The sequence below is a fragment of the Ovis aries genome, chromosome 3, assembly GCF_016772045.2.
Source record: "Ovis aries strain OAR_USU_Benz2616 breed Rambouillet chromosome 3, ARS-UI_Ramb_v3.0, whole genome shotgun sequence".
In the NCBI taxonomy this organism is placed as follows: Eukaryota; Metazoa; Chordata; class Mammalia; order Artiodactyla; family Bovidae; genus Ovis; species Ovis aries.
The window spans coordinates 46445055-47021770 of NC_056056.1; the positions used below are offsets into that span (position 1 = coordinate 46445055).

General features: G+C 38.0%; 4 protein-coding genes, 2 long non-coding RNA genes, 3 other non-coding genes and 2 pseudogenes across 20 annotated transcripts; 5 read left to right on the top strand and 6 right to left on the bottom strand.

Annotated features, from left to right (window-relative positions):
• The first annotated feature begins 28030 nt into the window (after positions 1–28030).
• Positions 28031–28137, top strand: LOC114114156 (U6 spliceosomal RNA). Its single transcript, XR_003588995.1, has one exon. It is a non-coding gene; the product is annotated as a U6 spliceosomal RNA (small nuclear RNA).
• Positions 28138–110928: 82791 nt separating this feature from the next.
• On the bottom strand, positions 110929–111001 carry TRNAG-CCC (transfer RNA glycine (anticodon CCC)). Its single transcript has one exon. It is a non-coding gene; the product is annotated as a tRNA-Gly (tRNA).
• A 19382-nt stretch (positions 111002–130383) lies between these two features.
• Positions 130384–172882, top strand: XPO1 (exportin 1). Of its 4 annotated transcripts, XM_042246014.1 has the most exons (26): positions 131592–131649; positions 132447–132563; positions 134369–134500; positions 139236–139337; positions 142870–142942; positions 158075–158136; positions 158364–158408; positions 159093–159274; positions 160582–160630; positions 160710–160829; positions 161844–161972; positions 162615–162773; positions 163704–163901; positions 164236–164374; positions 164571–164752; positions 164832–164988; positions 165074–165237; positions 165505–165639; positions 165968–166151; positions 166903–167009; positions 169003–169197; positions 169891–170059; positions 170456–170590; positions 170676–170835; positions 170919–171015; positions 171824–172882. In XM_042246014.1, exons 3-26 carry the CDS (start codon positions 134375–134377, stop codon positions 171968–171970), a joined length of 3216 nt encoding a protein of 1071 aa, XP_042101948.1. In that variant the 5' UTR covers positions 131592–131649; positions 132447–132563; positions 134369–134374; the 3' UTR covers positions 171971–172882. The 4 variants fall into 4 exon arrangements, with proteins under 4 accessions (XP_027822516.1, XP_042101948.1, XP_027822517.1 ...); XM_027966715.2 differs by lacking the exons at positions 131592–131649; positions 132447–132563 and adding an exon at positions 130384–131164; XM_027966716.3 differs by lacking the exon at positions 131592–131649 and having other exon boundaries at positions 132044–132563.
• On the bottom strand, positions 171962–208114 carry LOC132659393 (uncharacterized). Its single transcript, XR_009599817.1, has 2 exons — positions 207749–208114; positions 171962–193201 (listed from the first exon to the last, which is right to left on the bottom strand). It is a non-coding gene; the product is annotated as an uncharacterized LOC132659393 (long non-coding RNA).
• LOC114113915 (uncharacterized) lies at positions 200260–203798 on the top strand. Its single transcript, XR_006059164.2, has 2 exons — positions 200260–200607; positions 203466–203798. It is a non-coding gene; the product is annotated as an uncharacterized LOC114113915 (long non-coding RNA).
• A 252-nt stretch (positions 208115–208366) lies between the features above and the next one.
• On the top strand, positions 208367–438721 carry USP34 (ubiquitin specific peptidase 34). 6 transcript variants are annotated; one of them, XM_015094329.4, is made up of 80 exons: positions 208367–208469; positions 246408–246495; positions 257939–258359; positions 270217–270267; positions 270424–270573; positions 282243–282310; positions 285815–286007; positions 287468–287529; positions 297685–297766; positions 297850–297942; positions 307317–307442; positions 307605–307734; positions 308371–308406; positions 308770–308900; positions 309178–309788; positions 312193–312407; positions 316324–316439; positions 316534–316661; positions 323388–323477; positions 325691–325786; positions 329652–329734; positions 333645–333799; positions 335151–335264; positions 336977–337076; positions 337211–337370; positions 340181–340307; positions 340404–340551; positions 348225–348325; positions 348536–348745; positions 353952–354077; positions 355536–355658; positions 355779–355862; positions 356375–356461; positions 361955–362155; positions 365349–365431; positions 368147–368187; positions 368346–368470; positions 369470–369622; positions 370567–370671; positions 372503–372558; positions 372650–372770; positions 378369–378552; positions 379072–379232; positions 381383–381448; positions 383444–383590; positions 383681–383737; positions 383833–383910; positions 384327–384421; positions 387818–387990; positions 389969–390122; positions 392201–392279; positions 393463–393516; positions 393625–393720; positions 399620–399684; positions 399780–399855; positions 399945–399992; positions 400083–400148; positions 401886–401966; positions 403847–403932; positions 404305–404473; positions 404573–404647; positions 406037–406188; positions 409738–409786; positions 409872–409976; positions 410059–410103; positions 410832–410936; positions 412394–412541; positions 416735–417369; positions 419084–419241; positions 420482–420560; positions 422374–422500; positions 423192–423299; positions 424331–424435; positions 424552–424676; positions 425689–425812; positions 433341–433420; positions 435853–435993; positions 436101–436244; positions 437150–437309; positions 437477–438721. In XM_015094329.4, the coding sequence occupies exons 1-80, from the start codon at positions 208427–208429 to the stop codon at positions 438082–438084; spliced, it is 10641 nt and encodes a 3546-aa protein (XP_014949815.2). In that variant the 5' UTR covers positions 208367–208426; the 3' UTR covers positions 438085–438721. The 6 variants fall into 6 exon arrangements, with proteins under 6 accessions (XP_014949815.2, XP_042101951.1, XP_042101950.1 ...); XM_042246017.2 differs by having other exon boundaries at positions 340482–340551; XM_042246016.2 differs by lacking the exon at positions 308371–308406.
• TRNAG-CCC (transfer RNA glycine (anticodon CCC)) lies at positions 301752–301824 on the bottom strand. The gene has a single exon. It is a non-coding gene; the product is annotated as a tRNA-Gly (tRNA).
• On the bottom strand, positions 332080–332906 carry LOC105612745 (sentrin-specific protease 8-like; annotated as a pseudogene).
• Positions 434464–458739, bottom strand: AHSA2P (activator of HSP90 ATPase homolog 2). 4 transcript variants are annotated; one of them, XM_015094331.4, is made up of 9 exons: positions 458578–458739; positions 457116–457306; positions 444620–444705; positions 442783–442897; positions 441632–441720; positions 440775–440885; positions 440305–440406; positions 439694–439745; positions 434464–439541 (listed from the first exon to the last, which is right to left on the bottom strand). In XM_015094331.4, exons 1-9 carry the CDS (start codon positions 458655–458657, stop codon positions 439369–439371), a joined length of 999 nt encoding a protein of 332 aa, XP_014949817.2. In that variant the 5' UTR covers positions 458658–458739; the 3' UTR covers positions 434464–439368. The 4 variants fall into 4 exon arrangements, with proteins under 4 accessions (XP_014949817.2, XP_014949816.2, XP_042101954.1 ...); XM_015094330.4 differs by having other exon boundaries at positions 440775–440891; XM_042246020.2 differs by lacking the exon at positions 440305–440406 and having other exon boundaries at positions 440775–440891.
• Positions 458740–476133: 17394 nt separating this feature from the next.
• C3H2orf74 (chromosome 3 C2orf74 homolog) lies at positions 476134–478165 on the bottom strand. Its single transcript, XM_042245252.1, has 4 exons — positions 478071–478165; positions 477728–477838; positions 477471–477627; positions 476134–476307 (listed from the first exon to the last, which is right to left on the bottom strand). The coding sequence occupies exons 1-4, from the start codon at positions 478163–478165 to the stop codon at positions 476134–476136; spliced, it is 537 nt and encodes a 178-aa protein (XP_042101186.1).
• A 33999-nt stretch (positions 478166–512164) lies between these two features.
• LOC106990489 (large ribosomal subunit protein eL21-like) lies at positions 512165–512786 on the top strand (annotated as a pseudogene).
• Positions 512787–576716: the final 63930 nt, after the last annotated feature.

The following is a 576716-nucleotide window of genomic DNA, read 5'->3' on the forward strand; positions in this document are numbered from 1 at the left end:
ACCTCTACCAAGGAGGCAACTGAATCAAGGAGGTATGCTGAATCAAGAAGTATTAATGGGAACTACAAAGAAGAGAAGCAGGTAAGAGGGGTGATCTCAGGCAGAGGGAGCAGTGGCTGCAAATGCCTGAAAACAGGAGAAAGAGTTGGGAGGCTGCAAGCTGTTCAGTGTGGCAGGAGCCAGAGGAAAATAGCCTGAGACAGAGGTGAACAGCCAGCAAGAATCCAGGTTGAGGGTGCACTGAACATTTTTAGCAGAGAAGAGGCTGGTTCAGATTTGCATACGAAAAAGAATCCCTCTGGTTGCAAAATCAAGAATGCACTCAGGAAGGGCCCAAAGCAGGAGGACAGAGAGACCAGTTAGCAGGCCATTGCCATAGTCCAAATAAAAGATGTCATGGAGCAAATTAAGGTAGTGGCCCCCAGATGAGGATAAATAGAAATCCAAATGGAGACTGCATAGAACTTAACGGATGCTTAGATGTTGTTAGATGTGGAGGGCAGCTAAGGAATCAAGGATGATGTTCACATTTGGAAGTGGGCAACTGTGTGGATAGTGGTAGAGTCATTGAGAAATAGAATAAGATGGGAGAATGTTGATGTATTTCACCTAGGACATGTTGAGTTGAGATCCTAGTGGGACACACAAAACAGGATGTCAGGTAGACAGTGGTTGTAGTTCAGGAGAAAGAACTGTTGGGATGGAAATGGAGGTTTGAGTGTCATCAGTGGTATCTTAAGCAATATGAGCCTATGAATTCTCCAAAGGAATATAAAGTGAGAGGAAAAGCAGACTGAAGAAAGAACGCTGAGGCATAGCCAACATTTAGGAGCTAAGTAGAAGAAAGTACCTTAAAGGAGGCTGACAATAAACCAGAGAAGCAGGAAGAAAACCAGAACAGGGTGATCTTGTGGAAGCAAAGGAGGAAAGAAGTGGCATTTAAGACACTGAAAGCGTAACTGGTTTCAGCAATAGGGAGATCATGGGTGTCCTTACTGAGAGCCTTTGACTGTGGATCACAACAAACTGTGGAGAATTCTCAAAGAGGTGGGAATATCAGACCACCTTAAACTACCTCCTGAGAAATCTGTATGTAGATCAAGAAGCAACAGTTAGAACTGGACATGGAACAACGGACTGTTTCCAAATTGGGAAAGGAGTACATCAGGCTGTATATTGTCACCTTGCTTATTTATCTTATATGCAGAGTACATCATGCGAAATGCTGGGCTGGATGAAGCCCAAGCTGGAATCAAGACTGCTGGGAGAAATATCAATAATCTCAGATATGCAGATAATACTACCCTTATGGCAGAAAGTGAAGAGGAACTTAAGAGCTTCCTGATGAGGGTGAAAGAAGAGAGTGAAAAAGCTGGCTGAATATTCAACATTCAAAAAACTAAGATCATGGCATCCAGTCCCATCACTTCATGGCAAATAGATGGGGAAACAGTGGAAACAGTGACAGACTTTATTTTCTTGGACTCCAAAACTGCTGCACATGGTGACTGCAGCCATAAAATTAAATGACACTTGCTCCTTGGAAGAAAAGCTATCACCAACCTGGACAGCATATTAAAAAAGCAGAGACATTACTTTACCGACAAAGGTCCATCTAGTCAAAGCTATGGTTTTTCCAGTAGTCATGTATGTATGTAAGAGCTGGACTATAAAGAAAGCTGAGAGTCGAAGAGTTGATGCTTTTGAAGTGTGGTGTTGGAGAAGACTCTTGAGATTCCCTTGGACTGCAAAAAGATCAAACCAGTCAATTCTAAAGGAAATCAGTCCTGAATATTCATTGGAAGGACTGATGCTGAAGCTGAAACTCCAATACTTTGGCTACCTGATGTGAAGAACTGACTCACTGGAAAAGACCTTGAAGCTGGGAAGGACTGAAGGCAGGAGAAGAAGGACGACAGAGGATGAGATGGTTGGATGGCATCACCGACTCGATGGGCATGAGTTTGAGCAAGCTCTGGGAGTTGGTGATGGACAGGGAAGCCTGGTGTGCTGCAGTTCATGGGGTCACAAAGAGTCGGACATGACTGATCAACTGAACTGAACTTACTGAGAGTTTGGATGGCAAAAATCAGTCTGGAGTAGGTTGAAGAGAGATTGGATGGTAAACAAATGTGGATAGTGAACACAGCTTTTTCAAGATGTCTAGTTACAATAAGTTGCCTGTGAAGATTAAATGAGATGATGAAAATAAAGCAGTGCTAAGAATGATGGCACATAACAATGATTCAATAAATGTTGTCTTTTATTACTACATATTAAGGAATATATTTTAAGGATGAAAAGAGCTAATGGTAACTATAACAAAATATGAATTTATGGAGGATTTTTAAAAGACCTCTATCTTTGTCATATTGAAGAAAAAAAGGAAAAAAACTTCAAAAACCATATCAAGGACATCCCCACCAGTCCAGTGGTTAAGACTTCTCTCTCCAGTACAGGGGGTGCAGGTTCAATCCCTGGTCAGGGACCTAAGATCCCACATGCCCTATGGTGTGGTCAAAAAATTTTAAGAAAAGAAAGAAAACCGCATCAAAGAATTACATGCAGTTGGTTCAAAAAAGCAACAATCCTCTGAGTTACCCTCCCCAGCCCAGAGGCAACTACTTTGAACTGCTTCTGTGTTGTGGTAACCTTCATATTGCTAACTAACCTCATAATATGACTATTTCTTGATTTACCTTGAAGTGAAGTGTCATGTCCGACTCTTTGCAACCCTATGGACTGTAGCCTACCAGGTTCCTCCCTCCATGGGATTTTCCAGGCAAGAATGCTGGAGTGGGGTGCCATTTCCTTCTCCAGGAGACCTTCCTGACCCAGGGATTGAACCCAGGTCTCCCGCATTGTAGGCAGACACTTCACTGTCTGAGCCACCAAGGAAGTAGACATTATCTATTAATTTCCTTATATGCTAAATAAAAATTTATTTCTCTTATACCTCTCCCATCCAAAGTGGTTGTATCACCATTCTGTTTCTCTGCTGGCCACCTTCACAACATACTTATGCTCTATTTTCCATTCCTTTAATCACAGATAGCTTGTCTTGGCCCCTTACATTTAAGGTGAGGATGTCAATAGCCTACTTTTCCCCTCTGCCTCTCAAGGGGAAAGGTCTGTTTCTGTTTTCTTTATTTTGTTTTTAAAGTATGGGAGACTCTTGAGTAGAAAGTGAACGACTGAAGATAGATGACAAAACAGTTGTTGGTGTGAGAAGATGAGTTCAGAGCTCTGTGTGGGACATCTCCGTAATGGCACCACCAGTTTCCTAACAGAAGCCTTGGAGTCTTCTAGAACATGTGGAATTCCTTTGCACCCCAGATCCAATCAGCCATAAAATTCCATAGATTCTGCTTCTTCAGTTACCATCTTTTTACCCTTTTCTCTCCTGCACATGACTTTAGTTCAGACTTTCATTATTTCTGACTTAAACAATAGACCTCTAACCGATCTCTCTTTCTTCTCACTTTTCTCTTGCAAGTCTGTTTTATACTAGTGCTGATTAATCTTAAAGCAGAGCTCTAGTCATCTTGCTCCCTTCTTCAGAATGCATAGTCTGGCTTTCAAAGTCTTCTACAAGGTGATCTCTGCCTAACACGAGTTAAGGGAATATTCAATCAGTTAGGAGTGAAGTGGAGGTCGGAGGCAAATGGAACATATTCCCAAGTAAGGCATAGTTTCTCAGGCCCACCAATTTAACATGAGCTTCAGAGCCCTTCTGGAAGAGGTTGTTGTTGTTCAGTGGCTAAGTCGTGTCCAAGTCTTTGCAACCCTGGAAGAAGTAAAGGCTGGTTAACCATCTTAGATGTGTCTATTGCAAAGCCCTGGAACCAGAATCATGTGCTGTGGTTCAGAAATTCTCTTAATATTTCCTTTGGAAGTTCACAAGAGAATAAATGCAAACAGCCAATAAACATTTAAAAGTTCAATGTCATTAGTTAGAATGTCAGCCATGAGAATAAGTATGGGCCATTTTTTTTAAAGAGCTTATCCATTATTAGCTGGACAGTTTAGCTGGCATCTGCTTTCCCCTCCTCTCTGGTCTGAGTCCTTTGGGGAACTGGATAGGTCTGGCATGGGGTACTAACTGCAGAGAGCATGTGAGGCATGTACCTCTGTGTCACGGAAGCTCTGACACTGAGCGAGATTATTTTTAGAGGTGACCTTCTAGGTTCCAAGGAAAAGTAAACAGACATGCACATGATTTCCTCTGAGAGACTCACCGTAAACAAATTCGCATGCACAGGCTTACTATTCTCCCCTGTTCTGAATCCAGGGCTCTTAAAGAGCAAGTTCAGGTGAAAAGCTTTACTTAAAGCTGGAACCAACCAGGATGAAGAAAGGGGTAAACTGAGTCAAAGTTCACAGCTTCTAGCTACTGGGTTAGAGAACTTCAGGTGAAACAGCTTACCTATTTCAAATTCTTGGAAAACATGTTGTTTTAAATAATGAAGTTTCAATAATTCCTCATGAAAATATTTCTAAAACATTTTATTTTTTGTCTCACCTCTTATTTTGTATTATTACATCTGTTTTATCTGTAGTTTTTCCTATGTAATGTGTTTATTATTTTTAAATGAATATTATAAAAAATGTAGAAAGAAAAAAACCTCCATAATCCTGTCCCTTGTTTGTTGTGTATCCTCCAGGTATTTTTATGCATATTCTTTTTTAATGCATATTCTTATATCCATATATCAACAACAGAAAAACATACTGTCATAAATTTATTTGTCATTTCATATCGTGTCTGTGGCATGTTTTCATGTTGGTATATATAGGTCTGTCTCATTCTATTAATGGACATTTAGGTCATTTCCTTTGTTTTACTATTACAAACAATGCGTAAGTAAGCATCTTTTAACAGATATGCTGAGCACTTGCATGAAAGTTTCTGTTGAACAGTATCTGGGAAGAATTTCTGGATCAAAACATTTACATATTTTTGAAGATTTTTGTTTTGTTTTGTTTTGCTTTGTGTTTTGGCTGCACCGTGTGAGTTTGGCAGTAAACGTCCTAACCACTGGACTGCCAGGAAATTCCCTAAAGTTTTAATTTGGTTACTACCAAATTGCTCTCCACCTGTTTTGAGGAAACATGAAAATAAATTAATTTCTCATGAAGACTTAGCAGCAAGTACAATGCCTGGCACATAGTAACTGTTAATTGCTAGTTAGATTAAAGCATCATAAATATTACTTATTGTTCTGGTTGTGACACTACTGAAGTTCATTGTCCTGCCTGCCTCACTCTTTATCATCCCAGACAACTGAGGTATTTAAGTGTGGTAACATATTAGGTTCATATTGTAAATATACTAAAAAAAATAATATATACCATAATACATAGCACTTCTGATTTTCTCCTCTGTGACAAGATATTATTGTCATTTGAAATCATAGAATTCTAGAGTAGACAGGAACCGAGACATCAAATAGTCTGCATTTTTTTTATATGAAGAAGTGAAAGCCCAGAAAGTTAGTGATTATCCAAAGGTTTGAGAATTAATAGATTCTCCTGAAAACACCTCATATTTCTCACTTTCCTTTCTTGAATGCACAGATTTATTAATATTTTCTTTCATTTGACTATATAATATAAGCAAGGCACATTGTTGACCGAGATATTGGTCTTCAGGTCTCCTTATCTGTCAATTTATCTGCCTAGAGCTTTCCTTCTTGCTCTTCTAATTTTCTACTTGAAGTTGGCCAAGGTTTGAAAACAAGATAGCCAAGTTTATTAGAACTATACATCAAGTGATAGGATCTGAGAATGAGTCTAAGATTTTCTTACTAGTGAAACACAATAGTCTTAATAATTTTTTGTCAGCTATTTTGGCTACTCAGGACAGCTTGTGTGTGACTATGTGTATGTGCATGTGTGTGTACATATGCATTTCCTAAGCTTTAGCTTAGGAACATGTTGCCATGTTGTGGATAGATGAGATGGTCCTATATATTTAAATATACAGATATGTATGTGTGTATATGTATATATATATACACACACACACACACATATACAGTTGATCTTTGAACAATGCAGAAGTTAGGGGCATTGATCGACTCTCCTCACAGTCGAAAATCTGAGTATAACTTTACAGTCTGCCCTTGGAATCTCTAGTTCTGCATCTTCAGATGCTACCAACCTCAGACTGTGTAGTATTGTAGTAGTATTTATTGAAAATAAATAGGTGGACCTGCACAATTCAATTCCTATTGTTCAAAGGTCAACTGTATATAAAATATTGCTAAGACTGAAATCCTGGAAGGAATTCAGAATCTATTAGATTGAAAAATTTGCCCAATTCTAAGGAAACAAATAGTCAAAGGGTTTGTCTTTGATATGCCAATCAACATTTGGCCAAGGTCCATTTAAAGGACAATGAAATAAGAATCCTTTCTTCCTCCCTTTGCTGATACATAATGCCAACTTTGGTCTTATCATTAGTAATTTCAGGAAGTTTCTGGGGCAGGCAGAGTAACCGCTGCCCAAAGATGTCCACATCATAATTCCTGAAACCTGTGAGTATGTTACCTTACATGGCAAAAGGGACTTTGCAGATATGATTAAATTAATGATCCTGAGATGGTGAGATTAGCCTGGCTCATCCAGGGGGACCCAACGTAATTACAAAGCTCCTTAAAAGTAAAAGAGGAATCTCCACACTGTTCTCTTAAAAAATTGCAAACAGAACTGCCATATGACCCAGCAATCCCACTGCTGGGCATACACACCGAGGAAACCAGAATAGAAAGAGACACATGTACCCCAATGTTCATCGCAGCACTGTTTATAATCGCCAGGACATGGAAACAACCTAGATGTCCATCAGCAGATGAATGGATAAGAAAGCTGTGGTACATATACACAATGGAGTATTACTCAGCCATTAAAAAGAATACATTTGAATCAATTCTAATGAGATGGATGAAACGGAAGCCGATTATACAGAGTGAAGTAAGCCAGAAAGAAAAACACCAATACAGTATACTAACACATATATATGGTATTTAGAAAGATGATGCGAGACAGCAAAAGAGACACAGATGTGTAGAGCGGACTTTTAGACTCTGAGGGAGCGGGAGAGTGTGGGATGATTTGGGAGAATGGCACTGAAACATGTATACTATCATGTAAGAAACGAATCGCTAGTCTATGTTCGATGCAGGATACAGGATGTTTGGGGCTGGTGCACGGGGATGATCCAAAGAGATGATATAGGGTGGGAGGTGGGAGGGGGGTTCATGTTTGGGAACGCATGTACACCCGTGGTGGATTCATGTCAATGTATGGCAAAACCAATACAGTAGTGTAAAGTAAAATAAAGTAAAAATTAAAGTTAACAAAAAAAAAAAAGTAAAAGAAGGAGGCAGGAGAGTCAGAGAAGGAGATATGACAACAAGAGCAGAGGTCAGAGTGATTCAATTGTTTGAGGAACAAGCATGAGCCAAGGAACACATGCAGCCTATAGAGGCTGGAAAAGGCCAGGAAACAGATTCTGCCTTAGAGTCTTCAGAACGGAAAGCAGCCCACTGCTGACACTTTGATCCTAGTCCAGAGAGACCATTTTAGATTTCTCTCCAGAACTGTAAGAAAACAAATTTGTGTTAAGTCACTAAATGTATGGTAATTTGTTATAACAGCAATAGGAAGCTAACAGTGTCTTACCAGAAGGCAGTGTAAGTTTGAGTTTCGTTTGAAGGACAATCGTTTTTTTGCATTTTAATCAAGTATTTAAAAAATGTGAAAGATTTAAAAGAAAAAAAATCTGAAAAAGTAACCACATAATAATAGTAATAGTTAACATCAGTTGAGCGCTAACTATATACCAGATTTTGTGATTTACATAATTTCATTTAAAGCTATGATGTAGAACTATAATCTGTTTATTAGCTAACAAAGCAAATATATAAAACAGAAGAATTTAACTTTAATAAGCAAAGAAATTAGCTGAATTCTCCTGTGGTGAGGTGCAGAATACCATCCTCTCAAATCAAGCAGGGAAAACTTGAAGGTAGTTACTGTAAAAACTGATTCCCCATTGGCTCAGCGGTAAAGAATCCACTTGCAAAAAAAAAAAAAAGAATCCACTTGCAATGCAGGAGCTGCGAGTTGAACCCCTGGTCAGAAAGATCCCCTGGAGGAGGGCATGGCAACCCACCCCGGTATTCTTTCCTGGAGAATCCCATGGACAGAGGAGCCTGGTGGGCTGCAATCCATAGGGTCTCAAAGAGTCAAACACCAAAGCACACGCAGGTACTATAAAAATTAGGCAAAAGTGAATTTTGAATTCATAACCCCAATCTTGTCTTTGACTGAATACCTGACATCATATTACCAGTCCCAAACTACATCTGTTCCCTTCCATAAAAATGTCATTGGATAATAACTGCAGTCCCACATAATATACACATGATGAAGCTAAAGGCAAAGAAGAAAAGGAAAGATATTTGAATTCAGAGTTCCAAAGAATAGCAAGGAGAGATAAGAAAGCCTTCCTCAATGATCAATGCAAAGAAATAGAGGTAAACAATAGAATGGGAAAGACTAGAGATCTTTTCAAGAAAATTAGAGATACCAAGGGAATATTTCATGCAAAGATGGGCACAGTAAAGGACAGAAATGGTATGGACCCAACAGAAGCAGGAGATATTAAGAAGAAGTGGCAAGAATACACAGAAGAACTGTACAAAAAAGATCTTCATGACCCAGATAATCATGTTGGTGTGATCACTCAGCTAGAGCCAGACATCTTGGAATGTGAAGTCAAGTGGGCCTTAGGAAGTATCACTACGAACAAAGCTAGTGGAGGTGATGGAATTCCAGTTGAGCTATTTCAAGTCCTAAAAGATGATGCTGTGAAAGTGCTGCACTCAATATGCCAGCAAATTTGGAAAATTCAGCAATGGCCACAGGACTGGAAAAGGTCAGTTTTCATTCCAATCCCAAAGAAAGGCAATGCCAAACTACGGCACAATTGTACTCGTCTCAGTTCAGTTCAGTTCAGTCACTCAGTCGTGTCCAACTCTTTGTGACTCCATGAATCGCAGCACGCCAGGCCTCCCTCTCCATCACCAACTCCCGGAGTTCACTCAGATTCAGATCCATCGAGTCAGTGATGCTATCCAGCCATCTCATCCTGGGTCGTCCCCTTCTCCTCCTGCCCCCAATCCCTCCCAGCATCAGTCTTTTCCAATGAGTCAACTCTTCGCATGAGGTGGCCAAAGTACTGGAGTTTCAGCTTCAGCATCATTCCTTCCAAAGAAATCCCAGGGCTGATCTTCAGAATGGACTGGTTGGATCTCCTTGCAGTCCAAGGGACTCTCAAGGGTCTTCTCCAACACCACAGCTCAAAAGCATCAATTCTTCAGTGCTCAACCTTCTTCACAGTCCAACTCTCACATCCATACATGACCACTGGAAAAACCATAGCCTTGACTAGACGGACCTTAGTCAGCAAAGTAACTAGTAAAGTAATGCTCAAAATTCTCCAAGCCAGGCTTCAACAGTATGTGAACCATGAACTTCCAGATGTTCAAGCTGGATTTAGAAAAGGCAGAGGAACCAGAGATCAAATTGCCAACATCCGCTGGATCATCGAAAAAGCAAAAGAGTTCCAGAAAAACATCTGCTTTATTGACTATGCCAAAGCCTTTGACTGTGTGGATCACAACAAACTGGAAAATTCTGAAAGAGATGGGAATATCAGGCCACCTGACCTGCCTCCTGAGAAATCTGTATGCAGGTCAAGAAGCAATAGTTAGAACTGAACATGGAACAACAGACTGGTTCCAAATCGGGAAAGGAGTTCATCAAGGCTGTATATTGTCATCCTGCTTATTTAACTTTTATGCAGAGTATATCATGCAAAATGCCAGGCTGGATGAAGCACAAGCTGGAATCAAGATTGCTGGGAGAAATATCAATAACCTCATATATGCAGATGACACCACCTTTATGGCAGAAAACAAAGAACTAAAGAGCTTCTTGATGAAAGGGAAGAGTGAAAAAGCTGGCTTACAACTCAACATTCATAAAACTAAGATCATGGCATCAGGTCCCATCACTTCATGGCAAATAAATGGGGAAACAGTGACAGACTTATCTTTTTGGGCTCCAAAATCACTGCAGATGGTGAAATTAAAGCCATGAAATTCCAGCCATGAAATTAAAAGATGCTTGCTCCTTGGAAGAAAAGCTATGACCTATATAGCCAGCATATTAAAAAGCAGAGACTTTACTCTGTCTAGTCAAAGCTATGGTTTTTCCAGTAGTTGTGTATGGATGTGAGAGCTCACTATAAAGAAAGCTGAGCACCAAAGAACTGATGCTTTTGAACTGTGGTGTTGGAGAAGACTCTTGAGAGTCCCTTGGACAGCAAGGAGATCCAACCAGTCCATCCTAAAGGAAATCAGTCTAAGATTTGAATATTCACTGGAAGGACTGATGTTGAAGCTAAAACTCCTATACTTTGGCTACCTGATGTGAAGAACTGACTCATTGGAAAAGACCATGATGCTGGGAAAGATTGAAGGCAGGAGGAGAAGGGGACAACAGAGAATGAGATGGTTGGATGGCATCATTGACTCAATGGAGATGAGTTTGAGCAAGCTCCGGGAGTTGGTGGTAGACAGGGAAGCTTAGCGTGCTGCAGTCCGTGGGGTCCAAGACAGTCGGACACAACTGAGGGACTGAACTGAACTGAGCTGAACTGATAATATACTTCAAATGATATATTTACAAGGTATGTTAACAGATTTTTAAACTCATTGTGCTGTTTGTCTATGTGTTCTGTGTTTTTAAAATAGAGATGTTTTAAAGAATCTTGCAAGTTGTATTAAAAATTGACATTTTAAAGTGATTTTTCATTGAAATACGTAGGATTTGACCAACTAAGGATACAGTGAATATTTTTACTCTTGTGAATTTGATTTAATATATCAGTTTGATTTTTATGTTGCCTAGATGCCTGAGAGAATATGACTTACTAGATTTACAATAACACATTTGTTGAGTGCTTATTACTTAGCAGGACTGTATTAAGTGCTTTGCATGCACTAACTCAGGTAAAGCTCATAACAACCCTATGAGTTTGGTATTATTGCTACTCCCCTTTCAGATGATAAAACAGAGGCACAAAGAATTATGTGGCTTAACCAAGATCACACAGCCAGTTATTAGCACAGCAACCTAACCATTGCCCACCTCAGTGCTCAGGAAGACTCACAGAGATACTCTGTAAGTGCTCAGGACTGGGCTGAGAATGGGTTGAGACAATTTACAAAGTGTAAATCTGCCTTGTTAGGAGTGTGAAGTACCTGAGGCAATAAGGTACAGCAATATGTGAATTTGACATATTTAAGGGAACTTATAAACTGTGTAAATGTGTAAGAGAATTTGGTTTGTTAGATTTGCATGCTTTTGTGATGTTAATATGTAATGCCTAAGAAAATTCTATCCCATTAATAAATGCATTTAAATGGGAAGTTTAATACATCAAATTAATATGCTCACTGGGCGTTAATCAAAGAACAGTGAAAGTGTTTTAACATGAAATTGACAGATTTGTAAATGAATTTGAAATTTGTGTTTAAATACTTAATAATGACTAGATTTAAATTTTACAACTCAAGTAAATATCATTTAAAACACAAGAAATTTGTAGAGAACAAACATATGAATACCAAGGGGGAAAGGGATGAGGTGGGATGAATTGGGAGATTGGGATTGACATGTATCCATTGCTGACACTAGGCACAAAATAGATAACTAATGAGAACCTGCTGTATAGCACAGGGGGCTGTGCTCAGTGCTTTGTGTTGACCTAAATGGGAAGGAAATCCAAAAAAGAGGGGATATATGTAAATATATAGCTAATTCACTGTGCTGTACAGAAGAAACTAACACAACATTGTAAAGTAGCTATACTCCAATAAAAATAAATTAATTTGAAAAAAATAAAACAAGCAACTTTATCGGTTGCATGCACAAAGAATCCCCTCTGACATTTAAAATCTCAACTGATAATTGATATAATTGTAGTCCTGTTTTGCAAAAGGGGAAACTAGGGGGAAAAGAAATAACTTCCCAAGGTGACAGAACTGGGAACTGATAGATGCTGCATTCCAGCCCAGGTGACACCAGCCTGCCGAAAGCCAGCATACTAACCACTTTCCTATACCACCTCCAGGTTCTGGAGATTCCATTTCTGTAGAATACAGTGTCGGTTGTTAGTATACAACCTGGAGGAGTATACAACGTACAACAACACTGATTTTTGGGGGGGAATTATGGAGGGCTGTTATTTCTGTAACATTTAAGATTTGAGTAAAAGGAGTTTTCCCCCTTCACCCCATTTTCCAGCCAATTTCTTTGCCGACATTTTAAAATTAAGAGAATTCTGCACCACTCAATCAGCGTTTTGTAGTAATTTATTAATATCTATCTCATAAGCTTTTTTGTTTGTTTGTTTTAAACATTCCTACTTATGCTCAGATGGTTATAATTCCTGGGTGAAACCTTTTATGCCCTCATCCCCATGTGTCCCATAGAATCACTTCTTCAATGATGCTACTTTTGGATCTAGTATATGGTTTTATTAATTGTATGACACTGAATTATAGTTGTTTTTCTATTCAGTTATCTTCCCTATTAGAGTATCTGTGTTATATATGACTTTCCCCAGAGTCCAGCACAGAATTTGGTTGGTTAAACCAAACATATTTTGCAGCTATGGAAGCTTAAGTATGTTTGGAGCAGGCAAGTATTACAGCTTTTCCTTTCTGTAAGAAGCTTACTTTCTTTTTGTCTTTCAACTCTTTGGTCTAGCGCTGGAGTAGATGACACAATCAGAGTCAAGTAGAACCCAAAGTGATGGAATTCAGTTAAGTTATTGCAAAACTAGGAAAACTGAGTTTTCCGAAAACCCGAATCGTTTGCAAGGAGGAGTTGAGAGTGGAGCTATGTCACATATTAACAACTGGGAAGAAGAGAGACTCTTCTTTTGTTTCCCCTGAGATGCTCTGTGTTTAGTTGCTCGTAGAGTAGCTAGGGCGCCACATCTGGTGTTTTTAAGGGTCCGGTTTTCTACTTTAAAAATAGAAGAAAAAGCAGTTAATCCCGTAATCAATAGAATAGTTTCAGATAGTTGTGGGCCAGAAATACGTGAGTGACCCCAGTACATCAGGATTTTATCCTAGGTTACGTCTACGGTGGGAATCTCGGGGCATCATAATGTTCTGAATAGTGTAGCCCTGCAGACCACCTAACTCCCTGCCAGGCGTGGGGGGCGGTGACGGAGGAGCTGCCCTCCTTCCCCGCCCCCCAGCCGCCCCCGCCTCCCCGCCACTTCCTCCCCTCCAAGACTGCGACCAGAGCGGGAAACGGAAAATGAAAACAGAAACTGCTCGGATTGCCTGCTCTCGGGCTGACGACCTGCGCTGGTCACGTAGGCTGTAAGAGAGGATGGGACTAGGCGCGAGATCGCGGCTGGCGACCTTGTGGGGAAGGGTGCGGGGACAGAGGGTGTGCCCTCCTTTCCTTCTGCAGACGGACCGGTGCAGCCCGATGGCCCACTTGGAGTCTCTGCTGCCCCGCCCCTCCTCTCTCTCTCGCTTCCATGAGTCTCCGCCCCATGAAGCCTCGTCCTCCTTCCGTCCCTAAGGCCACGCCTCCTGGGACCCCAAGCCGCTGAGGTTCCACTAGGCTGGGTCAGCCTCGAAGAAGGAGTTTCGTTTTCCTCTCCTGCTCTCCCTCCTCTTTCTAGTCCCTCCTCCTCCGCGCTGCCTTGGGTCTTAGCATCCAGGAGTCCTGGCAGAGACTGGGCCGCGGCGAGGCCAGGGTGCTTTCCCCTCAGGGCTCTGGCCAGGCCCGGGGATCCCGCCGTGGCGGAAGGCCTTGAGGCTGAGTCTTCTTTCAGGAGCTCCTCTGCAGTGAGACCCTGTTGGGGAGGGTGTATCCTGAAGATGTACTTGTGCTTTTCTTCCTCCTGCCTCACCAGTCCCAAGCCCCGCAAGTGAAAGTGATAGGAAGGGGAGTAGGTGGATTGTTGAAAGGTGAAGAATGCAACCGAGTTATCAAGTGACTGGCCAAAGAAAAATCGCGGGCAAGGACACGAGAGTACTAAAATTCGGGGCGTCGAATTTATTGTTAAAGAAAATACCAATGGCTAGAATCACCATCAAAGTATCACTAATTTCAAACTACCTTCTAATTAATTACAGTTCACAGGATGCCTGTTAACTACAGGAGATGCCTGACCTAATGTTTGCAAATGAAGTGCAGATGACAATATTTAGAGAAATGAAGGCACGAAAATGGGGTCTTGGTGCTTCCAGAGTTCCCACCAGCTATCTGAAAAATAGTAGAGTATCTATCAGGAGTCTCTCAATTGTGTCCGACTCTTTGTGATCCCATGGACTGTAGCTCACCAGGCTTCTCTGTCCATGGAATTTTCCAGGCAGGGATACTGGAGTGGGTTGCCACTTCCTCTTCCAGGGGATATTCCTGACCCAGGGATCGAACCCAAGTCTCCTGCATTGCAGGCAGACGCTTTGCCCTCTGAGCCACTAGGGAAGCCTGAAAGATCTATCCAATGAATATATATCAACAACATTATCAAGAATGATTTAAAGTCTGCCTTCTGGATTTCGTTGTGTCTGACAGCAGATGGAGTCAGGGAAAGTTACTCACTGGCTGGTGTAAACCCTTGTGATTCAAATAAAGTCAGATGACTTAGCACATATAGTTGTTTGCCTGTGTTCTCAGACACTGAAGAACTTTGCTTTCACACTTGTAAGGAGTTTAAAGGGGGGTCGGGAAGGCTTCAAGTGCTTAGCATTTTACTTGAACAATTATAGAAGCCACCACTTGACTTCTGTGAATTTTTGCCTAAGGGAATATGTAATTGTGAGACATAACTTTGTCACTATGTAGTCCCAGTGAAACTTTGTCCTTTAGAAATTATTTAGCAGTGGTTGGTAGTAGAGTGAAAGGTACACACAATTATATATGTCTGTCATTGCTGACAAGGACATACTGAAAATTCTGAGTTGTCACACGAGATGTAAGTTCAAGGTGTTTCTCCAGTGTTTCTTCTGCCTCTGACAAAGAATAAGTGAATATGGTTAACAGTCAGAAGTGAGGAAGAAATGAATTCATAAATGTCTATTTTGAAGACCCCAGATAGAAATTTATAAATATGAAGTTTTTTTTTAATCCTACCTAAAAACAAGAAAAGAAGATTTTAAAAAATTAAAGGAAGAAGAAAAAAACAAATAAAAATCCTACCAGTAGTAAAAGGTGAATTAAGAATAGGCTGTATGCTGGACACTTGCTCAATATTTCAGAGAACCTTCACAACTCTGAAATTACCACTATCCTCATTTCACAGAGAGAAGAATCTAGGCTTTGAGAAGTTAAGGTGACCTACCCATGGTCACATGGCTAGTAAGTAACCAGTTGAAGATTGAACTCAGGTTTAATTTGTCTCCACATTAAAAAATCATGCAGAATGCATCAATAACCTCAGATACACAGATGATACCACCCTTATGGCAGAAAGCAAAGAAGAACTAAAGAGCCTCTTGATGAAAGTGAAAGAGGAGAGTGAAAAAGGTGGCTTAAAACTCAACATTCAGAAAATTAAGATCATGGCATCTGGCCCCATCACTTCATGGCAAATACATGGGGAAACAGTGGAAACAATAGCAGACTTTATTTTGGGGGGCTCCAAAATCACTGCAGATGGTGACTGCAGCCATGAAATTAAAAGACACTTGCTCCTTGGAAGGAAAGCTATGATCAATCTAGCCAGCATATTCAAAAGCAGAGACATTACTTTGCCAACAAAGATCCATCTAGTCAAAGCTATGGTTTTTTCAGTAGTCATGTATGGATGTGAGAGTTGGACTATAAAGAAAGCTGAGCGCCGAAGAATTGATGCTTTTGAAGTGTGGTGTTGGAGAAGACTCTTGAGAGTCCCTTGGACTAAAGAAGATCAAACCAGTCTATCCCTAAAGGAAATCAGTCCTGAATATTCATTGGAAGGACTGATGCTAAAATTGAAATTCCAATACTTTGGCCACCTGATGCAAAGAACTGACTCACTAGAAAAGACCCTGATGCTTGGAAAGACTGAAGGCAGGAGGAGAAGGGGACAACAGAGGATGAGATGGTTGGATGGCATCACCAACTTGATGGACATGAGTTTGAATAAGCTCTGAGAGTTGGTGATGGACAGGGAAGCCTGGAGTACTGCAGTCCATGGGTTCTCAAAGAGTCGGACATGACAGGGTGATTGAACTGAACTAGAACATAAGCTCCATGAGGGCAGGAACTCTGTTCATTGCTTAATCCCCAAAGTCTAAGTCAGCATTTGGGACATTTTGTTGTTGTTCAGTTGCTAAGTCATGTCCAATTCCTTGCGACCCCATTGACTGCAGCATACCAGGCTCCTCTGTCCTTTAGTATCTTTTGGAATTTGCTCAAATCCATGTCCATTGCATCAGTAATGCTATCTAACCAACTCAACCTTTGCCGCCCCCTTCTCCTTTTGTCTTCAATCTTTCCCAGCATTAGCGTCTTTTCCAACAAATTGGCTATTCACATCAGGTAGCCAAAGTATTAGAGCTTCAGCTTCAGCATCAGTCCTTCCAAAGAAGATTCAGGGTTGATTTCCTTTAGGATTGACTGGTTTGATCTCCTTGCAGTCTCAAGAGTCTTCTCAAGTAGATGCTCAATAAATATTTGGCAAGTGAATGAATTAAGAAAATAGGGGAAATTGGACACTAGATTTTCCTTAGTGATTGCCAAGCAGAAAAATATAAGTAAGAATAATATGAAGGAAAAATCATACTGACAGGCACTGAATGTGCTCCAAGGGAGTCTACTGCTGGCTGTGTATCAGAGGCTTGTTCCTGCTCTGCTGAAGATCTGGAATCACAGCCTGATAATATCTTTAAAAGAAGTAAGACAATATACAGAAGTAAGATAATTTTGTGAGAAAAGTATCTGTATTCATGTTTTTAGTAAGTATTTATATGGAATTAAAAATAGAAAGGGATGGAGAGGAAGTTCATTTTGGGATCTTATATAAGACAGTTTGGGGTGATGGTTATGGCCATGATGTGACATGAATTTTGGTCATTTTTCCCTGAATAGCTTTGATTCCTTACTAAAGATTGTAAAAGCAAGTTTGGCCCGGTTTAGCCAAATTTTCTGAGGCTATAGTAAGCTGCCCACTTCATAACCTACTTTCACTGATTTCTAGACAGGTAGACGTCTATTGCTGGTGATTCTTGGATTTAGGATATTTATTCCAGCTCAGAACTATTGGATTACCCCACAGCCTTAATATTCGTATTCAACCAGATAGTAAATGTCGTAGAACCTGTGCAGAGTAGATTCAGAGCCAACCTGGTTCTATCTCAGCTTAGGAGTGTGGATGACACAGGTGGTTCAGCAGTACCTCTGGAAAGAGGAATTTAATCCTGTGCATTAGATTACGCAACTGTCCTCAACCTCCAATCGTCCATTACTGATCAGGTAAAGTCTGAACTCCTCCAACATCAGGCTTGGTTGTACCCATCGTACCTGTGCTTGGTAGAATTCAGTGCGTGTGTGCGTGCTCAGTCTCTTCAGTTGTGTTTGGCTCTTTGCGACCCTATGGACTGTAGGCTCCTCTATCCATAGGATTCTCCAGGCAAGGATACTGGAGTGAGTTGCCATTTCCTTCTCCCCAGGATCTTCCCAACACAGGGATAGAACCTGCATCTCCTGTGTCTTCTGCATTGCAGGTGGGTTCTTTACCCACAGAGCCTTTGGGGGAATCCCCTCTGGGGAGTGCATGAACAAATATATATGATAAGGTTTGGCATTCAAACAGCTTATTGTCTAATATAATATTTCCTAAAGTGTGTTCTTCAGAAGTCCTACAAGATGCAACTCAAAAATAATGTTCTATGCTCCAAGACATGAGGGAGACACATTCATTCTGTAGGTGATTCATATTTCTCATTGGCATATTAATTACTCCAAGAAGTACCACTATGGAGAAGCCCAGTGTTTACCCCAATGTTCTCCCAAAAGTATTTTACCACAGGACTCTTTTAACATCTATTAACAACCCAAAGAACTTCTGTTCCACGGAACACATTTTAGGAAACAGTGGTCTAGATAAGACGTATACCCGGGCTTCCCTGGTGGCTCATTGGTAAAGAATCTGCCAGCCAAGCAGGAGACAGGGTTTGATCCCTGGGCCTGGAAGATCCTGCATGCCACTGAGCAACTGAGCTCAGGCCCCACAACTACTGAGCCTATGCTCTAGGGCCCATGAACCACAACCACTGAGCCCATGAGCTATAACTGCCGAAGCCAGTGCACCCTAGAGCCCATGCTCCAGAACAAGAAAAACTACTGCAATGAGAAGCCTGCACGCTGTAACTTGAGAATAGCCCCGCTTGCTGCAACTAGAGAAAAGCCTGCGTAGCAACAAAGACCCGACACATTCAAAAACAAATAAATTTATTTTTTTTAGAAAAACACAAACTTGGTTATATATTATAGTACAAGTTAGAATGTCATATTTGAGAGCAAGTCCTTAAAACATGAGTAGGAAGGGGTGGAGGAAAGAATGGAAGAAAGGCAGAGAAGGAAACATAAATGAAGCATTTCAAGAAATAGAAAAGCAGAAGAGGTGAAGATAACAAGAGTTAAACTAAATAGAGAGATGCCAACAATGTCAAGTGCTGCAGAGAGATCAAAGAAACCAAGAAATGGCACTTGGGTTTCACAGCATTGAAATCGGTGTCAACTTTCAGAACAATTCCAGGACAATGATGGAAGCAGATAAGAAGGAAATAATGAGTAAGTAGAATAAGTATGTGACCTCCAAGGAAGCAGGGATTTTTGTCTCTTTTATTTACTGATGTTTCCCATCATGTAGAACCATGCCTGGTGTATGAAAGCTCTCCATAAATATTAATTAAATAAGTGAATAAATTAATGCATGCATAAGGGTGGTTACAAAAGAAAGGTCAGGTCAGTGGGGGTAATAAAGGAGAGACTATAATAATGGTATAGTTGAGGAAAGGGGCAACTTAACATGCTTTTAGATATAGAACTCCAGTGGAAATCAAAAGTGCAAAAATCGGGGAAACTGATGGAACACTTACATAACTGGCAATTATGAGGATGAGAATAGAGTCATAGATAAAATAGAAGGAAGCAGGTCCCACTTAGCATATAAAATGAACTCGTTCACAACTCTCTTCAAAAAAGTTACTCCTCATTATTGGATCCATATTCCCATTGAGTGAGTGAAGTCACTCAGTTGTGTCCATCTCTGCGACCCCATGGACTGTAGCCTACCAGGCTCCTCCATCCATGGGATTTTCCAGGCAAGAATACTGGAATGGGTTGCCATTGCCTTCTCCAGGAGATCTTCCCGACCCAGGGATTGAACCCAGGTCTCCCACATTGTAGGCAGACACTTTACCATCTGAGCCACCAGGGAAGTCCAATTAACTGTATGTAAATCCACTCAAGCACCCAAGCTAGAAATTCCAGTCTTCTTTATTACATCCTTGTCTTCCACCTCCTTTCCTGCTTGTGTGTATGCTCATTCACTCAGTCATGTTCAACTCTTTGTGGCCCCATGGACCATAGCCCGCCAGGCTCTTCTGTCCATGGGATTTCCTGGGCAAGAATACTGGAGTGGGTATTTTCCCCACCCAGGGATCAAACCTTCATCTCTTGTGTCACCTGCATTGGCAGACAGATTCCTTACTACTAGTGACACCTGGGAAGTCCTAAATGGATACAAAGTCCTCAGTTCCACTCTTGTAATACTCCATAGATCTATTTCCATTTTTCATCCCCATTGGCACTACCCTAGGTAAGGTGTTCATCATTTTCTTACCTGGAATGTTTTAATGACTTTCTAACTATACTCTGAATTTATTAGCTTTTTGCTCTCAGTCCTTTCTCCATAATCCCACCAGAACTGTGGTCTTAAAGCCTAGGTATGATCATACCATTTTTCTCTTCAAAAGAGCAGAAATGCATCATTCCTACCTATTACATGTCTTCATTTATTCAGTGCTTCATATGGCTAGGTACAGGAGATGCACTGGTGAGTTACGATAAAGGAAGCATTTCAAATTAAGGGGGAAAAAAGTCAAATGCCCAAAACAAAACAATGCTCAGGAATGAAATTTTTTTTTTCCCTACGAGATTGGCAATAACCAATGTTGGCAAATATGTGAGAAAACAAGCGACTGCATCCATTATTGGTACAAGTATTCATAGATACAGACTTTTCAGAGGGCAACTTAGCAATACTTGTCAAGACTTTAAAAATACCCATTTGCCCTAACCATCGTTCTCTCTGGGGCTGTGGAATTAGGAAAGGCTGATTTTCTATTTTCCACAGTGTTGTTCACTACTTTTCACAGATTTAATATTTATAATTATTTATTTTTATTTTTCAATTTGAAAAAGTGAAGACACCAAACTGGGGGAAAAAAAATTATCTTTCTCTGAGAGATTCACACTTTTAGGTTAACATTCAAGACTGCTCAAAATGAGTCCCTAGCCCAGTTTCAGCCCCACCTTATACCATTCCCATTCACCCAGGTAGTGCTTTTCACTCCCCTCTGCCTCTGATGTTCCTCTAACTGTAATGCTTCCTCTGCCTCCCACCTCTTCTATTAATCAGAACAGTACTCGTCTTCCTAGAAGAACTCAGGATCATCTCCCCGTCTCTGTGAAGCTTGTCCTCCCATCTGGTTTATATTGGCCCTCCCTGATGCTAAGAGGGGAGTTTATACCTCTAGCAGGGCACAGTTGCCGTGAGTTGTTGTCACTTGTTTCTGGTGTCTGCCTTGCCGTCATTTATTCTCAACTTCATCTGCTTTTTCTGTGAAGTAAATGTTCATTTCAAAATATTTATTAAGAGTCTGTATGTTCCATACCTAAATCCACACTTATATTATACATTTCTTGAAGATACACAGCTCAGCCATGTGAACAATTACCTCCAAGTCACAAAATGTTATTTTGTATTAATATGTATTTGAGGAGAGTGCAAGAATTAATTAAACATGTCTATGGATGCCTGGTGTTTATTCATTGACAATGAGCCGGACTTATTACCTCACTTTAAGCCTTTCTCTGGTGATTTGTTTACAGAGTTGTGCTAAATAGCTGAATTGTTGTCATGACCCTTTGCCTAGTTCTTTTCAAAACAGTCATTAGACGAGTTTTACATAACAAAAACATGCACATAAAATCTCAAAACTGAGAGATACTGAAAACAATTCTTAGAATTTTAAGCTTGTACATGCTTTAAGATTGGGCTTACAGTGATGGGCATAGCCCATGATTTCATAACTCAACAATAATTAAATCTGACCACTTGTAAGTGCTGAAGTGTGTATGGCTGCCAAACTATGATTATGTGTAAAATAAACTGATTACCTTAAATGAACTTGATCTATAGGGCTCCTTGCAGTAAATCAAAGAATTTACCACTTTTTGCTGTTTTGGTAATTACATAGTTTCAGGTCCCCAAGGGGGAGTAGCTCTTAAAGCTAAAGTGGCAGCCCCATTATCATTTGTAAATTTCCACTAACAAGCCAGCCTGGCAGTGGCTGCTGGCTGCAAGGGCTGTGACCTTTCTAACAGCATAGTATTCGTCATTGTTTTGTTTATAAGCATCTATATATGCCATGGAAGTTCTGGGGAGAGAGTTTCAGAAAAAGAAAACTGAAACTAAAAAGGAAATCGAAAGCTAAAAGCCAGAAACTATTTCTTCAGCCCTTTCTTTGTGATCTCAGGACTTCAGGGACCTTGAAAGATTGATTTCATCTCACTCAAGTTTCTTATAAAATTAGCTTTGGCTCATGCATCTGTAACACAGTAGTTAATTTTACAAGATAAGCAGTACAGGGGAAATGTATCTGAGGGGAAAATCCAGTGCTGGAAGCTCAAGAGACACTTCTAAGGTCACAGAACAAAGCTGCTAAGTGAAGTGGTCCTGCTAGAGACCTGCAAATAGCAACACTGCTTCAGGTTAATTTCAGTGTGTCTTTCATCACATTCCACTTTTCTTCTCAGCCAGCATTAACCACAGGTGGGCCTTACTCAAATCTATTCTGCGAGAGCCATTGGGATCCCTCAGCTGAAGAGCAACTGGGATTTAAGTCGTGAAATTTGAACATTGTATGTTAGCATCTACTTCTCTGTAATGGCTCTGGAGGCTGTAGTTGCCACAGCAATGCCTTTATTAACCAGTTCTTCCTGTTCACAGCTACTTACGCCATTCCTAGAGACCGAATGTGCTTTCAGATAAGCACCATGGGCTATCTGAGCAGGAAGGCAAATTACAGTCTTTTAAATTCAATCTATCGCTTTATAGGAGGGTTCCCTGAGGCTCAGAAAGATCAAGCAGGTTCTTTAGGAGCAGAGCTGATATTAGAACCAGGTGTCTCAACTAATCTAGACTCCTAATCTAGAGCTCTTTATACTCACAGTGACTCAACGCCAGAATAATTTCTCACTTTTATAGTCAGAGAAAGTTTCTATGAATTAATTAATCTTTTTATTTGGATATGTTAATCTTTTTAAATATGCAGAAGACTCATTTAACTTCTGTATACATCAGTACTGGGAAAATGCTTACAAAGAAACTTCCCTACGAAGCATCTTGGAGATGTCTTCTAAAACAGTTTAATGGACTGGCTTGTAAAACTACTCAATGATCCACAAGCTACGAATTTTCAAGAGAACACTAACCAGGACTATTAAACTTCCACCTGATTATCAAAGTGCTGTGATGATCAACTTACTTCAACAAAATTCCCTTCAAGTCAGTCAAATCATTAGGGTTCGTCTCTGTTGTGCCCCTAGTGCTTGCAGCAGCTCAATGGGAGAGTTCAGAGGGGCATGAAATCCCTGTGGAATACACGGGGCTGCTTCTCGCCTCCTCTTGATACTTTTCTCGAATACGTGGACCTGGCATTTCCCAAGTGTGTACCTTAGAATGTTACCTTGGATTTGAAAAAAATGGTTCCATGGTCAATTAAATTTAAGGAACATAGTTCACCTGGTTTCTTTTATTATGCTAATTTGATTATTATTCATTAAAAAAAATTTTTTTCAGTACCTATGTGTCAGGCACCATTTTGGCGGCTTAGGATACGTGGGTGAACAATGTCACGTATCTGTGCTCTCGTGGAACTTATAGACAATACAATGAATGTAACTTTCTCCTGTTGAATTAATTCTTAAGTTTGCTGTTGTTGTTTTCCAGTCGCTAAAGTCGTGTCTGACTCTTTGCAACCCCATGGACTATAGACCACCAGTCTCCTCTCTCCATGGTATTTCCCAGGCAAGAATACTGGAGTGGTTGCCATTTCCTTCTCCAGTGGATCTTCCAACAACCCGCACCTCTTGCATCATAGGCAGCTTCTTTACCACTGAGCCACCAGGGAAGCCTAATTCTTAGGTGAATCCCCTCTTAAGAATTAATTCTTAAGTTAAATTACCAGGAATGGGACAATGAATTGCATAATTAATAATTTGCAATAATAATAAGCACTATGAAGAAAAAATCCAAAGTGCTATAGAAGGGTAAAAATAAGAGGATTTATCAGGAACTTGGTACCAGAATCTCTTGTGGAGGGTTGCTCACCTTGATGAGATTCTGAATCTGGCTTTGGGTAGGGAAAACTTGGTATATTCAAATCCCCTCCTGATGCTTCCAGTCCCTTCCATTACCCTCTCTTTCTTTCATGAGAACCCTATACCATACCTCAGAGCTCCATTCCTGGGCAGAGAAAAACCCCACACAGCCAGGTACTGTGGCCTCAGGCTCTTCCTCCCTCCCTAGGAGTCCTAGATGAGCAACAAGCCCCGTTTGCCCTGAAAACAGAGCCAAGAGATAGAAATTTAGTCAGGAGGAAGTGACTCAAGCCTCTTGCCATTTAAGACACTGACATTTCCTTTAAACTTGACAACTAAGTAAACTTTTTCTGAAATGTAAAAAATACATATTTTTGTACCAAAAACCATGAAAGTATTCATGATCTTTGATTCAACAATCCCCTTCCCAGGAATTCAACTTGAGAATTAATTCGACAGAAGAATAAGACTACATACACCCATTTGGTCACTGTAATGTTAAATACAGTAAAAAGGGGAGGGGAAGCAAATAACCTAAATATTCTACAGTTGGTAAGCTGTGGAGCTGTGGTATATTAACTTAGAATTATTAACTTGCGGCCATTTTGTCAGCTGTGGAGAAATATGAAGTACTGACAACAAGTGAAAAGGCAGAAAACAAAGTTGTTCACAGAAGAATACAATCTATATAAAAATGGGTATGCAAAACACAGATGACAAGATTAAATGGAAAAGTGGAATCAATTTGCTAGGATGGTAAGAAAGTAGAATAGAAATCCATCATAAACTGGATTAATCAAAAAGGGAAAAATTCATTGGCTCCAATAACCACGCCTTGGGTAGTACAGAGATGGCAAGGGATATCTTGAAAGAAAGACACAAATTGCAGTCCGGACTTTGTCTGCTTCTGTCCTCATTTCTGTCTGCAGGGAGGTCTCTTTTCTCTCAAATTCGTTCCAAAATAAAATCATCATCTCCCTAAAGAGGAGTTTAGGACTTCCCTGATGATACAGTGGATGAGAATCTGCCTGCCAGTGCAGGGGACATAGGTTTGATCCCTGATCTGGGAAGATCCCACATGTCACAGAGCAAATAAGCCCATGTGCCACAACTACTGAACCCGTGTCGGGCAACTGCTGAAGCCTGTGCACCTAGAGCCTGGGCTCCACAAGAGAAGCTACCACAATGAGAAACCTGCACACCCCAAGTAGAGAGTAGCCCCCACTCACTGCAACTAGCCTGAGGGCAACAACGAAGACCCAGCACAGTCAAAAATATAAGTAAATAAATAATTTTAAAGTAAAGATGAGTTTAGATCCCTCTATGTACAGATATAACGTAGAGTCAAGTTGTGCCCTCTAATACAGTAGCTGCTAGTCACAGGAAATTTAAAATTTGTTTCCTGGGACTTCTCTGGTGGTCCAGAGAAGACTTCATGCTCCCAATTCAGAGGGCTTGGGTTCAATTCCTGGTCAGGGAACTAGATTCCACATGCTGCAACTGGAAAAAAAAAAAAAAAAAGATCCCACATGTTGCAACAAAGATAGAACACCCCACGAGCCACAACTAAGATCCAGTACAGCCAAATAAAGAAAAATAAATAAATATTAGAAAAATTAATAAAAGAAAATTTAAAAAAATAAAATTTGTTTCTTCAGTCACACTAGTTACATTTCAAGTGCTCTGTAGCCATATGTGACTATTGGCCACCACATTAAACTGTGGCGATACAAAACTTTCATCATAGCAGAAAGTTCTATTGAACATCACTGGTCTACACTGAAGAGTTGTTTTCTTTTCCTCCATTCAATAAAAATCTATTTTACTCTCATGAATTTTGCTGCTCATTATTGTGACAGTGCTGGAAAGGGAGCCAAAAGTTTTAAAGGCTTGGGTGAAGGGGATTGCCCCGTATCCAAGTCTCTTCTTGGAAATCCAAGTAGTACAGGACAATCCTAAAATGGAATATTTGTTGTCATTTCATACTGTTCCTGCCAGCTGGATCATCTGGTTTTAAGCAGGACGGAAGGCTCTGGGCTTCTGAAGTGAACTCTGCCCCTAGTTTCCCACAGCCAGTGAGGCACAACTGCTCTTTTAAGCCTCAAACTGTCAAGATTTAGACATTCAATAACCAGACTTGTGTTCTTTTTAAAATACCTCTGGGACTCCCTTGGTGGTCCAGTGGTTAAAACTCGGCACTCTATGCAGAGGGCCTGGGTTCGATTCTGATCTGGGAACTAGATCCCACATGCTGCAGCTAAAGACCCCACATGCCACAACAAAGAACAAAGATCACGTGTGCTGCAAATAAGGCCTGGTGCAGCCAAATTAATTACTTTATTCATTCATTCATTCAAATGCCTCCTACAATCTAGGCATTAACCCAGATGTAATATCCCTTTCTTTATCATTTTTTTTTACCTGTTATTGTTATTGAAGTTTTTGAACATATACAAAAGCAGCAGATTCATATAATGAATTCCCAAGTACTCACCAAGCAGTCTTAATGATCAAATCGGAGCCTGTCTTATTTCATTTATTTTACTACTCACTCTGTCCATCAGGATTAATTTGAAACAAACTCCAGACACCATATCATCTGTAAATATTTTCCTACGTATCTCTAAAAGATGATGTTTTTAAAAACTAATATTAACCACAATATCATTACAGTGCCTAAAAAAATCCCCAACAATTCCTTAATATCTTCAAATACACAGTCATTCAAACAAGGTCCATACAATGCATTGCTTGATGTATCCTTGAAGTCTTTAAATCTGTAAGTGCTCTTCCATCTCCCTTTTTATACCTCACAACTTTTTGTAGAGGAAATCAGGTCTTCTGTTCTGAAAAGTCTTCCAGAGCCTGGACTTTGTTCATTGCATACCCATAGTAAATTTAACATGTTACTCTGTCCCCTTTACTTCCTGTAGTTGGGTAGTTGGACCTAGAGGCTTGTGGGACATTTAAAAAAAATAATTTTATTCATTTATTTATGGCTGTTCTTGGTCTTCATGGCTGTGAGGGCTTTTCTCTGGTTGTGGTACAAGGGCTTCTCACTGTGGTGGCTTCTCTCGTTGTGGAGCACAGGAGCTAGGCATGTGGGTTTCAGAAGTTGCGGCTCCCCAGCTCTAGAGCGCAGGCTCAATAGTTGTGGTGCATGGGATTAGTTGTCCCGTGGCATATGGATCTTCCTGGATCAGGGACTGAATCGGTCTCCTCCTTTAGTAGAGAGATTCTTTACCACTGAGGCACCAGGGAAGCCCCAAAGATATTTTTAGATGTTGTATTGTATCCTTCTATTTAGTTGAAGCATCAGAGAATGATGCTAATAATTGCCTAGAACCATTAATTCATTTTAGGCTATGAAATTGTGATATTCTAATTCTATCATTTTCTTCTTACTAGTTGGAATATATGCATTAAAAAATGATACTACCTCTCATTAACTATTCAGTTATCCATAGGTAACGGAAAGGCAGAATAAATGCTTAACTTGTTTTCTCTCTTTATTACCAGTTTTCAAAAGAGTGAACTGATTCCTTTTCAGCGTCCAGGAAACTAACTGTGAGTTTTAATTTTTATTTTCTTAGTATCAGAAGAGGTAAACATATCTGATGTGTCTTAATCTATTGTAGTTATTTTTCTTAAACAAGTTATCTCATCTTTAGCCATTGGGAAAATCTTCAAAGTTGGTTCTGGAGCCCTTTAGTCATGATCTCAGTGGTCTTTGATAATTTCTTTACTCTCTAGTATAACAATATGTACTATGTACTCACTTTCTAATCTGTTTCCTTTGATATTATCCCATATTCTCCTGCAAATACACCAGTCTCAGAACCTGAGATATTTCTTATATAAGAGCAGAGAGAGGCAATCCTTATATCTTTAACACATTTTGAATAATTTATATTCATTTATTTACCTAACAAATAATTGTTGAGAAGTGGCAGTGCATTAGGCACTAACATAATTCTCAATCAAGCAGGAAAGACTGACAATAAAGGTTCTATGAATAGTTATATGTACATATGCTACAGTGAAAAGGATAGTGGAAGAAAAGGAGCGGGGGCGGTGACAGTATGTTAGGTCTAACATGTTAGGGAAGGCTTTCCTGAGCAAGTCAGTGAGAAGTGCAAATTCAAAGAGGAAGCAGGATGATGGGAGCAAAGGAGTGGAGACAGAGCAGGATATGCAAAGTCTGCAGGTGGAAAATACTTATCACATTCAAGGAACTGAAAGGTCTGCATGAGCAGGACGGTGGTCAGGAAGAGAAGGTACACAGTGAAGATGGAAATGCATGACTGGAGGTCAAATCACACAGAGCCTTGTGCTCGCTGCGGCAGCACATATACTAAAATTGGAACGATACAGAAAAGATTAGCATGGCCCCTGCGCAAGGATGACACGCAAATTCGTGAAGCGTTCCATATTAAAAAAAAAAAAAGAAAAAAGAAAAAAAAAATCACACAGAGCCTTATGGGGCTCATTCAGGACTTACAGGCTTTCTCCTAAAAGTGATAGGAAGCCACTGGAGTGTTTTAAGAGAGAAACAACACAATCAGATTTTTATATTTCAACTCTAGGTGTTGTGTGGAGAGTGAACTGGTCAAAGCAAGAATTAGAATGATTAAAATGGAAATTGGGGGTTATTACAGGTGAAAAATGACAGTGTCTTGGACAAAGATAGACAGTAGAAATAGAGGGAAGTAGACAGATTCCAGAAATTTATGGACAACCAAAAAGCCAGCTCCCCCCTCAGTGGGGAAACAATGGAAGCATTCTTACTAGATGCAAGAGCAGGACAACATGTCCACTGTCAACACACCTAACATTGTTCTAGATGTGTTAGTCAATGCACTGGAAGGAGGGAGTTAGTGACGTCAAAACTGGAAAGGAGGAATTATAAAGTATCACTATTGATAAATAAGATCATGTATCTGGAAACCCCAAGAGCATCAGATGGCAAATCCATGATAAATTAAATAAGAATGCAATTAATGTATGCAAATTAATAGCTTTTTTGTACACAAATAGCAATCAATTAGGTATAGTGGGAAAAACACTATTTATAGGGGCAACGAAAACAGATAAATTCCCAAGAACAAACTTACCAAGAAATACCCAAGACCTATGTGATGAAAAGTTTAAAATGTTCCTCAAGGACACAAAAGAAGACTTAAGAAATGGAAAGGACAATGGTGTTCTTAGACAGGAAGTCAGAAGACTCAGTCACAAGATATCAATTCTCTCTACATTAATCTCTGAATTTAGAAACAGGTACATCTTTGATCACATTGGCAAACATAGTTTGGGTCAACTCAATATGTGAAAACAGAAGCCAGAAGGTAGTGAGAGGCTGAAATGCAAAAGAGAAGTAGATAACATTAACTGAGTGTCTTTTTTATGGGAGTACAGATGGCACATCACGTGCAAAGGTCTGGGGCTCCAAATACTTGTAACATTCAAGAACAGAAAGACCTTCACAAGGTGGACTGAGGGAGAATGAGAGAGCATGGGAAGAAGCTGGGAAGACAGTGAGTCCAGAAGGGTGACTAGAGAGTGAGGCAGTGGAGACCAGGGATGCAAGCAACTCTGTCAGGAAGACTGGCTGCTCAAGAGGGCTGGTGCTGTTTCCTTTTCCAAGGAAGTATTCAGCCCCAACCTGGTTCTCTCTAAGTCAGAGCGCGGTACAGGGATTCTCCACTGTTACCTTCAGAGTAGTGCTGTATGCAAACCAGACCTCTGCAAATGCCTCTTGAGATCACTGGGCTGGGAAACCTGCTCCCCTTTCGCTCCCAGGCTCTTACTGGAAGTTGGTGACTTTGCAGTGCATTTTTCAGTCCTTCACTACATATGCTCTTCTTTTCTCAAGACATCCCTGGACTTGACGTAATACCAGCAAGGGATGAACCTGGCAATCCAGGAATGGAACAGGGTTAAAACCTCTACTCTCTCTGGGCCTGTCCTCCCATGGTGAGATCTGCGGCACATTGGCCTGAAAGCCAGTTTATCCCGGGGGTGTGGCTTATGGTGAGGAGTGGGGGAAAGCCAACCTGATAGTTGAATAAGACCCTGACCCCATTGCCCCTGTGTCCTGGCCAAGAGGGTTAACAAACAAACCATTAGGAAATGCTATTTAACATATCTGACTGATGCCTGATTTCCCAGAAAATAAGTGTCCCAGAGAAGCTTGGGCTCTGGGAAGGTAACTTGAAGTCCATTTGCTGAACAAAGCCCCACAGCAGTCCTGCTTCATGAGCTGCCAAGTAAAACTGTCAGAATCTATTTAAGAAAACCAGGCCAGTCTAGCTGTGTTTATTGAGAATAGCTACATAAGACAAAGAGGAAAAGAGTTTTCATTCCATTCATTCGCAGATATTTATTGAGCGCCTACCATCAGCCAAGTCTTGCTCTAGATAGTGGGTATACAGAAAAGAGCCAACTAGATGAAAAACTCATCCATGAAAAGCTTACATTCTAGTGGCAGGAGATAGACAATAAAGATAAGAGACAAAATATGTATATACTAGAGGGTGGTAAGTGCCACAGCTTCAGTTAGTGTAGAAAAATGTCTAGGACATTTTTAGGACACAAATGGGTGTTGGTAGAGGGCATAGGTAAGGTGGATATTAGTAATTATATTAGGTATTATGTAGAGTGATTATGGAAGAGCTTTCTGAGAAGGTGACATTTGAGCTGAATCATGAAAGATGAGGAGCCAGCCTTGTGAAGAGTGAGGGAGAGAAACAGAGGAAAAGAGGCCTGAGTTAGGCGAGAACTTGGAATGTTCAAAAAGAAGAAAGAAGGTCCATTTCTGCAGTACGCTAAGCTAGGGGAGAGATCCTAAACACAAAGCTGGGGAGGCAGGCATGCCTTGATAAAGGATGTGGCTTTTTCCTAACTCACTGTGCTCATTACGGCACAATTATCTATTCTACTGTAACGCAGCCCACTCAGAACTCACTGAGTAACTCAGCTGCCTGGCTTTGATTCAGAGAGAGGACATCTTAAGAAACTCCCAAGAGTGGCCAGAACAGATGTAATAAAGTCTGTACTCTAAAGCTCACACAATACCCTTCAGGGAACTTCTGGGATTTTCTCTCAGGTCCTTTGCTTTCATGTTAAATACCCTGTAAATAAGTTTCCTTAACTGGTTTTCAAGACCATAACAGATTACAAGCAGCAGACTAGAAGGGAAAGGAAGGGCAGGCAGTCTGTTCAGCTGACATTTTAATTCAGTGAGTCATTTTGCTTGGAAATCACCTTTCCTTGTGACTGTTTTCATCCTGTACTGTAAGGACTCCAGGATTCCTCAAACACCCTTACAACTCATTTACCATGTACCATGATGTAGTGGCAAGAATACTGATACACAACAGTCCTGGGTGCAAATCCTGACTCCAGCATTCGCATTTCCATGTTTCCACTAGAATGACTATAAGGACATTGTGTCTTAGTCATCTCTGAATTCACTCACCATCTATGCCCCTGCTCCAAGCCAGGAATAATGTTAATCATGTAATCATGCTTGATAAATGGATCTTAAATGAATAAATGAAAGCATGATCTTGGATAAATTACTCTCTGATTCTCATTGGCCTCATCTGCAAAAGAAAATAGCATCACCACCTTAAGGGCTTGTTTGAAATGTTCAATAACACAATGAATGATACATCGCAATATATATTCAAGGTATTTTGCAACATGGGGCTGAATCAGAGGTGTCCTTCAAAGGGTCAAGGGAACCTTTAGGTCCTTGTGTCTATGACTAGAAATAGTTGCCACTAGATGGCAATGTTTTCTTAAGGCACATTGAACGATTTTTCAGTTTACCCTAATGGGCCTTCAAACTGAGGATTCTCATACCACTGGGAGTTCAAAACGCTTTCCAAGACATGCTTAATTATGGATAGCCTTGAGGAAATCAATTTTCCCATCCTCAACTTGCATGTGACCTCTTTCCTAAAACTAACCTGCTTAGGAAAGTATCTGTGTTTACAATAGTCTTTCTCTAACTTTTCAAAAAGTAAGGTATACTCATTATTCCTCCTAAATCTGATTTTATGGCACCACCAGGTGAATAATATCCTCTAGAGCATCAAAGAGGAAGTCTCTGTCAATGATTAACAAGGAACCAATCTTTCTCTATCTTTTACATACCTCTGTGAAGAATGAAACGGCTTTAGAAATAGGGTATTTTGGCTCATGCTGTTACAGTCTGAATGTAATATGTGGTACAGTGGGGTGGTGGGATTAAGCCTTCTTCTGTCTTCTAAGAATTATCAAAGAAAGCATTTATTTTAAGCGAAGAAAGCACAGAATGCATCTTTTTTAAAATGTTAAACAGCAGTTTTTCAAGTACTTTAATTATTTTGACCTATTTTCAATCCCAAAGTCATGTCATTAGCAGGAAAGACATATGTTGAAATGAAAAAAAAAAGAAATATGTTGAAATGGCCAAAGTAGTTGATCATTTTAGATCAATTATAGTATTTTCTAGGATCACCAAATTTTTCATGACACACTAGCCAAATAAATCAAGTTTTTATATGATCAAATTTCAGATTTGATATGTTATTCAATAAGATAGTTTAAAACTTTTTTATAAAATTATATAATAAAATATTTATTCCAGTTTTAATCAATTCTCATCTTTATTTCATCTCATTTCATTTAATATTGCCTATTTCTCATTAACAAAAATGCAATTATATGTTACTTGCCAGATTAAATAACTTTTACAGCCTATATCTTTCCATTTCATTAAATCATGGGAAAAAATTTGTCATAATGTCTAATGAAATAATGACACTACTTTTTTATATTTGAGACTTATTTATTGTCAAAAGCCAAACCTCAGAATTTGAAACAGGCATCAAAACACACATCTTATAAATAGCTTATAATTTGGCTATTCATGACATTGCGTTATTACACATTAGGTAATAAAGAATAGCATATTAATTTATTACTTTGATTTCCTAACTTTAAAATTGATTAATTTAAAAAAAGAGAATTATATTAAATCTACCTTAAATTAATCTTGACCAATGTTATTATTTATTTACTTATTTTTGGCTGCAGCAAGTCTTCATTGAGGCATGTGGGATCTTCAGCTGCAGCATGTGGGATCTAGTTTCCCAACCAGAGATCAAATCCTGATGCCCTGCACTGGGAGCACAAAATCCTAGCCACCAGACCACTAGGGAAGTCCCAGTCCTGACCACTTTTAATCTTTACAGCAACCCTTGAAATAGGTCCTATTATTTCCCTCACAGAGAGGTTAGGTAATTTATTCACAGTCACAAAGGCCGAAAAAGGCTCCAAGTAAGCCAATATGAATGTCACCATGACCACGCAGTATAACTCGGGCAAGTTAAACTTTATATGTCCAGCTTTACACGGTAAAATAAGCTTGATTAGCTGATTTCCAAGTTCACAGCAGAAAAGAAGGAAACTAGAATGGAGAGCAGAATCTTGGAGGGACAAACATTTTGACACTAGTGAGAAATGATAGTCAGCGATAGCTTAGAAAGCAATCCTCAAGATGAAAACTGGAGCAGTTTTAGTAAAGGTGCCAAAAATCCTACCTTATATTGCTGTTTCTAATTAAATTAATATTTAATGTCGACATTATCACTGTAAATATTTTTGCTGAGTCACTCAATATACAGTTATTTACCTTGGGCAACTTAACATTTTCCCTGGAAGTAATAATTGCCTCGTTTTCTCTATTATTAGTTTTCCAGATACCTATTACTGGTTAATTCTCCAGCTCTGACATTACAGAAAAATGACTTCTCATGTAGTCATATATTGATACTTCAGGTACATTTTTTTCTTGGAGTCATCCTTCTGGAGCCTTTCATTCTCCTGCTTCAGTCTGGACAGTTCCCTTGTATGCCTGAGACTCATCTGTCTTCCTAGTACTTTTCTTCACTGCTTTCCTACACATTACTTTCTCTTCTGTGTTTAGCTTCTTGCTTCTTGGATTCCTTCCCGTTCTTGGTTTAATCCCTCAGTTTGGTGGGACACATTCTCTAATAACTTCCTGAGAAATGATAAGTGGGAGGTAACTTATTTGTAGCCATCTATGTGTGAAAACAGCTGTATTTTACCCTCAAACTTAGTTAATAGTTTAGCTGACTATAAAATTCTTCATAATTTTGATTGCCTTTCTCAATTGCCTTCTAGATTCCAGTATGACTCTTAAAAAGTCAGATGCTGTCCTGATTCTCAAGCCTTTAGATATTACCTGTTTTCTCTATGGAAGCCCCAGAGTTCTAAAGTTTCAGAATGATGGGTCTTATTTTATTGAGATATAATTTACATATTATAAAATATACCCAATTTTAAGTATATAGTTAGATGAGTTTTAATACATGTATATGTTGCTGTAACCTCAGCTTCTCTCTATAGTGAAGTTGCTCAGTTGTGTCCAACTCTTTGCGACACCATGAATTGCAGCACACCAGGCCTCCCTGTCCATCACCAACTCCCGGAGCTCACCCAGACTCATGTCCATCGAGTCGGCGATGCCATCCAGCCATCTCATCCTCTGTTGTCCCCTTCTCCTCCTGCCCCCAATCCCTCCCAGCATCAGAGTCTTTTCCAATGAGTCAACTCTTTGCATGAGATGGCCAAAGTACTGGAGTTTCAGCTTCAGCATCATTCCTTCCAAAAAACACCCAGGACCCATCTCCTTTAGAATGGACTGGTTGGACCTCCTTGCAGTCCAAGGGACTCTCAAGAGTCTTCTCCAACACCACAGTTCAAAAGCATCAATTCTTTGACGCTCAGCTTTCTTCACAGTCCAACTCTCACATCCATACATGACCACTGGAAAACCATAGCCTTGACTAGACGGACCTTTGTTGGCAAAGTAATGTCTCTGCTTTTGAATATGCTATCTAGGTTGGTCATCACTTTCCTTCCAAGGAGTAAGTGTCTTTTAATTTCATGGCTGCAATCACCATCTGCAGTGATTTTGGAGCCCCCAAAAATAGTCTAACACTGTTTCCACTGTTTCTCCATCTATTTCCCATGAAGTGATGGGACCAGATGCCATGATCTTCATTTTCTGAATGTCAAGGTTTAAGCCAACTTTTTCAGTCTCTTTCACTTTCATCAAGAGGCTTTTTAGTTCCTCTTCACTTTCTGCCATAAGGATAGCTTATCACACTCCTCCATCCATGGGATTTTCCAGGCAAGAGTACTGGAGTGGGTTGCCATTTCCTTCTCCAGAGGATCTTCCCAACCCAGGGATCGAAACTTGGTCTCCTGCATTGTAGGCAGATGCTTTACCATCTGAGCCACCATACCAGTGCCAAAATTGAATCTCAGAGACAGAATTTTGGGTGAAGTAGAAAAAGATAGATTTATCGCTTTGCCAGGCAAAGGAGGACACAAAGGGCTCATGCCCTCAAAACCATGTGTCCCAACTTGGGGAATATATAGAGACAAGTTTTATATTAATTGTCTAAAGAGGCTGTGATCAGCTGGTAGACATTGTTCTGATAGGCTGGTGGTGAGGTAAGTAGAAGTCAGCATCATCAACCTTCAGGTCCAACTAGTCTGGGATCTACATGCTTTTGGGCAGCATAACCATTGTTAATTGTTAACTTCTCCCACCTGGAGGGGGTTTCAGTATCTGCAAAATAGCTTAAAGATATTGTGCGTATCCTTTGATGGGGAAACAGGACCTTGTCCTTGTTCTCCTATCCCCTCCTTTCCCTAATTAACAACTGCTTAAATCTGCCCATTGGAACTCAGGGAAGGTCATGGGGACTGAATGAAGGCTGTTTCCTATAATCAAAGAAATGGGGGACACAAGGCCTTGTGCTGAGGAGCCCCACAGTGCCCTGCACAGTATCATATATAGTCATATAATCTCTACCACATCATGATATAAAATATTTCCAGCATTCCAAAAAGGTGCACCTTTGCAGTTAACCTACTGCTCCCAACTCCTGGTGCCTGGAAACCACTGATTAGCTTTCCATCACTGTAGTTTTGCCTTTGCTAGAATTCCATATAAATAGAATCATACTGCATGTAGTCTCTGGTGTCTGGCTTCTTTCCCTTGGCATTAATTCTCTTGGGACTCATCCATTTGGTTGTGTATATCAGTAGTTTCTTTTGTTGTTGAGCAGTATTTCATTATATCAAATACTACAAATTTTTATCCCTTCACCAAAAGATGGACACTTGGGGTATTTCCAACTATTGGCTATTATCAATAAAACTGCCATTAACATTCATGTACAAATCTTTGTGTGAATCTGTTTTCATTTCTCTTGGATAAATACTTACTAGTGGAGTTTCTAGGTCTCTGATAAGTGTGTGTTTAACTTTATAAGAAACTGACAAACTGTTTTCCAAAGTAGTTATACTGTTTTGCATCCTCAGCAGTATTATTTGAAGGCTCCAGATGCTGCACATCCTCACCAATACATGATGTTTCAATCTTTTAAGTTTTAGCCATTTTAGTTGGTGTGTAGTGGTATCTCACTGCAGTTTTAATTTGCATTTCCCTATTGACTAACACTGAGTAGCTTTTCATGAGCTTTACATGTCATCTGTATATCTTCTTTGGTAAAGCATTCAAATCTTTTACCCCCAGTTTTTATTGTTTTTTTTGTCTTGTTATTATAGGATTGTAAGAGTTCTTTATATATTTTGGATTCAAGTCCTTTGCTTCATAAATATTTTCTCCCAGTCTCTGGATTGCTATTTTTCTTAAAAGTGTCTTTTGAAGAGCAAAAGTTTCAATTTTGTTGAGTTCCATGTAGGGGATTGAATACTGTTTCCCCAAAATTTATGTCCACCCAGAATTTGAGAAAATGATCGTATTTGGAAATAGGATCATTGCAAATTTAATCAAGGTGAGGATTGAGATGAGATCCTATTGGATTGGGATAGGCCCTAAGTCCATTGATACCTGTCTTTGTAAAAGACAGAAGAGCACCAAAGACACAGAGAAGAAGCCATGTGTAGACGGAGATAGAGATTGTGATTATGCTGTAAATAGTTTCTGGTGCCAATCCATTGAGGGAGGGGTCCCACACCACCAGTTCTCCCACGCCTGCTGGGTGTCCTACAATAACTCCATTCTGACACTGTCTACCCAGAGATAACATCAGATTCCACCAGTTAAGGGCTCAGTACCCCAAGACTGCCCTCCACCTCAGATGCTAATTACACGCCCAGCTTATAACCTGCATTTCTATGACTGGCTATAAATCTGAGGTCCCCAGAACCCTCTTCTTGGGTTTGATTAATTTGCTAGAACAGCTCATAGAACTCAGAAAACCCATTTTTTCACTAAATGACCGGTGTATCGCAAAGGATATTAAAGGATAAGGATCAACAGCCAGATGAAGAGATACATAGGATGAGGTCCCAAACAAAGGACTTTGCAGCCCAGCATGGTGGCCTGTGGAGGCATTCTGGTTCTCCTACCTAGAAGATCTCTTTCTGGTTTTTTTGTGGAAGTTTCATTACACAGACATGATTGATTAACTCATTGGCCATTGGCAATTGATTTAACTTCAAGCTGCTCTTCTCTCCTTGGAGGTCAGGCAAGTGGGAATGAGAGATCCAACCCTCAAATTGTTGGTTCTCCTGGCAACCAGCCCTGTTGAGGGGGAGGCGGCATTCAGAAGCTACTTTATTAACATAACAAAAGATACCTTTGTCACTCTCTTTTCAGGAACGAAATTCCAACGGCATTAGGAGCTTCGTGCCAAAAATGGCAGAGTGACCAAATATATATTTCTTATTATAAATCACGATATCATATGCTGCCACAAGCTGGGTGCCACCAGAAGCTAGATGAACCAAGGAAAAAGTGTTCTTTGGAGACTTCAAAGACTATGTGTGACCCTGCCACACATTTATTTTGGACTTCTGGCCACCAGAAGTGTGAGAAAACATACTCCTATTGTTGTGAGCCATCCTGTTTGGCAGCCTTAGAAATCTAATATAGCCTAATTTATCATTCTTTTCTTTTATAGTTCTGCCTTTTTGTATTCTATTTAAGAAATGTTTGCCTTATACAAGGTCACTAAGATTCTCTTTTTTTCTCTAAATTTTTATAGTTTTAATCCTTATATTATGATGAATTTCACATTGATACTTTTTATGCTATGAAGGAAGACTTGGGGTTAATTTTTTTTTCATGTACATATCCAATTATTCTAGCACCATTTGTTTAAAAAATTTATCCATTTGCCATTGAATTATCTGGGAATCTTGGTCAAAAATCAATTAGCCATATTTCTGCAGGCCTGTGTCTGGACTCTTGACTCTATTCCATTAATCCTCATTTTTAATCCAATCGTCTGCTGATGGGTGGGACTCTGCTCCTCCCTGTTAGTTGTTTGTCCTGAGGTGGCCCAGTCCTGGAGTCTACAGGCTCAATGGTAGGCGACTTCCAGGAAGTCTGATGGCAACATGTGCCTTCCAGGACTGTTGCTGCCTGTGCCCCCATCTCTGAGGCAGACCACTGTCAGCCCATGCTTCCACAGGAAACCCTCCAACATTCAGAGGCAGGGCTGGCTCAGTCTCCTGTGGACTCTCTGCTTCTTTCTCCTGAATTCTGGTGCACACAGGGTTTTATTTGTGCCCTCTAAGAGTCTCTGTTTCCCCTAGTTCTATGGAAATTCTGTAGTCAAATCCCACTGGCCTGCAAGGTCAGATTCCCTGGGGATTCCCAGTCCCTTTGCTGGATCCCTGGAAAGTCCAATACCAGGCCTAGAACCTTTGCAACACTGCAAGATACTTTGGCCACTTGATGTGAAAAGCCAGCTCATTGGAAAAGACTCTGATGCTGGGAAGGATTGAGAACAAGAGGAGAAGGGAGTGACAGAGGATGATTGGATGGCATCATTGACACAATGGACATGAGTTTGAGTAAACCCCAGGAGATAGTGAAGGACGGGGAAGTGTGGCATGCTGCAATCCACAGGGTTGCAAAGAGCTGGACATGAATTAGCGACTGAACAAATCATCATTCTACTGATATCACAATGTCCTGACTATCACAACTTTATGATAAGTCTTGAAAATAGATACTGTAAAAAAAAAAAAAAAAAAGAAAGAAAATAGATACTGTAAGTCCTTCAACTATTCAACTAACACAAAAATTGTTTTGGGTTTTCTAGGTCTTTTGCATTTTCATAAAAACTTTGGAATCACCTTGCCAACTTCCACAATTGGGATTTTGATTGGAATTGCATTGAATCATTGGATCTTAACTGAATATCTGGAGACATTTTTGGTTGTCTCATCTAGGAGGTGCTATTGGAATCCAGTAGGCAGAGGCCAGAGGAGCTATTAAATATCTTACAGTGCACAGAACAGCCTCTTACAACAAATGTCAATTGTTCTGGAGCTAAGAAAACTTACAGTGAATATATAGGTCATTTTAGGAGAAATGATATCTTAAATGGAATCTTTTGACCCATAAGACAGTATTTCTCTCTACTTCCTTAAGTCTTTAATTTCTCTTAGCAATATTTTGTAGTTTTTGGTGTACAAGTCATGAACATTTTATGTTAGATTTATCACCCTCAACCATTACCACTCTCTAATTACAGAATGTTTACCCCCAAAGCTATACCTATTAGGCACTCCCCATCTCCCTTCCTCCTGCCTCTAACAACCACTAATCTGCTTTCTGTTTCTATGGATTTGCCTCTTCTGGATATTTTATATAATGGAATCATATAATATATGACCTTTTGAGTCTGGCCTCTTTCACTTAGCATAACTTTTTAAAGGTTCATCCATGTTGTAGCATGTACCAGTACTACTTTATTCTTCTTTACTCTTTTAAGGGTGAGTTTTTCATCAGATAATGGACATTTGGGTCATTTACACCTTTTGGTTATTTTGAATAGGGTTACTATTAACATTTATATGTAAGTTTTTGTTTAAACAAAAACAAAACAGTTTTGCTTTTCAAGATTGTTTTGTCGTTTCAGGGTTTCTTGCGATTATATACAAATTTAAGAATTAACTTTTCTATTTCTGCCATTGGGATTTTTATAGGAATTGCATTGAATCTGTAGAGTTCTTTGGGTAATATTGCCATCTTAATAATATTAAGTCTTCTAAAGGGCATTCCTGATAGCTCAGTTGGTAAAGAATCTGCCTGCATTGCAGGAGACCCCGATTCGATTCCTGGGTTGGGAAGATCTTCTGGAGAAGGGATAGGCTACCCAACTCCAGTATTCTTGGGCTTTCCTTATCGCTCAGCTGGTAAAGAATCCACCTGCAGTGCAGAAGACCTGGGTTCAATCCCTGGGTTGGGAAGATCCCCTGGAGAAGGGAAAGGCTACTCACTCCAGTATCCTGCCCTGGGTCACTGTATAGTCCATGGGGTGGCAAAGAGTCAGACATGACTGAGCAACTTTCAATTCAACTAATTCAGCTAATTAAAATCTGGGAACACAGGAAGTCTTTCTAATAATATGTCTTCTTAAATTTCTCTCAGCAAAATTTTATACTTTTCAGTCTTGAAAGTCTTGAACATTTTATATTAAATTTATCACCAAACAGTTCATTTTTTGATGTTATTTTGAATTTTTTTTAGTTTAATTCTTTGATTGTTGCTAGAAACAGATAGCTTTTTATACATTGACTTGTATCTTGTGAACTTGCTAAATGCATTTAGCCTTTGGATTACTTTAAGATTTTACATAGATAATAATGTCATATGTGAATAAAATGAGTTTTACTTAGTGGAAGAGAACTTTTTTTAATTTGTCTAATTAAAAAATTTTAAATTATTTTTATTTTTTCATTTTATATTTTTACCTTACCTCACTATGTAAGACCTCTAGCACAACGTTCAATAGAATTGGCTACAGTGGGCATCCTTGCCTTGTTCTTTATTTAAATTTTTTTTTACATAATTTTATTTATTTATTTATTTGGCTGTTCTGGGTCTCCATTGCTGTGCAGACTCTCTCTCTAGGAGCAGGGGCTACTCTCCGTTGCAGTGGGTGAGCTTCTCATTGTGGTGGCTTCTGTTGTTGCAGAGCACAGGCTTTAGGGCACGCATGCTTTAGTAGTTGAGGCATATGGGCTCAGTAGTTGCATTGCCTGGGTTCTAGAGCACAGTTTTAATAGTTGTGATGCAATGGTTTAATTGCTTCATGGCATGTGGGATCCTTCCAGACCAGGGATCAAACGCATGTGTCCTGCAGGCAGGCAGATTCTTTATCTCTGAGCCACCAGCTAAGCCCCCTTGCCTTGTTCTTAATCTTAGGAGGAAAGCATATTTTCTACACACAATGTCAAAGATCTTAACTGAAAGCTGAACATTTCAGTCTTCCAGGTATTTTCAAGTATCTATATTTTGTATACAGATATATGTTTTCGTTTTAGAACATGAATGAAGATCTTGAGTCTCTGAATAAAATGACTTTTTTTTTGGATTTGTTTCTCATCTGAGAATTAAAAATTAGCTCAAATAAATTTAACTTACTATATTGATATACAAATGTATTCTGAGAGGAAATGTGGCCCATGTTGCTCAATATCACTGAATACAGTAAGCTTAAGTGGTTAGTAGGTGTGTAGAATTTGAGCCTCCTTAGAATCAGTCCCAAAGTTCTGTTCAAGAATATATTGAAATTAAATATTTTTAGAGCTGTTAGATGGGATACATACACTGTCAACTTGGAATATTTTTAATATACTATTAGGAGAAGGCAGTGGCACCCCACTCCAGTACTCTTGCCTGGGGAATCCCATGGACGGAGGAGCCTGGTAGGCTTCAGTTCATGGGGTCATAAGAGTTGGACACGACTGAGGGACTTCACTTTTGCTTTTCACTTTCATGCATTGGAGAAAGAAATGGCAACCCACTCCAGTGTTCTTGCTTGGAGAATCCCAGGGACTGGGGAGCCTGGTGGGCTGCCGTCTATGGGGTCGCACAGAGTCAGACACGATTGAAGTGACTTAGCAGCAGCAGCAGCAGCAGCAGAGATCATTACTGAACATCTGAATAAAATTATTGGCCTATTAAAAGTTGTCAACAATATCAAAAAGCAAAGCACAATAAAACAAGACAAATGAGAAAAGTAACCTGCTCCTCTGACAAAGCAGAGGGGAGTAGCTGGAGGGAGCAGAGTTCTATCCTCCCTTTCTATCCCCACAGCCAATATTTAATCTCTAATTTAGTTTGCCTTCTGTCCTTCAATGACTGGACACATTATGTGGTAAACAGGGTACAGTGACAATAGAATTTGCTTATGTCATCAGGTCCCTGTGAAAACTGTTTCCTCCCACTGGGCTACCTTGGAATTTCAAGCCCTAGTTTTCAATATCTTCTCAATGTATGCTTGTAGGGCCCACATGCCTCATTCAGGCACAAGGCCTTTCCCTTGCAAACTATAAATTTATATAGAAAACTAAGGGTTATAGCACCAGATTTCAGGAACCAATCATCAAGTTTTGTTTCCCTCACCTCCCCAGGGAACTTTTGTTCTAAAATAACCACAGTTCTGGGTGCACAAGACTAAATAAACTTCTAATTTATAATATCTCGATGATAATTCAACCCCTTGCATCTGGTGTTTTTTTAATTAAATATTCTTGGCACATCATGATAAGCTTTATAAAAAAGAGACAAAGAAAGTATTAGCAACTTCAGTCTTATATTTAAGGCAAAGAAATGAAAGAAACATCCTTCATTTCTGTCACAAACTTATGACAACGTAGGCAGCGCTCTACAGAAGAATTTTTCCTGAAGTTCCTTCCTAATAACATATAGACTTGTTAGTGACTCCCTTCACAATCAATAATGTCATTTTGTGGACATGATTCAATGTGAAAAGAACTCTCTATATAATTCAAGAAGAATCATATATACATAATTCAAGAAACTTTTCTGTGAAAGGTAACGAAGTTAGGAACCAAGCCCCCACAAACGGACCACTCCAGAGTGTCACTAAATTTTCCCACCCTCACCAAGGCTAAGTAAGAAAGATCAAAAAAAAAAAAAAAAAAAAGAGAGAAAGAAAGAAAGATCACTGACACAGGCTAAAAGGAGGAAACAGAGATAAGAACATTGGAGAGGGAATCAGAAAGTCTGAATGCTGGTTCAGGCTTTGACACAAATTTGTTGATTGAGCAGGAATTAAACTCCTTGTTCTTTTCAGTCTAGAGCTGGTCAGCTTTAAAGTTGGGAGATCGGATTGATGAACCCCAGCTTCCTGTGGCCTCCTCCCATCTGCTTGCATATTTTCCATGGCTTTCCCCTCTCCATGTTCTCGCAAATCTCTGGTATCTCAGTTCTTAATCCTGTTGTCACATAAATGTAAGAGTCTCTTCAGTGAAGTGTCCTTGACTCTCTTTTTTATCTAATTCTCTCTTGAAATTTTAGTTATAATTCCCTGCAGTGTCTACTGGTATATCACCCCAATTCCCCCTACTGTACTGAAGCTTTATTTTCCCCAGCTGCTGGGAAGTTTGGAAGATAACAGCTCTCAGCTGAGTTCTTCTCTAGGCCTTGCCTTCATGCAAAGAAATCGACCTCACCCAAGTTTACATCCCCTCCCTGGAGAAAGCCCTCATCCAATGTTTGTTCCATGTGGGAAAGAGAAGGGCCCGCCCTCTTGCCTCAAGGTGGGATATCTTTGAAGCACCAGTCATACCTGTTCTAGAATTCCCCTGGGTTAAGGGACTGGTTCACCCAGACCACAAAGGTAGCTGCTTAGACCAGCAGTGGTGCTGCCTGAGGGTAAGGGGACTCTGGGACATGCAGTAGAAGAGCACAGCTGTGAATTTTATTTGCACCTGGAGACCACCTGCCATAGTGAGGGCTGAGTTCTTCCTCTTATAAGTTTTCCCCAGGAAAAGAGAGCAACCCAAATTCTGGGGAAACTGGATTTATCATATGAAGCAAGTGGCTCTGAGTGGATAAGGGGCAGAGTGTCATGGATGCTGTGGTGTGTTGCCCTATCCTCTGGTCTGGACCCAGGCACTCATTGCCCCAGAGGCTGAGCATGTTGGTTACCAAAAACTCTTAGCTGAATCCTTCTCTAGGAATTGCCCTCAGCTGATAAGTGCTGGGTGTGTGTGTTTAGTCGCTTACTCATGTCCGATTCTCTGTGACTCCATGGACTATAGCCTGCCAGGCTCCACTGTCCATGGAATTTTCCAGGCGAGAGTACTGGAGTGGGTTGCCATTTGCTCCTCCAGAGGATCTTCCTGAACCAGGAACGGAACCTGCATCTCTTATGTCTCCTGCATTGGCAGGCAGATTCTTTACCACTGTGCCTCCTGGGAAGCCTGCCCCAAATCCTTTTCCCTGCCTGGGTATAGAGTCCAGACCCCTTGCTCAAGATGGGACATCTCCAGGGGCCCATCCTGCTCCAGACCTCCCACTGGGTCAGCTGAGGCTCACCTGAGGCTCACTCAGTTCAGCTTCCTGGCTGTCCTCTCCCTCTGCATTCACTCCCACACAGGTGTTGATTCCCAAGGGTATTCCCCAATAAAATTCTGGGCACAGCAAAAATGGGATGTTCATGTTTAATGGGTACAGAGTTTCAGTTCAAGAAGATGAAACAGTTCGGAAGTAGTGGAGATGGTCTCACAATAATGTGAATACATTTAATTACATTGAACTAAATATACAATTAAAAGTAGTTAAAATGGTAACATTTATATCATTTTACCACAATAGGAAAAATAACTCTGCAAGTGCATCTCCCAGTCTTTTTTTCCTAGGGAATTTAACCTAACAGCATCTGTGAGTATGGCAAAGATTGCTAGCTTCTACCAATATTCATTCTTTTTCTCCTTTATTATTGGAACTCAGCCTGAGACAGCCAGCAGTCTTGCAGCTGGCCATGGAATGCAAGACATGTGACCAAATTTGGCCAGCCGAATGTGAGAATTTATATGCCTCACTTCCCGGTCATTCTCTTAAGGTAGTAGGCATGCCCTTCACTCCTCTTTGATTCCTTTCTCCTATCTGGGATGCAGATGTGATGGCAGGAGCTGGAGCCAGAAGTAGAGGATGACAGAATCACCTTACCAACCCTTGACTAATTATCTCTGGCTGGTATGTGAGATAGAAATAAATTCCTATATTATTTAAGCCACTAAACTTATGGTATCTTTGTCATAGCAGTTCAGCCTGTACTCTCAAACATCAAATGACTCCAGGATCCATTTCTAATCCTAACAACTTTCACAAACAATTCATGTTTCACATTACCAGTTTTGAGATTTGGCATGTCCACAACACAATATATTAACATCCTAATGCTTTCCAGTTAGTTGCATCTGAGCCAGTGAAGAATCCACCTGCAATGCAGGAGACCTCAGTTTGCCTCTTGGATCAGGAAGATTTCCTTGAAAAGGAAATGGGAACCCACTGCAGTATTCTTGCCTGGAGAATTCCACGGACAAAGGAGCCCAGCAAGCTACAGTCCATGGGATCGCAAAGAGTCGGAAACTGAGCGACTAACACTTAATGCTTTCTAAAGCTTAAGCGTTTTATTTCCAATAATGCCACAATTCTCCTACCTATGAAAAATGAGCCTTAAACATTCACACAGTGAGGTATCATTCAGCCGTTAAAAGGAAAGAGGAAGAAACTCAAGATATACTGATATGGAACAATTAGCAAGATCTGTTGTTAAGTGAATAAAGCAAGGAGCAGTACAGTGTCTGTAATGTAATGCTGTAGGTATGTAAGTTTTTGTATGTGCATAGAATATCTTGAAAAGGATAGTCAAAGACAGCTGCTGCCCTCAGATAAGACAGCCAGGGGGTAGGTGCCACCAGGGTATAGGCAGCAGAGAAACGAATTCTTACCATATACCTGTTTGAACCTTTGTGTACTGTGTGCAGAGGGCCAACAGTTCACTTAGTCAGTTCAGTTCAGTTCAGTCACTCAGTCGTGTCCGGCTCTTGGTGACCCCATGAATTAAGCACGCCAGGCTTCCCTATCCATCACCAACTTCTGGAGTTCACTCAAACTCACGTCCATTGAGTCGGTGATGCCATCCAGCCATCTCATCCTCTGTCGTCTCCATCTCCTCCTGCCCCCAATCCCTCCCAGCATCAGAGTCTTTTCCAATGAGTCAACTCTTCAAATGAGGTGGCCAAAGTACTGGAGTTTCAGCTTTAGCATCATTCTTTCCAAAGAACACCCAGGACTAATCTCCTTTAGAATGGACTGGTTGGATCTCCTTGCAGTCCAAGGGACTCTCAAGAGTCTTCTCCAACACCACAGCTCAAAAGCATCAATTCTTTGACACTCAGCTTTCTTCACAGTCCAACTCTCACATCCATACATGACCACTGGAAAAACCATAGCCTTGACTAGACGGACCTTTGTTGGCAAAGTAATGTCTCTGCTTTTGAATATGCTCTCTAGGTTGCTCATAACTTTCCTTCCAAGGAGTAAGCGTCTTTTAATTTCATGGCTGCAATCACCATCTGCAGTGATTTTGGAGCTCCCCAAAATAAAGTCTGACACTGTTTCCACTGTTTCCCCATCCATTTCCCATGAAGTGATGGGACCGGATGCCATGATCTTCGTTTTCTGAATGATGAGCTTTAAGCCAATTTTTTCACTCTCCTCTTTCACGCTCATCAAGAGGCTTTTTAGTTCCTCTTCACTTTCTGCCATAAGGGTGGTGTCATCTGCATATCTGAGGTTATTGATATTTCTCCCGGCAATCTTGATTCCAGCTTGTGCTTCTTCCAGCCCAGCGTTTCTCATGATGTACTTTGCATAGAAGTTAAATAAGCAGGGTGACAAGATACAGCCTTGACGTACTCCTTTCCTGACTTGGAACCAGTCTGTTGTTCCATGTTCAGTTCTAACTGCTGCTTCCTGACCTATATATAGGTTTCTCAAGAGGCAGGTCAGGTGGTCTGGTATTCCCATCTCTCTCAGAATTTTCCACAGTTTATTGTGATCCACACAGTCAAAGGCTTTGTCATAGTCAATAAAGCAGAAGTAGATGTTTTTCTGGAACTCTTTTGCTTTTTCCATGATCCAGTGGATGTTGGCAATTTGATCTCTGGTTCCTCTGCCTTTTCTAAAACCAGCTTGAACATCAGGAAGTTCATGGTTCACATATTGCTGAAGCCTGGCTTGGAGAATTTTGAGCATTCCTTTACTAGCATGTGAGATGAGTGCAATTGTGCAGTAGTTTGAACATTCTTTGGCATTACCTTTCTTTGGGATTGGAATGAAAACTGACCTTTTCCAGTCCTGTGGCCACTGCTGAGTTTTCCAAACTTGCTGGCATATTGAGTGCAGCACTTTCACAGCATCATCTTTCAGGATTTGAAATAGTTCAAATGGAATTCCATCACCTCCACTAGCTTTGTTCGTAGTGATGCTTTCTAAGGCCCACTTGACTTCACATTCAAAGATGTCTGGCTCTAGATGAGTGATCACACCATCGTGATTATCTGGGTCATGAAGATCTTTTTTGTACAGTTCTTCCGTGTATTCTTGCCACCTCTTCTTAATATCTTCTGCTTCTGTTAGGTCCAGACCATTTCTGTCCTTTATTGAGCCCATCTTTGCATGAAATGTTCCCTTGGTATCTCTAATTTTCTTGAAGAGATCTCTAGTTTTTCCCATTGTGTTGTTTTCCTCTATTTCTTTGCATTGATCATTGAGGAAGGCTTTCTTATCTCTTCTTGCTATTCTTTGGAACTCTGCATTCAGATGCTTATATCTTTCCTTTTCTCCTTTGCTTTTTGTCTCTCTCCTTTTCACAGCTATTTGTAAGGCCTCCCCAGACAGCCATTTTGCTTTTTTGCCTTTCTTTTCCATGGGGATGGTCTTGATCCCTGTCTCCTGTACAATGTCACGAACCTCCATCCATAGTTCATCAGGCACTCTATCTATCAGATCTAGGCCCTTAAATCTATTTCTCACTTCCACTGTATAATCATAAGGGACTTGATTTAGGTCATACCTGAATGGTCTAGTGCTTTTCCCTACTTTCTTCAATTTAAGTCTGAATTTGGCAATAAGGAGTTCATGATCTGAGCCACAGTCAGCTCCTTGTCTTGTTTTTGCTGACTGTATAGAGCTTCTCCTTCTTTGGCTGCAAAGAATATAATCAATCTGATTTTGGTGTTGACCATCTGGTGATGTCCATGTGTAGAGTCTTATGTTGTTGGAAAAGGGTGTTTGCTATGACCAGTACGTTATCTTGCCAAAACTCTATTAGCCTTTGCCCTGCTTCATTCTGTACTCCAAGGCCAAATTTGCCTGTTATGCCAGGTGTTTCTTGACTTCCTACATTTGCATTCCAGTCCCCTATAATGAAAAGGACATCTTTTTTGGGTGTTAGATCTAAAAGGTCTTGTAGGTCTTCATGGAACTGTTTAACTTCAGCTTCTTCAGCGTTACTGGTTGGGGCATAGACTTGGATTACTGTGATACTGAATGGTTTGCCTTGGAAACCAACAGAGATCATTCTGTCGTTTATGAGATTGCATCCAAGTACTGCACTTTGGACTCTTGTTGACCATGATGGCTACTCCATTTCTTCTAAGGGATTCCTGCCTGCGGTAATAGATATAATGGTCATCTGAATTAAATTGACCCATTCCAGTTCATTTTATTCGCTGATTCCTAGAATATCGACATTCACTCTTGCCATCTCCTGTTTGACCACTTCCAATTTCCCTTGATTCATGGACCTGACATTCCAGGTTCCTATGCAATATTGCTCTTTACAGCATTGGACCTTGCTTCTGTCACCAGTCACATCCACAACTAGGTGTTGTTTTTGCTTTGGCTCCATCCCTTCATTCTTTCTGGAGTTATTTCTCCACTGATCTCCCGTAGCTTATTGGGCACCTACCAACCTGGGGAGTTCCTCTTTCAGTATCCTATCATCTTGCCTTTTCATACTGTTCATGGGTTCTCAAGGCAAGAATACTGAAGTGGTTTGCCATTCCCTTCTCCAGGAGATCTTGCCGACCCAGGGATTGAACCCAGGTCTCCTGCATTGTAGGCAGCTGCTTTACCGGCTGAGCCACCAGTGAAGTTAATGGTTGACTATTCATATTCTAATCTGGATAAATTGCACCCTTGGAGCTGTGCTGTGTGTGGCCTGGGCAGCTATACATATCCATCCTGCTGTACATGTTTTATGTACTGAAAAAAAAAAAAAGTTTAAGAAAATATATTTATTTCTGTAGCTCGGACAGAACAGTTATTTTAAGATTTCATAGATATCTATGTAGTCTGTTATTTGCATCTGTTACCAGCAATCAGAACTTCTCTTGTCATTTAAAAAGATTATTCACTCTTCAAACCCTTCAGTGCTGAAATGACCAGTCAGCTTTGTCCTCCTAAGAATTCCACAGTGAGATTGAGGGAGTCTCAACAGTGAAACATGCCCTCTCCTGGGGTCTGTCAATTATCATTTAATATGGACTGAGAACCTGAAAAAGGTCCTTAACATTTGATCCTGCAAATTCTGCTGCTTGAATTTCCCACATTATCCTAAGGAAAGCATCGTAGCTACACAACAAGGCATATATATCAGAACACTCACTGCAACTTATTTCTCTTGCCCAAAAATATGGTCACAAACTAAAGAGTCATAAATATGGAACTAGTCCAACCTAGTACAGTTCATCTAGGTGATGGAATTCCACATGTTGGCAGAATTTTAAAAAATGGAGAAGTGACATCATGTTGATAAATGAAAAAAGCAAGTTACAAAACAGTAGGTAAGGCATTATCCTTAGGCTTTCCCAGTTTGGTTTTTGAAGAAGATTGTATAACTGTATCTGGAAAAGAGAGTACTGTAATGTTAATACTGCTTTTCTTTGAGAGTTGGGCTTATTATACATTATTTTTATTTCCTTTTTTGTGGTTGCCTGTATTTTCCAAAGTTACTACAATTAACATGCTTTCTCTTAAGATGAAAAAAATCACAACCCCAGCCAGAGTCAATCTGAGAAGTTCTATGAGCACTTCAATTTGCTCCTCATCAGTCTCTGGTAGAACTCTGAGGCATGCATGTGAATTTTAAATGAGAAACATCAGTCCTGTGTTATGTAGAGAATTCCTCCAATTTCTACAAGAGGAGGTAAGAGTAGAAGGGTGGCAGATTGTCAGGGGAGAGTATGACAACTTAAATAGCTTTGTTACCTTTGTTACAACTTTTCCTTCCAAAAAGAGTCATTTAAAAGTTTTCTAGCTAAATGAGCTATTTTACATTTGTAGAGATGACAAACTTACTATTCACCAGGACCATATGCTTTTTGATGTTCATAAAGGCTTTGAAGTGTAAAATATATGCTGTTTAGGAATGTTAGTCTAGACTAGAGAATAATAGCTCTCCCCTTAATAATACATAAGTACCTTTTAAAATTGGCCTTGGTAAGGGGAAATTTTAAAAATAGAAGATGTGGGTCAACACCAGTATAGTCCTTGTAAAATGTTTATGGGTTTGCTTGAAGGGTTATTTTAGACACATTTGTGCACAGCACAAACACAAATTAATTATACAAAATTTAATAATGAAAAAGTCCTAAAAAGACCAGGTGGTGGCATAAACTATTTGTTTAATCAAAACTGGCAAATATGTATTGTAAAATACCTTTGCCCATGAAAAAAAATTCTTGAATATTTAGACCAAAACTCCCAATGAAAGCATCACTGAAGAAGACAACTTAGTTATAAATAAATAAAAAACTTCAAACTGCAGGAAAGATGCCTCTTAACCTGAAGTAAGATTATGAGCTGTATGCCCAGGGCTATCATTAAACTGAAACACAAAGGACAACTTGTAATGAGAGCATCTAATCTCGATGTTCCACCCAGCATCTTCAGCATCTCTGAGGTGGGAGGAGTGTGCTGACATCAGAGACTTAGGAGAATCATGTTTTCAAAAGTGATGTGAGTGTACACCTGTCCTATTAAACTCTACAAGAGCAACAGGAAGCCTCTTCTTCCTTCAAATGCAACTGGAAGATTGGTCTCAACATTCAGTCTTTTACTGGGCCCTAGTAAGGCTCTAAGTAAGACACTAACCTATCAGATACCTGGTAGTTGCCTTAGATCTGAAATAAGATAGTTTCGCTGTTTACCAACATCCAATGAAATGGCCAACAGGAAATGTGTGTTTTCACTTGCTTTTGTACCTGTTCTCATGGAAATAGCTCCCATCAAGAGATGTAGTTCTGCAGGTCTTGACTCTCAGTAAGGTATGGTGTAGAGATAGACGTCTGTGAGGCCAAACGTGTCACCTAAGATGTCTAGAGCAGCGTCCTGACCTGCACGCCTTAGCAGGAGAGCCAGAGACCATAGACTTCTCACCATGTGTTAGAATCTGGATATGTGTACCAACTAGAACAAAGTGCACCAAGCTGTTTGTAATGCTTTCTCTGGATGGTGTGTTTATAGGAGACTGTCTACTTTATGCTCACTGTTGTATCTTCAGTGACTAGTCTAGGGTGTTATTGATGCTTTTGAATTGTGGTGCTGGAGAAGACTCTTGAAAGTCCCTTAGACTGCAAGGAAATCAAACCAGTCAATTCTAAAGGAAATCAACTCTGAATATTCATTCAAGGAGTGATGCTGAAGCTAAAGCTACAAAACTTTGGCCACGTGATGCAAAGAGCAGATTCATTGGAAAATACTCTGATTCTGGGAAAGACTGAAGATAAAAGGAGAAGAGGGTGGCAGAGGATGAGATGGTTAAATAGTATCATCAGCTCAATGGACATGAATTTGAGCAAACGCCGAGAGATGGTGGAGGTCAGGGAAGCCTGGCATGCTGCAGTTCATGGGGTTGCAAAGAGTCAGATAGGACTTAGTGACTGAACAACAACAACAAGGGTCTTATACATAGTAGGTGGTAAATAAATACTTTGTAGTGTTCAAAATTTTTGAAATTAGCCTGTTACTTTTTCAGTCATAAAGAAAATAAAAGTTGTGTTTTTTTTTTTCTGGCATTCTCATACTCAAAGGAGAATCATTCTTCTAGAGGATTTTCTCCTAGATGAAAGCCTAATTGTTTTTTCTTCCAGTCTTAATCTGAATGAATTTAATTCTTGAATGCAAATACATACAAGCTTGACAAAGCCCACCAAACTTAGAGTATCTGAAGTGAAGTTGCTCAGTTGTGTCCAACTCTTTGCGACCCCAGCCTACCAGGCTCCTCCGTCCATGGAATTTTCCAGGCAAGAGTACTGGAGTGGGCTGCCATTTCCTTCTCCAGAGGATCTTCCCAACCCAGGGATTGAACCCGGGTCTCCCGCATTGCAGGCAGACGCTTTACTGTCTGAGCCACCAGGGAAGCCTTTAAAGTATCTAAAACAGCTAACAATTATATAGATCACCAATGACTCATTTCAGAGACTTTCCAGGCATTCCACTATGTCTTTCAATAAACACACATTCCACTATCACTGCACTGTTTGCTTTCCTGCAAATGCCTTAAACACAGCTGCCTTTTGAAGCATAACCTGTCATAGTCCTGGTCGCTTCCCCAAGAAACAATACAGAAAGTCAGCAGCTTTTTCTTAAGTGAGACAACCACTGTGCTGCTCTGTGCCTTGCAGACAATCCTCAGCTTGCATCCTAGGCCAGACAGTAATTGGAAGGCAATTGGGGTGGAGGGATATAGAACAAAGCTTGCTTTAAAACCATGTGACAAATAATGGTTGGAGTCGAAGTCTACCCCACAAATTTGGATTCACACATAAGATAATTGAAACCATTCATATTTTTGGTGTATAGATATAGTAGACACTTAATATGTACTTGTAGAATGAATGAATATTAATAGTGTTTCTTAGCAAGAGGAATTTATAGACTGAGACTCAATCTTACTCTACATTGCCGAGGGAGGTACCTTCTTTGCTTCAGTCACCTGGCAGCTTACAAGTTGGGTGTTGGTAACTTGGGAGATGCTGTACAGGTGTCTTAGGCAAAGATCTTCTAGTTGAAAGTCATTTGAGTGGCCTTACTTATTATAAGGATACCAGCCTGTTGGGCTCACACCTTCTGGTGGGGCAGTTCTCAGACAAGGAAAGCTGTCGGCTGAAAGCAAAAGAGGTATCTACTGTATTTGGTGTTTTAGCTTAGATTCATTTGGTCACAGAGAATTGAGATTTACTACTTCATGGGAAATAGATGGGGAAACAGTGGAAACAGTGTCAGATTTTTTTTTGGGGGGGGGTCCAAAACCACTGCAGATGGTGACTGCAGCCATGAAATTAAAAGACGCTTACTCCTTGGAAGAAAAGTTATGACCAACCTAGATAGTATATTCAAAAGCAGAGACATTACTTTGCCGACTAAGGTCCGGCTAGTCAAGGCTATGGTTTTTCCTGTGGTCATGTATGGGTGTGAGAGTTGGACTGTGAAGAAGGCTGAGCGTCGAAGAATTGATGCTTTTGAACTGTGGTGTTAGAGAAGACTCTTGAGAGTCCCTTGGACTGCAAGGAGATCCAACCAGTCCATTCTGAAGGAGATCAGCCCTGGGATTTCTTTGGAAGGAATGATGCTAAAGCTGAAACTCCAGTTCTTTGGCCACCTCATTTGAAGAGTTGACTCATTGGAAAAGACCCTGATGCTGGGAGGGATTGGGGCAGGAGAAGAAGGGGATGACAGAGGATGAGATGGCTGAATGACATCGCCGACTCGATGGACATGAGTTTGAGTAAACTCTGGGAGTTGGAGATGGACAAGGAGGCCCGGCGTGCTGCGATTCATGGGGTTGCAAGGAGTCGGACACGACTGAGCGACTGAACTGAACTGAACTGAAATGAAAAGTTAAAATAAAGGAGATTTATTATATAAGGCATGGTAAAGGGTCTCTAGCATTAGTTCCAGAGAAGGCAATGGCACCCCACACCAGTACTCTTGCCTGGAAAATCTCACGGACAGGGGAGCCTGGTTGGCTGCAGTCCATGGGGTCGCAAAGAGTCAGACACGACTGAGCGACTTCACTTTCACTTTTCACTTTCATGCATTGGAGAAGGCAGTGGCAACCCACTCCAGTGTTCTTGCCTGGAGAATCCCAGGGACAGGGGAGCCTCATAGGCTGCCCTCTATGGGGTCGCATAGAGTCAAACACGACTAAAGCAACTTAGCAGCAGCAGCAGCATTAGTTCCAGAGGAGTCATCACCAGGCTTCCTATGGTTGGAATAGAGGCTGGTTCTAGCTCAAAGCTGATCAGGGGCCCTCAGCTGCAGAGCTTATTCATGTGCTGTGATACATCCACACTGTTCTAGCTGCCTCCCCACAAACTGGCAGACTTACCGCGTTGGGCAATAGGAGAAAGGTCATTGGTTAGCTTGAAGACTGACCAACAGAACTGTCCAACAGAAATGTAATGCAAGCCACATGTAATTTTAAACTTTCTAGTGGCCATATTAAAAAGTGAAATATTTAACTCTATATCAAAAATACCGTTTCAATATGTTATCAATATGAAAATTATTGACAGCAAGTCTTTGAAGTCTGATTCACCCTGGTGAATCAGCTGTGGCCCAGAAAGACAAGATACAGGATCAATGGGAACAGATCATAACTGTCTAGCAACAGGGACTAGATTTAGTAGATTTGGGTATCCAGTTTAAGAAACCTGGGTTCATTTCAAGCTACTATCGACTCAGGATTTCCCCTGAATAATATCTAAATGAGAAGAAACTTCTTAGGTGAAATACATACTGTAGTGGGCAAAAGGGCTTCCCAGGGCTAGTGGTAAAGAACCCGCCTGCCAATGCAGGAGAGGTAAGAGACTCGGGTTCAATCCCTGGGGTTGGGAAGATTTCCTGAAGAAGGGCATGGCAATCCACTCCTGTGTTCCTGCCTGGAGAATCCCATGGACCGAGGAGACTGGTGGGCTACAGTCCATAGTGTCAAAAAGAGTCAGGCATGACTGAAGTGACCTAGGATGAATGCATGCAGTGGGCAAAAATTATGGAAGAAAAAAATTCATATGGGGAGGGGACTGTGGGCAGGAAGGGCTCTGAGAAGCAATTTCTCAGCTGAAACTGAAGAAGCTGGAGTTAGCTAGAGGAGAACAAGGTGGGTAGAGGGGGATAGCAGGTACCAAAGCCCAGGGACAGCAAAGGGTTGGACGTAGTTAGGGAATTGAATGAAAACTGCGTGCTGAGCGACAGCACACGGCTCGGGATTCAGGGTGAGGCAGTTACTAATTCTTGTCTTTTTCCTGAAAGTATATTGGAAGGAATCCAGTCTGTTGCTCTCCATGGGGAAAAAGTAGAAGTGTATCAAATAGTTTAACACTATACTATCCACATAGGCAGCTACTCATTGCTGTAGAATATCTGGCTGATCCAAATTGAGATGAGCTATATATTGTATATTGTCACCCTGCTTATTTAACTTATATGCAGAGTACATCATGTACTGTATATAATGATATATATTTTCACCCTGTACATCATGAGTACATCATGAGAAATGCTGGACTGGAAGAAACAAGCTGGAATCAAGATTGCCGGGAGAAATATCAATAACCTCACATATGCAGATGACACCACCCTTATGGCAGAAAGTGAAGAGGAGCTAAAAAGCCTCTTGATGAAAGTGAAAGAGGAGAGCGAAAAAGTTGGCTTAAAGCTCAACATTCAGAAAATGAAGATCATGGCATCCGCTCCCATCACTTCATGGGAAATAGATGGGCAAACAGTGGAAACAGTGTCAGATTTTATTTTTGGGGGGCTCCAAAATCACTGCAGATGGTGACTGCAGCCATGAAATTAAAAGACACTTACTCCTTGGAAGAAAAGTTATGACCAACCTAGATAGTATATTCAAAAGCAGAGACATTACTTTGCCGACTAAGGTCCGGCTAGTCAAGGCTCTGGTTTTTCCTGTGGTCATGTATGGATGTGAGAGTTGGACTGTGAAGAAGGCTGAGCGCCGAAGAATTGATGCTTTTGAACTGTGGTGTTGGAGAAGACTCTTGAGAGTCCCTTGGACTGCAAGGAGATCCAACCAGTCCATTCTGAAGGAGATCAGCCCTGGGATTTCTTTGGAAGGAATGATGCTAAAGCTGAAACTCCAGTACTTTGGCCACCTCATTTGAAGAGTTGACTCATTGGAAAAGACCCTGATGCTGGGAGGGATTGGGGCAGGAGAAGAAGGGGATGACAGAGGATGAGATGGCTGGATGGCATCAATGACTCAATGGACGCGAGTCTGAGTGAACTCCGGGAATTGGTGATGGACAAGGAGGCCTGGTGTGCTGCGATTCATGGGGTCGTAAAGAGTCGGACACGACTGAGCGACTGAACTGAACTGACCTGATACATATAACATTGAGCACAGAAGAATTAATGCTTTCAAACTGTGGTGTTGGAGAAGACTCTTGAGAGTCCCTAGGACTGCAAGGAGATCAAACCAATCAATCCTAAAAGATATCAACCCTGAATATTCGTTAGAAGGACTGTTGCTGAAGCTGAAGCCCCAGTTCTTTGATCATCAAATGCGAAGAGCTGACTCATTGGAAAAGACCCTGATGCTGGGAAAGATTGAAGACAAAAGAAGAAGGGGGTGGCAGAGGACAAAATGCTTAGGTTGCATCACTGACTTAACAGACATGAATTTGAGCAAACTCCAGGAGAATGGAGGACAGAGGAGCCTAGCCTGCTGCAGTCCATGGAGTACAAAAAGTCGGACACAACTTAGCAACTGAACAACAACAACATAAGTATAAAATACACACTGGATTTCAAAGACTTGCTTTCAATAATTTTCATATTGATAACATTGAAATGGTATTTTTGATATAGAGTTAAATATTTCACTTTTTAATATGGCCACTAGAAAGTTTAAAATTACATGTGGCTTGCATTACATTTCTGTTGGACAGCAGTGGTCTAAAATGTTTACTTAGATATGAAGAAACACTACTTGAGTATGATGGTGATTGGGTAATTTAGGAAGTGAGATTAAAGATTTCAATCCTAGGCTATGTTCAAAACAGGGCAGCTAGCCAATTGCCTATGTTGAATGACTTAGGACTTTTGTTTTTATTGGAGGCAGGGAAGAGAAGAAATCATAGAGACTCTTTAGGTGCCTTCCAAGGACAACAGAATCCACTTATTATCAGGTGTTAGTAGGCATACAAAATCATTGAAAGGGCTGGAGGAGCAGGTTCTAGGTGGAGCTTCTAGGAACAACCCTCAACCCCCAGAATCACACTGCTTCTTCTGTAGGGGGAAAAGCGCTGCTGCCATCACAGGAAGCTGAGGACCATTGAGCACACGTCTCCTTGGCTACATCCCTGCCAGAAATACCCATGACTCTCTCCTGATTTTACTGAATTTGAATTCAAAGTCTCACATTCATGAAGCTGATTGGCAGAACATAAATTGGCGTCTAGCTGAAAGGAACTCTGGGAAGTGCAGTTCATCATATTCCAACTTTTGCAATAGATGGTGACGCACTAGGAGGAAGTTTCAGTGGATACTGACTGAGCCAATCCATAGCAACTACCATAACGATATGGTGATGAGAGACAGAGAGCCTGGCACTTCCTGCCAAGGGGGAGCATGCTGAGTTAGTGAGAGAAACGGAGGTAAGAGGAATGGCCATGAACACAGTGAACCTTGGAAACATCATGCTAAGTGAAGGAAGCCACTCTAAAAGGACTCAATATTGTAGGATTCCATTCATATTAGACGTCCTGAGTGGACAAATATATGGACACAGAAAGTAGATTAATGGTTGTCTAGGGCTGGGAAATGAACCTTTCATAGAGCCTTTCAGCTGGACAAAGGACGTGTAAAGATCTCAAAGGTGTGCCTTGATTATTCAAGTCACACCCGCCCTGCCCCCCAGCATGGCAGTCTTCCCAGCTGAGGGCCCAGTTGCCATGGAGCAGAGACAAGACATCTCTACTAGGCTCTGCCCACACTTAACCCACAGAGTTTGAGAGCATAATAAATAATGGCTATGGTTTTAGAGCACTAAATTTGGGGGTGTTTGATATATAGCAATAGAAACCAGGATAGGAAGCATGACACATTCAAAGAACCAAAGGAAGGTGTTTCGGCAGATAAATGTGGGCTACTCCTAAGCACTTGAAGTAGCAATCATCTCTGTTGTCCGTACCATAAGAAATTGAAGGTCAGAAAAGAAGAAAAGGGGAGATTATCTGAGATAAATGTGGTTGGGAAGATTATGGTGATGTGGCTTATACCTCTGTATAACCCCTAAACCAAGCAGAGCATATTACTCATTTTCAGTTTTTTCTGTTAATTACAGAGATAAACACAGAGGCCTCTAGCCTTACCCAGGTTTGCTTTACATCAGGCTTCCTTGCAGAGCAGGGCCAAACCAGAGTGGCTCTCACCTCACCCCAGCAACAACTCTATAGACGTCTAAGCTGGCCCTCCATGTGTCCCTGCTTGGCTCCTTGCTGAAGCCAGGTAACTGCTGCAAAACCTTGAAGCCATCCCACCTCCAGCAAAATCATCTTTCTGTTCATGGCCCTAGTTGTTTGATCACTAGGTGGGAAAAAAAGCAAGAAATTCTATATAGTTTCTTTTGGCTCAGATATGATTCCCCTGTCCCCTGGACTATCTCCTACAATGGGTATCAGTTTCAAGGACACTGCCATGGCTCATAGGCTACAGTCCATAGGGTCGCAAAGAGTCGGACATGACTGAGCGACTTCACTCCCTCTGCCAGGGCTTGCTTCATCCTATAGGATCGCGTAGCTTTACATGAATTCTAAACAGAAAGCATTTGATCTTTAGGTCGTTTGTGCATGGTTTTGCTTTGGAATGCACTCAGGGTACAGGGCAAATGCCTGCTGACCCCATGTTTATTTTTTCAGCTGGTGATTGAAGTTCTGGTCCAGTTATAATAGATGGGAATGCTAATATCATTTGTGCATTTTCAGCTTTATTGCAAATCTTGCATTGCATAAGGGTCATATTTCTACTCTCAGCATGTAAAGTAAAAGTAATTTTCATGTCTGTGTTTCCAAAGTAAATATCGCTGTTTGCCACCCACCTCCACCCCACAGAACTATTTTAAAAGGAAAAGACATGAGTATAGAAGAATAATAGTCTAAGATTCTGGGGAAATATTATTAATATATGAGTTTTTTTTTTTTTACATAGCAAAGACTTAAAAATATTTATAATCTGTGACCACTATTCTGTATGTAATAACTTACACCTCCTTAATGAATAACAGTACTCCTTTTCCTATGTGTTTATTTAATCATTTAATAAATACTGACTGAATGCCCACTGTGAGCCAGATATTGGGGATACAAGAGCAATCAAGATAGATAAAATGAGGTTCTCACCTTCATGGCACGTATATTCAGGCTCAGAGAAACAGTAAACAGCTAAACAAATAAGTAAGGTAATTTCACATTGAGAAAAATGATTTGGAGAAAACAAGCAGGGGTAAGGAATAACTTAAGAGAAGTCATTCTAGGTAGAATGGTCAGGAAAGGCTTCTCTCAGTAGAACGTATAAAGGAGCTAGCCATGTCGAGGGCCTGGGAAAAGAGCTGTGGGCAGAGGGAACAGCAATGCAGAAGTCCATGGGTGGAAAGAGTTTGGAGGAAGTCGGAATGGAGCTGGAGAGGGAGGCAAAGGCCAGATGGTACAGGACCCTATGGGTCTCCCCACTGAGGTTATTTTTACCAAGGGAGTCACACGATCACATTTATATTCTCTAAGTATCACAGCTTACTTTGGGTGATGTGAGGATTGGATGGGAGAAGGGTCAGGGGTCAAGACAGGAAGCCAGAATTAATTGCAGTTAAAAAATTGCAACAAGGCTGCTGCTCTTGCACCATCAGCAAGATGTATGTTTTAAATGTAGTTTTTGGAAATGTTCATAGATTTGCACTGGTTTATACACATGCATTGTGATACAGTCGGTTAGTAGGTACTGAGAAGGTGTTACATCCCTTCTCTTGACATCTTTGGTTCTGTGTCTCACTAGCTGAATTAATCACCATCTTCAATCTCTGAAAATGCAATAACATATTAGTTCAATGATACAAATGTTTTGAGCACCTGATGTGTGTAAAGCACTGTATTAAGATCTGAATATTCAAAAATAAATGACACTTGGTCTCAACTCTCTAGGAAACTACAGTCTGAGAACAAGCAGGAAGCCTACCAGAGACAAGATAGTGCTGGGCTTATCTTGTACGAGTAGAATAAACCTCTCAGAGCCTTGGGAGCAGACTGATTCTATAGTCCTCTGGATAGGATTGGGAGAGAAGATCAGAAAGACTTAGCCTACGTCAGAAATAAAAAGAGAATTTGTATCCTCAACTTCATTTCATCTATGCAACCCTCCCTGGAGTGGAGCTTCTGCAACTGATTTGCTGGTATGATTTTCTTTTTACATCCTGATATTTGGAATAATGGAGGCCCATGAGAAAAAATGGCCCTCTGGCTTCAAGGAAGGTTAGAATTATCTCATTCATAATAAGTGATTTCTCAATCAAACAAAAATATTTACCACAATATGTGTCCTTTCCTTGCCAAAAGACAACCGACAAGGATCTACCATATAGCACAGAGAACTCTGTTCAATATTATGCGGCAGTCTGGGTGGTGGGGGAGTTTAGAGGAGAGTGGCTACATGTATATGTGTGGCTCAGTCCCTTTGCTGTCCACCTTCCACCTGAAACTATCACAACATTGTTAATCAGCTATACTCCAATATAAAAGAAAAAGTTTTTTTAAAAATGAAAACTTCCACAAATCATGACATTTAAAAATTACTTTCAATTTTAGGGAACTCCTGAACTAAAAAGCCTCTTGATGAAAGTGAAAGAGGAGAGTGAAAAAGGTGGCCTAAGCTCAGCATTCAGAAAACAAAGTTCATCGCATCTGATCCCATCACTTCATGAGAAATAGATCGGGAAACAGTGGAAATAGTGTCAGACTTTATTTTGGGGGGCTCCAAAATCACTGCAGATGGTGATTGCAGCCATGAAATTAAAAGACACTTACTCCTTGGAAGAAAAGTTATGACCAACCTAGATAGTATATTCAAAAGCAGAGACATTACTTTGCCAACAAAGGTCCATCTAGTCAAAGCTATGGTTTTTCCAGTAGTCATGTATGGATGTGAGAGTTGGACTATAAAGAAAGATGAGCACCAAAGAATTGATGCCTTTGAACTGTGGTGTTGGAGAAGACTATTGAGAGTTCTTTGGACTGCAAGGAGGTCCAACCAGTCCATCCTAAAGGAGATCAGTCCTGGGTGTTCTTTGGAAGGACTGATGCTGAAGCTGAAACTCCAATACTTTGACCACCTCATGTGAAGAGTTGACTCATTGGAAAAGACTCTGATGCTGGGAGGGATTGGGGGCAGGAGGAGAAGGGGAGGACAGAGGATGAGATGGCTGGATGGCATCACCAACTCGATGGACATGGGTTTGGGTGGACTCCGGGAGTTGGTGATGGACAGGGAGGCCTGGTATGCTGCAATTCATGGGGTTGCAAAGAGTCGGACACGACTGAGCGACTGAACTGAACTGAGCTGAACCTGGTGGTCCAGTGGTTAGGACTTGGCGCTTTTGCTGCCTGTGGCCCAGATTCAATCCCTCACTGGGGAACTGACATCTCAGAAGCTGCACAGTGCAGCCAAATTAAAAAAAAAATTACTTAAAATTTTAAAATGTGTGAAAAAGTTCCTTTAGAAGACAGCCCCCCCCCCCGCCTCACCCCGCCTCCCCAGTCACAGCAGCAAGGTAGAAGCTGAGCTCTGCCATCCAATTTTGATTAAAGCACTTCCATGTCCAAGTTTGTATGGAGAAATTGAACCCTGCAACACTTCTCAGCCCCAACCACACACTGGATTCACCCAAGGAGCTTTGAAATCTGTCGATGTCTGGACCCAGTTGCAGAGATTCTTGTTTAATTGGCCTGTGCTATGTCCTGGGCATCAGTATTTTTTTAAACTGCCTTCTAGTTGATTCTAATGTGTAGCCAGGCTTGGGAACTACTCGTTTGCTAGCCCATTAAAGAGTTGCACTTGGGGTCAGGGACTTTATAGACTCAAAATATGACAACTTGTTACCGCAGACTAGATCTAGTTCCACAACCATGCACTCCTATAGTTCCCTGTGTTTTTCCTTCATGGGATTTAAATAGCTTGTAATTGTGTATGTGTATGTGTATTAGCAAGGGAGAGAGAGAAATTGCTTAACTAATGTCAGTCATTTTGTTGAAATATAAGCTTCATGAGTGCAAGGCATCTTTGTATCAAGGTAATATAGCACTGCGGTTAAAAACACAAATTCTAGAGTCAATCTGCATTGGAATCCCAGTTCTATCACTTGCCAGCTATGGGACCTTGGGTAAATTCCTTGACCATCTGCAGTTTCAGTTTCCTCAGCTACAAAGTGGGACTGTTGCAAAATTAGGGTTCTTAGATTATATGAGATGTGTGGTGGTTTTATAATATGTCTGCAAATTCTTCAACACTTTTCCCTCCAAGATATGCAGCTGAAGTTCTCTTCCCTTGAGTATGAACAATTTAATGACTGTCAAATAGAATATAACAGAAGTGGAAGTGCCTTGGCGATTAGCACAGAAAAGGCATTGTGGCTTTGGATCGTTCGTCCGGGGAAGTCAGCTACCTTACTGTGAAAGCAATCAGCTGATGGAGGCACCCATGTGGTGAGGAGCGGAGGCTTCCTACCCACAGCCCTGAGAGGGAGCCATCCTGGAAGTGGACCCTCTAAGCCCCACTCAAGCTTTCAGATGATGGCAGTCCCTACCAATATCCTAACAGAAATCTCCCGAGAGACCCTGAGCAAGAACCAACCTCCTAAACCGCTCTGTAATTCCTTACCTGTAGGAACTGAGGTAATAGAGTCTTGCTGTTTAAGCCATTACTTTTTAGGGCAGTTTGTTACCCAGCAATGGAGAATTAAGACAAGAGAATGATGTTAAAGCACTTAAAAGACACATAGTAAATCTCAGTAAATGTTAGTCACTGTTGTAACTGTTTTGTTCTCCTTTATGTCCTTAGCACCTAAAGCTTGCTACCTATTAAGGGCCCAATGGGAAAAGGAGTACGTCAAGGCTGTAAATTGTCACCCTGCTTATTTAATGTATAAACAGAGTACATCATGAGAAATGCTGGGCTGGAGGAAGCACAAGCTGGAATCAAGATTGCTGGGAGAAGTATCAATAACCTCAGATATGCAGATGACACCACCCTTCCAGAAAGTGAAAAGTGAAAGTGAAGTCGCCCAGTCATGTCTGACTCTTTGCGACCCCATGGACTAGCAGCCTACCAGGCTCCTCCCTCCATGGGATTCTCCAGGCAAGAGTACTGGAGTGGGTTGCCATTTCCTTCTCCAGGGGATCTTCCCAACCCAGGTATCGAACCCAGGTCTCTCATTCCAGGCAGACGCTTTAACCTCTGAGCCACCCCGAGGAACTAAAAAGCCTCTTGATGAAAATGAAAGAGGAGAGTGAAAAAGTTGGCCTAAGCTCAACACTCAGAAAACGAAGATCATGGCATCTGGTCCCATCACTTCATGGGAAATAGTTGGGGAAATAGTGGAAACAGTGGCAGACTTTATTTTGGGGGGCTTTAAAATCACTGCAGATGGTGATTTCAGCCATGAAATTAAAAGACACTTACTCCTTGGAAGGAAAGTTATGACCAATCTAGATAGCATATTCAAAAGCAGAGACATTACTTTGCCAGCAAACGTCCGTCTAGTCAAGGCTATGGTTTTTCCAATGGTCATGTATGGATGTGAGAGTTGGACAATAAAGAAAGCTGAGCACAGAAGAATTGATGCTTTTGAAGTGTGGTGTTGGAGAAGACTCTTGAGAGTCCCTTGGACTGCAAAGAGGTCCAAGCAGTCCATCATAAAGGAGATCAGTCCTGGGTGTTCATTGGAAGGACTGATGCTGAAGCTGAAACTCCAATACTTTGGCCACCTCATGTGAAGAGTTGACTCATTGGAAAAGACCCTGATGCTGGGAGGGATTGGGGGCAGGAGGAGAAGGGACGACAGAGAATGAGATGGCTGGATGGCATCACCGACTCAATGGACATGAGTTTGAGTGAACTCCAGGAGTTGGTGATGGACAGGGAGGCCTGGCGTGCTGCGATTCATGGGGTCGCAAAGAGTCGGACACAACTGAGCGACTGAACTGAACTGAACTGAACTGAACTGATATAGCATGTGAGTGAATGAATAAATAAGCAGGCACAAAGTAAAATAAAGGATTGTGGCCATCAGCCATGGCAGTGGTTTCTGATGTTATTTGAGCAAGAACACTTTCAAACAAAATCTTACCCGTATTTTCAGTAAGGATTGAGCCCCCCCCCCCAAAAAAAATTCCCCAAAATGACCTTAGGTATTTCAAAGAGAGGGAATCTAATACTGGTAATTGGTTACATAGGCAGTGGAAGAGCTTAGAAGCCAAACAGGAAAGAGTGAGGGAAAATGATAAAGCAAATGTAGTAAATATTAACATATAGGAAATCTGGGAAAAGGGAATTATTTGTACTATTCTTGCAGTGATTATGAAAGTCTAGAACTATTTCAAAATAAAAAGTTAAAAATAAATGAAAATATCTTTGCTTTAAATTACATGTGATGGAGTTGGGAATGGTTTGGGAGGGAATGATTGATAAGCTAAGAAAGTAAAAGAAAGACAAATTTCTGGTCAAATCTGAAAGCAGGCCTCATGGTTTCTTTCGAGCTCTGACAAGTCACGTACTGTCTGTAACTTGCAGCTGATGACCAGGAACCTTCCTGCAGGTGCTGACTTCTTCAGTTTTCCACCCAGAAACCTCTGGAAGGTGAAGGCAGAAATCAACATTGCAGGATTTACAGAACATTCCAACACTCTTAGCTCCCCTCCCTAATGGCAAGTTTCAAAATGAAAGATTCCAGACCAGGAGAAGAATTTTGAGAAATAAAGAATATTTGTAAATGTAAGAAGGTGAAGGAAATATGATTCACTTGGTAAGTGGGGCGGGGGGTAAATATAAACTTTAAAAGGCTTAGTAAATGTGTAAAAAGTGTGGAATGATGCTCAAAACTTCAGCACTAGTCTTCAATGAATTTCAAAGAGAACATCAGCATATTATAAATTAAATTTCCTAAGAGATCATCTGGGTTTAAATGAGTACCCTATATGTGAACTTAACATCGAGGCAAACAGTTGTAGATTTATGAGAACAGTAATCCAGAAATATTTCTCTAAAAATCAAGATTTAGTATTCGAGAGCAAGGCTCAAAAATTGTATCAAACACAATTTATCAGAAAATGACTGGCACCCAGGGGAAGATGTAAAAAGAAAATGAATGGCAATTTACTAAGAATAAATGCAAAATGCCAGAAAGATCTATATTTGTAAAACCTGCCTAATAAAAATAAATACAAATTTATGCAGCAATGAAATATTATCTTTATCTATCAAACTGACAATTTTTTTTAAATTTTAATACCGGTGTTGGTAAAGGTAGGACAAAGGAATGTATATTTTTCTTACACGTATCACGGAGGATCATAAATGGTGCTTTCTAGAGTATAATTTAGCAACCCATTTAAACAGACTTAAAAATACACATACTATCTGACACAGAAATTCTACTTCTAGGAGTTTACCTTATGGTGATAACCATAGGTATCCCAAAAGATTTTGCCACAGGAATATTTATAAAATGGGAAAATTAGGAACAACCATATTTCTACAATTGGCTAAACTGAGGTGAATGTATAACACATAGAATTATGCAGCCATGAGAAATGACAAAAACGAAGACTAGGTTTAAAAAAAGGAAAAATATTCTCATTATATTAAGTAGGAAAAAGTGGGTTATAAAACAGTAATGTCACATTTAAAAAAAAAGCTTACTTGTGCCCAGTTGTAAGACAAAATGAATTGACACCAAAATATTACTTTTTGTGATCAACAGGTGGTAAGATTATGGGCAATTTTAATTTTCTTCCTCTTGATTATCTATATCTTATAAATTTTCATCAATAAAAAATATTTCTTAATGTAGTTGGAGTATTTGTTTTTAGTTAGTCACACATGAAGCTTACACAAAAAGTCTTTGGATGCTGTCAGAACTGTTAAGTGTCTATTCACTCTCATCCCTATTCCCAAAGAGAAAGAGCTAGGATGCTCCTAGGTAGGTTTAGGAAGCACAGGAGGGGGCCACTTGGGAAGCTCAGGTTCCAAATGAATAAAAGGATGTAGGGGATTCAGTGTTCGGACAACTGGGGAAATTCTGAGTACTTAGTGATTGGTAGAAGCAGGAAATGCAGTGATCATAGAAATCCTGGGATGCTCCATGGTTTAAGAGAAGGAAATTCAGGGCATGGCTTTTAAAATTGAAATCAGAGAAGAAAGTGCTCTTGAGTAATCTGAGTTCAGATCTTTTCTTCTAAAATTTAGTTTTAAATGTATTTTCCAGAAATTATGTTGATAAAATCTGAAAATGAAGTACTCTCAACCTAGGAGACTATTCATATGTTTAATCAAGAGATCATACATAAGAAAATATAGTTGTTTTTTTTAAAGATTCATTTGAGTAAAATCAGATTTCAGGTAGTGCCTGATTATGGGGGGGCTTCTATAGGGCAGAGAGAAACAACATAATTCATCTTTCAGAACAGTTCTGTTGATCATTCATTCTCTGTCTGGGCCTTTGAGAGACCCTAATTCCTCAAATTTCAGACTCTCTAGAAGCCATCCTTTCCCTGAATACTCAAAGGCAGGATGCTGAAGACAGTGCCTGACTTACCCTCAGAACTTAGCCCCAGCACAAACCTCTGCTCAGAGTGAGAAATTCCAATTTTGATAGAAAGATCTCCATTCATACTGAACTGTAATCAGAAACTTAAGTTATTTCTACATCCTGGAAGAGATATTTTGAATTTCCCAAAGAAATGCTTAAAGAAATCAATTTCTCAAAACTGAAATTGTTAACCCTCAACCTGGAAAATTTAATTTCATGCTTGCAATTGGAGATTATGGGCATTGCTTTGTTTTTCAGGATGTACATAGCTCTAATTATATGGAAACTGTGCGCCGAGAAACCACATGGCAACCATCGTACAACTGGAGAGTAATTATCAGTTCCTTTCTGTTGTCTAAGCCACAGCCACACAATAAAATATTAAAATGGTAAATAATATAGTAATGAGTCTGTTAACTCTTTGGGCAGCATAGTACTAGGTGTATATGCCTTGGGAGAGGGAAATGTTTAGTCATAAAAATGTCAAGCTTCAGTTTTCCCAAACAAAAGAACTTCAAAACAAAAAGAAAGAAAGAAAAAAAACAAAAAACACTAAGACCCTACATAAGAATAAATAATAAAGGTTAATTTTTTTTAAAGGCTGAACGGCCTGTTTTTGCCTTAAGGAAACTGTAAAGTATTAGATATCCAGCTTTAGGAGCAGTGGAGCCAGAGTGTTAGTCAACCCCATTAATTTCACTAATTCATTCAAAATACAAAGGATCCCAACCTGTGAAATAGGATCAGTCAAAACTGATTTGACCATTGATGTGATTACCGTTTAAGCCTGCCTCAGGAGGTTTTTCCTTAAATTACTTTCACAAGCCTCCAGCTTTCTAGATCTTTGTTATTCAACAAACATTTGTATTAAGATCTTACTAAAATGTCACGAAAGGAGACAAGAAGGGAGATTCTTTGATCCCTTCAATTGCCTGGTGCAGCATGAAGCACAGAATCAAGAGTCCAAGGATGGGTCATGACGGGAAATTCTAAGATAACTAAGATAGTTCTAAGTTTCATGCCAGCTGTCCCAGGCTGATTGTATTAAGCAATCAGATTCCTACTCTGAGTGTCTCCCTGACCAAGCACTGTGGATGACTGAGCTGAGTTGGCATTAAGCTACTTGGGATGTGGAGCTAAGAGAGCTCTGATTTTGTGTTCCAAGGAGATAGCCTACATTTACAGGGCACCAAACTTTGCAGAAAGACCTGTACCACACACATTCAGGAGACTCAAGGGACTGAAATCTGTAATTCCAATGTTGTAAGAGATTATAGTGAACTAGGGATTAAGAGTTTGGCTGTTGCTGTCAATTACATCTCAATAGGAATTTTACAATTTTGTTCCTTTATTTCCTTACTTATTAATTTGGAGAAAATAATCTTGGAGATTCCATATTAGTATTTATTGGCCTTCCTCATTTTTAAAATTTAATTTTGTGATAAGAAATTAGTCACATATTTGAAAATTAATTTAAAAACAAATTAAGTTTCTCTCTTACCCATGTCTACAATCACCAGTTCCTCACCTATTCCTAAGAACTAACCTTTATTATTTGTTCTTATATAACTTTCCCGAATTTCTTATAAGCCAATGTATATTCTTTTATTTTCCTTATTTTTACACAAAGGCGAGTACTCTTCTAAACTTTCCTCTTTTTTTACATTCAACAGTATGCCTTTGTAGAACTTTACGTTTCCAGTTGTGGACAGTTTCTTTTCCAATAGTTCACTAAAATTTGATGGCATACTGAATCACGATTTACTTGCTCTTACGAGTTGTAAGTAAGTAACCTTGTACTTGAGCAGTTCTCTACATGTGCTAATTATTTGTAGGTTAAATTCTCACAAGAGAAAGTGATGGATCAATAATCAATGGACAATAATGGATAATAATGGATAATGATCAGTATGTGCTTGTGATTCTCACTGACATTGTCAGATTATCCTCTATATGGACTATACCAATTCAAGCTCCTACCAGTAATGTATGAGACCCTGTCTCCTCATTCTCTGATTAATACAGGTTTTTTAAACCAAATTTTTGATCCTTACCTATCTTGTAAATCGAATATGGTGATTTATTGAAGTTCTAGTTTCCATTTCTCTTAAGAGTGAGGATGAGCATCTTTTCATTTCTGCAGACATGATTTGTGTTTCTTTTCTGGGGGCTGTGTTTTTATATTTTTGCTCATTTTCATACTATACTGTTGGTCTTTTGATGATGATTTTGTGAGAGTTTTTACATATTAGAGAAATGAGCCTTCATGCCATGCATTGCACACCTTTTATTCTTGGTTGTTGGTCATTGACTGTATTCATGATTTTTTCATGCATCATATTTTTATTTTCACATCATCAAATGTATTAAATTTTTTAGATTCTGGGTTTTATGCTTTCATTAGAAAGAGCTTCTCCCCAGGAGCATATAACAGAATATCTCATATGCTTTCCTCTGGTACATTCATGGTTTTCTTATTTTTATTTAAATCTTTGATCCAATTGGAACTTATTCTGTTATAAAAAAAGTTAAATTGAGATTAAACTTTTTCTTGAGATAGCCATCCCACTGGTCATAAAAATCCATTTTTTTCTCCCAGTTACTTTATCATATACTAAATTTCTGTGTGTATTTGAACCCATTTCTGTACTTTCTATGTTTACCCATTTATCTGTAGGTCTGCATGGGCATTGTGCTATAGTGTTGATTATTGAAGTCTTAGAATATGGTTCAACATCTAGTAAGACCAGTCTCCCCTCAATATTCTCCCTGTTCAGAATTTTCCTGTCTATTCTTGCTTGTTTATTTTCCCACACGAACTTTAGAATCAGCTTGTCAAGTTCCCAGGGAAATAATTCTCTTGGTATTTTTATTGGGATTGTGGTAAATGTTTTTAGATTAATTTAGTGAGAACTGATATCTTTATGATGCTGAGCCCTTTGTTCCAAGAACATGGCAGAACTTTATGATTATCTGTTTGTAAAGTCTTGATTCTCTCAGGAGTGTTTTAAAGTTTTATTCAAATAAGTCTTGTACATTTATTGTTCAATTTTATTTTATTTTATTTTTGCTTGGGGGAATTATAAAATAATGACTTTTCTCCATAAGTACTAAATATTTAGGACATGTGCACATCTGGGTCAATATTCTCTAATATCAAATATCATATATTTCTGAGATAATGGGACATCAATGCCAAAGCACTGCAAGAATAAGCTGTAATTGAGTTAAACTTTTTTAAATCCCCACACAAGGACCTGTTGAGGATCTGGCTTTAAAACCTAGGTTGAAAAACAGCAACAAAACCCACTGTAGCTTTAAAAAATTAGTAAACTCAATGAAAACTTTCTTTTTTCAAATATGATTTCACAACCATCCCTCTAGGCATTCCTGGAAGCAGGGATCTTTTTAAAATGTAAGCTGGATCATCTGACTCCCATGCTTAAAACCGTCAGTGGCTTCTGATTGCTGTAAATAAAATCAACACCTAAATAGACAATCTGGGCCAAAATCAGCAAGGAGGATCATTTCTGCTCCAGTTAGGCTGACTCCACTGAGGGGACTGGAAGGTACCCTTCAAGTCAGCAAGTTAATTCTGGCTGTCAGCTGGGGCTGTGGACAGGCTCAGTTCTGCTCCACATGGACCATGGACCAGTCCACAGGCTGCTTGGACTTCTTCAAGAATGAATGTCTGAGACAGAAAGTAAAAGGTACCAGCTTTGTAAGGTCTGGGTCAAAAAACTAGTATTGCATCACTTCTGCTGCTGCTGCTAAGTCGCTTCAGTCGTATCCGACTCTGTGCGACCCCACAGACGGCAGCCCACCAGGTTCCCCCATCCTTGGAATTCTCTAGGCAAGAACACTGGAGTGGGTTGCCATTTCCTTCTCCAATGCATGAAAGTGAAAAGTGAAAGTAAAGTCACTCAGTCATGTCTGACTCTTAGCAACCCCATGGACTGCAGCCTACCAGGCTCCTCTGTCCATGGGATTTTCCAGGCAAGAGTACTGGAGTGGGCTGCCATTGCCTTCTCCATGCGTCACTTCCACCGTGTTCTTAATGGTTAAGAGTCAGGGAAGGGGATATGATCCTACTACTTGACAGAGAATTGCCAAAGAATTTATCATTAACACATGTTTTAAAAGCATGGCATCCATCTAGTAGATTCTCTCTCTTTGCAGCCAATCTACCTGAAAGAGTGATCTCCATCCACTATCTCTTCTTCCTCTCCAGCTAATCTCTTCTCCACCAAAAACAATCCAACTTCAGCCTCCACAATTGAATTTGCTCTCACCTAAGTCATCATGTTCATCCAAAGACCCTTCTAGTTCATGGACTGAACAATTTAAACCAGACTGGGAATTCTTAGCCTGGGGTCCAAGAACCTCTGAAATTGTATGTCTAATCAGGCACACCACTGCATTTTTTTCCCCTGGTAGTTGCCCTTAAAAATTAGGATCGTTGGGATTCCCTAGCAGTCCAGTGGTTGCTGTTGTTTAGTCACTAAGTCGTGTTTGACTCTTTGTGACCCCATGAACTGTAGCACACCAGGCTTTCCTGTCCCTCATTATTTCCCAGAGTTTGCCCAAGTTCATGTCCTTTGAATCAGTGATACCAGTGGTTAGGACTAGGCATTTTCACTGCCATGGCCCAGGTTCAATCTCTGGTAGGGGAACTAAGATTTCGCAAGTTGTGCAGCAGAGTGAAAAAAAAAAATGTAGGATCATCTCAGCTTTTCAACAAGATCTGTGTTTCAGAAAAGATTAATAGCCAGTCTGGGTTCTGCAGGACCTCCGAACACCTTAGCTTAGGCTTCTTTGTATACAACAATAGAACCCAGCATTTCTTTGGGAGCTTTCTAAGTGTCAGGTATTATTCTAGAAGATTTATGTTCATGATGCCATTTCATTCTCACAGTTACTGTCTGAAATAGGTATTATTATTATCCCGATTTTACAGATGATTAAACTGAAACACAACTAGGGCTTCCCAGATGGCTCATCCACCTGCCAATGTAGGAGACACAAGAGACATGGGTTTGATCCCTGGGGTCAGTAAGCTCCTCTGGAGCAGGAAATGGCAACCCACTCCGGTATTCTTGCCTGAAGAATCTCATGGACAGAGGAGCCTGGAGGGTTACAGTCTATAAAGTTGCAGAGTTGGACACGACTGAGAGACTGAACACACACACACACACACACACACACACAAACTGGAGCACAGAGATGTTGCTATGGGTTAACTGTGTCTTCCCCAAAACTTAAAATGTTGAAACCCTAATCTGAGTGTGATAGTATTTGGAGGTAGGGCCTTTGGGCAGTAATTAGGGCATAAGGATGGAGCTTTCAATAATAGAATTAGTGCCTTTTAAGAAGAAGCCAGAGAGCTAATTAGGTTTCTTTCCACCATGTGAGGATTTAGGTCAGCAGTCTGCAATTTAGAAGTGGGCTTTCACAGGAACTGGAGCCTGTTGGTACCCTGATCTCAACTTCCAGCCTCCAGAACTGTGAGAAATAAATTTCTGTTGTTTATAAGCCATCCAGTCCCTAGTATTTTGTTACAGCAGCCCAAACTGACTAAGGGTCAGTTCAGGGTTACACATGCTGGTAAGGAGTAATACCAGGAATCAACCCAGGCAACCTGGCTTTGCAATCTATATGCTTAACCCTACTCTGCACTACCTCTCAATATATCTTGATTATGTTTTAATAGCTAAGTAGTATTCCAGTGAGTTAATAGGCTATAATTTGGGTAACCAGCTCTCCATTATTTAAATCCCTTCATTTTACACATGAGAAAATTAGCTCTCATAGATGTTAACTAGCTTGAACCTGTAGACTGATTGGGGAAGGACTCAACTCACAATAATAGCTAATGGCTGTAATTTATTAAGTGCTTTCTATATATGCCTGGCCTTTATTCTAGGCCCTTTGGATCCTTGCCCCTCTACGAGGTTCAGTATTAGATATGAGGAAACAACCCAAAGGAATTAAGTAATGCCTAAGAGCATTCAGCTGGCAAGCATCAGATCAAGGATTAAATTTCAGAACCGGTGCCCTTTCTCCTCTGCCACACCATCTCCAGTTAATCACAGGCACTTACTTGCTTTTCAGTACTGTGTGAAGGGCCCTCTCTCACACGTGCTGGTGAAATGTAAATAGGTGCAATCGCCATGGAGGGCAATTTGACAATATTTGTCAAACTGGCATATACAGTCACGACAATGTAAATATACGAAATGCTACTGAAGTGTACACTTGAAGATAATCGAAATGGTAAATTTTATATGTTTTTTTAAACTACAGTTAAAAAAACCTTTAATCCAACAATATAATTAGAAATATGCATATTTGTGGGAAATGAGGTGTCCTGAAGAATATTTATTACAACATTGTTTGTATTAACAAAAGATTAGATGCAAGTGACCATCAGAGGGAGACTAGTAAAATAAATTATGGTCCACTATACAATAGAGTACCATGCCACCTTTAGAAAGGAATAGGGAGATATTTATTCTGATGAGGAAAGATTGCCATGATGTATTGTAAAGTGGAAAAGGTGAGCAATTGTGTAAAAAAAAAAAACAAAAAAACAGGTGGTGGGAGGTTAGGGGATAGAAGGGAGGGGGAAGATAACTTGTACCTATTTGCTTATATACTGAGAGACCATCTCTGAAAAGGAACACAAGAAACTTCCAACACTAGTTGCTTCTGAGATGGAGAACTGGTGGCTAGGGACAAAGGATGGATACTTTTATACTTTTCGAATTTTGAAGTTTTGTGACCTCAAGAAATTAAATAAGGGAGTTCCCTGGTGGCTAGGATTTGGCACTTTCACTACCGTGGCCCTGGGTTCAGTCCCTGGTCTGGGAACTGAGATCCATTAAGCTGCACAGCACAGTAAAAATAAATAAATAAATAAAAAATTAAATTTAAAATTCCATTGTTTAAGTATATGTGCTGCTAAAGTGAGCCCTAAAATTCTGCTTTTATAAATATATTCAGAGAATTGAGAACTGGTAGAGATCTCAAGAAATCTAGCACTAGATATGTCCAAGACAGCATCTGAAGCATTTTGCTAGGCTCATGATGAGACTCTGAAGACAGCAGTTCTGGAGCCTTAGTGGTAAACAGAAAAGCACTCTAAGAATGCTTATTAGGTGACTGAATGAGTGAGTGAACAGATAGCTGGTGTTTACTTATTCTTTTACTTCTCTGTGGTATAAGCTTTACACTCAGAAGTTCAAACATTTTTAGAGTCAATAACATTTTTCCTAGGCTTAACAAAGACCTATTTCATCTTGTTGCATCCTTTTAGAAATGACTAACTATTGATTAGGGATTTCATTTTAACCTTGTAAATGCTTGAGGTCCTGTCCTTTTGGACTTCCCTTTTACCAATTCAATGGCTCCAATTTTTCTGCTGCTGCTAAGTCACGTCAGTCGTATCTGACTCTGTGTGACCCCATAGACGGCAGCCCACCAGGCTCCTCTGTTCCTGGGATTTTCCAGGGAAGAGTACTGGAGTGGGTTGCCATTTCCTTCTCCAATGCATGAAAGTGAAAAGAGAAAGTGAAGTCCCTCAGTCATGTCTAACTCTTTGTGACCCCCATGGACTGCAGCCTACCAGGCTCCTCCATCCATGCGATTTTCTAGGCAAGAGTACTGGAGTGGGGTGCCATTGCCTTTTCCTCCAATTCTTCTAGCAAACACCAATTTGGCACCTGTTCAGTCATTCTATCTTCTCTGAGCTCTCCAAATCTTTCTTTAAATACAGTTTTTCAGTTGGTTCAGGATACTCTAGTAAGGATCAGACCTATCAAATATTGTGGATGGACTATTGACCAGGTTTTGCTATTTATTTTGTTCAGTTACTAAGTCATGTCCCAACTCTTTGTGACCTCATGGACTGTAGCCTGCCAGGCTCTTCTGTCCATGGGATTCTCTAGGCAAGGATACTGCGGTGGGTTACCATTTCCTTCTCTAGGTTTTGCCATTACCTTCCATTAACATTTGCCTGTGTTAGCTTTTGAAAGAAAAATCTTTTTTCTCTCCAGAAGCAGCATGGAGTTGAGAAAAGAGAACCAGGTTTCAAGCTAGGAGACCCAAATTTTGAATCTCTACCTCCACCATATACAGGCTGAGTGGCCTTTCATTCATTCATTTAACAAATATTTATTGAGCCTGCTCATTGCAGGACACGGTTCTGGGCACTGGGGACCAAGTAATGAGCAAAACAAACAAAAACATTCCTACTCTTATGGACTTTACATTCCAGTGGGAAAAGACCACCAACAAACAAAATGAACAAGGAAAATGTATGTTATTTTATATGGTAATAAGTGCTACAGAAAAAAATAAAAAAGGAAAAGAGGATAGAGAGCATGAGGGCCAGGGGGTACAATTTTAAATAGAGTCAGTAACATCTTTCTTGGCAAGGCCACACTGAGAAGGTGAGAATTGAGTCAAGACCCTAGGATTGTGAGGGTATGAGTAGTGTGGGTTTCTGGAGGCAAATGAGAAGCAAATTTCATGGGGTCTTAGGTAGTAAGTGGGCTTGGTGAGGAACAGCCAGGAAGGGAAGTGAATAGAGAGCAGAGCGGCGGTGGGGTTCACCAGAGAGGGGCTGAAGAAGTTCACCTGTGACTGAAGAATTAATTTATGACAATTATAACAATACCTATTCTCTGAGCTTTATCTTTTGTACTATTTTTATATTTTTTGGCAGAGTCATGTGGCATGTGGGATCTTAGTTCCCCAACCAAGGATCAAATCCACGCTCCCAGCAGTTGAAACATGGAGTCTTAACCACTGAAGCACTAGGGCAGTTCCTTTCTGAGCTTTAAATAAAATAATATACACGAAAAGTGCCTGCCAAAATATGACATGAGTAGATGGAAGTAAGGTTAATTGCAAGTCTGTGGATGTTTCTCAGGTTGAGGAATTGTTTTCTCTAATTCTTATGTAGTTAGAATAGGAAAAAGGAGTCCAGAGTAGCGGTGGCTAAAAGACAAGGAAGGGAAAAGCCTGTGAAAATAGAACAAAAGAAGTTCCGAGGATCAGAGTGAGGACTTCAGGTAAAACAAACTGCACTCCTGGCTAGCCCTATTTACATAGGGCAGGCTCGGGGGAGGAGGAAAAAACATGTAAAAAGAGGAGCCAAAACTGGGCCAGGGGGCCTCTTTTCGTGTCTTTTGGGTCAGCATGCCTTCACACCTCAAGGATGTATTTTCCTTTACTTTCTAAATAAAACTGAGCTGTAACATGGAGCTGTAACACTGATCCGACTGAGGGCTGTAACGCGGGTCCGTCCATCACTTCAAATTTTTGTTGCAATGAGACAGAACTGAGGAAATTACACACTCCCCTGACATAATGATCTATACTCCCTGTGATTAGATATATGTCTATATTATTCTGAAACATCTCAAAAACAAAAAACCATGTGGTTAATGTCAAGTAAGGTGTTGGCTCACATCCCAGAGTTGATGATTTTTGTATCTAAAACATATCAGCAGATTACAAACCCACCCATTTGTGGCAGAGAAAAGGCTGCCAGGATACCTTCCTTTAACAGAAGCCAAAGGTGAGAGGCATCACTGAAGAATACAAACCAATTTAATTGATTCAGCAGAACATTTATTCAATGCATGTATATGATGGATTAATTCTCTCTGCAATGAGGCTGAACACCTCACCTGAGACTGGACTTTTCAGACAACATTATAGACTAACCAAAATGGGCTTTTCTCTGTGGGCCTTTCTGTTTCTTTACTGAGATACCAAGATTTTAAAGAAGGGGAATAGAGACAATATACCCTTCAGCAGCCAATCTAGAGACATTTGTCTGAGAACAAAGGTGAAAGAAAACCAGGGGAGCTGCCTGTCCACGTTTCCAGATTCTAGAGGCCACAGTTCAGTTCAGTTCAGTCGCTCAGTTGTGTTCGACTCTTTGCGACCCCATGAACTGCAGGACGCCAAGCCTCCCTGTCCATCACCAACTCCCAGGGTTTACCCATACTCATGTCCATTGAGTCAGTGATGCCATCTAACCATCTCATCCCCCATCATCCCCTTGTCCTCCTGCCTTCAATCTTTCCCAACATCAGTGTTTTTTCAGCTCTTCACATCAGGTGGCCAAACTTTTGGAGTTTCAGCTTCAGCATCAGTGCTTCCAATGAACACCTAGGACTAATTTCCTTTAGGATGGACTGGTTGGATCTCTTTGCAGTCCAAGGGACTCTATAGAGTCTTCTACACCACAGTTCAAAAGCATCAATTGCTATTGATTGCTTCTTGCAGAGGTGCTTGCTTTCTGGTCAGTAGAACAGCATTGCTAATTCTGTTGACAGGATGAAACCTAGGTGGATTGAGTTAATTTTGCTATCATCAATCCATATCATTCTCAGGGTTGTTAAATATTAATACCTCAGGCCAAGGTGACCTCATGTTTCCAAGAGGTATCCAGGTTAACACAGTTCAACTACATTAGCAACTAGAACTAACATAAACACACAGACACACAGAACTGTACTGACAGAGGATGAACTAAACTTAGTTGTATTAGGGAAACAAAATTATTTTATCCTATTTTTCAGTATAATACTTTTGAAATTAAAGAAATTACATATTGGGTTTTTGTAAATGTAGATCACCAAGAAGTATTATTTGATTAATCTGTGTCATAAAACTCCAAACAATATATCCTATAGAGGAGATTGCTTTTTTTAATTCAGTTCATCAATATATTATATAGCCATTAAGATATGTTGTAGAGGACCAATGAGTGACTGAGAGAATGTACAGGACACATTGTGAAGTGAAAAAACAAAAGTACTATACAGCAACATTAAATATTTTAATATATAAGGACAGAATGAATATGAAAATGGCTAACATATTATTTACTCTCAGAAGATAAGGTTACAGATGGTTTTAATTTTCTTTGTGCTGATCTTTATTTTCAAAAACTTCTACAATGAGTGTATATTATTTTTGTAATAAAAAATTATTTTAGTTTTGTGTTCATTAAAATTCAGCTGCCTAACAGTTCTAAAAGTCAAATTAAATTTTTTAATTAGGCACACAGATGAAGCAATTGAGAAATCTACTTTCTCGCCTGGAGAAAATGGCTTTAAAAAGGCACACAGTCATGAAGATTTGTGCCACTGCCGTTTGACAATGACAAGCACTGATTCTGTGACAGGTACAGTTGTGAGTGCATTGCTTGCATTGCCTCACTTAATCTGCACAACAACCCCATGAAGAAGGTCCCATTAGGGAGCCCATTTTAGAGATGAGGAAACAAGAGCAGAGAGGATAGGTAAATTGCTCAAAACCAAAGTTAGGAAGAGGTACAGCCCCTGGCAGTGTGGTTCCAAACCTGAGTCCTCACCATTGTTAGCTGCTCACTACCCATCTCTGCATCCAGGCGGCCCTCGTCACCTGTTTATCTAGTGGCCTCAACAGTTGCAGCAAGTCTAGCTCTCTCCTCAAAACCCCTGCTTCCCGCCTTCCTTCTCCCTTTCAGCAGCTGCCCTCATTTTAGAGAAGAGGAACTTCCTGGACCTCCCTGATAGTGCACTGGATAAAAATCCAGTGCAGGGGACTCGGGTTCAATCCCTGGTCTGGGGAAGATTCCAATGCCACAGAGCAACTAAGCCTGTACGCCACAGCTACTAAGCCCGTGTGCTGCAACAAGCGAAGCCCGCTTGCCTAGAGCCTATGCTCCGCAACAAGAGAAGCCATCGTGAGAAACCTGAGCACTGCAACAGGGTAGCCCCCGTTTGTCGCAACTAGAGAAAAGCCCACACAAAGCAATGAAGACCTGGTGCAGTCAAAAATAAAAATAAATAAATAAGGAGCTTCCTTATCTATTCTCTTTAAAGAGGAGCAACTATATGATTGCAATATTTGGAACATACTAAAAAAATAGCATTCATTATTTATCTGAAATTCAAATGTAACTGAGTGGCCTGTGTTTTGGGCAACCCTACTTAGAGAAGATTCTCAACTATCTTTCGTCCAAAGAAAACATTAACAAATCTTAATTCTTCATCCCTCTCCAACAACCAATCACCAAGCCAGGAGATGCCTATCACATGTACCACACCCACGTCTCCTCCCAAGGTAAGCTGTGTGACGGCAAACCACATCTGTCCTTGACCTCTGTGTTCGAAGCTGTCAGGACCTGGCCTTGTAGCTGATGGAGGCTGGCCCAGGGGATTATTTCAACCTCCACTTCTGAACTTACAGCTTGTCCACTGTTCTAACCAAGTTGCAGCTGCCTTCCACTTGTGGCAGTGTAAATATCTTAGGAGACGTCTGGTCATAGATTGCCCTTGGTTACCCTCTGGATATTTCAAACAAGGGCTCTACCTGACTCAGCACTTCTCCACCATAAACCTGGCATTCCTTGTTGTTCAATCGCTCAGTCTATCCAACTCTTTGCGACCCAGTAGACTGCAGCACACCAGGCTTCCCTGTCCTTCACCATCTCCCTGAGCTGGCTCAAACTCATGTCCATTGAGTCGGTGATGCCATCCAACCATCTCATCCTCTGTCGTCCCCTTCTCCTCCAGCCTGCAATCTTTCCCAGCATCAGGGTCTTTTCTGATGAGGCAGTTCAGACTGCCCTCCACCCAGCCCCACCTCCTTCCCAGGAGATCACCTCTGCTGGCAATTTATTTGTATCCTTCTTTTATGATTTTTGAAAATATATGTAAATCCTTTTGAGTTACTTGAATTTCTGTGTCTATTGTTAGTTGTAAAAGTCCCCACTGATCACATAAATACTCATTATGGGGAAAGGGAAGTTTTAAAATAGGGGAGCAATGGTATTTGTCATAAACTAGTCCAGCAGCAGGGAAAACCCCAGGCCATTTTTAGATCTCTGAGAGCAGGACAGGGATGACTTAAGGTGACTGGCCAGAGGCTGGGAGTGGACAAAGAAAGGAAGTCCAGAACAATAGGGTCACTCCACCTCTGCCCTTCTGGAGGTGGGGCCACTATAGTCAGTCACTAGAGTCAGCCTAATTAATATAATTTTGGGATTAGAAAGTCACCAGGGTTAAAATATTAAGTCATTACTTTGAATTCTAAGAGAATATGGTGAGAAGAGTGGAAAAGTCTCTGTGTTAGATGCTTCTTTAAATCCAAACACTGCACTGGAGTTAGAAAAGGACACAGAAGATGGTGCCACTTAAGTTGTTTTGCTGCTTATAATTATAATAGGGATTAAAAACAGATGGGCATCATAGAACCCTTTCATTAAGAAAGTTGCTTTCTGCATCATTTTGTATTATCAGGCTATTTTTCCAAAATATTAATTTATTCTCCTGATAGAAAAAAAAAAGACTGAATTTTACCCTGTTCAGGCTAGGAGATGTATCTAGAGAGTTGAGAAATTCCTAATGTGGACCTCTGATTTAATAGGGAAAGCCTGATACTGGGACTCAAGTCTTTACCAGCTGCTACATAATCTCTCACCTAATTGCTCAGTGCTTCATTTGTCTCACCTGTAAAATGAGTCTGTAGGTACAAGGGGTTTGTATCATCCTATGGCTTGAAAATCTATTAGCTGAACCCATCTAGTTAATGTTAAGACTGTCAGCCTGAATCATATACTCAAGATGACGTGGAGAGTTGGATCAATTGTATGGATCATTCTGGAAAGATATCAAAAGTAAATTGGACCTCAATTAGATATATTTCAGGCCAAATTGTTTATTCTGTTTTACTTTTCTGGACCTATAAGACAGAATCCTACCAGATAGATAGAGGCAACTGGCTTCTTCTCAGCTTCATTCTCAGCTCATCTAGGTGGGCCCCTCAGAGATTCAAACACTCATACCTAAAAACGCCAGGCATAGTTTTGCTCTCTAGGTGCTGGAAAAACAAAGATGTTCTTAAGATATCACACATACTGTCTACCACCATTTAGCTAACCAGCCCTTCTCTTACTTTATAAAGTGCGTAAAGAGTCACGTGGAGACCTCTTAAGATGCAGCTTTTTATTAAGTCTGGGCTGAGGCTAATGTATTTCTAACAAGCTCCAAGGTGATGCTGATGCTGCTGGTCTGTGTTCCAGACTTGAAGAAGCAAGGGGCTAAACCACTAGTCTCTTGCTGTCTTTCATGATCCTCTGCTTCAAATGCAAGCTATTTTTGATGAACAATAACAAAAGCTTTAACTGACAAAACTAATGCTACTTTCAGATAGTATTTGTGAAATAAAGCCAGAATTAAAGTCGTTCCTAAAATAAATGTGCTGGGTCTGGATGCCTAACACTTTCCTAATGGGTTAGGAAACTTGCAACTGTGTTCCTTTTTCTTTCAATCTGTAGACAGATACTTTGTACAAAGGCAAAGATTTATTAACATATATAAATCCCTTGACCCCAAAATCCTTTGACTTTCCTGGTGGCTCAGCTGATAAAGAATCTGCCTGCAGTTTGGGAGACGTGGGTTTGATCTCTGGGTTTGGAAGGTCCCCCAGAGAACGCAAACTAGTACAGCCACTATGGAGAACAGTGTGGAGACTCCTTAAAAAATTGCAAATAGAACTATCTTATGACCCAGCAATCCCACTGCTGGGCATACACACCGAGGAAACCAGAATTGAAAGAGACACATGTACCCCAATGTTCATCGCAGCACTGTTTGTAATAGCCAGGACATGGAAACAACCTAGATGTCCATCAGCAGATGAATGGATAAGAAAGCTGTGGTACATATACACAATGGAGTATTACTCAGCCGTAAAAAAGAATTCATTTGAATCAGTTCTGATGAGATGGATGAAACTGGAGCCGATTATACAGAGTGAAGTAAGCCAGAAAGAAAAACACCGTATACTAACACATATATATGGAATTTAGGAAGATGGCAATGACGACCCTGTATGCAAGACAGGGAGAGACACAGATGTGAATAACGGACTTTTGGACTCAGAGGGAGAGGGAGAGGGTGGGATGATTTGGGAGAATGACATTCGAACATGTATACTATCATGTAAGAATTGAATCGCCAGTCTATGTCTGACGCAGGATGCAGCATGCTTGGGGCTGGTGCATGGGGATGACCCAGAGAGATGTTATGGGGAGGGAGGTGGGAGGGGGTTCATGTTTGGGAATGCATGTAAGAATTAAAGATATTAAAATTTAAAAAGAAAAAAAATTAAAAAAAAAAAAAAAGGAAGGTCCCCCAGAGAAGGGATCAGCTACCCATTCCAATATTCCGGCCTGGAGAATTCCATGGACTGGAGTCCATGGGGTCTCATAGGGTCAGACATGACTGAGCAACTTTCAATTTTACTTTCTGACCCCAAAAAAGATTTAAGGAAGTAAGTTGTGCAATAACCTGCATTAAAGCCCTTAGCCTCATGTCTAGGACTTACAAGATACCTAACCAAAAGACACATAACCAAACAAGGTAAAAGATACAAAGGTGCATTTCATGGATGGGAAATACCGAAAGATAATAAATATTAGAAAAGATACACAACTTCATTGGTAATCAGAGAACTGAAAATTCAAACCACAATGAAACACTATAAATTTCAGGTTGGTAAAAAGAAAAAATTATATAATAGCACATGCTGGTGAGGATACAATTGTTATACACTGCTTATAGAATTTAACCCCTTCATGGATCACAGCCTTGTTGTGGCAAAAGGGCTTGGGTAACTCAATGAAGATATGAGCCATGCCATGCAGGGCCACCCAAGATGGACAGGTCATAGTGAAGAGTTCTGACAAAATGTGGTCCGCTGGAGGGGGAAATGGGAACCCATTCCAATATTCCTACTTGGAGAACCCCATGAACAGTATGAAAAGGCAAACAGATATGACACTGGAAGATGAACCCCCCCAGGTCAGAAGAGGTCCTATATGCTTCTGGAGAAGAGTGGATGGTGATTACTAAGAGCTCCAGAAAGAATCAAGGCACTGGGCCAAAACAGAAATGATGCTGTTATGGATGTGCCTGGTGGTGAAAGTAAAGTCTGATGCTATAAAGAACAATAATGCATAGGAACTAGGAGTGTTAGGTCCATAAGTCAAGGTAAATTGGACGTGGTCAAGCAGGAGATAGCAAGATTGAATATCAACATCTTAGGAATCAGTGAACTAAAATGGACAAGAATTGGCAAATTTAATTCAGATGACCATTACATCTACTACTGTGGGTAAAAATCCATCAGAAGAAATGGAGCAGCCCTGATGGTCAAAAAAAAGAGTTTGAAATGCAGTGCATGCTAAGTCGCTTCAGTCGTCTCTGACTCTTTGCAACCCTATGGACCATAGACCACCAGGCTCCTGTGTCCATGGGATTCTCCAGGCAAGAATACTGGAGTGGGTTGCCATGCCCTCCTCCAGGGGATCTTCCCGGCCCAGGGATCAGTTGGAGTCTCTTATGTTTCCTGCATTGGCAGGAGGGGTTCTTTACCACTAGTGCCACCTGGGAAGCTCCAGAAATGCAGTATTTGGGTACAATCTCAAAAATAACAGAATGATCTCCATTCATTTCCAAGTCAAAACATTCAACATCATGGTAATCCAAGTCTATGGCCCAATCACTGACGCTGAAGAAGCTGAAGTTGACAGGTCCTATGAAGACCTACAAGACCTTCTAGAACTAACACCAAAAAAATATATCCTTTTCATCATAGGGGAATGGAATGCAAAAGTAGGAAGTCAAGAGATAGCCAAAATAACAGTTTGGCCTTGGAGTACAAAAAGGAAGCAGGGCAAAGGCTAACAGAGTCTTGTCAAGAGAACAGGTTCTTCATAGCAAACACCATTTTGCAACAACACAAGAGACAGCTCTACACGTGGACATCACCAGATGGTCAATACTGAAATCGGATTGATTATGTTCTTTGCAGCTGAAGATGGAGAAGCTGAAGACAGTCAGCAAAAACAAGACCTGGAGTTGACTGTAGATCAAATCATGACGTCCTTATTGCAAAATTCAGGCTTAAATTGAAGAAAGTAGGGAAAACCACTAGGTCATTCAGGTATGACCTAAATCAAATCCCTTATGATACATAAATACAGTGGAGGTGACAAATAGATTCAAGGGATTAGATCTGTTAGACAGAGTCCCTAAAGAACTATGGATGGAGGTTCGTAACATTGCACAGGAGACAGTGACCAAAATCTTCCCAAAGAAAAAGAAATGCAAAAAGGCAAAGTGGTTGTCTGAGGAGGCTTTACAAATAGCTGAGGAAAGAAGAGAAGAGAAAGGCAAGGGAGAAAGGGAAAGATACACTCGAATGTAGAGTTCCAGACAATAATGAGGAGAAATAAGAAGGCCTTCTTAAGTGAACAATGTAAAGAATTAGAGGAAAACAGTAGAATGAGAAAGACTAGATCTCCTCAAGAAAGCTGGAGATATCAAGGGAACATTTCATGCAAGGGCAGGCATGACAAAGGACAGAAACAGCAAGGACTTAACAGAAACAGAAGAGGTTAAGAAGAGGTGGCAAGAATTCACAGAAGAATTATACCAAAAAAAATTTTCTTAATGACCCTGATAACCTGATGGTGTGGTCACTCACCTAGAGCCAGACACTCTGGAGTGTGAACTCAAGTGGGCCTTAGGAAGTATTACTACAAACAGAGCTGGTGGAAGTGATGGAATTCCAGCTCAGTTACTTCAAGTCATAAAGATGATGCTGTTAAAGTGCTATACTCAATATGGTAGCAAATTTGGAAAACTCAGCAGTGGCCACAGGACTGGAAAAGGCCAGTTTTCACTCCAATCCCAAACAAAGGTTATGCCAAAGAATTTTCAAACTAACATACAATTGTGCTTATTTCACATGCAAGGAAGATTATGCTCAAAATTCTCCAAGTTAGGCTTCAGTTCAACTCATAACAATCACTCAGTCACGTCTGACTCTTTGTGTGACCTCATGGACTGCAGCACACCAGACTTCCCTGTCCATCATCAACTCCCAGAGCTTGCTCAAACTGGTGTCCATTGAGATGGTGATGCCATCTAACCATCTCATCCTCTGTCATTCCCTTTTCCTCCTGCCTTCAATTTTTCCCAGCATCAAGGTCTTTCCAATGAGTCAGTTCTTCGCATCAGGTGGCCAAAATATTGGAGTTTCAGCTTCAAAATCAGTCCTTGCAATGAATATTCAGGACTGATCTCCTTCAGGATGGACTGGTTGGATCTCCTTGCAGTCCAAGGGACTCTCAAGAGTCTTCACCAACACCACAGTTCAAAAGCATCAATTCTTCAGTGCTCAGCTTTCTTTATAGTCCAACTCGCACATCCATACATGACTACTGGAAAAACTATAGGTTTGACTAGATGAAACTTTGTCGCAAAGTAACATCTCTGCTTTTTAATATGCTGTCTAGATTGGTCATAGCTTTTCTTCCAAGGAGCAAGCATAATTTAATTTTGTGGCTACAGTCACCATCTGCAGTGATTTTGGAACCCAAGAAAATAAAGTCTGTCACTGTTTCCATTGTTTCCCCATTCATTTGCCATGAAGTGATGGGACCAGATGCCATGATCTTAATTTTTGAATGCTGAGTTTTAAGCTGGCTTTTTCACTCTCCTCTTTCACTTTCATCAAGAGGCTCTTTAGTTCTTCACTTTCTGCCATAAGGGTGGTGTCATCTGCATATCTGAGGTTATTGATATTTCTCCTGTCAATCTTGATTCCAGCTTATGCTTCATCCAGCCCAGTATTTCTCATTACATACTCCACAAGTTAAATAAGCAGGGTGACAATATACAGCCTTGATGAACTCCTCTCCCGATTTGGAATCAGTCTTTTGTTCCATGTTCAGTTCTAGGTGTTGCTTCTTGACCTGCGTACAGATTTCTCAGGAGGCAGGTTAGGTGGTCTAGTATTCCTCTCTTGAAAATTTTCCACAGTTTGTTGTGATCCACACAAAGCCTTTGGCGTAGTCAATAAAGCAGAAGTAGATGTTTTTCCGGAATTCTCTTGCTTTTTTAATGATCCAACGGATGCTGGCAATTTGATCTTTGGTTCCTATGACTTTTCTAAATCTGTGAACATCTGGAAGTTCATGGTTCATGTATTGCTGAAGCCTGACTTGGAGAATTTTGAGCATTACTCTGCTAGCGTATGAGATGAGTGCAATTGTGTAGTAGTTTGAACATTCTTTGGCATTGCCTTTCTTTGGGATTAGAATGCAAACTACCTTTTCCAGTCCTGTGGCCACTGCTGAGTTTTCCAAATTTGCTGGCATATTGAGTGCAGCGCTTTCACAGCATCATCGTTCAGGATTTGAAATACCTCAACTGGAATTCCATCACCTCCACTTGCTTTGTTTGTTGTCACTCTTCCTAAGAACCACTTGACTACACATTCCAGGATATCTGGCTCTAGGTGAGTGATCACACCATCATGATTATCTGGGTAATGAAGATCTTTTTTTGTATAGATATGTGTATTCTTGTCACCTCTTCTTAATATCTTCTGCTTCTGTTAGGTCCATACCATTTCTGTCCTTTTTGTGCCCATGTTTGCTTGAAATATTCCCTTGATATCTCTAATTTCTTGAAGAGATGTCTAGTCTTTCCTATTCTATTGTTTTCCTCTATCTCTTTGCATTGATCACTGAAGAAGGCTTTCTTATCTCTCCTTGCTATTCTTTAGAACTCCTCATTCAGATGGGTATATCTTCCCTTTTCTCCTTTGCCTTTCGCTTCTCTCTCTCTCTTTTTTTTTTTTTCCTGCTTCTCTTCTTTTCTCAGCTATTTGTAAGGCCTCTTCAGACAACCATTTTGCCTTTTTGCATTTCTTTTCCTTTGGGATGGTCTTGATCTCTGTCTCCTGTACAATATCACAAGCCTCCACCCATAGTTCTTTATGCACTCTATCAGGTCTAATCTCTTGAATCTATTTGTCATTTCCACTGTATAACCATAAGGGATTTGATTTAGGTCATACCTGAATGGTCTAGCGGTTTTCCCTACTTTCTTCAATTTAAGTCTGAATTTGGCAATAAGGAGTTCATGATCTGAGCCACAGTCAGCTCCTGGTCTTGTTTTTGTTGACTGTATAGAGCTTCTCCATCTTTGGCTGCAGAGAATATAATCAATCTGATTTCGGTGTTGACCATCTGGTGATGTCCATGTGTAGAGTCTTCTCTTGTGTTGTTGGAAGAGGGTGTTTGCTATGACCAGTGCATTTTCTTGGCAAAACTCTATTAGTCTTTGCCCTGCTTCATTCCACATTCCAAGGCCAAATTTGGCTGTTCCTCCTGGTGTTTCTTGACTTCCTACTTTTGCATTCCAGTCCCCTATAATGAAAAAGACATCTTTTTTTGGGTGTTAGTTCTAGAAGGTCTTGTAGGTCTTCATAGAACCGTTCAATTTCAGCTTCTTCAGCATTAGTGGTTGGGGCATAGACTTAGATTACTGTAATATTTAATGGTTTGCCTTGGAAATGAATAGAGATCATTCTGTCATTTTTGAGATTGCACCCAAGTACTGCATTTCAGCCTCTTTTGTTGACTATGACGGCTACTCCATGTCTTTAAGGGATTCCTCCCCACAGTAGTAGATACAATGGTCATCTGAGTTACATTTGCCCATTCTAGTCCATTTCAGTTCCTAAATGTTGCTGTTCACTTGCCATCTCCTGTTTGACCACTTCCAATTTACCTTGATTCATGGATCTAACATTCCAGGTTCCTATGCATTACTTTTCTTTACAGCATCAGACTTTACTTCCATCACCAGTCACATCCACAGCTGGGCACTATTTTTGCTTTGGCTCTGTCTCTTCATTCTTTCTGGAGTTATTTCTCCACTCTTCTCCAGTAGCGTATTGGGCACCTACTGACTGGGGAAGTTCATCTTTCAGTGTCATATCTTTTTGCCTTTTCATACTGTTCATGAGGTTCTCATGGCAAGAATACTGAAATGGTTTGCCATTCCTCCTCCAGCGGACCACATTCTGTCAGAACTCTTCACCGTGATCTGTCTGTCTTGGGTGGCCCTACATGGCATGGCTCATAGTTTCATTGAGTTAGACAAGGCTGTGGTCCATTAGAGTGATATCACATGCATATCTGAGGTAGCTGATACCTGCGATCAGACTGGTTAGTTTTCTGTGACTGTGGTTTTCATTCTGTCTGCTTTCTGATAAATAAGCTCTCTGGGTCTTGGATTTGTTTGAACCATCCGAGCATCTCTGGGAGGCATGGGGTTTGATTGCAAACTTGATTTCACCCCTCATATCATCTTGCTGGGGCTTCTTTGCCTTTGGACATGGGGTATCTTTTTTTGGTGGGATTCAATATTCTCCTGTTGATGGTTGTTCAGCAGCAAGGTGCAATTTTGGAGATCTCGCAGGAGAAGATGAGGGCACATCCTTCTACTCTGCAGTCTAGGGCCCATTCTTCGATAGCATGTAAACTGAGAACTTCCAGATGCACAAGCTGGATTTAGAAAAGGCAGAGGAACCAGAGATCAAATTGCCAACATTCGCTGGATCATAGATAAAGATTGCCAGGAGAAATATCAACTACCTCAGATATGCATGTGATAACACTCTAATGGCAGCAAGTGAAGAGGAAATAGTGAACCTCCTGATGAGAGCAAAAGAGGAGAGTGAAAAAGCTGATTTGAAATCAACATTCAGAAAACCAATATCATGGCAACTTGTCCCATCATTTCATGGCAAATAGATGGGGAAAAAGTGAAAGCAGTGACAAATTTTATTTTCTTGGGCTCCAGAATCACTGTGGACGGTGACAGCAGCCATGAAATTAAAAGACACTTGCTCCTTGGAAGGAAAGCTATTACAAACCTAGAGAACATGTTAAAAAGCAGAGTCATAACTTTGCTGACAAAGATCCGTATAATCAAAGCTATAGTTTTTCCAGTTGTCATGTACAGATGTGAGAGTTGGACCATTACAAAGGCTGAGTACAGAAGAATTGATGCTTTTGAATTGTCATGCTGCAGAAGATTCTTGAAGAATTCCTTGGACTACAAGGAGATCAAACCAGTCAATCCTAAAAGAAATCAACACTATATATCCATTGGAAGGATTGATACTGAAGCTCCAATACTTTGGCCACCTGATTCAAAGAGCCAACTAATTGGAAAAGACCCTGATGCTGGGAAAGATTGAAGGCAAAAGCAGGTGGTGACAGAGGACAAGATGGTTAGATAACATCATTGACGCAATGGACGTGAATTTGAGTAAACTCTGGAAGATAGTGGAGGACAGAGAAGTCTGGCATGCTGCAGTCCACAGGGTTGCAATGAGGTGGACACGACTTAGTGACTGAACAACAACAGCAAATAGAATTTAAGTTGGTATAATTACTTTGAAAACAATTAGGTATTATTTGAGGAAGTTGACAAATAATATCCAACCACCTAGTGATTCAAATCATAACTGGAAATCCGAGAAAAACTCTTGCACTGTATACCAGTAGATATGCACTAAGTTCATGGTATCAGTGCTCTTAAGAACAGAAAATGGAAACAACCCAAATGCTCTTTCATAGTAGAATGAACAGGTAGTTTTATCCTGATGTGATGGAATAGTATATAACAGTGAAAATTAAGTACTATAGTTTCATGTGTTATCATGGATGAATCTCACAAACAATGTTGGGGTACATGAAATGTGAAAAATACAATGAAAGCATGAGATATTCAATAACATATATATGTGTGTCATAAAACTGAAGGAAAATGAGAGTGATGACTACAAAAGTCAGGGTGATGCTTATATCGAAATGAAGAGAGGAACAAAACAGGTTGGGCACTATGAGAGCTTCAGATATTGAGAAGGATTGATTTCTGTTTCTCAGCTCACTGATGAAATGTCAGTGATCGTTAAGGCTATCTTGGCAAGGTCTCTTTCCACGATCAGCTCCTAGCTACAGCACAATGACTCTCAAATCTCACTCTATAGCACCTCTCTGTTGAAATCTAGATTTGTTTGTTTGGTTTTTCTTTGTTTTTTGCTTCTTCCCATCTTCACTATCAAAGGCAAACTGTACAATATTAAAGTTACTAAGGGATTTCACTGGTGGTCCAGTGGTTAAGACTCTGCACTCCCAATGGAGGGATCACAGATTTGATTCCTGTTTCGGGAAGAAGATCCTGTATGCTGTATGTCATGGCCAAAAAATTTTTAAATAAAGTTATTATCCTCGCTTACCAGTCTATGTTCCTTTCCTGTTGTCTGAGGCTGGACACTTAGTCATCCAACCTCTGCCTCAGTTTAGTTCAGTCACTCAGTCGTGTCTGACTCTTTGCGACCCCATGAATCGCAGCACGCCAGGCCTCCCTGTTCATCACCAACTTGCGGAGTTCACTCAGACTCGCGTCCATCGAGTCCGTGATGCCATCCAGCCATCTCATCCTCTGTCGTCCCCTTCTTCTCCTGCCCCCAATCCTTCCCAGCATCAGAGTCTTTTCTAATGAGTCAGCTCTTTGCATGAGGTGGCCAAAGTACTGGAGTTTCAGCTTTAGCATCATTCCTTCCAAAGAAATCCCAGGGTTGATCTCCTTCAGAATGGACTGTTTAGATCTCCTTGCAGTCCAAGGGACTCTCAAGAGTCTTCTCCAACACCACAGTTCAAAAGCTTCAATTCTTCGGCGCTCAGCCTTCTTCACAGTCCAACTTTCACATCCATACATGACTACTGGAAAAACCATAGCCTTGACTAGACGGACCTTAGTCGGCAAAGTGGTATCTCTGCTTTTGAATATACAATCTGGGTTGCTCATACCTTTTCTTCCAAGGAGTAAGCGTCTTTTAGCTTCATGGCTGTAATCACCATCTACAGTGATTTTGGAGCCCCAAAATAAAATCTGACACTGTTACCACTGTTTCCCCATCTATTTCCCATGAAGGGATGGGACCGGATGCCATGATCTTCGTTTTCTGAATGTTGAGCTTTAAGCCAACTTTTTCAGTCTCTTCTTTCACTTTCATCAAGAGGCTTTTTAGTTCCTCTTCACTCTCTGCCATAATGGTGGTATCATCTGCATATCTGAGGTTATTGATATTTCTCCTGGCTATCTTGATTCCAGCTTATGTTTCTTCCAGTCCAGCGTTTCTCATGATGTATTCTGCATATAAGTTAAATAAGCAGGGTGACAATATACAGCCTTGACGTACTCCTTTTCCTGTTTGGAACCAGTCTGTTGTTCCATGTCCAGTTCTAACTGTTGGTATCATAACAATTTCTTGTGTTATCTGTCTCAGTTAAGGATGCCATTAATCCTATCACCCACACCAGAATTGTGAAGGTCATCTTTAATTCCTCAACCCTACCTTGACTCAAGTTCTCTCATCTAGACATCTCTCAGATCTCTGCCTTCATTTCCAACCTTATTACCACTAATACGTGTTATGTGCTCAATCTCAGATTACCGGCATCACTTCCTACTTTTTCTTCCCATCTCTAATCTCTCTCTCCCAATTTTCCCCTATATCCTCTTTAGCCAATAATTTTTTAAAAATGAAATCCAGTCTTGTTTCTTGCCTAGAAATCTTAAACAGCTCCTCATTTTTAGGATCAAAAGCATTCTTTGTCATTAAAGAAGACATTTTAACCTTACAATCATTAATGCTAGTAACTAACATTTAGTCTGGACTTACTATGGGTCAAGCACCAATCAAAATGCTTTACATTTATTAACTTGTCCTCCCAACAACCCTATTAGACAGGTATTATTATTAAGTTCTTGGCCCATAGTGGCTGATCAATAAATACTGTTGGATGAATGCATTCTTCTTTTACATATGGGGAGACAAAGCTGAGGTTTAGTATGTTGAGTCGTCCGAGATTTTATACTGCTGCTGCTGCTAAGTCACTTCAGTTGTGTCCGACTCTGTGTGACCCCACAGATGGCAGCCCACCAGGCTCCTCCATACTTGGGATTCTCCAGGCAAGAACACTGAAGTGGGTTGCTATTTCCTTCTCCAATGCATGCATGCGTGCTAAGTCACTCCAGTCATATCCAACTCTGTGTGACCCTATGGACAGCAGCCCACCAGGCTCCTCTGTCCATGGGATTCTCTAGGCAAGAATACTGGACTGGATTGCCATTTCCTTCTCCAGATTTTATAGCTAGAAAATAGTAAATTAGTTACACAGGGCAGTCTGACTCCAGGGCCTAAATGTCATCCATTATGCCACAAGTATCTTTGAAATCGGGCTCTTTGGGTGCAGACAGAGTGAGGGGAGGTGACAGGCAAGCACACAGCCCCAGCAGAGGCCCCACTGTCTGTCTCTGGATTCCTTCTCTGGGAAGATGGGAGCTCTGCTTCACCAGGAAAGGGTAAGTGAGAACTCCAGGAAAATACATACACATGAATTTCGTTGCAACATTCATGTCTGTTTAGGCATTTGGTAAAGATCACCTGTAAGTATTACAGTTCCTATATAGAGTCTTGCCTGTCAAAATCATAACAAGCAATACACAACCTTCACTTTGCAAAGAAAAAAAATCAATAATAAATAAATAAATAAAGTTGAGCCCTAACCTACTTTTCTGGCCTCATCTCAGGATACTTCCTAGTGTCCTTTTTCTATCCTAATGACTGTTCTCTGAATTTATGAATCCATGCTTGTCCAGCTTTATTCATTCAGCTCTTGGCTCTGGAAAACCTTTCTCTTCTCCCCTCTTAGTCAGGGTAGCCCTTCTCAACCTTCAATATCCAACTTTCTTCTGCTGTCCTATGAGAAGCCCTCCTTTACCTGGAGGCTGAATTACTCCCTCTCTTTCTGCTCCCATAGCACTTTATTTGTGCTTTTAATTACAGACACTCTAACACTGTATTATGATTTATTTATGTGTCTGTACCTTGCCAGGTTGCGTTCTCCTTCAGGGCTCACACTGGGTTTCATTCATGTTTGTATCACCAGCCTACCACGTAATTAGGATTCAGTAAGTATTTGTTAATGAATTAATTGATGTCTTTGATTTGACTACAAAAGATACAGGAAATATTTCTTTGAAAAGACATTTCTTATAGTCACCTTTTTATAAAAGCTAAGAGTATAAGATTAAATCTTAATTTATCAAGGGCCCTTGGCGGGAAACTATTTCAATATCAACAATGTATCTTGCTTTTTGACATTACTTAATACAAGGGTGCCAAGGAACAGTTACAAAGACAAATCATAAATGTACTGTAATGAAGGGGGCTAAACAAATAAATAGGAATGATTTGCTGATCCTTACAATCCAGGGAATGAAGCCTAGGGAACTTAAAACCAAAAGAGCCTCAAATATTTTCACTTTTTTTTTTTTAAACTTTAAAGGATTTGGGAATAAAGAAACCATATTACTGGGCACCCCATGCTAAGTTTATTTTTATGATTTCCAGTTCAAATGCCTTCTCAAAAACATTAAGGACTTCTAGTCCTTTATTGTGGATTATGTGTCATCTCTTCTTTGTCTATGAGATGTAGATAACAACGAGTTCAGTTTCTGAGACCAGTCATTTAGTAGGTTATTTGGATCCCTGGGTCTCTGAAAATTGTTAATTTCTGCTAACCTGTCTTACTAACTACTATCTTCAAGAGAGATGCATCTGACTCATCAGCAGATCCAGAAGTTGGGCCATCCTTTTCATTGTTGTCCTCATATAATACTTGACAATTATTCCAAAATTATTTTCAGTAACTACGTTAAGTCTTTTCACCTTCTCCCTCCCCACCTTTCTCTGTGTAACTAAAAGCATCAGTTGAAAAAACTCTGAAAGGAACCTTTTCACCATTCTATTTCACAAATGTGACCCAAAGCATAGTGATTTTAAAGTTTTTTTTTAAAAGCTCCAAAAGAACTACATGCATAGAGATTTCTTCTAGCTTTTCGTCCCTGCTTCTTTGGTAAATTTAAGTTGCTTGACAAAGGAGCCAGCATAAAGAAAAGAACGTTTGGGTCCATGGGCCCAGGAGCGTCACAGAAGTGCCCACAAACAGACAGGAGCCTTCATGGTAACTCAATCAAACTGTTGAGTTATAACTGACTGAGTGAAAGACTAGTAAGTCAGAGCGATTCAAGATTCAGAGAGAGGATGATTAATAGTGAGTACAAAGCCCAAGACAGCAGGAGTGGGGTGTGTCTTCCAAAGCATAGGTGGAAAAAATAGCCTTAATAGGTGGAAAGGAGGGGTGTTATTTTGGAGGCAGGAAGTTGGGGGAGTTCCTTTTAAAGCTTTCTGTTTTCACTAAAGTAGGAGGTGAGGTCATTCTTTAAGGGTGAGGCAGGAGGGTCAGAGATTTGTGAAGGTTTGAAAAGGCAGTTGTAGATAATGGGAAACACTGCTTAGCCTGGCTGCCCAGAGGGCCCCTTTGCAGGTGGAACCACAAGAAGGCAAGGGAACTAAGAGCTCCAGGCTGAAATAGGGAGGAATGAAGGCAGAAAGAACTTGGCCCAAAGGGAGGGAAAGAGAGAAGAGGAGGTCAAAGGACCCATGTCTGAGGAGCAACTGAGGAAAGGGAAGGGTGGAGGAAAGGCTTTGGCCCGAAAGTGGGATCCAAATCATCATCATTTTAAGTGTAAGAAACACTATTGGATTGAAACAAAATTAAATATACTGTAATTTTACAATCCTGCATTTGAGCATTTATTTGTAGATTGTGGCTTTCAAACATTTTTTTAAATGAAATTTTATATAGACCCACTTGGTTGGATACAGAGTGGATGATCTAGAGCCTACCTACCCTCCGCCAGCCTTACGCCCCCACACAGCAGTCCCTGGGATGCTTTCACTGTCTCCCTGGACTCCTGAGACCATGGTTTAAATATCATTGTTATTCAAGTTTTAAGGCTGAAAAAATGTTTACATAGAATGAACACAATTCTGACCTTGTTCTGATAAGATGCTGGGTCACATATTTACTATCAAAGTCATGATATCTTCTCAAGAGCACATTTCTATATTTTCCACAGTGGACATATGTTATACTTAGAGTTCATGTTAACTGGCCTCAAATGGATTCTGAGACTTCCCTGGCAGTTCGGTGGTTAGGACTCCAAGCTTCTACTGCAGGGGGTGTGGGTTCAATCCCTGGGCAGGAAACTAAGATCCTGCATGTGGCACTGATTGGCCAAAAAAAAAAAAAGAATTCTGAATTCAATAAGGCATCAAAACCCACAAAAAGAATTAGTATTTGGGAAATCCTCCCCAGGTATGGAAAAATTCCTCCCCAGCTATGGGAAAGAAACGGATAACTTCTATACTATTAGTACTATCAGACAGAAAGTAAGTTTTCTGTCTGAACTGTCTCCTTCTTTTTTAAAATATTAGAAAATAAGACTAGTCCTTTACTTCCTATGTTCTAAATGTAAAATATTTTGCACACAGGTTGAAGAATTAAACAAAGAAAGTTGTAATATATAATTAGAAAAAAATGTGAGAAAAAATTTATATAAACTTGAAAGGTTTATATAACTTGGAAAGACCTAAAAACTTGGGAAAGTCAGAAGCCCCCAAAAGAAAAGAACAGACATATATGGCTACAGAAAAGGATGTATAATAGCAATAATGAACAAGGCCCCAAAGCCATAATCAAAATCCTGCTAAAAATATTTGCAACACATATGGCAGCATTTTTGAACAATATTCTATAATATCTATAAACATTCTTAAATAATATTAAATGCAAAAATATATTCTTTATCTTTTAATTTTTTATTTAAAAGTGATCAAATCTATAGAAAGCTTTCACAATTTCATTCCCAGCAAGATGTTTTGCCCTTGAATTAGAACAACAAGAAACACAGCAGTAAGGTGGGGGAACAGACAAGTAAACAAAAAAACAAGATGCTCTAATGGATTTAACCTAAGTAGGAAGTTATTATGAATGCACAGAGGTGGAGAAGGCAAACCAGTTTGATCAGTCAGGAAAGGCTACTCAAAGGAGGTAATATTTAGAGTGCTCCTTACAGATGAGTAAAAGTTAGGTAGATGGATAGTATTCTAATCAGAGGAAGCAACATTCACTCATCTATTCATTCACTCCAAGTTACAGGGCTTACTATGTGCTGGTCAGTGGGCTCTGGAAATAGCAGTAAACAGAGAGTCAAGTCTGTGCCCTCCTGGGGGGAAAGATAATTGACAAGTAGACACATAAATGTATAAACGACAAACAGGATAAAGGATGAGAGAGAGTCTAGGGTGGTGTGTGCAATTTTAGATAAGATGGTGAAGAGAAACACTCTCTAAGGAGATAACATTTGAGCAGAGACTTGAGTGAAGTAAGGGAGAAAGTGTGGAAGGAGGACAACAGCTAGTGCAAAGGCCCTGTGGTGGGCAGTGGGGACAGAACTGTGTGAGTGAGAGAGAAACACAGCAAAGGATTAAATTAGAGAAATATGCAAGGGGAGATCACGTAGAGCCTAGCATTCATCAGCATGGGACTTTGATGGGATCACCAAGGAAATGAATAGAGTTAGCTCAGAAGTGAGCTGGGAAATCCTAATATTTAGGGGTCTGGAAAAAGAGAAAGACCCAGAAAAGGAAACTATAATAAGAGGAAAACCAGAAATGAATGATGTTCCAGAAGTTTAGTGGGTGTTTTAAGATAAAGTTATTTACTGTACCAAAATGTAAGGAGTGAGAAAGACTAGAAAGTTCAAGGAACAGCGAGCAGCTCAGGATAGAGGGACAAAACCTGGGCAGGGCAATGGCATGAGAGGATGGTCACAAAGCAACTTCCTCAGTCACTACTTTGACAATAATATTAACAAGAAGGCCTTAAACATAATCCAAAACAAACGTAGAGTAATCTTAAAAACGTACTTTTACATACATACGCTGAGTTGGCTCTCTAAGTGACACTATGCAGGAAAATCTAAATTAATAGATGAGGAATTTGGGGCTCAAAGTCAGGGGGAACATGACCATTTAAAAGATACAATGACCAATGACACAGTTAGGTCACCCCTTCTCTGATTCCACCTCCAGTGCCCTTTCTACTACCTCTGCCTACCTCCTCTTAATGGTACAACATTCAAAGTAGGCATAAATCTGATAACTTATTTTTCTAGATTTATTTTTCTCATAAAAATTTCCTTTAAAAATTCTATCTATTTTTAAATCTATTAACAAACCAAGAATGAAATCAACCCATAAGATTTCTGATACAGGTAACACTGAAAGAGATGAATCTGTCACGATGAGGCTTTATTCATAGAGGCTAGCTGGGATCAGAATCTAATAGATTCAGCAGATGGAGCTTTCTCTCTCTCAGATGTAATGGAAGTCAAAACACTCTACTTTTTCAGCGGGTTTTTATCATATATTTTACTGAGTTATTGAATGTTTTAGCAATCAGAGACAGTACTTAGAGACTTGGAAAAAAAGTAAATTTGGGAATTCCCTGGAGGTCCAGTGGGTAGGACTCCATGTTTTCACTGCCAAAGGTAAGGGTTCAATCCTTGGTCAGGAAACAAAGATCCCATAGGCCACCTGGTGAGGCCAAAACAAATAAAGAAAGAAAAATTTAAAAAATTAGAAAGCATGAATTTGATGTTCCTAAATATTTCCTCATTTATTGAAAATTGGATGAAGCATAAGCTGGAATCAAGATTGCTGGGAGAAATATCAATAACCTCAGCTACGCAGATGACACCCCCCTTATGGCAGAAAGTGAAGAGGAACTAAACAGCCTCTTGATGAAGGTTAAAGAGGAGAGTTAAAAAACTGGCTTAAAACTCAACAGTCAAAAAATGGAGATCATGGCATCCGGTCCCATCACTTCATGGCAAATAGATGGGGAAACAATGGAAACAGTGACAGACTTTATTTTCTTGGGCTCCAAAATCACTGCAGATGGCGACTGCAGCAGTGAAATTAAAAACACGCTTGCTCCTTGGAAGTAAAGCTATGACCAACCTGCTAAGTTGCTTCAGTCATGTCTGACTCTGTACGACCCCATAGATGGCAGCCCACCAGGCTCCCCCTTCCCTGGGATTCTCCAGGCAAGAACACTGGAGAGGGTTGCCATTGCCTTCTCCAATGCATGAAAGTGAAAAGTGAAAGTGAAGTCACTCAAGTCGTGTCCGACCCTCAGCGACAGCATGGACTGCAGCCTTCCAGGCTCCTCCATCCATGGGATTTTCCAGGCAAGAGTACTGGAGTGGGATGCCATTGCCTTCTCCTAGACAGCATTATTAAAAAGCAGAGGCATTACTTTGCCAACAAAGGTCTGTCTAGTCAAAGCTGTGGTTTTTCCAGTAGTCATATATGGATGTGAGAGCTGGAAAATTAGAAAGGCTGAGCGCCAAAGAATTGATGCCTTCAAACTGTGATCCTGGAGAAGACTCTTGAGACTCCATTGGACAGCAAGGAGATCAAACCAGTCAATCCTAAAGGAAATCAACCTGAATATTCATTGGAAGGATTGATGCTGAGGTTGAAGTTACAATACTCTGACCACCTGATGGAAAGAGCCGACTCATTGGAGAAGAACCGAATGCTGAGAAAGATTGAAAGCTGGAGGAGAAGGGGAGGACAGAGGATGAGATGGTTGGATGGCACTATCGACTCAATGCATATGAGTTTGAGCAAACTCCAGGAGATGGTGAAGGACAGGGAGGTCTGGAGTGTTGCAGTCTATGGGGCTGCAAAGAGTCACACACGACTGAGCAACTGAACAACCACTATCTCATACCAGAATAAAAGTTGCTTCAGCCATGTCCCCAACTCTGTGCGACCCCATAGACGGCAGCCCACCAGGCTCCCCCGTCCCTGGGATTCTCCAGGCAAGAACACTGGAGTGGGTTACCATTTTCTTCTCCAATGCATGAAAGTGAAAAGTGAAAGTGAAGTCGCTCAGTCGTGTCTGACTCATAGTGACCCCATGGACTGCAGCCTACCAGGCTCCTCTGCCCATGGGATTTTCCAGGCAAGAGTACTGGAGTGGGTTGCCACCGCCTTCTCTGATAAAAGTCCTGAGAATCATTTTTTTTCAGGCTATGCTGAGTCTTTGTTGTGCTGCAGGGGCTCAGTAGTTGCAACACGCAGGGTTCTCTAGTTTTGGCTTAGTTGCTCTGGGGCATGTGGGATCTTAGCTCCCCGACAAAGGATCTAACACAGATTTTCCCTGCATTGGAAGGCGGATTCTTTACCACTGGACCATCAGAGAAGTCCCACTGATTATCTTTTTTTCCTTCTGATTTTAACTAATGTACAAAGCCACACCTAAGATCCTCAACAAAACTTTGAGTATGTTAGTGATGGGTTGGAGTTACTTTTTCAGCTTCGTAAATGCCTGGCTGTATATACTTGTGGGAAAGGTGTTGTGGTAGGGATGTATGAGGAATACCCGTAGAAATTAAAAATAGATGAATATTGCTGATATATAGATGTTAAGTTTACTAAAATAGTTCATATATATATATAGTTTACAAAACAATGTTTACGGCTCATTCCACTTTTCCTTTGGACAACCTTTATTTAATGCTATTGACCAAACAGCCTGCTATTTTTAATAACTTCCACATGCCTGAGAATCTATATCCACATTGTCTCTAATTTACAGCACTTATCTTGTCCATTTCCACTCAGGGCAAACAGTAGGAGCTTAATAAATATGTTTTTAAGAAAGATAGATCAATGGCTGATAGAGGAAAGAATAGATAATATATTATTTCAACTGGATAAACAGGTGGGAAATAATTCATGCATAGTCAAAGATTTTTTTAAATTCAAAATATCCCATTTATTTTGTTCTTTTAATTATGAAAGTCTTATGCAGTTATAGTTGCAAAAGATCTCAAACAAAACAGAAATGTAAAAGGAAAGCAAAGGAATTACTTGAGATAAGCTGTATGATATTCTATAGCAGATTTTCAAATATGGGTTATTAAAGTATTTTTGCTTATATTCTTATCTTTTTACTTTTAATAAATTGGTAGTTATCCTAATTACAAATGGTTAGGCCCACAGACTCTGAAGGCAAATTGTCTGAATTTAAGCCCTGCCCTGCCACTCTTTAGCTGTATGTATGTCCTTGAAAAAGTGACTGACCCTCCTGGTGTCTCAGTTTCCTCATCGGTTAAGTAGCATGGATCTAATAGGATTTAAAAAATAATTAACTGAATTGATATAATGAGGAATTTAGAAAATGCCAAGCAGAGAGTAATACTACCTAAGCATTAATTCTTATTAAAAATATAACTTTCCTTCCCCAGTTATGTTGCGTGCCTCTTGCTATTGCACAGTCAGCCCTCTGTAGCCATGCACTCTGCATCTGTGGATGTGTCATTTTGTGTAAGAGACTTAAGCATATGTAGATTTTGGTACGGGTCCTGAAACCATTAATCTCCCTGAAGATACTGAAGGACCACTGTGTATCATCTACCTATTTCCAGCTGGATACGTTTCTGGATGACTGACTCATCTGTTTAATCTTGTCCTTATACCACACTGCTTTAATTAATATTGTTGTGTAATATATGTTAACATCTGTTATAATGTATGTTAACACAATGACTCCTCTTCTTAGAATTAAAGCATATGTATATGTATATATTTATGATTTTTCATTTTTATATATGAAAACACTGTCTCAAATTTAACATTATTTAGTTTTGTTTTCCCGAGAAGGCAATGGCAACCCACTCCAGTACTCTTGCCTGGAAACTCCCATGGACGGAGGAGCCTGGTAGGCGGCAGTCCATGGGGTCGTGAAGAGTCAGACACGACTGAGTGACTTCACTTTCACTTTTCGCTTTCATGCATTGGAGAAGGCAATGGCAACCCACTCCAGCGTTCTTGCCTGGAGAATCCCAGGGACGGGGGAGCCTGGTGGGCTGCCGCCTATGGGGTCGCACAGAGTCGGGGACACGGCTGAAGCGACTTAGCAGCAGTTTTGTTTTAATGGTATTAAACCTATAAAATAATTCAGGTGACCTCTTTCAAATATGTAAGCTGCTCATTCAATACATTAATCTGTGTTTTCATTTACTCCAGTCTTCTTTTTATAAAGAAAACAAATTAAATTTTATATTTTATTTTTATTCATATAGGTCATACTCTTTGCCAAAATTAATTCTAGGTACTTTCTATTTCTTATAGTTATTGTGAATTAATTCTCTTTTTCATCGTATTTTTATTATTCTTACCATGTAGAAATGGCGTTAAAGTGTGTATATTCTCTTATATCTTCTTTTTAGATCCTCCAGCATTTTTAGCTTCCTATCAAGAGATATTCAATTAATTTTATTAATTTTTAAAGTTATCTAGCTATATAATCATGTTCAAATAATGGCATATTGCCTTCTCCTTTTGCATATTTTTACATCACATCTAATACATGTTTTTTTGCGTTGGTCAGAACTTCTAACACATTCTTATAGGAAAGTGGCTAAAACTTATACCACAGATAAAAACAAATCTCCCTTATACAGAAAATCCTTCTGCCAAACCCAGAGAAAAAGACCCACAAAAGAAAAACAGATAAAGGATGTAAATAGTTCAGAAACAAGAAAACATAAACTCATAAATGTTAAAAAAAAACATTCAACTTCACTTATAATGCAAAAAATGCTGTAGTGCCATTTTTTACCCATTAGCCTGGCAAATAATCAGAACTTTGCTAACACTGTTGAGAGACCATGGGAAAACAGGTGCTCTCATTCACGGCTGGTGGGAATTTAAACTGATTTAATCCCTACAGAGGGCAATTTGGCAATATCTATCAAAATTACACATGTATATGCCCTTTGACCCAGCAGTACCACTCCCAGGAATTTATCCTGCAGATGTAGTTGCACACGCGCTGATGAGCTATGTGCAAGGTTATTCATTGCAGCATTGTTTGTAATAGCAAAATATTGGAAACAATCCAAATATCTATCAATAAGGAATCATTCAGATAAATAGTAGTATATACATGAAATGGAATACTATGATGCCAAGAAAGAATGGTGTACTGACAATGCAGAAGGATCTCCAAAATATAAATTACTGAGAAAATCAAAGTGTGCAACAGCAAGTATGTATGCTACCTTTTGTGACAGAAAAAGGGGGCAAATATTTTATAATAACTATGAACAGAGTATAACCTTTAAAAATTGTGAGACGCTATATATATAGTACACCTATAACTTATATTATACATCAACTATACTTCAATTTTTTAAAATTGAAAATAAAATTTAGGGAATTCTGTGGCAGTCCAATGGTTAAGACGTCACACTTCCTCTGCAGAGGGCATAAGTTCAATCCCTAGTCCAGGAACTAAGATCCCACATGCTTTGTGGCAAGGCCAAAACAAATAAATTTAAAAAAAATTTTTTTTAATGTAAAGGCGAAATAAGAATATGTATTTGTATCTGTATACTTATAAAGAGATTCTGGAATAATGCATAAAGTATAATAGGGATTATTTTTGGTAATCTAGGTTTGAGCTAATGGGAGATAGGATGGGCAATCCTATACTTTTTATTTGAGTATAATTTATTTTATTTGAGTATAATTGATTTACAATGTTATTTTAATTTCTGCTGTACAGCAAAGTGATACAGTTATACATATATAACAAAGTGATACAGTTATACATATATATGCATTCTTTTTTATATTTTTTTCCATTATAGTTTATCACAGGATATTAAATATAGTTCCTTGTGCTATACGGTAGGATCTTATTGTTTATTCATTCTATATATAATAATTTGCATCTGCTAATCCCAAATTCCCAATCCATCCCTCCCAACCTCCCAATCCATCCCTCCGAACCTCCCGATCCATTCCTCCCAACCCTCCTCCCCCTTGGTAACCACAACATTGTTCTCTATGTCTGTACTCTGTGTCTGTTCCATAGATAGGTTTGTTTGTGTTACATTTTAGATTAAGCATGTAAGTGATACCATACGGTATTCGTCTTTCTCTCTCAGACTTCACTTAGTATGATATTCTCTAGGTCCATCTATGTTGCTGCAAATGGTGTTATTTCATTTTTATGGCTGAGTAATATTCCACTGTATATATATGCACCACATATTTATCCATTCATCTGCCAGTGGACGTTTAGGTTGTTTCCATGTCTTGGCTATTGTGAATAGTGCTGCTATGAACATAGGGGTGCATGGATCTTTTTGAATTATAGTATTGTCTGGATATATGCCCAGGAGTGGGATTGCTGGATCATATGGCAACTCATTTTAGTTTTTTGAGTAACCTCCATACTGTTTCCTTAGCAGCTGCACCAACTTACGTGGAGTGGGAAACTTAACTAAACCTGCTTATTTTTTGATATGTTTGAATTATAAGAATTGACTGTCTATTTAGAAAAACGTGGGGAAAACATGTGAATGTATTGTACAGTCAACATTTTAAAAATTTAAATCAATATTTAAATTGGCTATTATGGCCCCCTTTTAAATTGTTAACAGAGCATGGTGAAGTGGCTGGACATACTCCCAGGGACTTATTGTGTCAGCTGTTGTGTTTCTATGTGTAGCTTTCTGCTTTGAAATTAGAAGACCTGGATAAGCTGGATTCAAATACTGGCTGTAGCCTTAGGCAAGCTATTTAACCACCACATGGGGTTGTCATTAGAAACTGAATGAGGAATGTAACATTGTACAGGTTTTAGTTCAGAGCCCAGCATGTACTAAGTGGAAATGTTTGTTTTCATTTTTCTGAGAGTTGGTGCTTGTTCCTCCCTCCACCCAAGGCACCCAGTACTCACTTCCCTTCAAAGCTCTTGTTCTCTGTGGTTACAGTTGTTTGCAAGTCTGATCCCTTGAAGACAAACACCCTATTTTACTCAGCTCTGTCCCTGCAGTGTCCAACATACAGCCTGCCAGGTAGTAGGCTGTAAGTGAGCCCGTGTTCCCTCTTTCAACAAATATCTGTTGACCACCTACTATTTGGCCAGGTACTCTGCTTGCTGTTGAGCGCTGAAGAGACCTGTGGTCCTGCTGACAGTCTAGCAGAGGAGACAGACATGAAATAGATACTGGATTGAAGTGGAGTGAGGATGAAGAAGAAATTGTCCCTAAAGTACAAGGAGACCCTCCACGGAGGGGTTGATCAGGGAGTGTCTTCCTTAGAAACTGGCTTTTAAAGTGAGAATTGAAGATAAATGGTATTACTTTAGCCAAGATTATAAAGAATGTTGCAGGGGAGGGAACTGCCTCCTCCAAGAAGCGTTTCATGCCAGTGGGGAGCCAAAAGATCAGGTGACCCCTAGGAGGGAGGAAGAGAGAAACTTCTGCAGCAACCTTGGAAGACTTGATAAGACTTGTTAACACTGGTGTGCTTCATACTGAGAACAATGGGCTTCCAAAGAGGGTTTTAAGGAGGAGAAAGAATTGATTAGATTTGCATTTCTTCAAATCGTTCTGATTGCTCTAGAAAAGTCAGGCAGAAGTGTGTGAATGAATGAGTGAAAAAGCTGGCTTAAAACTAAACAATCAAAAAACCAAGATTATGGCATTTGGTTCCAACACTTCATTGCAAATAGATGGAGAAACAATGGAAACAGTGACAGCCTTTATTTTCTTGGGTTCCAAAATCACTGTAGATGGTAACTGCAGCCATGAAATTAAAAGACACTTGCTCCTTGGAAGAAAAGTTATGACCAACCTAGATAGCATATTAAAAAGCAGAGACATTACTTTGCCTACAAAGGTCCATCTAGTCAAAGCTATGGTTTTTCCAGTAGTCATGTATGGATGTGAGAGTTGGACCATAAAGAAAGCTGAGCACCAAAAAATTGATACTTTTGAACTGTGGTGTCGGAGAAGACTCTTGAGAATTCTTGGACTGCAAGGAGATCCAACCTGTCAATCCTGATCGAAATCAGTCCTAAATATTCATTGAAAGGACTGATGCTGAAGCTGAAGCTCCAATACTTTGGCCACCTGATGTGAAGAACTGACTCATCTGTTCTTCACTCAACAGGAAAAGACCTTGATGGAAATATTGAAGGAGGGGGGAAAAGGTGATGACAGAGGATGAGATGGCTGGATGGCATCACCAACTCGGTAGACATGAGTTTGAGCAAGCTCCAGGAGTTGGTGATGGACAAGGAAGCCTGGTGTGCTGCAATCCATGGGGTCGCAAAGAGTCAGACATGACTGAGCGACTGCACTGAACTGAAACAGTAATTCTTTGCTAATTATATTTAATAGACCATAATACAGATTTATTTGGTTTGCACATTCTTTTATATTTCACTGAGACCATATCCTCTTTAGATCTAGGAATTCACATATCTCTTTGAGCTATAGATTATTAACCATTTCTAGAGTGGTTTCCCAGGTGGTCCTAGTGGTAAAGAACTTGCCTGCCAGTGCAAGAGACATAAGAGATACAGGTTGGATCTGCCATGCCCTGGAGGAGGGCATGGCAACCTACTCCAGTATTCATGCCTCAACATAGACTGAGGAGCCTGGCCAGCTATGGTCCGTAGGGTAGCAAAGAGTCCAACACAAATGAAGTGACTTGGCATGCACACGAGTGGTTACCGCTATAGATAGCTTCTGCTACCTGTTTATGTAAGTTTACTGTAGAGGATAATTCAACCTTGAAACTCTGAGGCGATCTCTTCTACCCTCGTGTAGGCAGGCCAACCCTTCCCCTTGCTCTGCTTCAGGAGAAACCTCAAAGAACTTGACAAGAGAAATATTTCTAGCAAAGAAGCAAAAGCAAATATGGAAATTAAGGAATACCAGGGTAAAGCCAGTTTGCCTCTTAATTAGTGTGATTTTTACAGTAACTCTTTGATTGCCTTAAGCATCTAGAAATGAATTTGGGTAACAGTTCAGGAAGTGGTACTTGGAACTGTAGTATAATTAGGGAGCTTCTGGTCTAACAATAGCTAGCTAATATACTTGGCTAAAGTTAATAGATTAAAATGATGTAACAGAATACTTATTGTCTTTTCAAAATAATAATAATACATATAAATTGCATTATTGTATTACAGTTGTAATAATTATAATACAATTTTAAAGTCTGAAATTACTTTTATTCTGTTCTTCATCTTGTAAAGAATTTGACATTATTGCTTATATAGGTGCTAAGTAATAAAGTTCTGAATGTCTGTTTAGAAGGTTATGACCTTAGGGGAAATATATTTTCTTTTCCTCCTTTGATTTTTTTTTAAAAAGGGGAAAAAGCCATTGTTTTGTAATATAATTAATGATGTAGATATAAATTGTGGTGCTTTAAGCTTTTTAAATCTGAATGAATGAAAAGTCCAAGGACAACAAGCAAGATTTTAAATGTCTTGTAACACATTTCTTCACCATAGGGAGAGAATATAAACACCATGTGAAAATGCATCTCAAACACTGGACTCTTTTCAGACAGGCTTGATGAGGTTGATAAGCACTCTCTGTGAGAAAATTATTCTTTGACTCCGAGGGGGTAGTTACTTGGTAATTATATAGAACTTGATTTTTTGTTTGTTTTAAACCAAGGGAAACACTGTATTTTGAAGAAGTGACAGTTCTGTGTCTCACTGATATCAATTTGTCATGGTTACAATTTATCAATCAAATAAAAGATGAGTCATGAGAGCAGTGTATCTTTGGAATACTTGAGAATGCCTGGTACCATAGATTATACATAGACATCAAGAAAACAACTGGTGACGAAAAACTAATAATAATAATGGGGTATAACAGAATGCTTACCAAGTGGTAGGCACTTTTATTCACTCTTACAAGTACCATGGATAATAAAAACCAATTCTCACAATGATGTAGATCCTGTTCTTATCCTGATTTTACTGGTGGAGAGGCTGGGTCAATAGAGGACGGGAAACTTACACAAAATCCCAGAAGTAGAAGGCAGTGGAGCTGCCCCTAGAGTCTTTAATTAACCATTATGGTTCCAAATAGGAAAAGGAGTACGTCAAGGCTGTATATTGTCACCCTGTTTATTTAACTTGTATGCAGAGTACATCACGAGAAACTCTGGGCTAGAGGAAGCACAAGCTGGAATCAAGATTGCCGGGAGAAATATCAATAACCTCAGAAATATGCAGATGACACCATCCTTATGGAAGAAAGTGAAGAAGAACTAAAAAGCCTCATGATGAAAGTGAAAGAGGAGAGTGAAAAAGTTGGCTTAAAGCTCAACATTCAGAAAACTAAGATCATGGCATCCAGTCCCATCACTTCATGGCAAATAGATGGGGAAACAGCAGAAACAGTGGCTGACTTTATTTTTGGGGGCTCCAAAATCACTGCAGATGGTGATTGCTGCCATGAAATTAAAAGATGCTTACTCTTTGGAAGGAAAGTTATGACCAACATAGACAGCATATTAAAAAGAAGAGATGTTACTTTGTTAACAAAGGTCCGTCTAGTCAAGGCTATGGTTTTTCCAGTAGTCATGTATGGATGTGAGAGTTGGACTATAAAGAAAGCTGAGCACCAAAGAGTTGATGCCTTTGAACTGTGGTGCTGGAGAAGACTCTTGAGAGTCCCTTGGGCTACAAGGAGATCCAACCAGTCCATCCTAAAGGAGATCAGTCCTGAATATTCATTGGAAGGACTGATGCTAAAGCTGAAACTCCAATACTTTGGCCACCTGATGCGAAGAACTGACTCACTGGAAAAGACTCTGATGCTGGGAAAGATTGAAGGCAGGAGGAGAAGGGGACGACAGAGGATGAGATGGTTAGATGGCATCACTGACTAAATGATCATGTGTTTGAGTGAACTCCGGGAGTTGGTGATGGACAGGGAGGCCTGGTGTTCGGCGGTTCATGGGGTCGCAAAGAGTCAGACACAACTGAGCAACAACTGAATTGAATGCTCTTTATAAAATGTGGGGTGACTAAAGCTGAGGTTTTCAAACAGCAGGTCATAGCCTGCTGTTTTAGCAAGCCTTAAAAACATAATTAGAATAGAACAGAAAATACCAGAGTGCATCGCAGTAATGTTTGGCAGAACTGTCTTGTTTCAGCCCTTTATGTATAGGCTTGTGGATTAGGTCATAACGTACAATGTATTTCTTACTGTGGGTTGAGATTAAAAAAATTTTTTTGTAAGCCCACTAACCTGAAATATTAGGTGTTGACGGTGTTTTGCTTTTTAATTATCAAATCAAAAGCATTGAATAACTAGTCTTTTAAGTTCTCTTTACTAATTAAATTGTAAAAAAATTGGAGAACGATCATTTAAATTTTATCTATAATTTAAAAACTTGACCAACTAAAAGTTTTTAAAAACCTAGAAGTAAATGAAAATTTAAGGCAATAAAATTAATAGTTTGAAATCTTATGTGGTAAAACATCTATCTTTCAATTACAATTAAAATATGAACATCATAGTTCAAACTAGCCTCATCTTTGGTCCTTTTTATACTTTTCAGTATTTTCAAATGGAGCTTCCCTGGAAGTCTCAGTTCAGTTCAGTTCAGTTCAGTTGCTCAGTCATGTGTGACTCTTTGCAAGCCCACGGACTGCAGCAAGCCAGGCTTCCCTGTCCATCACCAACTCCTGGAGTTTGCTCAAACTTTTGTCCATCGAGTCGGTGATGCCATTCAACCATCTCATTCTCTGCCATCCCCTTCTCCTCCCAATTTCAATTTTTCCCAGCATCAGGGTCTTTTTCAGTGAGTCAGTTCTTCACATTAGGTGACCAAAGCATTGGAGCTTCAGCTTCAGCATCAGTCCTTCCAATGAATATTCAGGACTGATCTCCTTTAGGATGGACTGGTTGGATCTCCTTGCAGTCCAAGGGACTCTCAAGAGTCTTCTCCAACACCACAGTTGAAAAGCATCAGTTCTTCGGCGCTCAGCCTTCTTTATAGTCCAACTCTCACATCCATACATGACTACTGGAAAAACCAAAGCATTGACTAGATGTACCTTTGTTGGCAAAGTAATGTCTCTGCTTTTTAATATGCTGCCTATGTTGGTCATAGCTTTTCTTCCAAGGAGCAAGAGTCTTTTAATTTCATGGCTGCACATTGCTTGAATCTTTCCACTTCTTGTATCCTCAGTGCTGCTAAATTAGTTCAGGCCATTACCAGCTCCCCTTGGTTTTCTGCAATAGTCACTCTAACACATCTTCTCATCCCCTGTCTTGCTTCCTTCAAATCTATTCTTTACAAGGTTCTTTCTAAAGCCCTAATCTAATTACTCCTTTTCCTAAGACCCCTTAATGACTCAGTATTGTCAAATTATCAAACTGGCTGCATCTGTCCTTGCTTCTCTCTTTTGTCCTATCTCTAGCCATTCATCTTCTACAATGTTTTCCATATATTCTGAATTCTTTCCAGAGTCCCTAATGCACCATGCTCATCTTTTGTCATGTTGTTCTCTCTGCTAGGAATGTCATCTGTAAATGTGTGCTCGTTAATTCATCACTCAAAACTTTAATTAAGGGTATCTACGTGTCCAGCCCTGTACATTGTCCTGAAATTTCCCTTTATGGTCAGGAACTAGAAGCATCAGTGGGCCATTGTACTGTACTAGGTGAGTCCCAGGATGGGATGTAGACACAGGAATTGTGGGGGTTATGGATGAAACCAAGTCCAGGGATAAGTGAAGGCACTGGAAGGAGGAAGAGGGTGAAGAGTAATCTTCATTGAAGGAGCAGCATGGATGTAGGCCTAGAGCTGAGAGACTGAGAAATGACAATCAGTATGGCCAGAGGGGACATTGTGCAAGCCTCAGAACATGAACGGGACTGGGCGAGGCAAGGTCCAGTCACAAAGGGGATGTGCTAGAGTGCTGGGGTTTCTTTTCTTGTGAAGTAAAGGGTAGACACTGAAGGTTTTTTGTTTTAAGTGGAAGAAATGTATGGGAAGCTAGAGAAAAACAAGAGTTAAATGGTCACATTTATTTTAAAAAATCAACTCGCTGGCAGCATTGCTAGAAAAAGTGACAGTTTGTCACAAATTGTCTAAAGAAGAAAACACAGTCCTGAGTTGAAAAAAGAAAATCACCTGAAAAAATTTCAGGGGTATCTTATGCAGCTGGGGCAATTGACTACTGTGATGAGAAAGTTTAAACTGGATGAGTGCAAACTAGTTTTAAGTTTTCATGCTTTCGTAGACCCAAGATTATGAGTCTTTGAGGGCAATGCCTCTGCCTGTCTTGTTTTTACTATATTCTCACCACTTACAGCAAATCCAGCATGCACTAGATTATCGACAAATATTTTTGACTAAGTGATTCTGAAGTGTCTTTTTCTAAGGTCATTCAGTGAAAATAGCTCCCTGGTATTAAAAGAAAGGCAACAGTGTTCCCCCAGTTGTTAAGGATAACATGTTCAAATTTATGAAGCAATGTGTGATTACCTAGAATCTATTGTAGGCCCAATTATAGGAAAAAATCATATCTGAAGAAAACATTTTTATCATTAGGTCTTTTTCTGTCCAGGGAAGTGAACAGTTTTTCTCATCATTGTATCCCCAGCCCCAGTACAGTACCTGTTTCATGATGGGGACTCAGAATATTAGCTAAATGAATGAATGTCTGAGCAGGTATAGGGAATGTGTCTTTAAGGCACTTGTATTCACAAAATTGCTAGTAAAGATTTTTTTCTGCACTTTTCTTTATCAGCTTTAATCTTCCAGAAGAAAGGAATGTACAGAAGTTAGAGATTGTCTTTAGGCCAGAAAGGACTTCAGGAACCTTTTAGCAGTAAGAATACTTCATGGATGGTGAAGAGCTCTGCCTAAGAACAGGGAGAATTCAGCTCTCCTGATCCAAGACATTTTTCACTGTCTCATTTTGTAATTTCAATTTTAAAAGATGTGACAACATTTATTAAAATACTGATTGATCTTGTGAAACTCACTTTTTTGGTACAGCTCTGACCTATTTCATTGGAGCTACTAGAAAGCCATGTATTTCCTGCAGGAGCAAAATTTTAAATACAGATGTGGAATTAAAAAATGAAGGTGTCTTTGTCCTTCAAGTAAACCTCGTGTGTTTTTCTCTATGCCAGTTATTTCCACAGTAAAATTTGTTGGCTTCAGTCTTCAACAACCAAGAAGGTTTATGTTGTACACAAGACCTCAGGGATTTCATGTTTGCTGAAGCCAGTAAAAGCAAATTCTCTCATGCCCTCCTACCAAGAGTTCCTGATCACATTCTGCCAGTTGCCTTCTCAGATTTGGTAGTGATTCTGGTTCTCTCTCTAGATCCCAGGATGAAGTCCCATTTACTCTATCCTTTCTCACTGGGTCCCCTTTTTATTCCATTAGGTTCCCTTGGTGGTCTTCCTTTCTTCCCTTAGCCACCCTGATCACACAAGAAATATGTTTTCAGATTTCTCACTCCCACTAAAGCTTTTTTTTTAAAAAAAATGTATTTTTATTTATTTTTTGACTGTGCCAACTCTCTCCTTTTTTTTAAAAAAATCATTGGTTTTTTAAATCGGGATTGTGAATATGCCTACAGGGTGGATTTTTTTTAAAGAAAAACTAATATTATGTAAATGAGGATATAATATGGCTTGGGATAATGGCAGCATGTGGGATCTAGTTCCCTAACTAGGGATCGAACCTGGGCCCTCTGCATTGGGAGCACAGAGTCCTAGTCACTGGACCACCAGGGAAGTCCCAGCTCCCACTAAAGCTTAAATGTCTGAAACCATTCTCCTACTCTCTCCACCCTATGCCATTCGTTTGTGAGAAAAAACTAGAAGGGAGAAATAACACCTGCCAGTTCTATGTCCCTAAAGGCAGGGACAAGAAGACAATTCTTTTAGGAGCTCCCCTGATGGCCTTAGGGCTGCCCACAGTCTTTCAGGTCCTCTCTGGAGAGGCCTGGTTGGAAAGGGAAGAAAAGCCCTGTTGGCCTATCTTCTTATCTTAGTTCCTGTCTGTGGAAGGGCATTCACATCTCCTGCCTTGAGGGTTCAGCCAGAGGGCCCAGAGGATCCTGCTCCCTAACAAGAATAAAAGGAAGCTGGGAGCTAAACAAGCTACAGTCCCCATTGTTGATAAGGTGTGGGTGATAGGTAAGCTCCTGTTGAAAAGATGATCTAGAGCTGTGTGAACTTTGCAACAGCCCCTTGTTTATCAGATGCTTACTTCAAGGACTAGGTTTTGTGTTTTTGTATTTTCTTCTAGCGTCAGGGGTGACACTACCATAAGACAAGACTGGACAAAATCTCCTGACACAATGAGTGACAAGCTCTACTGACCTGCCTCCAGTTTACTCTAGATGTAACAGTGGACGCAAGGATTCCTCAGAAAAGTGAGGCCCTTTTGGGCCACCCTGGACTTTGAAAATGCTATAGTAGGTACACCCTGGAGGAGGGCATGGCAACCCACTCCAGTATTCTTGCCTGGAGAATCCCACAGATAGAGGAGCCTGGTGGGCTACAGTCCATGGGTCCCAGAGTTGAACACAACTGAAGTGGCTTAGAATACACAGTTAAGTATAGGGCCTTGGGGGCTCTCCAAAACCCTGACTAATCTGGGTATAGCATGAATTTCTTGGTCTCCTGACCCACTCTCTTTCTGACCGGAAAACTGAAACCTTTGCATAAAATAGGAAGATTTGTATTCTAGTGATAAAAGATGAAGCTGTGGGACTTCCCTGGTGATCCAGTGGTTAAGATTCTGGACTTCCACTGCAGGGGGCATGAGTTCGATCTCTGGTTGGGGAACTAAGATCCCATATAATACACAGAACGGCCAAAAAAAAAAAAAAAAAAAGATATTCTTGCCTGAAGAACCCCATGGACAGAGGAGCCTGGCGGGCTACAGTCCGTGGAGTCTCTAAGAGTCCAGCACTAGTGAAGTGACTTACCACGCACGCACACACTCGTCAGGAAACTAGATCCCGCAAGCTGTGTGGTGCAGGCCCCCACAAAATGCAGCTGAAACTGTTAATACCCATGTCCTTCATATGTCCCCCTCTTCCTTCTCCATACTTTCTTGTGTTGTGTCTGTTGGTATATTATTAAGATGATGCTTCTGCCACCTGGGTAATTAAGTCTGTGATCTTCACTGTCTCCCACCTTATTATCTCAGAAGGCCAACTCGGCACTGATTTGTTATTTCCTCAATCTGGTGAGGTTGTAGGCTTGTTTTGACTCAGCCTCCTGGATAGCATATGGTTCCTGCTAAGCCTGTACCTCCCAGCCTGTGACTGAATACCCCCAACCACCCTGCAACCGCTGCAGTGGTCCCCTTGTTCCAGTTCCACTACCCTGCTTCAGCCTCAGCTTCATGCACTTTTGTTCATTTTACTTGCTTACCCTGTGCTCACCTTGTCTTTCTAAACTCATGCAAAATCCTCGTTGGGGAATGCTATTGTTACCCAGTAAAGAAAGGAGTGCTGCTGAGAAAAGGCTGTGTAGTACATTAGTGATGAGTTCAGAAATTATACCTAGTTTCTACACAAAACCTATAGATGAATCATTAGGAAAACTACTTTCATTGTGTCCTTTGGTATAATTTGACTTATGTAGGAAAGACAAATATTTTCAAATACTTCAGTTTTCATAAATCTTAGAATAGGTTCAAAACTTTTAAATATTAAAAAACATTAAAATACTTTTCACAAAGTGTGTTCAATAGGCTATAGGCAAAAGATGTGTGAAATAATTATCTAGATAAATCAGGGAAAAATAGTTTTACTTTGAATTTATAGTCACATTTCCTGTGTTTATGGTGTTATAACCCAAATTTCACTGTATATAAAGATTTTTAAATTTTGCTTTTTATTTTATTAAACATTCAAATATTTAGAAATTTGAATTTACTTAGACCTTATTTCTCAGAGAAGGTAATGGCACCCCACTCCACTTGCCTGGAAAATCCCATGGATGAAAAAAAAAAAAAAAAAAATCCCATGGATGGAGGAGCCTGGTCGGCCGCAGTCCATGGGTCGCGAAGAGTTGGACACAACTGAGTGACTTCACTTTCACTTTTCACTTTCATGCACTGGAGAAGGAAATGGCAACCCACTCCAGTGTTCTTGCCTGAAGAATCCCAGGGACGGCGGAGACTGGTGGGCTGCCATCTATGGGGTCGCACAGAGTCGGACACGACTGAAGTGACTTAGCAGCAGCAGCAGGCCTTATTTCTAATTTATTTGTGACTTTCTACATGTACAAATCATCTGGCAAATAGCAGATACTGACAAATGATCAAATTACCAAGGAATTTCCTTTCTCTCTTTTTTTCTAAACTATATTAATAGTTGATTTAAAATGTTGTGTTAGTTATATATATAACTGCTGCTTCTGCTGCTAAGTTGTTTCAGTAGTGTCCGACTCTGTGCGACCCCATAGACGGCAGCCCACCAGGCTCCTGTGCCCATGGGATTTTCCAGGCAAGACTATTGGAGTAGGTTGCCATTGCCTTCTCCGATATATATAACTAGTTATATATATATATATGAAACTGAATATATATAGTTTATTACCATATATTGCATATAGTTCCCTGTGCTATACAATAAATTGTTTTATTTTATATATAGTAGTTTGTATCTTCTACTCCGAAACTCTTAATTTATCCCTCCCCATCCCCTTTTGTAACTGTAAGTTTGTTTTCTATGTCTGTGTGGGTGTGCATGCCAAGTCGCTTTGGTTGTGTCCAACTCTTTGTGACCCCGTGGACTGAGCCTGCCAGGCTACTCTGTCCATGAAATTCTCCAGGCAAGAATACTAGAGTGGGTTGCCATCCCCTCCTTCAGGGGATCTTCCTGACCCAGGGATTAAACCAGTGTCTCCTGTGGCTCCTGCATTGCAAGTGGATTCTTTACCACTGAGCCACTAGGGAAGCCCTCTATGTCTGTAAGTCTGTTTCTATTTTGTAAATAAGTTTCTTTATATTATTTTTGTAGATTCCACATATAAGAGATATCATGTGATATTTGTCTTTCTCTCTCTGACTTACTTCACTCAGTACGATGATCTCTACATTCAACCATGTTGCTACAAAGTGTTATTTCATTCTTCTTTATGACAGAATATTATTTCATTATATATATCACATTTTCTATATCCATTCATCTGTTGATGGACATTTGGTTTGCTTCAAGTCTTGGTTATTGTAAATAGTGCTGCTATCAATATTGAGGTATCTTTTCAAATTAGAGTTTTCTCCAGATATATGCCCAGGTGTTGGGATTGCTGGATCACACGGTAACTCTATTTTTAGCTTTTTAAGGAAACTCCATACTGTTATCTATAGTGGCTGCACCCATTTACCTTCCTACAACAGTGTAGGAGGGTACTACCAGGGAATTTTCTTATAAACAACTACTACTATTTAATTTCTAGTAAATTACTTTATCCAACTAGAAAAAACAGTTCAGTTCAGTTCAGTTCACTCAGTCGTGTCCGACTCTTTGAGACCCCATGAACTGCAGCATGCCAGGCCTCCCTGTCCATCACTAACTCTCAGAGTCACCCAAACCCACGTCCATTGAGTCGATGATGCCATCTAACCATCTCATCCCCTGTTGTCCCCTTCTCCTGCCCTCAACCTTTCCCAGCATCAGGGTCTTTTCAGATGAGTCAGCTTTTCACATCAGGTGGCCAAAGTATTGGAGTTTCAGCTTCAACATCAGTCCTACCAATGAACACCCAGGACTAATCTCCTTTAGGATGGACTGGTTGGATCTCCTTGCAGTTTAAGGGACTCTCAAGAGTCCTCCAACACCACAGTTCAAAAGCATCAATTTTTTGGTGCTCAGCTTTCTTTATAGTCCAACTCTCACATCCATGCACGACCACTGGAAAAACCATAACCTTGACTAAATGGACCTTTGTTGACAAAGCAATGTCTCTGCTTTTGAATATGCTATCTAGGTTGGTTATAACTTTCCTTCCAAGGAGTAAGCATCTTTTAATTTCATGGCTGCACTCACCATGCAGTGATTTTGGAGCCCAGAAAAATAAAGTCTGACACTGTTTCCCCATCTATTTGCCATGAAGTGATGAGACCAGATGCCATGATTTTAGTTTTCTGAATGTTGAGCTTTAAGCCAACTTTTTCACTCTCCTCTTTCACTCTCATCAAGAGGCTCTTTAGTTCTTCTTCACCTTCTGCCATAAAGGTGGTGTCATCTGCATATCTGAGGTTATTGATATTTCTCCTGGCAATCTTGATTCCAGCTTGTGTTTCTTCCAGCCCAGCGTTTCTCATGATGTACTCTGCATAGAAGTTAAATAAGCAGGGTGACAATATACAGCCTTGATGTACTCCTTTCCTGATTTGGAACCAGTCTGTTGTTCCATTTCCAGTTCTAACTGTTGCTTCCTGACCTGCATACAGGTTTCTCAAGAGGCAGGTCAGGTGGTCTGGTATTCCCATCTCTTTCAGAATTTTCCACAGTTTATTGTGATCCACACAGTCAAAGACTTTGGCATAGTCAACAAAGCAGAAATAGATGTTTTTCTGGAACTCTCTTGCTTTTTCAATGATCCACTGGACATTGGCAATTTGATCTCTGGTTCCTCTGCCTTTTCTAAAACCAGCTTGAACATCTGGAAGTTCACCGTTCATGTATTGCTGAAACCTGGCTTGGAGAAGCCAGTAAAGACTTACTTCACTAGCATGTGAGATGAGTGCAGTTGTGTGGTAGTTTGAGCATTCTTTGGCATTGCCTTTTTTGGGATTGGAATGCAAACTGATCTTTTCCAGTCCTGTGGCCACTGCTGAGTTTTCCAAATTTGCTGAGATATTGAGTGCAGCACTTTCCCAGCTTCATCTTTCAGGATTTGAAATAGCTCAAGTGGAATTCCATCACCTCCACTAGCTTTGTTCATAGTGATGCTTTCCAAGGCCCACTTCACTTTACATTCCAGGATAAACAAGTTTGCCTTGTATATAGTAAGTTTGCTTAATATATAGTAGACTCTTAATAAACAGACTGATGATAAAGAAAAGGAAAAAGAAAAAACACCAAGTGTCATTAATTATAATTATATATATAGTTTTTTACATTTCTTAGATAAATGGCATAAGCTTCATCTTCAGAAGATTAGATACTGAAATTATATCTATAATGGTCTATATAGTTCTGTAATATTTTTTACTCACCTTCCATGTGAAAAGTGGTTCAAATGTTCTTATTCATTCGAAAATCTTCAGATTCTAGCGATGTTACAAATAAAGAGTTGTACTGGCAAATCATGTTAGATTGTACTTAAGAAAAGATTCCATGAGTTGTGGCAATTTTCAAAATGCTTCAGCAAATGTACTTGCTATTGAAATAAATTTAGAAAGGTTAAATAAGTAAATAAATAACTTACAAGATTTTTAAAAGTTTTATTGAAATAGAGTTGATTTACAATGTTGTATGGGAGGGATTGGGGGCAGGAGGAGAAGGGGACGACAGAGGATGAGATGGCTGGATGGCATCATGGACTCGATGGACGTGAGTCTGAGTGAACTCTGGGAGTTGGTGATGGACAGAGAGGCCTGGTGTGCTGCGATTCATGGAGAGTCGGACACGACTGAGCGACTGAGCTGAACTGAACTACAGTGTTGTATAGGATTTATACTAAGTTTTTTCTATGAGAATTTGGTCATAATTCTAAAATATATTGTAAGAGCAATTGAAGGTTTTTAATTTGGTCAAATTAGAATCAAGCTTTTTCTTTCTTTTCCTTTTAAAGCTCTCATTATGTGCACATGTTCCAGTCCTTCTAGAAAATAGTATTTCTCTTTCTTTTCTGTCTTACAGGGTTTTGAAACATACATCCAAATGGAAAGGAATAAGAACCAAAGAATTTATTCTTTCTAGGAAAGTTTATATTTCATTCACTCACTTTTAAAAATCAGGGTATCCATGTATACTTTTCACTTTATTTTTGGATAACTTAACTTTCTCTGTTCTCCCATCTTAAAATGGCAATAATAATAATTCCTACCTCACTGGGTTATTGTGAAAATTAAATGAATAAAATCATGAAATGCTTCGTAAGCTTCCTGGCACATATTAAGTGCTCAGTAGATGTTAGCCATTATTATACTTGTTTTTTTTTTTTTAATGTATAACTGACTTATAGGTTTTTTTGGCTGCATAATGTGGCATGCAGCATCTTAGTTCCCCAACCAGGAATCAAGGCCCTGATTTATAATAATTGTGTTAGTTTCAGGTGTATAGAAAGGTATTCAGACTCTTTTCCATCATAGGTTATTACAAGATATTGAATATAGTTCCTAGTGCTATACAATAAATCCTTGTTCTTTATCTATTTTATATGTAATAGTATGTGTCTATTAATCCCAGACTCCTGATTTCTCTCTTTTCACCCCTTTTCCCTTTTGGTAACCTAGAGTTTGTTTTCTATGTCTGTGAGTCTATTTCTGTTTTGTAAAGTTCATTTGTACTTTTTAAAGATTCTACATATAAGTTATATCATATAATATTTACTTTCTCTGTCTGACATTCACTCAGTATGATAATCTCTAGATCTATCCATATTGCTGCAAATGGCAATATCTCATTATTTTTTATGGTTGAGTAATATTCCCCTCTTCTGATCTATCTAGTTTTATACTCTATGGCTGTTTAATTCTGACACTCTCAAGTATATAGAAGTCATCTTGAAATGATTTAAAACTAGTACCCCTTGAAGGCAGGATAAGGTATTGAGATGTGTTTTTACTAACATTTATGATGCTAATTTGATCTACTCAGAGATTTTCTTCTGCTCTAGAAATGCACTTTAAATCTTTCCCCAGGAGGAAAGAATTGCAAAATACAGAGTACCCCAAAATAACATACTTTTATGAACTAAGTAAAAACTTTCCAATACGATGTCCCAAGCATTATTTTGGGAGGATTTCTCAGCACAAATTCTTGAGGAAACTCTGTACCTATCCCACTCCAAAAGATACTACAGTGGCATAATCTAGTGCCTTGTTACTCAAACCATGGATTTTCAGCATCAGCATCTACAGGACGTTTGTTAGAAAAGGAATTTCAGGCCCTGCTCCAGATCTACTGAATCATAATCTATATTTCAAAAGACTTCCCAGAGGATTTATATATACAGTAAAGTTTAAGAAAGACTGGTCTAGCTGAGGTTCAGCTTTCTTTTTTTTTTCCTGTGAGGGCAGTTCAGTTCAGTTCAGTCGCTCAGTTGTGTCTGACTCTGCGACCCCATGGAATGCAGCACTCCAGGCTTCTCTGTCCATCACCAACTCCTGGAGCTTACTCAAACATACCCATTGAGTCAGTGATGCCATCCAATCATCTCATCCTCTGTCATCCCCTTCTCCTCCTACCTTCAATCTTTCCCAGCATCAGAGTCTTTTCCATTGAGTCAGTTCTTCACATCAGGTGGCCAAAGTATTGGAGTTTCAGCTTCAGCATCAGTCCTTGGAGAAGGGAAGGGCAAACCACTTCAGTATTCTTGCTTTGAGAACCCCATGAACAGTATGAGAAGGCTATGAGGCCAGGATAACTTCAAAGTGAAAGAAAGTGAAAGTGAAGTCACCCAGTCATGTCCGACTCTTTGCGACCCCATGGACTACTAGCCTACCAGGCTCCTCCCTCCATGGGATTCTCCAGGCAAGAGTACTGGAGTGGGTTGCCATTTCCTTCTCCAGGGGAATCTTCCCAATCCAGGGATCGAACCCGGGTCTCCTGCATTCCAGCCAGACGCTTTAACCTCTGAGCCACTGGGGAAGCCCTAACTTCAAAAAATAAATAAATAAATAAATAAACTTCAAATAACTTATAATTAAATTACAGTTTCTCAACCTCCGGACTATTGATATTTGGGACTGAATAATTCTTTGTTGTGAGGACCTGTCCTGTGCATTGCAGAATGTTTAGCAGCATCCTTGGCTGTCACCTCCTAGATATTAGTAGCACCCCCACAACGTCTTTGCGTTGTTAGGTTGGTGCAAAAGTAATTGTGATTTTGTAATGTTGAACTCTGCCATTTGATATTGGAATACATTCTTAAATAAATGTGTTATGTTATACATCATTTTAATGCACATTTCTCACTTTATATTTTTTTGTTAATGACATTACTTGCTGGGCTTCCCTTGCGGCTCAGCTGGTAAAGAATCTTCCCGCAATGCGGGAGACCTGAGTTCAATCCCTGGCTTGGGAAGAACGCCAGGAGAAGGGAAAGGCTACCCACTCCAGTATTCTGGGCTGGAGAATTCCATGGATTGTATAGTCCATGGGGTCACAAAGAGTCAGACATGACTGAGTGACTTTCACTTTCACTATATTACTTGCTATTTATTTTATATTTACATTAGATTATAGAAATGGGTAAAAAAAGGCAAATTTAAGCATTTTTAAAATTTGAGTTAAAAATGGGTTGTACAGCAGTGGAGACAACTCAGAACATCAATGCATTTGGCCCAGGAATTGCTAATGAACATACAGTGCAGTGGTGGTCCAAGTTCAGTTCAGTTCAGTCGCTCAGTGGTGTCCGATTCTTTGTGACCCCATAAATCACAGCACACCAGGCCTCCCTGTCCATCACCAACTCCCGGAGTTCACTCAGACTCATGTCCATCGAGTCAGTGATGCCATCCAGCCATCTCATCCTTGGTTGTTCCCTTCTCCTCCTGGCCCCAATCCCTCACCGCATCAAAGTCTTTTCCAATGAGTCAACCCTTCGCATGAAGTGGCCAAAGTACTGGAGCTTCAGCTTCAGCATCATTCCTTCCAAAGAAATCCCAGGGTTGATCTCCTTCAGAATGGACTGGTTGGACCTCCTTGCAGTCCAAGGGACTCTCAAGAGTCTTCTCCAACACCACAGTTCAAAAGCATCAATTCTTCAGCGCTCAGCCTTCTTCACAGTCCAACTCTCACATCCATACACGACCACAGGAAAAACCATAGCCTTGACTAGACGGACCTTAGTCGGCAAAGTAATGTCTCTGCTTTTGAATATGCTATCTAGGTTGGTCATAACCTTTCTTCCAAGGAGTGTCTTTTAATTTCATGGCTGCATTACTATCTGCAATGATTTTGGAGCCCCCAAAAATAAAGTCTGCCACTGTTTCCACTGTTTCCCATCTATTTCCCATGAAGTGATGGGACCGGATGCCAATATTTTAGTTTTCTGAATGTTGAGCTTTAAGCCAACTTTTTTCACTCTCCTTTTTTACTTTCATCAAGAGGCTTTTGAGTTCCTCTTCACTCTCTGCCATAAGGGTGGTGTCATCTGCATATCTGAGGTTATTGATATTTCTCCTGGCAATCTTGATTCCAGCTTGTGTTTCTTCCAGTCCAGCGTTTCTCATGATGTACTCTGCATAGAAGTTAGATAAGCAGGGTGACAATATACAGCCTTGATGTACTCCTTTTCCTATTTGGAACCAGTCTGTTGTTCCATGTCCAGTTCTAACTGTTGCTTCCTGACCTGCATACAGATTGCTCAAGAGGCAGGTCAGGTGGTCTGGTATTCCCATCTCTGTCAGAATTTTCCACAGTTTATTGTGATCCACACAGTCAAAGGCTTTGGCATAGTCAATAAAGCAGAAATAGATGTTTTTCTGGAACTTTCTTGCTTTTTCCATGATCCAGCGGATATTGGCAATTTGATCTCTGGTTCCTCTGCCTTTTCTAAAACCAGCTTGAACATCTGGAAGTTCACAGTTCACATATTGCTGAAGCCTGGCTTGGAGAATTTTAAGCATTACTTTACTAGCATGTGAGATGAGTGCAATTGTGCAGTAGTTTGAGCATTTTTTGGCATTGCCTTTCTTTGGGATTGGAATGAAAACTGACCTTTTCCAGGCCTGTGGCCACTGCTGAGTTTTCCAAACTTGCTGGCATATTGAGTGGAGCACTTTCACAGCATCATCTTTCAGGATATGAAACAGCTCTACTGGAATTCCATCACTTCCACTAGCTTTGTTTGTAGTGATGCTTTCTAAGGCCCACTTGACTTCACATTTCAGGATGTCTGGCTCTAGATGAGTGATCACACCATCGTGATTATCTGGGTTGTGAAGATCCTTTTTGTACAGTTCTTCTGTGTATTCTTGCCACCTCTTCTTAATATCTTCTGCTTCTGTTAGGTCCATACCATTCCTGTCCTTTATGGAGCCCATCTTTGCATGAAATGTTCCCTTGTATCTCGAATTTTCTTGAAGAGGTCTCTAGTCTTTCCCATTCTGTTGTTTTCCTCTATATCTTTGCATTGATCGCTGAAGAAGGCTTTCTTATCTCTTCTTGCTACTCTTTGGAACTCTGCATTCAGATGCTTATATCTTTCCTTGTCTCCTTTGCTTTTCGTCTCTCTTCTTTTCACAGCTATTTGTAAGCCCTCCCCAGACAGCCATTTTGCTTTTTTGCATTTCTTTTCCATGGAGATGGTCTTGATCCTTGTCTCCTGTACAATGTCACGAACCTCATTCCATAGTTCATCAGGTACTCTATCAATCAGATCTAGACCCTTAAATCTATTTCTCACTTCCACTGTATAATCATAAGGGATTTGATTTAGGTCATACCTGAATGGTCTAGCAGTTTTTCCTGCTTTGTTCAATTTCAGTCTGAATTTGGCAATAAGGAGTTCATGATCTGAGCCACAGTCAGCTCCTGGTCTTGTTTTTGTTGACTGTATAGAGCTTCTCCATCTTTGGCTGCAGAGAATATAATCAATCTGATTTTGGTGTTGACCATCTGGTGATGTCCATGTATAGAGTCTTCTCTTGTGTTGTTGGAAGAGGGTGTTTGCTATGACCAGTGCATTTTCTTGCCAAAACTCTATTAGCCTTTGCCCTGCTTCATTCCATATTCCAAGGCCAAATTTGGCTGTTCCTCCAGGTGTTTCTTGACTTCCTACTTTTGCATTCCAGTCCCCTATAATGAAAAGGACATCTTTTTTGGGTGTTAGTTCTAAAAGATCTTGTAGGTCTTCATAGAACCATTCAACTTCAGCTTCTTCAGCGTTACTGGTTGGGACATAGACTTGGATTACTGTGATATTGAATGGTTTGCCTTGGAAACGAACAGAGATCATTCTGTCGTTTTTGAGATGGCATCCAAGTACTGCATTTCAGAGTCTTCTATTGACCATGATGGCTATTCCATTTCTCTGAGGGATTCCTGCCTGCAGTAGTGGATATAATGCTCATCTGAGTTAAATTCACCCTTTCCAGTCCATTTTAGTTCACTGATTCCTAGAATGTGGACGTTCACTCTTGCCATCTCCTGTTTGACCACTTCCAAAATCCCTTGATTCTCGGACCTGACATTCCAGATTTCTATGCAATATTGCTCTTTATAGCATCGGACCTTGCTTCTGTCACCAGTCACATCTACAGCTGGGTATTGTTTTTGCTTTGGCTCCATCCTTTCATTCTTTCTGGAGTTATTTCTCCATTGACCTTTGCAAAGGAGAGGACAGCTGTGAAGATGATGCGTGCGGCAGCCGGCCATTAGAAGTTGACAATGACCGACTGAAACGAATCGCCAAAGCCAATCTTACAACCACACGAGAAGTTACCAAAGGAATCAACGTCAGCCATTCTATGGTTGTTTGGCATTTGAAGCAAATTGGAAAGGTGAAAAAGCTCGATAAGCTGGTGTGTCATGAGCTGACTGAAAATCAAAAAATTGTCATTTGAAGTGTTGTCTTCTCTTAGTCTATGCAGCAACAACAAACCATTTCTCAATCGGACTGTGACAGGCAGTGAAAAGTGAATTTTATACGACAACCAGTGACAACCACTCAGTGGTTAGACCTCAAAGAAGCTCCAAAACGCTTTTTAGGGCCAAACTTGCACCAAAAAAAAGATCATGGTCACTGCTTGGTGGCCTGCTGCCCATCTGACCCACTACAATTTTCTGAATCCTGGCAAAACCATTACATCTGAGAATATGTTCAGCAAATTGATAAGAGGCACTGAAAACTGCTTTTGGTCAACAGAAAGGGCCCAATTCTTCTCCAGGACAATACCTGACTGCACGTTGCACAACCAACACTTTGAAAGTTAAAGGAATTAAACTAGGAAGTTTTGCCTCATTTGCCAAGCTCACTTGAACTCTAGCCAGCCGACCACCACTTCTTTTAGCATCTCGACAACTTTTTGCAGGAAAAATGGTGGAAAAATGTTTCCACAACCAGCAAGATGCAGGAAATGCTTTCCAAAACTTCACTGAATCCAAAGCACAGATTTTTATGCTACAGGAATAAACAAACTTATTTCTCATTGACAAAAATATGTGTTGATTGTAATGGTTCCTATTCTGATTAATAAAGATATTTTGAGCCTAGTTATAATGATTTAAAATTCACAGTCCAAAACCACAATTGCTTTTTCATCAATCTAATATTATTACTTACACTTTCTGATCTACCTGGGCGTGTAATGTCCTCTGTTTGGTTCTGGCATTGGCCAATAATGTGTTTTTTTGCTAAATATCTCCTCGGGGATTAAATTGCCCCCATTGAGAACCACTGAAATGGGCCCTCTAACTTTGTTATGTTCTTTTCTTCCAAAGTCAGAGTGTGTGACAGATCATTTTTTACTCTTATTAGAACCTATTTTCAGTTTATTATAAGAGAGTAAGGTTTTGAAACATAATTTTGATTAAATGTCATCAAAATTTGGTAATATATTACTATTCTTTTCTTCTTTTTAAGTTTTCTGCTTCTGATCAGACAACTAGAAACAGACAACCAGAAAGCTGCTGAGCAGTGTCACTACTAAGTGATGAGAACTAAAGGAAAGAAAGCGGACCTAGTTTGGAGTGACCTCTAGGAGCTTTTCTCCTTTTATGACTCTCCAGAGTCATAGAGTCACAGAACTTCACATCTGGTAACATCTTCTCATCAACATTAATTTCCAGGACTTTGTTCTATTACAAAAGCCAAAAAAGATTAATTCGTGAAATCAAAAAATAATTCTCAAGCTCAACTAAGAAGTTGGCACAAAGCCCCTGCCTTTAAGGACTGATGGTGAGAAATTGAGATCCTAATTTGGCCCCATTCACTTTAACTTGTGTCTCCAGAAGCCCATCTCAGAAAATGGAAACTACACCTTTCCAGTCACTGAAGCCAAAAATCCATTGAGTCATCCACAAATCCTCTCCTTCACATATCCCAATTCAATACAGTTCTTTTGACTCTCCTTTCAAAATATGAATACATTCAGACTTTGAATACTTCTAAGACTACCACTTCTATCCTTGGAATAATGTAGAGTCTCCTAATACATGTCTCCTTTTCTAATCATGCTTCCTAGTCTAGTCTCTTCATAACATCTAGAGTGATCCTGTTATAATTTGAAGTCAGGTCAAGTCATCTTATCTGATTTCAAACACTTGGTTCCCAATCTCACTAAGAAAACAAGTCAAAGCATTTTCAACAGCCTAGAGTAAGGCCCTATATATCCAGCCCCTTTGTTGCTATAACTGACTTCCACGGTATAAGTGTTCCCATTATGGTCAATTTCAAGCTACCAGTGATTGTCACAGGTTATGAAGTTGTGAAGATTTGCCATAGCACATCATTATTTTCATTATGCAAATACCATTGATGTAAATAATGTCAAGAGCATGAAAGCGAAAGCTGAAAGTTTAGTCACTTAGTCGTGTCTGACTTTTTGTGAGCCCATGGACTGTAGCCTACCAGGCTCCTCTGTCCATGGGACTTTCCAGGCAAGAATTCTGGAGTGGGTTGCCATTTCCTTCTTCAGAGGATCTTCCTGACCCAGGGATCCAACCTAGGTCTCCCACATTGTAGGCAGACGCTTTACCGTCTGAGCCACCAAGAGCATAGATAATACTAAAATGAAGTAATTAAGAAGTGATACATTTTGAGTATTTATTACCTTTGTTTTTAATATAACTTATTTACTTAATAGTGGCTATCTGAGGAGGCCTTACAAATAGCTGTGAAAAGAAGAGAAGCAAAAAGCAAAGGAGACAAGGAAAGATATAAGCATCTGAATGCAGAGTTCCAAAGAATAGCAAGGAGAGATAAGAAGCCTTCCTCAGCGATCAATGCAAAGAAATAGAAGAAAACAACACAATGGGAAAGACAAGAGACCTCTTCAAGAAAATTAGAGCTACCAAGGGAACATTTCATGCAAAGATGGGCTCCATAAAGGACAGGAATGGTATGGACCTAACAGAAGCAGAAGATATTAAGAAGAGGTAGCAAGAATACACGGAAGAACTGTACAAAAAAGATCTTCACGACCCAGATAATCATAGTTGAGTGATTATCAACTAGAGCCAGACATCCTGGAATATGAAGTCAAGTGGGCCTTAGAAAGCATCACTACGAACAAAGCTAGTGGAGGGGATGGAATTCCAGTAGAGCTATTTCAAACCCTGAAAGATGATGCTGTGAAGGTGCTCCACTCAATATGCCAGCAAATTTGGAAAGCTCAGCAGTGGCCACAGGCCTGGAAAAGTCAGTTTGCATTCCAATTCCAAAGAAAGGCAATGCCAAAGAATGCTCAAACTACTGCACAATTGCACTCATCTCACATGCTAGTAAAGTAATGCTTAAAATTCTCCAAGCCAGGCTTCAGTGATACGTGAACCGTGAACTTCCAGATGTTCAAGCTGGTTTTAGAAAGGTAGAGGAACCAGCAATCAAATTGCCAACATCCACTGGATCATGGAGAAAGCAAGAGAGTTCCAGAAAACATCTATTTCTGCTTTATTGACTATGCCAAAGCCTTTGACTGTGTGGATCACAATAAACTGTGGAAAATTCTGAAAGAGATGGGAATACCAGACCACCTGACCTGCCTCTTGAGCAATCTGTATGCAGGTCAGGAAGCAACAGTTAGAACTGGACATGGAACAACAGACTGGTTCCAAATAGGAAAAGGAGTACGTCAAGGCTGTATATTGTCACCCTGCTTATCTAACTTCTATGCAGAGTACATCATGAGAAACGCTGGGCTGGAAGAAGCACACGCTGGAATCAAGATTGCCAGGAGAAATATCAATAACCTCAGATATGCAGATGACACCACCCTTATGGCAGAGAGTGAAGAGGAACTCAAAAGCCTCTTGATAAAAGTGAAAGAGGAGAGTGAAAATGTTGGCTTAAAGCTCAACATTCAGAAAACGAAGATCATGGCATCTGGTCCCATCACTTCATGGGAAATAGATGGGAAACAGTGGAAACAGTGGCAGACTTCATTTTTGGGGGCTCCAAAATCACTGCAGATGGTGACTGCAGCCATGACATTAAAAGACGCTTACTCCTTGGAAGAAAAGTTATGACCAACCTAGATAGCATATTCAAAAGCAGAGACATTACTTTGCTGACTAAGGTCTGTCTAGTCAAGGCTATGGTTTTTCCTGTGGTCATGTATGGATGTGAGAGTTGGACTGTGAAGAAGGCTGAGTGCCGAAGAATTGATGCTTTTGAACTATCGTATTGGGGAAGACTTTTGAGAGTCCCTTGGACTGCAAGGAGATCCAACCAATCCATTCTAAAGGAGCTCAGTCCTGGGTGTTCATTGGAAGGACGGATGCTATGGCCACGTCATGCGAAGAGTTGACTCATTGGAAAAGACTCTGATGCTTGGAGGGATTGTTGGCAGGAGGAGAAGAGGACGACAGAGGATGAGATGGCTGGATGGCATCACCGACTCACTGGACATGAGTTTGAGTGAACTCCGGGAGTTGGTGATGGACAGGGAGGCCTGGCATGCTGTGATTCATAGGGTTGCAAAGAGTCAGAAACAACTGAGCGACTGAACTGGTTTACATAACTTAATTTTTTAATAATGACTGTGTTTGACAACCAGCTTGCAAAATTCTTGAAAAGTTAACAATTGGCTACCAGGAATCAGTTGAACTGGCTCTAACTCAGTGTAAATACTGCACCAAACCTGCACTTGCCTACAGCTCTTTATTTTTCCTATAAAGGTCATCTCGCAAAGACTTACAGGTACTTCCTCCTCCATTTCCTTCAGGTTTTTTATTGAATGTTACATTCTAGGTATGTAACATTCTTCAATCACTCTATCTAAAATGTACCATCCCTTGATTCCCTTCTCCAATATCCAGATTCATTTATTTTTATTTATTTGTCTGTGCCAGGTCTTAGTTGTGGCATATGGGACCATTTAGTTGCAGCTGGTGAACTCTTAGCTGAAGCAGGTAGGATCTAGTTCCCTGACCAGGGATCAAACCCTGGCCCCCTGCATTTGGAGCATGGAGTCTTAGCCACTGGACCACCTGGAAAGTACCTAGATTCATTTTTAACCTTAGCACTTATCACTGTACAATATATCATTTTTTGACTTGTTATTTACTCCCAGTGTTCTGCATTAAACTCAAAGTTCAATAAAAATGGAGATTTTGGTAGAATTTGCTCCCTCTCAAATCATTAGCACTTAGGTCTGTGACAAGCAATTACTGGGACCTCAATATAATATTGTTGAATGAATGGATCAGTATCAACTTTTTCTTTATTTTACTTCCTTTTCTGATTCTAATTGCTTAATAGTTAATGGTATGCTTTTATGTGAAAGAAATCGCATCTTTCCAACCCACAGGTACCAACGTTACCTTCCCCTTCACTGTTTGAGTTGTTAACCACAATTGTGTGTTACTTTTTAAATTAAAAAAAATTTTAATGGAAATAAGTGACAAGTCGTGAAAAGGAATTTATGGGTTTCTGTTCCTCTTATTTTTGTATTACTGTTTTGTGAGACAATGTGAACTAGCAAAAAGAACACAAACATAGGTTCTAAATTGTCTCAAGTACTGTGGGGTTGTATGTATCTGTGTATAAGTGTGCTTGATAGAGGGTGGTAGGGAGCAAGAGTGGGATCTGAAAAAGACTACTTCCCAGGGTTGCTGTAAGAATTAAGTGAAATATTGTACGGAAAAGTCTCTAACAGCCTGCTAGACAGCAGGCAGACACTCAATACTAATTTACTTACACTTCCTTATTCCTATCCCACTCCAAGGCTTGAAACCTGTCTGATTCCAACAAATGAACACAATGAAAAAAGTATTAGAAATATGTCAAACCTTTGTTCTAAATTTGATTCTTAAAATACAGTGATCAAACATAATCGTCTGCTCCTGTCATTCCTCTCATTTTTTGGCTAACTTTAGGCAAAAATAATTGGCTAAATATTTACATCTGATTCACTACGGTCAGACAAATATGACTTAAGGACTATGATTTAAACATGGGATGAAAACAGCCAAAGAAGGGGTCAGCAAGCTGGGCTAATTCGACCTTTACAATCCACTAAGTGCTTTATGGGTCTCACTGCTCCTTCACATCTGTTTGATTCTTACATGGATGAGAGGCATGAATGGGTGAGAAAGAAACTGAGGGCCAAAGAGGTGAAGTGACTTCCCTAAGATCACATTCTGAGCAAAGCCAGGTCTTAGGACCAGTCAGTTTTTATTCCTATTATTCTGTCATCTAAGGAAAAAAAAAAAAAAAAGAGTGACCTGTTTGTTCTAAGAGCTGAAAATGTGGAGGGAAAAACTTTTTAAAAGTTTTTATGGTAATAGAATGTAAGTATTCCAAGTGATACCTGGAGAAGGAAATGGCAACCCACTCGTCTTCTTGCCTGGAGAATCCCAGGGACGGGGGAGCCTGATGGGCTGCCGTCTTTGGGGTCGCACAGAGTCGGACACGACTGAAGCGACTTAGCAGCAGCAGCAGCAGCAGTGTGTATATCATGTATATTATACAACTTGGTTTGCTATAATTCAGTTAGGCAATGAATAAAAATTTTAGGTCTGAAAGGAATCCAGTATCATTTTGGTACATCTAGTGGAAGGCGAGGGAATTGTTTCAGTCCACTGTGAGAATTTGGTGAAGAAAATTGTGATTTAATAAACCATTTATCAACCTCTTGGTGGCACAATGGGCCTACTAAAATTTGGTGGGCTGCTTGCTATTTCTTCAGCAAAGAACAATCAGTAAAGCACTTGATGGGCACTTGGGGACAAGAGAGGCAACGATGTGAAGGGCCACGTGCATGTGACATTCATAGAAAATACTATTTGGTGATGATGAAGTACGCAAAGGACAGTTATGCTGAAAGAAAAAACCTAGGGTAGGGGAAGATCAAGGGTGGTTGGCATGGAAGCTTACCCAGCAAAAACACGCGATGTTAAGCCAATTACAGGGATTATATAGTGTCTTAATTTTTAGGAAGGATTCCTTGTTGAAGAGGCCACATTCAACCTGGGGAGACACCGAGGTAAATTTGAAAAAGACTTGACCACGAACTATTTAGGTACCTTTTCTACATCTGAGAAAATTACGAGCCGCACCTTCTCAACATTCTGGTCCCCAAACCAGGCATTTAAAATGGATTAGAGAGGTCTGGGGCCTACAGTTGGCCTCCACTGAGGTCTTTTCGCTCTCTTTTTCCACCCCACCCTTTCCCGAAGAAAAACACAGCTGGGTGTGCCCTCTCTTTTAGGAGCGCAGCCCCCATCTGAGGGGGCGGGTCCGGATCCCGGCGGGCTCAGGCCCCGCAGGTTGGCGGGACCCGGCGGGGGCGGGCCAGCGTGGGTCTGAAAGAAGCGGAGAGAATGTTGGCCGGCGCGCGCCGCGCTCAAACTCGCGCCACCACTAGCTCACGAGCTGCGCCCCACTCCCTCCGTCACCAAAGGCGCCCAGCCAATGAGCGGGCCGGAAAGGCCGGGCCTGCGGGCTAAGCAATGGGAGGGGGAGCGACGGGAGGGGGCGGGAAGTCGAGGGCGGGCCACACTTGATTGACAGCTCTCTGGAACCAATCCTCTGCACGGCTTCTCTTCGCTCTCCTCTCTGCTCGGCTCAACTCTTCGTCCCACCTCTTTCTCCTCCACCCCGCTCCTCGTTCCTTTGCGACCCGCCCCACTTCCCCTCCCCCACTCTGCGGGCAAATCGCTGCTGGAAAGAGGCGGGGGCCTAAGCAGCGGGCTTGTGTGGCGCCTTGAAGTGGGATTGACAGGCGGCCTGACCAATAGAAGGTACGCTGATGGCGCGGCTGTGGCTGGAACCGGCCAATGGGCGAGCGGGCTGGGGGCGGAGGCCCAGGTTCCAAACGCTCCGCGGCGCCATGGGCTGAAAACTCAACCGAGATGGAATCTCCCAGTCTGAACCGGTTTCAACCGGTTCCGAGTTTGAGGCACTAGGAGGAGGGGGAGAAGCGGCTGCAGCGGCCGCGGCAGGAGCAGCGGGAGCTACAGCATCAGCAAGAGCAACAGTAGCTACAGCCCGGGCGGCGGTGCCTGTTCCAGTCTTTGCTGCTGCAGTCCGTGCAACCACCCAGAGGGGGAGGGGGGAACCACCAGTCGCTGAGGAGCAGGAGAAGGGGGGAAAGTTTAGGCGAGCCTGGGTGGGGGGGGCCAGCGCCGGAGCCGCGTGAGAGAGGGAGCCGTATTTTGGTAGGGGGAAATCGGACTGCAACTGGCAGCAGAGCGTCCCCCGGCCGTGTGGACTCTACAGCCCCTACTCCTGCCGCTCCTGCTGCCGCCTGTGGCTGGAGGGTCCCCCTGGGGCTGAATCTTTGGGACTTGACCCCGTTCCCCTCCCCCTTCTCTCACTCCCCAGCCAGGCGGGAGCATTTATCCACAGATTAATTCCCTTTTTTAGGGGGGGGGCGGGTGAGTGTGCGTGTCGGCGGGAGGTGTCCCCGAAATAGTAAATATTGTTGAGCTTTTTTTTTTTTTTTTGCCCTTATCCTCTTCGTTTGTAAATTTCTTTTTTAAGGTGGGAAAACTGTGAAACCCACCTTGATTTTCCTCCCCTCTCCCCCCTCCCCGTCCTCCCTTGCCCTAATACCCCAACAAGGAAGGAAGAAGCAGTTGGTTCAATCTCTGGGTAAGTCGACTGTGTCTTCGGGGCCGAGGGTCGGGCGGCGGCGCGGCTGGGCGGGAGGAGGCTGGCGTGGGGCGCGGCGGCGGCGGCCGCGGGAGGCGAACCGGGGAGGCGGCGGGGGGCCCACAGCAGAGCTTGCGATTGAATGGAGCCGCTTCTGCTGCTGCTGGGGGATGGAGGCGGGGAGGCGGCCGCGGAAGGGGAGCGCTGGCTGGGTCACTCGTGTGTACGGGGAACGGTGGCGGAAGGCAAGGAGCGAAATAGTGAAGTCGGGCCCTGCGCGGGGGTGGAAGGGCCTCTCTCAGCCCGGTGGGCTGGGGAGAACTTGGGGAGATTTTAGGAACATTTCTGTAAATTATTAGGAGTGGAAGTTTCCAGAAATATTTAGTGCAGCAGCATTGAAACGTCCGCCTGCATCACGTGGCCCTTCGGTGGAGAGCTTGGGATCGCGGGAGGGAGGGGCTGTGGAGTCCTTGCTCCTCCTGCAGGTAAACTCAGAATCTCTTGATTTTTTAAGAGTAGAAATAGAAGCAGGAAAGGTTAGTTGCTTTTTCAGGGATCTGCAGATGAGGTTCCGTGCTATAGTTTGTTTCGGGGGACTTGGGTGAGTTAAAAGTGATCAACTCATTTACTGCTGGCATTGTACAGTAGGTGATACCCTGATTCTCCTTTATTCCGATGCCTGAGTTTGGGGTGGGCGGGAGGAAATGGTGTGCTGGAGGAAGTATTAAAAGATTTGCCCGACGCGGACCTCCTCTGATCACGCAGAGGCCATGCTGCATAGAGAATGGGGCGGTGAACTTCAGGCGCCTGGTCTAAATGCCTCCTCCCGAGTATGGGCGGGGTGAGAGCGTGCTCCAGTCTGCTATAGTTAGAAGTGCTGCACTTCGCTTCGGGTGGGAAGAGAGGGGGAGGGCGGGCCTTAGTGAGGTGTGTTTCTACTGAATGAAGCAGGCAGTTGCTCACACACCTAAAGTAGCAGTTTCTCCTTGCAGAGACTTGCTTTTTTGGCCTACTATGTAGTTATCATAAAGCAGCGGTTATGATTTTCTGGTTTTGGGATGGGAACCCGCAGTGTGTAGCTGCCTGCCTCTTCAGTTTGAAGTGGCAGTGGAGGTATTTTGGTCGTCACTTGTGGAGTCACCACATGGGTGGTTAATACTTTATATTTACTATACTGTGAGTGGAATTTAGGATTGGATGTCTCAAGAAGAAAAGGCTTTTGTGGTCTCTCTTGCCTCTCCCTCTATGGTTTTTTGCTATCTGCCTGATTGTACATCTTAAGCGTGTGGGACACTGCTGTTAGTGGAAAGAATGTTTTGGAAGCTATTTGATTTGGGAGACTAAATGTGCTTGGCATTGACCAGAAAGCCGCCATTTCTGTACTACAGTTAAAGAATAGGTAGGTCATTTCGAAGATAGTAGCTAGTTTTAAGGGTGGCATGCCCTGCTGTATTTAACACAAGCTTCTATTCTGAACCTGATCTTTTCACAGGAATTTGTTTCGAAGGAATTTGTAAGGACAGTGTACTTGAAAACTGTTTGAGTCACTTTTTTTTTTGGTTTTGGCTATTAATTTTTAAGATCTTATTTTTAAAATTGTATGGCACTCGAATGGGGGGAATTTACATTTGACATTTGTGCAGTATATATATTTTTATTAGTATTTAGATCAAATATTGTGTGTTCAATATTTTGTATTTGAAATACATTTAATAACTACTGTAGAAAATTTTGAAATCTCACCACTGTCAATAGTGGATGGAAAGACAAGTCTTAAATTCATAATTCCTCAACTTTTACATTATATCTAACCTAACTGATCCTTCAGACTTTGTTGTAGTTGATATCATTAAAACATGAGTTAAAAATTGAAATTGCTGCCGTTAAGAACGTTTTTAAACTGTTGTAAAATACCTAAGAAATAAGCCTTTTTCCTAACAAGCTAGTTTGTTCAGATCCAGTGTAATCCGGTTAGCCACCCTATTTCCTGGTCTTGGAAGGTTAAAAAGAGGGGGAGAAGTAGAGACGACCATATGACCTTGTTGGGTCTAAGTATTGTAAACCAGGAGTGCTTAACCCAAGGTTTCATGTGTGGCTTTCGGAATATCCTGAATAGTCTGTCTGTAATTGTATATGAAGTTGTGAATTTTTTTTAAATTGGCAAGAGCCATCCTGTTCGTTTGATGTGAGGCATCTTGACCCAAAAAAGGTTGAGTACTGATTTAGCCAGACTTAAGCATCACTTGACTTTGAAGAAAAGTAAAGGGAAAGATTTTTTATAATGTTGGACAATAAAAATGTGTACATGTGCCAGCCCCTTGGAGTAGAATCCTCTTAAAAGGATACCACTGCATGTGAACCAGTAGATTTCAGCCAGTACATTATTTGATGTGAAGAAGCTCCTTTTTCTGTTATGGTAGAATTTGATTTTTTTTTGCAGGGTGTGTTGTCGGAATAGTTAGCAAGCTTTTTGCTTTGCTAACGAATACCTGGAAATTTTTCTAAAAAAATCTTTAGATATTACTATGAAGTTTTTTTTTTTCTAGACCATATATGTTCAAGGAGCTTGTACACTTGTAATTTAAACTCCCGCATTTATTCAAAGAAGAAACAATATAGATGGTTTCATTGTATGTAGAAGTAAATTCTATATAAGTTAAGAGTATGAGATTGGTTAGACTTGTAGTTCCTGCAAATCATTGCTATATATAGGAAAACTTTGATACCACATTTAGTTTTTAGTGTCTTAGATATGTTTTTAAAATTAAAGTAGCATGAAATAAGGGAAAGTGAACTTTTACTGAGCTGAAAGAACCTGCTTAGGAAGAGGGGGACATCCATATGAACTTTATCTCCATTTGAAAAGTTGAGATCAGGACTTTGAACTGTATCATGTTTTAGGGCCGTAAATCCTTTAATAATTTTTTAAAACGGGTTAAGATAACTTTATATGCATGTTAGTAGAAAGAACAGTAAGATTTTTCTCAGGTCTAAAAATAAAGTAGATCCTAATAATCAGTGTAGTTATGGAGTACCTAAGTAGCTTCAGGATTTGCTTTTACTATCTCAGTTGTTTAGGTAAAAATCTCCAAAATACAAAAGTAAAGTATTTGTAAGAACATGGTGAAAGGGAAATAACTAGAGTAAAAACTTTCTGACTGATAATGTCATAGGCGCCTTAAAATTTTTTTTCTTTATTTTCAGTAATCTATGCCAGCAATTATGACAATGTTAGCAGACCATGCAGCTCGTCAGCTGCTCGATTTCAGCCAAAAACTGGATATCAACCTTTTAGACAATGTGGTGAATTGCTTATACCATGGAGAAGGAGCCCAGGTAAAGTAGCTGACCAAAATATTATTGCAGCGTAATAGTTGCCGGGTTTAGAATAAAACTTGAAATTACCACCATTTAAAGGAGTGTTCCATAGTTTGTATTAAGTTGGAATTAATATATATTAACTCTGAGAGGTGGTCTGTAAAAATAAATCACATTATATTTTCAAACGGTTTAGAGTGAAACGTTTTGGAATATTCTTGTTCTGTCCTTCAGCAACCTTTATCCCATTTACTGAAAGATCCTAATGTATTAAATATTTTGTAGATATTAAAAGTTGTATGTCCCCTATATATTGGAATTAATAGAGTCTTCTATTTTGAAACATTTAAATTGTAGAAGTACTTCACAGATAAAACTTATTTTAGAAATCCAACAATACCAAGTGTCTGAATTTTAGCACATGTAAAAGTGCTACTGTTAAAGTAGGAGATTGTCTTAACATACAATGTTTTGATAAGTTTAAGGCATTGAGGTTTTTTTTTCCTAAACAGAAGTGTTTGTAAATTTCAACTTTTATATGTTACAAGAAACAACAATCTTGAGTCTTCACCTTGTGGACTTAATAATGTAAAGTTCTAAATGAGTAAAAGTTTTTGCTTTGGGCTTAAAAAGATCTTTTAAAGTGATGTCACAGATATCTTACTAGTACAATTTTGTTGCCAGAAAGTACATTTCTGGGAGATAGTGTATCTTTAAGATACTGAGTTATATTGAATATTTGCCTAATTAAACCCTGGCTACTTTCATAATTTTTAGAAACCTCTAAAAGGTGGACATAGAAGATAGTCTAAAAAACATGGTACATAAATATTAGCAAGTATATAAGTATTTCTGTTCCCTTCTGAAATCTAACATTGAGGACCATGTAAGTTGTATGAGTGCAAAAAATAACTCTTCAGTGATTTTGTAAGCTTGTTAGTGCAGTTTTACACTCCTAGGGACTTTTGATCAAAAGCATTCTGAAAAGTATCTGTATTTACTACACTTACCATGTAGTAGTTGTTTCCTGATGATTATATGTTCAACATGAAGTTTTAAGCTCCATTTCATCCCAACATGATGTATGCAAAACAGCTGCTTTGGGAAGAAAGTATGAAAGTAAGATTGAAATGCATGAAGTGAGGGGTATGTGGCTCAGTGGTAGAGAATCTGCCTGCCAATGCAGGAAACAGGTTCCATCCCAGGGTCAGAAAGATCCCCTGGAGAAGGAAATGGCAACCCACTCCAGTATTCTTGCTCTTGAAATCCCATGGACATGGGAGCCTGGCAGGGCTACAGTCTATGGGGTCACATGTTTAGTGACTGAACAACAACAACAAGGTTGGGTTCAACTTTGTATTAGAAGCACAAGTCTGTAAGCCACTAGGAAGATTGATGTTCAATTTTATCACATTATTAAGCTACCACTGCTGTCTAGTCTTTGTTCTTTTTTAACCTGGTTCACAGTGTCTAAAAGTATGATGACTAAAAAGACCAGGGCTCTACGCTTATAATTGGAATAGTGGTTATGAAGAGTAGGGTGTAATACTACTATTAGTAATGTTTCATAGTGTTGAGATATAGTGATTTTGTTTTAAATTTGATTTCTGAATAGAGAGTAGATTTAGAAAAGTTTTTACAAATATTTTCACATTTATAAAAGCAAAATTAACTTTCTCAAAAGTAAAAATTTTATGTTTAGTTAGATCTCTCATAGGACAAATCAGTTGTATAAAGATAATCAGTAAGTTGATACTTGTTATAGATTAGGAAACAGGCTTAGAGCCTAAAGGCGGCTAAGAACCCCTTTTCTGTTGGGGTATCTTTAAACTTCCTTGTTCAGTCGGTTTTTTATATACCGCCTCTTTGAGGGTTTTTATTTTGGATAAAAAGTTTGGAAAGCATTGTTTTAATGTTAGATGTCTTAATTTTATTCCAGTAAGGTTTCTGGTCATTCCTCTGGAGTCTCATCCACAAAGTGTTCCCTACCTTGGAGGAGACTGGAGGGTTAGTGATGAGGTTTTGTAAAGCACTTGTTACCAGTGACTGCTACTTTAAGGGTACTTTTGAAAGTATAGTAAAGAAGACATGTGATGTAAATGCACATGTATGTGATGTAAACTCATTGTTTTAATATATGGTTTGGTGGGGAGTGTTTGGTTTTGGTTTGTCATAAAATATGTACTTAAAATAGCAACTAGAAATTATGCTAATTAAGCTTTCAAACTCAACTTTATGTAGCCTAACTTTTTAGAAATGATAACATAACTTTGGAGAGAAATTATTAGAAGAATGTAGGTAGAACTTTTGCTTAGATGGGTAGTATAGTAAAATTTTAGCACTGTAATATTAGGACTACCTTCTGTTATAAACATTTTTAGCCAAGTAGGCCGCCAGGAGAAAAAAACATGATAGAGTTCGGTGTTTTCTTCAATACTGTGTTAAGTGTCTTGAACTCTTTTATCTATTGCTTAGCAACTAAAATACTTTGACCATTCAGTTAGTAGCACAGGGAGATGCCAGATTTTCCCTTTGGTTTCCTTTTGTGTCTTTTAACCCCTCCTGGGCTTTTAAGTTAAGAAAAGAATATGTTATATAAGGGGATACTGGGATTAGGACAGTTTTTTAAAAGGATGCAAATACTAGAAGTAACTTTTGAGAGTAAAAGTATGACAGAATGAATGATATAAAAGGAAGGAACATGATTTATGCAGAGTTTGAAATGAAAGTAATACTGTGGAAAGTATTCATTTATAATATGTAGAATACTCATCACTTCAAAACTAATGAAGTTGTATCATGACCAAATAACTTTCTAGGCATGGATGTTTAATACACCTTATCCTCTTAATATGGGTTACTATACTGCATTCAAGTCTTTATCTAGTTGGATATTGTCTCCAGTTAGATATTCTCAGGGGAAGAATCAAAACACTGCTAAAATGGGCTTTGACCCTAAATAATTCACATGACTATTTTTTCTACTTTTGTTGGTTGGTTATTATCTAATACAGTTAGAACCCTCTAAAGCCATCAGTGCTTTAGTGAAATCAAATTAAAAAATGCATAGTTGTATTTCAAGACTACACTCTGGCTCTAATCCTGGACCCTTAGAGTGAAACCCAGGCACCTGATTTTTCTTTCAAGTTCCACAGTGTTTCTCGTGTTATTGTTAGAGTACAGAACCATTACCTAATTTAGTGAGTATTTGTCAAAGTTTTCTTTTAAACAATAAGCAGTGTGTATTGCTCGTTGATACATGAGAAAAAAGTCATGAATGTGATATCTGTTCCCTGAGGAAAAGACTTCTTTCTTAACATCAAAGCTACAAGAGAAGAATGATTTTTTTGTAAATTGGAATAAAAGCCAACTTAATATTATGAGATGTCTCTGTCAGAGATGATTTAAATAAGAATGCTTTTCTCCTAACTTTTTGATGATTTCTTATTAATTACCCATAGAATCAAACCCTTGATCAACTAAACGATCTAACCAGAAGGATAACTACTTTTTTTTTTTTTTTTGTTTTGGTTACGACATGTGGTAGAAACAGGCAAAAGATAATTAGGATCCAGTTGAGCTACAGATCAGCCTTAAAGGTGAAACGCATTAACCTGTTGGCTTCCTGGCGGGTGAGGGGGGGGGTGCGGGCGGGAATCAGTAGACTTTTTAGCCTTTGGTAAAACATAGTGTTCGTATCATACGAAAAACCAGCAGTTAAAATGAAGAAACTAGATAATGTCAACACGGCCACATCTTTAAAACTGTCAGGTGTCAATCATAGCTCAGTAAAGCGGAGGGGAAAAGACTGTCAAATGGAAACAGCAAGGTGCAGAAGGATTTCCATAGTATACTATTAATATAAAATACAGTAACTACACAGCTATATTTATGAAATTCATACACATGCTGTGAAAATCAAGGAAAAGACATCAGATGATGAAAGTGATTGTCTAGAAAGAAGGAACAAAGGAAATAGCATTTAAGAAAGGTACAAAGTTCCATACGTTTTAGATCTGATATTTAAAAGAACAAGTGTACAACAGCATCTAGAATTGACAGATTTTAAGAACACTTACTTTATTAATGTTCTAGATGATGTTTTTGTAGGTTAAATTATTTCTGGGTTTGCATTTTAGAAATACAAAAGCAAAAAAGAAATCTCAAGCTAGGAGTTAATATATAAAATTAGAAGATTTTTCAGATAAAGTTCTGTTTACCATAAACCGGAGAGACTGTCTTAATGTTTTGTATGTATCAACAGGTATTTGAGATTTGTAGACTGACTTAGACTTAGCTTTTGTCTGTCTCCCGTGAAATATAATTTTACAGATATTATTAAAGATACCTTGGTGACCCTTACAAACCGGAGTATAGCATTACACAGTTTATCTAGTAGATGTGAATTTTTCTGTGTTGCCTTTTTTTTTTGGTTGATTGTGTGCTGAGAACCCCTTTATGTCAGAGTAGCTCTTTGTTAGAATTGATAGAATTTAAGTTCAGTTTTGAGAATACCAAATAAGGGAGATTAAGGGGAAAAAACACTTCTGTGTTTCAGAGGTATATTTCCATTCTTAACTGAAGTTTTAAGACTGATAATGGACACATTTTTATTTCTGTAAGGAGTTTTTTTTTTTCCCCAGTATTTCCAAAAGTTGATAAAATCATTCTTATATTTGGACTTTTGTCTTGCTTGATTGATACCTTTGAAAAGAACAAGTTAGCTTAAAATTGTTTTTGTGTACTATTTTAGCAAAGAATGGCTCAAGAAGTACTGACACATTTAAAGGAGCATCCTGATGCGTGGACAAGAGTCGACACAATTTTGGAGTTTTCACAGAATATGAACACAAAAGTAAGCAAGCGGTGGTTTTAAAATCCATTGTTTCTTCTTTTCTTCCAGTCATAAACTTTGAGGAAGGTATCTCATTTTTAGTATTAGCCTTTGTTATCTCAAATCATTTAATAATGTTGACTTATTTCAAAATTTAGTCTTAAACATAGAATTAATTCTTGCAAATAGTCCTAAGAATTATGAATGAAGTTTTGTAATTGGGACTAGTATGCAAGGTGGCTTTTTCTTTTTGTTGTTTTGGGGGTGTTTTTGTTTTTTGTTTTTTGTTTTTTTCCTTTTTAGAATATGTGTACAGATCTCAGCATAAATTCTGAATGTTATTCTGAATGTTATTCAGAGATGAAACATCAGAAGTGTTATTTTGGGCAAGTGATCAATATAACACAGGCTAGGCACCTCCAAAACCAAGTTTTGTGGGCAGCGTAAAACCCGACTCCGTGGTACCGATGCTTTTAATGGGACAGCACTCAGTTTTTATTTGCAGTTGAAAATGTTATCATTTGGGTCCTTTCTTAAGTTTGAACAGAAAGGTTGATCAAAATGTGTTTTGACTGTTTAGGCTTGATGATTCACGCTTCTCTTTAAACTGCCTTAAAGTAATAAAATAACATGCATGGCATTCTGTTTAAATACACACAAGGTTTCCACTTGGTATACATTGTGTTAAAACAGAAATTAGCCATGTTCACCTCTGTTTCTGAAATCAGACTGTGTTAATTAACAGTTTTAAAATATTAACTAGTTTTGACATCTTATAAATTTTAGGGCAAAAATACAGTCCAGAACTTCCTCAAAGTGCTAACCTTAAGTAACATAACAGTGTTTGCCTGTTTGCTTGCCTGGTAAATTTTGCTTTTTATACTGACAGACATTACTAATGTTTAAGTTGATTTATCAACAGTATTTTTAAAAACTCAAATTTGTCTTGTGAAAAATGAGATGATTAGAGGAACAGAAAGAAAGCAACAGGTAAAGAATTCTTCAATTTACATAAATTACAAATGATTTGGTGCTAAATTTATGCACTATGACATTTGGCTTTTATGCAATCATTTTTTTTTCTTTAAAGATGTTAACACTACCTGATATTAATCATAATGTTCCATTATGTTGATTGCTTGTAATAGGAAGAAAAGGGGTGTCTTCCTGTGCAACTGACACAGCTAGGCTTTGACGGCAGGCCTCCACAAGGTCTACCCTTTTGATTCCCTTTAACTGAATTCTGTTCATCAATTGTTTTTGTTTCATGGGTGGTGGGAGGGGAAAGGGGAATTCAATGCGTAAAATAAGTATTTCTAAGGGCTCAGTAGAAATTTCTACCATAGGGATCATTTCATGCATTTATTTTTTTTTTTCATGTAGTCTTTGCTGTTATCTGTCCCTCATCTTCATAACTCAGCAGTGGCTTTCTCAAGTCCTGAGATGTAAAGCAGAAATGTAATACTTCAAAATGATATTTGGATTATTTATGTATATTTCCAAAGTAGTTGTTTACCATTGGCCCTCAGATTTGGCTGTCACTTCCAGATTTTTTCATTAAAATACTCCCTTTTCAAATAACTGAATTCTTATCATTTGTAAAGTCTCAATGTCTAGGAAAGATTGGGTTTTAGGGTATTCTGAAAGTGATCTGTGTCTTCCTTTGAACTAACTTGTAAACAGCTTTTATTGGGCTTCCTACTTCAGCCCTCCTAGCAGAAAGATGAAAATATGAATTGTATCTTCAACAAACTTGTGCTACTTTTTTACAGTTGAAGAAAGGACTAGAGGTCAGTAAATTGGTAATTTAGGTAACAAAGTATCAGATACAAAGGCAGAAGTAAATAAATGAATGCAGCAAAATAAAGGGGGGATATCCTTAGATTAAAAAAGGGGTAAGCTAAAAATATATCAGCTGAATATGGTGAAGTTATCGTTAAGATTATTGCTTCTTAACTGGTGTATTTATGGTGGGTTTTGTTTCTTAGTTTCTTAAAGATCTTTGTATTTGGTTGAAAATTAGCAAGAGGATGTATATTCATTCCATGTAGTAGGAAGTGCATTTGTTTTGACTTGGTAAAACTTCAGCCCCTCTTGACTTCATGACTATAAAATTAATTTAAAGCAAGTTTAGAGTAGTATGTTTTTAAAGTTAATTTAGAATTTTAGTCAGTGAGAAATTTACCTTTATTTATTTTCATGTGTCTGAGAGTTAGACCTTTAAAGAGAATAGAAAGCTTCACCATTTGCTGCTGATTATGAAACTTTTGATAGCGTCAAATTTATAATTTCAGAATTTTGCTTTGGCCTTGTTTTTATTTATGAAGTATTTTTAAGGAATGTTCTGCAAATGTAGGATTTGGGTTTAAATGGCAAAATTTCCCTTAAAAAGTACAAAATGTTAAAAATGAAAGAAAACAGCAAAAACATTGTTTGAGCACAATGTAGTTTGGGACAGTCTATATTGTGCTTTGCATAAAGTGTGCATTCACATGATCCCTTTGGTTGAAATACTAATGCTCCTATTTTATTGTGTGGTGACTAACCATTTTAAAGATGAACTCTTATTCTCAGCCAAAACTTGCAATCTGAGGTTATATGTCTATATATGAATGAGTTTGCCTTTCAGGTATTCTAGCTGGTTCTTCCCTAGTTCAACCAGTTGAAACATACCACAACGATTTTGACCCTTTTCTTCCTCCTGTCTATCCACACTAATTGGTCATGGTAATAATTTTGGGTAGTAACTCCTGTAGCCTTATAAATTGTTATAAATATTGTTGACTATTTAGAGTGAGTAATCAACAGGGGGGACAAAATGGCTTCAAAGTGGTATGTATTTGTATTTATTAATTTACACTTTTAGTTATTTATATACTTGGAAGAAATACCTGAAAGGTAGATACAGATTGCAACATGCATTTGTGTATTATTTTGACTGTGCACAAAAGTTTATCTTTAAATTAGTAGAAATAGCAACTATAAGGGTGGGGTTAAATTTTAAAATTAAACCCGTGGGCTGTCTTGCTGCTCCTTAAGTAACACACCAGTGATGTTTGTAAACACTTTCTATAGAAAGTATCTGTGACAATACTTTAATACTTGGCCAAGAGCTTACAACTCCTAGAAGATGGTAGGAAGCTTGAGAACATCCAAGCTGCTAAATTGTTAGGAGCCTGGTTTTGTTAAAGTACGTGAGCCTGTAAGCAGTCATTTATGCTGTGAATTCATATCTGGCTGCTACATTTTCCTTCTGCAGACCTAGCCCATTTGGCTGCTAAGGGCTTTTTATTTGGTTTTTCCTCCTGGTGTGAGCATGTATAAACAGCAGGACGTTAAATAGAGTAGTAAACAATAAAATGAGGAAAATGCATGAAAATTCAGTATATGGGCGAATGAATAGATCCTTGTTTAATATATGTAATTAAAACTTGGTAGCATACTGTTTTTGAAACTTTAGATGTAAATGTGTGAATGTCTGTCCATTTGTGAATCCTGGAAATTGCCAGTCTTATAGCAACATATTCACATACTTTTATTCTCCAATTTTCAGTATTATGGACTACAGATTTTGGAAAATGTGATAAAAACAAGGTGGAAGATTCTTCCAAGGAACCAATGTGAAGGTAGGAAAGTGTTTTAAAGAATTGTAAATTCAGAATTTATTATCCCTGGCATTTTTGTTAGTTGACTATTAGGAGGAATGTGTCAAATCTTTAATAGTTTATTATGCACTAATGGTTTGTTTACTGCTTTCATCATGTTGCAAGGCAGATGCTGGGGGCAGGGGAAGAATAAGGTTTTATTTGGGAGAAAGCAGAAACCAGACTAGTCCAACTTTCTCCAGTAAATATTGTGAAAAATTTTTATCAACTCATAGTTAATCTGGACCTGTTTGAAGTGAATGAAATTTGAATATGTGCTCTTATGCATTGTTTTAAATTCATCACATGGTAACAAGTAATGAGTATTAAAATAGAAGGAATAACACATAAACATAACAGCACAGGAAAAACCAAGTTTTAAAAATCATAGGACTTTACCTTTTGAAATTCTAAGCATACCTTATAAAAGATTTGCTTCTAAAACAGGAAAGATTTTTTAAAAATGAAGATTTGATGATGCCTGGTATTAATATTTTAACTTTTTCCTTTGTACTACCATGATAAAAGTAGTCATGGTTTAAGAAACAAGGGGCAAAGTTAGTCTTGAAATTCTTTAATGTGGTTTTCACATACTGCCTTATTAACTACTTTGTTGCTTCTTTGTCTGGACTTTATAATGGGGTTACTCTACTTTCGATGGCGTTCTATTAAATCATGTTCCCTTTCTTGGACTATCGCTTTTTAAGATGTCGTCTTTGACCTCCTTTTTCATATCATCTTTATAATGGGATAGTGACCTGGATTTATGAAATCCTGACTTAAATCTTGACATCTTTATAGCACATTTCGAGGTGAATGGGACAGTTTTTTTTAACAGCAATATCCCTAAAACATCATAAACTGTGAATTAAGAATGATAGTATGGAAGTATTTGAATACTGCCACCCAAAGAGGGTCTTTACTGTTTTATTTTGGTTTGAAACCATTTTAGATCATGTTCTGTGACTTCAGAAATTAATAAGTATGGTTTGACTCCTGTCCCAAATAGATCCTTTGTACTTCATCACTGCTTGCTTTTAGGGACTTCAGTGAAGTCCTGGTTCCTTTACTATTTTTGTTTTATACTTGTGGCTTGAGCCGTGGCTTACCATACCAACAGAAAGTGTTTATTTTTTATTTCATTGCCATTGTACTGTGGTAAGTCCCTCTTCAATTTCTAAACACATAAACCTTTGCTTCTTATTAGATAAGGATTATGCTCGATGATCCTCCCAAGTTATTTTCCAGCTGTAAAATTAAATGATTTGAAGTAATATATGCTTATAATATCAGAGGTTACAGTTGAGAACTTGACATTTTTTGCTTTCCACATGAATAATGGGAGTGGCATGTTTTGGCTTTTATCACAGTCAAAAACTTCCATACATTTCTGTGCATATTCCAGGACATAAGATTTTTCAGGTTTGAAAGTCTTGTTTGGAAAAAAACTGGTGGAGGATTCTTCATGTGTTCCTATTCTGTATTAATGAGACACTTCACATTTCTCTGAAAGTTATACTTACAAGAAAACATCTTATCAGAATTCACCTTTCTCTTTACGTTTCCCCTTAACACTAGTGGTAAGATTGAGAGGAATGTAAACCTTTTCTAAAAATACCTGAAGTTACTATCACTACATACGTGGTCGTCGCTGTCAGTGAAGTCATTACATGGAGGGGAAAGTGTAGTGTAATTTCTAGGGTGTTGCAGAGGTTCAGTATCAGAAGAGGGTGTAAAACGGCTCCTAGAGAATGTTAGTGGACTTTAGATCTGCAGCAACAACTTTGCATGATGAATTCAGTTTGTGTTTTTAAAGTAATTGATCTCGTTTACAAAACATTGAGACATAAATTTATTCACTGCTATATTTATGATTCTTTCCAACTTTGTCATTCCTAAGAGGCTTGTACCATCCTAAGATTTTATATCTCACAAAGTATACTAATATTTCTGAATGTTAATTTTTGTTCATCTTTAACTTTGATGTTTGAAATAAATCAGGATAACCCCTGAAATACTATACATTCCTTTTGTTTATACTTGTCAATCTTTTAAGCTGTTACCTTCCATTTGTTAGCCAGTCTTAGTATATATGAGTGCTAGCATGTGGTGAAAGAAAAGGAAAATCTGGTTGGCCCCTTTAGACAAGCTTATTCACAAAAGTGGCAGTGCTTGATGTATTTTCAGAGAAGGATAGGTTTGGCTGTACAGCCAGCCAAAAGAATTTTTGTAATCACTTATTTCAGTCTAGTACATATTTTATGACCTTTCAGTTTCTTATCCATCCATAAGCGGATGTTAATTTCACATGTTTTTAGGGGAATGGCGTTTTCAATTTAGGGCATTTTCTGAAGCACTTTGCCAGAAATATACTTGACAATTCTAGACTGAGTTAGACATCTCTTGCCTTGGTTTCCCTTAGTGTGTCCTTCAGTTCAGTTCAGTTGCTCAGTTGTGTCTTGACTCTTTGTGACCCCATGAATTGCAGCACGCCAGGCCTCCCTGTCCATCACCAACTCCTGGAGTTCACCCAAACTCATGTCCATCGAGTCAGTGATGCCATCTAGCCATCTCATCCTCTGTTGTCCCCTTCTCCTCCTGCCCCCAATCCCTCCCAGCATCAGAGTCTTTTCCAATGAGTCAGCTCTTCACATGAGGTGGCCAAAGTACCGGAGTTTCAGCTTTAGCATCATTCCTTCCAAAGAACACCCAGAACTGATCTCCATTCGGATGGACTGTTTGGACCTCCTTGCAGTCCAAGGGGCTCTCAAGAGTCTTCTCCAACACCACAGTTCAAAAGCATCAATTCTTTGACATACACCTTTCTTCACAGTCCAACTCTCACATTCATACATGACTACTGGAAAAACCATAGCCTTGACTAGATGGACCTTTGTTGGCAAAGTAATGTCCCAGCCTGTAGGTTGGTCATAACTTTTCTTCCAAGGAGTAAGCATCTTTTAATTTCATGGCTGCATCACTATCTGCAGTGATTTTGGAGCCCCCAAAAATAAAGTCTGACACTGTTTCCACATCTATCTGCCATGAAGTGATGAGACCGGATGCCATGATCTTAGTTTTCTGAATGTTGAGCTTTAGGCCAACTTTTTCACTCTCTCACTTTCATCAAGAGGCTTTGTAGTTCCTCTTCGCTCTGCTCTCTGCCATACGGGTGGTGTCATCTGCATATCTGAGGTTATTGGTATTTCTCCTGGCAATCTTGATTCCAGCTTGTGCTTCTTCCAGCCCAGCGTTTCTCATGATGTACTCTGCATAGAAGTTAGATAAGCAGGGTGACAATATACAGCCTTGACGTACTCCTTTTCCTATTTGGAACCAGTCTGTTGTTCCATGTCCAGTCCTAACTGTGGCTTCCTGACCTGCATACAGGTTTCTCAAGAGGCAGGTCAGGTGGTCTGGTATTCCCATCTCTTTCAGAATTTTCCACAGTTTATTGTGATCCACACAGTCAAAGGCTTTGGGATAGTCAGTAAAGCAGAAATAGATGTATTTCTGAAACTCCTGCTTTTTCGAGGATCCAGCGGTTGTTGGCAATTTGATCTCTGGTTCCTCTGGCTTGGAGAATTTTGAGCATTAATTACTTCACTAGCGCGTGAGATGAGTGCAATTGTGCGGTAGTTTGAGCGTTCTTTGGCATTGCCTTTTTTAGGATTGGAATGCAAACTGACCTTTTGGGCACTGCTGAGTTTTCCAAATTTGCTGGCATATTGAGTGCAGCACTTCACAGCATCATCTTTCAGGATTTAACATAGCTCAACTGATACTCCATCACCTCCACTAGCTGGTATATAATTATTCAATTACTTGCTTAGTATTGAATTAGTTTAGTGACTAACACCACTCCTTATTTGGAATTCAGTCCTTTATTTAAGAGCCTAATGACTTTCCCAATATTTTTGCTTTTACATTTTTAAATAATACGTGTGTATGTATTATGTATAGTTGATTTTTTGGAGGTTAAGTTTTAACCTCAAAGTGAATAGCATAAATCAGGTACTATAAGTCAAGACATTTTTTAAAGCTATGGAGTATAGTTCCTTGTGCTGTACAATAGGTCTTAGTTATCTATTTTATATATAGTATGTATATTTTAATCCCAAATTCCTAATTTATCCCTTCCATCACCCTCCTTTTCTTTTGGTAGCGGTAAGTTTGTGAGTCTGTATCGATTGTATAAATTTCATTTGTATCATTTAAAAGATTCCAGATATAAGAGACATCATTCGATACTTTCTCTGGTTTGCTTTACTTGGTATGATAATCTCTCTCGGTCTATCCATGTTGCTGCAAATGGCATTATTGTTTTCTTTTTTCTGGCTGCCATTGTGTTTCACATCTTTATCCATTCATCTGTCATGGGCATTTAGACTGCTTCCATAGTTTTGTTTCATTTATTTATTTTGGGGTGCACTGGGTCTTTGTCACTGCGCATGGGCTTTTTCTGGTTGTGGCAAGTGGATGCTGCTCTAGTTGTGTTGGCTTCTTTTGTTGAAGAGCATGGGCTGATTCCCCCACCCCACTGCATGGGGAATCTTCCTGCACCAGGGATCAAACCCCTGACACCTGTATTGGTAGGCGAATTCTTAACTACTGCACCACCGGAGAAGTTCCCTTCCATAGTTTCTTAAGGAACCTTCACAACTGGTCTCCATGCTGGCTGTACCAGTTTATATTCCCACTAACAGTATAGGAGGTTCCTTTTTCTCCACAGCCTCTCTAGCACTTATTATTTGTAGACTTTTTGATGACTGGCCATTCTGGTCAGTGTGAGGCAATACCTGATGGTAATTTTGGTTTTCATTTCTGTTTGGCTGTCTGTGTGTCTTTGGACAAAATAACTTTAGATCTTTTGCCCATGGTTTGATTTTTTTTTTTTTTTTTTTTTTGTCTTTTGAGAAGCGTTTTTATATTAAGCTGTGTGAACTGTTTGTATATTATGGAGATGAATCTCTTGTCATTTGTGTTATTTGCAAATGTTTTCTCCCATTTTATAGAGTGTCTTTGTTTGGTTTATGGTTTCCTTTGCTGTGCAAAAACTGAAGTTTTAAGTCTCAGTTGGTTGTTTTTATTTAAGGTAATGGTTTCACCTAAAGAAAAAGATTGAATTTTAATATATGAAGGGAAATAATTTCCAAATAGGGAGTGGTTCATTTAAACCAAAGGATTATATTTTAATCTGTTAAGACATGTAGTTTACAGATCGTTACATTTTTATGAAATATATACAGACTTGCTGACATTGAAAAGAGCAATGGTGAAGGAAAGAGTTCATAGTGATAAAGCCATACTATTTTGATTGTCTTGCATGGTTATTGGAACAGGATATAATAAGTAATGTGTGTAAAATGCTCTGCATATCTGGGTGCTGAATGTGGATAAACACGTGTATTGTCAGCCCCTTTCCATAAAAAATACTCCCACTTCTCTCCATTTCACCAAACACTCAATATACTACTCTCAATTGGCTTGACATTTCTGCAGTAACATCCTAACTGGGCTCTTTAACACCCACTTCTGTTTGTCCCTTGTGATATATTTTCAGCAAAGGGTTTAGTGTATTTTAGAAACAGAACTAATCAGGTCATTCCTATGCGTAAAATCGCCCATTGTACTGAATATCACATTTAACTTGTTGCCTTTAAGCAGTAGTGACTTTTTAAAAATTGTTTGCTTTTTTTTAATGGTTTTATTAAGGTATATTTAACATTTACAATAAACTATACAAGTTCAGGCATACAATTTGATAGATTTTGACTCATGCGTGAAACCACCACTATAATCATGACCTTTTTTTTGTGAATGCCTTTTCCTTTACCTCCCCAGACCCCAGTCTGCTTTCTGTCACTCAATTGATTAAGCTAGGAGTAGAATGGCTAGATCATATGGTAGGTGTATGTTTTTAACTGCCCAACTGTTCTCCAAAATGATTGTATCACTTTACATTTTCAGTAGCAGTATGCTTCCCATCCTCACCAAAGCTTGGTATGGTCAGTTTTTTAAAATACTAGCCAGTGTAGCACATATATAATGGCTTCTCACTGTGACTTAGGCTGTTGAGCATCCTACACATCATCTCTGTATGTATATTTAAGTTAATATTGTTAGGCCTATTGAACAGAGATAGTTGTTTCCTTTGTTGGTCATTTTGAAAAGAACTTTTAAGTGTTTGGACTCTTAAGGCCATGGCTTTTAAGCAAGTCCATGAGAAATTCTCCCCCCATTCTGGAATGTAATGTGTGAAGTACCAGTCTGATCTCAGATTTAACAAGCACTCTTACTGGTGTATTTTTGCCAGTTTTATAACACGATGGGATAATAAAGCAAACTATTGATTACATTTTATCTGATAACACGATATTTTTTATAGTATTTGTATGTCAGCATCATATGTAATTGACAAAAACTGTTTTCCTACCATTGCTATTTAAGGTATGATAACAATGTGGTCCCCACCCCAATATTTCCTAGTTATGTGGAACTTCGTAAGCGGTCTTTATTTAAGACCTCACAATGCCTAATCCTTACATCATATCAACACAGGAGATGTGAACCTCTGTAGATTTTATTAAAGAGGTTTGGAGGAACTGGTGGTCCAGTGGTTTGACTCCACACTTTCAATACAGGGGGCGTGGGCTTGATCTCTGGTTGGGAAACTAAGATCCCTTAGGCTGACAGGCATGGCCAAAAAATTATTTAAATCCAAAAATTTTTTTTAAAGAGTTGTGGATTTTCTTATGATTATTCTTTTGTTATAGAAAAAAATGTTGAATTTTTAGTAAAATAACTCTTCTGTGATTAAATATACATATTTACCATTTTAAGTGTATGTATGGTTCATTGTCAGTAAGTAAATTCATAGTATTGTGCAACCATCCTTACTATTCATCTCTGGAATTTTTTTGTCATTCCATTTGAAACTATCCATTAAACATTAACTATTATACTCTTCCCAGTCACTGTTAACCATTATTATACTTGTCTTTATGAATTTGCCTATTTGGTAACTCATATGTACAATCATACAATATTTTGTGTCTGCTTTATTTCAATAGCATATGTTGCCAAGGTTAGTCCGTGTTGGAGCATGTATCAATTTCATTCCTTTTTTTAAACACGGAATATTTTATTTTACTTTATCTACCTGTGGGTTGTTTGCAAATATTGTATATTATGAATTTAATAGAATTTTAATTGCTCTATCTCATTAGGAGTTCTTGTTCAGTACTATTTGCAGTTATAAACCCTTTTAAGAAAAATAATAAAGATCCATTCTTAAAACTACTGAACATATCAGCAATAAATTACAGTCTTAATTCCAATTTATAATCTCTAGGGACTCTAGGTTAAGAACCCCTGCTTTTGAATTATTTTTTTCTATTTTTCATTTTGTGGTTTGTTCCCATGAGTATTTCAGTGAATGAGGAATAGGAACATTGTTCTGGATTCCTTTGGATGATAAGGTAAATAGGACATTCCTTTGGATGATAAGGTAAATATTTTAGCGACTCTGTGATTATTGGTGGTGGTTTAAGTGGACAGGTTTGTAATAACAGTATGATATGGGAAAAGCACCTTCCATTCTGGCCAACAGGCACATATAAAGATGCTCAGTATCACTAATTGTTAGAGAAATGAAAATCGAAACTACAGTAAGATATCCCACCACACGCCATCATCAGAAAAGCCTACAAATAATAAATACAGAAGAGGATGTTGAGAAAAAGGAACTATCCTATACTGTTAGAAGGAATGTAAATTGGTTCAGTCACTATGGAGAACAGTATGGAGGGTCCTTAAAAAACTAAAAATAGAGTTACCATATGAGCCAATAATCCAACTCCTGGTCATATATGCAGAAAAGATGAAAACTTATTCAAAAAAATACATGAAACCCAGTGTCCATAGTAGTACTGTTTACAATAGCCAAGACGTTTTTTTGTTCAGTCACTAGGTCGTGTCTGACTCTTTGTGACCCCATGGACTACAGCACACCAGGCTTCCCTCTCCTTCGCCATTTCTGGGACCTTGCTCAAACTCCTGTCCATTGAGTTGGTGATGCCATCCAACCATCTCATCCTCTGTTGTCCCCTTTCCTGCCTTTAATCTTTCCCAGCTTCATAATCTTTTAAATGAGTTGGCTCTTTGCATCAGGTGGCTGAAGTATTAGAGCTTCTGCTTCAGTATCAGTCCTTCCGATGAATGTTTGGGGTTGATTTCCTTGGTATCTCAAGGGACTCTCAGAGTCTTCTCTAGCACTACAATTCGAAAGCATCAAATCTTTTTCAGAGCCAAAGAAAATAAAGTCTGTCATTGTTTCCCTGTTTATTTGCCATGAAATGATGGAACTGGGTGCCATGACTTAGTTTTTTGAATGTCAGTTTTAAGCCAGCTTTTTCATCCTCTTTCACCTTCGTCAAGAGATCAAGAGCCAAAACATGGAAGCAGCCTAAATACCCATGGACAGATGAGTGGGAAAAGAAGTGGGTTGTGTGCATACTCGGTGGAATATTGCCCAGACATAAAAAAGAATGAAATAATGTCATTTGCAGGCACTTGGATAGACCTGGAGATTATCATACTAAGTGAAATAAGTCAGAGGACAGATGTATGTGGAATCTTTAAAAGCAATACAAATGAGCTCATTTAAACAAAGACATAAGAAACAAATTTATGGTTACCTAAGGGTTTGAAAGGGGAGGAGGGATTAATTAGGGATATGTGATCAATAGAAGTAATATTATATATAAAATAACAGACCTACTATGTAGCGCATGTCTTGTGGTATATTGAGTATCAATAATCTTGTAATAAACTATAATGGAAGAGAATCTGAAAACGTGTATGTTCTTGCTATTTAGTCACTAAGTCACGTCCAACTCTTTTACAACCCCAGGGACGGTGTAACCCACCAGGCACCTCTATCCGTGGGATTTTCCAGGCAAGAATACAGTATTGGGTTGCTATTTTCTTTACCAGGGGATAGTCCCAATCCAGGAATTGAACCCGTGTCTCTTGCACTGGCAGGCGAGTTCTTTTAGCACTGAGCCACCAGGGAAGCCAAAAGTGTATACATGCATGTATGTTATATATAACTGAGTCACTTTGCTATGCATCTGAAAGTAACATTTCTTTTTTTTTTTTTTTTTTGGAAAAAGTTTCAGTTACACATGGCTTTGATGAAGGGATGTGATTATAGAGTACACATTTAAAGTGAGTTTAGGTATTGCTCAATGGTTTGGACTGGACTGAACTCAATTTTGCCTGGTTGTAGCTTTACTTTTGTGATACTGTGTCAAGGCTCTCCATTTTCTGTGGTGTATGAAAATTAGCCACTATGAAAGCAAGGGATAAGATTCTGCAACTTTTTCACTCCTGTTTTTCTCTCAATGGGTAGAATTCTATACTTGGTTGAAAATATAATGATGTTAATGATATAATGATAGTCTGTATCACTGACTAGCTAAGATGCTCATGAACAAACTTACAATTTAAATTTAGAAAGGGCATTTTCCCTCTACGGGAATATGGCACCATTAGTACGTTGTAGTCAGTAAGTTCTCATTTTAAAGGGTTTTAGTGAATCACATTCTGTTAATGCATTTCTTTTACCTTGTCATTAAGTGTCTAATATTTACAAGATATTCCTAGGGGGTATGACTGTTAATATTGCTGTGTAAATAACTTTCAAGATGATGTATATAACTATTAAGTCTGATGGGAGTTCAGTTGCTCAGTTGTGTCCAGCCCTTTGTGACCCCATGGACTGCAGCACCCCAGGCCTCCCTGTCCATTGCCAACTCCCGGAGTTGACTCAAACTCATGTCCATTGAGTTGGTGATGCCATCCAACCATCTCATCTTCTTGTCCCCTTCTGCGTTCAATCTTTCCCAGCATCAGGATCTTTTCCAATGAGTCAGTTCTTGTGTCTGGTGGCCAAAGTATTGGAGTTCCAGCTTTAGCATCAGTCCTTTCAAAGAATATTCAGGACTGATTTCCTTTCGGATGGACTGAGTTGGATCTCCTTGCAGTCCAAGGGACTCCCAAAAGTCTTCTCCAACACCACAGCTCAAAAGCACTAATTCTTCAGTGCTCAGCTTTCAGTATTGTCCAACTCTCACATCCATACATGACTACTGGGAAAACTATAGCCTTGACTAGACAGACCTTTGTAGACAAAGTGATGTCTCTGCTTTTTAATATGCTGTCTAGGTTGGTGATAACTTTTTTCCCAAGGAGCATGTGTCTTCTAATTTCATGGCTACAGTCACCATCTGCAGTGATCTTGGAGCCCAAGAAAAGAAAGTCTGTCACAGTTTACGTTGCTTCCCCATGTGTTTGCCATGAAGTGATGGGACCAGATGCAATGACCTTAGTTTGCTGAATGTTGAGCTTTAAGCCAGCTTTTTCACTTTCCTCTTTCACGTTCATCAAGAGGGATTTTGGTTCCTCTTCACTTTCTGCCGTAAGAGTGGTGTCATCTGCATGTCGGAGGTTATTGATATTTCTCCTGGCAATCTTGATTCCAGCTTGTGTTTCTTCCAGCCCAGCGTTTCTCATGATGTACTCTGCATAGAAGTTAAATAAGCAGGGTGACAATATACAGCCTTGATGTACTCCTTTCCTGACTTGGAACCAGTCTGTTGGTCCATGTCCAGTTCTAACTATTTGCTTCCTGATTTGCATACAGATTTCTCAAGAGGCAGGTCAGGTGGTCTGGTGTGCCCATCTCTTTAAGAATTTTCCAGAGTTTGTTGTGGTCCACACAAAGGCTTTGGCATAGTCAATAAAGCAGAAGTAGATCTTTTTCTGGAACTCTCGCTTTTTCGATGATCTAGTAGATGTTGCCTGGAGAAGGTGATGGCACCCCACTCCAGTACTCTTCCTGGAAAATCCCATGGACAGAGGAGCCTGGTGGGCTGCACTCCATGGAGTTGCGACGAGTCGGACACCACTGAACGACTTCACTTTCCACTTTCATGCATTGGAGAAGGAAATGGCAACCCACTCCGGTGTTCTTGCCTGGAGAATCCCAGGGGTGGCAGAGCCTGTTGAGCTGCCGTCTGGGGTCGCACAGAATCGGACATGACTGAAGCGACTTAGCAGCAGCAGTAGCAGCGGATGTTGGCAATTTGATCTCTGGTTCCTGTGCCTTTTCTAAAACCAGCTTGAATGTCTGCAAGTTCAGGGTTCACACTGTTGAAGCTTGGCTTGGAGAATTTTGAGCATACTTTACTAGCGTGTGAGATGAGTGCAATGGTGTGGTCGTTTGAGCATTTTTGGAAATTATGTGTACTTAAATCTCACCTTTTTAGCTAGCTAATATTGTTATCAATGTATGAGATAATGTGGATTATTTGGTGTTGCTTTGTTTCTATTTGAAATGATACTGTCAAAGACATTTTTCTTGATATTGAGGAAAATAAAGTTATAAAAGATTAATACCTAAACCCTTGGATAAGGAGCATAAGCTACCCTCATATGCCAAAAGCCACCTTCCAGTGAGTATTTGGGCATTTTTATACTCGTGTACCATATTTTGAAGAAACTGCATGGATGGTCCTTTTTTTTAAAAAAAGTAGTACTTTTCAATAAATGATTTGAAGGTTTATTTTAAAAACTTTGGAGATGAATTTTTTTGTTCCTACTTAGAAGAATGGGATGTAGGGGCTATTGATAGAAGTGTGCTGGATCATTGTAGGAGCCCTTTGAAAGCGTTGGCATAGTAAGCAGTAAGAGCATAATTGTGTTTGTCAGAGGCATACAACGTACATATGAGAACTCTTCAGTGAAGTGTTCTTTGATCTGTTTAATACATATATTTTACAAGTTTTCCTGATTCCCAGGAAAGAGCTTAGAAGACTGCTAGAAGGAGTAGCCTAGTCTCTCCACATTGGCTTTCTGAATAATTGGAGAGAGATAATTTCTGATTAGTATGGTTTTTATTGGATATGAAGTCTTGTAAAGATAGTTCTTGTTGTAAGAAATTTGTTTTATTTATAAAACAATTGAAGAAACTGAAAAAAAAAAAACCTTTTTCCTTCCAACTGGCAGACGAGTTAACTCATTTGGCACAAAGACATGCTGCGAATAAAGGGGTTTTGTTTTTGTCAAGTCTAGGATCGTTTTATGTTAAATCTGAGAAGCTGAGCTTTCTCTGCTCAGCTGTAAACATCTGACTTTTCTACCTTGATATGTGTGACACCATTTATTTATTTATTTATTCTTTTGGCCAAGCCACATGGCTTGCAGAATCTTGGCTCTCAAAAAGGGCCTGAACTGAAGCCATGGCAGTGAAAGCCCAAAATCCTAACCACTAGGCAACCAGGGGATTTCCACCATTTTTTTTTTTAAAGGTGTAATTCACAATTTTAGAACTAGTCTTAACTGACTCCTTTTACTTTTTTCATTTTGGTAAATAATGGGAAGAAATTTGGGGAGGGCATTATGGTACTTAATCATATAAGCTACATAGCAGGAGATTCTAAACACACTGTGCAGCAGTACTTGATGGAAAAGGTTTTTACATGTAGTTTTTAAGTGCCTTGAACGGACACTGATCATTTTAGAGTGATAATTAGTGGTACTAAGTTGACACTTAGTTTGTCTCTGAGATCCTTACAGGTTGAGTGTGTGTGTTTACTACGTATTTCACATTTTTCCGGTTTCATCTTTTACTCTTTGCTCCATCTTATAGATGAATTTCAGAAGTTTCTGAAAAGAAGTTATTTAGTCGTTAATAGAGTTGTAGGGTCAATCTGATTCTGTTTTCTTCTGAGGCTGAGAGAAGCCTCTAAACCCATATGGAAGTAGAAATTGTACTACTGTTTCTACTACTGTTTGTACTACTGACCACTACTGTTCCATGTTTTTGCCTGTATTTAGAGGTTTTAGAGTGATGTTTTCTGTTTATTCAGAATGGTTCTTTTTCTTAAATTTTTTTTAGGGGCCTTAATGACAACAATTTATCTAAAGAGCAGAAAGGTCAACAATACAAGAATTGTTTTGATAATGATCTAATGGATATTAAGGACATGAGATTATTGTGTGGGTTATCCTAACTAAGTGACTTCCCTGGTGGCTCAGATGGTAAAGCATCTGCCTACAGTGCAGGAGACCTAAGTTCGATCCCTAGGGTTGGGAAGATCCTCTGGGGAAGGAAATGGCAACCCACTCCAGTACTCTTGCCTGGAAAATCCCATGGACAGAGAAGTGTGGTAGGCTAAGTCCATGGGGTCTCAAAGAGTCGGACATGACTGAGTGACTTCACTTTTTTTTTAATCCTAACTAAGTGGTATGATTTAGCACTCATTTTAAAATAAAACTAGTTCCCCTAGTTCTGGGTGTTTCTTTCTTTCTTCCTTTTTTAAAATCACTTTATTGAATCTAAATCTGATTTTCTTTTGGGTGTCCACAAAGCCTCTTTTTTTTTTTTTCCTTGAAAAAATAATTTTAGACAATAGAAACATTGTCTAAAATGTTGCCCCCATAAGTACAGAATGTACTTACACCTTTTAGTTTTTCCTGCTAACAACTTAGAGACAATTTGTCCTGGAAGTTTTGCCCATTTCTTTCATTTCATTCATTGGGGCTTCCCTGGTGGCTCAGATGGTAAAGAATCCGCCTGCAATGTGGGAGACCTGGGTTCGATCCCTGGGTTGGGAACATCCTCTGGAGTAGGGCATGGCAACCCACTCCAATATTCTTGCCTGGAGAAATCTCCATGAACAGAGGAGCCTGGTGGGCCACAGTCCATGGGGTCACAAAGAGTCAGACCTGACTGAGTGACAAAGCACAACACAGCATGTTCATTGGTAGATCCTGTCTACAACAGTTATTACTGGGGCCTTTGCCTAGTGTAGAAGTTTTTTAAATGTCAGTAACATAATTTTCACTGGATTTTATGTGTTTGTGTATATATAGTTAAATCTTTGGTAACTGGCAGGCAGTTTTTCAAATGATTCTTATATTGTGAATATTGATAATAAATATTACATTTTCAGTTGATTAATAACCCTTATTATGTGTCTTTATTTTACTTGTGATATTTTTCATCAATTAGGAAAACATTTTTGTAATTCATGCTTTTAAAAGTTTTGCCTTTATTTGGAATGTTGAAATGTCCAGTTCCACCATAACTAATAAAAATTATTTGTTACCAATGAAGGAACCTGTGGGTCAAAGAGTGAATTTAACACTTAACTCATGAAAATTGCTCTATTTGGGTAGTTTTACAATCAAATAGGCATTTTGTTGCCTAGGGTTGGTTATATTTCTGGGTAGCTGTTTCTTATAAATTATCCAATGGATAATTGGTCAATGGATATTGAGTCCAATGTAGATTTGCTAGATGAGAGTTGGGACACAGTTCTACAAACTTTCATCTGTATTTCTGAAGTTCAGATAGCTTTGAAAATTTGAAAATCTTCATAAAGCATTTGGTGGCAAAAGCTAAATTATTAAGCAGGTGTGAGATTAGTCTTTGTTTTTCATAGGGAGAGATAATTTGTTGGATTAGGAAATCCTGTTTCAGGTCCTTTGGCTATATTAATTTAAGGTGAACATTACTTTAAAATTTTGAGGGGATGTATAGTAGATGCCCAGTAAATTCTGAATGGTGCAAATTAAAATGAAAGACGTGAAATGTTAACTGTTGAAAGAATAGGTAATGCTATAAAGGTATCCTTAATCATATAAATAAAAACTTTCTTTTTAACTTTTTTTCTACATTGTAGAACAAACAAGGTAAAATTACATACAGGATTAGCTTAGTGCTGTAAATAAATCTGACAGGGACTAATATCTGACCTTGTGTTTCTTTAAAGGAATCATAGGTTTCCCCCTTTTTTTTTCCTCTTAATTTAAAAATCACAGCTGGGTATAGTTGGCTATCTAGTATTAAAGAATATCTTAGAAGATAATAATTCATAGTTGTCAAACCAATATTTTGTCATTCTTCACGAAACTGAAAAATTAAAGTAGTAGTATTCATTTTCCCCCATAATGTCATAACTGGTGATGGGATTCAGGTGTATGATCTGATCTTTACTCTTCCCTTTATAGCACGCTATAAAGTTGAATAATTTTTTTTAATAGGAATTAAAAAATACGTTGTGGGCCTCATTATCAAGACATCATCTGACCCAACTTGTGTAGAGGTAAGAGCTTTATTGGAAGCTACTGTGAGAGTGTAAATCATTTAAATATTGGATCTTGATCTTAAACCCACTTCTGTCACAGACATATAGACACATATGCAAATCATTTATGATTGATCTGTAATCACTTTGTTCTTTCTGTGGGGCATGGGTGGGGGGCTGCCTGCAGTTCTTATTGATTATATCAATTTTTTAAAGTCCTTGTTTGAACTTTTTTCTTTTCTTAGAAAGAAAAGGTATATATCGGGAAATTAAATATGATTCTTGTTCAGGTAAGTTTTTACTTGATACATTGTTTTCCCTGAGAATTAGGTGCTTCCCTGAGAATTAGGCTAAGTTGAACAAAGTATTCTTTTCTACTTTTATTGATTAACTAAACGTCTTGCAGAGTGGTGATAGTAGTCCTCACAGTGTTTACAATAGTTAGCCCATTGTCTAACATTTAAAGTTATTAATATGCTGTGGTAGTGTTTACAAAGAGTACTACAGTATTTACAAATACTATAAAAACTTCACTTCTTTGGCTCCAATATGGATTGGACTCATTAACAAAATTTTGCCTCATATTGTATGTTTCTTTTCCATGTCAGCTATCTCAGTCTTACTGATTCGTTAAAAAATTGCTTTGAATTCAAGCATCCGTTTAATTGATCTTTATACTTTACCTGTTTTTTAAACTTTCTATATATCTAACTAGAAAATTGTAACTTACCTAACTTCTACAAATATGTACAAAAATCTTCCTGAGAATGGTACATTTAAGACATAGGACTTTGAAGTTTCTAACTCAGTATATTCTGTGTAGAGACTGGCCCATTTCCTGTCTTGATAAAGGGGAACAAAATGAAGGCTGGTTGATGATTTTCTTCTGCTTTTGGTATCACACAATTTCTGTGAAGTTTGTTTATTTGCAGTTGACAAGTGAAATGAAATTAACACTTTCTGTTTTATTTTAGATACTTAAACAGGAGTGGCCAAAACACTGGCCAACTTTTATCAGTGACATTGTTGGAGCAAGTCGGACCAGTGAAAGTCTCTGTCAGAATAATATGGTGATTCTGAAACTCTTGAGTGAAGAAGTATTTGATTTTTCTAGTGGACAGATAACCCAAGTGAAAGCTAAGCATTTAAAAGACAGGCAAGTAATTGTTTTAGAATTTTTAAGCAATTTTTCAAACAATTTCAAGGAATTGGAGGTAGATTATAAATATTTAAGGAACAAGTTAATACATTTTTAATTCTTTTTGACTCCAAGTTTAAATAATGCTCAAATGGCCTAATACTCTAAATTGGGGAGGCTTGAAAAATATGTATGGTATTAAAACAAAGTAACTTCATACATGTTGTGTGGAAAGAATATAGATTAAGAATTCCCAGAATGCTCTTGGGAGTCCGTTTTATATGGTGTCTAGTTAATTATGGATCCAAGGATATGACTTGTGTCCAAATGTCTACAGAATTCTACTATTCCTACATTTTATCCATTTTCCTATAGTTAACACCAGAAACATGGCAGATTTTATTTTCTTCAACATAGTAATAAAAATGTGTTTAGTCATTATGGAACAAATATTTTACCTTTATGTGTTTAAACTAGCTTCAGAATTTAGAATTTTTTTCTCTGGTTCCGTGTGTAAGCACAGTGGATTAGGGATATCTAACACTGCCTCTCTTCATTTGGAGAGTTTTATTTTAACTGTCTGGATTTAAAAGACTAGATTGAGGGGCATGCCTGGTGGTCCAGTGGTTAAGACTAAGAATTTCCACTTCAGGGAGCACTGGCTTGATCCCTGGTTGGGTAATTAAGATCCTGCATGCCATGCTGCATGACCAAACTAAAAAATTAGTAAAAGACTATGTTAATTGAAATTTTTCAAATAGAGTTTACATAACAACCAAACCTTTAAAGGAAATTAACGTGCTCTTTATAGGTGAGTTTTAAAAGAATGATATTTACCCATAGTTTTAATAACTCATTTATTTATTTACCTGGTGGCTCAGATGGTAAAGAATCCGCCTGCAATGTTGGACACCTGGGTTTGATCCCTGGGCTGGGAAGATCCTTGGAAGAGGACGCAGCAACCCATTCCAATATTCTTGCCTAGAGAATCCCTATGGACAGAGGATCCTGGCGGGCTACAGTTCATAGGGTTGCAAAGAGTCGGACACAAGTGACTAAGCATGGCACATTTATTTATTTGGCTGTGGCATGTGTGTTCTAGTTCGCTGACCAGGGATCAAAGCCAGGCCCCTTGCATTGGGAAAACAGTGTCTTAGCCACTGGACCACCAGGGAAGTCCCAACTTAATAACTTTTCGATGAAATTATTGATACCTGTGTTTATAAATGGAAGTAACTAGGCTTTTAATGGCTGCTGAAATGTTGTTACTCTGTAAATAGTTACAGCATTTCTTCTAAACTGATCACTTTTTTGTTTTTCTTTAGCATGTGCAACGAATTCTCACAAATTTTTCAGCTTTGTCAGTTTGTGATGGTAAGTGTTTGTAATTTGACTTAAAAAAAAATAACTTACTATAGGAAGATGTTAATTGAAAAACATGTTTTTGTTGTAGGAAAATTCCCAAAATGCTCCACTTGTACATGCAACTTTAGAAACGTTGCTCAGATTTCTTAACTGGATTCCGCTTGGGTATATTTTTGAGACCAAGTTAATCAGCACATTAATTTATAAGGTACGTGAACGTGTTTCAGTTATTTTCTTATAAATAAAGTTTGCACAACTATGCTCTTTTGAATAGAAAAACCAATCTGCATTCATAACCATAATCAGTCTTATTTTTCAGAATCTTTTAATACTGTCACTTTACTAGGCAGTCTCTCATATTCTATGTGAACAACTAATAATTTGTTTGAAAGAGCATGTAATGCTTATATAAAGTCTTGTAATTGTTTATCCAGAGATAATCAATTACCACCTGGTTGTATTTTCAGATGTTTTCTAATCAAATGTAATGAATAAATTATGTATTTAATCAAGACCCTCTAAAAGCAGACTGTTACATTTAGGGCTTTGTAGATCAGGACTTGATAGGGTCATATTCTAATGTGAATTTACTATGTTGGAGCCACCATTTTATTGACAGAAAGTTTATTTTAAATTGCTTGCTGCTGTCAACAATACCACAGGAAATGTTGGGTATTTATGTACTTGTCCAGATACTTTGTGCAAATTTTAATACATGTTAAGCATTGGTATGTCCATTTTTAAGGTTTTTGATGCTCATCAGTTGCCACCCACAAACAGGAGGCTACATTTATTCCTTCTCAACAATAAAATAAGAGCCAGTTTCCCTATACCTTTGTTAATCTTAGGTATATTAAGATCTCTTAGGATCTTAAACAGTTACAATATTTTCAGATTATACAGAAAACATATCTTTAAAAGTCATGTAGTAGTTCATGGGGAAAGTTTCTAAGCAACTTCGTGTTTTTCAGATGTCTAAAGACACATCAAAGAAAGCATGGTTTGCTTTTAAAGCATTTACTAGCTGTTGGGTGGATAATGAAATTTCCTTAAAATATAGATACCAAAAACCTGTATCACCATCTATTTGCCTGTTTTCTTTTCCCCCAGTGTTCCTGATTTCTAAATCCTTCATTATTTTTTTAATTGTTAATTTTAAGTGAAGTGTTTCAGGCTATTTAATTTTATGCTCCCTCTCTCCCCTTTCTTTTAATTAAAATAGTTCCTGAATGTTCCAATGTTTCGAAATGTCTCTCTGAAGTGCCTCACTGAGATTGCTGGTGTGAGTGTAAGCCAGTATGAGGAGCAATTTGTAACGCTGTTTACGCTGACAATGATGCAGCTAAAACAGGTAATGTAACCCTCTTATTAAACTGACTAAACAATTTTAGTGCCTTAGAAAAAGTTGGATTTCAGTTGAACCATTTCACCACAGCTTAGCATAAATAGATCAGTGCAATTCTGTGTTTATTATATAAAATGAAGGGTAAGCTAGAAATTTTGAGAATCCTTGAAATGTTCTGGGAATGTTTTGATATGTAATTTCTGCAGAATTTAAAGTTTTGGTTACCTGGGGTTTAATATTCTGCCTTTGACCTTTCCATCTTTTAAATTAAAGGAATTGGCTAAGTCCTAGGTTGACTAAGTATATATGAAATTATCTAGAAGGTTAATCATAAAACTACATTGCTACGTAATATATTTGTAATCTGAATCAACTATATATTTGAACATTTTTAATAACACCAAGGTGGGAAAACTGATTTAGGAAAAATTTCAAAGGATTGTCTTTGAGGAAATCTTACTATGCTTTTGATTTTAAAAAAAAAGCTAGGACTGAAAGGTACAAAAATGGATATAATAGACCAAGGCATTTTATTGAAAGATAACTATTTATTATGTTTTAAAATTCATAAAATGTGATGGAAATTTAGAACTTAAATGTAGTAACTTTGTTGTTATTTTGAAGGCTTATCCATATTTAAATTTGCAGATGCTTCCTCTAAATACCAATATTCGACTTGCATACTCAAATGGAAAGGATGATGAACAGAACTTTATTCAAAATCTCAGTTTGTTTCTCTGCACCTTTCTTAAAGAACATGGTCAACTTATAGAAAAAAGATTAAATCTCAGGGAAACACTCATGGAGGTAGGCTTTGTGGAGCTTTTGGCTTCTGAAATTAATAATAATTGAAACTGCTTTTGTTCTAAAATTCTTTTGACATACTCTTTGACATATCTTATTGTTTGTCTGCACAATACAATACATGCTCTCAATTCTGGATTCTAGTCAGAAGCCAAGTGTCCTGATTTCTGTGTTCTATTCAATGTCAGATCAGTAATTTATAATGAAAATTAAATTCCAATAAGTGTGCATATGTGTCATTTCTGAGAGGCAAAGTCTAAAAACCTTATTGTAAAATAGAGGTGTAATAACATACAACTTTCAGGTCGCATGAGTGGCATTTAGTGCATTCACAGTGCTTTCAACCATCTCTCTAGTCTGAAACATTTTGTCATTACCCACAAAGGATAAGGTACCCATTGAAACAAGTCATTCCGTTCTGCTCTTCCCTCCAGTCCCTAGCAACAAGTAATTTGCTTTACAACTCAATGGATTTACCTATTCTAAACCTTTCATATAATTGGAATTATAATGTGTGGACTTCTGTTACTGCTTTCTTTCACTTAACATGTTACCATGTTATATAGCATACGTCAGTACTTCATCCCTTTCATGCCGAATAATATCCCTTTATATGGATATACCTCATTTTTTGTGTCCGTTCATCTGTTGAACATTTGAGTTATTTCTCCCTTTTTGCTATTACCAAATATCGTTTGATGTCCATACTTTTTAACAATCATGTAAGTTTCTTAGCATGTTCTAGGACATGTCAGAAGAAAGTGCACTTTGCTCCTATACAATTTCTATTGTATATTTGATAAATGGTGAAACTTCAGAGTGTACAAAAAGCAATATGAATTTTTATTTCCCATTAACATAGCAAATGGAAAACAGTTTGAGGTTGTTAGTAATGTCTAAGGATTGTTTTAATAGTTTTGGTATTCTGTGTAGGCCCTTCATTATATGTTGTTGGTATCCGAAGTAGAGGAAACTGAAATCTTTAAGATTTGTCTTGAGTACTGGAATCACCTGGCAGCTGAACTCTATAGAGAAAGCCCGTTCTCAACATCTGCCTCTCCGTTGCTATCTGGAAGTCAGCATTTTGATGTTCCTCCTAGGAGACAGCTCTATTTGCCTGTATTGTCCAAGGTAACAACAGTGTGTGGTTGAGTGTGCTTTCTCTGATTTTGGAGGACCAGATGAAAATGCTGGCTTTTATTTTTTGGCTGATTCTATCCAAGCACAATCTGTGAGTTTGTTAGAAATGCAAATGAGATGAAGGAAAGTTAACAGTTGTTTTTGTCCATGTTTAGATTGAAATTTATTGTAGAATTACATTTTAAGTATGTTTATTGTTTTATATTGTGGGCATGATTGTGTTTGGTATGTTGGTGTTAAGTGCCATTTTTTGAGAGTGGGAGTTATATTTGATGTAACTAATTTCAGAGATCTAACAGATTTTTTTTTTTTAATTGCTGAATAGGTCCGTTTATTAATGGTTAGTAGAATGGCTAAACCAGAGGAAGTATTAGTTGTAGAAAATGATCAGGGAGAAGTTGTAAGAGAATTCATGAAGGATACAGATTCCATAAATTTGTATAAGAATATGAGAGAAACATTAGGTAAGTTAATAAATACTATTAATTTAATCCTTATTTTTAAAATTGTATTCTTTTGTGGAAATACTGTTTAGGAAACATGCTTAGTTTCTGAGTCTGTCAATAGCCATCCTTATTAGAGTGCTGTTGGTCTTAGTAAAAATCTTTTTGCTCATTAAGTTTTGGATTTTAAAACGTGGAATTTTTTTCTTTCCTGTAGTTTATCTTACTCATCTGGATTATGTAGATACAGAAAGAATAATGACTGAGAAGCTTCACAATCAAGTGAATGGTACGGAGTGGTCATGGAAGAATTTGAATACATTGTGTTGGGCAATAGGCTCCATTAGTGGAGCAATGCATGAAGAGGATGAAAAGCGATTTCTTGTTACTGTTATAAAGGTATGTAAGAGATAGGTGTGAACTAGAACCTTGTTAGTGTATTTTACTATAAATGACTGAAATTTTTCTTACTTTACAGGACCTATTAGGATTATGTGAACAGAAAAGAGGCAAAGATAATAAAGCTATTATTGCATCAAATATCATGTACATAGTAGGTCAATATCCACGATTTTTAAGAGCTCACTGGAAATTTTTGAAGACAGTAGTTAACAAGCTCTTCGAATTCATGCATGGTAAATCCTGTTTGCTTAATATATTTTATTTTTGCTTAATGGAAAAGGCAAAAATTTTATTGATATTTGTTTTTGTTTTGTTAAGAGACCCACGATGGAGTCCAGGACATGGCTTGTGATACTTTCATTAAAATAGCTCAAAAGTGCCGCAGGCATTTCGTTCAGGTTCAGGTTGGAGAAGTAATGCCATTTATTGATGAGATTTTGAACAATATTAACACTATAATTTGTGATCTTCAACCTCAACAGGTATGTGGATCAGTAAGCATATTTTTCTTAGAAAATAACTAATGAGAATTCATTAATGGGGGTAGAATGCCACTAATGGATTCAATTCAAGTGTTTCTGTGTTTAAATTTTTCTAGTGAGGCATAAATTTAATTAGAAGTGTGTTAAACTGAATTGCTACTTATTACTGATATGTTAACAAAATTAGCTTGTTATGTAAATGAATTATTTGTATGTGATTTTCCTTATTATAATGCATACAAGTAACATGTCTACCTTTTAATATAGGTCCATACATTTTATGAAGCTGTGGGGTACATGATCGGTGCACAAACAGACCAAACAGTACAGGAACATTTGATAGAAAAATATATGCTACTTCCTAATCAGGTTTGGGATAGCATAATCCAGCAAGCAACCAAAGTAAGTTTTAGTTACTTTCTGTAAAAGTTCTAATGGAATCTTAAGAAAGTTACATTTACAGAAGTAGTAAATTTTATACCTTGACATGTATATCTGATCCATAGTGCTTTTTGTGCTTTTGCACATTGAAAGAATGGTAGCATTTTTATTCTGTTCGGATCATATTTTGGGAAATACTTTGCTCTATTCTTCAGTAATAAAGACTTTTGCAGTACTTTTACACTTCAAGATTATATATGTAATGGTGGTTTTTAGTGATGTGGGTAATTTTTTTTGCTTTGAAAAAGAATTCTATTATGATAAGTGGAGTTGTGTTTTGTTCTTACAGAATGTGGATATACTTAAAGATCCTGAAACAGTCAAGCAACTTGGTAGCATACTGAAAACAAATGTGAGAGCTTGCAAAGCAGTTGGACACCCATTTGTGATTCAGCTTGGGAGAATTTATTTAGATATGCTTAATGTATACAAGTGCCTCAGTGAAAATATTTCTGCAGCTATTCAAGCTAATGGTAAGCAATTCTGAATTCTTATGGAATAATATATTAAGTTAGTTCTACATTCACTGCCTTCAGTTCAGTGATCATCAGTTCAGTTCAGTCGCTCAGTCGTGTCCGACTCTGCGACCCTATGAATCGCAGCACGCCAGGCCTCCCTGTCCATCACTATCTCCCAGAGTTTACTCAGACTCACGTCCATCGAGTCTGTGATGCTATCCAGCCATCTCATCCTCGGTCGTCCCCTTCTCCTGCCCCCAATCCCTCCCAGTATCAGAGTCTTTTCCAGTGAGTCAACTCTTCGCATGAGGTGGCCAAAGTCATAAGCATTTAGCACTTTTGACAAAATACCTCCTGTGTTTTAGGCAGTCCTCAACAATTTTTAATGAGTTGCACATGCCCCTTTCCCTTATAAAATTATTCTATTTCCCAGGAAATTCATCTGTGTCCTCTTGTTTTTTGTGGCGTTCTGGGTAGCTCAGTGGTAAAGAATCTGCCTCCCAATGATCTGTGGGTCGGGAAGATCCCCTGAAGGAGGAAATGGCAGCCCACTCTAGTACTCTTGCCTGGAAAAATCCCGGGAACAAAAAGATGCTAGCAGGCTATAGTTCATAGGCTTGCAAAGAGTTGGACATGAATGAGCAGGAGCACTCTTTGTCTTCAGGTTTTCTAATGGAGAATGGAAACAAATAGTATCTGAAGTACATGTAACTGCCAATATAGAATTTTAGTTGTCAAATTGGAGTCCACCTGATTTGTTTTTTAGGTGAGATGGTTACAAAGCAACCATTGATTAGAAGTATGCGAACAGTAAAAAGAGAAACTTTAAAGTTAATATCTGGTTGGGTGAGCCGGTCTAATGATCCACAGATGGTAAGTGAAGTGTCATTTTTGTTTTTTAAAGTTGATACTGCATTCTATAGAACGTGTATATATTCTGTATGCATTTAGCTACTTAAAAGGTAATTTAGATGTTTACATTTGGTGTTACTTTATAGCATTCTATTTATTGGAGTTTTGGGGGTCCATTAAAATAGTAAGATCCCATCTCCAGGGGATCTTCCCAACCCAGGAATCGAATACAGGTCTCCTGCATTGCAGGCAGATTTTGTACCAGTTGAGCCACCAGGGAAGCCCAAGATACATACCTTCCTCCAAATAAATTGCTGTTGGTAGGGGGAGGGTGGTGATATAATAAGGTAGTTGAGATGATTGGGTCATTTTTATTTTCCATGGATAGAGTTCAAATGAAATTTTTTTTCCTGATGGTTTTGGGAGCAATTTGTAAAGCTGTCATAAGAGCTGTTTGCCTCCTTAGTGGGAATAAGCAGTTTTATAGTTGAAGGTTTGAAAGTCTTCCTGTCAGTCTTAAATGGTTTTCAAAAAGTAATTGGCTCCATATGCGTGAACTTGGGGGAGCTATTTATGTTTAGTTATTGTTAAACCTTTTGTTCTTTGGATCTTTGGAACATTCCGATAAATCCTTTTCTGTTCATCGCTGTTGGATGGAAGTAGCATTGAGCACTGTGCTACTTACTTTCATAAATTTGATATTTCAATATTGTTCCTATTAATACTGGAAAGTTTCTTCATGAAATTACCAAGGTATCAAACTAGTTTACAGCTAAGATTTATGTTGAACTTTGGGGCTGTGAATTCAGAGATAGTCAAATAATTCAGATTTAGGGTGTAGGAAAATAAATTCAATGTTAAGAGTGGAAATATGAGAGTGGTCAAGGAAAGGATAAATGAGGCATGGGTATGAAGTATACAGTATGGGAAATAGTGTATAATAGTCAAGAACTAATATTTTTAAGGTAACAGACTATAAATTTAATGTGATCATTTTAGAATATATAAAAATATTAAATCACTTGACTGTGTTAATAGGAACTAATGTCATGTTGTAGGTCAAAAAAAGGATGTAGTGTACAAACATGGTATATAAAATTTACACTGCTGTATGTTTTCTAAGAAAGTTGAGTAAATCTTAAGCATTTTTATCACAACTTTTTGCCTGTTTATATGAGGTGTTATATATGAAATATCTATGATCACTAAACTTACTTTTCTATAATCATTTTATAATGTATGTAAGTAAACTTGTAGAACTTAATCACGTCTGAGTAGAACTTGAAGAAAAAGAAGGGAGAATCGGTTCTAGTTAAGAGAAAACCTAGTAATTAAACAAAAATAATTTTGTGCTTATCCTTCAAATCTTGCTAGGCCTGTTTTGTATATTGGGACACTACTACTGTTTAGTTAAATGAAACATGATCATATTTATTGAGCACATCTTAATGGAGGATGCATTATAAAGCATAGAGTTTACACCTTAGACTGTTTATTGGGAATCTCGGAAAGCCTACCACAGTCTTTCTGGCATAGTTTAGTTCCTTTTTTGAGAGTAAGTAATGGTTATTATTTCTGATTATTAAACTATCGGTTAGCATTCATTAAATTTAAAAAAGCATTGATGGTGGATGTCTGATTCTGCTTCGATACGAATACTTCGGTGTACAGTTAGGCTTTACCCTCCCTGTTCCTCACGCACACACAGTATCCCTAGAATCCTGGTCCTGCCAGAATACTTAGAGCTAGTCACTTGATTTCAGGCCCCAGTTTTCTTTAATGAGTATAGATTTAAGCTGTACAATGTCCGTGGCCCTTTTCTGCCTATTTTAATTTCTTGATTTTTCTTTGTAAAGTTCTAATACACCAGAATTAAAGCCATAAGAGTTTCCGTTTTTCAGTAGATGATCAACCTAAATTAAGTCTTACAAGGTGACATTGACCTAGCTGCTTAGTAAGAGTTAGCAAGTGCCTGAATTAAAATTAAAAGTTTTTTTTTTTTTTTTTTAAACAGGTAGCTGAAAATTTTGTTCCTCCTCTGTTGGATGCAGTTCTCATTGATTACCAGAGAAATGTCCCAGCTGCTAGAGAGCCAGAAGTGCTTAGTACTATGGCTATTATTGTCAACAAGTTAGGAGGACATATAACAGCTGAAATACCTCAAATATTTGATGCTGTTTTTGAGTGCACATTGAATATGATAAATAAGGTATGCAATTTGCATTTCAGTTACATAATGGCAAGTTCTACAGTTAATCCATATTACTTTTAAAAGCGTAAATGATGGCTGTCTATAAGCATAGCATAAATTTTAGGCTCTGATGTTAAAACATTTGCACTTCTAGATAAGAAAAGTACTTGTTTTTAAAATTTGCCAAAGATTTTTATTCAAATAGCAGCTAGCGTTTATTTAAAACTTGAAACATTTTAGTCACTGGGTTTTTAGTTAAAGTTCAGTAAAGTGTAGTATATGTTTATAAAGAATGGGAAAATGTATTAACCAAAAAAAAACATGTAGATACACGTGTACACATTTACACAGTAGACTTCTCTAATCTGTGTTACTGATCTCAAAGTCACTTTAAAGTGGTAGCAAATCTCTGGCAAGTTTCAATGCTAATAGAAAATGTGATGGTCTTCGTGGGTTTTGTTGAATTCTCTTTATAATAAGATGACCTTGTATTCCTTCATATTGACAATTCATTTGTGTAATAGTATTTTTGTTCTCCCTTACCAGGTGAATTGTATTATCTGTGAGTTTGACTTCCAGTAGGCCATATATCTTATGGGATCCACTAACAACTCCAAATATCTATAATGAATTAGAGCTTGCTTTCCCTCTTCCATTAAATACAATTTAAGGCATTGAAACTTCTATTTTGTTCCCACCATTTATTTTTAGGACTTTGAAGAATATCCTGAACACAGAACGAACTTTTTCTTACTACTTCAGGCTGTCAATTCTCATTGTTTCCCAGCGTTCCTGGCTATTCCACCTGCACAGTTTAAACTTGTTTTGGATTCTATTATTTGGGCTTTTAAACATACCATGAGGAATGTAGCAGATACAGGTAAATACATAAAAATGATGATCTTTATTTGCCTGCCAACCCACAATCCACATACAGGCACTTACAAATAGACACCCATCTATCTGTGTATTTATAGTTGCAGACAAGAGGTATCACTTCACTTGTCATGGGGTTTTTTTGAGTGCATCAGTAATGGATGTGGGAGAGAATCAACTAAACCTTAAGAAATAATGGAAAGGTGGTAATGGTTAATTAGTCTGTAAGTAAGCAATCATTGATTCTAATTTAACTTCATTACTGAGTCAAGATAATTTAGGCAAATAATTGTCTTTAGCGTAAAAAAAAAAAAAGAGAGGGACTTTGAATTAATAGCTGAAGTACTATTGTGAATGTTGTCAGTATGGAATAAGTTGGTTGGCTTTATATGTCTTTTAGGCTTACAGATACTTTTTACACTCTTACAAAATGTTGCACAAGAAGAAGCTGCAGCTCAGAGTTTTTATCAGACTTATTTTTGTGATATTCTTCAGCATATCTTTTCTGTTGTGACAGACACTTCACATACTGCGGGTAAGAATTTAAAGCTATAAAAATTCTATGTTCCTTCTGATTGTTAGTACATCTGAGAGTTTAATGATGTCCTTCTTACCAACAGGTTTAACAATGCATGCATCCATCCTTGCATATATGTTTAATTTGGTTGAAGAAGGAAAAATAAGTACACCATTAAATCCTGGAAATCCAGTTAACAACCAAATGTTTATTCAGGAATATGTGGCTAATCTTCTTAAGTCTGCATTCCCTCATCTACAAGAGTAAATATCCCTTTTTATAAACTCAAATTTTTTAAGGTTTTTTTTTTTTTTTAGGTGATTAATCATTGTGTTTTAACTTGCAGCGCTCAAGTAAAGCTCTTTGTGACAGGACTTTTCAGCTTAAATCAGGATATTCCAGCATTCAAGGAACATCTTCGGGATTTCCTGGTACAGATAAAGGTACGTATTTTATTTGCAGTTGCAGAAATGTTGAGAGTAAATACTGATTGCATTCTTGCATCCAGAATTGACCACTTTTTGTAATGAGCAAAATGAGTGTGCTTTTAAAATATGTACAGTCTTACTCTTTTGAGATAGATTACAGAAGGAAAAACTTTAAATCAAGGCCAGAAGAGGAGATTGGTTTAAAATGTTTGGGGTAACATGTCTATTGCAACATTGTGATTGAAGCCCATAGATACTTTTAAAGGAGTGGGGGGAATGAAATACGTTGATAGTTCCTTTTGAGATTTTCCCCATTGTTAGTAAAGAATTCATTTTAGGGGGAACCATGGTGATTAGCAGATACCGGCCTGTTATTTACTGCTGTTATGGTGCTTCATTGACTTAGGGGAAAAGGAATTTTTGTTGTATCGTTGTGTTTTAAAGAAATCAAAAAGAGCTGATGAATTCTTGTCCATATCTATTAAATAAGAATTGATAACATAACATGCAGGTTTTTTTCCCCCTCCAAAATACAAAGTTTTATTTTTTTTTATTAAGTGTAAAGAAAAGCTAATTCATACAGAGTTATAAAGGATGAAAATTGATAACATAGCTATGAGAACGATGATAATATACTTAAACTTGATCATTAGTCTTTCTTATTATTACTCCTGAAGTATGTTTTATATGTGGCATTATACTATCCCTCTTTTGTAATCTTTGCCTCCAACCAACACATTTAGTCTTATTATATATATAAGCCCAACGATTGATGGATAATCTACATTGCTAAGTATGTTGACAGTTAACTATCTTTTCACAGGAGTTTGCAGGTGAAGATACATCGGATCTCTTTTTGGAAGAACGAGAAACAGCCCTTCGACAGGCTCAGGAAGAAAAACACAAACTTCAGATGTCTGTCCCAGGCATCCTTAATCCACATGAAATTCCAGAAGAAATGTGTGATTAAAATCAGAAGTCATGCTGGGTTTTTTTTTTTTTCTTTTTTTTCTTTTCCTCTGCAACTCTTGTTAGCAGATGAAAACAGCATCTGGATATTTGTCGACCAAAATGATGCCAATTTGTAAATTAAAATGTCACCTAGTGGCCCTTTTTCTTATGTGTTTTTTGTATAAGAAATTTTCTGTGAAATATCCTTCCATTGTTTAAGCTTTTGTTTTGGTCATCTTTAGTTTGCATGAAGTTGAAAATTACGGCATTTTTAAAAATTTTAACTTCATCCCCATTTTGTGGCTGGGATGGGGGGAGGAGGCAAATCCAATTTGAACATATACTTGTAAATTCTGATGCAAAAGTATACAATTTTTCCTGTAAAGAATACCAATTTTTAATTAGGGAGCATTTTCTTTCTAGCCTGTATTTCAGTCTAGAAGAAAAGATAATGAGTAAAACAGATTGCGTTGTTAAAAGGATTATAGTGCTGCATTGTCTGAAGTTAGCACCTCTTGGACTGAATTGTTTGTCTAGACTACATGTATTACAAGTCTGTATGGCAAGTTTGCAGCAAGATCATGTGCATATCATCCCATTGTAAACGACTTCAAAAAATATGGGAACACAGTTAGTTATTTTTACACAGTTCTTTTTGTTTTTGTGTGTGTGTGCTGTCGCTTGTCGACAACAGCTTTTTGTTTTCCTCAATGAGGAGTGTTGCTCATTTGTGAGCCTTCATTAACTCAAAGTGAAATGGTTAAAAATATTTATCCTGTTAGAATAGGCTGCATCTTTTTAACAACTCATTAAAAACAAACAAAACAAAACTCTGGCTTTTGAGATGACTTATACTAATTTACATTGTTTACCAAGCTGTAGTGCTTTAAGAACACTACTTAAAAAGCAAAATAAACTTGGTTTACATTTATTTTCCCTTTATTGGCTCAAACTTATTCCTGTATTAATGAAAGTGGTTATTTATGTTTAGGTATTAGGTAACATTTTTAAATGAATTTTGATAACTGTTGACTTCCAAGTATTATTTCTAAGGTTATTGAGTAAAGGCAGCATTTGTATAAAACGAATATGTTCCTGAGATATTTTCTGTTCCCAAGAAACCAATCCCTTCTGTGACAGCTTGGCACACATTTTACCTTTACTTGCAGTTAAAAAGCATCTTTCCTCTGGTTAGGAGCTGGGGGTAACAAAGCTGTAGATTCCCTACAAAATATGAAAAGGGAATAGAAAAAGGAAACCAGCTTGAGTGAGCCTGTTTCTAGATGATTCTATATACTTAAACCTAAGCATTTGAAGTGCCTCATGTTTGTGGAGAATCAGCAATTTCATATAATTGCTATTCTCCTAACTTTTTATATAGGTCTTTGGCAAAGATTGGCATTATTTCAGTAGAATGTAATCATGCTTTAAAGTCTTTTTAAAACAAAAAATAGTAAGATGTTTTAAATATACAGAGAGGAATATTGAAGTACTTTGTTTAATACTTTAGCTCTGTTAAAGCTTTGATTTTCTTACTGGTGTTTGCATATAAATAAGTTTTCTTAGAACAGTAAAAAGAGTTCAGTTTCAAATCATATGCTGTATTTGAAATCAGCTTTCCATCAGTGGTAATGTATACTTTTCTTACCCTACAGCCCCATTGCCTACCTTGATATGTTTTGAATGTTAAAGAAACCAAGCTTTGGCCAAAATGAGAACATGCTAATAGAAAATTAAACTTATTGTGGGCATTTCTTGCTTGAATAAAAGTTAATCATATCAGGCCAGCCTCAACGTGTTTTACAAGAAAGCATACTGATAAACTGGCCATTTGAAATGTTTGGCTCAGTGTTGTTTAACTCTTGCAAAAAGGCAGCGTCTCAGTTATAAATTGTGAGAGAGAACTGGAATTGTTTTATAAGTATGTCTGAATCTTGGTTTAGACACCCATTAAAATCATAGACAAGTCATTTGAACTGAAAATGGTCTTACAAAAGCTAATTCCTGAGTCAAGAGGATATCAACAGTAGGATGCTGTTCTAACATTTTAGCATCTCTGAAGATCTGTGGCACCTTAAAAACTGGTGGCTAGGCAGTACTGTTGATAAATTTCCCTGCTTGTCCATGTGCGAACTCAATAATTGTATGCATTTATTGCTATTTAAAGTTGTCTTACAAAAAAGTATTAAAGTGTCTTAGATTGGTCAGCAACAAAATACTACTTCTATGCAAAAAGGCATACGAAGGCAGCAGGATATAAACTTGATAAGGGGGGGTAAATAATCATTGGAAGAATAATCACACTTCCATATTTACTGACATCAGTGGCAACCAAGTTGTTTTTGGGACCTAAGCAGGGAAGCTGTCAATAAGCTATAATGCAAAGAATTGTTCATCAAATGCCTAGCAGTGCAGTTTTATTTATAAGAAGTTGATACTGAAGTTTCAAAAAGGCTTCTGTAACCAACTTTTATTTTTAGTAAAGACTGTTGTCATAGTTGAAAGTGTTTTCTTGTTCTTGATGGTGCATAAGAATACATATTGCAATTAATACCTTAGAGTTGGGAAAAAAGCAGAAAGTAATGAAAGTGAATTCAAACTTATAGTGGCTATCAACCCGCCATTGAGTCAGGTCTATGATAGGATCTAGGATGCAGATTTGATGCCAACAGACATGCAAGGATAGACTTGGTAAAAATGCAGTATTAGAATACTGTGAGATTAATGGTTCTGATGTGCTGGTGTATGTATTGGATGTTCCTTCCGGAAGGTTTCCAACAATTCCATTCTGTAATGTGTGAAGACTCAAGCCTATAGAAAAGTTAAGAAGTTTTTGATGTTCTGATTAGAAGAAACTCAAGGACAAAATGTCTGGATTATAAACAGTCACATAAAAATATAAATAGTACTTTCAGTATTTAAAGTACTGTGGTAAAATGAACAGTAATTGAGTAGAGTTGTAAAGTTTCTTACCACTTTTTGTGCTTTTCATCCTTGACACTCTTGGTAAAGTTAACCATAATTCCATAATATATCTAGTCCATGTTTAGGTTTCCCCAGCAGTTCCTAAGAATGCTTTTCATAGTTTGTGTTTTTCCCAAATGAGTACCCAATTTTAGGTTCATGCCTTTTGCATTTGTAGTTTTTAATTTCAGTGGTAATTGTTTTCTTGAAAAATATTTGGTTACTAATGCAGATCTGTATTTTAAAGTATCTTCTCTTTTTTCCTGTTTAAGCATAGTTTATATTCTGTATTGTCTGCTCTCCCAACTAACAAATCCCTCCTGCGCACCTCTATCCAATAACTTTGCTCTCAGAGTACACTTACTTTTATTTACTGTTTTATTCTAGAGTCCACAGGGAATAAGCCCCTATTAGCTTGCGAAAGTTACATATTTAATAATATCTTTATAAATCAGCATTTTAAGGTGTTTTTGCTCATGTTACAAGAAATACAATAGTTGCTTGTAGTTTATTTTGCAGTGCTCATGTCAGTGGTGTCTAGAGAACCAGTACAGATCTTTGGGAAGTGCAGCTTTATGATAGAAGATTTAGGCAATTTAGAAATTTTTTTCTGTCCCCAAGCACCTGGGTTATACCCCAAGGTCAAATATGGTTGTGGAAATTTCAGGTTTTATACTTGGATCCTGGGCAGCATGGAAAATAAACTTCCCCTTTTAAGACCCAGAAAAAGTTGCAGAACACTTTGGAATATTCTGATTTCCATAACCCTGCCTAATAAGAAGCTGAGAAATACCATGCTAAAGCTGTATGCATTGCTGCTCTGAATAAAACTGGTGTTCTATTAATGAGAAAGGGGGAGAGTGAATTAAGTCTTACTATAAAAGTTGAGCGAAAAGGACAAAAGGCAGTTGACTCCATGAGAAAATAAGTCTAAGCTTTGAGGTATTGAAAATACCAAAGAAATTGCTCCTCTTACAGTGGCAGTTGTTTTTGTCATTCACTGTACACAATTGAAGAAAAAAATCTGTACAAGGTGGCAAACAAAACCATTCACTCCTTGTCTTTGTTACTAATGGCCCTGTGTTGATTTTCAAGGTAACTGCTGAAGCTAGTATCCTGACGTACCAAGATGAAGACTTGAAAACCTGAAGGAATGGAGGCATTACAGAAGTTGAGGGAGTTAGGCCATGCCTAGGAGTTGGGAAAGTTTATATGGGAAACCTATTATTTACTTGGTGAAAAAGGGTTAAAGCCATAGTTCTTGCAAGCTGGGATACACTTTTTTTTTTTTGTAGTCCAGCAGGATTATCCATAAGAGATCCATTATGGGTGGACGGAACGTTAATTTTCTGTACTTGCTACCCTAAACTGAAGTTCCTGACCCAGAACATCTTTTTTCTACAACTGTGACAGGAAAGTAGGCCTTCTCCCTTTGTCTCAAAAGTTCTGAGATCAGATATTACCAGACTTACTCTGCATGTCTGCATCAGGTAAGAACCAACCATTCCTAAAGTATTTCTGGCCTTTTTGTGATTCATCTAGCTCTTAGACACAGAAAGTAGTGGTGTGTTTTCCATTTTGTTCTTCAAACTATTGGCCCACAAGAAATCGTATTCTTGAGTCCACCTCAAGTCTGAATCTTAATCAGACATTTGAAAAGATGGGACCAAGGCCTGAGCTTTGGTGTTGACAAGCCTGCCTGCCCTTTAGGTTACATTAAGCATTACAACTGGTGTGTTTGCTTGCTTATTTTAAAGACTAAGCAGAAATGATTAATCTGTCTATAGAAAAAAAATTTCTGCTTCAGAAGGTGTTTACAACTAGATCACAAGTGAGCTGTTAAGAGGCTACAACGTTAAAAATAGACCATGTAACAACTACTTAGACTATCTGTGCCTAGCCACATAGAAAAATCATCCTGATTTTAGTAAACTAGATTGCTCCCCCAGGATGTTCCTCTTTATTCTGTGAGGTGATGTGCAATAAGTTCCACTTGTGTAAGTATTTACACATACAGAGCCTTAGCTGACTACGCATTGCTTTCACTGGGCTGGGTAGGCTCTGCTTGTCTCTTAATTTAAAATCTCTTGTGCTTTCTGACCATCAAGATAAAGAAAGGACTCCCTTAGAAACAATTCTTTTAAAAAAACATAGTTAATTTTTCACCTTTTATTAATTCAAACTCTCCAAAATGTATTAATTTAAAACAAATCTTGTTTATACAACTACATGTAGTTATATAGCTAAGGTAGGAAATGGTGTTGGTTCATAAATTGTACCTGTTAATACTCTGCTAAGTTATCAAGTTGTCAATCTCCTTAGTTCTTCAGGGTGACCTGAAGCCATGTTTTGTCATTTTGTCTCCATGAAGCAGCTGTGTGAATCTTGTATCATTTAAAAGAACTTCCAGAGTTTTTCAGAGTTCAGTCATCACATGAGAAAATTAAATAGATGATTAATATTAATGAGTTTCCTAGATTGAAAGAAACCGTAATCATTGAGTAGCTATAGCGTTCCTTAGTAGATACAAAGTCACAACCTCAGGAAAGATTCACAGTTTTTGGCAAATCTGAACTATAAGTTTCTCAGGCTGCCTTTGCAAATAAATTTTAGAATGTGCCTGCATTGTTGGTCATCTACTCCATCAAGATGATTCATTTCAGAATATCCATTATTCTAAAACTTGGGATAAATCTTGGAAAAATATGCATTCAAACACTGCATAGTCCAGCTGAGGTTCTGTGAAAGCGTATTGTCTTTCATGAAACTTCTAAAATAGAAGCTGAAAGCTTTTAAGTTTGGAAAATACTGTTTCTCACTGATTCTTAGAAAGAGGCTTTCTAAGAAAAATTCCAGTAACTATGCATTCAAATGTCAAGAAACCATGTATTCACAACTTTTCTTCTGAGTTTTGAATTCGAAGAAGGGGAAGAAAGAGAGGTGACAGTGTGAAACACCTTACCAGTTTTACCAGCATGATAAAGTTATAGTCCCCCCTCTTCCAAAACCTTTACTTTGCTTACAAGGAACTTACGAGCTATGCCTTCTGGAATTGTCCCTTGGAAATTTTCACACTGTGAGCCAACAAAATGAATAAGAGCTATGACTTTTGTAAAGTGGGAGGTTGAATATTTCAAAGAATTGAGGTAAACTAGCAAATGGCTGAAACCTTTTGGGGCAGATCACTTCATAAAGTTCATATTGAGGAACATGCTGCTGCTGCTAAGTTGCTTCAGTCATGTCCAACTCTGTGCAACCCCATAGATGGCATCCCACCAGGCTCCCCCGTCCCTGGGATTCTCCAGGCAAGAACACGAGTGGGTTGCCATTTCCTTCTCCAATGCATGAAAGTGAAAATTGAAAGTGAAGTCGCTCAGTTGCGTCTGACTCTTAGCGACCCCATGGACTACAGCCTACCAGGCTCCTCTGTCCGTGGGGTTTTCCAGGCAAAAGTACTGGAGTGGAGTGCCATTGCCTTCTCCGCATATTGAAGTTGATTCCCCTTAAAAGCACTTAAAGAGTACCCATTGAGAAGCATTTGTGCACCTAAAAGAAGTAAGCAAGCCACTGTGAAGATCTCTGATCTTCAATATGCAGTATGGGTCAGGTTATACCTGTTACCTTATCAAGTTTTGCACTTAGAGAATAATTAAACATGAGGTTCATGAAGTTTAGACTTCAGAGCCCCTGTCTCACAGGAGTCCTTTCCAAAGACCTTTGGGGATCTTAGCTGTTTATCAATAACTTCAGTAGTTAAGCCATAGCAGCCCCAAAATATAATAATACATTAGAGGTAAATTTAGAGAACAAAAAGCTTAATTAACTGATTTTTTCTTAAGATTTGGAGATTATTTATTTTGACTGTAATTGGTCTTTGTTGCTTTGTGAGGGCTTTCTCTTCTAGGTCCTCCTGTACCAGCGCAGCGACCACTCCTTGGACATGGGGTAGCTCCTCCCGGCTGCCGCCCCTGACCTCAGACGGTGGAGGAGGGGAGCTACTCTTGGTTGCTCCAAATTCAGAGTTAAATTGAAGAAAGTAGGGAAAACCACTAGACCATTCAGGTATGACCTAAATCAAATCCCTTATGATTATACAATGGAAGTGAGAAACAGATTTAAGGGACTAGATCTGATAGAGTGCCTGATGAACTATGGACGGAGGTTCGTGACATTGTACAGGAGACAAGGATCAAGACCATCCCCATGGAAAAGAAATGCAAAAAGCAAAATGGCTCTCTGGGGAGGCCTTACAAATAGCTGTGAAAAGAAGAGAGGCAAAAAGCAAAGGAGAAAAGGAAAGATATAAACATCTGAATGTAGATTTCCAAAGAATAGCAAGAAGAGATAAAGCCTTCCTCAGCGATCAATGCAAAGAAATAGAGGAAAAGAACAGAATGGGAAAAACTAGAGATCTCTTCAAGAAAATTAAGATACCAAGGGGAACATTTCATGCAAAGATGGGTACAATTAAGGACAGAAACAGTATGGACCTAACAGAGCAGAAAATATTAAGAAGAGGTGGCAAGAATACACAGAAAAACTGTACAAAAAATCTTAATGACCAAGATAATCACGATGGTATGATCACTCATCTAGAGCCAGACATCCTGGAATGTGAAGTCAAGTGGGCCTTCGAGTTAATAAGTTACTACAGTATTATTGACCATATTCCTTATGCTGTATATTACATCCTTGTGGCTTATTTATTTTGTAACTGGAGGATTGTACCTCGAATCCCTTCACCTGTTTCACTCCAAGTCTGTTCCTGTTTTATGTTTATCTTGCTTTCATTTTTCTTTTATCTTTTTATTCTTTGTGCTGAGTCTTCATGGCTGCTTGTGAGCTTTCTCTAGTTGCAGTGCGTGAGGGTTGCTTTTCACTGCAGCACACAGGTTTCTTTTTGTGGTGGCTTCACTTGTTCCAGAGCATGGGCTCTAGAGTTGTGGTATACGGGCTCAGTTGCCCCACAGCATGTAGAATCTTCTGGACCCGGGATTGAACAAATGTCCTTTGCATTGCTGGGTGGATTCTTAGTGACTACATGACCAGGGAAGTCCCTGTTTTGATTTTTAGATTCCACCTTTGTAATCATTTTAATAATTGGCCCATCTGGAGTTTTAGTGTAAGATGCTATTATTCCACTGCATATATTTCATATTTTCCTATTCATATTTTTATAGATAGATGTAATCCTAGTATATATACAATTTATATGTATTCCTCAGCCTGGAGAATCGTAATCAGTTTGGAGGAAAATGTAATGAAAGTTAGTAACTCTCCTTCTAGGCAAATGCATATGTCCCCTAAGTTTTGTATATAATTTCAGGTCTCTAATTTGATGCAGTTTTTACACAGATAATACCTGACATACACGGGGCTTTTTCACCTAGTGAGGTGGCATATCTGGCCTATTGCCCCATATCAGTATTAGAGAGCTTCCTCTTCACTTTTTAGGGCTGTGTTATATTCCATTAGAAGAATATACTGTCAATAACTTTACCGTATAGTCTATAGAATGGGAATAACATCCACCCATAAAGTACCTGCACGTAATACTTAACCCATAACGTTATACCTACCCATCTGTAAGATGGGAATAATACCTACCTCATAAGGTTATGAGGATTAACTGAGTTTATACATATAAAGAATTGAGAACAGTGTTCAGTCCAGAAATAAGTGCTAATTTCTTGCTACTAAAGAAGCTTATACATGTGTGAGTATATACAAATGATAAATTTCCAGAAGTGAAATAGTTGTATCAATGGGTTTGTGTGTTTGTAACTTTAATGGATATAGATATAGGCTGAAGTATGGCTTTACTTGGTGTAATGTGAAAAATTACATAAATTCTATAAGTGCATTAGTTCAAGCTAATTATTCTAAGATACCATGATGATCACTGATAAATGGGTCTCCTGTGATAGTGACATCTGAGAAACATTTGCAGCATTTCTGGCAGTTCAGTTCATTTCAACAGGAAGCCTGCCCTTTAGAAGGATCTATTTATCCTTATCATTTATTATGTATAATAGTTGCTGCTACTCCTAAATAAAGTTTTTACTCTGGTTTTATTTTTCTTGTAATTTTTCATATGTATACACTGGATACCTTACAACATAATATTAAAAACAAACACCCAGGATATTAAGACAGCAAAGTTGGAAAAGTTTCATAACTGTCTTTTAAAATATAAACTTGAATCTGCTGGAGGAGAAAAGGGAGAGAGTACTAATGATGAACTGAAGCCTGATTTTGGGACACCATACGAAATAGGAACAGTCCAGAGTGTCTTTTGATACTGTGGAACAATTGGTACAATAATAAAGCAATTAGCTGTATTTCTGGAATGAAAAATGACTATTGTTTTAACAATCTACATTGTTACTATATATTGCTTATTGCGGTTTACCTAAATGTAGATACAATTCAAAATAGTTTAAAAGTGCTGCTGATGCTGCTGCTGCTGCGTCACTTCAGTCGTGTCTGACTCTGTGACCCCATGGACGGCAGCCCACCAGGCTCCTCCATCCTTGGAATTCTCCGGGCAAGAACACGAGTGGGTAACCACATATTCCATCTAAATGGCAATTGTTAACAGCTTATGAGTTTTAAAACTTGCAGTTATCAGTAGGGTACTTCTTTAAAATAAAAACAATATCATGTTATTATTCAGCAATAACAGAAAAAAATACTAGTTATGTATGCAACAAAAGGGTACATCTCAAAAGCATTATGTAGATGAAGCCAGACACAAAGGAGTAAATACCTCCAACTGCATTTTTGTAAAATTAATGTAATAGTGACTACATGGGTACTAATACAACTTAACTCATCAAAATGAAGATTTAATATGTACATTTTTATATTAATTAAACAATTGAAAATACAATAACAGTTAAGATATAGCATGTTTCTGTACATGCATTCTGTATGTACAATAAACGATTAGAAACCATAACTTTCAAGAGTTAAAAATCAAGAAAAATTGCGTGTATTTACGTTAATATGTAAAATATATTTAGACATTTACAACCATCAACTTATTTTAATTCTATAATTAAAAACTTGTAACATTTTCAGGTATAAAATATTTTTAAAGACTTGGAAAAAGCAGAACATATACATATTATGTATGATCTAGATAATGGTTCTGCTTTTTGCCAAACATCTACTGAAATGTGAAAACTTAGGAAAATATATATCAAAGTGGTAAAATTTTGTCATTGATGACATTTCAGATGTTTTATAAGTGAATTGTAATAATTAGAAAAAATCACTAATATTTATTAAATTTTAAAGCTGCTAGTGGTTTTTAATGATCTTATGGACATGATAGAAACATCTGAAATAACAGATCAAACTTATTGGTAGTATATTAAAAATAAGTTCAATAGGAAATGTTACATAAAATTCAAATTGGATATAGTACAGACTTGTGAGAAAGTCTGGACTTGTAACCAAAAGCTTAGAAAATTTTCTGGATATTTTGTTCTATTTTTTTTTCTCCCATTCTCTATTTTATTAAGTATTTTAAAATAATTTTTTTCATGACAACAGCATTTCATCAAACAAAACTGCCTAATTTTAAACTAACACTAATTTACTGTATGCAACTATCTCTGGATGATGTGATTTAAAAATGTAAATCACTATAGATAGATTTTTCTATATCAAATCAAAAGATCAATCAAAGAAATTATATGGCTGAAAGGTAGGGAATTGAAATAATAAATAATAACTGAATAATCAAAATAATTTAAAAATTGGAAGAATATTTGGACTTCCACGGGTAACCTGTAGTACAAGAGCTGAAAAAGCAGTTTAGAAATTGAATCAAGCCTCATATATTTAGTTTAGAAATTTAGAAAATTTAGAAATTGTGGGGAATTCCCTGGTTGTCCAGTGGTTAGGACTCTCTGCTTTCAATCCCTGGTAGGGGAACTGAAATCCCACAAACTGCACAGTGCCACCAAGAAAGAAAGAAATGAAATTATGCAATTGGAGACTTTGGGAAATAAAATTTAAAAGATTCAACTTTAATAAATAACATATTCTAACATGTCAGTTTTTTTTTGGCTTTATAAGCCAGTTTGAGTTATTAAAGCTGATAGATTAATTCAATAATTGATTTAAATGATTATATACAAATACAGAAAATAAGGAAACAAAGACATTGAAAGATTATATAGATGAAATATGAAATATAAAACATTATCAAAATTACATATATATAAACATGTTTGATCATTAAAGTGAACTGAAAAATACAATGAGCATTTCTTTCAACAGTGGGTCCAAAATCTTGGCCAGATTATAATTAGCATGTTCTGTGGATTGAAGCTTAGTGAAAAATAATATTACTAAGCTAAGTAATTATGGAATTCCAATAAATAAATTTATGACTTACCTGATAGAGAAATTAAACATACAAAACCTCAGTATTAGAAAATTTTCAAAGTAATTTATAGGGTAGTTCAGCAAAACAGAGATAAATTCTCAAACTTTTTAATACAGCTACTGACTCAGTTTAATAGGGAAGACATTGGAACAGTCTCTTAAATCTCTGTAGGTCTACATTTACTTAGCTAAGTGACAGTTGTATCAAATAAAAACTAACACCAAAAATTTCTTAAAATCAATCAAAGACTTGGTAATTATAAGGACAATTTCATGATTGTATCCTAACTTGGTACTATATAATTATGTATTTTTAGTTTAGGCAATAAAAAGGGATATATTTTAATTCATTAATTTTTGGATATCATTCCTGGCTTGGCAGAAATACTGTATTTTTTATTTTCCTTCACAAGCATTTATGAGAATTACTGTTTCTTTTTTTTTTGAAAAGGTGTTTTGTTGCCTGGAATGTTTTGAGAATTTTCAAGGACAGAAGGTAAGTGCAGATTACCTTCCTTTCATTTAGCGTTTTTCCATCTGACTCAGCTACAAAGATAAAAAATTTTTTTAAATAGTGCAATTTCACCTTTCATAAGATTCTTTGCTATTATTTCAGTCTGATAGGGATCTTTCAGACTGATCTTTGGCCTGCTAGGGCTACCCTAGTGGCTCAGAGGGTAAAAGAGTCTGCCTGCAATGCGGTTTGATCCCTGGGTCAGGAAGATCCCCTGGAGAAGGAAATGGCAACCCACTCCAGTATTCTTGCATTGAGAATCCCCATGGACAGAGGAGCCCAGTGGGCTACAGTCCATGGGGTTGTAAAGAGTCGGACATGACTGAGCGACTTCACTCAAGGATCTTTCTAATCTGTTGATTAATAGTGGGCACACATTAGAAAGCAATTTCACAGTGTCCCATTATCTTCTAAACTTGTCGAACAGAATGCAAGTTGCTGTCATTCTCTATAACCCAAAAGTGGGTTGGTGGTCTTATGGCTGTAGCCAGGCCACCATGGCGGCATTGTGAGCCCCTGGTACTTCTGAGGAGGTGAAGTTCAGGAAAATGTTTAGTGAGTAAATGTTTTTAAATTCTACAAATTCTGAGTCTGATTTTTGTGTACTGGGTCCTGTTAGTTGCTAGAGTTGCAATGATGAGTAAAATACCTAGGGCCCTCAGTTCAGTTCAGTCGCTCAGTCGTGTCTGACTCTTGGCGACCCCATGAATTGCAGCACACCAGGCCTCCCTGCCATCAAAGATACAAAAAAAATAAAGTGCTCAGTGTTATGAAAGGAGTGTGTACAAGTTGTGATAAGGTATGAAAGCGGGGATCTAATCCAGAATTGACTGGGGGTGATGGGGAAGGCAAGGGACACTTTAGCCTTCGAGAACCAAGGAGTCAGCTTTGTGGAGAAGGCAGAAAGGGCAAAGAGACAGAGGTAACAGCAAGAGTGAATGCCCCAAAGCACGGAGTGGTGTGATGTGTCTACAGTACACAGAAGGGAATACATGGAGGCAGAGAGTGGCTCTTCTCTCCCTCATTGGCTATCCTCATTGGCTATATATCCTATATAGCAAGGGTGGGAGTTGTTGGGGATCTGATGATCACTAATTATAAGCTGCTATAACATTTAATCCTGTCCAAGAACCTTGTGAGATGCCCTCATCCCTGTTTTACAGATGAAGGGAATCTAAGCAGGTCAGGTTTTCACTTGCCCATGGTGACAGAATGAAGGAATGATAGAGCAGTTAGGAGGCAAATCCTGGCCTGGCTCTATGTGTTCTTCCCACCACTGTTAGGAATGCAGTGGAGTCCAGCGGAGGAAGACCGATGTGTAAGCATCAAAGAGGATTACAAATAAGGTGTGAAAATGATGCTTTGATGTTAGAGAATTCTGTCTGAAAGTAATAGCATTAAGTCTTTTAAGAATGCTCTGTTGCTCAATCTCAGTAGTAATCTTGAAAGTACAATTTAAAACAATGAGACAGCATTTCACACAAAGATTAAAGGTCTTAAAAGACCAAGTTTGGTGAGGATGTGAAAAAAACAGGAAATCTCATGCTTGTTGCTGTGAGTATAATTAGCACATTCGCAGTGGAGAGCAATTTGGCAATATGTAGAAAAGTTGAAGAGGGTATATATTTCTGAGATTCTTTTGCACACATATCCAAGGAGTTGTATGAGAATGTTTATTGTACTATTATTTCTAACACCAAAAATGAAATAAACTAGGTGTCCAATAGGAGAATGGACAAATTGTAATATAGTCATATACTGGGATACCATGCATAGTTAACAATGAATGGACTAAGATGAATTTGAAAAAAACTTGAGTGAAAATTCTCAATTTGCAAAATAGTGTGCAATCTATGTGGGCTTCCTAGGTGGCACTTGTGGTAAGAACCCACCTGCCAAAGCAGAAGAAATAAAAGATCTCCGGGTCAGGAAGATCCGCTGGAGGAGGGCATGGCAACCCACTCCAGTGTTCTTGCGTGGAAAATCCCATGGACAGAGGAGCCCGGCGGGCTACAGTCCATAGGGGCACACAGAGTCAAACATGACTGAAGTGACTTAGCACGCACGCATACCATCTACTTGAAGTTTGAAAAATATGCCAAGTTGTTGTATTATATTTTTTAATTCGTATAATGCTATGTATTAGTAATATAAAGACGTGTAGTTCTGGGAAAATACCAAATTTAGATAAGAGATTATGATTACTTGGGAGAATAAAGGTGTAAAAAAGTTGTTCAGTATAGGGGGTTTGATGTTTTGTTTCATCAAGAAAAATAAATATGGATAAAGGATTAAAAAGAGCAGAATAGTTGATAAATGGGTATTGTGTTAATTATTGCAATATTTTACAGAAATTTTTTAAAAACAAGGAAACTGACAGTTTAATTATCTGCAAAAATTAGAGTTTTTTTTTTTTTTTTAACAAACTGACTTTTAAAACTTTTATTTATTTATTTATGTTCTTTTACTTGGCTATGCCAGGTCTTAGTTGCAGCATGCAGGATCTTGGCTGTGGCATTCCAGACCTTTACTTGTGGCATACAGGTCCTAGTTCCCTGACCAGGGATCAAACCTGAGCCCGCTGCATTGGGAGTGCAGACTCACTGGACTGCCAGGGAAGTCCCAAGAGTGTTGCTTTGTTGGTGTTTTCAAAATTAGTTTGTAGAAGGTTGATAAATCAATTTAGTATTTTTTAAATGACTGATTTTTTAATAACTTTAATACGTGTGTGTACATGTATATGAATAAGGCTTTGAAAACATGACAGTGCTTTTATCTCCTTGACATCCTATTTTCGTTTCGTTTGGGTTTATACCCAAAAGTGGAATTGCTGGATCATAGGTAGATCTATTTTTAATTCTTTAAGGAAGTCCATACTGTTTTCCATAATGGCTGAACCCATTTACATTCCCACCAGCAGTATACAAAGTTTCCCTTTTCTCTACATCCTCACCAACACTTGTTGCCTCTTCTCTCTCTCTCTTTTTTAAACACCCCATTCATTTCTGGGAGCTTACTTTTTAATAAATACTTTCATTTATTTATGGCTGTGCTGGTTCTTCCTTGCTACATGGGCTTTTTTTTCTATCTATTTGTGGAGACCAGGAACTACTGTCTGTGTTCTAATGTGCAGTGCGGGGGTTTCTCACTTCAGTGGCTTCTCTTGCTGCCGACCACGTGCTCTAGAGCACAGGCTCAGTAGTTGTGGCAAATGGGCTTAGTTGCTCTATTACAGCATGTGGGATCTGAGGACCAGGGATTGCACCCAAGTCTTCTATATTGGTGGGCCGGTTCTTTACCAGTAAGCCAGCGGGGAAGCCCTCTTGTCTTCTTGACAATAGCCATTCTAAGAAATCTGAAATGTTATCTCATTGCAGTTTTGATTTGCATTTCCCTGGTGATTTGGGATGTTGAGCATCTCTTCATTTATCTGTTGACTGTTTGGGTGCCTTCTTTGGAAAAAAATATGTTTAGTTCTTCTTCCCATTTTTTAATCAAATGTTTAGTTTTTGTTATCTAGTTGATGAGTTCTTTATATGTTTTGGGTACTAATCCTTATCCAATATAGGGTTTGTAAATATTTTCTCCCATTATGTAGGTTGCCTTTTCGTTTTGTTGATTGTTTCTCTTGCAGTGCAAAAGTTTTAAATTTGAAGAAGCCAGCCTCACTTGCTGATTTGTTGTTCTCGTACTTTTGATGTCATTTAAATGACTAATTTTTAAAATAAAATAGAAATATAGGCTACATTGTATATAGTAAGGGTAAATATTTTCTCATGAAACTTGTTGCAGTTATATATAGATTATACATATAGATGGTCCCCAACTTACAATGGCTACATTTATGATTTTTCAAATTTATGATGGTGCAAAAATGATATGCATTCAGTAGCAACCAGACTTTGAATTTTTAATCTTCATCTTTTCTTGGGCTAGTGATTTATGCTACAGTTTTCCTTCATGGTTCCGGGTGGTAGCAGGCGGCCGCAGCTTCCAGTAAGCCACATGACCATGAGGTAAACAATCAATTGACAATCATCCTGTACCCACACAATCATTCTGTTTTACACATTGAGCACAGCATTCAGTAAACTACATGAGCTATTCAACATTTTATTATGAAATAGACTTGTGTTAGATGATTTTGCCCAGTTCAGTTTAGTCACTCAGTTGTATCCGACTCTTTGCGATCCCATGAATCACAGCACGCCAGGCCTCCCTGTACGTCACCAACTCCTGGAGTTCACTCAGACTCATGTCCATCGAGTTGGTGATGCCATCCAGCCATCTCATCCTCTGTCGTCCCCTTCTCCTCTGCCCCCAATCCCTCCCAGCATCAGAGTCTTTTCCAATGAGTCAACTCTTTGCATGAGGTGGCCAAAGTATTGGAGTTTCAGCTTCAGCATCAGTCCTCCCAATGAACACCCAGGACTGATCTCCTTTAGGATGGACTGGTTGGATCTCCTTGCAGTCCAAGGGACTCTCAAGAGTCTTCTCCAACACCACAGTTCAAAAGCATCAGTTCTTCAGCGCTCGTCTTTCTTCACAGTCCAACTCTCACATCCATACATGACCACTGGAAAACCATAGCCTTCACTAGATGGACCTTTGTTGGCAAAGTAATGTCTCTGCTTTTGAATATGCTCTCTAGGTTGGTCATAACTTTCCTTCCAAGGAATAAGCGTCTTAATTTCATGACTGCAGTCGCCATCTGCAGTGATGATAGGTGTGTGGAGCCCCCCAAAATAAAGTCTGACACTGTTTCCACTGTTTCCCCATCTATTTCCCATGAAGTGATGGGACCAGATGCCATCATCTTAATTTTCTGAATGTTGAGCTTTAAGCCAACTTTTTAACTCTCCTCTTTCACTTCCATCAAGAGGCTTTTTAGTTCCTCTTTGCTATAGGCTAATGTTAGTATTCTGAGCACATGTAAGGTAGACTGGGCTTTGATGTTCACTAGATTAGGTACAATAAATGCCTATTTGACTTATGATATTTTTGACTTACTGTGGGTTTACTGGGATTTAACCCCATCATACATAAGAGAAAAGTCTGTACGTATGTTTGTGTGTGTGTTGTGTATGTGTGTAAGATGTGTGGGAGGTTAACCACATTTCCTAGTTTCTCTGGGAAATTCCTAGTTTATGCCTGTTAACCCAGGGTAATTTTCAACTGTACCCCTTTAAATCTAAAAACATCCTCATTTAGGAATATAAATTATATGATCATCCTGGTTCTAGGTCTTGTTATAAATTTACTATGACTTGCAATTCTTTAAAAACTATGAAAAATCCTGGCCTACATGATATCTGAAGCACCAGTCTTTCCACACACCTATGGGATCATATCAGTATCCCACTGACCAAAATCAGAGGAAGTCCACATATCGAAATGCTACCCAGAAGGTGAAAAAAAATGCTATCCAGTGAAATCGTCTATATAATCATGATGTATATTTATATACATTCATTATATATATGTTTTCTAAGATAACATGTGCCATTTATTGAGCACTTGTATATGCTAATTATCATGCTAAGTTTTTTACATGTACTATCTCATTTAATTTCTAACAACTCTTGTAGAAGATAGATTCTATTTCCATTTTACGATGAAACTGGCACAAATTAAAAAAATTTTTATTGGAATATAATTGCTTTACAATGTTGTGTTCATTTCTGCTGTACGACATCATGAATTGGCCATTTGTGTACATATATCCCCTCCCTCCTGACACAAATTAAATAACTTGCCTCAAATCATACAGATGGTAATATGGTAGAGTTGTATGGAATTCCTACAGTTTTCACCTGATTTTCATAATATTAACACAGAGAAGCTTAATAAAATATATTTGTTGTAAGCTATTGTGTTGGAATATAGTAGAGGGGAATTCCTAATAAATACTTAGAAATGATCTTCCTTTGACATATTACAAGCACAAGACTGTAAAAATTTACCCCCAAAGTGCCCATTACCCTTGCATGTTTGTTTATTGATTGGCATTGTTGAAAAAAGATCTGGTAAGATTTGGGTAGTGGAAGTGAGGCAGTAGGTAATGATATCTGAAGGCCATATTGATTAGAGGTGATGAGAAACAAGGATTCCAGCTTGACCATCAATAAAGCTATGTTCTTTATTAGTGTACTTTATGATTAATAAGAACTTCTATTATTTAAAAACTGTAATGATATCTTCATTGTAGAAAATGTGCCACATACAGATAAGCAAAATGTTATCTGTAATCCCATCAATAAAAGGTAACTGTTCACCCATTTTTCCCCTAGTCTTTTCAAATAAAAAGGCTTTACCAGGCTTCCCTGGTAGCTCATCTGGTAAAGAATCTGCCTGCAATGCAGGAGACCCCAGTTCTATGCCTGGGTCGGCAAGTTCCCCTGGAGAAGGGATAGGCTACCCACTCCAGTATTCTTGGGCTTTCCTGGTGGCTCAGCTTGTAAAGAATCCATCTGCAGTGCGGGAGACCTGGATTTGATCCCTGGGTTGGGAAGATCCCTTGGAGAAGGAAATGGCTACCCACTCCAGTATTCTATCCTGGAGAATTCCACAGACTATACAGTCCATAAGGTCGCAAAGAGTTGGACACAACTGAGCAACTGTCACTTCTTTTTAAATAAAGTAGAACAATATAGTTCATACTGTTTGATAACTTTAAAAGAACTTATATGCCCATTTAAAAACTATTTTTTATTTTATTTTTGGCTGTGCACATGGCTTGCGGGAACTTAATTCCCTGACGAGAGATCAAACCCACGTCCCCTGCAGTGTAAGTGCGGAGATCTAACTATGGGACTACCAGGGAATTCCCTAAAACTATTTTAGTGACTACATCATATTTCCCTGCATGGACACAGTATAATTTCCCCGTTACTACTGGACTTTTAGATGGTTGCTGGTTTTTTTCACTTAAACAAAACTTTGATGAGCATTCTTGTAGCCAAGTCTTAGCTTGCTAATTGTCCTTAGATAAATTATTAGATATGATTTTCTTAGGTCAAACTATATATAAACATTAAATATTTTAGTATAGCTTCTCTCCAGAAAAGCTGACCAATTTTGTGTTTCAACCAATAATAGTTTGTGATTTCTCTATACCTAGGCACAAGCTAGAAATTATTAAAATTTTTCCTTTCATAATGAATGAGGTTGAATTTAACTTTTAAAAATATGCTTCCATCTTATGCCAACCTGTTTTTGTTCCACTTTGTTTTTTATGTTTGTCATTTTCTTTCTATTTTTTTTTATGATAGTTATATAAAAATTTTAAGATGTAGTCAAATCAGATTATAGATTATACTTTTCATGTCATGCCTAGAGTAAAAGGCCTCTAACAACCTATGATAATATAATATTCCCCTAAATTTTCTTTTAGTGCCTTTATATTAGTAGTCTAACTCTGCATTTTTGATAAATGAGGTGAGGTAGGGAATATTTTTCCCTCCAAATGACTACACATTTGTCCAAATATCACTTCTGCCATCTCATAATAAAATCTTAGATATACGTTCTGTTTTTGGATTTTCCACTTTACAACTTTGTTTCACTATTCCTGTGTAAATACTGCTGTTTTATGCTTTATTTCTTATCTTGCTATCTATTATGCCCTGGTCAATACAGGCACATCTGTAGTGGGAAAATTTGCTTTTGACAGTTTTGGAAATTATTTGCTGCATCTGGTCGTAGTTGCAACATGAAGTATCTTTAGTTGCGGCATATGAATTCTTAGTCACGGCATGTGGGATCTAGTTCCCTGACCAGGGATTGAACCTGAATCTCCTGCATTGGGAGTGTGGAGTCTTAGCCACTGGATCACCAGGGAAGTCCCTGCTTGTGATAATTTAAATATCAGATGACTCAGTAAGTACCCTTGACAGAAACTCTGCCTTTATGTGGATCCTTACATGAATATTTTGTTATAACTTTCCTGGTGTTCTGCTTCCCATTTAACTTGCCTTGACTTCTTATACTAAAGAAAAATAAATCTCCAAAAGTATGGTCTTGCTGAGTTCATTGAAAGTGCCTGCCTCCTTTACTTCTATTCATCCCCCCAGTCCCACACAAGTACAGACAAGTGACAGCATTTGAGAAACATTTTTTGATAATGGTTTTTTTTAAAAGCTGTAGCTTAAAGGAATTTAAATTAAGCTTCCAATAAAATCAAAGGAAGAAAAAAAAAGAGAGTTTCATATCTGTGGAAGCTCAAGAAAACTTTGGTTATGTTCATATGAAGAGAATATTTAAGGCTTCAGTCAAGGAAAATAATATACTGGAAAATGTGTACGTGGGGGGAAGGCATAGAGTGAGAGCATGAAAGCTAAAAGAATAATTAAGACAAAAGGTGCAGGAATGAGGAGAGAGATGAAAGGAGAGGGAACCATGTGGCAAATTCTAGGGCGAATGTTGGTTTGGTAAAGTTCAATTCATGGAACATGCTCTGCTGTTAACTTGGGTCGTGGTATATATGTTAATACCTGTCATAAATGGTCCTCAAAATGTTGTTCAGAAGTGAGATATACTTATTAAACTTTCAGTTGTTTCATAGTCAAATTGAAAGAGCCATTATTTTTATCTTTTAGTGGCTGGTGCCAGGGTAGTGTCTCCTAGCAAAGTCAGATGAAATAAAACTCGTTTTGTTTCCTGAATCACAGATGAATTTTGACACTTACAAGTCTGTCTTGGACATCAACTAAGCAGTAATATCTAGAAGTACCTCACATAATAACCTAGCCTTGTAGAATGGATTGAGAGGCAGAAGTACAGTTAGATACCACATCTTGATATAAAAGGGTTCAGTTCAATCACTCAGTCGTGTCTGACTCTTTGCGACCCCATGAATTGCAGCACGCCAGGCCTCCCTGTCCATCACCAACTCCCAGAGTTCACTCAGACTCATGTCCATCGAGTCAGTGATACCATCCAGCCATCTCATCTTCGGTCGTCCCCTTCTCCTCATGCCCCCAATCCCTCCCAGCATCAGAGTCTTTTCCAATGAGTCAACTCTTCGAATGAGGTGGCCAAAGTATTGGAGTTTCAGCTTCAGCATCAGTCCTCCCAATGAACACCCAGGACTGATCTCCTTTAGGATGGACTGGTTGGATCTCCTTGCAGTCCAAGGGACTCTCAAGAGTCTTCTCCAACACCACACTTCAAAAGCATCAATTCTTTGGCGCTCAGCCTTCTTCACAGTCCAACTCTCACATCCATACATGACCAGTGGAAAAACCATAGCCTTCACTAGATGGACCTTAGTCGGCAAAGTAATGTCTCTGCTTTTGAATATGCTATCTAGGTTGGTCATAACCTTTCTTCCAAGGAGTAAGCGTCTTTTAATTTCATGGCTGCAGTCACCATCTGCAGATATAAAAGGGTAGAACACTTTAATTTTATGTTCTGCCTTATTCTGAATTTAAGTTATCAAAGATATCTCTGCTTCCTAATGTACAAAGACCATGACTTTATAGAAAATAGGTAAGATACATCAGTGACTTCAGAACATTTTATACTTCATAATTTAGAATCAGATTGTAAAGAAAATACCTAAGAAAGTATGTATCTCAATCTCCTTTCCAAGACATTTCAGCTCCAGGTCATTTAGAGAGTCATGTTGCATGTTTAGCGAATGCATTGACCTATAGGCACTGTATAGCAAGGGACAAGTGATGATCATGATCACTGTTTCAAATTGGTGAGATTCCTGAGGCAAACATTTCCCATAAGCATGCATCGTAAGTCACTTGGAAAGGGCAGGGAAAACTAATTATTTTACCTAGGGGAAGACAGGGTAGTGAATATTGAGAACAGTAATGTGATTTATAAATAGCAGTGTGTTGACACCAGTATACTAAATGAACTTTCTTCAATACCCTATTGAATGGCATACAGAGATTTTTCAAAATAGTATTATATGTCTACCTACTATGTGTCAGACACCTGAGATAAAGATTAAATAAGATATACTTCTTGTCATTGATAAACTCTCACTTTTAAAGAGGAAGGCAGATATGGAAGAAGATAATGTGCAATAAGGAATATGAACCAAATATTCTGGGAGCTACATGAATTCTATTGGAGATACGCTTCCCAAAGGAAGTGATATATAACTATGTTATTAGCTTGCAATTTAAAATGAGGAAACATTTTTCATCATTACTGGAAAACTATCTCATATTATTCTAATGGCAATTTGATATAGTGAAGTTTAGCAATAGCCCTGGTACACTGAAAGTTCCTTGCTTGATTTAGAATTTCAGGTTTTATTTTTCCCAGTTAGAAATTTGCCCTAAAACTGTGTTTCATAGTAATCTTTTTTTGTTTGTTTCATAGTAATCTTAATTATTATTCTACCATCGGATGATTACAAGTACTTGAAGTAAGAGTTGAATGACACACCTGAAGTTTCAAGAAAAAAAAACCTTGCTAGATAGAATGAGGAACAAAAAAATTGAAATGACTATATAGACAGTATAGTCAAGGTATAAGGCAATGGGGACTCATTATTGATGAGTATAAAAATGATATAACCTTAAAGTATTCATTAATTCAACAGATATTTAATTGAGTGCTTACAGTGTGCTCAAGATCCAAGGAACAAAACAAAGGTCCACTCTCACAGAGCTTATTACATTACTCATAGAGGGAGAAGACAGATAATCAAATGTATTCATAACATAGGTATAGTGGGTGACTGTTGGGCTGCTATCTTACACAGGGAGGGTAGTCAGGGAAGGCTTCTCTGATAAGGAGGCTTTTTGACCAGCAAGGAAGGAAGCCTAGCATGTGGTTACCTGGAGGAAGAACATTCCAGGTAGAGAGCAGTGAGAGCAAGATTTCTCAACCACAGCACTGTTGACATTTTGGACATGGTGGTTCTTTGTTACGGGTGCCATCATGTACAGTGTAAGATAGCCACCTCCTTGGCCTCTACCCTGCTTCCCAGGTGCACAGTGGTAGAGAATTGCTTGCCAATGCAGGAGATATAGGTTTTATCCTGTGGAACTGGGTGGGATCTCCTAGAAAGTAAATGAGAAGATTGGTTGAGACGTGGGCACTCCAGTCTTCAGAGATGAAAGGAAGTGAATAAAGGAGATAGAAAACAAACATCCAGAACACAAAGGTTCTATCTGAAGATGGTCATAGGCAGTAACTCCATTTGTAAGAATTTATCCTAAGAGAATAAGTGAAACAGTACACAGAGATATGTGTCAGGGTCTTTGTTACAGTGTTGTTTACGAGGGGAAACTTGGAGACAATTTATTAATGAATGTTCATCAGCTGGGTTCAGTTTAATGAAATTATTGTGAAATCTATACAATGAAATGCCATGTTAAGGACAATAAAAGCGTTACGTATCTATTGTTGTTTAATCGCTGTCATATCTGACTCTCTTGTGACCCCATGTACTGTAGCCTGCCAGGTTCCTCTGTCCATGGAATTTCCCAGGGAAGAATACTGGAGTGGGTTGCCATTTTCTACTCCTGGAGATCTTACCGACCCGGGGATCAAACCCAAGTCCCTAGCACTGGCAAATGATTCTTTACCACTGAGCCACCAGGAAGCCTGTTATGTATCTATACATGTTAATAAAAAAATTGCTTATTTAAACATTTTAGTCCCATTTAAATAAAAAAGATATCCATCCTATTTAAAGAATGAAAGGACACGTGCTTACATGTTGATAGTGCCTCTGATTGGGTATTGGATAATGGTCAATATTTTATTTCTCTGTGTAAACAAAAAAGTTATTATTACAATAATAAATGCAAAATATTGCAAATTGGTTAAAAAAACCAATTGCACGAATACAGGGAGAGATTTGGCAGCAGAAAGGTGAAAGAAACCTAGATATATTTTCATTAAGTGTGGTTTAGAGTTGCCAAATATTATTGCTAAATTAATTGGAGTACATTGTTTAGAACAAAAGGAAACATAATTTTATACTCCCAGATCTCCTGGAGACAGGAACGGCTACCCACTCCAGTATTCTGGCCTGGAGAATGTGTATTCTCCATGGACTGTGTATTCCATGGAGTTGCAAAGAGTCGGACACGACTGAGCGACTTTCACTTCACTAGACAGGCTTAATTTCTCAATCAGAATTCTGTACAGACCTGAAATCATATTACATGAGGAAGAGGTAGAAGAGCCCTGGATGTTCTGGGCCAAAGAGTCAGTCACAATGGAAACCAGACCTCCACTTTGAAAGATAGGCAGGAGTATGATGAATAAGTGAGATTAAACCTTATTGTAGTGTTTCAAATAGACAGGGTCAGACAAGAACCATCTGCATCAGAATTACAGGTTTTTAATAAAATAGTTGATTTCTGGCCCCAACTCAGGCCAACAGAATCAGAATCTCTGGGCAACAGGCAAAGAATATGTTTCTTCTCCCCACCCTTCCACACCCCCCATCCCCCGCCAAAAGCAAGGCACTCTAAGATCTCGTCTCATAAGAACCCAAGTTAAAGAATTACTGCAAATAATTTGAGAGTAACTCACCGGACAACATAAATTCTGATGCATTTTTTTTTCTCTCAAATAACAGATCACTTAATTCTGTGCTTAGTGTGAGTCAAACACAACTCTACACATTTCATCTGCATTAATTCATTTAATCCTTCCAACCCTGAGGTAGGTACTAGCATTAATCCTCATTGTATAGCTAAACAGAGGCATGGAAAGATTAAGTAACATGATCAAGGACACAAAGTGGTGGTTATACAAAAAATTCTTAGATGGAATGGAAGTCTTCTGCTCTGTAACATCAGGACCATAAATTAAGGATCAAATCCTGTGAATGTTTGCAGTCTTTATGCCTCAGCTAGGCAACAATGCAGAGATTTCAGAGCAGTGGTTTCAGACTAGGGTGCACATACTGAGTTATATGGACACTTTCCAGAAGACCACAGCACGGACTCGATTTCTCGATCTTCAACTGCGGGTTCACCTAGGGTGTATGGGTAACAAAATGACAATTCTAATTATTGGTTTTGGGGAAGTCTCCTTTCAGTTCAGTTCAGTCGCTCAGTCGTGTCCGACTCTTTGCGACCCCATGAATTGCAGCACGCCAGGCCTCCCTGTCCATCACCAACTCCCGGAGCTCACTCAAACTCATGTCCATGAAGTCAGTGATGCCATCTCTGTTGTCCCCTTCTCCTCCCGCCTTCAGTCTTTCCCAGCAGCAGAGTCTTTTCCAATGAATCAGTTCTTCACATCAGGTGGCCAAAGTATTGGAGTTTCATCTTTAGCATCATTCCTTCCAAAGAACACCCAGGACCAATCTCCTGTAGAATGGACTGGTTGGATCTCCTTGCAGTTCAAGGGACTCTCAAGAGTCTTCTCCAACACCACAGTTCAAAAACATCAATTCTTTGGCATTCAGCTTTCCTCACAGTCCAACTCTCAAATCCATACATGACCACTGGAAAAACCATAGCCTTGACTAGATGGATCTTTGTTGGCAAAGTTATGTCTCTGCTTTTGAATATGCTATCTAGGTTGGTCATAACTTTCCTTCCAAGGAGTAAGAGTCTTTTAATTTCATGGCTGCAATCACCATCTGCAGTGATTTTGGAGCCCAGAAAAATAAAGTCTCACATTGTTTCCCCATCTGTTTCCCATGAAGTGATGGGACCAGATGCCATGACCTTAGTTTTCTGAATGTTGAGCTTTAAGCCAACTTTTTCACTCTCCTCTTTCACTTTCATCAAGAGGCTTTTTAGTTCCTCTTCACTTTCTGCCATATGGGTGGTATCATGTGCATATCTGAGGTTATTGATATTTGTCCCGGCAATCTTGATTCCAGCTTGTGCTTCTTCCAGCCCAGCGTTTCTCATGATGTACTCTGCATAGAAGTTAAATAAGCAGGGTGACAATATATAGCCTTGACGCACTCATTTTCCTATTTGGAACCAGTCTGTTGTTCCATGTCCGGTTCTAACTGTTGCTTCCTGACCTGCATATAGGTTTCTCAAGAGGCACGTTAGGTGGTCTGGTATTCCCATCTCTTTCAGAATTTTCCACAGTTGATTGTGATCCACACAATCAAAGGCTTTGGCATAGTCAATAAAGCAGAAATAGATGTTTTTCTGGAACTCTCTTGCTGTTTCCATGATCCAGAAGATGTTGGCAGTTTGATCTCTGGTTCCTCTGCCTTTTCTATAACCAGCTTGATTAGTTAAATCACTCCATGCTTTTATAGGATCTTTCTTCCCTGCTATATATATTTTATTAAAATGTCAGGCTCTGGCCTATTGTCAGGTAATACCATATCCTTCAGAGGATACCCTTAAGTTGGGTCTGAGACTGCTGCAGTGAACCCGATATTATAATTTTATCTATTTATTTATTTGTGCTGGGCCTTCGCTGCTGTGCAGGGTTTTCTGTAGGTGCAGCAAGCGGGGGCTACGATCCAGTTGCAGTGCGTGGACCTCTCATTGTGGTGGCTTCTCTTGTTGTGGAGCCCTGGCTCTAGGGCACTTGGGCTTCAGTAGTCGCTGCACCCAGGCTCTAGAGCACAGACTCAGTGGTTGTGGTGCATGAACTCAGTTGCTCTGTGGCATGTGGGACCCTCCAGGATCAGGGATTGACAAAACTGTGTCTCTTGCATTGGCAGGGAGAGTCTTTCCCACTGAGCCACCGGGAAAGCCCTAATCCAGATGTTATAATTAAATAAGTTACATGGATTTTTCCATTTTATAGTGCATCTAAAAGGTATGTTTAGGGAATTCTCTGGTGGTCCAGTGGTTAGGACTCCGCATAGTCTGAGTCTGAAGTCGCTCAGTCGTGTCCGACTCTTTCGGACCCCATGGACTGTAGCCTACCAGGCTCCTCCGTCTATGGGATTTTCCAGGCAAGAGTACTGGAGTGGGTTGCCATTTCCTTCTCCAGGAGATCTTCCCAACCCCAGGATCGAACCCGGATCTCCCTCATTGTAGGCAGAGGCTTTACCGTCTGAGGCACCAGGGAAATCCTCAGGACTCCACATGCTCACTGTCAAAGGTCTGGTTTCAATCCCTGGTTGGCGAAATAAAATCCAGCAAGGTAGGTGGTGCAGCCAAAAATTAAAAAAAAGGTATGTGTACAGCATACTGTAGTGTGCAAAAGCATTGTCTTTAAAAATGTACATACCTTAATTTAAAAATATTTCATTGGTAAAAATAATAGTTTACTGTTGGAAAAAAATGCTGAGCATTCAGTGAGTGGTACTCTTTTTTTCTGGTGGAGAGTCTTATCTTGATCTTGATGGCTGCTGACTGCTCTATTAGGTTGGTGGTTGCTCAAGGTTGGGGCAGCTCTGGCAATTTCTTAAAATAAGACAGCAGTGAAGTTTGCCACATGGATCAACTCTTCATTTCATGAATAATTTCTCTGTAGCACATAATGCTGTTTGACAGAATTTTATCCACAGGTGAACTTCTTTAAAAACTGGAGTCAATCCTCTCAAACCTGGCTGCTGTTTAATAAACTCAATTTACATAATATCCTAATATTCTAAATCCTTTGTTATTTTAACAATTGGTTGTCTGCCACTTTACATGTGTGCTGTTTGTGACACCCAAAAACAATTACAATAGCAACATCAAAGATCAGTGATCACAGATCACTGAAAAAGTATGGAATATTTCGAGAATTTCTACAATGTGACAGACACATGAAGTGAGCAAGTGGCATTGGAACAATGTTGCTGATAGATTTGCTAGATGCAGGGTTGCCACAAACCTTCAATATTAAGGCAGCTATTTCGGAAGCTCAATAAAATTGAGATATGCTTGTATATAGATTGGTCTGGTCAGTGACTTGTCTCTTTCATTCCCAACAACAGTCAAGAAATGAATAGCTCTTGAGAGAGTGACCTTGTAGGCCAAGAAAGCCTCAAACACACCAAAATGGCTCATCTCCATCCCATATTTAAAGGTAAACAAATTTTTCTTTCAGCTCTTCAATTACTTATTTCTTAGATGTATCATTGGCTGGAAGGAAAATCATATTTGAATAGAAGAAGCAGTGTATTTACTGGTGATGGTGTTTGTTTTTAATTTGGGGAGGGGATTATTGGATACAATAAATAAAATCAGGACTTCCCTGGTGGTCCAGTGACTAAGACTCTGTACGCCAATGCAGGGGGCCCAGTTTCGATCACTGTTCAAGGAACTAGATCCCACATACCACAACTAAAGATCCTGAATTCTGCAACTAAGACGTAGCATAGTCAAATAAATAAAGAAGTATTAAAAAATAAAGTCAAAGTTAAATATTTTTATAGAATTTCTTTCAGGTAAGGTATAAATAAATCAAGAAGGTAATTACAACTTATTTGTCAAATTATATAATATTTTTATTCAAATTATTGTCAATTCTTATTTCATCTTATTAAATGTTTTATTTCCTACTCTTATTAAAAAATAAAATTATCTGCTGGTTACTAGGTCAATTAGAATTTAGCAATATATATTTTTATTTCACTAAATACACAGGAGTTTGACCATGATCTGCCAAAATAAATATTTTTGATTTTTGCATGTATTCTTAATAGTCTGCAAGGTCCAATGCCAAAATTTGATACATGTAAACATATACAGTAGTCTCCCCAATCCACCATTTTGCTTTCTGCCGTTTCATTTGCCTGGTGTAAACTCTGATCCAAAAACATTTAAGTATAAAATTAATAGAAATAAATAATTTTGCCTTTTATTTCAGGAAAAAACCCAAAAGTCATCTGATGGGAACTCCCTTGACTCCTGATCATCAAATGTACACATGTGGGTACCCGTATCCTTTTCTTCCTTCTTGTTATCAAAGGTCAATCTTTCCCTCTGTGCAATAATACTGATTCCATCTCCTCTTACCTTCTTATAGCCACCACTCTGCCTTTTTTGTTCTAGGATCAACACCTTATGTCTGTGGGACAAGTTACTTAACCTCCCTGTGCCTTGTTATTCTCTTTGGGAAACAGGGAGAATAGAACATTCCACACAAGGTGGCTGTGAGAATTAAAGGAGTGCTGAAAACTGTCCGTCACACAGCATGTACCATGAAATTTACCTATTATTTTCATGTTTCCATTAGCATTTATACATATTAGTCTTCTTCCTCATCTAGTTATCCCACCTTCTCTTTAGAGTCCCAAATAGTTTTCTATTTTAAAAGTTTTATTATAAATGATCTTCTGTCTACTGTAATGAGGCTTCAGCATCTAGAATTCCTCCTCCCATGACCTCCATGCACTAAATCTAAGAAATATAATACTGGATAGATCTCACTTTAGTTGACTTTGCAGCACTTAACAAGTGTAATTTTCATCCTTTTTGAGTTCTATTCCCTTGGCTTAAATGGTACCCAAATCCCTCCTTCTCCACCATATTCTTTCAAGTTTTTGCGGCATCCTCTCTTCTACCCAAACTTTAGATGTTAAGAGTTCTTTGAGGCTCTCTCTTCTAGGTATTCCCTCTCCCTGTACGATCCCATGGCTTCATTTACCACTTGCAGCAGATACTGTAAACTTGGTACTCGCTGCCAGCTAGCTTTTCCTTCTTCCATCATGCAGGCTGTAAAATGAAACACTGGATTTTCAAGCTTTCTTTGAGGCTTAAAGGAGGCCATGTGACAGAGTTTTGGGTAATGAGACCAAATGTAAAGTTAGGATTTCTGGAAAGTTTTTGCTCTCCTGATAAGAGAACAGTTGAGGGAACTGGTTTTTTCCTACTTCTTCATGCCTGAAACTTGTAATGCTAAATATCCAGCAGTTTTCTTTTCCCCATAAGGCAAAGAGCTAGCATACTAAGAACTGCTTTCATATTAACACTTCCAGCCCAGAATGTTCTTCTATGCTTTAGATTCAAACAACTGCTTAATTAACAACTCCTTTTGGTTACCTCTCAGGTACCTCAGGTTGAGCACTTCTAAAATAGTACCTGTCGGCTTCCCTGGTGGCTCAGTGGTTAAGAATCTGCCTGTCAATGCAGGGGACATGAGTTCAGTCCCTGGTCTGGGAAGATCCCACATGCCTCGGGGCAACTAAGCCCATATGCCATAGCTACTGAGCCCTGTGTTCTAGAGTCCGCACTTTGCAACAAGAGAAGCCACCACAATGAGAAGCTTGTGCACTGCAACAAAGAGTAGCCTCTGCTCATGCCAGCTAGAGAAAGCCTGTTAGCATCAACAAAGACCCAGTGCAGCAAAAAATAAATCTTAAAAAAAAAACATAGTACCTGTCACTATACTTCTCTCTGGCCCTCCTTTAAATGATCCCTATCTTGGTGAATGGCACAGCACCACCATTTACCCACTTGTGCAAATTACAAATTTGGAGACGGCTCTAATACTATCTTCTCTCCCATACCCATCAACCAAGTATGTATTTATTTATTTTTGGCTACGCTGGGTCTTAGTTGTGGTACTCGGGATCTTGTTGAGGTATGTAGGCTTCGTAGTTGTGGTGTGCAAGCTTAGTTGCCGCATGGCATGTGGAACCCTAGTTCCCAGACTAAGGATTGAACCCTCGTGCCCTGCATTGGAAATTGGATTCTTAACCACTGGATCACCCAGGAAGTCCCTCAACCAGTCTTGTGTTTGTTTTTTTCTTTCTAACTCTAAAATAACCTTAGAATGGGCTCTCCCATTTCTTTCCTTTTACCTTTCTCCAAACTATCATCATCTTTCTGGATTAATATTAATAACCCTCAGTTGTCCCTATCTCAAATCTATTCTCTACAGATTAGTCAGAATATTTTAAAATACAACCTGATTGTCTTACTTCCACACTTAGAAGCTCTCCATTGCTTTTGGGAAGATCCGCTGGAGAAGGGAATGGCCAGTATTCTGGCCTAGAGAATTCTATACAGTCCATGCGGTCACAAAGAGTTGGACATGACTGAGCAACTTTTAGCTTCACACAATTTTTAATGACAGCACTGTGCCACAAAACTCCAATAGTGGCCTTAGGGTTTAATTTTTTGTTGGATCATCAAATGTCTTATATAGTAACAAGTAGTTGCTAACACTGATTCAGCTGTTCAACAATGCGACCAGGGACCCAGACCTTTTCTCTTTCTACTCTGTCATTTTCAGTGCCTTGGCTTTTGCTTTTTGCCTATAGATTTATTATTTTGAAATCGGGGCTGCTTCTCCAGATACCGTCCCTGTACTCAAGGCAGACAGAAGAGCGAAGTGGGGCATATAAGATACTGAGAGTGCTCTGCCCATATTCCCTAGATCTTATCACTTCATGCACAGCGGCCAAACTCCCAACTACTAGCCCCTGGATTTCTATGTCTGAGGCTGTTCTCTGCCTACCTGAGCAAAGCCAAGCTGACTTTGCTGCTCATACCCCTTCCTCCTAACAACAATCAAGCAGTGACTAGAAGGAGAAGATATAAATACCTAGCTTCCTTGTCCCTCAGGTAGAATGATTTTAAGACATGTTTTATACTGGTTTGTAGTTTCCCAGCAGAATCAGGCTCCAGTTACCCCTGGGACTAAAGAGCTTAATGTTAATAATTCTTTACTGATTAGTAGCCCCTCCCCAAATTTCCTTCTCACTTTTCAGTATCCTGTGTTTCTTGGGTGTTTCTTGGGATGACATCAAAATGAATTCTCTCCATTTGTGTCCTTGTTTCAGGGCCTGCTTTTGGGAGAATCCAATCCAGGACAGGACATCACCATCTTTCCTTCTTCTTGTCTTTAAACCAGACAGTTGGTGCTGTGGTGTAAAGTTGGTGCTATGGTGGCCATCTTACAACTAGATTACAAGCCAATATACAGAAGTCAGAAAGAATCAAAGAGCTTGGGTCCATACCCTTGAGCCACTGTATCAGCCTGACCTAGCTACTGTTGTCTGTTACAAGAGGAAAACAAGCCCTACTTGTTTAAGCCATTTATTCTGAAAAAAATTTTACTTGCAGTCTAATGCATACTGATACAAATAAACAGAAATAAAATAATTATAGAAAGAGCTACAGTGGAAATAGTGCTGTGATATAATATTACAGGGGAGTTTTTTAGATGGTGTGTAGGTTGAAACCTCGAGGATAAGAAGTTAGCCATTTCAGAATTAGAAAGCATGTCCTAGAAAGAAACATTCACCAAGAACCAGAGCGGGATGTTTTTGTTAGAAAGCACACTAGCGTGGCTGGAATGTAGCAACAGGGATGTTAAAAACAGGATAGGTGGGGAAGGCCCAAACAGAGTTTATTCTAAATGTAATAGGAAATGCTGAAGAGACCAATGCTGAAGAGACCTAAGTAGGGAGGTGATATAATCCAATTTATGACAGCAGTTTAAGAACCAAACAGCAGTTTGCTGAGTTAATGTACAAAGCACTGATCTAGGTGCAGTGGAGAGAAAACAACAGCATACCTGCCTTCTAAGAATGGCCTTAAGTTTCACAAAATGACAATGAGTGTGGGTGTGAGGGAGAAGAATAAATTTTGTAATAAATGTTTCTGGATAGTAATGCCAGGCTTTAGCCCCAAACTCCAGAGACAAAAATCCTGTGATCAATAACTGCAATCAGAATGCTAAGAAGAGCAAATAATTTCCATGGCAGTATTAATTTTCCAAGGTGTTTATGTGGGCTGGCTTTCAGTCAAGTACCTAGGAATATACCACACATACACAACAAACTCAAGAATTAGAAATTTTAAAGTAGATTGTATAATTTTACTGAAAGCATAATTCTACCACTAGATGGTGACATGTATACAAAATATTGAAGACAGTCAGTCATCTTGATCAATCTAGCTGTAGAGGGTGTATGGTGATTGCTTATTATTGGTTTGAAAATTCGGATTTGCATGAGGAATTTAGGGGGTATTTAACAGAGATTCAGCTTTATTCTTTTGGAATGCACATCTTTCAAATATATTCAAAGGTCTCTGTTGATAAATTTAACAAGTCAGCACAGAAGAGTGAAGATTCTAGTTAGGCAGGCAACCTTGTTTTATTGGCTTCTATGCTTTTCTCTCTTAAGCAACTGAAGTGGATAAAGGGATGGTGAACTAGAGCCCATAGGCCAAATCTGGCCATTTTCACATCACGTTTTTGTATGGACTGTAGGCTAAGAATGGTTTTTACATTTTTAAGTGGTCAGAAAAAATCAAAACAAAAATAGTATTTTGTAACATGAAAATATGAATATCAATTTTCAGTGTCCATTAAAATTTTTATTGGAACACAGCCACACTTATTCCATGGTGTATCATCTATGGCTGCTTTTGTGCTAACAGAGTTGAATAGTTGTGATGAGAGACTTGGACTGCCTGTGATTCCTAAAATATTATTTGGCACATAACAGAAAAATTTGTTGAGAGCTAAAGTGATGACTGAAGCTCCATGATCATTCATGACAATAAATCTCAATAGACTCTCAAAAGCATTTTAAACTAAGCATCATTTCACATAATTCCTTGAACAATTGGGTGGCAATTGTTAAGCTATTTCTTTAAAGATCAAAGTGTGTCTTGTATATATCCTGCATGTGCTAAGATGCTCCAGTCGTGTCCAACTCTTTGCGACCCCATGGACTGCCTGCCAGACTCCTCTGTCTATGGGATTCTCGAGGCAAGAATACTGGAGTGGGTTGCAATTCCCTTCTCCAGGGGATCTTCCTGAATCAGGGATTGAACCCCTATTGCTTATGTCTCCTGCATTGCTGGGCAAGTTCTTTAGCACTAAAGGCACCTGGGATGTATTACACCCTGGTACTCTGCCTTTATAGTACTAGTTGTCCTCATTTTCAAGAACTGTTATGGGTTATCTCTGGTCTTAAAAACCATAGTGGACTGATTTAAAAATAACTATCAGTTAGCAATGTGTTTGGCTACAAGTAATGGAAATATAAGGGTGGCTTAAGGAAAAAGGGATTTATTTTTTCTTGCATAGTCAGTCTAGGGGTGGAGAGCTGCTCAAAGATGCATCAGGGTCCTACATCTTATTATCAACTTTATGGTTGGCTTTTACCCTGTTGTGGTTTCGTTGTTTAAAAAAATCACAGACTAGATGCTTTATTAGAGCATGAAGATCATGTTTCAGGCAGAAAGAAAGAGTTAAGGCACAGGTCTGCTGAATTTGTCCTTTTTTTTAAAATTAGGAATGGGAAATTCTCAAAGACCTATTAGGAGTCCAAGCTCGCTCTGCTCGCCACAAGACAGGCCAATGAAAAGGAGATGAGGTGTTTAGGCAAGGACTTTATTTGGAAAGCCCAGGATGACGGAGAAGATGGCAAACTAAAGTTTCAAATGACCATCTGGATGCTAGAATGTTTCACAGATCAGAGATAGGGGGTAGGTGAAGAAACAAAGTGAAAAGGCCATTAATCTTGCAAATAACTCCTAGAATGGCAAGCTCTGAGGCAGTGTATGTGTTAATTTCTTCCTTCCTGCCATCTACAGGTGGACAGGGGGTTCCGAACAAAGGCACTTTAACAGTAAGGCAGAGGGGCAGGACTCTCTGAAGCAGGCCATTATGTATGATTAAGATAATAAAAGCAGAGAAAAGCAAGTCATCGAAACAGTTCCAACGCGGAGTCAGAATTGGCTTTTCCCTGCAACAGACCTCTGCAGATTTCTGCTTATATTTCATTGGCAAGAACTCAAAACAATATGGGTAACCCTAGAGAAACAATTACATAATGTTTAAAATTTTTCATTTTATATTGCTGATTAACAACGTTATATTAGTTTCTGGTGTGATTCAATTATACATGTATTTATTCTTTTTCAAATTCTTTCCCACATGTTATTACAGCATACTGAGCAGTGTTCATGACATTTTAAAGCAAACACTAAGAATCCCTGGGGCTTTCCTTTCACGTATCAAGCTTCCTGAGTCTCAGCTGCCACCAGTAAAACAAACTAGGGTTTGGTAAGTTTCCCTGTAGGAAGAGAAGAGGGGTGGGTGGGGATGCATGTTGGATCGACAATGGCTGCTACAGGATCCAAAGTCTGCAGAAACCCAAATTTTCTGGGAAAGCTGGGAAGAAGAGAAGACAATGGCAAAATAGTTACAGCTCCTAAGGATCACCTGCTCGGATGGAACAACTCAAAACAGGTTTAACAGAAACTTTACAGCATCAACTTAAAGCGGCAGAACGGCAAAGAAAACCGGCAAGGTGGTCCTCCAGTGAAGGGATGGTCTGATCTAACCTCGAGAAACTCTGTAAAAGAATTCCCACAAGGCCTCCAAAGCTCTCTGGCTACGGATCTCAAAGATGCTACTATGTAAACTGGACTTCTCAATCATATCTCTAAAGGAATGTACTAGATACAGAAATCAGTAAGGACAGTATCAGTGCAGGCGAGGAAGATTTTCCCCACGCTAGCTAACTGTTACAACAACAAACTTCAGCTGAATGGCCACTTCCCTCCACCTGTTCTTCATTCTCCGCTCTCCGACTTAATTCCCGTATTATGTGCTCTCCGCCGGGAAGCACACTACGTACGCTATTTCAGGTGAAAACTCAGGGTAATTCGTAGGGGGCCCTCTGGCGGAAAGAGAAGGAGCTGCCCGGGACACTTCACTCCGCCATTTCTAGTCACATCAATGTATCACTGCTCGAGGACACGCTCGCAGGTTAAGCCAGCCCGGGGCTGTTCCATTCTTCCAAAACCCCGCGGGGAGAGGGCTGCGTGTCCCCTCCTGGGCTGCGGCGTCGCTCCAGCCGGCTTCCCGGAACCCCAGCCTCCCGCAACCCCAAAGGCCTGAGTTTGGGTGAGGGAGACGAGACAAATGAGTACCAAGTCACCCTGGGGGACCCAGAGTTAAAATGGCCAAGCGCAGGGGCGGAGGACAGGGCGGTGAGAGTGACCCGGCGCTTGCTGGGCCTCCGGGCCCGCGGAGCGGCCTCGGTGGGCGACGCCGCGCAACCACGACCCGCTCGGAGCTCCGCCATCTTCTCCAACTCACCCGGACTCCCCCCGCGGCCGCGCTGGCTTCGCGCTTCCCTTCCGGCCGCTGACAGAGATCCGGGCTGGGCGGGGTGGGCGAGCGCGCGGAGGGGGTGGACCGAGGGCGGGGAGGCCCGACGGAAGAGGAAAGGGAGGGCGGCGAGCCGGCCGCGGCGGGGTGTGGGGCGTGCGGCGTGTGTGCGGAGGGAGAGGTGGGAGGCGAAGAGAGGGAGGGAGGCGCAGGAATGAGAGCGCGAGGCCCTTTTCGTCGGCTCCTTCGCCCGGACGGAAAAAGCCGAGCGCAGCCCGAACGCTCTATTAAAATGGCGGCGGCGTCGGCGGTGGCCGCGGCGTCTGGTCGGTGAAGTGACTCTGCTGCTTCGCTCCCCACCCGCCCCCTCCCTCCCTCTCCCCTCCCCCCGTCCTCCCCCCCCCTTCCCCGCCGCCGGCGCCTCCGCGCCCCTCCGGCCTGCGCACCTCCCCTCGCCCCCCTCCACTCCCCCGCCCGCTCCGGGGACCGCCGGCCCCCTCCCCCATTCTCCAGCTCCCCGCCCCGTCCCCGCCGCCGCCCGCCCTCGTCGCCTCCCCGCCCCGCCGGCCGGCCGGCCCCCTCCTCCGCCTCTCTCCCCTCCCCCCCGCCGATCGGGATCAGTCAGTGCGATCCGAAGCGGGGGAGGGGGGGGGCGGCGGCCGAACGATGTGCGAGAACTGCGCAGACCTGGTGGAGGTGTTAAATGAAAGTAAGTAGCCGCGGCGGCGGCCTGTCGGGGTGTAGGGTTTGGGGTCCCCGCGCCGCTCTCCGGCCTCCCCGAGCTGCCGCGGCCTGCGGGAGGCGGCGGCCGAGCCGGCCGGCGTGCGGGCCTAGCGCCCCGGGAAGGTGCGCGGTGCCGCGGCCGCCGCGGCGCCTCGGGCCCAGCCCGGCCCGGTTACCTGGGCGCCCTAGAGGGGCCCGCCGCGGAGCTCCGGCCAGGCCGGGCCTGAGCGCTGTCCGCTCGGAAAGTTTCCTCATTACAGGTGTCAATTAACGAAGGCACTAATGATCCTTCGCCCCCTTCGCCCTGACGGGAAGGTGAGGCGAGGTGGGGTCCGAGTACCAGTCTCCTCTGCAGTCAACCCTTCGACCCTCCGGCCGCCCTCTTTGATTTTCAGCGTGCGGCCGAGGCCTCTTACCTGCTAATTTTCATTAAACTCCCTGGGAGGTGGTTGGTGGTTTTCCCCTCCCTTGGGGGTGTATAGGTGTGTTAAACCTTTCTGCCTGTCCTTAAATAGCTGAAAATGAGCTGTGATAGTGATAATTGGAACCCTTATATCTATTTTTTAAAAAATTAATGATGTCTCTTAGTGTACCAATCGTCGTTTTAATGATCAATTCTCTTATATCAAGGAGAGCACTGTAGTAGATACCATCCCGGGATAGTCATGGCCTGTGTCCTGGAATGAAAGGCCTTATTTCATATACTTTTGATTATTACAAAGCGTGCATTGCTCTTTTCTAGTTAGATTCCTTTAATTTATTTTACTCCAGACTCTTGTAAGATGGTATCTTAGCTTAAAGAAGCAAGGCATGTTGCAAGTTAACTATTTCTGGGCCCAAAGGCCTAGTTGGGCGACGTGAATTAGATAAAAGATTAATTTACAAAAAGTTGAGGGTTGAGAAAATGTTCGTTTAGGAACAGCTTTTGTGGATTTTGGATTTGTGTTTTGTGCGTGGTATTTCGAAAGCCTGCCAAACTGTTTACTTTCTAATATTCTTTAAAACAACTTGATAATAAAATATATCATCTAGTTTGTGTTTGAGTTTAATGAGCAAAGGCAATAATAAAAGTGGAAGGGTTCTAGTTTACTTTCACCTCTATTTTCTTCCTGACAGGTGGAAGGAAGCAGGCTTTTGCACAAATTTAAACTATACTTTCCAGTATGTTTCACTCTAAAATTTCCTGGAATTTTAAGATTATTTGTATATATATATTTAAATTTTATAGTTGGAGGATAACTGCTTTATAGAATTGTGTGGTTTTCTGTCATATATCAACAAGAATCAGCCACAGGTACACCTTTGAGGTTATTTGTATATATTTTGAGATACTGTTATTTTTGGTGCAAGTGGTTTATGATACCATAAACTTAAGTCCTTAGTACTTATTTCAGTGAGCTGTATTTTATATATCTCAGATGCAAGTTGTGGGATTATGGCTTGATTATTTTGAAATTGGAAAGGATAGCTATGTTATTTTATATATTTTAATATTTTATTGAAGGATAATTGCTTTACAGAATTTTGTTGTAAGAACCCGCTTTTAATAGTTATGTTTAAAAATTAAAAACCTTAGACATGCTATCTAGAGAAGCTAAAGTTTGTTAATCCTTATCTTTTGAAAAGAGACATAATGAAAGAACCCCTACAATTTAGCACTTAGGGAAACTCTTAGAATTTAGCACTCACAAATGCAGTTGATTTATGGAGAGTTAGAAACTTGGCTTTTGTTACCTTTAATTAAATATGGTTAGTTGAGCCAGTTTCACAAACTGGCAGTGCAGACCCTCTAAAACTTCAGTTTAAGAATCTGACTTATAAATACTAATCTGACAAAGAAGCTTCCTTTAAAAAAAAATTACTTGAGCAATTTCATCTGTTGGTATATCAAGCTTTGACAAGTTGCTTGCCCCGTTCCTCTGTCTTAGGTGTTTTACATTTGTTTTCATTTTTTCTTTGTTTAGTTACTATACCTCAAACATAAGATGCTTAAGTTCCCTGAGAGCAGAGGGTGTTAACTATATCTCATTATAGTAACATTTATCCATGACTGGGTTGGAGCATGATGGTTGTAACTTGATAAAACTTGTAATTAAAATAAGTTATGTCTTTCTTGTAATCTCATTCACAATAATTGTACATGAAATCTCTTTTTTTATCCACCATACAGTTGTGCAAAGATGAACATCAGTTCATCCTAGATTAGAAATTCAGTTAAAGCCCCCAAATATTGCGTCTGTCTTTCTCTATAACTCCCTGAACAGTTTAACCAAAAGGATAAATAAGTATATTTTTTAGGTGGTGTGTTGGGAAGATGGAATTAAAATAAACTAAAAACTTACTTCTTGTTTAATTTGCAAACACTGATCAAACTTCAGTCTGTCTGGACACACTAGTAAATGCATAATGTAAAAATTTCGTGTTTTAAGTGAACAGGTAGACATGATGTGGATAGTAGAGCTTTATATCTAATATACTTAGAGTTTTGATAAGGTTAAGGACTTGCAGTGAAGTGTTTATTTTAAAAATAACAAAATGTGGTATAGTTAAAAATAGATGACAAAATAGCTTCCTCTTGTCATCAGTTTTTGATGAGAATATTGATATTAGTTACACCTCTACTCCTGCTGAGAATCTAAACCTCTCACCATAGAAATATGTACAGTATTCAGACAGAATTTTGTAGGTTAAGGGCCCACTAAAGTAATGTCTGTGGAACCAGGCTTAGGACTTGGTAATAAGGACCACATCATTCCCTTTTTTTAGTATAGTCTTGACAGATACCCTGAAACTTGAAATTAGTTTTCAAAATAACATTTGGCTTTAGTGTTAGAATAACCAGTTTCAACAATACTAACATATTTGAGTTTTCATATTCTTTCCAGTGCTTTGTTTTTAATAAGGAAGATGTTTTAAAAGTTTGGAATGTATTGAGTGAATTTTGCTCCTGTCAGTTTGGGGAGTTTCGTTCAGTTTAGGAAATAATTTTAAGTTTATATTCCTTTCCTTGTTGAGTTTGTATATTTGCTGCTTTTATAGCTACTTTTTTGAACTAGGTTACTAAATCTAAAACATTTGTGGATGTAGATGAGAAGTTATGCTTTGGGCAATTAGCATATAGCTAGCTCAGCTAGTTAATTGAAGTCACTGCCTTGGTGAAGTAAATTTCTCTATAGCAGAGTGAAAATGGCTTTAAATGTACAGCCATCTTTTGAACCATTTGTTTGTTGTGGATTTTACTCTGTGTGTTTAGTAAATTACACTTTGCCAGATGTTTTAAATGGGCAATTCATTTGTCTTTCCGAGCTGTCCTTTGTGATAGGTAGGAGCAGGTATTGGTATTGCAATTTTTTTTTTTGGCCTTGCCACGTGGCTTTCAGGATCTTAGTTTCCTGACCAGGAATGGAACCAAGGCCCACTACGGTGAAAGCATGGAGTCCTAACTACTGGATCACCAGGAAACTCTAGTATCTCAGTTTTAAAGGTGAAAAAGTTGAACCTCAGAAAGACTAAATGATTGGCTGGAGATCACCTGTCACCTGCTTAGTAGTCTTATCTAAGTTAGAACTTGGGCTACTCTGGTACCAGTATCGGCAGAATAATTGCTTGCATTTTTACTTTCTTATTGGGCTTCCCTGATAGCTCAGTTGGTAAAGAATCCACCTGCAATGCAGGAGACCCTAGTCCGATCCCTGGGATGGGAAGATCCGCTGGAGAAGGGATAGGCTACTCATTCCAGCATTCTTGGGCTTCCCTGGTGGTTCAGCTGGTAAAGAATCCGCCCGCAATGCCGGAGACCTAGGTTTGATCCCTGGGTTGGGAAGATCCCCTGGGGAAGGGAAAGGCTACCCACTTCAGTATTCTGGCCTGGAGAATGCCATAAACTGTATAGTCCATGGGGTCACAAAGAGTATAAGGCTAAGTGATTGGCTGAAGATCACCTGTCACCTGCTTAGTAGCATTATCTAAGCTAGAACTCAGGATACTCTGATATTAGTATTTGTAGAATAATTCTGTTTGCATTTTTATTTTTAAAGAATATTGAGCCATTTGTGTTGGGAACTTAATTAGTTCTTTGAGGTAGGTACCTTATCACCCCTTTTTAGATAAGAGAACCAAGGATTAGGGTCACTAGACTTTATTTGGTGGAGTCAGGATTTGTAGAGGGCTTAATCTCAGGTTGGGCTGAAAGCTCATGCTCTTTAACAATTAGGCTATGCTGTATAATGGAGAAGGCAATGGCACCCCACTCCAGTACTCTTGCCTGGAAAATCCCATGGACGGAGGAGCCTGGTAGGCTGCAGCCCATGGGGTCGCTAAGAGTCGGACACAACTGAGGGACTTCACTTTCACTTTTCACTTTAATGCATTGGAGAAGGAAATGGCACTCCACTCCAGTGTTCATGCCTGGAGAATCCCAGGGATCGGGGAGGCTGGTGGGCTGCCGTCTGTGGGGTCGCACAGAGTCGGACACAACTGAAGCGACTTAGCAGCAGCAGCAGCATAGTGTATAAACTTTATGATGATCTATTCAAATGGAAGACATGAGTACACTGATTGGCAAAATAAAAAATTACTAAATTTTTAAGTGTTTTCACAAGTTTGGGCTTGATTCTGTACTCGCTGTAAAAAGAATTTATAAGTGGTGGTAAATGTAGCCGAATGGTAGTCTGTCTTAATATATCTTAATATTTATCACTAATGAGCTCTTTAATAAACCTCACATTTCTAGGGTTTTAAAAATATAAGTATATAGGCATGAAATAATCATTAGTAATGTAACATTTTTTGGTAGACATTTAATTCTAAAACTTGAACTGATTGGAAATTTGATTTTACTGCAATATAGTACCAAATGACTAAATTTTTTATTTCAGTAAATCTTGCCAAGATTATATTCTCTTAAAATAGTTACTGTTTGAAATATTATTTTTCAAAAGTAGTAGAGTTTCAACTCATACATCTTTATAAAGTAACTTATAAATCATAAAGCACTAGTAGATTATTACTAGCTGACTATCTGCATTGTCAGTGATAACTGTTGATATCTAGCTATAGCACTGTATTTATGAAATATTTTAATATTTTTAATATGTTTAATAATGATAGTATCTATATTTTTACCTTACAAGTATTTATGTGTGGGTTGAATGTGTATTAATGAGAATTTTTATTTTTTTCAGAAAGTGTGAAACTTTTCAGTAATGACCAAGGTGTTTCCAAATGGGCTGTGCTCCCTTTCTCTCCTTCATTTACTGTTATTTTTCTTGATTGCAGGTTGCAGGGACTTCCCCTGGCAGTCCAGTAGTTAAGCTCCATGCTTCCACTGCAGGGTTGTGGGTTACTTTCCTGGTGGGGGAACTAAGATCCCATGGCATGTCCCCTTCCTCCCCAAAACCCCCCCAAAACTATTCAAGTTTAAGTCACCCATAATCTTACTATCCAATGATGATTTCTGGTAATGCTTTGAAGTATTTTTACATCATATTTTTTAGGTACATATTTACATTTTTTTTTTTCTGATGGCACCACATGGTTTGTGGACTCTTAATTCCCCTGCTAAGAATTGAACCAGAGCCCTCAGCAGTGACTGGGCCTCAGCCATTGGACCACCAGGGGGTTCCCAGCAGTTTTAAAATTGAGAATGAGATATATATATATATATATATATATATATATATTTAGTAGCTTTTCTCACCTAAGATTGTTTGATCGTTTCCCTTAACTTTTTTAAAACATGTTTTTGTCTGTATGATGTCCTATTTTGTATGCAATTTAATTTTTCTTCATGGTATTCTTGTTTTCGGTTCTTCAGTATTACAAATAAAGCTGCAAATGAACATCCTTGCATATAAATCTTTAATCACTGGGTTTTTAAAAATAGATTCTTAGAAGTGGTTAAAAATACAAACTTTTAGAAGTGGTTTTAAAAATGTAAACTTCTTTGTTTTATATGTCTAATTGCTTTCCAGAGAGGATATACTGATTTCTATTCTTTCAGTAGTGTTTTTGCAACTTAAGCACTCTCACTTTTGCTGAATATTTCAGCAAAAAATGTGATAACCAATTTTAAACACTCATTTTTATTGGCTGTTTGCATTTCTTATTTAATGTGGTGGTGGTATTCTTTTCCTACTCTTTAGGTTTTAATGTTTTGTGTTATAAAAGCTGTTCACTTACTAAGTGTATCAACCCTAGGTTTAATTTATCATGTACTCCCCCCCCTTTTTGTGTGCTTTTTCACTTTATTTTTAATGATGTGCTCAGTTGCTCCTCAGTCATGTCCAACTCTTTGCCACCCTTTGTAGACCACCAGGCTCCTCTGTCCATGGGATTTCCCTGGCAAGAATACTGGAATGGATTGCCATTTCCTTCTACAGGGGATATTCCTGACCCAGGGATCAAACCCGCATCTCCTGTGTCTCCTTCATTGCAAGCAGATTTTTTACCCACTGAGCCACATTGAGAGCTCCATCACAGCAGTTTGGCCCAAACTCATGTTTCTAGCTGCAGTTCTCACTTTTTTCTGTGAGGCTTTCTTAAAACTTTTCCAGTCTCTCTTAAAATGACAACATATACCTTTCGTTTAGAATATGCACTTAAGTTACAGCCCACCCCCTGCCGCCCCCACCTTTTTTTTTTTAAAAAAACAAGAGCCTTCCTTGCTGGATGCTGAATTTCTTAAAGTCAGGGATCATGTTTTGTTTCTTTTCTTAGTACTAATAGGGCTTCCCTGGTGTCTCAGACAGTTGAGAATCTGCCTGCAAATACAGGAGACCTCGGTTCAGTCCGTGGGTTGGGAAGATCCTCTGGAGTAGGGAATGGTAATCCACTCTAGTATTCTTGCCTGTAATATCCCATGGACAGAGGAGCCTGGTGGGCTACAGTCCATGGGGTTGCAAAGACTCAGACATAACTGAGTGACCAGCATACATGTTAGTAATAATACAGTGCCCTGTAGAGAGTAGGTGCTTAGTGAACATTTTAGGTAATGGAAAGTTCTTGAAGAATATGATTGCCTAGGTAAACCAGTGTTCCTGGGCCTCTTGTGAGTAGTGATGTAGATATGAGAGTTTGTGGATGAAATATACAGATTGTGTCACATATGTTATGTACTTATACAAAATACACACACCAAGCTGCTACATTCTAAATTAATAGGTAATGCAGAAAGGCTATATTTTTTTTCTATATAGATGGTGAGATTTGAGTCTGGGATGAACATACACTAAATTACATTTATTTAAAACTTTATATACTAGGAAAATGATTGGACTTTTAACTTTAATGTGATTAACACTTGTTAATGTTATTTTTCTTTAAAATTCTATAGAAATTAAAAAGTCTCCAAATGTAGGTTACTCAGTTAATTGGGATTTGATGTAGTTTACACTTGGCCTCCTCTTGCACTTTTTTTTTTAAACTGTGGTAGAGACAACTTTCTCTTGTCCTGGCTATAACCTCTTCTAGAGAGAGACCTTATCCAGCTTACATCCCCTGAAAGGCCCTTCTCTTTAGCCATCGCTGATTGGATTCCAGATAGACTCCCGACCTGGTGGATTGGTGGGACCAATGTCCATGAATCAGATATTTCCTGTCAGAATGTTTGAACTAAAGAACAGGTAGCTGTGAGTAGCCAAACTAGAATTAGTGCTTTGGCTAGCTGACGTGAAGGAGCAGCAACATTGAACAAGTGGAGGCAGGTATTTACAGAGGAGAATTGGGGCAAATTGTGAAAACAGTTGACATGGAAGCTCTATAAAGAGACAGAAGTTAATATCCTGATGGCTTGCTTTCTTTATATACATATATATACACACACATATACATATATATATTTACACATGCATATATATATATATATATATTTTTTTCTTTTTTTGGCTGTGCTGGGTCTTAGCTTTGGCATGTGGATCTTTAGTTGTGGCGTGTGGGCTCTAGTTGCCCAACCAGGGATTGAACCTGGATCCCATGTATTGGGAGCATGGTGTCTTAGCCACTCTACCACCAGCGAAGCCCCTGTTCCTGCCACCCCTTCCCCAGATGTGCCTTTCTAATACTGAAGCCAGAGCTCCTTTTTAGCTGTCTCCTCTGTACATACCATTTGAGTTAATGTGCAACCAAAAGAGTTTTGATTCCAGTATTGCCACATGATGAGCTCTCCAATATTGGAGATGAGGTATAATCTTTACCTGTGAGTGCTTCGTTATAATCTGGTTTATTTTCTTGGAACATGTTGAGCAAAGTGTCATCTGTAGTGTTTGGTGGCAGAAGAACATTTAGGAACCCGTATTGTTACTTACTTATCTCTCTACCAGGGTGCTTAGTCTTTGAAGAAAATGAAAGTAGCTCTGTTGCTTTTCTTTCTAAAAAGGATACCTGCTTTTTTAGAAAAAACCCAAATAGTGCTGAATATAAAGAAGAAAATTAGGATAACCTGAAACTCTGCTTTCAGGTAAGAAATCATGTTGTAGTAAACATCTCTTAAGTCATTCTTTTTCTCTTTCCTCAGATACACTGTTTTATGTAGACAAACTAATTATATGTTACTCTGTTACTTTTATTGATACTAAGTAGGTTCCTTTCCTGTTCATATGTACTTACATTGTCCTTTTTTATGGCTTTAGTGTAGTATTCCATTGTTTGATCATATACTAACGAGCATTTGGGTTGTTACCTGACTTTGGAATTGTCTGATTATCACCTTACATATGGTCTCTCAAATCAGATTGCAAAGTAGCTCATAGAGCATATCTGGAAGGAAATCTGGCAATATGATGAAACTTTATTTTTAAAAAATATTTATTTAGATAAAACTTTAAAAACTATCCTTACAGTGTTAGAGCTCATGAGTGTAAAGACTTCATAGTCTTAGAAGTGTTTATTCTGACTCTGCGGTTTGTGAGCTGTTTTAGCAGTGTATTGGTTCTAAATCACCACAAGACAAAATTGGAAGGGACTTTTTACTCTGGGTAACTTTGCTGCTAGACTCATGAACTTTATTCTGATTATTGAGAAAGGCTCAGTAACCAGTGATAAATGTAGGAGTTTAAGAGCAGTAGTAAGAGCACTGCTACTGCTAAGTCGCTTTAGTCGTGTCCGACTCTGTGTGACCCCATAGACGGCAGCCCACCAGGCTCTGCTGTCCCTGGGATTCTCCAGCCAAGAACACTGGAGTGGTTTGCCATTTCCTTCTCCAGTGCATGAAGGTGAAAAGTTAAAGTGAAGTCTCTCAGTCGTGTCCAACTCTTAGCGACCCCATGGACTGTAGCCTACCAGGCTCCTCCGTCCATGGGATTCTCCAGGCAAGAGTACTGGAGTGGGGTGCCCTTGCCTTCTCCAAGTAAGAGCACTAGCTCAGAATAAATGGAAACTTAAGAAAATACTTAAGACAATAGAGCTTTTACATTGTGTTCAAAGTAAGATAAATAAGGGGACAATGGACCCACTGCTTGGTAGAGTGGTATAATAGAGGGTGGTGGTCAGCAGAATGTTCTTTTACTCTAATACTTTGTTTCCATTTTCCCTTCTAAGAGGAATCCCCTAACTGTAAGGATAAATCATATATTAAGAAGGAATCTAACCTCTAGATTGGTAAGGAATGATGAGAGCTTTCTTAGAGTGTTAAGAGAAAAAATTTTCAGGAATGGTACATTCCTTTCAGTGAAGGAGATAAAGCTATGGTTCTGTGTGATTATTAACCTTTAGCTTATTAAGTTTCAAGAAGAGCGGAAATTGGCAAGTATTATCTTTGGTTATTCCTCCCACCACCTCCTCATTTTGGGAACTGTGAGAGAAACTTGCCACTATTAAATAATCACTCACTAAAGAGTGAACAGATAGTAAAAAAATTGATGTGATACTAGTAATTTATGTTAAACCTGTCATATTTTGATTATATCAAATCACACAGAATCTGAAGCTTTCCTTGTAAAACAAGATGAAATTTTTTTGGTTTTCTTTTTTTTTTTAGTTGACTTGGAGAGACATCATTGGTGGTAAGCCATAGGGTCTTATCCTTAATTTTTTTTTTCTTCAAGATTTTCAGTAAAGATCCTTGGTTTATGAACTGTTCCTTCGAGTGGCATTGCTCCTGTTTCAGTAGAGTGAAGTTGACTTTGGAATCTCCTTCTTAGTTTTAAAATGAAAAACTCATTTTGATCTATTTTGTAAATTAGAGTTACATTAAGATTTTGGGAGGAGAAAGGGGGATAGTAGCTGCTTTATAAATAAGCTCGAAAACCATTAACAATATTGGTGCTCAGAAAGTCAACACATTCTGAAACTCCATGTATAATGGGTAGTACAGTGCTTATGAGTTGGAATATTGTATTGAATTGTATACAACACAATGACAATCTACTTGTGAAGCTATTTGAATATTGTGTAATTTCACATATCTTCATGGCACCCGAATGATTTGGCCAAGATTACACAGCTAATAAGTAGCAGAGCTAGGACTGGAATTTAGTTCTTACTCTTACTCGGTATACCTTTCTCTAACCATGTTCTTTTTTTATTTTTTTAAAGAGGAACTTCACTATGGGAGTTGGAAGTGAAGTGAAGTTGCTCAGTCGTGTCCAACTCTCTGCAACCCCATGGACTGTAGCCTACCAGGCTCCTCCGTCCATGGGCTTCTCCAGGCAAGGATACTGGAGTGGGTTGCCATTTCCTTGTCCAGGGGATCTTCCCCACCCAGTGACAGAACCGGGTCTCCCGTGTTGCAGGCAGACACTTTGCCCTCTCAGCCACCAGGGAAGCCCTTGAAAACCTGTTAAAGGAACTATAGAGATTGTGCATGTGCGTGTTCAGTCATGTCTGACTTTTTTCGACTCCATGGACTGTAGTCTGCTAGGCTTCTTTGTTCTTGGAATTTTCCAGGCAAGAGTACTGGAGTGGGTCACCATTTCCTTCTCCAGGGGATCTTTCCAACCCAGGGGTCGAACCTGTGTCTTTTCTGCATTGGCAGGGGATTCTTTACCACTGGTCCACCTGGGACGCTCATAGGCAGATTAATTGTGACTAAAGTGGATTAGGCAAGGTTTCAAGGAAAGTGAAGGATGAACTGATCCTTTCAGTTCAGTTCAGTCTCTCAGTTGTGTCCGACTCTTTGCGACCCCATGAAGTGCAGCATGCCAGGCCTCCCTGTCCATCGCCAACTCCCGGAGTTCACTCAGACTCAACGTCCATCGAGTCTGTGATGCCATCCAGCCGTCTCATCCTATGTCGTCCCCTTCTCCTCCTGCCCCACATCCCTCCCAGCATCAGATTCTTTTCCAGTGAGTCAACTCTTCGCGTGAGGTGGCCAAAGTACTGGAGTTTCAGCTTTAGCATCATTCCTTCCAAAGAACACCCAGGGCTGATCTCCTTGCAGTCCAAGGGACTCTCAAGAGTCTTTTCCAACGTCACAGTTCAAAGGCATCAGTTCTTCGGCACTTGGCTTTCTTTATGGTCCAACTCTCACATCCATACATGACCACTGGAAAGACCATAGCCTTGACTAGACGGACCTTTGTTGGCAAAGTAATATCTCTGCTTTTGAATATGCTATCTAGGTTGGTCATAATTTTCCTTCCAAGGAGTAAGCATCTTTTACCTGGATGGAATAGTTACTATGGTTTGTGGATCGCTGCATGACACAGGCACTCTCATCTCATCCTCACACCTGCTTTGTTTTCTTTCAGTGATGTTCTTTACTGCCATTGAGCTTTTCTTTTCCCCTGGAACTTAATTGCCTTTCTGTGCCTTTAATTTTCAGAGAGGCCTTTATTAAACATCCAATCTGAAGTAGTTCTAGTTCTTATCCTTAATAGCACTTACCACAGTTGAGAATTATGTACTTACTTTTATTTTCTTGTGTAATGTCTTTTTATTTTTGGCTGCTTTGCCTGGCTTCCAGAATCTTAGTTCCCTACCAGGGATCAGGCCTGCGCCCTCTGCAGTGAAAGTGCGGAGTCCTAACCATTGGGATTGCCAGGGAATTCTCTTCGGTGTCTTTGTTATGTAGGGTTGCAAGTTCTATGGTTGTGAGTCTTAAATTAACTAAGTTTCGCAGTGCCTACACATACTGGGATCGATCCGTATCTGTTAAAATATTTGAAAAATCTTATGGTCACTGTAGGTGGTTACTGGAAGATGAGGGTAGGCTGGATGTGGTAGTTTTTCCTGTTTTCTCAGTTTTGGGGGGTATTTCAAAGTACTGTCAGTCCTTTTATGATGTCCTGCTTTGTACCCCAGCTTCATTGAAAGGTACTTCATTGATGAAAAAAAAAATTTTCATTTTGTCAGTTCCCCGCCACCCCCCATGTTCCTTGATTTTAGCACCTCTAGAATAAAAGTCTAAGATTGGGAATTAGTTTCTGAAGCCAAGTTGGGACTCTGCATGGACCAGGAAGAAAACCCTATTTAGCAGAAAGAAAAAGGAATTTTTAAAAGCCAGTCAAGGTGTGTGCTGTGTTCTGGTATGATCTACTCTTTGTTTGATTTTGTTTTTTAACTTAAACAGTGTTGTGTTAATTTCTGCTGTACAGTGAAGTGATTCAGTTAGGTATGTATATACATTATTTTTTATATTTTCTTCCCATTATGGTTTGTCACAGGATATTGAATATAGTTCCCTGTGCTATACGTAGGACCTTGCTGTTTATCCATTCTATCTGTAATAGTTCGTGTCTGCTAACCCCAAAATCCCACTCCATCCTTCCCTCACCTCACCTTCCCTTGGCAGCCACAGGCCTGTTCTCTTTGTGAGTCTGTTGCTGTTCTGAGGTAGGTTCATGTGTGTTATATTTTAGATTCCACATATAAATGACAGATTCTGACTTACTTGGCTTAGGATGGTGATCTCTGTGTCCATCCATTTGCTGCAGATGGCATTCTTTCTTTCTTTTTTATGGCTGAGTAGTAGACCATTGTGTATGCCACATCATCTTTATCCATCTGCCTGTCAGTGATTATTTACAGTGTTCCATGTCTTGATATTGTAAATAGTGCTGCTATGAACATAGGGGTAGATGTATCTTGTTACAGTTTTGTCCAGATATGTGCCCTAAAGTGGGGTTGCTGGATCATTTGGCAGTTTTATTTTTAGTTTTTTGAGGAACCTCTGTACTGTTACCCATAGGGGCTGCACCAATTTACATTCCTACCAACAATGAAGGAGAGTTTCCTTTTTTCCTGGTGTGGTCTACTCTTAATCTAAGATCCATATAATATTACAAAGACTCTTATTTCTCTGTGGCTTGCTTTGCTGTGCTTCCTTGGTTTGGCATTTCTCATAGTAGCAGAAATGGCTACTGCACACCAGCTTTGTACCACACCAGAAGCCACATATTTATACTACGCAAAGCAAAGCAGAATGTTTTCTGAAACCTACTGTATAAGAACAAAGAAGCTACTTTTTCCAAAACCTTGCTAGCAGATGGTGCTTCATAGATCGTTGGCCTTATTTCTAAAGTAGAGGTCAGAGAGGATAGATTTTGGTTGACTTAAACTGATGACCCATTCCTAAAGCTGATCCCAGCAAACCTCAGATTTAAAAAAGGTATTTTCCCCAGAGAAATTTGGCATGTTGTGATTATACAGAAGGTGAAATTGTTTTGGGACAGCAAGGACATAGATACTTAGTACATTGTACTATACTGAAAACTCCATTTTTGTAACTTTTGGAAGTTTTATAATTTTATTTGACAGTCAGTGGTTAGTTCTCATCTATAAAGTTTTGGAAGTGATGACAGGTACCTAAGTAACCAATGTATTGAGTTTGTTTATTGAATATTCATCCTCATTGTGGTTTTTGGATAACCACACACAGAAACAGTATGGGACAGTTCTTACTCCTTTGGTCCTTACTGCTTTGTTGAGCCCAGTGTCAATGGGCACATCTGGACATTCTGTCTCCTTAATGGCAAATTTCTGGATCTCTTTCAGTGCCTGAGGGGCACACTTCTTGATGCTCACTCTGTGGATGCACTCATGAATGTTGATGGTATATTTTCTCATCACTAACCAGAATGGTTGAATGGTCTTATTCTCGTCACCCATCTTTGTGGGAGTCATTCTGCTGGGTTCAGGTTGGAAGACTGAAAATCATTTCTTAATATTCTGTTTACTGACTTGATTATTTTTTATGTGTCTTTATCTCTATATTTAAATACTTTTTTCAGTATATAACATATATTGAATATTTAGCATTTGTAAAGCATTTGCTCGGCTCTGTTGTTGTTCTGTCACTAAGTCACGTCTATTTGTGTTGTGACCCGATGAACTTCAGAATGCCAAGCTTCCCTGTCCTTCTGTCTCCTGGAGTTTGCTCACACCCTTGTCCACTGTGAGTCACTCATGGCTATCTAAGCAACCATCGAATCCTCTGCCGCTCCTTCTCCTCTTGCTCTCAATATTTCCCAGCATCAGGATCTTGTCTTGTGAGTTGGCTCTTTGAATCAGGTGGCCAGTGTATTAGAGCTTCAGCATCAATCCTTCCAATGAAAATTCATGGTTAATTTCCTTCAATATTGACTGGTTTGCTCTCCTTGCTGTCCAAGAGACCCTCAAGAGTCTTCTCCAGCACCACAGTTCAAAAGTATCAGTTTTTTGGCACTCAGCCTTCTTTATGGTTCAGCTCTCACATCCAAACATGACTACTGGAAAAATCATAGCTTTGACCAGATGGGCCTTTTTTGGCAAAGTAATGTCTCTGCTTTTTAATACACTGTCTAGTTTTTTAAATTTCGTGGCTCTGGTCACTGTCCGCAGTGATTTTGGAGCCTAAGAAAATAAAATCTGTCGCTATTGCCACTTTTTCCCCGTCTATTTGCCATGAAGTGATGGGTCCAGATGCCATGATCTTAGTTTTTTTGAATGTTGAGTTTTAAGCCAGCTTTTTTGTGTCTCTTTCACACTCGTCAGGAGGCACTTTTTAGTTTCTCTTCACCTTCTGCCATTAGAGTGATATCATCTGCATATCTGAGGTTGCTGATATTTTCTGGCAGTCTTGATTCCAGCTTGTGATTCATCCAGCCTGGCATTTCGCATAATGTACTCTGCATATAAGTTAAATAAGCAGGGTGACAATATACAACCTTGGCATATACTCCTTTCCCAGTTTTGAACTAGTCAGTTATTCGTGTCTGGTTTTAACTGTTTCTTCTGGTCCTGCATATAGGTTTCTCAGGAGACAGGTTAAGTAGCCTGGTATTCCTATCTCCTTAAGAATTTTCCACAGTTCATTGTGATCCACACAGTCAAAGGCTTTAGCATTGTCAGTGAAGCAGAAGTAGATTCTTTTTGGGGGAATTTCCTTGCATTTTCTATGGTCCAGCAGATGTTGATAATTTGATTCATGGTTCCTCTGCCTTTTCTAAATCCAGCTTGTACATTGAACCTGAAAGTTCTAGGTTCACGTACTGTCTAAGCCTAGCTTGAAGGCTACTGTGGTAGATATAGAAATACCTTTAGATGTGTATCTGCCCTTAAGGAAGATTAGAGAACAGTACAGTTGAGGCAGTATGATAGTTGAGTGAGCTCTATGACAGACCTGAGCTCAAGTCCTGTTTCTGTCATGTAGTAGGTCTCTGGCTTTGGTTAAGTTCCTTAATCTCTTAGTGTCTTATTATTTACTTGAAAATGAGGGTGATAACACCTAAAATGCAGGGCTTTGTGAAGATTAAATAAGATAATGCATATCAACGCTTAACATAGTGCCAGTTTGTAAGAAACATACAAAAAACAATGGTGTGTGAGGTAAAGTGTTAAATTCCATTAGAGTATGTATAGCTGAAGTGCAATGAAAGGAGTAACTTTGGTATATATTACTCCAGCTAATTTTCTGTGAATACTTATAAAAAATTGAGTTCATTTGTACTCTTCTCTTCTCTTATGAATGTTTTCTCATATCCTTATGCTTATTTGAGAACAGAATTTAATGGCATCCTACTTTAAGTCTTTTGAATGTAACATATTTAACTAGTGTTTTCCTGTGAAGGAAAAAAAAATTAAAATACCCTTGAGCATAGAAACCTAGGTCATGTCCAGGGTCAATAAGTAAAAACTTCTAAGACTTTTATTGCTCAGTTGCCTTCTAGAAGGGTTCTACTAGTTTACACCCCAACAGCAGTGTTTGAGAGTGCCTGTTTGTTTGCATGAGATATTTAAAAAATTTCATGTGGTAGGGGAAAACAGATATAGTTATTATCCTAAACTACTTGATTCCTGCAACAGTTCAGATTTTAAGGTGTTACTGCATTGTTTGTACTGATGTATTTGGTTCTTAAGTTTTAGTAGCGAGTAGTCTATTGTTTAGAAAGACTTTTCCCATTCTGAGATCACATATTCTTTGCTATTTTTTCCAGTTTTTATGAGTTTTTTAGTTTTTAATCCATCTGGAATTTATTTTGGTGTATTATAAAGTAGATCTAATATTCTTTCAAACTACTATTCATTGATTCTAGCATCCATCTGTTTTTTTCACTGTTTTGATATGCCATCTAATTTTTGAGTGTATTCCTAGAGGTCTATTTTTAAGCTTTTTATTGTTTGTTTGGTTTTACTTTAGTCACTTCATGATACAGTGTAGCACCTGACAATATTAAACTACATTACTAGTGAAAAGTTATTTATTCCTTGAGATAAAACTTCAGAATTCTTTTGTTGTTGTGTTGCCCTCCTCCACCCACATTCTGTTGATATTAAAAAAATTTTTTTGTTGGAATTTTTTGAAATTGTATAATGTTTATAAATAGCAGGAATTGACGTCTTACAGTATTGATTCTTCCACTTCTGGAAGCATAATGTGCTTTCCCATTTATATATTTTTCTCTGTTTCTTTGTGAAATATTGTGGGGTTTTCCCTTTATGTAGATTCTGCGCATTCCTAGGTATTTTTGTGTCTTCTTATTAATGGAATTTGTACACACTTTTATCATTATTTTACTTTATTTTTGGTAGCAATTTTGAGATACATACAAGTCACTCATTAAAACTGTACAGCTTGATGGCTTTCGGTGTATTCACAGAATTGTGCAATTTTTACCGCAATTTTAGAGCACTTTCATGACCTCAGAAAGAAACCCTACACCTTTTAACTATCACTATAAATCCCCTGCCTTTCCAGCCCTAAGGAACAGTCTACTTCCTCTATGTATCTGCCTATTTTGAATCTTTCATACAAATGGAATTATAGTATATCTTGTGACTAACTGCTTTTACTTAGCATTTTCAAGGTTCATCCATATTGGAGAATGTATCAGATCTTCATTCCTTTCTGTAACTGAGTAATATGCCGTTGTATGAACATACCACATTTTGTTATTAATAATTCATTCATCAGTTGATAGACATTTGAGTTGTTTCTACCTTTTGGCTTTTATGAATAATGCTTCTGTGAACATGTGTGTAAAAAGTTTTCCATGGACTTAGTTTTTATTTCCCACAGGTTATACCTGGGAGTGGAATTATTTGGTTAAGTGGTAACTCAGTTTTATTTTTTCGAAAACTGCCACACTGAGATGGAGGTTCAAGAGAGAGGGGACATATCTAATATAGGGATGATTCATGTTGATATATGGCAGAAACCAGCACAATAATGTAAAGCAATTATCCTCCAATTAAATAAATTTAAATAAGTGGATTTATGTTAGCACAGTATTTGCAATAAATAAATAAATAACCACCAAAAACCACCAAACTATTTTCCAAAATGCTGCAACATTTTATATTCCCTTTAGCAGTGTATGAGGATTCCAGTTTCTTAACCTCCTCAATCAATACTTGTTATTTTGACTGTTCTAGCCATCCTAGTGATCTTACAGTGGTATCTCATTGTGGTTTTGATTTGCATTTTTCTGATGAATAATGATGAATATCTTTTCATATGCTTATTTGTTACTTGTGTATTTTTTTTGGAGAAATGTCCTTTGAGATCCTTTGCTTACTTTTTAATTGGGTTATTTATATTTTTATTATTGGGTTGTAAGAGTTTGCAGTTTCCTCCCCCATACTGTAGGTAGTTGTTTCACTTTATCAGTACTGTTCTTGGAAACACAAAAGGTTTTAATGTTGAAGTTTAATTAATTAATTTATTTTGTTGCTTATGCTTTGGGTATCTCATCTATTTCCAGAATCTATTGCCAAATCCAAAGGCATGAAGATTTACCCCTATGTTTTCTTCTAAGTTTTATAGTTTTGGCTCCCATATTTAGATCTTTTATCCATTTTGAGTCAGGTTTTTGTACATGGTTCGGGATAAGGGTCCAACTTCATTTGTTAGCATGAGCCTGTCCAGTTGTTTCAGCACCGTTTGTAGAAGGTGGCATTTTGCTGTGAGTGGTCTTGGCAGCTTTGTTGGAAACCTGTTGACCATGGATGCATGGGTTTGCTTTTGTATTCTCATTTCTGTTTTGTTGATTTGTATGTCTTGATTACTGTAGCTTTTTAGTAGTATTTGAAATGGGAAAGTGTGGATCTTCTTTTTTGAAATTGTTTTTGGCTGTTCTGGGTTTGTTGAGTTTCCATATGAATTTTACAGTTAGTGTCTACAAAGAACCCAGCTGGGATTCTGATAGAGTGTGATGAATCTATAGATAAAGCTGAAGAGTGTTATGATTTTAACAACAGTAAGTCTTGATACATGAACATGGGATGTCTTTGTATTAAATTTTTTAAAAACTTTTCAACTATCAGTATAAATTTTGCACCTATTTTTATTAAATATATTCCCAAGAATTTTTTTTAATGCTATTGTAAATGGAATTGCTAAGTTTCATCTTTTCATTGCTTGTTGCTAGCATATAGAAATACAGTTGATATTTGTATATCGATCTTGTTAAATTTGTTTATTCTCTTTAGTGATTCTTTAGGACTTTCTTAGGATTTACATAAGATCATGTTTTCTATGGTTAGAAACAGTTTTACTTCCTTCTTTTCAATTGGGATGTTTTTTGTTTCATAATATAACCCTTTATTATTAAATCTTGTATCTTTGGCTGGCTCCATCAGTGGTTCTCAAAATTTGGTGTGTGGACCCTGGGGGTTCCAGAGAGCCTTTCAGGGGGTCTGAGAGGCAAGACATACTTGCCTTTTGGTTGATGTTGTCACTGGTAGTGCAAAGGCATGATGGATAAAACTGGTTACGTTGCAAGAAATACAGTGGTGTTAAATAGGTAATGTAATCTTTGCTGCCAAGCACTTGCTGTTTAAAAAAAAAATTCACTTGATGCCTTTGAAGCAATGGAAGTTAATACTGTTAAATCTCAAAAGCTTGTGTGCATGTCTTTAATATTCTGTGATGAAATGAGAAATGCATATAAAGCATTTCTTACGTGTACTGCAGTATACAGATGGTTGTTGTAGGGAAGTGCACTCACGTGATTGGGTTGTAAGCTGAAGTAGTTACTTTTTCATGAAATACCATGTTTATTTGAAAGAATGATTAACTCAAGTTATCCAGATATATGTGTGTGTGTGTATAATTCCCTGGGTGGCTCAGAGGTAAAGAATCTACCTGCCAAGCAGAAGACGCGGGTTTGATCCCTGGGTTGGGAAGATTCCCTGGAAAGGCTAATGGTAGCCCACTTCTGTATTCTTGCCTGGAAAATCCCATGGACAGAGGCACCTGGCAGGCTACAGTCTATGGGGTTGCAGAGTCAAAGGACTGAACCACAACAACAGTATGGTGTGCATTTTCTGGAATGACTGAAGCAAGCATGTCACTTCAGAGAAGGCTGTCAGTGATAGAATTGAGCTTTCAAGAAAAAAAAACTTGGAGAACTTGTACCTGTCACTGAATTTGACAGCTGCCCAAAACTTAGATTTATTATGAGATTGATGGAATTATTAATGATGTAATTTTTTGATATTGTATAATGAAATATGTGAACATTGGAAAGATTGGCATAACTTAATGAACTGATATTTTGCATATCTCCAGTGCATGATGTTATATAGTCATTTATGGATAAAAGAGCTATTCAGAGACCAAGATAGGTCAAAGGATTTTCAGTTCAGTTCAGTTGCTCAGTCGTGTCCGACTCTTTGTGACCCTGTGGACTGCAGCATGCCAGGCTTCCCTGTCCATCACCAACTGCCTTGTGGCTCAGCTGGTAAAGAATCTGCCTGCAATGCGGAAGACCTGGGTTTGATCCCCTGGAGAAGGGAAAGGCTACCCACTCCAGTATTCTCGCCTGGAGAGTTCCATGGACTGTATAGTCTATGGGGTCGCAAAGAGCTGGACACTACTGAGCGACTTTCACTTTGTCTTCAAATTCAACAAAAGTGAAATTGAGTACTTCATGTTGTACTCATATTCATTTTCTTGCTTGCTGCTTTACCTGTATCTTGCTGCTGCTGCTGCTAAGTCGCTTCAGTCGTGTCTGACTCTGTGTGATCCCATAGACGGCAGCCTACCAGGCTCCTCCGTCCCTGGGATTCTCCAGGCAAGAACACTGGAGTGGGTTGCCATTTCCTTCTCCAATGTGTGAAAGTGAAAAGTGAAAGTGAAGTCGCTCAGTCGTGTCTGACTCATAGCGACCCCATGAACTGCAGCCTACCAGACTCCTCCATCCATGGGATTTTCCAGGCAAGAGTACTGGAGTGGGTTGCCATTGCCTTCTCCACCTGTATCTTGCTTAACTATGAATTTCTCACACCGGAGTTTATTTTAGTACCTGTCCTTCCTTTCAGCCTTTAGAATAGTGCTTCTGGAACTTTAATGTACATGTGAATGACCTGGAGATTTTTTTTTAAAGACAAATTAACTCAAGCAGTCTGGAACTTTGAGATTCTTCATTCTAACAAAGTTTCCAGATGATGCTGATCTCGTTGGTCCTTAGAACATTCATTGAATAGAAAAGCCTTAGAGTACATTAGTGTCATTATTCTGCTCTTGTTTTTTTTTATACTGTTGTTGTATTTTGATTACATATATTTTTAAAGTTCCATAAGACATTAAACAAGTCAATATTCAATTAGGTTTACCCACATTTATTCTTTTTGTTGCTCTTCTTTCTGTTTTGCATCTCTGGGCTTTCATCTGGGGTCATTTTCATTTCAGCATTTTCTTTAATGTGGTTCTGCTGTGGATGATCTTTCCTGTATTTGCTTGTCTCTTTTCTTCAATTTTAAAAAGTTTGTTGTTTTTCGCTGAGCAGGGTCTTCGTTGCTGTGTAGGCTTTTCTCCAGCTGCAGAGAGCAGGGGCTGCTACTCGAGTTGTGGTGCTCAAACTTCCCATTGTGGTGGCTTCTTTTGTTTTGGAGCATGGGTTCAGAAGTTGCAGCTCCCAGGCTTTAGAGCACAGACTCAATAGTTGTGGTGCACAGGCTTAAATGGTCAGATGCATGTTGGATCCTTCCAGATTTGGGATTAAACCCTTGTCTCTTGCATTGATAGATTTTTTTTTTTTTTTTTTACCCTTGAGCCACCAGGGAAGCCCCTGTTTGTCTTTTAATATAAAAACAATATGTATTTTCAAACAAGCAAACACTGAAGTAGAGTATTGAATTACAGATTTGTGAATGCTATTGCTTCTTTCAATAAGTCATTCTATTAAAATTTTTTTTTGTGTGTGTGGCTTGTCTGTGTCAATTTTTGTACTTATTTCCTTGGGATTCATTCTTGAAAATCAGTTTTGTGGCCATTATTTCTTCAGGTATATGTCCTGCCACGTGATTTTGGCCTTTTGGAGCTTGTCTTATAAACTCTATGCTTTTCAATCATCTTCCTCGTCTTTTTTGCTCTGTTCTGTATTTTCCATCCTTTTGTCTTTTGTGTGTGTACCTCAGTCTAGATATTTTATTTAAAAAATATTTATTTACTTGATTTCAGTTTTGACTGCATCGGGTCGTAGTTGTGGCAAGTGGGATTTTCGTTGCAGTTTGCAGACTTCTCTAGTTGTGGCGCTTGGGCTTAGTTGCCCTCCTGCATTTGGGATCTGAATTGCCCAACCAAGGATCAAATCTGCGTTCCAGGCATTGGAAGGTGAATTCTTAACCACTGTTCCACCAAGGAAGTCCCTAGATACTTATTTATATTTAACCTATCTTCCTTTTCCTAATCCTTCCTTAAATTGTATGTAATCTAGTATTAAAGCCATCTATTGAGAGCTTAATTCCAGTTCAGTTCAGTTCAGTCGCTCAGTCATGTCTGCCTCTTTGCGACCCCGCGAATCGCAGCACGCCAGGCCTCCCTGTCCATCACCAACTCCCGGAGTTCACTCAGACTCATGTCCGTTGAGTCGGTGATGCCATCCAGCCATCTCATCCTCTGTCATCCCCTTCTCCTCCTGCCCCCAATCCCTCCCAGCATCAGGGTCTTTTCCAATTAGTCAACTGTTCGCATGAGGTGGCTGAAGTATTGGAGTTTCAGCTTCAACATCAGTCCTTCTATGAACACCCAGGAGTGATCTCCTTTAGAATGGACTGGTTGGATCTCCTTGCAGTCCAAGGGACTCTCAAGAGTCTTCTCCAACACCATAGTTCAAAAGCATCAATTCTTTGGCGCTCAGCCTTCTTCACAGTCCAACTCTCACATCCATACATGACCACTGGAAAAACCATAGCCTTGACTAGATGAACCTTCGTTGTCCAGTTACTGTATATTTAATTCTAAAGCTTTTGATTCTCTTTTAATAGATTTTAGAACTTTGTTTTAATTCTGTATCTTGATATTTTGAACATGGTGGTATTATAAAATTCAGGTCTGATAAATCTATCTCATTTTTTGTCTTACTGTTTTTTTTTTCCCTCTTTGTTTTGATTATGTGGTTTATGGTCTTTTTTTTTTTTTTTGGTATACTTTAGTGTTTTTTTTTTTTTTTAAACTTTGTTATAGAAAGAGTTAAACAGTCATGTGTAGAAGTAGGAAGACTCATAGTATGAACCTCTCTCCCAATCAGTAATTATTAACTCATAGGCAATTTGTTTTTGTTACCTTTGTACATTTCGGTGTAGCTCTCTAAAAGACAAATACTTAAAAAAATATGTATTCATAGTATCACTGGTACAGTTAAAAAGTTAAGAATAATACAATACAGAGTATCTAGTGAGCAAATTTCTCTCATAGTCTAAAGTTTTTAAAGTTTTATTTAATTTTTCCTTCGTTTTGAATCTAGATTCAGTTGAAGTCTATTGTAGTGGCTAATTTTTTTCCCTTTTTGTGGCTGTGCTGCATGGCTTTCAGGGTCTTAGCTCCCTGACCAGGGTTTGAACGCATGCCCTTGACAGTGAAATTGTAGAGTCCTAACCACTGGACTGCCAGGGAGTCCCCAAATTTATTCATCTTATAACTAGATGTTTGTACTCTTTGACTGACATCATCTCGTTTATCCCACCTCTGCTGGCAACCACCATTCTGCTGTCTTTTTCTCTTGAGTTGAGCTTTTTAAGATTTTATGCATAAGTGGGACCAAGTAGTGTTGTCTTTCTCTGACCTATTTCACTTAGCGTAATTTCCTCAAGGTCCATCCATGTTATCACAGATGGCTGAATTTATTTCATTGTATGTATGAGCCACATCTTTCTTACCCATTCATCCATCAGTGAACATGTAGGTTGCTTTGAGGTGGTTGTTGTGAAAAATGCTGCATTGAACATGGGGGTATAGTATAGACATCCTATTGAGGTAGTAATCCATTTCATTATGATATGTACCCATAAGTGGGATTACTAGATTATGTTCTATTTTTGCATTTTTTGAGAAACCACCATACTGTTCTACATTGTGGCTGTACCAAGTTACATTACCAGTTAGGGAGTGCAGCAAGGTTCCCTTTTCTCCAAATCATCACAAATACTTGTTACCATTTGTCTCTTTTTATAATGGTCGTTCTAACAGATGTGAGGTAATAGCTATTGTAGTTCATTTGCATTCCCCTGATGATTAGTAATGTTGAACATCTTTTAAGTCCCCGTTGGCTATTTGTATTAATATGTTGTCTTTGAAAGAATGTCTGTTTAGGCCATTTGTCATTTTTAATTGTTTATTTGATTTTTTTGCTTATGAGTTTCTTGTATCTTTTAGATGTTAACTGTGTATAAAATAAACGGTTTGCACATATTTTCTCCTTTCTGTAGGCTGATTGTTTCTTTTGCTGTGTGGAAGCTTCTTAGTTTGATTTAGTCCTAGTTGTTTATTTTGTTGTCACTGCTTGTGCTTTTGGTTGTGATAGCCAAAAAAACTGTTACCAAGACCACTGTCAAATAACTTTTTCTTTATGATTTTGGTTTTAGATCTGATGCTTGAGTCTCTAATCCATTTTGAGTTACTTTTTGTGTCTGATGTAAGATAAGGGTCCAGTTTCATTCTGTTATATGTAGCTATTCAGTTTTCCCAGCACCCTGTGTTGAAGAGACTGTTCTTTCCCCATTGAATATTCTTGGCTTCCTTGCCAAATATTAGTTAACCATTTATGCATAGGTTTATCTCTAGCCTCTTCATTCTGTTCCATTCATCTCTGTGTCTGTTTTTATGCCAGTGCTATACTGTCTGGATTATCATAATTTTGTAATAGAATTTGTAACAAGGAGTTGTGATGCCTCTAGCCTTGTTCTTTCTCAGAATTGCTCTGGCTATTTGGAGACTTCTGTGGTTTCATGTGAATTTTAGGAATTTTTTTCTACTTTTTTGAAAATGCCTTTGAAAGTTTGAGGGATTGCACTGAATTTTTAAATGGTTTTAGGTATTATGGACATTTTAACAGTGTTAATTCTTCTGTTCTTTGAACACAAGATATCTTTCCATTTATTTGTGTCTTCTTTAGTTTTCTTTCTCCTTGTCTTATAGTTTTCAGATTTTCCACCTTTTTTTAAAAAATATGATGGATATTTTTACTTCTGAATATTTTATATAATGCTACTATAAATGAGATTGTTTTCTTTTTCAGATAATTCATTGTTAGTATATTGGAAAATAACTTATTTCTCTGTGTTGATGTTGTATCCTGCTACTTGACTGGATTTGTTCACTCTTAACAGTTTTTTGTTTGTTTTTGGTAGAGTCTTTAGAATTATTTTATTTACTGTGTTTTATTTTGGTCCTTGGCTTTTCATTGTTGGGAGGTTTTGATTACTAATTCCATTCCCCTACTAATTATTGTTCTCTTCAGATTTTCTGTTTCTTTACGATTCAGTCTTTGTTGTATGTTTTTAGGTATTTGTCCGTTATTGTAGGTTGTCTAATTTGTTGCCTTATATTGTTTATATTCTTGTTGTTCAGTCACTCAGTTGTGTCCGACCCTTCGTGACCCTGTGTTCTCTAGCATGCCAGGCTTCCCTATCCCTCATCCCCTGGAGCTTGCTTAAACTCACGAAAACATCAGGTTTACATCTTTTTATATCGGGTGTCCATTAACATTATCTTAGTTATATTTATTTTTAGCAGTTCTGCCATTTAACCTTTATGCTAAGAGTTAACTGATTGATACACCACCATATTATAGTAAAAGCCTTCATTTCTGAAGGACAACTTTTCTGGGTTTCTTGGTTGGCAATTTTTTTCTTTCAGCACTTTGAATATATCATCCCATTCTTACTGGACTTGTAAGGTTTCTTCTGAGAAATCCACCGATAGCCTTATGGGGGTTCCTTTGTGAGGAAACTTTTTTTCTCTTTTAGGTAATTTCATTATAATATGTATGGGAAAAGATCTTTTTTGAGTTGAAAGTTTTGAGGAATTATGAGCTTCATGAACCATGGAGGTCCAAATATGTTTATAGATTTGGACAGTTCTCAGCCATTATTTCTTTGTAAACTACTGCTCCTTTACCCTATTTTTTTGCATAGATTGTTTCTCTCATTTGTATCCCAGTTTCTGTGGGCTTCCTTTACTCTTTCTTCTTTTTTTGTTCTCCTCTGATTGGATAATTTCAATTGAACTGCCTTCCACTTCATAGTTTCTTCTTAATCAAGTCTGCCATTGATGCTCGTCACATTTTTATTTCATTCATTGTATTTTTTAGTCCTGGAGTATTTGCTTGTTTCTGTTTTATTATAATTTCTTTTAACTTCTCATTTTGTTTGCATTATTTTCTGATTTCATTGAAATTGTCTTTCTGTGTTTTCTTGTAGCTCACCGACCTTCCTTAAAACAACATCTTTAAGTTATTTATTTAACAAAATTTCAGATCTCATTTCCTTAGAGTTGGTTACTGGAAAATTATTGTGTTCCCTTGGTGGTTTAATGTTGATTTTTCATGTTCTGTGGTGTCTTGAGTTGCTGTTTATGCCTATAGGGAAGAAGTAATCTTGAGTTTTTTTCTGACAGGCTTTGGGAGAGGCATGTCTTTTGTCAGCCCTGTTAAGAATTGTGAAGCTTTCTCAGACCTTTTAAAGTGATGTGTTTGCTCCTCATTTCTTACTCTCTTTTGGAGCATAATTCTAAGATTGTGTATCCTCTCCTGATCATGCAAATCCAGGTTGAGTGCTGACAGCCTTTCATTTGCTTTTCTTGCAGCTGTGCTGAATTCTCAAGTTTGAGTACTTTCTCCCACTTCTGCAGAGTCTGGATAGCTTTTTGCTCATGCTCACTAACTGTCGGTGAAGACTTGCTTTTGCTGCCCTTCGGGGTACAGTCAGGGGACCAGCCACAGGGTGAGAGTGTGTGAGTGAGGTACATGGAGAGTGCTGGGTGCTTATGTGGGGTTGGGGCATCTTCAGACAAGATCTCTCTTGGCACTGTGCTGTGCTGCCTTGGGGGAAGGGTGTCACAGGTAAAGTGAAATTGTTCCTCTTAATCTCTTAAGTGTGTCCCAGTCTTGGATATTTTTTGTGTGTGTGTCAGAACTTCTCTGCTATACTCCTAGACATCCACAGAGGCACTGTTGTCTGTGGTGATTGTCAAAATCAGTGTTCTTTGGAACATGGTAAAAGCTCCCATTTTGCTATTTTGATGACATCACTATCTACTGATGTACTTATACAACCCAACCTTAGATTTGTCTTTTGTATAATATTAATATAACTAATTAAAATGGAAATAAACTATGTTCTCTATGTATCTGACATTTTTTTCATTTAGTATATCATTGTAAGTTACCCATGTTGCTTATTAGTGTATCAGTAGTCTGTTTCTTTTCACTGTTGAATAGAAAACTATAATTTTTTTCTTCTTTGGACAGGTGGTTTGTTTCTAGTTTAAGACTGCTTCAGTTCAGCTCAGTTGCTCACTCGTGTCCAACTCTTTGCGACCCCATGAACCACAGCACACCAGGCCTCCCTGTCCATCACCAACTCCCGGAGTTCACCCAAACCCATGTCCATTGAGTTGGTGATGCCATCTAACCATCTCATCCTCTGTCATCCACTTCTCCTGCCCTCAGTCTTTCCCAGCATCAGGGTCTTTTCCAGTGAGTCAGCTCTTTGCATGAGGTGGCCAAAGTACTGGAGTTTCAGCTTCAGCATCAGTCCTTCCATTGAACACCCAGGACTGATCTCCTTTAGGATGGACTGGTTGGATCTCCTTGCAGTCCAGGGGACTCTCAAGAGTCTTCTCCAACACCACAGTTCAAAAGCATCAATTCCTCTGGGCTCAGCTTTCTTCACAGTCCAACTCGCACATCCATACATGACCACTGGAAAAACCATAGCCTTGACTAGACGGACCTTTATTGGCAAAGTAGTGTCTCTGCTTTTGAATATGCTATCTAGGTTGGTCATAACTTTCCTTCCAAGAGTAAGCATCTTTTAATTTCATGGCTACAATTACCATCTGCAGTAATTTTGGAGCCCCCAAATAAAGTCAGCCACTGTTTTCCACTGTTTCCCCATCTGTCTTTCATGAAGTGATGGGACATAGTTTTTATTTATTTTGCTTTTTTGTGTTTTTGTTGTTGTTGTTGCTTCATTGGCTACCTGCCTGGACTAATTCTATAGATTCTGGTTGCCCTGCTGTTTATAGTCAGCCTTGCTGATGTGTTTGTTGTGTGTGTACGTATACAGACAGACCAAGACAGCTTTCTGTGAGTCCTTCCTCACTCAGATAGCTTAGTGGTTTTGCTTATTTGTTGAAACTATTTTAGTTTCCTGGTACCCTTGTTAACCTTTTTTTGGTTTGTTTGTTCTTGTTCTTTATCTGTTGAAGAAACTACTGATTACATGGATCATTCCACCCATAAAGGTTTTTCATTTTGGATCTTGCGATTATCCTTGTGGAATTATTGAACATTTTTCCTGTCTCCTCTATTTTTATAATTTGATTATTAGATTTAGAGGCTGGATCAGATTTAGATTAGATTTCTTGGCAAGAATTTTATAGAATGTGTTGTATTTTGTCAGAAGGCAGATAATGTCATGTTGTTGCTTTTTTTGTAATGCCAGCAGCCATTGCCTAGATCTTTTACGTCATTAGTAGTTGTGAAATAGTGATATTCTTTTTTAAAAAATAATTTTATTTATTATTTTTGGCTGTGTTGGGTCTTTCTTGCTGCATAGGTTTTTCTCTAGGTACCGAGAGTGGGGCTACTCTAGTTGTGGTGTGTGGGCTTCTCATTGCAGTGGTTTCTCTTGTGGAGCACAGGCTCTCGGGTGTAGGGGCTTCAGTGGCTGTGGCATGTGCGCTTAGTAGTTGTAGCTCCTGAGTACAGGCTCCATAGTTGGGGTGCGCAGGCTCAACAGTTGCGGCACATAGGCTCAGTTGCTCTGCGCGTGTGGGATCTTCCGGGATCAGGGATCAAACCTGTGTCCTCTGCAGTGGCAGGTGGATTCTTTACTACTGAGCTGCTAGGGAAGCCCCTAAATAGTGATATTCTAATCTTGTCTTTTTTTTTTTTTTTAAACTAGCTGGTCTGTCTGTATAAGGAGAGACTTTCTTTTAGTACCTATTACTTTGAATTACTATTTGTACAGGAAGGAGGATACATTTCTCAATTTTCTCCTTTTATTTACCAGTTTCAAACAGTGAATTCTTTAAAACGTTTAACATCTGATTGAAATTGGTCCTCTTTTTTTCAGGATTATTATAAAATTATGTCATTAAAAGTAATGTTTTTACTTTTATTCACCTAACTTTTGGGGAGTTATTTTATATCGGTTTATAGAGAACGCTGTTTTTTCCTGATGCATAGTTTTCCATGGTCAGGATGAATTTAACTTGTATTGGTAGACTTTTAGGTTATTTCCAGTCTTTTGGTATTCAGAACAGTGTTGAGTTGAGTATCCTTGGGTGCTATTTTAGATGAGAAAAAGTGTGTTAGAAAAGGAGGATTAAAGTAGTACTCACGGGATCAGTGTATTTTTCATTTTGATAAATACTGTCGAATTTTTACTGATGTATGAAAGCATAAGTATGTATGTAGGAGGAGAAGGGGATGACAGAGGATGAAATGGTTGGATGGCATCACCAGCTCAATGAACATGAGTTTGAGTAAGCTCAGGGAGATGGTGAAGGACAGGGAAGATTGGCATGTTGCAGCCTGTGGTGTCACAGAGAGCTGGACATGACTGAGCGACTGAACAACAACAAATGTTTTCTTTTGAGTTTATCAATACTAAGTGTTATTTAAACTTTTTGCAATCTATTTATAAGAAAACATAGTACTTCAGTGGTATATTTGAATCTGATGTGTGTCAGTTTTTCCTTTTAAATACTGTTTATTCAGTTTTTCTAATGTTTTCTAATGTTTCTTTGAGCTCAGAGAGGTCACTGTTTTGTAGAGACTTTTCCTGGTTTGTGGTTCCTTTGAGGTTTTGCTTTTTGTTGTTTTTATCTATAATTAAACTTTTTATGTGCTCAGATGTATCAATTCAGAACAGTTTAAAAATGCCACTGCCATCTTCTATGTTATCTAGTATTTCAGTTGACTTTAAAGACTCCCAAACTACAGATAGTACCTGACTTGCAACTTTGTGATGGTGAGAAAGTGATGTACATTTGGTGGAACCTGTACTTTGAATTTTGGTCTTTTCCTGGGCTAGCAATATGGGTATGATACTCTTGTATGAGGATGGACAGCAACAGTAAGCCCCATAGCTTGCAGTCAACCTTGCTCCCAGTCAACTTTGCAGTCTTGAGGGTAAACAGCTGATAAACTTACCATTTTGTACCCGTAGATTCACTCTGATTTTAACTTTAAATACAGTATTAAATAAATTGCATGAGAGGTTCAGCAGTTTACTGTAAAACAGGCTTTGTGTTAGATGATTTTGCCCAGCTAATCAGGCTAATATAAGTGTTCTGAGCATATTTAAGGTAGGTGAGGCTAAGCTATGATGCTTGGTAGATTAGATGTAATAAGTGACTTTTCCCAATTTATGGCATTTTCAACTTACAGTGGGTTTATAGTTATATAATCACATTGTAAATCAAGAAAAGTCTGTCATAAGTATTTGTTAATTTTTCATGAGTTTGCTTAGTTAGATTTACCCATTTGCTTATTTCCTTTTTTGGGAATTTTTTTTGTTTGTTTGTTTTTGCTCTTAGATTCTTTTCCTTTTTTCCCTTTTCCCCCACTTTGAAAGTACCTCTTAATATTTTTTAAAATTTGATTTTTCTATTCATGACCTATCAATGATAAACATATAATACATTTGTCCAAAGTTTTGTTTCACCCTTCCTCTTGAGGTCTACCCTTGGTATCAAATTCTAGATTGAGGCTTACTTGGGTGTAAAATGGTAGATTAACCATTATTTTAATATTGTTTTAATGTTTTAAAGAACAGCTTTTTCTTTTGGTCAGAAGTCTGCCTTTCAGTCTGTGGTGGTGTTACTCTATGTAGTTTTTTTCTATGAAGATTTTACTAAAATTTTCTTTGGGAAATTTCCAATACATGCAAAAGAATAATACACTTATTAAAAGGTAAATTTTGTCAGTAGTTCATCCAGGTTCATAACTATGTAGTACCTTTCTTTAATTGGCTTGTATTCACTTAATTGGCCCCTTGAATGGTCTTTTAAATGTGTTTGTAACTCTGTCAAGTAGATAACACTTTACCTTGAAGGCAACCAGTTTTAAAGAATTTGACTTATGATTGTTGATAGAATTTTCTAATAGCATCTTGTTACATTATTTAGTGAATCAAGCCTTAGATAATATATTAGCTGCCTCAACAGCTTTATCTTCACATCCCTTTGTTGAGCTGTTATCTAGTATATAATGTTTCTCTTGATTGTCTTTTCCTTTGCACATGATGATCCTTCTGACTAGGATTCCATCCCCTGTGAGCCTCTTTGTCATCACTCCTCCTTCTTATTCCTTTTCTACTGTCCTTCTTGCTTTCCTTTTTACTAATTCCTATCTTTCAGTTATTTCTTTTAGGGAACTTTCCTGAATCCTTTCCAAGACTTTGTTTCCATTTCCTGCTTGTTAGGTTAAGAAAAAAAAGTTGGAAAGAGTTAGTGATGATGAGTTGTACTAAAAAAGTTCTCTTGAACTAGGTATTGTTCAAATAGGTTGGGAAATGTTTTAAAAGTGTAGAAAGTATTCTATATTTAGACTGCTTTGCAAATTAAGTGTTTAAATTACTGTAATAGCTGAAATGGAAATGACAGCCAGTGTACTGCTTTTATTCTTTTGAAATAAAAGATGCAGAACTCCAGTCATTGAACCAAAATCCTAAGAAAAGGTCCTATGTTTAAAGATCGGTGAATATGTATTATTCCAAGTTTTAAAATGATCATTAGTTGTAAGTTCTGTATACCCAAGGAATAACTCAGGCTAGGTGTGCTAGCTGGTTCTGGTCTCCTGGGTTGTTTATACTTATTTTAACCATTTTACTCACCTGCGTAGGTCTCTGTGGCTAACCTTGGTGCTGGCTAGGGTTCTGGATAGGGCCTAGCTTCTTGCATGTACCATTCTTTTGGGACTTTGCTGAGAGTATGCTATCTCCTACATACAAATGAGTTTCATTCCAAGAGTGTGTTTTTAAGTCCAATGAAGTTAGCCTAGGTACCCAACTAATACAATCAGCTATATCAGTTCAGTTCAGTCGCTCAGTTGTGTCCGACTCTTTGCAACCCTATGAATTGTAGCACGCAAGGCCTCCCTGTCCACCACCAATTCCTGGAGTTCACTCAAACTCATGTCCATCGAGTCCATCCGTCTCATCCTCTGTCGTCCCCCTTTCCTCCTGCCCCCAATCCCTCCCAGCATCAGAGTCTTTTCCAATGAGTCAACTCTTCTCATGAGGTGGCCAAAGTACTGGAGTTTCAGCTTTAGCATCAGTCCTTCCAGTGAACACCCAGGACTGATCTCCTTTAGAATGGACTGGTTGGATCTCCTTATAGTCCAAGGGACTCGCAAGAGTCTTCTCCAACATATATATAGTACTGTATTATAATAGATTTGACTCTTTTCACAGAAATAATACATACAAGACAAAAACTAAAACATTTTTAATCTTTTAAATTTTAATTTCAAGTACAGTGGTGGCTCAGATGGTAAAGTGTCTGTCTACAATGTGGGAGACCCAGGTTTGATCCCTAGATGGGAAGATCTGCTGGAGAAGGAAATGGCAATCCACTCTAGTACTATTGCCTGGAAAATCCCATGAACAGGGGAGCCTGGTAGGCTACAGTCCAAGGGGTCTCAAAGAGTCGGACACAACTGAGCAACTTCACTTCACTTCACCATACCTTGAAGAGTACAGTAGTATATAGTACAACAGCTGGTACACAGGGGCTGGCATTGAGTGAATAGAAAGAGTTGCTGACTGTGGGAGGGAGAGGAGATGAGAGATGGTAGAGTACTACTGTATTCTATACAGTACTGTATGTATAATAAAGTACACAAGGACAACCACTTGTAGAGGATGCTTGCATGTCATTATATGTGAGGCACGTGAATTAACTTGGGTGACTGGGCATGCAAACACATGTTCACATCTTTGAATGTTTGCAACTTGAAGGTTCATATGTAGGGGACTTTTGTACCCTTCTTACTGGCTTGTAAGAAGTATATGAGGTTGTGTTCAGCACTTTTGGCTGATAGTGGTCATGAAGTTTTTCATCTGATAATTGTGAGATGGTGTATGGGAATATTTACCCTTTGCTTGGGGTAGGATCTTGGTCATATCTACTAATGGTTTCTTACTAGATTTGTGGGTTAATGCCTCCTGTCCTCCTATGTTTCCCTTTGGGATTCTGCTTGCCATCATATTATCATAATGTCCATTTGTGGTCTTGAAGTTTTCACGAGCATTTTCTATTTAAATCTTAAGTGATGAGAACCATTTACTTTTGACCTTATTTCTGTCTTGCTACCTCACACATTGTGTCAGTTGGGTACATTTCTTTCAGTTACTGAACTTTCTTGCTTTTGAGGGATATCTGATTACCCAGCCTTAATGTTTCGAATTTCACTTTGATCTTTTCTCTTGGGCTATTATTTTTGGTGTTCTTTAGATCTGTGTGACAATCCATCAGTCCCTCTTAGCTGTCTGGGTGGTTGTCCCCTGAGAGTTGAAATACAGTTTCTCTTCTGTAGGAAATGGCAGAAGGATTTCTTAAAGTTGCCTTCCTTCTTTCCTATATTTATTATATTCTGGACTTTAATGGATCTTTGATTGGTAAAGATCAGTGGCTTCTTTTAAACTGAAGTTTGGGCTTCTCTGTTTTCTTTTTTTATTGTAGAAAACACATAACAAATTTTCTCATCTTAGCTATTAAAAAAAATATTGGAGTGCACTTCATTTATAATGTGTTAGCTCCTGGTGTACAGCAAAGTGACTTGTTTATATATATATATTTTTTCATGATGGGTTATTCCAAGATATTGAATAGAGTTCCCTGTGCTGTACAGTAGGAACTTGTTTATTTCATCTTACTGTAAAGAAGGCTGAGTGCTGAAGAATTGATGCCTTTGAACTGTGGTGTTGGAGAAGACTCTTGAGAGTCCCTTGGACTGCAAGGAGATCCAACCAGTCCATTCTAAAGGAGATCAGTCCTGGGATTTCTTTGGAAGGAATGATGCTAAAGCTGAAAGTCCAGTACTTTGGCCACCTCATGCGAAGAGTTGACTCACTGGAAACGACTCTGATGCTGGGAGGGATTGGGGGCAGGAGGAAAAGGGGACGACAGAGGATGAGATGACTGGATGGCATCACGGACTCGATGGATGTGAGTCTGAGTGAACTCCGGGAGTTGGCGATGGACAGGGAGGCCTGGCGTGCTGTGACTCGTGGGGTCACAAAGAGTCTGACACGACTGAGCAACTGAACTGAACCATTTCTAAGTGTATGATTTAGTGTTAAGAATATTCACATTGTTATGCAACAGATCCTCAGAACTCTTTCATCTTGAAAACTGAAACGCTATACCCATTAAACAATTTCTCACTTCCATCTCCTACTGACAACCACCATTCTACTTTGTTTTTGGTGGATTTGATTACTCAGGATCTTTTATAAGTAGAATCAACAGTATTTTGTCTTTCTGTGCCTGGCTTATTTACTTAGCATGATGTCTTCAAGGCTCATTCATGTTGTAGCATGTGATGGGATTTTCATCCTTTTTAAGGCTAAATAGCATCCTCTGTATGTATGCAGGACCTTTTGCTTATTCATCTGTTTGTATACATTTGGGTTACTTCTATCTCTTGCCTATTGTGAATAATGCTGATGGAAACATAGGTGTACAAATACCTCTTCGAGGTTCAGTTTTCAATTCTTTCATATATACCCAGAAGTGGGATTGCTGAATCGCATGGTAATTCTTTCTGAAAGCTTTTGAGGAAGTGCTGTATGCTTTTCCACAGTGGCCTCACCGTTTAGTATTCCCCCCAGCATTGCTTAAGGGTTTCGGTTTCTCCACATCCTCATCTATATCTGTTATTTTATATTTTAATAGTAGCTGTCTTTAAAAAAAAATTACTCAATGGTTGTGCTGGGTCTTCGTTGCTCTTGGCTTTTCTCTGGTGGCGAGCAGAGGCTACTCTCCAGTGGGCATGCATGGGCTTCCCATTGCAGTGGCTTCTCTTGTTGAAGAGCATGAACTCTAGGATGCGTGGGCTTCAGTAGTTGCAGCACTTGGGCTCAGTAGTCGTGGCTCCCAGCCTCTAGAGCACAGGCTCAGTAGTTGTGGTGCACGGGCTTAGTTGCTCTGTGGCATATGGGATCTTCCTGGACCAGAGATTGATGTGGGGTCTTCTTGGACCAGGGATCAAACCTGTGTCTCCTGCATTGTGAGACGGTTCTTTACCACTAAGCCACCAGGGAAGTGGGGAAGGCAATGGCAACCCACTCTAGTACTCTTGTCTGGAAGATCCCATGGACGGAGGAGCCTGGTAGGCTGCTGTCTATGGGGTTGCACAGTCGGACACGACTGAAGTGACTTAGCAGCAGTAGCACCAGGGAAGCCCAGTAGTAGCCATCTTAATGGGTGTGAAGGGCTAGCTCATTGTGGTTTTTTATTTGTGTACTTTGTTTTGAAATCATGAGATTTGAGCCTTCCATCTTTGTTCTTGTTTTACAAAATTGTTTTGGTTATTTGGGATCCTTTGAAATTTTATATAAATTTAAGAGTAGAATTTTCTGTTTCTGCAAAAGCATTGTTGGGATTTTGGTTGGGATTGTATTGACTGTATAGATCACTTTGGGCAGTGTTGACATTTAATGATATTAAAAGTTCTGTGGATATGAGACTTCTGTTTATTTGTATCTAATTTTTGGAACCTGATGAACTGCAGTGTGCCAGGCTTCCCTGTCCCTTACCAACTCCCAAAGTTTACTCAAACTCATGTCCATTGATTGGTGATGCCATCCAACCATTTGATCATCCTCTGTTGTCCCGTTCTCCTGCTTTCAGTCTTTCCCAGCATAGGAGTGTTTTCAAGTGAGTCTGTTCTTTGCATCACGTGGCCAAAGTATTGGAGTTTCAGGTTCAACATCAGTCCTTCCAATGAGTATTCAAGACTGATTTCCCTTGGGATGGACTGGTTGGATCTCCTTGCTGTCCAAGGGACTCTGAAGAGTCTTCTCCAACACCACAGTTCAAAAGCATCAATTCTTTGGCGCTCAGCTTTCTGTATAGTCCAACTCTCAGATCGTTACATGACTACTGGAAAAACCATAGCTTTGATTAGATGGACCTTTGTTGGCAAATAACGTCTCTGCTTTTTAATATGCTGTCTAGGTTGGTCATAACTTTTCTTCCAAGGAGCAGGCATCTTAATTTCATGGGTGTACTCACCATCTGCAGTGATTTTGGAGCCCCCCAAAATAAAGTCAGGTACTGTTTCCACTGTTTACCCATCTATTTGCCATGAAGTGATGGGACCAGATGCCATGATCTTAGTTTTCTGAATGTTGAGCTTTAAGCCAACTTTTTCAGTCTCCTCTTTCACTTTCATCAAGAGGCTCTTTAGTTCTTCTTCACTTTCTGCCGTATGGGTGGTGTCATCTGCATATCTGAGGTTATTGATATTTCACCTGGCAATCTTGATTCCAGTTTGTGTTTCTTCCAGTCCAATGTTTCTCATGATGTACTCTGCGTATAAGTTAAGGAAGCAGGATGACAGTATACAGCCTTGATGTACTCCTTTCCTGATTTGGAACCAGTCTGTTTTTCCATGTCCAGTTCTAACTTTTGCTTCTTGACCTGCATACAGGTTTCTCAAGAGGCAGGTCAGGTGGTCTGATATACCCATCTCTTTCAGAATTTTCCACAGTTTATTGTGATCCACACAGTCAAATGTATATAGTCTGATCAAGAATAGGGAGAGGTTTTTATTTTTACAAATGAAAGTTAAAAGCCATACACAGTTGGTAAATAGTGGAAAGATACTAGTGTAATGGGACATCTTACTAGTTCATATGAGATTTTCCGCCATCACATTGTTTTATAGTAATTCATGCAAGGTTTCTTGTGATTAAAGACAAGACACTAGTAGTATATGGAAAAAGAGTAACAAAGCTGACATTCCTCAAAAATGCCTTCTTGTGCATGTGATTGCTTTATTGCCTTCAAGAACCCCTGTATTTTCTACTTTGTAGAGCTGTGTGGAGATGCAAAGTCATAAAAAAAGGATAGATTCATGAGAATGATTATATTAGATCTTTAATTTTTTGGAAATGATCTTTGTTAGAATTGAATATCCTCAAGCACTTTGATATCAAAAGATGAAGCATGAACCTCATGGTTTAAAGCTGGAGAATGTTGATTGACACTAGTTAGCACAAATGCCAATGGATTTAACTGTGCTTGTATTTTTTAAAAAGCTTAAATCAGACTAGTTACTGGTTTTTATCAGTGCTCTGGTTATAGTTTCATAGGTTTTGAGTAGTCTGCTTGTAACATTTTATTGTTAGTCTCATTTTCTTTATTGTAAGATTTTATATTATATGAGGATTCATAGCAATGTTTACATTATATAGTAGGGAATGCTTGTACAGAGAGATTAAATGTTTTCAGTATGATACTCTTGGCTTTCAGCTATCTGAATGTTGAAAACCCAGCTCTCTTTCTGGTTCAACATCTCCAGAGAAACTTTTGGAGGTCGTGTGTGTGCGTGCGTGCGTGCATGCGTGTGTGTGCATGCGTGCGTGTGCTTGTGCACACACACAAAGGTGTGTGGGGTGGGAGGGCAGTGAAGGGTATGGGGATTTGTTTAACTGCTTCTTAATAAGACTCTGCTAGTTTTTAGCCTCACTTACATTCCTCCTTTTAGAAGTACTCAATGTTTTTAATTACTGAGTTTTTCTGAGACTTTGTGGGACAAAGCATCATATTAGTCATTAATTAAACAGATCTATTTTCTTTAGTGAAAGCAAAAGCAAATTATGTGAAATATTTGTAAATCTAATTTTTTTTAAGTATGGCTTTTTTTTTTGGCCACTGTGTGTAGCATGCAGGATCTTAGTTCCCTGACCAGGGATTGAACCTGTGTACCTTGCAGTGGGAGCATGGAATCTTAGCCATTGGACTACCAGGGAAGTCCCTCTTGACTTTAATATTGATTTAGCATTGTTTATTCATAATTTAAAAGTTACTTTTTCTACTTTCTTTCAGTATCTGATATAGAAGGTGGTGATGGACTGCAGCTCAGAAAGGAACATACTCTCAAAATATTTGCTTATATCAATTCCTGGACACAGAGGTATGCATCTTTAAGTACTTTGAAGACTAATTTTGTGAGTTGTATTTTATTTTATATTTTAATTTTTTTTTTTTGGTCACACCCACGTGGCTTATATTATCTTAGTTCCCCAACCAGGGATTTACTTTCACTCTTGGCAGTGAAAGCATGGAGTTCTAACCACTGGATCACCAGGGAATTTTTAGTTATATTCTTTTTTTAAAAAAAGCTTCATTAATTCATTTAGGCCATGCTGCAGGGCTTATGGAATCTTAGTTCCCTGACCAGGGATTGAACCTGTACCCCTGCAGTGGAAGCTCAAGTACTAGACTGCCAGGGAATTCCCCCTTGTTATATTTTAAATTAACATTGTCATCAAATTTTTTCTTCAGGGTTTTGGTTTATACACCTTTTGTCATTAAATCACAGTTTATCAATATTAAATCTTCTCCAGTTATTCTTGGGATCATTCATGGTTTTGTTTTTAAAACATGAATTGTTAAAAATATGAGAATGATTCTGTCATTATTTAGAAACATGGAAATGATTGAAATGGTAAAAAATAATTATTTTGAGAGACTGAACAATCATTATGTCATAGCTAGAGATTATAACAAACTTAATCTTTTAAAACAGTATTATAGTAGAGGACGCTTTGACCATTCTGGAAGCTACTTTCTATTTGTTCCTTCCATAATAAATATGTATATTAGGTTAATTTTAAAATTTCATATATATATATTTAGAGAGAGAGAGAGAGAATAAAATTGTACAGAGCAGTCAATATATCCACAGTGAATAGCAGGGATTTGCAAATTACTGTTCCTCGACATGAGTTTAGCTGGCCATGGCTAAAAAATTCTTTTACTTATGTACGTATATGTTTAAAGATTCTTAGCTCTTCTGAAATTTTCTGGGAAAAGAAAATGTTTGAAGCATTGTGTGCAGTGATTAATGAACACATTAAATACAGTAATAACATAAGTGAATGTCATGAGGTAACAGACTGATCATGGAGTTTGTCAGAATAGTTTAATTTCAAACAGCATTTGCTTTATAGTAACATCCCTTTATCCTGTGTTTTCTCTTTCTCTCTTGTCAATGAAGCAATGCTTGTATTTGTTCCAAAAAGATTGTAGATTTTAAAACATAAGTGCCATTATTATTGGGCATCTCTTTGCTGAGTCTCATTGACCTGAGTTTCTTTTGACTTAAGCTTGCTGTTTGTCCCTTTCATGATGGGTAGGATAGATGATTGGATATTTTGTAATACTAATGATTTAAAATTAACATTAAGAATCTAAAGTATTTGCTGAGAAATGATACATTTGAGTCATAATTTTGAATTTATTGCAGCTACAGCTCGGTAGGAACATGTTACTTACTGGGATAAAATCTTATTCCTGATTTCAGAATTTATAAGGGTGCCACTAAATAGAATGATATTCAGAGAATTACCATTTTCTTGACACCTCACCATTAGTTATCAGTGGAGCTGAATGAGTCCTTTCCTAGTTCACATTTATCCTAGATGTATACTCTTAATCCTTGTATCAGGAAACTTTAACTTGGAGTCTGTGGATTGGGAATGAAAATATAAATGAAATTTTGATATGTACAGTTTTAGGCAGTAATTTGTGGCTCTCATTGTAGAGACTCTGCCTTTTATCTGATGCTCTTCCGGAATATAATGGTTAAGAGTGTGGTCTTGGAGCCAGGTAGATGTGGCTTCCAGTCCTCCATCAGCTGTATACTAGGTGATTATGACAAATTAGCTAACTTCTGTAAACTCTTACTTCCTTACTTGTGAAATGAGTAATAATAAAGCTACTACTGTCTTCATGAGGTTGAAGAAACAAGATACTTAGTACAGTATCTAAACAAAGGAACTTAATTAAACACTTATTTTAATTAAAATTGTTAAAACATTTTAGAAAATGAAATGTATGTTGAAGGGGTGCATAAGCTAAAGAATGAAATGTCAAATTGGAAAACAGTTTGTCATATTTATAATGCTGTTCACATGTTGATAAGTAGCGATAGTTATTTAGCCGATAGTAAAAAGTACCAAAAAGTAGAATATTACGCTTTTAATCGTTCATACTGATAGAGAAGTGACAGTGAAACATGCAGTTGGATTGAAGCGCTGTATAGTAAAGTTGTTGCCTATTCGCCTGCTCTGCCCTTCCTGCTCCTATTTCTCTCTAGGGCATCAAAAAATATTGTTGCTTAGGTTAAGATTGTGGTTCTTGTAGGGAATAATTGGCTACTAATAAGACAAAGTTAGTTCTTTGGAAGGAATGATGCTAAAGCTGAAGCTCCAGTACTTTGGCCACCTTATGCGAAGAGTTGACTCATTGGAAAAGACTCTGATGCTGGGAGGGATTGGGGGCAGGAGGAGAAGGGGACGACAGAGGATGAGATGGCTGGATGGCATCACCGACTCGATGAACGTGAGTCTGAGTGAACTCCGGGAGATGGTGATGGACAGGGAGGCCTGGCGTGCTGAGATTCGTGGCGTCGCAAAGAGTTGGACACGACTGAGCAACTGAACTGAATTTATTAAAGAAATTCTTAACTTGGTGGCTCATGACTATGGAAGATCCATCAGTGTAACTTCGTGCACAAATGGACCCATGACATCTCATACAAAATGTTCTTTATAGGTTTTCTGGGAGAAAAGTGTTAACTTTCATAAGATTATGAATGATGAAGAATCACTTTTCTGATACATTGATTGGCCAGGATATAGGTGAAAGAGAATGTTTACTTGAAAACACAGTATGTTAAAAGTTTAATATTTATATAAATTTCGAAGGCTTTAATATTTTATAATATTGCTCCTGTTTAAAGGATATACTTACTGTGAAAATCTTTTTAGAAAATACAGAAGATCAAAAATTAAAAGAAAAATATGCTGTCACCAGATTAACAACTGTTAAATTTTTTTGTCATAACCTTGGTGTAAGATTGGAAACAGTACCGTTTAAAGTTTTACAAAAATATGATTATAAAACTGTATCTTTTATAATCTATTTTTTTTTTATGTGAACTGTGGTCAGTCTATATCATCAAATATTCTTTTAAACTGTTTTATATAATCAGTTAACAATGTTGTAGTAGTTTCAGGTGCACAACAGAATGACTGTGTCATCCTTATTTCGTCATCATTTTTAATTGCTTCATCACAGTAATATAGCTGTCACTTCTTTGTAAGATTTAATAAGTTATTTATGTATGTTACTTTAACAGATTATCATTATTTTATCACTTGGAATGGGAAACTGGAATGAAATGGGAAATAAAATGAATTCTCAGAGAACGGGGAGAGAATATTAGAATAAATTTAAGAATATAAATTTGGAAAAGAGCATGTATGGATCTGAAAGGAAATGTCATTAATGATGAAGGCATTGATCCTACAAGGCAAAATCCTTCTTGTTGGAATTGCTGCTAGATTTTTTTTTTTTTGACTTGTTTAAAGCCTATTATAAAATAGGCTTATTATATCTTGCCGATGCCTTAGTAGCCATTCAAGTTTCCTCATTGTCTCCTGCTTGTCTACTTTCTAATCTTATTTCTCCCCTGAAAGAATTTTGAGTGCTAGTTAGGGGGTGATTCTTTGTATTTTCAGGCTAAAAATTGTACCTTTCTTATTTGTCATTTGTTACTTAATAAATATTTGAGGCTATTGCTTATTTTCATTGTTTCAATCAACTTTATTTTTATTTTAAAACTGTTTTAGAATGTTTTTTAGATACTACTGCTTTTGAATAGGTTAATGTATATTCTCCACTATTTAAGAGTTTAGTCTTTTGGCATTAAGAAATGTGGCCAGTGGGATATTGATATTGACCACTATTCAAAGTAGTGCTTTTCAGAAATTAGCTCATAAATAAGCTTTTGCTAAGGTTGGATACTATAGATGAACAGTTCTTTCTCATGTTTAGCAGTACCAGGCCAGGAAAATGTTAGATCTATTGGAATATTTGTTAGATCAAATTATGGAATCCAGGTTGAAATAATTTGATTTTGACATATAGCTTCCTCATGAATGTGTAGTTAGTATGTTTATTATATTAATTAATGCTACGTATTTTATGTTGGGGGCTTCCCAAGTGGCTCAATGGGTAAAGAATCTACCTGTAATGCAGGAGACATGGGTTCGATCCCTGGGTTGGGAAGATTCCCTGGAGTAAGAAATGGTAACCCACTCCAGGATTCTTGCCTGGAGAATCCCATGGACAGAGGAAGCCTGGTGGGCTACAGCCCATAGGGTCACAAAGAGTCAGATATGATTGAAGTGACTGAGCACACATGCATATTATGTTATCATTTAGAAATTTTTTTCATTGTGTGTTCTTAAGTGTAACCGTACTCCACTCACATAGGCAGCACAAAACTCTACTTAAGTAATAAAGTCTTATCAGGCTGGTAGTAATAGGTGTAGGACTGAGAATAAAATAGCATAAGCTCAGGTAGTCAAAGGTAATGTATGATTTTAGCATACAAATAAATACAAAGCAATATGTGTAGACTTTAAAAAATAAAATGGGAGGAAAAGGCCTGTAAAAAAGTCCATTGTCTCCTGTCTTCTCAGCCCTGTTTCTGTTTTCAACTCTTTAAAATGTTGGTTTGGACATTAACTTATTTTCTGAAATAATAATTATATTTCATTTATATTAAAAATCATAATGCTATTGCTTTATTAATTTAGATATAATTTGTGAACTTACTTTTCTGATGCGTAATGGTTTCGCCCACTTAACCTTCCCCATCCTCTCAATATAGTTATGTCAGTTCTTGAGGTAGTTCTAAATATGAAAATAATTGCTCAGTTCAGTTCAGTCGCTCAGTCGTGTCCGACTCTTTGCAACCCTACGAATTGCAGCACGCCAGGTCTCCCTGTCCATCACCAACTCCTGGAGTTCACTCAGACTCACGTCCATCGAGTCAGTGATGCCATCCAGCCATCTCATCCTGGGTCGTCCCCTTCTCCTCCTGCCCCCAATCCCTCCCAGCATCAAAGTCTTTTCCAATGAGTCAGCTCTTCTCATGAGGTGGCCAAAGTACTGGAGTTTCAGCTTTAGCATCATTCCTTCCAAAGAAACCCCAGGGCTGATCTCCTTCAGAATGGACTGGTTGGATCTCCTTGCAGTCCAAGGGACTCTCAAGAGTCTTCTCCAACACCACAGTTCAAAAGCATCAATTCTTCGGCGCTCTGCCTTCTACACAATCCAACTCTCACATCCATACATGACCACAGGAAAAACCATAGTCTTGACTAGACGGACCTTAGTCGGCAAAGTAATGTCTCTGCTGTTGAAAATACATCTAGGTTGCTCATAACTTTCCTTCCAAGGAGTAAGTGTATTTTAATTTCATGGCTGCAATCACCATCTGCAGTGATTTTGGAGCCCCCAAAAATAAAGTCTGACACTGTTTCCACTGTTTCCCCATCTATTTCCCATGAAGTGATGGGACCGGATGCCATGATCTTCGTTTTCTGAATGTTGAGCTTTAAGCCAACTTTTTCACTCTCCTCTTTCACTTTCATCAAGAGGCTTTTTAGTTCTTCTTTACTTTCTGCCATAAGGGTGGTGTCATCTGCATATCTGAGGTTATTGATATTTCTCCCGGCAATCTTGATTCCAGCTTGTGCTTCTTCCAGCCCAGCGTTTCTCATGATGTACTCTGCATAGAAGTTAAATAAGCAGGGTGACAGTATACAGCCTTGACGTACTCCTTTTCCTATTTGGAACCAGTCTGTTGTTCCATGTCCGGTTCTAACTGTTGCTTCCTGCCCTGCATATGGGTTTCTCATGAGGCAGGTTAGGTGTTCTGGTATTCCCATCTCTTTCAGAATTTTCCACAGTTGATTGTGATCCACACAGTCAAAGGCTTTGGCATAGTCAATAAAGCAGAAATAGATGTTTTTCTGGAACTCTCTTGCTTTTTCGAGGATCCAGCGGATGTTGGCAATTTGATCTCTGGTTCCTCTGCCTTTTCTAAAACCAGCTAGAGCATCTGGAAGTTCATGGTTCACGTATTGCTGAAGCCTGGCTTGGAGAATTTTGAGCATTACTTTACTAGCATGTGAGATGAGTGCAATTGTGCAGTAGTTTGAGCATTCTTTGGCAAATCCTTTCTTTGGGACTGGAATGAGAACTGACCTTTTCCAGTCCTGAGGCCAGTGCTGAGTTTTCCATATTTGCTGGCATATTGAGTGCAACACTTTCATAGGATCATCTTTCAGGATTTGAAATAGCTCAACTGGAATTCCATCACCTCCACTAGCTTTGTTCATAGTGATGCTTTCTAAGACCCACTTGACTTCACATTCACATTGCTCAGTGATTGCCAAGAAAGATTCTGTGTTTCACTTTATATCTTAAAAGATATAAATTGTTGTTTTTCTTTTGTTATTCTTTGTTTCATTGAGTTTAGTGGCTTGTTTTTCATTTGATTAATTTTCTGGGTGGGAATCGCTTATTCTTCCCCCACATCTACAGCCTTTCTTAGTGCTAGTTTTTATATTTTATACATCATTAAGCGATCTGTTATTTCTTTCCTTCTCTCTGTCTCCTTTGGACTTCATCTTCCTATTCCAGTCTGTATTGATTTCTCATTAGGGTTACTGAAACACCTATCTGCTCTTTAGATCATCCTTGAAATTTCTTTTGCTTTTCTATTGTATTGGATCTCTAGTTTCATGGATTGCATGCCATCTTTATTAGTTTACTTCTTTGTTTTGTTTGGATGATGTGTTTTCTGAGAAAAATTACCAGGGAGATAAATGGTTTTTAGACCTTTGTGGCCTAAAAAAGAAGTGTCTCTTCTGCCCTTACTTTTATTTTATTGATAACTTTTGTCAGATATAGAATACTAGATAGAAAATTATTATCTCTCAGAATATTGAAAGTGTTATTCCATCGTATTTTATCTCTTAGTATTACTTTGAGGAAGTATGCACTGTTTTTATTTCCTGAGCTTTTCCATGTCACTCTTTCCACTCTTCCTGCAAGCTTTTAGGATCTTTATCCCTCCTTGGCTTCAGAAATTTCATGATGATATGTGTTCTGGAGGCCTTTCAGTTCTGAAGTTTATTTTAATTTCAGTTTCCTTAGCTCTGTGTTTTCTGCTGTCTTCTTGCTAATATCAGTCAGTAATTATACCTCCTTGATTGATAGTTTTTCTTTTTCTCCCCATTGCTTTTCTTTGTCTAGTCTACTTTCTGGGAGATTTCTCAAGTTTTACCTCTGGATCTTCTATTGAATTTTACAAATTGATATAGTTTTAATTTCTTTTTAAATTGTGAATGGTATATAAGCAAAAGCTATATAGTGCACATCTGTACACATTAAATGGCTCTGTTTTGTAACTGGAATGCATTTTTTAACAGTATTCTGTTTCGGTAATTGAGTATCTTTCACTTCTCTGAGGATATAAATTAAAACCTTTTTTCTTGCTGTGTTTTATCTGTTGCCTCTAAATTTCTTTTGTTTGCTTTCATCTGTTTTTAGTGACACAGTTTTTCCTGGAAAGTCTTAGTATCCGTGGCTATCTTTTCATAGTTAAGAGAGGGCCACTGAAAAATAGATTGCAAGTTCTGTGTGAATGGGGCTCCTCAGATTTTGGCCTGTAGTGTATGATGTGGTAAAATGTTGAGCAGACTTTACTATAGGCTTTTTCTCTTGCATTGTCCTCATTTTCTAAGTCTTTCCCCTTGAGATACATTAATCTGATTGTTGGGCAGAGAAGGATACTTGAGGGAGGTTCACCATTCAGTCATAATTTTACAGAATTCTCACTTTCATTTTCTTATATCTCTATCTTCTTCAGTATCTTATGTTCCTGAGTTTATCTTGTTCATTTTATGTACGGTAAGAATTTCTTCGTTTCCTGGGTCAGGTAGGGGTAGTATTCTTGCTGTCTGGAATGGGAGCCTGCAGGTTTTAACAGTACCTTTCATTTAGTCCTATTTCCTATTATGCTTTATTTCTGCCTTCTGAGGTGTTTGAAGCTCTTCAGTACTGAGCTTTTCCAGTGTTCTGTGGGGTGAATCTTTTTGCTGATAGTTTTCTCCTGTGGCCCCTTGTAAGTTTGTTTACTTGGAACACAGTTACTTATTTTTCTGCCCTTTTCTATCATCCAGAATTTCTTGCTGTCGTCTTTTCTTCCATTATCCCTTTAATGATTTTTTTCCTTATGTATATTTGTAGTGTGATTTACAACATAGAAGAAATAAGTTTATTTATAAAATCAGATTGGCCTTAACTGAAAAAGTGATGTTTTTGTTTTAAACTAAATTTTTTTCCCTCCTTGTTTTGTGGGTGTGGATACAGAGAGACATGCTGAATTGAGAATTGAGATACGTAGACGTCTCAGAATTGAGTAAGCAGTACAGTGTATAATTTATATAGTATATAATTATTTTAAAGACATGTGTTTGTGTGTGCGTATTCACTTAGATCCTCAACTCTCCTTGAATGTGTATATTTTACATCTGTAAGGACCTGGATCCAGTTTGTTACTTTGTTCATATATCAATTTAGTATTTTACGATTGGTTTCCTAGTCAGTTATTGCTCATATCATGATAGTGAATTTTAATTTTATTATTTCTTAATTTTATTGTATACTAGAGTTTAGTTGATCTACCGTATTAGTTTCAGGTGTATAACAAAGTGACTCAGTTACACATGTATCTATTCTTTTTCAGATTCTTTTCCTACATAGGTTAGTACAGAATATTGAGTAGAGTTTGCTGTGCTGTATAGTAGGTCTTTGTTGATTATCTGTTTTATATATAGTAGCATATATATGTTAATACCAAGTTCCTAAATTATCCCTCCCCCCTACCTTTCCTCTTTGGCAACCATAAATTTGTTTTTGAAGTCCGAGTCTGTTTTGTAAATAAGTTCATTTGTATCTTTTTTTTTTTTTTAGGTTTCACATATAAGAGATTATCATATGATATTTGTCTTTCTCTGTCAGATTTACTTCACTTAGTATGATAATTTCTAGGTCCATCCCTGACAGTGAATTTTTAAAGTAAATTTGACTCACTGTTTGGCTTTACTGATCTGAAACCTGGTCTTAAGTTTGTTTTTTGAGGAGAAACTCAAGATGCCATTTTCACTAAAGATAGTCAAATGTATGATTCTTCCCTTTGACCTTGGTTTTTCCTAAACCTAAAGAAAGAAGCTATTCATCAGAAAAATGTTGATTAATGTCTTTATTTTTCTTCTTGTAGATATTACAATATTATAGAACTTGAAGCTGGAGGAGGCCTTAGAGATAAAATTCCTTTCATTTTGCCATCTAGAAAATAGTCCTGATATATCATTTATGTATTTCTGTGTAACAAAGTACTCCTAAATTAGTGTTTTAAAAATAACAATAGGAAATTCTCTGGTGGTCCAGTGGCTAAGACTTTGTGCTCCCAATGCAGGGGCCTGGGCTTGATCCCTGGTCATGGAACTACATCCCCCATGCTGCAGCTAAGTCCTGGCACAGCCAAATAAATCATTGAAAAAAAATACACAAGCATTTATTATCCTGAGAGATACATTTATTATCTCAATTATAAACATTTGTCATCAATCACTGTATGAATAGGAGTTTGGAAGTGGTTTAGTTGGTTGGTTCTGGCTGTAGTCATGACCTTACATGAGGCCGGAGGATCTATTTCTAAGTTGACTCCCTTTCATGGTTGGCAAATGGGTGGCTAGTGGAAGGCTAGTTTTTTCTCATGTGGACCTTGCTTTGGCCTCCTTGAGTGTCTTACATGTTAGCTGGCTTCCTTCAGAGTAAGTGATCCAAAAGAGCAAGGCAGAAGCAAGGTCTTTTATGACCTAGTCTTAGATGTCACACATTGTCACTTCTGCCACATTCCGTTCATTGGTCATTAAGTCCGGTCCACATTCAAGAGGAGGAAAATTGGGCTTCCCTTTTTAAAGGGAAGAGTGTTAAAGAATTGTGGATATACTTCAAATCTTCCACACCTAGAGAAAATGAAATTATTCTTACATGGCCATACAAGAAGTTGGTGATCTTTTTGGTACAATAAGAGTTTTGATTTGTTTTGATAAATAGATGCAAATTGTGATAGTCGCTTAACTGTCATTTGTGTTTGGTTACATTATAACGTGGTACTTGTGTATCATTTACTCACCAGACCCCTTTGATTATCTATAAAATGCTAGACATTGTTCTAACTGAACATGTCTGAGAGAACTATAATTATGTGTAATAATTAGACTCTTATTATTTTTATTCTTGTTTTTTACTGGAACTGAAGTAAGTGTGTGTGTGTTATTCCTAAACACTTCTGATCTGCCAGATAGGGTAGGAATGTCCTTCTAAATAGCCTTCAAGTAAACTATTATTTTTGGCTACTGCACAGCTAGCATGTGGAATCTTAGTTCCCTGACCAGAGTGCAAGCACAGAGTCTTAACTATTGGACTTCAGGAAAATCCCAAGAAAATTATTTTTTTATTTTTATTTAACAGTTTTTTTTTTTTTTTTTTTTTTGGCTGTGCTGCATCTTCATTGTGGTGCAGGGGCTTCTTGTGGCATGTGGGATCTTAGTTCCCCAACCAGGAATTGAACCTGCATCCTCCCTTTGGAAGGCAGATTCTTAACTACTGTACTACCAGGGTAGTCCCCTGCAAATTATTTTAAAATGTAACTTAAAGAAACTTGTTGGTGAATAGCTGATTAACGAGCAGTGTTGTGATAGTTGCAGATGAACACCAAAGGGATTCGGCTGTACATATTCATTTACCCATTCTCCCCCCCAAAATGTAAATTTTTTTATTAGTTGACAGCAAAACCCCTTATGTAAGGTAATGAGTCAAGTTTACCAACAAGGTATTTTATTATAGTCAGTTTTGTAATAACTTATTAAACATGCATTGAGTACTTACTACTTAGAGAAGCAAAGATACAGCCGTAATTCTTGTTCTTAAATAGTTATTTGTCTGGAGGGATAAGTAAGTAACTGTTAGTCGCTCAGTCGTGCCTGACTCTTTGCAGCCCCATGGACTGAAGCCCACCAGGCTCCTCTGTCCATGAGATTTTCCAGGCAAGGATACTGGAATGGGTTGCCATTTCCTTCTCCAGGGGATCTTCCCAACCCAGGGAATGAACCCGGGTCTCCTGCACTGCAGGCAGATTGTTACCAACTGAGCTACAAGGGAAGGGAAGTCTGGAGGGATAGATAAAATATAAAACTGAAGATGATAGCTGTCAATCTAGTGATTTTTTACCAGTATCAGTTTTTGGTGTGATGCTATCTTTTAAAGTTTTTATAGTGCTACTCTATCAGAAGGGAGGAAATAACAATTATTTGAAAAAAATACTTTAGTATTTACTTTTTTAATACTGTTTTTTAGAAGGATATAATTGTTGCCTCTGTAGGAAGCATTTATTAATTAAAAAAATTTTTTTTCTCTTGTAGGCAATGTCTGTGCTGCTTCAAAGAGTATAAGCATTTGGAGATTTTTAACCAAGTAGTGTGTGCACTTATTAACTTAGTGATTGCCCAAGTTCAAGTGCTCCGAGATCAGCTTTGTAAACATTGTACTACTATCAACATAGATTCCACATGGCAAGATGAGAGTAATCAAGCGGAAGAACCACAGAATATAGAAAGAGAATGTAATGAAGGAAGTACAGAAAGACAAAAATCAATAGAAAAAAAATCAAACTCTACAAGAATTTGTAATCTGACTGAGGGAGAATCTTCAAAGAACTCTGATCCTTTTAGTTTGTGGAGTACAGATGAGAAGGAAAAACTCTTACTGTGTGTGGCAAAAATTTTTCAGATTCAGTTTCCTTTATATACTGCTTACAAGCATAATACTCATCCTACTATAGAGGTATGTAAAAATAGGTATTGCGAATTTTAAGTAATACCCAGTCATGGTTATGTTGGTAATTTCTCACTTATGAATAAATATGAAGATAGTCATTATTGATGGAAAATTATAAAAATCACTGTTATAAAAATTATTTTGGATTTCTTCAGAGCATTTCTGTAGTGACTTGTGTTGAACATTTGCTCAGTGTAGTTCTAGGGAAAGATTTATAAATTGAGCTCATAAAAATTAAACTATCAGTGATAGATATCTTGCTAATGTATACCTATGCTTTACTTACTGTGACTTTCAAAAACTAGTAATTGAGGAAAAAGAAGAACATGGGATTTCATTCTTAGAAATGTAGGTTAACAGAATTTGGAATTCCTTTTATAAAGAAAAAATGCTTGACAGATTATCTGTAATTATTTTCTTTTGCACTCAAGATGCTTTACTTATTCCACTAGTGATTTTTTTTTTCTCCCTCCCTCCTTCCCTCCCTCCCTCCCTCTTTCCTCCACTAGTGATATTTATACAAACTTTTCCGTCTTAGGTTTATTTAGATAATGGCATTTATTTCTCCAGATAGTAGGAATTGAAACAGTTATGTGGTAATGTATTGTAATAATGGCTTAAAACAATAGTGATTATTTCTCATGATTCCATGGCTTGCCTGGTCAATTCCTTTGCTGGTTTTTGTATGGCCTCACTTAACGCAGATGAATTAATTTTGGAAGTTGAATGGGTTTGAGAGTCCAAGATGGTCTCGTTCACATGTCTGATTGTGCTGGCTGCTCCTGAGGGCTCCTTGGACTTTTCTCTGCATGACCTCTTATTCTTTACTAGGGTAGCTTGGCTTCCTTACACGATAGTCTTAGCATTGATCCAGGAAGGCAAAATGGAAGCTGTCCGTTCAGTTCAGTCGCTCAGTTGTGTCCGACTCTTTGCGACCCCATAATCACAGGACGCCAGGCCTCCTTGTCCATCACCAACTCCTGGAGTTTACTCAAACTCATGTCAGTTGAGTCGGTGATGTCATCCAGCCATCTCATTCTCTGTCGTCCCCTTCTTGTCCTGCCCCCAATGCCTCCAGCATCAGAGTCTTTTCCCATGAGGCAACTCTTTGCATGAGGTGGCCAAAGTATTGAAGTTTCAGCTTCAGATTCAGTCCTTCCAGTGAACACTCAGGACTGATCTCCTTTAGGATGGACTGGTTGGATCTCCTTGCAGTCCAAGGGACTCTCAAGAGTCTTCTCCAACACCACAGCTCAAAAGCAAAAATTATTCGGTGCTCAGCTTTCTTCATAGTCCAACTCTCACATCCATACATGACCAGTGGAAAAACCACAGCCTTGACTAGCTGGAGCTTTGTTGGCAAAGTAATGTCTCTGCTTTTCAATATGCTATCTAGGTTGGTCATAACTTTGCTTCCAAGAAGTGTCTTAATTTATGGCTGCAGTCACCATCTGCAGTGATTTTGGAGCCCCAAAAAATAAAGTCTGACACTGTTTCCACTGTTTCCCCATGTATTTGCCATGAAGTGATGGGACCAGATGCCATGATCTTAGTTTTCTGAATGTTGAGCTTTATAAGCCAACATTTTCACTCTCCTCCTTCACTTTCATCAAGAGGCTTTTAGTTCCTCTTCACTTTCTGCCATAACGGGTGGTGTCATCTGCATATCTGAAGTTCTTGATATTTCACCCGGCAATCTTGATTCCTGCTTGTGCTTCTTCCAGCACAGTGTTTCTCATGATGTACTCTGCATAGAAGTAAAATAAGCAGGGTGACAATGTAAAGCCTTGATGTACTCCTTTTCCTATTTGGAACCAGTCTGTTGATCCATGTCCAGTTCTAACTGTTGCTTCCTGACCTGCATATGGGTTTCTCATGAGGCAGGTCAGGTGTTCTGGTATTCCCATCTCTTTCAGAATTTTCCACAGTTTATTGTGATCCACATAGTCAAAGGCTTTGGCATAGTCAATAAAGCAAAAATAGATGTTTTTCTGGAACTCTCTTGCTTTTTCGAGGATCCAGCGGATGTTGGCAATTTGATCTCTGGTTCCTCTGCCTTTTCTAAAACCAGCTTGAACATCTGGAAGTTCATGGTTCACGTATTGCTGAAGCCTGGCTTGAAGAATTTTGAGCGTTGCTTTACTAGTGTGTGAGATGAGTGCAATTGTGCGGTAGTTTGAGCATTCTTTGGCATTGCCTTTCTTTGGGATTGGAATGAAACTGACCTTTTCCAGTCCTGGGGCCACAGCTGAGTTTTCCAAATTTGCTGGCATATTGAGTACAGCACTTTCACAGCATCATCTTTCAGGATTTGAAATAGCTCAACTGGAATTCTATCACCTCCACTAGCTTTGTTCATAGTGATGCTTTGTAAGTAAGACCCACTTGACTTCACATTCCAGGAGTCTGGCTCTAGGTGAGTGATCACACCATCGTGTGATTATCTGGGTTGTGCAGATCTTTTTTGTAAAGTTCTTCTGTGTATTCTTGCCACCTCTTCTTAATATCTCCTGCTTCTGTCAGGTCCATACCATTTCTGTCCTTTATTGAGCCCATCTTTGCATGAATTGTTCCCTTGGTATCTCTGGTTTTCTGAAGAGATCTCTACTCTTTGCATCCTGTTGTTTTCCTCTATTTCTTTGCATTGATCGCTGAAGAAGGCTTTCTTATCTCTTTGCTATTCCTTGGAACTCTGCATTCAGATGTTTATATCTTTCCTTTTCCTGTTTGTTTTTCGCTTCTCTTCTTTTCACAGCTGTTTGTAAGGCCTCCCCAGACAGCCATTTTGCTTTTTGCATTTCTTTTCCATGGAGATGGTCTTGATCCCTGTCTCCTGTACAATGTCACGAACCTCCATCCATAGTTCATCAGGTACTCTGTCTATCAGATTTAGTCCCTTAAATCTATTTCTCACTTCCACTGTATAATCATAAGGGATTTGATTCAGGTCATACCTGAATGGTCTAGTGGGGGTTTTCCCCACTTTCTTCAATTTGAGTCTGGATTTGGCAATGAGGAGTTCATGATCATAGCCACAGTGAGCTCCAGGTCTTCTTTTTGCTGGCTGCAAAGAATATAATCAGTCTGATTTTGGTGTTGACCATCTGGTGATGTCCATGTGTAGAGTCTTCTCTTGTGTTTTTGGAAGAGGGTGTTTGCTATGACCAGCGTGTTCTCTTGGCAGAATGCTGTTAGCCTTTGCCGTGCTTCTTTCCGTATTCCAAGGCCAAATTTGCCTGTTCCTCCAGGTGTTTTCTTGACTTCCTACTTTTGCATTCCAGTCCCCTATAATGAAAAGGACATCTTTTTTGGGTGTTAGTTCTAAAAGGTCTTGTAGGTCTTCATAGAACCATTCAACTTCAGCTTCTTCAGCATTACTTGGTTGGGGCATAGACTTGGATTACTGTGATATTGAATGGTTTGCCTTGGAAATTAACAGAGATCATTCTGTTGTTTTTGAGATTGCATCCAAGTACTGCATTTTGGACTCTCTTGTTGACCATGATGGGTACTCCGTTTTTTCTAAGGGATTCCTGCCCACAGTAGTAGATATAATGGTCATCTGAGTTAAATTCACCCATTCCAGTCTATTTTAGTTCGCTGATTCCTAGAATGTCGACATTCACTCTTGCTATCTCCTGTTTGACCACTTCCAATTTGTCCTGATTCATGGACCTGACATTCCAACTTCCTATGCAATATTGCTTTTTACAGCATCGGACCTTGCTTCTATCACCAGTCACATCCACAGCCGGGTATTGTTTTTGCTTTGGCTCTATCCCTCCATTCTTTCTGGAGTTATTTCTCCACTGATCTCCAATAGTATATTGGGCACCTACCGACCTGGGGAGTTCCCCTTTCAGTATCCTATCATTTTGCCTTTTCATACTGTTCATGGGGTTCTCAAGGCAAGAATACTGAAGTGGTTTGCCATTCCCTTCTCCAGTGGACCACATTCTGTCAGACCTCTCCACCATGACCCTCCCGTCTTGGGTGGCCCCACAAGGCATGGCTTAGTTTCATTGAGTTAGACAAGGCTGTGGTCCGTGTGGTCAGATTGTCTAGTTTTCTGTGAGTATGGCTTCAGTGTGTCTGCCTTCTGATGCCCTCTTGCAACACCTACTGTATTACTTGGGTTTCTCTTACTTTGGACGTTGGGTATCTCTTCACGGCTGCTCCAGCAAAGTGTAGCCGCTGCTCCTTACCTTGGACGAGGGTAAAAGTCTTAAAAGTCCAGCTTCAGAAGTCACACAGTGTCAGCTTTGCCATAATCTGTTGGTTGAAGCAGTTCACAAGGACAGCTCAGATCAAAGGGGTGTGAAGTAGATTCTGTATGTGGATGGGAGGAGAGGTAATGTTTCATTTTAAACTTTAAAGTGCATTGTGTTTTTCTGTACATCCACGAATAGGTAGAGTTGTGGGCATTAACAAATCTACCATGTCTTGTTTTTTTTTAAAGGCTATTTTCTCCAGCTTATTTTTTCTATAACTTCCATACTGACTTCTCTAAGCTTCTTGCTTCCTCTAGAGAAAAAACTGTTCTTTACTGAAAATGTTTTTAACACTGAATTGAGACTACTTAAAAATATAGTCCAGGAGGTTGGTATTTTCCCTATTAGAATTCTCCATAAGAATACTTTAAATCAGTTTGTGCTCTGTCTTCCAGTATTCTTAATTACTGTTATCGTCCCATAGAGAAACCTTTTAATAAATCTCCTATATGACATCAGATGTTTATTAATCATTCTAAAAAATGTTACCTTGGTCAACAAAAAGGGGATCAGTTCATGCAAAACTGCAAAATTTAGTCTTAAGAACGCCACATGAATCGTGTTTTTTATGCTTTACATTGAAAATTGAAAGATGCTACGAATCATTTGGTTAGGGGTGTAAATATGTGAAATTTATTCAAAATGTTTCAGAAATACTTTTTTGTCCAGTTAAATCTCTTGATAAGAATTATACCAATACTAAATACGTCATTTTGTTCTTAAAATCAGTTTCCTTGTCAGTTTTTTAAAAAAAGTGATTTTCAAAATCACTTTTGAAATAGGTAATAGGTATAGTCACCCTCCCCTGTACTTTTCCTTGTGGATTGAAATGCCCTAGTAACCATTTTTGAGGATCATTCCATGTAACTACTTGGTTGAAAGCAATGACTTTATGATCTTTAGGTAAAATTCTAATAAACACCACTCTTGAATACAATAAAGGAGAGCTTTCCTTTTATAGAATTCTATATTCTTATGTAGAAGTCTCATCTCTTTATATTGAATTTATATGTGCATCTTTAATATTCTGTTCGTAATTAGCTGTTTCCCAAGTTTCTATTAATGAGATGTTACCAGTATTCTAACATTTCTAGTTTCTGTCCTGTGGCCATGTTATTAAATATGTTAAGGGCCAGTTGTTTCAAAGGTTCTTTGATGTAGTGTACATATATATTATAAAATTATATGTATGTGTTTATACATACAGATGTCTTAAAAGCTAGTATTTATTATGCAGTACTGTAGAGTTTACTAATGGTTTAATTCCACCTTTTATAAGGAGGTAGTTCATCTAGTCTGCCCTCATACAGCTTTATGCATCCTTTCCTGATAAGGCCTTTTACTTTATTTAAGAGGAACAAATTGACCTAGACTCTGAGAAGATGCAGTGCTCCTATGTTAGTGTTTGACACCTTTAGAAACTTAGTAAATATGCTTGTTGCATATAAGAGAAAACTGACTTAGAGAGGTTAAAAGTTCTTGTTAGGCTTACATAGCATATTGCTGAGAGAATTCTATAATTCAGGTCTTCATCTGCATTGCTTCTCACATGTTTCAGTCTAATCACTGTAACTGTTGTAATTCATTGTCAGTAGTGAATAAGATGGGAACTTGGAGTCTCTCTTCCTTCTCCCTTTCTCTCTGCATCCTTCTTTCCCTCCTATCAAAGTTGAAAATTTTTTGAAAGACATAATCATTTAAATAGTCAAAATAATAATTCTGAGGGTGAAGGAGGGGAGTGAAACAGCTGGCTAAAAGCTAAATATTAAAAAAAACTTAAGATCATGGCATCTGGCCCCATTACTTCATGACAAATAGAGGGGGGAAAGGTGGAACTAGTGACGTATTTCCTCTTCTTGGGCTCTAAAATCACTGCGGACGGTGACTGCAGCTGTGAAACCAGAGGACATTTGCTTCTTGGCAGGAAAACTATGACACACCTAGACAGTGTGTTGAAAAGCAGAGACATTACTATGTTGACAAAGGTCCGTATAATCAAGGCTGTGGTCTTCCCAGTTGTCTTGTACAGTTGTGAGAGCTGGACCATGAAGAAGGCAGAGCACTGAAGAACTGATGCCTTCAAACTGTGATGCTGGAGAAGACTCCTGAGAGTCCCTTGGACAGCAAGGAGATCAAACCAGTCAATCCTAAGGGAAATCAACCCTGAGTACTCACAGAAAGGACTGATGCTGAAGCTGAAATTCCAGTATTTTGGTCAGAAGGTGTGAATAGCTGACTTACTGGAAAAGTCCCTGAGGCTGGGAAGGATTGAGGGCAGAAGGAACAGAGGGCATCAGAGAATGATGAGGTGGCTGGGTGGCATCACCAACTCAATGGACATGAGCTTTGAGTAAGAGGGATGGTGAGGGATAGAGAGGCCTGGTATGCCGTAGTTCATGGGGTTTCAGAGTCAGACACGACTGGGCAACTGAACAGCAACAACTCACAGAAAAAGTTTGTGGAGGCCAGTGACATTGTTTTCCTAATCCTGAATAATATAGGTAATTCTAGCAGATGAATTATTGCCCTAATGTTTTTTCTTCTGTGTTAAATGAGTATAAAAATTATATAGAGAAGAGAGATCATGCCCTCTCTTGTTATTCAGTCACCAAGTCATGTCCGGCTCTGTGAACCCATGTACTGTAGCACATTAGGCCTCCCTGTATTTCACCATCTCCTGGAAGTTCTCCCAAGTTCATGTCCATTGAATTGGTGATGCTATCCAACCATCTCATCCTCTGCTGCCTTATGCTCCTTTTGCCTCCAGTCTTTCCCAGAATCAGGGTTTTTTCCAACGAGTTGGGTGTTGGCATCAGGTGGCCAAAGTATTGGCCCTAAGCTTCAGTGTCAGTCCTTCCAATGAATATTCAGGGTTGATTTCCTTTAGGATTGACTGGTTTGATCTCCTTGCTTTCCAAGGGACTCTCAAGAATCTTTTCAGCACCACAATTTAAAAGCATGAGTTCTTCGGCATTAGGCCTTCTTCATGGTCTGTCTCTCACATCCGAACATGACTGCTTGGAAAGCCATAGCTTTGGCTATATGGAGTTTTGTTAACTTTGTTAACCCATGTTGACTCTGCGTAATACTGAAAATGAGATTGTAACACCACCTTAGGGTAGTGGCTTCGTGTATCCAGAGTAGAAATATGAAATGGTAAAACAGATCTTTTGAGGAGCCAAAATACTTGTAACCAAGTCCATGAGTAACACTGGGCACACCAGAACAGAATTCTGTTAGGAGAATTTCTCGCTTGGTCCAGTGCTAGAAATCTTATTCTAGTCTGGTATTCTAGCATGGTTCATCTGGTCCATGAATTGTATTTAGTAATACCACAGGAGTTTTTATATTCCGAATTTTTTTAAAGACAAAAGGTTTGTTACGAATAACTTAAAACTTTAACCATGGCCCTGGTAGTAGAGGCTTGCGAATACTTTGATACAGTTATTTTGACAAGTGTTTTGACCTCTCTGAGAACTTTTTTAGATTGTTCTTCTATGTTCTGAGACTTTTATGTATAATCAGTTTTCAAACTTGATTTCAGCAGTTGAACTTAAATATTTAAAATGGGTAACAGCAATGAATGAATAGGTTCCTTTGGCAGCTAACTTTTCAGCTGAAAATACCTTTCTGATTATGAAAGTAGCAGCTTCAGGATGACTAAAACATAGACTATACAAAATAGTGTTTAAAAAGCTTTGAAACTTCCAATTTTTCCATTTTTTCCTAAAAAAAAAAAAATTATAAAATTAGTTCAGATTTTTTTCAAACATTTAAAAAATTATGAAAATCAGATCATGTTTATAAATTCTATTTTTAACAAATATATTATCCTTTTATGCATGTGCATATGGAACTCAATTTTTTAAAAATTCACCTTATTTTAATGGTATTTTAAAGATATACTTTAATCAACCTAAAAATTAGTTGCTTAAAATATATATTATTTTCATAAATTTATGGAGTTGTATAACTGTTACCACATTTCAATTTGAGAACATTTTCATCATTCCAAAAAGATCATCTCTCATGCCATTTTGCCTTATTATTTTTGAAGGCTGCAGAAGACCTGTGATGGTTATGTCACCATTTATTTAGCCATCCTGTTGATGGACATATAAGTTGTTTCTAATTTTGAGATGTTATAAATAATTTCCTTGAGCATCATTATGCATATTCTTTACTAGTTGTTTAGCATAAATAACCAAAAGATGAATTGCTAGGTCAAAGGGAATGTACATTTTAAACATTGTTAGGTAACTGCAATGTTATGATTCAGAAAGTCATACCAGCTTTTATTCATACCAACAGTGGATGAGATGCTTTCAGGAAGTTTAATTCTTAATTTCTGGAGACACCTTGTGAAACTTTTGAGTATACCTCTAGAGAATTACAGTTTCAAAACCACTAAACTAAGTTCAGTTCAGTCTCTCAGTCGTGTCCGACTCTTTGCGACCCCATGAATCGCAGCATGCCAGGCCTCCCTGTCCACCGCCAACTCCTGGAGTTTATTCAAACTCATGTCCATTGAGTCAGTGATGCCATCCAGCCAACTCATCCTCTGTCGTCCCCTTTTCCTCCTGCCCCCAATCCCTCCCAGCATCAGGGTCTTTTCCAGTGAGTGAACTCTTCGCATGAGATGGCCAAAGTATTGGAGTTTCAGCTTCAGATTCAGTCCTTCCAGTGAACACGCAGGACTGATCTCCTTTAGGATGGACTGGTTGGATCTCCTTGCAGTCCAAGGGACTCTCAAGAGTCTTCTCCAACACCACAGCTCAAAAGCATCAATTCTTTGGTGCTCAGCTTTCTTCACAGTCCAACTCTCACATCCATACATGACCACAGGAAAAACCATAGCCTTGACTAGACGGAGCTTTGTTGGCAAGTAATGTCTCTGCTTTTTAATATGCTATCTAGGTTGGTCATAACTTTCCTTTCAAGGAGTAAGTGTATTTTAATTTCATGGCTGCAGTCACCATCTGCAGTGATTTTGGATCCCCCCAAAATAAAATCTGACACTGTTTCCACTGTTTCCCCATGTATTTGCCATGAAGTGATGGGACCAGATGCCATGATCTTAGTTCTCTGAATGTTGAGCTTTATAAGCCAACTTTCTCACTCTCCTCTTTCACTTTCTTTCTTTTTTTTTTTTTTTTCTTCTTTCACTTTCATCAAGAGGCTTTTTAGTTCCTCTTCACTTTCTGCCATAACGGGTGGTGTCATCTGCATATCTGAAGTTCTTGATATTTCACCCGGCAATCTTGATTCCTGCTTGTGCTTCTTCCAGCACAGTGTTTCTCATGATGTACTCTGCATAGAAGTAAAATAAGCAGGGTGACAATGTAAAGCCTTGATGTACTCCTTTTCCTATTTGGAACCAGTCTGTTGATCCATGTCCAGTTCTAACTGTTGCTTCCTGACCTGCATACACATTTCTCAAGAGGCAGGTCAGATGGTCTGGTATTCCATTCTCTCTCAGAATTTTCCACAGTTTATTATCATCCACACAGTGAAAGACTTTGGCATAGTCAGTAAAGCAGAAATCGGTGTTTTTCTGGAACTCTCTTGCTTTTTCGATGATCCAGAGGATGTTGGCAATTTGATCTCTGGTTCCTCTGCCTTTTCTAAAACCAGCTTGAACATCTGGAAGTTCACGGTTCACGTATTGCTGAAGCCTGGCTTGGAGAATTTTGAGCGTTGCTTTACTAGCATGTGAGATGAATGCAATTGTGTGGTAGTTTGAGCATTCTTTGGCATTGCCTTTCTTTGGGACTGGAATGAAAACTGACGTTTTCCAGTCCTGGGGCCACTTGTGCTGCTGCTGTTGCTGCTGCTAAGTCACTTCAGTCGTGTCCAAGCTGTGCGACCTCATAGATGGCAGCCCACCAGACTCTCCCGTCCTGGGATTCTCCAGGGAAGAACACTGGAGTGGGTTGCCATTTCCTTCTCCAATGCATGAAAGTGAAAAGTGAAAGTGAAGTTGCTCAGTCGTGTCCAACCCTCAGCGACCCCATTGCAGCCTTCCAGGCTCCTCCATCCATGGGGTTTTCCAGGCAAGAATACTGGAGTGGGGTGCCATTGCCTTCTCCAGGGCCACTGCTGAGTTTTCCAAATTTGCTGGCATATTGAGTGCAGCACTTTCACAGCATCATCTTTCAGGATTTGAAATAGCTCAACTGGAATTCTATCACCTCCACTAGCTTTGTTCATAGTGATGCTTTGTAAGTAAGACCCACTTGACTTCACATTCCAGAAAGTTTGGCTCTAGGTGAGTGATCACACCATCGTGTAATTATCTGGGTCGTGAAGATCTTTTTTGTAAAGTTCTTCTGTGTATTCTCGCCACCTCTTCTTAATATCTTCTGCTTCTGTCAGGTCCATACCATTTCTGTCCTTTATTGAGCCCATCTTTGCATGAAATGTTCCCTTGGTATCTCTGATTTTTCTGAAGAGATCTCTACTCTTTGCCATTCTGTTGTTTTCCTCTATTTCTTTGCATTGATCGCTGAAGAAGGCTTTCTTATCTCTTTGCTATTCCTTGGAACTCTGCATTCAGATGTTTATATCTTTCCTTTTCCTGTTTGTTTTTCGCTTCTCTTCTTTTCACAGCTGTTTGTAAGGCCTCCCCAGACAGCCATTTTGCTTTTTGCATTTCTTTTCCATGGAGATGGTCTTGATCCCTGTCTCCTGTACAATGTCACGAACCTCCATCCATAGTTCATCAGGTACTCTGTCTATCAGATTTAGTCCCTTAAATCTATTTCTCACTTCCACTGTATAATCATAAGGGATTTGATTCAGGTCATACCTGAATGGTCTAGTGGGGGTTTTCCCCACTTTCTTCAATTTGAGTCTGGATTTGGCAATGAGGAGTTCATGATCATAGCCACAGTCAGCTCCAGGTCTTGTTTTTGCTGACTGTATAGAGCTTCTCCATCTTAGGCTGCAAAGGATATAATCAGTCTGATTTTGGTGTTGACCATCTGGTGATGTCCATGTGTAGAGTCTTCTCTTGTGTTTTTGGAAGAGGGTGTTTGCTATGACCAGCGCGTTCTCTTGGCAGAATGCTATTAGCCTTTGCCGTGCTTCTTTCCGTATTCCAAGGCCAAATTTGCCTGTTCCTCCAGGTGTTTTCTTGACTTCCTACTTTTGCATTCCAGTCCCCTATAATGAAAAGGACATCTTTTTTGGGTGTTAGTTCTAAAAGGTCTTGTAGGTCTTCACAGAACCATTCAACAAACAGAAATAATTCTGTCATTTTTGAGATTGTTCCAAGTACTCTTTCGATGACTATGATCAGTACTCCATTTCTAAGGGATTCCTGCCCACAGTAGTAGATATAATGGTCATCTGAGTTAAATTCACCCATTCTAGTCCATCTTAGTTCGATTCCTTTGGAGAAGAGTTAAAGTATACTGTAGAATTGAATCATATTAACTTCAATTGGAATAGTACTGTTCATGAAAAGTAATAGTTGTAACATCTGAGTTTTTATAAAATCGGTCCTTAAAAATTTGTGGTTTTAAAAGATTGTCATGTGATAGTGTGATGGAATTTCATTTACCTTTTTATTTTTTCTTTTTCTTAATCAGGATATATCAACCCAAGAAAGCAACATTTTAGGGGCATTCTGTGATATGAATGTAAGTGCTTATCTTTTTTCATTTTTAGATTTATGGAAATCTTTATTATTTTGTTCATACATGTCTGAGTTTATGTCTGACCAGTATCTTTCCAGTATTGGTAATAAAATGAAAATTACCTCGTAAGTTTAAAAATAGTTTTATTTTTTTCTTCAGGATGTAGAAGTACCATTGCATTTGCTTCGTTATGTATGTTTGTTTTGTGGAAAAAATGGCCTTTCTCTTATGAAGGACTGCTTTGAATATGGAACTCCTGAAACTTTACCATTTCTGATAGCACATGCATTTATTACAGTTGTGTCTAATGTAAGTATTAAGTATTGTTTGAAGTTGATTATTGATTTTAATTGATTATTGATTTTATTTGATTATTGATTTTAATCTTGGGAACAAAGCCTATTATGTTAATAACATGCATTTATATGTCCAGAAAAAGGTTTTGAGTGATTTGTTATGTATAATACTCTTTTTTTTTTTTTCTGGATTATACTTTGAAAAAGTTGAGTATAGAAATCTTTTTCTTTTTTTTAGTCTTCACTAAAGTAAATTAAAATTTGTATCAATGGTTATGACTCAGTGCTTTCAGTGCATGGCCTGGGTTTAATTCCTGGTCGGAGAAGTAAGATTTCACAAGCTGTGTGGCATCCCCAGAAAAAATTAATGAATTTAAGTAAAATTATAAATTTATCCACCTCTTTTGTTTGAAAGATAACATGGATAGCTTTGCACAGTCTGATTTTTAGCTTTCCTTGTCTAGAATTTTGTACTGGTAAATTTTTGACTATTTAGGGTTTTTGGTTTCTTAAATAATGGTTAGCCTAGCCCAGGGCTTTATTACAGTGTGTTTGACTTCCCTCTGTATTACAGGTGAAAAGCTAACATTTCTTTTGTGTTTGTAAAGAAGATAATTCTTCAGTCAGATACTGTGAAGCACAATATGTGGGGAAACAGAAATATTTTTTGTTGTCTGTATATTAAAATTTAACCTGAAATAACCTTTTATTTTGGTCATCATTTAAAAAAATTGTACAGTAAAATTTAAATCTAACTTTGCCAAAGCCAGAATTCTTGTGTTAACTGACTCACCGTAAGTAATAACTACTCTGAAATATTTCAAGTGTGTATGTAAAATAAAAATACAAGGTGTAAAAAAGACCCAACAAAATAACTTTGTTTCATTGTTTCCAGCGTAGAAGTACACTGGAAAGGACACTGACTTTCTAAAATGTTTTGGATACTTGCATTTCCATATTTGAACCATTTTTAGCCCTGAGATTCCTTGGTTCCTTGGATAGATTGAAAATACTACCTGTAACGGCAATGTAGCCTTGTAGGTTAGGAATATACGCTTTGAGTTCATAGTTGGCATTTGGATTAACAATTGTGTTTGAATTCTAAATGTGAGCTTCAATTTTTTAATTTGTAGAATGGGAATGATAAGTATGGTGATCTGCCTTTAAAGATGGTGGTGAGGTTTTAAGATAGATTTAAAATTCTTATTAATAGAACTTGACAAATAGTAAGTACTTAGTTACTGATAGCTGTTATTTATTGTAGCTCTTATTAAGACTTAATTCTGTTAATCGGATTGACTTTGTTTGAAAGGAAGTCCTGTTCATTTTGGCTTCCTTTGGTAGAAAAAGGAAAAAGTAAAATTTTGAGTGAATCCTGTGTTGACATTTTAAATTTTAAGCTGTAATAAATTTAGACAAGGTGTTTGAGTTTGATATCAAAAATTCACAAAATAATTTATCAACTATTTTCCTTAGGAATATTACCTTCATTAAATTTATTTCTTGAAATAATTTTACTAATTCTTAGTTAAAATCTATTATGGAAGTCTTATTAAAGACTAATTTATTACTCTCTCTTTAAAAGGAATCCTTTACTAGAGAAAAAGTTTTAATTCTCTTTCAGTTTTCTGTTCTAAGCCTTTTTGTGACAGCTAACTATGGGCTCTTGTCAGTTTGCATAACATTAATCTTATAGTTCAACTGAGACCATTAAACCATAGTTAAAATTAGTCATACTGTTTTAATTAATAATGTAATTGTTTGGATACTAAAATGATGTGTTTTTTTCCTGAGAGTATAACATAATGTACTTTCCAACCAAAGATTTTATAACTTGAATAGGTAACTATCATTCGGCACTGTTTCCTCATAAGAAAATATTTTTTGATTTTACCCTTTTCATTCTGTTTTTCTAAATACAGTTAATACTTCGGTGCAATTAGGAGTTTAAAGTTCCAGGGTTTTTTGGTAATTATGTTTTCTGCAGACCCTGTAGTTAATTTTTTTCAGAGTTTTAAAGCATTTAAAACTCTGTTTTCAGAGTTTTTTTTTAAATGTTTTCAGACATTTAAAGCAGTATGAGTTTTGGCATGATTTCTGACCTTTCTTGCGGTTTGACCACTCTGCCTGAAGTTTATAGAAAGCACTTAGTGATCAGTTTAAACAGTTGAAATAGACATCACTTTTTAGGCCTTTAAATTTCAGAATTTTCTTGTCACATACAAATTGATTTAGAGCAGAGTAGTTTTCCTTTAGTGGAGCATTGAAAATTATAAACCCTGGTGGTTTAAGTCTCATTCATTTATTTGTTTATTTTTTGGCTGCACTAACAGTAAGGAAAGAAGAACCTATATTATATGATTAATAGTGTTTGGAATTTGATTCTTATAATATTTTGCATTATAATAGTATAAAGAATGTAGATTTTACAGAGAAATAATTCTGGGCTTGAATTGTAGTTCTGTTGTACTATCTTTTTGTTATTGTTTGCTTAGTATTATTTAATACTTTTTATTTATTTTAAAAATTTATTTACTTTTTAATTTTTTTGGCTTTGTTGCGTGTGTGTAGCTTTTCTTTAGCTGTGATGAGTGGAGGCTAGTCTTTAGTTGCAGTTTCCATGCTTCTCATTGCAGTGGTTTCTCTTGGCATGGGCTCAGTTGCTCCACAGCATGTGGGATCTTCCTGGACCTAGGATCGAACCTGTGTCTCATGCATTGGCAGCGGATTCTTTACCACTGAGCCACCAGGGAAGCCCACTTTTTATCTAATTTTGATTACATTATAAACTTCACTCCTTTCATCTATCAGAATGAGAATATTAAGGGATCAACAAGTGGTAGCTCTTTCTATTAAAAATTTCTTTCCAGTGTTGACATTTTCCCTTGTCATTTTCGTTTACACTTTTATTCGTTGATGTCTTTATCTGCAAATAAAAGGTATCACTCTACCTATTTTTATCTAATGTATCTTATATATGATTGAATGTGTTAACCTTTTAAAAAAAATTTGAACTACACATTCAAACAGAAGAGTGCACAGAATAAGGTTTATGATTTATCAAAGTGAATACCCTTCTAATCACTACCCTTCTAACCACTACTATGCCAAGAAACAAAACACTGTTAACTCCCCAGAAGCCTCCTGTATGATTCCTCTAAGTCACTATCCCATCTCTTTGCCCTTAAAGGTAAACACAATTCATATTTTTATTTCTTGCTTTTCTTTACTGTTTTATTACTTAAGCTTATAGCCTTAAATACTATAATTTAGTTTTGTCCCTTGTTAACCATGTATGGTTAACCATGATTGCCGGGAGAAATACCAGTAACCTCAGAGATGCAGATGACACCACCCTTATGGCAGAAAGTGAAGAAGAACGAAAGAGCCTGTTGATGAAAGTAAAAGAGGAGAGTGAAAAAGTTGACTTAAAACTCAACACTCAAAAAACCTAAGATCATGGCATCTGGTCCTATCACTTCATGGCAAATAGGTGGGGAAACAAAGGAAACAGTGACAGACTTTATGTTTTGGGGCTCCAAAATCACTGCAGATGGTGACTGCAGCCGTGAAATTAAAAGATGTTTGCTTCTTGGAGGAAAAGCTATGACCAACCTAGATGGCATATTCAAAAGCAGAGACTTTATTTTGCTGACAAAGGTCCGACTAGTCAAGGCTTTGGTTTTTCCAGTAGTCATGTATGGATGACTTGTAGTCATGTAAGGGCTTCTCTTGTGGCTCAGCTGGTAAAGAATTCTCCTGCAATGCGGGAAAGCTGGGTTTGATCCCTGGGTTGGGATGATCCCCTGGAGAAGAGAAAGACTACCCACTCCAGGATTCTGGCCTGGAGAATTACATGGACTTTATAGTCCGTGGGGTTGCAAAGAGTTGGACACGACTGAGGGACTTTCACTGCACTTCACTGCATGTATGGATGAGAGAGTTGGACTATAAAGAAAGCTGAGCACCAAAGAATTGATGCTTTTGAACTGTGGTGTTGGAGAAGACTCTTGAGTGTCCCTTGGACTGCAAGGAAATCAGACCAGTCAATCCTAAAGGAAATCAGTCCTGAATATTCATTGGAAGGACCAATGCTGAAGCTGAAACTCCAATACTTTGGCCAGCTGATGTGAAGAACTGACTCATTTGAAAAGATCCTGGTGCTGGGGAAAATTGTAGGCAGAGGATGAGATGGTTGGATGGCATTACCGACTTGATGGACATGACTTTGATCAAGCTCTGGAAGTTGGTGATGGACAGGGAAGTCTGACGTGCTGCAGTCCATGGGGTCACAAAGAGTCAGACGTAACTGAGTGGCTGAACTGAACCGAACCATGTATATGAAATTACACATAATGCATTTTTCATGTATGGCTGCTGCTGCTGCTGCTGAGTCGCTTCAGTCGTGTCTGACTGTGTGCGACCCTGTAGACAGAAGCCCACCAGGCTCCTCTGTCCCTGGGATTCTCCAGGCAAGAGCACTGGAGTGGATTGCCATTTCCTTCCCCAATGCAGGAAAGTGAAAAATGAAAGTGAAGTCGCTCAGTTGTGCCTGACTCGTAGCGACCTCATGGACTGCAGCCCACCAGGCTCCTCAGTCCATGGGACTTTCCAGGCAAGAGTACTGGAGTGGGTTGCCATTGCCTTCTCCTCATGTATGGCTAGTTTTATTTAAAATTGAGATTGCATATAGCTGAAGTAGCTCAATTTCATTGTTGTATAATACTCTTAAAATACACTTCCACTGATCTGTTTTACTAGTGTTGGACATTTAGATTGTTAATGTGCTGTCAGCAACCTCTTACATGTCTTTTGGTGCATATATGCATGTGTTTTATTTTGATATATATCTAGTAGTGGAATTTGTTGATGACAAGTTATATATAAAATCACTCTTACACATTAATGTTAAGATTTCCCTAAGTGATTGTACTTACACTCCTACCGGGATTGAGGTTTCCCATTGCTCCATATCCAGGCAAACATCTAGTGTTCTTACTACTGATGAATGAGTAGTGGTGTCTCATTATGGTCTCCTTTTGGATTTTTAAATGACTAAAGAAATTGAACACAATTTCATGGGCTATTAGCCATTTGAATATTTTTTGAGAAGTGTCAGTTCAGGTTTATTAAATTCATTTAAAAAATCAAATTGTTTGCCCTTCCCTTACTGATATATGGAGATTCCTGGTATGTTCTTTTATACAAGTCTTTTGCCTAACATCCATGGATTACTAATACCTTCTTCAACTCTGGTTTTGCTTTCCATTCTATTGTATCTTTTAAAGATGATTATTTTTAATATAACTGGCTCAGTGGTAAAGAGTTCATCTGTAATGCAGGAGATGCAGCAGTAGTAGTGGATTTGATCCCTAGGTTGAGAAGACCTCCCAGAGAAGGAAATGGCAATCCACTTGCCTGAAAAATCACATGGACAGGAGCCTGAGGGGGGCTACAGTCCTTGGGGTCGCAAAGAGTCAGATACAGCTTAGCAACTGAAACAACAAATAGTTGATTTACAATATTATGTTAGTTTTAGGTATACAGCTTCATTTTCACTTAAGGTTAGTACAAGATCCTGAACATAGTCCCATGTGCTATACAGTAAATCCTTGCTGTTTATTTTAAAAAATTTTTGTTGATTGATATTTTTGGCTGTGCCGGGTCTTCGTTGTTTCATGCAGTTTTCTGCAGTTGCAGTGAGTTGAGGCTGGAGTTGAGGCTGGCTTCTCGTTGTGGTGTGTTCTCTTGTTCTGATACACAGGCTCTAGGGTGAGTGGGCTGCAATGGAACATGGGCTCATGTATGTAGTTGTGACACAAGGGCTTGCTTCGTTGCTCTCCAGCATGTGGGATCTGCCCAGACCAGAGATCTATCCCATGTCTTCTGCATTGGCAGGCAACTTCTTTACCACTGAACCACCAGGAAAGTCCTTATTGTTTATAAGCCCTTATTTATATCTAAGTTGTGGTATGTATCTGTTAATCTCATTGTTGTAGTTCAGTTGCTCAGTTGTGTCTGACTGTTTGTGACCCCATGAACAGCAGCACGCCAGCCTTCCTTGTCCTTCACTGTGTCCCAGAGTTTGCTCAAATTCATGTCCATTCTTTAGTGCTCAGACTTTCTTATGGTCCAGCTCTCACATCTGTACATGACTGCCGGAAAAACAATAGCCTTGACTATGCAGACTTTTGTCAGCAAAGTGATACCTCTGCTTTTTAATATGCTGCCTAGGTTTATCATAGCTTTCCTTCCAAGGAGGAAGCATCGTTTAATTTCATGGCTGCAGTCACAGTCTGCAGTGATTTGGAGGCCCCCAAAATAAGTCTGTCGCTGCTTTCACAGTTTCCCTTTCTATTTGCATGAAGTGATGGGACCAGATGCCATGATCTTAGTTTTTTTAAATGTTGAGTTTTAAGCCAGCTTTTTCACTCTCCTCTTTCACCTTGATCAAGCTGCTCTTTAGTTCCTCCTCACAGTCTGCCATTAGGGTGGTATAATCTGCATATCTGAGGATGTTGGTACTTCTGGCAGTCTTGGTTCTAGCTTGTGATTTATCCAGCCCGGCATTTTGCATGATGTATTCTGCATAGAAGTTGCATAAATAGAGAGACAGTATACAGCCTTTTTGTACTCCTTTCCTAATTATCAACCAGTCAGCTGTTCCATGTAAGAGTCTAACTATTGCTTCTTGACCCACATGCAGAATTCTCAGGAAACATAATGTTGTCTGATATTCCTATCTCTTAAAGAACTTGCCACAGTTTTTTGTGATCCACATAGTCAAAGGCTTTCACATAGTCAGTGAAGCTGAAGTAGATGTTAATCTCATACTCCCAATTTATCCCTCCCTCTCACCTTTCCCTTTGGTAACCATAAGTGTTCTATTTTGTACAGAAGTTGATCTGTATTATTTTTTTGGATTCTGTGTATGAGTGATATCATATAGAATTTGTCTTTCTCTGCCTGACTTTCTTCACTATGTATGATAATGTTTGGGTCCATTCCCATGTTGCTGCAAATTGCAAGTTGTTTTTTTTTTAATGGTTTAGTAATATTCTATCATATATATATTATATACACATACACACACACAACCCCCACTTAATGGATCATAGTCTTGTGGCCAAGGGGCTTGTGTAAATAAATGAAGTTATGAGCCACACTGTGCAGGGCCACCCAAGATGGACGGATCATAGTGAAGAAAGAGTTCAAAGAAAATGTGGTCCATTGGAGGAGGAAATGGGAATCCACACCAGTATTCTTGCCTGGAGAACCCCATGAACAGTATGAAAAAGCAAAAAGGTATGACACTGTAAGCTGAGCCGCCTAGGTTAGAATGTCCAGTATGCTATTGGGGAAGAGCAAAGGACAATTAACTAAGAGCTCAGAAAGAATGAAGGGGTTGCTGCTGCTGCTAAGTCACTTCAGTCGTGTCCAACTCTGTGCAACCCCATACATGGCAGCCCACCAGGCTCCGCCATCTCTGGGATTCTCCAGGCAAGAACACTGGAGTGGGTTGCCATTTCCTTCTCCAATGCATGAAAGTGAAAAGTGAAAGTGAAGTCGCTCAGTCATGTCCAACTCTTTGCAACCCCATGAACTGCAGCCTACCAGGCTCCTCCGTCCATTGGATTTTCCAGGCAAGAGTACTGGAGTGGGTGGCCATTGCCTTCTCCATGAAGTGGTAAGGTCAAAGCAGAAATGATGCTCAGTTGTGGTGAGATGTGGTGAGCTCAGATGATGCTCATCTGGTGGTGAAAATAAAGTCTGATGCCATAAAGAAGTGTATTGTGTAGGAACCTGGAATGTTACGTCCATGAATTAAGGTAAACTGGATATGTCAAGGAGGAATTGGTAAGATCGAACATTGACATCTTAGGAATTAGTGAACTGAAATGGATGGGAATGGTCAAATTTATTCAAATGACCATTATATCTACCATTATATCTACTGCTGTAGGTACGAATCTATTGAAAGAAGTGGAATAACCCTCATAGTCAATAAGAGTCCAAAATGCAGCACTTGGTTGCAGCCTTAAAAATGACAGAACGGTCTCAATTTGTTTCAAAGGCAAACCATTCAACATCACAGGAATCTAAGTCTGTGCCATAACTACTGATGCTGAAGAAACTGAAGTTGACTGGTTCTGTGAAGATCTACAAGACCTTTTGGAACACACACCAAAAAAAAGGTGTCCTTTTTGTCATAGGGATTAGGAAGTAGGATTAAAAGTGGGAAGTCAGGAGTTTGACAGGCAAGTTTGGACTTGGAATACAAAATGAACAGGGCAGAGGCTGAGATTTTGTCAAGAGAACATGCTGGTCATAGCAAAAACCCTTTTCAATAAGCCAAGAGACTCTACATGTGGACATCACCAGATGGTCAGTACTGAAATTAGATTGATTATGTTATTTGCGGCCAAAGATAGAGAAGCTCAGTACAGTCAGCAAACATAAGACCTGGAGCTGACTGTGGCTCAGATTATGGATTCCTTATAAAATTCAGGCTTAAATTGAAGAGAGTAGGGAAAACCCCTAGATTGTTGAGGTGTGACCTAAATCAACTTCTTTATGATTATACAGTTGAGGTGACAAATAGATTGAAGGGAGTAGATGTGATAGAGTGCCTGAAGAACTATGGATGGAGGTTTGTCACATTGTACAGCAGGCAGTGACCAAAACCATCCGAAAGAAAAAGAAATGCAGGAAGGCTGTTTGTCTATTTGAGGAGGCTTTACAAATAGCTTAGGAAAAGGAAGCCAAAAGCAAGGGAGAAAGGGAAGGATATACCCAAGTGAATGCAGGGTTCCAGAGAGTGGCAAGAAGAGATGAGAAGGCTGCCTTAAATGAACAATGCAAGGAAAGAGAGGAAAACAATTAGATGGGAAAAACTAGAGATCACTTCAAGAAAATTGGAGATATCGGGTACATTTCACGCAAGGATGGGCCTGATAAAGGACAGAAATGGTAAAGATCTATCAGAAGCAGAAGAGATAAAGAAGAGGAGGCAAGAATACACAACTATGCAAGAAGTCTTAATCACCTGATGACGAAGATGGTTTGGCCACTCACTTAGAGCCAGACATCCTGGAGAGTAAAATCAGGTGGGCCTGAGGAAGCATTACTATGAACAAAATTAGTGGGGGTGACAGATTCCAGCTGAACTGTTTCAAATGCTAAATGATTTTGTTAAAGTGCTATGAACAAGAATTCCAGAAAAATACCTACTTTTGCTTCATTGATTACGCTAAAGCCTTTGACTTGTGAATCACAACAAACTGTGGAACATTACCTGTCTCCTGAGAAACCTGTATGAGGGTCAGGAAGCAACAGAACCAGACATGGAACAAAGGAATGGTTCAGAATTGGGAAAGGAATATGAAAAGGCTGTATATTGTCACTGTGCTCATTTAATTTCTGTGCAGGGTACATTATGCAAAATGCTGGGCTGGATGAATGACAAGCTCAAATCAAGATTTCCAGGAGAAATATCAATAATCTCAATATGCAGATATCCTTCTAATGTCAGAAAGTGAAGAGTAACTCAAGAGCCTCTTGATGAAGGTGCAAGAGAAGAATGAAAAAGTTGGCTTGTAATTTGATTGTAAAAAATCTAAGATCATGGTACCCGGTCCCATCACTTCATGGCAAATAGAAGGGGGAAAAGTGGAAATGGAAACAAATTTTATCTTCTTAGGCTCCAGAATCACTGTGGCTGGTGACTAGTCCCATGAAATTGAAAGATGCTTGCTCCTTGGAAGGAAAGCTATGACAAACCTAGAGAGTGTATGTATTAAAGAGCAGGTATATCACTTTGCCGACAAAGGTTTGCATAGTCAAAGATACGGTTTTTCTGGTAGTCTCCAGGTATGAGAGTTGGACAGGAAACAAGGCTGAACACTGAAGAATTGATGCTTTCAAATCATGGTGATGGAGAAGACCTTGGACAGCAAGGAGATCAAACCAGGCAAATTTAAAGGAGATCAACCCTGAATTTTCATTGGAAGGACTGATGCTGAAGCTGAAGCTCCAGTGCTTTGGCCACCTGATGCAGAGAGCCAACTCATTGGAAAAGTCCCTGATACTGGGACAGATTTAAGGCAAAATGAGAAGGGCACGGCAAAGGATGAGATGGTTAGATAGCCGCATCAACTCAGTGGACATGAATTTAAGCAAACTCTGGGAGATAGTGGAGGATAGGGGAGCCTGACATGCTGCAATTCATGAGGTCACAAAGAGTTGTACTTAGCAACTGAACAACAGCAACAAATGTGTATATCCCGTTTTGTTTATTCATTCGTCTGTCGATGAACATTTAGATTACTTCCGTGTCTTCACTATTGTGAATAGTGTTCCTATGGACATTGGGGATGGATGTATCCTTCTGAATTAGAGGTTTTTTTCTTTCTTTTTAGAATGTATGTCCAGAAGTGGGATTGTTGGATCATGTGATAAGTATTTTTAGTTTTTATCAGAATCTCTAGACTTTTTCATTGTGGCTTCACCAGTTTACATTGCCACCTATGCTGCAGGAAGATTCCCTTTTCTCTACTCTCCAGCATTTGTTATCTGTAGTCTTTGATAATGGCCATTCTGAATTATATCAGGTGACAGCTCATTGTAATTTGGATTTTCATTAAGGATTGCTTTTAATCTTAATGATGTATAATTTATAAGAAATTTTTTCCTTATGGTTAATATTTTCATTAGTGGTTAAAAAAATCTTATTCTCAGGTTATGAAGATATTTTTCCATTTTCTGGAAGTTTTTTTATGTTACTTTGTCATTTTGACCTGTAATTCCATGGTAATTGAATGTGTGTGGTGTATGTGAGGGATTAGGATTCATTTTCTTTTCATATAGCCAACTACTGGTCCTGTCACTTTGTAGCAAAGACAGTTCTTTCCTCTTTGTTTTGCAGCATCATTTTGTCATAAATCAAGTATCTTTATGTGTCTTCTTGAGCATAGTCTCAGATTTCTAGTATGTTCCATTTGTCTATTTAATTAGTCTTGTGCTGTTTTTCATACTATCTTAATTTCTGCTTCTTTTAAAGAAGTCTTGTTATGTGGTAAAGCAACTTCTGCCTCCTTGTCATTTTTCAAAAAAATTTAAGGTGTAATTGACATACAGGGCTTTCCAGGTAGCTCAGTGGTTAATAATCCATCTGTCAGCACAGGAGACATGGGCTCAATCCCTGGTCGAGAAGCTAAGATGCCACACGCCATGGGGAAGGTCATCTGCACTACAGCCACTGAGCCTGTGTGCCGCGTCTGGAGAGAGGCTGGAGTGCCGCAACTAAGACCCAACACAGCCTGATAATAAATAAATACATGATTTAAAACCTAAGATGATTTATGAAAAGATCATATAGTTCTATTGTATTTGGGTTGCTGCCATGCAAAGAGGTATAGAATAGCAGGTAGTAAGATACTTCTTGGGTTGATGGTTCTCCCTTTTTATCAAGATGCTGATAGTAATTCTTCAGGTTGATTTTAGGTATATGTATTAAAAATGTATAGGTTAAACTACTTGTATGTGTTCAGTCATATTTCTTAGTTTATCCTTTACAAAATATTTAGGTTTTAGATGTAGCAAAATACTAAATGTTCTTGTTCTTAAAGACATGTATTTCATATATTCATTATACATTAATATTGCTTTTATGTTTCTTTGTAGATTAGAATATGGCTGCATATCCCTGCTGTCATGCAGCACATTATTCCTTTTAGGACATATGTTATCAGGTAAGTTTAAAAAACTTTTCTCCCCTTGTTGTCAGTATAGTAGTGTTTAAACTGTTCATATAATAGTACAGAATTATATTGTTTGAAAGTCCTTTGTATTCACATTCTCCAGAGAAAATTTAATTGACAATTTATAGTTTTTAATGAACATATGTATTTTTGTATTTAATGTTTACTTTTAAGCAATTCATGTTGGAATTTTTTTCCATGAGTATAAAAAATGAGAGATTAACAGTGGTTCCATGATATTCAGCTGTATTTATTCAGTAAGCAAATACATACGAAGTTTTATAGGCACAGGGAATATAGCAGAGAAGAAAAATTACCTCCTTTTGTATAGTCTGTGTACACAATAAAAATAATAGAGTCCATTAGAAAGTCGTGAATACCAGCTATTAAAAGGAATGCATTTGAATCAGTTCTAATTAGGTGGATGAAACTGGAGCCTATTATACAGAGCGAAGTCAGTCAGAAAGAAAAACACCAATACAGTATATTAACGCATATATATGAAATTTAGAAAGATGGTAACGATGACCCTATATGTGAGACAGCAAAAGAAACACAGATGTAAAGAACAGTCTTTTGGACTCTGTGGGAGAAGGCGAGGGTGGGATGATTTGAGAGAATAGCACTGAAACATGTATATTATCATCTGTGAAACAGATCGCCAGCCCAGGTTCGATGCATGAGACAGGGTGCTCAGGGCTGGTGCACTGGGATGACCCTGAGGGATGGGATGGGGAGGGAGGTGGGGGGTGAGGATGGGTTCAGGATGGGGAACACACATACACCCATGGCTGATTCATGGCAAAAACCACTACAATATTATAATTAACCTCCAATTAAAATAAATTAATTAAAAAATAAAAAATAAATTCATGAGTACTACAGAGAAAAATAATGACAAGAGTGGATTGAGAGTTCTAGAAGGTGGGTCATGATTGGTAACTGTGGGTATGGAGAAGGTCTCATTGAGGAGCAAGTGATACTTGTGTTTTGTAAGTCGCAACCTATGAACGAAACCTACGATGAAGATAGAGAAAAAATTGTATTGTTTAAATGTAGGATGTATGCTGTTGGTGTTCTCAGATTGTGTTACTTGATAATATTTAAGAGTTCTTTATAATTTTTCTTATTCTTGCATTAGCAAAAATTTGAGTGCCTACTGTTTTCCAGTTACTGTCTAAGTTATTGGAGAAAGTATCAGGAAAAGAATCAGATAATGCTGAATCCTGTGCAAGAAAAGATATAAGGTGATAGAGAATATGAGGCCTTTCAGAAAGGTGACATCTGAAGCACATGAATCTGCTCATCAGATATTAATTAGAAGGACATATTTCAGTTAGAAGGAACATAAAGACATAGGCTTTGAAGTTGGAAAGAATATGACATTAAAAAACTAGAAGTAGATTGGTAGAGAATAATGTGCAGGGAAGTTCGATTATGATATGATTGAGAAAATTACTTAGGACCGTCAAGCTGATGCAAGGAATTTGAATTTACTTTTAGCAGTGGGGTCTATTAAAGGGATTTAAGTAGATGAATCCTGATTTTTTTTTTTTAATAGCTTAATTTTCTAAAAAGATTTGGTTATTTTATTTGTGGCTGTGCTGAGTCTTCACTGCCTCAAGCCCGTGGGCTCTGTCCAGTTGTGGGGAGTAGGGGCTTCTCTTGCTGCAGAGCACCGGCTCCAGGCACACAGGCTTCAATAGTTGCGGCACACAGGGCTCAGTTGCCTTGCAGCATGGGATCGTCCTGGACCAGGGATTCAAAGTGTGTCCACTGCATTGGCAGATGAATTCTTAACCACTGGATCACCAGGGAAGCCCTCATAGTGGGTTTTAAAAGATCAGGTTGGCCTTTCAGTAGCTTGGGAATTGCCTCATAAATTATAGGAGGGTTGAAGGAGAAGCTGGGAGACCAACTGAAAAGTTAATGCAGTAGTCCTGGAAAGAAATTACGGATACTTGTTCTAGGATTGTTGATAAGCAATAAACTTGTACAAGGTTATTGTTATGTTTTGCAGATTCACTGGATATAGTTGAGAATGAAAGCAACAAGATTGATGATTGTGGGGTTTTAAGAACAGGGATAGCATAGTGGATGACGCTTAACCCTCTTCTCCTTGATTCCTTTTGTTGCAGTTAGTATCATTAACTGAGATGGGAAAGACTGGGAGAGTTTAAAGACTTGAGTTTTACATGCCTGTGGGACATTTAAGTGACAGTAGGAAATTGGGAGTAAAAGCATGTAATTTAGAACAACAGCATTAATTTAGGAGTTGTCAGCATAAAGAATCACTCTTAGAATCGTCTGGAGTAAATAAATGAACTCATCTAGGGAGAGAATGTAGAAAGAGAATAGAAGTGAATCTAGGATGGAGGCCTGTATCAGGTAGCTTTTGCTGTGTAAGAAAACACCCAGCACTATTGTAAGCACTAGTAGCTTAAAATAACAGCCATTTATAATTTCTCACAGGTCTCCAGTTGGTTAGCTCTTCCAATCTGTGTTGACTTGGCTGAACCTGGATGCTCTAGGATAGATAACTTCATTCGTTTGTCTTGTGGTTGGCAGGTGGATTGGTCTTGGGTGGAGAGAGGTGCTCATATATATTTTGGCATTTGGCTGGATTTTATTTGGGGCATTAACTACGTGTCTTTCGTCCAGTAGGCTTTCCTGAGTCCATTTTCTTAGTAGTTGAAGAGTTCCCAGCAATAGAGAGCAAGCCCAAATGCTTTTAAGCTTCTGCTGTGTCACATTTCTTTGTGCCATTGGCCAAAGGTACTTTCATGGCAAAGTTCAGGTGCAAGGAAATAGAGAAATGACACTTTTGATAGGAAGCGTGGCGAAGTCACATTGCAAAGACTGCTGTATGAAGTGATGGGAGGGATATGGAGTCTTTTTGCAATCCATTATGAGCCCTGAGGAGCAGTAATGTTGAAAGGTTGGGTAGAGGAGGAGGAACCAACCAAATAATATAGATAGGGCCTGAGAGGAAAACCAGTGGATTGTGATTTTTGAAACCCAAATAATGCTGTTTAAAATGTATACATTTTGAAGGATTTTGGCTGTGTCAGGGAGTAGATATGTTGTTTGTATGAAGTTAACTGAAACTTATTAAAAGCAAGAGCTGTATACATGACAGGTATTAGAGAATAGAAAGCTTTATTGGAGGTGCAGGTTTGGAATCTGATGTTAAACCACTTGTCTCTGTGTAGTTTCTTCCTCCTTCCCTCCCCCCACCCACCTTCTATGTTGTTTTGGACTTTGCAGTTTCTGATTCATGTTGAACTCTCAGCAAAGGACACATTGCCACAGGTCACAATCCTTGAAGCATCACTTAGAAATAGTTTAAATTGGAGATATTAATCCCAGGATGTCAGGTTCTACTGTACTAAACATTTTGAAGTTAGGGAGCAAAGGAATATTATTAAATTTTTAAGTGGGATTAAGAAATAGTTTGCAAGTTTTTGTGTATGTTGTATTTCTGAATCATTTCAGGTATTTATGCAAGCTCTCTGATCAGGAGTTAAGGCAGAGTGCGGCTCGCAACATGGCTGACTTAATGTGGAGCACAGTGAAAGAACCATTGGACACGACGTTGTGCTTTGATAAAGAAAGCCTAGATCTTGCATTTAAGTACTTTATGTCACCTACTTTGACTATGAGGTTGGCTGGACTAAGTCAGATAACTGTAAGCTATTTTTGTTTTCTTTTTGGTAATTTTTTGTTTGCTTTCTCAGGCTGTCATTATCATCATCATCATACCTACTGCTTGTGGAGCCACCTGTGCCATGCTCGGCATTGTGCTAAGGACTTTAAGTGCATTACTTTGTGTGGGCCTTAGAGATCATTTCTTATGTGTTCTCTTTCCTCCTATTTTAAATGTGAAGATGCAGGGACTTAGAAGGATTTATACCTTAGGTCTTTTTGATTTCCAGGTCCAACTCCTTCAGTTTATATATATATAATTATTTTTTGTAAAATTTTCCCCTTCTTTTTTTAAAAAAACATTGATTGTTATTTATTTCGTTGTGCCAGATCTTAGTTGCAGCATGTGAGATCTAGATCCCTGACCAGGAATTGAACCCAGGCCCCCTGCATTTGGAGCATGGAGTCTTAGCCACTGGACCACCAGGGAAGTCCTAGCTGTTCAGTTTTTTACATTTAGAAAGCAGTGTTTTCAGGGAGAAAAAGAATTGAAGATTATAAGTAACTAATTCATTTCAGGTAGAAGCCACAGATAATTGGGCCATAGGCCAAATTTGACTAACGGAAACTTTTGGTTTGCACGGTAGCAAATACTGTTTTAAATGGTGAGAAACACATATTATTAGCTTCTCTCAGAGGAGCGGTGGCAAGAATCTGGTGTTCTTGAATCTGTCTTCTTGCATGACAATTTGCTTAGAGCTAAGTAGTTAGCTGCATTTTTCAGAATGGATATGCTTACTCTGGTTTACAGAGGTCTGTATTAGATTTACTCCTTTATATTTACTACCTGTTTTTATAGTGTAGTTATTCTGAAGTGGCTAGATTTTACCCATGTATTAGACTGTAAATGTAGAAAACAATGGCAGTTTCCCCAATCAAATCTTAAAAGTATAGGTCTAGGAAGCCTTTCTTGAAATTCACCGGACTTCTCAGGTGGCACTGGTGGTAAAGAACCTGTCTGCCAATGCAGGAGACATAAGAGATGGCGGTTTGGTCCCTGGGTTGGGAAGATCCTCTGGAGGAGGGCATGGCAATCCACTTCAGTATTCTTGCCTGGAGAATCCCCATGGCAGAGGAGCCTGGCAGGCTACAATCCATGGGGTAGCAAAGAATCTGACACTACTGAAGTGACTTGGCATGCACACAATGACACATTACTTGCTGCTTTGCATTAAATTTTTGTGATTTTTTTCCCCTTATTCAGCTTTTTTCTAACATTCTCAGTGAAATAAAGCCCAAGTATTGCTTGTGGAATGAATTCATGTTTAAAAATGATAAACAAAATAGGCTAATTGGGAAGTATATATCTGATGATCTTATATTTTATAATTCTGATCTGACTATTGCTTTCTCATCTACATATCAAATACATCAAACTCTGTTTCTTGCCAGTTGCTAACATGCAATAATAATTTTGGAAAAATATGTTTCTTTTCTGTATAGAATCAGCTTCACACCTTCAATGATGTGTGCAATAATGAATCATTGGTATCAGACACAGAAACGTAAGTAATTTATGCATAAGTACACTATTTCAGTGTGTAGCTATTTATATGATAAATATAACTGGCTTTATTTGATTTGAAGTGTTCACTGGAAATATTTTGTCTTGTGGTATAGCCTTTAATAATTTTTCAGAGAAATATATTGCAACACTTAAACATATAGTGTTATTTTTCACAAAATACAAAGAGAGACTATACAGGAGAACTTAATAGTAAAGAATATGGTACTGATAGTTTTCGCAAACTGCACTTGATGCAGGAAAAGCTCTCATTTAACATTTTTTTTTTTTTTTTTTTGGAAAAACCAATTTCATAATGCTCATGTATGAAAAGTAGTTTTTATAACCTACAGCTTTTAAAAGTACTTAGAAATGCTTATTTTTCTAATATTCTATTTAGTTGTTCATCCAGTATGGAAGTCATTTTTAAAAATCTCAGTTGGGTAGTATTATTTTCTGCTTTAACAGAGTTCGTTAGTTTTATTTTTGCTGTGCGGCTGCACAGCTTGCAGAATCTTAGTTTCCTGTGGTTGTTTAGTGGCTGAGTTGTGTTGGACTCTTTTGTGATCCCATGGACTGTAGCCCCCCATACTCCTCTGTCCATGGCATTCCCCAGGCAAGAATACTGGAGTGGGTTGCTATTTCCTCCTCTAGTGGATTCTCCAGAACCTAGGGATTGAAGTCTCCTGCTTGGTAGGCAGATTCTTTACTTCTGAGCCACTGACTTGGGATCAGACCCATACTCTTGGTTGTGAAAGTGTGGAATCCTAACCACTGGATCGCCAGAGAATTCCTGAGTTACATAGTTCTAAGGTGTTAAAAAATTAGTAATGATATAATGAGTCATATTTTTGGTTTACTGTAACTTTTATGCATTGATCTTAGTTCTGCTCTGTGGAGCTAATTTCAGTTGAACCCATCCCTTCATGAGTTTGGAAACCAGAGGCTATGCCTGTACTTTTTTTTTTTTTTTTCACATATTACGGTTATTAGATATATGGCCAGGCAAGTCATTCACTTTTGGCAACATTCTTTGTCAGTTTAAGTCCCCTTAAAATGTGTGGCCCAGAATTGGTAGTAGCTTTATAAATTCTGGTTCATACTGGAGTACTATTTCACACAGTCAAGATAGTAAGTAGATTATATCCAATGTATATTAAACTACATGTCTGTATTTCCCTTTTGACACCTCAGTGCATCCCCTTGCACCCCTTCAGACTGCCTTTAAGATAATTTTAAAATTGCCAATGAAGTAATCACTCCCCATCCCTGCAAAAAGACAAATTAAAAGTCTTCCAGTGCAGTAACCCTGCATGTACAGGGTAGGTTTTTATGTTCCTGTGGAGAGAGAGTAAGAAGGAATTCCATTAAAAAAAAGTGTGAAGTTTATACATACTAAAGACATGCTTAAGAGGGAGGGGGTTAAAAGTTTTGAGGAATAGTTAGTAGAGATATTTTAAGTTGGGAAGAGAAGAGTTTGTACAGTGTGGAAAGATTGGAACAAATTCAAAAAGTGTGATAAACATTGTTGGAGCCTGTGAATTGTGTCTGTCTTTTTAAGCAGTTTTATTAAGGTATCGATAATGCACATATCATAAAACTCACCTGTTTTTATAATGAATTTTAGCAAATTTACAGAGTTGTACAACTTTCATCACAGTCCAATTGTAGAACATTTATATCACTTCAGAAAGATCCCTTTTGCCCATTTGTAGTCAGTTGTATCCCCTCCACCCTTCCTGTACCATGGCATGTGGAATCTTAGTTCCCTGGCCAGGGATTGCACCCATGCCTCCTGCAGTGGAAGCTCAGAGCCTTAGCCACTGGACTGCCAGGGAATTATGTCAGTCCCCATTCTTTTTGTTTGTTTGTTTTTTAAAATTAATTTGTTTATTTTAATTGGAGGCTAATTACTTTATAATATTGTAGTGGTTTTTGCCATGCACTGACATGAATCAGCCATGGGTGTACGTGTGTTCCCCATCCCTAACCCCCCTCCCACCTTCCTCCCCATCCCATCCCTCAGGTCATCCCAGTGCACCAGCCCTGAGCACCCTGTCTCATGCATCGAACCTGGGCTGGCGATCTGTTTTACAGATGATAATATACATGTTTCAGTGCTATTCTCTCAAATCATCCCACCCTCGCCTACTCCCACAGAGTCCAGACGACTCTTCTTTACATCTGTGTCTCTTTTGCTGTCTCTCATATAAGATTATTGTTACCATCTTTCTAAATTCCATATATATGCGTTAATATACTGTTTTGGTGTTTCTCTTTCTGACTGAGTTCACTGTGTATAATAGGCTCCAGTTTCATCCACCTAATTAGAACTGATTCGAATGCATTCTTTTTAATTTCATTGTGTATATGTACCACAGCTTTCTTATCCATTCATCTGCGGATGGACATCTAGGTTGCTTCCATGTTCTGTCTATTGTAAACAGTGCTGTGATGAGCATTGGGGTACCCGTGTTTCTTTCAGTTCTGGCTTCCTTGGTGTGTATGCCCAGCAGTGGGTCAATCCCCATTCTTATCCCCAGCCCCATTAATAATCTTTGTCTATAGATTTGCGCCTTTTAGGGGTTTGCTGTAAGTGGAATCATATGATAGTGTTTATTTTCAATTGCCACCTTTCACTTACACTGTTTATTTTGTGGTTCATTCATGTTGTGGTGTGAATCAGTACTTCATTCCTTTTTGTTGGTGAATAGTGTTACATTATGTAGCTTTATCACATTTTGTTTATTCTTTTACCAAATTGATGGATATTTTGATTGTTTCTACTTTTTGGTTAGTATGAATAATGCTACTTTAAGTCTTTTTGTGGACATATGTTTTCATTTCTCTTGGTAGATATGTAGGTATGATTAGCTGGTTTGTAAGGTCATTTTATGTTTAACTTTTAAAGAAACTGTCAAAATGTTTTCCAGCATTCCTGTATTATATTTCCACTAGCAATATATGAAGGTTTCAGTTTTCCCCAATCTCATCAACACTTGTTTTTACCTGTATTTTTGATTATAGCCACTATAGTGGGTGTTAGTGTCATTTCATTATGACTTTAGTTTGTATTTGCCTAATTACCAGTGATGTTGAGCATCTTGTTATATGGTTATTTGCCATTCTGTTTCTTCTTTGGTGAATTGTTTGTTCACTTTTTGGCCTAGTTTTTAGTTGGGTTATTTGTCTTGTTTTACAGATTAACATACAGTCTGTTCCACAGAATGTTCATGTGTGCTTAAGAAGACTTTATTCAGCTGTTGTATGGAGTGTTCTGTAGGTGTCTTTTAGGTCTAGTGAATTTGTAATGTTTGTCTTCAGTATCCTTGTTGATTTTTTATCTACTTGTTCCAGTCTGTTATTAAAAGTAGGGCATTGAGGTCTCTTACTTCAGTTTATCCTCATATTGTGCATTCTGTTTTTATTAATTTGACTGTGTGCTACAGTTTATTTGTAACCCCCAAATCAATACTTGTGCTTCTTCACAGTCTTGCCGAAATGCACAGAGCAATAGGAAAGTCTCCCAACATGCACATTCCCAGCTAAAGTCATATAAAGTGATGCTCTGTTTTCTTATTTTAGCACTGGTTCCAAAAGGACCAGGGAATGGAAGTGGTAGGAGGCCTGCAGTATAGTGCAGGAAGCTGTGACTCTGGGCCAGTTGGAGGGATATGAGTCTCGTGTCTAGTAGTTGATATTGGGGCAATAGTCATGTATGGATGTGAGAGTTGGACTATCAAGAAAGCCGAGCACCAAAGAATTGATGCTTTTGAACTGTGGTGTTGGAGAAGACTCTTGAGAGTCCCATGGAGTGCAAGGAGATCCAACCAGTCCATCCTAAAGGAAATCAGTCCTGAATATTCATTGGAAGGACTGATGCTGAAACTCCAATACTTTGGCCACCTGATGTGAAGAACTGACTCATTGGAAAAGACCCTGCTGCTGGGAAAGATTGAAGTCAGAAGGAGAAGGGGACGACAGAGGATGAGATGATTGGATGGCATCACTGATTCGATGGACATGAGTTTGAGTAAACTCCGGGAGTTGGTGATGGACAGCGAGGCCTGGTGTGCTGCAGTTCATGGGGTTGCAAAGAGTTGGACATGACTGAGCAGCTGAATTGAACTGAGCCGTGTCACTGAACTGATGCTCATTTTCTCTTTTGTAAAACGAAAATAGAATCTGAAAAGAAGTTCTTTTTTCCAGAATTTGATATTCAAGAGTTCAATATGAATTTACTCAGTTCAGAGATTTTATAGGATTCAGTTGCCATGAGTAAAAAATGAGAATTGACTGTATTTATTTGTTCTTTCAGTTCTATGGTGAAATAGAATATACAATGGAATACTATTCACCCATAAAAAGAATGAAATTTTGCCATTTATGGTAACATAGATGGACCTTGAGGGCATTATACTAAGAGAAATTAATCAGAAAGATATCATATGGTCTCATTTATATACAGACTTTAAAAACCAAAAACCCTAAGCTCAAAGAATATATTGGTAGTTGTCAGAGGTGTGAAGGTCAGAGGAGGGCAGAAGAGGTGAGGGAGGTCAAAAGGTACAAATGTCTAGTTACAAAATAAGTAAGTTATGGGAGTGGTAATATATAGCATGGTGGCTATAGTTAATAATATTGCATTGCATATTTGAAAATTGTTAGAGTAGATCTTAAAAGTTCTCATCACAAAGGAAAAGAAAAATTTGTAACACCATCATAGTGAAGTGAAGTCGCTCAGTCGTGTCCGACTCTTTGCGACCCTGTGGACTGTAGCCTACCAGGCTCCTCTGTCCGCGGGATTTTCCAGGCAGTAGTCCTGGAGTGGATTGCCATTTACTTACTATGACAATCATTTAGCTATATATACAAATATTGAATCATCATGTTGTGCATTTGGAATTAATAATGTTATTTGTCCATTGTACCTCAATTATAAAAAGTTTTTAGAAAAAGAGTATTGAAGAAAACAACATGGTAACACTTAAATGAGAGCCATGTCTCTTTTCCAGAGGGAATGGGGAAGGGGAAGGATGTTGATGAACTTTTTATGATGACAGTTTTACATAAAGGGAAAAGTCTCCCTTACATTGTTCTGACTGAAGTGGAAATTTCAAAACAAATATTAGTTTTGTGAAACAATATTTCTTTGAAGAAGTTCTGCAAATGAATTGTAGACCAAATTGTGTACTTAATGTTACTATGTGAGATTTGCTTTTAATCAAAGTCGGTGTCTTCTTTCAGTCACTCTTAACCAACGAGTCACATTATTGCACTGGGTCATTCTTCCACTCTAGGAAGCCCTTGGTGCTAATAACATGTTCTTTTTATTCATCAAAGTAGTGGGCAATAGTAATCTATATTACTATTAGTGGTGGGTAATAATATTCAGGGGTTTAGTATTAGCTAACTCAGTGCAGTGACGTTGTAAGATACACCTACCAGGGGTGATGAGAATTGATGAGAATTGGCTGTATTACTTTTTCTCCCTCAGTTTTTGTTGGTTTTGGCTGCGTGCACTTTAGGACATTTTGTTGGGTACACTCTGTTTATAGTTACTATGTTATGTTGATAATTTCATCCTTTCATCATCCTAAAATGTCCCTCTTTGTCTCTTTAAAACAATATTTGGCTTAGTTCATTTCATTTGATGTTAGTATAGCCAATGTAACTTTATTATGTTTACTCTTTCCATCCTCTTACTTTCAACCTGTTTGTATTTTTGGATCTAAAATACATCTCTTGATGACAGCATTTGATTGGATTGGGAAAAAAATCCACTCTTAACAGTACTCCCTTATGATTGTAGTATTTAATTCAGTCACTGTATAGTTGGAGTTATGCCTGCCATTTTGCTTTTGTTTTTTTTATGTCTTAATTAAAATTTTTTTTCTGTTTCTCCTTTACTGCCTTATTTTGCAGTGGATATAGTAGCATAGTTGTGTCTTGGTATGTGTTGGGAATTGGTTCTAGACCACCTGAGGATACCAAAATGTAAGTGTTACGTAAATAGTTGTCAGCATGTGGCAAATTCAACTTTTGCCTTTTAGAACTTCCTGGAATTTTTTTAAGAAATATTTTTGATCCTCTTTTGTTTGCATCTATGGATGCAGGATCCATGGATACAGAGAGCCAACTGTATACCATTTTAATTCTATTTTTTTATACTTAAAAAATTAGCGGTTGTTTTATGGGTTATAATATGCATCTTTATTACTATCTACTTCAGATTAATAACAATTCTAATAAAATATAGGAACATTGCTTGAGTATAGCTCTATTTTCTGATAAAAAGTGCTGCTAATCTTATTGTAGTTCTTCTGTATGTGTTTGTTTTTTGTTTTTTTTTTTTTTTGCTGTTTTTAAGATTTTTCTGTTAGTATTGGCTTTTAAGAATTTGATTGTGGTGTCTCTGGGCATTGATATCCTTGTGTTTATCTTAGTTGGAATTTATTATGGTTCTTGAATGTGTAGATGAACATTTTTCTTCAAATTTGAGATGTTTGACCATAACTTCTTCAAATTTTCTTTCTGCTCCCCTTAGTCCTTATGTGAGTCCCAGTTGTGTGTATGTTTCCACTGTCCTGAATGGTTGTTATTGATAATGTTGTCCAGTTTTACACTACTTTGAATGTTTTTCAAGAAACTGAAAGAATTATTTTTAGTTGTTGAATTGTCTTTTTCTGTGTTAAAGAAATCATGGAGTTGATTTGTGGATCAAAGCTTCTGTCAGCCTACTCAGAAATAGGTAAAATACACCACTAGTAGTTTTATTTTAATGTTTTACCCTTTGAGGCCATATGTCTAATTCATAGCTTCTTTTAAAAACTATTTATAATAATTTTAAAATTAAAAATAATTCTTTTGTGGATAAACAAGAAAAGGAATTATTAATTTCTTTTCAGTTTTTCTGTGTATAATTTATGTTGCTGAAAAAACTTGGAATCTTTTCACTACACATCCTATTTTGAAACCTGTTTTCTTCTACCACAGTATACGTAACACTTCTTTTTTCATTAGGTGTTCTTCTGTGGTAACCATTTAATAATTTTTAAAAGAATTAATCTGAAAGGGCCTGGATCAATTAAAGTGAATCAACAATTAATAACTTTCCAAAACAAGTACCAGGCCCAGGTGGGTTCACTAGTAAATTTAACCACATATTTAAGGAAGAAATTGTACCAGTTCTCTACAGTTTCTTTCAGAAGATAGCAGAAGGAAGCCTTACTCATTGAGGCCAGCATTACCCTAATAGCAAAACCAGACAGAGACATTACAAGAAAACTACAGACCAGTATTTCTCATGAACAAACATATGAAAACCCTTAGAAAATATTAGCAAATTGAATCCAACAAGGTATAAAAAGAATGGTACACCACAGCCAAGTGAGATTTATCTCAGGTGTTCAAGGCTGGTGCAGCATTTCAAAGTCAGTTCATGTAAAGTCAAAATTTGACAAAGTCAGACTTTACTCTTCATGGTAAAAACTCTCAGTAAATTAGGCACAGAAGGGAACTAAATCAACCTAATAAAGGACATCTGCAAAACCTCCTACTGCTAACACCATACTTAATGATGTGAAGGTCAAAGTTTTTCCACTAAGATCAGAAACAAAGAAAGGGTATCCCTTCTCACCACTGCTCTTCAGTGTATTGGAGGGTTGGAGGACTGACATTACTCACCTTCAACAGTTACTCTAAATTTACAGTGAACAAGACAGTGCAGTTTTGGTGATAGAACAGACAGATCAGTGGAGCAGAATACGGTGCTCAGAAATAGACCCATATAAATATAGTCAGCTGATATTTGACAAAGGTGCCAAGACAGTACAATGTAGCAGAGATAGAATATCCAGCAAATAGCACTGAAACAATTGGACAACCATGTGGGAAAAAAAATCTAGATGTAGATGTCACACTCTTTCCAAAAATAATTCAAAATGAGTCACACGGCTAAACATAGGATGCAAAACTAGGAAACTCCTAAAAGATAATATAGGAAAAAACCTGAATGACCTAGGCTATGGTGGTGACCTTTTGAATACAACACCATGATCCATGAATTGATAAGCTGAATTCTTAAAAAAACTTCTGCTCTAGGAAAGACAGTGTCAAGAGAATGAGAAGACAAGCCATAGACAGGGGAAAACATTTGCAAAAGACATCTGATAAAGAATTGTTATTCAAAATATACAAAGAACTCTTAAAAATTTAACAGCAAGAAAATGGTCAGATTGAAAATACGCTGACTTTAGAGCAGACAACTATACCAAGGAAGATATACAGATAGCACATGAGCACATGCATACATCAGGGAAATGCAAATCAAAACAACGATGAGATTCTCCTAACACACCTATTGGAACAGTCAAAATGCACAACACTGATAACACCAGATGCGGACAAAGAGTAAAGCAGCAGAAACACTCATTCAGCACTGGTGGTAATGCAAGAAGGTACAGCTACTTTGGAAGACAGTTTTCATGGTTTCTTACAAAACTCAGCATAACCATATGATCCAGCAGTCTTGTTCCCTGGCATTTACCCAAACAATTTGAAAACTTATATCCAGACAAAAACTTGCACATGGGTGCTTATAGCAGCTTTAATCATAATTGCCCAAACTTGAGAGAGACCAGTGGGTTAATGACAGTGAAGGAAAATGGATTATGAAAATTATAAAAAGTTACATACTATATCTTCTTTTTACATGAAATTCTAGAAAATGAAAACTAGTAACAAAGCAGATCACTGATTGATTGTCTGGGCAGTGGGGGTGAGAGCTGAGGAAAGATAAAAGTGGCATAAAGAAACTTCGGGTTGATGTGTTTGTTATCTCGACAGTGCTAATGGATTCATAGATGTATATGTGAGCTTGAGTTCACTGAACTGTATACTTTAAATATGTTCAGTTTATTATGTTTCACATGTATCTTAAAGCTGTAAAAGACAAAATTAACTGATAAACTGACACTGTGTATTGTTGGGCCTCCCTGGTACCTCAGTCAGTAAAGAATGAGCCTACAATGCAGGAGACCTGGGTTTGATCCCTGGGTTGAGGAGATCCCTTGGAGAAGAGAGTGGCTACCCACTCCAATATTCTTGCCTGGAGAATTCCATGGATAGAGGAACTTGGCTTGCTACATAATAGTTTAATTTCTGTGCCAGTGATTTATTACTCTAAAAGGGAGTTGTTCTTTTCTAAAAATGAAGGAAAATCTAAAACTGTTTGGGAATAAAATGTTCACATTTTGAAATGAAGGGTGAATTGTTCATGATAAGTGTAGCCAAGTGTTCCGAACAGTCAGTTGATACCTGACTCTTTAGCAGAACCTTTTCGAGTATCAGGCAGGGGAGTTACCGTTTGGCTTGGAGATTCTCTACCCACCCCCCCACTGCCCCCCGCCACCCTTTGGTAACCTACTTTTATGGTATCTACTCATCGTGGCTCATGCTTGATCACTCAGTGTCTGACTTTTTGTGACTCCATGGACTGTGTAGCCTACCAGGCTTCTCTGTCCATGGGATTTCCCAGGCAAGAATAATGGAGTGGATGGCCATTTCCTTCTCCAGGGGAATCTTCCCAACTCAGGGATTAAATCAGCATCTCCTGCATTGGCAGGCAGATTTGTAATCACTGAGCCACCAGGGAAGCCCAACCATAGCAGACCTACGGGAAAACCTTCCTTGACTGCTTCAGTGTCTACTGTGGAAATAATGGGAAGGCATGATTTTTGAGCCAGAGAATGCATTGCTTTCTGGGTGTTACCCTTGGTATTCTCCCCTATGTACCTGGCATTAGTTAGCCTAACTTCTCAGAATTTTTTTGTTTGTTCGTAAATTTAGGTAGTAATATTGTTTCTTGATTTCTGTTTCAGTTACTCTTTGTAGTACTATTAACAGTTGATTGTATTTAGTCACTTGTTTATACTCCAGTATCCTTGCCTGGAAAATCTCATGGACACAAGAGCCTGGTGGGCTGCAGTCCATGGGGTCACAAAGACTCAGGCATGACTGAGCAACTAACACACTAACACTTACAATTTGTATGTGAGCAGTTTTGGGTTTTCACCTGAGTCTGCTTTTAGACATGGGACAGAATGGTACTAATAGTTTTTGAAATGTGTAAACTGTTTTTTTAATTTGACTTTAGGTCCATTGCAAAAGAACTTGCAGACTGGCTTATAAGCAACAATGTGGTAGAGCATATATTTGGACCAAATTTACATATTGAGGTTTGTGGATTTTATATGACTTATCTGCTCTATTAAGAGAGAAAGTTTTTAAAAATTAACTATAATAAGGTTTTCTTTCCCAGATTATCAAACAGTGCCAAGTGATTTTGAATTTTTTGGCAGCTGAAGGGCGATTGAGTACTCAGCATATTGACTGCATTTGGGCTGCTGCACAGGTAATATCGACAACTTACATTTATTAAATACTTCCTTATTATATGTTCTAAGTGCTTACTCCCTTATAAGGTGAATTCTGTTATCATTTTGTAGCCAAAGAAACCAAGACATGGGAAAAATTGGGGATCAAATCTGTGAATCCATGTCTTATCTTACTGTACAAGTAGTATAATTAAAGGAAGTGAGAGCTAGTCAGTTAGAGGTTCTTGGTTTATTAAGAGACATTTTCCTATTATTATCATTTATACAATCAGTGCTTCTGTCCTGAACATTGTATTCTTATGTTTCTTTTCTATTATAGATCTTCTTTTTTAATTTAATTTTAATTGTAAACAGTAAACATTTTTCTTTCCTTGTTCTCTTTTCCACAGATGTATCATACTAAATGGACTTGGTTTTTTTTTCACTTAACATTTTGTCCTGGAGATTATTACTCCATATAAGTAACATAAAGCACTTAATTTTTTAAGGACTGGATAGTGTTTTGTTATATGCATATACCATTTTATTTAACCAATTCTTGTTCATAGGCACTATCTTTTTCTAATCTTTTCCATTACAAACAATGCCACAACAGGTAACCTGTTTACAGTCATTTCATCCAAGTGCAAAACCATTATGTAGGATAAATTCCTACTTGTAAGTAGAATTGTTACATTAAAGTTTATGTGTGGTTTACTTACGGTAGCTCATGGTGTGGTAGTGCCACTTTGACCTGTCGCTGTTGTTTAGATGCTAAGTCATGTCTCACTCTTTGCAATCCCATGGACTGAGGCATGCCAGCCTTCCCTCTCCTCTGTCTCCCAGAGTTTGCTTAAATACATGCATGTCCATTGAATTGGTGATTCTATCTAATCATCTCATCCTCTGCCACCCTTTTCTCCTTTCGTCTTCAATCTTTCGCAGCATCAAGGTCTTTTCCAGTGAGTTGGCTCTTCACAACAAGTGGTCCAAGTATTGGAGCTTCAACTTCAGCATCATTCCTTATCTTTTCACCTTTAAGTGAAAGGAAGTCCTTATTCTCATCCTCCTCAATTAGTTGTAATCTTAAACTCTTTTTATTTGCTAAACTAGTGAGTGAAAAGTATTATCATTGATGTTTTAAATTTGGATTTCTTTAGTGTGAATCAGGTTGAAAATCTTGTGTTTAAGAACCCTTTTTGTTTCCTTTTTTGGGAATGTTTATATTTGCCATTTATCAATTGCTTTACTTTTTTTTTGTAGGAGATCTTTATATATCAATGAAATTGGACTTTTTGTCTGTTATGAGTTATGACTACATTCTGCTTTGATGTCTCCTTGCTTAATTCAGGTGGTTTCTGCAGTTGAGTTTCAACTATGTGGTTTCAGACTTGTGGTTGAAGTTTGTATGGCCTGTGGCTTTTGTGTTATGGTTTGAAATGCATTTCAAGATTACAACAGAATTCACCTTTAATTCCTTTCTGTGCATTTTGTTTCAATTTTGTTTTTTAATTTTTGATCCGATAAGAATTTATCATATACATACCCAGTATTTCCCCTCCCAATTTTTGGTTGTGTTGTCCACATTCCATTTGTTCAGTAATTCTCCTTACTGAATTGACACACTAGTTTTATCTTTACTGGGTCAATTTCTGAACTTTGTAGACTGACCTTTTTGTGTATATAGTCATAATCTGTATACCAGGGATTGGTAAAGTTACAGCTTGTGGGCTGGACACTTGATTTTGTAGTTTTTTTTGCCCCATAGCTTTGCCTGTTCATTTTCATATTGTTTGTGGCTGCTTCCACACTGCAGTGGCAGAATACAATATCTGTTACAGAGAATGTATCGCCTGTAATCCTAAAATATTTACTGTCTGGTGCATCAAGAAAGCATTTGTTAGTCCCTGCTTTCATACTCATGTCTTGTCTTTTTTCACCTTGTGTCTGTGTAACATTTCTTAATATCTGGCAGAGCTGATCCTTTATGTATTTTTTAAGGAATCTGTGTCTCATATATTTTTCCATGTGAGTTTTAGCATTGACTTACTCTTTAAAAATAGTATTTTCATTGTTATAATGATTATTTTGAAAAGTGCTATCCTCTTATCCAAGTTGTAATATGCCATTTGTTTTACTTTGTATCTTTCAGCATTTCAGAGTTACTTGTATATAGATTAAGCTCATATATGTTAAGCTCATTCTTAAAGGTTTTAATTTTATGTATTATTGCTATTAAAATAGCCGTTTCTCCCCTTATACTTGCTTTCATCCATTATATTTTTGTTTCATCCATATTCTTAATCACAACATACATACATAAACTTTTAATATCCTTACGCTTTTTCAAATTTTTGATTTTTAATTTTTATTTTTTCATAGCAAGGCAAAATATGAGAACAATGATACATTAAGTAATACAGAATAAGTAACTAGGAGTAATGAAGCATTGTTTATTGAAACTGAAATTTATCACATTTTAATTGATACTATGTATTAAAACTTCTAGCATTTTATCCTGGCAAAAATTTGAATTCACCTAATAAGGAAATTATTTAAAAATTCTGGCATAATCTGTAATTTAGTCTGAAATAACTTAAAGTGTTTATAAAGGATAGTTTAATGAGATGAAATAAATATATTTGAAAGATTATTTTATTTGAGTATTTCTGTGATTTATTACTGCTTAACTTTTGACTGTACCATAGATTTCAAATTATCAGGAATTTTTACATTTTGAGTTCTTTCTATTTGAACACCAACTATAACAGACATCAGGTTACAGGTTGTCTAGGGTTGGTTGGTTGGTTTCATAGGGTCTTGCCTGAGTCTTTTTTCCTTCCCTCAGGAGTAAGTTTTTGAAATCACTTTTCACACTTGATATGCATACATACACATACTTCACCCAGTAACAATTGGATTGACTGCTATTTTTTTCACTGTTTGTATCAAAACTCTTCTGTTGGAACCCAAGGAGAAAAGAGATAAGGGTGACATATGGGAAATTGAAAAAAAGTGTAAAGTGGTTTATAAATATTTGAAAAATGCTTATCTTTGATTATAATTAAATGTAAATTTAGCTAACATTACACCATTTTCACCAATTAGATAATTCTCATGTATGACAATACACTCTGTTGACCAGAGTGTGGTATAACTTTAGGAGAACAACATAGCAGTTCTCTTTCTAGTTATTTGTCTTCTAAATACATGTACATAAAATGTTTGATACACCATTGACTACGCTACTAGACCATGAATGTCTGTCACTGTGGGACTAAACGAGTTTTGGGAAAGCCATCTAGTAGAATGTTCGGTGGCCATGAGAAGGACTGAACCTGATATATTTTGTTCATATAGAATGACCTCCAAGGTACCTTTTTATTAAATATTACAGTAGTAGAACTTTTGTTAAGAGAAACAGTAAGTACCCAGTGTATTCTCCCACTGTGCATTAAAACAGTGGTGAAAAGAGAATGTATATACCTGTGTATGTACTCTTTGTACTTGTGAGTGTCTGCAACAATTTTGGAAAAACAAGAAGTTTTAATAGGTTTGCTTTTGGGGAAGTGGCTTGAGGTAGGTGGGAGATTTTGCCCACGTTTATGTAAACTTCAAAAATTTTACATGTGTTTACTAATTTTTCAGTAAATATAAAAAGTTGTACATAAAGTTACAATGAAGATTTTGACATTTAAGTGACTTTTTTTTCAAATATGTTTTTATTTATTCATTTGACTGCACTGTGTCTTAGTTGAGGCACTTTGAAGCTTTGATCTTGCTGCAGTATGTGGGATCTTTTTTAGTTACAGCATGCAAACTCTTAGTTGTGGCATGTGTGATCTAGTTCCCTGACCAGGGATTGAACCTGGGACCCCTGCATTGGGAGTGCAAAGTTTTAGCCACTGGACCATCAGGGAAGTCCCAGAGGGTTCCCCCCCCCCCCTTTTTAACTTGTTTTGAATTTTTGGTTCAACAAAATACTTTAGCAAGTATTTTATTTAAACTTTTTTTTATTGTGGTACAAATATGTTCATAACAAACCATTAATTTACCATTTTAGCCATTTGTAAACGTACAGTTCAGTGGCATTGAATATACTCAAAATGTTTTTTAACCATCACTTACTTACCTGTATATAAAACTTTGACATCACATCCAATGAAGACTCTGTACATATTATTCAGCTTTCTTCACAGTCCAACTCTCACATCCATACATGACCACTGGAAAAACCAAAGCCTTGACTAGACGGACCTTTGTTGGCAAAGTTACGTCTCTGCTTTTGAATATGCTATCTAGGTTGGTGATAACTTTCTTTCCAAGGAGTAAGTGTCTTTTAATTTCATGGCTGCAATCACCATCTGCAGTGATTTTGGAGCCCCAAAAAATAAAGTCTGACACTGTTTCTACTATTTCCCCATCTATTGCCATGAAGTAATGGGACCAGATACTATGATCTTAGTTTTCTGAATGTTGAGCTTTAAGCCAACTTTTTCACTCTTCCTCTTTCATTTTCATCAAGAGGCTTAGTTCTTCTTCACTTTCTGCTATAAGTGTGGTATCATCTGTGTATCTGAGGTTATTGATATTTCTTCCAGCAATTTGATTCCAGCTTGTGCTTCCTCCAGCCCAGCGTTTCCCATGATGTAGTCTGCATATAAGTTCAATAAGCAGGGTGACAATATACAGCCTTGATGCACTCCTTTTCCTATTTGGAACCAGTCTGTTGTTCCATGTCCAGTTCTAACTGTTGCTTCCTGACCTGCATACAGATTTCTCAAGAGGCAGGTCAGGTGGTCTGGTATTCCATCTCTTTAAGAAATTTTCCACAGTTTGCATATGTAAAATTGATTGCTGTTACATAGAAATAGCTGAATTTTGCTTGTTGAGCTTGTACTCTGTACAGTGTAGTGTGTAACTTTGTGAATCTGCTTTTAGCACTACTTGCTTTCTCTCTATATAAAATCATGTCAAAGTTTACAAGTCCTTTCCAATGTATTTTCATTTTTTAATTGATTGATTGATTTTTGTGGTCTGATATCTGTGGCTAGTATTTCTGTGTACCATTGAGTGGCTATGGTGAATGTGAGCATCATTGTCTTGTTCCTGATCCTGGGGTAATTTTTTTCAGTCATTGGGCACTGGCTTTAATGTTAGTTGTGGGATTTATAAATCACCTTTATCATGTTCAGGAGTTTTTCTTCTTAAAAGGGGGAGAAGGCAATGGCAACCCACTCCAGTGTTCTTGCCTGGAGAATCCCAGGGACGGAGGAGCCTGATAGGCTGCCGTGTATGGGGTTGCACAGAGTTGGACATGACTGAAGCGACTTAGCAGCAGCTTCTTTAAAGTGCTGAGAGTTTTTATCTTGAGAGGGTGTTGGATTTTTGTCAGATGCCTTTTCTGTTGTCAGTTGAGATTATATGGCTTTTTTCCTTCTTTTTTATTAATGTGTTAAATTACAGTAATTAATTTTCTTTTTGAACTATCCTTGTGTTCCTGAAGTAAATCTCATTTGGTCCTGGTAAAATTTTTTTTACTATGTAGTTGTATTTGATTTGCTATATTTTATGAAGGACTTTTTGTATCATTGAAAGAGATACTACTCTGTTATTTTCTGTTCTAAGGAAAGTTTTGGTATTGGGTTAGTGCTAGTCTCATAGAATGAGTAAAGTAGTTGATTGTCTTCAGTTTGGGGGAAGTGTTTGAGAAGGATTGGTGATAATTTTTCTTTAAATGTTTGGTAGAATTCAAGTTAAACCATTTATTTTAAAATGTAGTTTGGGAGATTGATTACTGACTCATTCTCTTGTTAAAGAGACATTTTTCATTTCTTCTTGAGTCAGTTTAAGTAATTTGTAAGCAATTTTTGGCATACAGTGTCCTTGGCATTTTCTTAAAAACTTTTTTTTAACCTGTAAGTTTGGTAGTAATATCCCACTTTCTGATTTTAGCTATTTACATTACTCCTCTTTTTATTTTTAAAAATTATTTTTAGTTTAGCAAAAAGTTTATTACTTGTTTAGAAGAACCAGCTCTTGGTTTTGTTAATTAAAAAAAAAAAAAATTGTTTGGCTGCATGGGTCTTAGTTGCAGCACATGAGCCTGCAGGATCTAGTTCCCTGACCGGGGATTGAACCTGTGTCCCCTGCATTGGAAGATAGATTCTTAACCACTGGACCACAGGGAAGTTCTGGTTTTATTAATTTTTAAAAATTATTTTCCTAATCTGTATTTTATTATCTGTGTCCTCACCTTTGTTATTTTCCTTCTTTTAGTTTTGGGTTTAGTTCATTATTTTTCTAGTTTCTAAGTGGTAAAGTTAGGTTGTTGATAATGAGATCTTTTAAAGTTTACATTTAATAAATTTCCTTCTGTGCAGTGTAATGTCAGCATTTCCTTTTCTCCTTTCATGATTATCCTATTGTCTTTGGCTTCTAGCAGTTTCATTATAATATGTCTTGGGGTAACTCAGCTCTTATTGGGAGTTTGTTGAAAATTTTGAATTTGTGAACTTGTGTCTTTCCTCAAGTTGAGAAGCTTTTTGCTATTAGTCTTTAAATATATGTTGTGTACATTTTTTTTTTCCTGTGAGATTTCTACAATGATTATATTGGTAGACTGGATGGTGTTCCACAGATCCCTTAGACTCTGTTCACTCTTATTCATTCTTTTTCTTTCTATTCTTGACTCAGTAATTTCAGTTGTCCTATTTTCAAGTTTGTTTATTGTTCTTCTTGCTCAGATCTGCTTTTGAGGTTCTGTAGTATATTTTTTATTTCAGTTACTTTACTTAATAGCATTTCTCTTTTGGCTCCTTTTTATGATTTATGTCTTTAATGATATTCTCATTTTGTTCAGGCAATATTTTCCTGTCTTCACCCTTTTCCTTTAACTCTTTAAACATTAAGATGTTTCAGGATCTTTTGTCTAGTAATTTATAATCTTTGGGTTTGCATTCTATGAATGATGGTACTTTTGTGTTGATTTATTTTATTTATTTGAATGTGCCATCTTTTCCTGTTTCTTTTTATATTTTGTGTTTTTGTTTTTTTGTTTTTTTTTTTTTGGTTGTAAACAGTGTGAAGTTTACAATATGGTTACTTGGAAAAGATATCTCTTCCTTTTTCAGAGTTCTTTTCTGATTGTTTTGGGCTAAAGATCAATCTAATGTGAAACTTTATGGACTTTTCAGGTTTTTTTCTGAACCTGTGTCTTTGCCTTACAATGTGTAGTATCTTTCTAAATTCTTCTATATATTCATTCTTTGTTGAACATCAAAAAGAAAAAAAAAAATCCTGGTGTGACTCCTTTGATTCTTCCAGTAGACACTTCACCTTATTTGGGTTGAAACAATGGCAGTTAACCTGTCTGCCTACACCTCAGCCATCTGACGTAGTGATCCAAGTTCAGAACACAGAAATTTATGATTTGGAGCACAAGATCATTATTGCCCACCCATGGCTCCAACAAACTGTACCAGCGTCACATTGCTGTCCCCACAGCTTCTTGCCATAGGGTCAAGGACTGGGAAATGGGTAGCTCCTGTCACTCTGAAGGCTGAAAATGGCCAGCCTTAACAACAGTTTACCAGCCAAGTTTTCCTTTGGGAATGTAAGAGTTCAGATTGGCAACTCCAGAATTTTGAAATAGTTACATCATACAGTTTCTGTAGTACAGTTGCTTTTTAGGTATGGAGATGGATTCCTGGCACTTTCTGCTCTACCATCTTCCCTGACATCCTTTTCCTCTCTTCTTTTCAATAACTAGTGAAGAGTCTGTGAACCAACTCCACACTGCTGTTTTTACCAGTAACTAAAGCTGTCAATCTTAATATTTTCTCCTCACTTTTTGGATGTGTTTTCATAATGTGCATGAAGAAAAGAGCCTTATATGTCTTTTGCCTCCGCTACAGGATTATGTAATTATCTTTTAAGGGTCTTTATTATTTAAAAATAATCAGAATTATATTTATTATGAAAATCCCATTTTATTAATCATTTAAGTTGTCACAAATCATGTTTATTATACAGAATGTTTTTAATCACATTTTAATTAGGAACGGTATAAATCTGTTACTTGTTGACATAAAGCAAGTATAAACTTTTAGTACAGTGTTAATTAGAATGTTAATATATTAAAACTAATGTTTTTAGGTAAAGTCTGTAAAATGGGCAGACTTATAACTGATGATTCACTTCTCAAAATCTAATGATGTTTTGGTCTTAAAGTATTGCAATTGTGTAAGTAAGCACTGTTGAATCAAAGAGTAGATTGAGGTAAATAGAGTAGTTTATTAAAAGTCACCTTGCCATAGAGGAATTTTTCCAATGTTATTTTATTTTACCTCTGTTTCAACATTAGGTTGTGTATATTAGCCCTGATAAGATGATGCAGTATAGGAAAGTTGCATGATTTATGCCTGAAAAATATGAAAGTCAGTGTTTAGAATAGAAGAATCTATATTTTCTAAGGGACTTTTAATGTATTGAAGATAAATAGAATATGTTTTACTTTTGGAGTCCTGAAATTGAGTATTTCTGGTCTAGTCATATTTGTTGCATATCTTGATTTAGCAGTTAGCAGGCTTGTAGCTATAAAACATGCTTATTTTACTGACATTGTAATATTTAGTAGTCATATCTTTTTAAAAATTATATTTTCCCTCATATTTGCCTAATTCTGTTTAGTGTAACAGAGGAGACTTTCCTAGTTTATATTATGTAGTCTTTGACTTATAAAGGGGCTTCTGTTTTGACTCTTTTAATAATGAACATGTTATATAAATACTTTATAACCACTTAATATAAGAAATATTATCCAGTTGATCTTTGATCAACGTGGGGATTAGAGGTATGAGCCCTCTGCACAATCAAAAGTCCATGTATAATTTTACAGTCAGCCTTCCACAGTATCCACAGTTCTGTATCTGTGGAACATATTATTAGTGGGGAAAAAAACCAACCTTGTATAACCACACAGTTCAAACCTGGACCCAGTGTACAATTTATTTGGTTTTCTCTCCTAATTGTAATTTATTTTGTTTTTTATTTCCTGCATTTTAATTTTTTATTTGTTTGTGTATTAGTGATACATTCCTAAATTGGAATTCTTTTTGTACTTGGAACTTACAAATCGCTTATTGTGGGCTTCCCTCTTGAGGTTAGAAAGTTGTGCTTGTGGTTTTCTTGGATAAGGTGAAGTTCTGCTAAAGTATAATTTTATTTTCACAATTTTATGTACTGTAACTTACGATATTTGTTAATTTGGTAATTAATATTTTGCTATTATTTAACATTAGCATACCAGCCACTTTCTTCACTTTTAAACTAACATAACTTTTTTGCTATCAGCTTATTTATTTATGCGGTATAATTATATTTGACTATTGTCGCTACTTTTATTTTCTAGTTGAAACATTGTAGTCGATATATACATGACTTATTTCCTTCACTCATCAAGAATTTGGATCCGGTACCACTTAGACATCTTCTTAATCTGGTCTCGGCTCTTGAGCCAAGTGTTCATACTGAACAGGTAATTGATTCAAAACATAATGAAAATTTTTTTTTGTCAAGTTTCTTAAATGATTTAACTTGTAATTTGTTACTGTTGGTATTTCATTTAAGCAAAAGGGTATTAAATTTGTTACAGTGTTTCCTAAAACCTCTAATTTCAACTTCTTTTATTTTTTTTAAGACATTGTACTTGGCATCAATGTTAATCAAAGCACTATGGAATAATGCGCTAGCAGCTAAGGCCCAGCTATCTAAACAGAGTTCTTTTGCATCTTTATTAAACACTAATCTTCCCATCGGAAATAAGAAAGGTTCGTAAAGTATTATGTAATTTGAAGTGAGTTGTCCCTAGTTTTTAACTCAAATGTGAAGTAGTTTCTGCAAATTAGTTTAAGTTTAATCTCAATTTTGAAATGAGAGCTGTTGGTGTTGTGAAAAGGTTAATAAATTGGAGTGAGCTCTTGCTTTTGGTATACTGTTCAATGAAGTTTAAGTAGTTATTGGATCTTGTTTCATTGATATTCTTCCCTTAAAAAAAAAGTTTCATAAAATCTGTAGAAATTTAAGTTAGAAAACAGTCAACATGCTTTTCTTAGATATATTTTTGAGAATAGAACATAATAATACATTTATCTTTTCATGTTTTCTACTTCACACTTTTCGGTCATTTTAGGTGTTTTGTGTGTGCTTTTACACATATAGCTTTCTAGGGTTTTCTAAAACTTTACCAACATTACCCCTCTTTTTTGTCTCCTGACATCATATACTATTCTTTCCTTAGGCTTTTCTGTGCAGGCTCCCACAGCTACTGTGGCAAGTGGTGGGGTCTTATATTGTTGCAGGTTTCCCTACCTATATCTTGTTTATGTAATAAGAACAACTGATACATGTCCCAAAGAAATTCAGTCACTTAGAGTATCTCCGTCCTGTTTTTCCTTTTCCTTCAGAGGAAGAAGAGCTCAGAAGAGCTGCACCATCACCTTGTAAGTTGAGTCTTAGAAATGTATGGCAAGATGACTTGTAGTTTTATTTTGATGATCACCTAGAGTTAATTGATTTTATATATGTGTATCAGAGTCATGAAGTTCATTTTGTGCAGGAGATGTAAATCCTTACTAGTTACCGATCTTACCGTTTTTGTTTAAATCATTAGTGTCTTGACTTCTAATTGAAATCGTGTATATTCTCTTTAGAAATAATTGGCAAGTATTAACATATTTCCAGATTATGTTTTTGGCTACTTGGCATGAAGCTTTGGTATGTCAGAGAATCAAAGGATTATGACATTCTGATAGATCCATATTAATACAAGTAGAGTTAAAAAAAAACCCATCGTTTTAATATAGGGTCACCTGCAGCCAGTCCTCAAAGCAGTGATAATAGTGATACCCATCAAAGTGGAGGCAGTGACATTGAAATGGATGAGCAGCTTATTAATAGAACCAAACATGTGCAACAGCGACTTTCAGATACAGAGGTATGAAAACCCTTTTTTCCTCCCCCTTTAAAGAGTTTTTTGGGTTTGTGCCATGTTTATCCTTTGAACTGGGAATATAAACTTGAGCCCTGTTAAGGCCTCTCCTATCTTGTTAGTATCATTTAAGTTCTCTACTTTTCTTTGAGTTTTTAAATTCCATTTTATATTGTTCAAGGAAATATGTCTGTACTATGGCAATCTTTTAAAAAAATATAGTGTGTTAATGTCATTTCTTACTGGCTTAAATATTTATTTAAATCTTCGTTTCTAAATGTAGGAATCCATGCAGGGAAGTTCTGATGAGACTGCCAACAGTGGTGAAGATGGAAGTAGTGGTCCTGGTAGCAGCAGTGGACATAGTGATGGATCTAGCAATGAGGTGAATTCTAGCCATGCAAGCCAGTCAGCAGGGAGCCCTGGCAGTGAGTTACAGTCAGAAGACATTGCAGATATTGAAGCCCTGAAAGAAGAAGATGAAGATGATGATCATGGTCATAATCCTCCTAAAAGCAGTTGTGGTACGGATCTTCGGAACAGGAAGTTAGAAAGTCAAGCAGGCATTTGCTTAGGGGATTCCCAAGGCCCATCAGAAAGAAGTGGGACAAACAGTGGAACAGGAAAGGACCTGGTTTTTAATACTGAGTCAATGCCATCAGTAGATAATAGAATACGAATGCTAGATGCCTGTTCACACTCTGAAGACCCAGAACATGATATTTCGGGGGAAATGAATGCTGCTCATATAGCACAAGCATCTCAGGAATCTTGTATTACACGCACTGGGGACTTTCTTGGGGAGGCTATTGGGAATGAATTATTTAATTGTCGGCAGTTTATAGGTCCACAGCATCACCACCACCACCACCACCACCACCACCACCATGATGGGTAAGTCTACCTAAAAATAAAGCAGCTTACGTTTTCTTCAGGGAGTTAATTGTAGCCTCCATTTATTTAGTTGCGATAAATTCTAGATCCGTGCTGTCCAATAGGAATATGTAAGCTACAAATGCATGTTTCAGATATGTAATTTTTAATTTTCTTTATTTTTTTTTCCTTATTGATTTATGGCTGCATTGTGCAGCTTGAGGGATCTTAGTTTCCCAATCAGGGATCGGACCTGCAATCCCCTGTGGTGGAAGCATGGAGTCTTAACCACTGGACTGCCAGGAAAGTCCCAATTTTTAACCTTCTAATGGGCACATGTAAAAAAGCAAGATAAAACAGAGAAGATTGATTTTTAATTATAAATTTTATTTAAAGCAGTAATATCCATGTCATCAGTGTAAAATAATTAAGAAACATTCTTTTTTTGTAATGCTAAATTTTCAATAATCTGTGTATGTTTACTACTGCTAACATATTCTGTTTAGACCAGCCACTTTTTCCATGTGCAGCGGCCACAGATGGCTAGTGACTGTTGTACAGGAAGTACAGATTTAGATCTTCAACTCCTTATTATACTTGCCTAAACATAGATAGAAAATTGCTTGTGGATACTTCCATTAAAGTATGATCATGAAAAGGGGAATTTTATGTACATTCCATTTTTAGGATATCAGCAGGGTTAAAGCTTCAGCGTAAAGCTTTTTGATCATCTGTGACATACACCCATTGTGTTTAATAGTGATTCTGTCACTTAGTAGTGTTACAGTATTAGGCAGAGTACTCAATTGTTCTTTCAACATCATTTTCTTGTGTATACAATAGGAACAATAATACCTATCTCATGGGCTTTATTGTGAGCATTTCATGGGCTAATATGATTGGCACATAATCAGAGCTTAATAAATATTAGCTACTATTTGTTATTATTGTCATTACAAGTAGTAATATTTGAGTTAATGATGAAATAGGGATGAGTGCTTCATCAGACTTTTTCTTAGACCTGACTGTTTGCCAGGCCTTTCAGAATTTAAGATGGTTGTTTAGGAGAATTACATATGCATACATGTTCCTACTTTATTTCCTTTGCTTTTTGGTTCTTATCTTTATCCCATATGAGTATATGGTAATGTTTCTTTTTTATTTTATTTATGTATTTATTTGTGGCTGTGCTGTGTCTTTGTTGCTGTGCAGACTTTCTCCCTAACCCTAATCAGGGTTAGGGTTAGGGTTAGGGAGAAGTTGGGGTTAGTTGGGTTAGTTGTGGTGTGCAGGCTTCTCATTGCAGTGGTTTCTCTTTATTGTGGAGGACAGGCTCTTGGGCGTGCTGGCTTCAGTAGTTGTGGCATGTGGGCTCAGTGGTTGCAGCTCCTGGCCTGGTGCACAGGCTCAATTGTTGTGGTGCATGGGTTTAGTTGCTCCATAGAATGTGGGATCTTCCTGAAGCAAAGATTGAAACCATATCCCCTGCATTGGCAGGTAAATCCTTACCACTTAGCCACCAGGGAAACCCTGATAATGTTTCTTAGTCTTGGCAGTATTGATGGTTTGGGCCACGTAGTTTTGTGTTTTGGATTTACAGCAGCGTGAATGCTGTCCTGTGCATTGTAGCATGGATGTTTAGCAGCATCCGTAGCCTGTGTCCCTGTATACTAGAGGCATCTCCTATATTGTGATTACCAGAAATTGTTTTCTAGACATTTCCTGGATGTCCCCTTGGCCTTCTGATTGAAGACCACTGGTTATGGTCTGACATTACAGAAATAAACGTTCATAGTGTTCCCCAGGACATACTGAAGACAAAGCAGTTAGTTCATAAAACCAATGTGGGTAGCATATTCAGTTTGGCACATTTTGAATTTCTTTTAGTGTTCACACCAACCCTCACCTGAAAAGACCTAATGATTTAATTTTTTATGTTAGTCATTTCCATATTCTCTGTGTATGGTAACCACTTGTGAAAATCCCCCAGTTAATACCAACCAAATCTGGATTGCAGCTTTAAATTGAAATTTTTTTTCCTGGTAGTTGTTTGATTCTGCAGTGGTTGAACAAAAGTAAATAAAATTTGAGGTTTTACTTTAAGATCTGAGTTTTTAGAATAATTCTAACAGTAAGTTTTACTGATTTTTCTCTAAAATTATTCCCTTTGAAGTTGTTTTAGTGAAGTGTTGATCGACCAGATAATATGTGGATATAATATAAAGTTAATACATAGTGCTGACTTTATGGGCTTTTATATTTTGTAAAGCTGTCAGTATCTCATAGTGTTAACAAACAAAATGTAGCTTCATTCTTGAGTATGTTGTAACTTGTGCCAAATGTTTTGAGAGAGATTTTTTTGTGAATCACAATGTGTGTTTAAATTGTAATTGCTAACTTTATGCTGCTCTTCTCTGTGTTACAGTCATATGGTTGATGATATGCTCAGTGCAGATGATGTCAGTTGTAGTAGCTCCCAGGTCAGTGCAAAATCAGAAAAAAATATGGCTGATTTTGATGGTGAAGAATCTGGGTGTGAAGAGGAGCTAGTTCAGATTAATTCACATGCAGAGCTAACATCTCATCTCCAACAACATCTTCCCAATTTAGCATCTATTTACCATGAACATCTTAGTCAAGGTAAGGTTCTGTATTAAGTAAAATGTATTCCTTTATTTAAAATGAATATAAGATATTGTTAAAAGGGATCAACAGTTGATGTTTTTATACTTCATTGTTTTTGCCAAATAACTTTCATATTATAGTTGTTTTTTTTTTTTACAAAGAAATGAAATTATTATGAATGGTCTATCATGAATATGAAGGCTAGAGTTCCACCAAGAGATATTTATTTAATAAGGAAAGGCAATTAAAAAATAATATGTAAAATTATAGCTTTGTATTTGACAAAATATATGGCTATATTGAGCTTCCCTGGTGGTTCAGATGGTAAAACCGTGTGCCTACAATGCAGGAGACCTGGGTTCAATCCCTGGGTCGAGAAGATCTCCTGGAGAAGGAAATGGCATTCCAATCCAGTATTCTTGCCTGGAAAATCCCACGGATAGAGGAACCTGGTAGGCTACAGTCCATGGGGTTGCAAAGAGTCGAACACGACTGAGCAACTTCACTTTCACTATGGCTATATTAGATTTTATATTCCAGAAGCTTAAAAGTAGGCGATTACACAGAATTTCATATTGTATGGTTCCATTTATATCAAATAACTAAGATATGTGGTTAGTGGTTTCCTGTGGCTAGGGGGAATTGGGGGAAATAAAAGGGGGGGGGGGGACTGATAAAGGATAAGGTGTTTCTTTTATCTGGGGTGATAAAAATGTTCAAAAAATGATGTTCTAGTCACTTTAAAATTAATCTTAAAAAAAGTGATAGGACATGACCAAACTTGAATGAATGGAGATTAGGGGTCGTTTAAGAATAATGGAAAATGAAGGAAGAAAGGGAGAAGTTAGGAGGGAAAACAGTTATAGAATTGGCAATGTCAAGGTCAGTATTCAACCTCTTGCTTGGTTACACACCATCAATACTTGCTAGCCTAGGAAAAATAGGTTTTGGGATGCCAGTAAATGAGAGACTAAGTACAACCTGATAGATTAGGTATATGCTGTTTTTAATGCCATGATTAGACTTAGAGATGCAATTTGTGAATCTTGGAAACAACTTTCTGACTTCAGATGTTACTTGCATAGGATCTAGATAAGGTTACTTCAGGATTTGGGGGAATGGGGGATGTGGGAGGCATGCCTTGTAGCCTGCAGGATCTCAGTTACCCATCCAGGGGCCAAACCTGGGGTCTCAGCAGTGAGAGTGCAGAGTCCTAACCACTGGACAGCTAGGGAATTCCCTGTTCTGACATTTTTGTTGTGTTATGGTGGTTGCTGAGAAATAAATGGGTTAAGATTGTGCTCCGTTGAATTAGATACTGTATTTATTAAATTTTTTGCCATTCTTCTTCTATTATAAAGAATTCTTCCAACACAGAAAGGCAAACAGTTTAAAAATGGGTGAAAGATGTGAGTAATTTTGTTTATACATAAATGAAGATATAGAAACGGTCAGTAAATACATGAAAAGATACTCAATATTGATAGTCATCTGGGAAATGCAAATTAAAACCACAATGAGATACTTGTACTCACTTGGGATGGGTAAAAAATTAAGGGCTTAATGCAATCAAATGACGCTAAAGATGGAGAGCAACTAAAACTCTCATACAGTGCTGTCAAGGAGCATAAAATAGTACAGCCCGTTTAGAGTACTGTTTTATCAGTTTCTTACAAAGCTAAATTTGTACTTACCATGTGACCCTGGAATTCCTATTCTACATATTTTACCCACGATAAATGAAAACATATGTCCACAAAAAGAGTTGTACATGAATGATAACTGGTTCATTTATGAACCTCAACTGGAATTAACTGGTAGATAAACAAATTGTTGTATATTCACACAATGGAATAAAAAGGAAACAGCTACTGATACATTCAACACCATAGATGAATGTTAAAAACATTCTAAGTGAATAAAGCTAGACAGAAGAGTATATACTATATATTATTTATGTGCACTTCTAAAATTTCTTAAAGTGATTTGCAGTGGTTGATGTCTACTCAGTGGTTGGTGGTGGGGACTGATTGTAAAAGGACAGAAGAGAACTTTTGGGGGTGATAGAAGTGTTCTGTATCTGATTTTATATTTACATTGTATTTTAATAAAACTAATTTTAAAAAGCAAATAGCAGAACAGACAAACCAAAAAAAAAACAACAAAACAAAACTTAGAGTCAAGCTACAAACTGGGAGAATACTTGCAAATCATGTATCTATGGCTTGTATCCAGACCACATAAGAACTTTTACAACTCAGTAGTAAGACAGCCTAATTAAAAATTGGGAGTTGATTTATTTCACCATAGTAGGTACACAAGTGGCTTAATAAGCACATGAAAAGATGCTTAGCATCATTAGTCATTAGAGAACAGATCCTACTGCATACCTATGAGAATGGCTAAAATTAAAAAGAAGGACCATAGCTATGTATCGGGGAGAATTTGGAGGAACAGTAACTGGTGGTACAACCGCTTTGGAAAACAATTTGACAGTTTCTTCAAATTTTAAACGTACATGTGTTTATGTGTTTACGTTATGATCCCACAATTCTAAATATTTACCCAAAAGAAAAGAAAGCATATGTGTACAGAGACTGGTTGCATCAATGTTAATGGTAGCACTGTTCATATTAGACAAAATTGGAAACTTCAAACTTTCATTAATTGTTAGATATATAAACAAAATAATATTTTCATATGATGGACTTGTTCTGTAATTGTTCTGTAATTAAAAGGACCACACTACTGATAGGTATTTCAACGTGGACAAACCTCTAAAAACATTGTGCTAAATGAACAAAGTCAGACATAAGACTATACATGCATATTGTATAATTTCATTTATATGAAATTTCTAGAAAATGCTAATTTGTGGGAATAGAAAAACAGTAGGGCTTGGGAATGGGCTCAGGGATTAAACATAATTAGGTATGAGGGAATGTTTTAAGATGGTAAAAGTGTTCTAAAACCTTATTCTAGTGGTGGTTGCATAATTCTCATTTTATGAAAGCAATGTACGTGTACAGTTTAAGAGAAAAATTTCATGTACAGTTGCTTAAAAAGAAGCAATTTTGCTTAATATAACAGAGCTAGGGAGAATTATTTACTAGAATTTGTGAATTTAATTGAATGTTTTGAATAAATTGTCTGCCTACAATGTGGAAGAGCTGGGTTCAATACCTGGGTTGGGAAGATCTCCTGGAGAGAGAAATGGCAACCCACCTCAGTATTCTTGCCTGTAAAATCCCATGGATGGATGAGCCAGGTAGGCTACAGCCCATGGGGTCACAAAGAGTTGGACATGACTGTGTGACTTAACTTTCACTTTCTCAATTCAAAAAAGTGTTTCGATATAAGACACTTAATGGAGTTATGTCCCATGGCTATATCGTTAATTCAGTTAGTGTTAGTTGCTCAGTTGTGTCTAACTCTTTGCAACCCGTGGACTATAGCCCGCCAGGCTCCTCTCTCCATGAAATTCTCCAGGCGAGAATATTGGAGTGGGTAGCCATACCCTTCTCCAGGGGATCTTTCTGACCCAGGGATCAAACCCTCTCTTGTATTGCAGGCAGACTCTTTACCATCTGAACCATCAATAGTAGTTTTTATGTTTAATTTGGGTTTCAGGTATTTGTATACAGTTCTCTTGACATGAGGTAAACATTAAATAATAATACTTAATAGAGCAGAGGCTATGAAATAGTGAAGAGACTATGAAAACTCTTCACTTCAGTAGTATCAAACTAAACAATACTATTCTCTCACTTATAAAGCAACTATTGTAATAATCTTGTTTTTATCTTGTGATGTAAGAAAAGATTTATCATTATACTTCACTTTGATTTTGTTGTTTTTATGAGTGCTGTAATTCACTTTACAATTTCAGTCAGCTTCATTCCTCTATAGTGTGGTATATTTTGCCCCTCAGGACCTGCAGTTCATAAACATCAATTCAGCAGTAATGCTGTGACAGACATTAATTTGGATAACGTTTGCAAGAAAGGAAACACTTTGTTGTGGGATATAGTCCAGGATGATGATGCAGTAAGTTATTTAATAAAGCCAAAAAACTACAAAATTACAGCAGAATGCAATCAGTATAAGTAGTAACTTAATGTATGTACATTCTTTTTTGTAGGTTAATCTTTCTGAAGGATTAATAAATGAAGCAGAGAAACTTCTCTGTTCCTTAGTATGTTGGTTTACAGATAGACAGATTCGAATGAGATTCATCGAAGGTTGCCTTGAAAATTTAGGAAACAACAGGTAAATAGGAATTGAAAGTTTTTTACATGGTAATCATATTCATAATTAATATACCATTATTAGCCTTAAAAATTTTTTTTAAGTAGTCGTGGTTTTTGTATTAAACTCTTTCCCCCCACAGTGTTGATATGTTATCACTTGGTCTTGGTTATTTCAACACGTTTTGGCACTCTTGATTAGATCCCCTCTAACAGAAATAAGGGAATAATAATACTGTCTCCTTGATTTGGGGAATGATGGTGATTATTTTCAAACTGAAGTTAAATATTCTTGAGCTATTATATATAAAGGAAGCTAAATAGGATAAGTAAAATTAAACAACTAAGCTGAAATACATACATTTTGATAATGGCATTTTTCTTCCTTTAGAGTGGATTTTTTGACTTCTGTGGTGCATAGAGAATTAGATTAGTGTTTTTTATCTGGTTTGAATTCTGCTGTATATTTGTATACTTCTTATTGGGGCTCAAATTATTACAAATTTCTTGATTTTCAGTTCTGCTTATTGATACAGTTTCCAGCTTCCCTTGTCTTATACTGCTTCGATAATATTGTTTCATTTTCTTTCATAGTGAATTCAGTTATTAATTGAACATATTAACATTTTCATCTTACCTCTGCTCAGGTTCAATATAAATGTCTAATTTTATTGACTGTGTAAAAAAATATTTTTTGACCTAATTGAATTAGAAAAAATATATTCAATATTTTATTTTATACTTTTGGTCTTTAAAGGTCTATAATTTGAACAATCACAGTAGAAAAATTGCTTATTCATGCAGGTGTAAGAAACTACTAATAGGTCCCTGTTAGTGGATCAGTAGCCTCATTCAACATGTATTTAAAAGGAACACTTTTAATGGGTGGATGATATTTCATAATTTATATACGTATTACAGAAGTTAATTTTAAAATGTTAATTGTCTTTTAATAGTCTCCTTGAAGCTACTGAACAGGTTTTTAAGTTGTATCAATTTTTATTCCCCGTATGTGCATCTGCGTATTGTATGGCCCAGCAATTCCACTGCAAAGTGTGTGCCTTACAATAATACATCCAGATGGTCACCAGAAGACACATTCAAGGATGTTCATAAAGACATTATTCAAAATAACTATTCTTTGTACTGCTGTCCACATGCCAAAAACAGAATAAGAAGGAAAAATTAAATTGTGAACTGTGTGTTAAATAAAATGTTTATAACAGTAGCAATGAAAGAACTACAACTGCAAGGAAGGGTGTGGTTGAATCTCACGAACATAATGTTGAGTGAAGGAAGCCATATATAAAAAGACTTATTTTTATTACTCTCGTTATGTAGAGTTTAAAAACAGAAAAGCTGTTTAATAGTTGGGATAATGGTTACTCTTGGGTTGTCAGTCACTGGAAAGGGGGCTCTTCCTAAGGCTTCTGGGATGCTGGTGAGGATTGCTTTCTTAATGTGGGTACATATTACATATGTATGTTCACCTCCTCATTTTGAATTGTCACTTAGGTTTATACATGTTTTTACATGAATGTTACACTTAAATATAAAAAGCTGTGTGAAAGAGGAAATATCATGTAGCCTTTGAGTCATATATTTTCAAAAGTTGTATAATAATATGGGCATATACTCACAGGCCCATTTGTTTTTTATTTTTTTTCCATTTGTTTTTAATAAAAAGATTATAAGCAATATGTGAGGCTGTAGAGTAGTTACTTCTAGGAGGATTCAGTTATTTTTTTTTTTCTTCTTTATGCTTTTCTATTTTCCAGTTTTTCCATAATGAGCACTTTTTCTCCAAGGGTATCTTAACAGAGACAGAAGGAAAATTGTGTATAAAACTGTATGGAAAATTGCCAACTTGAATTTTTAGTAAGCTTTAATTTGTTCAGTCCCAAATAACTTGAAAAAATGAAGCATTTTCATTTGTTGGAGGCAGTCCTATACCCCAGTTATAGTAACTTAATGGTGTATTGAAAATATAGTAAATATAACTATTATATTGATGTTAAATTTGCCCTCAGAATTTACTCCTTAGAGGGTTGTTGTATTTATTATTCTAGTCTTACTACTAATGTATCATATGTACCAATGCTTAGAGCATAGTAGCATTTTTTAGCCTGGACATATACAACATATCCAGTGTACACCAACTGAACTTACTGAAGTTACGCAAATTAAAAAATAATTAGTTTTGAACATCTTTTTAGAAAACCATTATTAGTTTCAGTTTACTAATGAATCAGTGGTTTTTAACTGGAGTGATTCTTTTCTCCCTTGGCAATATCAGTACTTGGAGATATCTTTGGTTGACACATTGATGAGTGGAATTGGAGATGTTACTTTGAGCCAGGGGTACTACTAAACATCCTTCAATACAGAGGACAGCCTTTTACAACAGAGAATTGTGTGAAATGTCAGTAGTGACATCAGAGTCTAAGAATTCCTAAACATAAGAATACTTTCTCCAAGCCTAGCCCCTTGTTTTTGTCATCTTTGTAGGAAAGGGTGTTAATAGGAAAGCTGTTTGTTATGTTGTAACAGATGGACCACTGCAACCTTTACTCATACACTGTTTTCTGACATGTGACCCCAAAATCCCCACAGATATCTATTTCTTGATAATGTCAACTTTTTACATGCTTTACAGAGGTTTTATTTTTTTTTAATTTTCTTTGTGCTGACTTTGATTTTCTTTCTAGTTCCTCACTTGCTGTGGTTTATAGACCTTTCAGCAATTTTTTTTTTTTTTTCTGCTTTTCTCTGATCATGTTACAGTTTATTTTACAGAATGAACTTATCTTTCTTTTGAACAGCAGTATGGCCTCATTACTTCTAAGGGGGCTTAGAGATCTGAAAAAGCAAAAGTCTTCCATAAATTGTCCATAATTCTGCCATTTATGTAGAACCTACCATAAACGCTTTAAAACATGTAGCATGTGACTTACGCACTTTTAGCCTTAGGCAGGTTGTTTTATAAGGGTATAATGACATTTCAGTGGCGCAGGAAGTTTAAAGTTATACACATAGTAGACTGGTTTGCAGAATGTTGTCATAAAGTGAGAGCATGAGGTGGACAGTAACTCCCACAATGAAAAGTCCATGACTTTCCAGCTTAGAATTTGTTACTTTGGGTCATTGAGATAAGACTGCTGTCCAGTGAGTAGGGTGGAAGTAGGGGTTGAGTTGTAATCAGCCCCTTTGATGTTTTATGTTTATTAGAAGACAGGTGTTCACATTCTGTGCTACCTAGCACAGAATCAGAATCTGTGCTACCTAGCAAGAATTGATTTGAGACTCTGGGAACCTGTCCGTTTTGTGCTTTTTTTTTTTTCTATTCTTTTGCACTAGGTAGTTTAATCCATGTGTGAAATTTTTTGCCTTTGAATACATAATTCTTGTACATATTAGGAATTTTTTTTAGAGGTTCATATAATTAAGAAATGGATGGTACTATGTACTTTTATTTGGTTTTGTTTTCTCTGTAAAGACAGTATTATATATAGTATTTCATGTCAACTGTTGGTTTATACTATAATTCAAAATGACTGAATAGCATTTGGTAAACACATCAGTCTTCTTCAAATATGGAGTCTAGGGAAAAAAACATCCAAATGTGACTTTTTTAAACTGTGAAGCCCACCAGCAAATGTGTTTATTCTCCTAAGGCAGTATAAAGTTGCATGGGTTATTCTTAGAGTCATACCACACTGTTGTTTAGTAATAAGCATCTGGTTACAACAAAAACTTGGAATCAAGCAAAGAACCAGGGCAGTTTTAAGATGATAGCATTTTTCCTGATTCTGAACTTAGTGCAATGGTCCCTGGGTATCTGTGGGGCACTAGTTCCTGGATTCCTCTGCAGATAGCCAAATCTACAAGTGCTTAGGTCCTTCATATACAGTAGTGTAGGACAGTCAGCTCTCTGTATCCCCAGATAAGGAACCTGTGGATATGGAGAGCTAACTATATCTTGTTATTCAGGACTGTTGTTCCTTTTTATCTTAAACCTGTTGTTGCCCAGGGTTGTATGTTTTGATATTTAAAATTTTCACTCTTGGAAGAATTTGTGAAATTAAGTATGAATATAATTTATGTTTTTTGTAAGCATATCAGCCGTGAAAACTATTTGGGCAAAAAAGTTGATAAGTCAAGGTAACATAGTTCTTACAGGAGAAGTGCTATAACATTTTTAAAAAATCTAGTAGTTTTATTGGAGTGTGGTTGATGCACAGTGTTGTGTTAGTTTCTGCTGTACAGCACAATATGATTTTAATTGGAACAAGTTAATATATGTGTTCTTGTGAAGTTTCCATTAACATTGAAATATAAATTATTGTTGTCACGAAGTTAATTACATTCATTGTAGAAAACTTGGAAAGTAAATTTAAACAATTTAGAGTCTGAACAGCATTGAATGCAAAAGAGGAAATAATATTTTCAGAAGATATGCAGCTGTTGCACAGTATAAGACTTGCTTTAATGAGCTATGGTATATCTAATCTGTTTGTCTGTATATTTTAAAACTATTGAAATTACACTAGGCAAATAATTTTGGAATTTGCTTCTGTGATTTTAGGTGAAATTTTCCTGTGTCCTTTTTTCGTTGTGTTATCTTACTGATTTTGTGCTTATAAAGTCAAAATAATGTGTATGTATACATTCTAGTTTTTTATGTCTTAATTTTTGGGAAAAACTCTGCTAATGTTTCTGAAATTTTGACAGAAGATTTCAGATAAATAATCTAAAATTGAAACTGATTTCTCTTGATCATCCTCTATAGTCTGCCCAAGCACCACTACTGTGCAACTTGTTGAAGAATATTAAAAATTTTAATATTTAAAAAGATACAAAATGTTTAAGTGTTTTTGAATATTTAAAGAATCTTTAATTTGCACTTACTAGATACCAGGCATTTACTCTCTTTATTTCTTCGCTGTATGCTTATTATTATTGGCCATACCTTGAGACATGAGGACCTTCTCCCTCCAGAGATCGAATCTGTGCCCCTGCAGTGGAAGCCCAGTCTTAACTATTGGACCACTGGGGAAGTCCACTGTATATTCTTAAATATATACTAATGTCGTTTTGATCTTCTGACATTCTCCTAGCATGCTGTCTTCTGGTAGTATTTTCTTCTTTGTACTTCAGAACTGTAATATAACATTGTACATTGTTGTTTTTCTTCCTTCCTTGAAAATCTTGCCTTTAAGTTCTTTGCTGGTTTGTTGTTTGAGGAAATATATACTCAGCACGCACATATGCGGGGATTTTTAATGAATAAGACAGTCTGCTCACTTAGAGCATATTCTAGTGGTCACATTAAGTAAAGGAATATTCATTAGGTGGTGATGATTGAATAAAAATTGTAAAGGAGTCAATAAAGAGGTTCGTGGAGCAGTGGGCAGGTGTTATTTAATTATTGAGTTGTCAAGGTCATTGTTTCTGTTGACAGTTGAAGGAACCTTAATACAGTGGGGGAAGGAGTCCTTCGAGTAGATATTTAGGTAAAGAGCATTTCAAGCATAGGCAATAGCAAAGGCCCTGAGGCAGGAATGTGCTTGTGTGTGCTGATGGAGCAGCTCAAGGAGGATGGGAAGGAAAAGAGGTTATACTGATAGAAGAAATGGGGACAGATCACATATGGCTTTGTAATCAAATTTAAGTACTTTGGATTTTATTTAGAAACATGAAATTTTGCAGTTTTCACCTGCTTAGCGTTTGCCATGATTTTCCTCCTATTCAGAAGTGTAGCCCTGTATACTAATACTCCTGGTACTTCTCTTGAAAAGAGTAGGCATTTTTGAAGACTGACTTGTACTCCATATTTGTTAGTAGAGTGCCAAATTTTAAAAAAAGTAATTCTTTCATGAAGCAATACTGCTCCTAAGCTTAAAAATAAAATTAATTCAGTAACTTATTAAAGTTTGTTGTGCTTCTTTCAAGGCTCATGGAAGCAGCCTTCTTGCCTACTAGGAATTCTGGGATTTGTGTATCAGTGTGTTCCCTGTCCCCCTTTTCTTGCAGAAGATAGACATACTCAGATCTTCTTGAGGTCTTTGAGTGATTTCATGTTGTCTTTTGGCTCCTTAATTCTTGAGGTTTATGGTGTGCTTCTGTTATTAACATTGCTCATAATGCAGTGATTGTCAGTTTAGATACAGTTTATATTAAGTGAGAAATAGGGGGAAAGTGATAATTTATGTAGTTTGAAAAGTGTTCTCTATATTTATTGTTTGTGGTCCACAAACCAGCAGTTTTGAGTATCACTTGTGAGCTTATTAGAAATGCAGTTCTGAACCTACCCCAGACCTACTGGACCAGAGTTTGCATTTTAAGACTAAACTTTGAGAAGCCCTGCTCTAGATAATTGACTCAACCTGCTGCTTCTTGTTTTCCTTAATTAAATCCTGAGAAACACCTATGACTGTTAAAAGAAAACTTCCATTAAAAAATTTTATATTTAAAAGTGCTTCACTTTTCTCTTATACTCAGATATTTATATAGTATATTTTACTTTAAATTTTTGGATTGAATTTTTTAAAACTTAAATTTCTTGCCACAGTGGATAATAAGCTGATACTTGAGAGAAAAAACTCTAATGTTTGCATAAAAGCATCTGTAAAACTCATTAACTCTTTTTGTATTTGATTTTAAATAACTGAATTTCTGTTAAGAGCTAGAATTAGTGATAGTAGTAAAAATTATTTTTTTCTATAAATACCTGTTTTTGTTATTTCAGATCAGTAGTAATTTCACTTCGTCTTCTTCCAAAACTCTTTGGTACCTTTCAGCAGTTTGGGAGCAGTTATGATACACATTGGATTACAATGTAAGTAAATAAAAGAAAGTATTCATTTTCAAGACTTTTTCCAATCATAATTCTCAAGGTTTTTGAGTAACTTACTAGCTGTTAATTTGTACAAGGAAAATTTTAATTTTGCATAATTCAAATGTTTTCTTAGATTTTTGAGATGCTATCTGTACCACTTAGCACCATTAGAGATTATATATACCCCTGTCAGTAGGAAATCTGACCTTTGTATTCATTGTAGCTTGAGAAAAATAGTGTAGCAATTAATTCTTTAATTTTCAGGTAAAGATTTTTTAGGGTGTTTGATCATGGCAGAAGACTCCTGAGGAGGATCCACATGTTAAGCATTCTAGGATGCTTTTAATTTTTATCCATTATTGGAATTGGTGTAGACATTACATCATGTTAGGAATAATTTTGAAACCACTGTGTTACTCTTTTACATATATAGAGAACTTATGATTAATGTTAAAGAATTCTTTCAATGATAATGTGCTGTTGATGTGATATTGATTTAATATTTGAGAAAATTCTGGAGAAAGTTCACTATCATGAGCACTTCATTAACCTCTGAGAATGTGTAACTTGCTTTACACATTGCTTTACACAAAAATAGCCTTTTTGGAGAGATTTCAGAAACTTAAAATTTAGGAAAAATTAGACCTGTTGAAGGATTTATTTATGAAACATGTAGGATGGAATTTTATCTAATTCCTTCTCAAATCTAAGATTAGTTGGTAGGAATACTTTCTTTAATCTAACTAATACGGGAAGCTCCTCTGGAGAAGGGAATGGCAATCCACTCCAGTATTCTTGCCTGGAGAATTCCATGGACAGAGAAACCTGGTGGGCTACGGTCCGTGGGGTCACAAAGAGTCAGACATGAGTGAAGAACTAATACACATACAAATAAGATGAAATTAGTTCTTCTGAGTTACAGTCCTTACTGTTTATTTTTCTTTTAATGGGGTATCTGTTTGACCTGAACCTCTATAACTGTTTTTTAAAAAGCACCTTAGAAAAGCTCTTTCTTTGATTAATTTTTACAGTGTGATTCTAGTGACAGTTCTATTTGTGAGTGCAAGGAGGGTCTTTGAGATGCTGGACAGAAGAGTAGCGGAAAGCATTTAGCATCCATGAAGTACAAGAGTAGCATGACTTTTATTTCATTTACTCTTCTTTTAGTTTTTAAATGGCCAAATTACAAAATTCAAAAGCATTAAAGTGATTCAGCTGTAGCTCACCTGTGCAAGTTGGTATTGCAGTTATTTGAGAAGGTTTATATTAAGGAGTAACAGAGGCTAACATTCTAATGGAAGTGGGAAGCTCTGAATATTCAGTTACTTATAAGTATATTGGGGCTTCCTGGTAGCTCAGATGGTAAAGAATTGCCTGGGTTGGGAACATCCCCTGGAGAAGGGAATGGCTACCCACTCCAGTGTTCTTGCCTGGAGAATTCCATGGACAGAAGAGCCTAGTGGGCTATAGTTCATGGGGTTGCAAAGAGTTGGACACAGCTGAGTGACGAACACTGCTTAATCATTTATCAGGTATATTGAGTTGAAACCCTTTTAGCTTGTTCTTTGTGTACTGTGTGCTCAGTCACCAATTCCTCCTCCAGGGGATCTTCCCAACCCAGGGATTGAACCAGAGTATCCTGTGTCTTCTGGATTGACTGGTGGATTTTTAACCACTGAGCCACCTATGAAACCCCTAGCTTGTTCCTTATTTAAATATAAATAAGCTCTGTTAATTCTAATGTGAGACTGGTGTCCTTAATCTTACTAGGTGGATCACTTAAAAGAACTCTGAGCTCCTGCAGTTAATTGGCATCAATAATAGCAAAAACTTGCATTTCGTGTGAGTCTATTATATGCAGTAGCACTCAGCATTTGATTTGATATGTATATCTCTTAAACTCTTAGGGCCCATATTTTAAAATTGGAAACTATCTCTGATCATCTTAGTAAATCTTCAGGTAACCTACAAACTGACAGGCTGGCATGGACTGTATTGTACTGTTTTATAAAATATTAACTCATGTTAGTCATTTATTTAGCATTTGACCAGACATTTTATCCCCTTCGCAGAGATTGAATATTTTGAGATTTAAACGCAATGATACTATAACTTCATAAAAATTAAGGTGCACTATAGTGTTTTTTCCTGTTCTAGAATAGATTTATCTCACCCTGTGCCTCTGAAATTATTTTTTCTTTTAATTGGTTCAGGTGGGCAGAAAAAGAACTGAACATGATGAAGCTTTTCTTTGATAATCTGGTATACTATATTCAAGCTGTAAGAGAAGGCAGACAAAAGCATGCACTGTAAGTATACTTTAACTAGGTAAGGTATGTGTAAGTCTTGATTGTCTTTCCTTTGAAAGATAAGATAATTTTTCAGTTTTCCGTTCCTTTTTTTCCCCATATAATAAATGAAAAATTTAGTTATAAAATTATAAGAGGGCATTTCTTTTTTAATATGACTTTTATAAGGTTATTTTTATAATGTTTACCTTAGGGAAATACAAACTACATAACCTTAGGAGTTGATTTATCTTCACTATTGAGTTCTTTTCATAAGGCAGTGTTTTCAGGAATCAAAAGTAAATACTTTTTTCAGAAGTCACCAGTATCTTTGTGTTAGGGCATTCTAAATATAATATGATTTAATATTATTTTAAGTAGTCCAATTGTGCATGTGACTGGTGGTAGAAGCAAAGTCTGATGCTGTAAAGAGCACTATTACATAGGAACCTGGAATATTAAGTCCATGAATCAAGGTAAATTGGAAGTGGTCAAATAGGAGATGGCAAGAGTTGAACAGCGACATTTTAGGAATCAGCGAACTAAAATGGACTGGAATGGGTGAATTTAACTCAGATGACCATTATATCTACTTCTGTGGGCAGGAATCCCTTAGAAGAAATGGAGTACCCATCATGGTCAACAGAAAAGTCCGAAATGCAGTACTTGGATGCAATCTCAAAAATGATAGAATGATCTCTGTTTGTTTCCAAGGCAAATCACTCAATATCACGGTAATCCAATCCTATGCCCCAACCAGTAATACTGAAGAAGCTGAAGTTGAATGGTTCTGTGAAGACGTACAAGACCTTCTAGAACTAACACCCCCAAAAGATGTCCTTTTCATTATAGGGGACTGGAATGCAAAAGTAGGAAGTCAAGAAACACCTGGAGTAACAGGCAGATTTGGCCTTGGAGTACAGAATGAAGCAGGGCAAAGACTAATAAGAGTTTTGCCAAGAGAGTGCACTTGTCATAAAAGACACCCTCTTCCAACAACACAAGAGAAGACTCTACACATGGACATCACCAGATGGTCAGTACTGAAATCAGACTGATTATATTCTTTGCAGCCAAAGATGCAGAAGCCCTATACAGTCAGCAAAAACAAGACTGGGAGCTGACTGGCTCAGATCATGAACTCTTTATTGCCAAATTCAGACTGTATTTGAAGAAAGTAGGGAAAACCACTGGACCATTCAAATATGTCTGTATTTAATCCCTTACGATTATACAGTGGAAGTGAGAAATAGATTTAAGGGCTTAGATCTGATTCAGTGCCTGAAGAACTGTGGACAGAATTCATGACATTGTATAGGAGGCAGTGATCAAGACCATCCCCAAGAAAAAGAAATGCAAAAAAAGCAAAATAGCTATCTGAGGAGGCCTTACAAATAGCTGTGAAAAGAAGAGAAGCGAAAAGAGAAGAAAAGGAAAGATATTTGAATTGAATGCACTCATTTGAATGCACTCTGCAACCATTTGAATGCAGAGTTCCAAAGATTAGCAAGGAGTGATAAGAAAGCCTTCCTCAGTGATTAGGGCAAAGAAAAAGAGGAAAACAATAGAATGGGAAAGACTAGACATCTCTTCAAGAAAATTAGAGATACTAAAGGAACATTTCATGCAAAGATGGGCTCAATAAAGGACAGAAATGGTAGGGACCTAACAGAACCAGAAGATATTAAGAAGAGGTGACAAGAATACACAGAAGAACTATACAGAAAAGATCTTCATGACCCAGATAATCACGATCATGTGATCACTCACCTAGAGCCAACATCATGGAATGCAAAGTGTAGTGGGCCTTAGGAAGCATCACTATGAACAAAGCTAGTGGAGGTGATGGAATTCCAGTTGAGCTGTTTCAAATCCTAAAAGATGATGCTATGGATGTGTTGCACTTAGTATGCCAGCAAATTTGGAGAAAACATCTGTGACCACAGACAGGAAAAGGTGTTTTCATTCCAATCCCAGAGAAAGGCAGTGCCAAAGAATGCTCAAACTACCGCACAATTGCACTCATCTCACATGCTAGCAAAGTAATGCTCAAAATTCTCCAAGCCAGGCTTCAGCAATACATGAATTGTGAATTTCCAGATGTTCAAGCTGGTTTTAGAAAAGGCAGAGTAACCAGAGATCAAATTGCCAACATCATTTGGGTTATCGAAAAAGCAAGAGAATTCCAGAAAGACATTTATTTCTGCTTTATTGAATATACCAAAGCCTTTGGCCATGTGGATCATGACAAACTCTGGAAAATTCTTAAAGAGATGGGAATACCAGACCACCTGACCTGCCTCTTGAGACATATGTATGCAAGTCAGGAAGCAACAGTTAGAACTGAACATGGAACAATAGACTGGTTTCAAATCAGGAAGGGGTACATCAAGGCTGTATACTGTCACCTTGCTTATTTAACTAACTTATATGCAGAGTACATCATGAGAAATGCTGTGCTAGAGGAAGCACAGGCTGGAATCAAGATTGCCGGGAAAAATACCAATAACCTCACATATGCAGATGACACCACCCTTATGGCAGAAAGTGAGGAGGAACTAAAAAGCCTCTTGATGAAAGTGAAAGAGGAGAGTGCAAAAGTTAACACAAGTACTTTGAACTTCAGAAAGGACACTGCAACAGTAATGAAGCAAATATTCATCTTTTCTTTGCCAGTGTTAATGTAAGACAGTAAATAAAAATTAAGATATATCAAGCAAACTCAATCTTTAGGAAAGCTTATCTTTAAACTTCAGTAGCAAATCTAGTGTAATTTTTGAAACCAGCTAACTTTAGGAAGCTTTTAGAATTTTGCACCTGCTTATCGATATTTAGAAATTGAATTAAGAGAGTCTATCTGCAAACTGGGATATAGGTCATAGCTCAGAGTGGCTTCTGTCTTTTGTTGGCTTGCTAATTTGGGCAATTCATCCCCAGCCAGCCTTTGGATTTGTAACATAAAAACTCATCATTGATTCAGTCTCCTTGATTGGCTACTCAGGTGCTTGTGGGAACTAGAATGTTGTGATATCACAGTCACAGTTCAGTGTGTAGTTCACAGAGCTGCTAAAGGAATCCTAAAATGCAAATCTGATCATTACCCCTTTTCTTTCCCCAGCATCCTTCACCAGATAAGGGACTTTCTTGTCTGTCCATAACAGTGTCAAACTCTTCTGACATTCAGGCTGACAGCAGTTTGGCCCCTGCTTCCCTCTTCAGACCCATCTCCTACTTTTCCTGTACCACAGACCAACACTTGATTCTTAAAATGCCTTCCTTTGCAAATGCTGACAAACTGATTCCCAGAGAACCATGTGAACTTACCTACTTAACAATCTTTCAAAGCAATTTTTATATTATACATTGAATTTTGTACATATGAATTAGTTACTTCGATTTGAAATAACATTCAGAAGTGCTTATTTTGTATCAGCTGTTTTCTTTATGAATTATATTTATGGAAATGATATATCATTAACATTTCTTGTTTAAGGAATATAGTAGTATCCCTGGAGGGACAGTGACAGTGAAACATGGAATTTCTAGATGGAAGTGGATTAAATATTAAAATTAATGTACATATTGCATAATTTTAAAATAACATTTCTTCTACTGTTGTTCTTACCTACTTATCTAATTTGAAAGTTTGTGTTCTAATAATTTGTAGATTTTTATATTCTTAAATAACAATTTTTTCCTGTAACATTTGGCTTTGGCCATTTTTTGTGTATGTAGTTAAAGATATAATTTGAAATATTTAATAATTGAGTCCTTAAATGGAAATTTATTTATTTGATACGATTTAAGATTAGGACCATTAGATCTTTAAAAATAATTAAGAAATAGGATCTCTCAGCTAATTATTTTAACGATTTTTTAAATGCAGGTACAGCCATAGTGCCGAAGTTCAGGTGCGACTTCAGTTCTTAACTTGTGTCTTTTCAACTCTGGGATCACCTGATCATTTCAGTAAGTTTTTAAATCAATATTTTAATAAGTTTTTAGATCTTCATTGATTCTTGAAAGAATCAATTGAATGTACTCATGCCTGTAGATTTCTGTGGTGATCAAATTATTCTCAGTACTAAACGTCCTATCTGTGTATGGCAATAGCAACTTGTCCCTGACATGTTCTTGTTTCAATCTCTGAATGTGTCGGTTTCTTAATGAGTGAATGACTTATTGCATGAACAAAATATTTGGGATAGGAGAACATATCATGTTAGAGTGACTGTTTTTCTTTTTTTTAACTTTTGGTTAATAGAATATTCCTTTCACTCCAGTTGGAAACAGCCACTGTCTGTATATTATATCAGGGCTAATCTTATCCCAGATTTGTTGATTTCATAGGTGACAGAAATTTGGAGACACATTTAATTTAGATGAATCTCAAACTCAATTTCATTAATAATTACTCTTAAAAAACAGAGAAATTGGTCTGGTATAGTAAGAGTATGAACCATTTCTAAATCCACATGCAAGATATCCTCACAAGAAAGGAGAAAGGTCGATTTCCTTTGGCCAGAGCACCTTTCCTCTTGCTGGACTGACACTCCACATGCCTTGTTTTCTGTATGTCTGTGTCAACAACCTCATCTATTAGAAGGACATTCTTTTTTTTAGCTGTGGTTAATGTCAAACTGCTGGGTGAGTGTTTTGCTAGCCTGAGAGATGTCTTCATGACTCTTTAAGTCCATATCTATGCTTGAGGTATGCCTTGTGTTTATTGTACTGTTTTAAGTCTGTAATTTCTTTTAAGTCAAGGTGTTTGTAATGAATATCACTAACATTACGATAACATTATGATACCAGTAGATTTCAAAATGAAGACACCTGTTTTTGATAGAAAACCCCTGTTTCATGTTACTGGGTCATTTATCACACCCATATGATTCAGGATATACAAGAAATAATATAAAATATTAAAAAAATCTTTATACATGGAGAAATCAAAATCAGATATTTTCAATATAAATTCACATGACCATTGTTTCATGTTTGTTGAATATAGATTTTCATTGGAAAAAGTTAATCATTTTTTTCAGTATTTGAATAACGAGTTATTTATTTTGCTGCTCCTGTTCCATTAAACACAGAATATGTTCTTTTTGTGTGGGCTTTAAATAGCTACTGCACATTTAAAATCATGTTTGAACTTATCCCGTATCATAATTGTACTTCTCTAACTGGTACAGTTTCTTTCAAGTATAATATGGTTACTCCAAAGTTATAGATTTTTTAAAAAGATTCTTACCTATCTTCATTTATCTCTTCTTAACTACTTACTGTGTTTAAGTTATACACTAAAGGTTGTTCCTAGTGTTTTTATATTGGCTCTCAGGGGCACAGGTTTTTAGAATGAATAAGACACACATTAACTATTTCTATGAGAAACTGATTGGATACATTTTGTATACATTTTTTGCCTCAATCTCTTCAACTGATACTGCTATTAGGTAAATATTTTCTGAGGTGGTTTTGGATCTCATCTACTTTTTGGAGTAGGGGGAGGGTCGCGAGTGGTTTCTTTTTTTGGGGAAGGAATAATATTTCTTTTTATTCTTGGTTCCACATTTCAAAAATTTCATTATCTGTATTTTGAATTAAAAGAGTTGAGAAAGGTCACTTTTTCCCTTTATATCTCAAATCAACTTTTAGTAAGTTTCAGATGCAAAACAAGAGGTATACCACATTTATTTTAACAATGTTATTTACTATTCCCTGTTCTTAAAGTGTTCTAGAAATCAGTGGGTGATATGGGCTAACACCATCTTGATAATATCAAGTATTGGCAGAGTTTGTAGCAGGGAAAGCCTTTGCTTGTTGAATGGAAGTGGTATCATAAAACTGAGTAACTGATAATATTTCGATTTTGCATTTGGTTGGAACTTGATCTGCTTCCAGCTAGTTGATCACTTGGAATATGTGGACTGTACACTAAGTTTTTAGTTCTTCTGTGATTTTCTTGTTGCTTCTGGATTTCACATATTTTTAATTTGTTTTACAGATCAGTCTTTTTTCTTTGGAATAAACCAGTGTGGATAAGGAAGACCAAAAGGGAATTAATAAGTGTTAAGATTGATTAAGATTGGTTTTAAGGTTTTGGTGCATATTTTGAAGACATTTTCACAGAACATATATTGCTCTAAAGTTAGGGTTAAAGCAAAACTTCCCATTAGGAGAATTCAGAGGATAATATTCTCTCAGGAGAAAGTAAGCATCCGAAGATTTCCTCTCCCAGGCATATTCCCTCAGACACTGAGACTACAGCCATCCAATACATGGGGACAGGCAGAAAGAGGAGACTTCAAAAGTCAACTATATTTCAATAGCCAGTTTTTGGCAGGTCTGGCAATGAGATCTTTCCATTTTTCTCTGTTCTTTGTGATGTATGTAAGAGTGAGTAGCTGCAATAGTGATTCTGGCTGTTGTCTAAAGAAGTTCTGACACAATGTCTCAGTGTTACATATCATGTATATCCCACTTACAGCTGTTTTATTGAGCGCTTTCTCTTCCACAGAGGCTAGTTTGTCTCCTTTGTTTCCTTTTCTGCCTGAGAGAGCCTGTAGTTTCTTTATTGGCCTGTTTTGCGTGGAATTAGTTGCTACTACCATAAGAATCATAATGAAGAGAGCCATTTTTATCTTGGAGATAAACCAACAGGCTCCAATGGATTCCCCTAGCTGTGTGGTTGGAATTATCATTGATGGCTAAAAATAATAGCTCTTGATTGGAGGGGTCCAAGGGTTCAGGCAACATGGTGATCTCTGCTGGGTTGCCAGTGCACTTGATAAACTGAGTGACTTCGGGGCTAATGAAGCAGACATGGTCAGAGCAGTCATGAAACTGACTATTGGCAAAGTACGCAAAGGCAAACCCAGTAACATGAACGTTGAGCCAGCTTGGAGGATCCAGTATGAGACAAATGACTGCCACAGTAGACTGTCCATGTAACTCAAGATGACTGGGTCTACCTTGTACCTACCAGGGCTGCTCAGAAATTCCAGAAGTTGCTTTGGACCTCACCACCCCAACCAGCCTCCAAGCAGCTCCATACTGGCCGGAAAAAGGATGGGGGTGGTGGTTACTTAAGACTCTATCATCTTCTCAATGCCTTCTGATTTCTGGGGAATAAGCCCATGCTCTTGAATCCCTTATGGTATACTTTAGAAATCCCTGTGATAATTTTATTCTACGCTTTTGGATTGCCTCACTTATCAGAGTTGTGATTGCCCTAATGCCTTTTCTTTGATTCTGAATAGTTCTGATTCCTTCTGACACACTTTAGAATTGTCTAATACTTGGGTCAAAGTATTAATACCATACAGATTCTGTCTGATTTCAGTGGTTTCTTAGCTAATTGTTTCCAGTGATGTGTTGCTCTTCTGTTTTAGGTAGTCAGTTCCTTTTTGTTTTATTAATTGTAAGGATCCCTTTTTTCATAGTTTACAAAAATGATGCTTATTGGCATTTATTGTTTATCTCCTATGTGCATAGAATTAGCTTTGAATATGGTATCCACTGTATTCTTTACCCTTAAACCTTAGAACTGACTTAACTTTTTGGGGATTACTTCCTTTTAATCATGTTTGCTATAATACAGTGATTGTTGATGTCTTAAAGAAAATGACTTTCCAGAACAAATGTGTCTCGTAGGATACTATCCCATATAAGTCTTGTTTTTTTAAGATGATTTATCTTTGGAGTATATTTAACTACATTTGAAAGCATAAATTATATGAAGTCTCTACGAAACAGTTTTCATAAAATGCTGTGAAGTATCTCCTTTGTATTTCTGTATATATTGGTGCTTCTAGTATATTTAATTAGGATGAAAATGTTGCATGTACCAGGATTTAAAATTTGTAATTTTATCTAGGGTTAAGTTTGGAGCAAGTTGATATTTTATGGCATTGTTTAGTAGAAGATTCTGAATGTTATGATGATGCACTCCATTGGTTTTTAAATCAAGTTCGAAGTAAAGATCAACATGCTATGGGAATGGAAACCTACAAACATCTTTTCCTGGAGAAGGTAATTTTATTTCTTGACTGTTTGTATTGTTTTTCTGTATTTCCTTTTTCTCTCTTGAAATGTAAACTGTAATGTTCATTTTTTCCTCTTTTGAAATATTTTAATTAAAAAAAAAGTTTTTTAATATTTATTTTGGTTGGGTCTTCATTGCTGCCTGGGGCTTTCTCTCGTGATGAGAGGGGGTTAACTCTCAGTGCCAGGGCTTCTCATTGCAGGGGTTTCTCTTGTTGCAAAGCATGTGTAGCCATGTGGGCTCATTGCCTCGCGGCATGTGGAATCTCTCTAAGTTAGGAATCGAACCTGTTGCATTGCAAGGCAGATTCTTAACCACTGGACCACCAGAGAAGCCCTGGAATTCTTTTTTAAAAAGATAAATATACTGCTTCTCTGCAGTCCTTGTATAATTTTTGCCACTTAGATGTTGCTTTAGTTTTGTGCTCTACAATGTTTGTATATCTAAATGAATACTTAATTTTTAGATTTACAAAAATGTTATGTTCCTTAGCTAAAGTACTTAAACTAACAGTAAGTATAACTCTTGGTGAACAGTAATAAGAGGTGTGTGGGGAGGTTTGTTATATTTATTTTAAAATCATTAGTAACATTGTGTTTCAGTATTTGAGGGGTGGTACCACACCTACTGTGTGAGAGCCCTATTCTGCAATTTTTAATTAAATGGTATGGTTTTAGCCAGTCTTCTGGCAGATATAAGCTAATGTTCAGATTTGTTGATTTCTGGGGGGGAGGGCATTTGTAGGAAGGGCTGTCATGATGTGTATTAAAGATATACATCTATCCAATTTTTATTTTTATTTATAAGATGCTGCATTTGGTTCAGTAGGTAATTTTCTATTTAGATTTAAAACTTTGATAATAAAGCAATACACTTTATTTTTTATATGCTGATTTTTGAGATTATAAAGGCTCTAGAAAGTCTCTGTGGTAAACTTGAGTTCATACGAATGAGTTTTGATAATAGAAACTAAATCACTTAATAGATTCACGACAAAGCTACAAACAAGTCTTCAGTTATCTTAATTTCAAGCTCTGACTTATACAAAACCTGTGTATTTATCTATATGTTGTAAATGTGTCTGGTGTAACTATATAATAACTAATAAAAATTTTAAATTTCCTCTGGTTTGGGTCTATAATACATCTCAAAAATGGAAGCACATATCAGCAGGTTTCAGTTAAAATCTCAGTTGTTACATTTTCCTATTCAGTGTTTTCAGTAAACTAGATTTGTTAACTTAAATGTGTTATGTTAAATCTAATAAAATGAAATCTGCTAAATTAATTATCACACATAAGCTACCTTGACAGCTTTTTTTTTTTTTTTTTTTTAAAGATGCCCCAGCTAAAACCTGAAACAATTAGCATGACTGGCTTAAACCTGTTTCAGCATCTCTGTAACTTGGCTCGACTGGCTACCAGTGCCTATGATGGTGGTTCAAACTCTGAGGTATGAATTGAGATTTGTCCTTTTCTTGGGTCAGCTTGTGGAATTTCTTTTGTTGTTTCTCAAATTAGATTACTACCAAGCATTGAATTTATTGATTCTGCAGACTTTTATTCTGAAGTCTTAAGAAGCTTTATCTTTTGGGTTTTAAAAGTTTTATGAAGCAAATATGGTAATTTTTATTACTGAAAATAATCTTGTTGTGCATAATGGAAACTTGTGATACACACTTCAAGCTGTGAAACAAATAAGTCACAAAGATGTAACGTCCACATAGGGAATATAATCAATAATATTGTAACAACTTCATATGGTGCTGGATGGTAACTGATTTTATTTACAGTAATCTTTTCATAATGTATGAAAATCACTGTGCTGTATACCTGAAACTGATAGAAGATTGTGTGTTAGTATAACCGAAGTAACATAATTTACTGTATGTTCCTTGGTTAATAAAGGATTTTGTTGAGTAGAAGTTTGATTTATCAAAAATCTGTTTTTCAGGCCTTTTTTGTGGCCAAACTTTTAGTTGCTGTTGGGCAACTTCAGAGTTCCTTTCGGTAACTTCTCTTCTGGAATGGAATATACCTAAATCATTAGTGACCATGAGGCATGATCAGTTCATTAGCTGAAGACTGTCACAGATTGCTAGTCTTATTTCTGGCTCTTATTTGGCTAGGTTGGATGACTGCGAGTTTTTGTTGAATGCATTATATATTCCTAGGCTCACCAAACATAGACTGTTGTTTGAAAGTCTTGCTTATTGGACATTTCAGTTTATTAATGATAGCTCTGATTCATGCTATCTGCACTCCACTTATATTTTTCATTAATTTTCTTTAGAGATTGAGTTGTGTTATAGAGAGAAAAGTAAACTGTTGTAAAATCTATGTGGTACAGATAACTGTAATTGTATTTAGAGCAAGTAGTTGTATATTGCTTTCATAGTATCTTCCTACCTTCTTTCCTTGTTTGAATAGTGTTTTTGTTTACTTATTTCTGTTTTTAATGTTCTGGTTCAAGCTCTTACTTTGATAGCACTATGAAAAGTTTTAATTTGGTGATTTCAGACGGTTGGACAGATCTGATTTACCTAAAAGGTCACACTCTAATTTTGAGATAATACTGCTTTTTAAGTAGATGACATGAACACTAAAGCTATTCTGTCACATACCAGAAGGTATCTTTTCTTCACCCTAGTTACAGTTTTTGAGAACTTCCACTGTATACTTTTTCTATAATTTTCAGTGAAAACTTTTTTTTCATCTCATAGTTTAAGTCATAAGTTTAATTATCAGTTTCAGTTAGTGAAGCTTTTTAATTTTCTGTGAATACCTGAAATCAGTGACTTTCAGAATAAGTTGAATGAAAGCATGTTATGTTAACATGTTATGCTAATAATTATGTCAGTTGTTATTCCTTTGTAGCATGTTTTGAGGACTTGACTTTTTCTCACTGTGTAGTTATAACTTCTGAGTTAAATGTTATACGCATACATGGATGATTTGTAAGTAGGTATTTTTATAACTAGTACAGGTATATTTCAGAAGTTGAAGAAATTTCCAAGGTTTTTATCATTAGGAATTGCCTTTTGAATACTTTATAAAATACTAAAACTCTCTGATATTGAATGCCTCTTAAATTTGTAGCTTTGGTCTTTAGTTAACCATTGTTTGACAGTTAACATTTATAGATGGCATATTCTTGTTTCTTAGCTTTGTGGTATGGACCAATTTTGGGGCATTGCTTTAAGAGCACAGTCTGGTGATGTCAGTCGAGCAGCTATCCAGTATATTAACTCCTATTATATTAATGGTGAGTGATTTGAATTACTATCTGGTAGGTAATTTTTATCTAAGTATTTTTCTTAGGTATAATTGATATCTCTTTAATACAGCTAAATAAGAATATAAGGTTGATAATACATATCTAAACATCTGACTTTTTAGGTAAAACGGGTTTGGAGAAGGAGCAAGAATTTATTAGTAAGTGTATGGAGAGTCTTATGATAGCTTCTAGCAGTCTTGAACAGGAATCACACTCAAGTCTCACTGTTATAGAAAGAGGACTCCTTATGCTGAAGACACACCTGGAAGCATTTAGGAGAAGGTAATTTTTTAAAACCTCATTATTAGAATGAATTTTAGGCATTAAAAAAAAAAATTGCTGATATGTCCAAAAGTATTCTTAAAACTAAAGGTTTTCTTGGGGGCAGCTAGAAAACATAACTTACCGAAAGTGAAGAGTTAGTAATAGAAGTAATTTTTATTCATGATATGTACCATTTCATCGTGGAATCAGCAATATAGGTTCCTGGTAAATACCACAGAGCTTTAAATATCATAAGACTCTGAGAAGATGTGCATGAATAAAAATCTCTAGACAGAATTCCATCTCTAAGAAAGTATTACTATGATTGAAATGGCAGAACACCACTACCAAAAAAGTTTTCACTGAAACTCTGACCAGGAACATCAGATAATCTCTCATAGTTGAATCAAGTTGAGTCATTTGTTTCATTTGCTGTTTTTTTTTCTTCCTGGACTAGGAGACAGTATTTTAATTTTGAATTTCCATTTACCATGGAAACATGATCAAAAAATTCTGTGTTAATGAATATCTATATAATTAATTTAGACATACCCTGTGTAATACAGAAATAAAGCAAATTAACATTTATGAATATATCGACTGAATTAAAAGGTGAGTAGATAGTTTTAATTAAGAAATTCTGTTTGTTAAAAATCATGAGTAAATGTAAAAGTACAAAGAACTGTTGAAAAAAATTGTTAAAACTTATTTCAACTTCCAAGCTCAGTTTGATAATGAAAACCTATACCATTTATATATATTGACCTCTGTTTAAAATGTCAGAAAATACTTAATAAAGATTTTCTACACATTCCTTATAAATAACATGGCTCTGTGATTTAAAACATTTAGACTTTGCAAAATTCCTTATTTTGATTACGATTGTAAATTGTAGAAATTCTACTTAAATAATTCCTTGTGTTTTTAAAGAATGTGTAAGGGAAGTCTTGAGTCTTTTTCAACAGAAACTTCACACTGCCTCATAATTTTTATCACTTTAAAAGCTAAAAATAAAAAAGCAAATGTGGTATGTCTTATTCAAATTAATAAAAAGTTAATACATACTCATTATAAAATCCAGATACTACATTAAGATAATACTAAAGAAAATCAGAGTCTCTATAATCTACCCTTTCCTATCAGATATTTATTGTTAATGATAACAGTACATCGTCTTCTAAAATTTTCTATGTGCTGCAGGGTCTACAAACAGCAAACCAAAACAGTCCTGTTGGTTCAAGCCCTTAGTCCTCATGCAGCGTTAACTCATGTTTTTAAAATAGGTGTTTATTTAAGTCTTTTAAAACAAGTTTTTCCTAGGATTCCTGTGTTGCATTTTATCAGTTTAGTGAATTTTAGTTCAAAAGTTCCTTCTCAGGTGTACAAACTTTTTCAAACTGAAGAAAATTGATTATTATAACATCCTTAATAGAAACCTTTGTATTTGTTTATGTTTTCCTCTAAAAGTTAATCTTGGTGCTAAATAATTTATATAAATACTTTTTGGGTGGCAAGTAAATAATCTAGGAAACAATTGAATATTCAAAAACTGAGAGCTAGTTTTAAAAAATTATATAGGAATTTTCAAGCAAATCCTTGTGTAGTATCATACAGTTTCAGGTGCTTAATGTGCTTAGTGCTACTCCTAATTAAAAATTGCCTAACATTTATAAAATGAAAACATAAAGTAAATATTGTGTTTATTCCTTATATTAAAAGAGTAAATAAAAATGTCTTTTTAAAAGATTACTGTTTCTAATTTAAAATTGCCTAAACATTTTTATGAAAATATAAAGTAATTATTGTACTTATATATTGCTTATTATTAAAGGAGTAAATAAAAATGTCTTTTTCAAAGGATATTCTTTTTTAAAAGAGATAAGGTTATAATCTTAACAGTGGTTCTCAACTAGAAATGATTTTGTTTCTCTGAGAACATTAGGTAATTCCTGGAGACATTTTTGATTATCACAGCTTAAGGGAGAAGAGAAGGCAATGTTATTGGTATATATATAGTAGATAGACTACCAGACATCGGTAGTGCACCAGATTACCCCCTCATTACTTAAGAATTATCAGGCTCCAAAAGATTAATTACTCATTTGCTCATAGAAGGTGAACATTGGATCACATCTTGGAAATCAAGTACATTTATTTGCTTACTTGTTCTTTTATTCCAGAATTGCTGATTAGTTTAGACATTGATATTTTATTTTCTTAAATAAATTGAGGTACCCTGGATCCTGTCTTCAACTGAAAATCAGAAAATTAATATTTAGTGTTCATGCTTAATTGCCTGTCTCCTTTGACATATTAATCTTTATCATTCATTTTACGATTTTAGCAGTCATGGAATCGGCTCTCAAAAGTTGTTAGGCTGGTTAACATGTATTTACTGCAATACAGTTCTCTCTTTGAAAAATCTTTCCTAATACCTTTTTTCTTGCTTTGAAAATAGGATTGACAGCTTGCCATTTCACTTACTGAATTAATTAGTTCCTTTAAATTCCTCCTGCCTCTGCTACTCCCCAGTCCTCCCTTCATCTTGTTAAAAACAAACAAACAAAAAACACCCCATAATATTCTTAATGGGCCCTTTTTTTTTTTTTGTAATTTTTCTTGGAAAGTAATTTTTAAGGCACCCTTAACTATATTTACACATTTGAGTTTGATTCAATATCATGAATCCAAACTTAAATTTAATGTTGTAAATTGTAATGTATTGGACCCTTTTGTGGGCTCTTTTATTTTGTAAAATAGCAAAAACTTCTGTAACATTAAAATAGTTTAAAATGATATCCTTCCTGTATGTGGTTTTTGTGTTTTAGGTTTGCGTATCATCTCAGACAGTGGCAAATTGAAGGCACGGGTATTAGTAGTCATTTGAAAGCACTGAGTGACAAACAGTCCCTGCCGCTGAGGGTTGTATGCCAGCCAGCTGGACTTCCTGACAAGGTAGTTACATAGTTTTAGTTTCCAAATTAATAACATTTCCCAGTTCAAATATATGTTCTTTTTGTATTTTTAAATTGGTTGCATCTCATATTTCAGATGACTATTGAAATGTATCCTAGTGACCAGGTAGCAGATCTTAGGGCTGAAGTAACTCATTGGTATGAAAATTTACAGAAAGAACAAATAAATCAACAAGCTCAGCTTCAGGAGTTTGGTCAAAGCAGCCGAAAAGGAGAGTTTCCTGGTAAGTCCATTAGTTCAAATTTTTCTATTTTCTAGGTTCTATCATATATTGACTTCAAACCTTTACTTCTTTAAATAAAGACTATGAGCCGTGTTCTTGACTCCTCCCCTCCCACCCTTGGTATGGTGCCATCGATTCTTCGGCAAGAGTTAATAGTTCTCTTTTACTTTTTTTTTTAAAGATGTTATTTGCAAACATTTGTACTCATTTTTCTCCCCCCCACAAAAAAATCTGCTTTTGTAGGTTATTTGATAAACAGTGTGGGAATTAATAAGTTTGTGTCCATACACTACCTAGAACCCAACTTTAAAAGTGAAAGTGTTAGTCACTTTAAGTCGTGTCTGACTCTTTGCAACTCCATGAACTGTAGCCTGCCAGGCTCCTCTGTCCTTGGGATTTTCCAGGCAAGAGTGCTGGAGTCGGTTGCTTCTCTAAGTACCCAGTTTTACTCAGTAGTTTTTAGGGTGGGTGTTTTTTTTTGTTTTTTTTTCTTTTTGCTATATTTTTTGAAGTGTATGAAAACAATACATCATTGAGTTCCCACCTATGCATCTCCCCTTCCCTCAAAAAAGTATCATATTAAGGAATTTTCGTGTGGGCCTGAAAGGTATATTTGATTACTCCCTTTTGGTGTCTTTACATAGCACATAAAATAGGGGCTATTCAGAGGAGCAACCAGAAAAGCTGTTATATTTTACTTACAGGTTAAAGGTCTGAATGAAAATAGGCCAAATACATATTTTAAAATGCCTACCTGGTAATGTCACTTTGATAACATTAGCGGAAGAAAGTCTTGAAGTTTTAAAAGCTTCTTTTTAAGACTTTTAACCTCCCTGTGTGCAGAGTGATAATTGTTACGTCTCTTTTAGTAAGGGGCCAACAGTTTTACTACATTGTGCTTAAGATGAAATCATATGTATATTTTAAATATATCGGATCTTAAACGATTTTTAAATAATTAGTGAGTATTCTTGATAGAAGAATAGATGTTGAAAAGTCTCCCTTCTGATCCTGTCTCTAAATCTCCCATTTCCCTTCTCCTGAGGCAGATTTTCTTAGATATTTTTCAAGAGATAACAAGATATTTTTTGACCCTTGAGTTATATGGGGATTAGGGACACCAACCCTCTGCACAATCAAAAAATCCATGTATAACTTATGATTGGCTCTTCATACCCGATGTTCTTCCATATCCATAGTTCTGCATCTGTGGATTCCATCAGCTGAGAATCAGGTAGTACTCTAGTATTTACTGTTGAAAAAAGCTTGCATATAAATGCATCTGTACAGTTCAAACCTATGTTGTTCAGGGGTCAGCTATGTACTTAAAACCCAAGTATAGTAGCCTTCAGTTTATACTCTTCTATCCCTTGTTCATTGTGCTTATTATCTTAGAGAACATTCCATATAGTTAATTACGGAAAGTTACCTCATTCTTTTTAAGATCTATATATTGCCTGTAGTATGGTGGTACCATGGTTTATTTTCAGTTCAGTTCAGTCACTTAGTCGTGTCCGACTCTTTGTGACCCCATGAATCGCAGCACTCCAGGCCTCCCTGTCCATCATCAACTCCCGGAGTTCACTCAGACTTGCGTCCATTGAGTCAGTGATGCCATCCAGCCATCTCATCCTCTGTTGTCCCCTTCTTCTCCTGCCCCCAATCCCTCCCAGCATCAAAGTCTTTTCCAGTGCGTCAACTCTTCACATGAGGTGGCCAAAGTACTGGAGTTTCAGCTTAAAATGATTTATTTTACCTATTCTCTATTAAGGGATATTTAAAGTTTCCCTTCTTTTGATTTTATAGTGTTATACAGAGTATTCTTAATACATACATTATCTGACAGGAGTTGGCTAAATACCTAGTTATGAAATTTTCAGATCAAAAAGTATATTTTTGTTACATTGCAGTGTATATAAAGAAAATATGAAATGAGTAATAATAAAATGAACCACCAATGCACCTACCACCGAGAATAAGGGCTAGAACATTATTAGAAGCTAGTTGTGTGTCCCTCCCTGATGTCGTTTCCTCTTCCCCTTAACACTATCTTGACTTTTTTTTTTTTAATATTCTTTATAGTTTTACCTCCAGTGTATCTATTCTCAAAGGATGTATTTAGTTCTGTGAAACATAAGCACAGAGAAACTTGATGGATTAAGGAAAAGGGAATATGGTCTTGTTAGGCAAAGGGTCACAGAAAATGCAAGCTAAAGAAGGTATACTTTCATCTCTTTAGTAAGAAGTGAAAGTGTTAGTTGCTCAGCCCTGTCTGACTCTTTGCAACCTCGTGGACTGTAGACTGCCAGGCTCCTCTGTCCATGGAATTCTCCAGGCAAGAAAACTGGAGTGGGTAGCCATTCCCTTCTCTAGGGGATCTTTCCAACCCAGGGATTGAATCCAGATCTCCTGCATTGCAGGCAGATTCTTTACTGTCTGGAGCCACCAGGGAATCCCAAAAGATGTATTATAAAGCCTCATCGAAGGTTACCAGTAGGAAAGTTCTCAAGTTTAGGTCTTGGCACAAGGAAGACATATCTTAGTGCCATGATGTTGACAAGATGCTGAAATGCTCAACAGAAGAGTCTTTTCTTTTTCTGATCTTTTTATTCGAAATGAAATTTCGTCTCTGTGATGATAGGACTTGAAGGTGAGAGTAGAAACTTGACAGTCTGAGTAGAGAGAAAGATCCTCGGCCCCGTTCACTTTTGCATTCCTTCCTTAGACAGAGAAGGTGTGAAAATAGCAGAGATTTGCTCTTTTGGCCCTCAGGAATACGTTTTTCTAGTCACACTGATCCTATCGATTGTTTTCCACATCTAACTCACAGTAGTTGGCTCTCCATTATCATCCTCCTTGTAATTCTTTGTCTTTCTCATGTGTTGACTACTCTGTTTTCAATATCCCATACCTTCCTTATTGGTTCACTTTTTTTATTTGACTGGAATATCGTGCAAATTATCCAGTAACCTCTTGAGAGATTGTTTGAATGATCGAAAATATATTTCTGATACTTTAAATGGTAATTTGGCTGAGTATAGAATTCTAGGTCAGAAATAATTTTGTTTCAGAATTTTAGGCATATTAATGCACTTCATGGTTCTGTTGCTGTTTCAAATTGTGAAGCCATTTTGATTTCTGGTAGTTTTTACACATCCTGTTAATATTTTTTCCCCTTTTCCAGGGCTTACTGAACCTTCTTGTGCCTATTTTACAGTACTGTGCCTGAGTATGGATCTATTTTCAGCAGCTGTAATGGGTACTTTATATTCAGAGGTCCTTTTTAGTTTGGCAACTTGTATCCTCTGCTCTGGCATTCTTCATTCCTTTTGTTTAGATTGAGAAATTTCCATTTATCTTTTTTCTTCTTTCTAATAAATTTCGCTTGAAAATGTTTATATTGCAGATCTAGTAATTTTCTCAAACTTTTATTGTTTGAATAAAAAGTTTGTTTTGCCTTCATTTTTGAAAGAAATTTTCACTGGATGTAGATTTCTAGGTAAAGAAATGCTTGCTTTTCAGAACTTTGTAAAAATTTTCCAGTTATCATGTGGCTTGCAGAATTTCTGACTGAAAGTCTTGTCAGTTTTCTTATCTTTTATATATAATATGTCTTTCTAACTGTGCTTGGTTTTAAATATGTTTCTTTAACATTGAGTTTCAGCAGTGTGATTATTAATGTGCCTTGTTATGTTTATGCAGTTTGGATTTAGTTCAGCTTCTTAGGCCTGTGTATTTGTAACATTTATCAAATTTGAAAAAGATTAGCAATTATATGTTTTTAAGAAAAATTTCCCCCCTAGTCTCACCGTAATTTCTGGACCAAGTGACTTCACTTTCACTTTTCACTTTCATGCATTGGAGAAGGAAATGGCAACCCACTCCAGTGTTCTTGCCTGGAGAATCCCAGGGACGGGGCACCCTGGTGGGCGGCTGTTTATGGGGTTGCTCAGAGTTGGACACGACTGAAGCGACTTAGCAGCAGCAGATGAAATTTAGCAGTGTTAGTGCCTCATAGATCACTGAGGTGCTGTTTTTCCTTTTCCTTTTCTCTTTCTTTTCGTTCTGTTTCTACCCCTTCCTTCACTCTCTTCTTTTCCTACTTTGTCAGGTGTTGATCTTGTTCCTCTGCGGAATCAGTGTAAATAAGATTATAGATTATAATTTTGTGTCTGCTTTAGGATTTATCTTTTTCAGGTCTTGAAGGTTACTGTAAGTTCATTTGATTGCCAACTTGCAATCTATTCCCTTTTTTCTCTGTCAGATAGTTGTAGAATTGTAACAATGTACTTCATTGCAGTTCCAGAGGCTTAAAAAGTAGATGAGTGTTGTTTAACGTAGCATCATAACCTAAGAATTTTTAAGATTTCTTGTTTCCTTTTCTTGTTCCTCCCTTGTTTTTTGTTTCCAATTTGCTGCATTAAGATATTGAATTTTTAAAAGATAGCAACTTTCTTCAGAACTGTTAAGGAATAAGCAGTTCTTAGGTTAAAAATCCTCTCAAAAGTAGTAGAAGATAGAAAGCTGCTCAGTTAACTCTAAAAACCAGTTTACCAATTATAATTAAAGGGTGTACACATTGTATAAGCCTAACTCACATATCAAATAGAAACCTGAATCCTAAGTAAAGTACTAGCCATCTTAGGTATATTTTGGAGTGAAGTCATGCATGCTTAGGGAATTTAGAAGGAACCAGGAAGCGAATCAACTCTATATTATCTTAGCAATCCAACACAACTTAAGGATATTTCATCAACTGTTGTAGAAAGATCAAGTTATAGATTGTATTAGATTATCTCAATAACATAGAAATTTAATAAAAATCTACCAAAGTATTAAAGGTTTAGTATAGAATTTGTTCTGTGTAGTAGCTCATGTTTTTCTTAAGCATTTACTTTCTGCTAAATAACTGATTTAGATAAAATAGTATCAGAAGAAGGAACTCAGTGATGATTTGCAGGTCATATGATGATGAATAGGAAGCTAAAGATGTCAAGTACTTTGAAATGATTTTTTAAACATTATTTAGGTTCCTTTTTTTTTTTGGTCACGTGGCTTGTGAAATCTCCCCAAACAGGAATTGAACCCAGGGCCACAGGAGTGAAAGCACTGGATCCTAGCCACTAGACTGCTAGGAAAGTCCTTAGTTAGGATACTCTTCATTACTGAGTTTTTGTAATATATGCGAATAAAACTTTCTGAGATATATGAATGAACACCTGAATAAGTGATTATACCTAGCATTTCTGTGTACAAAATATTGTAGAGATGCCAAGTTAATTTCTTTCTTAATATATTATACCTAAATCTGAATGAAGTTTTACTTTAACTTGGATGAAACTACTCTGAATAATAAACTGTGTGAAGAAACAAAACAATATCTATTATAAGCTCTGAGAGGTTTAAAGGATAATAGATGAATTTTAATATTAGCTAATCTACATTTAAAAACTACAACATTATGATCCTCTTGAAGAGTTGTGAAGTAAATCACAATAGGTAACAAAGAAATATTCTTCGGGCAGAAAGAAAAACTCTGTTTCTTTCTAATAATCAGGGTGAATTCAATGTCTCTTTTTACACACACATGCGTGTGCACATACCCAATAACTATAGGAATATTTAGAAGATACAGGATTGGATATTCATCACACCACTGGGAGGACCAGGGTTTCTAGGTTTAGAAATGGCAAGAAGGCCCAAGGGTAAGAATCACAGATATAGCTACACAATAATTAACAATTGTGGTGCAGTTATACTTAAGAAAAACAATTGAAATGACTCTTACTAGAGGAACCCATTTTCCTTACCAGAAATATTTTCTGGTAGAATTTTCTGGAGTGGAAGGAAAATGTATTTTTAAAATGTTGAATGTCATTATGGAAAGCAGTAGTCCTGGTTCATTCATTACTGAAAGTAGTTATTTTTGTGCCTATCCAATGGAATTTGCCTACATGAAGTTAATAAAATTTAACAATACTTAAGTTTATTCATGAGCTATTTCATCATTTTACTTAATTTTCTTTCTCTATCAAGCATTTTGTTTAAATTTTTTTTCATGGATTAAACAGTAATTTGAATGCCTCCTGTTCTAATGTTGGGAATACATATGTGCCTTGTGGAACTGTCTTTTTTTTTTTTTAATGAGAGACAACTTAAATATCATATCAGATATTAATAAGTGCTATAAAAGATGATAAAGCAGAGTAAGGGGTTAAGAGTGAGATGCAGCTTTTTAGGTTTAGGATGAAGGCCTTTTAGAGCTCACATTTTGTGAACAACTTAAACTGTGGAAATGATCCATATGCATTTCTGGGGTGGAGCAGACCTTGAGATGGGAACATACTGGTGCAAGAAAGAACATGCTTGGGTAACTAAAGCATATTTTGGTACGGATGATGGTGGGAAATGAAGACGTAGGCAGCAAAGAGGACTTATACATTCTAGAAATGTCTCAATCTATTGAGGTCATTGAATTTACTGTAATGTAGAATGTTGTAGCTTAGCTTTTTCATTTCATGCCAGAACTTTATATGTGTCCTATATTCTGTTTTATTTTGTTTTGATGGGTAATAATTGGGAAGAGAGAACTGGATCATTTTAAATACATGCCGATCCAGTTCAGTTCAGTCGCTTAGTCGTGTCTGACTCTTTGCGACCCCATGAATTGTAGCACTCCAAGCCTCCCTGCCCATCACCAACTCCCGGAGTTCACTCAGACTCATGTCCATCGAGTCTGTGAGGCCATCCAGCCATCTCATCCTCTGTCCTCCCCTTCTCCTCCTGCCCCCAATCCCTCCCAGCATCAGAGTCTTTTCCAATGAGTCAACTCTTCACATGAGGTAGCCAAAGTACTGGAGTTTCAGCTTTAGCATCATTCCTTCCAAAAGAAATCCCAGGGCTGATCTCCTTCAGAATGGACTGGTTGGATCTCCTTGCAGTCCAAGGGACTCTCAGGAGTCTTCTCCAACACCACAGTTCAAAAGCATCAATTCTTCGGCGCTCAGCCTTCTTCACAGTCCAACTGTCACATCCATACATGACCACTGGAAAAACCATAGCCTTGACTATACGCACCTTAGTCGGCAAAGTAATGTCTCTGCTTTTGAATGTACTGTCTAGGTTGGTCATAACTTTTCTTCCAAGGAGTAAGCGTCTTTTAATTTCACCATCTGCAGTGATTTTAGAGCCCCAAAAAATAAAGTCTGACACTGTTTCCACCCTTTCCCCATCTATTTCCCATGAAGTGATGGGACCGGATGCCATGATCTTCGTTTTCTGAATGTTGAGCTTTAGGCCAACTTTTTCATTCTCCACTTTCTTGTGAACTAAAGCATTAATGAATCTGAGTCTCACGTATTACTGAGGGGAAATGCTGTAGGTTCTCAGAAAGCTCTAGTGGTTTTTTAATTGTAAATTTTTTATATTATTAAGCAAGCAGAAATTGATCTAATTAGACTGGTGCTAAAGGAGGATTTTCTTAGAATTTCTAAGGCTAACCTTGGAAAATAGCAAATTATGCAGGAAGCATACTTAGCACCATTTCCACTTTGCTCAAGAATTATATTTAAGCTTTATGTCCAGTAGTAGGAATTGCTATAACCATGTATTCATGTTGGCAGATAAATTAACTTTTACAAAAAGTTGACTTTAATTTTCTGCTGTTTTTTAAGGAGGCCTTATGGGACCTGTCAGGATGATTTCTTCTGGACATGAATTAACAACAGATTATGATGAAAAAGCACTTCATGAGCTTGGTTTTAAGGATATGCAGGTAAACATAAATGTGGTTTGAGTTTTAATCATCTTTTGACTTACAGTCAGTAGTTGTTTAGTTGAGGTATAGTTCAAAATCAGTCTTAAGTGCTTTTGTTAAAATTTTAAGGGAAGTTATTTTCTACCTCACAGATTTATTAAACCAAAAACTTCTTATGTCTGACTATATGTTGTTTTTTTTCCCCCTCTGTTGCTCCTGTTTTTATAGATGGTATTCGTATCTTTGGGTGCACCAAGGAGAGAACGGAAAGGGGAAGGTGTTCAACTGCCAGCATCTTGCCTACCACCTCCTCAAAAGGACAACATTCCAATGCTTTTGCTCTTACAAGAACCTCATTTAACTACTCTTTTTGATTTATTAGAGATGCTCGCATCATTTAAACCACCCTCAGGAAAAATGGCAGTCGAAGATAGTGAGGTGACTATATCATTTTATTTTCACAAAATCTTGTTTTGTCTTTGTTGACTGGAAAATAATTTTCTCAGTAATCTCTTAAATATCAGTAAAACCAAAGAATCCATTTATTAATTCATTAAGTATTTAAGTACCTAATATCCCAGACATGTTGTTTTAAGTACTGTTATACAGGGATTAAAATAGACACAGTTTCAGCCTTCATTGAGTCCAGTGGGGAAGACGGATAATTCAATGGCACCCCACTCCAGTACTCTTGCCTGGAAAATCCCATGGATGAAGGAGCCTGGTAGGCTGCAGTCCATGGGGTCGCCAAGAGTTGGACACGACTGAGTGACTTCACTTTCACTTTTCACTTTCATGCATTGGAGAAGGAAATGGCAACCCACTCTGGTGTTCTTGCCTGGAGAATCCCAGGGACGGGGGAGCCTGGTGGGCTGCTGTCTGTGGGGTCACACAGTGTCGGACACGACTGACGTGACTTAGCAGCAACAACAGTTTCAAGTAAACTAACAGGTAAACAGTTTTAGGTAGACGTAGTTGCCATGACTTGACATTAGAGATTGGTGGTAGACAAAACCCGTGAAATTAAAAGATGTTTGCTTCTTGGAAGCAAAGCTATGACAAACCTAGTTAGCACATTAAAAAGCAGAGACATCACTTTGCCAACAAAGGTACATATAGTCGAAGTTACGGTTTTTCCAGTAGTTATGTTATGGATGTGAGAGTTGTGCCATAAAGAAGTCTGAGCACCGAAGACTTGATGATTTCAAACTGTGGAGAAGAGTCTTGAGAGTCCCTTGGACAGCAAAGAGATCAAACCAGTCAATCCTAAAGGAAATAAACCCTGAATATTCATTGGAAGAACTGATGTTGAAGCTCTGGTACTTTGGCCACCTGATGTGAAGAGCCAGCTGATTGGAAAAGACCCTGATGTTGGGAAAGATTGAGGGCAGGAGGAGAAGTGGGCAGCTGAGGATGAGGTGGTTGGATGCCATCACTGTCTCAGTGGACACAAGTTTTGGCAGATTGGCCACCTGATGTGAAGAGCTGACTGATTGGAAAAGACCCTGATGTTGGGAAAGATTGAGGGCAGGAGGAGAAGTGGGCAGCCGAGGGTGAGGTAGTTGGATGACATCACTGTCTCGATGGACACGAGTTTTGGCAGACTCTGGAAGATTGTGAGGACAGGGAAGCCTGGTGTGCTGCATCCCATGGGGTCGTAAAAAGTCTGACACGACTGAGCAACTGAAGAACAGCAACATTTATATATTATTAATGTTTGGTCAAGGAAGGTATCTCTGAGGGAGACCATATAAACCTCAGCTTTCAAGATGAAAAGGAGGCTACTAAATGAAGAGAATGAAGAATAATTTGGGTAGAGTAGTCTGATTCCTGAAGCCCTTGATAATAAGGAGTTAGGCAGGTCTGGGAATTGTTTGGGAGCCAGTAAGTAGAGTGAGGAGGTAGTGGGAGAGTGAAATGAGGGAAAAATGAAATGAAAAGTTAAACAGCCATGCTGGTCATTGCAAGCTGTTTCCAGTTCACTCAAAATGGGCAGCATTGGAATGGCGTTTTGTTTTGTTTTGTTTTCAAATTTTATTAATTTATTTATCTATATTTATTTATTTAGCATCTTTGTTGGTGAGCATGGGCTTTCTCTAGTTGCAGCAAACAACTGGGCTGGTCCCTAGTTACAGTGCATGGGCTTCTCATTTCAGTGACTTCTTTTTTTGTGCAGCTTGGGCTTAGGGCCCTTGGGCTTCAGTAGTTTTGATACACAAGCTTATTCGCCCTGAGGCATGTGGAATCTTCCCTGACCAAGGATGGAACCCATATCCCTTGCATTGGCAGGAGGATTGTAAATCAATGGCCCACCAGGGAAGTCCACCATTGAAGTATTTTAAGCAGAGGGAAAGACATATATCTTAATTTTTTTTTTAAAGGTAATAGGTTTGTTTGACAGGGATAGAAAAAACAATAAGGAACCTCATGTCCTAGCATGGAAGTAGTACATGGAGGAAGAATTGACTTTAAATACCATCTTTTCAGTACTAACTCTCAAACTCACTTCTCCGGACCAAACTTCTCTTGAATTCCAGACTTAAACATTTAGTTGCTTACTTAACACTTTCACTTGATGTCCCACAGGCATCCATTCTCCTTCACTGAAATGGAATCCACCCAGTCCGAAACCTGGACTCCATCTCTTCTCTTCTTCTTCCTGAACTCGAGTCTATCCCTCCTCCTGATCCTGTCTACCACACCTGATGTTTTGACCTGTTGTCCTCTTAATTTATTTTCACTGCCACCATTCTGTTTCAGGGGACCATCTTTCTTAGAAGAATCATCATTTTGAGATTGGCAGACTGGTGCCTTTATGACTTTTCTATGTTAGGCTAACAGAGTTCTTTGCTAAGAATGTTAAGTGGCTTCTTTCTACATTTCCAGGATGTATTTGCTCATGAATTACCAAATTAAATCATCTGTTCCCCATAACCTGGTTTCTTTTGTGGTGGCACACTCTTAAATTCCCAAGAAATCCCCTTTTTATTCAACCAGAATAATCTTGATAATAATAGATGTCCATAAACCTGCATTTCCTCACCTTTAAATTTTATGTGATACTTAATAACCTTTTACTTCATGTCAGTATTGTATGGCTAGTTTAAAAATAAAAGATAATTATAAGAACTTCCTGATTTTTTGAGGAGGCTGCTAGTAATCTATGAAGTGTGTTATGGGGAGCATAAGGAGAAAACAAAAATTTGAAAAACTGGGAGTGTGATTATGATGTAATTCAAATATAAGGACAGAAAGACAGATTGTAACCCATACTACAAAAGACCTTAAGAGGTTTTTATTTGTATTAAAATGGATTGTTATTATCATGAAAGATTATAAAGCAACAAAAAGTCACAGAGTTCAGTTGTTAGTTTGGAGGATTATTTCAAGAGAAAACAAAGACCACAGAGGTAGGCATACCAGTTAGTAGCCCATCGTAATTCACCATGTGAGGCCTAAACCAGAGAGAAAACATTCATTTTGGACAGATAAATTATTACATCATGACCAGTATGCAGTTGATGGTGTGGAGTTTCTTTGTTGTACTAGATTGGTTCAGTCTTGATTACCAAAAACATAATGGGTCTTTACTATGTATGGCGTTGTATGGCCTTCTAGTCACAATGTTAGATCATAGTCACGTACACTTCGAAGATTTTTATTTTCCCCTCTAGATCATCTGCTGGAGAGTTTAGTCCCTTCCTTGTTTTCCTCCCTCTCCCCTTCCTTCTCTTTTTCAAACTGGGTATTTACAAAGGAATGAATTCTATTTTATTGAAGAACTGTCAGTACCTTCTCTTCAACTAAACTAACAGTATTAACGTGGGTTGCTTCTCTTTTTTGATTCAGTTCAGTCGCTCAGTCGTATCCAACTCTGCAGCCCCATGAATTGCAGCATGATAGGCCTCCCTGTCCATCACCAACTCCCGGAGTTCACTCAGACTCATGTCCATAGAGTCAGTGATGCCATCCAGCCATCTCATTCTCTGTCGTCCCCTTCTCTTCCTGCCCCCAATCCCTCCCAGCATCAGAGTCTTTTCCAGTGTGTCAACTCTTCCCATGAGGTGGTCAAAGTACTGGAGTTTCAGCTTTAGCATCATTCCTTCCAAAGAAATCCCAGGACTGGTCTTTAGAATGGATGGGTCGGATAACTTTGCAGTCCAAGGGACTCTCAAGAGTCTTCTCCAACACCGCAGTTCAAAAGCATCAATTCTTCGGCGCTCAGCCTTCTTCACAGTCCAACTCTCGCATCCATACATGACTACTGGAAAAACCATAGCTTTGACTAGACGGACCTTTGTTGGCAAAGTAATGTCTCTGCTTTTTATTATGCTATCTAGGTTGGTCATAACTTTTCTTCCAAGGAGTAAGTGTCTTTTAACTTCATGGCTGCAGTCACCATCTGCAGTGATTTTGGAGCCCCAAAAATAAAGTCTGACACTGTTTCCACTGTTGGCCCATCTATTTCCCCTGTTGCCCCATCTATTTCCCATGAAGCGATGGGACTGGATGCCATGATCTTCGTTTTCTGAATGTTGAGCTTTAAGCCAACTTTTTCACTCTCCTCTTTCACTTTCATCAAGAGGCTGTTTAGTTCCTCTTCACTTTCTGCCATAAAGGTGGTGTCATCTGCATATCTGAGGTTATTGATATTTCTCCCAGCAATCTTGATTCCAGCTTGTGCTTCTTCCAGCCCAGTGTTTCTCATGATATACCCTGTGTAAAGCAAAGTTTATCTTGAAATTCCATCTCTAAAATTCTCTTACCTTCAAAGTACATTAGCTTTATACCATTATACAGAAAGCACTGAATTTTTATTTTTTGTAGATGTGTAAGGATATTCTGTTGGCATCTGTTAGGCTGGGTGAATACCTCAAAATCAGTATGTGACAGCAGCTAATAGTAAAATAATGAGTACGAACTCACACTCTGGAAAATTCCAAAACTCTAAATTTTAGCTTTCATTGCTTGTTTACCTCTTAGGGTTGTTCTTTAATTAAGAAACAAAACAAAGCACAAAACCCCCAAAACTTGCCGGTTTCTTACATTGTTGTTTTTGTTCAGTCACTAAGTCATGTCCGACTCTTTTTTCTTAATACTTTTTGTAATATTGTTTAGCATACTGTTATCTCGTACTTTAGACAATTCAAATTTAACAAGTGATAATGGAAAAAAGTAGGTTCTTTAAAAGTGTTTGCTTTTCTTTTATCTCTGCTTGTCTGAGATTGAAATATAAGATATGGATTAGGAACATAAGAGAATTTCCCCAAATGGAAGGTCAAGGATTTAATTAATCAACTTTTTGTCATTCTTGGAATAGTGGCCTGCAAAGAGGAGATAGGTGATAGTCTGATTGAAATTTATTTGGATGATTTCATAAAACATTTTCACTTCTGTTTGAAAAGTTTTTCTGAGGAAAGTGGCCAGAGTTGCAGGTCACTTTTTCCTAGAAAAGTGTTCAGTAACAAGTTGAAAAACCACTGCTTTGACATAACTAACTTTACTGTATAACAAATGGTTTATTCTCATTTTAAAGTGAAATTTTAATATATTATCAAACTTGATAGTGATTTGATGCAGATTAAAATTAAGTTTAATTAAAAAACTGATCTGTTTTAATAAGCAGTTATTCTTATTTTCGTAGAGCTTAAGATGTGAAGAACTTCATCTCCATGCAGAAAACCTTTCCAGGCGTGTATGGGAACTACTGATGCTTCTTCCTACATGTCCTAACATGTTGATGGCATTCCAGAATATCTCAGATGAACAGGTAAGTTCACAAAATATTTTTACTTCCCTGGAGGATGATACCAGTTTACATTTCTACTGGTAGTATATGAGATTGGTTGTTAACCTGTAACCTCAGTAAAATTTTGCCCATTTAATAGGTTAAAAAGTGCCACTTCATTTTAAAGTTCATATATTTAATTATTAGTGAGCTTGAGTAATATGGGCTAAATATAAGGTAAGGATGGTCTATAAAATTATCTCTGTAAACAGTAAATTTGCCTTTATATTAGTGTTTTTTCATATTAGTGTATGTTCTGAATATTGCTTTGTTTTTGACAACAAAAAGTAACATTTAGAGAAAATACTATGGTTTAATGATATTTGCATCAGTGCTTATTTTGGCTGCTTATACACGGCAACTGGTAGAAATAGAGGAAAAGGGAGGCAAAGCAATTTAATATATATTAATATTTCCAGAGGCATGACCTCACATGTATTAAGTGTTAACATATCTTTGTAAAGATGTCTGTTAAAATTAAAGACACCTGTTAAACAATAGGTGTTCTGTTGGTACTCGCACTTAGTAACCCCTTATTATAGAACTTTTAAAAATAATCTTTAATTTTAACAGACATCTTTACAAAGATATATTAATACTTAATACATGTGAGGTCATGCCTCTGGAAATGTTAATATGTATTAAATTTTTTAGGGCTTCCCTGGTAGCTCAGACAGTAAAGCGTCTGCCTGCAGTGCGGGAGACCTGGGTTCGATCCCTGTGTTGGGAAGATCCCCTGGAGAAGGAAATGGCAACCCACTCCAGTACTCTTGCCTGGAAAATTCCATGGACTGAGGAGCCTGGTGGGCTATAGTCCTTGGGGTCGCAAAGAGTTAGGCATGACTGAGCAACTTCACTTAAGGTGATTTTTCAAGACTTTGTATTTTGAATGCCTTGAAAGTGAAGAAATTGGGCCTAGAAAATGGGAGTTGATGACTCATTGTAGCTCTGTGAATAACATTGTCCAGCATGCATATTAAGTGTGAATAGCACTTATATATTGAGAGTAGAAAAGAATAATACTTTAAAGTTTGTGTATTTGTATATGACTTTTTAAATGGGTAGGTGTCACATAAATATTAAATACACACTGCACTGCTGTATCCTTGAAAGTTGACACATTCAGTTAGGCTGTGTGTTTTTTATTCAGAAGATGATAAAGTACCTCAACTCTTGTGGAGGATAACAGATATATTTTTTTCCTATGCTGCTATTGTGTATTAATTTTAGCAAAATTTAAGGAATAATTGGTATTTTAAGCATATGATTAGTTCCAGTGATATAGTTGCCCTTCGTATATGTAACATTTGAGTTTTTATATATAGTGTCAGTTTCTTTAGTCTTCACCACCCGCCCCCGCCCCTGGGTGCTGAGGAGGAGGTGTGGTTCTCTTAGTAAGTTGATTTGAGAAACCTGTATTTTTCTTTTTTTTAATTTAAGAGTAATGATGGACTTAATTGGAAAGAACTGCTGAAAATTAAAAGTGCTCACAAGCTGTTATATGCCCTGGAAATTATTGAAGCACTGGGAAAACCTAACCGAAGAATAAGGAGAGAGTCAACGGTGACTGCATTTCCATTCTTATCATCAAATGTTTGTTTTCTCTCTGGAACAAAATTCCAGAGTACATTATCTTTTAATCCTCCTGCCACCCTTCCTTATTTATTTTTGCTATTCCCACAGGGAAGTTATAGTGATCTTTATCCAGATTCAGATGATTCAAGTGAGGATCAAGTGGAAAACAGTAAAAATTCCTGGAGTTGCAAGGTTTGATTATACATGTTTTGCAGTGTCTTGGTAAAAATAATTGATCTCGTGTACCAAAAGTAGGTACCACAATTACCGTTTTAAAGTAATGTACCATTTAAATAAAGCATGATTTTTAAATTATGTATTACTTTAATCACATTAGTAAACTGAGATTATTTAAGGCTTTGGTGCTTCTGTTTTTAGCACTTTTTTTTTTTCCCGTCATTAGAATACTGTGTTAGGACATCCCAGTGCCTGAAATTAAATGGTTAATGGAATACAAAGTATGTATATAGATTTTTGTAAGAATCTTTTCAAAAAATTCTTGAAAATTAGCTAGCTGTTGTTACTTTATTTACACAAGTTATATTGGTTATTTCAGCCAAAGAATAATTTCCTAAGTGAAAAATATGTGGTATTTTACTTACACACACAGACTTACACACACATCCAGTCACTGAATCAAAAAACAGATTTTACTGCATTATGTAGCTGCTTTCCTCTTACCATACTCTCGCAATTGCTTACAGTTTGTTGCTGCTGGGGGACTTCAACAGTTGTTAGAAATTTTTAATTCTGGAATTCTAGAGCCAAAAGAGCAGGAATCCTGGACTGTGGTAAGTGAAAATTCACCCTTTCAACCAGTTACAATAGCTGATTGCCACTTCTATAAGCCAAATCCATGAACCACTTGCAAGTGTTACTTTTGCTGCAAACTTTATTGTAGTAAAGGAGTGTGAAGTACAGTAGAAATAAATTTAAGGAAAAATAAGGAATCTGGTGAGCTAATTATGCAGTAAGAGTTCTCAGTGTCAACTCTGTACAAATTTTAAGTGCTAATATTAATGGTGCTGAACTATAAATCATGAACAGTTTTTCATTAGCTTGATAAGTTATATATTAATGTTTATATAGTCTTAAAATTTGGGATGATTTTTAAGAAAAACTTGTTTTTGTCTTTAGTTTTTTGAAAATATTCTTTGTTTTGGTTTGACCATTTTTTCCTTATAAGCACTACTCAAAAATGTATTTCCAGACCATTTGTGACTGCTCTGTAATGAAATAGGTACAGAATTTGAGAGAAAGCCTTTAGAAATTTTTATAGCAGTTGGACATTGACACAGTATTTTTTAAATAGTTTTTACAAAATTATTGATCTTTAACAAAATGGAAGTTTTAGGAAGTAGTACTTATTGCTGTTAACTTGAAGAAGCACTGTCCTATATTATTAGGAAAATAAAATTGCTTACTTGTGGAATATTTTAAAATTCATAATGATGGACAAAACTGCGTAATCTAGTTTTGTCTGAAATGGAAGGTATGCTCGTTTCCTGACCTCCAGCAAAGCAGAATAGCATTATCAAACATTGCATTCAAAAATTAATTTCTTAGTACTTGTATTTTAGAATTATTTTAGAGTCCAGATTTACTATTGAGTGCTGCTGCATCCAGTATGTTAAAAAATAGATACTTTTTGAGACATGTATTGCTGTCTGTTAAGGTTTTGTTAATCTTACCATTTTTTTCAATACTACTTTGCCATTTTTATTTTACATATTTTGCTACAGATATTTTCCTTCTTAGAATAAATACCTCTGCAATAGTAGTTGTTGATTTTTGACTTTTAAAACTCAGATATCCTTCGCTGTGTTTTATTGTTTTGTTTTTGTTTTCTCACTACTCTTAGAATTATAAGGTGCCTTTAAGTTCTTAGGCAAAGTGAGAGAATTTAAAAATTTTAGAGTAGTTATGTGTTGTTCATAGGATTTTTGCTTAAAAATGTCTGTTTGCTTTGAATTAAGTTTACAGATAATCATGTGCTGAAGATTTTCTCTGTTTTGCTTTAAAATTATGGATACTTTTATGAAGTATTAAGAAAAATTTACTACCATATGGCACACATTGTAGCTTGGCAACACTTGAGATGGCTAGATTGATTAAGACATAGATTGCTTTCAGATTGACTGAGATCCACTATTCATAATGTATCTCTCAATATATTAAAAGACACTGTGAATAGTCTTAAGATTCACAAACTACATTTTCATGAAGTCCAAGTTTTTTGTTTTTTCTTTTGTTACTTGAGTTTTTGGTATACTCTCCAAGATATCATTGCTAAATACAATGTCATGACCCTTTGGTTCTGTGTTTTCTTTAAAGATTTTTATTGTGTTTTAGGTCTTACATTTAGATCCTTGATTCATTTTGAGTTAATTGTTGTATATGGTGTTAGATAAAGGTTCAGCTTCATTCCTTTGCATGTGGAGATGCAGGCTTTCCACCACCTTTCCGTGAAAAGACTCTTTTTGCCACAGTGAATGTTCCTTGCATCCTTATCAAAAATCATTTAACCATATAGATGAGGGTTTGTTTTTGGGCTCTCAGTTCCATTCCTTTTTTTAAAGCTATCTTTATGCTAGTTCTTCACTTGGTGTCTGTTACTGTAACTTTGTAGTAAGTTTTTAAATCAGAAAGTGTGAGTCCTCCAGGTTTGTCCTTTTCTTTCAAGATTGTCTGTTTGGAGTCCCTTGAGATTCCTTGTGAATTTTGGAATGAATTTTTCTGTTTCTTCAAAAAACGTCATTAGGATTTTGTTAGGGATTGCATTGAATCTGTAGGTCACTTTGGATGATTCAGTTTAGTCTCTCAGTCGTGTCCGACTCTTTGTGACCCCATGAATTGCAGCACACCAGGCCTCCCTGTCCATCACCAACTCCCGGAATTCACCCAAACCCATGTCCATCGAGTCGGTGATGCCATCCAGCCATCTCATCCTCTGTCATCCCCTTCTCCTCCTGCCCCCAATCCCTCCCAGCATCAGAGTCTTTTCCAGTGAGTCAACTCTTCGCATGAGGTAGCCGAAGTATTGGAGTTTCAGCCTCAGCATCAGTGCTTCCAATGAACACCCAGGACTGATCTCCTTTAGGATGGACTGGTTGGATCTCCTTGCAGTCCAAGGGACTCTCAAGAGTCTTCTCCAACACCACAGCTCAAAAGCATCAATTCTTCGGCGCTCAGCTTTCTTCACAGTCCAACTCTCACATCCATACATGACCACTGGAAAAACCATAGCCTTGACTTGACAGACCTTTGTTGCCAAAGTAATGTCTCTGCTTTTGAATATGCTATCTAGGTTGGTCATAACTTTCCTTCCAAGGAGTAAGTGTCCTTTAATTTTATGGCTGTAGTCACCATCTGCAGTGATTTTGGATGGTATTGATATTTTGATACTAAGTCTTCCAGTCCATAAATGCAGGATATGTTTCCATTTATTTGTCTTTAATTTCTTTGAACAACTTTTTTTGGCTTTCATTATAGAACTCTTTTCAGCTCCTTGGTTAAGTTCCTTCCTAGATATTTTATTCTTTTCTTTTTGATGTTTCTGTCATTGCCTTTTCATATTGTTCATTGTTCATGTACAACTGAATTCTGTATGTTGACTTTGTATCCTTCTAATTTGCTGAGATCATTTATTAGTTTTAACACAAACAGATAAATTTCTTTCTTTCTTTCCAATTTTGATGCCTTTTATTTTTCTTGTGTATTGCTCAGGCCAAAACTTAACACTGTGGTGTTGAATAGAAGTGATGAAAGCAATTGTCCTTGAATTCCTCCTGATCTTAGAAGAAAAACTTTCAGTCTTTCACCATTGAGTATGATTTTCACTGAGTTTGTCAATATAACTTTTATTTATTATGTTGCACTAGTTTGCTTCTGCTCCTATTTCATTGAGTATTTTTATCATAAAAGGGTGTTGAATTTTGTCAAATGCTTTTTAAAGCAGTAATCAAGATAATGTAGTCTTTTCCTTCAGTTTGTTAATATGGAGTATTTACATTGATCAGTGCTCATATGTCAAACTATCCTTGCATTCTAAGAATAAGTCCCACTTGGTCATCCTTTTACTATATTGCTGAATTCTGTTTACTAATATTTTGTTGAAGACTTTCGCATGAATATTCATAAAGAATATTAGCCTGTAATTTTCTTATAGTGTCTTTTGTCTGGCTTTGATATCAGAGTTAATGCTTGCTTCATCAAATGAGTTACGGAGTTCCCTCTTCAGTTTTTGGGAAAGTTTGACGATTATTGGCAATAGTTCTTCTTTATGTTTGTTAGAGTTTACTAGTGAAGCTGTCAGGTCCAGGACTTTTCTTATTTGGGAGATTTTTGATAACTGAATCAATCTCCTCACTAGTTATAAGTCTATTCAGATTTTCTTTTTGATTGAGTTTTTGTAAGTTTTGTGTTTCTAGGAATTTGTTAATTTTGTATAGTGTATTGAGTTTGGGGACATAACAGTTGTTTGTAGTACTCTATTAAAATCTTTTTTATTTCTGTAGAAGTAGTTGAAATGTTCCCACTTCTATTTCTGATTTTAGTAATTTGGTTCTTCTTGTTTCTTAGTCCTCCTAGCTGAACGTTTGTGAATTTTGTTCTTTTCTAAGAACTAGCTTTGATTTTCAGTGATTTTTTTTTTTTCTTTAGGTCTTTCTGTTCCCTATTTTATTTATCTCTGTTTTGATTTTTATTATTTACTTTCTGCAACTACTAACCTTGGGTGTAGTTTGTTCTTCTTTTTCTAGTTTGTTAACCTCTAAAGTTCGATTTAGTTGACTCATTGGAAAAGACTCTGATGCTGGGAGGGATTGGGGGCAGGAGGAGAAGGGGACGACAGAGGATGAGATGGCTGGATGGCATCACTGACTCGATGGACATGAGTCTGAGTGAACTCCGGGAGTTGGTGATGGACAGGGAGGCCTGGCGTGCTGTGATTCACGGTGTCGAAAAGAGTTGGACACGACTGAGTGACTGAACTGAACTGAACTGAAAGTTCAGTTAATGAGATCCTTCTTTTTTTGTAATGTAAACATAGTTATAAATTTCCCCATTAACATTTCATTTGGACCATGTTTTTTATCTTCGTTTGTAAAGTGTCTCTAAATATCTTGGGGATTTTTGTTTTGCTTTCTTTGGGGTTTTTGTTTTTTGTTTTTTGTTTTCTCTTAGTAAAGAGCTGTAAGACTTTTTTCCTTAATGAATTTGGACAAGTTTTTTTGGTCAGGTATATGTGTTAAGAATATTTGCGTTCAATCTGTGTTTTGTCTTTTCTTTATATTTACAGTGTCTTTTAAGCAGAGAAGTTTTCAATTTTAATCCTAGCTAAGAAACCTTTTTTCTAAGGTCACAAAGATATTCTCCTATGTGTTCTTCTGTAAATTTTATTGTGACCTTTTACATTTAGATCTGTGGTATATTTTGAGTTAACTTTTGTATATGTAGAATGAGGTTGAAGTTTTATTTTTCCATATGGCTATCCAATTTTTCTAGCACCATTTGTGTGAAGACTTTTTTTTTCCTCACTGCAATTTTGTGATACTTTTCTTGAAAAATCAGTTACATAGTATTGCTGTGTTTCCTGGTATATTGGTATAGTTGTAACACTTAGTAGCAGTATTAGGAAAAGACGAGAACAAGGACCATTAAAGAGAAAGCTCTCGTACATAGATGATGTTCTTATTTATTTGAAGGAATTGTTTTATTAAAAAATTTTTAATGTGGAACTTTAAATCAATTAGAAATTTTACTTTCCATACTAAGCAGTATTTTATTGATGAGATACTTATTTTATTTTACATGTACATTTGTAAAATGCAAATTTTCAATTGAAAAGTTATCAAATTATTGAGAATAGTTTTCACTCCCAAATATTAGAGTATATACCACTTAATGTGGAGAGACAGCTTCTAATATTTTTGCCCTTAATGCTAATTTTGTAGGTAAAGTATTTTAATAGTTTTAATATTTGAATTCATTCCAAGCAGTGTTTTTTTATATCTTGTTAATATATGCATTTGTATGATTATTTCATGATAGAAATACAAGTATCATTTTCATTTAATCAAATACACATTTTAGTTATCTAGTGTCTATTTTTGTAAGATTGGGTTGTTATTAACTGCAGTACATGAACAGGAAAAATTTCATTACCTCATGGATTAAGTACTAGCTATAATTATTTTCATTTTCTAGTCTTTAATTTCAGTTTGTATAGTGGCCATGCGAAATTAATGAAAATTAGGTAAATAACATTTTCTTCTTATCCACAGTGGCAGCTAGACTGTCTTGCTTGCTTGCTGAAGTTAATATGCCAGTTTGCAGTAGATCCATCCGATTTGGATTTAGCTTATCATGATGTCTTTGCCTGGTCTGGTATAGCAGAAAGCCATAGGAAAAGAACGTGGCCTGGCAAGTCAAGAAAGGCTGCTGGTGATCATGCTAAGGGTCTTCATATACCAAGATTAACAGAGGTAAAGTAGAAACGTTACCATTAAACTGTAGTAATACACTCGTCTTTTAAGAGAATTTGTTTTTGTTTTTACAAAGTGAACAACACTGATATCTATGAAATGCTATCCTAGATCACCACAGTATGACCTCACAGCAGAAGTTATGCCTTCATTTTAAAGCAGTAGCAATTATGAAGGAGTAAAACTTTTCAGTTCATCATCCAAACTGCAGAGTGAATTTTATGCCATTCTATATGTTATCTAACTGTAGGGTTGAGTTCATTAGTTGGTCTCAGTAATTTTTGTGCTAAATGGAGGATCCATTCAGAAAAGCAAACTACGCTAGGTATTCCAACAGAGTAGATTTAAAATCGAGAAGTAATTTTATTCTTATGTTTTGGAGTTGTTTAGTTACTAAGTCGTGTCCGATTCTTTTGTGACTCCATGGCAGCCCACTCCAGTGTTCTGCCTGGAGAATCCCAGGGACAGGGGAGCTTGGTGGGCTGCTGTCTATGGGGTCGCACAGAGTCGGACACGACTGAAGTGACTTAGCTTAGCTTAGCTATGGACTATAGCCCCCATCTGGGATTTTACCCAGACAAGAATACTCGAGTGGGTTTCCATTTACCTCTCCAGGGGATCTTCCCGACTTAGGAATTGAACCCGTGACTTCTGCATTGGCGGGCAGATTCTTTTCCACTGAGCCACCAGAGAATCCCATGTTTTGAAGGGCTATAAATTAAAAGGGAATGTTAAGGTAATGCAGGCAATTTCACATATTTTTGAGGAATATATGTAAAAGATTATAGCTACCAGAAGTGAGAAGCCTATAGATGGGATCTTGCTGAACTGGAGTTTAGGCCTCTGAGGAACTCATTCTGTTACTGATTCTGAAATCAGTTTCCTCATCTGGTTAAAATATTTCTGGAACAGTGTTAACAGAACAAACAATTCCCTGGTGGTTCAATGGTTAGAGCTTCATGCTTTCACCACCTGGGGGCCCAGGTTTGATCCTTGGTCAGGAACTAAGATCCCACAAGCTGCATGGCACAACCAAAAAAAAACAAACCCCAGAACAAACAAAAGAAAAAGGACGTAAGGTATCTCTCAAGTATCCCAGATTGACAAACTTAAAAGAAAGCCAGCTGGTAGAGGAGAAATTTACCAGCCATTATAATGGCAGAGCAAGTTCACAGTATGGTGGGTTTGGAGCTGAACAAAAGTGGCACGATAACCAGCACAGTCAGCAATAAAATTAAGTCTTTTTGACTGTGGATTCTACTGTTCATACAATCAGTATTTGCCCTTCCACTGTTTCTGTCAGTGAACTGAACTGGGGAAGGTTGAAGATAAGTTTTTACTCAGTCTGTTCCTTATTTTGTAATCATTTGAGGACAGCAGCTTACCTCATACCTGTTCAAGAAACTTCAGAGCAATGAGTTGTTACTGATAGAAAAATAAAATACATATACTCATATATGGGATTTTTAAATAACTGGCTTAAAAAAATTTGTTCAAGTACATAATTACTAAAAATATCTAGAATGTACAACTGAGGAAATTCCCTAACGGCTCAGTGATTAGGACTCTGCACTTCCACTGCTGAGGACTCAGGTTCCGTCCCTGGTCAGGGAGTTAAGATCCTGCAAGCTGTGATGTGGCGAAAAAGAATATACAAATGAACCTTCCCCAGAGTCACAGGTCATTACCATGGGTTCTCTTTTTATGTGCATGTGTTTTTCTATGCATATGCCAATATTGTCATTCTAGTTTAGAAAAAGCATATATTTTTTCTTTTGTTTATCATAATAATTAGAGCATAGTATGTAAATTAAGTTATTTGAGGGGAAATTTTTGTTACTCTTTTTCTCGAGACGTCATCTAATAGTAAAAAAGAAACACTAATTCTTTGACTATTGTCATACAATATTTCATTTATTCTCCTTCAGTAGCCTTTTGGAAGTTTCAGATTCCAAATTTAACCTTCAAATTCCAGCCTAAGTATAGCTTGTCTTTTTTTTTTTTTAAACTTTTTATTTTGTATTGGGATAAAGCCAGTCAACAATATTGTGATAAGAGTCAGGCGAACCGGAAAGGGACTCAACAATACACATACATGTATCCATTAGCCTCCAAACTTAAATATAGTGTTTCTTAAAGCTCTCCTTATTTTGTCAGGGGCAGCTTTAGTTGATGCTCTCTTCTATTGATCATTTGGCACATTGCATATACTTGTGTTTCAGTGCTTTTTTTAAAAAAAAAAAAACTGTATTTTTGTCTGCTCTCGGTCTTTGTTGCTGCAAGGGCTTTTCTCTAGTTGTAGCAAGCATGAGCTACTCTAGTTGCAGTGTGCAGGCTTGTCATTGCCGATGCCTCCCTTGTTGGGCAGCACAGGCTGTAGGGTATGCAGGCTTCAGTAGTTGTGGCCCATGGGCTCAGTAGTTGCAGCTCCTGGGCTCTAGAATGTGGGCTCAATAGTTGTGGCTTATGGGCTTAGTTCCATGGCATGGGGGACCCTCCCAGATCAGGGAATCAAGCCTGTGTCTCCTATGTTGGCGGGCAGACTTCGCCACTGAGCCGCCAGGGAAGCTTCTGCAGTGCTTTGTATGTTATCTGCTGCATTGGACTAACTTCCCCAGGATAGGAACAGTGCTTTTATAGAGTTTAGTGCCCAGAATGAGTTTGGGCCTGCAGAAGAAATTTAATAATTCTTTATTAAGTTAGCAAATATTTTTTCTATTACATAGATTAAGAACTGAGAAATTCAGTATTAGAGTCATACAGCTTGAAAATAAGTAAACTAATGCTGAACCTCAGGATTTTTAATCTGGATTCCAAGCTTGGTTACCTGTAGTATTTATTTCAAGTGAAAAGTATTACTTCATCTACTGCCCCCCAAAATCACTGGCATGTATAATATGTAATTTTTCTTGCTCTGTTGGGTGACATGCAGATAATTTGTGGGTCAAATAGAGAGGATTTGCCTGTGTATTTTCTAAATTTGTATTATTTTCTTTTTAAAGTTGCTATTCTTATGTTTGTTTATGAAAATCTGTTTTTCTAGTATTTAATTCTTTTGTAGTATTTTCCAATAACCATTTTTAGAGTATTATATTTTTATAAATAAAAATCAAAGTAATATAGAGTCTGTTTAAAATGCAGTTTTGTGCTTTAGTGTATTTACAGATTTTTTTTTAATGTTTTTATTTTAAAGGTATTTCTTGTTCTTGTCCAAGGAACCAGTTTGATTCAGCGACTTATGTCTGTTGCTTATACATATGATAATCTGGCTCCTAGGTATGATGTTTTTACGTTATGTATGTATATGTAGTAAGAATACAGTGTCTAAAAATTTTAATTTGGAAAAACTTGAAATGTAACAGATAAATGGTTAGGGTATTTTAGTGCACTTTCATATCATTCATTTAGACTTGCATATTGTTACCAACATTTTGCAAGTTTTTATAGCGTTTTCTGTGGGTGTCCCTGTGCACACGTTTATTTATATGTTATCCTAAATTCTGTAAGAGTTCAGACATTATGGTCACTTACCCATAAAGAGTTTGATGTGTTTCCTAAGACCAAGGACAGTTTCCTGACGACTATAGTGAAATACTCAAATTCAACATTGATATAATATTATCTAACATATTATCCATACTCAAATCCCATTAATATTCTTTATAACAATTTTTTCCTCATCCAGGATAACATACTGTGTTTCATAGTCATATTTCTTCCATTTCCTGTAATAGGGGATATTTCTTATCTTTTCTTTCATGGAACAGACATTTTTGAGCATCCCAGGCCAGTTCTTCTATAACACCTTTCAGTTTAGGTTTTCCTGATTGTTTCTTACAATTAAATTCAGGCTATACATTTTAGCAGGAATACTCAATAAGTAACATATCTTTCCCAGTTCATCCCAGTGATAGCTGTTTGTCTTATTAGTGATTTTGATCAGTCACTCTGGTTTCATCCAGATTTCTCTACAGTGAAGTTTCTGATTTTTCTAATTAAAACTAACCTATGGATTACAGTGATGATGATTCTTGCCTGTATTAAGTATCAGTAGTGTTTGCAAACTAGTGATTTTCTGACACTTAGCCATTCATTTTATGTTTATTAGTTGACATTCTGTTGTGAGGAAGAGCTTTCTCTTCCTTTTATTTAGTATCAAGTTGGGTTTTTTAATGTAAGATAATTCATTACTATTACTGTTCACTTTGCTTATATGCCTTAGTTCTGGAATCAGTGTTTAGGAAGCCCTAGTTGTTGGTGTGGAACCAGTGTAATATGGATACTCATGACTCCTAATGTTAACTTGCTTCTGGGCTCTCAGTAGATAAAGCTGGAAATATTTATTTAAGGATATAGTTTAAACATGTCGTATGATCCAATTTATTTGGGCTACATTGGTGATTTTTAAAAAATAATATACAAAATTTTAATAGTGTATAAATGATACTTGCTAATACATAAAGACCTGATTCTGTATACCTTAAATAATCACATAAATTATGTTAAAGTATGTAGAAATATTTTCAAGTATTGTTTTCTCTAGGTGTTATGTTGGGCTTAAGCTTGCCATTGTTACTCAGATGATTTACAAAGTTCATGTAAGCATGTTTCAAAGTGCTTATTTATGGCTAATAGCTAGTTGTCTCTTTTTAGATGCTTTTAAAAGTCACTTTCATAAGCAATATTTGAATATAAGTAGCATGATTATTTTAAGATTGTTTCTTTTTTAGTATGTCTTTCTTTAGTGTCTGTCTCTATTGAATTTGCATTACTTGATTAATACTTGCTTTACCCCACTGGACCGTATAGCTTTGTATGTACTTTATCTCATTTTGCTCACCATTATTAGTGCCAGGCACTTCACCTATTAGTTATAAAACTTATGAATGAATAATGTAGGGAAACAAAGAAAGTGCAGTAACTTGACCTTGGTTTATATGAGGAAAAATAGGTTTTCTGTACCAACTACTAGTTACTCTCCTCCAGATAAATAAATTAACTTTTTCTCCCTGTCCTCTAACATACGTTCTGTATACTTCCACCTTCAGTTTATATGATGCTGGAAGGTTTATATCAATTAAGGTAGTTAGAAAAAACTTGCTGTCTGTTACCAAAAATCTTCAAATGCCGCAGATTTAAAAGGTACATGAGTAGGTTGCTCTTGGTAAAGTTAATTATATTAAGCCAATATGATAAAAGTTAAACATGAAATATGACCAGATCTTGATTTATAAGTTTTAACTTTTCAGTATCTTTTACTTTAAATCAGTTACACAGATTTTGAAATTTTCAAAGGCGTTTTTTAATTATCACAATTTAATTATAATGAAGTATGTATCTAGAGATCTGTGCTTTTCTTAAGAAAAAAAAAACACAGCAATTTATTTTAAGGTGAATACTAAATTCCTGTGTAACGGTGTTATCAAATTGAAAATTTTTACTGTTTTCTTTAAATTGAGGTAATACATTTTCCACTGAAGTTACTAAAAGTATCATGGGGGAAAAAATAGAACTGAAGCAATATAGAATTAAATTAGTTATTTTTCTCTGCTTTTCAATAATTTACTTTTAACTATTCCCAATGAAAATTGAATTTACCCATACCAAAAAAAGGGGCATTTATGCCAGTGTATGATTTTTTTCCTTTTAGAAGTCTTCTATTTAGATTCTAAACCATTATAACCTTTCTCTTTGTAATCCATATCACTTCAGTAACCAAATTTTTAGGCACTGTGAGAGTGCACTTAAGTCAATATGGGATTCACTCAGATTTTATTTATTAAATATGAAGTCATTTAGTGTTTGTTATAATAAGATTTTGCCAGTGATTCTTTAAACAAAAAATGAAGACCATGGAAAAATAAATTATTATCTTTCATAAAAATCTATAATCTTTTGGGAAAGTTAAATGGTGAATATAGTAGAAATAGAGTTATTTTTTAATTCATTGCTGAATTTAACTATTCCTGGTGGTATGTTTTTACTTTACAGAGTTTTGAAAGCTCAATCTGATCACAGGTCTAGACATGAAGGTAAGGGTTCCACAAAGTTGATTTTTAATAGATAAAGATTTAGATGGCTGGAAACATTTACGTATAATACCCTTCTTTGATAACGAACATTTTGTTTTCTTTATAGTGCAAGTCTTTATAATAATTTTTATAGTAACTTTTTTCCAATTTTTCTTTAGTTTCACATTATTCTATGTGGCTCTTGGTGAGTTGGGCTCATTGCTGTTCTTTAGTGAAATCTAGCCTTGCTGATAGTGATCATTTACAAGATTGGCTAAAGAAATTGACTCTCCTTATTCCTGAGGTAAGCTAAAGATTGAAGATTAGTTCTACTCTTCATATTTTTTCATATATTAGCATTGATAATAAAAAGAGCTAATGGAAACGAATGTGATTCCATAAATATATCCTGGAAAGTAGTTATTAATCCGTTAAGATCTAGAGTATTTTGAACTATGTGCACTTAAGTGTGAATGTTACTGTGTAGCATTCATATTTTTCTTTTTTTGCAGTATTTGTTTACAGAGTGGTTCTTTTGTTTTTTTTTTTTTTTCCTGAGGCTTTAGAAAGATTTGAGCCTTTATTGTAATTTATATTTGAGAAATTTATTTTGCTTTATCTAGTTGAGAGTATCCTTAGATGCAAGAGAGACCGACAATAAGTTATATATATTTCCTTTTGATTTCATTGTTGACAGTGAAGTCAGTATAATTTTCACCAATCATATCTTGATGTTACTCACACCATATCCTAAATGAAATAGTAGAAACACTTATTAGTACACTTAGCCACGATATTCACATCTTTTTTAGAGAACATTTTCTAGAATTATTAGCTTTGTATTGAATGCATATGTGTTCTTGTTCTCACTCTGTCCCAGGTAACTATTCTAACATTTGAACAAGATTCTAAAATATGTAATATGTTTTGGTTTAAATACTTTCTAAGTTGCTTCTAGTTCTGAAAATATTTTTCTTGTTACTTAATCATGTAAATAAATTATTATGAATAATCTCTTCTCAATCCTTTTTGTATTTGTCTGTTCTTGTATTTAGTGTTTGGTTTTTTTTTTATGGCCATATTTGGGAATTTCCAAAATGTTTTTACATATTACTGTATAACTTTGGGGTACTTCATTTGACTGTGTATTATTTACATGCCTGAGTATGTGATCAGGACATTGTGTTTTAAAATATGTTATTAAAGAAGCCATCTAACATATTATTTCTGGCAACGTATCAACTTTAAGATTAATTTCTTAACACTGACTCGGATTATCTTTGGACCTTGCTTTTTCATTTAGACTGCAGTCCGTCATGAATCTTGCAATGGTCTTTATAAGTTATCTCTATCAGGGCTGGATGGAGGAGACTCAATCAATCGCTCTTTTCTGCTACTGGCTGCCTCAACATTGTTGAAGTTCCTTCCAGATGCTCAAGCACTCAAACCTATCAGGGTAAGATTTTACTGTGTTCAACAGCAGGTTCTATTTCTGCATGTTCATTTGCCCCACGTTTATCATTATATTATTCTTGCAAGTAATTTTGAATACCTGTTTACTATTTATAGTTTTCACTAGGAGGATGATAGTTCTTAAAGTAACAGCATTGTAACAGCATTGTGACATATTGTGTCCATGTTACACTTTAAGGATAGATTCTATGTGCTTTGGTTTCAGCTCTGTGGGATCTCTCATGGGTATTCTGTTTTGGAAATAACATTTGTCCTTATAAGTTTTGAGCCTTGTGTTGATAAGTTGAATGACAGAAACATCATAAATGTAGCACTCTCCTTACTCAATCACAGTTGTTTTATCTTTGTGATACTTAGAATTTTCAGCTTTATTCATTACTAGCCTTGTAAACCCCTTCTCTCACATAATAAATTCAGGGCCCATTAATAAGTAAATTATACTAATCTCTAGAAATATGATGCATCGTAGGATTTTTCTTCTCCATATTTACTGTCATCAACCGTGTAAGAAATGTAATGTTCTTTATTTTCCAGATTTGAAAACTATAATAGACCATTACATGTGGGTAGATTTATATATACTCATTTTCTGTAGGTTTCTTGTGTTTTCACATTGTCATTGAATTTTTAGTTGACACTACATTATTTAGTATTATACGTTATTCATATCTTTACCAAGTAGTTTATAAGTAAGTTGAGAGTAGTGTTTTCCTCAGACTTCTCATCATTGACTTACGTACATAGTAGTTTTAATTTTAAAGAAACCAGGAATGTCTTCTTCAGAACTTTTTCTGTTAAATTTTGAATACTGTTTAGTTTGTAGGGATTTAACATTTTTTAATAAACCCTAATAGTTTTTAAAATATAATTTTAAGTTCATTTTCCCCTTTTAAACTTTTTTCACAAAGTTTAAATTTTTTTTAATAGATAGATGATTATGAAGAAGAACCAATGTTAAAACCTGGATGTAAAGAATATTTTTGGTTGTTGTGCAAATTAGTTGACAACATACATATAAAGGATGCTAGTCAGGTATGTTCAGAAAATTTTATATTAACTTGTTAATAGAGATGAATTATGTACATGTTTCTTCATGAATTTATAAGTCCTTATCATTAAGGGCAGTTTTATCAGTCTTTAATCAGTTGAAAATGTCATAGTTTTTCTGCTTCATTTGTACCTTTGTGTTTTGCTCTCATTCCTTCATTTTATTTTGACCTTAGTTGAAATGTCTTTGCTTGGTACTTATCAGTAGTTTCCTGTGTCTTCGGAGTAAGATCTGTGGATATAAAATCTTATTTGGAGTGTGAAATTTAGACTTTAAATATACAGATTTCTGTAATAGTAAGTAGATTTTGAGTATATAAAATAAAGTTGAAGTTAATAGAAATCACTTTAAGCTAAAGAGCACTATCAGTTTTCTGACCTTCTAATTTTGTTATATGAGACTACAGTGATACTGCTGTCTAACAAAGGCATTTAAAACAAGTCCATTTCGAAGAAAAGCTTGGCCACATAAAAACTTTTTTTCCTTTTTATAAATTTAGCAAGCTAAAATAAATCTAATTGATCTCACAGAAAAGTGAGAAACACTTGAAAAATTTACATTTAAATATTTAGGGAACCTTTTCTGTCAATTTTTTTCATGTATTTCAATCAAAGTCCAATGTATACACTATATATTTTAAAAGTCCTTTAACATTTGAGCTTTTTAGTTTTAAGGAACAGTTTACATCTGAATTCTTATTCTACTTTACATTTGAGAAATTTAAAAATCAATATTGACCCTGTTGTAATTTTTTCTTTCAGTTTTACTGAGTTATAATTGACATACAGCACTGTGTAAGTTTAAAGTATACAGCATAATGAGTTATATACATCATGAAATGATTACCACAATAAGCATAGTTGAAGATTATCATCTCATACTGATATAAAGTTAAAGAAATGGAAAGAGATTTTATTTTCTTGTAATGAGCACTTTACTCTTTCAACAACTTTATATAACATACAGCAATGTTAATGATATTTATCATGTTGTATATTACATCCCTAGTATTTACTTATCTTACTTCTGACCACTTCCAGGTCTTCCTCCCCTTGAACATATTTTAATGTATTTGACTTTATCCATAAAATACTAATGCCAGGTAGACATGGAATTTTTTTTTTTAAACCTGTGGTTGCCCATTTAAAGTAGGAATCTATTATTTCTTGCTTGGTATTCAAAGTAATTTTCCTTCTTGGTGATACGAGTTTCTTTGAGAATCTTCTTCTTCTTTTTTGTTTATGGCCGTGCCACATGGCTTTCAAGATTTTATGGCCCCAATCAGAGACTGAACCCACACCCTCTGCACTGAAAGCGTGGAGTCCTAACCACTGTACTGTGAATCCTCTTAAATTAGATTCTGTTTCGTGAAATCTGTTTTAATTTTGTTGCTCAGTTATAATGAGAATAAAGATTTTTGAAGTGAACTGTCTATTTAAGTTTATTTCAGAAGGTACTGTTAGAAGCAAACCTTGGTGAATTGTATGTGAATTATTATCTCAGTAAAATTGTTAAAAAATAAATCAAACCCAGTGTTTTCTCATTAAATTACTATGGCTGTCATAATTTATTGCCAACATTTCATTGATTTTTTTGAAGGACATTAATGATGTATTTACAACTATAATTTTATTGATATTATGTACAAGTAAAGAGTAGTTATATATTACTTATAATTTAATTGTCAAGTTAATGAATTTGAAGAATTCTTGTTACTTAAAAGTAAAGGATTTTTTTTTGTTTTGTTTTAGTAAATACTGAAATACTAAATATAAAAATCTGTATTTGAATTTTGTATTTTCTTTTTGTATTAAGACAACACTGCTTGACCTGGATGCTTTGGCACGGCATTTGGCTGACTGTATTCGAAGGTAAAATTTGATGTGAAATTGACAGTTTTGTTGCATAAAGATAAAGGATGTAACTGTATGACCTATCTTGTTTTACTTGTGTTTTTTGTAGCAGGGAGATCCTCGATCATCAAGATGGTAATATAGAAGATGATGGGCTTACAGGACTCCTAAGGCTTGCAACAAGTGTTATTAAACACAAACCACCCTTTAAATTTTCAAGGGAAGGACAGGTTGGTAATAATACATTATTATTACCAATAATAATAAGTATTTATATGAAATAAGACTAAGCTTTTTAATATTGTTTCCTTGTATGTGGATATGTTAAATCTCCTTAAACATACAAATATAAAGTTTATCAGAACTTTATTACTGGTAGGAACAGTGAACTTTGAATAAGATGAATCCTAGAAATACAAATCTTAGCCTTGTTTTTAGAATGCAGAACAAGTTTTAATTACTGTGACAATATGAAGAGGCTATTGTACTTAATAGTTTTTTTGTAGAATTGAATATTTTGAATTAATAGCACATGGAATTAATGTAGCCATTGAGACTTACTGATTCATACCTTAAAGGCCCATTTGACACAAATTCTATAATTGACTGTTGATAACTCCTAATAACTCTATACCAACAAATGTCTAATTTCTCTTTAGATTGTGTTATATCACTGGCACTTTTGTCCATGCTTTCATTAAGGAAATTAAGTTATGGTTTGGAGGATTGCTTTCCTGGGGTTACTGATCATCTTAGGAAACAGGAATAACCACCAGAATGGAAGATTGTCTGTCCGCCATGAACATAGGCTAAGGGATTCTTAAGATAAACTTAAAGTGATAGTCTTAGCTGTCTTAAATCTGTGCTACTACCCCTATTGCACAAAGCCCTGTTTTATGGGTTTTCTCCTGGATCTTTAAAAATTTTTCTGTTATTCTCACTGGGAATAACTTGACTTATTTATAGTCTTGCTTGGTGGAAGTCTTATGTTATATTTAAAGCAATATGTAATTTTTTTTCCCCAGTGTTTCTCAGCTGGGGTGCTATTAGCATTTTATTTTATTTTTTAAGTTAAAAAAAAATTTTTTTTCAGTTTCTTTATTTTTTTATTTTTAAAATTTTATTTTTACTTTATTTTGCTTTATAATACTGTATTGGTTTTGCCATACATTGACATGAATCAGCCATGGGTGTACATGAGTTCCCAATCCTGAACCCCCCTCCCACCTCCCACCCCATATCATCTCTCTGGATCATCCCCGTGCACCAGCCCCAAGCATCCTGTATCCTGTATTGAACATAGACTGGCGATTCGTTTCTTACCTGATAGTATATATATATGTTTCAATGCCATTCTCCCAAATCATCCCACCGTCTCCCTCTCCCACAGAGTCTAAAAGTCTGTTCTATACATCTGTGTCTCTTTTGCAGTCTCGAATACAGGGTTATCATTACCATCTTTCTAAATTCCATATATATGTGTTAGTATACTGTATTGGTGTTTTTCTTTCTGGCTTACTTCACTCTGTATAATAGGCTCCAGTTTCATCCACCTCATTAGAACTGATTCAGATGTATTCTTTTTAATGGCTGAGTAATACTCCATTGTGTATATGTACCAAGCTTTCTTATCCATTCATCTGCTGATGGACATCTAGGTTGTTTCCATGTCCTGGCTATTATAAACAGTGCTGCAGTGAACATTGGGGTACATGTGTCTGTTTCTATTCTGGTTTCCTTGGTGTGTATGCCCAGCAGTGGGATTGCTGGGTCATAAGGCAGCTCTATTTGCAATTTTTTAAGGAATCTCCACACTGTTCTCCATAGTGGCTGTACTAGTTTGCATTCCCACCAACAGTGTAAGAGGGTTCCCTTTTCTCCACATCCTCTCCAGCATTTATTGCTTGTAGACTTTTGGATCGCTGCCGTTCTAACTGGTGTGAAACGGTACCTCATTGTGGTTTAGATTTGCATTTCTTTGATAATGAGTGATGTTGAGCATCTTTTCATGTGTTTCTTAGCCATCCGTATGTCTTTGGAGAAATGTCTATTTAGTTCTTTGGCCTATTTTTTGATTGGGTCATTTATTTTCCTGGAGTTGAGCTGCATAAGTTGCTTGTATATTTTTGAGATTAGTTGTTTGTCAGTTGCTTCATTTGCTATTATTTTCTCCCATTCCGAAGGCTGTCTTTTCACCTTGCTTATAGTTTCCTTTGTTGTGCAGAGCTTTTAATTTTAATTAGATCCCATTTTTTATTTTTGCTTTTATTTCCAGTATTCTGGGAGGTGGATCATAGAGGATCCTGCTGTGATTTATTTTGGAGAGTGTTTTGCCTATGTTCTCCTCTAGGAGTTTTATAGTTTCTGGTCAATATGTAATTTTTATTCCAAAGTGTAAATATATTAATTGATCTTTCTGATAATGTATCATTATAAAGCAAAACATCATTTTAAAGAAAAAGGAATTTTTAGGTAGTGCTGATAAAGGTAAGATTCTTACGTATTTTAATTTCAAGTGATGTTTTGGTAATGGCCTTCCAGGACTTTATGTGGCTGTATTAAATACAAAGGTATATATTATGTAAATAACAATTCTGTGGTTTGTGTTCATCATTTAAAATGAATCCAAAAAAAGGGAGAAAATACATTAAAAACTTGAATACATCAAAAGAGAAATTATTTAATTTTTATTGACATTGATGTTGTCTATATTTGTTTAAAAAAAAAAACTCCTGTGAACATCTCTGTATACTTGTTCCATTGTATATTCATACTTGTTTTCATGTGTTTTAAAGCCATTTACTTGTATTATTTTTTTCTTCGAGTTGCTCAAATCCTGCCCTCATTTTCCTTTTATGTATGTATGTATGTGGTCCATTTCTTGATAATTTGTAGAATTTTTGTATGTAGAAAAGTATCCTGTATATTTGGGGATGTTTCTGGTCTTTCTGCTTTAATCTATGGATCTGTTCGTTCTCCAGTATTGTATTCTAATTAAGCAGAGTTAAAGTTTTCAGTTAATGTCTTATGGAGATTGTCCATCTTCATTATTAGTCCTTTTCAGAATTGTCTTGGTTTATTTTTCCACAACGAACTTTAGAATCAGTGTGTCTCATTCTTTCAAAAATTAAAATTCTGATACTTTTCAACTTGGGGTTGTGTTAAATTTATGGCTTGATATAGAAAATATTAAAATTATATTAAATTGCCTATACAAGAGCAGTATTTGTCTCCTTATTTATGAAGACCAGTCTTTTTGTGTTATCCAATTTAATGTCATTTAGAATTTGAATTTTAGGAATTTTTAATAAAGATTCTGCTTAGGAGTTTTCTTAGGTATCGTAAATGGACTTTTTTCTTCAATTTTGTTTTCTAATTAGCTGTTAATGAAGAGTAAGGATTTGTGTATATGAATTTGTTGCAGGCCACCTTAAGTTAGTTTATTGTTTGCAGATTTTCTCTTCCTACTTTATTTTTCTAGAGATATAAATTGTGAGAAACCTTGTTTACATGTTGTTTACAGTAGGAATGGAAGGAGTTTTAACAATGTTATTTAACTCTTTGAATTTCTTCTGAATTACATGTCAAACATCACACTCAGACCTATTCTCTCAGGTATCTGTTTGAGATTCTTCTTTCTGTGAAGTATACCGGAATGGCTGCACTGTTATAATGGTACATTATAACTTTCGATCTAAATAGGTCAAAAAGAGTATGATCTTTGACACATAATTCAGAAGAAATTCAAAGAGTTAAATAGCATTGTTAAAACTCCTTCCATTCCTATTGTTAATACGGGCTTCCCTTGTGGCTTTAGATGGTAAAGAATGTGCTTGCAATGCAGGAGATGCAGGTATGATGCCTGGGTTGGGAAGATCACTGGAGAAGGGAATGACTCCAGTATTCTTGCCTGGAGAATTCCATGGACTGAGAAGCCTGTTGGGCTAGAGTCCATGGGGTCACAAAGAGTCAGACATGACTGAGCTACTAAGACATGTTAATAAACATGCTGCTCTTTGGCTTAAGGCCACCTGCTTTCCTGGTAAACTCTAGAGTGAGGAAAACAAAAGTACTGTTCATTTCAGCATGGTTTTACCAACCCTAATATTTTAATTAAAATACTTTTATCATAGGCCTTACGTATATTTTGTCAAAACTTTGAAGCTATGAATATTTAGCTTTTTTAGTTTCTATATTTAAATTATCAAAGATAGTTCATTGTTACACTAGTTACTAGCCAATTCTATTTCTGTTTGAGTGAGTGACATATTTCCAGTTCACGTGAACATGCTACTCTGTGTCTCCAAGACAGTCTTCTCCTTCTCAGTTATAGAATAGATGAGATATAACCTTATTGTCAGTTTATCAGCTATATAAAATAAGCCTCTGTTCACCTTCTATACTTCTTAGCCAAGCTTACTTCTCTTTGCCAAGTCAGAAACTATGCACTGTACTCTGTTTGACAACAATGAGATGGAGGAGGTGAGATCATTAATGGGAAAATATTCTAAATTGTCCTTCATTTGGTACCTGTGTCGGAGGGTCCCAAGATCACTACCAGATTTGGTGATTCACTAGAAGGACCCAAAGGACTCAGTATGTAATTGTATTCATGACAAAACTTTTATTCAGCAAAGAAAAAGTATGGGGCCAGATGTGGTGGAAACCAGGTATGCCTTTCTAAGAGTCACCTCCCAGAGGAGTTGCATGGGATGTGCTTAATTCCCCCAGCAATGATTGTGACATTGAGGTGCTGTCTGCCTGGGATGCGCTGTTCAGCCAAGCAGTTCAGGGGTTTTATCAGGGGTTTGGTCATATAGGCACATAATACCTGCATAATGGACCACAGTTACTGAAATTCAGATGAAAAGCAAGTATTCTGTGTAAACTAAATACAGATAGCCATAGTGGGCCACTTTTATCACTTCAGGAAAGTTTTATAACAGAGGAGGGAACTGTTCAGCGTTCAAGAATTCAGACAGCAGTCAAGAGCCAACCTTAAAGTGCAGCCTTTTCTAAGGGTAGCAGTCTCAGTCTTAACAATATTACCTCTTTTCTACATAGTACTCCAGGAGGTTTTATACCCCAGAACAGTATACCATCGTACTACTTGAGATGGCTGAGGGAGATAACTTTCTTTGGAATAGTAGGAAAGGACCAATTAAAGAACAGGTTGGGAAAAGTGACCCTTCCTCAGGCAGATTAGGGAAAAACACCTATAGGATGTATTTTACATGGTTAAGCCTTGCACCTCAGTTTGAACTTCACTGTTATTGAAGTTAAGAGCTTGACGTTGTAATTTCTGACTGCAGCACCTTCCAGGTCTGACGCCAGGCTAGATTGTTAACCTGTTTTGTGTTTTGTTTGTTTTGAGGCCTCTGAATAGTATCTGGCACTTGTAAGTGCACATTATAAGTGAGTTGCTGCTGTTGCTACTACTACTATAATTATTAGAGTGAAATAAGGAGAAGCTTAAGTAAATACAGAGAAAGTCAAGATAGGGAGTAATGAGTCCTAGGTTAAAATGTTTAATCACTGAATGGTGTCAAAAACAATATACTGTCATTGGGACTGTAAACGATCAGATATTAGGAAGGGAGAGAAAAGTAAAGTTGAGCGCCTTCTCCCATTTTACTTTTCTCTAAGAGAAATAACGTTAGGGAATACTTTCAGATGATGGTATGTGATGTTCCTTTAAGTTTAAAACAATCCTTTAGTAAACTTTTGATTGTCATATAGTCCAGTTTACTCTATAGAATTTACTATATTTGAGATATTAATTTCTAAGCTTGGATAATATACTTGGTCTTTCTTTTTATCTCCCCCAGGAATTTTTAAGAGATATCTTCAATCTCCTGTTTTTGTTGCCTAGTCTAAAAGATAGACAACAGCCAAAGTGCAAATCACATTCTTCAAGAGCTGCTGCTTATGACTTGTTAGTGGAGATGGTAAAGGGATCTGTTGAAAACTACAGATTAATACATAACTGGGTTATGGCACAACACATGCAGTGTAAGCATGCTTCTTTTCCTTTAATCTTTGTCAATTTTGTTCATGGAAATAAGATTTTGGAGGGCATGATTTAAAGACAGAATTCACCATTCATATGATAAAAAGACAGAATTCATCATTCATACGTTTTAACAATGTAAAATTGATGCTAGGATGTATGAAGTTAAAAAGGGAATATTGGTTTTTGAATTTAAAGCAACAGTTGTGATGAACTTTTTCAGAGATATGTGAAATACTTTGGCATTTTGGGGTTAAATAATTTAGTGCCAAGTAAAGTCAAGTTCTGACAGTCTTTTGAATATTTAGGAATGAGTTAGTTTTACTGTGTGTTTGAAATGTACCAAATATTTTATGTATGTGAACTAAATATGTATATGAACTAAATGAGTAATATAAACCTAAGTAATATGTATATGAATTAAATAAGTAACAGGTATAGTGGCTGTTAGTGAAAGCAGAATACATTATGTTTAATAGTTTGCTTGGGGGGTGCCTTTTTCTCCCTCCTTTTTTCAGCAGCTCACGCACCTTATAAGTGGGACTACTGGCCTCATGAAGATGTCCGTGCTGAGTGTAGATTTGTTGGCTTGACTAACCTCGGAGCTACTTGTTACTTGGCTTCTACTATTCAGCAACTTTATATGATACCTGAGGCAAGACAGGCTGTTTTCACTGCTAAGGTACAGTTTTCTGTACTTTAAAAGTTAAAACTTTAAAACAGAATTTTAAAACTTTGTTAATAGATCCTGATTCAGTTTAGTAAATATTGTTTGAGAAAATAATTTTAATTAAAATTGACAAAATTGGATATTACTAGCTAACTTATATATATTTGAATTATTTTAACATTTCAATTGATTATTCCAAACGCGACAGTATAATTTATTTAGCAAAGGAAAATACAGTTGTGGAATATACACACTCAGTGTATTGAATGAACACGTTATTTTCAGTAAAAAATATAAATTTTATTTACATAGATAATAAGCAAAGCCTAAAACAAAATAGGAAATTATTATTAGAATCACTGAACTTGTTATTTTTTAATATTTTAAGGTAAATTTGACTGTGGCCTAGTTTATTTAAGTAAGCTCTACTTTATGTTATTTTTGTTAATTTGTTCTTTGTAGTTTTCATTCTTTGTTTGCCATGGGCTGTTTCTTAGTTTGCCTTCTGGACTGCTTTTATAAGATTTTGGCAGACTTTCTTTATACCTGAATTTTTGTTTTCTTCTACATGTCATCTTGATGTCCTTGCTTTCCCAACCTCACCCCCCACCACAAAGTACTGAAATTGTATATCTTTAGTGAATCCTTACTATGTTTAAGGTGTGCTTCGAAGTCTCCAAATTTACAATATACTCAAATGGATTTCTTTTTTTTTTGCTTTAGTTAAATTGATGTCTTTATCATCTAACTGATTATAATTAGAAGTTGATTTCATTAGGCATGTGTAAAGTTTTGTGACTAAATTAGGTTGTCCCCATTTGTATAACTTTATAGAACCACTTATTAAAGAAGCGTGTTTTCAGTGATTTTCTTTTTAGGAGATGACTTAACGACACTTTATAGTCTATCTTCTTCATGTTAACATCACCTTTTAACCATTAGCACTGTCAGGGATTAGTATGTAGAAAAAGAACAATCACCTGTGTTAACTGTGAATGAATATCAGAAATGGTAATTTTGGATAAAAACTAAATTTAGACTTGTCTCTACATAAGGAATTCTTACAGAATAGAAATTTGACATGATTTTGGAAAGTGCTCTCGTCAAATGAGCACTTGATTACTTACATGAAAATGTCATTTTTATTATTTCCTTTTCAGATTTTCACGGAAAGATTAAAGAAAACTGCATGTATTTTAATTGTGGCTGAATATACACAGTATAAAATTTATCCTATTAACCATTTATAAGTGTACAGTTGTGTGGTATTAGGTATATTCACACTGTAATCATTAACACATCAATCTCCAGAATTTTTTCACCTACCCCAAGTGAAACTCAGTGCCCATTAAATACTTTGCTGCCCATTCTTTTTTCACCCATATCCCTTGCAACCACTGTTCTACTTCTGTCTCTATGAACTTGACTACTCTCAGTACCTCGTAAGTGGAATCATGCAGTATTAGCCCTTTTGTGACTGACTTATTTCACTTAGCATAATGTCTTCAAGATTCATCTGCTTCTTCAAAATTATGACAGGTAATAATTTGTAAAGAGAATATTAACTACTTTATTGGTTATTTTAAAATTTTAATGAGATAGAGTATATCTAACAAGTGCCTGGCATGAATGTGAGACTCTCCTATAAGGCTGATGTTCTGAACCAGGTCTCCAGTAAATTAGTGTACCCAGAATCCTAAATCTCAGTTAATGTACTTGAATATTTAGAGGATTTTCAGAAATTGGCCAGAATTACCCTGCAGTGTTAAGGATCTACTGTTCTAGAAAAAAATGAAGGTATGACTGGATGAGTTAATTTTTTAATGTGTGAATTTGTTTCTGGAAAAGATGTTTTCTGTTCTTACAAAATTGCCAACTTGTACATCAACATTGAACCAAATAAGTACTGATAAATAAAGTAGTTTTAAGATTTCTTTATTTAGTTCCTTTCATAATAATGATGGCTGTGTTTGTATAATGAACAAAATACTTCAATTTTTAAAATGCTAAAATTGCTAAAGAAAACAGACGTGTTTTTCCTAAAAGAATGGCTAAAAGAATGAAAAGAGTGTTTAGCACATTTTAATGCTTTCTTTTCTAAAATATCTAATTTACTATCAACGCCAGTATGTTGTAATGGAAGGTTTTTTCTTAATTTACAGTATTCTGAAGATATGAAGCATAAGACCACTCTTCTGGAGCTTCAAAAAATGTTTACATATTTAATGGTATGTTTGAGAATCAGATTTGGAAACTAGTCAGATATACCCTTTGACCAAAAAAAACCTTAATTGGAGTTCGAGTGTATTGGCCTATCCTGACTATATACTCTGATTTTTCAGATTGACTTTGGCAGTTGCTAATGTTCTTTATCATGGTGAATTTTAACTTCAATATTTCAGTCATCTGCATTTTGTTAATTTATCCTTTGAAGAATTTCTTAACATCCAATCCATTTTTCATCACAAGGTCACCCCCACCCTTTAGTCTTAGGATTTTTTGACTGATTTTTCTTTGTCTTTCTTAGTTTCCACCTGTAAAACTATAAAATTAATCATTAAAAAATAGCAAATCTTAAAATACTACTGCCCTAGTTAAAATTCCTCAGTGGTTCTTTATTAAGAAATTCGTTTTGGTGTTCAGGTCCAGCCAGGATGGCACATATCCCCTTCCCTTCCACTTCCTTTTTTGTATCCCCCCCAGCCGCTGCCCACGCCCAGCCCCACCCTGTAGTGACTGTAGGCCAGAGAAGTGCGTCGCCTTGTGCTTCCTTGCTTGTGCCATTACCTACGCTGCTCCTGCTGCGTGTGGCTCTCCTCTGCTAACACTCTTCTCCATTTTCTTCCCTTTCTCATCTTTCAGGAATCAACTTGGTTTTCTTGAGAAAGTGTCCCCTGAGCGACCAAATTCCAGAGTATTCCTTGTCACCATAATTTTGTTATACAAGTACTTGTATTGAAAGTTACTTGTCTCACTTATTAGAATTTTGAGGAGAGATTTATTTATTCCTGTGTATTTCATCTTCTGAGACTTAATGAAAACTCAGTAAATGAGATTTTTGAAACAAAATTAAAAGATTTGTTAGTTATCCCTTGATTCCACTTAACAATCTTTTAAGAGAGTTGGATACATGCTATCTGAACTGACAAAGCAGTTTTACTGCTTTTTATTATTTTTTAAAATCGTTATTTCACAATGTATTACCTGGGGTAAAAAGCCACCACATGACATCTGGTTAATTCTTTGTAACACAGTAATAATCATCAGATATTAGTTACATAATTGATTTATTTGAATATTAGTGAGCTGTATTCTTGATGTGGAAACTTGAGAAAACAGAAACAGTTTTTAAGGTAGTAAATTTGGGGACTGTAGGAAAATAAGACAATAAAAGATAACTTCTGCTGATTCATTATCTTGTTTGGTCAAAGACATACGTGCTGTGATAGGGATGTACCAGAGGAAAATACTTCCTTTTTTTTTTTTCTCTTGACAAACATCAATTGTTGATAGGCTTGCTAAAGTCACGTTTATTGATTTCTATTCTGCTATGGGAGAATTCTATTGAATTAGAAGGAGTCACAGATGCAGGCTTTGAGTATTACTGCTGTTTTAAACCACTACTAAACCAAAGTTCAGTTGATAGGAAAGTTTATTCACCCTGTAAAGGCTTTGATTTTATGCTTCCTAATACAAGTCTGCATTCCACATTCCTTCTTAGAAATTCCTAGACTTAAAAAAATGAAAATTTCTTGGCTTATGGTACTTTAAGCATCTTCTGGTACCAGGACTATTAAAATGAAAATGCCATGTGCTGTGCTTAGTCACTCAGTTGTGTCTGACTCTTCACGACCCCTTGGACAGTAGCCTGCCAGGCTCCTCTGTCCACGGGATTTCCCAGGCAAGAATACTGGAGTGGGTTGCCGTGCCCTCCTGCAGGGGATCTTCCCAACCCAGGGGTTGAACCCAGGTCTCCCGCTTTGCAGGTGGATTCTTTACCACTGAGTCACCAGGGAAGTCCATGAATACTAAAGTGAGAATCAAAACAAAAATGAAATAGAGTATTTTCGTTCTTTATTAGTAGATTTACAAAGATTTTATTTACCTGTTTTACTGTTGTTTTTATTCAAGAACCTTGTGATACTTTTTTTATTGTTATTTGAGAGGTACATTTATTTGATTGTTGGATAATCCTCTTCCTTACACACCCTTTTCTTTCACAGGAGAGTGAATGCAAGGCATATAATCCTAGACCTTTCTGTAAAACATACACCATGGATAAACAGCCTTTGAACACTGGGGAGCAGAAAGATATGACAGAGTTTTTTACTGATTTGATTACTAAAATAGAAGAAATGTCTCCAGAACTGGTTAGTACTGTAATGTTCAAGTTCCTTTGAAATTTTTAGAGATTTTGCACAGTTCTAAATTACTGACTTTTGTTTGTTTGTTTTTTAAAGAAAAATACTGTCAAAAGTTTGTTTGGAGGTGTAATAACAAACAATGTTGTGTCCTTGGTAAGTATTCTTCCTGTTTTTTGCTTTTTGAAAATTTTTATGTATGTTTTAGCTTATTATGAGAATTTACCAATTTTTGACTATTGATTAACTAGGATTGTGAACATGTTAGTCAGACTGCTGAAGAGTTTTATACTGTGAGGTGCCAGGTGGCTGATATGAAGAATATTTATGTGAGTAATGTATATATTTTTAAATTTTTTTCCTGTGTTTCAACTATTTGTGTATACACACATACACACACACACAAATTTATATATATATATAGAGAGAGCAGGCTTCTGTTTGTTACTTTGAGAGAAAATTTTCATGTTTTCATCTATTTTCTTCTTGCAATATTACTCAAATAAGAATTAAAGGTAGACCACAGAACTGATTTTTCCTAATCAGAATTTAAATAGTTGAGTTGTAGAAGTATTTAGTAAGATTCAGAGCGCCTTGTCCATATTTTACTAAATTTAAGAGTTCATTTTTAAAAATAAAAACTTTTATTTCCTTTGTGCATTCTGTTCAAATTGTAATGAATGCTTTTTGTGTTTTTTGCATGTTGCAAATAATAATAATATGAAATTCTTAAATGTATAAACAGGAATCTCTTGATGAAGTTACTATTAAAGATACTTTAGAAGGTGACAACATGTATACTTGTTCTCATTGTGGGAAGAAAGTACGAGCTGAAAAAAGGTATGCTTTTTTGAAACCTAATTTTTGTCATTTTGGTAAATCATCAAATAGAAGTAAAATACAAACTTAGGATAAAGTAATGTTACGCTTTTATGAAAATTACATGATTACATGATATAATCAGCTGCTTGGAGCTCATTCTTACACAGCATGTTTTCATTCAGTTATTCAAGTAAACACTCAAGCACTCTTAGTTTTTTTTTTAATCAAATATTTAACAAGGTGTGTATGATTGCTTAGTCCTTTCCCATGCACTCAGTGGAACATGATAAAGAATCTACTCATGAGCTGAAGACTTCCTCTGAACTTCTAAAGTGAGATTTTTTTTCTTTAGAGCTAGCCACAAGATGGCTGGTTTAGGACAGAGAGTAGTTCGGTAAAGATGTTTCAATCCTACCCTTGAACACTGAATAGAAATTAGATTGAAAGATTATGTAGTTCATTACTAGGAACAAAGGCAGAGAAACAGTAGTGACCTAAGAAGTACTAGAAGTCTGGGATTTGACCACCTTGCCTTAAGTAGAGGATTTACATTTATGGTAATAGAAAATAAGATTGTTAATATACAGTGACACCAGATGATTAACATCTGGATGTGAGGATTATCTGCATAGTTGATTGAAGCCATCAAACATTTGCCTGAGAAAGAACATAACCGTTGTAAAGAATTCAGACCTTTGCCAAGCTAAAAATACAGAAGAAAAAGTGACAGAATGAAAGTCAGGAAGGGAAAAGAATCAGGATATTATGGTAACCCAGAATCTGGGGAAGAGAATTTCAAGAAGGTATTCATTCAATTGACATAGTCTGCAGAGAGGAGGGAAAAAATACCAGCCAAATAAAATCATTGAATTTTTCAAAAAGATAGTTTCAGTGATGTTTCTGTCAGTTTGTAGCAATAGAAGCAGAATCATCAGAGAACATGACGCAGAGTATAGATCATTCATTTTAGAAGTTTGACAGTAAGAAACAGAAAGAAAGATAGACGTTAGAAAGAACTTTGAAATCAAGCAGAGGAGGAGTTTTCTACATGAAGTAGATCTGAGCATGTTTGAAGAGAGTGAATGAAAAGCTTTCTTTTCCAATTGCTTAATAGAAGATTTTCCCAGATAAATATGCACTTGAAAAGAATGGTATTCTTTTTCTCAGTCTCCAGAAGTCAAGTTGGTTGCAAAAGAGAAAAGTTATAAATGAATACACTCAAAGCATAGCTGTGCAGGCAGTTACACGTAAAAGACAAACTCATCTGATGAAAGGATAGGCCAGAAGTTAAGGAGTTAAAACAGACTGGAGTCAGGCAAAAGTTTATTACTGTGGAGTAATATAATTAGAAGTCAGTGAAAGATAATTGAGTCTTCCTTCTTATAGAATATCTTATTTATTCAATAAGTTTGGAATAAGCTTATTGAATAAATCTGTTGTTCTTGATAACTGTTTCCTTATTGAAGCATTCCTTTAATTTGGCTAATACGATTCTGTTTTTTTTTTTTAATATTGTCAAATATGTCCCAAGAAAAGTATTATTCAGTCCTCTTGTACTCTTATCATACTTCTGCTGCTGCTGCTAAGTCGCTTCAGTCGTGTCCAACTCTGTGCGACCCCATAGACGGCAGCCCACCAGGCTCCCCTGTCCCTGGGATTCCCCAGGCAAGAACACTGGGGTGGGTTGCCATTTCCTTCTCCAATGCATGAAAGTGAAAAGTGAAAGTGAAGTTGCTCAGTCGTGTCCGGCTCTCAGTGACTCCATGGACTGCAGCCTACCAGGCTCCTCCGTCCATGGGATTTTCCAGGCAAGAGTACTGGAGTGGGGTGCCATCGCCTTCTCCATATCATACTTCTAGATGTCTATAATGACATAGTAAGTGTTCAACCGATCACACTCAGTTCTGGCTTCAAGCTCTGGTTTTCTCAGTTACTCATTCTTTGCTGAAAAATTTTATCTACTACCATAATACCACTCTCTATTGATATGCTGCTGCTGCTGCTAAGTTGCTTCAGTCGTGTCCAACTCTGTGACCCCAGAGACAGCAGCCCACCAGGCTCCCCCATCCCTGGAATTCTCCAGGCAAGAACACTGGAGTGGGTTGCCATTTCCTTCTCCAGTGCATGAAAGTGAAAAGTGAAAGTGAAGTTGCTCAGTCATGTCCGACTCCTAGTGACCCCATGGCGTGCAGACTACCAGGCTCCTCCGTCCATGGGATTTTCCAGGCAAGAGTACTGGAGTGGGGTGCCATTGCCTTCTCTGACTGATATGCTCAGTTCAGTTCAGTTCAGTCACGTCCAACTCTTTGCGACCCCATGAATCGCAGCACGCCAGGCCTCCCTGTCCATCACCAGCTCCCAGAGTTCACTCAGACTCATGTCCATCGAGTCATTGATGCCATCCATCCATCTCATCCTCTGTCATCCCCTTCTCCTCCTGTCCCCAATCCCTCCCAGCATCAGAGTCTTTTCCAATGAGTCAACTCTTCGCATGAGGTGGCCAAAGTACTGGAGTTTCAGCTTTAGCATCAGTCCTTCCAAAGAAATCCCAGGGCTGATCTCCTTCAGAATGGACTGGTTGGATCTCCTTGCAGTCCAAGGGACTCTCAAGAGTCTTCTCCAACACCACAGTTCAAAAGCATCAATTCTTCGGTGCTCAGCCTTTTTCACCGTCCAACTTTCACATCCATACGTGACCACAGGAGAAACCATAGCCTTGACTATACGGACCTTAGTCGGCAAAACAATGTCTCTGCTTTTGAATATGCTATCTAGGTTGGTCATAACTTTTCTTCCAAGGAGTAAGCGTCTTTTAATTTCATGGCTGCAGTCACCATCTGCAGTGATTTTGTAGCCCCCCGAAATAAAGTCTGACACTGTTTCCACTTTGCCCCATCTATTTCCCATGAAGTGATGGGACCAGATGCCATGATCTTCGTTTTCTGAATGTTGAGCTTTAAGCCAACTTTTTCACTCTCCTCTTTCACTTTCATCAAGAGGCTTTTTAGTTCCTCTTCACTTCCTGCCTTAAGGGTGGTGTCATCTGCATATCTGAGGTTATTGATATTTCTCCCGGCAGTCTTGGTTTCAGCTTGTGTTTCTTATGCTAGTGGTTCCCAAATAATCTTACCTTATTAAGAAGACTGTGCTTTGCTCTCCCATTCTCATCATGGCATATTCTACAGTCTACTGTAGTTTTTCATTTGTTTTTCTCATCTAGACGTGAGGAAGTGCTTTCAGAATAGAAAGTCATGTAGAAGGAGATAGATTGATAGATTTAATAAGAGCATGATTCAGAGTACTATTTATTATTACTCTGAATTGAATATGGAAATAAGTATAGTATAAATGTAATTGATAGCTAGAATACGTTTGAAAGATAATTTTTAACAACTTTTTTTTTTTGTCTTTCAGAGCATGTTTTAAGAAATTGCCTCGGATTCTGAGTTTCAATACTATGAGGTATACATTTAATATGGTCACAATGATGAAAGAAAAAGTGAATACACACTTTTCCTTCCCATTACGTTTGGATATGACACCCTACACAGAAGATTTCCTTATGGGAAAGAGTGACAGGAAAGAAGGTAATGCAAAATTTCTTTCTCTTGCCTATGTTTACTGTAAGTTGCCATGACAAGATAGTCCTAATTACAACATTATAATTAAATATACTTTTAAGGAAATTAAATTGAATCTTAGGAAAATGGTTTTAAAGACAATATGGTATATTCAGACAGTTGGCCAATAAACATTTTGTATCTACTAGGACTGTGTTGCCAGAGAAGGCAATGGCACCCCACTCCAGTACTCTTGCCTGGGAAATCCCGTGGACGGAGGAGCCTGGTAGTCTGCAGGCCATGGGGTCGCTAAGAGTCGGACACGACTGAGCAACTTCACTTTCACTTTTCACTTTCATGAATTGGAGAAGGAAATGGCAACCCACTCCACTGTTCTTGCCTGGAGAATTCCAGGGACGGGGGAGCCTGGTGGGCTGCTGTCTATGGGGTCACCAGAGTCGGACACGACTGAAGCGACTTAGCAGCAGGACTGTGTTGCAGGTGCTGTTTTAGGCATTGGGGACACAATAGTGAATGAGATAAACATGGTTCCTGGTCAACAGGGGGTTATTAACATGAAGTGTTGTCAGACTGGTTGAGGGGAATCACAGGGTTGCTTTCAAGAGAAGGTTGACATTTAAGCAGAATGGGAATAGATGAGAGAAGAGAGCAGAACTGGTTTAGCCCTTACCTTTTCCATTCTTCTTTGGCAGAGAGAAGTTCTAGTTTACATAAGAGGGAGGCCTGGTGGTATTTTGTTTGTATAGAAAGTTATGCAGATTGAAATTTTTGAGATTTGAAGAGCCACCATATTATAAGAGTTAGGAAAAAGGACTATATTTTAATCTTTATACTGTATTGCTGGGCACTTAATGAGCATCCAATGAATGTTTCATTCTTCACTAAACGGGAAATGAGAGTTATAAACAGTGAGTGAGCACTGCTCTTTCAAGAGAATAACATATCTTTCTTTGAAAAGAGAGGATGGTGATTGTAACTATTAAGAGATACAGGGTTAAGGGAGGGAACTTTATAATAAAGTTGAGTACGTTTAGGAATTTCAGGAAGTGATCAAAAAGAGGTAAGTTTGAAAATATAGACAGAGTTAAGAAGTTGACATTGTATATATACGTCCTACTTTTCAGAATGCTTTCAAACTATTTGTAAAATTAGAGCAAGACTGCATAGTAACTGTGCTTCACTGTATTTTTCATGATGCCGCCATGCGTGAAAATAACAAAAATGCTAAGATAAAGTTTACTAGGCCGCAGAATCAATCCTAGTTTACCCAAACTCCTTAGCCCCTGCCCTGACACTGTCAGCCATGTCCTCCTCTTCAGCTAATTGTCGCTTCACTTTTCACGTTAGACTGTGCACTCAGGTGAACCAAATCTGCCCTTTCATACTTGCTTTTAATCACACCTTTGCTTCCTGTGTGATGGTGGAAATACAGATCGCAAATCGTACATCGTCTGGAGTTTTTTCCTTAGTATCTATTATAATAGCCTTTCAAGTTGAAATCTCTATGGTTGGAAGTATGTTTTATTTTGTTTCTTTGTACATAAAGCTTCTAATACACAGAAGCATGCTACCAGTACAGTGCTTCACAGCATAGACTAACAGGCATAAATATGTTAATACCTTTCAGATCTTGTGTTTGCCTATTTCTAATAAAGGTAATATACACTGTTTCATTCAAGTTTATCTATTTCAAAAGGGATATCCAGATTAAACAAACAAAAATTTACGTTTACTTGTTATGTTGAGATTGTCCCTAGTTATACACTAACAAGGTAGTTGTTTTTCCAGTAATGTGTATAAAAGTTCTCTTAATATTGTAGGCTATAAATAGTGAGTGACAGCAAATAAAGTTGTTTTGTGCCTGTTTGAATATATGAAGTATCTGTGCCTATTTCTGTGCATGAAGTATAGTCTATCAAGTGATTCTAAGATATCGCTGTGTGCTATTTTCAAAATTCCTGCCATTTTATGTAAATCATTTCAGGTTTTAAGGAAGTCAGTGATCATTCAAAAGACACGGAGAGCTATGAGTATGACTTGATAGGAGTGACTGTTCATACAGGAACAGCAGATGGTGGACACTATTACAGCTTTATTAGAGATATAGTCAACCCACATGCTTATAAAAACAATAAATGGTGAGTTTTAAATATTTTTTTCTTGGGATTTAAAAGAAAAATCTTTTTCAATTTTTAAAGTATAAGCTTAGTTTTTTCCCTGAGATATGTTTTCAGATTTTTGTTTTCTAAACTTTATCTATGTCTGGAAAGGGGGCACATAAAATGTTTAAATGAAAGCAGCTCTCAAAAGATAAAATGAATCCATTGTTCTAAAGCTTTATAGATTTCTGCACTTTTTTGAGAACTTGACAAATGCTTACTCAAGAAAAATGAAGACCCTCAAGAGTTTTGCACACAGCTAAAGAGTCATAGACAATATTGCACCTTCTGAATCTTACCTGTGGATGGCCACAAAGTCCCTATATATTCCAGTTAGAAATTACCTGCATACTCCATTTTCTTCACTTTACTTTTCCTCTCTAACACACATTCTTTTTTATCATCTTTTATCAAGTTAATGGCTGGAAGTCAGTCATTCAATCAGTCCTCAATTGCTGGTTTTTGGCCTTCGAATACTGTTGGGTAAATTCTCGTATGTAGAGACTATTGCTGTTCTAGGCATTGTTCTAAGTATTGGGGATATTGCTTTGAACAGAGTGTACATTGGTAAATTGATGTGTGCTTAGCAGAACTCGTGCCTGGAATATTGCATGGACGGAGGAACCTGGTAAGCTACAGTTCATAGGATTGCAAACAGTTGCACACGGCTAAGCAACTTCACTTTTTTAGCAGAATACTTTTGTTCAACTCTTTTTCTTTAAGCCATCATGTCTATGGTATCTTTTACTTTTTCTGGTCCATTTGAAAATAAATTTTGAAATGGTACCTTTATCTTTGTAAGTTTTCCAGGCTTTTAATATTTTCTTTTGAATAGCTTTACATGTTATATTTATGCAAACTTTTTATTCCTCGATTATATGAACTCTTTTGTTACTCTTAGATTATAAATAGATCTACCACATTTTAAGGTGGTTATAACTATGTTGTGAGACTATATTCCCAATTTCTAGTGGATTAGAATGATCAAAACAAGAGCTTAGTTAGAATTGATTGCATATTAATGTTTGATCAATATTTGTAATATATAGAATGTAATCTAAATATTTAGGCACAACACAGATAAAATACCTATTGTTGTTTAGTCGCTAAGTCATGTCCCATGAACTGTAGCATGCCAGGCTTCCCTGTCCGTCACTGCTTCCAGAGTTTGCTCAAATTAATGCATGTCCTTTGAGTCGGTGATGCTGTCTAACCGTCTCAATCTCTGCCGCCCTCTTCTTTTGCCTTCAATTTTTCCAAGCATCAGGGTCTTTCCAATGAGTCGACTCTTCTCATTAGAGGATGGAAGTATTGGTGCTTCACCATCAGTCCTTCCAATGAATATTCAGGGTCGATTTCCTTCAGAATTGACTGGTTTTATCTCCTTGCAGTCCAAGGGACTCAGAGTCTTCTCCAACACCACAATTAGAAAGCATCAATTCTTTGGTGCTCAGCCTTCCTTATGGTCCAGCTGTCACTTCTGGAGACTAATTGGAAAAACCATAGCTTTGACTATACAAACCTTTGTTGGCAAAGTGATGTCTTTTCTCTTTAATACACTGTCTAGGTTTGTCATAGCTTTCCTGCTAAGAAGCAGATGTCTTCTAAGTTCATGGCTGCAGTCACCATCTGCAGTGATTTTGGAACCTAAGAAAATAAAATCTGTCTTTTTCCACTTTTTACCCTTCTGTTTACCATGAAGTGATGGGACCAGATGCCGTAATCTTAGGTTTTTGAATGTTGAGTTTATGCCAACTTTTTCACTCTCCTCTTTTACTGTCATCAAGAGGTTCTTCAGTTCCTCTTCACTTTCTGCCATAAGTGTGCTGTCATCAGCATATCTGAGGTTGTTGATATTTCTCCCAGCACTCTTGATTCCAGCTTGTGATTCATCCAGCCCGACATTTTACACGATGTACTATGCTTATAAATTAAATAAACAGGTTGACAATATACAGCCTTGTCATACTCCTTTGCCAATTTTGAACCAGTCATACATACATATATTTATATATAGTACGTATATACTTGATCAATACATATATGCTCTGCTTTAGGTATCTTTTTAATGATGCTGAGGTAAAACCTTTTGATTCTGCTCAACTTGCCTCTGAATGTTTTGGTGGAGAGATGACGGTAAGTTTTATTCAAAAATTTTTAAGTGGTTTGTGACTTTCCAAGTGCTTTACAGTATCATAAAACCCAAAAACAGTCATTTAACTTTCTTTTAGTTCCTAATTGTATCTAAAATTTGTTATTTGTTTAGTATAGTTACTAAGTTTGAAGCAGATACCAGACATGGCAATTTTTTAAAAATATATTTTTTAAATGATTTCCTCAACTGATTAAGAAGGTTGACTTATAATTGAAAAGTAAAAGTATAAGAGTTAAATTACACTGATACATTATTGAACAAGTTGTTCACTTAAATGCTTTGGGATTAGAGCAGGAAGAAATTGCTCTTTATTGACTTACTGTGAGAAATCTTTTACCAGGAAGTTGGCTTAAGGTGAACTTTAAAGATCGTTCCTTGGTGCTTTCTGTAACAATAGCAGCTGTTATTACTAATTATTACTAGTGACAGGATAGAAAAGGGTTATCTCTTATGTAATTAGCAGTTAAGATGTAAAAAAGACAGATTGGAGTAGTCTTAAAATAATTTCACTTCTTCATATGCATTTTACCCTGGTAGCAATTTTCTGAAAACTTTTAATTTTCCCTGTTGATTCTCTAAATCAGGTATTAAAAAGTAATTTATGTTTCACAGATAAGCCCAGATAAAGTTATATTTCCCTTTAGTAACTATGTTTATTGTGAATAACTAGTCGCCATTCTGGATTTATATGAAGAGGTTTTCTTATTGCTCTTTGATGCTCTTATGTACTATTCTGAATCGAAAAGGAGAAGTAGAAAAATTCTTAAGACTTCGAAAATGAGTAGAAGAAGGAAGTAAATAATGTGTTACCACTGATGGCATAGCTACACCTATTGCGTCTCTAGGTGTTATTCCTAGAATAGTTCCCTAAAAATAGATTAAAAAGAAAACAAACTTTGCAAAACTCTTCTCTTAAAAGTAGTTTTTCAGATTGCAATCCATTTTATTAAACTTCATATATTGGTGGTAAAGTACCTTAAAAATATTTTGATCTTTTCTTTGCCAAAACTTTCTGTCAAAGATTTTTATGAGATAATACAATTTGAGAACTGTTTACAAAATTACTGTAAAGTTTTAAATATCTGTTAGTAAAATATTTTGTATATAAATACAGCTGAGTGTACCTATTTCTTAAAGAAGGAAAACTTTCATTCTTTTATACAGACCAAGACCTATGATTCTGTTACAGATAAGTTTATGGATTTCTCCTTTGAAAAGGTAACCATTTCCTTCGTATATTTTACATTGTTTTTTGACTTCCATATTGTCTACTTGTATAGTTAAACTATGTCAAAATGAAAATATACTATTTTTCCCCTCTTGAAGACCCACAGTGCATATATGTTGTTTTACAAACGCATGGAACCAGAGGAAGAAAGTGGCAAAGAGTACAAATTTGATGTTTCATCTGAATTGCTAGAGGTATGAGTTAATTTAAGTTTAGCAAAAATTTAAAAGCATGTTAAGTATTTATGCAAGTATTCTAGAATATAAAAGCAGGTTTAAACATCATTAGTATCTGTAATCTGGAGTAGACCTTAACACTATTTATTTTACAAATAGTCTTGGTAATACTGACATATGACAGGTGAACATAAAGTGAATGAGATTAAAGGGAGTGGAAAACAATTATTAGTAACACTGAAGAAAAATGAGAGAGGTAAAAGGTTTGTGGAGTTAGTGCAAGCTCACAATTCACTTGTATGATCGGTGATATATTTGGATTGGGTGATAGGACTGAGAGTATTCCTTTTCTTATGCTTTATATTATACAGAAGTGAATTTTAAATGCATTTAAAATGTATGTATATATATATTTTAGAATGTGTCTTATTTGCAGTAATGTAGTAATGAAGCTGTCTTCATTTAATAATATATTAAGTGATATTGTTAGGGATTTATAAAAGATATTCATGCTGAGGGTGTCATATCAGTGTTATAAACTGACTTAGCCAAAAGTACAGAAAGTAAATCTGCAGGAAGGTTTACCTGGTAAACATGTAATCTTCCATCAAGACAATTAAACTTTCATTGATTGACTGGTATTTTGCACTGTGTTGGTCAAGTCTTAAAGCTGAGGAGATTTTGTTCCCTACTCTTAATGGTATCTTACCTACCTATACTTTTCTGATGTAGCGCCAAGAATATTACCTTCTCCCAAACCCCTTAATTGGGTTTACCATCAGAACGAGAAATCAAACTATGAAACTCACCTGTTTATACAAAAATTTATTTCAGCTTCTATCATAATAGCAAAATTATTATAGATTATCATCATTATTTGCAAGACTTTGTGTTTCCAAGGTATTCAGATAAATGTAGACTATGTTCTAGATGAGGCCCTAACAATATTTTATGATAGTCAACCCACTTATTGAAGTAAAGTAAAATTTTAAATAAAATCTTAATGATGTACAGTTGACATATGAACAGCATAGGCTTGAACTGCAAGGTTCTACTTATATGTGTTTTTTTTTTTCCCCCCAATAAATGCAGGATGTATAAGTAAATATGAATTTCTTTTTCACATTATCTTTTCATGTTTGATGTGTAGTTTTCATAATACATATAATATCTACAGTGTTTTGTATAGGACTGTTGAGGGACTTCCTTGATGGTTCAGTGATTAAGACTCCAAGCTCCCAATGCAGAGGGCCAGGTTCGATCCTTGATCAGGGACCTGGATCTTAACATGCTGCAGCTAAAAAAGATCCTGCATGCCAGAACTAAACATCCCACATGCTGCAGCCAAGATCAAAGACCTTGCCTGCCACAGCTGAGACCAAGTGCAGTCCAATAGATAAATATAAAAAAAAACAACCCAAAGCTTTGATGCAGGTATTGAAGTTCATCTTGTAAGCAGACAACATAAACATACCAATATAGATGAATACAATACAGTACTGTAAGTATATTTTCTCTAGCTTATATTGTTGTAAGAATAAAGTATATAACACATACAGAATATGTATTAATCAACTGTTTATGCTATCAGTCCAAAGGCTTCCAGTCAACAACACAAGTAGGCTATCAGTAATTAAATTTTGGAGAGAAAAGTTATATACAGATATTTATTGCAGGACTTTGGCAGTCCTAGCTCCCTCATTGTTTAAGGTTTGGGTCAGCTGTAGGGACTTCCCTGGTGGTCTAGAGGTTAAGACCCTGCCCTTCCACTGCAGGGAATTTGATCTGTGGTCCAGGAACCAAGGTCTCGCATGCCACACAGCACGACAGGGGTCAGCTGTATATTGCTCATTTACATCTCAAACTTCCTGGTCTCAGGACTTCTTTATTCTTAATATTGAGAACCTTAGTTTTAACTATTCATTTTAATGTGGTTATATGTATCAATATTTACCATATTAAAATTAAAGCAAATTTTAAAAACTTATTTAAAACAATAACCCATGACATTCTGATATAAATAATTTTTTAAAAAATGTTCTTCAGAACAAAACAGTTCAGTGAGGAAAGTGGCCCTGTTTTACCTTTTTTTTTTTTACAAATCTCTCTTAATACCTGATTTAATGGAAGACAGCTGGAGTCTCATAACAGCTTCTGCATTTGGTCTCTTGTGATTTCATTCATCATTGAGCCTCTGGAAAACTCCATTGTACACTCAGAAGAGAATGAGGTGGTTTTTTTTTTTTTTTTTTTTTTAAGACTGATAACATTTTAGTGTTACTAATAAAATTGTTTGAGTCCTTTTTTAAAAAATTTATTTTAATTGGAGTCTAATTACTTTACAATATTGTGGTGGTGGTTTTTGCCATACGTTGATATGAATCAGCCATGGTTGTACATGTGTCCCCCTGTCCTGAACCCCCCTCCCTGCTTCCTCCCCATCCCTCTGGGTTATCCCAGTGCACTGGCTTTGAGTGCCCTGTTTCATGCGTCAAACTTGGACAGATCATATGTTTCACATATGGTAAGATACATGTTTCAGTGGTACTCTCTCAAATCATCCCACCCTGCCTTCTCCCAGAGTCCAAAAGTCTGTTCTTTACATCTGTGTCTCTTTTGCTGTCTTGCATATAGTGTCGTTGTTACCGTCTTTCTAAATTCCATATGTATGTGCTAACATACTGTACTGGTGTTTCTCTTTCTGACTCACTTCACCGTGTATAATAGGCTCCAGTTTCATCCACCTCATTAGGACTGATTCAGATGCGTTCTTTTTTATAGCTGAGTAATATCCATTCATCTGCCGATGGACATGTAGGTTCTTCCATGTCCTGGCTACTGTAAACAGTGCTGCAGTGAATATTAGGGTACACGTGTCTCTTTCAATGCTGGTTTCCTCGGTGTGTATGCCCAGCAGTGGGATTGCTGGGTTGTATGGTGGTTCTATTTCCAGTTTTTAAAGGAATCTCCACACTGTTATCCATAGTGGCTGTACTAGTTTGCATTCCCATCAACAGTATAAGAGGGTTCCCTTTTCTCCACACCTTCTCCAGCATTTCTTGTTTGTAGACTTTTTGGATAGCAGCCATTCTGACCTGCATGAGATGGTACCTCATTGTGGTTTTGATTTGCATTTCTCTGATAATGAGTGATGTTGAGCATCTTTTCATGTGTTTGTTAGCCATCTGTATGTCTTCTTTGGAGAAATGTCTGTTTAGTTCTTTGGCTCATTTTTTGATTGAGTCATTCATTTTTCTGGTATTGAGCTGCATGAGCTGCTTGTATAAAATGTTTGAATTTTACAGACACCCTATGAAGGTCACTGTACTTACATGCCACCCCCCCCACTTCTCCCCTCCCTAAACCATTCTTTGAGGACCACTGATCTACATTGTGACAAAAGAAAATCCCAGACTTTTACTATAATAGAAAAACAAGCTGAACCACATTACTCTTTTAAAAAAAATAATTTATATATTTTCAGCTGTGTTTGGTGTTTGTTGCTACATGGGCTTTTCTCTAGTTTCAGAGAGTGGGGGCTGCTCTCTAGGCATCTCATTGTGATGGCTTCTATTTTGGAGCACAGGCTCTAGGGCATTCAGGCTTTCAGTAGTTGTGGCATATAGGCTCAGTAATTGTGGCTCCCAGGGTCTAGAGCACAGGCTCAGTAGTTGTGGCACACGGGCTTAGTTGCTCTGCGACATGTTGGATCTTCCTGCATCAAGGATTGAACCCCTGTCTCCTGCATTGGCAGGCGAATTCTTTACCACTGAACCACCAGGGACGCCCCAGCATTATTTTTGATTGCAGACCTAAAGCAAACATTTTCCCCTATCATTGTTTTAGCTTATTAATTTAAAATGTTTGGCTGTATATATATTTTACTAAAAAATAAAATATATTTTTATTGTGTTATTTAACATCAACATAGATTTTAGACATAAACTAGAATCTGGTCTTTTAGATTTCTTCAGTTGAAATATAGCTGGGAGCAGACTTTCTCAAAGGGAAAATAGAAAATTTTAGAACCATAAAATATATTAAGTAAATAAACATGATAAATTGTAGTGACTGTTATGGATAGAACAAGCAGAGTGCTCAGAAATGGTAGGGAGTTGATCAGGATTGCTGGAGGCGGGCAGGTAATCTGGATATATTTTAAGTTAGCCTGAAACTGAGACTTGAAAGTCAGTAAGAAATTAATTATGTGGTAAGTTCTCCAGGCAAAGAGAACATTATGTATAAATCTCTTGAAGAAGGATAGAGCCTATTGGCATGTTTTAGAAGCTGAATGATAATCTCTGTGGCTGTGGCTGTGGTGAAGGAGTGGTCCAAGGTGAAGTTGGACAGATACATATAAAATACCTAGGAATGTTTTCATCAGTGTAATGCAATAATCTAATACTTAGACATACTCAGTTGGCTCCACATACATTGTATGGATATAATGTAAAATAAAAAGGGCCATCAGAAACCAAAATGAATATTTCTGTAGGACAGAAATTGTGCCCAGTTGCTCAGTTGTGTCTGACTCTTTGCGATGCAATGGACTATAGCCTGCCAGGCTCCTCTGGCCATGGAATTTTCCAGGCAAAAATGGAATAGAATGAAAAGCATTGAGCCTGGTGGAAACCACGGTCTACCAGGCTCTAAGACCAAAGCAGTAGTGGTTGAGAGTTAAGTTCTTGTGGGGTAAAGGGTGACAAAAATTATGACACAGGAGCTGAGCTTGTGGCTAAAAGCAGGAAGCTTGGAATGGGGCTCTATTGCTCTGAAAAGGCACTGAATTGGGATAGGTAAATGCTGTCAGTCTGTCCCCGGGGCTATAAGAAAGCTGCTGTGGTTGGAAATGCTAGAGGAACAAGAACTCGGAAGCAGGCCAAATCAGGTCTGTGATTTTTTCAAATATTGATAACATGAAGCAGGAGCCCTAATTATTGATTTTAAGACCTGATTCTGGACTAGAATCGTGGACAGGGAAGGCAGGTAGAGGTGGTTGCAAATCTTCAGAGGGATGAAGAGAGTAATACCTATAATCAGAACATATGGGACCTCCCTGTGGTGGTAGAGTGGTTCAGAACCCACCTGCCAGTGCAAAGGACACGGATTTGATCTGGTCCAGGAAGATCCCACATGCCACAGAACAGTTAAACTGGGCACTGTCACTACTGAGCCCTTGCCCTAGAGCCTGTGCTCTGCAACAAGCGAATCTACCACAATGAGAAGCCTATGCACCCCAAGGAGGAGTAGTCCCGCTCTTTGCAATTAGAGAAAGCCCATGTGCAGCGATGAAGACCCCAGCACAGCCAAAAATAAGTAAAACTTAATAATAATCAAAACTTAAATTTATTCCAGATAAAGATAATTTTATGGAACTGTCAATGACTTAGAGCATGTTTAGGGTATTCAGAGAGGGAAAGGACACAAAAAATAAAGTCAGCAAAGCAATTCTATAGGACAGATGTCAGAAATAATTTTTCATGATTATTATAAACAAATTACCTCTTATTAGATCTGTGAACCTGAATAATTTTTTTTTTCCAATTTTCAAACATAAACCTTTATAAAAATACCAACCTACCATCCTTTTCCTGTGTTATCAACATAACATAGTTTTGTTTATATGTTTTCTCTTCAGACAGGTGGAATTTCAGAGTTCGTACTTCAAAAATTTTCATAAATTTAGAATAAAAAGAGTGTGGTGGCTTGAGTTAGCCAGATAAGTAATGATAAATTGGATCAGGTTTAGTGACTACTTCCATATTCCATTTACCTGGAAAAAGTCAACATGAATTTTAAGTGCATGTATTTGTTTTGTTTTGGTTCTAGAGCAAGTCTTATTCTGTCTAATAAAAATACTGGTAAAATGTCATGAAACATGCTTTCTGATACCTCATGTTAACATTTTTTTCTTCAGTGGATTTGGCATGATAACATGCAGTTTCTTCAAGACAAAAACATTTTTGAACATACATATTTTGGGTAAGTTTGGTAGATTTTAGTAAGAGATCTTTTGTTACACATTTTAAAAAAATCTTACTTTGTGAAAATTTTAACCTATTGTTTTCAAATTCTAGGTTTATGTGGCAGTTGTGTAGTTGTATTCCCAGTACATTACCAGATCCTAAAGCTGTGTCTTTAATGACAGCAAAGGTAAGTAATATATGTATAACCTTAGAAAATTTCTTCAAAATTGATGACTTTAATTAAATCTTTTTGCTTAACTTTGTCTTTTCTTGCAGTTAAGCACTTCGTTTGTCCTAGAGACATTTATTCATTCAAAGGAAAAGGTGCATATTTTATTTTTTAAACTTTTGTGCTCTTTATGTCATTTATCAGATAGCTCTTAAAAGCTCCAGTGACTTCTTTTTCTTTTTTAGCCCACGATGCTTCAGTGGATTGAACTGTTGACCAAGCAATTTAATAATAGTCAAGCAGCTTGTGAGGTGAGGTGAATAATTCAACAAAACAATGCATAGCTTAAGATTCAGTTTCTTGTTTTCTTTTATTCTTAACTTAGATGCTATAGCAAAATCATTTTATCTATTATAAATCATAGAGAGCCCAGTGTCGGTTATTCCTAAAATTACTTGATAGCCAAGAGAAATTTATAATTATGTATCAGCTTCATTACACTGAGTAAATAATTGATTTTTAAGTTACTTAAAAGTTCTTGTGTTCTCCCTGTCATGTATCAGAAGGAAAAAGTATAGAAGATTTAGGACTGTACCAGATATTTCTTAACTACTTTTGCATGTTACTAGAAAATACTGAAAAATACATATCTCCCTTATCCCTTAAGGAAAATTGTAGATCCCTTACCCCCTGAGAAAAATAGGAAAATCTATCCCAGTAGATCAATTTATGTCCTATTTTATCTTTTCCAGAGCTGCCTTATAAGGGTAACATATCCCTTAGGATAATATGCACACTGGTAATAATCACTTAGCCATATCGTCATCTTACTGTTGTTAATCATTTTTATGGTCTTGCAGAGTGGTATGTATCTTTCTAGGAATGCAAGTCTTATAAATTTCTAGAAACAGGAGACAGCAACATAGTGTACAATGAAATTAGTTAAAGATTTTTTTCCTATATAGGTTTTTAGAGAGATTTTGAGTTTTTTTCAGTTGGTTTGTTTGAATTAGCATTCAAACAAGACCCTTTCCACATTTTGCTTTTGTCTTATAATTCTTTTCTCACCTATAATACAGTTGACCTGTGGACAACAGGGGTTTGAACTGTTTTGTCCTCTCATACACAGATTTTTTTCAGTAGATATGTACAGTATTGTACAATTTGTGGTTGGTTAAATCTGAGAATGCAGAGGAATCTCAGATACAGAGGGTCAGCTATGGAACTTGAGTATTTGCAGATTTTCATATATGCTGGGACTCCATACCAAAGAGCAGCTGTAGTTACCTTATTTCCCCGCTCCCTACCACTTTGCCATTTGTTCTGCAGGATTTTCCACATGCTGATTTTGACCTACAGCATCTTTTGTGTGTTCTTTGACATACTCCTTTATTCCCCTTCATCTTCATGATTTCTAAGAAGCTTGTAGATGGAGAAACTATATTAGGTCATAAATTTGTGTTTTTTAATAAAGTTGTCACTTTAGTTTTTTCATTAAGGATTTGCTTCTGGAACTCTCTCAAGGAGTTAAAATTCTCTACAGTTGTCAGCAATTATATGTATGCATTAATGAGCAGTACAGTTCAGTAAAGGAGTTAAATATGTGATTAAGAGATATCTTGAAATTAATGGGAAATGGTCTATGCTAAGTAAGTGTAAAATGTTTTTTGTTATCAAGAGAACATAAATTGGTTTTAAACAGAGGAAAAGTGAATCATACTCAGATCCTATCTTATTAATAGGAGCAAAAGATTCTACAGTGTGACATTTAAGAAGTCTAAGAGGAAAATTGTATTCCACTTTGTTAAGCACTTCCGGTTGTTATCATGTGGGTTGTACACTGCAATATAAATGGCATCCATGGAATTATGTATTGAGAAGACTTTGATTATGACTTTAGGCATTTCAGATTTTAGACTTTATACCAGTTGAAGACTGTTTTGGTGAGAACTTAAAATAATTCAAATGTCAGTTAAAATTAAAATCCTTGTGTAATGTTTATCCCCAAGTATTGGTTGAATATTAAAAATCACATGATTTTCTTACAGTGGTTTTTGGACCGCATGGCTGATGATGATTGGTGGCCAATGCAGATACTAATTAAGTGCCCTAATCAAATTGTGAGGCAGGTAAGAAAAATTTTCTTTGAAAAAGAAGTAGCTTTCAAGTTGATTACTCTGAATTTGCCCATGAATATACTTTAGCCTAGCATTGAAAGCACTGAAAAGATTGACCTCTTACCACAGAAGTCACTTTGCTGTTATTTTCGCCAGCCTCTTGGTAAATCAGCTATCATTCCATTCAAGTGATTAAAATAATTCACATTTCCAGGTTATGGGAAGATAGCTATAACTGCCTGTTTTCTCAGTTACGTGTGTTATACTCTGGGGACACAGGATCGATGTGTGATACGTGACTTGTACTGATACTTTTTCAGTTCCTTAGATGCTCTGACCATGGTAGGGTACGGTAATAGCCTTGAAAGTTAAATGAATAGTATATAATTTATTTCTGTGACAGATTCTGAACTATCACATGAATCAATTTATTTTTCTTAAACCAATGGAAAAATTAACAAGAAAGAAAAAACATATATATCCGCTTATGATACAAAACCAAAATTTTAATCTGAAAGATGCTACTTTAAGTTATTCCTGATATATAATTCTTATAAAACTTTTTGATGTGCAAAATTTAGTGGTTTTTAGTCCTATTCCCAAACATGCAACTATTATCTGTCTATAATTTTATAATACCCTGAAAAGAAATCCCATACATATGAGCAGTCACTTCCATTTTATCCTGTTCATTCTCTTCAGCCCCTGGCCACCGTTCATCTACTTTCTATCTCTATGGATTTGCCTATTTTCACCATTTCACTTGAAGAAAATCACACAGTATGTGTTTTTTTGTGACTGGCATGTTGTGGCTTATATCTGTAATTTATTTCTTCTTACTGCAAAATAATATTCCATATATGAGATTTTGTTTCTCTATTAGCAGTTGATGAACATCTGTGATGTTTCCACTTCTTTGCTAGTTTGAATAACACTGCTGTGAACATTCGTGTACAGACATTTGTTTGGACATGTTTTCAGTTGTTTTGGATATATACATAGAAGTGAATTGCTGGGTTGTGTGGTCACTATGTTTGACATTTTTAGAAACCTTCAGATTTTTTATCATGATGTCTGCACCTGTTTACACTCCCAGCAGCAATCAATGAAGGTTCCAGTTTTGCTGCATCTTCTTCAGCATTTGTTATCATCTTGATTTTAGCCATCCTAATGGGTGTGAAGTAGTATATCATGGTTTTGGTTTGTATTTCCTTTGGAAATAATGATATTGAACATCTTTTCATATGCTTACTGGCTATTTATATATCTTATTTAGCGAATTCTTAGAGTTTTCTTTTAGCTGCACTGGCTGTTCGTTGCAGCACACGGGGCTTCTCTAGTTGTCGCGTGCCAGCTCAGTATCCCGGCAGCATATGGAGTCTTAGTTCCCCACAAGGGATCAAACCTGTGTCCCCTGCATTGGAAGGTATATTCTTACTACAGGACCACCAAGGAAGTCCCACCTCAGACATTTTTAATTCAGATTTTTTTTTATAAACTTAAATTGTTTTCTCTTAGTCATTGAGGTTCTGATAAGCAGATACCCTTCCCCACTCCACTTTTCTGAAAGAAATGGATGCCAGGTTTCTTTCTTCTGTATCTCCACTAGTAAAAAAGGTTTCATGAAGCGTTGTAGTTAGCAGTCTCTACTACTAATACCTAGAGTTTATTGTTACTTTTTCCATTATAAAACTGAGCATTGCTTTTCAAGCTAACTCCACCTTTTTATCCTCAGTCTGTAGTGAAGACTCCAGGAAAGATTTAGAGTGTCAAAAGATAATCTGTGAGAAAAATATAAATGAGCAACAGAATTTTTGATCATGTTCATTTTTCAGTATCTTTGTTACCTGACATGACTTGTCTCTTAGGTTGTCATATCTTTTCACTTGTAGATGTTTCAGCGTTTGTGTATCCATGTAATTCAGAGACTCAGACCTGTGCACGCTCATCTCTATCTACAACCAGGGATGGAAGATGGGTAAGAAGTATACCTTTTGAACTGAACATTTTAAGCTTTTTGATTACCTGCCTACAAAGTATTTTTAAATATCCACACTGAAATATTTAGGTTCTCCTGTTTTAATAAGTCTATAATAATATAAATCAAGGAGGACAATTTTTGTTTTACTTTTATTTAATTGCATTTTCGAAATCCTCTACAGGGAACTTTGACTTAGTCTTTTTGTTTTGATTTCAGTGAGAGAGAACTGGAATCCAGCTGTTTGTATTGCTATAATTGGTGGTATTCATAATTGCAAAGATGATAAATTCAGATTTTAATATTTCTCCTCCCAGAATATCTATCCCCAGACTTCATAGTTTCTCTAAGATACATAAAATTACGTTTCAGGTCTGATGATATGGATGCTTCAGTAGAAGATATAGGTGGTCGTTCGTGTGTCACTCGATTTGTGAGAACTCTGTTATTAATTATGGAACACGGTGTAAAGCCTCACAGTAAACATCTTACAGAATATTTTGCTTTCCTTTATGAATTTGCCAAAATGGGTGAAGAAGAGGTAAGGCTGTATCTTATTTATTTTTGGTATTATATACTTATTTTTGGTATTTAAAACATAATTGTGTTTATATTTTTAAATCAATATTTTTGTTTTTAGAGCCAGTTTTTGCTTTCATTGCAAGCCATATCTACAATGGTACATTTTTACATGGGAACCAAAGGGCCTGAAAATGTAAGTACAGTTCTGCCTCATATCAGGGATATTTAGAGGCCGTGGTTTCAAGTTGTACCATGGAAAGATAATAGATTTCCTTTTAAGTCCCCTCTAGCCCTGATATTAGGAGGAGGCATTGGCAACCCACTCCAGTACTCTTGCCTGAAAAATCCCGTGGATGGAGAAGCCTGGTAGGCTCAGTCCATGGGGTCGCTAAGAGTTGGGCACGACTGAGCAACTTCACTTTCACTTTCATGCATTGGAGAAGGAAATGGCAACCCACTCCAGTATTCTTGCCTGGAGAATCCCAGGGACAGAGGAGCCTAGTGGGCTGCTGTCTATGGGGTCGTGCAGAGTCAGATAGTATTGAAGCTACTTAGCAGGAGTAGCAGCAGCAGCCCTGACATTAAATAATTTTAGGAGTTTGTTTGATTGATATTTTTAATGGATCTAGTGAGAGAAGAAATAGTCAAGTAATACATTTCACTGGTATGGCCCGGAATCAAAACCAATAAATTTAGCAAAATGACCATCACCTGCTTTAGTTTCCTGTCAGCATATTGTGTTTTGGTGAACGATTTTTCTGACCACATTTTTAAAGCCCTTTGCTGTATTAAATTTGTAAGTCTTCCAAAAATTCAGGTAGCTAGTCTATTCATAATGTTGAAAGTATTTCATCAGTTGAATATTGTTTGTAATGACCATATTCGATTGAATGCTCTATATGTTCTATCTTATTAAATTCTTGTTGCAACCCTGAGAGGTAAGTACTATTGTTATCTCCATTTTACAGACAGGGAACTTGAGGCATAAAGAAGTTAACTTATTTTAGATAACAATGAGTTAGCATTTGATCTGTGATTAGACTCCTAGACAAAACTATTAGCCACTATGTGGTCATGGTTCTCCAGATATATACTGTTGTTACCTAATTCCAGCCAGGTGGTTACTTGTTCAGTATTGCATTTCAAACTTCTGATGAATATCTCTTTGACATACCTACTGTTTGGATTTTCTGAAAATTACAAATATAGATTCCTTTATTTGTGTGACTGACATTTTTATTAAATACTTTTTTATCATATTCATATGAACTTTGATCCTGATTTATCTTCCAAAGAACTTACCTATAAGAAAAAGTTGTTATTATTAAAGAATTTATCTCTTTAGGTAAGGTAAATACTCACAGTATTGGGAATTATTGTTCCTTACAGCTCTGCCTGTTAAATCTAAAATTGTCCTGAGTGTCATTTAGACTTTTAAAGTTAGGGTTAGGCCTTTGAGTGTTATTTTTCATGATACATGTTCCTGGCACCATCTACCCTGCATTGTTGTATAACATAATGAAGCTATTTGCTGTCAACTTAATGTTAAAAAGCGAATATATTAATTGTGTTTATGTTCTAGCCTCAAGTTGAAGTGTTGTCAGAGGAAGAAGGAGAAGAGGAGGAGGAGGAAGAAGATATACTCTCTCTGGCAGAAGAGAAATACAGGCCAGCTGCCCTTGAAAAAATGATAGCTTTAGTTGCTCTTTTGGTTGAACAGTCTCGCTCAGAAAGGTGAAATGTTTCAACATTCAAAATGCTTAAAGCATGTTTGGTTTTATTCTTTTTAAAGATAATTGTTTTATCATTCTTAATTCAGTGGCTTTTGTTACTTAATTTTTTTAAATAATAACATGATTCATCAACTCTTGTAGCATAAGTATTTCAGTCCTTTGTACCAAACTTTTACCTTGCCTCTGAGTCATGTTAGAAATATACATTGAAGAAATATACAGTAAAATATCTAGCAAAATTATATGTGCATTCATCTTTTAACCTAGCAACCCCACTTCTGGGATTCTGTTCCCAAAATACAGAAAGATGTATATTTATTGAAGCAGTGTTTATAAACAGCAAAAGACTGAAAATGTCCACAAAGATGGGACTAGTTGAAGAAACAGCATCCCCTCTATAAGAGTACTCCATTGCAGAAAAAAGAAGAATATGGAATCTGTATATTACCATGAAGAGATCTTCAAGATAGATATTACTAAGGTGAAAAAAATGAAGGTGGACAAAAGTATATATAGAATATTATTATTTTTTTATTTTGGGCCGCATGGTTTGGCTTGCAGGATCCCCAAGTCCTAACCATTGGACTGCCAAAAAATTCCCTATAGTATGCTACTGTTTAAGACAGGGAAGGCTGAGAGAGAGAAAATGAGTGAGAGAGAGAGAGAGAGAGAGAGAGAGAGAGAGTGTGTGTGTGTGTGCGTGCGCGTGCGCGTTCATTTGTGCGTATGTGCACACACAACCAAGCCTCATTATACATGGATCTCCAATTTGCAAATTTGCCTACTTAACTAAAATTTATTTGTAATCCCCAAATCAATACTTGTGAAGTTTTATATTCATTTGTGGATTACAGAATGTACCAAAAATTTGGAGTTGATGTGACAACACACTTCCCCAGCTGAGGTCAGATGTTGTGACACTATGCCTTCTTGTTTCAGTTCTCATATTGTAAACAAGGTTTTTTACAGTATGTGCCACATTTTTCACATTTATGCTCTTTATTTGGTCATTTGCCTGTTTAAAAATGGTCCTAAGCATAGTGCCAAGTGCTATCTAATTTGTTCCAAAGTTCAAGAATGTGCTAATGGTCAACATTAAATCAGGTGTCTTGAAACAGAAGCACACATACGAAACAAGGTAACATATTGATTTATCAATGAAAATGTTGTGACCCCGAGGTTCACAGGAACAAACTGTGTTTTTCCTATAAGCAATGATTTGGTGTTCACTCATTCATTGTTTGCATCTCCGTATAGAGCATAAGCTCTGCAAATGACAAGAATTGAGGGTTTTTTTTTTTTAATTGAAGAGTAAATTTTTTAAAATAAACTTTAAAAACAAGTTTCCAGTGGTTGGGGGGAGGAGAAAGCAGACTGGAGGGGACAGGAATGGAAGTTTGACTTCTTTGAATGTAGTACGTTGTTTTGTTTTTTAGATTTATTTTTGGAATCATGTGAATGTTTTATATAATTACAAACTTAATAAAATGCAGTCCCTAAAAATCAAAAGCAGACTGAAATAAATGAGACTAACTGTATATTGAGTTGGTGACATAAACATTGGAGAAGAATTAAAGTGACTTTAGAACCCATTGATTTAACTGTAATTTTTAGTGGTATGTACTTGAAAGACAAAGAAAAATTGTAAAATTATCTTAAAGTGTTTTGCTAATTATATTGTTAGTATTAATATAATTAGAATTATTATTCTGAAACTATGTTATAGAATAAAGTAAATAGATAATTGTTAACATCATTAGAAACCAAGATTTTCAGAAAAAGAAAAGAGGAGAAATATCAATATAAAATTGTAGAATGTTTATTTATCTTCTTTAACACTAAACTTGAATTTGGCAATATCAGAGTTCATGGTATATTTTGTCTTAAGCAAACAAAAAATGTATTATGTATCTCCATTTTCTGAAAACGTCTAGAAACTCTGTCCAACCCAAAATCAGTGAGTGCCACTGGCATCTAGATATCATTTACCACTGAAAAAAAATCAAGGTTCCTTAGGAAAATGGCCAGTTCCAGGTTTGGGGCAAGAATGAATGGGAAGCCTTGAACATTTTGTCATTTTGGAAAGCAGGGAGGCTATCAAAGACTGCTGGGGTCGTGTTAAAAGGTCTCGAGTCAACTTCAAGTATCTACTGGTCACAGACTGGACAACTTGAACAGCAATAATAACAAGAAGTAAACTGCAAGTGGACTAAAACATGTCACGGATGTTTACATCCATGAGTTCATAATGATAACTAAAAGCAAAATTTTAAAAATTATTGCCAACCTTTGGAGTATATTAAGAAACCAAATGATAATTTTGAAAGCATATTAATAAAGGAACAGTATCAAGTGTTTATCTTACCTGCAAGAATTATACTTCATGGCAACTAGGTTGTAAATGAGACATGCTCGTCGTCATAGAGGTATTTGAGCTAATAAATGGCCAAGTAGTGCTGGAATTGGGATACTAGTATTTTGCATCCCAAATGAAATAATGGATCTAGGAAATGATCATTGTGGGCTGAGAACATTAGAAAAAGAGGGACAACTTTTCATTGTGCCTCGTGATGAAAGTTCATACCACTGCTTACAAGGTATTCTTAATTAAAAAGTCAAACCTAGATCTGATCAAGTTTCTGGGTTTAACTACCAGTTTACAGGAAGTATGGGGACAGAGGAATATGTTAAAACAACACAGTGAGGATATAATCAGTAAGATGGAAATGTGGGAAATTCTGCACGACAAATCACCTACTCTTCAGCAGATTAAATTACAAGATAAAGACAAAATCGGAGGGGAAACCAGTTGTCTAAAAGAGATTTAAAAGACATTTCAACCAATGGCAACAGAGGACTTTATTTGTATCCTGATTCAAACAGATTATAACTTTTTTTTTTTAGAAACTTGAGGAAATTGTACATTGACTGGATCTTGTGTGATAATAAGGAATTTTAATTTAGGTGTGAATAATAGTAGTGTTACATTTTTGAAGTTTATGTTTGAGATATATATTGATTTATGGGCTCAGTGATAACAATATCTGAGTTGTTTCAGAATAGTTCAAATTGATTAAGTAGGAGGTACAAATAAAACAACACTGACCATGAGTTGCTAATTTGACTGTTGGGATGCTTACGCTATTTTTGTATGTGTTTGAAATTTTATTTACTAAGTTGAGGAAATATGCAGTAATTTTAAACTTGAAAGTAAAATTCGTTATTTCTTCAAAGTTTGCTTTGTTTTAAAGATCCTCATGTCAGAAAAGCTCTCTAAATTAAATCCATCCTAGTGCATGAACATACTGAGTTAATTAAATAGAAATAAAATAGATTTGGACTTCTATATATAAATCTTGGAATTTTGAAAAATTGTCCAAAAGGTGTCTAATGAACAAGTCTAGCTAGCAGAAAGTTCAAAAGTCATTTTATGATGGTGTCTTGGTATACTTGTAACTGGATCAACAATGTTGTTACATATCATGACTCAAATGGCTCTGAATTAGTAGAGAGGAAAGAAAAACTTATTTCCACTAATGTTTTCTTTCAGGCATTTGACATTGTCACAGACTGACATGGCGGCATTAACAGGAGGAAAGGTAATACCTTCTTAATATTTAGACCAGTTGATAATCCCTAGAATAACAAAACAATTCTTAAATGAACAACTTTTGCTTTTGACAGGGATTTCCCTTCTTGTTTCAACATATTCGCGATGGCATCAATATAAGACAGACTTGTAATCTGATTTTCAGCCTTTGTCGATATAATAATCGACTTGCAGAACATGTAAGTACTGAGAAACAGTCAAAGTTTTTTGGTAATTTTTGGAAGAATATTCTGAAATCCAACCCCCTTTTTTTTTTTTTAGATTGTATCTATGCTTTTCACATCAATAGCAAAGCTGACTCCTGAGGTATGTAGACATTTGTTAATTCATGTTTTTCAAATTACTGTGAGCACTGACTATGCTTCCAGATGAACCTTTCTAACTGTTCTTGAGGAAAAGCCTATCAAGGCTTCCCCCATAATATAGTAACCTATTTTAAACTATATAACTTCAATAAATTGAATTACCTCTTCATGTCTTATCACAAATATCATTTTCCCAGTTAAATTAACATATAATTCTAACATATCAGTGTGTCACCTAGGTACTAAGATTTAAAGTTGTTTGGTTTGAAGCATATATCATATTGTACCTTGGAAGAAAGTGAACTAAACTAAAATTCTGCTTAGGTGGATAAGTATGTATTTTTTTTCAAAATGTAAATGTTATAGCTACTTTGAGAATACATTTCAAATATTAATAGGAATTCTACCTCAGCAAGCAAAAGTTGCTACAGGAAACTTTTAATCTAAATTTTTCTATAAACATGGTTGTCTCATTAACTAGAGTCCCCCCCCCCAAATTGACATCCAGAAAACTACGTTTTCTGTTACATGTGGCTCCCATGCAATTGGCACTGTATCCTGAGCTCATCCTGCTGCTTTATGATAGTTCAGGTTCATATGTATGAGTACTAATCTCTCTAACCTAATACATCAGATTTAAATGTGATCTGTAGAGGAGTTACATTTGTTTTCTAGCGAAAGTAATTGATTCACCATCTCTAAATATGCAGTCATGTGTGTGTCTTATAGGCAGCCAATCCTTTCTTTAAATTATTGACTATGCTAATGGAGTTTGCTGGTGGACCTCCAGGAATGCCTCCCTTTGCATCTTACATTCTGCAGAGGATATGGGAGGTAAGTCTTGTAGATGTTCTAGTATTTATTTTTCTAACATAATCACTCCCATTTTCAGTACTAGTTTCTTCTTGCTTGGGTAACTCAAAAGGGTTTTAGTAAGTCACAGGTCAAGAGAAGAAAAGATGCTTTAGACAGAAGATCTAGAGGAAGAAGAGTTCCTGGCTAGTTAGTGTCTCAGATGTTTAAAGACTTTCTTGTAGAATCATAAACAACCTTTAGTCCATATGAGGTTCTCATTCCCCTACTCTCAGAGATTCCATGAAGTGGTAGAAGCCCTAGAAATAAAAACTAGCTGGTTTTAGTAGTTGATAGAAAATACAGAGGAAGCACCAACCACTACCTTTCTTCCAGAACTACTGCTGAGGTTACAGAGTTTCTTACTGAGTGTTGGAAATGCCCACTCGCTGGGCCAGGGGCTAGGTGGACTTTTTCTCTTGATAGGCCAGATAGTAAATATTTTAGGTTTTGTGGGCTATATGGTCTCTGTCAACCACTCAACTGCTGTTTTACCATAAAATCAGCCATAGACAAAATATAAATGAGTGGGCATGGCTATCTTCCAATACAAACTCAAAAACAAGCAAACCACAGAATTTGTCCTGCGATCCATAATTTTCCAACCTTTGCTCTAGATTCTTAGATTTCCTATTTCCAGGAAAAAAATCTTTCCAGCAGTATACTGAGCTAGTTTTCATTCTCAATTGCAGTAGCAGATTGGTCAAACAATAAGAAAAGTAAAGATGGAAACTTCAGGGAATTAAAGCACTTTAATGTATACTTTTAAAAATTTTAATTTTATTTATTTTTGTCCATGCTGGGTTCTTGTTGCTGCACAGGCTTTTCTCTAGTCGTGGTAAGCAGGGGCTACTCTCTAGTTGTGGTGTGAGGGCTTCTCATGGCGGTGCCTTCTCTTGTTGCTGAGCATAGGCTCTAGAACATCTGGACTTTGGCAGTTGCAACATGTGAGCTCAGCAGTCGCAGCTCCCAGGCTCTAGAGCACAAAGTGTCATAGTTGTGCTGCAAAGGCTTAGTTGCTCTGTGGCATGTGTGATCTTCCCAGACCAGGGATTGAACCCACGTCATCTGCACTGTCAGGCGGACTCCCATCCACTGTACCACCAAGAAAGCCCTGAAAACACTTCTAAATAAGTTTGTAAACTTAAGACCTAAAAGTCACTGGGTTTCTCTGATTGGTCCTTTGCTAGAATCCTTGGTTAATATAATTTGATTTTGTAAACTATTGAGAAATACTCTTTGAACATATTCCTGTTAATAAAAATAAATTGCTTTAAAAATGGGAGAAAAAAACATGAGTGTGAAGCTTCTTTCAGGTTCTAGTTTTCAGGAAACTGTTGTAGCTTTAAAGTGTCTAATGTATACACCAAAAGTAAGTTTGAAAGAGTAACTGCTCATTCACTTAGACTTATATTCTGTTCTCGTCATTTTACTTGTAGGTGATTGAATACAATCCTTCTCAGTGTCTGGATTGGTTGGCAGTGCAGACACCCCGAAACAAACTGGCACACAGCTGGGTTCTACAGAATATGGAAAACTGGGTTGAGCGGTTTCTTTTGGCTCACAATTATCCTAGAGTCAGGACTTGTAAGTCAAATATTCAGAATTTAACAAACCATTTGTTGTTCCAAGTTTTGTTTTTAAGGTGATTACAGTATGCTCATTGTGTATAATGCAAAAAGACTCTTAGAGATACAGTTTGTTTATTTTTGAGATACTGTTTTAAAGGCCAGAGTTTTATTAGTATTTGAAAACCTATGACAGTATTTTACAAATATCTGTAATTTTTTTTTTTTAAGTATAGGAAACTGTCTTCTCTTGGGTGACATCACCACCACTATCATCATTTGTTTCCTTTTTTGGTAGAGCCACAAAAGCATGATCAGAATTAGTGAAGAGAGTAAAGGATCAGGAAATCTTGTCTTAAAAATAACTTGAGAAGGCTAAGAGTAAAAGTAGCAATAAAAAAAGTACAAGCTGAGAGAAAATATTCTCTAAAGTTTTGGGAGTTAAATGATGACTATCTTTATTGTATCCAGGCCAGAAGGGAATAAGCAAAGATCTTGGAAGATACATGGACAAATAGCAAAAATAGAAATTTCACATAATAGGAAACTGCTCATAAATACACAGAGTGTTTTATTTTGATAGTATTAAATAAAAATCAAGTGGTTCATTCTTAAAAATTCTTTAATCATTCAATTTAGTCATTAAAATTGTATTTCCTAGTTTTCTGTTAAGAGCTCAAACAATGAGTGACACTCTGATAGCAGTAAGCACATTGAATACCCAGACCCATGTTTTTGAATAACATTTCTAGTAAAATGAATCACAGTTCCTGGGAGAAATGGCTGATTATAGGACTGGGGCAGGGAATAAACAAGATGAGTCTGGAGCATCTTGTGGGACCAGAAAGTAATGAAGCGCTCCAAAAACAATGATGAGGCTATGTTGAAGGGACATAAAACCAACCTGAAGATCTCCCGATCTCCAAACCTGGAACAAGTTGGGTCGAAAAATAATTAACATAGCACTGTATCGTAATCCAAAGTATAAAATAAATGTCCATGAGTCCATGCTAAAGAAATGAATGATTGAATAAACAAACAAATGAGGCGGCACATCCCCCATACAGAAGAATTTCAAATCATTTTTGTATATCTTTCCCCTCCAAAGGTGGAGTGTAATTCCATAACCTTTGAGTATCAGCTTTAGTGTCTTGCTTTCAAAGAACAGAGTATTAGGGATAGAGAAAATAACTTTTTAAGTGAAAAAACTTGACAAACATTAACTCTGGCAGGTAATTAAGGTGAAAAGTGTCACTGATAAGTCATACTGATAGCATGTGCCCTTGGTATGTGATACAAGGAGCACTTCATAATGTGGTTTTCCTCCCCAAATCCTATAACCTGAGTCTATTCACAATAGACATCACATAAACTCATTTGAGGGACATTCTACAAAAATACTGGACCACTACTCAAAACTACTGTGGTCTTCAAAAGAAAGTCTGACAAAGTGTCACAGTCAAGAGATTAAGGAGACATGACATCTGAATCTGGTGTATCCTAAATGAGATCTTAGAAGCAGAAGAACATTAGGACAAAACCATTAAAATCGAAAGTGTGGGATTGAGTTGATAGTAGTGTGCCAGTGTTGGAACACTGCAAGTGTGCTGTAGTAATAATGTCACAGTCGAAGTGGGAGAACATGCGTCAGTCATGGGTACACATGGATTGGCAGTGGTGCTCTGCCTGTAGGCTTTTTTCCCTGTCAGTTTAGGCAACACCACAGTAATGGGATGTTTGTAAAAGTGGACACATATGCTGGTTGGTGTTTATGTCCTGACTCTGGACCATAAAACAATTAAAAACCTATGTTCAACCGCCTTTCCTCCTCCCCCCCAAAAAAATGGGAAGGAAAAGCTTTTTACCTAGCTGGTACACCTAACATACATAATAGTGCTGAAGAAAGCATTTCATACATCGCAGTGACTTTGTAAGTTAATATTATCCTATAAAATGCAGTTTAGCAGTATGTACCAAGATCCTTAAATTTTTTTTTTTTTTTCCCTTTTTCACCTCCGTAATACCATTTCAGGGATTCTAGTATAAGTAAGTCATCCAATATATAAATGTCCGATAGCATTAGTTATAATTGTGAAAAATTAAAACTAGATGTTTAGATAGGAAATAGTTATGCATCATTTAAAAATTAAAATACTGAAGACTCTAGAAATATGAAAGCATGCTTTTGAATGTTTGAACATAGGAGCCAAATATTTACATAGAGTCAATATAACTCAGTAAGAATTAGGGTAACATGTATAGAAGAAAAGCTACAGAAAAATACTTTTAAATCCTACAAAATTGTAAAGAATAACTGTTTAAAATGTTTAGAGAAAAGGAAAGTGGTGACATGATAGATGCCCTAGAATAGTTGAGTTACCTTGTAGAAATGGAAGTTTTATTATAAGTTCTCTAGAACTGGGAATTCTTAAGTTATATTCTAGCAAGGCAGTTTTTAGAAAGATGGTCTGTTCTTTCATATTGACCTTCATGTTTGTTCTCAAAGATAGATATAACTTAAAAGTTGTGTTTTTCTCCCTAGCAGAACTTACCTTTTAATTTAAAAGCATGGAACTTTTATAGAAATAAGTAGATGGTTAAGTATCTGATAAAGCAAAACAAAATGTTAATTATAGAATTTATGTGGTGGGTCCATGGGTCATTTATTTGGTAGAGTGTTTTCAACCTTTCAGGGTATTTGAGATTTTTTTTCACAATAAAATATTGGGTTAAAATTTTAACTTAAACTGAATAATTTCTTTAATCAAAAATTTTTTTCTCAATTGCAGTTTTATACAGAATTATTCAAGATGACACCTACATGCCAAGTTTTTATATTTGAAATACATACCAAATTGAGCCTAACTGAAACAGACTAACCAGAGCAGTGTATAGTTAGTTCATAAATATATAGAAAATGGAGTGTTGTGCAAAAGTCTAATTTGAAGTAAATCTGTAAAAGAGTATACAGTTAATTTAGAAACCCTAACATCATTTGCTTTGGCAGTACAAAGGAAGTTATCAAATTATAGGTAGAATAGTGGAAGACAGAATGAGTAGGTGTATTGAAAAGGGCTGTGCTAAGCCGTTAGATGCCTTGAGAACGCTCTTTATTGAATGTTGGTAAGAAGATAAACTCATGAGTCTGACAATCAGTGTTTGAATTCCATTTCTGCCATACTGTGTAAAATTGGGTAGTCTTAATATTTTAAGTCTGAGTAAAAATGGAGATAATAAAAGTAATACCAAGTACATAAAACTGTGTTGTTAAATTTAAGAATTGGATAAATTTTAGCAGTTCTTGTTTTTGTTACCATTATCATTATCATCATCATCATCATCATTTCTCAAGGTCAAAATCTGGGCCCACCTCTTTTCATCTGTGTGATCTTGATCTTTGCTTCTCCAAGATTCAAATTTTCCAATGTATCATCACTTATGTCCAGAATGATTGTGCGGATTAAATGAGATAATATTTATAAAGTACCTAGCTCATACTACTTTTACAGATGGACTCAACTAATGAGTCATCCTCTCAGAATTATACCATAGGCTTAATAACATTTTTCAGATATGTTGGAGGAAGGGATTCTTTTCTTTGCACGCAGGGTTAGCCTAGAAGACTTCTAAAGATTTTCCAAAGATGGTGTTCTCTAATTGGCATATGTATATATAATCTTTATACTACAAAATTCTTTTAGATAAATCTCATTGTTTTTATAATGTAAGTTTACCGTTATCTACAAAATAATACTATTTTGTAGTAATTGATAAGGAAGAAGAAAACTAAGGCCTTAAATTAAAGATTTGACCCTGTCAGACAGCATAGGTCTTCTGGCCCCAAATACTGTGTTCTTCCTGTTAAACTGTGTTATTCCCTGAGAAGAAACAAAATGATAAAATAAATGGGAAAATTCTGTATCTTGGGAAAGCTAAACAAAAGAGGTTTAAAACTTTCTAGTAGTTACTGCAGTTGTTGTCACCACTTAAAAATAGTAGTGACAGAATGGAAGGCGTCTGGTTTTGTCATTCCTTGGGATCTTTCTCTGGTACAAGTGGTAGAGCAGAAAGATATTAAAAGAGATGTTCATGTCTCTTTAATTTTTATTCATTTTGGTTTTTACAGGGAAGAGTGGCTTTGTGTTTAATGACTGCTCTTCAGTCTATTTCATATCTTATAAACATCTGACAGTTTTGTTTTACATTTTATAGCTGCAGCTTATCTTCTGGTGTCCCTTATACCAAGCAATTCATTCCGCCAGATGTTCCGGTCAACAAGGTCTTTGCACATCCCAACCCGTGACCTTCCACTCAGTCCAGACACAACAGTAGTCCTACACCAGGTCTACAACGTGCTCCTTGGTTTGCTCTCAAGAGCCAAACTTTATGTTGATGCTGCTGTTCATGGCACTACAAAGCTAGTGCCCTATTTTAGCTTTATGACTTACTGTTTAATTTCCAAAACTGAGAAGCTGATGTTTTCCACATATTTCATGGATTTGTGGAACCTTTTCCAGCCTAAACTTTCTGAGCCAGCAATAGCTACAAATCACAATAAACAGGCTTTGCTTTCGTTTTGGTACAATGTGTGTGCTGACTGTCCAGAGAATATCCGCCTTATTGTTCAGAACCCAGTGGTAACCAAGAACATTGCCTTCAATTACATCCTTGCTGACCATGATGATCAGGATGTGGTGCTTTTTAACCGTGGGATGCTGCCTGCCTACTATGGCATTCTGAGGCTCTGCTGTGAGCAGTCTCCTGCATTTACACGACAACTGGCTTCTCACCAGAACATTCAGTGGGCCTTTAAGAATCTTACACCACATGCCAGCCAATACCCTGGAGTGAGTAAAATGATAACTCTTGTATCTGTATCCTCAAATTAATTGGAAATGCCTGTTTTTCCCCTTGGGGGGTGTAGTGACAAAATATGGGAGTATAGTCTAATTAACTGTTCTTAAAGGTGTATTTGTTTTCTTGACTATATTTGTAAAATGTTGTTATAAAATTGATAAGTGGGGAAAAAACTGATGTGTATAAATCATTTTTTTTAGTTTAATGATTGAAATTTTTCCTCTAATGGAACATATCTATGTTCATTTGTGGTTTTGTTAATGAGTCTTTCAAATATACCTAATCAGAAAATTCAGCTTTGTGGTATAGTTTTAAGGAAGTGAGTATTTACTGTTTAGATATTTATTATCAAGATGTCCATGCTTTGCTAAGCTGTGAGCTAGACGGTATTTTCTTAGCTGAAAATGTTCCCTGGGGTTTTTTGTTTTTTGGTTTCTTTGTTCACGTTTGCTTGCTGGGTTGCTCAGTTGTGTCTCGCTCTTTGCAACCTCATGGACAGTTCTCCAGGTAAGAATACTAGAGTGGATTGCCATTCCCTTCTTCAGGGGATCTTCCCGATCCAGGGATCAAACCCAGGTCTCCTGCATTGCAGGCAGATTCGTTATCATCTGAGCCACCAGGGAAGCCCATTCACTTGTTCACATTACATTCAAGTGCATGAAATGGTTAAGAGGCGGGCTTGTCAGAATACAAATATATACCATCTAAGTCATTCCTTTTTCTTTGCAGACTATAGGTTTTATATTAAAGTTTCCTCTCTCCATGTTAGGCTGTCATTCTTGGATATTTCTTTCCATTATTGCTTCTTACTCTTTGTTGTAAATTCAAGTTTACACCAAGAGGGTATAAATCTGGGAAGGAGGTTGGAAGCAGAGTGCAGAACCCTTTTTCAAGCTGTTGTCAACCCAAAGGCCATAAACTGCTAATAGGAGAAATTCTTTGCTAAATGGGAGGTGATGGGAGTGTAGAAGAAGGAAGTTTTTCAAGATTTACTTAAAAGCTCAATCAAATGACTATAGTAAATGGTATTTTAAATATTGTTATCCTTGAATTGGGTGCTGTACTTTTTTCCTGTTGAAGGAATAAAGGACCTTAATTGTCCTTTAGACATAATATAGTGAATTGTTTTTCTCACCCAGAAAGAATAACCTAATTTTTTGTCAAGAAAGTTAGAATGCCTATAATAAAGAAAGTGAATATATTAAGTACCAAAAGTGGTTCATCATCAGGTGACTTGAACTGGATCATCTGTCAGTCAGGAAAGATCACTCTAAATATTGCCACAAAGAGTTTCTAAAAAACAGTATTCAGGTGTAATTGAGGTGTGTGAAATCTTTGTGACAACTAATAATTTCTCATTTAAAAGGGACAAAAGATGGGCATTGCGTCTCTGGAACATACATTTGACATTGCAAAACTAGTAATTTAAATAGTTTTAGGACTAAAGTTGAACTGTATTTACTTGTAGTTTTTAATCTTGAAATTCTATTTTAAGATAATTTTCTTCCAGTGAGTAATATATTAAACTTTTAAAATAGAATCCATTGCTAATTTTTTAATTGTTTATGAATGCCGCTGCAATTTAAGTTAATTTGTATAGTTTTAAGAGCTAGCTAAATGAGCACAACACTTACAAATGAGAAACAGACACTGTAAAATGTTCCAGGGCTAAAAGGCCACCACTGTGCTTTTTACCCTTTTCAGGCAGTAGAAGAACTGTTTAACCTGATGCAACTGTTCATAGCTCAGAGGCCAGATATGAGAGAAGAAGAATTAGAAGATATTAAACAGTTTAAGAAAACAACCATAAGTTGTTACTTACGTTGCTTAGATGGCCGCTCCTGCTGGACTACTTTAATAAGGTAAAAAGATATTTTTTGATGTTTTTGTTTTGTTTTTCAAAGTAAGGGAACATCATTTTGACACTTAAAGAGAAATAATTTAAATTGTTTATAAGTGAAAGTTTACCAGTTCTTTAAGGTTATTGGGAAAGCATTTAAACCTCTTGACACTTAGGCAGACTTTGTATTTTGAGAGTTAGCTAGCTGCTTTTGAATAGTTTTTATTTTGATTTGGATTGTCTCTGTGTGTTTTATCAGAATCATTAGGGTTAGAAGGAACCTTAATGTATGATCTTCTACCTAATGCTTGAATCCTTCTCTCTTGGCAGTTCATCCTAACTTACGCTTGGACAGTTCAGTTCTAGAGGCGTCTAGATAGCTTATTCCATCTCTGAATAAGTTTCACTGTTAAGATACTTTTCTTTTATTTAGCCCAGATCTATCTTTTTTAACTTTAATTAGCCAAAATAACGAAACATCATCTTTACAGTTAATTTCAGAGCTCAGAAATTACTGAATAGCTATAAAGGAACTGCTACAAGTTCCCTTTAACTGTAGAAATAAAGTCTATATTAACTTCTTTTCTGTGTATTGCATCTGAGACTTGGGACAGACGTCTTTTATTAGACACACATTTTTTTGGCAGTACTCTCTTGAATACTGTAGAATCTTAAGGTAATCAACCCACAATAGATAAGGTTATCTTCTTCAGAAAACTTTAAAGTTTGAATCTTTGTTAGTACATAAGATCAAATTAACTGCTTTTGCCAAGACTCTTTAAAGAAACTTTCAAAATTTTAGCATTAATTTTGAAACATTGTTTTCCCAAGATCTGCTACTAATGAGCTTTTAAGGTCATTTTCAAAAGAAAATTTGGAGTTTTCCTGATTATTATTTTTAAAAAGGAAAGAAAAACATCTCACTAAAGTAGAATTTCTGACTGTACTATATAATAGCAGTTTCCAGTACTAATAGTGAAAGTCTGTTAATAAGAGTAATGAACCTACTTATGGATGATTATTATGTAGATAATTTTCAGCACCAACAGAAGTTTTGGGGTCCACCCCCCCAGGTTGCATTGAGGATTTCTTTTTAAATATTATCTTTTTATTAAATTACTAAGGACTAGATGTAGCTGTCTTTTTCTAGGTAAGAAAGTAGAGAACCAAAATGACAGTTTACTTATTCTTTTTTTTTTCCCCCATGTAAGTGTTCTGTTCTGATTCAGAGTTCTCAAACTGGACTTTATATATTTTTCTAGTGCCTTCAGAATACTATTAGAATCTGATGAAGACAGACTTCTTGTTGTATTTAATCGAGGGTTAATCCTGATGACTGAGGTAAATGCTTTATTGTGTTTCACTGTAGATTTATTCCAATTTAATGTTCTCACCAAAACTTTTTTTGTGTATATTTGAGAGTTTATTATAGGTTGTTTTGTAGGTGTCTGGATTTTAAATATGCAAATCAGTAAATACTTATTTATATTCTAAGAATAACTACATCATGGTACTAAGCTTGCTGTTTTTTTCCATAACAATTACATACATTCATTTCATTTGTAGGACTAGAAATGAATGAAATTTGTAGGATTTAATTGACACACAGTTTCTCAAGAGTGTGCTTATTTGCTTTCCTCATTAAAGGAAGCTAGTGAGGCTGCGTTCAGTTCAGTTCAGTTCAGTCACTCAGTCGTGTCCGACTCTTTGCAACCCCGTGAGTCACAGCACGCCAGGCCTCCCTGTCCATCACCATCTCCCGGAGTTCACTCAGACTCACGTCCATCGAGTCCGTGATGCCATCCAGCCATCTCATCCTCGGTCGTCCCCTTCTCCTCCTGCCCCCAATCCCTCCCAGCATCACAGTCTTTTCCAGTGAGTCAACTCTTCGCATGAGGTGGCCAAAGTGCTGGAGTTTCAGCTTAAGCGTCATTCCTTCCAAAGAAATCCCAGAGTTGATCTATAGGTGGTTAAAAATCAACTGTTCATTCTTCCCATAATTACTGAACATCCACAACTCTTAAGATGACTTTAAGTCCACAGAGGTGCATTGTACCCTTTCGTCTAATAATGGAGATAAGGTTAAAGAGTACATACCAAGGGAATTAAGAGGTAGGATAGTTTTTTCAGTTGATGGTATTATAGAATAAGGATACAGTATATGAAATTGTACTTTGAAGAATCTGAACTTGCAGAGACAAAATAGAAAAGGATTAACATAAATGATTTAATCAACACAAAGGTAAGAAAGTATTGGTTGTATTCAACAAGAGCTAAGTCTGTCTGGCTAAAACAAAAGTATGTGAAGAAGAGTAATGAGAACTTAATTCTTCAACAGCTGTTTGAATGTCTTCTCTGTCAGCCATTGTGCTAGGCATGGGGGATATAGCAATGAACAAGATTGTCATGGTTTCTGTCCTCACAACTAACACATTAAATGTCACATGAGTACATTGTTCAGATTATGTACTGTCACAGATTCTAGGTTATGAATTTTCAGCTGTGAATTGTGAGTAGTGTATGGGGAACTAATTTGACAAGATTAGGAAGACGATGCATTGGTGTACAATGAAATAGAAACCAAGGATTTCATTAGCTAGTACAGGTAAAGGAATCGAAAGATTTAACAAGCCAATATGATTAAAGGAATTTTACCTTTGGAGTTCTTTTACCTCTTTTAGACCTACCATCTTACTGCTGCTGTTTTAGACCTACTATGACTGACAGCAGTTTCACCATTGTCTTTCATAGAAACTCTTGAAAGTTAGTTAAAGCAGTAGCCTATTCTCCCCAGTCTTCCTGTTGTTACTGCTGCTTTGTAATCTTTGAAACTTGCAGTCTTAGAAATGTGTACTTAGAGCAAACAGTAAACCACCACCCCCTCCCCCATAAAAATCTAATTAAATAAATTATTTGTTCAAAGTAAAATGTAAACACAAAATATCAGACTCTGAGAGTGAGGATTGTTCTGTGCTTTAAAGAGCTGAACGGGGGACTTCGACTTGTAGGTAGAAAGCAGATACATTTGCTTTGTGCACATAGGCACACTCATAGTCTGAGTCTGAAAACATGTCATAGAGGATGAGTGGTACTATTTTGTGGCTCCATAAAGTAAAAGTGGAATGAAGTTTTTCATTTTTTTAATCACTTGTAGTCTTTCAACACACTGCACATGATGTATCATGAAGCCACAGCTTGCCATGTGACTGGAGACTTAGTAGAACTTCTGTCAATATTCCTTTCAGTTTTGAAGTCTACACGCCCATATCTTCAGAGAAAAGGTTTGCTTAATCCTACTTTTTTTTTATTAGTTTAACAATTAAAGAGTGAAATAAGACTTTTTAAACCACATGCTTCAGAGAATTTGTCTTTACAAGGCTGATGTTAGCTAACCATTAGGAAAATGTTTGTGACCTCCTGATGTAAAGCTGGAATGTTCTTGTTTATTTTCTTTATTCATGCCTAAAAAATAAGCAAGCATGCTAGTGGCTGATTCATGTTGATATATGGCAGGAACCAGCACAATATTGTAAAGCAATTATCCTCCAATAAAATATTAAAAAAAAAAAATTGGGGAGACTGGAAAATGTTTCCAAGCACAGTAACAACATGAGTATTTGTGAAGGTTCTCCAGCTGGAAACTTCCATGGCTTAGGTTAGATCATTTATTTTCAAGAGAAATAACTATAAAACAATTATCTCTTGTGTCCCTGTAAAATCATGTAAACTTTGAAATGTATGTGAATTTCTAGAAAATGGGACATAACAATCACTAAAATACGTGTTTAAAGAAATCTAGCAAGTTTAACAATAGTAGCTGTCTTATAAAAATAATCACTTAGCTTTCGCTAAAGATGTCTATGTAATAAATTTGAATGTTTTAGTGTTAGCATTCTGTAGTTTACAACAGAAAATAATTGTGAAGAAGTTTGACTTCAGGTGGCATATTTACATATGCTTTTGTGTTTGCAGATGTGAAGCAAGCATTAATCCAGTGGCAGGAGCGAATTGAATTTGCCCATAAACTGTTAACTCTTCTTAATTCCTATAGCCCTCCAGAACTTAGAAATGCCTGTATAGGTAAGTTAGCTGGAAAATAAACCTGTGTAAAAGCCTAATGGAAGAACATTTTTATGGGATCCTATGTGTGTGTATATAAGATGTAATGTTAGTTCTGTAGTGTTTGGAAGACATTGGTACTTTTTATGAGTGACTTAGACTGGCCAGCAGACTCTTAGGAAAATAGAATTCTGTTTCTTAACATATCAGTAATTAACTATGTCATCATAGGCCAGGTCACTTCATATATCTGGGCATGCTGACCTAAGGTTAGATCTCTTCCAGCTCTGAAATCTTCCGATCTATATAAATAGTGTAGAATCATGCAGATGTTTACAGATTAGAACTGACATTGTAAAGAGTTGGGGTGATTGTTTCAGTGAGTCTTTTTGCGTAAAGATACTTCCTAGTAGTAGTAGTTCTTGGACTCCTGAGTATTTTAGCTTTTTATTAATTGTGTATTTATAATAAAATGATAATTTATATCTATTAAAGGAAACCCTTGGTTTAAATTCATACTGCATATTTTTTTACTGTCTTATAAGCTATTTAAGTCATCTTTAGAGACTGTAGCTATTTGTTTACAGTTTCTTAAAACGGTAGATATATATGAGCAGTTAATCATGGCAGGTCACCTGATGTTCTGTAGAATTACTGGCCTGTACTGCTCCATCAAGAAGAGAGGGTTACTTCAAAGCTGATTAAGGATTTGCAGATCCAAAGAATCTCAAACCTTGCTTTGGTTAATTTTATGAAGAGACATAATCAGTGTGCATGAAATATTTCCTCCATTGTACTTGTCCCTGGTGCTTCTTTTAAGTTTTAAACTTTGGTTTCTTAATGGTGCCCTGTTGTGGTTAATAACTCTGTGGATCTATTTTTCGTTAAGCATCAGACAGTTTGTCCGGGGGCTGAGATTTCAGACAGTCTGAGACTCATTACAACTTGTTAGCTGCCACACTACCATCAATTACCCCAGTAGGACTAGTGCATTTGAAGATAGCAGATCCGCCCTCCAGTTTTTAATGCCCACATTGTGTTTTTATTTTCAGATGTCCTCAAGGAACTTGTGCTTTTGAGTCCCCATGACTTTCTTCATACTCTGGTTCCATTTCTACAGCACAACCATTGTACTTATCATCACAGTAATATACCAAGTATGTATTCATCTAGCACAGTACTTGAACATGGTTGGCATTTAATCTTTCTGCACACTGAAACATGGAGATTTATTTTTTCCATTTATTCTTATTGTACACTTTTAATGTCTTAGTGTCTCTTGGACCTTATTTCCCTTGTCGAGAAAATATCAAGCTAATAGGAGGGAAAAGCAATATTCGGCCTCCGCGCCCTGAACTCAATATGTGCCTCTTGCCCACAATGGTGGAAACCAGTAAGGTATGTTGGGATGCCAGGAAAACCATGTTTCTCTAGTACACAGTAATTTAGAACTTCCCCTCTGGCCATTATGAGTTATATTAGACTTAAATGATCATTTTCTGGATCCTAAGGAGATTAGACTCATTTGGACTTTTTCCTGCTCTGAAATGTTGGTTGAATTTTGCAAAATCAATAATAAGCACAAGTAGTAAGTTTTTTTTGCCCCTAAAAAAATATCCTAACAGAAAATCTCATTAGTATTGGTCACTAGGCTAAATTATAAATGGGTCATATATCTAAATTTGAAAGATCAAGTTAGGTACTGACTACTGTTTATATTTCGCCATATAATCAATGACTCCTTTTACTGCCCTTTAATTATAATTCTTTGACCTAAGCCCAGTTATCACTGATTGATGGATTTATCATTTGTAGCCTGATTCTGGTTCTCTAATACTTATTCTAAAATAGTACTAATTCTAAATTATAGAGAGAAGGAACATAGACACAGGATAATTTATCTTAGTTCTAAGACTTTTCTAAACAGTTTTTTCATTAATTTATCTTTCCTCACCCACTTTATTTACATTCTCTCTTGCCCACTATCTTTGGATCTTAAATGCATTTAAGAAGTTTGTATTAAATAAAAAATTTAAAATAGTTAATACAGTAGAAACCATTTCAGAAATAATCTGAAATTTATTCCAAAAATCAAATTTAATTCACTCTTCTTGATGATATGTCTGTAGAACTCAAGTGTCACATTTTAAAATCCTACAGTAGTTTTACTTTATTAAAGTATATAGAAATAAGGGGTAATTTTAATTGATAACATTTGCACACTGAAAATAAACTTGTGACAATTAAGATCTTAATAACATTAATAGAAACTTGGAATTTAAAACTAGGTTCTTATAGAATTTAAATATTTAATCAGCTTTTTAGTTAAATTTATTACATTTGCACAAAATATGCTCTTTAATTTATTATACAATTTAAGTGCAACCATTTTATCATCTTTAACCTTCAGGGCAAAGATGACGTTTATGATCGTATGCTGCTAGACTACTTCTTTTCTTATCATCAATTCATCCATCTATTATGCCGAGTTGCAATCAACTGTGAAAAATTTACTGAAACATTAGTTAAGCTGAGTAAGTATAAAAGATGAGCAGTAAATTCCACTGAATTATTTTAAGCCCCTAGCCATTTAGGAAGGGGAGGAAAAAAATGAGCCAATCCTTTTTTTCTTTTTTAAAGTGAATGTTGAAAAATATTAATATTCTTGGGAACATTTTTATTTTTATTAAGAAAACACCAACTTACTGGTTTCCATTGAATAGTTCTGCCCAGAGTTTCAGCTGGCTTATAAAGGAGTGTGGAATAGGCTCATCACTTTTGTACATAGAAGCCCAAGTCCTCCTCCATCTGCCCAGCAGAATTTAAAAACCAAAAACTGCTCTGTTTAGGGAGGCAGGCTTAGAGAGATGGACTTCCCCAGCCCTGATCTAGAGGATAAGATAAGATCAATAGTGCCAGCTGTGCTTTGGAGCTGGAAACACCAAGAGCAAGCTAAGTGGACTTGCCAGGGTGAAGCAGAGGTGCATATATGAGTAAATTAGGAGGTAAGTCTCATAAAATAGAGGGATGAGTGAGAAGGGAAATTTGAAAAGGAAGATATGAGAAATAGAAAAAAAAATCAGTGAATTATAAAAGGGGGAAAACCTTGAATTATTTTTATGTAATATTGTCTCTCTGAGGATGCAGCTGAGAGCTCTTAGAAGACTGCTCCCTTTGGGTGACTTTTTCTAGCTGATAAGTCTTTAGAAGAAGTGTAGCCCTCCAGGTGTCCCCTGTCTCAAGATCTCCAGAGTTCTCAGGCTCTATGTGTCGTATGAGTCTGTTACCTTTAGGGATGACCCAGGATCCTCTCCATTGTACCATAGCTTTTGTGTCAAGAGAATGGGAGGTGAAATACTCATGGAACCACCATCCAGGTCAAGAAGTAGAATATTACTGCACCCTGGAAGTTATGCAATGTGCTCCTTCTCAGTCACAACCCCCTCCTTCCTTTGGAAAAGGTTTTGATCCGTTATAGACAGGGCCGAATCCAAGAAGGCAGTGGTAACAACTGTCAGGGATAATTTCTCTTCAGAAAAACCAGCTTTTTGGTAAGTGATTAGAATGTCTTCAGATTTGAAAGGGTGTTCCTTCCATCTACTACCATTAGCTAGTGTTTTATATATGTGGCTGAAGAACGGGGAGTGGGTAGATGAGGATATGTTCATATCGGCCATTCCATGATTATATAATTGAGTTGTGGCACTTGGCTGTAAAAAGCTGAAATCTAGCAGTGGCAACGACCAAGTGTAGGGAAATACCCAGGAGTTCTAATAAGACAGTCTTGCTCCCAGATAAGGAGGAAGAACTTCACAAAGAGGTTAACTTCAAGGAGAGTTCTTAGTAATTATGTCCATGTGATTTATACCAAAAGTTAAGTGAGGAGCTGTCTTATCTACTTGAAATAATGAATGTTTTCACCCTGTGAGACTGTCTTCCTCACTAACACAAATAGATAGTTCTGGGAAATTAAACATAGGAGAGGGAGGAAAAGAAAGGAGACATACCTAGCCATCCCATTAGCTGACTCAATTTTCATCATATTTTATGCTCCTCATCACTTACACTCAGGAGGCACATTTATGCTGGCTCACAGTGTTTAGTTCTCTACATAGGACTGTTCTTCAGAATTTTCTAGCAGGATGGAAATACTCTCCAACTGTATCACCAACCACAGTATGATAGCCACTGACCATGTAGTGTTCAGAACTTAAAATGTAATTAAGGAACTGAATTTTTTTATTTTAACCAAATTAATTTTAAATAGCAGATGTGACTTGTGGCTACTGTATTGCATAGGACAGCTCTAGTTATATATAAGCTGAAACCTTTAACAAATTGAGCAGGAAAAGAAATTTTTCATGGTTATATCTTAAGAAAATTGGACATTATTTTGGATATGAAGTAAAACAAAGAACTAAAAGCATTGTTTTCCTTATGCTTCTTACAAATGGAGAGATTATGTCCCAGTCTTCTAGCTGAAATAACTATTTCCAGGGAGAGGCAACGAGGAGAGAGCTTGAGAAAGCAAAGCCCACATTAACAACTGGGATGGGAAGCAGAGAGTTGATAAGGAGTTTTAATTGTATAGTTTCTTCAAGAAACTATATTTGGCAACAAGAGGGGAGGGTTGAAGTGCTGTTGAAGTGAGGACAGTCAGGCATGGGGATGGAAGAGACAGAAAGTTGGGAGAGAATCCAGGGAATATGAACAAGGCTGCTGATTGCCAAGTGGAATAGTACTAGTGTGTCTGAGACTGCAGTGTTTTAATATGTAAGAATTTTATTATTGTTATTTTTTTACATAAAAACAGCAAGTATGGGTTTATTTTCTCCTCTTTCTTACTTACATAGGCTTCCCTGGTGGCTCAGAGGGAGGGTCAAGAATCTGCCTGCAATGCGGGAGACCTGGGTTCTATCCCTGAGTCAGGAAGATCCTCTGGAGAAGGGCATGGCAACCCACTCCAGTATTCTTGCCTGGAGAATCCCCATGGACAGAGGAGCCTGGCAGGCTACAAGTCTGTGGGGTCGCAAAGGGTCAGACACAACTGAGCGATGAAGCACAGCAGCACCTATGTAAATATCCTCCATATCCTCAGAAGGCCAACTGTGGATTGAAATTTCCACTGTAATCATTATATTATCATTTTATATAAGGGTCTTCAAGTATCAGGGGCTCCTGGAACCAGTCCCCCATTAATACCCAAGGAATGACTAAACTAATGATTAAAACCATACAGTGCAGCTATGGAAACACATGGATGGAACAGCAGAAAAATAGCCCCAAAACAAACATAAGGATACACAAGGATTTGGTAGATAATAAAGATGACCTACCAGATTAGTTGAAAATGGGTAGTATTGAGATATTGGGTAGCTTTCTGGGAGAGGAGAGGCAAGATTTTAATACCATCTTTGCTTCTTAGACCAAAATACATCCTAGGAGGATTAAGTATTTAATTGTGAAAAATAAAATCCTAGAAATATTAAATAAAAAACATAGGATCATATAAATACCATCTTGAGATTTGAAGGACCATGTAAGCATGACACAGAACCCAGAAACAATAAGTAAGAAATTGAAATTTTTTATTATGTGAAAATTAAAAATACTGCATATTGAAAATGCGATGAATTGAATTAAAATACATACAGCTAATGAGTGAAGTATTTGCCTTCTTATCAGATAAATGGCTAGGAGTACCAGTATACAAAGAGTTTTTAGGATTCAGTAAAATGGTAAAGAACATTAAAGTAAACAGTTATTTCTATTTGCATCCTCCCAACTATGAGGTAAAGTTTGGATGATACTACAGTTTGGGCAAAGAGGAGATCTATTAATGGGGTTGGTTTGGAGAGGAAGTTTAGATTGTTCATGCCCTTTGCCCCAGCAATACCAGATCTGGGGATCCACCCTAAATCTACTCATTAAATATATAGTAACATACATAGGATGTTTATTTTAACTTGGTTTGTATTGGGTAAAACTGGGAAAAACAAATGTCTGTCAATAGAAGCTTAGTTAAGTTCATTTGTATAATACAGTCTTTAAAATAAAATGATAGGAAATAACTTTGGATCACATGAAAAAGCAAATTGGAAAATACAGAATATGACCACATTCTTATGAACAAGGGGGAAGATCAGTACATGTTAAAGTAAAAAAGAAAGTATATTCTTAACTAAGGATAAAATGATGGGACACTTTTATTTTCTAGGTTAAATACAAATTATTTGTAATGATCATGCATTGATCTTACATTTGAGGAAAATTTTTTTCCAAAGCAGAAAATTGGTAATGCAAACCCTAATCATACCAAGTTTTTTAGGTACCTTAGTAGTGCACATGAAGATTAATAAGATATCAAATAAAATTAACAAATCCCTAGATTTCATAATTTTCATTTTTAGACACAAAGCAAAAATCACCTTGACATTAGTTTTTGAAAGCTTTCTTAATACTTTAATAAGTGAAAGGTGGTTTAAAATATTTTTTGCAAGTAACATGATATACCTAGAAAATCCATAATCTTCAAAGTTTCTAGAATTAATATAGTTGATGTAAGTGATTAAAATTCAATACGAAAGCACAACTGTTGATCATCTTTCAGCTTTTTTGATATCAAGGTGATACTGATTGGAGAAACAGCTCGTTTACATCCACCTATATTAGGTGGTACATCCACCTATATGAGGTCATATAGAATCATTACATTTAATAGACATATGTATAATTTAGGGGTTGGTTACCAGTCTGTTAATTTACAAAGAAGAATGAGCACAGCAATCTGAATGTTACATGGTAGGGCCAGCAGATTTTTTCCTGTAACCTGCATGGGAAGCTGAGTAAACAACAATAGCTTGCTTAGTGGGTATGAGGTCAGAAATAAGGGAATTAGAAGAATCAAATGTGATATTCTCAGGCTAAAATGTCTTGATTCAGTCTTACAGTGGAGCATTAGCTGTGGGCTTCCATCCGTTGGCCAGAGCTCCCACTTCCCATGAGTAATGCTTGAATGGGATAAATACTCCTATAGAAAGCTGGACAGAGAATCATAACACAGTTGAGAAAGGAGAAACCCCAACTAGTAAATATATAAAGTATTTCATCCTCACAGCAACCATATGTATTACCATTTTACCTACTAAAGATTTTTCTTTTAAATAACACACCCAACAGCTTCTACAGTATAAGGTGCCACTATTGAGGGAAAAATGTGTTTGGAATAGCTTTTCATTGTTGAACATGGTTCCTTCGTGGGTGGGAACGGGGTGGGGTAAGGACCTTTGTTGAGGATGCCCGAAGTCACAGGACTGAGAAAGACGAGTGATCATACAGGAACCAGTATGTTCTAGGTCTGCCCATCCTGTCTGCTGAGGTAAGGCTTGGAAACGTGCCTGCGAGTGCTGGTCTGCATCTCCTTGCGCTTTGCACCCAGTGAGTGAGATACCCCTATTGGAGGGGGAGTGTGTGGACTAGGATGGCATTGGCCTCCACCTTAAATTAGTAGGGCCTAGATACACCTTATCCTCGGTGCTTTGTGAAAATGCTAGAAACTAAGCCCTGCTTTGAAGGGATGGCCTTCCTTCCAAAGGTGCAGCTCAGTAGGGATTAGGATGTGAAAGAGATGTGAGGTGTCTTTAGCTCACTGTGGGTGGCAGTGTTTTCCAGAATGTAGTGTACAAGATGGCCCAGAGAAAATAATTTTCATGTTAAGAAATAGATCTTACTGTATTACAAAAGTAAATAATTCATACCAAATGCATGATTGTCCTGGATGTTACATTGTCTAGGACAAGGACAACATAGGATTAGCTTCTCTGAGTGAATCTAAAGCACAGTTATCAAGTAAACAGAGAAGATAGTCAGATATAAAAACAGTGATGAAAATTATACATAGATGACTAAAGCTTGGGAAACTGATTATTGAAAAGATGGTGGGCTTTAGACTCAGATAAGTCTGGGATAGATACAGCTGTATAACTCACTTGCTTTGGGGATGAAACTGAGCAGATTAGTGATTTCTCTGAGCCTCATTTCCTCATTCAAAACAGTGGGGAATATGAGGGAACATAACGCCTCCCAGAGTTGATGAGAAAATTAAATGTGATTATCTGACTTACCTAGCACAATAGATGTTAGTATGTTTATTCCATTCTTCACTTGTAAAATAAACATATTTGAATCAGTATTATTTGAAAACAGTCCTGCATCATAGAAGGCCTCTGTGTTTTTTTGTTGTTGTTGTGGTAGTGCTAGCTTTTTAGTAGTTGTGGAAAATCCGAATAAAGTCTAGAGGATCTTAAATTGTAGTTAAAGCCCGCTTTCACAGAGGGTTTATGTCAGGGCAACCTCTAGTTCAGGGGTTGGCAGACTCTGCGAAGGGGCCAGAAAAAATGGGCTGTGAGCCTATTGCCAACCCCTGCTGTACTTTTATGAGTAATTATAATGCTGAAACATGGGAACATAGGAACTTTATTCTCTGTAGCCATCAGTGTTGATGACATGCCTTTGTTTGCTTCTGTGTATTGTGATGTTATGATCGGTAAATGCCTCCAATGCCAACCAGATTAGGTTAGGAGAAAGGTGAGAGTTTTCTTTGGGTCTTTAAAATGGAATTAATCTTGACAGGAAAATAAAAGGTAGGCTTCCCCACAAAAGGGAGTCTAGGCATCCTTTGATGATTAAACTGAATGACTGATCTGGTTTCTCTAAGATTTTCTCAGACCCGTAGTCTAATACAAAGGTTGGCAAACAGTAACCTGCGTGCTGCCTGTTTTGTACAACCAGTGAGCTGCCTGCAAGCTAAGAAGAGTTTATACAATTTTTAATTTTTTTTTTCCTGAGATTCTGAGTATATTGTGATATACATGAAAATTACACGATACTCAAATTTCAGTATGTTAAATAAATAACATTTTATTGAAAGACCAGCCACACCCGTTCATCTAGTGCTGTCAGTGGAGCAGTTGCAACAGTTAAATAGCTTACAAAGACTAAAATACTGGTATTCCCAAACTTTTGAAAGTTTGCTTTATGCCACTTCACTTTTATGAAATACCTACATTAGTACCTCTTTTTGCTAACCAAAAGAAATGCAAAGGGGATTTTTGCTTTTACGGAAAAAGGTAAATTGCTTTTTCACTTTACGTTGCTTCAGCTTATGAAAGGTTCCATAATTGGGGGAAACCTGTAATTACTATTTGGCCCTGTACTGAAAATGTGTGCCAACTTCAGCTGTTTCTCATAATTTTTTTAACTGTAGGAAGATAACTTGTATTATATTTCTCCTCCATGATTTCCCTGGGGGATGGGAGTGTTGGAGGATGGAAAATTTACTTATGACTGACCGTGGCATTACAACTTCTGTGTTTTGAGAGAGGTAGGATAGCAGGGGCTAGGTGAACTAATTTCTTAAGGAAACATTTGATATCTGGAATAGTCAAGAGAAGGAAAAGTTAAAACCTTGGCCGTTTCAAGTTAGATGCTGACATACAGCAGCTAAGTGTGATCCACCCGAAGGGTCCTGGGGACGAGGCTAGGGGCTGTTAGAGAAGAATTTACCTAAATCTACTACAAATGGAGAAACAATATAAAAGAGAGAATGATGTGTTTCGTACTTCTTCACATCCTGTTTGAACTTGTACCCCCGTCCCCACTGCACTCTAGTAATTCCATGTGATATGATCTAATATGCAGAGTGTAACTTAACCCAAGAAAGCTTTGGAACCACTTGCAGTAAATTTTATTGTCCCAGATAAAGTTCTGATTCTCAAAAAACCTGAATTGGTTTAAGTTCTCGAAGGTCCTTCTAGGAATGAGGTATGGGAGATAAATGAAGTCAAAGTATACTGAACTCTAAAAATTATTTCACTGGTTAAAACATTGGAATGAATTCTTCCCCTTTAAATACTTTACGTATTTCTAAAACATAGAAAATATGCATACGACTAGAAATAGAAATACGACTAGAAATAGCCATACTATTGTACCTGCAGAGTTTAATATCTCAGTAGTGTAATTTATAATTATAACCTATTCTGGTTTCTTTTCAAATATTAGGTGTCCTAGTTGCCTATGAAGGTTTGCCACTTCATCTTGCACTGTTCCCCAAACTTTGGACTGAGCTATGCCAGACTCAGGTAAAGAAAATGAGTTTTAGATGACTTGGTGTTTCATCTCATCCAACCAGGTGGTCAGTAATTTTAGGAACACTGGGTTGAAAACTGGCTAGAAATTGGGGATTTTTCAAATCTTGGTAGGTAAGACACTGTTAATAGAAAAAATAACTATTAAGCAATGGATATCTAGTTGCCCTGTGTAATTTTCTTTTTCCATACATTTGTTATCACAAAGGATATTTCAGACAAGCTGTTTCAAGTTGAATTCCCCATTTAAAGGTCAATATAAATGGTTGTGGTGAAAGTCTGAGACAGGGAGCTATTAGGACAAGAAGCCATGTGCCACTTCTTGGTCTCCCTCACCTCTCCTGTTTCTTCTCCCTGCCACCATTCCAAAACCGCTAACAAAACATTTCAGCAGACTCTTCATTACCTCTTGCTTATCTGTTACCTCAGAGCAGTTTTTGGAGTCTGGTGCACTTGTTTTCTTATCAGCAATCTCATTGAGAACAGGAAACACTGTACCCTTCCTATCTTAAGTCTAAGAGCCACCCCCTTAATGTGGGCACCTAAATAATGCTTGTTAAATTGTGGAGGAAGAATGGTGGGGAAAGAGGAAGAAATCAGATTGATTCTAAGGTTTGGCTCATCCTTGGATCAGGCATAAAGGACCCTACTCTTTAGACTCTGAAAAAACTTCCAGTTTCTTGCCTGAGTGCATTGCCTATTTGCAGAGGATGATGTGAGTTGATTAATTCCTTTGGCATGGACTTTTACCCACATTTAGCACCCAGAATACTTTGAGTCTGGTCCAGCCTCTTGTCCAGGCTGTTGTATGCTGTATGCTCTCCTAATGGATACATGTCACATGGTACTGTAATAGTTGATTCTCTGCCTCCCTGTCCCAAACTGTGAATTTCACAATTATAAAGACTACCTGAGTCATCCGTATTCGTAAAGAAATGTCATTTTGTTTTCTATACTAGGAATCTTTGATAGGCTACTCATATGTCATAGTACATAGTAAACACAGAAACATAGTAAACACACAGAAAACAACTTGCTGGTTGACTTCTGAGCTGAGTGGTTTATTCAGTAAATTGGAACAGATACCTGCGCCCACCCCCCCACCCCACCCCACCTGCGCCCCCAACTCTGCCACTTGCTGCTTTTTTCATTCTTCTTGATTTCGGTGGTTGCTTGCTTTGGTTTCTGTGTTCTGCCACTGCCTGTCGCTTCCCTTTTGCTTTATCTGCTGCTGCACTGCACTATTCTCTTGGCTTTTTTCACACAGAATTCATCACCCTCCCCCCCAACTTCCCTTAAAACAAAGTCAAACCACCTCAAGCTTCCAAAGCCCCTAGCAGCCCCATAGAAAAAGCCATCTGTACTGTGCAGGAATCATAGGCAGAGACTATTACTACTGGTAGAGTAAGACAGATTTTCCTGACACCAAGGATCTGAAAACCTGGGTGCCAGTTGTACTTGACTCCTAATTTCTTGGGTTGACTTTAAACAGTTTACTTACAAGTATATGCATGTACAGTATTATCTAAACTTTGTCCTATTTTTAAAAAATAATCTACTTTTTCTTCCATGTAAATGATCTGTTATTAAAACACACATATAAATAATCTAGGGAATATACTTAAAGACATACTACTTGTGTTTAAGAGCCATGACCATTTGAAAACAGGAAAACCAAATTTTAGTACAATTTCTATATTTTGGGACCCACTGATTTCTGTGTGAGACAATTAGGAAAAGAGGTTTGCTGTTTATCATTGCAATATTTATGAAGGTGTGGGGGAGAGGGGTTTACCAAACAAATTACTATTGTTATGACATTATGTAGTGCAAGTTTTAACTCATTTTAGGGAATAAAATTCTTAATCTTTTCTCTGTGGGTGGTTTGGTTATCTCTTTTCCCCTGAAAACATCATCCCATTTGTCTTATTTTTACAGTCCTTATTAACTCTTGCTAGATAATAAGGCTGCGTTTCTTTTAAAATGTATTTGTTCAGTTTTGCCTTTCAGACTTTTTACAAGTCTCTTCTTACCACTTACCCATTTAAGTTATTGAGAGTATAGTTGTAACCAAGAGTTGAGTAGATTAAAGTATTGGGCTGGCCAAAAATTTTGTTCTGGTTTTTCTATAACATCTTACACGAAAACCTGAATGAACATTTTGACCAACCCAGTAAAAGTGGCTTTTCTGGGAATTCCCCTGGTGGTCTAGTGGTTAGGACACTGTACTTTCACTGCCGAGGGCCCAGCTTCAATCCCTGATTTGGGAACTAGGATCCCACAAGCCACATGGCATGGCCAAAGAGAAGTGGTTTTTCCAATAGGATGTTAAGTGACTTTGGATGTATATCTATCATAAGCAGTGTATTTAAGACTTGCACTTACTTCAGTGCTCAACCAATCAGTGCTTTTTTCCCCCACTTTAGTCTGCTATGTCAAAAAACTGCATCAAGCTTTTGTGTGAAGATCCTGTTTTTGCAGAATATATAAAATGCATCTTAATGGATGAAAGAACTTTCCTGAACAACAACATTGTCTACACATTCATGACACATTTTCTTCTAAAGGTATGTCACAAATTGGAAAATCAGCTTGTTACTTCCAGTTAGTTAAAGGTTGTGTTTTCATTGTGTTGGTCTTTTGGAGATTTTTTTAAAAAAATCATCTCTTTCAGGTTCAAGGTCAAGTGTTTTCTGAAGCTAACTGTGCCAATTTGATTAGCACCCTTATTACAAACTTGATAAATCAGTATCAGAACCTGCAGTCTGATTTCACCAACAGAGTTGAAATTTCCAAAGCAAGTGCTGCTTTAAATGGGGTAAGAACTATACAAGGCAGTAGTCATGTACTTTCAAACTTTCCTTATTACATCAATTCTAAATCTGGCCTTAGTATATACGTAATTTTAACTTATTCAAACTCTAGAAGTCACATATGATGAAAAACTAACCAAATGAAAATGTGTTCTCTCGGCCTTTTATGTATGTAGCATACTTTGTCACCTTAAGACATGAGCCAATGTCATAAAATGCTAAGCGCAATAAAACCACTAAGAGGAGACATTCCCTTTACTTGCTCAAACTTTTTAAAATGTTACTTGTGATGTTCCTGTTAGTGCCTGTGACTCATAAGGAACTGAAAATCAAGTTAGTAGTCTGCCTATCAAGCCAGTTAAAGCTGGGCAATTGCTTGCTTGCATAGCCTTCCATGAAAGCCGTGTTGTAGAAAAATGAAACACCCACCAGCATGTGCAGGCACATGCCCAGCAGCTGCCTCCTAAGTAATAAAATGCTTAGAGGCCAGGGTGGATTATGGCACTACATGAAGACGACCTGTGGTACCTACCAGAAATCAAGTATCTTTGAAAACTGACTCCTATATTAATGAGGCCTAAATTGTTCATGGGTCATTCAGGATTTCCTTTTAAAATTCCTGTATAAGTTTTATTACTGATTTTTTTTTCTCCCATTTTCAGAAAATACTGTTTAAGTCTTCAGTCAAGTGGTATGGTGCAAAGAACAATGGTATTAGTGACTTGGAACAAATGAAATATAAAGACAGTAGTATCATAACACTGGCTTTCTAGTTTTAGCATCCTTCTAAAAGTACCAGAGGAACCAGGATGGATTCCTGGAAGAGTAATAAACATGTGCATTTAAACTACTAACAGTTGTGTCAAAATGTTTGCTTCGGAATTTAAAATGTTTGTTTGGATTTTTGTAGGACTTACGGGCACTTGCTTTGCTCCTGTCGGTACATACTCCCAAACAATTAAACCCGGCTCTAATTCCAACTCTGCAAGAGCTTTTAAGCAAATGCAGGACTTGTCTGCAGCAGAGAAACTCACTCCAAGAGCAAGAAGCCAAAGAAAGAAAAACTAAAGGTTAGCTTTGCAGACTAATAAAATATTGACTTTAGGGCAAATACACTCTCCACTACTCATTTTATAGTAGTTGTGTGAGCCTCCTGCACATAAATGCTAAAAAATGCAAACACCCCCAAAATGATCTTAATGACTCTTCAGAGAGATTTTCATGTTCGTTTTCACAGATGATGAAGGGGCAACTCCTGTTAAAAGGCGGCGCGTTAGCAGCGATGAGGAGCACGCTGTCGAGAGCTGCATCAGTGACATGAAGACAGAAACCAGGGAGGTCCTGACCCCAACGAGCACTTCAGACAATGAGACGAGAGACTCCTCAATCATCGACCCAGGCACCGAGCAAGATCCTCCTTCCCCTGAAAATAGTTCTGTTAAAGAATACCGAATGGAAGTTCCATCTTCGTTTTCAGAAGACACATCAAATACCAGGTCACAGCATGCAGAAGAACAGTCCGACAATGGTAGGTTTGAAGACTGTAAGGAATTGAAAGACCTCCACTGTTCCAAGGATTCTAACCTTGCTGAGGAAGAATCCGAGTTCCCTTCTACTTCTCTCTCTGCAGTTCTGTCTGACTTAGCTGACTTGAGAAGCTGTGACGGTCAAGCTTTGCCCTCCCAGGACCCTGAGGTGGCTTTATCACTCAGCTGTGGCCATTCCAGAGGACTCTTTAGTCACATGCAGCAGCACGACATTCTAGATACCCTGTGTAGGACCATTGAATCTACAATCCATGTGGTCACGAGGATATCTGGCAAAGGAAACCAAGCTGCTTCTTGACATTAGATGTAGCATGTCTACTTTGAAGGTCACCCCTCCCCCACCCGATGCTGTTTGTATAAGTTTCGCCTATTTCTGTTCTCGTGCTTCAGTTCGTCCAGTGCTCTCTGCTTGAATGGCAAGATAGATTTATAGGCTTAATTCTTGGCCAGGCAGAAACTTCAGATGAAAAAATTTGCATCTTCAGTATACTTTCTAAAGGGCAATCAGATAATGAATATGTTTTACGTAATTAAGAGTTCACTGTAGTGGCTTTCATTTAATATGGCTGTCTGGGAGGCACAGGGTTCTCTGGCCCTGTACAATGTAATTTAAACTTACAGCATTTTTACTGTGTATAATATGGTGTCCTCTGTGCCAGTTTTGTACCTTATAATAGAGGCAGATTGCCTCCAATCGCTGTGGTTCTTATTATCAAAATTAAGTTTACTTGTATACGGAACAACCACAAGAAATTTGATTCTGTAAAGAATCCTCTTTAGCTGTGGCCTGGCAGTATATAAATGGTGCTTTATTTAACAGAATACCTGTGGAGGAAATAAAGCACACTTGATGTAAAAATGATTGTTTTATTTTTATTGACATGACTGATTGCTATTCTATGCACTTAATTAAACTGATTGTGATGACTTTTTAATTGTTTACATACCTTGTTTCAGTCTTCTCAGATGAAAGTAATGAGAAAACTGTGAATCGGGAGATGTACTTGTCCACTGTATTCTACTTCATGAGAAGTATAGTGGCAGGCCAAAAAGTACCTTTTTCCATAGACTTTTCAGTCCTCGCCACTCCAAAGTGCATAACTGCTGCGGGGAGAAGCATAACAATACAGCCCGCTCGCCCTCACACCAACATGCTTCTGAATGCAACATGCCACTGGTTCACGACCTAAGAGCTACACACCTTAAAAACCCTGGAGTAAAATAAAGGAAGTACCAACATGCCATTTGTCTCTTCCTGAATTAAAAATTACAGCTAAAAGTAGGCCCGCTAAGACAAGCTTTAGCTTGGGACACTTCAACTATCCATACTCAGAGACGCAATCTGTTCCCGGAGGAGCATCTATGGACGGTAACGTTAACAGTCTGATTTCACATTGCTTGCTTTTAGCTCAGTGCAGAGTCTAGTCATAGTAAATAAAGATTCAAACAGTGCTTTCAGTTCTGTATTAGTCTGTGGATTTCATCTAGTATAAATTATTTTTTTTAAAGGAATACTAGAGGAGGTAAACATGATACTTTCTGCTTACAAAAAGTAATGCCCTTATAAAATCTTCAAACTAAGTCAACCATTTAGGGTGGTCAGCTGCAGTAAACCTTTTATTTCTTCAAAATGCTGCTTCTGCCAACAAAATTTCATGTTCTCTTCTTCACAGATAGGAACTCCTTCACAGTCCAATTGTAATTCCGTTTGCTCTAGTGTAGGCACAAAATTCAGTGCTACTACTGCATAGTGTTCTGGAAGAAAAAAAGGGAAGTTCATTACAAAAAGGAAAGTTTATTACTGTACTATAAAAAGAATTTATCCATATAGTACCACTATTTGCTTTTCATAGTAGGGGGTAGAATACTTGAAGTGTTTTTGGACTTAAAAGGTGCTAATAACATACCTTCTGGCCAGTTCCTACATCTCCATTTCATGACGATCTTTTTATTTGTTAACTGAAAGCAAAGGGGAAATTCCACTGAAAACATCTTTTAAAACTTTGTACAATACTACAACAAAGAAAAACACCAGATCCTTTCATGAACCCCTAATGGGAGAAATATGAGAACTAATCAATGGACATACACCCTCAACTTGGTTTATACGCCAGCACCATTGAGGACTGACTGTCTCTAGTGCCAAAATGTAACAGCAGTCACACCAGACAGAAGTGTGGTAGCCAGTACAGAGCTGCTGTCAGCAGGAAGGCAGCTGACATTTGGCAACACACATACTAGTGGCAGAGACCAGAAACTTCTAGACCCAAGGGTTGGGAGGAATTGTACTTGCGTCTTATAAAAGTCATAAATAGTGGCACAACTGCTGTGAAACTAAGGCTTTATCTTTATTATTATTTAGTAAATACAAATTTTTTATTTGCCGTATAACCAACTTTATAAAGCGCTCAAGTTTCTGTGAGCTCAGATAAAAACCGAAGCACTTTAAAAAACAGCATGAATAAAGCATTTTAACTGAAGAGTCTAGCTTACTTTCCTTAAACCTAAGATTACTTACCAGTTCTGTATATTCACCAGTGATGTTTCCATCAAACATCTGGAATTTCCCTCCCTTTTCAGCTTCTAATACAGCGGGAGATTTAGAAAATTTTTGCACCAACTAACCAAGCAAAACATACACAATAGACGTGTTATTCTGTGCTTATCATGTTTTCAACCTATATGTATAACATAACAGTTACTGTGGTTTTTAATTGTGAATACACAGCTTTTAATTACAGCCTCAGTAGATTGTTCCAAATCTCGATGCTGATAAACTCCCCCACCCCGGCTCCCAAACATCCATCTTTTCTGCCCTCAAATCCTTAGGACAGCTTACCCGTCCTCGAGCTACCCTAAAGATTACTAGATCCCTTCAATCAGAAAAACATAAGTCATGTAGGAAACGAAAACCCAGCTTCAGTTCTTAGTGGCATATTCTCTCCCAATGTCAGCATTTCTGATTCCAGATACTGAGATGTTACTTACATCTTTCACAGTGAAGATTCTGTACAGCTGCTCGATAGCTGTGTCAAAGAGTTCCGTCATGTGCAGAGCCACAGTGGGAATCCTTACACCCAGTGCCACTGGAGAGGAGGCCTGAATCTCAAACGAAAGGGTTCCAAAGCATAATTAGCATGACTAGAGATTTTAGAAATTCAGTTTTACAGTCTCAGTAAAATATCACAATGTCCCAAACACTATCCTTCCACTAAAAAGCCTTTTTAAGCACCGCCAATTCTAGTCTTTATTTTGGAAACAGAGCTGCTTTGCTCTGTTCCACTCCCAGACTAGGGCTTCACAGCCCAAATCCTACTTGGATATGTAACTATGGCCCAGGGGGGCCAAAAGGTAAGCAGGTGAAGGACATAGCACTTAAGGCCAAAAGGTGTCAAACTCCCCATCATTACAGTCCAAGAACAAGATCTAAAACCTCCCAACCCTCCGAAAGTGGAGAGATGCTCCTTCCATTGTGGTGTGTGAACTTCAGAGTCACCTTTGTGACTTTGTAGTGTAATGACTACAAAACAGCACTGTCCTGAACTAAATTCAATGTTTAACAAAAAGGCTAGTTTATACAGTCCCTTCCATCAAGGATGAAAGTCTCATTTCATCATTTCCCCCCAAAATGGCAGAAGATGCAAGGGTGGATTAACTGGCCCTCCTCAGTATCTTGTATAGTCCGTCCTCCATCATCACAGGCTCTTGAAGCTTTGAAGCCTTCGAGCCTGGTGGGCTACAGCCCATGGGGTCGCACAGAGTAGGACAAGACTGAGCTTGCACGCATGCACACACTAAGCACTTCCTTTTCCCCCTCCCTGCATATCATCCACCAGAGGCCACACCTGCAAGGCATTCTGACTCAGTTTCCTTTTAACCGTCAATTCCTGGACTGCCATAGCTTTGGTTGGTAAGATCATTCCCATTGTAAATTCTATAAAGGAAACATATGAGAAATGACTTTAATAAAGCACCTTTTCCCTTCCAGCACAAATAGGCAGAAAACTGAAAACAATATATAATATAAACACATTTATAGAAAGAATTCCTACAGCATTTTGAGAATTTCAAGACCATTCTGTATCTTTATATATAAAACTAATCATTAACATGAGTTCCACAGCAACACATGCCTTTTATCCTTTTCTTTTTACTGAATGCCTCACTTTTATCTAGTTCTTGACAAAAAATAGCATTTTCAAATGCTGTTTTCCAAAAGGCTCCATTTTATACACTTAACTACTAATAGCTTTATGACTGTCACTTACTATCAAAACCAGACACTTGGCTCACTGCTTCATCAGCACCACCTCACAAAGCTTGGTCTCCATTCAAGCCTGTGGCAGCAGCCTGTGTGATCTCGTGAGAAAAGTAAACCCCAAACCCATCTATGCCAACACTGAGATACTCAGCACAGTCCAAGGATGAGGTGCAGACATACAAGCCCTGCTGGCTATTTTACCTGGTAGGGAGCTTCTCTAATTTAGCAAAGAAGACAATAACCTCAGTTCCACTCAGTGCAGGGATTATCTGAGTAAGTTTCCAACTACACCTGTAATACCTATAGTCACTTTCATTCACTCATTCAACAAAGATTTATTAAGCATCTACTATATACATCGGGCATTGTGCTAGACATTGGAGATAGAGCAGTAGTAAACAGGACAGAGTCCTTCCATGCCCTCATGAAGCTTATAGTCTAGCAAGGAAGACAGACATTAGACAGATAATTATAAAAACAACTGATTAAATAATTATCATTCCAGAAACTAACAATTCTGTAGGCAGAATGGTTCATGCTGTATAAAATACTGATAAGCACTAATTATGGTCTAATTCATGACTAGATCTCAACCTCCAGACTACAATTTATCGTGCAGCATGAAGAGCTGATCTCTGGAACCTGGGACATTGGCCTAACCTGGGAATCCAGTGCAGACCATTATTTGGGTAAATGGAAAAGGGACCCTCTAGTTCACAAGGATGCCTTCTTTACCCGTCTTAAGTGCCTTCAGGTAATCTCCAAGGGCTTCCCTGACCTTGGCGGTGCCTGCAGTTTTCATAAGATCCTTCAGAATATCCCCATCTCCTTTCTTTTTACTCACGTTCACCTACAAATCAGAAAAATACAAACCGAAGAAAAATCTGGTTTGACGTATTCTTACAATACTGGGACAAACGGATGAGGGAACTGTGATGGCAAGGGAAGGGAAAGAACTGATGTGAGAGAGAGACGTGACAGGCTTTTCCATATAGTTTGAGAAGACGTAAGAGTTTTTTAATCAAGTGTCTACTGAAACTGGTGGCCAAAACTTAAAGGGACTTCGGAGAATGTGACCCCCTGATCTGCACACATTTTATGTGTGTGTGTCATACTGGTGATACAGTCCATGGCGTTCAGAGCCCAGAAACGCGCTGTTCCATACGGCAGCAGCTTGGCCACGTGGCTTCTGAGCACCCACTGAGATGGGTTCCAAGTGCAAAATCACACACAGAAACCAGCCTTTAACGACCTAGCACCAAAGGAATACAAAATAATCTCATGAATAACCCTGATACTAATTACATGTTAAAATGATATTTTTATATTTTGGGTAAAATAAAAAGTATTAAAACTAATTTTATCTGTTTCTTTTAAATATTTCTAAAACGGCTGCTAGAAAATTTTAAGTTCTTTATGTGGCTTACATTATGTGTCTATTGAACAGTGCTTGTCTAGAGTCCCAAATTCAGTTAATTAGGAAAATCAGGTTCCCACATATCCTGGTCTTGGGCTACACTTTTTTTTTTTTTTTTTTGGGCAAGGAGGAGAGTTGGGAAAGAGAGGAAGACGGGGAGGAAAGGAGGGAAGGCCAGGACAGGAGGGGAGAGGGAAATGTCAGAACGCTGCTGTGGGGGTGCCGCTGGTATTCTCAGAAAGAGGTATTGGTTTGAAACTCCCTTCATGTCCCTGCGATTCGGTTGAGGTGGGCCTGCTCCCGGGGCCCAGTTCTACATTAGAGTTTGTTCTGCAGTACTACCAAGGGCTGAATCGAAAAGACCAATTTAACATCCTGCTAAAATACTTCTGAGCTGATGGATGTGGACAGAGCGAAGTGAAGTCACAGGCCCTGAGTGCACTGACCACACATTTGAAGCTACCACTTTTAGGGCAGTTCATAGCCTTTAAGAAAGGCAACTCCTGGTAGTTCGGTGTAACTTGCTATCCTGAAGGCCTTCACACTAAATATGTTCACAAATCCTAAAAGACCCTGTCAGACTGTCATCTGGAAATACAGCTATCATACAAAAGGTTTCACCCCACAACCAAGCTTTTAGCTTACAAGTGGACACTGACCGCAAACCAAGCATGGGAGTTACATGGGCTCGCTCTCCCCCGACGATAAGAGCCAGTCAAAACCAACACATACTAACTTACGTCCAAAAAAATATGATACAACCAAGGGATATCATGGCGAAAAGCCAAGAATTTGCACTATTAAAGGGAAAGAGTAAAGACACGGAGGAGGAGATACAAAATCCCATTCACCACGCTGTGCACAGTACCTGAGCACGTCCCAGAATACATACAGTCGCACGCACCTGATGACACCTTTGAAAGGTGATGAGGTGCCCGTGGAGGGTGCAGTCCATGGCTTCCCGGGCATGCACTTCCCACATCACTGCCCACACCTCACCCCACCTCCCCACAGCGCAGCCTCCTTCTCAGCAAACAAGCCCTTCACCACTCACCAGAACTACCACACAGGCACAGGTTTTCAACTGCCCAATATGTATAGCAGAAACTTGATTTAAAAGCAAAGAAAAGAGAGAAACTCCATCAGATACCTCACCTCAGTGTCATCCACTTCATTCTCTTCAGACAGGCTGGGTATTTCAATCAACCCCTTGTGCTTCGCGCCAGACTCTCTAAGGATACCTAGAATGGGCGAAATGTCGTCTTCAATTACAAAGTAACAACTAGCTTACGTAAAACTGCCCTGCCTAACTGAACAGCCCACCCTCCTCACAGGGCGCAGCCTTCCCCCACAAGCGCCCATCACATGCGTGTCCAAACCAACTCTGCTCTCCCGGCCCACATCAGAGGTTCGGTTCCTAAGAAAGCTGGGCGGGGGGTGGGCAATTAAAATGCAGACAAGGGAACTTCCTGGTGCTTCCACTGCAGGGGGCAAGGGTTTGATCCCTGGTCAGGGAACTAAGATGCCATGGACCTCATGGCAGGGCCAGAAAATAAAGAACAGTGCTATTATTAGACTTTTTTTTTTTTTTAACTGCACATGAAATCAGGGTCCACACGGAAGCATGAGAGTGAAGTAAGTAGGTCTGTTAACCGGTGTTTCTTTTTTCATTCCCCAATATTCTTTAACAAGTCAAAGCACGATAAAGGACTATCCTGAAGAAAAGGCACAGGAAGGCAAAAAGGGACACTGAGTTCTGATCACAGAAAGAGGGAAAGGGAGGGAGGTGGGGAAGTCGGCGTGGATTCCCCCACGCAGCTAATGTCTTTCAACACCGGGTGCTGACTTCAGTGACGTCAAGATGGTGACACAGGTCATTCCCAGCTTCAGCACCCCTCACAAGAGCAGCAACTAGCAACTGCGCAGGGACAGGACACCACTGTGAGAATCCCAAACCCAGGGGTGAGGCTGAGGCACGCTTCTGGACCAGAGACAGAAGAGGGCTGCAGTAGAAGGTGTGAGGAGCGGTGACACTCTGACCAAACCCCGAGGCCAGCACAGAGCCCCACCCAGAGCCCCCACTGCAGTTTCCCAGCAGCAAACAGGGCAGGCTCCCCGGCATTGTTGGATGCTTCCTCGGAGGCCAACTGGGATCTCAACATGTGGAAGCCACAGAGACTCAGGCTTTCAGCAGCCAATGCTCATACCTGGATGGACCATGTTCCTGCTTGAGGCAGTACACGAGCAGAGCTCAGCTGGCAATTCTGCTTGATGTGGGTCCCCGTGTGACAGGTCAAGGCCAGCTGGGGAGTCTCACAAAGGTGGGGAAGCAAATTCACAGCTCCACTCAACTGCTGAGTGTGGCTTCCAAGCCTGACCATCCAGGAAGCCGGACCAGAGAACCCGGGCAGCCCTAGAGCCCATCCACACAGCCTCCTGGGGCAGGGAGCCACAGCAGCAGTCTTGCCCGACTGCAGAGTATAGCCTCTGGCCCTGCGTAGCCAGGGAGCCCGAACAGTGACCCCAAGTGGCCTTGGAGTGGAGCCTACAGCCCTGCCAAATTGCTTAATACAAGTTGGGGCCTTGTCCAGACAAGAAGCTCAGCAGCGACCCTACCCCACAGAGAACAGCCTCTAGCCCCTCAACTGCAGGAAACAGGTGGAAGCCTCTCTTGACCAGAGAGCCCAGCCAGCAACTTTGTTCGATAACGGAGCATACCCAGCAGCCTATGGATGGTGAAGCCAACCCTGCAGCCCTGCCCAACTTCAAGGCACAATCTGTGTCTCCACCTGATCACAGAACACAATGGAGGTTAAGGTCCTACCAAGAACTCTGCCTGCAGTTTTGCCTGAACAGAGTCCAGCCAGGAGCACCACCTGTCAGGGAGCAGAGCCTGAGACCCCACTCAACTAGGAGTGATGGCAGAACCCAGCTCAGAACCCTGCCCAACCATGGCATCCAACCAGTGGCACCACCCTGCCAAGGAACACAGCCAGTGACTCTGCCTGACCACACATAACTGCAGAGCACAGCTAACGCCCCATGTAACTATGGAGCACAGCCAGCAACCCTGCCTGGTCAAGGAGCCCACTGAGCAGCCCTGCTTGAATATGGAGTCAGTTGACTCACCCAACCATAAAGGCCAGCCATTGGTAACCCCCACCCCGACCTCAGAGCACACTCAACTGGAGACCCTGGCAGCAAGTCTTCCCCACCCATGGACATGACGAGCTGACACACCCAATAACCCAAGCTGAAAGGTGGTGGATTTTCCCTGCCAAAGCAAACCTGTAAAACATGGAAGAGACCAATTAATTCCTCACACAGGCAGCTACTAGTGCAAGGAAACAAGGTTCAAGAAGAAAATCGGGCAAACATGAGACCACCAAAAGAGCCTCATAAAGCTCCATAACTGACCCTAAATAGACGGAGATGCATGAACTATGTAATCTGGAATTCAGAATAAATCTCTTAAAGAATTCAGCGAACTATAAGAACACACAGACAACTCAAATTAGGAAAACAATGCATGAACAAAACAAGTTCAAAAAAGAAACAGTGTTAAAAAAGGAAAAAAGCCCACAAACTGTTGGAGCAAAAGAATAGGATGACTCTACTGAAGATCAGAGAGCTTCCACAGCTAACTGGACCTAGTAGAAGGAAACAATGAATACTTATACTAGAAGATGGGTTATTCAAAACTGCCCAGTCAAAGGAACAAAAAGAAAAAGAGTGAAAAAAGAACAGGAGACTCACCTGATACCATCAAATGAAACAAGATGTTCATTATGGAAGTTCATTATGGAGGGAAAAGAGAAAGAAAGGGCCAGAAAGTCTATTGAAAATAATAATGGTTGAAAACTTTCCAAACCTGGGAAGAGAAATGCACATCCAGGCTCATAACGCCCAACGGTCCCCCAAGTAGACTGAACTTAAAAAAAAATAAAAAAGGCTACATCAAGACACATATGAGTTGAACTGTCAGAAGTCAAAAACAAAAAATTCTGAAAGCAGAAGAAAAGTGACTCTTCACAAACAAGGGAGCTTCCATAAGGCTACAGGTGGATTTCACAGCAGGAACTTGACAGGCCAGCAGTGGGATGATATACTCAAAATACTGCAAGAAACAGTATGTCAACCAATACTACACCCAGAAAAGCTGCCTTTCAGAAGTAAGAGAGAGACAAAGATATTCCCAAACAAAGAAAAGCTGATGGGGATTCAGTGTCATTAGATCTGCCTTACAAGAGATGCTAAAGAACATTCATCAAGCTGAAATAAAAGGATGCTAGTCAGCATGATAAAAACGTATGAATGTGTAAAGCTCATTGGTAATGGTAGATATATAGTCAAAATCAGATGATCTAAAATTGCAATGGTAATATGTAGTTCTCTTACAAGTCTGCATTAAAAGTTAAAAAACAAATGTACTTAAATAACCATAACTATGAGAATTTAAAGTAACTATAACATGAAAACTTCTTCAATGTAAAAATATGTAAACTGTAACATCAACAAACTAAAATGTGAGAGGTAAAGAAGTATAAATTTCTGTATGCTATCAAAATTAAGTTATCAGTTTAAATTGGATGTTATATACACCTCAGGTTAACCACAAAGGAAAAACCACAAAAGATTATGGTAAGACTCAAAGCATATCACCTCAAAAAAGTATCAAAGGACTATGGAGCTAGAAAGAGAGGTGTAAGTCCTTACCAATCAACAGTTACTAAACATAAACAGATTAAATTCCTCAATCAAAAGGCACAGAATGGCTGAATGGATTAAAAAATCAAGATCCAACAACAAGACAGTATCTCACAATAGACAGTCTCTCTACAAGACTCACTTTACCTTTAAGGATACACATAAACCAAGAGCAGGGGGATGGAGAAAGAAATTTCAAGCAAATGTTAACCAAAGAAAGTAGGAGTAGCTATACTTATATTAGACAAATAGACTTTCAGCTAAAATGATCAAAAGAAAGAAGGTCATTATATAAAGCTAAAGGTGTCAATTCATCAATGATGTAACAAGTATATTTAAGCATCTAATGGCACCTAAATAAAGCAATTACTAACAACTTATAAGCAGAAATAAACAGCAATACAATAATAGTTGGGGACATTAATACCCTACTCTCAACAATGCATATGTATCATCCATACAGAAAACCAGTAAGGAAATACCAGATCTGACCACTACAGACCAAACACACCTAACAAACATTCTGAACAGTCCATCGAACAGCAATAGGATATGCATTTTTCTCAAGCACTCACAGAACATTTTCTACAATAAATCATAGGTTAGGCCACAAAACCGGTCTGAACAATTTTTTAAAGATAAATTATAACAAATGTCATTTCCAATAAAAATGATATGAAACTAGGAAATTCACAAGTACATGCAAATTAAAATACTCCTGAACAACTAATGGCTTAAAGAAATCAAAGGCAAAATTTTAATATATCTTGGTACAAATAAAAATGGCAACACAAACACTTATGAGATGTAGCAAAAGCAGTTCTAAGAGGGAAGTTGGAAGCTGTAAACTCATACAACAAGAAATAATCTCATATAAAGAGCCTAACTTTACACATCATGGAACTAGAAAAAGAAAAAAGCAAGCCCAAAGTCAGCAGAAGAAAATAAATAACAAGCAATCTACAGATTCAATGCAATGCCTGGTAAAATTCCAGCTACATTTTTTCACAGAAATAGAACAAAAAAATCCTAAAATTTGTATGGAACTACAAAGAGCCAAAGCAAATAGCCTAAGCAACCTTGAGAAACAGCAAAGCTAATGGCATCACACTTCTTGATTTCAAACTGTATTATAAAGATGTAGTAATCAAAACAGTATAGCACTGTCATAAAAACAGGCACAGAGATCAACAGAACTATAACAGAGAACAGGATAGATAGAAATAAGAGCCCAAAATAAGTCCATGCTTATGTGGTCAATAAGCTAAGACAAAGGAATCAAGAAAATACAGTAAGGAAAGGACTGTCTCTTCAACGAATGTTGAGAAAACTGGCATCTATAAACAAAACAATGATACTGGACCACTATCTTATACCACACACACACACAAATTAATAAAAGTGAACGAAAGACTTGAAACCAAAAAAAAAGTCCTAGAAGAAAACACAGATCAGCTCCTGGACACTGGTCTTGGCGATGATTTTTGGACTTAACACCAAAAGCAAAAATAAACAAGGAGGATTAACTAAAAAGCTTCTGCACAGCAAGGTAAATAAAGTAAACCTACTGAATGGGAGAAAATATTTGCAAATCGTGTAACTGATAAGGGATTAACATCCAAAGAACTTGTAAGACTCAATAACAAAAAACAATCTCGTTAGAAAATCTGAAGAGACATTTTTCCAAAGAAGACATACATACAAATTCCTCTGGGACAACATTAAATGCACCAATATTCATACTATGCTGGGGTCCCAGAAGGAGAACAGAGAGAGAAAGGACCTGAGAAAATATTTGAAGAGGTAACAGCTGAAAACTTCCCAAACATGGGAAAGGAAATAGTCAAGTCCAGGAAGCACAGAGAGTCCCAGGTAGGATAAAACCGGAGAAAGACACTGAGACACATAATAATCAAACTGACAAAAATTAAAGACAAAGATAAAATATTAAAAGCAACAAGGGAAAAATGACAAAAAATATACAAGAGAACTCCTGATTTCTCAACAGAAACTTTACAAGCCAGAAGGGAACAGCATGATATATTTAAGATGATAAAAAGGAGGAGCTTACAACCAAAAATGCTCTATCCAACAAGACTCTCATTCCACTTTGATAGAGAAATCAAAAGCTTTAAGACAAGTAAAGTTCAGAGAATTCTGCATTACCAAACCAGCTTTACAACAAATGTTAAAGGAACTTCTCTATGCAGGAAACCCAAGAAAAGGAAAAGACCTACAGAAAATAGAAAATGAAAGAAAGAAAGTGAAGTCTCTCAGTCATGTATGACTCTTTGCGACCCCATGGAGTATAGCCTACTAGGCTACTTCATCCACGGAATTTTCCAGGCAAGAGTACTAGAGTGGGTTGCCATTGCCTTCTCCAGGGGAGCTTTCCGACCCAGGGATTGAACCCGGGTCTCCTGCACTGCAGGCAGACACTTTACCATCTGAGTCACCAGGGAAGCCCCAACCCAAAACAATTAAGAAAATGGTAATAGGATCATGAAAGTGAAAGTGAAGTCGTTCAGTTGTGTCTGACTCTTTTCGACCCCATGGACAGTAGCCTGCACCAGGCTCCTCTGTTCATGGGATTTTCTAGGCAAGAGTAGGATCATACATATCTATAATTACCTTAAATATAAATAAATTAAATGCACCAACCTAAAGACACAGACTGGGCGGATGAAAGCATGCGCACTTATCTCGCTTAGCACATCATCCTGCTTGACTATGTAATTATTTTATACTATTAGGTTAATCATGTTCCCATTATGGCTTGCAATTATAATGATCTTTTATATTTTGTCTGATTGATTTTGGCCACTGATTGTGAAAACTGATAAACACTTTTACTACTGTGATTTATTTATTTATTTTCACTTTTTCTATTTCATATTCAGTGTTCCCATTCCATTCAGTTTGTTTTACAATTTCTCCATCTCTTTTTCTATCTTGCTCAAGGCTTTATCAAGCACAGTAAAAAACTTCTGTACACCTATATATAAATATGTATATATTTTAGAAAACTTAGAATTTTTGCCTAACTAAAAAATTTATGACACTTTGATTCCACTTGTTTGACTTAGTAGGAACAGAATGCTAGATTTCTAATTAAAAACAATAGCTATGCAACAAGCAACGAAGGTTTACTGTATAGCACGTGGAACTATATAGTCAGTAACATATAATAACCTATAATGGAAAATACTTTCAAAAATAATGTATGTGTATTTATGTATAAATGAATCACCTTGCTATGCATCTGAAACACTGTAAGTCAATTATATATCAACAAAATACACATATTAAGAAAACAGCGAAGACACGGAAGCAACCTAAGTGTCCACCAACAGATGCATGGATAAAGAAAATGTAGTGTATACACACAATGGAATATTATTTAGCTATAAAAGAAAAAAATTTGCCATTTGCAGCAATCTGGATGGAACTTGAAGGCATTAAGTAAAATAAGCGAAAGAAAAATAAATACTATTTGATCTCACTTATATGTGGAATCTAAAAGAAAACAAAAAAGTTGTAGATACAGAGAACAGATCAGTGATTGCAAGAAACAGGGAGTGGCAGAATGCGTAAAATGCGTGAGTGTGGTCAAAAGTACAAATTTCCAGTTACAAAAAATAAGTCATAGAGATGGGATACACAGTATGGTACTATAATAAGACTATTTTACTTATTTGAAAGGCAAATCCTAAAAATTCTCATAAGAAAAAAGAAAAACTTGGAACTGTATGGTGATAAATATTAACTAGACTTATTGTGGTCACCATTTCTTGATGTGTACAAATATAAACATATACTCATTATAACCCCACATGAATATAATATTATTTGTCAATTATATCTCAATAAAAAAGGGAATAAAGATTAGAACAGAAATAAATGAAACAGAATAAGAAAACAATGGAAAAGATAAATAAAGAGCTGGTTCTTTGAAAAGACAAAAATCTTGACGAAACTTTAGCTACACTAACCAAGGGGAGAAAAAGAGGACTCAAATAAAATTAAAAATGAAAGATGAGACATTACAACTGACACCACACAAATACAAAGGATAATGAGACCACTGTTAACAATCAAATGCGGTAAAACTGGACAATCTAAAAGAAATGGATAAATTCCTGGAAATATATTTCCTACCATGCCTGGACCATTCAGGACTAGAAAGTCTGAACAGACCAATTACAATTAAGAAAACTAAATCAGTAATCAAAAAGAACTCCTGACAAAGAAAAGTCCAGGACCAGATGATTTCAATGGAGAATTCTACCAAATATTTAAACAGCTAACATCAATCCTTTTCAAACTCTTCCCAAAAACTGAAGAGTGGAAACATTCCCAGACTCATTTTAAGAGGCTGGTATTACCAGGATACCAAAGCCAGTTAAGGATGCTACAAGAAAAAATTATAGACAAATATCCCTCATAAATAGGGATGCAAAAATTCTCAACAAAATACTGGCAAATTGAATTCAACAGCACATTAAAAGGATCATATACTATGATCAAATGGGATTAATCCCTGGAATGCAAGGATGGTTTAATGCCCAAGCCAAATCATGCATCACATTAACACAATGAATAATAAAGATCATATGATCATCTCAATCCAAGCAGAAAAAGCTTTTGAGAAAATTCAATGTCCTCTGATAATAAGAACTACCAATAAACTGGATATAACAGAAACATGGAGAAGGCAATGGCACCCCACTCCAGCACTCTTGCCTGGAAAATCCCATGGACGGAGGAGCCTGGTGGGCCGCAGTCCATGGGGTCACTAAGAGTCAGGCACGACTGAGCGACTTCACTTTCACTTTTCACTTTCATAACAAGTGTTGATGAGAATGTGGAGAAGAGAGACCCCTATGCACTACTGGTGGGAAAGTAAACTGGTGCAGTCAACTATGGGAAACAGTAGAGGTTCCTCAAAAAATTAAAAATAGAATTACCATATGATGTAGCAATTCCATTTCTGGATATATAGCCAAAGAAAATGGAATCACTGTCTCAAAGAGGTGTCTTCACCCCAATGTACAAAACAGCATTATTTATGGAAGTCAAAACATGGAAACCTAAGTGTCCGTCTATGGATGAATGGATAAAGAAAACACGACATGTTTACACAATAGAATATTATTCAGCCACAAAAATGAAGGGAAATCTTGCCATTTGTGACAACATGGATGGACCTTGAGGGCATTATGCTAAGTGAAATAAGAGAAAACCAAACACTGTGTGACCTCGTTTATATGTGTAATCTAGACAAACCAAACTCAGAAACAGAGCAGACTGGGGTTTGCAAGGTCGGGGGGAAGGGCGGTGAAGGTGGTCAAAAGATACAAAGTGTACAAACTTCAGCTTACTTGATGAGTAAGTTCTGAGGAAGGTTTAATGTACAGCATGCTGAGCAGTACAGTTTTATTCACTTGAAAACTGCTACGAGAGCAGATCTTAAAGGTTCTCAACATACGCAGAAAGAAAACTACAACTCTATGGGGTGATGGATGTTTTAACTAACCTTACTGTAGAAGCATTTTGCAATATATGCGTACAGTAAATCATCACACTGTACACTTTTCACTCATACAATGTTATAAATCAACTCTATCTCAAGAAAGCTGAAAAAAGCTAAATTTAACTAAAATTTAATAATAATAAAAAAAAAAGCAAGACCAGAGTACTGCCTCCTCCCCAGCGGGTTCCACTAGCCACCTCCAGGACTCACTACTAGAAAAGAAAGCACATAGGGTCAGGGAAGCACTGGTGTGCCTGCCCTCTGGCTCCTGCCAGGGACTTATCCTGCAAAGGAGCTGGTTGTTGCTTTGAGCTAAGGGAGATGGAAGAGATACAAGATCAAAAGCTTCCTTGGGGTTCTCAGAGCCCTGTCTTGGGGAGCTGGAATGTATAAGGAACCAGGCCCTGCAAGAGCCAGCAAGAGTCACTGAGGGAGCAACTGATAGGCAACCTCCAGCCAGAATATTCCAAGGCAGGAGTGGGGGGCTGTTTCTGATGCTCATTAAGAGGGTGGCTCAGACGGTAAAGTGTCTGTCTGCAATGCAGGAGACCCAGGTTCGATCCCTGGGTTGGCAAGATCCCCTGGAGAAGGAAATGGCAGCCCACTCTAGCATTCTTGCCTGGAAAATCCCATGGACGGCGGAGCCTGGTAGGCTACTGTCCATGGGGTCACAAAGAGTCGGACACGACTGAGAGACTTCACTTCACTTCAAACGATGAACTGTGAATAATTCTGAAAGCAGACCACCTGACCTGCCTCTTGAGAAACCTATATGCAGGTCAGGAAGCAACAGTTAGAACTGGACATGGAACAACAGACTGGTTCCAAAGAGGAAAAGGAGTACATCAAGGCTGTATATTGTCACCCCGCTTTTTTAACTTATATGCAGAGGACATCATGAGAAACGCTTGGGCTGGAGGAAGCACAAGCTGGAATCAAGACTGCCAGGAGAAATATCAATAATCTCACATAAGCAGATGACACCACCCTTATGGCAGAAAGTGAAGAGGAACTAAAAAGCCTCTTGATGAAAGTGAAAGAGGAGAGTGAAAAAGTTGGCTTAAACCTCAATATTCAGAAAACTAAGATCATGGCATCTGGTCCCATCACTTCATGGGAAACAGATGGGAAAACAGTGTCAAACTTCATTTTTCTGGGCTCCAAAATCACTGCAGATGGTTATTGCAGCCATGAATTTAAAAGACGCTTGCTCCTTGGAAAAAAAGCTATGACCAACCTAGATAGCATATTAAAAAGCAGAGACATTACTTTACCAACAAAGGTCCGTCTAGTCAAAGCAATGGTTTTCCAGTAGTCACATATGGATGTGAGAGTTGAACCATAAAGAAAGTTGAGCACTGATGAATTGATGCTTTTGAACTGTGGTGTTGGAGAAGACTCTTTAGAGTCCCTTGGACTGCAAGGAGATCCAACCAGTCCATCCTAAAGAAGGCCAGTCCTGGGTGTTCATTGGAAGGACTGAAACTGAAACTCCAGTACTTTGGCCACCTCATGAGAAGAGTTGACTCACTGGAAAAGACTCTGATGCTGGGAGGGATTGGGGGCAGGAGAAGAAGGGGACGACAGAGAATGAGATGGCTGGATGGCATCACTGACTCAATGGACGTGAGTCTGAGTGAACTCTGGGAGTTGGTGATGGACAGGGAGGCCTGGCTTGCTGTGATTCATGGGGTCGCAAAGAGTTGGACACGACTGAGCAACTGAACTGAACTGAACTACCTCCCTGGGCTCTGGCCTGGCTTAAGTCAGCAAGATAGTCACTAGGACAGAGGCCCAAGGCCACTAACTGGACAGCTCTCAAGAATGGAGATGACTTGAGCTGAGGCCCAAACTTTAACACGGCACACTCCTCCAGAACCAAATCTTACCCTTGCTCCTCGTTTTCTCAACAAGGATTTACTGAATACAGGCTGTCTACCCAGCAAGGAGCTAGGCACCATGGGAGAAATGCATTCATTCAACAAATACACAACCTTTCAGGCAGTAATCTGTAAACAAAACTAATCAGTCCCTGACCCAAAGACCCAAAGAGTGAAAACAACCAAAATGTCTATCAACTGATGAATATATAGTCAAAATGTGCTACATCTATACAACAGAACATCAGTCAGCCATGAAAAGGAACGAAATGTGCTATAGGACAGATGAACCTTGAAACGATTATGCCAAATAAAAGAAGCAAGTCACAAAAGACAAAAAACCGTGTGATAACATTCATAAGAAATGTCCAGAATAGGCAAATCTGTGGAGACAGAACATAGATCAGTGGTTGCCAAGGACTGGGCGAGTGACAGGTAAATATTTTTGTGGGAGAGATGAAAATGTTATAACTGACTGTAGTGATGGCTGCATATTCTGTGAATATACTGAAAACCAGGGAATTGTACACAATAAGGTGTGGTATGTGATTATATCTCAATAAAGATGTTATTTTTACAAATCTCTGCCCCAGTGAATGGGGAGAAAAGGGGGATCCAGAACAACAATCATATAACTGCATGTAGTGTGCCAAGTATAAGTGCTTTCAGGAGAAACAAAGCAGAGAAGGGAAACAGTACAAGAAAAGGATCTGACATTTTTATAGAATGGAGACAGGTGACATTTTTATAGAATGTACTCAGGATGCAAACCTGAAGGAGCCGAAGGAGCCAGCATGCAACAGTCCAGGGGGAGAGTGGTCCAGGCAGCAGCTCCAGGAAATACTGCTCACAAGTGCCTGGCTGACTGAGTCCTGCTGAGAACAACCAACCAATTCAATGGACATGAGTTTGAGCAAATGAGATGGTGAAGGACAGGGAAGCCTGGCTTGCTGCAGTTCATGGGGTCGCAAAGAGCTGGACATGACTGACTGAACAAGAAGAAGCTCCAAATGCTGGGAGAGAGGGAAGCCCATGGCAGGTGGGGCAAGAACTCCGCATGTAGTAAGGGTGTCTGCAACGGCAAACACCAATTTAGGGGCCCAAGCAGGAGTTCTAAAAATATCTGTTGGACTTCTCTGGTGGTCCAGAGGATAAGAATCCTCCTGCCAAGGAAGGGGACACAGGTTCAATCCCTGGTACAGTAAGAATCCACATGCCAGCTGAACCACTAAGCCAGTGAACCGCGACTACTAAGCCCACGTGCTGCAATCGCTGAAACCCATGTGGCTAAGGTCTGTGCTAGGCAAAAGAGAAGCCATCGTAATGAGAAGCCCGTGCAACACAATGGAGAGTAACCGGCTGGCAGCAACTAAAAAAAGCGCACGCACAGGAACAAAGACTCAGTGCAACCAAAAATAAAAATATCTGCTGAATGAATGAGTCAACCGTATCTGCTGAATGAATAATGAGTCAACCAACTCTGCTCCACCAACATTGCACTCTACCCTACCAGTGCCTGGAGGCCCGTTACCTTTCCAGCCCAGCTTGATGTTCCACTCATAGAAGAAAATCAGCTTTCCTTTGCGGCTGCTGCAGGAAGCCTCGCCTTCCACCTGCTTCAGCTCACTGATCTCGCAGCGGCCAGCCTCATTCTCCACGGTGATACCCACCAGGAGTTCACGAAGCCTCCCCTTGGACCAGCTGGTGGCATCCCGCTCTGTCCTGCCAAGACCAGAAGGGCAGAGCCATGAATGGACGCTCTTGCTGGTATCCACACGCCCATCCCTGGCTCAGTCCAGATCTGCCCAATTCCTCTCAACCATGTGAGACCTGCCACCCACAAACTTACAAGCACACTTCTCAGACCAGTTTTCTACCAAACATCTTCTAATTCTCATCAGTGATTTAAGACATGCTGGGAGGCATGGCTTATTTGGGAGAAAGGAGGTCTAGAAATTTCACCTGTTGGAAATGGGGGGGCAAAGCCTGGGCCACATGAAAAAGTAATTATAACTGAGATAATTTTTATCGTAATAAGACAAATTATTAAGTGTTTTCACATGTATATTATCTCACACAATCTTCCCAAATAATGTTTCCAATTTAGGGGAATGAAGATAAGCTGAGAGAAGTCTATTAAGTGTTCATGGAGGCAAGGCTGGGAAAGAAGAGGTCAGCCCTTCCCACCCCCAGGCCAGGACGTCCCCTCCCCACCAGACCCCCTCCACAGCCCCGGGAAAGGCTGCCCTCACAGGCTAAAGCCTTGCTCTGCCCTGGACCTGCCTCAGCATCACCTTGATGGTCCCGAGGTAGCATAGCCCTTAGCCTTCAGAGGAAAGGAGCATAGAACATCACTTCCTGAAAGCTCAGGCGGAAGGGGGAGGGAGGCAAAAATTGGCCCATACTCTAGATGAGATTGAAGAAGGATGAGTAACTAGTTTCAGCTTCTAGAAGGCAGGCGCACTAGAGACCCATCAAGTTAGATGTGGAGTTCAGATGCAAATTTCTGTTTTCCTGTTCTTTCCACTACAGACGTAAAACACACACACACACAGTTTTCAGCTTCATTTTAATTTCCCCCAAGACTTCAAGGGGCTGGGGCGGAGGGCCACGGGAGGGTAGCTCCTGAGGTCACACAGACTGCCAAAGCTGAAGAGGTAAGTCAGGAATGACTGCTGCTCCTGGGGCTCAACCCAACTTTCAAACAGCAAAGTCAAGTCCCAGAGCCAGCGAGGGTAAGACCCCAGGTCTCCAGGCTCCAAGGGCTCCCCACGCCCCGACGCTGAAGACAAGCATCTGCACCTGTGCAGCCCCACAACCCTCCCCGCTCCTCCCGCCCGGGGCCCGCCGCGGCCAGGGGAGCGCCCCGAGACGCGCGGCCCCCCTCCGCCGGGAGCCGGGCGCTCGCCGAGGGTCCCTCCCGTCCCTCCCGGCGGCTTGCGAGCGAGGAGGCCCGCCCGGAAGCCGCGGCCCCGGCCCCCGCCCGACCGCACCAGTGCCAGTTGTTCACGTTGGTCCCGTCCTCCCGCTCCTCCACGATCCAGCGCGGGTCCCCCTGTCCCCACTTGGCCATGGCGGCGCGGCCTCGGCGGAGAGCAAGGAACGGCCGCGGCGGCGGGGCGGCTCCGTCGCCGACGTTTCCGGCCGGCGAACCCAGGAGCAGAGCGTTCGCGGCGCCCAGAAAGTGCCAGAAATCCCCGCCCCCTGCGCCGAGCTGCCCCGCCCGCCCCGCTGCGGAGCGCCCGGGGAGAGCGAGCCGGGCCCGAGCCGAGGGGCGGGGGCGCGCGGAGGGGCCCGAGGGGCGGCGGGCGGCGGGCGTCTGGGCCCAGGAGGCCGGCGCGCGGGAGGGGGCCGGGCCGAGGGTGGATGCGGCCGGCGCGGGGAGAGGCCACGGCCTGGGAGACCCGGGTGCGGGGCGGCGGCTGCGGTTGGGGGAGCGGTCCGAGCCGCGGCGCTGCGGAGAGGCGCCCCTGGAGGCCAGGACTCGGCCCTGGAGGCTCTGGGGCCTGCCGCGGGACTTGCGAGTGCAGTGGCTGGGAACGGGGAACCTCCGCCGCCTCCGGAAGGCCGGACGCCTCTCCCCGACTCACTATTATTACCGCAGTGTTGGCAGAGGGGGCCGCTGAGTAAGGGGCGCCTGAGCGCAGCACCCGGGTGCAGGCGGGAACCGCCCGCGCTGACGGCCTTCGGTCCTCCCGGGGTCATTGCCCGAGCACTTGGTTTGCTGCGCGACCGACTTGCCGAGGTCGGAGCGCGCCCTCTTTACAGCACAGCTCTGTTGTGTGGAAAGTTCTCAGGAGTTGGTGCCCTCTGGCTCTCCCCTGGACGCCACCTCTCACGCCTTTCCAACACCTGTCCAAGAAGCACGGGCCATCAAGGTCCCAGTTACTTCGGGAATGTTTACATTTTATTCATGTAATGATCCTTTGGAGATGACAAAAGGAGATTGCAAGAGTGTATTATTGCAGCTTGATGCAATTGTACAGAAATTAATGATTCCTGTAACGAATTTCTACCTTCCAGCAAAAACTTGCGTCAACTGGAAAATGTTCCCGACAGGTCTGAGGATATTTAGTTAGAAGGCAGAACATGTATGAACGTTGGAAGTCTGCAGGTACTTCTGTGTTCTGCTCCACTGTGATGACCTGTCCTCCTTGTGATCTAGTCTTCTCAGAACTGGGGGAGGATATTTTTCTCCATTTGCTTACCGGAGATACTACGTTCCAACCTCATTTTCCAAAACTTACCACAATTTTGTAAACAGACTGCCTCAGTGTGTTTTGACCCCCCAAACAAAATGGCATCTTGATTTACCTTTTACACTTTGTCAAAAGCATGGGAGAGCGAACACAAGGTTTCTAGTAGAAAAGAATTGGATTAGCAATACAATGAAATATTGTTCCATCCTTAAAAAGGGAGGAAATTCTTACATAAACCACAACATGGATGAAACTTGAGATTCACGTTATGCTCTTAGTGTGAATTTAGCATCTTAGTATTATATTAAGTGAATAGGCCAGTAACAGACAAATACTGCATGATTAGACTTATATGAAGTATTGAGAGCAAACATCATAGGGACAGAAAGAACAGTGGTTGCCAGGAGTTGAAGGAAGGGTGGCCATTATTAGTGGGTATAGAATTTCAATTTTACAAGATGAAATGAATTCTGAAGATGGGCAGTGGTAATGGTAGCACATTATGAATATACTTAACACGACTGAACTGTAAACATAATGGTTACAGTAGTAACTTTTATGTGTTTTACCACAATAAAAAAAATGTTGGATAAAAAGCACCTAAATCAATGAGTAAAAAGTTGTTGGGGAAGAAGATAATCATGCAACATGAAGATATGCACACCCACACTTAGCTTACTAACTACACTCAAAAGGGAACAGTAAACTTTACAGGAGAGAAATCTGTAACTCATCACCTTAACCAAATGATCAAACTCAGCATCACCAATAATGGAGCAAAGACATGACTGGTGTACACCATCTCCTACCTAGTATTCCTGCCAAAAATGCTTATTCTGAATCTGATCATGAGGAAACAATCACTTAACAGAGCTTCTGGGTCGAAACAATTTAAAATGACATAAATGGGGAAATTTAAATTTCATTTCAGACTACATACTGGGTAACCTTGTGTCAACGGTTAAATTTTCTGAGTGTTAATCAGTGGTTACGAAGAAGAGCATTCTTGATCTTGGGAGACATGCTGAAATATTTGTGGGTAAATTGTCATGATGTCTGCAATTAACTCAGTAAAGAGAGAAAAGACAAATGAAGCAAGTGTGGGGGCAAAAGGGTGACACCTGGTGAATCCAGGTGAAGCGTATCTGAGGTTCCTTAGACTATTTTTGCAGTGCTTCTGTAAGTTTGAGATTATTAAAAAAAAAAAATTTGGCAGGAATGAGCCAAGGCATCTTCAGGGTCAATGTGTGGGTTCTAGCCTTTTGTAACCATCTAGTACTAGGTGGCTAAACATTACACCACATTTATCGAGCATCTACCGTGTGTCCAGTTCTGCTATATGCTCAAGTCATCAGAAAAATGAGTAAGACATGGGGGCTCAGTTACTAGTGAAGAGACCAGTGTGAATTCACCTTCAGGGTAAACCCAGTGTGCCTTGGGAGCACAGAAAAGAAAGTGCCTCTCCCGCAGGGAGCGTGGTGTTCACATATTTCTTTTCTCAGAGGAGCCCTGAAAGTTTAGGACTCTCTTTTTTTTTTTTTTTTTTTTTTTTTTAGCTGCCTCAGGTCTTAATTGCGGGACTCAGGATCTTCACTGCATCAGGACTTTTACTGTGGCACAGGGACTCCCTAGTTGTGGTGCACAGACTTAGTTGCTCCAAAACAGGCAGGATTTTAGTTCCCCAACCACAGATCGAACCCTCATTCCCTGCATTGCAAGGAAGATTTCTTTTCGTTTGTTTGTTTTTGTTTTCTTTGTATTTTGCAAGGCAGATTCTTAACCATTGGTCCTCCAGTGGAGTCCATGTGAGGGCTTTAAGTTCAATAGAGGAAAGGGGACACTAGGCAGGAAGAGCAGCAAGTGTCCACCCAGGCACAGAAGCCTGGAGAAGCACACTGCACAAGGGGGCTCTAACCGAGACATGGAGTGGGAGCTGCAGGAGATGAGGCTGCAGTGGGGCAAACTGCCACCTCATAACAAGCCCCATTTGCGCTGCTGAGGATCACAGACTTTGTAGGCAACAAGAGACCACCGAGGCGATGTAAATGGAGAAATGACACGTGGTCAGACTTGTGTTTTAGAATCACTGTTATGACAATTTGACAGGAGTGGGTAAAAACTGGAAGGAGGGAATATTTGTCCAAGTGGAGAGGAGACAAGATATGAGAAGCATTTGGAAATGGAAACTAGGAGTGTATCAGATACTGGGTGTATTTGAGGAAGTGTTTTTAAGAGACTGGGACTTTCAGCTTGGTTAGTCTGGAGGAGGACTTAGGTGATAACCTCTGGAGACCAGCCTGCAGGGGATTGGCAGAGAAGATGGAGCTGAAAAGGGAAACCAAAAGAAGCAGGAAGAAAATAGAGAAGATATTTGATCATGGAAGCCAAGGGCTGAGATGGAGGGAGTGGTCACAATGTTAGCTATGGAAGATGGCAAGTAGGATAATAGACAGATTGTTCTTTGGATTTGACAGGACCATCATTGGACTCTTTGCAGGGAGCAGTTTTGGTGAATGACTGGGCAGAAGTCAAGTCACAGTGTACAGAGGAATGAGTGGGAGGTGAGAATGTTGAGACCATGCTTTTAAAATGTTTGACAGGATGGCTAAGACTAGTAGGGAGTAGCTGTGTAGAGATATGTGGAGAAGGGAGATTTTGCCTTTTCCGTTTAAATGTTTTCATGTGTTGATGGGGATTAGCTTGTGAAAAGAGGGTCAGGTGGTGGAGCAGAGAGACCCAGAAACAATGTTAGGAGATGAGCACAAAGGCAGGTGGGGCTCAGCAACTGCTCTCTGAGCTGTACCCAGCACACAGTAGGCACCAGTAAATGTTTGTTTGGATAACTGAATGGAAAAGGGAATGAGTAGTTCTCAAACCTGTATTTCCAACCTGTGAGTAGGCTGTAAAATCAATTTAACAGGCATTCATCATCATTTTTACCTTAATGAAATAGAATAGAGTTTAAATATCAGAGTGATTACCTGTGGTAAAGGTAAACATTGCTTCTTAAGTGAAAGTCACTCAGTTGGGTCCAACTCTTTGTGACCCCATGAACTATATAGACCGTGGAATTCTCCAGCCCAGGATACTGGAGTGGATAGCCTATCTCCTCTCCAGTGGATCTCCCCAACCCAGGAATTGAACTGAGGTCTCCTGCATTGCTGGAGAAGGCAATGGCACCCCACTCCAGTACTCCTGCCTGGAAAATCCCATGGACAGAGGAGCCTGGTAGGCTGCAGTCCATGGGGTCGCTGAGGGTCGGACACGACTGAGCGACTTCACTTTCTGTTTTCACTTTCATGCATTGGAGAAGGAAATGGCAACCCACTCCAGTGTTCTTGCCTGGAGAATCCCAGGGATGGGGGAGCCTGGTGGGCTGCCGTCTGTGGGGTCGCACAGAGTTGGACCCGACTGAGGCGACTCAGCAGCAGCAGCAGCAGCTCCTGCATTGCAAGTGGATTCTTTACCAACTGAGCTATCAGGGAAGGCCTGATATGTTTAAGAAGAAACATTGCTTCTTAAATCATCCCATATATGAAGTATGTTATGGTTACATTAAGTGAGATTGTTGTTTTTATTTTGTTCAATGTTTGAAAGCCACTGCTGTGGCAAACACAAAGATAAGTACACTAACTTATAACTAACTTGATCTGTTTTGCACATAGTAGAATCCCCAGTGCTTTGCACACAGCAGATCTCAATAAATTTTGGTTGACTGAGTGGGGGCAAAGGTAACAGAAGGAGTTAAGGGAATTTATTTTAACATGGTTCCCATAGATTAGTTTATATAATAACATGAGAGGCTGTTTAGCACAGGAATTTCCTGTCTTTAGCTTTTCCATATGCTGTGGATTGAGCAAGTCATTTTCACTGACTTCAGTTTGCATGTCTATTATTAGCCTTTCTCAACTGGAGCTCCTCATATGAACTACAGAACACAGAAAATAATTTCAGTGACTGTTTTCTTGATTCTTCCGGGGATGATATATAAGTAGTGTCATTCTTAATACATAGGGGAAAAAATATTGGTTGAATGAATCATTTCATTGGAGTAAAAGAAGATGGGATTGAAGAAATATGAAAGCGCCTTGAAGATGGAAATGGGAGAAGTCGGTCCAGACCAAGAGAAAAAGCATTAGCAAAGATGGGAAAGTAACTGGGGTAAAGTAGGCTGGACGCAAGCAGAATGGGCACTAAGACTTCAATGAGGACATTTGGAAGAGGGTGTGAAAGCCAGAGTGAGGAGTCTCTATACTAACATGAAAGACTGTGTACTGAGCTGTATCTGCCATAGCAGAACCAGACCATGCTGGCAGGCTCTGCTGCAGCTCAGTGCTTGGATGCAAGTCTCAGCTCTCACTTAGCGGGCGGGTGACCTTAGGCAAATTCCCTAACCTCCTTGTCCTTCATCACCTCTTTGTACTTTGTAACATGGGGATAATATCACCACCTGTCTGTGTTATCATTAGATCCAACTGCTAGTAGCAAAGTAGCAATAACAAAACAATACTAAACAAGATAGCCCTTTCCTTTCACATAAAAATTGGCAGTCCATGGTGAGTATGAAAGATACGCAGTCATCAGGGCCCCGAGTTTACATCACCAATCCCTAAAATGTGGCTTCCCTATCAGGCTCCGACTCCAATTAATACAACCACATTCTAACCGGAAGGAAGAAGAAAGAGCAATAGCACATCCTCAGCCTGTAAGACACAGCCCGGCACTTCTGCTTTGATGCCATTGCTCAGAACAGTTCACATGGCAACATCCAGCAAGGAAAACTGGGAAGCGTCCTTTATTCTAGTCAGCTACATGGCCTTGCCAGCCAACACCTGGGAGTTCTGCTCCCAGGAAAGACTAGATATTGGGGGATAACTAGCAGTATCTGCCCCCAACCTCATAGGCAGTGTGAAGTTAAAGGAAATGAACACAACTGGAGCTCTTGGAACAGTTCCAAGCATGAACAAATCACTGAAAAATGTTTTTGTTGTCTTATCCTCACCCTCCCCTCTGCATAACACCTGTACACCACCAAACTCCAAACAATCCTAAATTTACACCTCTATTACAGTTCATGGGGACACGACTTAGCTGCTAAACCACCACCAGTCTAGATTTCCCAGCCATGCCAATGGCAACACCTAGAGCCAGTGTTCCTATTGAAGGAGTCCTGAATCTTGCCAGTAACCCTTGCCAGTTCAGATACTGGTTAGGAGCACCCCGAGGGTGGCCTTGGCACAAATGCATAAAATGGGCAAAGAGGGAAATTCCCTCGTGGTCCAGTGCTTAGTATTCAGTGCTTTCACTGCCAGGGCCTGGGTTCAATCCCTGGTCAGGAAACTAAATCTTGCAAGCCTCATGGTGTGACCAAAAAGAAATTAATTAAAATAGGCAAAGATAATATGTGTAGACATAAAAGTAAATGGCCAAATTTTTAAATGCTCATCATGACTTCATAATTTTATAAAAATTACCATTTTAAGTAATTTACATTTTTCTTATTTCTATGGGTGAAATAATTCTTATGATTCTGAGTGCTCTTAACAGTTTCTTTATAAATATGGAAATCATCCTTTTATCACAAATGTTCTTAAAAATAGGCTTTTCCACATAACTAGAAGAAAAAAAATTAAATGTGTTTGGAAATGCAAATTTTGACCCGAAATAGCCAAAGTGGTGTTGGAGAAGACTCTTGAGAGCCCCCTGGACTGCAAGGAGATCCAACCAGTCCATCATAAAGGAGATTGGTCCTGGATGTTCACTGGAAGGACTGATGTTGCAGCTGAAACTCCAATACTTTGGCCACGTGATGCGAAGAACTGACTCATTGGAAAAGTCCCTGATGCTGGGAAAGATTGAGGGCAGGAGGAGAAGGGGATGACAGAGGATGAGATGGTTGGGTGGCATCACCAACTCAATGGACATGGGTTTGGGTGGACTTCGGAGTGGGGTGATGACAGGGAGGCCTGGCGTGCTGCGATTCATGTGGTTGCAAAGAGTCGGACACAACTGAGTGACTGAACTGAACTGAACTGAGCCAAAGCAATTCTGAGAAAGAAAAACAGAGCTCGAGGAACCAGGTTCCCTGGCTTCAGACTATACTGCAAAGCTACAGTAAACAAAACAGTATGACACTGTCACAAAAACAAAAATATAGATAAATGCAACAGAACAGAAAACCCAGAAATAAACCCATGGACCTATGATCAATTAATCTATGGCAAAGGGGGCAAAACTAGATAATGGAGAAAAGTCAGGATCTTCAATAAGTGATGTTGGGAAAACTGGATAGCTTCATGTAAAAAATGGAAACTAGAACATTCTCTAACAACATACACAAAAATAAGCTCTAAATGAGTTAAAGACCTATATGTGAGACCAGTTACTATAAAACTCTTAGAGGAAAACATAAGCAACATCTTTTTTCATTCATCTGCTGGAGTAATGAAAATAAACAAATGGGACCTAGAAATAGAAATAGACAAATGGGACCTAATTAAAGTTAAAAGCTCTTGCATAGTAAAGGAAACCATAAGCAAAACAAAGACAACCCACAGAATGGAAAAAATAGCAAATTAAGCAAGCATACAAGCATCTCATGTAGCTCAATATAAAAAACAAAAACAAATAACCCAATCAAAAGCTGGGCAGAAGATCTAAGTAGACATTTCTCCTGAGAAGACATATCAAAAAGCACAAAAAAAGATGCTAAACCACTAATTATTAGAGAATTACAAATCCAAACTATAATGAGAGGGCTTTCCTGGTAGTTCAGTGGTAGAGAATCTTCCTGCTAATGCAAGAGACACAGGTTTGATCCCTAATCTGGAAAGATCCTGCATGCTGTGGAGCAACTAAGCCTGTGAGCCACAACTATTGAGCCCGTTCTTTAGAGCCTGGGAGCCACAACTACTGAAGCTCATATGCCTTCGAGCCCTTACTCCGCAATGAGAAGCCAGTGCACTGCAGCTAGAGAGGAGCCCCCATTTGCCACAACTAGAGAAAAGCCTGCGCAAAGACCCAGCACAGACGAAAATAAACAAAAAGTTTTAAAAATAGTCCACATCAAAAATAAATAAATACAATAATTTTAAAAAGCTACAATGAGATACCATCTTACATCAGTCAGAACAGCCATCATCAAAAAGTCTACAAACAATAAATGCTGGAGAGGTTGTGCAGAAAAGGGAATCCTCTAACACCATTGGTGGGGATGTAAATTGGTACAACCACTATGGAGAACTATACAGGGGTTTCCTAAACTAATCAAATCAGAACTACCATGTGATCCTGCAATCCCACTCCTGGGCATATATCTCACAAAGAACATAATTCAAAAAGATACATGAACCCAATGTTCATTATTGCACTTTTTACAATAGCCAAGATATGGAAGCAGCCTAAATGTCCATCAGCAGATGAGTGGAAAAAGAAGATGTGGTATATATACACAGTGGAATAGCTACTTAGCTATAAAAAATAAAATAATGCCATTTGCAGCAACATGGATGGATCTAGAGATTATCATACTAAGTGAAGTAAGTCAGACAGATAAATATCATGAAATCACTCATATGTGGATTCTAAAAAGGTGATACAAATGAACTTATTTACAAAACAGAAACAGACTTGTAGACTCCAAAAATGAATTTATAGTTACCAAAGGGAAAAGGTGGAGGGGAGGGATAAATTAGTATGGGCATAACGTACAGCTACCCACTCTAGTATCCTTGCCTGGAGAATTCCATGGACAGTGGAGCCTGGCAAGCTACAGTCCATGGGGTTGCAAAGAGTCAGACATGACTGAGAAATTAATGTTTACCATTTTTAAACATATACACACTATTATATATAAAATAGATGATTAATAAGGACCTACTGTATGACACGGAGAAAGCAATGGCACCCCACTCCAGTACTCTTGCCTGGAAAATCCAATTGACAGAGGAGCCTGGTAGGCTGCAGTCCATGGGGTCGCTGAGGGTCGGACATGACTGAGCAACTTCACTTTCACTTTTCACTTTCATGCATTGGAGAAGGAAATGGCAACCCACTCCAGTGTTCTTGCCTGGAGAATCCCAGGGACGAGGGAGCCTGGAGGGCTGCCGTCTATGGGGTTGCACAGGGTTGGACACAACTGAAGTGACTTAGCAGCAGTATAACACAGGGTACTCGACTCAATATTGTATAATAACTTGTATAGGAAAAGAATATGTAAAAGAATGGGTATATGTATATTATAACTGAATCGGTTTTCTTGGTACCTGAAACTAACATTGTAAATCAGCTATATCGCCAATATAAAATAAATATTTAATTTAAAAATATTTTAAAAATAGACTTTCAAAAAAATAAACTTTTTCAGTATAATAATCACCAAAATCAGTGGAGCCAGGGATATGTGGCCCTGTGTTTGCTCCATAGTGACATATAGTGGGATTGAGAAAATACAGAAATAAATTGAGTGTAATGGGAACCAGGTTTCTCACTATCAGGGAAGGAAATTATGGAGCAGGGGAAGCTAGACTAGACCTTGCTGGATTGGAATTGAAAGTTTGGCATGAGCTCATGATCTTTCATAAGGATAGCTATAGATATTGATACTGCGGTGGTTTTAAAGTAGATCCACATTTTGGTGGGTTTTTAAAAAATTCTTTTCCCTTCAAAAGGTAGAGTATAATCTCCTTGCCCTTGAATGTGGGGGTGAACTTAATGTCTCACTCAGTCCAGTCGCTCAGTCTGACTCTTTGAGACCCCATGGACTGCAGCACGCCAGGCTTCCCTGCCCTTCACCAACTCCCCTCACCAAGTTTGAGCTTGCTCAAACTCATGTCCATCTAGTCAGTGATGCCGTCCAACCATCTTATCTTCTGTTGTCCCCTTCTCCTCCTGCCTTCAATTTTTCCCAACATCAGGGTCTTTTCCAGTGAGTGAGTTCTTCCATTAGGTGACCAAAATATTGGAGTTTCAGCTTTAGCTTCAGTCCTTTCAATGACTATTCAGGACTGATTTCCTTTAGGATGGACTGGTTGGATCTCCTTGAAGTCCAAGGGACTCTCAAGAGTCTTCTCCAACACCACAGTTCAAAGGCATCAGTTCTTCGGTGCTTAGCTTTTTTATAGTCCAACTCTCATGTCCATACATAATTACTGGAAAAACACTAGTTTTGGCTAGTCAGACCTTTGTCAGCAAAGTAACGTCTCTGCTTTTTAATATGCTGTGTGGGTTGGTTATAGCTTTTCTTCCAAGGAGTAAGTGTTTTTTAATTTCATGGCTGCTGTCACCATCCGCAGTGATTTTGGAGCCCCAAAAAATAGTCTGTCACTGTTTCCACTGTTTCCCCATCTATTCGCCATGAAGTGATGGGACCAGATGCCATGATCTTAGTTTTTTGAATGTTGAGTTCTAAGCCAGCTTTTTCACTCTTCTCTTTCACTTTCATCAGGAATCTTTTTAGTTCCTCTTCAACTTCTGCCATAAGGGTGGTATCATCTATATATATGAGGTTATTGATATTTCTCCCGGCAGTCTTGATTCCAGCTTGTGCTTTATCCAGCTTGGCATTTCACATGATGTACTCTGCATGTGAGTTAAATAAGCAGGGTGACAATATACAGCCTTGACAAACTCCTTCCCCAGTTTGGAACCAGTCTATTGTTCCACATCTGGTTCTAACTGTTGCTTGTTGACCTGCATACAGATTTCTGTATGAGGCTGATAAGGTGGTCTGGTATTCTCATGTCTTGAAGAATTTTCCATAGTTTGTTGTGATCTACACAGTCAAAGGCTTTAGCATATTCAGTAAAGCAGAAGTAGATGTTTTTCTGGAATTCTCTTGCTTTTTCTATGAGCCAATGGATGTTGGCAATTTGATCTCCAGTTCCTCTGCCTTTTCTAAATCCAGCTTGAACATCTGGAAGTTCGATTCACATACTGTTGAAGCCTGGTTTGGCGAATTTTGAGCATTACTTTGCTAGTGTGTGAGATAATTGTGCAGTAGTTTGAACATTCTTTGGCATTGCCCTTCTTTGGGATTGGAATGAAAACTGACCTTTTCCAGTCCTGTGGCCACTGCTGAGTTTTCCAAAATTGCTGGCATATTGAGTGCAGCACTGTAGTAGCATTATCTTTTAGGATTTGAAATAGGTCAAGTGGAATTCTGTCACCTCCACTAGCTTTGTTCATAGTGATGCTCCCTAAGGCCCACTTGACTTTGCATTCCAGGATGTCTGGCTTTAGGTGAGTGATCACACCATCGTGTTTATCTTGGTCATGAAGATCTTTTTTGTGTAGTTTTTTTGTGTATTTTTGCCACCTCTTCTTAATATCTTCTGCTTCTGTTAGGTCCATACCATTTCTGTCCTTTATTGTGTCCATCTTTGCATGAAATATTTCCTTGATATCTCTAATTTTCTTGAAAAGATTTCTAGTCTAGAACTTAATGTCTAGGTGACCTCTAATGCTAGGTTATAGAAAGCATATAAAAATTCACCTTCTTTCTCTCTCTCTTTCTCCCTTTCATTGCTTGACTTTGGAATCTAGTCACCAACTTGTGAGTAAGCCAGGCTCCCATGGCAGGCCATAAGTAGGTGCTCCAGGGATAGCTCCTGCCCCTGACAGCCAGCAGCAAGCGCCACACATGTGAATGAACAGCCTTTGGATGATTTCAGCCCCAAGGACCCAAACATCATGGCACAGAAACAAGGCACTCCCCATTGTACACACTTTGAATTCCTGGCCCTCATAAACCATGAGAGATAATACAGAATTATTATTTAAGCCACTAATTTTGAGGATCATTTGTAGATAATTTATATGTATTATATGTGTGCATATGTGTGTATTATGTATTTGTACAGACATACATTTCCTACCTCTGTCCACTGAAAAATTCTAGAAACAATGATAACCCAGGAGCTATGAGCATGCCTAGCATGCAGATCTTATTTTTGGAATAGCATTCTCCCCTAAAGAAATAGCTGAGTCCAGGGCTGGGGCAGAGAAAGTATAAGATGAGCTTGGAACATCTTATACAACAGAGTCCTCAAGTATGTCTAAAGGACCAATAGCCAACTGGAAGGGGCTCCCTTGGCCATATCTGGGAACATGTGAATATCCAAATAAATAATGATCGTAAAGGGCTATAACCCATTGGACAAAACAGGATCTAAAAGTTCATACTGATATAGGAGGTAAGAGAAAGCTTTCCTTTCTGTAGGCTGTCTACTAATATTGTTTATTAATAAGTAAAAACCACTTATTAATTTACAGGGGAGAAATCTGACAAAACCAAGTGGTAAAAATTAAATTACGTCAATACGTATGATAGCATATGCCTCCTGATACGATGCACTGAGATCACAGGATCACCTCTTGAATATTCTTGCTAAAGGTACATGACCTGAACCTAATCATGAAGTTACATCAGGCAAGTCCAGCAGTGAGGGACATGCTACAAAGTAATTGATGTTCAATCTTCAAATGTGTCAAGGTCAGAAAAGTCAAAGAAAGTCTGAGGAACAGGGCCAGACTAAAGATACTAAAGAAACATGATGGATAAACAGAAAGTGTTATCCTGAACTGGATCCTGGGCCTACAAAGAATATAACTGGGACAACCAGCAAATTTTGAGTGAGGACTGCGGATTAGATGGCAAGTGTATCGATGTTAATTGATGGTTAGTCAAGGCTGTGGTGTTTCCTGTGGTCATGTATGGATGTGAGAGTTGGACTGTGAAGAAGGCTGAGTGCCGAAGAATTGATGCTTTTGAACTGTGGTGTTAGAGAAGACTCCTGAGGGTCCCTTGGACTGCGAGGAGATTCAACCAGTCCATTCTGAAGGAGATCAGCCCTGGGTGTTCTTTGGAAGGGATGATGCTAAAGCTGAAACTCCAGTACTTTGGCCACCTCATGAGAAGAGTTGACTCTTTGGAAAAGACTCTGATGCTGGGAAGGATTGGGGGCAGGAGGAGAAGGGAACGACAGAGAATGAGATGGCTGGATGGCATCACTGACTCAATGGATGTGAGTTTGAGTGATCTCCGGGAGTTGGTGATGGACAGGGAGGCCTGGCGTGCTGTGATTCATGGGGTCGCAAAGAGTTGGACACGACTGAGTGACTGAACTGAACTGAACTATGTGGGAAGATGTCCCAGTTTGTTGGAAATTTGTGCTGAAGTGCTAAGGCTGAGTGACACAGTATGTTTGCATGTGACTCTCAAATGCTTAAAGCATATGAATTTTATGGAGAGAGAGAATGGTAATACAAATATGGTAAACAGTTAACTGGGGAATCTGAGTGAAAGCACATGTAGTTCTCTGTACTACTTGGGCAACTTTTTCGGTAATTTTTTTTTAATTGAAGGATAACTGGCTTACAATGTTGTGTTAGTTTCTGCTGTTCAACAATGTGAATCCACTATAAGTATACAAATATCTCCTCCCTGTTGAGCCTCCCACCACCCCATCCCACCCCTCTAGGTCCTCGCAGAGCACCAGGCTGAGCTCCCTGTGCTCTGCAGCAGCTTGTCACTAGCTGTCTGTTTTACAAACACATGTATATATGCCAATCCTACTTTCTCAATTCGTCCCACCTTCTTCCCTCGCTGCTCCACAGGCCCATTCTCTACGTCTGCGTCTCTATTCCTGCCCCGCAAATAGGTTCATCAGTACCATTTTTCTATATTCCATATTTATGTGTTAAAATGCAATCTTTTTCTCTTTCTGACTCACTTCACTCTGTATGACAGTAAAAGGTTTTTTTTTTTTTTTTTAAAATAGGTCTTCCTGGTTTTGTTGTTGGTCTTTTGACTTTAGAAGCTTTTCTAAAAATACTTCAATTTATCTATCTTTTCCCTCTTGGCTTTCGGGTGATGTGTCTTGCTTGGGGTCCCTGGGTCCACAGCTAATTAAAGAGTTTGACCCCACTTCTACAAGAGAAATACCAATGGGCACTTGTAACAGCAGCTTTTAACAGGAGCCACAGCTTAGCAGATGGAAATGGGGAATCCCACAGCTTTGGTGCCCCAGGCATCTTCAGCTGAATTTCTGGCAAACATCTCAAGTTCAGCAGAGCTAAAATCTAGCTAATCATTTCCTTCCAAGCAGTCACTTCTTTGGACTTCCCTGTTTCTGACAGTCAGGTGTCCAAACTCAGGAGTCACTGTTGTGTCCTCTCAGTTTTCCACATCTAACCAGAAACTGACATTCTTTGCTCTTTGTGTTCTGCCGCCTCTCTATTCCAGACCCTCATCCTTAAACCCTGAATTGTCACTAGAGTCATCTCCATTTATCTCCCAGGTAATCAACAACCTAATCCTGTAGTAGAATTCTCAGGGACTTACCCTGCAACACACACACAATGACCTTGAATTGTTCATTTTATATAGTGTTACTTTAAACTGTGTTGAGACATAAAACTGAATATCAATTCCTTAGTGCTGTCATTCAATTCTGAAATCAAAACAGGGACTTCCCTGGTGGTCCAGTGGCTAGGACTGCATGCTTCCAATGCAAGGGGCCTGGGTTCCATCCCTGGTCAGGGAACTGGATCCCATATGCCGCGACAAAAGGCCCCTGTGCCACAACAAAGATCAAAGATCTCAAGTCCCCCAACCAAGACCCGACGCAGCCAAACTAACTAATTAACATTTTTCAGAAAAATCAGAGCTGTCTTGAACATTTTTAGTCAGATATCTTAAAAAAAATCAAATCAAAACAAATTTACAAACAAAATACAAACAGAAGCATAAAAACTAATAAAGTTCAAGTTAACATTGAATTTGACTCACCCCATAGTGGTGGCACATTGGTTGATCTTTTTGGAATTTCGGGTGTGTGTACTATCATAGGCACTGATGGCCCATTTTCCTATCATTTTCTTCTACTGAAAGTTTTACAAAACTTCAGCTAGTACAGTCCACTCACCAGGAAACTGGCCTTTACTTTGACATAGATGCATCATTTATGGATTCATTCCTTCAATACTCTTGTCAGTTTGTGAAAAAGTAACTTGGTTTTATAAATTCAGATGCAGATATAGGCAATGAAATCATGACATCATATGGAAATGAAAAAAGAAAGTGAAAGTGTTAGTAGTTACTCAGTAGTATCTGACTCTTTGCGACCCCATGTGGCTACCCCATGGACTGTAGCCCACCAGGCTCCCCTGTCCTTGGAATTCTCCAGGCAAGAATACTGGAGTGGGTTGCCATTTCCTTCTCCAGGAGATCTTCCCAACCCAGGTGTCGAACCTGGGATCTCCAGCACCACAGGCGTATTCTTTACCATCTGAGCCACCAGGGAAGCCCTCATATGGAAATAAATGGTCATCCAGGTCTGAAATTTCATATATTAGAATTTGAAACACTCAGAGTAGCCTTATTTACAGTAGACAAAAAGTGAAGCAACCCAAAGTGTTCATTAATGGATAAATGTATAAACTTTTGGAATATGCAAAAAAAAAAAAAAGGAATATTATTCAGGCTTTAAAAGAAAGGAAATTCTGACACATGGATAAACCTTGAGGACATTATGCTGGGTGAAAGAAGCTGGTCACAGAAGGACAAATACTGCAATTCCACTTGTATGAGGTACTTAGAGTAGTCAAATTCATAGAGATAGAAAGTAGGTTGGTAATTACCAGGGGCTGGGGTGGTGGGAAATGAGGATTTAGTGTTTAATGGGTAGAGTTAAGAGTTCAGCAAAATGAGGAGTACTGTGGATGTGTGTGATGACCGTATAAGGTGAGTGTACTTAGTATTAATTAACTGTGCACTTAAGATCATTAAGATGGTAGATTTTATGTGTATTTTACAATAATTAAATTTAAAAAATTTTAATGTTGGGAATTCCTTGGCAGTCCAGTGGTTAAGACTGTGCTTTCCACTGCAGGGGGCACAGGTTCCATCCCTGACGGGGTAAGCTGGATCCCACGTGCTGTGGGATGCAGCCAAAAAAATGTAATGTTACCATCAGGTGAAAGATCAGTATTTTTCAGTGCTTGTAGACAGTTCCTGGACTCTAGGGCTCTGGATGGATATTACTGGAGACCCCCACCCCCCAGTGCACACTACTGCATTCCCTACCCAATACCTCTCTCTAGCCTGGGTTACCTTACTCTGACCCCTCACCACACTTCACTGTTAACTCTCAACACCCCTCCAGCTAACTGGTGCCCACCAGACTAGGCACACATTTTCACCTCTCTGCCGTGGCTTGTGCCTCTCACCAATGGAAATCCACTCTTCCCTCTGCTTGTATTAGCCAATCCTTCCATTCCATTAAGTCCCTTCTCTTCCCCACAGTGGAATGGTCCCAGACCGCAGGGACTTCTCCTCGTCAAAAGATGTCAATAGTTTCATTTAGCGTTAGTCACACATTATACATTATTTTATCACTTATTCTCCCAGTCACCCAACAAACATGTATTAAGCATATGACGTATACAGGGCAATGTGCTAGGCCCCTGAATCAGATGCTGTTTTCTGCTTTTTATTTCCTCTCATAGCCCCTTACACATCTCACAAATGTTTACTGCAATAGTTTGGATGCTGTACTGGTCTGTAATGTCATATTTCACAGATGAAAAGCAAAATTTTAAACTATTGAAATCAAGAATAGTATAACCTCAGGATTTGCTTAAGTAACAGGATATTTTGTTGGTGGATGGTATCCACCATCCTTGTCTTGGTATCAATTTAAAAAATCAGTTGTCAGAGGACTTTCCTGGTAGTCCAATGGCTAAGACTGTGTGCTCCCGACACAGGGGGCTGGGGTTCAATCCCTGCTTGGGGAACTAGATTCTACATGCTGCGACTAAGACCTGGTATGGTCAAATATATATATGTATTTATATTTAAATTAGAAAAAAAGCAGTTGTCAGGACAAGAAAGATTTCAGGACTGAATTCAAAGGGAACTATGTCGAGGAGACTCAAGTCCTACTTACTGGCAGTTTCCATGATGATAGCAGTAATGTTATTTGATTGTAAATGCCTATGATCAAAGCACCAAGAATCAGGCTATTTCCAAAATCCCCCTTGAATATGACTTACCTAAAAGACATCTGCACAAACACAAATAACTTTATTCACATGGTACAACAGTGTTTGAGTAGACAGAGTTTTAAGGACACTTAATACAGTCAATATCTTGAACTCACATTTGAGTTGCCCTGGGTATTTTACTTATAGAATTTTGCACATAGTCCACCTTTTTTGCACAAAGATAAAATATTATCCATATTTGCTTAATTCCCCATTATTTTGCTGTTTCAACATGATTTTGTACCCCCAGTCATTTCATTGTTAGTCTAAGGTTACATTTCTTTTGCTCTCAGCCTTTTTTGAGCTTCACTTTCTCTCTTTATGTAATCGAGTATAGCTTCGAGCCATAGGATTGTCCTTCCCAAGGTCCACGACGATTACCTCCCTAGAAAATGTTACTCCTTTTAAGGGTCTTTTATGGTTATCAACAACTGAAGAACTTCCAGTGACAGGTATGAGTGGGTTTTGCAAATAGTCATCCTGTAAGAGAATGTAACAAATAGTATCAATGATAAATTTATGAATACAACAGCCCTGCTTCTAAAAGATATGGGTTATATGTACATTGTTAGTAAGAAACAGAAAAAGGATTTCTAAATGGTACAGAAAAGCAGTAATAATCCATAAAGATATAATTTTTATGTTTCTATGGTTATAAAAGCACACACTGCTATATTCAAATAGCATCTGGCAACATGTGTTGTTTTCTCTACAAAGGAAGTAAACCCAAGATCCACCTGGATCACCATTCTGTCTCCAAGTGGTCATGGGTCTCATGTTAGGAGGGCATATGAGTGGTTGTTATAAGGCAGCCCCAATGCTTTTGAATTGTGGTGTTGGAGAAGACTCTTGAGAGTCCCTTGGACTGCAAGGAGATCCAACCAGTCCATTCTGAAGGAGATCAGCCCTGGGATTTCTTTGGAAGGAATGATGCTAAAGCTGAAACTACAGTACTTTGGCCACCTCATGCGAAGAGTTGACTCATTGGAAAAGACTCTGATGCTGGGAGGGATTGGGGGCAGGAGAAGAAGGGGACGACAGAGGATGAGATGGCTGGATGGCATCACTGACGTGATGGACATGAGTCTAAGTGAACTCTGGGAGTTGGTGATGGACAGGGAGGCCTGGCGTGCTGCAATTCATGGGGTTGCAAAGAGTTGGACAAGATTGAGCGACTGAACTGAACTGAACTGAACTGAAACATGGAGTTCAAGAAGCCCTGGCAATGTTTACAAGCTATTGTAGAAGGAACCCAGAAGTAGAGCAGGTCTTTGGCATCTGGTCCCGAGCCTGGCCATGGAGCAGGAGTGACTTCAACAATTCACCTTATTTTCTCATTGGTAACATAAGAAGGTAGGCTCCCTAAATGATCTCCTCCAGCTCTAACATCTTAGGATTCTGAATAAAGCAAAATGAAAGGGAATTATTAAGAAAACCACAAATGTAAGGATGAAGATGGAGCAAGTTGGTTTAACAGGATGAACCAATAAGCTAAGAAGGGTGGTTTAAATGATTGTCAACACTGCACTCCTTCCAGATACAAACCTAACTTACAAACAAGACCATCCTTCAATATACCCAGTCAAGAAATTTACCTCTTCTTTAAACATTAAATGCCTCTTAAGAGTAGAAAAGAGTATCACCTCTTGGCCATTTTCTCTAGCATTCTCAGGCTTTTGCTTCTCTTTTATTTTGTTCTCTTCTTCACCTTCCACATCCTCTCTATTTCCTAAGGGTGTGGTCATCGCTTCTTTAGTCCGTCTCTGGACAAGAATGCCATGCCTTGCAGGTGCAAGAGTCCTAGAAAATCAATCAGCAAGGTTTAAAAAATCCATGCGTCTTAGCCCTCATGGTCACACACAATAATGGCATTCCACCACATCCTAAGGTGCGGACTTACTTTTCTTGGTCATCTAAATCTTTCATCTCTGTATTAGCAGCTGGACAACCTTCATCTTCATTTTCTGTACAAGGACCTTTTTCTGTCTCTTCATCTGTCCTGCTTTGGGAACTATAATCACAAAGGAGAAAGTGTGGAAAAGAAAGAAAGGTCTTAATGTTAAGACATGGAAAGGAACTTCACTTTTAAGCAGGAAATTAGCATTTCTAAAGCCCTGAAATAGAAAAAACAGATAGCTACAGCATTATTATTTGCTCTATTTTAAATTGCCCTATGTCATTACTAGATACATTTGCTAGTGTGACTTAACATCTGATCCCAATTTATCAGCATGGATTTATACCATTTATATAAAAAAGCCACCAATAAAAGGAAGATGCAACTGAGGCAAATTAGAAGGATGATGAAGAAAGTGAATGCTGTGGTTTCAAAGTTCATATGGTTAACTAGAAGACTCATCTACTCTCACAATCACAGATTGTCCAAATATGTTTTCCAGCTCAGTGTGAATGTAGTTCTCTTGTTCTTTAAGTTTTCTAGAAACAGAAGAATAAAAGGATGTTTTTATTGTTGTTCTTTTGATCAGCTTCATAAAAGATGCTCGGCTTGTTCTGGCGGTGTGGACTCACCCTGGTTAATTTCTCTCCATAAATGTGGTGGGGGCTGAGGTGGCTAGAGGGGAGACTGAGCTGGGACACGTGGGACTCAGCTCATCTCCCCTCATCCCAAAAACTATCAGAATCCAGAGGACGGAGGAATTGGAGTAGCTGGAGCCAGCCCAGCTCCCCATTCTTCTCTCTTCAGTGACATCATAGAATCATGGAACTGTTGAGTTAGAGGGATCATAGCACCAGCCCAACCCTGCCCATCACCTGAAATCAGAAGAACCACAAAAACTCTCCCCTGGGCTGCAGTCTGCCTGTCCTCTCTGGCTATCTATTTTACATAGGTAATGTAGATGTTTCAATGCTACTCTCTCAATTCATCCCACTTTCTGCTTCCCCTGCTGTGTCCACAAGCCTGTTCTCTATGTCTGTGTCTCTATTCCTGCCCTGCAAATAGGTTCACCAGTATCATTTTTCTAGATTTCATGTATTTGCATTAATATATGATATTTGTTTTTCTCTTTTTGACTTACTTCATTCTGTATAACAGGCTCTAGTTTCATCCACCTCACTAGAATGGATTTAAATTCGTTCCTTTTTATGGCTAGTATTCCATTGTACATATGTACCACAGCTTCTTTATCCATTCATCTGTCAATGGACAGCTAAGGTTGCTTCCGTGTTTGGCTATTGTAAACAGTGCTGCAATCAACAATGAGGTACATGGGTCTTTTAGAATCATCCTTATTTCTCTTTTCCTCTACTCTTTCCTTTAATTTTCTTTATTCTAGACATGTGATTACTTAGCTGCGTGTCCTAGAGCATGTACCTCTCTTTGCCTCAGAATGTTCATTGTTAAAACTAGAATAAAAGTAACTTACTAGTTACTTACTAGCTTTATTATATGGATTTAGTGAGTTAATCTGAGAAAAGCTTTAAATGGTAACTTCTAAGTATTCTGTAAGTATTTTACTACATTTAAAATTTTCTGTGAATAGTCTCTGAATGATATGTTAGCTTTACATAATTAAATATTACATTCAGGTACTTCCTTGGTGGCACAGTGGGTAAGAATCTGCTTGCCAGTGCAGGGAACATGGGTTTGATCTCTGGTCTGGGAAGATTCCACACACCCCTGAGCAGCTAAGCTCATGTGCCACAACTACTGAGCCTGCGCTCTAGAGCCTGTGAGCCACAACTACTGAGCTTGTCTGCTGCAACTACTGGTTATGCATGCCTAGAATCTTTTGTCTAACAGTTATTAAGAACTCTATTAAGTATCAAATTCATATTACAGCTGCCTCCTTCACGTCTCACATTGCTATTTAGTGGGCATCACAAATTTAATATATATACAGAGTAACCCTTATGTTCCAGATTCTCACAACCAAGCAAATGTGACTATCCTTTCTAATTTTTCTGACTTGGTAAATAGTGTCTATACCTCTCCTTGTCTATTTCAGAAATATGAAGGTTTCCTTGACAGTCTTTTTAATTCACATATGCAACCCTCAACACATTGCAAAATTCTGTCAGTTCTACCTCCCCCAAATATCTTAAATTTATGCATCTCTTTCCACGTCCACTGCTGCCACCATTATACAAACCATCACCAATACTTCTTCACACTATATCTACTTGTTACGCTGTTCATCACACATTTGTGCTACCCCTGAAATTTCATACAGCTAACGAGGTGATATTTTATTTATTACTACAAATACCTCGTTCAGTTCAGTTCCGTTCAGTCGCTCAGTTGTGTCCGACTCTTTGGGACCCCATGAATCGCAGCACACCAGGCCTCCCTGTCCATCACCAACTCCCGGAGTTCACTCAGACTTCCGTCCATCGAGTCTGTGATGCCATCCAGCCATCTCATCTTCTGTCGTCCCCTTCTCTTCCTGCCCCCAATCCCTCCCTGCATCAACGTCTTTTCCAGTGAGTCAGCTCTTCACATGAGGTGGCCAGAGTACTGTAGTTTCAGCTTTAGCATCATTCTTTCCGAAGAACACCTAGGACTGATCTCCTTCAGAATGGACTGGTTGGATCTCCTTGCAGTCCAAATGACTCTCAAGAGTCTTCTCCAACACCACAGTTCAAAAGCATCAATTCTTCGGCGCTCAGCTTCTTCACAGTCAAACTCTCACATCCATACATGACCACTGGAAAAACCATAGCCTTGACTAGACGGACCTTAGTCAGCAAAGTAATGTCTCTTGCCGGGAGCCAGCATGAGAAACTCCACCTGTGGCAAAGGTCATGAGGAAGGAGGCTCGGCATTACTCAAAGACGGGATCGAGCTACCCTCAAAACCAGAGTCTGCCTATCTTACTGTTTTATGCTCTCACCTACACCTCTGACTTTATGGGGGGCTGTCCCCTACCACCTCTCTCGGAGAAGGAGTTAACTTGCAGCTCCAGTCAATAAAAATTCCTGGGCGTGACAAGAGTGTTTTAACTTACAAACTCCTCTGAAGTTTCTCTAGCCTGCCTGAACAGGTTTGTCTGGCCACATGTGATTGTTCACAGCCTCCCACCTGTGATAGGTAGGCACGATTTGCTTTAAACTTTCTAAATACAGATTCTTTTGAGAAGTTAGAAAATTATTAGTATATTATAGTGGGTTGATTAGGAATTATATTGGTGAAGAGTTTTTCATTTGTTTGGCCAATGTTTGCTGCCAAGTCTCCATATTCCCTGCCCTTATACACATAAATTAATGTAACTAGCACATAGGAGAAATAAGTATTAACCTTTAAGATTAATCATGTTAAACCTTAGGCTAAGTAAATTCCTTTCTCGATTGTAACCCACTACCCCTTCACCCTATAGGAATGCAACTTTATCTGGTGCCTTCAGAGAGTGGCGCCTGGTTTAAGAAAAAATCACCCCTGGAAAAAATAAGTTTTCTGATTGACTGACCATTATCAGAAAGGGCCATAAAATGTCAGCAGGTCTCATGGCCATAAGATGATGTAAAACCCCTAAGACTTTTGTATACATTTATATGAAGCACCTGATTTTGATAAAGGTCAGGTCTGCTGACCCCGCGTGACTCTGTGTTCATCCCCATGTATAACAAAAAGTATATAAGCAAACCTGAAAATAAAGAAAATGGATCAGTTTCCGGAAAGACTGATTCCCCCGTGCCGTTCTTTCTTTCCCCTTCTGGCTGAATTCCCATCTGGAGCGTGGATACTCGCCAAGCCTGCTAATTTTGCCCTGGCTTCTAAGACCCACGCGCGAGAGAGCCCAAGGTGGGGCACCCTCGGCTATTCAAGGGGGAGCCGGTGGCCTACGTAGGTGGTGCAAAGTCCTTGTCTTGGAGTTTTATTGGTATTCCACATAAACCAAGTTATTCAGCCTCTTTTTCTCCACTAGTATTTTCCTACTGCACTATTCTTTTCTAATCTCTCTTTGTATTTCTAATTAAATAGCTTTTTCCTAGGATGCCAATTCCGTCTCCCCTTCGAATTACCCTGGATCCACCTGGGCTGGACCCCGGCAGTCTCTGCTTTTGAATATGCTACCTAGGTTGGTCATAACTTTTCTTCCAAGGAGTAAGTGTCTTTTAATTTCATGGCTGCAGTCACCATCTGCAGTGATTTTGGAGCCCCCCAAAATAAAGTCTGACACTGTTTCCACTGTTTCCCCATCCATTTCCCATGAAGTGATGGGACCAGATGCCATGATCTTCGTTTTCTGAATGTTGAGCTTTAAGCCAACTTTTTCACTCTCCTCTTTCACTTTCATCAAGAGGCTTTTTAGTTCCTCTTCGCTTTCTGCCATAATGGTGGTGTCATCTGCATATCTGAGGTTATTGATATTTCTCCCGGCAATCTTGATTCCAGTTTGTGTTTCTTCCAGTCCAGCGTTTCTCATGATGTACTCTGCATGTAAGTTAAATAAGCAGGGTGACAATATACAGCCTTGACGCACTCCTTTTCCTATTTGGAACCAGTCTGTTGTTCCATGTCCAGTTCTAACTGTATCCATCCTTTAAAAATAACTTGATTGAATTATAATCTAATTTAGAATAAAATATAATCCTTTTGGGATTCCCAGATGGTTCAGTGGTAAAGACTCTGCCTACCAAGCAGGAGATGTGGGTTCAATCCTTGGGTAGGAAAGACCTCCTGGGGAAGGGAAAGGCAACTAACTCCAGTATTCTTTCCTGGAGAACCCCATGGACAGAGGAGCCTGGCAGGCTATCGTTGATGGGGTCATGAAAGAGTTGAACAAGACTTAGCAACTAAAGAATGACTCTTTTATCTACTGTTGCTCTGTATGATTTTCCTTTCCTTTCAAAAACCATTCCAAATCATTTTTTCTGGCATTCATTGTACTTCATCTATACAGACTGTCTTTTGGTTCTTCAAACACCAATTATTTTCCCAGTGCAGAGAGAGACAAGCTATTTCCTCTATATGCAATTTGTCCCAATGATTTCCCACTAACTCTTCACCTGATTAACTCAACATTTACTTCACAGCTTAAATATCGCTTCTGCTGAGAACTCTTTCCTGACTACCTGGTATAAATTAGGACCCCCTGTATCACTATGGGCTTCCCTCATAACTCAGTTGGTAAAGAATCCACCTGCAATGCAGGAGACCCTGGTTCAATTCCTGGGTCAGGAAGATCCCCTGGAGAAGGGATAGGCTACCCACACCAGTATTCATGGACTTCCCTTATGGCTTAGCTGGTAAAGAATCTTTCTGCAATGTGGGAGACCTGGGTTTCATCCCTGGATTGGGAAGACCCCTGGAGAAGGGAAAGGCTACCCACTCCAGTGATTCTGGCCTGGAGAATTCCAGGGACTATACAGTCCATGGGGCCCCAGTCAGACACGACTGAGCAACTTTCATTTTCTATATCACTATTAAATTTTTTTTTCCTTGCACCATTTCTTAAGATTCATAATTTTATAATGTTTTCCCATATGTTGCTTAATGACAATCTCCCTTAGTATATGGGAAATCATATTCAATGAGAAATAATAGATAATATAGATGGAAGAAAAAATAATATGAAGAAAGTTTAATGATGAGAGAGATAAAGTTGAACAGACAAGTGTAATTTGTTTTGATGAAGTCAAGAAGTCAACCAATGGGAAAGAAAATAATGAATTAAAAGTGGTCGTGAAGAAACATTCTTCTGATATAAAGGAAAATTATTATCAATATGAAAAGAGAATTATGCTATTAAAAAAAATCAGTCCAGAAAATTGACATTTAAGTTCTAGGAAAAGAGAAACGCATATATATTCAGGGAAAATGACAAATTATCTGCAAGGGTGAAAAGCTCTGGCTGACTTCAGCCTTTTCCACTGTAACATATTGGCCAGAAGACAAAGAAATCATGTTTATAAAATTAAATGAAAAATAAATGTGACTCGATGATAAATTATCCAGCTGATATGAGTTTCAACTATGAAGGCAATTAACAGACATCCTCAAACATCAGAAGACACAAGGAAATAACATTTAGTGACTCTTCTTGGAAAATTTTCCCAGTGGTCAAATATAGCTAATTGAATATGGAATCAGAATGCAGAAACTTGAAAAGAATAAATTGTGGTAAAGGGAATGATGATGAGCATTTAATTAATTTTCATATAAAATTAAGGCTAAGGACTTGTCGGAACTGAGAATAGAACAAAACATAGTTGCAGTATACCTTAAGAGTGTAAAAGAGTAATAAAGATAATAATATTTGGCAGAGGGGAGGTGGCAGGAGGTATAAGGGCACCAATTATCTCATCTTTTATGACTGCAGAGTCAATAAATGCTTAGCATCTATAAATGGTGTTATAAAGATTCTGTCTTCAGGAGTATTACATTCTAGTGAAGGAAAATGTAAATAAATAATTTAATTTAGTCGTAAATGCATAAGGGAATCAAATAAGGTTACTTAGAGACTTCCCTGGTGGCTCAGATGGTAAAGCGTCTGCCTACCATGGAGGAGACCTGGGTTCAATCCCTGGGTTGAGAAGACCTCCTGGAGAAGGAAATGGCAACGCACTCCCCTATTCTTGCCTGGAAAATCCCATGGATGGAGGAGCCTGGTGGGCTGCAGTCCATGGGGTTGCAAAGAGTTGGACACGATTGAGTGACTTCACTTTCACTTTCACTTAGATAGAGAGCAACAAACAAGGCAAGGAAGAGAAAAATTAGCTAGAGTTTTGAAAAAGGACTCTGCGAAAAAATTTAATTTTCTAAGTATCTAACATACTGTTGCTGACACTACCATCTTGATGTCTTAAAATTAAGTTTGTGTATCAGTTCAGTTCAGTCACTCAGTCGTCCACCTCTTTGCGACCCCATGGACTACAGCACGCCAGGCTTCCCTGTCCATCACCAACTCTCAGAGCTTGCTCAGGCTCACGTCCATCAAGGCAGTGATGCCATCCAACCAGTTCATCCTCTGTCATCTCCGTCTCCTCCTCCTCTTTCCCAGCATTGGTGTCTTTTCCAGTGAGTCAGTTCTTCACATCAGGTGGCCAAAGTATTGGAGCTTCAGCTTCAGCATCAGTCCTTCCAATGAATATTCAAGACTGATTTCTTTTAGGATTGACTGGTTTGATCTTGCTGTCCAAGGGACTCTCAAGAGTCTTCAACACCACAGTTCTCTTTGGTTATACATGTGTAAATGATTTTTTATATTTTCTTTTTCTCATAGTTCATTATTAATGCAGAGAAATGTATATAATTTTTGCCTATTGATTTTTTGTCTTGTAATTTTACTAAATTTATTTATTCTAATAAATTTTTGGTCATCTGTAAATAGAGATAATTTCACTTCTTCCTTTCCAATTTGGATACATTTTGCTTTGTTTTCTTTTCTAATTGTTCTAGCTAGGACTTTCAGTACTGTGTTTAATGAAAGTGATAAAGTGGACACACTTGTCTTGTTCTTTATCTTAAAGGAAAATCTTTCAGAATTTCACTGTTGGGGACATTAAATGTGGGCTTGTCCTATATGACTTTTATTATGTTGAGGTATGTTCCCTTTATGCTTAAATCATTGAGAGTCATTTTCATGACAGGATGTTGAATTTTATCAAGTACTTTTTCTTTGTTTACTGGGATGATCATATGATTTTTATTCTTCAGTTTTTTAATGTGATATATCTCATTGACTCATTTGTACATGTCGAACCATTCTTGCATCCAAGGAATATATCTCACTTTATCATGGTGTACAATCCTCTTACTCTACTGTTGAATTCAGTTTGCAAATATTTTTGAGGATTTTTTTGTATATCTATGTTCACTAGGGGTATTGGTCTGTACTTTTCTTGTTGTTTTCTTGTTTGTCTTTGGTATCAAGGTAACACTGGTCTCATGAAATGAGTTTGGAAGCATTTCTTTCCAGAGAGAAGTCAGAAGATGGGCATTTTTGCCCACTCCCTCTGAAATGAACCCAGAGGTCATAGCTGCAGAAAATGCTGTGTGCCTAATATGGCTCTATGGACTTGTGGGGGCTTCCCTTAAGGCTCAGCTGGTAAAGAATCCGCCTGGAATGTGGGAGACCTGGTTCGATCCCTGGGTTGGGAAGATCCCCTGGAGGAGGGAAAGGCTACCCACTCCAGTATTCTGGCCTGGATAATTCCATGGGCTGTATAGTACAGGGGGTTGCAAAGACTCACACATGACTGAGTGATTTTCACATGGACTTGTGAATTCTAAACCTATAGACTTTGTTAATAGACCTAGGTGATTGGAAGTGCTAAATGTGTGGTCAAGCTCCTTCCAAGGAGAAGCTGGAGACTTGGTTTTATTGTTGAAGCCATGCAGAGGAAAAATTTGAGGGTAATGCCCGCTGGCTCTTTGGGTCTTCCAGGAGGATCTCAGTCAGCACCTAGATGCAGGCTTATTAGAAACTAGACCCTGGGGCAGAAGCTGGGAATGTATTTAGTCAACTCCTTCCAGGGAGAAACTGGGAAATGAGTGTTTATTTTTCCTGCTCCCTCTGCACTGAGCCTAACATAGAACCATAGGGAGTGCTCAAGTACCAGTTTTAAAACAGAGTTTGTTTGCTACAGTACTGTGAAACAAATGAATGCAAACCCTATTAACTATCAGAAGGAGATGATTTGGGGAATGTCCCTTGTGTAGCAACCACAAAAGTTGGTGTGCTAGATGTATGAATAAGCTCCTTTCCAGTGGTCATGTATGGATGTGAGAGTTGGACTGTGAAGAAAGCTGAGTGCTGAAGAATTGATGCTTTTGAACTATGGTGTTGGAGAAGACTCTTGAGAGTCCCTTGGACTGCAAGGAGATCCAACCAGTCCATTCTGAAGGAGATCAGCCCTGGGATTTCTTTGGAAGGAATGATGCTAAAGCTGAAACTACAGTACTTTGGCCACCTCATGCGAAGAGTTGACTCATTGGAAAAGACTCTGATGCTGGGAGGGATTGGGGGCAGGAGGAGAAGGGGACGACAGAGGATGAAATGGCTGAATGGCATCACCAACTTGATGGACGTGAGTTTGAGTGAACTCCGGGAGTTGGTGATGGACAGGGAGGCCTGGCGTACTGAGATTCATGGGGTCACAAAGAGTTGGACACGACTGAGCGACTGAACTGAACTGAACTGAACTGAGGGAGATGCTGCTGACTTGCCTTTATTGTTGGAGTGAGCTGGAGAGGGAAGGCTAGGGAAGTACCCAATGATCCTTTCAGGCTCTGTTGAGGATTCTAGTCCATACCTAGACACAGGCTGGTATGTGAGTATTTGATGTGGATATTTTCTCAGTCACCCAAATATGTAGGAATCACTCAACTACTTTTTGGATTTCTCTTGGGGAATTGATCTGTATGTGAATGTATATCTGTGGGAAAGAGAAAGTTAGAAACCCCTTATGTAACCATCTCAGTGACACTTAGGGCATGTGGCTACTTGTATGAAAGTGGAGACATTGCTGCCAGCATCTGTGGAACTTGATATTACTTGTTATGACACCTGCATGCACTGTCTGCTAAGTTTCTACCTTATTATGTTATTTTAAAACATATTTATATGTTAGGTTTATTTGCAAATGTATATTTTATAACTGATAAATATTTGCTGTGAATTGTAACACACTATATTCACTCTTTGCAGTTTTCCTTCTTAAATGTTATTTATTCAATCTTGCCATTGTGTCTAAGACATTTTCTGTTGCATTCATTTTATTTTGTTGTTAGTATTACTTTTATAGTGGCATTCTCTGTAGTGTTGATTTTTCTTTTGATTCTTTAACTTTGTCAGTTTGGTTTCTTTTTTTTTTTTCTGTTTAATGAAATCCTTTGCTTTGACTTGTACTCTTTTTAAAAAAAATTTTTGTTTGTAATAAGAATTCATGTGCTATGATATTTCTTAGAGAATGAAGAATAGTTCTTTTAATTCTTAGATTTCCAAGGGTAAACATTGTACATTCTTTTTTTTTTTAAGGTGGCTATAATTATTTTCTTTTTATAATTAAAAAAGAAATTTGCAAATGGCATTATTTCATTCTTTTTAATAGATGATTATTATTCCATTATACATATATACACACACATATGTATACGATATCTTCTTTATCCATTTGTCTGCTGATGGATACTGCTTCCATGTCTTGGGTATTGTGAAACAGTGTTGAAATGAACAATGGAGTGTATATAAACATTGAGGCAACACTGACTCAATGGACATGGGTTTGAGCAAACTCAGGGAGATAATGAAGGACAGGAAGCTTGGCATGCTGCAGTTCATGGGCTCACAGTCAGAGACAACTGAGCGACTGAACAACAGCAACAATAAACACTGGATATGCTTTAAATTTGCCTTCACTTATATTTTTTGTCCCCTGGGTTTTCTTTTATTTTATGAATTTTATTTAAATTATAAAAGCATGTTGCCTTTCTTGTACAGTTCTTTTTCTGCCACTTGGAGCTAAAAATCCTGGACCTTTAATTTAAGAAATATTGTATTGGTTCCTATGTGTTTATTATTAATTCAACCTATAATTTTCCAAAATAGCAAATAAAACAAAAAATAATACTAAGCACACCAGATTAGTCCTCCATTTGTTGTTGTTTAATCGCTAGGTCATGTCTAACTCTTTGTGACCCCATGGACTATAGCACGCCAGGCTTCCTTGTCCTTCACTGTCTCCCAGAGCTTGCTCAAACTCCTGTCCATCGAGGCAGTGATGCCATCCAACCATTTCATCCTCTGTCATCACCTTCTCCTCCTGACTTCAATCTTCCCCAGCATCAGGGTCTTTTCTTATGAGTCAGCTCTTCCCATCAGGTGGCCAGAGTATGGAGCTTTAGCTTCAGCAAAGTCCTTCCAATGAATATTCACGACTGACTTATTTTAGTATTGACTGGTTTGATCTCCTTGCAGTCCAAGGGATTCTGAAGAGTCTTCTCCAACACCACAGTTCAAAAGCACCAATTCTTCAGTGTTCAGCTTTCATTATGGTCCAACTCTCACATCCATTCATGACTATTGGAGAAACTATAGCTTTGACTGTATAGACTTTGTTGGCTTTATGATACATTATCTAGGCTTTTCACAGCTTTTCTTCCAAGGGGCAAGTGTCTTTTAATTTCATGGCTGCAATCACTATCTGCAGTGATTTTGAAGCCCAAGAAAATAAAGTCTGTGACTATGTCCATTGTTTCCCCATCTATTTGCATGAAGTGATGGGACTGGATGCCATGATCTTTTCATTTTTTTATAGTTGAGTTTTAAGCCAGCTTTTCACTTGCCTCTTTCACTTTCATCAAGAGGATCTTTAGTTCCTCTTCACTTTCTGCTATAAGGGTGGTGTCATCTGCATATATTTATTGATATTAGCTATTATTGAAATTTCTCCTGGCAATCTTGATTCCAGCCCAGCATTTTGTATAATGTACTCTACATATAAGTTAAATAAGTGGGGTGACAATATACAGCCTTGATGTACTCTTTTCCTAACTATGAAACCAGTCCCTTGATCCATGCCCAGTTCTAACTGTTGCTTCTTGACCTGCATACGTATTTCTCAGGAGGCAGGTAAGGTGGTCTGGTATTCCCATCTCTAGAAGAATTTTCCACAGTTGGTTGTGATCTGCAGAGTCAAAGGCTTTAGTGTATTCAATGAAGCACAGGTAGATGTTTTTTTCCTGGAATTCTTTTGCTTCTTCTATTATCCAGTGGATGTTGGCAATTTGATATCTGTTTCCTCTGCTTTTTAAAAATCTTGCTTGAATATCTGGAAGTTCTCGGTCACATACTGTTGACGCCTAGCTTGAAAAATTTTGAGTATGACCTTGCTAGCATGTGAAATGCGTGTAATAGTGCGTTAGTTTGAACATTCTTTGGCATGGCTCTTCTTTGTGATTGGAATGAAAACTGCTATTTTCCAGTCCTGTGGCCACTACTGAGTTTTCCAAATTTGCTTTGGATTGCAGCACTTTAACAGCATCATCTTTTAGGATTTGAAATAGCTCAGCCTGTATTCCATCACCTCCACTAGGCTTGTTCATAGTGATGCTTCCTAAGGCCCACTTGACTTCGCACTCCAGGATGCCTGGCTCTAGGCGAGTCATCACACCATCGAGGTTATCTGGGTCATTAAGGTCTTTTTTGTGTAGTTCTTCTGTTTGTTCCTGCCACCTCTTCTTAACATCTTCTGCTTCTCTTAGGTCCATACCATTTTTGTCCTTTACTCTGTCCATCTTTGCATGAAATGTTCCTTTGGTATCTCTAATTTTCTTGAAGAGAGCTCTAGTCTTTCCCATTCCATTGTTTTCCTCTATTTGTTTGCATTGTTCACTTGAGAAGGTTTTCTTGTCTCTCCTTGGTATTCTCTGGAACTTTGCATTCAGATGTGTATACCTTTCCTTTTCTCCTTTGCCTTCAATTAGGTGAGAGGAAGAAAGAGAGGCATATTATACAGTAATGGGTAATGTAATTCTTAGAAATCAAAGTTGTAAAACAGAAAACTAACACATTATTCATTTTATATTAAATATAGCTCACTTTAAGCCTATCTAAGGATAGGTATAGTATCCTTATAAATTTTATGCATCCCTAGCTTCCCTTTTCATTAATTTTTTTCATGTTTCTAGTCTACAGAGTTTATCTGCAAGTTTTCAAACTATCATATATTGCCAAACATTTTTTCCAATGTAGTTATTGAAAAAAATCCGTGAATATGTGGACCTACACAGTCTAATCCAATGTTGTTCAAGTGTCAACTGTATGTTAAACTGTGGGGCCTTCAGTTCCTATGTAGGAAAGAATTCACTGCAGTAATTTGAAAGGCCTATTTCCAGGTGAGGTAAAATGAGGTGCTTTGCTTCAAGTAAAAAAGATGATTTTGTCTCCTTGTGTCTTATTTTTAAAAGTCTTGTTTTACGTAGTGAGTCAGAGAATGTTGTACCTATTAAAACTTTTATTTTTATTGGGTCATTAGATAAAACAAAGCCTCAAGCAGCAAAGATTCTATTTTCATGCAAATTTTCTGCTAATAAAAGGTGAGCAGGAAGAAACTAAAGAAAATATCTGTAAAGAGTCACCTCCAAATTTAATAGCGTTTAAACAATTCTCACCATAGTTGACAAAAGAGTCTGAAATGCAGTACTTGGGTGATATCTCAAAAACAACAGAATGATCTCTGTTCCTTTCCAAGGCAAACCATTCAATATCACAGTAATCCAAGTCTATGCCCCAACCAGTAATGCCAAAGAAGCTGAAGTTGAAGAGTTCTATGAAGATCTTCTAGAACTAACACCCCAAAAAGATATTCTTTTCATCATAGGGGATTGGAATGCAAAAGTAGGAAGTCAAGCAATACCTGGAATAAGAGGCAAATTTGGCTTGGAGTACAGAATGAAGCAGGTCAAAGGCTAACAGAGTTTTGCCAAGAGAATACACTGGTCATAGCAAACACCCTCTTCCAACAACACAAGAGATGACTCTACATATGGCATCACCAGATGCTCAATACTGAAATACTGATTATATTCTTTGCAGCCAAAGATGGAGAAACTCTATACAGTCAGCAAAAACAAGACCAAGAGCTGACTGTGGTACAGACCATGGCCTCCTTATTGCCAAATTCAGACTTAAATTGAAGAAAGTACGGAAAACCACTGGACCATTCAGGTATGACCTAAATCAAATCACTCATGATTATACAGTGGAAGTGAGAAATAGATTCAAGAGATTAGATCTGATGAACAAAGTGCCTAAAGAAGTGTGGATGGAGGTTCGTGACATTGTACAGGAGGCAGGGATCAAGACCATCCCCAAGTAAAATAAATGCAAAAAGGCAAAATGGTTGTCTGAGGAGGCCTACAAATAGCTGTCAAAAGAAGGGAAGTGAAAAGCAAAGGAGAAAAAGAAAGATATACCCATTTGATGCAGAGTTTCAAAGAATAGCAAAGAGAGATAAGAAAGTCTTTCTAAGTGATCACTGCAAGAAATAGATGAAAACAATAGAATGGGAAAGACCAGAGATCTCTTCAAGAAGATTAGACATACCAAGGGAATATTTCATGCAAAGATGGGCTCGATAAAGGACAGAAATGGTATGAACCTAACAGAAGCAGAAGATATTAAGGAGAGGTGGCAAGAATACACAGAAGAACGGTACAAAACAGAGCTTCACGACCCAGATAATCACGGTGGTGTGATTACTCACCTAGAGCCAGACATCCTGGAATGTGAAGTCAAGTGGGCCTTAGGAAGAATGACTATGAACAAAGCTAGTGGAGGTGATGGAATTCCAGTTGAGGTATTGAAAAACTTAAAAGATGATGCTGTGAAAGTGCTGCACTCAATACACCAGCAAATTTAGAAAACTCAGCTGTGGCCACAGGACTGGAAAAAGTCAATTTTCTTCCAATCCCAAAGAAAGGCAATGCCAAAGAATGCTCAAACTACTGCAAAATGCACTCATCTAACACGCTAGTAAAGTAATGCTGAAAATTCTCAAAGCCAGGCTTCAACAGCATGTGAACCGTGAACTTCCAGATGTTTAAGCTGGTTTTAGAAAAGGCAGAGGAACCAGAGACCAGATTGCGAACATCCGTTGGATCATTGAAAAGCAAGAGAGTTCCAGAAAACATCTACTCCTGCTTTATTGACTATGCCAAAGCCTTTGACTGTGTGGATCACAATAAACTGTGGAAAATTCTGAAACAGATGGGAATACCAGACCGCCTGACCTGCCTCCTGAGAAATCTGTATGCAGGTCAGGAAGCAACAATTAGAACTGAACATGGAACAACAGACTGGTTCCAAATAGGAAAAGGAGTACGTCAAGGCTGTATATTGTCACCCTGCTTATTTAACTTATATGCAGAGTACATTATGAGAAATGCTGGGCTGGAAGAAGCACAAGCTGGAATCAAGATTGCTGGGAGAAATATCATTAGCCTCAGATATGCAGATGACACCACCCTTATGGCAGAAAGTGAAGAGGAACTAAAAGCCTCTTGATGAAAGTGAAAGAGGAGAGTGAAATGTTGGCTTAAAGCTCAATATTCAAAACACAAAGATCATGGCATCTGGTCCCATCACTTCATGGGAAATAGATGGGGAAACAGTGGAAACAGTGGCTGACTTTATTTTTTTGAGCTCCCAAATCACTGCAGATGGATATTGCAGCCATGAAATTAAAAGATGCTTACTCCTGGAAGAAAAGTTATGACCAACCTATATAGTATATTAAAAGGCAGAGACATTAGTTTACCCACAAAAGTCCATCTAGTCAAAGCTATGGTTATTCCAGTAGTCATGCATGGATGTGAGATTTGGACTATGAAGAAAACTGAGCGCCGAAGAATTGATGCTTTTGAACTGTGGTATTGGAGAAGACTCTCGAGAGTCCCTTGGTCTGCAAGGATCCACCCTGTTCATCCTAAAGCAAATCAGTTCAGTTCAGTTCAGTTCAGTTTCTCAGTTGTGTCCAACTCTTTGCGACCCCATGAATCACAGCACGCCAGGTCTCTCTGTCTATCACCAACTCCTGGATTTTACTCAAACTCAGGTCCATTGAGTCGGTGATGCCATCCAGCCATCTCATCCTCTGTTGTCATCTTCTCCTCCCAGCATCAGGGTCTTTTCCAATGAGTCAACTCTTTGCGTGAGGCGGCCAAAGTACTGGAGTTTCAGCTTTAGCATCAGTCCTTCCAATGAACACCCAGGGCTGATCTCATTTAGGGTGGACTGGTTGGATCTCCTTGCAGTCCAAGGGACTCTCAAGAGTCTTCTACAACACCACACTTCAAAAGCATCAATTCCTCAGCACTCAGCTTGCTTCACAGTCCAACTCTCACATCCATACATGACCACTGGACTAGACGGATGTTTGTTGGCAAAGTAGTGTCTCTGCTTTTTAATATGCTGTCTAAGTTGGTCATAACTTTCCTTCCAAGGAGCAAAGCCTCTTTTAATTTCATGTCTGCAATCACTATCTGCAGTGATTTGGGAGCACCCAAAAAATAAAGTCTGACACTGTTTTCACTTTTTCCCCATCTATTTCCCATGAAGTGATGGGACCAGATGCCATGATCTTCGTTTTCTGAATGTTGAGCTTTAAGCCAGCTTTTTCACTCTCCTCTTTCACTTTCATCAAGAGGCTTTTTAGTTCCTCTTCACTTTCTGCCATAAGGGTGGTGTCATCTGCATATCTGAGGTTATTGATATTTCTCCCGGCCATCTTCATTCCAGCTTATGCTTCTTCCAGCCCAGCGTTTCTCATGAGGTACTCTGCATATAAGTTAAATAAGCAGGGTGACGATATATGGCCTTGATGTACTCCTTTTCCTATTTGGAACCAGTCTGTTGTTCCATGTCCAGTTCTAATTGTTGCTTCCTGACCTGTATGTAGGTTTCTCAAGAGCCAGGTCAGGTGGTCTGGTATTCCCATCTCTTTCAGAATTTTCCACAGTTTATTGTGATCCACACAGTCAAAGGCTTTGGCATAGTCAATAAAGCAGAAGTAGATGTTTTTCTGGAACTCTCTTGCTTTTTCGATGACCCAGCAGACGTTGGCAATTTGATCTCTGGTTCCTCTGCCTTTTCTAATACCAGTTTGAACATCTGGAAGTTCATGGTTTATGTACTGCTGAAGCCTCACTGGCAGAATTTTGAGCATTACTTTACTAGCATGTGAGATGAGTGCAATTGTGCAGTCATTTGATCATTCTTTGGCATTGCCTTTCTTTGGAATTGGAATGCAAACTAACCTTTTCCAGTCCTGTGGCCTTGTCTGAGTTTTCTAAATTTGCTGGCATATTGAGTGCAGCACTTTCACAGCATCATCTTTTAGGATTTGAAATAGCTCAACTGGAATTCCATCACCTCCACTAGCTTTGTTGGTAGTGATGCTTTTTAAGGCCCACTTGACTTCACATTCCAGGATGTCTGGCTCTAGGTCAGTGATCACACCGTGGTGATTATCTGGGTTGTGAAGCTCTTTTTTATACAGTTCTTCTGTGTATTCTTGACATCTCTTCTTAATATCTTCTGCTTCTGTTAGGTCCATAGCATTTCTGTCTATCGAGCCTATCTTTGCATGAAATGTTCTCTTGGTATCTCTAATTTTCTTGAAGAGATCTCTAATCTCTCCCATTCTGTTGTTTTCCTTTATTTCTTTGCATTGATCACTGAGGAAGGCTTTCTTATCTCTTCTTGCTATTCTTTGGAACTCTGCACTCAGATGCTCATGTCTTTCCTTTTCTCCTTTGCTTTTTGCTTCTCTTCTTTTTCACTGCAGAAATAATGAAGGGATTGAGCCAAAGCAAAAACAGTACCCAGCTGTGGATGTGACTGGTGATAGTAGCAAGGTCTGATGCTAGAAACAGCAATATTGCATAGGAACCTGGAATGTTAGGTCCATGAATCAAGGCTAATTGGAAGTGGTCAAACAGGAGATGACAAGAGTGAACGTCAACATTCTAGGAATCAGCAAACTAAAATGGACTGGAATGGGTGAATTTAACTCAGATGACCATTATATCTACTACTGTGGGCAGGAATCCCTTAGAAGAAATGGAGTAGCCATCATGGTCAACAAGAGTCTGAAATGCGGTACTTGGATGCAATCTCAAAAACGGCAGAATGATCTCTGTTCGTTTCTAAGGCAAACCATTCAATATCACGGTGATCCAAGCCTGTGCCCCAACCAGTAATGCTGAAGAAGCTGAATTTGAATGGTTCTCTGAAGACATACAAGACCTTTTAGAACTGCTACTGCTACTGCTAAGTCACTTCAGTCGTGTCCAACTCTGTGCGACCCCATAGATGGCAGCCCACCAGGCTCCCCCGTCCTTGGGATTCTCCAGGCAAGAACATGGGAATGGGTTGCCATTTCCTTCTCCAATGCATGAAAGTGAAGTCGCTCAGTTGTGTCCAACCCTCAGCGACCCCATGGACTGCAGCCTACCAGGCTCCTCTGTCCATGGGATTCTTTGAAGACCTTTTAGAACTAACATCCAAAAAAGATGTCCTTTTCATTATAGGGGACTGGGATGCAAAAGTAGGAAGTCAAGAAACACCTGGAGTAACAGGCAAACTTGGCCTTGATGTACAGAATGAAGCAGGGCAAAGGCTAATAGAGTTTTGCCAAGAGAATGCACTGTTCATAGCAAACACCCTCTTCAAACAACACAAGAGAAGACTCTACACATGGACATCATCAGATGGTCCACACTGAAATCAGATTGATTTTATTCTTTGCAGCCAAAGATGGAGAAGCTCTATACCGTCAGCAAAAACAAGACTGAGAGCTGACTGTGGGTCAGATCATGAATTCCTTTTTGCCAAATTCAGACTTAAATTGAAGAAAGTAGGGAAAACCACTAGACCATTCAGGTATGACCTCAATCAAATCCCTTATGATTATACAGTGTAAGTGAGAAATAGATTTAAGGAACTAGATCTGATAGACAGACTGTCTGATGAACTATAGATGGAGGTTTGTGACACTGTACAGGAGACCGGTATTAAGACCATCTCCAAGAAGAAGAAATGCAAAAAAGCAAGATGGCTGTCTGAGGAGGCCTTACAAATAGCTGTGAAAAGAAGAGAAGTGAAGAGCAAAGAAGAAAAGAAACTCAGTTCTGAATATTCATTGGAAAAACTGATGCTAAAGCTGAAACTCCAATACTTTGGCCACCTGATGTGAAGAACTGACTCATTTGAAAAGACCTTGATGCTGGGGAAGATTGAAGTTGGGAGGAGGAAGGGACAACAGAGGATGAGATGGTTGGATGGTGTCACCGACTCAATGGACGTGAGTTTGAGTGAACTCCAGGAGTTGGTGATGGAAGGGAGGCCTGGCATGCTGCAGGTCATGCAGTCACAAAGAGTCGGACAAAACTGAGTGACTGAACTGAACTGAACACCATATCTCCTAGGCCAATGGCTGCTGGCTCCCCTGCCTATGTGGCATTGCCAGGGTCCCTGTGATTCAAGCAGCTGAGCCACCTGCTTGCTTGATCCTCAGTGGAACAGATCTGCTAGAGGTTAGGAAATCCCTAATGGCATCATACCTCCTGCCCCCCTGGCTGCAGGACCCCCTGTGTACCTGGTGGTGCCAGGGTCATTGTGATCCAAGCAGCTGCACCTCTTCCATATCCAGCCCTCACTGGGACAGACCCGAATCCTCCAGGGCAGCCTTGGGAGCAAACTCCTGTGGATGACCCACATAGAGAGGTGGAGATAAACCCACAGTTGAATCCCAGGGGCAATGTGGCTAAGGAAGAGGGTCAAAAACCTTCCTACAAGCTGTACAAGCTGCAGATTAAATCCACATGATCAAGTAGGCAGACTCTGTGTCTATGCGATATATAAATTGACAATGAGAGCTCCCACAAAGGAAAATTTACTGATTCTGGCAGCTGTGGACCGTAGAGGCAAGAACACACAGGAGCAAGGCCAGATGAGACTCTGAGCTGTCCCCACAGCAGGTCCAGAGAAAAGCCCAGTATTGGAGGGCATCATAGGGAGACAGAAGTGAACTGTCACTCACAGAGAAGGAAAGGACATTTACAACTGATATTTGAGAAAAGAGTTATTATTTTTATATTTTGATTGGTTCTGTAGTTGGTTCTGGAGTTTTTTTCTTCTTTTCTTTCCCCTCTGTTGCTGAGGTTGTTGATTTTATTATTACTATTCACTCTATTTAAGCTTTTGAGAATTTATTTAATCATACTTTTTATTTCCTTTATAAATTTCTACCTCTACTTTGGCCTTTTGTGGTTTGGTGGGGTTTTTTGTTTGTTTGTTTGTTTTTGTTCAATTATTAAAAATTTTTTTTCCTGCTGTTCTTTTAATATATAAAATCTGTTTTATATACTTCTGTTTAACTTTGTTTTTCTATGATTTTTTTCTTTTCTTTTTTTTTCCTTCTTTTTTCAACATGTTTGTTAGTTTGTTTTTTTCCTTTGCTTTATTCCCTAGTTGGCATTCTGCTTTGGTTTATTTTCCAGTTTGCATTTAGTTAGTTTTCTTTTAATTGGTTGATATAATTTCTGGTTTCCTTTGCTTTCTGGGTCACTCTCTTTTACTTTCTTTTTTTGGACTGCTGTGATTTCATTTGTATGTGTGTGTGTGGGTATGTTTCATTGTTTTTATTATTATTTGTCTTATTTTGTCTTTACCATTTGTGTGGGATCTTCTTTTTATATTTTGTTTATTTTTGTGTTTGTTTTATTCCCCCTTTAATGCCATAACAAATGACTTGTGGAATTTTGGATCTCTGACCAGAGATTGGGCCTGAGCCTTTGGAGTGGGAGCACTGAGTCCAGGACTCTAGGCTGTCAGAAAACTCCTAAATTCAGGGAGAATTAATTAGTGAGAACTCCCACAAAGGCCTCCGCCTGCATAAAAGAGCCAGTATCACTCAACTGCTTGCAGCACCCAGTGCAGGATTCTTCACTCAAAAACAAGCAAGACAAAAATACAAATCCAATCATCAGCATACACTATTCACCCCAAAACATACTACTTTACATATCCTTGCCCATTAAAGAGAAAACAAAACAAAACAAAACAAAAAACTCAACTTCTCCCACAGAATATGGGTACAAATCACTCTCAACACAAAGCCTACACAAACAACCAGACCAGCCTTATCTACCAAGGGCAGAAACAAGAAGGAAGGAGGGACACAACCCTAAAACCTAGGAAAAGGGGACCTCAGAGTAAGTTAGAAAAAAATGAAGAGACAGAGAAATACCATGCAAATGAAAGAACAAGGTAAGAACTCACAGACCAAGTAAATGAAGAGGAAATAGGCAAACTTCCTAAAAAAGATTTCAGAGTACAGATAGAAAAGATGATTCAAAACCTCAAAAATATAATGAATAAAATGCTAGAATCAAATAACGCATTCATTAAGGACCTAGAAGAAATAAAGAACAAAGAGACAGGGATGAATAACACATTTACTGTAATTAAAAATACTCTAGAAGGAATCAATAGCAGAATAACTGAAGCAGAAGAAGAGATAAGTGAGCTGGAAGACAGAATGGTGGGAATAACTGCTGAAGAACTGAATAAAAGGAAAAGGAGAAAAATTGAGGATAGTCTCAGAGACCTCTGGGACAATATAAAACTGACCAACATTCAAATTATAAGGGTCTCAGGAGAAAAAGAGAAAAATAAAAGATCTTAGAAGATTTTTGAAGAGATTATAATCAAAAGCTTCCCCAACGTGGGAAAGGAAATTAACAATCAAGTTCATGAAGCACAGAGTGTCCCAATAGGATAAACCCAAGGAAAAACTTGCCAAGACACATGCTAATCAAACTAATGAAGATTAAACACAAAGAAAAACTATTAAAGCAGTAAGGGAAAAGCAACAAGTAACATACACGGGAAAACCCATACAATTAACAGCTGATCTTTCAGCAGAAACTCTACAGGTCAAAAGGGAATCACCAGATATATTTAAAGTACACAAAGGAAAGAAAAAAAAAATCGACAACCAAGATTACTCTACCTGGCAAGGATCTCATTCAAAATTGATGGAGAAATCAAAAGTTTTACAGACAAACAAAAGTTAAGAGAATTTAGCACCACCAAAACAGCTTTACAACAAATGGCAAAGGGATTTCTATAGGCAGGAAGCACAAGAGCAGGAAAAGACATACAAAAACAAACCCAAAACAATTAAGAAAATGCCAATAGGAACATGCTGCTGCTGCTGCTCCTAAGTCACTTCATATATCAATAATTACTTTAAGGTAAATGGACCAAATGCTTCCAACAAAAGACACAGACAGGTTGAATGGATACAAAAAGCAAAACCCATGTATATGCTGTGTCTGTTTACAAGAGACCCACATCAGACCTAGAGAGACAGACTGAAAGTCGGTCGGTGGAAAAAGATACTACATGAAGATAAAAAGGAAATAAAACTGGAGTGGCAATTCTCATATCAGACAAAAGAGACCTTACAAGAATATTATAAGTGATAAAGGACAATACATAATGATAAAGGGATTAATCCAAGAAGAACATAAAACATTTAAAAACATTTATGCACCCAACAAAGGAGCACCCCAATATATAAGCAAACACTAACAGATATAGAAAAGAAAATTGACAGTAACATGATAATAGTAGGGGACATAAAAAACCCCACTTACACCAATGAACAGATCATCAAAACAGAAAACTGATAAGGAATCATAAGCCTTAAAATAACTTTTAACCTGATGGACCTAGTTGATATTTTCAGGACATTCCATCCAAATGCAGAAGAATATACTTTCTTCTCTAGTGCACATGGAATATTCTCCAGGATAGACCACATCTTGGGTCACAAATCAAGCTTTAGTAAATAAGAAAATTGAAATAATATCAAGTATCTTCTAAGACCACAGTTTTGTGAGACTAGATCAATTACAGGAAAAGACACTGTAAAAAAAGACAGATACATGGAAATTTTACAATCAGTTCATTCAGTTCAGTCACTCAGTTGTGTCTGACTCTTTTTTAAAATATAAATTTATTTATTTTAATTGGAGGCGAATTACTTTACAATATTGTATTGCTTTTGTCATACATTGACATGAATCCGACACGGGTGTACACGTGTTCCCTATCCTGAACTCCCCTCCCACATTCCTCCCCATCCCATCTGAAAAAGTGAGCCTAAAAAAGTGTCCACCACCGCCCCCCTTGTGTCAGGGCGGAAATTAGACACTGAAGAGACCAGCAAAAAGAAGATGCTAAAACAGGGAACCGCCTTGAAAGTGACAGGTTTAATAGATTAAAACCCTGTAGTTAGCACCTACAACATAGGAACCGAGAAGGCAATGGCAACCCACTCCAGTACTCTTGCCTGGAAAACCCCATGGATGGAGAAGCCTGGTAGGCTGCAGTCCATGGGGTCGCTGAGTCGGGCACGACTGAGCGACTTCACTTTCACTTTTCACTTTCATGTATTGGAGAGGGAAATGGCAACCCACTCCAGTGTTCTTGCCTAGAGAATCCCAGGGACGGAGGAGCCTGGTGGGCTGCAGTCCATGGGGTCGCACAGAGTTGGACACGACTGAAGCGACTTAGCAGCAGCAGCAACAGCAGCACATAGGAAGGGGCTTATAGATCCTGAGAAATGTAAGTCGGATCAAGGAACTATCCGAAAATGAACTGACCCCACACTGTCCACAACACCACCAGAGAAACTCCTAGATATATTCTTACTATTATCACTCTTTAAATTAAAGAAAAATTTTTTATTTTTAAGTCCTCTTATTTTTATTTTTAAGTCCTCTTAATTACTTCTTATAATTTTCATTTTTATAACCTACTATTACTTTAGAAAAAAAAGACCCTATTTTTTAAAGCAAACTTCATATATATATATATTTTATAATTTTTGTGACTTTGTTTTTTCTTGAATATTGTATTTTTGAGAATCCAACCTTTACTCTAGATTTTAAATCTTTCCTTTTGGTATCTGTTATCAATTTTGTGCATTTAAGAACCCAATCTTCAGTACCCATTTTTACTTGGGAGCGAGATTACTGGCTTGACTGCTTTTCCCCCCTTTGGATTCTACTTTTTCTCCACCATATCGCCTCTATCTCCTCCCTCCCCCATCTCTTTTCTACCCAACTCTGTGAATCTCTTTGTGTGTTCCGGACTGTGTCTGACTCTGCGACACCATGGACTGTAGTATACCAGACTTCCTTGTCCATTACCAACTCCCGCAGTTTACTCAAACTCATGTACATTGAGTCGGTGATGCCATCCAATCATCTCATCCTCTGTTGTCCCCTTCTCCTCCTGCCTTCAATCTTTCCCAGCACCAGGGTGAGTTTCCTAAATTTGCTGGCATATTGAGTGCAGCACTTTCACAGCATCATCTTTTAGGATTTGAAATAGCTCAACTGGAATTCCATCACCTCCACTAGCTTTGTTCGTAGTGATACTTCCTAAGGCCCACTTGAGTTCGCATTCCAGGATGTCTGGCTCTAGGTGAGTGATCACACCATCGTGATTATATGGGTTATTTTTTTGATATTTTTTGTTTAGTTCTTCTGTGTATTCTTGCCACCTCTTCTTAATATCTTCCGCTTCTCTTAGGTCCATACCATTTTTGTCCTTTATTGAGCCCATCTTTGCATGAAATGTTCTCGGTATCTTTAATTTTCTTGAAGAGATCTCCAGTCTTTCCCATTCTATTGTTTTCTTCTTTTTCTTTTCATTGATCACTGAGGAAGGTTTTCTTAGCTCTCCTTGCATTCTTTTGAATTTTGCATTCAAATATCTATCCTTTTCTCCTTTTCTTTTGCTTCTCTTCTTTTCGCAGCTATTTGTTAGAAAATGATAAAGGCCAATGATATAATGACAGAGTAGAACAGCATTTGACATAGTGAGGTCTAGGAAGGGGAGGGCAGTATTAGCTTTCAGAGTTAAATGGAGCGTTCAGGAGAGGCCACATCAAGAGGGTGAGGATTGAGAAAAACCTTGAAGGAAGTTAGTAGGGGAACTAGGCATGTTTCTAGAGAAAGAATATACCAGGCATCTAAAGCAGGCCCTAAGGAGCAGGTGCAGCTTCCAAGCTGACAAAGTCAAGTCTGCTGATTTAAAAAGTTTTATCATTGTCATTATTATGCTCCACTGATTACTTTGAATTTTACTGTTTCTCATATTGACATGGATTATTAGACACGACTCATGTGCATAGAAACAAAATTTTCCCTTTTAAATATCTAATTTGTAATTTAATATTTTATATCAGTCATGTATGGTCCTAAAATGAGACTAATTGGGATCACACTATGGGTTCAACTCACAGAAATATCAGGAAACACTTCTATTTCCTTTACTCTGGATTTAATGCATTCAACTTTTGGAAAGAAGTGGGTTTTATAAGTGTCCCATGATAAGAAAGGTGAGAAAGGCTTTAAATCTCTGTAAATCATCCTTTTGCTTAAGTGTATTTCTAAAACAATATTGGGAAGCTTTCTCTAAAACCCCCTGTTTTCAAGGAGAGTTACTCAAGGAAAAACATGTTTTCTGGCTTTTAAAATGTAATATATCTGCAAAGAAAGAAGAAAAAAAAAGCCAGTATTTTAAAATGTAGTATGATATTAAAAGAGAAGAAAAACCAGACCAGAGTCCACCTAGGGGATTTGTAGAGGAAAAAGGAAAAAGAACAAGGATTGCAACTGTAATCCTCCAAAAATATGCTGCCATAAGGACTTAAGTTGTTTTAATCTCTGTATATATCACAAATTTTCTTGACTTTGCAAAGTCATTCAGTATTTGTTCACGTATCTGTGAAAACAAGGGCAATGATCCCTTTTCTTTGTGAATCCTTCAGGATAACTTAGTGACTTTAATATCTAACATCAACTATTATTATTCCCGTTGCCTTTGTCCTCAAAACTCACACCACTGACCTAATAATGAACAAAATGACAGTCATGTCTGTAGCTACTTGTAACAAAAGACTCTCAGTAGTGTTGTATTTCGGTTTAATGAAGAAAGATTACAAATGTGTAGAAAGAAGCAACTACCCAGAGACAACCTGAGGCCTGAATGAAAAGAACAGTTTTATGGTGTCCTTATCAATGTGCCACCTGGCTAACGAGAGAGAAAGCGTGATTCCTAGTTAATTTTCCATATAAGTGTAATGAAAAGAAATAGACAAACTGCCACAGGGCTCATTTATCTAATGTTTCAACCAGCAGACACAGCACAGCTTCTTCTAAAACAGAACAAAGGTGGAGAAAAAAAAAAAAGATTCTAAACTGCTTCTTTTGGCCTTATAAAATAGCAAAGCAGGGCCACTAAGGATAGTGGTTTGAGGATGACACCAATCATTTATAGTTCATTGTTTCTACATTTATTTTAATAAGCTGCTGGCTGAATTACACCCAGAGCATCAAGGTTAGCCTCATATGTCCCATTACTATGAATATCTCCCTGGGCAGTCAAATAAATATGTTTTGTTTGTGGATACTTATTCTGTTGCTTTTTGAGTAGTGAGTATTCACTGTACAAACCATATAGCAGCTATTTAACCTAAAGAACAACTTCTCTTGAATTTTGACAAGGAACAAATAAATATTAGTATGTAGTAAATATTTTGGTTACACACTAGAAAAAGTGCCGATTCCTAGCACAAATGCCTCACATTGTAGCCATAGAACAACTGGTTAAAGAATTGTCCTTGTAGGTCTAAACATTGTAGATCCACTGGGAATACAATATTTGTTTTACTTATAGGGGATAGTTTACTAAAATGCTGTGCAATCATTGACTATTTCTGACAACAGTTCCTTCAAAACAGCCCTATGTGAGGTACTATCTGCTTAGCGCCACTTTGGGAAGTAAGGTATACATAGTATCTCTGAAAATTACCCAGAACAATCAATAATGGAAGGGACTGGGTTGACATAAAGATTTACTGTTACTATCAGTTCAGTTCAGTTGCTCAGTCATGTCTGACTCTGCGACCCCATGGACTGCAGCACGCCAGGCTTCCCTGTCCATTATCAACTGCCGGAACTTGCTCAAACTCATGTCCATCAAGTTGGTGATGCCATCCAACCATCTCATCCTCTGTCATCCCCTTCTCCTCCTGCCTTGACTTTCCCAGCCTCACAGTCTTTTCTAATGAGTCAGCTGTTTGCATCAGATGGCCAAAGTATTGGAGTTTCAGCTTTAGCATCAGTCCTTTCAATGAATATTCAGGACCAGTTTCCTTTAGGATTTACTGGTTTGATCTCTTTGCTGTCCAAGGGACTCTCAAGAGTCTTCTCCAACACCACAGTTCAAAAGCATCAATTCTTTGGCACTCAGCTTTCTTTATAGTCCAACTCTCATATCCATACATGGCTACTGTAAAAACCATAGCTTTGACTAGATGGACTTTTGTGGGTAAAGTAATGTCTCTGCCTTTTAATATGCTGTCTAGGTTGGTCATAGCTTTTCTTTCAAGGAGCAAGTGTCTTTCAATTTCATGGCTGCAGTTACCATTTGCAGTGATTTTGGAGCAGAAAGTGAAGATGAACTAAAAAGCCTCTTGATGAAAGTGAAAGAAGAGAGTGAAAAAGTTGGCTTAAAGCTCAACATTCAGAAAACGAAGATCATGGCATCTGGTCCCATCACTTCATGGGAAATAGATGGGAAAACAGTGGAAACAGTGTCAGACTTTATTTTGGGGGGCTCCAAAATCATTGCAGATGGTGACTGTAGCCATGAAATTAAAAGATGCTTACTCCTTGGAAGAAAAGTTATGACCAACCTAGATAGCGTATTCAAAAGCAGAGACATTACTTTGCCAACAAATGTCCGTCTAGTCAAGGCTATGGTTTTTCCAGTGGTCATGTATGGATGTGAGAGTTGGACTATGAAGAAAGCTGGGCGCCGAAGAATTGATGCTTTTGAGCTGTGGTGTTGGAGAAGACTCTTGAGAGTCCCTTGAACTGCAAGGAGATCCAACCAGTCCATTCTAAAGGAGATCGGTATGGGGTGTTCATTGGAAGGAATGATGCTAAAGCTGAAACTCCAGTACTTTGGCCACCTCGTGCAAAGAGTTGACTCATTGGAAAAGACTGATGCTGGGAGGGATTGGGGGCAGGAGGAGAAGGGGACGACAGAAGATGAGATGGCTGGATGGCATTACGGACTCAATGGACATGAGTTTGAGTGAACTCTGGGAGTTGGTAATGGACAGGGAGGCCTGGTGTGCTGTGATTTATGGGGTCGCAAAGAGGCAGACATGACTGAGCAACTGAACTGAACTGGAGCTACAAAAATAAAGTCTCTTACTGATTCCTTTATTTCCCCATCTATTTGCCACGAAGTAACGGGACTGGATGCCATGATCTTCGTTTTTTGAATATTGAATTCCAAGCCAGCTTTTTCACTCTCCTCTTTCACTTTCATCAAGAGGCTCTTTAGTTTCTGTTTGCTTACTGCCAAAAGAGTGGTATCATCTGCATATCTGAGGTTATTGATATTTCTCCCTGCAATCTTGATTCCAGCTTGCATTTCATCCAGTCTGGAATTTTGCATAATATACTCTGCTTATATGTTAAATAAGCAGGGTGACAATTTATTGCCTTGATGTACTCCTTTCCCAATTTGGAATCATTTCATTGTTCCATGTCTGGTTCTAGCTATTGCTTCTTGACTTGCATACAGATTTCTCAAGAAGCAGGTAAGGTAGTCTGGTATTCTCATCTCTTTCAGAGTTTTCCACACAGTCGAAGTCTTTAATGTAGTCAGTGAAGCAGGAGTAGACGTTTTTCTGGAGTTCTGTTGCTTTTTTCTATGATCCAACAGATTCTGGTAATTTGATCTCTGGTTCCTCTGCCTTTTCTAAATTCAGTTTGAACACCTGGAAGTTCTTGGTTCATGTATTGTTGAAGCCTAACTTGGGGAATTTTGAGCATTACTTTGCTAGCTTGTGAGATGAATGCAATTGTGTGGTAGTTTGAATATTCTTTGGCATTGCCTTTCTTTGGGATTGGAATGCAAACTGACCTTTTCCAGTACGGCCTCCTCACACAACCCTTTTGCCTTTTTCATGTCTTCTTGGGGATGGTTTTTATCACCACCTCCTATACAATGTTATGAACCTCCGTCCATACTTCTTCAGGCACTCCATCTATCAGATCTAATCCCTTGAATATATTTGTCACTTACACTGTATAATCATAAGGGATATGATTTAAGTCATACCTGAATGGTCTAGTGGTTTTCCCCACTTCCTTCAATTTCAGTCTGAATTTGGTAATAAGGAGTTCATGATCTGAGCCACAGTCAGCTCCTGGTCCTTTTTTTGCTGACTGTATAGAGCTTCTCCATCTTTGGCTGCAAAGAATATAATCAATCTGATTTCAGTATTGACCATCTGGTGACGTCCACGTGTAGAGTCTTCTCTTGTGTTGTTGGAAGAGGGTGTTTGCTATGAGCAGTGTGTTCTCTTGGCAAAACTCTGTAAGCCTTTGCCCTGCTTCATTCTGTACTCAAGGCCAAACTTGCCCGTTACTCCAAGTATCTCTTGACTTCCTTCTTTTGCATTCCAGTCCCCCATGATGAAAAAGACATCTTTCTTTTGTGTTAGTTCTAGAAGGTCTTGTAGGTCTTCATAGAACTGTTTAACTTCAGCTTCTTTGGCATTACTGGTTGGGGCATAGACTTGGATTGCTGTGATATTGAATGGTTTGCTTTGGAAATGAACAGAGATCATTCTGTCATTTTTGAGATTGCACCCAAGTACTGCATTTTGGGCTCTTTTTTTGGCTAAGAGGGCTACTCCATTTCTCTAAGAGATTCTTTTCCACATTAGTAGACATAATGGTCATCTGAGTTAAATTCAACCATTCCAGTCTGTTAGTTCACTGATTCGTAAAATCAGTGAAGAGTTCTGACAAACTCTTCTGGAGAGTTCTGACAAAATGTGGAGAGTTCTGGCAAAACATGATCCCCTGGAGAAGGGAATGGCAAACCACTTCAGTATTCTTGCCTTCAGAACCTCATGAACAATATGAAAAGGCAAAAAGATATGACACTGAAAGATGAACTCCCTGGGTTGGTAGGTACCCAATATGCTCCTGGAGAAGAGTGGAGAAATAGCTCCAGAAAAAATTAAGCGGCTGAGCCAAAGCAAAAGCAACACCCAGTTGTGGATGTGACTGGTGATGGAAGTAATGTTGATTTCTCTAAAGAACAGTATTGCATAGGAACCTGGAATGTTAGATCCATGAATCAAGGTAAATTGGAACTGGTCAAACAGGAGATGGCAAGAGTGAACATTGACATTTTAGGAATCAGTGAACTGAAATGGACCAGATGGATGAATTTAATTCAGAAGACCATTATATCTACTACTGTTACTATATCCACAGTTACATCTTTGCCCAAGCTCCTCATTTGAGAAAACAGTTATTGCTTCGTGTTCATCTTTTTCTTTTAAAACACTGAATTCTTAAGACTATTTTAGATAACTCTCTTTTTGTAAGAATCATAAGAATTTAAAGATATTGATTATATATAACTAGATTACCTTTTATTGATTATCCACAATGATCATGACTAATACGCTTGGTGTAATGGAGAGAAGAGAGTATTTAGAATAAAGCCTAGCTCTGCCATTAATTAAATTCCATCAAATCACTTCCTTTTGTTCACTCAAAAGATTAAAGATTTTGAACAACTGATTCCTAAGGTCCTTTCTGGCACTAAAAGTCAGTCATTTGATATCCTTTATGTTCATATAATGGTGAATTCTATAACTGCATTATTTTTTCATGATTATCTTCTGGAAGAAAATCTGATACTATCTAATACTTTAACCCATATTTCAGTGACTGCCTTTTTTGGAAGATGATTATGTGTGAGCTGCCAAAGTACTTGATCTTAACTGACACTGGGTTAATGTAACAAACTCATATCAACAAGAGAGATGAATTGAGGTGCAGGTAGATGACAAGGGACTGTAATTAAATGCAGAGCTCATTGTGCATGTTAATAAAACCTATCAAATTTATCCTCAGTGGAAGATAACTGAAGACATGCTCCTACATTAATTACATTCCAAAACCATATGTAAATAGTCCAAAATTGTTTCCAGCTCACTTTAAGATAAACAATTGTAATGTGGTCATGCTAAAACATCACTTTTCCTTGGATGTCTAATGATCCTGAAATAATTCGAATTAATTTGATGGTGTGAGCTGTTGCTAAGCTTTCAAGCTACAGAGGTAAAATGCTGAAATCTTTGAGCAAGGTATTAGAAGTTTTAATTGGTCATTAACACTTGAGAGAGAATTAATTTCTATGGTTTACTAATCAGACTGTAAAGGAATGGGACATAGACAAGTGGCAGTGTAGGAGACAATACAGTACAATGTTTACAACTTAGAGCCTAATTTAAGGAGGGCAGGAATAGATAAGGGCTGCCCTGGTGGCTCAGATGGTAAAGAATCCGCCTGCAATGCGGGAGGCCTGGGTTCAGTCCCTGGGTTAGCAAGATCCCCTGGAGGAGGACGAACAACCAAGGATAGGTACTGCTGCTGAGGAAATGATTCCAGAATTTTCAGATTGATTCCAAAAGAAGAAAGGAGCACAGAAAGAGCAATTTTGGGCATCCTTGTGTCTTTTTCATTTTTGCCTCTGGTTGATTTTGGCTTTATCAAACCTTATATGGAAAATTAAATATTGGGACTGATTTTCAACTTTCCTTGTTGAAAGTGGGCATCCACATCCTTATCATGTCATCATGGTGAAATTCCACAGGATTTTACTTTGGGCTTGGTTATGTGATTTGCTTTGGTCAATGGAATATTAGTGGATGTGATGCTAACAGAGGCTTGAATTATGATTGCTCATTTTCATTTGTACTTTCTACTCAATAATTTGCCATAAGGAAAATATACACCAGATAGGAACTGACCAAAGGAGGATGAGGGGCATATAGACACTAGCTTCAGCTTTCAGTTATGTTCAGCTAACCCATAGTATGAAACAGTGCCATAAAACTGCACACTGAACCCAGGTTGTGTTACCAGCAGGGATGCAGTTGGCCTACAAGCCCAGGGTAAAAAATTCTTACTATTGTAAAACACTGAGTTTTGGGATCTTTGTTTCACAGTATATTCAACAACCATAGTAAATTATACTTTAGTGATACCTTCTTATGTTTTCAGAAAAGTCTTTTCTTGCATATCAAAACAATACTTATCATTGCAAAAAATTTAGACAGTAATTTTGTATATTCTGTTTTACCAAATATATGTACATATCTAAGCTTATAGCTGTTTTTACTTGAATACCTATCAAAAGCAAATAAAATAAACATTGTGTCTATAAAGGAAGTCCATATTAAATAATTCTACTTTCATGAATAATGGCATATGTACTGTAGATCTACAAGATATATTACAGTTGAAGCTAGTCTTAAGCAGAAATAAAAATTCCTTGCATGTGAACTAATTTAAAATTGGTAATAAGAAAAACTTTGTTATAGAATTTTTAATGAAAGTAAATAATCAGGTTGCTTTAAATTTTTAAAACTATATATTGACAAAGTCTGTGTACATCTGAAAATACAAACTTCTGGAAAATTCCTGATAGTTGACATAGATTTGTTACACATTCTCAAAAATGAGATCCAATAGTTATACATAATTTTCTTAGTAACTGTATTTAAAACTGTAATTTTAATTGATTGTTACTCCATTTTAATTTTACTCAGGGGTCCAAATATCCTTAATTAAAATTTTTTTAAACAATTTATTTTTATATTGTACTATAGTCAATTAACCATGTTGTGATAGTTTCAGGTGCATGGCAGAGAGTCTCAGCCGTACATATACATTCATTCATTCATGTGGCAATCTCCCATCCAGCTTGCCACATAGCATTGAGTAGAGTTCCCTGAAGTATAGAGTAGGTCTTTTATGATTATCCATTTTAAATACAGCAATGTATATGTATGGATCTCAGACTCCCTAACTACCCCTTCTCCCCTACCTCCCCCCACCATAACCAAAATTTCATTCTTTAAGTCTATGATTCTGTTTCTGTTTTATAAATAAGTTGAAATGTATCATATCTTTATAGTTTTCACATATAGGGGATATCATATGATATTTCTCTTTCTCTGTCTGATTTTACTCAGTATGACAACCTCTAGGTCCATCCATGTTGCTGCAAATGGCATTATTTTTTTCCTCTGTTATGGTTAATATTCCATTGTATATATGTATCATATCTTCTTTATCTATTCCTCTATTGATGGACATTTCGGAGAAGGCAATGGCACCCCAACTTTCACTTTTCACTCTCACGCATTGGAGGAGAAAATGGCAACCCACTCCAGTGTTCTTGCCTGGAGAACCCCAGGGACGGGGGAGCCTGGTGGGCTGCCATCTATGGGGTCGCACAGAGTCCGACACGACTGAAGCGACTTAGCAGCAGTAGCAGTAGCACTGATGGACATTTAGGTTGTATCCATATCCTGGCTATTGTAAACAGAACTGCAATAAAAACTGGACTGCGAGTATCTTTTTGAATTAGGATTTTCTCTGACATATGCCCAGGAGTGGGATTGCAGGGTCATATGGTAACTCTTTTTATTTTTTAAGGAACCTTTGTATTGTTCTCTATAGTGGCTATACCAATTTACATTCCCACCAACGCTGTAGGAAAGTTCTCTTCTCTCCATACCCTCTCCAGCATTTATTATTTGTAGAATTATTTTATTTTTTAATTGGAGGATAATTGCTTAACAATATTGTGTTGTATTCTTCCATACATCACATGAATCAATCACCCCTCCCCCTTTGAAACTTCCTCCCATTTCCTACACAATACCATAGCGCTAGGTTTTTACAGAGCACCGACTTTGAGCATCCTGCCTCATACAGCAAATACCCACTGGCTATCAATTTTACATACAGAAAAGTATAAGTTCCAATGCTACTCTCCTAGTTTGCCCCACCCTTTCCTTCCCCAACTATGTTCACAAGTCTGCTCTCTATGTTTGCATCTCCATTTCTGCCCAGGAAAATAGGCTCACCAGTACCATCGTTCTAGATTCAATGAATACTTGTGTGCCAAGTCTCTTTAGTCACTAGAGTCCGTATATATGCATTTGTGGTCTGTCATTAAGTTGTGTCTGACTCTTTGCAACCACAGGGACTGCAGCATGTCAGGCTTCCCTGTCTTTCACTATCTTCCAGGGTTTATTAAAAGTCATATCTATTGAGTCAGTGATGCCATCCAACCATCTCATCCTCTGTTGCCCTCCTTCTTCTCCTGCCCTCAATCTTTCCCAACATCAAGATCTTATCCAATGAGTCGGATCTTCACATCAGGTGGCCACATTACTGGAGCTTCATCTTCGGGATAAGTCTTTACAATGAGTATTCAGGGCTGATTTCCTTTAGGGTTGACTGGTTTGATCTCCTTGCTGTCCAAGGGATTCTCAAGAATCTTCTCCAGCAACACAGTTTGAAAGCAACAGTTCTTAGGCACTCAGCCTTCTTTATGGTTCAACTGTCACATCTGTATATAACTACTGGAAAAACCACAGCTTTGACTAGATGAACCTTTGTTGACAAAGTGATGTCTCTGTTTTTTAATATACTGTCTAGGTTTGTCATATCTTTTCTTCCAAAGAACCAGTGTCTTTTAATTTCATGGTTGCAGTCATTGTAGTGAGTTTGGAGCCCAAGAAAAGAAAATAAAATGCTTCCACTTTTTCCCCATCTATTTGCCATGAAGTAATGGAATCAGACGCCATGATCTTTGTTTTCTGAATGTTGAGTTTTAAGCCAGGTTTTTCACTCTCCTCTTTCACCCTTATCAAGAGTAGCTTTACAGAACCGCCATCTTCCAGTGATTCGCCAAGATGACCAACACAAAGAGAAAGAGGTGGGGCACCCACTACATGTTCTCCAGGCCTTTCAGAAAACATGGAGTTGTTCCTTTGGCCACATACATGTGAATCTACAGGAAGGGTGATATTGTAGATATCAAGGGAATGGGTACTGTTCAAAAAGGAATGCCCCACAAATGTTACCATGGCAAAACTGGGAGAGTCTACAATGTAACCCAGCATGCTGTTGGCTTCACTGTAAACAAACAAGTTAAGGGCAGATTCTTGCCAAGAGAATTGATGTGCGTATCGAGCATATTAAGCACTCTAAGAGCTGAGATAGCTTCCTGAAATGTGTGAAGGAAAATGATCAGAAAAAGAAGGAAGCCAAAGAGAAAGGGACTTGGGTTCAGCTGAAGTGCCAGCCTGCTCCACCCAGAGAAGCACACTTTGTGAGGACCAATGGAAAGGAACGCAAACTGTTGGAGCCCATTCCCTATGAATTCATGGCCTGATGGGTGTAAAAATAAAGACTTGGACTGTAAAAAAAAAAAAAAAGAATAGCTTTAGTTTCTCTTTGCTTCCTGCCATTATAGTGGTACCATCTGTATATCTGAAGTTATTGATATTTCTCCCTGCAATCTTGATTCCAGCTTGTGCTTCATCCAGTCCGGCATTTCAAATGATGTACTCTGAATAGAAGTTAAATAAGCAGGGTGACAGTATACAGCCTTGAAGTACTCTGTTCCCAACTTGGAACCATTGTTCCATGTTCGGTTCTAACTGTTGCTTCTTGTCCTGCATACAGGTTTCTCAGGAGGCAAGTAAGGTGGTCTGGTATTAACATTTCTTGAAGAATTTTCCACAGTTTGTTGTGATCCACACAGTCAAAGGCTTTAGCATAGTCAATGAAACAGAAGTTGATTTTGTTTTCTGAAATTCTTTTGCTTTTTCTATGATCCAAAGGATGTTGGCAATTTGATCTCTGGTTCCTCTGCCTTTTCTAAAATCAGCTTGAACATCTTGAAGTTCTTGGTTTACATCCTATTGAAGCCTAGCTTGAAGGATTTTGAGCATGAACTTGCTAGCATGTGAAATGAATGCAATTGTGCAGTAGTTTGAATATTCTTTGGCATTGCCTTTCCTTGGGATTGGAATGAAAATTCACCTTTTCTTGCCCTGTGGCCACTGTTGAGTATTCCAAATTTGCTGGCATATTGAGTGCAGCGCTTTCACAGCATCATCTTTTAAGATTTGAAATAGCTCAGCTGGAATTTCATCACCTCCACTAGCTTTGTTTGTAGTGATTCTCCCTAAGGCCCTCTTGACTTCACACTCCAGGATGTCTGGCTCTAGGTGAGTGATCACACCATCTTGGTTATCTGAGTCATTAATATCTTTTTTGTGTAGTTCTGTGTATTCCTGTCCCCTCTTCTTAATGTCTTCTGCTTCTGTTAGGTCCATGCCATTTCTGTCCTTTATTGTACCCATCTTTGCATGAAATGTTCCCTTGGTATCTCTAATTTTCTTGAAGAGATCTCTAGTCTTTCCCATTCTATTGTTTTCCTCTATTTCTTTGCATTGATCCCTTAGGAAGGCTTTCTTATCTCTCCTTGTTTTTTGGAGCTCTGCATTCATATGGGTATATCTTTCCTTTTTTCATACTCTTTCTTTTTCTCTTTTTCTTTTGGGACCCCTATAATTTGATTGCATTGATTTGAGTTATCTCTCTTTTTTCTTGATGAGTCTGGCTGAAATTGATCAATTTTGTAATCTTTTGAAGAACTAGTTTTTAATTTATTGATCTTTGCTGTTGCTTTCTTTCCTGTATTTCATTTATATCTGCTCTTATATCATGCTTTCTTTCCTTATGGCAACTTTAGGTTTTCTTGTTATTCTTTTGCTTTAGATATATGTTAGTTTGTTTTTTATTTGAGATTTTATTGTTTCCTGAAGTAATATTGTATTGCTATAAACTTTCTTCAAGGAACTTCTTTTGCTGCATCCCATAGGTTTTGAACCTTGTGTTTTCATTTTCCTTGTGTCTAGGTTGTTTTTGATACCCCCTTTGATTTCGTTAGTGGTCCATTTGTTGTTTAGTAGAGTATGGCTTAGCCTCCAGGTATTTTTTTTTTTAACAGTTTTTTTGTAATCTGTTTCTAATCTCATAGTGGTGTGATTGGATAAGTTGCTTGATATTATTTCCATTTTCCTAAATTTACCAAGGCTTGCCTTGTGGTCTAATATGTGATCACTCCTGGATACTGTTTCATGCGCACTTGAGAAGAATGTGCATTCTGCTGCTTTTAGGTGGAATGCTCTATAAATATCAATAAAATCCATCTGGTCTAATGTATGCATTTAAGTCCTGAGTTTTCTTGTTGATTTTCTCTTTTGATGATATGTCTATTGATGAAATTGAGATATTAAAGTACCTCCATTATTTTATTGTTATTGTTGATGTTTCCTTGTATGGCTCTAGCATTTTCTTTATGTATTTAGGTGTTCTTATGTTCAGTGCACATATATTTATAATTGTTATATTTTCTTCTTAATCTCTTGATCATTACATAATTTCCTTTTTGTCTCTTACAATAGCCTTCATTTAAAGTCTTTTTTTTCTGGTATGAATATTACTGCTCCATCAGTAATATTGCTGCTCTTCTGATTTCCATTGACATGGAATAGTTTCTCCCATCCCCTTACTTTCATTTTGTATGTTTCCCTAGATCTGAGGTCTCTCTTTTGTAGACAGCATATATATGGGTCTTATTTTTGTAACCATTCAGGCAGTCTATGTCTTTTGCTTAGTGCATTTAATCTATTTATATTTAAGGTAATTATGTATCTATTTGCTGTTTTCATAATTGTTTTGGGTTTGTTTTTGTAAGTCTTTTTTCTTCTTTTTCTCTTCTGCTGCTCCTTAGAAGGAGGTGCCCAATATGCTACTGAAGATCAGTGGAGAAATAACTCCAGAAAGAATGAAGGGATGGAGCCAAAGCAAAAACAATACCCAGTTGTGGATGTGATTGATGATAGAAGCAAGGTCCGATGCTGTAAAGAGCAATATTGCATAGGAACCTGGAATGTCAGGTCCATGAATCAAGGCAAATTGGAAGTGGTCAAACAGGAGATGGCAAGAGTGAACGTCAACATTCTAGGAGTCAGCTAACTAAAATGGACTGGAATGGGTGAATTTAACTCAAATGACCATTATATCACTACTGTGGGCAGGAATCCCTTAGGAGAAATGGAGTAGCCATCATGGTCAACAAAAGAGTCCAAAATGCAGTACTTGGATGCAATCTCAAAAACGACAGAAAGATCTCTGTTTGTTTCCAAGGCAAACCACTCAATATCACAGTAATCCAAGCCTATGCCCCAACCAGTAACACTGAAGAAGCTGAAGTTGAATGGTTCTATGAAGACCTACAAGACCTTTTAGAACTAACATCCCCAAAAGATGTCCTTTTCATTATAGGGGACTGGAATGCAAAAGTAGAAAGTCAAGAAACACCTGGAGTAACAGGCAAATTTGGCTTTGGAGTACAGAATGAAGCAGGGCAAAGGCTAACAGAATTTTGCCAAGAAAATGCACTGGTGATAGCAAACACCCTCTCCCAACAACACAAGAGAAGACTCTACACATAGACATTACCAGATGGTCAGCACCGAAATCAGATTGATTCTATTCTTTGCAGTCAAAGATGGAGAAGCTCTATACAGTCAGCAAAAACAAAACTGGGAGCTGACTGTGGCTCAGATCATGAACTCCTTATTGCCAAATTCAGACTGAAATGGAAGAAAGTGAGGAAAACCACTAGACCATTCAGGTATGACCTAAATCAAATCCCTTATGATTATATAGTGGAAGTGAGAAATAGATTTAAGGGACTAGATCTGATAGATAGAGTACCTGATGAACTATGGACAGAGGTTCGTGACATTGTACAGGAGACAAGGATCAAGACCATCCCCATGGAAAAGAAAGGCAAAAAAGCAAAATGGCTGTCTGAGGAGGCCTTACAAATAGCTGTGAAGAGAAGAGAAACAAAACAAATGAGAAAAGAAAAGATATAAGCATCTGAATGCAGAGTTCCAAAGAATAGCAAGGAGAGATAAGAAAGCCTTCCTCAGCGATCAATGCAAACAAATAGAGGAAAACAACAGAATGGGAAAGCAGACTTCCCTGGTGGCTCAGATGGTAAAAAGTCTGCCTACAACACGGGAGACCCGGGTTCAATCCCTGGGTTGGGAAGATCTCCTGGAGAAGGAAATGGCAACCCACTCCAGTGTTCTTGCCAGGAAATCCCATGAATGGAGGAGCCTGTTAGGCTACAGTCCATGGGGTCGCAAAGAATCAGACACGACTGAGTGACTTCACTTCAGAGATCTCTTCAAGAAAATTAGAGATACCAAGGGAACATTTCATGCAATGATGGGCTCGATAAAGGACAGAAATGGTATGAACCTAGCAGAAGCAGAAGATATTAAGAAGAGGTGGCAAGAATACACAGAAGATCTGTACAAAAAATATCTTCATGACCCAGATAATCATGATGGTGTGATCACTGACCTAGAGCCAGACATCTTGGAATGTGAAGTCAAGTGGGTCTTAGAAAGCATCACTACCAACAAAGCTAGTGGAGGTGATGGAATTCCAGTTGAGCTATTTCAAATCCTGAAAGATGATGCTGTGAAAGTGCTGCACTCAATATGCCAACACATTTGGAAAATTCAGCAGTGGCCACAGGACTGGAAAAGGTCAGTTTTCATTCTAGTCCCAAAGAAAGGCAATGCCAAAGAATGTTCAAACTACTGCACAATTGCACTCATCTCACATGCTAGTAAAGTAATGCTCAAAATTCTGCAAGCCAGGCTTCAGCAATACGTGAACCGTGAACTTCCAGATGTTCAAGCTGATTTTGGAAAAGGCAGAGGAAACAGAGATCAAATTGCCAACATCTGTTGGATCATCGAAAAAGAAAGAGAGTTCCAGAAAAACATCTATTTCTGCTTTATTGACTATGCCAAAGCCTTTGACTGTGTGGATCACAAGAAACTGTGGAAAATTCTGAAAGAGATGGGAATACAGACCACCTGACCTGCCTCTTGAGAAACCTATATGCAGGTCAGGAAGCAACAGTTAGAACTGGACATGGAGCAGGCTGGTTCCAAATAGGAAAAAGTGTATGTCAAGGCTGTATATTGTCACCCTGCTTATTTAACTTCTATGCAGAGTACATCATGAGAAACGCTGGGCTGGGAGAAGCACAAGCTGGAATCAAGATTGCCGGGAGAAATATCAATAACCTCAGATATGCAGATGACATCACCCTTATGGCAGAAAGTGAAGAGGAACTAAAAAGCCTGTTGATGAAAGTGAAAGAGGAGAGTGAAAAAGTTGGCTTAAAGCTCAACATTCAGAAAATGAAGATCATGGCATCTGGTCCCATCACCTCATGGGAAATAGATGGGGAAACAGTAGAAACAGTGTCAGACTTTCTTTTCTTGGGCCCCCAAATCACTGCAGATGGTGATTGCAGCCATGAAATTAAAGATGCTTACTCCTTGGAAGGAAAGTTATGACCAACCTAGATAGCATATTGAAAAGCAGAGACATTACTTTCTCAACAAATTCCATCTAGTCAAATCTATGGTTTTTCTAGTGGTCATGTATGGATGTGGGAGTTGGACTGTGAAGAAAGCTGTGTGCCAAATAATTGATGCTTTTGTACTGTGGTGTTGGAGAAGACTCTTGAAAGTCCCTTGGACTGCAAGGAGATCCAACCAGTCCATTCTAAAGGAGATCAGTTCTGGGATTTCTTTGGAAGAACTGATGCTAAAGCTGAAACTCCAATACTTTGGCCACTTCATGTGAAGAGTTGGTTCATTGGAAAAGATCCTGATGCTGCAAGGGATTGGGGCAGGAGGAGAAGGGGGCGATATAGGATTAGATGGCTGGATGGCATCACCGACCTGATGGACATCAGTTTGAGTAATGTCTGGGAGTTGGTGATGGACAGGGAGGCCTGGTGTGCTGTGGTTCATGGGGTTACAAAGAGTCAGACACGACTGAGCGACTGGACTGAACTGACCTGTCATGGAGCATACAGGCCTTATGGTGGGACTAAAGGTAGGCTTCATGAGGGCTCATACCAGGGAGTACTACTCAGAACTGCTGCTGCCAGTGCCCTTCTCCCTGCATGAGCCACAGCCACCTCTTTCCTCTGTAGAAGACCCTCTAAGACTAGAAAGTATGTTTTACTCTGTTTTCTATGGGGTCACTGCTCTTTTTCCTTTGGTCCTGGTGCACACAGACGTTTTGTGTGTCCAAGTGGAGAGTCTCTTTTCTGGAAGTCCCATAATCACATTCTCCTGGCTTTTGAAATTAGATTCTCTGGGGATTCTTACTCCCTTTTTCATATCCCCAGGACGGGAAGCCTGATATGGGGCTAAGAACTTTCTCTTTAGTGGGAAAACTTTTGTGGTTCTCCAGTTTTCATGTTCCCCACTTGGTGGTTATGGGATTGAATTTTATCATTATTGTACCCCTTCTACCATCTCACTGTGGCTTCTTCTTTGTTTTCGGATGCAGAGTATCTTTTTAGGTAGTTCTAGTGTCTTCCTGTCTTTGGCCACCTCATGTGAAGAGTTGACTCACTGGAAAAGACTCTGATGCTGGGAGGGATTGGGGGCAGGAGGAGAAGGGGACGACAGCGGATGAGATGGCTGGATGGCATCACTGACTCTATGGACGTGAGTCTGAGTGAACTCCGGGAGATGGTGATGGACAGGCAGGCCTGGCGTGCTGAGATTCATGGGGTCGCAACGAGTCGGACACGACTGAGCGACTGAACTGACTGAGTGACTGAGTGTCTTCCTGGCAGTTGCTGTTGAGCAGTTTCTTGTGATTTTGGTTTTGTCACAAGAAGAGATGAGCGCATGTCCTACTCTCGCATCTTGAACCAATCTTGAATTTATGCATTTTGGCACTGTATTTGATCTTGGGTGGCCTCAGAGGCTTAAAGCAGGATTTTAGTTCCCAGCCAGAGATTTAAGTCAGGCTGTGGCAGTGAGAGCGCTGAATCCTAACCACTTGACCACCAGGTACCAGTGGCCAGTGACAAGGTCCTGGTCCATCAGCTTTGTAGAAATGCATTTCCACATAGAGACAGAAAGTAGTGATATAAGAAAAGTGTTTATTAGCAGGAGAAAGAGTAGGTGTGGATAGACAAACAGGCAGGCACAGAAAGATTTGCGAAAAATAATTTCTTGTAAATTTATACATTTAATCAGAGCTCTTGTTTGTAATGTATTTGTACTGAGTTTTTCCTACTCTCTGAGTTTGCCAGACCATAAAAAATCAAACCATTTCACATTAGATGGTCAATGAATAATGTGTGTTAAGTATGCCATGTTGCAAGAGACATAAGAAGCGTGGGTTCAGTCCCTGGGTTGGGAAGGGATTATTCTTGCTTGGAAAATTCCATGGACAGAGGAGCCCAGGTGGCTAGAGTCCATGGGGTCACAAGTCATTGGACATGATTGTGTGACTGAGCCTGCATACGCTATGCTATATCTAGAAACAAAATTACATGTCAAAACCTTCATCTAATACACCGATGGAAATAAAATTAATAGTAGAAGGAACAATTTTTGAATGAAGTAATGTTATATGCCCAGCACTGTGATAAGCATTGTACATGGTTTATTTGTTACAGCAGCAGTTTGACTAATCCCTATCAATATTTCTATTTTAATAGCTGAGGAAGTTATAGCAAAATTCTTCATTTTTCTTATATTTGTAAGCCTATACTGAAAAAAAAATCTAAGCGTCTGTTATCAATATTAAAAAATATGATCTATTGAAAACAACTGATTTATATAAATAACAGCTGCTTCATGTTAGACAACCGTAGAATAGGGTAGACATCTCCTAACCCTGTTATTGACATTATGTCAAAGATTTTCCAAATTTCTGCCAACCCTCCTAATAAATGAGAGACTCCGCCACATTTTTCCTTGTTTGGTAATGATTGATGGTGTTTAATGGAACAGCACTGAAAACCTTGTTAACATCAGGATATATTTAATCTATTGCTCCTCCTTGATCTCCTAAGTCACTTTGAGATATAAGGAAATTAGATTAACCTGACATGATTCATTCTTTATCCAGCCTTGTTTATTACTCCCCAGTATGAGATAGCTGTTGGTGTTCATTTAACTCTTGCCAGTTGATTTTTGATGATAAATTCTATTTCCTCCCCCCCTTTTTTTTGCATTCCAATTTAGTTAAAATATGTAATTACTTTGTGATCCCTATTTTAAGTTGTGGAAAGTATAAGAGTATATTTAATTGTACTGATAGTTTTATTAAGAATTCTTAACATTTAATTTGATGATTTTCTCAGTTTAATGTGTATAGTAAAATGTACATATGATTCAATTAATATCTTCATTATCAGAAGCTGTTGGTCACTACCAACACATACAAAATTCAGTCCTTATTTTTAATCTCATTTAAATTAATTTCCTTCCATTCTTGATCAAGTGCAGCATTTTTTTTCCTTTTTTTTCAGATTACTATAGAGGAATTTAAAAAATAAAACTGAACACAAAAATAACATTCAAAGTTTTGCTTTCTCTGCATGGATCTTTCAAGTTTGATAATTTAGCTAAATGACCATTTTAGAATTATTTTTGAGAATCCATCACATTGTTCCTTATACTAAAAGCATTGTGATGAAAACAAAATGCATAATACATCATATTTGTCTTCAAAGAGCTTACAATGTTTTTAGTCAAAATAAACCAAGGATAGGTTAATATTCAGTCATCAAAGTGCATAGAGCTGAAAACCTTGATAGAAAACTTAGTCCCTTTGATGCCTTACACTCATTTTACAAATTAGGAAAAGGATACTTGCCATTCTATAGAGGGGTAGAATACAGAGGGGGTAGAACAGCTGTTGAATTCTTGTGATCATTTTAAATCTTACTCATTCAAAAAATGTACCTACAGCATGAGGCTCAGGGTGGAGCACAGATATTTATCACCTTTCTATTCATTTTCTGGTCCTATTGTCCACTAGTTGATCATACCTTTGGCTACTTGTTCAACAGTGCATACTATCCTTTCCATGCCACAACTTTCTAGCTATCACTTTTATAGAAGTCGCCTAACCAGTCCTTCTGGATGCCAAAGGTTTAAAGATCAAGCACTATTGGGACCAAAAAAAAAAAAAAAAAAAAACAAAAAACCCACCAAAAACCAAGATAATAATAAATTCTAATTAAATATTTAAAAACAGAAAGCAGAACAGAGGAGAGCAATTGTGTCTCAGAAAGAGCAGACAGTAGGGGTGTGAGGACACGGTTAAGAGGATGAACAGAGAGGTGCATAAATGTTCTGCCGTCCCTCTAGCTCCCTTGCAGAAATATGCACCCAGAATCTAATTTCCAAGTTGTCCCTGGATAATCCTTTGTTAATCTACTCTGAAGATGTCATCCTTTCAGTCAGTACTCTTCAGTTGAAGTTTTCTCAATTTGGCAGCACAAAAAAATGTATTAAACTAAGTAATGTAGGTAGAAAGTGTTTCACACATTTGTTGAATATAAATACAGTACACTTTACTATAGCTCTAAAAATTCTCTTTCTTTGCTTAGATTTTCTGATTATATCCTACTGTATTTAAATTTTTTTTTTCACCTTTTTAGGAAAAAGATGTTTAGTGTCTGTTTAGTTTTATACTTCTTCCTACACTTCTTAAAGTTTGTTGTAGGGGCTGGAATGTTTTCTCATCTAGCTATCAGTAGTTTTTAATGATTTTCCTAGACTCCTATGATGCTTAGACTACACTTCCAAGGATCGTCTCCTGTGATCTCCATTAGAGGCTTTTGAAATTTACTTTCAGCACAATATACTGAAAATTTCTAATGGTCTGAAAAATGCACAGAATGACATCAAGTTGAAGCGGCAGAGAGGAGCTCAACAAAAAACTCCTCTCCCAAAGTTCAAAGTCCTTTTATACATTCAGCTGACCATTCATAGCAATCCTTTCTTCTACTAAGGCATTGGAAGCAGCTTCTGAAGAATTTGCAGAGATTGCATCATTATATCTAGCTAGGCATATTGAAAACATACAAAAAACGTCATTCTAATATTACATGTTATATTTTGCTCCCAAGAGTAACCATGGAAGAAAACATATATCAAACTCTGAGGTCAATGAAATTCTGGTGGTTAAATAGGTGAGAATAAAAAAAGAGTATGTTTCCTGAATATTACCTTTTTATTGCCACAATGAGAGCATAAAAGTACTTTAGAAACATTAGATTTTTTTTCTGATACCAAAAAAAAAAAAAAAAGTAAAAGGAAGAAAAATGAATTTTCTTAAAAAATGTCCTTGGTATTTACACTTTTTGAAGAAAAAGGAGAAAATTACTTGCATCAAAGTAATTTTCTAGATCTTACAATTATATTTGTTATTTAAAGTTGTTTCCTGTACATTTGGTAATTTCCCTGGTTGATTAATTGGTATTTTGTCTTTATTAGAATGATTATAATTGCAAACTTTTATTTCTCCCTCCACCTGCAGAAACCTTTACGATGAATGAATGAATGAAGTCGCTCAGTTGTGTCTGACTCTTTGCAACCCCATAGACTGTAGCCTACCAGGCTCCTCTGTCCATGGGATTTTCCAGGCAATAGTGCTGGAGTGGATTGCCATTTCCTTCTCCAGGGGATCTTCCCAACCCAGGGCTCGAACCCGGGTCTCCCGCATTGTAGACAGAAGCTTTACCGTCTGAGCCACCAGGGAAGTCCTTTATGATAAATGAGAGATTGAATTTGCTTGAAATTTTAGGAGTTTGAGCCCAGTAAGAGCTAACTAACTTAAATTTAATTACAACTTATCTAACCTTTTACTGTTTTTCAGTATGATATGCAATAAGATTATCAATAAGATAATATAAATAATGATAATACAATTGATAGTCAAAAACATGAAGAAGGTAAAATAAGGATCATAAACAGGAACTATGAACAATTGTTCAACATCAGTTCAAATATTTCTATCAATGGACAAATAGTAGTCATAAAATATTTGCCAGTATTTAATGATATATATTAATAATATATTTTAATATGTAAAATTTGCATGATTATAAAAGGATATAATAAATCTGAAATAAAAGAGGAAGATATTGCAGAACTTAAGGTCAAATTTTTTTCATGAGGCAATCAGTTCAGTTCAATTCAGTTGCTCAGTCATGTCTGACTCTTTGCGACCCCATGAATCACAGCACGCCAGGCCTCCCTGTCCATCACCAACTCCCGGAGTTCACTCAAACTCATGTCCATTGAGTCAGTGATGCCATCCAGCCATTTTATCCTCTGTCGTCCCCTTCTCCTCCTGACACTAATTCCTCCCAGCATCAGAGTCTTTTCCAATGAGTAAACTCTTTGCACGAGGTGGCCAAAGTACTGGAGTTTCAGCTTTAGCATCAGTCCTTCCAAAGAACACCCAGGACTGATTTCATTTAGAATGGACTGGTTGGATCTCCTTGCAGTCTAAGGGACTCTCAAGAGTCTTCTCCAACATCACAGTTCAAAAGCATCAGTTCTTCGGCACTCAGCTTTCCTCACAGTCCAACTCTCACATCCATACATGACTACTGGAAAACCATAGCCTTGACTAGACGGACGTTTGTTGGCAAAGTAATGTCTCTGCTTTTGAATATGCTATCTAGATTGATCATAACTTTCCTTCCAAGGAATAAGCGTCTTTTAATTTCAAGGCTGCAATCACCATCTGCAGTGATTTGGAGGCCCAAGAAAAGAAAGTCTGACACTATTTCCCCTTCTATTTCCCATGAAGTGATGGGACCAGATGCCATGATAATCGTTTTCTGAATGTTGAGCTTTAAGCCAACTTTTTCACTCTCCTCTTTCACTTTCATCAAGAGACTTTTTAGTTCCTCTTCACTTTCTGCCATAAGGGTGGTGTCATCTGCATATCTGAGGTTATTGATATTTCTCCCGGCCATCTTGATTCCAGCTTGTGCTTCTCCCAGCCCAGCGTTTCTCATGATGTACTCTGCATATAAGTTAAATGAGCAGGGTGACAATATACAGCCTTGACGTATACCTTTTCCTATTTGGAACCAGCCTGTTCCATGTCCAGTTCTAATTGTTGCTTCCTGACCTACATACTGGTTTCTCAAGAGAGAGATCAGGTGGTCTGGTATTCCCATCTCTTTCAGAATTTTCCACAGTTTATTGTGATCCACACAGTCAAAGGCTTTGGCATAGTCAATAAAGCAGAAATAGATGTTTTTCTGGAACTCTCTTGTTTTATTTAGGATCCAGCAGATGTTGGCAATTTGATCTCTGGTTCCTCTGCCTTTTCTAAAACCAGCTTGAACATCTGGAAGCTCATGGTTCACGTATTGCTGAAGCCTGGCTTGGAGAATTTGGAGAATTACTTTACTAGCGTGTGAGATGAGTGCAATTGTTTGAGCATTCTTTGGCATTACCTTTTTTTGGGATTGGAATAAAAGTGACCTTTTCCAGTCCTGTGGCCACTGCTGAATTTTCCAAATGTGCTGGCATATTGAGTGCAGCACTTTCACAGCATCATGTTTCAGGATTTGAAATAGCTCAATTGGAATTCCATCACCTCCGCTAGCTTTGTTGGTAGTGATGCTTTCTAAGGCCCACTTGACTTCACATTCCAGGATGTCTGGCTCTAGGTGAGTGATCACACCATCATGATTATCTGGGTCATGAAGACCTTTTTTGTACAGTTCTTCTGTGTATTCTTGCCACCTCTTCCTAATATCTTCTGCTTCTGTTAGATCTATACCATTTCTGTCCTTTATCGAGCCCATCTTTGCATGAAATGTTCCCTTGGTATCTCTAATTTAATAATTCCTTACAAATAATTCCTCTGAAGCCAATGGAGGGAGAGGGTTTTTTCTTTTTTATTTGAAAAGTGTTTACTAAATTATGATGGTTTCTGCCATACAACAATGTAAATTAGACTTAGCATTCTGCTTCTTGAATCTCCTTTCCTCTCCCCACCCCATCCCACCCTTCTAACTTGTCACAGAGCACTGGATTGAGCTCTCTGTGTTGTACAGCAATTTCCCACTAGTGTCAGCTTTACACATTGTAATGTTATTTTTCAATACTACTCTCTCAATTTGTCCCACCCTCTCCTTCCTACACTGTGTCCACAAGTCTCTTCTCTATGTCTGCATCTCTATCAGCAGGAGAGTTTTGAAATACATAAAAAACTGGAGTTATTGTAGCTTGTCTTTTATCCATGTTCCCCAAATGTCTAATATTTCTAACATTTTTAATATTTCCAATATTAACTTCCTGCCATGAAAGAACAGAAAACCGGTATACTGATATATTTACTTCCCTTTCTCCAACCCTATGATCTTATGTGTTTATCATTTTTTTACATTAATAAGGTTCTTAAAGTATAATTTCTACAGTTATAGGACTTTTGTCATTTTAGTGATTCATTTTTATTTCTTCTTTCCTCCATGAAAGTGAAAAAGTGAGAGTGAAGTCGCTCAGTTGTGTCCGACTCATTGCGATCCCATGGACTGTAGCTCTCTAGGCTCCTCCGTCCATAGGATTTTCCAGGCAAGAGTACTGGAGTGGGTTTCCATTTCTTTCTCCAGAGGATCTTCCTGACCCAGGGATTGAACCCAGGTCACTTTACCGTCTGAGCCACCAGGGATGTCTTTCCTCCATACAGGCTTCATAATTTTGATGATCATGAATCTGTCACACAAGTGCTCAATAAATACTTCTTTTCCCTTTCCTTCCCACTGATAATACTGAGTGATTTGTTCCATTACAGATCAGATTTCTTTACTGGCTTTTCTTTTTTAAGCTAATCTTTACTCTTGCAGTGATTTCTCTGAGTCAATAGGTGGACATTTATATCTCTCTGAATATATTATGATGAATCATTAGAATTCTTTTTTCTCTGTGTCACATATAAGATTTGCGTGCTCAACAAAAACGCAAATCATTACTATTTTTTGTTACTCACATAAAATGCATTCCAAAGGGAGGGAGGAGAAAAATCTAAATTATGATGATTTAAAAGAACGTTCACTTCCCAGGCAACATACCAAGAAGATTATTTCACTGTAGCATAAAAATGACTGATGACCCTGTAGGAATATATCGTCTAAATATTTTGTCTTTGCAAAGTCCATATTAATATGACTAGTAAACATTTGGGATTTATATTATGCTTGATAAACTGAAGCATCATAAAAATAAAACACGTAGTTGATCTTCATTTTAGAAATGAATAAAAGGAATAAAATATGAAATACAGGAGGTTTTATATGACATTTTTGCATAGTTTAGAATTTTATTTTGGAGCAATACTTTTGCAAGAAAAATTGCATCCACACAGAAGTGACATATCTTTTGATAATTATTGCTCCCCTCAATTCCAAGTTTTGTAGCATCAATATAAGAAAGACTGATAACATACTTTTCTAATGTTTGTATCTTCTGTGGGCACACAGCTTTTCAATAAATGTGATTTTAGCAAATGTGATGTTCATCTTTGCAGTATACACAAAAAAATGGTAAGAGACTTGTAATAAGCAAGTGGTAGGAAAATCATAATGATCATAGCTTTAAAACGATTTTAAAGGCCAAATACGATGTCCCAGAATAATTTATGACACAATCTAAGACTTTTATTTCTAGTTAAAGATAGAGAAGACTAAGAAATGGGCAAACTAGAAACAAAACCCATAGAAAAGGGAAAATAAAACCCACACCCACATGTATAAGGTGCACACATCCAAGTATATTTTTAGGTTTTCAAATAAAATTAAAAAATGTCACTTATGTATTTTTGTAATATCTCTGAATTAAACATGTCCAAAACGATAACATCAGCAATAAATCGATTAAATCACAATACATTTTACATATTTTAACTACCAAAGAGTCTTTAATATACAAATATACTTAACAGTATTCATGTACTCTTTTGTAAATTTTGCTAACTGCTCACTATTGGAAAATTTTAGTGTTTTCAATGCCTTCAAAATTTTGGGAATTCTGAATTTTTGCTGTTCAATGAATGCCCTTTTCTGAAACTTTCTTATGTGCAAATCCATGCTATTTTATTTAGTCATATAATGGTAGTCACCATTTGTTTTATTAAATACTTAGCTTTTACTGAGAATTCATGAAATGCGAAAAGCATAAACATTTAGAATTTACAACAAAATATCAATCAATATCAGAAAAGTCTATGAAATTCTGATTTTGTCTAGCGTTCCTTGTGTTGAAAAATTAAAAAATGCCTGTTCTGGATATTATCTGAGCAGATAAGACTCTTCTGACAGAATAAAATAATATGACATGTTTATAGATCAGATGTGAAACTATTATAAACTGTACTCATGTCTGAGATAATTTTGTGCTAGTTAGATTAACCTCAAGTTTAAAACCTCTGCATTTCTTGTATGGCCAGAATTTTCCTCCCTAAATTTAAGCCATGAGCCCAGACTCTTTCTGCTTCAACTGGTTATTAAAAAGAAATGTTTTTTTATTTTTTAAAACTTTTTATTTTGTATTGAGATATAGTCAATTAACAGTGCCGTGGTAGTTTCAGGTGAACAGGGAAGGGACTCAGCCAAAGTAAGTTATTAAAAAAAAAAGACACTCCACTTTTAATGTCATGGCTGTGAATTAAAACCACATGGAAAGACAGTACTACTGTGAACAGTAGAGTTGTGATTTCTGAGAGAAGCTACTATCAATCAAGGGCTTGTGAGGCTATAGAGCACATCTCCTTCTGCCAAAGATGGTTAAATAGCTACCAGGAAATCCCTGGCGTTTCCCCCATAGAGATGTGCCAAGTAACAAACAATGGAAGCGCAACATAGACAAGAAACATAGACAAGAAACATAGACATGGACCTTGACTATTTGTGACCAGAAGAAAAAGTCCAGTTTGTGAGACCACAATTTTGTGTGGGCTTTACAGAAGTAGTAATTAGAGCCATTTCTATTATTTCATTTACCCCTTACATTTCTTTTAAAATGTTTAGCATTAAAACAGAACTAGATTTAACCATGGGGTGAGTGTTTATAAATTAAGCTCATCTAAAAATCATTTTGTAGTTAGGATCACATTCAGAATTTATCAATCATAAATATCAGCATATATCATTTTGGGCTTCTTGGCTCAGATGGTAAAGAATCTCCTTGCATTGTAGGAGATCCAGGTTTAATCCCTGGGTTGGGAAGATCTCCTGGAGAAGGAAATGGTAACCCACTCTAGTATTCTTGCCTGGAAAATTCCATGGACAGAGGAGCCTGGTGGGCTACCGTCCATGGGGTCACACAGAGTTGGACACAACTGAGCAACTAACATATAATTTTGACTGAGCAGCAGTCTTTCCTGTGAAATACAAATACTCTCAGAATCCAAATGTACTTTTAATTACCAATGTATTTATAAGTGACAAAACCACATTTAGCATACATTACAATTATAAGCAGTTTGATATTACCTGCAACAAATATAAACTAATATTTTATCTTTGTCCATCAACATGGACTTTATGGTGAAGCCCTCTAACTGCTTACATGTTGAGAAAATATGTTGATGATAGCTATCCTTATTTTGCTTTACTTATCCAAACACTTCTAATTTTGCTGCATTTTTAACCCACAGCAGGCTACTCTGAAAGGTAGAAAAGCTTGGTTTGACTCATGGGATTTGACTGTCTTTACTCTGTGTTTCCACAGTACTCTATAAAACACTTTGGCCTCTATTTCTTATATTCTAGCCGTTTGCTCTAATGTCTGATTTTACATCATTGCCCAATTCCAGGAAAGCTGGCTTTGTTTCTTTTTTTTTCTTATTCATTGTTGGATACGTCCTAGAAGCTGACTCAATACAGAGCTAATGTTGGCTCTTAAACATATTCAAAATTAGATAAATTAATTAGCCTAGCAAGATCCTGAAATATCTAACTTAAATTTAAGGCACATTCAAGCCACCACTGAGAAGCAAATAAATTTGTTTAATCACTAAAGTACAGAGCACAAGCATAACCCATGTAACTCCAGGAATTTCCTTCAGCAATCATTATAAAAATCATTTTCTATGCCATTTTTTTTGGGACCTGTTATCAAATATAAACCTGTGAAATAGAAGAATGGGCATAAAGATATAGCAAACAGATGAACATTTCTTAGAGTTGCAGACCAGTAAACCCACTTGTCATGATTAGTGAATCCATTTTATATTCTATCTCACTGGCCTCTCCAAAGCTCATGCCTCAAGTTCTGTTTTGCCTCTTAGAAGTATCTTCTAAATATTTTAATATCTTTTACTCTTGAATAATAAACATATAATGTTGGTAATTTTTTGTGAATAATTAAAAATACTAAAAGCATGTGAGACCAACAAGCAGGTGTATTACTTACAGTATTCTACTTTGTTCTTTCCATCTGTTTGAGTTTTTGATTCAACTTGACGGGAAGTAAATATGCTTAATTCCTGTGAAGAAAAAACGTCCCCTGGTGATTACTTTCAACTGGAGTAGGGAACATGATGTAAGAATGAAAGTCAGGATTTTATTTCACTTGCCCTGAAGATCTTGTCTCCCCAAGGGCAAAACATATTTCTGAGGAAAAAACGAGAATGCTGTTTTACTTGGTGCCATCAACTCAAAGTAAATGTATGTTGATCTTCAGTATTTGTTTATACATACAATCTTTAAATGTAATAAGAAATATAGAAACTTTACTCTAAAATATTTCATTGCCTGCCAAGAGGAATTTTACTCAGATTTATTGCTACATGGAGACAGGCATTTTCAAGAGGTTGTTTGATTTGACACCTGACTTTTCCTGTTTGTGAAGTGGGTAAATAATGCCTCCCTAATAAAATGTTCAGTTCAGTTCAGTTCAGTCGCTCAGTTGCGTCCGACTCTTTGCAACCCCATGAATCGCAGCACGCCAGGCCTCCCTGTCCATCACCAACTCCCAGAGTTCACTCAGACTCACGTTCATCGAGTCAGTGATGCCATCCAGCCATCTCATCCTCTGTCGTCTCCTTAAAATGTTTGTGAAGACTGCATGAGAATGTAAATATAAATTGAATGTGATATTTACATTAAAATGCCTAGAATGATTCTTCAAAAAGTGCAATTGCCTTGTAAATATTAATCTCACTAATCCATCCATTTCATTTTTAATTGAATTCATATTTATTTTTCCCCTCTATTCCATTGGGAAACTTAAAAAAAAATATGAGAGACAGTATTCAACTGTAATTTGAAAGATGCAGAAAAGAAACACCTACTAGTGTTGAGCAGTCATGGGACCAGTAGATTAGCTAGGACAATGAACCATACTGAAAGTTACAATCAAGCCTTTCTTCACTTCCTGTGATAGTACAGTTAGGTTGCAAAAATAAGATCCAGGTTTCCTTGAGATCTGCCACATTAAACCTTATCACTGCCTATGATTAAGCTAGATCATTTACACATAAGATTTTTGCTTGGAGTTGGAATTCTGAGTTCCTTGTGGATGCAAAATTGAGCAAGCAGAAGGATGATATAGAAAATATCTCTCTCCCCGAATGCATCAGGAATACATCTAGAGATGCAACAATCACCATAGAACACCAAGTGAATACTATTAGAAAACCTTGAACATTGGAAAGGACTGTAAAGATCCCCACATAATGGGTCTCTGAGGACAATTTCCCCCCCTTTGGTTTGTATATTGATTTTTTCCTTTTTTTTTTTTAAATCATTTTTGCCTATTTGTTTTATTTTATTTGCTTTATTCTTCCATTGGTTCTCTGCTTTGGTTTTTGGTTTGTTTGTTTTGTGTTTTCTTTGGAAATTTTTAAAAATTGTTTGATTTTGTTTTTAGATTCATTAGTTTATCTTGTTGGCATCTTGGTTTTTGTTTTCCTTGGTTTTGTTTTCATCACTTTTGTGTGTGATGTGTGTTTCTTTGCTTTTTCTGGTTTGTTTGATTTTGCTTTTACCATTTGTCTGAGGTTTTGTTCAACTTTTTAAAATTCTTTTTATTCTTAATTGGAGAATAATTGCTTTACAAAATTGTGTTGGTTTCTGCCATACATCAACATGAATCAGCCACAGGTATACATATGTCTCCTCCCTCTTGAACCTCCTTCCCACCTCCCTCCCCATCCACTCCACTAGGTTGCACAGATCACTGATTTTGGGTTCTTTGTGTCATACAGCAAATTCTCACTGGATCGCTGTTTTACATATGGTAAAGTATATATTTCAATGCTACTTCCTCAAATAATCCCACCATCTCCTTTCCCTACTGTGTACAATGTATGTCTGCATCTCCTTTGCTGACCTACAAATAGGATCATCAGTACCATCTTTATAGTTTCCATATGTATGCCTTAATATACAATATTTTTCTTTATTTTTCTGACTTAATTCACTCTGTATAATAGGCTCTAGGTTCATCCATCTCATCAGAACTTACTCAAATATATTCCTTTTTATAACTGAGTAATATTCCACTGTGTATATGTATCACAACTTCTTTATCTTTGATTTGTTGATGGACATCTAGGTTGCTTCTATGTCCTAGCTATTGTAAATAGTGCTGCAGTGAATACTGGGATACATGGGTTTTTTCACTTCTGGTTTCCTCAGGGTGTATGACCAGTAGTGAGATTGCTGGATCATAAAGTAGTTTTATTCTTGGTTTTTAAAGGAATCTCCATACTATTCTTCATAGTAGCTGTATCCATTTGCATTCCCACCAACAGTGCAAGGGGCTTCCCTTTCCTGCACATCTTCTCCAGAATTTATTGTTTATAAACACTTTGATGATGGCCATTCTGACAATTGTGAGATGACCCTTAGTTGTAGTTTTGATTTTCATTACTCTAATTATGAGTGGTGTTGAGCACCTTTTCATGTGTTTAATTAGTCATCTGTATGTCTTCCTTGGAGAAATGTCTGTTTAGGACAGACATTCTTTAGAGAAATGTCTTCTGACCGCTTTTTGATTGGGTTGTTTGTTTTTCAGATATTGAGCTAGATGTGTAGTTTGTATATTTTGGAGATTAATCCTTTGTTATTTACTTCATTTGTTATCTGATTCTTTACATAGAAAACCCAATAGAGTAGAGCCACAGGATATAAAATTAATACACAGAAATTCCTTGCATTCCTATACTCTAAGAATGAAAAATCAGAAAGAGAAATTAAGGAAACAATTTCATTCACCATTGCAGCAAAGAGAAATTGTTCTTTTTGCTACATATTATATATAAGTATATTAATACTTAGGAATAAGTTTACCTAAATAGAAAAAAGATTTGTATGGAGAAAACTATAAGACAGTGATGAAAGAAATCAAAGATGACACAAACAGATCGAGAGATATACCATGTTCTTGGATTGGAAGAATTAATATTGTGAAAATGAATATACTACTCAATGCAATCTATAGATTCAATGCAAACCATATAAAATTACCAAAGGCATTTTTCACAGAATTAGAAAAATTAATTCCATAATTTGTTTAACTTAAAAAAAAATCATCTTTATTGCCATGCCTAGAGGCTTTCACGGTGCTGGTTCCCCAAACAGATGTTTGGCCTGAAGCTCTGGGGTGGGAACAAAGTGTTCAAGAATCTGGAAGGCCCAGCCCAGAGGAATATTAATTGGTGAGCGCTCTCATTGAGATCTCTACCTCAAATCCAAGACCCAGTTCAACCCAGCTACCTGCAAGCCCCAGTGCTGGACACCTCACACCAAGCAACAAACAAGACAGGAATGCAAAAGTACTCATAACTAGACAGGCTATCTAAACTCATACTAAGCTCACAGACATGCCAATACACACCAGCTGACACTGCTCTGCCCATCAGAAGGAAAAAACTCAGCTCCACCCACCAGAAAACAAATACCAGTCCCTCCTCCCAAGGAAGCCTACACAAGCCACTGGACCAATCTCACCCACCAGGGGCAGAGACCAGAATCAAGAGGAGCAGTCTTGCAGTCTGTGGAAACGAGATCACAAACACAGTTAAACAAAATGAGAAGACAGAAAAATATGTATCAGATGGAGGATCAAGTTAAAAACCCACATGGCCAAATAAATGAAGAGGGAAAAGGCAATCTACCTGAAAAATAATTCAGAGTAATGATAGTAAAGATGATCCAAAGTCTCAGAAATAGAATGGTGGCACAGATCGAGAAGATACAAGAAATGTTTAACAACTTAGAAGAATTCAAAAACAATCAGTGATGAATAGCATAATAATTGATATGAAAAAGATACTAGAAGGAATCAATAGCAGAATAACTGAGGAAGAAGAACAGATAAGTGAGCTGGAGGAAAGAATGGTGGAAATAACCAAAGTAGAGCAGAATAAATAAAAAAGAAATGAGGGCAGTCTCAGAGACCTCTGGGAAATATTAAATGCACCAACATTTGAAAGATAGGGGTCACAGAAGAAGAAGAGAAAGTTTCTGTGAAAAAATATGAAGACATTATAGTTAAATTTCCCTAACATGGGAAAGGAAGTAGTCAATCAAGTCCAGGAAGCACAGTGAAACTTATTATACAGGGTAAATCCAAAAAAGAAAAATGCCAAGACATGTATTAGTCAAATTAACAAAACCAGCAAGAGATAAGCAACAAATAGCATACAACTGAATCCCCAAAAGGTTAACAGCTAATCTTTCGGCAGAAACTCTGTAGGCCAGAAGGGAGTTGCAGGATATATTTAAACTGATGAAAGGGAAAAACCTACAACCTACAAATATTACACTCCACAGCAAGAATCTCATTTAGATTTGATGAAGAAATAAAAAGCTTTACAGATAAGCAAAAGTTAAGAAAATTCAGCATCACAAAACCAACTGTACAACAAATGCTAAAGGAACTTCTCCTGGCAGGAAACACAAGAGAAGGAAAAGACTTACAAGGACAAACCCAAGCAATTAAGAAAATGGTGATAGGAACATACATCTAGATAACTGTCTTAAATGTAAATGGATTAAATGCCCCAACCAAAAGACACAGACTGGCTGAATGGTTACAAAAATAAGACTTGTATATATGCTGTCTACAGGAGACACATTTAAGACCTATGTAATATATACAGATTGAAAGTGAGGAGTTGGAAAAAGATATTACATGCAAATGTAAATTAAAAGAAAGTTGGAGTAGTAATACTCATATCAGACGAAATGCAGTTTAAAACAAAGACTGTTGCAAAAGACAAGGAAGGACACTATATAAGGATCAAGAGATCAATCCAAAAAGAAGACATAACAATTGAAAACATTTATACATGCAACATACAAGCAGCTCAATACATAAGGCAGATGCTAACAGGCATACAAGGGGAAATTCACAGTAGCACATTAATAATAATGGACCTGAAGTCAGGCAAGTTGATTCCTCCAGTTCCATTCTTCTTTCTCAAGATTGCTTTGGCTATTCGAGGTTTTTTGTATTTCCATACAAATCTTGAAATTATTTGTTCTAGTTCTGTGAAAAATGTGGCTGGTAGCTTGATAGGGATTGCATTGAATTTGTAAATTGCTTTGGGTAGTATACTCATTTTCACTATATTGATTCTTCCAATCCATGAACATGGTATATTTCTCCATCTATTAGTGTCCTCTTTGATTTCTTTCATCAGTGTTTTATAGTTTTCTATGTACAGGTCTTTAGTTTCTTTAGGTAGATATATTCCTAAGTATTTTATTCTTTTCGTTGCAATGGTGAATGGAATTGTTTCCTTAATTTCTTTTTCTACTTTCTCATTATTCGTGTATAGGAATGCAAGGGATTTCTGTGTGTTGATTTTATATCCTGCAACTTTACTATATTCATTGATTAGCTCTAGTAATTTTCTGGTGGAGTCTTTAGGGTTTTCCATGTAGAGGATCATGTCATCTGCAAACAGTGAGAGTTTTACTTCTTCTTTTCCAATTTGGATTCCTTTTATTTCTTTTTCTGCTCTGATTGCTGTGGCCAAAACTTCCAGAACTATGTTGAATAGTAGCGGTGAAAGTGGACACCCTTGTCTTGTTCCTGACTTTAGGGGAAATGCTTTCAGTTTTTCACCATTGAGGATAATGTTTGCTGTGGGTTTGTCATAGATAGCTTTTATTATGTTGAGGTATGTTCCTTCTATTCCTGCTTTCTGGAGAGTTTTTATCATAAATGGATGTTGAATTTTGTCAAAGGCCTTCTCTGCATCTATTGAGATAATCATATGGTTTTTATTTTTCAATTTGTTAATGTGGTGAATTACATTGATTGATTTGCGGATATTGAAGAATCCTTGCATCCCTGGGATAAAGCCCACTTGGTCATGGTGTATGATCTTTTTAATGTGTTGTTGGATTCTGATTGCTAGAATTTTGTTGAGGATTTTTGCATCTATGTTCATCAGAGATATTGGCCTGTAGTTTTCCTTTTTTGTGACATCTTTGTCAGGTTTTGGTATTAGGGTGATGGTGACTTCAGGCTCTACTACAAAGCCACAGTCATCAAGACAGTATGGTACTGGCACAAAGACAGACATATAGATCAATGGAACAAAATAGAAAGCCCAGAGATAAATCCACACACCTATGGACACCTTATCTTTGACAAAGGAGGCAAGAATATACAATGGAGTAAAGACAATCTCTTTAACAAGTGGTGCTGGGAAAACTGGTCAACCACTTGTAAAAGAATGAAACTAGATCACTTTCTAACACCGCACACAAAAATAAACTCAAAATGGATTAAAGATCTAAATGTAAGATCAGAAACTATAAAACTCCTAGAGGAGAACATAGGCAAAACACTCTCAGACATAAATCACAGCAGGATCCTCTATGATCCACCTCCCAGAATTCTGGAAATAAAAGCAAAAATAAACAAATGGGATCTAATTAAAATTAAAAGCTTCTGCACAACAAAGGAAACTATAAGCAAGGTGAAAAGACAGCCTTCTGAATGGGGAGAAAATAATAGCAAATGAAGCAACTGACAAACAACTAATCTCAAAAATATACAAGCAACTTATGCAGCTCAATTCCAGAAAAATAAACGACCCAATCAAAAAATGGGCCAAAGAACTAAATAGACATTTCTCCAAAGAAGACATACGGATGGCTAACAAACACATGAAAAGATGCTCAACATCACTCATTATTAGAGAAATGCAAATCAAAACCACAATGAGGTACCACTTCACACCAGTCAGAATGGCTGCGATCCAAAAATCTGCAAGCAATAAATGCTGGAGAGGGTGTGGAGAAAAGGGAACCCTCCTACACTGTTGGTGGGAATGCAAACTAGTACAGCCACTATGGAGAACGGTGTGGAGATTCCTTAAAAATTGCAAATAGAACTACCTTATGACCCAGCAATCCCACTGCTGGGCATACACACCGAGGAAACCAGAATTGAAAGAGACACATGTACCCCAATGTTCATCGCAGCACTGTTTATAATAGCCAGGACATGGAAACAACCTAGATGTCCATCAGCAGATGAATGGATAAGAAAGCTGTGGTACATATACACAATGGAGTATTACTCAGCCGTTAAAAAGAATTCATTTGAATCAGTTCTGATGAGATGGATGAAACTGGAGCCGATTATACAGAGTGAAGTAAGCCAGAAAGAAAAACACCAATACAGTATACTAACACATATATATGGAATTTAGGAAGATGGCAATGACGACCCTGTATGCAAGACAGGGAAAGAGACACAGATGTGTATAACGGACTTTTGGACTCAGAGGGAGAGGGAGAGGGTGGGATGATTTGGGAGAATGCCATTCTAACATGTATACTATCATGTGAATTGAATCGCCAGTCTATGTCTGACGCAGGATGCAGCATGCTTGGGGCTGGTGCATGGGGATGACCCAGAAAGTTGTTATGGGGAGGGAGGTGGGAGGGGGTTCATGTTTGGGAATGCATGTAAGAATTAAAGATTTTAAAATTTAAAAAATAAAAAACTAAAATTAAAATTAAAAAAAAAAAAAATAATAATGGACCTTAAGATCCCACCTACATGAATGGATAGATCTTCCAGACAGAAAGTAAAAAAAAAAAAAAAAAAGCACAACCCTTAAATGGCACATTAGATTAGATAGTCTTAATTGATATTTATAAGACATTCCATCCAAAAGCAGTAGAATACACTTTCTTAAGTGTACATGGAACATTCTCAAAAATACATCACATCTTTGGTCCCAGATTAAGCCTCAATAAATTTAAGAAAATTGAAATCATATCAAGCATCTGTTAGGACCATACAATATTATGACATTAGATATCAATTGTAGGAATAAAACTGTAAAAAACCAGACACACGGAGGCTAAACAATGTACTACTTAATAACTAAGAGGTCACTAGAAACTACTTAGAAAAAATGACAATGAAAACACAATGACCCTAAACCTATGGAATGCAACAAAAGCTATTCTAAGAGAGAAGTTTATAATAATACAATCCTACCTCAATAAATAAGAAAAATCTCACTCAACTAAACATTACACCTGAACCAGTTAGAGAAAGTAGAAAGAAAAAAGGGAAAAAAAAAACTTAGTGGAAGGAAAGAAATAATAATGATTAGAACGGAAATAAATGAAAAAGAAATTGAAAACGATAGCAAGGATCCATGCAACTAAATCTGGTTCTTTGAGAAGATAAATGAAATTGATAAACCATCAGCCAGATTCCTCAAGAGAAAAATGGAGAAGATGGAAATCAGTAAAACAGAAATGAAAAAAGTTATAAGAGACCATGTAGAAATACAAAAGATCATAACAGATTACTACGAGCAACCATAAGCTAATAAACTGGAGAACCTGGAAAAAAAATGGACTAAGTCTTAGAAAACCATCATTTGAGAAGACACATATACCTCAGTGTTTACTGCAGCACTATTTACAATATCCAGGACATTGAGGCAACCTAAATGTTCATTGACATATGAATGGATAAAGATGGGGTGCATATATACAATGGAATATGACTCAGCCACACAAAGAAGGAAAATTGGGTCATTTGTAGTGATGTGGATGGACCTAGAGTCTGTCATATGGACAGAAGTTTTTCAGGAATCAAAAGAAATATATATTAACACATACATACGGAATCTAGAAAAATGGTACAGACTGACCTATTTGTAGGGCAGTAATATAGACCCCATGAATCACAGCACTCCAGGCCTCCCTGTCCATCACCAACTCCCGGAGTTCACTCAGACTCACATCCATCGAGTCAGTGATGCCATCCAGCCATCTCATCATCTGTCGTCCCCTTCTTCTCCTGCCCCCAATCCCTCCCAGCATCAGGGTGTTTTCCAATGAGTCAAGTCTTTGCATGAGGTGGCCAAACTACTGGAGTTTCAGCTTTAGCATCAGTCCTTCCAAAGAAATCCCAGGGATGATCTCCTTCAGAATGGACTGGTTGGATCTCCTTGCAGTCCAAGGGACTCTCAAGAGTCTTCTCCAATATCACAGTTCAAAAGCATCAATTCTTTGGCGCTCAGCTTTCTTCACAGTCCAACTCCCACATCCATACATGACCACTGGAAAACCATAGCCTTGACTAGTCGGACCTTTGTTGGCAAAGTAATGTCTCTGCTTTTGAATATGCTATCTAAGTTGGTCATAACTTTTCTTTCAAGGAGTAAGCATCTTTTAATTTCATGGCTGCAGTCACCATCTGCAGTGATTTTGGAGCCCAGAAAAATAAAGTCTGCCACTGTTTCCACTGTTTCCACTGTTTCGCAGAGTCAGACATGACTGAGCGACTGAACTGAACTGAACTGAACTGAATATAGATGCAGATTTAGGGAATGGGCATGTGGACGCAGCAGGGGAAGGGGAAGTTGGGTTGAACTGGGAGAGTAGCACTGAGATACATACACCACCGTATGTAAAATACAGAGCTGACGGGAAGCTGCTGTATAGCACAGGGAGCTCAGCTTGGTGCTCTGTGATGACCTAGAGGGGTGGGATGGGGGACGGAGGCTCTCGAGGGAAGGGGTGAGTGTATACATATAGCTGAGTCATGGAAGAGAAAATAGCAATCCACTCCAGTATTCTTGCCTGGAAAATTCCATGGACAGAGGAGGCTGGTGGGCTATGGTCCATGGGATCACAAAGTCAGACACAGCTAAGCATGAAGGCATGTATCTGATTCACTTTATTGTACAGCAGACACTAACACAACCTTGTAAAGCAGTTATACACCAAGAAAAAAGAGGAAAAAGTTGGAAAGCATCTCACTCACATTAGACAAATACTTATGTGCTAGAGAAAAAGCCCTTGCACTTCTAAATTACAGGGTAGATATAAAGGACTTCAGGAGAAAATGGATGTGTCCAGTTTGTCCAGGGTAATATTTAAATAGATTCTGGTACATCCACATAACAAAATGTTAATAGCTATAAAGGGTGTTTTCAAGAATAGTTAATGAGAATATGTGCAGTATAATGTGAAATAACGAATGTAGAGTCATTCTAGTCTGTCATTCTGGTGTCTAGTCAATCTAGTACAGCGTCAGAACCCAGTTTATAGATGCATCTATGTATGTGTGAGTAGAGCCTTGAGAAACGTATGCATCTGTGTATGTTCAGTTACTGGAGTCAGGTCTGACTCTTTGTGACACTATGGACTGTCGCCTGCCAGGTTCCTCTGTCCATGCGATTTTCTCAGCAAAAATATAGGAGTGAATAGCCATTTACTCCTCTAGAGGATTTTTATCTAATGTTAAATGTAGCTATTTCTGGATAACTGGATTATGAAAAAAAGCTTTGTAACTTCATGAGATTTAACAAATTCTCAATAATGATCATGTATAATGTATTTATTAAATATATTATTATACAGGCAAGTATTAAAACTTTAAAGATATGGTGTCTTAGCAAAGAAAAAAGATGCTGAGAAGCCTGCAGTGATGCACTTGTTAGCACTCTCAGCACAGGCAGATGGAGCAGATGAAAGTAAAAGAAGTCTCAGATGTGAAAAAGAAAATTCACTGGAACCTGCCTCTCCATGAAACTTATGTCTGCTTCTTTGTTGAGCTTTTAGCTCTATTTTTGTGTATGTGTGTATAAAAATACTGTACTAATTTATTACTATATTAATTAAGCAAACTAAACATGAATTGATTTATAACAAATATTTGGAAGGACATGGGAGAAGAAAGCACTTTTTAAGATTAAAAAGTGGAATTACGACTGTTAGTGATGAACCAACCACTTCTTTACTCCCTCCATATTTAATCCTAGACCCTTAGCTGCCTTCCTTCTTTAGGGGTGTGCAGTTGAGTAGCCTCCTGATTCTCTGGGTGCCCACCAGAGAGGCTTGATCTCACTGTTTTTCTGTAAATGTAATGTCTGCCATTTCCATTGTGATGCATGCCATTGAAAAACAAGCGGACTTGAGATCATCACCGCACTTTTTCTATTTTGCATCATGTTGACAACTTAAATTGTCCCCTAACAGCACAGTCCTTTCATGACTTTTTGATGAAGATTTGTTTTAGTGGATTAAGAATTCTTCATCTTGGCCTCACCCTTTCCTTTTTTTAAAAAATGTAAACATAACTTTTATTTATTTTTTTTACTTTACAATATTGTATTGGTTTTGCCATACATTGACATGAATCAACCATGGGGGTACATGTGTTCCCCATCCTGAACCTCCCTCCCACCTCCCTCCCCATCCCATCCTTTTGGGTCATCCCAGTGCACCAGCCCCGAGCACCCTGTATCATGCATCGAACCTGGACTGGCAATTCGTTTCACATATGGTAATATACATGTTTCAATGCCATTCTCCCAAACCATCCCACCCTCACCCTCTCCCACAGAGTCCAAAAGACTGTTTTATACATCTGTGTCTCTTTTGCTGTCTTGCATACAGGGTTATCATTACCATCTTTCTAAATTCCATATATATGCATTATTATACAGTATTGGTGTTTTTCTTTCTGGCTTACTTCACTGTGGTCTTGTTCTTGACATTCAAATTTTATTTTCCTTAAGAAATTCAAAGACTGAATTACTGCCATTTAACAAAGAGGAACAGATCCTGAAATAACAAAGGACTACACAGATTTTTCCTGAAAAGTTGATGGAGAACTGATGGCATTAATTCTGTTTCTTTTCAGAATGATTCTTTACCCACATGGCTGTTTCCCTCCTGTTCAAAATAATCCAAAACAGAAGCAAGTAAGTTTCAGAATTACTGGAAGCTCAGCTTGTAATCACTGAGCAAGTTAATTAAGAGAACACATTTATCACATTTATATCAATATGACTATAATTTTTTTAAAAACAAATTCCATCTGTAATGAATGTAGACAACCATGTACTCATTGACAAAGGCCAGAAGGTTGGATAGCTCTCTCTCTCTCTCTTTTTGTTTTTTTTCAAAATTGCCTTTATCCTTACTAAGCCACTGTTTTCTCATTTAGATAGGTATACAATAATGGAACTTTTAATATTTTAAGAGCTTGATTATGTACCTCATTTCATTCAGACAAGAGGAGAAATTGGTGCCAAGCTCCAAAGTATTTTAGAAGAGTAGACTACCTTATAGATACAAGGTTATAGTGGAGTCTCATGCCATGAAGACAGGTGGAATGTAATGTTTTCAGTGAAAGAAATAAGGTATACATGGGCATGAAGTAAGCAACTTGTGTTCTGATTGTTTCTTTGATTTGCCTTGAACCCCATTATCTTTGCAGAATGTGGTAGGCAGCCCTCTACTGTGGTTGAGACACCACCGCCTTTGGGAAGTCACACAGGAGTCAGGATAAAGACTAATGGAAATAAGAATCTGCTTATCTGTCCCACAGGAACGGTGGCTGTGGGGGCAGGAGTGGCAGAGAGGACATACCCCATGTCCAAGGTCAGGAGCGGCGGCTGAGAGGAGAGACCCCATGTCCAAGGTAAGGAGCAGCGGCTGCACTTTGCTGGAGCAGCCATGAAGAGATACCCCACGTCCAAGGTAAGAAAAACCCAAGTAAGACAGTAGGCACTGAGAGAGGGCATCAGAGGGCAGACAGACTGAAACCACAGTCACAGAAAACTAGCCAATCTAATCACATGGACCACAGCCTTGTCTAACTCAATGAAACTAAGCCATGTTGTGTGGGGCCACCCAAGATGGGCAGGTCGTGGTGGAGAGGTCTGATGGAATGTGGTCCACTGGAGAAGGGAATGGCAAGCCACTTCAGTATTCTTGCCTTGAGAATCACATGAACAGTATGAAAAGGCGAAAAGATAGGATACTGAAAGATGGACTCCCCAGGTCAGTAGGTGCCCAGTATGCTACTGGAGATCAGTGGAGAAATAACCCTAGAAAGAATGAAGGGATGGAGCCAAAGCAAAAACAACACCCAGTAGTGGATGTGACTGGTGATATTGCATAGGAACCTGGAACGTTAGGTCCATGAATCAAGGCAAATAAGGAGTGGTCAAACAGGAGATGGCAAGAGTGAACGTCAACATTCTAGAAATCAGCAAACTAAGATGGATTGGAATGGGTGAATTTAACTCAGATGACCATTAATTATATCTACTATTGTGGGCAGGAATCCCTTAGAAGAAATGGAGTAGCCATCATGGTCAACAAAAGAGTCCAAAATGCAGTACTTGGATGCAATCTCAAAAATGACAGAATGATCTCTGTTCATTTCCAAGGCAAACCATTCAATATCACAGTAATCCAAGTCTATGCCCTGACCAGTAACGCTGAAGAAGCTGAAGTTGAACGGTTCTGTGAAGACCTACAAGACCTTTTAGAACTAACACCCCCAAAAGATTTCCTTTTCATTATAGGGGACTGAAATGCAAAAGCAGGAAGTCAAGAAACTCCTGGAGTAACAGGCAAATTTGGCCCTGGAATACAGAATGAAGCAGGGCAAAGACTAATAGAGTTTTGCCAAGAGAACGTACTATTGATAGCAAACACCCTCTTCCAACAACACAAGAGAAGACTCTACACATGGACATCACCAGATGGCCAACACCAAAATCAGATTGATTCTATTCTTTGCAGCCAAAGATGGAGAAGCTCAATACAGTCAGCAAAAACAAGACCTGGAGCTGACTGTGGCTCAGATCATGAACTTATTGCCAAATTCAGACTGAAATGGAAGAAAGTGGGGAAAACCACTAGACCATTCAGGTATGACCTAAATCAAGTCCCTTATGATTATACAGTGGAAGTGAGAAATAGATTTAAGGGACTAGATCTGATAGACAGATGAACTATGGATGGAGGTTTGTGACATTGTACAGGAGACAGGAATCAAGACCATCTCCAAGAAGAAGAAATGCAAAAAAGCAAGATGGTTGTCTGAGGAGGCCTTACAAATAGCTATGAAAAGAAGAGAAGCCAAAAGCAAAGGAGATAAGGAAAGATATCCATTTGAATGCAGAGTTTCAAAGAATAGCAAGGAGAGATAAGAAAGCCTTCCTCAGTGATCAGTGCAAAGAAATAGAGGAAAAGAATAGAAGGGGAAAGACTAGAGAGCTCATCAAGAAAATTAGAGATACCAAGGAACATTTCATGCTAAGATGGGCTCAATAAAGCACAGAAATGGTAAGGACCTAACAGAAGCAGAAGATATTAAGAAGAGGTGGCAAGTATACACAGACAAACTGTACAAAAAAGATCATCATGGCTCAGATAATCACGATGGTGTGGTCATTCACCTAGAGCCAGATATCCTGGAATGTGAAGTCAAGTGGGCCATAGAAAGCATGACGAACAAAGCTAGTGGAGGTGATGGAATTTCAGTTGAGCTGTTTCAAATCCTGAAAGATGATGCTGTGGAAATGCTGCACTCAATATGTCAGTAAATTTGGAAAACTCAGCAGTGGCCACAGGACTGGAAAAGGTCAGTTTTCATTCCAATCCCAATAAAAAGGCAATGCCAAAGAATGCTCAAACTACCACACAATTGTACTCATCTCACACGCTAGTAAAGTAATGCTCAAAATTCTGCAAGCCAGGCTTCAGCAATACGTGAACCATGAACTTCCCGATGTTCAAGCTGGTTTTAGAAAGGGCAGAGGAACCAGAGATCAAATTGCCGACGTTCGCTGGATCATGGAAAAAGCAAGAGAGTTCCAGAAAAACATCTATTTCTGCTTTATTGACTATGCCAAAGCCTTTGACTGTGTGGATCACAAGAAACTGTGGAAAATTCTGAAAGAGATGGGAATACCAGACCACCTGACCTGCCTCTTGAGAAATCTGTATGCAGGTCAAGAAGCAACAGTTAGAACTGGACATGGAACAACAGACTGGTTCCAAATAGGAAAAGGAGTACATCAAGGCTGTATATTGTCACCCTGCTTATTTAACTTATATGCAGAGTACATCATGAGAAATGCTGGTCTGGGAGAAGCACAAGCTGGAATCAAGATTGCTGGAAGAAATATCAGTAACCTCAGGTGTGCATTAGACACCACCCTTATGGCATAAAGTGAAGAAGAACTAAAGAGCTTCTTGATAAAAGTGCAAAAGGAGAGTGAAAAAGTTGGCTTAAAGCTCAACATTTAGAAAACTAAGATCATGGCATCTGGTCCCAACACTTCATGGGAAGTAGATGGGGAAACAGTGGAAACAGTGGCTGACTATTTTGGGGGGCTCCCAAATCACTGCAGATGGTGATTGCAGCCATGAAATTAAAAGAAGCTTACTCTTGGAAGGAAAGGTATGACCAACCTAGATAGCATATTAAAAAGCAGAGACATTACCTTTGTCAACAAAGGTTCGTCTAGTCAAGGCTATGGTTTTTCCAGTAGTCATGTATGAATGTGAGAGTTGTACTATAAAGAAAGCTGAGCGCCGAAGAACTGATGCTTTTGAACTGTGGTGTTGGGGAAGACTCTTGAGAGTCCCTTGGACTGCAAGGAGATCCAACCAGTTCATCATAAAGGAGATCAGTCCTGGGTGTTCTTTGGGAGGACTGATGCTGAAGCTGAAACTCCAATACTTTGGCCACCTGATGTGAAGAGCTGACTCATTTGTAAAGACCCTGATGCTGGGAAAGATTGAGGGCAGGAGAATAAGGGGACGACAGAGGATGAGATGGTTGGATGGCATCACCAACTAAATGAATATAAGTTTGGGTAAACTCCGGGAGTTGGTGATGGACAGGGAGGCATGGTGTGCTGCAGTTCATGGGGTCGCAGAGTTGGACATGACTGAGTTACTGAACTGAACTGTTTGTCTACTCCTCTCTAAGCTAAGAGGCAAGACTATTTCTTAGATCCTCTAGTATGTGAGCAAGCATGTTTACATAGAAAGAAGATGAGGTTGAATTTATAAGGTAAAAGCCACCTATCAATTGGTCAGTTTCTTATCTTTCTAACTCATTTAGCTCCAGGATGAGTGAGTTAAAATCCTGTTCCTGTCATTCATAGTGGTGTTATATGGTTATACTTTAAGCTATCCTGACCATCAGTTTCCTCATCTGTAAAATAAGGCTACTACTTAGAGCTTCCCTCAGAGTGTTGCAGTGATGATTAAATGAGTCAGCACATGCCAAGGAGGGTCTAGCACTTGCTGTGTACTGGGTGTGTTTGTCTTTTATCATTCTCTTTCTCTCTTTAACTGGTTGAATAATCTGTGTTCTGAGAGATTTCTGTTCTGACAGAAATCTCTGAACATTTCTTTACTTAGAGAAATGATTAATCATTTCAAAACATCAAGTTTATTGTCTCATCTAAATTACTGCTAGTTTATACCCAGCTTGGGTATAGTCTTTAGCTAACAGAAGTGATATGGTACCATGGACATACTGTGGATTTATGAGAATGCAGAGCAATTGCTCTGTGATCTCCACCAGATCAAATCTCAAATAAGTAAGCATTACAGCAGATTGACTAGTTTAAAAAGTTTTCATTTCATTAATATTATTTTTGTGCTTAAAATGTTTCTGTTTCATTAGAATTTATCTCAGATACACAAGATTGCTTGGTTCATGGTACACTGGAAGCATTGGTTGGCAAACTTTTCAGTCATTTTAATGTTATTTTTATTTCATCCAATATCACCTATTTACTTATTTCCCTCTCCTATAAAGGCCTTGGGCTAGTCATTACCTGTTGCCCCTTAGATCCAACAAGTCTGCATTCCCCCTGCATTCCCTTGGCCTGCATTTTATTTTATTTTTTTTTAGTTTTTTATTTTTTAAATTTTAAAATCTTTAATTCTTACATGCATTCCCAAACATGAACCCCCCTCCCACCTCCCTCCCCATAACATCTTTCTGGGTCATCCCCATGCACCAGCCCCAAGCATGCTGCATCCTGCGTCAGACATAGACTGGCGATTCAATTCACATGATAGTATGCATGTTAGAATGTCATTCTCCCAAATCATCCCACCCTCTCCCTCTCCCTCTGAGTCCAAAAGTCCGTTATACACATCTGTGTCTCTTTCCCTGTCTTGCATACAGGGTCGTCATTGCCATCTTCCTAAATTCCATATATATGTGTTAGTATACTGTATTGGTGTTTTTCTTTCTGGCTTACTTCACTCTGTATAATCGGCTCCAGTTTCATCCATCTCATCAGAACTGATTCAAATGAATTCTTTTTAACGGCTGAGTAATACTCCATTGTGTATATGTACCACAGCTTGCTTATCCATTCATCTGCTGATGGACATCTAGGTTGTTTCCATGTCCTGGCTATTATAAACAGTGCTGCGATGAACATTGGGGTACATGTGTCTCTTTCAATTCTGGTTTCCTCGGTGTGTATGCCCAGAAGTGGGATTGCTGGGTCATAAGGTCGTTCTATTTGCAATTTTTTAAGGAATCTCCACACTGTTCTCCATAGTGGCTGTACTAGTTTGCATTCCCACCAGCAGTGTAGGAGGGTTCCCTTTTCTCCACACCCTCTCCAGCATTTATTGCTTGCCGATTTTTGGATCGCAGCCATTCTGACTGGTGTGAAGTGGTACCTCATTGTGGTTTTGATTTGCATTTCTCTAATAATGAGTGATGTTGAGCATCTTTTCATGTGTTTGTTAGCCATCCGTATGTCTTCTTTGGAGAAATGTCTATTTAGTTCTTTGGCCCATTTTTTGATTGGGTCGTTTATTTTTCTGGAGTTGAGCTGCAGAAGTTGCTTGTATATTTTTGAGATTAGTTGTTTGTCAGTTGCTTCATTTGCTATTATTTTCTCCCATTCAGAAGGCTGTCTTTTCACCTTGCTTATATTTTCCTTTTGTTGTGCAGAAGCTTTTAATTTTAATTAGATCCCATTTGTTTATTTTTGCTTTTATTTCCAGAATTCTGGGAGGTGGATCATAGAGGATCCTGCTGTGATTTATGTCTGAGAGTGTTTTGCCTATGTTCTCCTCTAGGAGTTTTATAGTTTCTGATCTTACATTTAGATCTTTAATCCATTTTGAGTTTATTTTTGTGTGCGGTGTTAGAAAGTGATCTAGTTTCATTCTTTTACAAGTGGTTGACCAGTTTTCCCAGCACCACTTGTTAAAGAGATTGTCTTTACTCCATTGTATATTCTTGCCTCCTTTGTCAAAGATAAGGTGTCCATATGTGTGTGGATTTATCTCTGGGCTTTCTATTTTGTTCCATTGATCTATATGTCTGTCTTTGTGCCAGTACCATACTGTCTTGATGACTGTGGCTTTGTAGTAGAGCCTGAAGTCAGGCAAGTTGATTCCTCCCGTTCCATTTTTCTTTCTCAAGATTGCTTTGGCTATTCGAGGTTTTTTGTATTTCCATACAAATCTTGAAATTATTTGTTCTAGTTCTGTGAAAAATGTGCCTGGTAGCTTGATAGGGATTGCATTGAATTTGTAAATTGCTTTGGGTAGTATACTCATTTTCACTATATTGATTCTTCCAATCCATGAACATGGTATATTTCTCCGTCTATTAGTGTCCTCTTTGATTTCTTTCATCAGTGTTTTATAGTTTTCTATATATAGGTCTTTAGTTTCTTTAGGTAGATATATTCCTAAGTATTTTATTCTTTTCGTTGCAGTGGTGAATGGAATTGTTTCCTTAATTTCTTTTTCTACTTTCTCATTATTCGTGTATAGGAATGCAAGGGATTTCTGTGTGTTGATTTTATATCCTGCAACTTTACTATATTCATTGATTAGCTCTAGTAATTTTCTGGTGGAGTCTTTAGGGTTTTCCATGTAGAGGATCATGTCATCTGCAAACAGTGAGAGTTTTACTTCTTCTTTTCCAATTTGGATTCCTTTTATTTCTTTTTCTGCTCTGATTGCTGTGTGGCCTGCATTTTAAACAAGGAACAGACCCCCTACAGAACACATGTCCAGACTCCCTTATCCTCTGGTGTCATGTTAGGCTGGGTCAATAGAAGGCACAAGAAAGGAGAGAAGGGGAAAATGCAGGTGATTTTCCTCCTTGTCACTCCATATTAAACTACCTGGCATGGATTCCATTTTCTTGACTGGAGTCTGACTCTATACACATGAAATCTAGAGTATTTAAAATACATTTTAAGTTATGCATACGTTGTTGAAAAGTATATGCTGGTACTTGCAAGTTTAAAAAATTAACAGTAATAGACTTTCTTACTTTAAACTTATTACTATTTAAAAAATCTAATCATGGTGCCGTATAAATTTTACTTATTTTAGAACACTTTATAGTATTCCATCCTTTACAAAGAAAAGAAACTCTACTATTATTTACCATAGTGATAGATATATAAATTGTTTTCATTCCCCACTTCACATCATGATACCAGGAAATTCCCTATATCTCATCCTGTTTTTTTTTTGTTCAGTTGCCGAGTCATGCCTGACTCTGCAACTCCATGCACTGCAGCACACCAAGCTTCCCTATGCTTCACTGTCTCCCAAAATTTGGTCAAGCTCATGTCCATTGAGCTGGTGATGCCATCCAACCATCTCATCTTCTGTCATCCCCTTCTCTCCCTACCTTCAATCTTTCACAGCATCAGGGTCTTTACCAATGAGTCAGTTCTTCATATCAGGTGGCCAAATATTGGATTTTCAGCTTCAGCATCAGTCCTTCCATTGAAATATTCAGGGTTGATTTCCTTTAGGATTGACTGGTTTGATCTCCTTGCTGTCCAAAGGTCTCTCAAGAGTCTTCTCCAGCACCACAGTTTGAAAGCATCAATTCTTTGGCTCTCAGCCTTCTTTAAGGTTCAACTCTCACATTTGTAGATGACTACTGGAAAAACTATAGCTTTGATGATATGGACCTTTGTTGGCAAAGTGATATCTCTGCTTTTTAATATGCTGTCTAGGTTTTGTCATAGCTTTTGTTTCAAGGAACAAGCCTCCTAATTTTGTGGCTGCAGTCACTGTCTGCAGTGATTCTGGAGCCAAAGAAAATAAATTATGCTACTGTTTTCACTTTTTCTCCATCTATTGTGAAATGATGGGACTTGATGCCATGATCTTAGTTTTTTGAATGCCGAGTTTTAAGCCAGCTTTTTCACTCCCCTCTTTTACCCCCATCAAGAGTCTCTTTAGTTCCTCTCCACTTTCTGCCATTAGAGTGGTATCATCTGCATATCTGAGGTTGTTGATATCTCATCCTAATGTAATGCATTAAAAGGTTTGCTATTATCATAAGCACTAAAGAGCCTCTTGATGAAAGTGAAAGAGGAGAGTGAAAAAGTTGGCTTAAAGCTCAACATTCAGAAGATGAAGATCATGGCATCTGGTCCCATCACTTCATGGCAAATAGATGGGGAAACAGTGGAAAGTGTCAGACTTTATTTTTCTGGGCTCCAAGGTCACTGCAGATGGTGACTGCAGCCATGAAATTAAAAGATGCTTGCTCCTTGGAAGAAAAGTTATGACCAACCTAGATAGCATATTCAAAAGCAGAGTGAGAGTTGTACTATAAAGAAAGCTGAGTGCTGAAGAACTGATGCTTTTGAACTGTGGTGTTGGAGAAGACTCTTGAGGGTCCCTTGGACTGTAAGGAGATCCAACCAGTCCATCCTAAAGAAAATCAGTCCTGAATATTCATTGGAAAGACTGATGCTGATGCTAAAACTCCAATATTTGGCCACCTGATGTGAAGAGCTGACTGATTGGAAAAGACCCTGATGCTGGAAAGATTGAGGGTGGGAGGAGATGGGGACAGCAGAGGAAGAGATGGTTGGATGGCATCATCGACTGGATGGACATGAGTTTGTGTAGGCTCTGGGAGTTGGTGATGAACAGGAAGGCCTGGTGTGCTGTGGTTCATGGGGTCGCACAGAATCAGACAAAACTGAGCACTGAACTCATTATCATCAGTTCAGTCCAGTTCAGTCACTCAGTCGTATCTGACTCTTTGCAAACCCATGAACTGCAGCACGCCAGGCCTCCCTGTATATCACCAACTTCCAGAGTACACACAAACCCATGTCCATCAAGTCGATGATGCCATCCAACCATCTCATCCTCTATCATCCCCTTCTCCTCCTGCCCTCAATCTTTCCCAGCATCAGGGTCTTTTCCAATCAGTCAACTCTTCGCATCAGGAGGCCAAAATATTGGAGTTTCAGCCACAACATCAGTCCTTGCAAAGAACACCCAGGACTGATCTTTAGGATAGACTGGTTGGATTACCTTGCAGTCCAAGGGACTCTCAAGAGTCTTCTCCAACACCACAGTTCAAAAGCATCAATTTTTTGGCACTCATCTTTCTTTATAGTCGAATACTCACATCCATACATGACCACAGGAAAAACCATAGTCTTGACTAGACGGACCTTTGTTGGCAAAGTAATGTCTCTGCTTTTTAATATGCTGTCAAAGTGGTCATAGCTTTTCTTCCAAAGAGAAAGAGTCTTTTAATTTCAATGCTGCAATCACCATCTGCAGTGATTTTGGAGCCTAGAAAAATAAAATCAGCCACTGTTTTCACTGTTTCCCCATCTATCTGCCATGAAGTGATGGCTCTGGATGCCATGATATTAGTTTTCTGAACGTTTCACTTTAAGCCACCTTTTTCACTTTCCTCTTTCACTTTCATCAAGAGGCTTTTTAGTTCTTGTTCACTTTCTGCCATAAGGGTGGTGTCATCTGCATATCTGAGATTATTGATATTTCTCCCAGCAATCTTGATTCCAGCTTGTGCTTCTTACAGCTCAGCGTTTCTCATGATGTACACTGCATAGAAGTTAAATAAGCAGGCTGACAATATACAGCCTTGACGTACTCCTTTTCCTATTTGGGATCAGTCTGTTGTTCCATGTCCAGTTCTAACTGTTGCTTCCTGACCTATACAGGTTTCTCAGGAGGCAGGTAAGGTGGTCTGGTATTCCCATCTCTTTCAGAATTTCCACAGTTAATTGTGATCCACACAGTCAAAGGCATTGGCATAGTCAATAAAGCAGAAATAGATGTTTTTCTGGAACTCTCTTGCTTTTTTTAGGATCCAGCAGATGTTGGCAATTTGATCTCTGGTTCCTATGCCTTTTCTAAAACCAGTTTGAACATCAGGAAGTTCACGGTTCACATATTGCTGAAACCTTCCTTGGAGAATTTTAAGCGTTACTTTACTAGTGTGTGAAACAAGTGCAATTGTGCAGTAGTTTGAGCATTCTTTGGCATTGCCTTTCTTTGGAATTGGAATGAAAACTGACATTTTCCAGTCCTGTGTCCACTGCTGAGTTTTCCATATTTGCTGGCATATTGAGTGCAGCACTTTCACAGCATCATCTTTCAGGATTTGAAACAGCTCAACTGGAATTCTATTACTTCCACTAGCTTTGTTCGTAGTGATGCTTCCTAAGGCTCACTTGACTTCACATTCCAGGATGTCTGGCTCTAGGTGAGTGATCACATCATCGTGATTATCTGGGTCGTGAAGATCTTTTTTGTATAGTTCTTCTGTGTATTCTTGCCACCTCTTCTTAATATCTTCTGCTTCTGTTAGTTCCCTACCATTTCTGTCCTTTATTGAGCACATTATCATCAGTTCAATTCAGTTGCTCAGTCATGTCCGACTCTTCGCGACCCCATGAATCACAGCATGCCTGGCCTCCCTGTCCATCACCAACTCCTGCAGTTTACTCAAACTCATGTCCATCGAGTCAGTGATGCCATCCAGCCATCTCGCCCTCTGTCGTCCCCTTCTCCTCCTTCCCCCAATCCCTCCCCAGCATCAAGGTCTTCCAATGAGTCAACTCTTTGCATGAGGTGGCCAAAGTATTGGAGTGTCAGCTTCAACATCAGTCCTTCCAGTGAACACCCAGGACTGATTTCCTTTAGGATGGACTGGTTGGATCTCCTTGCAGTCCAAGGGACTCTCAAGAGTCTTCTCCAACACCACAGTTCAAAAGCATCAATTCTTTGGTGCTCAGCTTTCTTCACAGTCGAACTCTCACATCCATACAAAACCACTGGAAAAACCTTGACTAGACGGACCTTTGTTGGCAAAGTAATGTCTCTGCTTTTGAATATGCTGTCTAAGTTGGTCATAACTTTCCTTCCAAGGAGTAATCGTCTTTTAATTTCATGGCTGCAGTCATCTTATGCAGTGATTTTGGAGCCCCACAAAATAGTCTGACACTGTTTCCACTGTTTCCCCATCTATTTGCCATGAAGTGATGGGACCAGATGCCATGACCATTATCATTAGCTCAGTTCAGTTCAGTTCAGTTCAGTCACTCAGTCGTGTCCGACTCTTCATGACCCCATGAATTGTAGCACGCCAGGCCTCCCTGCCCATCACCAACTCCCGGAGTTCACTCAGACTCATGTCCATCGAGTCAGTGATGCCATACAGCCATCTCAACCTCTGTCATCCCCTTCTCCTCCTGCTCCCAATCCCTCCCAGCATCAGAGTCTTTTCCAGTGAGTCAACTCTTTGCATGAGGTGGCCAAAATACTGGAGTTTCAGCTTTAGCGTCATTCCTTCCAAATAAATCCCAGGGCTGATCTCCTTCAGGATGGACTGGTTGGATCTCCTTGCAGTCCAAGGGACTCTCAAGAGTCTTCTCCAACACCATAGTTCAAAAGCATCAATTCTTTGGTGCTCAGCCTTCTTCACAGTCCAACTCTCACATCCATACATGACCACGGGAAAAACCATAGCTTTGACTAGACGGACCTTTGTTGGCAAAGTAATGTCTCTGCTTTTGAATATGCTATCTAGGTTGGTCATAACTTTTCTTCCAAGTAGTAAGCATCTTTTAATTTTGCCAAGAAAATGCACTGGTCATAGCAAACACCCTCTTCCAACAACACAAGAGAAGACTCTACACATGGACATCACCAGATGGTCAACACCAATATCAGATTGATTATATTCTTTGCAGCCAAAGATGGAGAAGCTCTATACAGTCAGCAAAAACAAGACTGGGAGCTGACTGTAGCTCAGCTCATGAACTCCTTATTGCCAAATTCAGACTGAAATTGAAGAAAGTAGGGAAAACTGCTAGACCATTCAGGTATGACCTCAATCAAATCCCTTATGATTATACAGTGGAAGTGAGAAATAGATTTAAGGGCCTAATCTGATAGATAGAGTGCCTGATGAACTATGGAATGAGGTTTGTTACACTGTACAGGAGACAGGGATCAAGACCGTCCCCATGGAAAAGAAATGCAATAAAGCAAAATGGCTGTCTGGGGAGGCCTTACAATAGCTGTGAAAAGAAGAGTAGCGAAAAGCAAAGGAGAAAAGGAAAGATTTAAGCATGTGAATGCAGGGTTCCAAAGAATAGCAAGAAGAGATAAGAAAGTCTTCTTCAGGGATCAACGCAAAGAAATAGAGGAAAAGAACAGAATGGGAAAGACTAGAAATCTCTTCAAGAAAATTAGAGATACCAAGGGAACATTTCATGCAAAGATGGGCTCTATAAAGGACAGAAATGGTATGGACCTAACAGAAGCAGAAGATATTAAGAAGAGATGGCAAGAATACACAGAAGAACTGCACAAAAGAGATCTTCATGACCTGGATAATCACGATGGTGTGATCACTCATCTAGAGCTAGACATCCTGGAATATGAAGTCAAGTGGGCCTTAGAAAGCATCACTACGAACAAAGCTAGTGGGGGTGATGAAATTCCAGTTGAGCTATTTCAAATCCTGAAAGATGATGCTGTGAAAGTGCAGCACTCAATATGCCAGCAAATTTGGAAAACTCAGCAGTGGCCTCAGGACTGGAAAAGGTGAGTTTTCATTCCAATCCCAAAGAAAGGCAATGCCAAAGAATGCTCAAACTACCACACAATTGCACTCATCTCACATGCTAGTAAAGTAATGCTCAAAATCTCTGTTATCATCAGGGTAAGTTATTTTTTTTCAAAATGAAAAGATGCCCTTTTACTTCTTATACTGTGAAATTTTCTATCAGAGACTAGGATTGATCTTCTCAAATGCTTTTCTTGCTTCAATGAAATGATTGTACCATTCTGCTTTTTCCACCAAAAGGATAATTTACATAAACAGAGTTTCTGATGTCTAACTTCCCCAGAGATAAAATCTACACAATGTTATATTATGTGCTCTGTAAATTATTATGTACTTTAAAAGCTGATTAATAAAATTATGCCTTACTATGCAATCTGTCCTTCTCCTTAATTTATATAGCAAAGATTCAGAATAAATCTTAATTTTCTACTTTTACCCTTATTAACCATTTATTAGTTTTGTCCTTGCTACTTCTTTGCATTTACCTTTCTACTCACTGTACAGTTTCACTAATATTCTTCTGAAAACCTTAGCTATATACCATACTTTTAGTTTAAACTACTACATTTTATTCAATATTTTATTGTCTTTCTTCTTCAGTGAAGAAGATGGGAGGGAGATTCAAGAGGGAGGGGACATATGTTCACCTATGGTCAATTCATTTTGATGTATGACAGAAATCAAACCAATATTGTAAACCAATCATCAATTAATTAAAAATTAAAAAATAGCAAAAATAATTATTTAGTATAAGTTTTTCAATATGTGGAATTGTTTAGCTTTAATACATAAGTTTTTCTAGTTATTGGATTCTAATATTATTGCATTATGGTAATATACATACATATATATACCTTTAGAGAGAGAGACAATATGCGGTGTATTTCGTGATTCTGAACAGATTCATTTTTTGAAAATGTTATATCTTGTTTTTATATTCTAAACAGTTTGATTAATTTACATCTTTTTGATACATTAGCTTCTAAGTATTAGAATATGATATTAATTTTTCTGAATTCTAGCATGTATTTATTTATTTATGATTTTATTTTTAAATTTATATACATTCAGATTTTTTGATAATCTTTTTAAAATTATTCTTTTAGCTAGTATAGTATTCCTCTCATTTTCTCTTTGCTATTTATCACCTAAAATTATACTTTTTCCTAATATTTAGATTGTTATCATGGCTGACCTGTATTTGGTTTATACAGAGAGGCTTTATCTTTTAAATTTGCAGTCTAATCCTTTTACATTTATTATATTTACAGTTATATTAAGATTTCTGCTTTTGCATGTCCAATTTTCTATATATCTTATTTGTTTCAGACTCTAGTTACTTTGTGTTCCTTCTTCACTCTTAACAGCATTAAATAATTTAAATTTTCTTTCTCTTCTGATTTAAAAGTTTGTTCATTTGATTTTAGTCTTGGTGACTCATACACATATTTAATTTTATGTATACTTATGTGTATTTCTTCCCATCTCTTAAGGAAAATATTTATTTCTTTCTTCCTTCTGATAAGTAGATACCTCACCAAGTATATTTTTCTGCCCTTTCTTAATTTGGGGATATTATTTATTTAGACCACTTTAAAGCTTTTAAAACTCACTTATCCAATGTTATCTTCTAAATTTTGTTTCTTCATGAGTCCATTTCTATTTTTGAGTACTTCCTCCAAAAACGTTTTCAAAGAAAAGTTTGCATATTAAATTTTATGCAGTCTCATATGCCTGTGGACAATATTTTGCCCTCACATTTATATTATAGCTTTACTTGATAAAAAAATTTATGTTCAGATTTATCTTCCATCGATTCTTAAATAATGTTATTCTATTGCTTTCTGGCATCCAATGCAGTTGTTGGGAAATATGATTTTAATCTGATACTTCTACTTTTGTAGGCTATCTGTATTTTCCTCTCTGAAAGCCTTTAGAATGTTTTCTTTATTGGGTGACCTCAAATATTATAGCAATATAGCAATATATATTGCTATAATATATATATGAGTGGGTTTTACCTTTAAGATTAAAGATATATTTCATTTTTCATCTTCTTTTAAACAGAAGACATATATTGTTTCAAGTATTCCTTTCTACATTCTTTTCTCTGTCTGATATATGCATTCTATGGATGATGGCTCTTCTATTTTTATACTTCATATCTCTAGACTTATCTTTTATTTTGCCAACTTTTTAATCTTTTTCTGTGCTTTCTATAAAATATTACATGATCTCAGCCTCCAGTTACTGATTTTTTCTTTATTCTATTTTTAGTTTTTTTCCTATTTTATATTCTTCATACCTATATTGTAATTGTTCTTTTATATACTTACATGTCTGCTACCAATTTTATATCCTAACTAAAAGAATTATATGCGGTGCTTTTTAAGTTCAAAATTTGTAAGCTTATTATTTTTCTGAAAATTTATTCATTCTCTTGTTTCTTTCATAGACTTTAGTCTTGTCATTTTCCCCTATGATTTCTTATTGCTTTTTGGTGTCAGTTATCTTATCTTTATTGGAAGTTTTTCATTGTTTTTTTTTTTTTTAAATTTTATTTTACGTTGGAGTATAATTGATTAACAGTATTGTGTTAGTTTCAAGCGTACAGCAAAGTGATTCAGTTATGCATATACATGTATCTATTCTTTTTCAAATTCTTTCCTCATTTTGGTTGTTACATTATATTCAGCAGAGTTCCTTGTGATTTACAGCAGGTCCTTGATGATTATCCATTTTAAATAGAGCAGTGTATATATGTCAGTTCCAGACTCCCTATCCCTCCTCCCAACCCTTTTGCCTTGGTAACCATAAGCTTGTTCTCTAAGTCTGTGAGTCTGTTTCTGTTTTATAAAAATTCATTTATATCACTTTTTAAGACTGCATGTGATAGATAACATATTTCTCTTTTTCTGTCTGACTTGTTTCACTCAGTATGACAATCTCTAGGTCTATCCATGTTGCTGCAAATGGCATATCTTGCTTTTATTGTAAACCTGGATGCCACAGTTCTATGCTAGGCCTGTCAAAGTGAGTTTAAAAGTGTCTTTGGGATAATACTTCAGGGCCAAGGATATCTTGCATTCCCATCAAGTCTCAACTCATTTTAAGTGACCTTTCCCATCAAAGACCATCAAATACATCCACTCCTATTTTCAAAGTGCTCTTTTCTTAGGTTGATATTGTGTGACTCCTGGGGTGGGACAGGATCACTGCAAGAGATCTGCCTTCTACCCCAGCTGGAGTACTTTAGTTTACACTGCAATGTTCTCTTTGTTGACGTTGATGAAGAAAAGAGTGGAACACACCAGAAAGCACTTCCACAGTATGTTGTCTCATTTGGCTTTTGGCCCTGCCCCACCTCAGGTCCCCAGTTTCTTTCCTCAGAAATACCCTACCAACTTTCTGTTCCCCAAAGGCCTTTCACAATTTTGCTTTATGCTCTAGATTCCATCAGCTTCTTTCTAACTTCTGTAGTATGTTTAAAGCTAGTTTCATCAGCAGCTTAAACAAAGCTGTGATTTGTTTTCTAGTTTATTAATATTCAAAAATGAAGGAATTGAGTCCCTGGCACATACTGATAACATTTTATAATGTGTCATAGCCACTCCCTACTAAGGTGGACACTTATTATTATTTTTTTTTGGTGGACACTTATTAAAAGCAGACCAGAGCCCTGAAATTGAATTGATTTGTTTTCATATGAGATCCAGATTTACATGTAAAGTTGAATGGTTCTGTGATAGCATTCAGTGCTTTCTTTTTCTATCTTTTTTATGTTCTGAATGTTTTATAATTTGGAACTATTCAGGTGAAACTTTAGAGCTATGTTGAATTGTTGTTGGTAATTTATTCATAATACTTAAAAAAGTGACTGTGCCTGGTAACAGAGTCAAGATACCCTGGCATTCTAAAAACAGCTGTTTGTTTAGAGTTTTTCAAAGCATTATCTTAGTGGCTGACAAACTTTATTATAATTCTTACTTTATGGATGAGGAAACCAGGGTTAAGAAAGACTCTTTGACTTTTCAAAATTACTTAATCAAGAATGAAAGGCAAGCAAATAGAAAAGACAGAAGAACCAGAGATTGCCAACATCCTTTGGCTGTGTGGATCACAACAAACTGTAGAAAATTCTGAAATAGATGGGAATACCAGAACACCTTACCTGCCTCCTGAGAAACCAGAGGAGGTCAAGAAGCAACAGTTAAAAATTGACATGATACAATGGACTGGTTCAAAATTGGGAAAAGATTACGTCAAGGCTATATATTGTCACCCTGTTTACTTAACTTATATGCAGACTACCTCATGCAAACTGCTGGACTGGATGAATCACAAGTGGAATCAAGATTGCTGGGAGAAATATCAACAACCTCAGACATGCAGATGATACCACTCTAATGGCAGAAATGAAAAAGGAACTAAAGAGCCTCTTGATGAAGGTAAAAGAGGAGAGTTAAAAGCTGGCTTAAAAGTCAAAATTCAAAAAAATAAGATCAAGGCATCTGGTCCCATCACTTCATGGCAAATAGATTGAGAAACAATGGAAACAGCAGCAAGTTTTATTTTCTTGGGCTCCAAAATCACTGTGAATGGTGACTGCAGCCATAAAATTAAAAGATGCTCCTTGGAAGAAAAACTATGACAAACCTAGACAGTATATTAAAAAGCAGAGATATCTCTTTGCTGACCAAAGTCCATCTAGTTAAAGCTATGGTTTTACCAATAGTCATGTATGGATGTGAGAGTTGGACCATTAAGAGGGTTGAATGCTGAAGAATAGATGCTTTCAAACTGTGGTGCTGGAGAAGACTCTTAACAGTTCCTTGGACAGCAAGGAGATCAAACCTGTCAGTCCTAAAGGAAATCAACCTTGAATATTCATTGAAAGGACTGATGCTAAAGCTGAAGCTCCAATACTTTGGCCACATGATGCAAAGAACTGACTCACTGGAAAAACCCTGATGCTGGGAAAGATTAAGGGCAGAAAAAGGCAACAACTGAGATGGTTGAATGATATCATGGACTCAATGGACTTGAGTTTCACCAAACTCTGGGAGACAGTGAAGGACAGGGAAGTCTGGAGTGCTGCAGTCCATGGGGTCGCAAAGAGTCTAAAATGACTTAGCTACTGAACAGCCACAAATAACATAAAGAAAATCACAGAACCTGGACTACCTGAAGTGCAGGAATAAGCAGCCACAAGTACTGAGTATGCTAGCACAAACAAAGCCAGCAGATGGCAGCAAATGCAAGGAATAGATTTATCCTTATGGCTGCAAAACCTGAAAGAACTGTCTGGCTATCAGAATTTAGCCTTAGTTATGTGTGTGCTTAGTTGCTCAGTCGTGTCCGACTCTTTGCAACCCATGGCCTGTGTCCCGCCAGGCTCCTCTGTCTGAGGAATTTTCCAGGCAAGAATACTTGAGGGGGTAGCCATTCCCTTCTCCAGGGAATCTTCCCAACCCAGGGATTGAACCCAGGTCTCCAACGTTGCAGGCGGATTCTTTACCAACTGAGCTACCGGGGTAGCCTTAGCTATATCTCTATTAAACAGAAGAAAAATAACTAGAAAATAAATTTAAGACAAGGACCACACACTTAGTTTAAAATTGTGTTTGCAGTGGGGAAGTTGTGGGTGGGAGGGCCATGGTAGAGAGAGGTAGAAAAACTGAGGGGCTTTCCACACAGCTTTCCAAAGTGGGAAACATTTTGGTTTCCACACTTAATTTTTAAAATGTCAAAACAATGGCATTTTCCTTCTCTCCACACTACTTCTGCCTTCTGTTTCTATCGCTAATTTTTCTTGACTGTTTTTTGTACTATTTCTCTTCTACCTTCCCATTTCCCTATACATAAATTTTTTGAATATACATTTTCTTATGTCCTCCACCTGGTTGAAGATATTTTAAGACTACATCCAAATGCCAGAAAGGAAGATGAAGGAGGAAAGGGAAGAACGCTCCCTTTCCTTAAAGCAGTGACTTGGAATTTGTCCATATGACTTCCACACGCATACCAATGCCCAGAACTTAGTCACCAGGCTACAACTACTTAAGGAGACTGGATTAGACAGACCTTAGCTAGGCAGCTTGTGGTCAGCTAAAATTCAGGATGTTAATGCCTGCAGGAAGAAAGAAAAATGGATATTAGGAATCAACTCCTTTTCTTCCTCAGCTACATTGTTTGGAATGCCTATTAGATATTCATGCTATATCATCCCAGAACTGAAATTCCCACAGTGCATGTTTTATAGTTAATTTTCCATGTAAAATGCATGATCGTATTTCCACAGCAATAAGCATCTTAGAGTAACCTGAGATCTAATGTTGCAACAAGCTTTGTGTTACTAGAACTCTGTAATGTGTTTAATCTGTCTCTTGATTCTAGATTTTTTTTTTACTGCTTCCAGTTCTCAGTAGTAAAATTAATGTTTCATATAGAGAAGATCTTGCATACATGCTTAATTTTTTTGTTTAAAGTACGTTCTGAAAAATTGTATTACCAGTGAATAATTGCAATTTTTAAATTTTTTGTGTTGACAAATGGTCTGTGAGAATGTCTATGTCTTCATACCTTCACCAGACTGTTTTTAATTTGTTTCTATCATTGTTCATTTGTTTAAGTCATTTGCAACTTTTCTTATCTATATCTTCATAAAGTGCTTAATAAATATATTGCAATTATCTTGATGAGAGATATGTCATACATATAAGTATGGTACATCTCTATTACATTTTTAAATGGAATATTTTTGGTATGTGGAAATTATTGATATTTATACATTCACATTTTTTCTACACAAAGTACTTCTCTCTTCATGAGTCTCTTTGGTTTACCAGTTTAATCTTATATTATCTAAAAATAATAATCACATTGTCATCACAGTAATACTTCAAATTTCTTTTTTTATTTTGTTCCCTCAGCTAAAACTTCTGAAACACTATTGAATAAAAGTGGAGACACTAGTTGACGTTATCTGGTTTCCCAATGGGCTTCCTGGATGGCTCAGCTGGTAAAGAATCCACATGCAATGTGGGAGACCTGAGTTTGATCCCCGGTTTGGGAAGATCCCCGGGAGAAGGGAACAGCTACCCACTCCAGTATTCTGGTCTGGAGAATTCCATGGGCTGTATAGTTCATGGGTCCCAATATAATTAAAATGTCCACTTAATTTCACCACTAAGTATGATAAGAGGACTTCCCTGTAGCCTAAACAGTAAAGAATCTGCCTGCAATGCTGGAGACCAGGGTTCAATCCCTGGGTTGGGAAGATCCTCTGGAGAAGGGAACGACAATCTGCTCCAGTATTCTTGCCTGGAGAATCCCACGGATGGAGAAGCCTGACAGGCTGGAGTCTGTGGGGCTGCAGAGTCAGACATGACTGAGTCACTCTCACACACAAACATGATAATGATATTGGTCAAAACTGTTATTGTTCATCACAATTGAGAAGAATCTTTCATTAACCATCTATCACGATTTCATTGTCCAAATTCACGTAGTTTTTCCTAGTCAGGGCATTTATGTCATTAGTGGTCCAGCTAAGATCAGGCTGTATACATATTAAAGTCTCTGTGAAACTGTAGAGATGGTGGGATGGTGAGGAGGCACTGACCTGACATAGCCATACCTAAACTGATGGAAGCAACGACAAGTATGACCTAGAATTATAAATCGAAAGAAAGCCAGTCTCAACCACATGAACAATCCAAGAAACTTTACTTTTCATTGTCCATGGATATATATATATATGTCTATTTTAACTCTAACATTTAAGTGAGAACTTAGAACATAGTAAGCACTCAATACACATATATGACTGAATTTGAAGATTTTATTTTTGAGAATGTTCTATATACACAAAACTCATTTGTACTATTTATTAGAGAAATAATTGATGCAAAGGGTTGTTCTTAGATTAAGCTTGGTTAGAAAAAGAGACTAGCCATTTCTGTCTTCAAAACTAACACATTACAAAAGAGTGAATACTCAAAAGGAGACTCAAGGAAACACTTTAGAATTCATTTATTAGTTTGTCTGCATCCAGAGCTTGGCTGTGTTCCAAACATGACTTATGACTTAGTTCTTTGACACTTTCATTAATTTTTGGTGTGACAATTATATGTTTCCTGAATGCACTTTTATGCCATAGTTTCACTTTTTTATTATATTAGAATGTTTTATTTTCAGCAATTCATGAGAAAGTAAAATTTATAACTCTTAATAAATGTCTCTGAAACCTGAGGCCTACTTTCTATTTGAAAGCCTTAAGTACTCACACATACAAGTGCCCTGCTCGACTTCAGGGCAATAATTCAGATGTAATGTCAAAGAAATATATTGTCCCCTTTGAAGCTTTTGGCAGTCACTCTACCTGCCAAAGCAAGTCTCCTTTGAGAGGCAGACTTTTTGAGCACAAAGTCAAAAAGTTCAATGTATCACAGGCATTTCACTATCCCCACCATCTGTCAACAGAGGAAAAGTCCATATTAGTCCTTTCTCCTAATAATCTTCTTACATTGATAAATACAGCTAAAGAGAAATAGACTTCACAAGTAAGTCACATCTTAGGGCTTAAATTAGCTGAGCTAAGTTTAAACATTTTAACATATACCTGATGGTTCCACTATGTGATCATAAGTGGTTTCTGTGGTGCTGGTGAGTAGAGAAAGCTTGATGTCTGAACTGCATTTGTATAAGTTCCAGATACTATAAAAGTGTGAGTGGTTTCAGCTGTAATCATGATCCAGACCATACATAGCATGGGAGCAACTCAGAGGACATTAACACTGATATAAATATTCATCAAGAGACTCATTCTGGGCATATTTGTGAGTTTTTTCTTTTATAAAAATATATCAATTCAGTTCAGTTGATCAATCGTGTCCGAATCTTTGCGACCCCATGGACTGCAGCACATGCCAGGCTTCCTTGTCCATCACCAACTCCCTGAGCTTACTCAAACTCATATCCACTGAGTCGGTGATGCCATCCAACCATCTCATCCTCTATCATCCCCTTCTCCTCCTGCCCTCAATCTTTCCCAGCATCAGGGTCTTTTCCAATGAGTCAGCTCTTTGCGTCAGGTGGCCAAAGTACTGGAGTTTCAGCTTCAACGTCAGTCCTTGCAATGAATGCTCAGGACTGATCTCCTTCAGAATGGACTGGTTGGATCTCCTTGTAGTCCAAGGGACTCTCAAGAGTCTTCTCCAACACCATAGTTCAAATGCATCAATTCTTCGGCGCTCAGCTTTCTTTATGGTCCAACTCTCATACCTATACATGACTACTGGAAAAGCCATAGCTTTGAGTAGATGGACCTTTGTGGGCAAAGTAATGTCTCTGCTTTTTTAATATGCTGTCTAGGTTGGTCATAGCTTTTCTTCCAAGGAATAAGCATCTATATATAAAATGTACTACTATCATTATTAGTTTCAAGTTTAAAAAATGCATAATTATACTTTAAGTATAATGTGGATTTCAATAAAAGTATTAAGGAAAGAAACAATAAACCATAAAATAATTAATAATATTTGTGGAAAACAGTGAATTAATATTCTTACTATGCAGAATAAGTTTTAGAAATAAAAGTTAAAAATTTAACCTCAGGACAAAAGTAATTTTGTAACATTGACTCACAAAGTAGGAAATACAAATAGTTAATAGGTATTTTGGAGGGAAAGAGGTTTTACTTTTAATAGAAGAAATGCATTTTTTAAAAAAGCCGCTTTTCTTAAGTTTTAAAATAGCCAATGTTTCAAAAATAATTATTTTCATCATCAATGAAATGAGAGCTCTCATACAGTTCAGATAATTGGAATAGTGTTCTGGAAGACAAGATATAAATTCACTACAATATTGCATGTATTAGGTTGGTGAAAAAGTAATTATGGTTTGGACTGTGAATTTTAAATTATTATTAATAGGCTCATACACATCTTTATTAAGCAAAATAGGAAATATTACAATCAACACACTTTTGCCAATGAGAAGTAAGTTTGTTTATTTCTGTAATGTAAAAATCCATGCTTCAGGATTTGATGAACTCTTGGAAATTATTTTCTGCCTCCTGCTGGTTGTGGAAAAAGTTGTTAAGATGCTTGAAAAAATGGTAGTTAGTTGGTGAGAGGTCAGGTGAATATTGTGGATGAGGCAAAACTTTGTAGTCCAGTTTGTTCAACTTTTGAAATGTTGGCTGTGTGACATGCAGTCGGGTGTTGGTCATGGATAACAATTAGGCCCATTCTGTTACGTAATGCCAGCTGCAGGCACTGCAGTTGTTCATGCAACTCATTGTTTTGCTGAGCATACTTCTCAGATGTAATGGTTTTGCCAGGATTCAGAAAGCTAGAGTGGATCAGACTGGCAGCAGACCAGAAAACAGTGACCATCACCATTTTTTGGTGCAAGTTTGGCTTTGGGAAGTACTTTAGACTTTCTTCTCGGCCCAACGACTGAGATTGCCAGTTGTTGTATACAATCCACTTTTCATCGTACATCACAATCCAATTGATAAATGATTTATTGTTGTATAGAATAAGAGAAGATGACACTTTAAAATGATGATTTTTTTTTTTTTTTGGATTTGCGGTCAGCTCCAAGGCACCTACTTATTGAGCTTTTTTACCTTTCCAGTTTGCTTCAAATGCTGAATGCCCATAGAATGGTTCATGCTGAGTCTTTCTGCAACTTTCATGTAGTTGTAAGAGGATCAACTTCAACGACGGCTCTCAGTTGGTCATTGTCAACTTCCAAGAGCCAGCCACTGCACTCCTCATCTTCAAGGCTCTCATCTCTTTTGCAAAATTCTTGTACCACCACTGCACTATATGTTTGTTAGTAATTCCTGGGCCAAATGTGTGTTGATGTTGCTAGTTGCCTCTGCTGCTTTATGACCCATTTTGAACTCAAATAAGGAAAAAGCTTGAATTTGCTTTTTGTTTAACACCATTTCCCTAGTCTAAAATAAATATAAAATGAACAGCAAGTAAATCATTAGCAAAAAACATCAAGTGAGAAATCTGTATTAAAATGATGTATAACCACAGTCCCTTAAGAATATATTCCAATGTCAAATGGCAAAGTTCAAAAGCAAAATTGCAATTATTTTTGAACCAACCTAATATATACATGGCGGGAGGAAGAAAAATTTTCATACCTTTTAGGTTTTTCTGACTGGTTTAAGAATTAAATTGACATGAGATAGATTAACAGGAGAAAAATGAGATGTGTATGTGGGAGAGACCAAGAAAAACAGTCAGTGGCCAAGATGCAGAAGCCCTCACATTAAATACCATTTTCAATCAAAGACAAAAGTGTGTGTGGGTAGTGGTTTGGGACTTAAAATGTAAGGAAGGCAGTTTGCTTTGATAAATAGAATATTGACTGCCATATCTGTAAAAGGATGTCACAGTCATCAGTGATTGCAGCCACTACCCTGATAGTGAATCCTGGGAGTACACAAGAAAGAAAAGAATGCTTGCCATCTCCCAGTCATCAAACTGTAGTCACTCCCTATGGTGAGCCCTGAAGAAACTCAGGATATGTAAACACACGATATAGGTCCAAGACAGTTGAGGTATGTATCAAAGGAACAATTTCAGTAAGCTCAGACTCTTACATCTTCATACAGAAAAGCAGCAAACTCCTTGAGATTTCTAGTTTTCTTTAATTAACAATAATCTTTTGACATTTATGCTACCTGCCCTTTGTTGCAAAACTCCTATATTTCCTGGCTTCCCACCTCCAATCTCCTCAGAGCAGTTCTCTCAGGTTTATTTGAGATGCTGCCTTCTAGGCTTGAAGTGCTAGAAATTCTAGTCAAATAAGATGAGATGAAATATTTCCTGCCATATCAGTAAACAAAAAAGTCACAGTCATCAGTGATTGCAGTGCTCCTGTATGAGGTGGTTAGCCCTAAGGACACTCAGGAAGGAGAAGAATACCTGTGATCTACCAGCCATCAGACTGCAGCCATTTCCTACAGTGAGTTCCAAGAAAGCCCAGGATGTGAAAACACAGCTACAGGTAGCTGAGATGCATATGAAGGAGTGATTTCAGTGAGTTCAGGCTCTTGCATCTTCCCATACAGAGAAAACCACTAAATTCCTTAACTTCAGCTATCTGGCTTTCTTTAATTAGCAGTGACCCTTTAGATGTATGGACTACCTGCTCTTTGCTGCAAAACTTCTATAAAACCTGGCCCCTCCCCTTGCCTCCTCAGAACATTTCTCTCAGGATCACTCGAGATGCTACCTCCTGGGCCTGAAGCCCTAAAATTTCATACTGAAATAAAACATAACTCAACTTTAAGGTTCAGACTATCTCTTAAGTCAAAAGCTATGGTGACCCCCAGAAGGGCCAGAGCAGATTTCTCTCCTTCATCTAAACACTAAGAGGACCCGGAGCCTTGGTACCATCCAAGGCTTCTTGTGCCCACCTGCATCCTAAGGGAGTCCACATGAATTTCAGTGAGTCTCTCCTGATTCTTGGATCTCCTGTATTGGTTGATGATCCTGAGTTTTATTTGGTGAGGTATATAGTAGGTCTGCCCCTTCCCAGCTGAGAGATACTGGGTGGGGCTTGATTGAAAGATACTGAAGAATACCCACCTAAGTGAAAGTACTGGGGATGGGGGTGGTTGAAAGAAAGACACCAGGGTTTGCTCATTTGTAGGAGAGTGAGTGGTCTTGGATGGGTGGTTAAGTAAGAGCCTGATCTGATGCTTTTTTTTTTTTTTTCAGTTCCACTGCCTTAATAGCATTTTTCAGGATAAAGGTGAAGATATTGCATAAGAACTTTGCCCAAAGAAAAGAGACAAGATTTTTCCTGGCCAGTTATGGCTTTCTCAGGTGACTGAGAAATTTACCAGATTGCTAGAGACCAAGTCCTCATACTATGCAGTGGCTCCAAGGGAAATCCACTCATTAATTAAAACACTAGCTCACCCAAAGGTCACAAATTAGAGTTGGCCATTCAGCCATCTGAGCACCCATTTTGGTCTTAGATTGCCAGAGGGAAAAGCTGAGACATGTAAGACAAGCTGAAAGGGCTCTGGGGTGATGCCTGGAGGGCTCAAGCTCACAAGTATCACATAGGTCTACCACCCGATTTTACTAGTAAATTTTGTTCCTGACAAATTCAGCTTAAGATGGTGATAGCTTATGGTGAATGGTGTTGCCTTTGTGATCTCCAAAGAAGATAATTTATCTTCGGGACCAGAGATGAGGCTTCAGGCACTCAGAACTTCGTGTGGCAAAAGTTTTATTACAGTGAAAAAGGAAAAGAGAAAGCTTCTGACATAAACATCAGAAGGGGGTAGAGAATGCCCTCTTAGTCTTATCAAGGCCTTATATACTTTTTCAAGATTGTAAAGGTCTTACCAGACCAACTCCTGCAACTTACATCTTAAGATAATAGGATTAGTCAGAAGTCCATGTGACCCCATGGACTGTAGCATGCCAGGCTTCCCTGTCCTTCACCAATTCCCAGAGCTTGTTCAAATTCATGTCCATTGAGTCGGTGATATTATCCAATCATCTCATCCTCTTTCATTCCGTTCTCCTCCTGCCTTCAATTTTTACCAGCATCAGGGTCTTTTCAAATGAGTCAGTACTTCGCATCAGGTGGCCAAAGTACTGGAGTTTCAGCTTCAGCATCAGTCCTTCCAATGACTGATTATTCAGGACTGATTTCCTTTAGGATGGACTGGTTTGATCTCCTTGCACTAAGGGACTCTCAAGAGTTTTCTGCAACAACACAGTTCAAAAGCATCAGTTTTTGCTACTCAGCTTTCTTTATAGTCAAACTCTCACATCTATACATGACTAATGGGAAAACCATAGCTTTGACTAGGCGGACCTTTGTTGACAAAGTAATGTCTCTGCTTTTTAATATGCTGTCTAGGTTGGTCATAATTTTTCTTCCCAAGGAGCATGCATCTTTTAATTTCATGGCCACTGTCACCATCTGCACTGATTTTGGAGCCCACATCCCCTGAAAAACATCTCATTGTTTCCACTGTTTCCCCATCTATTTGCCATGAAGTGATGGGACTGGATGCCATGACCTTTGTTTTCTGAATGTTGAGTTTTAAGCCAACTTTTTCTGTCTCCTCTTTCACTTTCAGCAAGAGGCTGTTTAGTTATTCTTCACTTTCTGCCATAAGGGTGGTGTCTAATGCACACCTGAGGTTACTGATATTTCTCCTGGGAATCTTGATTCCAACTTGTGCTTCATCCAGCCTGGCATTTTGCATGATGTACTTTGCATAAAAGTTAAATAAGCAGGGTGACAATATACAGCCTTGGCATACTTCTTTCCTGATTTGGAACCGGTCTGTTGTTCCATGTCCAGTTCTAACTGTTGCATTTTGACCTGCGTACAGATTTCTCAGGAGACAGGAAAGGTGTTCTGGTATTCCCCTTTCTTGAAGAATTTTCCACAGTTTGTTGTCATTCACACAGCCAAAGGCTTTGGTGTAGTCATTAAAGCAGAAACAGACATTTTTTCTGCAACTCTCTTGCTTTTTCAAAGATCCAATGGATGTTGGCAATTTGATCTCTGGTTCCTCTGTCTTTTCTAAATCCAGCTTAAACATCTGGAAGTACATGGTTTATGTACTGTTGAGGCCTGTCTTGGAGAATTTTGAGCATTACTTTGCTAGCATGTGAGATGAGTGCAATTGTGCAGTGGTTTGAACATTCTTTGGCATTACCTTTCTTTGGGGTTGGAATGCAAACCTATCTTTTCCAGTCCTGTGTCCACTGCTGAATTTTCCAAATTTGCTGGCATATTGAGTGCAGCACTTTCAAAGCATCATCTTTTAAGATTTGAAATAGCTCAACTGGAATGCCATCACCTTCACTAGCTTTGTTTGTAGTGATGCTTCCTAGGGCCCACTTGACTTCACATTCCAGCATGTCTGGCTCTAGGTGAGTGATCACACCATCATGGTATCTGGGTCATGAAGATGTTTGTTTTTTGTTAGTTCTTCTGTGTATTTTTTCCACCTCTTTTAATATCTTTTGCTTCTGTTAGGTCCATGCCATTTCTGTCCTTTATTATGCTCATCTTTGCATGAACTGTTCCCTAGGTATCTCTAATTTCCTTGAAGAAATCTCTAGTCTTTCCCATTCTATAGTTTCCTCTATTTCTTTGGACTGATCACTGAGGAGGGCTTTCTTATCTCTTCTTGATATTCTTTGGAATTCTGAATTCACATGGGTATATCTTTCCTTTTCTCCTTTGCTTTTCACTTCTCTTCCTTTCATAGCTGCTTGTAAGGCTTCCTCAGATAACCATTTTGCCTTTTTGCATTTCTTTTTCTTGGGGAAGGTCTTGATCACTGCCTCCTGTACAATGTCATGAACCTCCATCCATAGTTCTTCAAGCACTCTCTCTAGCAGATTTAATCTCTTGAATCTATTTGTCACTTCCACTGTATAATTGTAAGGGATTTGATTTAGGTCATACCTCAATGATCTACTGACTTTCCCTACTTTCTTCAATTTAAGTCTAAATTTGGCAATAAGGAGTTCATGACTTGTGCCACAGTCAATTCCCAATCTTGATTTTGCTGACTGTATAGAGCTTCTCCATCTTTGGCTGCAAAGAATAAAATCAACCTGATTTTGATATTGACCATCTGGTGATGTCCATGTGTAGAGTCTTCTCTTGTGTTGTTGCAAGACAGTGTTTGCTGTGACCAGTGTGTTCTCTTGGCAAAACTCTATTAGCCTTTGCCCTGCTTCATTTTGTACTCCAACGCCAAACTTGCCCAGTACTCCAGACATCTCTTGACTTCCTACATTTGCATTCCAGTCCCGTATAATGAAAAGGACATGTTTTTGGGGTGTTAGTTCTAGAAGGTCTTGTAGGTCATTATGGAACCATTCAACTTCAGCTTCTTCAGCCTTACTGGTTGGGGCATAGAGTTGGATTACTGTGATATTGAATGGTTTGCCTTGGAAACGAACAGAGATCATTCTGTCATTTATGAGACTGCACCCAAGAACTGCATTTTGGACTCTTTTGTTGACTATGAGGGCTACTCCATTTCTTCTAAGGGATTCTCGCCCACAGTAGTGGATATAATGGTCATCTGAGTCAACGCTGTATATTGTCACCCTGTTTATTTAACTTCTATGCAGAGTACATCATGAGAAACGCTGGACTGGAAGAAACACAAGCTGGAATCAAGATTGCCAGGAGAAATATCAATAAACTCAGATATGCAGATGACACCACCCTTATGGCAGAAAGTGAAGAGGAGCTAAAAAGCCTCTTGATGAAAGTGAAAGAGGAGAGTGAAAAAGCTGGCTTAAAGCTCAACATTCAGAAAATGAAGATCATGGCATCCGGTCCCATCACTTCATGGGAAATAGATGGGAAACAGTGGAAACAGTGTCAGACTTTATTTTTTGGGGCTCCAAAATCACTGCAGATGGTGACTGCAGCCATTAAATTAAAAGACGCTTACTCCTTGGAAGGAAAGTTATGACCAACCTAGATAGCATATTCAAAAGCAGAACCATTACTTTGCCGACTAAGGTCCGTCTAGTCAAGGCTCTGGTTTTTCCTGTGGTCATGTATGGATGTGAGAGTTGGACTGTAAAGAAGGCTGAGCACTGAAGAATTGATGCTTTTAAACTGTGGTGCTGGAGAAGACTCTTGAGAGTCCCTTGGACTGCAAGGAGATCCAACCAGTCCTTTCTGAAGGAGATCAGCCCTGGGATTTCTTTGGAAGGAATGATGCTAAAGCTGAAGCTCTGGTACTTTGGCCACCTCATGCGAAGAGTTGAGTCATTGGAAAAGACTCTGATGCTGGGAAGGATTGGGGGCAGGAGGAGAAGGGGATGACAGAGGATGAGACGGCTGGATGGCATCACGGACTTGATGGATGTGAGTCTGAGTGAACTTTGGGAGTTGGTGATGGACAGGGAGGCCTGGTGTGCTGCAATTCATGGGGTCGCAAAGAGTCGGACACAACTGAGTGACTGAACTGAACTGAACCGAACTGAGTTAAATTCACCCATTCCAGTCCATTTTGATTCCTAAAATGTTGATGTTCACTCTTGCCATCTCCTTTTTGACTGCTTCAAATTTACCTTGATTCATGGACCTAAAATTCCAGGTTCCTATGCAATATTGTTCTTTACAGCATTGGACTTTACTTCCATCACCAGTCACATCAACAACTGGACATTGTTTTTGCTTTGGCTCTGTCTCTTCATTTTTTCTGGTGTTATTTCTCCACTCTTCTCCAGAAGCATATTGGGCACCTACCGACCTGGGGAGTTCAGTTTCAGTGTCATATCTTTTTGCCTTTTCATACTGTTCATGGGGTTCTCAAGGCAAGAATACTGAAGTGATTTGCCATTCCCTTCTCCATGGACCACATTTTGTCAGAACTGTCCACCATAACACATCCATCTTTGGTGGCCGTTCATGGCATGGCTCATAGTTTCATTGAGTTAGACAGGGTTCTGATCCATGTGATCAATTTAATTAGTTTTCTGTGATTGTGGTTTTCTTTCTCTCTGCCCTCTCGTGGATAAGAATAAGAGGTTTATGGAAACTTGCTGATGGGAGAGACTTCTCTAAGACAAAGTAATGTAGGGAAGAAAAAAGCAACACACGTTTGTTCTTTTCTCCTCCTTGAGGTCCCTGGTCCCCTTTTTGCTCCTTGAAGGCCCTGGACCCCTTTTTTCTCCTCAGCAGCCATGGACTCCTTATCAACTTACCTAAGAATTAACTCTCTCAACGGGAGATAGACTCTCTGAAAAACTAAAACAAGGGCTGTCAGAAAGCCACCCTCTGACTAACACCCCTGTCAGATGCATGTATTATATATATAGAGTTCATACTTGCAAATACCTAGTTAATCGGGGAAATTATACTTTAGGAAATCTTGCCCTAAAATGAGGATATTTTAAATTGCATAAGCAGTTAAGTTAAATTAAGGTTAAAAATTGGCTTTGTAAATATATCTTTTCAAAATTCTGACTTTAAACAAAGACCTTCTAGGGGGAACTTCCATTTCTCTTCCTGGGTGTTTGAGTTGTAAATGTTCTACCTGATCTTCCTAGGATGTTCTGTGTATTATGTGTATTTGTATGTATGTGTTTTGAAAACTTCATCTTTTCCATACTATTTTTTCAGAGTGAACTCTCCAGATTTAGGTTACATTCTCTCCCAGTCTTATGGGGAGGACTCTTGCATCTTAATGGTTTGAATCACTATTGATATATATTTTAGTGATGGCCAAATGATGGATCCTTTTAAATTTGGAGAAACTAACAAATTAGTGAATCTAAAGTGCTCTTATTATAAACAGCTGTTTTATTGGTACCTATAAAACAAAAATCAAGTTAAAGGTGACAACTATATCTAATGTTTAACCTAAGAATTTCTATTGTTTAAAACAAGTAAGAAAAACTGGTTTCAGAAGCTTTCAGAAGCTTCATTGGTAGTCCCTGTTTCCCCTTAATGGATCTTCAGATGCTAATAAGCATATTTGAATAATTAATGTTAACAAGAAAAACTTGTAAGGAAAAGTCTAACTACTATTTTCCAATAAGGTAGAAATTTTAAAAGGAATTATCTCAAATGAATGAACAAATCCATAGATGATTATTTAAAATGGGCTAAATAAACTGGACATTTTGTGACTAAAACAAGATTTAATATTACCACACTGCCTAGGGTTAAATGGGCCTGAAGGGACCCCTATTGGTTCCCAACATCAAAATCCAAATAAGTCTGTTCTATTTACATCAGTTTTAAATTATATTTAAGGGGCTAAAAAGTTTACCATGAGACATCTGCTCAGCAATTATTTGGCAACAGTTAGACCAAAGGCCTTATCTCTTCAGCTCAACCCCACTCTGGGGAATCTCAGAGCTTTTAAACATAAAAATAGATAAAAGGGACAGGGAACAAAAGAAGAAAAACTTCCAAAACTCCAGTTGTAAGATCAAAGCTTGTTAATTGTATTCTAATGAAAACACTAAAGTTAAATATATAAAAGTTGACAGAACTGAGATGACGGTATATAAAACTGATATATTTAAATGGGCTTTATATAGGATGTTTACATCTCTTTCGTTTAATTGTATTATGGGATTAGCATGTTTCAAGAGGAATGCTTCCCCTGCCTGATATTATAAAATACATATAAATCCATGCCTCAGGAAATATTAACTGAACATACTAAACGAAACCAATAGGATTACCTAAGTCATACAAAATAAATAAAAACTGGGAACTAACATGTAAGGTGTTGGAGAAGACTCTGGAGTCCCTTAGACGGCAAGGAGATCCAACCAGTCCATCCTAAAGAAAATCAGTCCTGATTATTCTTTGGAAGGACTGATGCTGAAGCTGAAACTCCAATACTTTGGCCACCTTATGCGAAGAACTGACTCACTGGAAAAGACCCTGATGCTGGGAAAGTTTGAGGGTGGGAGTAGAAGGGGACAACAGAGGATGAGATGGTCCAATGTCATCACTGACTCAATGGACATGAGTTTGAGTAAACTCCAGGAGTTGGTGATGGACAGGGAGGCCTGGCATGCTGCAGTCCATGGGGTTACAAAGAGTTGGACATGACTGAATGACTGAACATGTCAGGGCTTATAAAAATAAAAATAGTGATTTTGCTTTGGGTTTTACTCATAAACACAGAAAGGTCTTTGCTGAGTGCCTTATACAAACTTTTGAAAGCATAACAAGTTAAACTTTAAAATTATAGAACATAGAACTTGTAAAATAAATTTGTTTAGTTAGAAATCTTGTCACTGATAACACCTTTTAGTATCTTTTAAGTGACAGACCTGTTTTTTGGGGAACTAAAATCAACTGTCTTTCTCTTAAAAATCTCTAAAATCCAGAAATGTAAGTACATGCTATAGGACCTGAGCCTAATTTTGGCTCAATCAAACAAGACTTGAAACTAAGGGGGAAAAATTGGTAGTTTTAAAATTCAAACTGCTGGGAATGCTCCCTCAGTCAAACCTTACAGATAGTAAGCCTTAGTCATCTGAGCAAACAACTTTAAGGCACTCAACTGTTTGTAAACTAGTAAGTTTATATTGTAATACCTGATTTATAACTAAGCTTTTAAGAAAAGCCAAGAGAGCTCTAGTTTGCCTATTTATGTCTATACACATTATACATGAGCTATCTCTACTTGTAAAAAGTACTATCAAAATTGAATTTATAAAGATTTCTTTTTAGTAAAAAGTGCTACATTTAAAGAAACAGTCCAAGATGATTTTCAGGTTCATGTACAATGGGAAATATTCAGTATTAGGCTGACATGCGTGCTAAGTCTCTGATTGTGTCTGACTCTTCGCAATCCTATGGACCATACATAGCTTGCCAGGCTCCTCTTCCATGGGATTCTCCAGGCATGAATACTGGAGTGAGTTACCATGCCTTCCTCCAGGGGATCTTCCTGACCCAGGGATCAAACTCATGTTTCTTATGTCTCCTACATTGGCAGGTGGGTTCTTTACCTACCTGAGTGGGTAGTGCTACCTGGGAATCCTGGTTTTAATTTTTGTTTGTTGATCTTTTTTTTTTTGGTAATTTTAGTTTGTTTAATGTTATTAAAATTCATCAAAATTAAGTATAATACTTTGTTGTACCTAGGTTTAATAAATAAAACATTATATCTGTTGCAAGGAAAATAACTTGATATGATGAAACTTTAAAGGAAATATAAATGACATAAGAGCTTTGGGATAAACTCTTTCAAATAGTAGTATTTTAGAAATATCTACTTAAAATGATCTTTCTACAGATATTTGGCAACTGGAAATTCTATAGTTCTGCTAACTTAAGTGATAAAAGTTTATTAAATAGATAATTAAAAATTAGATGCTAAGACATTAATTACCCACTCCAGTGTTCTTGCCTGGAGAATCCCAGGGATGGGGGAGCCTGGTGGGCTGCCGTCCCTGGGGTTGCACAGAGTCGGACGTGACTGAAGCGACTTAGCAGCAGCAGCAGCAGCAGCAGAGATACTAAAGATATTTAGGATTATTAGTATATTTGGTATCACCCTGAGATGTTATCTATAAGAAAACAAGTTTTTTAAAAAAAAAATCATTGGTATTTATGCTCACAAATCTATAGAATGCTATTGTGAAAGATAGTTCATAATTGCTTACTTCTTAACTTTCACTATAAGGTTTTAAGAGTTGAGGATTCTAATTTAAATATGTTATTAAAGGTAATGGAATAACAAACATCTCATGTGCAATAAGAAAGTAGAATGTATGTTTTCAGTAAAGCAGGTATGAGGAATGGAATTACATTTTACTGAGGAAACAGAAGGAATGAACTGGTTGGTTTTATTTGTATGGAAAATGAGAGAAAGGCTGTATACAAAAAGTCATGAGAAATTGTGGAAAAGAACCTTGAAGATTAAAAAAAATATGCATATTCAGGATTAACTAAATATAGATTGAGGTTAACTAAATGGATTTTGTTAAATAAGCTAATTCAGGACTGAAATTTGATTTATCTTTCAGATTAAAAAAATCACTTTCTGTGCCCTTAAGTGATCTATATTTATTTTCTTTTCAATGCTGTTGTGACTTTCGTTAAATGAATAAGTATTGCTTCAGTGACCTATGATCCTGTGTGTTTAGAAACTTTTTTAATATTTCTAGCAAATTTCCCAAATATCAAAACGTAACAAGATCTTTTAACCTCCAGCTAACTCTGGGATGCTTTGAAAAAACATCTCTGAGACATCTCAGAGAAGAATGCTAAGCTAAGTTTCAGTTCAGCTCAGTTCAGTTCAGTCGCTCAGTCGTGTCCGACTCTTTACGACCCCATGAATCGCAGCACGCCAGGCCTCCCTGTTCATCACCATCTTGGTATTTTTAACTCAAAAACATTTTCAAGTGATTGAATGTGGGCTTTGTAAAGTATGGGAAAATGTCATTAATATAGATACTCCAAGGTTTATATGAATCTCTTACATCTGGTATGTCCTGATAAAAACCTATCAGTTGTAATTCTAGTTTTTATCCTAAAGTGCCAAACGTTGTCAAAATATCCAAGTTTCCTTCTAACTGCATTGTGTTTAAATCTTTAACCATGCTACCTTAAGATTTGTTCTTTATGTGTTAGTTGCTCAGTTGTGTCTGACTCTTTGCGACTCCATATTCTACAGGCTCCTCTGTCCAAGAAATTCTCCAGGCAAATAGTTTGGAGTGGGTTGTCATTTTCTTCTCCAAGGGATCTTCCTGACCAGGACATCA

Excerpts from the sequence above, each read along its gene's own strand:
- AHSA2P (XM_015094330.4), bottom strand. The coding sequence starts at position 458,657 with ATGGCCAAGTGGGGACAGGGGGACCCGCGCTGGATCGTGGAGGAGCGG. Across the intron at positions 440,407-440,774 it reads GAATCTTCACTGTGAAAGAT|TTGGTGCAAAAATTTTCTAA; the intron begins GTAAGTAACATC and ends TTGCTTGGTTAG. Across the intron at positions 439,746-440,304 it reads CTGGTGAATATACAGAACTG|TTAACAAATAAAAAGATCGT; the intron begins GTAAGTAATCTT and ends CTTTGCTTTCAG.
- USP34 (XM_015094329.4), top strand. The coding sequence starts at position 208,427 with ATGTGCGAGAACTGCGCAGACCTGGTGGAGGTGTTAAATGAAA. Across the intron at positions 335,265-336,976 it reads ATGGTGGTTCAAACTCTGAG|CTTTGTGGTATGGACCAATT; the intron begins GTATGAATTGAG and ends CTTGTTTCTTAG. Across the intron at positions 370,672-372,502 it reads ATATAAAGGATGCTAGTCAG|ACAACACTGCTTGACCTGGA; the intron begins GTATGTTCAGAA and ends TTTTGTATTAAG.
- C3H2orf74 (XM_042245252.1), bottom strand. The coding sequence starts at position 478,165 with ATGAACTTTGAAACCACAGCATTCACTTTCTTCATCATCCTTCTAATT. Across the intron at positions 477,628-477,727 it reads GATTTAGATGACCAAGAAAA|GACTCTTGCACCTGCAAGGC; the intron begins GTAAGTCCGCAC and ends TTGATTTTCTAG. Across the intron at positions 476,308-477,470 it reads CTAGAGAAAATGGCCAAGAG|GATGACTATTTGCAAAACCC; the intron begins GTGATACTCTTT and ends ATTCTCTTACAG.
- XPO1 (XM_027966715.2), top strand. The coding sequence starts at position 134,375 with ATGCCAGCAATTATGACAATGTTAGCAGACCATGCAGCTCGTCAGCTG. Across the intron at positions 158,137-158,363 it reads CTGACCCAACTTGTGTAGAG|AAAGAAAAGGTATATATCGG; the intron begins GTAAGAGCTTTA and ends TTCTTTTCTTAG. Across the intron at positions 164,753-164,831 it reads TTCTTGTTACTGTTATAAAG|GACCTATTAGGATTATGTGA; the intron begins GTATGTAAGAGA and ends CTTACTTTACAG.